General features: G+C 38.6%; 1 protein-coding gene, 1 long non-coding RNA gene and 2 pseudogenes across 27 annotated transcripts; 2 read left to right on the top strand and 2 right to left on the bottom strand.

Annotated features, from left to right (window-relative positions):
* Nucleotides 1–43,992: 43,992 nt before the first annotated feature.
* LOC117979607 (uncharacterized) lies at nt 43,993–48,439 on the bottom strand. Its single transcript, XR_004670477.3, has 3 exons — nt 46,720–48,439; nt 45,618–45,700; nt 43,993–44,378 (listed from the first exon to the last, which is right to left on the bottom strand). It is a non-coding gene; the product is annotated as an uncharacterized LOC117979607 (long non-coding RNA).
* Nucleotides 48,440–68,415: 19,976 nt separating this feature from the next.
* Nucleotides 68,416–70,454, bottom strand: LOC100976523 (eukaryotic translation initiation factor 3 subunit K-like; annotated as a pseudogene).
* Nucleotides 70,455–130,843: 60,389 nt separating this feature from the next.
* THRB (thyroid hormone receptor beta) lies at nt 130,844–507,998 on the top strand. Of its 26 annotated transcripts, none has more exons than XM_063602733.1 (12): nt 131,436–131,574; nt 289,527–289,598; nt 308,075–308,207; nt 329,190–329,335; nt 397,434–397,497; nt 435,874–436,134; nt 473,712–473,812; nt 479,384–479,531; nt 482,505–482,710; nt 492,756–492,902; nt 498,462–498,720; nt 503,097–507,998. In XM_063602733.1, the coding sequence occupies exons 5-12, from the start codon at nt 397,476–397,478 to the stop codon at nt 503,336–503,338; spliced, it is 1,386 nt and encodes a 461-aa protein (XP_063458803.1). In that variant the 5' UTR covers nt 131,436–131,574; nt 289,527–289,598; nt 308,075–308,207; nt 329,190–329,335; nt 397,434–397,475; the 3' UTR covers nt 503,339–507,998. The 26 variants fall into 26 exon arrangements, with proteins under 26 accessions (XP_063458805.1, XP_054965541.1, XP_034811868.1 ...); XM_063602732.1 differs by lacking the exon at nt 131,436–131,574 and adding an exon at nt 131,611–131,912; XM_063602731.1 differs by lacking the exon at nt 131,436–131,574 and adding an exon at nt 131,611–132,020.
* Nucleotides 507,999–528,649: 20,651 nt separating this feature from the next.
* LOC117979606 (nucleophosmin-like) lies at nt 528,650–530,724 on the top strand (annotated as a pseudogene).
* The last annotated feature ends 45,992 nt before the right edge of the window (nt 530,725–576,716 follow it).

Genomic DNA, 576,716 nt, shown 5'->3' with positions numbered 1-576,716 from the left:
TTGTTGCCCAGGCTGGAGTGCAATGGCGCCATCTCAGCTCACAGCAACCTCCACCTCCCACGTTCAAGTGATTCTCCTGTCTGAGCCCCCGAGTAGCTGAGATTACAGGCATTCACCACCAAGCCTGGCTAATTTTGTATTTTAATAGAGACAGGGTTTCTCCAAGTTGGTCAAGCTGGTCTTGAACTCCTGACCTCAGGTGATCTGCCTGCCTCGGTCTCCTGAAGTGCTGGGATTACAGTCATGAGCCACTGCGCCCGGACTAAAGCCATCAGGTCTCATGAGACTTATTCACTATCATGAGAACAGCAAGGGAAAGGCTTGCCCCCATGGTAATTGAATAATTACTTCCCACTGTGTCCCCACCACAGCACATGGGAATTAAAAATGAGATTTGGGTGGATACACAGCCAAAGGATATGATTCTACCCCTAGCCCCTCCCAAATCTCATGTCCTCACATTTCAAAACTAATCATGCCTTCCCAACAGTCCCCTAAAGTCTTAACTCATTTTGGCATTAACTCAAAAGCCCACAAAACATTTTTTCTTCCTAGACCTCCACCTCTGACATGCCCTGGAGACATTTTTCCCATTGACTTGGGGATTAACATTTGGCTCCTCATTTCTTATGCAAATTTCTGCAGCAGGCTTGAATTTCTCCTCAGAAAATGGGATTTTCTTTTTTATCATTGTCAGCCTACAAATTTTCCAAACTTTTATACTCTGCTTCCCTTATAAAACCAAATGCCTTTGTTTCCATGCTGTTGATAAAGACATACCCAAGACTGGGGCAATTTACAAAAGAAAGAGGTTTATTGGACTTAGTTCCTCTGGTGAGGCCTCACAATCATGGCAGAAGGTGAAAGGCATGTCTGACACGGCAGCAGATGAGATAAGAGAGCTTGTGCAGGGAAACTCTCCATTTTAAAAACATCAGATCTCATGACCCTCATTCAGTATCACAAGAACAGCAGAGGAAAGACCTGCCCCCGTGGTAATTGAATAATTACCTCCCACTGGGTCCTTCCTACAACACATGGGAATTCAAGATGAAGTTTGTGTGGGGACACAGCCAAACCATATCACCTTGTTGTCTCAGTACTCCCTTTTGGCAATTCTGTGTATTCTAAAAGGTAATTTTTAATGGATTAAGTGGATGTTTAAGGCAAAAAAGCTTTTATGAGAACATTTTTAAAGTCACCTTACACATTTAATGTACACTGACTACTTTAAGCCAATCAACATTCATTTACAGGAGATAACATTTACAAAGTCATTTTCACCAGAGTTCTGCCTAAGTACTTTGCAAGGGAATTTATCTATCAGCCTTAATCCTAATGGTAGACACATGGTAGATTTGTTGAAACAAGTCCTGAAATTAGTGGACTTGTTCTCTGATTATGGGTAAGATGATTGACATGAAGAATTAATGACAGCTCTCCATTGGTAAACCTACTATGTGCCAGAGATTGCACCAGATGCTGGGAATACAGTGGCATCCAAAGCGCACTCCCTCTAGCAAGATGCAGTCTTCATGATCACCAAATAGCTATTTCTAAGTAGATTTTTAAAAATAGACCATTGGAATAGATTTTGCTGTGTTTACAATCAGTGCTAATTGATGTAGCCAAATCAGATTTAACACTTGATTTTGGTGATGATTTCATCACAGGATACAAAACTTAGCTACCACTATGGACAAAATGACCATTAAAGATACGGATTTAAGAGATTTGTAAATGAATAAAATATCAAAGGGTAGGGCTTTTGGATATTTGTGTACTTAGAAGCCTCTACCTTAGAAGCTTTGTGTCCAGGATGGTGATTTATACCACATACGTAATGCCCTTGTGCACAGGGGGTGAATTTGGGAATGTGATTAATTTTTATGTTGCCTTCAAAATATAAATTCTCAGAAATAGTGTTTGATAATTGCATTAAATGAAGATCCTGGGGTTGAAAACCACATGGAAGATAAGAATGATTAGTGAATTGTAATCATTTACATTTAAAGAATTCTGAATTAGTTAATGTATTATCTGCCCTGTGTCTAACTGCTACCAAGATTCTTATTTAAAAAGTATCCTGTTTTCCTAAAAAATAGTCTTCATCTCATTTACTTGAAACAAATGAGTTTTTGTTTTAATTTAAAAATGTGTTTCTCTTGTTTCCGGATATGACAGAGTAGGTAGAATCAGACCAACCCTCCCGCTGAGAACATCTGTAAAAACTTGTGTAAAATTCAAAAAAACAAAGAACAAACAATGAAGCTATTTGAAGGCACTGGAGGCAAGGCAAGTCAGCCACAGGGTTTTTAAAAACATAAGATTTACAACCTGATGTTTACAAAAGATATATTTAAAATAAAACAAATAAAAATAAAAAATAAAAGGATAAAAACAGTTTTAAAAATTAACCAAGGGAAGGCTAAAATAGAAATCCTAATATATGGCAAATTTTAATTCAAGGTAAAAGATAGTATAAAGCATTAAAAAAAATAATGCACTGGTAAAAGACCTAATAGAACAAGAATTTTAGGCACCCAAAATGCATCCTCTCCTAACAACACAACTTCAGAACATTTACAGAATTTTAGTCAGAAATATGTTTATCAATAATTATAGTTGAGGATTTTTACATACCCTGTCTAAGAAACTTGGAGATCAAACAGATGAAAATCTGCAGATGTTTGGAAATAAATTGAGCAATTTAATTAATAAATTTAAGGTACTAGATACATATGAAATCCTGAAACCAAGAAAGAGAAAACACATTCTCTTTGAGCACATTTGGGATATACACAAAAATTGACTGTACATTAGGCCACAAGAATAACTTCAATAAATTCCATAGATTCTCTGTAATATTGACTACATTATCTTATTATACTGCAATAAAATTAGAAATTATAATAAAAAACCAGATTTTAAAAATTCCTTTTTGTGTAGAAACTAAATAATGTATTGCCAAAATGCTCTTGGACTAAAAAAGGAATAATGAAATGCTTTAAACTAAATGGCAATAAAACATTCTATATCCAAATTTATTTGACACAGCTAAAACAACACACGGAGATTTATAGCTTTAGTACATTGACCAGGAAACAAGAGAGGTTAAAAAACCACACACTAAAAATTCAACTTAGGAAGTTAGAAAAATAGCATCAAAGAAAACCCAAAAAAAATGACAAAAAAAAACAAAGACAGAAAACAATGGAATAGGAATTACAGTGCTTAGTAAAACTGGTAAACATATCACCTTGGAAAAATCTTTCTACACTGTATATAACCAAATACAAATTATAAATAAAAATAAGAGACCAGTCCTGATAGGATAAAAATTACAAAGTATCCAGAAATAACAAAGAATACACAAAAACCCTAAGGGGGAATATTTAAAAACTGATAAAAAACATAGAAAATGATATAAATAAATGGGAATATATTCCATGTTATTCAACTGAGTGAGTTCATAATACAATGATGTCAATTGTATTGACATCATTCATATCAAAAATGATATGAATTCAATACACTCCAAATAAAATTTTTAAAATTTTTTTAGGAATTCAATAAATTAAATTGTAAGTGAAAAAATAAAGGTGACAAATAGCTAAGTTAACTTAAAAAGAGAAAGCTTGTCCTACCAGATATTAAACATAAAAAGCCAAAATTACAAAAACAGTATTCTATAGTCATGAGTCACTTAAGGATGGGGACGCTTTCTGAGAAATTTGTCATTGTGTTAACATCATAAAGCATACTTTCACAAACCTAGATGGTATAACCCACTGCACACTTACAGGCTGTATGGTATAGCCTACTGCTCCTAGGCTAGAAACATATACAGTATGTTACTGTACTGAATATTATAATACAAGCAATTGTAACACAATGCTAAATATTTGTGTATCTAAACATGTATAAACATAGAAAAGTTACAGTAAAAATACAGCACTGTAATCTTTAGAAACCACAGTTGTATGTGTGGGTTGCTGTTGACCAAAATGTCATGATGTGGTGCGTGACTATATTGATTCAAGAACAGAGAAATTGAGCTTTAGAAAAAATGGAATGTTCAGGGGGGAAAAAAAACTTATGTGTATAAGAAAACATTATTATTAAGATGAAATCACAAACCAATGTGAAAAGAACCCATTATCAGTGCAGAGAAAACTGGCTCATCTATGAGGAAAAGTAAAACTGAATAGCTGGCTAACATCTTATCAAGATAGACTCAGGATGGATTAAAAACCTAAGTGTGAAAGTTAAAACTAAAAAGGTAAGAGAAGATAATGCGGGGGAATATTCTTGTGTCTGAAGTGTGATTAAGGGAAAGAACTTCATAATTAAAACCCTAGAAAATATGAATTATGTCAGCAAAAAGGAGGAATTGATTATATAAAAGTGCTGTTCAATTAAGTACATTAGGAACAAAGAAAACAGCCAGCTGACAGACTAAAAGAAAAAAAATCCAGGGGTCAGTATCTAGAAAGTACAAATAATTCCTGTAAATTAACAAGAAAAAGACAGGGACCCTTCCAGCTACAAAATGAGTAACAGAACATTTATAATCAAGGAAACCTAAAAAGATGATTATCTCACTGTTGTTTCTGGTGGTAAGAAGTTGAAGGCAATCATCAAGGAATGGATACAAAAATGGGGTAAATGTATCGCCTGGAATTTTAAAATTCCAAAATCTTTTAGAAATTCTAGAGGCAGCCATTGGCAGAGAAGGCCAGGGGATGTGGAAAGGAGTAAATTACAGCTTTCTTTCAAAATTCTAAGAGTGGTTATTGTGAAGAGAAGAAATACATGATGTACTATGGTATGTTCCATTTAGATCACATTTAATAAATATATAATAATATTTGAGAAATTTTTGTGGATCATCTCCAATGTGCCCAGTACTTGTGATAGAAATATCTGTTGACTATCAGATTGTTGTTTGTGAAAGTTTTACGATTATAAGAAAAAAAGGATTCATAGAATTATTTGCTATTAAAGTGATTGTTTTACCTTACAAAGCTGAAAATATATTTTTTAACTTACCATTTTACTATTTCCCTTCAAAGATCTTTTTCTTTAAGGTTAACACACTGATTTCTCATAAATGTAGTGGTATTTGTGCACAACTTTCGTATAGTAAATCAAAGCTTTATAAGAATTTTGAGTTATTTCTTAAGCTGAATGGTTTTTTAATATTCATAATAATATTAATTTTAACATTAATATTTAAAATATATATAAATATATGCATGTAAGTATATACTATACGCAGAATATATTACATTTTTAAGATAAATGTTTAACATATAAAACATTTAATAACATAATTGTGAAACTTATCTATCAAAACATTCAGTCAATGCAGAAATACTCCCTGACTGCCAGCCTTATTTAAAGCGGTGTATTAAAATTTTACAATATTTATTTGTTGTAAAAGTTACATATTGCTTGTAGGAAACGGGAGGTTTTGAAAATATATATGAACAGTTCCTTATCTCCTTAGCATATAAAACTATTTAATCATATATAGGCATATATGGTATACACACACATATATATATATACATGTATATATATATAGTGTAGTATGATTTGTGATTTAATTTCAAATGAAGACAAGATTTTATCTAGTTATAACTACACGTTTAAATATTCAAAAAGCACTGATTCATTTATTCATTCAGCAAATATTATTTTATTCAACATCTACTACATATCTGACTGCTATTGAAAAGCCTGAAACATAAATTATTTTACTCAAAAGGAAAAAATTTATTAATATTTTAACTGTTTAATATCAAGCCAGACTTCATGAACCTCAACCAAAGTATCTTTAATCTATCTCAAAAAAGAGGAAAGGATTTCCAATTTTGTACTCTAAATGTAAGATTTATATACAAAATATCTCTTCCTGGATATCTTTTCAAGAACGCAAGTGCATTATTTATTCCTTTGACTTCTTTGCAAGGGTGCTACCTTTGACTTTTCAAGCTGTGTACTGCACAGGTGCCACCTCTAACAGAGTGCCATTTATATCATTAAAATTTTTCTTATTTTGAAAAGTTTTGGTTGTAATCAATCAATTTTGTATCATAATTTTTAAAGCTGACTGACAGATGGGAGTAAGCTCTTTTCTTCTAGCCAAATAAGTATATAATGTGAGTTTTCTGGCTGATGGAAATAAAGTGCTTTACTCTAACATGGTTGAAATGTATTGCTCATGAAAACTTAAAAGTAGAAACAATTTTAACAATTAAAACAGCTTGTTGATCTAACAACTCCTCAAGTAACCTGTGCCACTAAAACGTAGCTGCTGTACAATGTTGCTCTCAGTATGTTGGCTAAGTTTGATATTTGGGATTGCTACTTATGTATTCTAAACTCTACAACTACTTTAATTATGTCTTTAAATATTGTGTAATAACCGAATTCATTTACCTTTAAAGATATATAAATACATATTATATAAACATAATCATACTAATATTTTAGTCATTGTGTTTTAAACGGAAATTTCATTAGTATAAAAAATAATCACTGTTAAAATTGAGCAAGCTAAATGTTACAAATTCAAGACAAAATATTTTTTCTGTTGCAAAATTGAAAATTTTGTATAGAAAGTCAGGATCAAAAAACAGAAAATGACAAGGTATTAAGGTGAAAATTAAAAATAGTCTTTATATTATTAAATTTGAGGGAAAATAGCTAGAATGTAAGAAAAGGATTTTAGAACTAATAACTTCTGTTACAAAATTTCTAATAATTTCTGCTTTCAGAGCTAGTAACTCACAGTTACATTATTAATGGAGCAAAGTATGAACTTATTTTCTAACATCATCTCAATCATAATATACTAATTTTAAAGAAAACTGGATGAGGAAAAAAAAGTCTCCATTAAAATCAATGTTTTTTCTGGTGACAGAGCTACATGGCAGAGTAATCCAAATATTAAACAACAGCTGGTCTCATTGAATGTTATCCACTCCAAGCATGAAACTTTAATTTTCCAAAAGATGAAATAAGTAATAAGGTTTTGAAATATTAAACACAAATTCTTCCAAACGGTAAAAATAAATCTACTTCTAGGAATTCCATATGGTGAACTTTGAGGGAATTTCTTTTTAAAAGTTATCTATTTTTCCCTTTGTTGCCTATGCTTTTGTGTCATATTTAAGAAATCATTGCCAAATTTAATAGCATGAAGCTTTTCCTCTAAGTTTTTTTCTAAGATTGTAATAGTTTTAGCTCTTATATTTAGGTCTTTGATCCTTTTTGAATTAATTTTTTATATTGTGAAAGTTAAGATTCCCACTTCATTCTTTTGCATGAAGGTATTTAGTTTTCTCAGCACCATTCGTTGGAAAGACTGTTCTTTCCTGCATTGAATGGTCTTGGCACACTTGTCAAAAATCATTTGACCATATATGTGGGGTTTTATTTCTGGGCTTTTTACTCTATTGCATTGGTCTATGTTGTTCTTTATACCAGTACTATATGTTTTTATGAGACATCCAAATTTGTTCTTTTTCAAGATTGTTATGGCTATCTAGCATCTCTAGAAATGCCATATAAATTTTAAGATGAATTGCCTGTTTTTTCACACTCAATTTCTAGTAAAGGATCATCTGTAATATTACAGAAGCATGACAATGTTAATTTTCTTCAGTTAGCAGAAACTGTAAAAACTTCTGATTATTTTAAGTCAGAATATCAATTCAGAATACCAACAATGAAACCAAAATATTACAGTAATTGAGAATGTAAAATATATAACGAAATACATACAATTATAGCAGTGACTGAAATATTTTAGAATAAGGTTAAGGAATTATAAATATTTCTAAATCATTCTCAACTTATGACATAAACAGTGTAAACCAGATAGCAATTATTAATAGATTTATGGTTTCTCTAAAATATAAATATTTCTTTTTGAGAACATTTTGGAGAATTTTTTTCATTGACATGACTACACAGACACACAGACACACACACAGAAATGAAGATAATTTCCAAAGCAAAATCTAGACCAAAAAAAATGTGTGGGTCCAGGGATACAACAAAACCACAAATGTATATGGAAAACATAACAGCTTATAATAAAAATGCTTTTAAAAAAAACCTATAGATAACTCTTTATTTTTTTCTGCACATTTATTAAACCTAATAAATGAAAAATAAAGCAAAAACTTTGACACCACTCAATTTTTTATAGCTTCCAACAACTATGCAAAGATCTTTGGGCTTCAATGAATTATTGGAGTATATTAAATAAAATATTGATTTGAAACACGTTTATCAAGTATACATTTGCAACTGTTATCAAATACACAGTGGGAAAGTGGAGGTCATGCTATCCTATCATTAAAACTTCAGTTAGAGGCAGTGAGCCATGCTCTTTTACAAATTATCTATATTATTTTTAAAGTATAGACTGTGTAATACAAGGTCTAGGAGGTAATATGATTCATTTAGAACAATTCATTACAAATAATGTATTTTCTAAAGGATATATCATATATAATTATATTATATATAATTATTTTCTAAAGGACTGTATTTAGAAACTGTAATCCTTTAGAAAATAATTGTTTTAAAATGCATTTGCTTCTGACTAACTTGGCATAATGACAAAATATTATAAGCAAAATGATGCAAGAATAAAAATTCAGTGTACCTATCATCTTGAATACATCAAAGAGTTAAGAAATTATTCCAAGAAAAATAAAGCTATCTTTATAAAAATATACATGTATATATTATTGATCATGTGGTGGGTTCTAAGATGTACTGCCAAGATTCCCCTTTTGCTGGGAGGACAGACAGATAACCATTCTCAGCTGTCAGTCCCTTTCCTGAATTGCCTTTGTGAAAGAGACCCACCTTGTCCAAGGACATAACTCCTTCCTAGGGCAGCCAGCAACCTAACTTCTAATCAGCATGGGGGTATAATGGACAGTTTCCCTTACCCCATCTCTGAACGACTACAAAGAGCCATCCCAGCTCCAGGTCCAGCTTTGTCCTTGTTGAGACTATATTACAGCCCAGCTTTCCCTCTACCCGATCCTGATTCCTTCCCTTTCCTCACTTCCCTTTTCCTCCCAAAGGTGTCGATCTCAAGAGAGAGTTCACCAATACATTTCTTGCATGCTAATATGTATCTCAATTTTACTTCCTAGGGAATCCTACAGCATTCACTAAGCAAATAGTCACCCCCGACATTGACCACAATGTCTCCAATATAGAAAATACTAGTGAATAAAGGTGAAAGGAAACTGATTTCTCCTATAAATCTGATTATCAACCTATATATGACACAACAATATCATCTTAAAGAAAAGTTTAAGATACTGAAAGAATGACATGTTCTTTTTCGTGCTCCAGATCCGTGTCAATCTTTGTTCTGACACAAGCAAGATAAAGGTCACAGAAGTTGAAATACATTATTTGTAATGAATTGTTCTAAATGAATCACACTACCTCCTAGACCTTTTAGTCATTTAGTCATCACATACTTAATCAGCCCTTTATTAGGTATTCATTGCTGCATAATAAATAACCCCAAAATGTAGCAGTATAAAACAACAAACATCTATTATCACACAGTTCTGAGGATCAGGAGGCAAGAGCATCTTAGCTAGGTGAAATGCCCCTCCCCAGAGGTTGCAGAAAAACTGTTGACTTGTGTTGGTCTGCAGTCATCTCAAAGTTCAACTTGGGCTGGAGAGTCCACCTCTCAGCTCACTCACACAGTTGTAGACAGGGCTTAGTTCCTTTCTGCTGTTGACCAAAGGCTTCAGTTCCTTTCCTCATGAGCCTCTTTACAGTGTTTCTCACCACATGGCAGCTAGCTTCCCCAAGAAGAGAGAGCACACCCAAGATGGAAATTGCAGTACTCTATTGTCTAATCTCAGAAGTAATGTACCTCCACAGCATTCCACTGGTTACAAAACAGATCAATTCTGCTACATGTAGGAGGGGACTAACTAGAATGTGGACACCAGAGGTGGAAATAAGTGGGGTCATCTTGGAGGCTGGCTACCACAAGCACCTTCTATTGGCTAAGCAATGCACTAGTGACTAGGGGGAAAACAGACATGATCCTTTCATGAATCTTCTATTCTAATAGCAAAACTGACATTAAACAATTATGTCTCTATTGCTACAAAACTTGTCATGATGCTATAGGCAGGTATAATAGGGAAATCACTGAAGGCTTCTCTGAGGAGGTGTCATGTCAACTAAGCCCTATGGGATGAATAGGAGTGATTGGGTGAAGAAGCTTGAAAGGCAATTTGTGAGATTTTGTTTTGAGGGAAGATGGTGTTGAAATAAGTCTCAAACTTGACAGAATATTGAAGAAAAGCTTGTATGCTCTGCTTTAGAAAAATACAGGATTAGAAATAAACTTTTCCATTAAGAATGGAAGTCAGTTTCTGAAAAGCAAATAACTTGGTAGCTCAATTTGGAAGACTGAGAGTTTAAGTATCAAAGCAGCCAAATGTCTGATATTACTAAATTTCTTAAGCTCCTGACACCCAAGGACAAGGCAAAAATTTTCCTAGTGCCAATAAACCTGTTAATTTAGATTCTTGTTACACACATTAAGGCCCTTAATGTAATAGATGTTTAAAATGCTTGTGAAACATCATTTAGTTAATTACTTGAGTCATAAAACAACAGCTATTGTGAAAATTAATGATGGGTTAACAACGATAACTGTTGTTGTAAATGATTAACAAGTAAGCTTACTAAGCTTTTCCTAAACGTGTATTATACTCAAAGGCAATAAAAATACAATTTGGAAATGTGTCATTAAAAGAGCTATCCTATAGTTCTATTTCTACTGTAGTAGAAATGTTTTAATAAGGTAATTTCTAAAACTCCTTTTCCATAAAACTAAGACTTGTAGATGCTGGGGAAAAAAGATGTGGAAAAAGCTCTTCTCTAATTTATTGTAGCAATTTACAAATCTTAGCAATTTTATATTAAATACACTGTTTGTTAAAATAGATGCCTGCCTGAGCTCTCAACACAGTCTGCCTAGGACTTTTCCAGTTTTAGCACTTACAGCTCCATATCCTGGGGAGCCCCTGTCTCATTTCATCACTTATTTGTTTTCAGCTTTTGATAAAATATGAGTTATCTCTCTTTTTCAGGTTAAAGTTCCATTTGAAGCTGTAGCCAATCATGTTCTCACCTGGTAGGAATAAGACTTTTCCAATAACTTACTAAACCTGCAGAAACAACTACAGTCTACTCTCCATTGCTGTGAAATTTAGCCTAAGCTTAAGCTGAGATTTTTCTCATAGCCTAAATACGGTAAACTAGAACTTGAAAGGGTTCTCTTGGGGATGGACAGTATTGGGAAGGCATGAATAGTTATGTATGCACGGTGGTTACCCTTCAAGAGCCATGACAGCCCCAGGGATCTCCTGCACCAGATAATTCAGCCCTAACTATTTTCTGACCTATGTGTCTTCACCAGTGATTTAAATTCCAGGGAGAGGAAATCTGATCAGCATATTTGAAACATGTGATCACCCCTGCAGTGATAGGGGTGGAGGACTGTGGAAGGAATCACATGGTATGTTTTGGGGTTCGAGGGAGATGTAAAACTGCTTGAACCAGAGGCTGATATCAAAATCACATGGGGTGGGGTAAAGTTTTTTCAAGCTTCACATACCATGCCTATTTTCCATCCTTAGATTCCCACTGTAACGAAATGTGAAAGAAGAGGAAGTATGCCTTATAGGGAAAACTTTCCAGGTCAATCCTGGGTCCCTGACCTTAGTTGTGAACCACCGTCTTAGAGTGAGAAAAACCCTCCTCTTTATTTCCTTTCTGGACTTGCTTGTTAATTTTTGTAGGAAAAGCAAAAGAGGAAAGACTTATTTGTACATTTCAAAAAAAATACATAGACCATTCTCTACAAAATGCAGATGTTGAGAAAAAGAAAAGACAATATGCAGAGAGGTTTTGAGGGGAGAAGACAAAAATTGAAGATGATCACAATGAATGGCATCAGTTTCACATCACATAAGAAATGATTCTTCAGTTGAGATGGAGATGTGATGAGGTGACTGGAGAACATTTGTGAGACATACTTTTGGGTTTTCCACTGGGAGTAGTCATTAAACCATTGTCTAAGAATTACAAAGAATTAAGCAACTGAAGTTAGAAGTATGCATTTTAATAGGCTTAATTATCTGCAGAGACCTAGTGGTTAGTTGAAATTTGGATTTACATTTGAAGTAATTTACTTTGTTTCTGATTACAAAATTAGTATGTGTAAACTGTAAGAAATTTATAAAATACAAATAAGAACAAGAAAAACAAAAAGTCTAATGCTAAGAAACAATTGTCATTACCCTTTTGTCATATATCCTTTCAGGATTTGTATGCATATGTGCAAATATTATTAAGATTTTAAATACATGTTTTTCTTTCAATATAACAATTACATGTCTATTGTCAAAGTATTAGGAAAGACAAAACACATAGAATAAAATGGCACTCATAAACACTTTAATGTATTTCTGTATATGAATATTTATTTTCTCTAATAAAAATAGGATCTTGGTGCACATTCTGTTTTTTCACTTAAAGATACCATCCCACTTAACAAGATATCATCTAGTCCCTGTTCCAGTGGTTCTCATCCAGAGGTCATCTTCCTTCAGGAAACATTTGATAATATTTGAAGACATTTTTGGCTTACACAACTAGGGGCAAATGTACTACTGGCATCTAGTAGGTAGAAGATGGGGATGCTGCTAAACATTCCACAATGCACAGGAAAGTCTCCAACAACACAAAATAAGTATCCATTCAAAAGTCAATAGTGTCAAGGCTGACAAATCCTCTTGTGTTCCATAAAGTTTCCCTATCTTTGCAGGTATAAAAACAGGTAGAAATCCTTCCAGGATCCCTAAAATCCCAACTTATCCCACAAATACTGCCAAGAATGTCACCTTCTCCCAATCTAAGAACCAGAATTTGCAGGGATACTGATGGTCAAAAGCAGCAAAGACCCCAAAATATCATATCACATGCTGACTTAGCTGATTAGTGCCTGGATTCATGGAAGGACCAAAAGGTCTGTGACTTCTGAGATGTCCTCAAATGTAAATTTTGCATAGAAAAACACAGCTGATGCTAAAGCCTCTCTTTCATTGTTTCCTTCATGATTCGGCTTAGGATCTCACCCATTCTTTACTATTTGTACCACCGTGCATTCCATCAATTTTGGAGCCCAGATCAGGTTCAAAGACCAACCTCCTTGAATGCCCAGGGCATGCTAATAAGGCTTGAGGTCCTAGAACACCTGGCCTGGTCCCTGTGCTGTCCTAATAGAAATAATTTTCTTTCAAATGTGTGCCAACCGTATTCTGCTTCTAAGACCCAAACTTTGCAAAGAACTACAAGTTTACTTTTCATTGCATCTTATGGATACTAGTTAGAGGTAAATTGACCTAGCTCTTTTTTTTTTTTTAATGCAAGACTGTTTACTCATTTGAAACTATTTATTTCTGGCTGACCGTAAGTTTGAGTTTTCATTTCATTCTACTCCTCATCAATTTTAAAGGCAGAATAGAATTCTATTATATGAGTAAACTATCAACGATCTCTCATTAAGTTGGTGCAGAAGTAGTTGCGATATATTCTATTTTTCACTATTATAAACAACATTTTGACAGGCATCCTTGTCCTTATATTTTTTTAATCATGTTTGATTGTTTCCTTAAGCTACATTTCTGAAGTGGAATTACTGATTCAAGTGACATGACTACTTTGAAGTACAGTTATAACATTTGAACCCACTAAACTTGTGTGAAAGTTTCTGCTTCCCCACATTCTCTCCTACTCTGAGTTTTGTCAGCTTTTAAAATCTTTCTAAATATATAAAGTGAAAAAAATATTTTATTTCTAGAGTGGACTATGCATAATTTCAATGTTTATTACCATTGTACTTTTTTGTGAAGTTATTTTTTCTGATTTGGTGTTTCTTTTTTTTAATTTAAAAAGCTTCTTTGTCTTTTCTAGGCTTATGTATTACACATGTTTTACCTAGGTTATTTTTAAACTTTATTTTATATTATGCTTTTTTACATAGAGGTTAAGGTTTTTTTGTAGCCAGATCCACCAATTTCGTACAGTTCCTAGCTTTAGTGATTAGACTGTTCTTACATCCCACCACCCCCTTTCTCCCTTTGTTATTTGGAGAGGGGTGGTGTCCAGGATGGGGAGATACGAGGACTGAAGTATAGCTTTAAGTTATTATTTTGATTTGCCCGGGTTTGGTTTAGAATAATTTATGTTTTGCCTCATTGATTTTAAATGGGCCTTCGACAATATGTCTAACACTGTGCCAGCTAACATGTTATTATATAGTAGGCAAGTCTTTCTTCATGACTGTTTTTTTTCAATATTTTATACATTTTGTTTTTCTCAAGTATATTTTGTATTTTTAAAAAAATCCTCATTGGTTTCTCTTGAAAATAAGGTCAAATTTGAGTGGATTTAGTAGAAACTGACACCTTTACCGTACTGTGTTATCTTAATAAAAATAAGGTACACTTCTAATGAAATATTATAGATGGTTATTAAGTTATTATAACTAAATATCTATTGTTTAAGCAGAAAAAGTAAACTGTGGTAGCAAAACACCCTCACCCATGTTAGATGTGCCTTCACCCTCCCCAGTCCTCACTCTTCTCTCCTCATACTCCAGCATCTCCAAGGACGCTCCAAGACAAAGAACTAGTGCACATTCATTTGCTGCAAGTTTTGCTCTCTGAGCAACCTGGGCTAAGACAATAAAAACCCAACAGGGAAATGGATAAAAGACTTTAAAAGGTACTTCAGAGAAACCTCAAATTACTAAGAAACCAATTAGCTACCAATAACTTAATAAATAAAAATATATACTAAGCCTCACTAATATATATTATCAGGAAAATGCAACTAAAAACCGCCCTTAGATACTGTTATAAAGCTACAAGATGACAAACATCAACAAGTGTGGGGGAGAAGGTGGGAATTCTCTCTGCCAAAACTGTAAATTGATACAACCATTTGAAAAATAGTATAGTATTACTCAGAAACATTTAAAATGTCCCTATCCTATAATCCTACAACCCCACTGTGAGGTTTATATGTACAAAAATACATGTATGTGTACCATAGGAGATGCACTCAAAATGTTCACGGCAACATTATTTGCAAACTTTAAGTATTAGAAACCATCCATACGTTCATCAACAGTAGAACAGATAAGTAAATAACAGGGTATTCACACAACAAAATACCTCACAACAGTGAAAATGAATGAAGGGCAACCACATGCAATAATATGAACAAATTTCACTATCATAGTGTTTTGCAAAAGAAAAAACACAAAGGGATACATATAGTATATTTATGTAAAGTTTAAAAGCAGAAAAAACTGAACAATATTTTTAGGGATGCATATGTAGATGATAAACTATAAAGGAAAGCAAAAGAATAGTTATCACAAAAGTTAGGAAAATGGTTACTTCTAAAAGGGGAGGAAGGGGAAACACCACCAGGGTCAGACATGCGGCTTGTAGATGGTAATATTCTTTGGTCTCATTACAGCAATGGTAATATGTGTGTTCGCTTCATTATAATCCTTTAAAAGTCATATACATTTTGTATTCTTTTCTGTATGTGTGTTACATTTCACAATTTTTACTGAGAAAATAAAAGTATCCAGCTTACCACAGTCTTCCCCAAGCATCTCATCAGATGCTGGGCATCTGTTCCATCCTCCTCCTTCTTCTCACACACAGAGATAGGCCTTTCAATCTTATATAGAAGAAGCAACCACATCAAACATAATTAATGCATAATTATTTGAGTAGTGCCTGCATGATTTAAAGAAAGATAATGAGAAACAGCTCAAATGTCTAAAATAATATCTCCTTGGCTCATCCATTCTCCAGATTTGGGGCACACGAGATATTTTGAGTATATTGCTCCATCTCAGAGAGAAGGTTTTGAGGGCTCTTGACCCATGTCAGTCACCTTATTGCAGGTTCCTTCAAAGGCCTGAGCAGGATCTCTGGGAGTTCAAAGATCTCCCTACCCTAGAAGAAATGTTGGCATCTTAGACCTCTTTTGTCTGGTTAAAAGTATCCATGGCTTCATCCAGACAGGATAAATCAAAGTATTTTTTCATGTCCAATATGCATGAATGAAAGCCATGTGTTATGTTAGTTGGGATTCTTAATTGTAAGCAACAGAAGTTGCCTCTGGTTTGTAAAGCAGAAAAGAAGTTTACGAAAATAATATTGTCCATTTCACAGAATCATTCGGAGAATGGAAATCCACATCCAAGCTCAGCTTCCAGGAACAATGTCCAAAACTCCACAGCAGAACTGACCTGGTGAGGAGAGAAAGACCACTGCTCTTGCCATCCATCAGTGTCACTCCTGGGACAAAGCTCAGGCTCACACCTGTGGCCACCCTAGAAGCTGGAGGCCTCTGCACGCCACCCTCCCATGGAGTCTATATGGCACTTCCTTCTCAAGTTGCTCACTCCCAAATTGAGGTGTCATAGTGAATGTGTCTGACTGGAGGAACTCAGGATGCTGCGGTTACAACTACAAGGGAAACTGAGAATGAAGTTTCAGGGTTCTACCAATACACTGGGCAGCTAGAAATCAACAATATCTACTTCAGGTGGTTCATCTGTTCTCTTTTGCATATAAAACTTTCTGTGTGGTATAAATTATGGAATAACAAAAATCCAGTTACTGCCAATTTCTAACTACATGATTGATGATATTTTTAACTCTCCAAAAACAGCATGAAATCTCACCATCTGTTTTGCTCTTTTGTCCCTTGTGGGCAATAAATTTCACAAAGTCCCCATGATTCAGAGGAGACAGAGGTGGAGCCTTTTTCTGGATCTGCACGCATATTTTATATCCATTTTCCATATCTTTTGGAAGGGATTTGGGAACCAGAAATGTCTGATTCAACAATTTGGGGGAAGCAGCTGGCATACAAGAGCCTTGAGGAGGTGAAAATCCACCTTTACAGGTGACTCTAAAACCCTGAAGTCTCTAGGTGAGGATGGGTCGAGAATGGTCACAGGCTGGACTGGATGCCAAACTGTGATGGCTAGCGGCCATGCAGCTCCCTCACAAGCTGTTGTGTTTTGAAGCTATCTTGAAAGAATTTCTGGCACGCTGGAGAGAGATTTAAGAGTGTGAAAGGCAGACTCCTTGTTTTCTATTCTGCTTGGTAATTTAATACATTTGCTTTCTACACTGAGACCTTCCATCTCAAAGGGTGGCATCTCTGCACACTTAAAATTGATGTTTACATAGGAATTCAAGGTACCTGGTGAGACTGAGAGGAAAAGTGGCAAGGGGAAGAGAAAAAAAGCTGCTGGGATTCTTTTTCCTTGCTTAAAATAATTTAAAGCAATTTTTTGATCTTATTATCTTTGTTATTGTTGCTATTACTATTTTTCCTTAGAGAACAGCTCAGAAGTTGTCATCAATCCAAGTTTTTAAAATGGTTTTCAAAATAGGGCTTCAGATATGTGGGGAAAATTTGCCTTTTTTTCTGTTTTAATTTTCAAAGCACTAAAGGCAAAAGCATTGAGTTTCTGATCTCCTTACATTCTGTGGTATCCCATTTATGGGGATGGTTGGATCAGGGCTTACATAGATAGTTGTGGGATGGATGAGGCCTCAGACTCCAGGCATGGCACCTGGGACTAATGAGATTAGAGAAAAACTGGATTCAATCAGGGAGAAAGGCTAATGGGGTTGGCATTTTGAGAGAATATATGGTGCCCTGCTGCTCATTTTCCTAAGAGAATCTTTCTGTCTTCTCTTTTCAGAATATTGGGATAAGATTTCAGTGTTTATTGAAGTCACAGGGAAGTAGATCACCGTGTTTAAGACATTGGTGCCCCCTCCTTATGTTTGTTTAATATATGTGGAATCCTTTAGGCTTCAGATAGAAAAGAAAAAATGTGTCTGCCGAGGAGTTCATCTGCAAAACAGGAGTTGGGAGCAGGTCAGCAGCTTCTGCTCTGGAAACTTTTAAGAGAAGGCAGCTGTCAAATGAACCAATAAAATGATGAGTGGGACATAAAGAGATTCCAAAAATATATTCTATAATATATGGGAAGGCAATATATGATTAAGTCACCATCCCAATTCACTGAGAAAGGATGGATGTTATAGTTAACTCAGTTGCGTCAATGGCTTATCCATCTGGAAAAAATAAAAGTAGATCCCTTTCTAACACCTTATATAAACAGAAATGGGTGGATTAAAAGAAGCTAATATTTCTAGCATAAAAGTATAAGAAGAAAGTATAGGTGACTAAACACATAATTTAAGGGTAGGTGAGAAGTGTCTCTTCAGGTAACACAAAAAACCCAGACAGCACAGTAGAAAAAAGTTAACTAATGTACATCAGAATGAAAACCTATATAGCAAAGATGCCATAAACAAACTAAAAGCAAATGTTAGACTGGAAGAAATTATTTGCCACCTTGTGGTCAATATCCATGATATATTAAAAGCTGCAACAGATTGATGATTAACATTCAAAAGTGAGCAAAAGATGAGCAATACAAATAGTGACTGAACATATGAAAATATGCTCAATCTCACTCTTGTTTGGGAAATTAAAACAACAGCAAGAGGCAACTTTTTTGTAAAGAAAAAAGAGCAAATTATAGGTTTTTAAACTACATTTATAGTATAATCTTGTTTTCTTAAGAAAGAAAAAGAGAAAAAAGAGGAAGAGAGAGAAAGGCCCTAGCTATGCATATGTATGTTTTGGAGGAGACATCCCAAAATGTTAAATTAATTACCTCAAGGTCAGGGGGAGAAACGGAGATGAAAGAGCAGAACTTTAATTTTCTCTTCATTTATCTTTATAGTGTTTTACTTGTTTTAAAGAGGATATATTACTTCTATGATTTTTTTAAAAATCCAACAATAAAGCACTGTTTTAAAATTAAATGGGTGATTGATTATTGTGATGAATTAGGACAGATAAAGAGTCAAAGTTGATCCCCAGATTCTGGTTTGGCTTATTGGCTGAGACAAAGACATTTCCATTGCAATAAACAACTGTTCTTACATATAAATTCTTGTTCATTTATACAGAGGGTAAATATCAGTCCACAAACTAAGGTTCAAGAAATATTACTTCTTTCTTTCATCAGAATAATTTTGACCATGAATTCATCCATCACATGAGGCTGTTGGGACATTTTGTCTCCGTCGTGATTGGGCCCTGCCCCCATCCAAGGTCCCACCATGCCCTGAAAAATGACAAAGCTGCCACAACCATCAAGAAGCACGGGAGAGGAGGCCCGGACTTAGAGACAGCAGATGTGAGTGGCAGCAGTCTTACACCTTCCAAATGGTCTTGGGCATGTTGCTGCTACTCTTTGAGCCTCAGTTCCCTCATCTATGAAATAGGATTGATATTATTTGTTCTGCATGCCTCAGAGAGGTGTCATGGGATCGTAGCCCTTTAACATTAACCCGAATCCCTTCATGATACTGTCGAAGTGATTTTCCCTGAAGCTTATGGTGATCTTGCGCTTGGTTGAATGACTGCCAACTGAACTGTGTGAAGAAAGGCAGGTCTTTGAGAAGATAATGTGTTTACAATGAAGAGATGTTGGAGAAGCAGGCAGAGATGTTTGAGAGGGAAGATAATGGTGATCTGAAATTTAGATCTCAGAAAACCAAGTCATCAGAAGCCTCGACTGATCTAAGACCTCTTAACATCTTGCTCAGTGCTTCCTCCAACAGAACTGTTGCATGGAATGGTAGTTTGTTCTTTATAAAATAATTATAAATGAAATAATCTTGATTGCTGTTTTTCGCTTGTCACATAGAAATTCTTGTCGAATGACTAAAGACTTCATTTAAAATTTACTAGATAGCCCTTTAGAGAGATGTTTATCATCTAGATCCTTCTCCCAAAACTCTAAGAAAACAAGGAAATGATTTATGAAATGTTCAATGAATATCTGTAATATCTATGCTTGTGTTTACAGCCACAATTCAGTGCCATTTCTCTGAGTAGGAGCACCTTGCACTTGAACAATATTTGAGCAGTGCCTCCTTTACTCTGTAGAGGCTATGTCATGGAAGGGTTAGATGTTGTTTAGGAAATATGAGCCCTAGTTTTATCTTAAGTTGGTCATCCATTAAACTGTGGACATTGGACCAGTGGCTCTCCCCAGGCCTTTATTTTCCCCTCACGGTAAATAAGGCAATTCTACAATCTGGGATTTAGATGATAATTTTCTGCTTTAACATGATAATAGAAGGGGCCAGCTAGTGGATTTTGCTTTTAAATTGATTGTCTAGAGTTTGTTTCACTTTGTGTTTCTGGGGCAGCTTTTAATCTCTACATGCCATGATTCAACTTCAAAAATGACTGAAATGTTTCGTATGCGTTAGAGAATTCTTGCTTTGAATTTGAAATGAAACCAATTATACTAATAATTGACATTTACTGTTATTTTATTAGCTATAACTAATAATGAGACTAAGACAGGTTCTGTGCTATGTAGAACTGCTCATTGACGTGCTGTAACTTCACTACAAATTCACTCACCCAATATGACCCACCAGTAGAGGAATCAGCAAACTATGCCCCCGTGGGCCCAATCCAACATGCTGCTTGTTTTTGGAAATAAAGTTGTATTGGAACACAGCCACATGCATTTCTTCATGTGCTGCCTATAGCTGCTTTCATGCTACAACAGAACACTTGAGTAATTGCAACAGAGACGGTATAGCCCACAAAGCCTAAAATATTTACTATCTGGACCTTTACCAAAATAAAATTTGCCAACCCTTGCACTAGTATATCTCTCCCCTTAATTGGAAGGCTTTGATCTATTGGAGAAGGTCTGTACTCCCTGAAATGACATTTGGGCCTCCCTTTCTTTCTTTCTTTCCTTCTTTCTTTCTTTCTTTCTCTTCCTTCCTTCCTTTTTTTTTTTTTTTTTTTTTTTTTTTTTGATGGAGTTTCACTCTTACTGCCCAGGCTGCAGTGCAGTGGTGTGATCTCAGCTCACTGCAACCTCCGCCTCCCGGGTTCAAGTGATTCTTCTTCCTCAGCCTCCCAAGTAGCTGAGATTACAGGTGTCCACCACCACACCTGGCTAATTTTTTGTATTTTTAGTAGAGATGAGGTTTCATCATGTTGGCCAGGCTGGCCTTGAACTCCTGACCTCAGATGATCCACCCGCCTCAGCCTCCCAAAGTGCTGGGATTACAGGTGTGAGCCACTGGGCCCAGCCTAGGGCCTCACTTTCTTAGCCAAGTCACTTTCCATTTTCTTCTTCCCTGAAGCCTCTACTTCAATCAAGCTACGCTAGTCCCTTTTCTACTTCCTTCAGATGAAATATGCTCCTACCCATTTGACATACAGCTCACACCGTGGCCCTAATTCGTATACAGTAGTTTTCTTTATCCTTGCCTCTCAAAGTGTGGTCCATGAATCCCCAACATCATCACCTAGGAGCTTGGTAGAATTACAGACTCTCAGGCCCCAACCCAGACCAAATGAATCAGAATCTGAATTTTAACAGATCCTCAGGTAATTTGAAGCACTTCTCTAGAGCAGTTCTGTTCAATAGAACTTCCTGTGATAATGAAAATGTTCTTTACTTAACAAGCTCCACTATGTTAGCCATTAACCATGCATGACTACTGAGCATTTGAAATGAAGCTAGTGAAACTGAGGAACTGAATTATTTTTTAATTGAATTTTAAGTTTAAATAGCCACATTTGGCTGGTGGCTACCATATTAAATAGTGCAGTTCCAGACTGTGCCCTCAGAAAAGGATCTCAGGTAGGACACTTAGAGCTCACTCTCATAAGCCACCAAAGTCACCTGGAGCATTCCAGTATCAGCCTGAGTCCTAAAGAGGGTCTGCCTTATGGAACACCCAGCAAGGTCTATGGGAACTGTGTGCTATGTCTCGAGTGCCAAATGTATCCCCAAGAGGTATTGCAGGGACATTGGCTATAAGTAGAAACTCAAGGCCAAATCCTCCCAAAGCACCCATTGGTCCCAGGTAGTAGTTGAAACACAAAGAGGATCAGATCTAAGGATCATTCCAGCAGGGTGGTGGGAAGAGGCAATAGCTCTATCAAGCTGGTACATCCCATTGAGGGAGCCAGTCCACAAGGCAGTCTTGCAGACTCAGGCCTGACTGTTCCCTTACTGTAACTACATAGGCTTACGGACAAGGAGGTCCCGAGCACAAAGACCTTTAGAGGCCATCTTGTGTAATTTTTAAAAATAAATGATTAATGTTACTGAGGTCCTCAGAGAGTGAGGAATTTGTAGAAGGATATACAGGGAGTCAGTGACAAAGTGAGCTGTAAGCCTAGTTAATCGTTTCATAATTTCATGGATGCAGCACTTCCATCTCAAGACAGGGGAGGCAAAGACCCTTCTGTGTAGTCTGGCTTAGAGTCTATATCCTCACTGAGACTGGGACCCCCAAACCCAGTGCTCAGTGCCCCACACCCTATGTTTATGGTCTGGGAGCTGCTACTAAGGAAAGCTGAGGAATGCCCTGAGGGGCCTGACTGTTACCTCCTTCATCTCAGACTCAGTTTCCTAGAAGAGCTCTGCCTGTCATAAGCCCGGTATATTAGTTTCCTAGGGCTGCCATGAGTAATTGCCACAAACTTGTTGGCTTAAAATAATAGAAATGTATTTTCTCACAGTGCTGGAGGACAGAAGTCTAAAATCCAAGTGTCAGTAGGGCCACACTCCCTCCAGAGTTTCCAGGGATGAATCCTCCCTTGCTCCTTTCAGATTCTGGGGTCTCCTGGTGTTTCTTGGCTTGTGGCAGCATAACTCCAATATCTGTTTCCATCTTCATGTGGTCTTCTTGCCTGTGTCTTTTTGTGTCTTCTCCTTTCCTATCTCTTAGGGCCCATCCTAATCCAGAATGATCTTATCTTGAGATCCTTATTTTATTTACATTTGCAAATACCTTATTTCCACATAAGATCCTTTCACCTGATACTGGGGTTCAGGACTTGAGCATGTCTTTTTGGGGCCGCTATTCAGCCCACTATACCCAGTGCCTGGGATCCTTTCCAGAAAGCCTCAGTGCCTTCTCTTCTGTGAGTATTAGCCTCTTTCTCTCCTGGTATTGTCCTGCCTGTTCCCCAAACTCATTGCAGGGATGCTATCTACAAAGCCTCTCTCTAGGGCAGGGAAGGGGGAACTGGCTGAAACAAACCCTTTGAATGATGACACATCACAGTAGCTGTGTATCCTGCAGGCATGGAAATCTCTGGGGTGCTGCCTCTTTTCTCCTGGCCCTGCCTCCCAGACTTATTCTTTCTTCCATGGCACAATGGCATGGTGAAATGACCCTTGCTTCCATTGCCCCACCAGCTTGGTCCCAGTCCTCAAGACCTCATTGAGCATACCCCTACACCCACCAGGAGAACACCTAAAGAATGCCTCATATTCACAAATATATTTGATGCCCCTCCCCAAGTGTCCTCCACCCACATTCTCTCCATTGAAATAGAATTCTTAGCCCCCTGGAGAAGGGGTAGGTCCCAGAGCCAGGTATGTTAAGTGTGACTGAGCTAGACTTAGACACATGATCTGGGGAAATATCCATGGTCTAGGTTAAGCCAATCAGACTCCTTTCAAGAGGATATTCACTAAGAAGCCTAGAGACTGGGCAGATAGAGTGGGCATGGGCACTGCAAGCTGGCTGTAAGTGCTTGTATGCTCTGAATTAGGGGCCACATTGGGTTGACAGACATGTTAGGCTGCATGCAAGCAAAGCAAGTCTGATTGTCATGGGGCAAATGTGCAGAGGACTGTAGAGATGAGACACCATTTGGCCTGAGAGCACCAGAGCAGGAGAGAGAGAAGGGAGAGATGCCTACTAACATCCCCATGTCCTCAAGGCCTGACTATACTTCTGTACTTTATTTCTGAATGTGCCCATTATTTTTCCATGAATCCCCTTTAACTCAAACAAGCCTGAGTGAGTTTCCACTCTTTGCAACCGATAAACAACCCAAACCACTTCTGGTTTACAATCAGTTACCCTGTGAAGGCAAACCCAATGAAAAAAGTATCTTACAAGAAACAGGCATTCAATACTTTGTTGTTGATAGAATGAACAAACCAAAAACAATACAACCCCAGAGAGCAAACTGATCCGGGGCCAAGATTCTTTTCTGTTGTAATTTAACAAGTTGCCGTCATGATTTATAAATTGATTGCTCATAAGTTTTGTCAGTACAAATTTTTCCTCCCCCTCAAGAACCTGATCATTTGTGGATGAGTTAATAAAGTCGTGTTTCTGAATCTGAAACTTGAGATGACAGCCACAACAATCACAAGGACTTGAGTAAAGTCTTGGCGGCCCTAAGCATTCTTACTACATCTGCTGCTGGCAGCTCTGCCGAAGAGAGCAAATGAAAATGGAGAGGAGGGGGAGGCAGTTGTACTTGATTTTAGATAAAACTGACCTACCTAAAGGTCAGATTTAGATTTTTACATTTGGTTAATTACTGGTGTTTTGAGGGTACAATAGGGATAAGATGCCCATGATAATATTTTGCCTATTCAACAATATTCTTCTCTTATGTCCCCATACATAAATGAGGAGCAGAGATTCAAAGGCAATACCCAACAATGATAGTAACAAAATATACACATAACAGTTCATATTGGCCATTTTTTATGAAAGAGATTACGTGTCAGAGAAATATGATGTAAAAATCTTGCTTTCTATAACATTAAAATATATGTGGAAAAAACTCTCTGAAATGTTATCTTTTTGTGCCTCATTTTTAAAGTTTGGCCAGCAGAATCGGGAGGGATGTGATACTTCATTGCCAGCTTTTTCCAATGTAACATCATGTAATGAGGTAAGATTCATTAAGCTCTCTGTTGCGGCAAACCCGTAAAACTTCAGTGAATATGCTACAACACTTTTGCTCAAAAGCTTAAATACATTTTCTATTTTTAGCCTAAATAATTGAATTTTCTTTTTCCTTTCTCTCTCAATAGCACAGCTTTCCATGGAAATTGCCTGGTCTCACCAGAAGTTTTAAGAAATATGAACTGATGGGGAAAATCACAGATTTAAAAATCTAAAGACATTAGTTCAAATCTTAGCTTTAAGCTGAGTGTCAGTTTCTTGATAAGCAAAATTCTAATGGTATAGCCTACTTATTAATGTTATCAAGAGGACTGAATAAAAGAGCATTTATCTGTAGTTCTCAATCTTGAGCTCTCATTATAATCATCTGGCAACTGTTTAAAAAATGGGAATGTCTAGGCCTTCTTCTAGCCCAGTTGACCCAGACTCTGTGAGAGTGGAGACTTGGCATATATATATATATGGAGAGAGAGAGAGAGAGAGAGAGTCTTGTTCTGTCCCCCAGGCTGGAGTGCAGTGGCGCGATCCCAGCTCACTTCAACCTCCACCTCCCAGGTTCAAGTGATTCTCCTGTCTCAGCCTCCTGAGTAGCTTGGACTACAAGTGCCCACCACCATGCCCGGCTCATTTTTGTATTTTTAGTAGAGACGGGGTTTCACCATGTTGGCCAGGCTGGTCTCGAACTCCTGACCTGAAGTGATCTGACCACCTTGGCTTCCTAAAGTGCTGGGATTATAGGCATAAGCCACTGCCCCAGCTGGCATCAATATATTTTTTAAAACACTTCAAGTTTTAGAACTTTTAACCACCCGGCCCAGGACAAGAGCAATTGCCTAGATTTAAAACCTACTGTTAACCTGAGATTTTTAGGAGGAAAGCAATAAAGCAATGTGTGTGTAGGTGTGAGTGTGTGTGTGTATTAAGTGTTATCTCTTTAGCTAATCTATAATATGCTAGGGCCTAGTCACAAATGAAGCTGTGAGTAGCTAATCTCATCTATGTGTTCCACTCCCAGGATTGTATCAAGAAGTAATTTCAATTGATACTGAATAGAATTAATGATGTAATTTTCAGTTGTTCCCATTTAATTTCCCTAAAATTACATCAGGACTGGGACATTGTGACCTAGTCCTCATCGAAAAACAATAGATAGAATTAAGCCTCTATGAATACTTCCCTCCCATTGAGATCATGGGGCATATTCCTTTTCTAAATGTAGGACCTTCTTAACACACCATGATGATCAATTTAAAGTCGCAAACATCTTGAGTATGGTAAATTTCTAATTTTGTAGACTATGCTGAAAATAGTTGGAACCTCTATGTTAGACATCAAATAAAAGTGTGATGCTGTTGTCCCTTTTCCCACAAAGTCTTTGGCATTTTATGAACCAGCAGATAAACTCATCATAGACTTGAGATGGGTATCTATCGGTATCTATGGGCTTTTAGTGTAGTAACTCGCAGCAAGAGCTTCAGCCTGAGTTTATGGTTTCTCTGAACCTTGGGAACCTCCACTTCTGCAAGTGGCCCCTAGTAAATAAATTACAAAAAGGGAAACTGAACTATGAGTTTTGATGAAGATTCTCTTCTTTTAATTACAGGAAAAAATTAAAATGGAATCAGTCTGCTAGACATCTCTACTCATCTCCAGTTACTTACTGACCATGCATTTAGAAGATGACGCTTTTGGGGCTTTTGTTTGTATTTTCTCGCTCTCATTTTTATCAAGCCAATAAAGCATAGGCTTAAAGCTCACCCATGTCCTGCACACCAGATGTGGTTCACAAAATGCTATTTTTTGGAATCTTGAACAATTTAAAATGAAATGCAAAAGCAAAAGTAAAGTTATTGCTGGCAGTGTACGTCTCCTAACAGTTCATCAGTGTAAATACTTATAGAACCATTTAATTCAAATAAAGAAACACTCAGGGTCATAAATCAATTTATTCTCACTACTCAAGGGAGATAAAAATGCCAGAGTTTGAATTCCCTAAAACAAATAGTTTTATAATTTCAGTTGCTAGGTTAAGACTGTTTTTATATAGTCTTTCATTATCACAAAGCACTTTGCAAATTACTTTACAGCTTTTCTATTGAATGGATTTGATTAAAAACTCACTGTAATGACAAACACCCCGTATTATTCTCACATTTATTTACTGAAGGTGTTACCAGCAAATTACCTAATCGAAACCCTTTTTTCTCTTTTAGCATTGCCCACGCCTTGACCTTTGTCCCAGTGTTTGTAAAAAAATTCCATTCTCATGAGTAGTATATTAATTGTGAAAGAAAGAAAGGAAGGAAGGAAGGGCAAAAGAAAGGAAGAAAGAAAAAAAGCTGAATTTTCTTGCTTTCGGCCTAAACTTATTGACACATCTGTAATATTGTCTATTCAATGGATTTCTTTTCTGAAAACATCTTTCTCTCTTACATCTTTATCTATGTAACTTCTTCCTTTTTAGCCCCTTAGTACTACCTTCATCTTACATCCTTGGCTTTGGTTCCTGTTTTCCTAATTTTATTCAACATCTCCCATTTCTAAGTCCTTTTAGTTCCTTTATTTAACGATCAATAAGTGACATTATTAATGGATAGTCAAACATAAAGGAAGTTGAGTTGACAATGGCCTATCAGTCTTAGTGATATGTTCCTGAGTACATGTGGCCAAATTCTTGATATTAAAATATTTAATCCCACAAGAGCTTGCAGACATTTCTAAGACATAGGCCAACATTTATCTTATAAAATTACAGGGTGAAAAGCTCAATATTTTGAACATAGCAAAATGTGCCTCTACATGTCAGGCACCATGCCAAGGGTGTGGGGAGACAATAGTGTATAAGAAAAATTCAGACGCTAACAATTCATGAAGCTAACAACTAAGTGTAAGAGATGGGCTTTAATATATAATAACAAATTATTATTTAATTTACAGTTATTGGGAATGCTATGAAAGAGACAGGGTGATGTAAAAGTGTATGATTGTCGGGCATGGCCTACTCTGGGAATCAAGGAAAGTTGCTCTAATAAAACTGACATTCAGGCTAAGTCCTCAAGAATCAATACCTGTTGGCTAGGTAAAGAGAGGGAAGAGAAGTGTTCCCACTAAGACAATAGCATGCCCCAAGGTCCTGAAGCTGGATGGAGCTTAGTAAATAAGACAGACCATAAGAAAGTCAGTGTGGCTCAAATAAAAAAATCAAGGTAAAGAAAGCTCAAGATGAGAACTGAAGAGATAGGCAGTGGTCAAATCTGGTGGGCTCTAAGTGGGCAGCCAGTGAAGGATTTCAGTCAGGGAAATTACATGATAATATTTGCATTTTAAGAGCATGCTAGTTGCACTGGGGTGAATGGATTGGAAGAGGTGGGGACGGGACTAAAAGGAAGGAGACCAATTAGGATGTTGTTGGTTCAGGAGGGAGACGATGATGAATTGGACTAGGGTAGCAGCTGTGGAAACAGATAGAAGTAGAAGGATTTGGGATATATTTAGAAAATAGAATCACTAGAAGCAAATGTTTGATTCTACTGATTTTACTTCCTAAATATATCCCAAATCTATATTATATATAAACTCTAAATCTTTCCATTCATCTGTGTGCATATATGTGTTAGATCACGGAGTCAAGCAAGTAATTATTTCACTTTGCTCCAAGCTATGGCCACCAGCTCCAATATCAGCTCAGGACTTCCATCTTTGGAAGTCTGTTAGTCACTAGAGGACTGATGGATAGATCTAGACACTGGAGGACAATGGCACCCAAAGCCATCATTAACAGTGGAAAAAAATAACTTGCAACATGTATTCTATTGACCATGCTGTTATTACATTTGCATAGATGGGACAACCAATATACATGAATACAAATAAATATTCTTATCTAACATGGTTGAAAGTAAAGTACTCTATTTTATCAAATATGGGTTACCAGCTTTCCAAGCATGAGTAAATGACAAATTTTAGAACATAAGTGTTCCTTGGACTCAGGAGAACACAGCACTACCTAATACCACCTATTTCATAGAGCCATTTTGTTACTTAAACAATATGTTACATTAGAAACTATATTAAAGTTTCTGCCACATAGTGGATATAAAAGAAATGATAGCTAAGACTTTTATCCTGAGAATCATCATTGTGAATATTACTTATTGTGTTACAATTTTTCAAGCTGGCTGACAGTTTCAGTTGACTATGCTGAATAACCCAGCCTTTTCTACACGTGTTTTTAACCCTGACTGTGGTATTTGGAGATGACTAACTTTGGAAAATTAAAAACGTGGCTATTCAAAGCTATGTGTGTGGTACATTATCATGAGTTCTGGTACATGCCTCACACCTTCCTGAAGAATCCTCAAAATTCTGATTTCCATCTTTGCATTTTCAGGCAATGTCAAAGGTTACTAGACATTATCAATTTATGAAGGTCTGTATAATGCTAAAAAAAGTTTCCAACAGGAATTATGCTACTGAATATGTTGTCTTAAAAGATATAACAGGTCTGAACAAAGATTTTTCAGAACTGATTATTATATCTACTGCAAAGATATTCATATATCACAAGGTTGCTTGTAGAGTCAGGATGACAGCTGATGAGCATTTCAACCAAAAGATTAATAGAATACTAGAATAAACTGGTTATCTCATGTATTTTGTTTATGGAAATTAAAACAATAATCAAAACTTATAATGGGTATTTATATTTTGAAGTTTGTTTGATGTTTGATGTCAGCTTCAAGTAGAAAAGTACATTTTCAAAATAGAAAAATGCAAAAAGATTTATGGATATTCTTTAAAACAAGCCTTCATTGTATCATTTCTTCATGGATTACTGTAAAACTGCCATTACCACATATTTTATTATATACAAATATATAATAGACTAACATATGCTATAATAGAATCCAATTTTTTTAAGGGAGGAAAAAAGTAAACCTAAAGTGATTTTAACTAGAATACATAATTTTTTCATAAAATCATTGGCTAGGTGAGGATTACTCAATACAATTCTAAACTCGTTTTAAATATACACTATTTCCCTGAAGCAATAAACCCTCCTTGTCATGTTTTGCAAACACTCCTCTATCGTGACTCACTCAATCCCTGGCTGCTCAAGCCTGTTTTCTCCCCACTGATCCAGAGCTCAATTCTAATTGCTCCTGGGAATCCAAACCCCATGTCCCATTCTCCTATGATTCTGGTTTAGTTTTATAGTGAGTGGCAATGAGTTATCAATCAGGTAAATGTGTTCCTTATGATGTGTCAGGCAACTAATATGTGACCCCCTCTTAGGTGGCATAATGCATTCCTCGCCTTTGGGAGAACCCTAATAAATGAAGTGGATGGAAACTTCAGACAATATGATAGGCCAGTGGTAGAAATACTTTTAGTTCACCTAAGTAGCTATAGAGTTCCAGAGAATATGTTGCCTTCTCTTCAAATCTGGATGAACCTTCACCACCTTCAGGCCTGAACTTCAGGCCCCACAAGCTCAACTTGAATATATCCTCTCTTATTGAGACTTCATATATTATCGTTATGAAGATAATCCCCAAATCTCTCTCTCTTTAAGTTTAACCTCCAGTATATACCAGTCTCCAGTTTGCTTACTACCTACTGAATATTTCCATACAGGGTCCTGCTGGCATGTCAAATTCGACATATCTAAAACGGAACTCCTCTCTCTGTATTCAATCTCTTTATCTTAATTTCTTTGTTTTCTATTAATGGTATCTCATTTTTTCAGGTAGTTTAGGCTTAAGAGTCTATACTTACTGACTCCTCCCTTTTTTCCTTTTTCTCTTCCTTACACACTCAACTTCTAGGAGCCCTAATAGAAGTCAAACAGATAAAAGACAGCAACATACCTCCCTGTGAACTCTGGGCTGCTCAGTCTCTATGTGGAGTATAGAGATTCTATGTGGAGTATGTCTGATTCTAGCTACCCTCATTTCATACAGTATATTGACAAATAGGTTTCTAGAAAATAGTGGATATTCAAAATTTGTATTAAGCAGAAACAGGATGGTTGTTATAGAATAGAGCAAACATATATTATACTTTGTGAGATACTAAAGTTAGCTGTGAGAGCAATCACCAAGAAACAAATTTTCAAATGAAATATTGAGAACCAGTTACAGGATACATGACCCTTCATCTAGATTAGGAATTTAAAAGAGCTAGCTTTTGTATAAGGAAAGAAAAATTGTGAAGCAACATCTTCAGAGACAGTTGTACATTCCATTTCAATCCCCTCATTCCCAAGCCCAAGCCCAGTGTGTGTTCTTCAGTGTGGTGGGAGAGATGGATGTGCATCTTCTGCACCTGAAGGACAGAGGGACTGGGGCCTGATTCATCTCTTGGAAAGTTACAGAGCTCTATGGCTGCTCAGGAAAAATGGCTGTCTAGGAAGCAGCAGCACTCATGTCAAAATGGAGATCAAAATTAGTGAAACCCAAGGACCAGAGGTGTTATCTGTGGAAACTGAATCTGAGGTTATATTGAAAAGTATTCTGACCAAGGGGGTGGCCTGCCAGAGTGAGGGTCCCCAGCAGTAAGGGGCAATGATGTATAACACTGTGGGCTGGAGTTGAAAGACAACTCACTGAAGGAGCAGCCTTTTCTGTATTAAAAGAATTATAGTGAGTGAACCCAAAAGGAACTCTCTAAATCCTTGTTACTCAAAGCATGGACCATAGGCTAGCACCATTTGCAGCAGCTGAGAGCTTATTCTAAATGCAGAATCTCAGACATCATCCCATATGTACTGATTCAGAATCTTCATTGTGATAAGATTTCCACATGATTAATGTGCACACTAAACTTTAAGACTTAGGAACTGGTTTGGGGTGGTATTAGTCAAGCAAGAACTTTCCTGTTCCCCCTTAACTTTTCTCTCTCCCCTGCTGAGATCTCTGTGTTTGCAAGCAGCAGTTATAGAGTTGGAAGATAAGCAAGGGAGAGCATGGAGAAGGCCGCCACGCTCTCATCCTCAAAGGCTGGAGGCAGGAGTGTGGAGAACAGGAAGATGACTTACTTCCAGTGAAAATGAAAAATCAATTAATATGTTTGATTGGGACACTTTAAATAACTGTATTATTTTGGTATTTACAATTTGAAGTGACTGTAGAATATCTTTTTCCCTGAGTTTGAGCAGAAATGGCTTGGGCATGGCACTGCAGGGGGCTGAAGGCCTCTGAGCAGACTTGAAAGGAAGTGGGAGCCAAAAGAGGAGATGCTCTTTGAAGACTATCTGTGATCCTGGAGTTTCTGATTACCATTCCACACTGGTAACTCTTGTCTCCTCATATTTGGATGATTATTATATAGAAAAGCACCAAACACTGGCCAATTGGCAGACATTACTAAACATTTCTAAGAGATTTGGGTTGGCAGACTATAAAAATCTTCTGTGATTCAGGAAGGGGAACATTACACACCGGGGCCTGTCATGGAGTGGGGAGAGGTGTGGGGGAGGGGGGAGGGATAGCATTAGGAGATATACCTAATGTAAATGACAAGTTAATGGGTGCAGCACACCAACATGGCGCTTGTATACATATGTAACAAACCTGCACGTTGTGCACATGAACCCTAGAACTTACAGTATAATAAAAAATAAAAATAAAAAAATCTTCTGTGATTGCTAATGACTTCTAATCACAAAAGAGATGTACATTGGCATATAGAGCGATGCATTCCTTACTCCACTAAGACCTAAGTAGAGACAAAAAAATAAATACCCCTCTGGCCCAGGATGTCATATTGAGACTTTCTCCTTCAGGTGAGAGATATGGTTTATACTGACTCTAAAGGTCTATTATCTTTGCTATAATCAAAGTGCCCTCAAGGACTATTCGAGATGATGGATTTGTCTTTCTCTATATTAGTGACCAAAACTATTACCAAGACTTCCTGACTTTTTATATATATGGCTCTTTACATTTTTATGTTTCTTCCCTTGATGTCATCTTATCAGCTATTAGATCTCACTTGCTTCCTACTCAGTCTGAATTTGCTGTTTCTAATCATCTGTGGGTTGCAGAAACATATGGCCAAGCTTGGGAGAACTGTGTACAAACAAAGTAAACAAGCTCTGAAGGTGATGTCCCTTCTTATAAATAGAGAATTTGGACTTTGTTCCATCTACTTGGCTGCTTAGGGGTCTTCTCCACTTACAATCTAGTTCTTGGGAATGTATCAAATGGGCAAGGTTGGTAGCCAAAGAAGTCCTTGTTATTGTCACAGCAAACCATAGCGAAGTGGTAGTTTAAGATGGTGTAAGCATCCTTGCCGGGCAGATAGTTTAACATACGAAACACACATCTCAGGGTACAAATTCAGATTCTATTACTAGTAGCTGGTAATCCAAAAGTGAGACTCTTAACCTCCAAAGCCTTACTGTTTTCATTTGTAAATGAGGTAATAATACATTTTGCAGGGTTCTAGAAACTAAATGAGCCAGTGGTTGTGGTGCACCTGGCTTGTGTATAACCCGGTCATTTTTTTGTTCCCTTTCCCCACCCAATCTTACCTTCTCTTCAACTCTTGGAACTGCAATGTATAAGGAATATAAATACACTGAAATACTTGAAGGAGGATATAAAATCATGTCACATGAGCAGCAATTCAAAGACGTGGACACATTTGCTCTGAATAAACAAAGACTCAGCAAATAACGATTGTCCTCAAAGGTTTGAAGGAGTGGCTGATGGCAGAAGGGTCAACTTGGATCAACATCTGATCACAAAAGGAATTCCTCCTCTTTATTTTTGGATTCTATTCTGAGCTGTCCATCCTCCTGCCATGACTTCATGCCAGATAGTCATTATCTGTCACCTGGGCCCCTGCAGCCACCTACATACTCAGCTTCCTGACTCTAATCCAGTCCATTTTCTACACGACATCCAAAATGACCTTTCAAAACACAACTCTGGCCATACTCTTCTGTTTAGGATTCTCCAGGCCCCCTTTGACAAAAGCCACACTCGCACAATTGGCCATTTGTGTCTATTATTCAGGCTTATTTCCCACCACTTCCGTGGGTCCACTCCTACCCGCTGCTCCCCTCACCTACATATACCTCTTGTTCAGCAAAATCAAACCATGAGAATTTCCTCAGAGATGCTTATCTGCCTCACTGTCTTTAGGCCTGTCTGCTGGGAACATCCTCCAACTTGCCCATGGGGTGAAATGCTTAAAACTGAGTCATCTTCTCTGGGAACCTTCCTATTCTGTCCTCTGCCCCACCTTCCACCCACAGGATTATTCACTCCCTCTGTCCTACTTCTGTATCTCTACTGTGAAGTGTATTATATTTACGTATTTACCTATGAGTCTCTCCTTCTTGACTGTGAGCTTCCTCACCACACACATTCTAACCATGTCTCCAGTACAGTGCCAGGAGTTCACCATGTAAAAGCCATAGCACTTAACAACCTGCAGCCCTAGCTGAGCTGCCAGGAGGATGCTCAGTGGCAGAGTAAACCATCCAGGTTCCTCTACCTTGAAGATTCACTATCTTCAGGTTATTATGGTATATTTTTAAGATACCTTAATTTATACTGAGTTCCTTTAATTTGGAAATGCCATTATAAAGAGGAAGTATTAGGCTGACTAGAGCTTCTCAAATTTAATGTCAAGAGTCACCTAGAAAGTCTTGTTAAAATGTAGCTTCTGATTCAGCAGATCTGGGTTGGGGCTTGAGATTCTGCATTTCTAACAAGCTCCCAGATGCTGCTGGTCCATAGACCGTATGTTGAGTGGCAATGGTTTATAGATTATCAAATTCAGCTGAAGTTTGGGTGTTAGGTTTACAATGACATTGAAGCAGAAAATCTAAAAGTCAACATTTAAAAAACTTAAGCCAAAACAAAACTAACAAACCAGTTCAATTATACCAGTGATGGAGAAATGAAAACTACTTTTTAAAAATGAGATTTTAACATAACATTTCAGAAATCCATCTACTGAATAAAGCATAAAACTTAAGACATGTATATAATTTGTAAACTTTTTTTAAAGTACTTTAATTAATTAGAATAATTATTTTCAAAGAGTTGGCTGACTATATGAAGAGGTCGCAGCTCAAAGAGATTAAATGCAGAAAAAAGTTAGTTACTAAATTATAATTTTTAACTGTTAAAGCTTTCTAGTTGACTGGAAAATAAGTTAAGCTAATTACTTGTTTTTAAAAAGAAACAGAACTGCTTCTCCTCCAGAGGTTTCTATGGTTTCATTTAATACGTTTGCTATTAATAAATAAATTAAAATAGGTTTTTGAAACACAATGGACACTAATTATGAGGAGAGAAACAAAGATTCAAATATATAGAAACTGAAATATTGCTTTGTGTTCCTTGGGTCAATGACTCATAAACAGAAAATCTGTGCAGAATATTATTCATTCATGTTGCTGGTATTGAAATGATAAAGAAGCATTTCCAGATCTTGTGACTTAGAAAATTATTGGTGAGATATAAACAGTTAGAGAGCTATATGATAGGGAATGTGTAACTTATCAGGCTAGAAAAACAGTAGAGCTTATAAAGCCATTCAGAGGGCAAGAGTCCACAATCCTTTAGTCAGTCACATTTCTATTTAAAATGGGTATAGGGACACGTTGCAATATCCAAAGACCAATACAAACATTTCATGGGCAAATGTCACATGCTGCCATCTCTCATCAGTAGCAAATGTGACATCCTTTATCAAAGATGTGTATTTTGCACATTGCTCTGCAAACTGAGAGTCTTAAGAAGATATTACTATTGTTCTGTTCTTACATAGATGAAGTGATCCCACACTCATTCTCTGCTCAGAAAGAATGTATTTGTTTACTCAACAGAGTCATGTATGTTTTCTCACAATGGTTTACTGACATCCATAAACATATTCACTATGGGATTCTAAAGTAAAACCCCCCTCCTCCTGAAGCTGAGCTATACTCTATATGCCTATAATGAATCCTGTCTCAACAATGCCAAGTGTGATTCTGATCCAAGCTTCTGTCATCTTCTTTGGAAATCCTTCCAAACCCAGGGCCAGGAAACAATGATTATTTCTAAAAAGACTGAATTTACTTAATAACATCTTGACAGATGAAAAAAAGAGAGAGAATTTACATAGACGACATGAGATTTGAACTAAAGATATCAACAAAAACACATGATCACTGATTTTAGAAAAAAATAAAAAATAAAAACAAGAACATTTTTCTCCCAATAAGAATGCAAATTAATCTCTTTGGGTTTTTTTTTTTTTCCTATCATCTCAGTTAGGAAACCAGAACTTCTTTGCTCAAAGATTAGCCCCCAGAGGAAAAGTTCATCAAAATAATGAAAACATGAGCCCTGCTCCTTCCCCCTAAAGTGTTATGCTCACATATTGCCATATTTTTCCCATTAGAAAGTGTGGGTGCCTTTCACTCTTTGTAAGCAATTTTTTTCTTTGTTTTCTTTTTTCCACTTTCTAGCAGAAGAGATTGGCATGAATCTTTGTCACTCCTAGGAATAAGCATCGGTGTAAAAGTTTATTAGCTTAAGTCACTACAGCCAGCTAATGAGGTAAATGCCATGAATTCAGTCCTGGGAGAGAGAAGGAAAACTTTGTTCCAAGCTTTATATAGTCTAAACTTTCTTGTCATATTTGCACACTCAAATCTGTGGTTTTCAAATGTATCTGTACGTAAGGATCACTTTGCCTTTCCTTTAAAGCTGCATCAAGTCAATTGTGAGTGACCTGTTGAATCTGCCTCTTTAATCACTGCCCCATGTCATGCTGATTCAGGTGGCCTGGAGCCTTAATTCAGGAAACTCTTTAAACTAACTGGTCTGTCCAAAAGTCTGTGAGTTGGGGAATCAAATGACAGAAAGAGAATAAATGCAAGTCGGAGAAAAGCTATGGCCCACTGAACAAAGAGGTTAAAGAATGATCATCACGGAATAAAAATAACTTATAGGGCAAATCATGGGGAAAAATATCTCTTACTAATTTAGATCACAAAGTACGTACCTGCTCAGGAATGTATAATAAACTCTTCTTACCCAGTTCTTTGCCTTAAAGACTTTCCTAATAAGAGAATGCAGAGAGAGCTGTCAGTTTTGTTCAGAATTGCTGCAGTTGGTTTAAACTTTACACATCAACAGTTCCAGGAACTGTTGGACTAGAGATAGAAATAGAAAGCAATAACAGAAGTAATATATCATAAGAGCTAAAGCAATGGGACTTTCAAACTATTAAAACAATTTATTATCTTGGAGTAGGGAAAGAGAGGGTGGTGGGCATAGAATCAGAGGCTTGCTCTGCTTGCTTTTATCTTAGCTGCAACAATCATAGGAAATGTCTGGATTTCCGGATGTTCCTCAGAAACTCCAGTTTTAATGAATTGGGAAGAGTTGCATGCAGGAAGTTGATATGTACCTATCTTTTCCATCTGTTATTTTATCCATGAAGCTTCATTTTTTAGAACAAGAATTAGCAGTGGCTACCATTGCCATGAGTGGCAGCTTACAGGTAGGAGTGTAAGAGTTGGGTTAGAGGGGAGGGAGGGACTACAGGTGAAAATGGGGGTACAGGAGGGTCTGTAATGGGTACAAGCCAGAAGAGAGAAGAAGACAGTTGAGCACTTCATTTCTGTCTTAGGCCAAAGTTCTTCTGAGACTTGTTGCTCCATAGGTGACTTGGGGTAAGAGTTCAGGGAGAAAGATGATAAAGTGGGTGAAATTGGGCCTTTGATTAATGTCTTGGCATGGGTTTCCCCAAAACATATCCTGAGACAAGGATGTGGTACAAGAGGCTATTCAGCAGGTAACACCAGCAGGTGGAGAACTTAGGACCGTTGCCTTTGGGGAACTCTGATTAACTGTAGAACACACTTCAGTATTGTCCCAACTAAGGTGGGAGGCAGCTGGGTTATTCTCCACCAAGAGCATTATTATCTGGGTTATTCTCCACCTTCCTCAGTCCTGGTTAAGGTTGGCTTTCAGATGTTACCTCCTAGGCATTTCTGCTCTGCCCCATGCATGGACTAGGTGAATCCCAGGAGCCAGAGAAAACCCTTGGGGGAAAAGTCACAAGAGCTCACCAGTTGGGGTACACAGAAATGGGGAGCTGAGGGGATATGAGGGGGGCACCAACAGTACTGCTACCAGGGAAGACATAGGATGAACTGTGAGTCAAAGGCTAGAGTAACCAGACAGGGTAGCTTAGTTTCATGAGAAAAATCAAATAATTTCTTTAGTTAAAAATAAATGCTCAACTTCATTTTGTTCCTACTTCAGAAATATATCTTCCATGGGCAATCTGCCTCCATGAAAAAAACCCTGTAGCAAGCTATATAACTTAAATGCAATATAGCATCACTTCACGTCATATCATATAATTCATTAACAGCTTTCATAGTAGGAAATGGGAACAATGTTATTCTGTTTTCTGCCCAATACGCTACCACCATCATTTTCAAAATTATGTTGGTGATAGTAATAATCTTATTATTCAATAAAAAGTTTTAAAATATAGCTAAGGATGTCCTCTGGGTAGTTTCCTGGTGGAGAGATATTGATTCCTCCCATAAGGATTGCCTAGTTACCATTTTTGTATTTTATTTCTTCCATAATTAGCTTTGTAATTGCAGTCCTGGGAAATAAAAACTTCAGCTTTTTCTTTCCTTCATTTCTCCCTTTCTTTCTTTTCTTCATTTCTGCCTTTCTGTCTTCCTTCTTTCTTCCTTCCATTTTCCTTCCTCCCTTTCCTTCTTTCCTTTTCTCACTTTGCTTGTTTATATTTGCTTTACAAGTTTTTTACAATTTGCTTTTAAGTTAAAGGAGTCAGGGAGTGGGAAATCACTCTTGGGTTTCTTGGGGTTTCTGGTTTCAATAGGGGTTTGGAATGAGAATTATTCCAGGCTCCTAGCCCTTCCCATGGCTCCTTGCTGACTGTACCTGAGCTGCCAGACTGCTGTGGTATTCCACGTTTGCAGCAGATGCATGTGCACCATGAGAAGAGAAAGGTTAGCTATTCTGCCCTTCTCTCTTGGTGACTGTCCAGAATTTTGTATAGACTCTAGAAGGGCTATTCCCTTGCTGCTGCTACCCTAATCCTGTGTTACCACACTACCTGCCAAGGCAGCTTTGGGGCTGAGACGGATAGAATGGGAGATAAGTCGAAGGAGACTGCTCAAATGACGCTAAGCCACACTTGAGAGTACCCCAGAGGGTGCACTGGAGGGAAGAAATCAGATATCAGATCCCCCCAGGTGGAAATTTCCCAATGCACTCCACTTACCACTAACTGCTTGGTTCAAATGAAAATTCCCAGAGACCCACAGGAGCTTGGAAGAAGGCTGTATCAGTTGGAAGGTTGGGTTTTAGAGAAACGGTTTACCATATCACTAAAATCAAATCTTGGTAATCCTCATAACTCCCTGCAAATCCAGAAGGTTTACAAGCTCCTATGATATGATTACTCCAAGTTCCCACTGGCACCCAGATATAAAGCAGCTTCAATTAACCACAATGGGTAGAGATTTAGTCATTCTGCTTCATTTAATTTTTCTGGTTACAAAACCATTTTGTTTCAAGTCTTATTTAAATTTTCTTAAATCTTCTTACCTCACTAAAAAGTCTAAAGAGCAGACACATTTTATTCATTATTTGAGCCATTTTCGCATTTAAAATTGATCATTCCAAACATATTATTTTTCACTGTGTACTATTTTTGTTGCAATTAGAGAAGGCAGAATATTAGATTCTCAATAGACACTAAGGTCAGCTTGTTTTCTAATGTTTCTGTTCTTTCTTTAAAACTCCAGGGATAATTAGAGGCTGTGGTTAGTATGGTCATGATGAGTTGAGGTTTAGCAGTGGTAAGTTTACCCTATGTTTATTTGCCCTTGCTTATAAATTTCTTTAGATGTGATTTTGAGAGTTTTTCAGTTTTGACTTGGTTCACCAGTGCAGTTATATTGCAAAGCAACATAGGGAAGGCACTCACTTGAATTCAATACAGCAAATGTCTCCTGAATGTCTGCGTGCCAGGCACCTGACTTCAATTGTTTTTCTGTTTGCCCACATTACAGTGTTTAATCTCTTAGGAATCACTCAACCCATGTGTTTGGCGGGACCATCATTGTGATGTTCATGACTTGTCACTTTCTGTCTCTTTCATTTGCAGTTCTCATGAAAATCTCCTCAAGTCCACATATCACCCACACTTTCAGTTCTTTGCTAGTGGGATTATTATTTCCTTCTTTCAAATATCGCAGCATTTTGGATGCTCAGGGATAATGGTGAGCCCCAGAAGAACCTATACACTGGACACAGCCAAGCCTGGTGACACATGCTTCAAAGCAAGGGGATGTTTTGATCCCTTTTATAGCTTCTGCTGGTGCAAAAATTGGGGGCTGTACTGCGTGATATTGAATCACACTTTCTAAGTTTTTTCAAGAAACTGAGGAAAAGGCTTCTTTTTTCCCCATTTTTAAAAATACCAATGTTAAACCTGTGAGCAAGTATAACATCTGGACAAAGCTTACCTAGGAAATTCACAGAGCATGACAGGTTTCCTTACTTTGCTGCACTATGATATAATTAATTTGAGAAGTGACATTTGGAGCATCTTAGAAGTCCGCTTTAGGAACAGTGATCATAATATAGTAATTCCATCTCTGTTCTAGGGAAAAGAAGAATAACCACATGGGCCATGTTGTAAAGCGTCTTTGCCCAAAAAGGGCTTTTTCAAGAATTTTCACAATGGTAAATTAGTCATTTGCAACTTGAAACACATTTCCCTCTAGAAGTTATGCATAAATAGCAGTGTTTTCAGGTAGGAATTTCTTGCCAGAATTTCATGGGAAATGATTTTCCAAATCCTAGATTCCAAGAAAAATTGAAAAATCAGGAAAATAGGGAAAAGAATTATAATTCTCCTGCAAGAATTAAACCTTACCAATCAACCTAGACACCTCATTGGTTCTAAGAAATGCATAAATATCAAATCAGAAGCAAGAGAAGTAAAAACTGACACAAAAGATTGAAGGTAAAAGTCAAGGTTTTCAGGCACCATAACAGGTTTACATAGGAGAGAAACAGCCAGTCTAATCAGTCACTCTCGCTTGCAGCTGCCGTGTCGTGTGTATTCATAGCCTATACGTATGGTATCCTTCACACAAATCCTGTGAGAGGCATTCCATTGATCAAGTTTGAGAAACAAAATATATCCTTAAGTGGGGAATTTAGACATGTAGTTTAGTATTGTGTTGTTAACTTGCTAGAAGATGTAAATGTAACATTATTTGAATACTACCAAACAATGTTCACTACCATTTTCCAGTATTTAAATATTCACTGTAGGCTACAGTTCTTAGTAAATATTTTTCTAAACTTAATATTTTTTATTTATTAATCAAATATTTCTAGGTAGCCACAATCATGCATTTTAAGAATATGAAGACTGTTGGACATATTTTAAGAATAACATAATTTTGGAAATTCCCAAGAATTCCAATTTCTTTTTCTGAATTCCAAATATTAAAATGTGTCAGAACTTGGAAATACTAGCAATTTTCTTTCCAGGCATAGCAAACAGACATTTATAGTATTGCCTGCCCAACACTCCTCCCTTCTCCTGGACCCATGTCCTTCTCCCCTCCCCACCACACAGCCATAGTAAAAGCTGTCATGCTCTTTCCCCTGGCCACACATGATTGGTCCAAAGATGATCACTAATGAGTTCTCTGAATTTTTTCAGATTGGAACTAGGAAAAATAGTCTACTTCCACCTAAACACAGAAGCTACGAAATGTAAACAGTATGGAGAGACATAGATGAGCAGCATGGAGAGACATAGATGAGGAGCATAGAGAGAAAGAGAGGAGGATGTTCAAGTACCAAGTTCCCATTGTCTATGAATCCACCTGCCCCTCTGTCTTTCCCATGGGTTGGTTGTTCAACTTTGCCCTCAACAACTATCATGGCTTCCTCCTCTTTGCTTAAGTACTTCAGGCTGGGTTCTGATTTTTACAATTAAATGAGGAATTGATTAATACATGGTGTTAATTTATTTAATAATAATGTAGTTAAAATATTTGACCTCTGATCATAAAAAATTATAACTAACAATAACAACTGTAATAATAAAAAGAAAGATGACTTTTAAATGGCAATGCTACTGCAGCCGTGATGCAGCAAGTAATCATCAGATATCAATATCTTGGGGTGAGTTAAATTATCAGAACTCCAGGCTAATAGGGCAAGCTACAGGTTCCCAAAGCACCCTACCTTTCTTTTCTTTTTTAACACATTCGTCTGTTTCCCTGTTTAAGTGGTTTGTCTCACTCACAGCCTTTAAGCTGTGTTAAGTGTAGGAGTCATGACTACCTTCTTCATCGCTATATCCTCAGTACCTAGCACAGAGTCAGACACATAGCAGTTGCTCTACAAAGATTTCTAGAATGAGAACTAAGAAACACATAAAAGTAGTGGCACTCTGGGTATGTGGATGAGGAAAGACTGAGAGCTGGACATTGGACTTGACCCTGGTACCTTGACTGGTAAGAGGAAGGAAGGTTTATGCATTGAACAAAACTAAGGAAAATTCCAGACAACAGGACAATATTGGCGGCCTGACATTAAAGGGCCATGGTCATGAAAGGAGAGAGGAGAGATACCATCAATCACAGAACTGTCTGGAATAGCCCCAAAAGGATCCAGGCCATCACGCAGCTTCAACAAGATCCACCAGTGTCAGCCTCGGGGATCTGGAGTAGTTCTTCCCCAATCCCCAACTCCAACCCACCATATGCTGAATTGGACCGGCAATAAATGGAATTATGAAGGCTCAGCAAAAAATTCACCTTGGATTTATTTGAAAGCAGAAGCCACAAGAGGGCAGAATGAATGCTGAGGTTGGGGCTTGTTGCCTGTCCTGTCTCAGCTGCCTTCAGTGATGGGGTTGTGAGGGTAGACAAAAAGTTATTGGAATTTTAAATTGGGGGGTTTTAGCTCAAGTGAACTTTTTTTCAAATGCTAAAAATGAAGGACTATCTCAGACTGGAGAGTTTACAGAGTAGATAAATACTTTAGGCTGATTGAAGATGAAGGAAAATGGGTTTTAAGGCTGAGAACTAGAGAAAGGCCAGGTCTTTAGAGTTTAGTGAATGCAATTCCAAGGAGTTTGTAACTTTATCCCCTAGACCGCTACTACTCAAAGTGTGGTCCGTGGGCAAGCAGCATTGTCATCACTTGTTCAAAATACAGAATCTGGAGCCCAGACCTATTGAGTCAGAATCTGCACTTTAACAAAATGCCCAGATTGTTTGAGCTCACATTAAACTTGGAGAGGCATGAGTCTAGACAATGGGGAGTCATTAGAATTTCATGTGGGAAGTGTCATGATAAATTTATGTTTTAGAAAGGGGATTGTAGAAGACTGAGTAGGGGACTGGCATTGAGCCACAGACCAGTTAGAAGGATATGACAGCTGTTTAGGCATGAAACATTACAGACTCAAACATCAAAATGAGAATTTTTTTAAAAAAAGCAGAAGCAGCATATACAATTAAGATATATTTGAAAGATAGAATCAGTAGGACTTGATGGTATATTAATTAGATATCAGGTTTAAAGAGGAGAGAGGGGAGAAGTACAGTAGGTGTATAGATTGTTTGCCAGATAGGCCAATGTGGCAAATAATGATACAACTCTTTTTAAGATCAAGAATACAGAAAGAAAAACAAGCATAGAAATAAAGAACTATGATTTTAGCTTTTGACATATTGACATCTTAGGTATGCCTAGAAAGCAGGTGGAAACACTGGTGGGAAAGCCTCACAGCATGACTGTGAAAATTAAATAAGGCACTGTAGCAAAAACACGTGGCAAATCATCAAACACTACAAATACATTAAATAGCATTTTAAACAACTTAGAGGTTTTTGGCCAGGAGTGACGGCTCACGCCTGTAATTTCACCACATTGGGAGGCTGAGGCAGGTGGATCATTTGAGGCGAGGAGTTTAAAACCAGCCTTGGCAACACAAGACTCTGTCTCTATAAAAAATACAAAAAGTAACTGGGTGTGGTGGCACACACCAGCAGTGCTACTCGGGAGACTGAGGTGGGAGGAGCGATTGAGCCTGGGAGGTTGAGGTTGCAAGTGAGCTGTGATCACGCTGCTGCACTCCAGCCTTGGTGACACAGGGAGACTCTTCTTAAAAATAAAACTAAGATAAAATAAAAACAACTTATAGGCTTCTTTGCAGTATGTTTTCTTTTATATTATCATTTTGGTTAGGTAAGGAAGGATTAAGAGGCATCATTATTATCCTTGTAAACCCTAATTTGGAGTTCTAATAGCAGACATGAAGGTGAATATCCAGCAACAAGGACAGCAAGGAAGAAACCTAAAAGAAGAGGAATAATTTGCAAACAGTTTAGTGATGATTGAAAAAAGTAATATATACACAACCAGAAGTCACCAACAGTACGTAGTATAAACCCACATTATTAAATATGGTAGCACCTAGCCACACATGCCTACTGAGCACTTGAAATGTCACAAGCCAAACTGAGATGTGATGTAAGTGAAAAATACACACAGGAGTCCAAACACTTAGAAAAAAAAAAGTGAAGTATTTCATTAATTTTTATATTGATTACATGATTAAATGATGGTATTTTGAGTATATTGAGTTAACTCAGATATATTATTAACGTGGATTTCATCTGTTGATTTTCATGTATATGGCTCATCTCTGTGCCTCATATGACATTTCTATATGACAGTGCTGGAATAGAGCATGACTACAAAATTGGCTGTTATTGAGTCTCCAGGATTCTTGCATCTCACTTTGGACACGTCTTCCCTTACATCATGTGCACTGACTCTCCAAAGGTTTCCCATTCCATGCTAACTCCTTTCTTTGCCCATTACTTCCCACCAGAAAGTAAAGTATAACTAATGGAAGGAGATGGTCTATGACTTGCCACATTCTCTTGGACAGATCTTCTGCTCTCTTCTAACAGCCTGTCTCTCAAATTTATCCACCACAATAAGTGATCTTTGAAATTGGGTTGGAAGGAAATCTCAAGATAATCTAATCCCATATCCTCCTTTTATGGATGAAAAAGCTGAAGGTCCAGAAATGCCAGGAAGTACACCTAAATGATATACTTCTGCTTGTACTTTCCCAACACTTTCTCCCCAGATAGACCTGGCTGTCCTGAAGCTGAGTTTTACCTTCATAGATGAATGTTTGTGGAAATATGTGAGAGGAGATATAATGCTGATTTGAACACTGCTTGGGAGATGATGGGAGGAGAGTTGAGAGGATGCGTTTATGAATCCCCCATTTCATAAAATGAGTAGGAAGGCAAGTCATCTGGAGAGAGTCAGAGTGTGAGAGAAATTTAGAAAATTAGAAATTTAGAAAAAATCTGAGAAAAATGGACAGGGAGTCAACAAGAGATGAATACAAGGTTTGCCAAGCAGCAGGGAAGGCTTTGTCTCTGTGCATCACAGTATGTAGGTATTCAAATAGAATATGTTATAAAAAGAAACATGTAGGAACCACTCTGTCCTATCTCCCTCCTTTAGAAATAGTTGAATACTTAGGATACACATAATGGCTAGTAGCACTTACTTTAGTCATAGACTAGGAAGATATTTGACACTTCTGTGACACACCAGTTGTTTGACATCACCATCAGGCCATATTTCCTCTGGCTGGGAGAGATTTTCAAAATATAGAGTATATGAGTTTCCTAGTACTGCTGTAACAAAATACCACCAACTAGATGGCTTAAAACCATAGAGGTGTATTGTTTTCACAATTCTGGAGGCTAGAATTCTGAAATCAAGGTGTTGGCGGGGCTATGTTCTCCCTGAAACGTGTAGAGGAGAATGCTTCCTTGCCTCTTGCTATCCTCCGGTGGTTTACTGGCAACCCTTGGCATTCCTTAGCTTGCAGCTACAAAACTTCAATTTCTGCCTCCATGATCACTTGATGTCCCCCTTTCTGTGTCTGCATCTCTGTGTTCTAATCTCCTCTTCTTGTGAGGACAGCAGTCATACTGGATTAAGGGCCCACCGTCCTGCAGTAGGACCTCACCTAATTCATTACAACGTCAGCAACCCTATTTCCAAATAAAGTCACATTCTGCGGTACAAGGGATCAGGACTTGAACACATCTCTTTGGGAGCCACAATTCAACCATAGCATAGAATATTCCTTCTCTATAGATGCATTACATTTGAATAAGACGTTTACCTAAGACTTTGGGTAAAAGTCCTAGATGAGATGGCATAGGTCCATTTCTCTCTGCTCCTCTCTGCCCAGTAAAATTATGAACCCTTGGAATAGCACAAGAGACAACCAAAGAAAAACTGCAAAAAGCATGAAGAAGAAGGTAAACTCGTTCGAGATCTAGAATTGGAGGAAAAACACAGCAGCAGGGTGTCTTACATTCCCCACCAAACAGAAAAAGGTGGCTCAGACCCAGCATTTTCTGACTCTAAACAAGCAACAGAAGGCAGTCTAGGTAAGGTCATTCCTCCTATGGCTCGAACAGACCCTCTGACAACACCAGGTAAGCCTCTAGTCCCATTGTAAGAGCAGTTTGGTTGGGAGCCCCACTAACAATAAACTGGCCGGAGAAGTGTTCCCCTTTTCCGCTGTGCTTAGACTCCCCTCCCCCACCAAAAGATACTGAGGGGCCCAGCAGCATCAGCAAGAGGCATCTTACCACAACAAACCTGGCCGAAGCTTCATTGCCTCCACAGGCCTGAGACTTCCCTCCACCAGCCAGAAAAACAGGAGTGCCCATTAGGGGAGATCCTGCCACAACAAGCTCCTGGCCTGAGAAATGCTTTCTGTCTCCCACAGGCAGGCATGATCCTATCACGATGAGAGCGGGGAAACCTCTTTGTCCTCATGAGCCGGAGACTCCCTTCCCCCACCAAGAGACATCTGTGCCCCAGTGTGGAGAAACCTCTCCCACCCCTCAGGCAGCACCAGTAGGGATTAATAGAAGTCCCAGTGGCACCAGATAAACCCAAGCAGACCAAAATAACACCACAAAGACTTTAAAAATTAAACTGTCATTGGAACCACAGCCCACGATAGTATGCCAGGATCTGCAGGATAAAACTAAACAGAGTGACTTGCATGTTAAACTAAAAGATTTAAATAGGACCTAGAATCTCTTCACAAAATACACAAAATGTCCAGGATACAATAAAAATTACCTGTCATACCAAGAACCAAAAAAATTACAATTTGAATGAGAAAAGACTATTGACCGATGCTAATCCTGAGATAAATTGGATGTTGGAATTATCTGAGAAGGATTTTAAACCAGCTGTCATAAAATGTTTTTACAATCAAGTACAAATTTACTTAAAATGAATGGAAAGAAAAGAAAACCCTAGGAAAGAAAGAGCAGTTATTAAAAAGTATCAAGTGGAAATTATAGAACTAAAACAACAATAACAGAAATCAAGAAATCGCTTGATGGACTTAATAGAGTGGGACATGACAGAAAGTAGAATCAGCAAATTTGAAGACAGAAAAATAGAATGTATATTATCTGACAATAGAGAAAAAATAGAGAAAAAAAATGAACAGAACCTCAGGAATCTATGGGGCAGTAAGAAAAAATCCAACATTTAGATCATCAGAGTTATACAAGGAGGAGAAAGAGAGTAAGACAAAAAGAAATATTCAAAGAAATAACAGCTTAAATTTTTCCAAATTTGGCAAAACACATAAACCTACAGGTCCTAGAAGCTGAGTCAATCCCAGACAGGACAAACTCAAAGAAATCCATGCCCAGACATATCATAATTAAACCTCTGAAAATTAAAATGAGACAATGGAAAAAAAAATCTTAAAAGTTATTGTTGCTGACGGATCTTATCCTTAAAGACTGAATAAGGGAAGTGCTTCAAGGAGAAATAAAATGGTAAAATAAAGAAACGTGGAGTCTCAGGAAGGAAAGAAAAAACATAAAGAAGAGAAATATAGGTACATAAAATAGACTATCATTTTTCTCACGATTTTTATGAATTACATTTGATTATTCAAAGAAATCTATATACCATCTCATATTCAATACAATATTTAGAAGTGAGGAAGGTAAAGGAAGCTAAAAAGAAGTTAGGTTTTCATATTCCACTAAGGTGGTAAAATGTTGAAACCAATAGACTGTGATAAGTCACATGTAATAGTTAGTGTAATACTCAGGCAACCACTCTGAAAACTATACAAAGAGATACACTCAAAAACAGTGTAAACAAACCAAAATGGACCTCTAGAAGTATTCAAGTTAAACCACAGGAAGTCAAGAGAAAAGAACATGGGAATGGGAACCAAAGAAAACCAAAAAAGTAAATAAATACTATGGCAGATTTAATCAGTAACAAATTAATAATTACCTGAAAAGTAAAGAATTTAAATACACCAATTACAAGGACCCGAATACACATTTCTTCAAAAAAGAAATGCAAATGACCATCACATATATGAAAAAATGCCCAACACTATTAATCATTAGGAAAATGCTAATTAAAACCAAAATGAGATATCACCTCACATTTGTCAAAATGGCTACTATCAAAAAGGCAAAAGATGACAAGTACTGGAGAGAATGTGGAGAAAAGGGAACACGTGCGTGCTGTTAAAGGGAATGTAAATTAACACAGCCATTATGAAAAACAATGTGGAGGTTGCTAAAAGAACTAAAATAAAATTACCACATAATCCAGCAATTCCACTTCTGGATATTTACCCCCAAATCTTGAAATCAGTATATCAAAGAGGTATCTGCACTCCCATGTTCATTGCAGCATTCTTCACAATAGCCAAGTTATTGAATCAACCTAAGTGTCCTTCAGCATATGAATGGGTAAAGAAAATGTGGTGTATACACACAATGGAATACTAGTCAGCCTTTAAAAAGAAAGAAATGTCATCTGAAACAACATGGATGGAGGCCGGGCACGGTGGATCACACCTATAATCCCAACACTTTGGGGGGCCAAGGTGGGTGGATCACCTGAGGTCAGGAGTTCGAGACCAGCCTGGCTAACATGGCAAAACCCTGTCTCTACTAAAAATACAAAAATTAGACAGGAATGGTGGTACACACCTGTAGTCCCAGCTACTAGGGAGGCTGAGGCACGAGAATTGCTTGAACCCAGGAGGTGGAAGTTGCAGTGCGCCAAGATCGTGCCATTGCACTCCTGCCTGGGCAGCAGAGTGAGACTCCATCTTAAAAAAAAAAAAAAAAAGAAAAAGAAAAAGAAAAAAAAAAGAAACAATATGGATGGAATAGGAGAACATTATGCTAAGCAAATAAGCCATACACAGAAACACAAATGATGCATGTTCTCACTCATATGTAAAATTTAAAACAATTGAACTCAAAGAAGCAGAGAGTAGAATGGTGCCTATCAGAGGCTGGGGATTTTGGGTCATGGGGAAATGATGGTCAAAGTGTAAAAGACCCAAATTAGACAGGAAAAATACTTTTTTTTTTTACTTTGAGATACATTGCATGGTGTGGTGAATATAGTAAATAATGTACATTTCAAAAATCACTAACAGTAAATTTCAAATGTTCTCACCACAAAAATTGGGAAATATGTGAGGTGATGAATATGTTAATTAGCTTGATTTAATTATTCTACATTACATTCACAATATTCACTTTTTCCCCTTTATTTAAAAAGTTATACAAATTAGGCCCCGCATGGTCGCTTATGCCTGTAATCTCAGCACTTTGGGAGGCCGAGGCGGGCGGATCACGAGGTCAGGAAATTGAGACCAACCTGGCTAACACGGTGAAACCCAGTCTCTATTAAAAATACAAAAAATTAGCCGGGCGTTGTGGCAGGTGCCTATTGTCCCAGCTACTGGGAGGCTGAGGCAGGAGAATGATATGAACCCGGGAGGCAGAGCTTGCAGTGAGCCGAGATCGCGCCACTGTACTCCAGCCTGGGCCACAGAGCGAGACTCTGTCAAAAAAAAAAAAAAAGTTATACAAATTATATTTTGTTATTTAACATTTACTACCTATATGGCCCATAAAAAATTTTTTATAATTAAGCTTTTAAATAACCCCTGAAGAAAATAACAATTACATTATAAGCTAAAAATTTGTATTTGATAAATAAGTGACAGCAATGTTAAAAAGAGAGAGAGAGAAATTGAGAGAGAGATTTAATAAGGGTTTCACATATATCTAGGAGCATCTCTAATCTTGTTTTAGAGAATTTAGGTCAAAATCCTTACCTAGACTCCACATAGAGCAAGAGCTGCAGAACACATGGATTAACACCCATTGCAGTCTGCGTAATGCCACCTGGACGGCTTTCCATGTCTTAGTCAATAAGTGATCCCAATCTCCTTTTTCTTTTCCTGGCATAATTCATGGTTGAGCACCATTTTCATGTCGAATTTAAATTAATGGGATACTAGTGATAGTTTTGCTTATGAATATTGGTACTTAATCTGTTCTAGATGGCAAATAGTTTAATCTGTAATATCACCTTATGGATTTTGTCTCTTTAAATTATATTAGCCTATTTAAATTAGCATATTAACCTAAAGGTGTAACTAAAAATATTCTAAGAATATAAACAAAATAGATTCTGAGAAAAATGTATGCTCATTATTAATGAGAGTTAGCTTTCTTAAAATATCAGTTATATTTATACGCAAAATGAATGATATAGGACGAACCAGGAAATATTGACTTACTAGAAGGGCAGCACTCTACGCACAGTGAGTCGGTGATTCCCAAACCTACTGATGCCCTGTACTTCCCTACAGATTCTGATAAGCCCAGAGGCTGAGCCCTAAAACGGCTCTGGAGCCACTGAATAAGAATGTCTGAAAGAAAGATGAAGAATTTGCACTTTTAATTTTTTTCCTTCAGTTAGTTCTGATGTGCATAGTCTACACAAAATTCTGGGAATCAATATGTTAAGTCAGAGTCAGAAAACTCTTTTTCTGAAAAGGTCTGGATCGTTTATTTGTTTACCCTTTGTGGTCCATATGATCTCTCTTTCAACTATTCAACTCTGCTTTTTTTTTTTTTTTTTTTTTTTTTTTTTTTTTTTTTTTTTTTTTGAGGCAGAGTCTCACTCTGTCGCCCAGGCTGGAGTGCAGTGGCGCGATCTCGGCTCACTGCAAGCTCCGCCTCCCGGGATCACGCCATTCTCCTGCCTCAGCCTCCCGAGTAGCTGGGACTACAGGCGCCCGCCACCACGCCCTGCTAATTTTTTGTATTTTTAGTAGAGACGGGGTTTCACTGTGGTGTCAATCTCCTGACCTCGTGATCTGCCCGTCTTGGCCTCCCAAAGTGCTGGAATTACAAGCATGAGCCACCGCGCCTGGCCTCAACTCTACTTTAGAATGAAAGCAGCCATAGACAATATGTAAATAAACAGTTGTGGCTGTGTTGCAATAAAACGACTTACAGACACTGAATTTGAATTTCATGTAACTTTCACATGTCATTAAATATTTCTTTATTTGGCTGGGCTCAGTGGCTCACACCTGTAATCCCAGCACTTTTGGAGGCCGAGGTGGGCGGATCACTTGAGGTCAGGAATCCAAGACCAGTCTGGCTACCATGGTAAAACCCCGTCTCTATTGAAAATACAAAAATTAGCGGGCCGTGGTGGCACATGCCTGTAATCCCAGCTACTTGGAAGGCTGAGGCAGGAGAACCGCTTGAACCTGGGAGGTGGAGGTTTCGGTGTGAGTCGAGATGGCACCACTGCACTCCAGCCTGGGCAATAGAGCTAGACTCCATTAAAAAAAAAAAAAAAGAAGAGAAAAAAATATTTCTTTATTTGACTTTTTTCAACCATTCAGAAATATAATACTGTACTTGGCTCTCTGGCTGAACACATGGGCAGCAAGAGAAATTAATATCACAGCCTTAATTTGGTAAGCCCTTTATTAAATCATTAATCTTACTACTATTTCCATCGTGGTTAATGATTATACAATTGACCCTGAACAACTTGAGAGTTTAGGAGCGATGACCCTCCATGCAGTTGAACATCTGTGTTTAACTTTTGACTTCCCAAAAACGTATCTGCTAATAGCATACTATTGACCAGAAGCCTTAGTGGCAACAAAAACAGCCAATTAACGCGCATTTTGCATGTTATATGTATTATACACTGTATTCTTACAATAAAGTAAGCTAGGAAAAAAATTGTTAAGAAAATCATAAGGAAGAGAAAATATATTTTTCATTAAGTGGAAGTGAATCATCATTAAGGTCGTCATTGTTGAGTAGGCTGAGGACGAGGAGGAGGAGGAAAGTAGGATTGGTCTTCCTGTCCCGGGGGAAGCAGAGGTGGAAGAAAAGCTTAGTAAAAATGGATCACGCAGTTCAAACTCATGTTATTCAAAAGCCAACTGCAATTTATTTTATATTGTTTTAAATCTACTGGAAGGGCTCAGCATCAATTATTATATTTTTTCTTTTTGGAACTAATATTGTTTTAATAGCTCAAAATCCTATGTAACTTGAAAGTGAAAGGTGGAAAAATGAAATTAATCTGTCTACATAAGCATCATGGCATATCAAGTCATTATCTAAATTTATGGATAACAAATAAATGGTGTTTTGTGCCTAAATTGATCAATTTGGGCATCATCAGTAATAATTTTTTAATTCTGTCCAGTTCTACATTATATGTGTATAGTTGTAATTACTACATGATGTATGATGGTTCATTTAATGTAACTTTAAATGATGTTGGTTTAATTTGAGTAGCTTTTTAATTAAAGTAAACCAACATTTGCTGCTTCATTGCCTAACAGAATAAATTAGGAGTGAGAGTAATGCATGAATATAAAAATTGTATAATCTAAAGTTGATGACTCAGGGTCCTTCTTCCATGTATTTTTTCTCCCAGTGAAGTAGAAAGGAGGCTTTTAATTGTTCTGTAGAACCACAGATTAGGATTTCTGCTGCCTCTCTCATTATGCTACTACAGTTTAAAATAAATTAGAAAGTATTCAACCTTGAAAGAAGGCGCCAAGTCCCCAGGTGCTATCTAGTGTACACAGCTGAACAGTCTAGATAAATAAAAAATACATATAGGTAGGGGACTTATGACCAGTGAGGAGTTATCTGTTTTTTTATTATTATACTTTAAGTTCTAGGGTACATGTGCACAATGTGCAGGTTTGCTACATATGTATACATGTGACGTGTTGGTTTGCTGCACCCATTAACTCTTCATTTACATTAGGTATTTCTCCTTATGCTATCCCTCCACCATCCCCCCACCCCACTATAGGCCCCAATGTGTGATGTTCCCCACCCTGTGTCCATGTGTTCTCATTGTTCAGTTCCCACCTATGAGTGAGAACATGCGATGTTTGGTTTTCTGTCCTTAGAATAGAATGTCCTGCAATAGAATGATGGTTTCCAGTTTCATCCATGTCACTACAAAGGACATGATGATCCTTTTTTATGGCTACATAGTATTCCTTTTGTATGGCTGCATAGTATTCCATGGTGTATATGTGCCGCATTTTCTTAATCCAGTCAATCACTGATGGACATTTGGGTTGGTTCCAAGTCTTTGCTATTGTGAATAGTGCCGCAATAAACATACGTGTGCATGTGTCTTTATAGAAGCATGATTTATAATCATTTGGGTATATACCCACTAATGGGATGGCTGGGTCAAATGGCATTTCTAATTGTAGATCCTTGAGGAATCGCCACACTGTCTTCCACAATGGTTGAACTAGTTTACACTCCTACCAACAGTGTAAAAGTGTTCCTATTTCTACACATCCTCTCCAGCACCTGTTGTTTCCTGACTTTTTAATGATCACCATTCTAACTGGTGTGAGATGGTATCTCATTGTGGTTCCAATTTGCATTTCTTTGATGACCAGTGATGACGAGCATTTTTTCATGTGTCTGTTGGCTGCATAAATGTCTTCTTTTGAGAAGTGTCTGTTAATATCCCTTGCCCCCTTTTTGATGGGGTTGTTTGATTTTTGATTGTAAATTTGTTTAAGTTCTTTGTAGATTCTGGATATTAGCCCTTTGTCAGATGGGTGGATTGCAAAGATTTTCTCCCATTCTGTAGGTTGCCTGTTCACTCTGATGGTAGTTTCTTATGATATACAGAAGCTGTTTATTTAATTAGATCCCATTTGTCTATTTTGGCTTTTTTTGCCATTGCTTTTGGTGTTTTAGACATGAAGTCCTTGTCCATGCCTATGTCCTGAATGGTATTGCCTAGGTTTTCTTCTAGGGTTTTTATGGTTTTAGGTCTAACATTTACGTCTTTAATCCATCTTGAATTAATTTTTGTATAAGGTCTAAGGAAGGGATCCAGTTTCAGCTTTCTACATATGGCTAGCCAGTTTTCCCAGCACCATTTATTAAATAGGGAATCCTTTCCCCATTGCTTGTTTTTGTCAGGTTTGTCAAAGATCAAATGGTTGTGGATGTGTGGTGTTATTTCTGAGGCCTCTGTTCTGTTCCATTGGTCTATATCTCTATTTTGGTACCAGTACCATGCTGTTTTGGTTACTGTAGCCTTGTAGTATAGTTTGAAGTCAGGTAGTGTGATGCCTCCAACTTTGTTCTTTTTGCTTAGGATTGTCTTGCTTAGGATTGTCTTTTTGCTTAGGATTGTCTTCTTTTTTGGTTCCATATGAACTTTAAAGTAATTTTTTCCAGTTCTGTGAAGAAAGTCATTGGTAGCTTGATGGGGATCGCATTGAATCTATAAATTACCTTGGGCAGTATGGCCATTTTCATGATATTGATTCTTCCCATCCATGAACATGGAATGTTCTTCCACTTGTTTGTGTCTTCTTTTATTTTGTTGAGCAGTGGTTTGGAGTGCTCCTTGAAGAGGTCCTTTACATCCCTGGTAAGTTGGATTCCTAGGTATTTTTTTCTCTTTGCAGCATTTTTGAATGGGAGTTCACTCATGATTTGGCTCTCTGTTTGTCTGTTATTGGTGTATAAGAATGCTTGTAATTTTTATACATTGATTTTGTATCCTGAGACTTTGCTGAAGTTGCTTATCAGTTTAAGGAGATTTTGGACTGAGACAACAGGGTTTTCTAAATATACAATCATGTCATCTGCAAACAGGGAGAATTTGACTTCCTCTTTTCCTAATTGAATACCCTTTATTTCTTTCTCTCGCCTGATTGCCCTGGCCAGAACTTCCAACACTATGTTGAATAGGAGTGGTGAGAGAGGGCATCCCTGCCTTGTGCCTGTTTTCAAAGGGAATGCTTGCAGTTTTTGCCCATTCAGTATGATACTGGCTGTGGGTTTGTCATAAATAGCTCTTATCATTTCGAGATACATTCCATCAGTACCTAGTTTACTGAGAGTTTTTAGCATGATGGGCTGTTGAATTTTGTCGAAAGCCTTTTCTGCAGCTATTGAGATAATCATGTGGTTTTCGTCTTTGGTTCTGTTTATCTGATGGATTACATTTATTGATTTGTGTATGTTGAACCAGCCTTGCACCCCAGGGATGAAGCCGACTTGATCTTGGTGGATAGGCTTTTTGATGTGCTGCTGGATTCGGTTTACCAGTATTTTATTGAGGATTTTCACATTGATGTTCATCAGGGATATTGGTTCAAAATTCTCTTTTTTTGTTGTGTCCCTGCCAGGCTTTGGTATCAGGATGATGCTGGCCTCATAATATGAGTTAGGGAGGATTCCCTCTTTTTGTATTGATTGGAATAGTTTCAGAAGGAATGGTACCAGCTCCTCTTATACCTCTGGTAGAATTCGGCTATGAATCCATCTGGTCCTGGACTTTTTTTGGTTGGTAGGCTATTAATTATTGCCTCAATTTCAGAGCCCGTTATTGGTCTATTCAGCAATTCAACTTCTTCCTGGTTTAGTCTTGGGAGGGTGTATGTGTCCAGGAATTTATCCATTTCTTCTAGATTTTCTAGTTTATTTGTGTAGAGGTGTTTATAGTATTCTCTGATAGTAGTTTGTATTTCTGTGGGATCAGTGGTGATATCCCTTTATCATTTTTTATCGCATCTATTTGATTCTTCTCTCTTTTCTTCTTTAGTAGTCTTGCTAGTGGTCTGTTAATTTTGGTGATCTTTTCAAAAAACCAGCTCCTGGATTCACTGATTTTTTGAAGGGTTTTTTTGTGTCTCTATCTCCTTCAGTTCTCTGATCTTAGTTATTCCTTGCCTTCTGCTAGCTTTTGAATGTGTTTGCTCTTGCTTCTCTAGTTCTTTTAATTGTGATGTTAGGGTGTCGATTTTAGATCTTTCCTGCTTTCTCTTGTGGGCATTTAGTGCTATAAATTTCCCTCTACACACTGCTTTAAATGTGTCCCAGAGATTCTGGTACATTGTGTCTTTGTTCTCATTGGTTTCAAAGAACATCTTTATTTCTGCCTTCATATCGTTATTTACCCAGTAGTCATTCAGGAGCAGGTTGTTCAGTTTCTATGTAGTTGTGTGGTTTCTTAATCCTGAGTTCTTATTTGGTTGCACTGTGTGAGTGAGTTTCTTAATCCTGAGTTCTAGTTGGATTGCACTGTGGTTTGAGAGACAGTTTGTTGTGATTTCTGTTCTTTTACATTTGCTGAGGAGTGCTTTACTTCCAACTATGTGGTCAGTTTTGGAATAAGTGTGATGTGGTGCTGAGAAGAATGTATATTCTGTTGATTTGGGGTGGACAGTTCTGTAGAAGTCTATTAGTTCGGCTTGGTGCAGAGCTGAGTTGAAGTCCTGGATATCCTTGTTAACCTTCTGTCTCATTGATCTGTCGAATATTGACAGTGGGGTGTTAAAATCTCCCATTACTATAATGCAGGTGTCTAAGTCTCCTTTTCAGGTCTCTCAGGACTTGCTTTATGAATCTAGGTGCTCCTGTATTAGGTGCATATATATTTAGGACAGTTAGCTCTTCTTGTTGAATTGATCCCTTTACCATTATGTAATGGCCTTCTTTGCCTCTTTTGATCTTTGTTGGTTTAAAGTCTGTTTTATCAGAGACTAGGATTGCAACCCCTGATTTTTTTTGGTTTCCATTTGCTTGGTAGATCTTCCTCCATCCCTTTATTTTGAGCCTATGTGTGTCTCTGCACGTGAGATGGGTCTCTTGAATATAGCACACTGATGGGTCTTGACTCTATCGAATTTGCCAGTCTGTGTCTTTTATTTGGGGCATTTAGCCCGTTTACATGTAAGGTTAATAGTGTTATGTGTGAATTTGATCCTGTCATTATGATGTTAGCTGGTTATTTTGCCTGTTAGTTGATGCAGTTTCTTCCTAGCATCAATGGTCTTTACAATTTGGCATGTTTTTGCAGTGGCTGGTACCGGTTGTTCCTTTCCATCTTTAGTGCTTCTTTCAGGAGCTCTCGTAAGGCAGGCCTGGTGGTGACAAAATCTCTCAGCATTTGCTTGTCTGTAAAGGATTTTATTTCTCCTTCACTTATGAAGCTTAGTTTGGCTGGATATGAAATTCTGGGTTGAAAATTCTCTTCTTTAAAAATGTTGAATATTGGCCCCCCTCTCTTCTGGCTTGTAGGGTTTTTGCTGAGATATCTGCTGTTAGTCTGGTGGGTTTCCCTTTGTGGGTAACCTGACCTTTCTCTCTGGCTGCCCTTAGCATTTTTTCCTTCATTTCCACCTTGGTGAATCTGACAATTATGTGTCTTAGGGTTGCTTTTCTCAAGGAGTATCTTTGTGGTGTTCTCTGTATTTCCTGAATTTCAATGTTGGCCTGCCTTGCTAGGTTGGGGAGGTTCTCCTGGATAATATCCTGAAGAGTGTTTTCCAGCTTGGTTCCATTCTCCCCATCACTTTCAGGTACACCAATCAAATGTAGATTTGGTCTTTTCACATAGTCCCATATTTCTTGGAGGCTTTGTTCATTTCTTTTTACTCTTTTTTCTCTAAACTTCTCTTCTTGCTTCATTTCATTAATTTGATCTTCAATCATTGATACCCTTTCTTCCACTTAATCAAATCGGCTACTGAAGCTTGTGCATGCATCACGTAGTTCTCGTGCCATGATTTTCAGCTCCATCAGGTCATTTAAGGCCTTCTCTACACTTTTTATTCTCGTTAGCCATTCGTCTAATCTTTTTTCAAGGTTTTTAGCTTCTTTGCGATGGGTTTCAACATCCTCCTTTAGCTTGGAGAACTTTGTTATTACCGACTTTCTGAAGCCTACTTCTGTCAACTCGTCAAAGTCATTCTCCTTCCTGCTTTGTTGCGTTGCTGGTGAGGAGCTGCGATCCTTTGGAGGAGAAGGGGCCCTCTGGTTTTTAGAATTTTCAGCTATTCTACTCTGGTTTCTCCCCATCTTTGTGGTTTTATCTACCTTTGGTCTTTAATGATGGTGACCTACAGATGGGGTTTTGGTGTGGATGTCCTTTTTATTGATGTTGATGCTATTCTTTTCTGTTTGTTAGTTTTCCTCTAACATTCAGGTCCCTCAGCTGCAGGTCTGTTGGAGTTCACTGGAGGTCCACTCCAGACCCTGTTTGTCTGGGTTTCATCAGTGGAGGCTGCAGAACAGCAAATATTGCAGAACAGCAAATATTGCTGCTTGATCCTTCTTCTGCAAGCTTTGTCTCAGAGGGACACCTGGCTATATGAGGTGTCAGTCAGCCCCTACTGGCAGTTGTCTCCAAATTAGGCTACACAGGGGTCAGGGACCCACTTGAGGAGGCAATCTGTCCGTTCTCAGAGCTCAAACACCGTGCTGGGAGAACCACTGCTCTCTTCAGAGCTGTCAGACAGGGACGTTTAAGTCTGCAGAAGTTTCTGCTCCTTTTGTTCAGCTATGCCTTGCCCACAGAGATGGAGTCTACAGAGGCAGGCAGGCCTTGTTGAGCTGTGGTGGGCTCCCCGCAGTTCGAGGTTCCCAGCGGCTTTGTTTACCTACTCAATCCTCAGCAATGGTGGACGCCCCTTCCCCAGCCAAGTTTGCTGCCTTGCAGTTCAATCTCGGACTAGCAGTGAGCAAAGCTCTGTAGGTGTGGGGCACACTGAGCTAGGTGCAGGATATAATCTCCTGTTGTGGCATTTGCTAAGGCCATTGGAAAAGCACAGTGTTTAGGTTGCAGTGTCCTGATTTTCCCGGTACAGTCTGTCACGCCTTCCCTTGGCTAGGAAAGGGAAATCCCCCGACCCCTTGGGCTTCCCGGTTGAGGCGATGCCCCGCCCTGCTTCAGTTCACCCTCCGTGGGCTGCACCCACTGTCTGACCATTCCCAATGAGATGAACCAGGTACCTCAGTTGGAAATGCAGAAATCACCCGATTTCTGCGTCGATCACCAAGTTATCTGTTTTTTTAACAGAATTTACATTATTGGATCTAAAAACTCATTCAGCAAGCACCTACTGAAAGCCTACTGTGATTTACACTAGGCTATAATACTGAATAACATACTCAGGCCTGCCCTCATAGAGCCTCCGTTCTAGTGGAAAGAGCCAGATAAGAAACAAGCACACAATTAAATATATAGTCTGTCTTATGGTGCAAATATTAGTAAGACAACAGGAAGAAGGAAATATGGTATGGGGATGGCTACTATTTTATATAGGGTAATCAAGAAATAGACTTTGGGGAGGTGACATTTGAGCATAAAGAATTAAATGAAGTGAGAGAGCAAGCCATGTAGCCATCAGGGGAAGATATTTCCCAAGTAGAGAGAACAGCAATTGCAAAGGCCTGATAATGGGACCATGGTTAGAATTTTCTAGGAATAGCAAGAAGGCCAATGAAGATGGAGAAGAGTAAGCTAGTTGGTATTCCATAAGGGCAGGTATTTTTTTCTGCTTTGTTTACTGCTGTACCCTCAGCCAGTGTCCAATATATAGTAAACACTAAACAAATATTTGCTGAATAAATGAATGCATGAGGACAGGGAGAAAGAAGAGGATGTAGGGCCTCATAAGTCACTGTAAGAACTTTGGATTTCACTGAGTAAAAAGAGTAGCCCAGGATTGCTGGGACATGTGGTAGTTCTGTTTTTAATGTCTTTAGAAACCTCCAGACTGTTTCCCTTAATGGCCATACCAATCTACATTCCCACCAATAGTGTACTAGAGTTCCTTTTTCTCCATACTCTTTAGAAACCTCCAGACTGTTTCCCTTCATGGCCGTACCAATCTACATTCCCACCAATAGTGTACTAGAGTTCCTTTTTCTCCATACTCTTGCCAACATTTATTATCTTTTGACTTTTTGATAGTAGCTATCCTAACAGGTGTGAGGTGATACCTCATAGTAGTTTTGATTTGCATTTCCCAGATGATTAATGATATTGAGCAATATCACATATTTCATATACCCATTGTCCTTTTTTATGTCTTCCTTGGAGAAATGTTTATTCAGGTATTTTGTCCTTTTTTAAATTGGGTTATTTTTCCTCTATTGAATTGTATGAGTTCTTTATACATTTTGGATGTTAACCCCTAAACAAGTATATGGTTTGCAAATAATTTTTTCCTAATCCATAGGCTGTTGTTTTATTTTGTTGTTTCCTTTGTTGTGCTTTTAGTTTTATGCAATCCCATTTATTTGTTTTTGCCTTTGTGACCTGAGCTTTTGGTGTGATAGTAAAAAAAAAAAAAAAATCATTGCCAAAGCCAATGTTCAAGAGTTTTCCCCCTTGTTTTATAGTTTCTGGTTTTATATTTAGGTATTTTATGCATTTTATATGAAGTTTGGGTATGATTTAAGGATCCATTTTCATTATTTTGCATGTTGAAATACAGTTTTTCCAGCACCATTTATTGAAGAGACTATTCTTTCCTCATTGTGTCCTCTTGGTACCCTTTTCAAAAATTAGTGGACTGTATATGTTTGGATTTATTTCTGGGCTCTCTACTCTGTTCTACTGGTCTATGTGTCTGTTTTTATGCCAGTACCATGCTGTTTTGACTACTATAGCTTTGTAATATAATTTTAAATCAGAACATGTGATGCCTTCAATTTTTTTTTTTTTCTCAGAATTGTTTTGGCTATTCGGGGTCTTTCATGGGTCCATAAAATTTTAGGATTGTTTATTTTTATTTCTGTGAAGAATGCCATTAGGATTTTGAGATGGATTGCATTGAGTCTGTATATTGCTTTGGGTAATGTGAACATTTAAAAAATATTAATTCTTCCAATCCATGAACTTAGGGATATGTTTTCATTTGTGTTTTTTTTCCTAATTTCTTTCATCAATGTTTTATAGTTTTCAGTGTATACATGGTCCCCAACTTATAATGGTCTGACTTACAATTTTTCAACTTTACAGTGGTGCAAAACCATCAAAATTTCAACATAGTGTATAGCATTCAATGAGTTACATGAACTATTCAACACTTTATTATAAAATAAATTTTGTTTTAAATGATTTTGCCTAACTGTAAGCTAATGTAAGTGTTCTGAGTACATTTATGGTAGTCTATACTAAGTAATTATGTTCATTAGGTTAGGTTTATTAAATGCTTTACATTTTCAAATTTTGATGGGCTTATTGGAAGGTAATTTTATCATAAGGAGCATCTATATAGATTTTTCATTTCTTTGCTTAAATTTATTCCGAGGCATTTTTGGATGCTATTGTAAGTGGGATTTTCTTGGTTTATTTTTCACTTAGGTCATTATTTGTGAACGAGAATGCTACAGAAAGAAATTTAAAATAGAAATACCATACGACTCAGCAATCTCTCTTCTGAGATTATATCCAAAGGAAATGAAATCACCACTTGATAAAGATACCTGCACTCCCAAGTTCATTACAGCATTATTCACAAAAGCTAAAATATGAGAACAACCTAAGTATCTATAGATAGACATATGGATAAATAAACTGTAGTACCTATATCAGTGGAATATTAATCAGCCCTAAAAAGAACAAGATCTTGTCATTGCCACAACCTGAATGAACCTAGAGGACATTATGCTAAGTGAAATAACCCAGACACAGAAACAAAAATATTGCACGAATAACTCACCTATATGTAGAGTCTTTTTAAAAAATCAAATATACAGAGATCGAGAACAATGGTTACCAGGCATGTGGGGAGGGCAGGAAATGAGGAGATGTAGGTCAGAGAATACAAAGTGGCAAATATGTATGATTAAGAGGTCAGATCTAATATACAACATGAGAATTATAGGTAATAAAATTGTACTGTATGTGAGATTCATGCTAAATGAGTAGATTTTACCTGCTCTTGCCACAAAAACAAACAGAAGGGTAACTATGTGAGATGATGATTATGTTAATTTGCTTCACCATAGTAACCTTTCTGCCATGTATATGCATCCCATAACATCATGTTATATGCCTTATTTATACACAATAAAAATTATTTTTAAAAAACACAACCATTAAAGGGATCTGAGCAGAGAAGTACCATGATTTGTCTTAGATTTTAATGGATCACTATATTTACAATAGATTAGACTTTAGGGAGAAAGGACTGAAGTAGAGAGAATAGGAAGAAGGTTGTTTCAACAATAAACTGCATCAAACAGTGAAATCAACAGGTCCTGCACAATAATTATGTAAGATCTGAATTACAGTGACTTACAAAGCTGAAGGGATGGTATATATTAAGCATGGGTCAGACTAAGCTATATAGTAATAAAATGAGACAAGCTAAATATTCCAATTAGATCTTCACGGTGGTTGGGGTGCAGTTGATAACCTGATGCTCAGTTTTGCAAATTTAGAGGGTCTTTTGTCAATTCACACATGACAGGCTCTTGAAATAAACTCAAGTCAACCAAAGTCCCACAAGAAACACTATAGACATATCTCACAGAACAACTAGTACAGGTCATTGGCATGGACAGAGACTGATTAAGGACTGAGCTAACCAGGCAGTTTCCAAGGTGCCAATTTATAAGGGTTATGAAAATGTCACTGGAATTATATCAAATTGAAATAATTGTTTTTAACTAGACTCCTCCCAGAGAGACTAGTCCCTGAAGATAGCTCTCCAGTGAACAATGCCGGCAGCTGAAGAAAAATGTTCACAGTATTCATACTCACATGTATTCGTCTGCTCTCTCCTTGACTCTGGGCTGTACATGTGACTCATTTCTTACCAACAGAATGAGGTGGAGGTAGCCCTGCATGGCTTCAGAGGTTAGGTCAGAAGGAGCCTTATAGCTTCCACTTTTTTTCTAAGAACATTCACTCTGAGAAAGCCATCGGCTATGTAAAAAGCCTACTACACTGCTGTAGAAACCATGTGGAGGGGCTCTGAAGCTGTATGGAGAAAGAGAAGGCCCGGACGAGCCTGGCCTTGCAGTCATTCTGTAAGGCAGCAGGCATATCCTGAATGCCCTAGACCAGATGAGTTACCAGCTGAATACCTCTGAGTGGCTAGTCAAAAATCATCCTGCCAAATTCTGCCTAAATTCTGGACAACAAAATCATAAAAAAAATAAAATGATTTTTACGTTAAGCCACTAACTTTTGAGGCAGTTCATTATGCAACAATAGCTATTATAAAAAGAACAATAGTGTATGTGTTTTGTAGGAATAATTTAATAAACCACTTAGAGATAAGACTCCTATACGGCCCAATCATAGGCATAATCACTGAGCATCATTAAGCCAACTTCTAATGAACAAGGCTAGGTGCAGTTATATAACGGTAGAGGATGCATGTTTGGAACCAGACTTTTTAATTTCTTAGGGCAGTGGAGGAGAGGAAGCATTACCACCAGTGACCTACCTCAGTCTTTCTCCCATAGCACAGGGTGTGAGTCTAACCTAGGATGCTGGCCACTGCTTCTCTTTTCCAGGAGACTCATTCAGAAAAAAAAGAAATCGTATGTCAGTATGTTGTTCTATGAATACTGTATTAATATATAGGGAACAGATATCTTTGTTGGAATTGTGTTTGAAGTAGAAACTAGATGTTTGAGGTGGACACTAGATTTGGGGTTTTTTAACTTTTTTTTTTTTTGAGATAAAGAATCTCAATCTGTCACCCAGGTTGGTGTGCAGTGGTGTGATCATAGATCACTGCAGCCTAAAACTCCTGGCCTCAAGCCATCCTCCTGCCTCAGTCTTAGCCTCAAGAATCACTGAGACTACAGGTATGAGCCCCAGTGGACACTAGATGTTTAAAATTCCTGGAAAGACACAATCCCAACTTCATGTTATAATAACCTATACTGTATGGGCCTAATTGTCTTAGGATGGAAAAATATTTTTCCACAGCTATTGATTGCCATATTTCTAAAAGCTATATGTACATCCATTCTCAATATAGGACAAATAACACATTGCAATTTGGTCATCATTATCTAAGACTCCAAGTGCAGGCATTATTTTATGATTTTCTAAGTCTCCTCCAAGACCATCCCCAACAAAATAAGTCAGGTTTAGCTTTTTTCACTTATGGGATTCAGTGTACACTTATGGGATTCAGTGTATAACTAGCTTATTAGTATGTAGTATGATTTGATTAGAAAATATATATATTCTAGAAGACATACAATCAGAAGAAAACTTCATTTGGTCTTTGGTGTAATTCCTAAGGACAATAACACTTAACAATATCCAACTTTAAAGGAATATTCATTTATGGTAAATACTATGCTAGATAAGTCAATAAATTTCACACGAAACCCATAAGGTAGATATTATAATTTACATTTTATATCTAATCATATTAGAAAGCTAAGGCTTAGAAAACTTAAATATTCACTCATGGTTAAGTAACAGTACCCATCTCCTAAGTCTATGTTCTTATTGGTGATTATAACAAGGCAAGACCTGGCTGTAAGAATTTATAAAGATAATCATTGGCCGCTAAGAAGGTAACTTTTTTGGTTTAAAACTCTGTCTCAGTCACTTGAACCCGGGAGGCGGAGGTTGAAGTGAGCCAAGATCACGCCACTGCACTCCAGCCTGGCGACAGCGAGACTCCATCTCAAAACAAAACAAAACAAAACAAAACCCTGTCTCAAACTTCAGAATATAAGAGGTAGAACATATTTGTGTTGTTTATTATCAACACTGGAAAACTATGAAAATATTAATTTGTATTAGATTACCACATACTTTATTATACAAAATTACAAAGAATTGCTATAGATCAAAAACACAAAATAGTTTATCCCCAGGAAAGCATTTCACTGAACTTTTATACTCTTGGGATAAATATGAGAAAAAGGAACAGTAAAATCTTGAAAAGCATTAGAACCCATTTCAACATCACGTGTGATTCTGGCATGCTTCTCCATTTATTTCTCCTTTAGGGTTTTCACAGTATTGATGACATGCCCATGAAAAAGGGAAAAATAGTCATGATTGAAAATATGGATCTGATTTAAATGCTCATGAAAATTCCAATTTCAACACTCAATATTTGGTGGATTTGTGTGTGTGTGGCCAAAAGACATAAATTTCTTTAATGTGAAAACTGGTAAAGTTAGGTTTTTTCATTTAAAAGCATGTTGAGTTAGCCTCTTCGCTTTCCAACTCAAATATCTTTGAAGTTCCAGAGATCTTATAACAATGCTGAAAATTAATACAACTTATCTAAGGCCAGCATTAGGAATATATTTCTAACTATAAGGCTCATGGAACTAGTTGAAGAAAAACCATATGGCCCAATGATGCTTTGTCCTTAAATAAGACAGAATCCCTTATTTAAAAGAATGGAAAAAATAGAGTAGGAGACTTCATCCTTTTTCCATTTCCCCTCACAGATCTGGGGTAATAACCAAAATGAGTGACATTCTCCTGCACAATTCTGCTTTTCTGGGATTGCAAAGGGATGCCTAGCATCTTTACAATCGTGTTGAAACTCTATCTGCCAGAACATAGTAGGATGTGGAGTAGGGAGGTGTTCAGAAGGGAAGAAAGTTGTGCTAGCCTGAAAGTGGTACCCTTTGCCTCTAGTCCCCAGAAACAGCCATAAGAGTAAGAGCTTGGCTGCTCATTATGGAGGTGGGGGAGGGTACCTTTTGTCATGTGTCTATCACTTTAGCCCTACAGAGAATCAGGCATGGGTGGCAAGAAAATCCTTGAATCATGCTCACAGATTGTATTTTCTTCTAGAGTCATTTCTTATTTTCAGAAAAAAAAGAAACTCACAATGAGAGGATTCTTTCCTAAAATTTGAATAAGATATAAGTTAGTCTATTAAAAATGCAGCTCTCTTTTCAAAACTTTTCTGTCCAGCTAGGAAAGTTTGTCAGCACCATTTTTGGCACTTGCATTTCTTTAAGCAGCATTGAAAGGGTGAAGAGCTGTGAAAGCAACCAAAAAAATAAAATGTAAAAAGTCCTTTGTAGAACATATTGCACCAACTGCTTCCAATCACTGGTTTCCAATTACTGTCAAACAAGAATTCTGTTGGATTTCTTTAGCTATTTTCCTCTTTATCTTGATTTTGAATTTTTAAAAATGAATAATTTAGAGAGAACTGAAATTGTCCTCTATAAATTTTATCATTCCTTCTTTGAATAGTTATGGTAAATGACTTGAAGGCATTCATAATACATGTTCTCACTTTCTGAACAAATTCCTTGAAAACAGTACAAAGAGTTATATGCCAACTTTCTAGAAGATGAGATTGTGAATTAAATCATTTCTATATGTGGGAAAATTATACAAATCTACCAATACTAATGGCATGTGTCACTTTTAGAATTAAGGTTTGACTGCTATCTTGATGTAAGTCCAAGCTCATAACCTCTACTGTCAAGAGTCTTCCACCAACTTAGTCGGGCCCCTCATCCACAAAGTTTTCCCTACCTATATCATTGGCAAATAAATAAGATGCTGTTACATTGACTGCCTGTTTTTTAAAAATGGAATGCAACAGAGTTAGATTGTTTACATTCAGGTTACTTTTCATAAAAGTTTCACTGTGTCTTTTTGGTAAGAGTCCATGCCACTTGGGTTATGAAATGGACAGAAAAGGTCTGAGTCTCTAGTAAGTCTCCTTATTTCCTTAAGGGAATACTCTCAAGGGCCTTTTTTAGTGAAAACAAGTAAGTTGATGATTAATTTTTATAAGCACTAATGCATCAAACCTCAGAGCCCCTCTTTTCATCACAAGTTTCATTTTCACTGCAGAGTTTGATTTGTATAAGAATAGTTTCTAGAGAGAGCTGAAATCAAAAAATAAAATAAAATCTATGAAAGAAAAATCCAACCTTGCAAGCTACTCTTTATCATTAGGACAAAGGCTTCTGTCTGGGATTTTGCTCTTTGATGCTTCATCATCTTTCCTCTAAGGAGGGAAATAAGAATTCATTCCTGAGTGCACAGTATTCTGAGCAACTCCTCCCACTGACTATGTGAGTAACAGGGGAGAGAAAGAATTTAGGGTTATTTCCCATGTTACTAAAAATTTGAGTTTTTTAAATGTATTCAATTATCCTATTAAACACTGAAAACTGGGAAGGAAATGTTTAGAGCAAGGTGTCTTCGTGAAGAGTGCAGCATTTGTTGACATTTTCAAGAAGCACAATGCCCTCAGTGTGAGGAACCATGCCCACAACACAGCCTTTCAAATGTAGCCCTATCTGTACAAGCAGCCTGACTATTTTTTAATCAATTTTATTATTCCTGAAAAACACTCATGTATTTTAGAAAATTATTTTCCACAATTGGATTTTAAATGTGTCTTCAAGAATACTGGTTTCAAGAAGCCACTGTTGAGGATTTCTCAGCACAAAAAATCAGCAAGAATAATTTTTTATCCACCTTAACAAATGTTTAAATAAGTATATAGGCTGGGTGCAGTGGCTCATGTCTGCAATCCCAGCACTTCAGGAGGCTGAGAGGGGTGGATTGCCTGAGGTCAGGAGTTCTAAACCAGCCTGGCCCACATGACAAAAACCTGTCTCTACTAAAAATACAATTAAATAAATAAATAAATAAATAAGCTGGGCAAGCCCAGCTACTCAGGAGGCTGAGGCAGGAGAATCACTTGTACATGGGAGGCAGAGGTTGCAGTGAGCCAAGATCATGCCAATACACTCCAACCTGGGCAACAGGGCAAGACTATCTCAAAATAATAAAAATAAATAAATAAATAAGTATTTAAGTTTAATATCATAGGCTCCTGTTGCTAAGAATTCAGTCACAAGTTAGAATGTGTTCCCATCTGTTTTCTTCACTCCCTAGGTCATTTTGAGGCGCCCAGGAGAAAAAGTTGAGTCTGTTAAGGACCTTAATGATTTCTGGTGGGTAGCAATTTTTAACATTATCATGTGTTTTTCAGTGATAGGAGTGTATAGCAAGGAAATTAAGCCTGAAATAGTGACTTCCACTCTAGAAGTTTGCTAGTGTAAAAGTGGGAGATAAATGAAGAACTCAAAGAAGTAAACATAGTCATAAAAACATATTATTTAAATTTGTTGGAGAAGCAAAATTTGGGCTTGATTCAGGTTTAGAGCAGGGTTCTTCTACCATGGAACTACTGACATTTGAGCTGGATAATTCTTCGTTAGGAGGATCTTCCCCATGCAGATGTCGAACAGCATCCCTGGTCCCCAACTAACAGAGGACAGTAGCACCTCCCCATACCAGCTGTGACAACCAAAAGTATCTGTAGACATTGCCAAATATTGTCTAAGAGGTAAAGTCACCTCCAATTGAGAACTACTGGCTTACAGAAAGAAATATTTCCTTAAAGAAATAAGTGAGTTCAAGAAATTGACCTTGGAAAAAAGGTCAATGATGGGGCAGGATTGCAAAAAAGCAGATGGGATCAAAGGCACCTATGTGGGAACTTACTTTGGAGGGGAAAAAGGGGCAATTATAGAAGGGAAAGAATGGAAGCAGAGGTGAAGAGATTTTGAAAAGACAAGAGGCAGGTTGACAAATTGCCTTATTTTAGAAAAGTACAGAGGGGACCCAAGTGGAAATTAGGAGTTGAAATTGGAAAATGTCAATAGCCCATGCTATAAGAGGGAAGTGAACAAAGTGTCAAATGAATCGTGGCTTTATGAGAACACTGAGGCTCTATGTACAGAAGAATTCAATCAGAAAGTTCATATGGCTTCCTTCTGGAATACTCAGCCAATCAAAATTACTATGTGACTTCCTCCAGGAGAATTCAGTCTCCAGAAGTGACAGCTGAAGGAACAGATTTTGGTGTTCACCAAAAGTTGGGAATCAGCAAAGCCCACAAGCTAGAAAGTCAAAGGAGAAATTATTTCTGTGATGCTATCAAGAACATTAATTATAATGATTTACAAAAAAAGTAGCAAGGCTCTGGTAGATGCTAGAGGATTTGGGAATAAGAGAGGGAAGGGATTTTTGGTTTGTTTGTTTTCCTAGGTCAACAAATCTTTATTAAAACCTGCAGTTACTAGGAGGAGGCCATGATGCTGGATGCACTTTCTTTTGGTTTTTTTTTTTTTTTTTTTTTTTTTTGAGAAGGAGTCTCACTCTGTCACCAGGCTGGAGTGCACTGGCCCGATCTCGGCTCACTGCAACCTCCGCCTTCTGGGTTCAAGTGATTCTCCTGCCTCAGCCTCCCGAGTAGCTGGAATTACAGGCAAGTGCCAGCACGCCCAGCTAACTTTTGTATTTTTCAGTGGATACAGGGTTTCACCAAGTTGGCCAGGATGGTCTCAATCTTTTGACTTTGTGATCCACCCGCCTCAGCCTCCCAAAGTGCTGGGATTACAGGTGTGAGCCACCGCACCCAGCCAGGATGCACTTTCAAAGTCGATCTTCTCCACAATGTTCTTGGGCTTCATGCTTTCTTCTTGGCTACAGATGAAGATCTGCCCTGACTCATCGGTGCTTCAGCCATATTTTCTCATCCATATCTTCAGCTGGCTGGCTGTCAAATCCCCGAGCATCTCAGCCAGCAGCCAGCAGTAAATATGCCGGCTGAGTGATATCCATGACATGGGAGACAAATTTTCTAACAGCCTTCAAAGCCAGTTATACCTTCCAAAAGGGTCATGTTTTCATCCAGGGCTTGCCAGAAGGCCTGGAAGTGTCAAGTCTCCAGCAGATCTCCCAGGTACAAAATCTGTTGGATCAGCTGCTTTTCTTGATGCACTTGGATGACCATGTGCTTGCACAGGGTGAAGCTGGTGTGGCATGGGTTGGTAAAGGCCTTCAGTGGGATCTGGGTGGTGACCGTGGTCTGAAAGAAGGCTGGGTTGAACTAGTACAGCTTCAGGACAGTCAAGCTGGCTTCTAGATCACAGGCATTCTCCTTGGCCTGTATCTCCACATAGCTCCCCAGGGAGGCCAGTTTCTCAGAATTATACCTGTGGATATTGTTGAGCAACTTGCCCACATTCACTCTCAACTACTAAAACATCGCTATGACTATGGTCACCTTCCACAACCAGTGCTGGAACAGGGAAGTTTTTTAATGAGAGAGAACAGGTTTTGTAAGAGTGACAATGGAGAGATGAATGGAAGTAGTGGCTCAAGAGCAGAGTTTCAAACCCAGACGTCTTCATTTACCAGGTGCAATAAAGAGCCTAGAAAGGTTGTTGGAAAGTAAGGAAGGTGACAGAATTATAGATTTAACATATTGAAAAGGTAATAAACATGTATACTAAAATACCCAAAGAAAATGTTAAGAAAAGATGTATAGAAAAATACAAATGATGTTAATAAAAATAAGGCCCTTAAACTAAAAAAAAACTTTTAAACTTTTACAGTGTTAACTATGTTGACTTTTAAAAGAAAGAACTTTATAATCCATCATCTGTATCCAAAAATACTAAATCAAAATGTTCTATAAAGTGCCCACAAAATAAACTACTCAAACTTTAAATATGCTTAACAATTTTTCTTCAAATTTGGCTTCCTTTTCATTTCTCATTAGGAGCCGAAATCCTGCCAATGTTGAAATGTATAGTTTTACCTATTTTTAGTTAAATTAAAGTTTAAATACATTTTCATGATTTTTTTCTTTATGTTCCCATGTAAAAAGATCTTGGGCAACCTATTCAAGGTTCTCCTAAACAGGTTAGAATTTTCTTCAAACAAGAAAAAGTTAACCTCACTGCCATTCTTTGGTTAATGGAAGAATTAATTTTTTACATATTTCTGATTCCTTTTATCATCAAGATGGTACAGTGTGGGGAAAATAGCATTTAAATTACTTCTATAAACTCATTTCTTTACATTTAAGTTAAATTACTTTGTCTTTTAACTACTTCTCATGCAGCATTTTAAGGCAAATTCAGGTAAGACATAGCTACATAGGAGAGGAAAGGGCAGACCTCTAAAACTAGGCAGGTGGGAAAGAGCTGGTATGTTACTTCTGTTTTAACCATGTCTATAAATGACCACTAAATCAGGATTTCTCACCCTGATAAATAATTTCCAATTTTTACTTTCTATAGTTTATGCTACAAAAACAAAATCTATTGAATATGCTTTTTTAAGCTACACATTCTCCTCTCCTTATTCTGATTCTTTGTTTTACCTTTCTATCAATGTCACACCTTAAGACTCACCATGTTAATGTTAATCAAGTCTTTTGGAGTATTTTCCATTTTCTCAATTTTTATAAATACCCATCAGTCACTAATGAGTTAGAAGTCATAGTGAATTAATTCAAACTATTGATATAGCCAAAGTATAGAAACAAAAGCAAATCATCTAAACTGACTTACAGCATTTACTAAAGCTAAACAAATGCTTATAATGCAGAAATTTCACTTAAAGGTATATATTCATGATAAATGAGTATCTATGTCCACAAAAATCCATGTTCAAAACTGTTCATATCAGCATTATTCAGCATGTCTAAAAACTGGGAAGAATCTAAATGTTCCTTAATAGGAAAAAAGATAATGGAATATTGTGCTGAAATAAAAAGAACTAATTATAAACAAATTTAATAATGTGACTGAATACAAGGTAAATGCTTTTAAAAATCAATAGTACTTTCAAATAATAGCAATGAACAATCCAAAAATGAAATTAAGAAAACAATCCCATTTGAAATAACAGCACAAGGAGTAAAAATACCAAGGTATAAATTTAACAAAAGAAATGCAAGGTATATATAGTGAAAACTATTAAACATTATTAAAGGAAATGAAATACAACCCAAATAAGTGGAAAGACAGCCCATATTCACAGATCAGAAGACTTAACATTGTTAAGAAGTAAATACTCCCAAAATTGATCTGCACATTCAATGCAAACCCTGTTAAAGTTCTAGCTGCCCATTTTTGAAAACATTGACAGTTTGATGTTATCATTCATATGGAAGTAAGGGACCCAGAATAGCTAAAACTATCTCAAAAAAGAACAAAGTTGAAGAACGTGCATTTCCTGATTTCAAAACCTACTACAAAGCTATAGTAATCAAGACAATGTTGTACTGGCATAAAAAAAAAGATATAAAAATCAATGGAGTAGAATTGAGAAGTCAGAGATAAACCTTCATAATTTATGGTCAATTGATTTTCAATAAGGGTGCCATGATAATTCAATGGGAAAAAATTATCTTTCCAGTAATTGTTGTCTGTAAATTTTGTTATCTACATGCAAAAGAAGATTTGGACCTCTACTTCATGCCTTACACCAAAGCTAACTCAAAACAGATCATATACATAAATGTAATACCTAAAACTATAAGACTCCTAGAAGAAAATATCAGAGTAAATCTTTGTGATCTTGGTAAAGATTTAAATGAACATTTCTTCAAAGAAGCTATACAAATTGGCAATAATAAACACATGGAAGAATGCTCAACATCATTAGTCATTAGGGAACTATAAATCAAAATCCAATGAGCTATCACTTCATACCCACTAGCATGGCTATAGCCAAATAAGATGGACAATAGCTAGTATTGGTGAGGATTCGGAGACGTTGAAGCCCTCATAAATTGCTACTGTGAATGTACAATGGTGAAATCACTGTAGAAAACAGTTTGGCAGTTACTAAAAATGTTAAACATAGATAATGACCCATCAGTTGCACTTCTAGGTATACAGCCTACAAAATTAGAATATATTTCCACACAAAAGTTTCTGCAAGAATGTGCATAGCAACATAATTTATAATAGCCAAAAGGGAGAAATGACTCAAATGTCCATCAACTGATGACTGCATAAATAAAACATGATATATTCATAAAATGGAATATTATTCAGCAATAAAAAAGAATGAAATACTGATGCATGCTACAAAAAGGATAAACCTTCAAAGCATTATGCTAAGTGAAAGAAGCCAGTCACAAAGGACCACATATTATGATTCAATTTATGTGAAATATCCAGAACAGGCAAGTCCATATAGATACAGAAAGTAGGTTAGTGGTTACCTGGAGCTAGGGCATATTTGAAGGTCAGGGGGCATATAGGCAGGAATGGGGAGCCACTGCTAATTTGATAATTTGAGATTTATTTGGGGGTTTAAAAACTTTAAAAATTATATTTTGGTGATAAATTGCACAACTGAATATACTAGAAATTGCTGAACTGTGTACTTTATATGTGTGAATTTTATGGTATCTGAAATAGGTGTTAATAAAGCTGCTTTAAAAAAAAAAGAACCAGCTACTGAAACATACAGCATCATGATGATATGATAGCTGCCTTAAAGTTGTATCAGAAGAAAATGCATATGAAAGTATTTGATAAGTTGCAAATATTAGTATATTTATTATAACTACATGGAGAATGCAAAATTCACATATTTTTCAAGTGACTATATTTGGGATTTTCTATTTTTTTTTTTTTTTAAGATAGGGTCTCACTCTGCCATCCAGGCTGGAGTGCAGTGGTGCATTCATGGTTCACAGCAGCCTTCAATCCTCTCACCTCAGCCTGGCAAGTAGCTAGGACCACAGGCATGTGCCACCATGCCTGGCTAAATTTTTTAATTTTTATTTTGTAGAGATGAAGACTCCCTATTTTGCCCAGGCTGGTCTTGAACTCCTGGGCTCAAGCAATCTGCCTACCTCAGCCTCCCAAAGTGCTGGGATTACAAGCGTGAGCCACTGTGCCTGGCTTCAAATTTTTCTAATTTAGATATCTGGCATAATAACTCTTACAAAATTATGCTTTGTGCTAATGTAGTTGGACTACAGGAAGGATGTGGAAGAAATAGTCAAGTGGAACTGGTGGTTGTGTTTTTTGTAACAATATTTTTTGCTACATTTCCCAACAAAGATCTCCTTATGAAGATCCACAGGAGAACTTTCTGTATTTTTATATCACTAAATCTCTGGCGATCTTTTTAATGCATGGAAACTGATTATGTTTTCATTTTTAAGATGCCTGTGAAAAACACAGAAAAATGTGTCATCTTGGCAAGGAATAGGGCTTCAGGACATGCATGTTGTACACTGTGGTCACTCAGCTTTATTCTATTTTCCTACTCATATTCTCACTCTGAATCAGTTCTCAGACTGACTTTGACTTGTTTTGACACATTATAGATCTTGAAAATCTGTTTTAAATCATCTTTAGAAAGAGATGCTATAATGAACAAACAACAGCAACAACAAAGCAACATAGTTAAATCATTATCCAATTTGCCACTCCTATCTACTACGGAAGTCAAGAACAAGAACACAGACAGCAATAACATAATAAGAAATACCCATATGTATAAACAGAGGGACCCTGTTCCATGGGAATCACTGAATGTGCTTTTGTGGTGCCCTTTATGCTCACTTTAATACCAGAAGTCCACTGACTAGAATAGAATCCTCAGAGGGACAGGGATTTGGTTCTATTTTGTTTACTTCTCCAATTCCAGCAGCAGGAACAGTGCCTACCTCAAGGTAAGTACTTAATTAAGATTTGTTGAAATAATTAGCACTGCATGTAAAATGTAGCTTTTACTTCCTCGGGGCCATGGCTACAATTATACCAAGATTCTTTCAAACTACCATGAAAATGTAAGGTATACATGAGTGGTATATAACAGGCAGAATTAAGTGAAAAGTACCTCACTGATATTGACCAAACCAGTTAATATTTTGGCTTTCTTACTGGAGTTGTTTTAAATAGAGGTAACAAAATTGTCTAGTCCAAAATGGAATTTTTCCATCTAAAACACTATTACTCTCAATTCTACAAATAAGATGCTTAATTATTTTTCCTTATGTAAGTGTAATGCATTACTATAAGAAAACATGTAACTTAATTTTTTATAAAATGTCATTCCTTTAAATCAGCCAGTGATCTTGATATTTCAATTTCTCATGAAATACCCATTTGGTATTTCATGAAAAAGATGGAAAGGAAGCTTTTTAAAAAGACATACAAGGATGGGAACACAGAGGAAGAGAGAATAGCAATAAACATACTGTAAGCTAGAAAGTGGGCAGATGAGCAAATACCAATTCAGCAAGCCTAAATCCTGAGTCAGCAACAGCAAACACTGAAAACCAAACGTGTTGCATGCCACAGAACTCTCAAAGGACTCAGAGATGAGCAGCAACAGGCGCTTTTGGAAGAGGGTGAAGGAATAGGGACTTAAAATAAAAATGATTGGGTAAAAGCACTGTAAGAAGCAGTTACTTTCTCAAAACCTCTTTACTATCCCATGCTGCTGAGTAAAAGCTCTTCCTTCACCCTAGCAAAAGACTGTAAGTTTATTTTCTGGAGAGGGCAAATGGAAGCACTTTGTACAGGGAATTACAGGCATAGTTGAGAATATAATTTTTGAACCAAAAATGGGCATGAACTGAACATATGCTTACTGGATGCTGAAATTCCCCATCTTCAGGACACTGGGCAGCCAGACCTTTACCCTGCAGGGAGACAAGTGGAAAACGCTTCTCAGAGGAATCTAACGAGCCCATGAGTAAATATATAAAATACTAACATTGGTTTGTCCCAACACACAACCTAGCTGACTATCCTAAACTGAAACTAAATGTCAACTGGCCCCACTCTCATACCAAGAGTTTATGGTTAGCTTTTAGTGTATAAGCAAGCAATTGATTTTTGTATATTTACTTTATAGTCTGTGACCTTCCTAAGTTAGCTCAACAATTGTGAATAGTGTTATTTGTAGATTTGTTAGAATACTATACATAATCAATCATGTCATCTGTGACTAGATGTTAGAATACTCTACATAATCAATCATGTCATCTGCGACTAGACTTTATTTTCTTTCTTGCCTAATTGCAAAGGCTAGGTTCTTCAAAACTACATTAAACATAAGTAGTGAGAGTCTGCATCCTTGTTTTGTTCCTGACCTTAGAGAATAAGTACTCTATCTTTCAACATTAAATATGATGTTAGCTATGCATTTTTCATATATGGACTTTTCCAGATTAAGGAAATTCCTTTTGTTTCTAATTTGATGAAATGTTTTATCATAAATGGATATTGAATTTTTTCAAACTCTTTTTACGTCTATTGAAATGATAATTGTTTCTCCTTTGTTAATATGGTGAATTAGTTGATTGATTCTTGAATGTTAAATCAGCTTTGCATTCCTAGAACTTATTTGCTAACATTTAATTAAGAATCTTTGGGTCTATGTTCATGAGCATTGATGTGTATGCATGTATATATACATTTATATCTTTTTTTAAGTGTATATTTTTAATGCTTCTGTCTGGCCTTGGTATCAGGGTGTTATTGATTTCATGAAACGAGTTGAATAGGGCTGTCATCCTCCACTTTCTGAAAGATTTTGTGTAAAATTGGTATTATTTCTTTTTTAAATGCTAAATAGATTTCACCAATTAAGCCACGTGGGCCTGTTTCCCAATTAGCTTTTTGGTCTTCCACTCTTAAATACAGACATATAGACATCCAAGGATTGACCCAATCTGAACATTAGAATCAACTGGTAAGCCATGAAGAAATATGTCCCAATAGCAGAGGTCTGGGTTTGCTTGCCTGTTGTGGCCTACACATCAGTATTTTTTTAAAGCTCCCTAGGTGATTCTGATCATGCCTAGTGTTAAAAACCTTCCCTATAACATGGAAGCTAGAGACAAAAACAATCAGAAAAGAGTAAACTAAAAAAAAAACAGAGACTGTGCAAGGAAATGACAACTCTAAAGAAGTTATTGCTGATATCATCAGAGACATGAGAGAAGATAGTGACACCATGAAAAAAAGAACAAGATGCCATAGCAAAGACCATCCAGAGACATCAAGAACTGCATGTATTGCTTTCAAAGATGTGATACCATGTAGAGCTTAGGTTTTAGACTCAGATGTTAAGCAGAATTGATTTCAAGTACTGGATCTCCACATTTTACTGACTTTGGGACCTTGAGCTAGTTACTTAAGTTCTTTGAGACTCTGTTTCCCTAGCTACAAAACAGCAATAGTGATAGTATCCACCTCTTGGGGTTGCTGTGAGTAATAAAAGGAATAATACTTATAAAGTAGTTGGGAGAGTGGTGGCACAATGAATTAATAATATGTAGTAGTCACTCTAGTTTAAACTTCTGTTGATTGTTACTTGTTATTTTGAGTCAAGCAGGACCAATGCCTTTGGCAGCATTAAATTAAATAAGCAATCTAACTAGTGAATTACCATCCAAATTTAAAAAGCAAACAATACATTAGTCCATGGAGAGAGTAGAATGAGGGGAAAGTGTGTAAAATAAAGTTATTTTGATGAAGTGATTATTCATTTCTAAAACGTGCCCTCATTTACCAAAATTAGCTTCGAAGCTACTTGCTCATATTTCCTTGGTATTTGGCACAAGCTCAAATGTGCCACAGAACCCTGGACACTCAACAGCATCTGTGCAGCAAATCATAGAACAGACTAAAAGAGTGGCTCTATGAGATCACTCATTAAATATTTTCTTAAGCTTTAATCTAGTTTCATTTTCAGTATTCTCTAATTCAGTGACATTTATACTTTAGAATAAAATAAATAACAATTAAATGTACAATTCTCTACTTCTGCTGAAGATATTGTTCAGTCTTCTCAAAGCTAGAAGGAAGATGAAAAGAATGCCTGAAAGACACATTGTTTGGTCCACACCCTTAACAGATGTTAATTGGCATTTTCATTATCATGATCATTATGTTTCAGGTTAGGACTAGCTAATGATGAACTTGAAATTTCCCACATACAATGTGAGAATGTTAGTTAGCCTGGGATACTTCTATATTCCCTAACCTCAAAACATCCACTTAGAATAGCTAATTGAGATTTGACATTTATTTATTTTCATATATGTATCTATATATATATATATCTATTTTTGTTGATTATCTATAGTGTTCATTAGTACTAAAGAATGCAGTTTGTGGACAGATCATTTGGTCTATCCACATTCATTACCTACAATGTTTTGCTTTATAGGCCAGCCAAAAATACGAAAATAACTATTGTTCAAGAATTATTTAGAGTAAGAAAACAGGAAGATTCTTAAGTTTGACTTAAATGACAAAATGCCCTTCCCTGGGTATTTTTATCTCTTTGATTATTGGAGATGAGAATAACATCCTCTGAGTTAGGACCAAGTCCCATCAGTAACATGATCTCACTTAAAATCTTCTTTGTCAAAAGAACATATATTGCCTTTTGTCACTCCTGGAGGCTGTTAGACAAGGTGAACATCAAAAAAGCTCCATAACCCTCAGAAAGAGCCTAAAAATTATGTTTCTTACTTTCAATAAGCTTCATTTGGAATTTTCGGACAAAAAATTAATAGCACTGAGATGTGTTCCAGAATCATCTTTTCTGGAAATTGGCAATAAAATAAAACATCATAATTCCTCAGTCTGCAAAATACTCACAGGAAATGGCCCTTTTCATGCCCTGTGAGCCTGGAAGAATATGTAAAACCTAGAACTTGTCTGTTCCAAATAGTCTCTACTGACAATCAATTAAAACCACCCCTCATAAAAAGATATAAAGTTTCAGTTAGTGTCATTTGCAGAAGGTAGCACCACTTAAGCAATAATATCTTTAAAATGGGAAAAAGTAATCAGTGAGGTTACACACCAGGCATCTGGGCAACTGCAGGCAATCTTCTTTATCTTTGTATTCTTGGGAGCATCTAGCCTAGTTAGAAAAAGAAGAAAATGACACCAGAAAAATAACAATCATTTTAACATTAGGTAAAGGGACTGAAACTATTTCTTTTTAGGGCTATTCAAATGAAAAATACATTCTCACACCAAGAACCTTAGTTTCAAGATTCCATTTCTACCTAGATGTCTCTTGAATGATGCTTAGATTCCTCTTTGGATACAGGGGGATTGTTAACCTTTAGATGAAATAATCCTATTAATGCGCCTCGTCAGATCTCTGTGGGCCAAACAGTTTCAGCCAGGGCTTCCAGAATATACATAGGCCCACCAAGAATTGTCCAGAGTCTAAATCACCCAAAGAACTAGTATCCTATTGAGACTTTCATCCTGGAAAAGTTCAGAGGCCACTCTTTTTACTATATATTGGAAAATTAGGCTGAATGTGTACAAAAGTATATGAATATTTTTGTCTCTTCTGCTCCTATAGTGCTTTATTTATTTTTTCTGTACTTTCATTTTCTAAGACAATCTCTGAAAGAGATTTTACTGAGATTAATCCATAAGATGGCGGAACTGATGATCACAAAACACTGCCATATAGATTCCCTCCCAAGTAGAGAAAGAAGACCAAATTTACAATTAGAACAGTACCCTTTGCCTTGATTGCTTCTCTCACTGATGGCATTTTTCCTGAAAAACTGTTAAGTAGCCGACCTGACTGTTCACAATGTGGCTCCCGAATGTCCATCTTCTTCCAGTTGCCAGGAAGAAAAATCTTAGAAAATTCAGAAAGCATTTGTTGCTTTAAATACTGGTGGTTTTGTGAAGTAGATGTAATAATTATGTAAACTCATTCTTAATAAGTGGTTCGCTTAGATAATTATTTCCTGTTTTGCTCTACAAATAAATGGCAACTGAATTTCATGTGGGTATGATCAATAATGCAGCTTCCTTATTAAGTTAAATTGCATTCTAATTCCTCCACATTTGCCATTCATTGATACCACTGTGACTCACCAAAATGACAAATCGATTTCCAAAAATGTCCTTGTAGACAGAGGAGCAAATATTTATTTTTAGAGAAGCCAGAAGGGCCACACTCTTGCAAAAAGAGGTCAGCTGGCCTGAAAAAGAGCCAACTTCAGTTGTATAATGAAAACTGACCCAGGCTCTGAAATCTCACTTGGAGGTTCCAACAAGATTTCATCACTACTCGGACTATGGTATTTGTATGGGATGGTCTAGTTTAATAAGCTGTTTCACCAGCTTCTTAACTTTCACTGCAAGTATTTCTCCAGAAGCCAAGCCCTCCAATCTCACTCCTTTTGTGGGTTTGAAGTATTAATTATTGTTTAGATTCTACAAAAACAAGTAGAATGAGCTGTAAGCTTCTATGTCTGTTGGTTCCTAAATTGCTTGGCCATAATTCTATTTTGTTATTGTTGTTTACTTCATTGTTGTTAACTCTACAGGAAGTTCAACATTTTAGGGAGTTGAAATAACCTATAGATCTTCCAGAAGCCCTAATTCTTTAAAGGGCTAGTTGTCTCATCTTATAAAATATGCTACTAGTTCAGGTTTAAAATCAATAACAAAAGAGAAAAATGTATTAAGTCACATGCATGAACAAAATGTGGTTCAAATAATAATTTAAGTCAGTTTTAGAAAGTGACTTTTATGTCAAATTATTTTTGCCACTAATTTTTCTAAAGTTTTTATATCAAATATGTATTATTTTTATTTAAAAAATAGTAACAAGAAATATTTATCATATTTTACCAAGTGGAAAAGCCAAGGTCTTACTCTAAACTTCCATTGTTATAAATATATGGTTCTTATAGGATTGTAATCATTGTGCACATGCCAGGTGATTGCTATTTATTACTTAACAAAGAGTTTTCCATGTGTCTCTATAGTACACATATTTGTCAGATTTATAGGCCATAAAATATTTTATTGATAGAACACAATTAACTACTCACTTGCCAACATTTAGACATTTGTCCGGACTTTTAAAATATAAACATTATGATTAGGCACTGTATTAGCTTCCTAAGGTGCCATAAAGAAGTATCACAAACTAGGATGGCTTAAAATAACATAACTATATTCTCTCTCAGTTCTTGGAGAAGTCTAAAATCAAGGTGTCGGCAGGGCCATGCTCCCTCTGAATCCTATGAGGGAGAATCCTCCTTTGCCTCTTCCGGCGTCTGTAGCCTCACACATTCCTTGGTTTTTGACAGTATCACCCCAGTCTTCATCTCATATGGCCATCATCTCCCATGTCTCTTTGCTTTTTATAAGAACACCAATCATGATGTGTTAAAGTCCCACCTGACTCTAGTATGACTCCAACTTAACTAATTACATATGTAACAACCCAATTTCCAGATAAGTTCGCATTCTGAGGTTTCAGAAAGCACAAGAAATTTAGGGGGAAACTACCTAAACTTGTGCATATACCCTGAACCATCGTTTATAGATATGCTAACATTCTCAGTTTTCATGGGATAAGAAAATAAAATGCTCCACATTTTCAAAATGCATATTTCCAAAAATAAATATGTATTTTATTTGTCTTAGCTCTCCAATCTGTAATTTCTGTAAGAAAATGAATTCTGTTGTTCATATGGTTTTTAAAATCCCAATTCTCCCACAGACATAAAATGCAGCTACTATCCCCTTTATATTTAAAAGAATAAAAATATTTTATAGCAATCATAAATTTAGTTTCATGTCCTCTAATCAATGTTCCTTCTTCCCAGAGACAACAAATTTCCCCACAGATTCCTATCTATGACAGGAGTTTGTGATGGAATAAATAGCTTTCTATTCCTCAAAGTCTGCAAAGGGGATTCAACATCCCCAAAATAAGGGGAGCCTACATACAGGAAAAAGTACAATTTGTATCTCATCCTTCACCATCATCAACATTTAACAAATAGTTATTGAGATTCAGAAACCCCAATGTACTCTTGACAGGCAGTGGAATATTCTAAATGTAAAAATAAGTCATATATCTCTTCAATGTAGAAAGAGTCTGAGAAGCCACGGTGTCAAAGAGCATCAGCTTTGCAAATTTCATATGAAAGAGAGGGGTCTTACACATACGTTTCCTTCAATCCTCTTTCTAAAAAAACAGTAGACGCTGAATACCATCACCCCTTCTACTTGATTCATCTTCCATCAACACTTCACAATATGTTTTCAAGGGTCCTAAAACAACACAGGACACTGTGAAGGGTAAGGAAGAGTGTGTGAGAGGAAAGGAAGAGTGTGTGAAAGTTGTCTGAATCAAAACGGAGTCACAAATGTTAAGAAAACTCTGATAAATAGAGCCAGTGAAGCCACAGAGAGAAGGTCCTCATGCTTGTATGCCTGATAACAAAAACTATCATAAAGACTGCAAAGACTACAATCTTGCACAAAGGCCATTGCAACCTAACACAAAAAAGACTTCTACAAGAACATCTGTCCAGTAACTGCCTGTCCAACCTCAGACTGGCATCACCCTTGATATTGATCTTTGTAGCCAAGGCTAATTATTATTTTTAAAAATATGTAATCCTCCTCATTTTTTTCCTTTAGAAACCTTTGTCTTTTTTTTAACTTCCAAGAATATGCACATAGTTTACTATACCCTGCATATTCCCACTGCAATGTTGTATTCCGAAATAAATATCTTTTCTTATAGAGAGCCTCTCTCTGTTATTTAGGTTGACAAGAGACACCATATTTATTCTGAAGATTGAGATCATTAGTAAAATTATTACAATTCGTTTTTGTGGCAAACTTTCTGGAATCTTAAAAGGTAAGTGCTCAGAGAGGACAATATAATGCATGGATTGATTTGACAGGAAGTAATCATGGAGGCATCGCTATTAATAGTCAGGCATCGTGAAATGATTGTTGGAGAGGCACACTTACTATCTTCAAAGGTCTTTAGAAAAAGATAAGTGCTTTTATGTAAGATGGTAGAGCTTATAAACTTTACATATTCTATACACTTACCAATCAATAACAGAAATTATTTCCAAATCTAAAGCTGAATATCACTTTCTAGTCATGTAACAACATTTTAGAGCTAGAACAGTGGGTCTCAACTTTGGTTACAGGTTTAAAAAATCCTGAATCTCAGGCCATCCTCTAGATGAACTAAATAATAATCTCTAGGGGTAGAGCCCAAACATCAGGACTTTTTAAAACTTTCCAATTGATTTCAATATGTAGTCAAGCTTAAAAAACCACTGAATTTCGTGATACTTTCCAGGTCAATAAAGGCATGAAATTTGGAGACCCACATACTGAGTTCACCTCTGTTCTCCAACTTGCTACCTATGCGATATCAAGCAAGTCCCTTAATGTCTCTGAACCTTGTCTATAAAAAAAAGTGAAAACTCTTTATTATTCGTTCTCTTACTCTCTAGTCCACAAACTACATTTTATAGATAATCTACAATATAGAAAGTTTAAGTGGCTCTTTGATAAAAAAGAGGTTGACACTATTCATTAAACATTACTCAACCTCAAATCTAATTTTCATCTCTAACAAGTACATCTAACATATCTGTGAGTTGGAAAGAAATGTGGAAGTATATATTCAGAAATGTTAACACTGGTTATCACTGGTATAGGAATAATGGATCATTTTCTTACCCTTTCTCCCTCTCTCCCTCCCTTCCTACTTTCTTTACTTCCCTCTGAAAGAAGGGATACAATCTAAGGATCAGGCTGCCCTGATTGCTCTAATTTCAAGCTGATGTATGAATGTCAGCCAGAAGTAAACAAGAAAACCAGTTTTGTCACCCCCTAAAACCCCTCCATAAATCATTAGCTTGTCAGTAATCTGCCTCCACAGGTAAGACAATGTGGCCGTATTAGCAGAGAGACAAGTCTGCTCCATCTTCAGGTTCATGAACTCGCTCTACACCTTTTACATAGCTCAACTTCTTTCCCTCTGTCCTCTACTTCTCTGTGTGGCTTGAACACCTCCAGGGTTCTCCTTCAGACCATCCTCCAAGATGGAGTTGACAAGACCACATGAGGCTTCTTTCTCCTACTCACTTAATTTGCATGTGGTTATTTCATTGTCGTATCATGATCACAGTTCCCTTGCCCTTCTCGCTGCTTGTGCTGAGGCAGCCAAGATTGACACAAGTCCAAGTCAGTCAGTCTTAGGTCCTCTGCTCTTTGTTTGCCTCATAGTAGCTTTGCAGTTTCCTCTTTTTATCTTAATTCTATTCCTTCACAAAGTCTTGGTTTTCTAATTTATCAACAATCAATATGCATTACTTGTGTAATTTGTTTAAGTGCTTTAAAATTTCATATCTAGAAGGTGACAGGATGCTTCTGTGACATTATTCACTTAGTTTACAAATATTTATTGCATACCCTCTATGGGCTGTGCAATATATGGACACCAAAAACCATAGTCCCAGACCTAATGGGTAAAACAAATGTTCAATAAACAAACACATAAATGAACATACAACTACTTATTATGGTAAGTAGTTGAGAGAGAATAGTGAGGTTGGGGCAAAACTTATCATGAGCAATAGAAAAGACTTCTTAGGAAGATAAAAATACTGGAATTCAGCCCTTGTATATGAATATGAGCCTTAGCAAGGAAATGTTTTAGTCAGGAGAATGAAATGATGTAATTTGTACTTTCAAAACATCACTTTAGTTTTTACGTGGATTATGTTTTACTAACTGTTCAAACTGCTCAGTGTTTCAGTAATATGAAATGGACAGATATTTAAAAATCAAATTATTTTATTCAACAATATCTTGCTATTCCGTTAAACCAGAGGTCAGCAAATTGTGGTTGGGTTTGAACTGCCTGAATCCACTTACATGCAGATTTTTTTTCAACCACACAAAGATCAAAAATACAGTATTCGGATCTGAAACCCATATATATGGAGGGCTGACTTTTTGTATCCACAGGTTCTGCAAGGCTGATTGTGGAACTTGAGTATGCTCAGATTTTGGTATAGATAGGGGTCCTAGAACCAATCCCCTGAGAATACTGAGGGACAAATATATAAACAGCAGACCAAACCTGGCCCACTGCCTGTTCTTTATGAATAAAACTTTACTGGAAAACAGCCATGTTTATGTATTGTAATGTCTACAGCTACTGTCATTCTGCAAGGGCAGGACTGAGTAGTTGTTACAGAAATCATACGACCCACAAAGCCAAAAATATTTACTATCTGGATCTTTACAGAAAGCATTTGCAAAAGCTTTTCCAGAGGCCCCAACACCAGATTACTGCTTACATTTTGATTACGAGCTCCGGTCATGTGGCCAGCCCCAGATGCAAAGGTGGCTGGAAAAGTAAGTGCCAGACTTCTAGCCCTTATAGAAGAGGCTCATAAAGGGCTATTGAGTATTCTATTGAACGGTATCTCTCACAGGTATGAAAAATGGTGACTCTGTTCAAACCTTAACCTCTCTGACCCCCAATTTCTCTCCTGTAGAAAAGAAGGATAATGATATTTGCTTCTTATTGTTGCAAAGAGGATTAAATGTAATGAGGATATTAAATATGTTAATTACATTAACATCAAATTCCTGGCACTTAGTATGTTCAGTAACTGCATCTCTTCCTCTGAATGCCTTACAGTTCATCACTGTGCCTCTCTGCAACTTTAACTTGTCCTTGCTCATAGTAGGCACTCGTTCAGAAATGCGGAATAAAAGAACAAATGTTCCCCTTCTTCTACAGGACCAGGCCTCGGTTGTTGATGCACACTAACAGGTTTGATTGTTTAATTCTGCTTGGCTGATAAGTACAGAAGTATCTTCAAAAACAAAACTTTTGAAAGAAAATTTTGAACTTAGCCCTCCTGGAGAAGAGTGAGTTAAGAGAAATTCCAGTCTTCTTTTCATTGGTGGTAAAAACAATGGCTGAGTAGGACGAAAAGCCAGGGGACTTATATCAGATACAGACCACTCTCAGATAGACAGGGACCACCCATATACGTTGCATCACCTACTCCCTTCCCAAATAAGCAGGCCATGCTTCCAAGACTTGGGTGGCCCCATTACCTGGGAGTCAGGGCAATGCCTCCATATATAGCCATGTGTTATATACAAGATGCCCGTTGAACACCAGCAATCCAGAAACAAGTGTACCCTTCTGACCAAAAAAAAAAAAAAAAAAAAAAAAAAAAAGCCACAGATCCCAATACTCTGAAGAAAAGGAAGGAAGAGGGAGGGCTCAGTGATATAAGAGCTCCTGGAATCTATCTCTCAGGCCTCTTTATTACTTTTGCCACTCAAAGCATGTTTCCGACAGTAAAGTGTGACACCAGAACACATCGGTTTACAAAACTGTCTTTGTAGTAAAAATATTAGTTGAGATCTGTACATTCTTGAGCTTTCGTTGAGAAGCCTGGCTTTTCTCAAAATTTTGACAAATTGCTTATTATCAATGTTTGTACCTCAAATGAAGCTTATCTATATTCTATTAATCAAATGTCTTAAAAAATATCTAAATCTTTTTAGATATTTTTAGATATTTAGACAAGGTCTTCATTTAGGTCTTAGTGATGAAAAAGTATATGGTTTTAAAATATAAAAAACTCTCACAGGGAAGCATATAAGCCTAAAACTGAGTTTACTATTCATGTTTGCAAAGGGAAGATGAGTATGAGATTGCTAAACATCATTATTGAAAGTACTTAATATTTTGATACACATATAATTTTTTCAATGTTTTCCAGTGAATGTGATTCCATTATTTTGAAATAAAAGAATGTCACAAGTATCCTATATGCTTCATGTCCCCGGTTTCCTAGAAATAAGATAGTAGTACAAGCATAATGTGTTCACAATAATTATACAGGGCTATAGAATAACTTTATCTTTTTGGAAAAATAGCATCTGAAACTTACAAGTTTTACCTACAAGGTCACCTACAAAACATAAGTAGTATCCTTCAGAAAATATTTGTTGGTGTTTGTGAAGTTCTGAAAATACTGTAGGGCAGGATTGGCCTTTTCCCAATTGTCAAATCAAACCAAGGACTTCCCAGGCCCTAAGCAAGGTCAGTGACCAAGGCAGCACTTCCCCGAGTGACATTCATGACAACTTCCAAAGGCAGGGCACTTTCAGCATGAGAGGCCAAGATAAAGCCTACCACTTTACAAGAAACTGGCTAGTGAACCTTGGCACAGTTGCTGGAGAACTTGGCTCTCCAAGAACAAAACAGCTGTGCCTCTTTTTGTTTTCCCTTCTCAATAAGGAGAGTAAAATCTCAACTTCAGGTTATGCGGATAATGTTCCATTTATTTTGGAAGAGTTAATATAACTTTTCCATTGTACTGCTTAGAAGATAGAGGGAAACAGAAATAAAGGGCGCACCAGTAAATAGACTGCTTATAATCAGAATTCTACAAAGCCCAGAAATAACTGTTTCCCTGATATTTTGGACCAGTATGGGGACCTTTTTAGATCTTGAAGAAAAAAAAAATGTGTTCCTGAGTTATTCTTGTCATCTTACTGATTCAGCTGGATCCAGTGTAAAAATGAAATAAATTACTTTCTAATTGGCATTTAGGGTCGCCAAAAAAATCCACAGCAACAGAAAGCCAGTCTACTTTAGCCAAGAACGTAGGGTCTTCCCCTTGCTCTACAATTTTCCCCCTTTATAAAAATCCCTCCCTCCACCTAATGCTGCTTAAGTTACACTTACATCTCTTTTTCCCTTCACTTATTTTGTAAACCTCTCCCCCTCTCCCACCAACTCACTTACTGACTCATGGTTTGGTTCCACACTGTTCTCTTAATACTACTCTCTCAAAAGATGCCAATGATCTGGTAACCCTCGAAGATCTCCATGCAGCATTTCACCCTAAGGACCATCTCCTCTTTCTGGAAGTCCTCTTCTTTCCTGGCTCAAGTCAGTGTCGTCTCACTTTTCTCCCAGCATCTCTGATCATTTCCCCTTGGTGTTGGGACTTGGGCTCCTAGTCACATCTTTCTTATGTTTATTTACTCACACATACCACATGTAACTATTGAGTGGGATGTATGTGCTTGGCTCTGACCTTGGGTTCTAACTTCAGCTCCACTTTCTCTCTTATCTCTACAAGCTCTCCTTGTGTTATTTCATCCAGCCTCAAGGCTTTATTTACCAACCCTGCTCACTCTCTCCTTTTTTGGCCATTCCCTTAATATATATTTTTACCTTTTTTTTTCCTGGTCTTTTATAATATTTCCCTAAATCATCTTCCTGCTGCCAGTTTTACTATTAATAACTACTATTCATCCTATAAAAACTATCCCCCACCTCCCTCATTCTCTTTCTTTCCTTGCTTTGTGTCTCTCATATTTACTACAAAATGTTTGTTTCAAAAATTGCCCAAATTTAGAAAACTAGGGAGAAGAGAAAAATCGCAGGTAAGCTCATATGCAAAGTCAGCCATTTTACCTTTAGTGGGCTTTCTGCCAGAATTTTTTCAGGTATAGGTTTTTTAAGAAGTGAGCTTTTTTAGCCTTCAAAGATCAGATAAGTCCAGTCTGTTTAAACTGTTCCAGAACATAAAAGAAACCTTTCAATTACCTTTTTTGAAGCTAGCAAAATATTGATAAGAAACCTGACATAGATATCTCACCAAAAAGAAACATTAGGTCAATGTCCCTTGCAGAAATTATGCAAAAATACTAAATACAGTATGAACAAATATAATAAAAATAAAATAAAAGTGGGAAAAAAGGGCAAGAATGATTCAATATTAAGAATTTTATTTGTTTAAAATAGCACATTAAGCCAGGCACAGTTGTTCATGCCTATAATTCCAGCTACCCAGGAAGCTGAGGTAGAACGATCACTTGAGGCTAGTTTATGGCTGCAGTGAGCTATGATCACAACAGTGCACTATAGCCTGGGCAAGAGAGTATGATCCGGTCTCTAAATAAATAAATAAATAAATAAATAAATAAATAAAATAGCATATTAATAAGACAACAAATTCCAATGAGTGCTTTAAGTGATGTCAAATAAGATGTTTAATAAAATTGAACTCTAAGCAAAATAGAAGTGGATGATACTTTTTTGACACACTAATAGTCATCTCAGCATCATCATGTTTGATACAGAAAAATGAGGACACTTTCCTTTGATGTCAGGAACAAGAAAAGAAATTCCAGTTTCCTATTGCTCACAAAGTACTAAACAATGCATTTAGACAAAGTATAACTTGTAGTCATTTGCAGAGGATACACCAGTATGCATAAAAAATTAAGGATCATCAACAGAAGAAAGAAACCTAGAAACAATGAGATTTTTTTCAGTCATTTGGCATAATTTTCACAAACAATACTGAACTGTGCTTTCCTTTGGAGGGCCTGTCTATGGAATAGTGTTTGCTGGCCTTGCAAATGGAATTTGGATATTGTTTCTTCTTCTTTTTCTAAAAAAACCATTCAGTCTATTTGGACTGAAATTATCTGATCTTTAAAGGTTGAGAAATTTGCACATTAAAAAACCAACAACAACCTTGAGCTGAAAAGATCCTGGCAGGAACCCATTAGTTACAAAATAATTATACAAAAATCAACAGCTTTTTTTTAATACAAATGATAACCTGGTAGACAATATAATGATTTAAAGGTACTATCTGTAATAGCAAAAATCTGTGAATACATTTCAAAAGTTCTATGTGTAGTACATAGAGCTTTAAGCTTCTTATGAGGGCAATAAAAATGATGAATAACAGAAGATATATCTTGACATTGGACAGAAAATGCCAAAAAGGCAATCTCAAAAACTGAATCTCTAAATTTAATGAAAACCCAATCAAAACACTGAAAAGTTTGCAAATGAGAGGAGAAACCTGAAAGAAGCTGGATAATTCTGAAATTCCTTTGGAAAAAATGAATATGTGAAAAATAGCTAAGAGAAACTTGAAAAAAGAGAAGTAAAGAGAAAAGACAAGCACTATCAGCATTTTAAAAAGTTTAAAGTCACAATACCTAAAATAGTATTATACTGGTAGGAGAGTGAACAGACATAATAATGGAACTGAATCCAGAAACAGATCCAAATACGTGAAGGGACTTAGCCTATAATAAAGATGGCATTTTTAGCCAATGGAGCAAAGGTGGATTATGTAATAAAAGGTATTTTAAAATAGACTAGTAGCTGGAAAATTTAGCAGGATTACTACTAAGTTTCTTTTAACAAAATTAATTCCAGACCAATAGAAGATGCAAATTTGTTAAGATGAAACTTCAAAATAACTAGAAGAAAACAAGTGAAAACTCAGAAATCAAACAAGCAAAGTTTGAACTATTTGATAAAATAATAAAACTTTATCATTTTTACAGGCAAAAATATAGTAAACAAAGTCAAATAACAATGAAAATGTAAAAGTGTGTTTGTGTGTATAAATATAATACATTTGCCAAATTACTAATTTTAAATGTACATTTTGACAAACTGCCAATTTAATAGAAAAAAGTGGAATCATCCTTTTAATTTTTAGTTCTGCAATTATGAATGAAGTTAAGTTTTTTTCCATGTGTTTTTGGCCATCTATATTTTTGGCCTATTTTTATAATCTGCCCATTTTTATATTGTATATTTTTATTTCTGTGCAGAAGCTCTTTGAATCTTAATTACATGAACCATCGGTCTGCTATATGTGTTGCACCTATTTTTCCAATTTGTTGCTTGTCTTTCCGTACCAGTTCATAACGTAACAGAAATTTAAATTTTATGTAGTTATATCTCTTTCTTTATGGATTCAAAATTTCATACCTTGCAAGAAGGCATTTTCCCTGTCCAAGTTAATAATACAAGAATAATATTACAACAACACGTAATACATGCTCAATATACTTCTCTCCAAAAAGAGCCAAATATTCTTACACAAATTATTGAATAATCTGTCCTCTCCTCACTTATTTGAGGCAAATTTTTTATATATTAGATTGATACATATTCTTTGATCTGTATAGAACTTGTTATACTGCTGCCTGAAATTACCTGCTTTCATGCTAGTATCATAAACTTTATAAATTCTTGTTTTCTTTTCTTTTTTTGAGATGGAGTCTTGCTCTGTCACCCAGGCTGGAGTGCAGTGATGTGATCTCTGCTTACTGCAACCTCTGCCTCCCAGGTTCATGCAATTCTCCTGCCTCAGCCTTCTGAGTAGCTGGGACTATAGGCATTTGCCACCATGCCTGGCTAATTTGTATCTTTTAGCAGAGACAGGGTTTTGCTATTTTGGCCAGGCTGGTCTCGAACTCCTGACCTCAAGTGATCTGCCCGCCTCAGCCTCCCAAAGTGCTGGGATTACAGGCATGAGCCACCATGCCCAGCCATAACTTCTTGTTTTCTATACTATCCAGGAGTGAAAGTGCCATACTCATTCTTCTCTTTCAAAATATTGTTTATTTTCTTACAGACTTTTTTTTTTTTTGAGACGGAGTCTCGCTTTGTCACCCAGGCTGTAGCGCAGTGGCGCGATCTCGGCTCACTGCAAGCTCCGCCTCCCGATTCACGCCCATTCTCCTGCCTCAGCCTCTCCGAGTAGCTGGGACTACAGGCGCCCGCCACCACGCCCGGCTAATTTTTTGTATTTTTAGTAGAGTCGGGGTTTCACCATGGTCTCGATCTCCTGACCTCGTGATCCGCCCGCCTCGGCCTCCCAAAGTGCTGGGATTACAAGCATGAGCCACCGCGCCCGGCCCAGACTTTTTTTAAAAAAACAAAAATGTTCGAATCAATTTGACAAGATTTTCCCAAATTCCACTGGAGTTCCCATTAGAATCTCATTGAATTTAAGATATTAGCTTGGAACAGACATTGTTCCAATATGGCTTTCCTATCTAGAAGTATGGTTTGCTCGTACATTTATTCAATTTTTTTTACATCTCTCTATAATGTTTTATATATTTTTTCAAAAAATCTCTTGTACCTTTCTAGTTAAACTTGTTCTTAGATATTTGATACTTTCGTGGGCAATGTGAATGGAATAATTTTCACTTCACTTTCTAAGTATTTGATACAGATGCAGAAGGAAGCCATTGATTTTGGATATTTAGTTTATGCCTGTTTAGTGAACTGTTTACTTGTTCTAATAAAGTATCCTACCACCATCTTGTACTTAAGTGTGTTACACAATTAACACTTCTCGTTGAAATATTTGTAACATCTCTGTCTTCCACAATGTCTAATTTGTCCTTATATTTGTAAAACACAGCAATGCTAAATAAACATTTATTAAATTAATGAGTGATAATTCCTGAATCTACATTCCAATCCTGTCCATGAACTACAGGTTGAATTTCCGACTGCTTGATGGGCATTTTCACATTGGTTTTCCTCTGGCATCTCAAATTCAACAATTCTCACTAGAACTTTCAAGACGATCTTTTCTTCTCTTTTTCCTTCCTATCTTATATCCAGCTATCAAGTCCTAAAAATTCTACTTCTGCAATGTTTCATCTGTCAGAGCTATCCTTTCAAAGAGCAAGTTCTCCTCCCATTCAAAAAGACTCCGTAGTCAGTTCCCTACTGCCTTGACGATAAAATCTAAACTTAGCATAGTATTTGAGACTCTCCCCAGCCTGTGTTCTACCTACCTTTCCAGTTCAATCCATCTTAGCTCCAATTGCTTGTAAGTAGAGACGGAGGTACTTGTGATTTACTGGGGGAGTAGGTGCTCTCAGGAGAAGGCAATCCAGGAAAGTAGAATAAGGCAAGAAAATGAACTAAGCAAGGATGCAGTCTTGGCTGAAGTCCAGCTTCAGCCTAATTCCACAGAGGGCACCGGAGCATGAATTGCAACGCAGAGTTAATTCCATCTTGAGGCAAAGGGAGCTGCTCATTTATAACACCACAACAGTGTGTCACGGACCACGGGCTAAGGATGGGGGGAAGTTAAGCTTTCTGTTGAGATGGCTCTCATTTCAGCTGAGGGCAGCGCTCTGGGAAAAAAAAGATACAGCTGTGATCTTATTAGCAGCCAACAGTCATTGCAGCTGGGGGAGAGGCGCATGACCTACTAAAGTGGATTTGACCAGGGCAGCAATATTTCCTACCATCTCCAAATATATCTCACCTTGTTGCCCCCAACTCCAGTCATTCAATTTATTAGTCTGTTTCACACTGCTGTAAAGAACCTCCTGAGACTATGTAATTTATAAACAAAAGAGGTTTAGTTGACTCACAGTTTCGCATGGCTGGGGAGGCCTCGGGAAACTTACAATTGTGGTGGAAGGTGAAGGAGAAGCAAGCACCTTCTTCACAAGGTGGCAGGAGAGAGGGAAAGGGGAAGTGCCACTTTTAAACCATCAGATCTCCAGAAAATTCACTATCACGAGAACACCAAGGGGAAAACCGCCCCCATGATCCAATCACCTCCCACCAGGTCCCTCCCTTGATACGTGGGGATTACAATTTGAAACGGGATTTGGGTGGGGACACAGAGAAAAACCATATGATTCAAGAATACATGATATTTTCCAGATATGCTCAGTCCATCCATTATTTCATGCCTTTCCTGGAATAACCTTTCTACTCTGTCCAACTATCCAATAACCACTCAACTTTTCATACAGTCCAAACCTTTGTCTTCTGTGAAAGTTCTCTCTCTCCTCAAGTCAGAATTTGTTAACCCTGGGTTTCCCATGGGAGCTTGTATGTTTGTACCTCTCTTGTAGCATTTATTTTTGTGTGCTTTCTCATGTAGTTAAATGTTCACATGTTTTTTTCTCCTGGCTCAAGGTGGAACCCATTCATTTTATTCTGCCATTTGTAACAAATAATTAGAAGCATCTGCTTCCCCAAGTTTATAAATGACTTTGGTGTGAAAACAGTCTTAGTCATCTTTTTTTTTTTCTCATTCCCTTAGTACCTAGCACGAAAGCCAATAAATGTTTGTTGAATTGAGTTGAAAAAAAATACAAAAAAAAAGAAAAAGAAAAAACATTTTTTTCTATCTGGCCCATCTGGCATGGAAATAAAAAGACTGATATCTCGTTTGCTGACTTCCTTTTTATTCTCTTCCTTTTCTCTCTTTTGTGATTCTACCAAACCTTCAGTATAATTTTATTCACTGTTTCTAGTTTTGTATATACTCATAAATATCATAATTCAATTGACTACTCTCTATTATAATTCAATCTTTTACATCTTTTAATAGTGATAATTGAGAAATCAAAGTTTTGTGTTCTGTTTTTATTTTCATGATCAATTTCCTTTTTATGTTGAGATCACTTTATCTTTCAGAAAATATGTAGTCCACAAGTTTGTTTGAAAAACAATATCTTTTTTTTTTCTTTGAGACAAGATCTTGCTCCACCCAGGCCAGGGTGCACTGGCACAAGCTTGGCTCACTGTAGCCTGGACCCCCTGGGCTCAAGTGATCCTCCCACACCAGCCTCCCGAGCAGCTGGGACTACTGGCATGTGCCACCATGCCCAGCTAATTTTTGTATTTTTTTGTACAGACAGGGTTTTGCCATGTTGCCCAGGCTGATCTCCAATGCCTGGGCTCAACTGATCCTTCCACCTCAGCCTCCCAAAGTGCTGGGATTACAGGCATGAGCCACCGTGCCTGACGGAAAAACAGTATCTTTTCAAGGCCTTATATTAGGCAGTGGACATTGGCTTTTCATATGGATACAAAACTTGAACCCTCAATTTAAAAAGTAGAATCATTTCTAAAATAAACAACTGATGCCATTATGTTCAATATACTCATTCTATAGACAGAGATGTGGAAACGTAGAGATTATGATCAAGTTTCACGCTTGCATAAAACCCTTTAATGGTTTTCCATGACCCATGACAAATACAAACCTGGCAATAGGGCTTGCAAGGCCCTTAATGACTTGGCCTCTGCTTTACAGCACAATTGCTTCATACATAGGCAACTACTTATATTTGACAATCTCACCATGTGCTCTTAATGCTTCTCATTGGATCTTTAAAAATATTGTTTCCAGGGGCCAGGCATGGTGGCTCAAGCCTACTTAAAAAAACAAAACAAACAAACAAAAAAAAGCTGGGTGTGGTGGCGTGTGCCTGTAGCCCTAGATACTCCGGGAAGCTGAGGTGGGAGGATCATTGCAGCTCAGAAAGTCAAGCCTGCAGTGAGCAGAGATCATACTACTGCACTGTAGCCTGGGCAACTGGAGTGAGAACTTGTCTCAAAAAAATTTTTTAAAAAGTTGTTTGCAGTATCTTAGAAAACATGCCAACACTCTCACAGCCCATTCCATTGCCCAATTAACTCCTAATCCTTCACGTCTTAGACTAGATATGACTTTCTCAGATCAATCTTCCCAGATACCCCTAGATCATTTAGGTGTCCCTTCTTCTTTCATTGATGTGCCTATAGTACCCTCTCCTTATACTTATGCTGAATTATAATACCTGTTTTCTGATATGGAATTTAAACTTGTACCTCCCTCACTCAGCATTACCCAACCTCCTAACTGTATTCTATTGTTTTCTCAGAGCATTTATCACTTTCTAATACACTATAGAATTTACCCAGTGTTCATTCCTGGCTGTGATATCTGGTATCAAATTAACACTGGTATCAAATTACCATTACTGGTATCAAATTAATGCTACTCACATATATACCTACAAAACTGAAAAAAATATATGAAACAAATATTTTCAGATATTGGACAATAGGTAACAGAGTTATGGTCACTGAAAGAAGGGAAATTTCTAGATAAGCCCCACAGTAGTCCGGGCTTTCTGTCTGGAGGTGCTTTCTAAACCACAGGTGGGTAGACCCCAAGCAGAACATGGTGGTCTTGCGGAACCGAGGAAAGAGAGATTAGACTTCATGGGTGCTGAAGTGACTGACAGAGTACCAGAGCAGAAAATGCTGCAAAAGAAGAAACTCCCCAAAAGTTCCCAGGGATTCCCATTAGTCATTAGCTGAATACTAAGGCATGCATGTGAGGACAATACTCCACAAAGTCTGGAAGAAAACAAGTGCCAGAGAACGATGAGCTGAAGAGAGATTCTAGAGAGGCTCAAGGCCAGGAGTCACTGGGGTTCTGACAAACCAGTGCCTTGTGGGAAAATAGCAAGCCGACTATTATACAGGCAGATAGGGTTTCAGAAGGAGGGGACAGAACAAAATTTTTCTGAAGAAATAGTGGCTGGAATTTTTCCAATTTTGAGGGAAAAAACACTACCAACCAAAAAGCTCAATTAACTATAAGCAGCATTTTTAAAATAAGAAAAAAAAAAGATGACATATAGATACTTCATAATCTAATTCTAAAACCATGGCAAAGAGAAAAATTTTAAAGAAGCCGGAAAAAAATAGACACATTACATATTAATACATACAGGGCCGCAGCGGTGAGAATTACCACTGACTTTTCACCTGAAACAGTGCAAGTCAGAAGGCAATGCTATGATATCTATAATGTGCCGAAAGGAAAAAGCTGTCACCCGGGAATTATATATTTAGTAAAAATATCCTTTAAAAATGAAGGCAAACTAAAAATATTTCAAGATGAGCAGATGCCTAGAGAATTTACCACCACCATCAGATTTTTCTCTACAAGAAATGTTAAAAGAGTATCTTCAGGCTTTAAGAAAATGATATGGGTGGAAACTTAAATCTACATAAGGGAATGAAGAGCATTGGAAATGGGAAATGTGTGAATAAGTGTAAAAGCAGGGTGAGGAGGGGTCCCTACAAGGGGAGGGCCTATCATATGAAATCAGAGCCTAAGACGAGTGAGGAAGACATTCACTCAAGAAAAGAGAGAAATGACTGATTCTAGGACTGGGCCAGAGAAAATAATAGACAAACCTAGAACTTTTGTTGTACCAGAGAACAAGGAAGTACCCAAAGAAAGATGAGGACATGTGAAAAAACTCAGAAGCCAGCTGGAAGGCCAGCAGAATAAATTCAAGCAACAAAATGAAGAATAGTGTCATTGATGATAACCTATTGGCTAAAACTGGAAACCATGAGTCCATATTGATATAAATAAATGAATAAATTCAAGGTTAATGAAGAACTGAATATTTGCTAACTTCCAAAGCATATCCCTGTGAAACACTTATTAATTGTAAAGGACAAAAAAGTAACTTTACAGTTGAGAAGGCTGACAGACACCACCTTAATCAAGTGGCCAATGTGAACATCATCAGTAATAGGTCAAATTGAAATTGTGTGCCACCTGATGTCTACAACAAGAAGGACACAACATCACCTCTGGGATATTCTTGCCAAAGATGTGTAATCTTAACCATATGAGTTCAGAAAACAAGTTAGGAAAAAATTGAACAATTCTATGAAATTACTACTTCTAATCTTCAAAAGCATCAAGGTTGTGGAAATCAAGTAAAGACTGAAGAACTGAAAGGGATACTAAGATGGGCCCTTTTCTTTATATAAAGGAGATTATTGAGACAACTGACAAAATTTGACTGAGGTTTGAAGACTGGGTAGCAGTAATAAATCAATGTTAATTTCCCGATTTCAATGGTGGTATTGTGAGTATGTAGGGGAGTGTCCTGGTTTATAAGACATGTGCACCAGAAAACACAATGGGACTAAACACTCCAATCAAAAGGCAGAGATCGTCAGACCAGGCAAAAAAGCAAGATCCAGCTACATCCTATTTACCAGAAGCACACTTTAAATACATGTAACTATATTTATATATCTATATTTATGTAAAAATTATAAATATATATTTGAAGAATTCTTCAAATACCGTGTTCATTGTTCGTCTTCTCCTAGCAGAATGTAACTCCTAAAAAGACGAGAATGTTTTAATGTTTTTCTATCTTTCTGAAGCTCCTCAGAACCTAGAACAGAGATTGGCACATAGTAAATGCTTGTGTGTGTGTGTGTGTGTGTGTGTGTGTGTGTAGAGAGAGAGAGAGACAGACAGACAGGCAGAGACAAAGAGAGAGAGGGAGACAGATTAACTCTTCCTCTTAAACAGTAAGCTCGTGAAGGATGTCTTTCCTGCACCGTTGTTTCTCAGTGGCTTGGCAAATAGAAGACCCTCAATAAATGTTGGGGGATGGATAAAAGCATTAAGTTACTTGGCTTGCCATTATAAATGAGGCTAAATTCACGTGAAATTTCTTGCTGTTATTTTAAAAGAAATTAAAACAAAAAACTAAATCAAACTTAAGCCATAATTTATTAAAAAATTGTTTAGCTGCTTAACCATTTTAACATACATCTACTAAGTCATCTATTATCTGCTCCCTCCTCTATTTTAAAAAACTATAAATGGAAACATTTTACCAGGGTTTTTATTTCCACTGGAGTAGATATCCCAGGTATTGATTACCAGATGATCACGATAATGGCCATGAAACTTCATTACCACTAAAAACGCTGGGCCTAGCAAAATCTCGCTTACAGGGGTTTTCGGTTTCTTATAAGATATACTGATATCATGAATTAAAATATCTTCTTAAGTATACCCTGCCCTGATTTCATTCTTGCCCATATTTCCATGCATGAAAAAAAGAATTCACTTTCCTATTGTAAGCCATACAGATTAAATCTATTTCACTTTTTTCATAGAAATTGAGTTATTTTTATAAACTAAAATGGGAAGAAATCTGTATTAAAAAAAAAGTTTGACTAGCTCTTTTGTGACTACAAGACTAATATTTGGTTCAAAAATACCCAATCTATGCTCATAATTATCATCCTTTCTTTCTTAAAACATTAACATTACATTGTAGAGATGAACTTTTTTTAACTTTTTAAATTAGCTTATTACACACATATGGAAAAATATACAAATCTTAAGTTTACAGCTCAGTGAATTATCACAAATGAACACACCAGTATAACCAGGACCTAGGTTAAGAAATCGAACGTTATCATCACCCTAAAAGCCCACTTCTTTACTTCCCCCAACCACTCTGCCTGTCTTCCTCCCTAGAGATATTCCTTCTCCTGCCTGACCTCTAACATGCTAGATAAATAAATTTTTGCCTGCCTTTTAATTGTATGTCATATACAGTGTGTACATGTTTTGTATCCTGCTGCTTTCACTGAACGTTATGTTTTTATAGAGATTAACTTTTCATCTTAAATTTAAATCATTATTGGATTTTGTGTGATAAAATATAATCAAACATTACCCTTGAATTCATTCTCCTTATAAACAATGTAAATTCTAGCAAAATATAATTTTACCAAATGTTATAAAGTCACTAAAATAGCTAGATGTTGAGAGCAACAGTTGCTAAACCAGATTTTTATTGAACGTAATAAAAGCATTCAAACTAGTACTCAGCTAAGTGATCTGCAATACATTGCGAGAATTTATTTCCCTTTGAAAACCATTCTATCCAAAAATTACTGTAGAGACAGCAAATGATATTTCTTTTCAAGGCTCTGTATATTTCATTGCTCTTTGGTGTTAGATTTGAATTGGGTTATTTGTAGAGAGAACTATGCATCTGTGTAACACTCAAGTAACATATACACTCTATTGGTTCTTCCCTGTGATTAGGCTGTCACTGATACTATAGAGTTTTACAGATTACAGGTTTTGCCTAAAGCTACAGTCAGCTCTCTTACCCAGTAATTGGATAGACAGATTTGGCTCAGCTCAGCAAGTCTGTACTTCTGTATGCAAAAGAGCCCTGAATTGAAATACAGCAGCCTTGCCAGGTCAGGATAAACAGAACTCCGAGAGGAAGTTTAGAAAATTGCCTTCAAAGAACACTTTTCATCCTATTTCTACGCCTTTGTTAACTGACTTTCATAGCTTATGGATATACATATACATATATATATGTATATGTATAATTAAGCATTAAAAATGATCATCCAAATTTTGACTTTGTTTAAAAGAATTTCTAAATTTTAAAATGTTGGCTTAATTAAAAGTGAATGTTTTCTGACTTTCCGTGTTCAGGTACATACAAACCTTGAAGCTTTTCAGACTCTAATTTTTGTTTGTTTATTTTCAGGACATAACATTGCTATAAAAATAAACAAATTACATGAGCACCATGAGCTGCTATTTAATTTCAAAAACTCCAAAATCCAAAGTTAGTTTGCTTATAACATACTCTCTCTATAATAAAACTTAAATCTGGAGCATTTTAAGTAATAAATTTATGTATAGTGTGGGTGAGCTTATGACACCACAAAACCTTTACTTTTTCACTTCATAAATTTGCTGCTGTATTGGCCCACATATAAGACTCTTTTAGGCCACCTTAATTTTCAAAGGAGAGGAAAATTGCAAGTTGCGAAAATAAACTCTGTCACATAAAACTTTCCATTTCTAGCCCCCAGAGCAATTGAAGGAGTGAAAATGTGCCCTGATACCCCTTCCTTCCTTTTGCTTTAGGTGGTTCCAGCTAGAGTTACTGATACTGAAATTTAAATACAATTGCTACCTTAGCATGCCAGCCAGTCTGTTAGAAGTTGCGTTCTGTTACTCTGCTGGCCCCAAAAAGGGTCTAGTGTCTCTCACAGTCAAGCATTGTTAAATACAGAAAGCTTTTGAAAATGGAGATTTTTAAAACAGATTTAAGGTGATTTAATCACCTCCCTCCTCCAATTCTTTCAGCCTCTCTCCTCTCAGCATCTCCAAAGGGAGGTTTGGCAAAGGAGGAAGAAATAACAGTTCTTTGGTTCTTTGCAAAAGAGGGAAAGATACTTGTGAGGTATTGTCTCTGCTTCCCTGTCCAGGCCAATTCTCTAGCTTAGAAAAGAATTCTGACCCCTCAGACAAAGAGCATTTTAAGTATGAGTTCTGACTCTCCATTTGCTGTTCGGCTTTGGGCAAGTTTTTTTTAACCTTGCCAAACTTCTGTTTTACCATCTGTAAAATGGGAGTGATATTTCTTACTTTATAGGGTTGCTGTGAGGATTAAGTGGGGAAAAAATGTATGTGAAGCCTTTAGCACATAATAAGGACTAATAAATATTTGCTATTGTGACTACAGCATTTGGGACAACAAGATGATGTGGCTCAGGCTGCTGGCTGTGCACTGAGGCTCCGTTCCCTTCTCTTCCTTGTCATACAGTTAGGTTGTATACCCCAGGCTTTCTCACGGGGAGGTAGGGCCACAAGGCTGAGTTCTAGCCAAGAGAAGGTGAACAAAAATTATGTGTGCCACTTTTAGCTCAAAGCTTTCAAGCAGATGCTTCCTTGACCCTACTTTCCCTCTTCTACCTAGATGCAAAAGATTACGTCAAAGGGATAGTGGAGCCACAGATAAGAAAAGCCAGGGTCCTAGAGTAACAACATGAAGGAGAATAGCCACCACTACACCCCAACCAAGAAAAACTATCATTGACTATTCTTTGTGCCATTATTTATCTTGGGGTCTATTTGTTACACAGCTACCTTGCCTAATTGAAACAGCTGGTAAGGAGACAGAATTCACATTTAAAATACTGTTGGTCTGGTAGGGCAGCAGCTCTCACTGTAAAACAAATGAGAAATGTTCAATTGCTTGAAAGTCTAGCTTAGCCTTGCTCTTTCACATCTCCATTTAGTTTCTGTCTTGAGCTGAATTTTCCTTTACCAATACTGTTCACTCTGCACAGCTCCCACATATATGTGTAACCCTTCTGTCTCCTGGACCTAACTTTTGTTAACACAGCCAAAAGAGGGTGTGATTTGGGATCGGGGGGCGGGGAGGGTAGGAGTGCTTTATTTAAATCCCAAAGGAAAATGAAAGCAAAATAGGAGTATAGATTTCTAATTTTAAGAACCCTAATAAAAGTACTTATGCATTTTACTGAGCATGAAAGCCCTGTAAACACAGAATTTGGATTCTTTCCTGTTTGGTTCCTGGTTGTGAGTGGCAGGTGCCATCGTGTTTCATTCTGCCTGAGAGCAGTCTACCTAAATATATAGCTCTGCTCAAAGAGAAGTACTTGTAGGGAATATACTTCAATACACTTCACAGTTCAATCCTCCCGCTCCTCACTGGTCTGGGCACCCAGGACTTATCTCTACTTTGGAGGGTAAACCTAGTTTAGAGTTCATGTGTGAATCATTGGTGATTAAATGCCTTGAGTCCCAATAAAGGATGTGGCCCTTCCCAGCTTCGATAATAAGCTTTACCCACTTTCTGAGGTGTTCTATGACTCAGACCACATTCCTAAGTCAGAGATTGTTAACACTACAAATGTACAGTATCAGTAAGGTTATGTCCCATGAGTAAATACATCTAGCTAAGGGCATTGCTAAAAATAGCCCCATAATATAGGTGAGGAACAACTAATCAAGCTTTACCTAAAACATGTAGGAATCCACAAAGGGGCCCACTCTTCTTTTCCAGCTCCTTTATCCAAATTTCAGGTGTTGTTGGCTATTAAACAAAAACTGTCAATGGGGAATTGTTCAGTTTGACTACTGGTTAATTCATAACCTAGAGTATCAACAATTTAGCAACCACAGATTTTAAGTGAAGTGAAGGAACCCAAAGTGCATAGTATTTCTGCACAGTGTTATCAATGGCAATGCTAAACCGGGGTTGCTTTATCAGTATAAAACACTTTGGAACAAAAACAACAGCAAAATCTGAGTTTCATTACCCAAGGTAAATCATCCCTTACTCTTTAGTCTTTTAGAAGATAGTTAAGACTTCCCAAATGTATATATGGTAGATTCAAACCACTCCTAAGCACATGCATATCTGTGCCAATGATTTCAAGGTAGGAGAGGGGGCTCAGTAAGCTACGAACAGAAAGCACAGATTTGAAGGCAGTTTTTGATACATTAAGTTACTGCCCAAGACCAATCTGAAAGCAGACTTAGGCTTTAGCACATTCCTAGCAATGACAAACTAAGATTACAACTTTGCTAAAAAGGGTCGTTTTTAAATGTTCTATTAACATACAGAAATGAAAACCCTGAAATTTCATAACCAACAATATGTAGGAAGCCATTATCTGAAGTGTAAGCAACTGCATAGTGCTATTTTAATTATGCATTGCAGGGAAACTGTGATTGTGTCTTCGCCAGTATTTTATTAGAATGTCAATTCAATTGAATTACATCCCATGGGAAAGATTAGCATGGATTTTAGTATGGATGTGTGAAAGTGTTGCTGTGCCCAGGCCAACTTTTAAAAGTTGTGTGCTAATGAGAGTGAAAATGGAAAGAGAAGTGTGAGTTTCTCTGGTCCAAGAAATCCTGCAGCCATTCTTTCCTCCATTCCACTGTAATCCTCACTACATTTGCAAATGGTACAAACCGAACACAAAGCCTGCCAGACATCAACACTGCACTTTGAGCATTATGAGAGGATCAAAGGGATTTAGGATGAGGAAATGTATGTTCAGACATCTATTCCTCAGCTTAAAACAGGCAGGGAATTAAATATTGAACCATAGAGCGAATGGAAATTTATTTGAATCAAATTTTTAAATCTCACCCCACCCTCCCCACACACACACAAAGGAACTTCAGGATCTGCGGTCACCTATGATAACATCCACATTTTACTAAAGAAACAGAGTCAGGAAAATAGGGTCACTTGACTAGCAAATTAGTGGCAGAGCAAATTTGCTAAGGTCAGTTCACTACCCTTCTTTTTATATTGCTATTACTATAGTTTCTGGACAGTGCTTCAACACTTCCCATTTTGTCTTTTATTGACTTTTTTAAAAAAACTTATAATTAAGGGGAAATTCTGAGTATATGATACACGTGTTTCTTTGACCAAGTAAAAATAGGACCAAGTAAAGGAAATGGGTAAAAATCGAAGAGATGCAGTATTGGCGAAATCTTTATTTTCCCCCCAGGGCAAGCAATGTTTATGGATTGCTAGTCTTGGAACATGACTGCGAGCTGCTGCTTCTGTGGCCCTCCACTTTCTGCAGTTTCCTTCCTTTTTAGTCCCTGGTGTTTCCAGAAGTTATCACCACCTGCCCAGATGAAAATTAAAATCACTTCAGGACACTCAAAATAGCATGTCTTCCTCTGTGAAATGATCGAGAAATTCAATGGCCATTTGGTGATGCCTTCACAATTAAATCTCACAGCAGAACCCACTATCCTTTTGGACAATCTGACCTTTGTACTATCCTCTCACTCAGACCCCAGGAAAGGGGAGGATTTACCAGCCCTGTGGGTGGGGGTGGAACCTGGGATGTGCTGCTGTTACGGACCCTGGGCTCAGCAACCTACCCTCCACTTCCCTTCCCCCCACGCCTCCGCCCAACACACACGCACACACAGTCCAGCCTCCCACCGGACACCTAACCTCAGTCCCCCCTGCAGCGCCAGGAGGAATAAGTCAGGAGGTAAGAGCCCGCCCACCGTGGAGCCTGTAAGGCTCTGGTCGCCCCCTCCAGCGCTGGGCAGTGCAAAGGTCTGGTGACTGCGTAAATGGTGGGTGCAAGGCGGGGGTCTTGGGGACAGGAGCCGCTAGCCAGCCGGGCCGGGCACGCCACTGGTGAGGTTAGGCCTATTGAAAATATCAAATCGCCTGCGCCAGGATAGACGCCACACATGCATTCAATGTCAAGGGCATTGGAGCAAAACTTGGAGACGCAGGACTCGGAGTGTCTCTTCCCTCAGTGCCGGGTCTGAGCTCGCGGGGGAATCTCCTACTCTCTTCCCGACCAGGCGCCGGCCTCGTGGGGCCCCCACTCTGTCGACCTCGGTCTCACCCGCTCCTCGCCCGCCCGCTCAAGGTCCCCCGGGCCCGCCGCCTGCGGCCCGCCCTTCCTCCGCCGCCGGGTCACTCCGGGACAGGCGCCCTCCCCCCGCTCTCCCCGCGGCGGGAGCCCGAGGCTCCAGCGGCTGCGGCGGCGGAGCCCCGTGCCAGTGCCGGGCTTTGAACTGCCGCGCGACACTGGGACCCATCCCCAACCCCCAACCCTCGCGTCCCGGCTCCGGGCTCCCGGCGACCGGCGGCCGCGACCACGGTGGACCCGGGGCTCGGTGAAGCCCCTGGCCGTGCCCCGGGTGGCCGAGTAAAGGGCGCCACGGTGAGGAGACGGACGGCCGGCGCCCACGGCTTGGAGGGGCTGCCTTAGGCTGCAGGACTGAGACTCGAGCTGCTCGCTCGGGCTTTACACCTTCGGTGTTTCTTGCTCTGAAGCTCCCTGAGCCCGGCCCTGGCTCTGCGAGCCGGCTGAGAGCGCTGGGCGGCCCCTTCCGGGTCTCGGGACTCGAGTCCCCTCCGCTGCGCGTTAGGCAGCCCGGTGAGCGCTCGCTGGCCTGGCAGTGCGTCGGAAGAACAGGGAGGGTGGGGCCGCGCACATCTCTGCGGGAGTGAGCTCCTAACTCTGGAGCTCCAAGCTCCCAGCAAGTCTTATTTAATGGAAATGTTACTGAGACCGGCTACACTGTCCTGGGGAAAACCCCATGCAATTGTTGTAATGTATATTTCATTGCAGTATCAAAGGTGCCTGGTGCACAGCTAGATGCTTGTTCACGAACTTCACACACCTGTTTAACTAGCAGTCACACCAAGCAACAGAACATGACCTGCACTCTCAATGCCCCCTCAGCTCTTTCCACCAATCGGGGCAATCCCTACCCTGCCTTCCAACACCAGGACTAGTTTTGCCTGTTTTTGTACTTTATGTAAATAGAATCATAGAGAATGTGCTCTTTTGTGTCTGGTTTGTTTTCACTCAATAGCATGTTAGTGAGATTCATCCATGCTTTTGCCTATGGTTGAAGATGGTTGTTTCTCATTGCTGTACACAGTATTTCTTTGTATGAATATACTACAATTAGTTTATTCATTCTATTTTAATGAAGATATAGGTAGCTTCCAGTTTTGTGGTTGTTACAAAAAATGCTACTGTGAACATTCTGGTACATGCCTTTTGGTGGACATTTTTGCATTTCTGTGGATAAATGACTAGGAATGGAATTGCTGAATCTTAAGAAGGCATTTGCTCAGCTTTGGTAGACATGGCCAACAGGTTTCCAAACGACTGCACCTGCTTACCACTTATCAACAATGTATTCGAATCCAGTGACTCCAAGACCAAGTATTGATTGAGGACCTACTGTGTAGCTGGGAAAGAGCAGGGAGCAGGACACACTGAGCCCCTACCCTCAGGAGTTCCAACAGGAGACAGACTATACACACCTCAGCAAACACCCAGACAAACTACTGCCTAGTGGAGGTAAATGCTGGGAAAATAGTAGAATTGGGCCATGAGATGGAGAAGGGCACTTAAAATGGGCTGGTTGGAGAAGGCTTCTGTGAAGAGACAACTGAGTCTAGACCTCAAAGACAAGAAGGAACTCTGGATAAAGACAGGGCATAGGCAGGAAGTCACCCCAATCTCTCCTGCCTTTTTTTGCCTCCGGGTTTATCAGACTCCTCAGACTTGGGCAAAACCAAGTTGCAGTTTCCAAGGTCTTCAAGTTCACTGTGCTGCTGCTACTTGGGAGGGGGTAGGGGGAGGAAAATCCCAGGAAGCCTCTGGCCAGAGCACCCACCTCTCCCAGCCTCTGAACTCCCAGACACTTCTTTCCCAATATCTCCACCTTCTGTTGTATGGTTAGTGCCCGTTATGCTTTATGCCCGCACTCCACATTTTGCCAAGTACTTTACCACTTGAACCAATATTTCTCACTTCTAGTTGTTGGTGAGGTAGCCTGGTGTTAGATACACGGTGAGTCCCTACAAAGGAAACAGACAACATGAAAACATTAACATGCCCAAGGCCAAAAGGCGAGTCAGCAAAAGATCAAAGGAGGCTCTGGACAGTCCATACCACCCTCTAGGCACTGTGCTGAGGACTTTTATACAGTGTCCCTTTCATTGCCACAGCAAACCCGCAAAGTGGGCATCATTATCTCCATTTAACACCTAAGGAAACTAAGACAAGGGAGATTACCCAACAAACCTGAAGTCACATAGTTAACAGTCGGGGAAGTCCAGACGCAAACCCAGAATTGTCTAACTTTGAAACCCGGTCTCAGGTCAGGTTTCCTAGAAGCAGAACCTGTGACCAAGATTCATGCTGAGGCGATTTTCGTCAGGAGTGCTTTTAGGAGAAGAGTGGGGGGAGCAGAACTGGGCAGGCGAGAAGGTGAGCAAGACTGTCATCCCTACTGGAGACTGGCTTTAGTCTGTCCCACTAGGAACATGAACTACATCACAGAGTTAGTTTCACTTTGAAGCAAAGGGGAAGGCTTTTGTAGCTATTGTCATGCAGCCCTGGCAGTTCTCCAGAGAAGGGAACATCTTCGAGTCCTTAGCAACCAACACAACACAGAAGGCGAGGGAAGTACCAGATCAGTGAAGGGGCTCCAGCGGGAACCAACAGCACCCGCTGTGCCCAGTCTCAGCTTGTCTTTGCCCCAGGTTCCCTTGGGATACCCAGGATGCCCAGATCACTCCCTGCTCCAATCACTGCAGTCTTCCCACCTATCTGGGTTCATGAACTTCTCCTACACCAGGGGTTCTGTAGGAAGGGCTTGTTAAAACTCAGATTGCTGGGCCCCACCCCCAGAATTTACAATTTAATAGGGCTGAGTGGGATCTGATGATTTTCATTTCCAACAACCAGGTGATACCTTGCTGCTTGTCTGGGGTGCACTCTTTGAGATCCACTGTTCTGCAGCATCATTTTAGGGCATTACACCTCTGACATCTAAGCCAGACTAATCTGTCAATGATCCCTTATTTTAACTAGGTTATCTGGACAATATGCTTCCCCAAATAGTTACTCTTCTGGTGGTAATATGAGACTCGGTGGCAGATAACTTGGATACGAAAGTCTTCGTGGCACCCTCTTGGTGATGCCAATGATTCAATCCAACCAAAAAGAAAACTGGGAACTCTAAGCCTTAAAGGAAAGGCTTGAGGCAAAATACTGAATTAGCCGAAATTTCACCATCACGTCCTGAGACTCTTATTCTACCTTATGTGTCTCCTTTTTCTAGATTCCACTCATGGGCCCAGAACATTTTATGCTGAAACTGTCTCATACCTGTTCACAAGTGATTTGAGCCCATCTCCTCCAAATGGACATTAAAATCAGCCAAGGTGCAAATATTTACAGCATGAGAATCAGCAAATTCTAAAAAACAGGAATCTTTATTTCCAGAGAGCTAGTTACTAAACTTTTACCACGTACCACTGCATCACCAGACCCTTAAAAGCTGTTTGAAAAAAGATTAACAAACTCACACCAATGTATAGTTGACAATAAAATTTAATACTTCTGTGTGCCAAACACATACCTATTATGTGCCAGCACTATGCTGAGTGCTTTCTCATGTTTTTCTTTTATTCTCACAATAACCTACTGAGGTGTTTTTATCCTAAGAAGAGAAAAATGAGACTCTCAGAAGTTACCTGACTTTCCCAAGTTCACACAACCAGTTATTGAGGCTACACCAGCTTTCCAAGCCACATTGACTAATGCCAAAAATCTAGGTTCTTTCTACTGCTGCATTCGTACTTACTTGTAGTTTGAGAGACTAAGGAGACTAAGTCTTAAACCAAAGAAATGATTTTTTTTAATGCAGCAGTTCACAAATGCTTTGGTCTCAAGACCCTTTCATACTCTCAAAAAGTATTGAAGACCCCAAAGAGCTTTGATTCTGAGGATTATAAATAGGATATATAAATAGCATCAATAAATAGGATATTATAAATAGCAGCAATAGTATTAGAATGGAAAATGAGTAATGTTTAAAATATTTTTACTAATCATTTAAAAGTAGCAATGATAAATCCTTATGTGTTAATGTAAAGAACATGTTTTTTAAAAAACAACTATATTTTCCAAAAGAAGAAACTATTTAGTGAACAAAAGGCATTATTTTACATTTTTGCAAAACGTTTAAATGTCATTTCTTGCTAATAGAACATCACAGACTGGGTAACTTTAAAAGAAAATAAATTTATTTCGCTCATAGTTCTAGAGGCTGGGAAGTCCAGGATCAAGGGGCTGTATCTGTAGGGCCTTCTTGCTACATCATAACATGACCGAAGGACAAGGAAGCACGTGAGGCAGAGAGAAAAATGGAAACCAAACTTCATCCTTTTACCAGGAGCCCACTCCTGAGATAAATATCCAACTCCTGCAATAAGGGTATTAATCTACTACTTAAAGGCCCCATGTCCCAATTAATTTATCCAATTAAATTTCAACATGATTTTTGGAGTGAGCATTCAAACCATAGCGTTTAGTTTAATAGTACAGCTGGAGTCCCGTAACTGCTTCTGCATTCAATCTGCTGCAGTATGTTGTTTGAGTTGAAGTATGTGAAGAAAATATGACCATATCCAGCTTGGAAAGGCAGGATCTCGTGGACCCCCAAAAATGGTCTTGAGGACCACCAGGGGTCTTGTAATCACTTTGATGACTGCTGATCTAATTATTAGATGTCAGGCTCAGGACAGTGATGGGAAGACACTAGGCTTCAAACTTTAGTCCATCCAATCTTAGGAGTTAAGATTATTTAGAATTTGACTAAGCTAATGAGCTAAATGGCTATTTTATCTCTCTCTCTCCTCCCTTTCTCTCTTTCCTCCTCTCTTTCTGTCTTTTAAATCCCAGTCACTGCCCACCGATTTTCCAAATCCCAACAATGGCATTTGCAATACCATTTATTCATTCAGCAAATGTTTATTAAGCATCTAATATGTACCAGACACCATACTAGACACTAAGGATATAAAAGTATGTAAAACATCCACAATGACTGCCTCTTTGGGGCTTACAGTTTACTGGGAGAGACAGGCTACGACACATACAGAAATGTGCGGTGCTATAAGAAGATAATGAGAGATCTTCTGCAGGAGGGAGTCTTTCCTGAGGAAGTGCCAAGGGGAGGCCTGAGGATTCCTAGAAGTGAATTCAGAAGAGGTGGGAAGGAAATGGGGAGCTCATATGGTTAAGACTCAAAATGATGTGAAATAAGACCCATAGCTTATGTCAAGGATTTGGCTCCTAAAAAAAACAAAAATCAAGTTTTTAATGGAAAAGGATGTGATGTGATGAGACCATTTAGAAGGCTTTTGAGTAGCCTAGGCCACACAAGGTCTAGAGAAGCTTCAGCTCACATGGGTGGAGGGAGATTAAGACAAGTGCACAGATTTGAGAGATGTCAGAAGGTAAAACCGATAGACATCAATGCTGAGTTGGATATGGGGAAGGAGAAGGTATCAGGGATACCTCCCAGATTGCTTCAAACATCTATTGAACACCCACTATGTGTCAGTCACTGCACAAGGATCTGCTGTCACAGCCAAATAGGAAATGGAATTAGGTTTGACTAGAAGTAATAGAAAAATAAAAACTATTCATTTCTTAAATGAAATAGGCCTTTCTTTTTTTTTATCTTCTCTCATTTAAAAGTCTATAAGCCCAAGTTCCAGGATCCTCCTTCATGAAATTTAGGATCCTCTGACTTTGTTGCTCCCCAAGGCTGGACCTCCATTCCCAAGGCCCCCCAAGATGGTTTCTCCAGGTCTGGCCATTGTACAGACGTTCAGCCATCAGGAAGAGGAGGGTGAAAAATAAAGGACAAAGCATAAAGGAACTTCCCAGATGCAACCACACAACACTTCTTTATATGTCCATTGCTCAGAATTTATCCGGTAGCCCCAAAGATGCTGAAGGGATGCTAGGGAGCACAGACTTCATTCTGGGGAGCCATATGTCCAGCTAGAAATTTTACTGCCAAGGAAGAAGAGGAAAAATATAATGAGGGACAATATAGTTTTCACAAACACAGAATTAGACACAGGTGCTCCACTTTCGAGGACTTACAGCAGTCTGAGGTCAATGGTTTCCATCTTGTGTATCTCAGTTTTCTTCAACTGTCAAACAAGAGTTCCTACTAGGTAACTTCTGTAATTTCTTCCCACTCTAGAGTACTGTGAATCTCAACACATCCATGAGGGATTGTATAACTGTTCATTTTTCAAAAGTGCTGATTGTATTTGATTTGTTATAAATGAATACATTTTGCTGAAGACCAATTTTCCTGCAACGATTCTTTTTGCTAAAGTTGGCTTAACTGGAATCAGTAGAAAGTGATGCTTTTGCTGACTCTTTGTGCATCTGATGCCTTTGTTTTGTGAAAAATCAAATATTAATATAATGGAAAAACGTAAACTTTTTATAGTTATTTGAATTAACCGTGTGGTCTGAACAATGTTAGAAAGAAGTATCACTTCTTTTCAGAAAACATAAAAAACAAACACTTCTTCAACAAAAAACAAATAATCCTCAATTACAACATGTTTAATGGTAAACAAAAAAATAAGGAATTATTTAACTTATTATTCCCTTCTCTCTAAATCTATCTGATTTGAAACGGTTGGAGTAAAGGACAGATCACCTGTTTTGGTTTCATTTGTCTGTTTGTTGTGATACTGTTTATTGTCAGTGTTGTTTCAGTTAACTCCAGATTTAGATTGAATTTCCCCAAGGTGCTGGAGAAAGAAGATAACCCATAACAGTATTGGTTACCCACAGGAAAAGAACTTGGATTTATAATTTGCTAGGATTAGACCACAAAGTAGATAATTTATAATTCAGTTTGTCCAATCCTGACTTTTGTCACTAGACTCTTCTTAAATCTAGCTAGGCTTACACACACAAAATGGCCACATAACATTGACTCTGATTCCAATTTTTTATTGAATTAATTTAATTAGTATTAAGGCATGGTGATAGTTCTCATTTCATTTTGTATGCAAAACTTTCCTGATTTGATTTGATGCAGTTGAATACTTTAAGGGACTATAGTCATAGGATTCTGCTTTCCATAAATGAGTAATTAATTTTGTTCAAAATATCTTAAATATTACTAAGCATATTAAAAGAAGGCATTGAATATATAAACTTTATGAAAGCACTGCTTAAATCATGAAACATATTTCTTGTTAAATTAATTTAAATAACAAATTTAGTAAACAAGTTTGTTTAGAGGTATTTTCTCCTCCAATATAGTGACTCAAAAACTAGCAAGAAAATACATTTTAAAATTACCTTTCCTTACTGTTTTCAAGCTAAAATTCATGCACAAAGGTTTTAGTGTGTATATATGTGTCTGTATATGTAAATAAACATCTATTTTCCTGTGTGAAGTTATTGCCCTGCAAGAAAACATGATTTATATCAATTTGGATGACTTGAAATATCTTTTATGAGATAATTAAAATATAAACTGTTCCTAAACTGTTAACCTTCTGGTAGCTTCATAAATGTAGCAGCTGATGACATACCATAAAGTACAATTTGTCAACTTTTAAGATATGAGCTAAGCTTGCTTGTTCAGATTTGGGCATAGATAAGAAACTTGACTCAGTCTAGTTTTATAGTTGCCCAGAGATTTAAATAAGAAGAGATGATTGTCTATCACAGCTCATAATAATGCACTTAAATTTAGAGCTCCAAATACCCCCGCTCCCCAGTCGGCATGCTTCTCGAGGCCTTCGGACTGAAAAACTGCAGCTGTGTTTATGTGGTAATTTAGAATCCCTATTACATATGCAAGCAACTGGGTTCCATGGCTCAATCACAATTCATTCATTTTGCTTTTTTTGTACCAAAGAAATAAAATCAGAGAACTCTATAGCATTATGGCCAGCCCCGAAAAATCACAAAAATCAGGAGTTTGAAAATGATAGCCCCACAAAACCCACAAATCGTTTCCATTTGCCATTAAAGTTCACAACAGAAATTCCAGATATATGTAGTTAAGGTGTGTTATTCAGTTCAGCAAACATTTAGTAAGAAAGAAAACATGTAGCCATAGTAGAATAAATTAAAACATGAATAAGGAAAGGCCTTTACTTTGAGGATATTGAAGCCTAAAAGAAGATATTTAGAATCAAGCACCACGTGTCTGTTTGTGAGCATGAGAGAGAGAGAGAGAGAGTGTGTGTGTGTGTGTGTGTGTGTGTGTGTGTGTGTGCATGCTTTATGGAGAACACCAATAAATGAACTGAGTTTGTTTCCAGATATGAATAAAATTCTTGAATACTTTTCTTTGGGAATGTTACAAATCTGTGCAGTCATATTATTTATGATTCACATAGCAAAGATTTTTAAAGTGTTTGTTTATTGTCTAGATCCACAGTGACCCTAGCAAAAGTATCTGTAGTTCATCTTGTTAACATATACTAGCCAGGGTCTGAAAAGTTATGTAGAAATTGGCTTTTGTGCAAATGGAAGACTATTTTCATGATGCTTAATAGCTAACTCAAATTCGAATTTTAAAGTCATATTCTAATTCAGGTTTTTTTTATAGATCTGGGCTTTTCTGATATTGTTTTTACTTATTGAATGTGTGTGTCTATAGTGTGAGGGGGAAGTACCAGCATCTTATAAGGAAAATCATTTTACTCTAGAACATTCAACACTTTTCAAAGGTGCTGTAGAGAAGCGGAACTTTTATAATCATTTTGGAACATAACATAGACTCCTTCTAATTTACTCGTGGGTTGCATTTCAGATGTTAAGTTGATTGGTATGCAAAAGTTGCTACTGGAAATAACCTCTTATGTGTTAAGTTTTCAAGAAAGCACACAAAAGCAATTCATTAATCTAAGATATGGCTCTGTCATAACTGTTCCTAACTACGTTTTTTTCCCTCTAACTTTTGAGCACTCCTGAAGTGGGGAATCAACAGCCCTCTTGTCTTTTCAACTCAGTAGGCAAGGACTTTACAACATCAAAGTCACAATGATTGCTAAACCAGGGCTCCTGAGGTGATGGGAAAGGGGCTGGGAAGGACAGCTGAAGGGTAGGACAACTGAGCTATACGGGATGAGATGATGGGATGGAAGGCAAGGGGCCTTTTGCTTTCTTTTCTAAGCAGTTATGGAAAAGAACTGCTATTACTGAGATTGATAAACGGAAAATAAACATCAAGCAGTATGACTTCATCTTTTTTTGTTTTTTTTTTTAGACAGGGTGTCACTCTGTCGCCCAGGCTGGAGTGCAGTGACATGATCTGGGCTCACTGCAACCTCCGTCTCCTGGGTTCAAGTGATTCTCCCCCCTCAGCCTCCCGAGTAGCTGGGACTACAGGCATGCACCACTCACCTAATTTTTGTACTTTCTGGTAGAGATGGGGTTTCACCATGTTGGCCAGGCTGGTCTCAAACTCCTGACCTCAGGTGATCTGCCTACCTCAGCCTCCCAAAGTACTGGGATTACAGGCATGAGCCACTGCGCCTGGCCTGGCTACATCTTATAAACTTTTTGCTCTCGAAACAATTAGATAGACATATGATTGATTGATTCATTGATTGAGATGCATGATAGGAGCTTTGAAAGTGATGAGAAAAGTTAAAGATACACATGGAGGCCAGTAGATACAGGCCGATTTCAAAGTCAAATTACATGGGTTCTAAACCCTGATTCACCACTTGGAAGTTGCACGACTTACAGCAAGTATTTAAATCTGTCTGGGCCTTGGTTTCCCTATCAGAAAAAAAAAAGAGATAATAATAGAACTGTACTGAATTCATAAGATGTGGTAACAGAGTAAATGAGATAATCCATATAAAGTAATGAGCACAATGTCCAGAACATAGGAAGTGCTCAATAACAGCCAACAGCAGTAGCAGTAACATTATTTTTATGGAACACAGTTGAAAGCTGCAGGGATATAGAAAAAAAATCATATTCAGTGGGAGGGTAACTAGATTTGTGACCTTGAATGGGTCATTCAATTTCCTGGGATCTCATCTTCCTCAGGATATGTCTAGATAAGCCAGTGCTTCTCAAATGTCAATATGTGTGCGACCACCTGAGGATCTTGTTAAAATGAAGATTCTGATTCAGCAGGTCTGGGGTGGGACCTGAGATTCTGCACTGCTAACATGTTCCAGAATGAGGTTGGTACTTATGGTCTGGGTACTGCACATTGAGTAGTAAAGATCCAGATGGTATCCAGTGAGTGTCTCTTTCAGCTTCAATCCAGTTTATAATTAAGACACTGGCCCATTTTTGTATATAAAGAAAGAATGAAAAATTCAGGTTCACTTTTGAGAAAAATTAATCTCATATTAACATGGGAATTTTGTCTCTAGAGCCCCAAGAGATTGGAAGAGAAGGTCAGGACTCATCTGAAGTGTCAGATAATTGGCTGCTGAGAAGGTAGACAATGGGGGATGATTCCTGATGAGGTCCTCAGGACAGAGGCATTTTAAGTTGGGAAAGTTTTTTGTTTTTTCTTGATTCTAGAAGGCAGCATGGCATCATAGTGAAGAATGAGGGTGTGCGTGCGTGTGTGAGGGGTGGAGGGGCGTGTGTATGTAATCAACTATACCTGGACGGTTATCTCAACTCTGCAACGTAATGGCTGACCTTGGGCAAATTTCTTAATTTTTGTCAATTTCATTATCTCATCTATAAAATGGGAATAGCAGTACTTTGTTGGATTCTACTGACAAGTGATACAGGGCCTAAAGTACTTAGCCCAAGGCTTACATGCACAGGTAAGTGGCCAGATAATGTTGTCTATTAAAATTATCATCATCGTCATCACCATTAGCATTACATTAGGAATGCTCGAAGGCTAACCATTATAATCTTAATTCTATTTTAGCTTTGACAACAGTGGTTCTCAAACTCCAGTGTGCCCCAGAATCAACTGGATGGTTTATTAACACCGATTGCTGGGCCTCATCCTCAGAGATACTGATTCTGTAAGTAGACCTTCGGTGGGGTCTAAGAGTCTGCATTTTTAACAGGCTCTCAGGTGATACGATGCTGCTGGTCTGGGGACCACATTTTGAGAACCAACAATCTACAGAATTACTTCCTATAACTGGCATGATTATTAAGTGATGATGAATCCTTGGTAAGTAAATTTTCCACACAAATGAAGGTTGCCTCAGATGCGACAGTTTCATTTTAATTCCTTTTTGATGAAAACTTTTCTAAAATGTATCATTTTTATTCTTATATATGCGAACAAGGGGCTCTTAAATACCACTTAGCTTTTCTTTTGACTGAAGTTATCAAATAATTCCTCTTGGTTTCAGAAGGGATAAATAAGCATGGCCTTTTGGCTTATGAACTTATTAACCTGAGCAGTATTTCCGGACTGTGTTCCTGAAGGGACAGTCATAGATCCCGAGAAGAGATAGTAGTGAAACTTACAAGTCAGCACGAGTTCCCTGAGAATAAGTAGGTAAAGCTAACTTTATTTCTTTTATTGTTATGACTACTAGATTGGTAAATTGGAGAAATGATATAGGCATAGATATTGGACTAGCCAGGCTTACCAGGCAATACCAAAATGTGTTGAGTTGATTAATGGATGGGTGCCATCCTGGGTAGATATTGCTTGTAGAGTGCCAGAGAGTTCTGTCTTTGGCTTTGTTTAATTCTTTCTCAGTTATTTGAATAAGCCAGAACATAACCCATCCCCATTCCTCAGGGGTATGAAAACATAGACAAGACCACTTGACAGACAGTAAAGAAAGCGTGTGAAGGACAGCCAGAGGAGACTTTGAGGGCCCAAACAATCCAGAACTCTGATTCTCTGATAGTTATGATCACTTGATTACCTGTTATGATACTGTAGTGTAATAGCCAAAATAGGTATGTGACTGCCTTAGAGTTTCTGGTCTTTGCTGCCAGGATGACAGCAAATTAACCTTAATTTCAAGAACACATCTCTTGCTGCTCCATCAAATTTTATCCTTTCTCGTATGTCTTCTTTCAACCTGCTCTTAGATTGCTCTTTCAGCTCTACAAGGGTCTGTGAAACCAGATAACTAGACTTGACAAGAAATATAAATGCAACAAGAGTAAGCAGACCAATGGAGAACATAAGGGACCGCTTGTTTGGAGTTTGGCTCTAGAGTCTCAGAGAGTGTTTTCTCTTACATTTATGTTCCAAAGGAATGAAACGATTCAATCTTTGGCCTCCTGAGCTTTCATATGTTGGTATAAGAGACTCAACTATCTACTCAATTATCATTCACATTTCAGAGAAAATTGTATTTATTTTATTGAATGGTGACTTACCAAAAGGTTGCTACAAATTAATAGAAGATGAAATACATAATGCTGTATATTCTGCTCGAATATATTCATTGTTCAATTAAATAGGGTTGCAAGCACAATGTTAAGACAACTGCCTTGTATTCATGTATATACACATACCCTATAAGCCCTGCTTTCTCATTTGCTATTGCCGAGGTGATAGCTGTTAATGACAGATGGGAACATGTTTTAAATAGAAAGGAATTTGGAGGAAACTAAAATAAATCTCACTTTACTTCATTATTCCACATCTTCTTTCCCTGAGTGGCAACATATTAATGAGGACCCTCTTAACAATACATGAGTTTTATTTGATAGGCTGTCTGATTTGCGCTTATTTCCCATAGGCAATGGGTGTGTGTAGTTAAGTCTAGGTTAGGGTCAGACAGGTTTTTCATTTATCTTTTCTAATGACCTGTAAATGTTCCACTGACTTGGGCTTTTATTTCGGAAGTAAACATTTTGCTAACTAGTCATGGGTCATGTAGGCACATTAACAACTCCCTGCTAATTTATCATCATTGCGTAGCTAACCTCCAGTAGGTAAACTAGGTCCTTTTTGCTCTCATGATTTTATGATGTTGGCAGTGGTAGTAAGTATGCATTACTTTGTCTCATCCCCAACCTGAGAAAATGAACTTTTTTACAGTCCTTTCAATCTGATCACACTATTTTAAGTGCTGATGTATTCTGAAAAGATGAATTGTTTTATGTTGCAATGTTTCCACTGAGTAATAGAGTATCATGTGGGTGAAGGAGGAAGAAGTATAGAGTTACAAATTTAAATACACTGGCTCTCTATTCAGAGACTTCCATATAAGGGAGCAAGGTGATACTATAAAATATTCAGATGTATTCTAGGGGTCCTGTGTGTTTCCTAGATTATCAGTTTCCTTTGCTACATTTCTGGGGACTAACTGCCAACATAAGAATTGTAGATGATTCATAATTAGTAAATGTGCTTTTTTTTTCTTTGCAGCAATATTTGTAAAAATAACATTATTTTTGGTACATTTATTTCTGTCTATTGGGCAATTTGTGAGAAATATATTACTTGAAATGTCATGCTTCAGAATTTTTTTCTTTTCATCTATTTTGAGGAAAACATTAAGGTTCTGATTTGAATTGTTTTAGGATAGAAATGTATTAAGTAACATATGTTATTAATAAGCTCCATGTTTTTCTCTATTCTCTATAAGGTGCTAAAACATGCCAGACAGCAGATTCTTAATCTAGAAAATTATTTAAGGAGCAGCAACAAAATTCAAATTTTCTGACAGCGGAAGGTAGAACAGAAAGTTCTCAACTGGGGATGATTCTGGCCCCTGGGGACATTTGTGGAGACATTTTTGGTTGCCTCAACCTGAGGGGGTCAGGGGAAGTGTGTTCTACTGGTATCTAGTGGGTCGAGACCAGGGGTGCTGCTCAACTTCCTGCAGTGCAAAACACAGCGCTCACAATAAGGAATTACCCAGCCCAGAATGTCAATAGTGCTAAGACTGAGAAACCTGGGCCTACAACTGTTTTCAATACAAATACAAATGAAAATGAGGGAGGCAGTCTGAACTTTACACACTGGATGAAGATCCTTTTCAAAGGTGGAAATAAAGCAACCCTAAAGGAGGAACTCAACCTAGGGTACAAGAAGAGAGGAAACGTTTTGTTCCTTTGTGTTCCGCATGTCATTAGGAAGTACACGTGCGTGGACTATTACATTACAGTGAATCATGACCATGCGTTCATTCTAAACATTGTTGTATTTGTTATTCCTAACTTTAATAAACTGTAAAATCTGAATGTGGCATCACCAAACACCATGAAATGTGTTCTCCCCTTTTCCAATAGTGCACCAACTAATGGTTAAATGTGATCTTTAACTTGACAGAGTCTATGCAATCCTTCCACATTTTATTTGGCTTAGAGATCACAGCCTCTAGAACAGAATGATAATTTAAAGCAGATGTTCTTCTAAACTATGTTTCACTCAAATCCAGCAATATGATAAAGGGAAAAAATGGGGAAACATTGATGGGGCTTCAGGATAAAGGGTTTTATATTTTTCACAATGATTTGAATGTTAGTTCTCTTCTTTTTCAGGCCACATTCTGGTGTATTCTCTCATCATTTAATTACATGTTACCTGTTGCTTTAGTCTACCCTTTCTGATTTACTCCCAGTTTCTATTTCATTTATATAAGTGTGTGTATGTGTGTGTGTTTGTGTGTGTATTTATATATGTGTGTATGTATAATGTATATGTATACATGTGTGTATATATACACATTATATATAATGTATATGTATACATGTGTGTATATATACACATTATATATAATGTATATGTATACATGTGTGTATATATACACATTATATATAATGTATATGTATACATGTGTGTATATATACACATTATATATAATGTATATGTATACATGTGTGTATATATACACATTATATATAATGTATATGTATACGTGTGTATATATACACATTATATATAATGTATATGTATACATGTGTGTATATATACACATTATATATAATGTATATGTATACATGTGTGTATATATACACATTATATATAATGTATATGTATACATGTGTATATATACACATTATATATAATGTATATGTATACATGTGTGTATATATGCACATTATATATAATGTATATGTATACATGTGTGTATATATGCACATTATATATAATGTATATGTATACATGTGTGTATATATGCACATTATATATAATGTATATGTATACATGTGTGTATATATGCACATTATATATAATGTATATATATAATCATATATTAATCAATATATATCACATATATGGACAATATATAAATGATATATTGTTAATATATATACCAAATATATAATAATATATTCTATTCATACCTTGACTCCTAACTGAAATGTTACTTTCTCAGAGAGGCCTTCCATGACTATTTCATGTAAATTAAATACCTTCATACATTACCTTATCTATCACATTCTTTTTTCCTCCATTTATATATATATATATTATATATGTACATATGTATCTTTATATGTCTCTTGATACACTTTTTTTTTTAGACAGAGTCTCACTCTGTCGCCCAGGCTGTCTTGATATACGTTTAGTTGTATTTCTATCTCATTTGACTCAAAGGCCCACAAAGGAAGAGATAATTTTGCTTTCTTTACCATGACATTTTCAGACCCTGGCATCTGACACTTTGCCCTCAATAAACGTTGTGTGGGTGAGATAAAAGCTACCCGCTCAAGGTGTATTGACTGTCAACTGTACTGAGATTATCAAAACATGTGTCCTTCCCTTTTCTGTGATAAGGTGACTACACCCTGCACAATTGTTCTATGCACATATACACTGTATAATTTGGCCGCAGTCTATTTTTCCCTATGTTTGTGACATCAAATGAAGGTAAGCCCCAATCTGTCAGTATGTGACATCATTTTTCCAAGACCACTTCACAACTCCACATACACAGAGGCCTTTGCTCTTAGCTTTTTGTACCAATCTCTGAAGCACTATGGCTAATCTTGAGACAGAAAAATTCCTGGTATAGTGATGAATCCCTTAAGCTGAGCAAAGAACCAGCGACAGTTGAGAACCCCTTTGAAGATGTTACTCAATTCCAAGAGAGGAATAAAAGGGGCCTATGGTTGCTCTCATTTAAACTTCTCAAGCCAGATGTTTGGCTTCTGCCTCTAAACATATCCTAGCAACATGATGTTGCAGATCTTTCCCTGAAGAGATGGAGCCTATCTTTCCTTCTCTTGAAGCTGGACATTCTACATGTGGCTTGCTTCAGCCAATAGAACTTTAGTAAATGTGACATAAGCAGAGACTTGAATAGTACATTTTCTTTAGAGCTCACTCTCTTGCTGATATTTGGGCCCTGAGGCCACTGTGTGAAGAATCCCTGACTACTCTGCTGGAAGATAAAAGACAATGAGGAAAAAAGCTGATCTATTCCAGCTGAGGGCCCCCAAGGCTGACCGGTCTGCCAACCACCAGACATGTAAGTGAGATGACCATAGATTTTCCAATCTCAAATTAATGAACTGTCTAGCTAACTTACAGATTCATGAAAAACAAGTGATTTCCATTTTAAGCTACTAATTTTTGGAGTGGTTTTGTTATGCAGCAAAAGCTAACTGGTACCAGTCACAGAGAGCATATTACTGCCTGTTTTCTCAAGGAGGCAAGTCAAATGTCTATAAATTGTGTGAGTTCAGCAGTGTCTGTGGAACTCACTAGTTTCCTAAGGATGTTCAAGGTATAAAAAGGGACTTTCTGATCCAAAGCTTGGGAATCACTGCATTCTAAAGCATTTTCAACTTAGAGATTTGCAAAACAAATTAGCAAATTAAAGATAATAAGAATCCACAAAGTAAATAAACACACACACACACACATACACACAACACTACTGAAAATATGTTAAAGCCCCATCTTTCCCAAACTACCAACTCAAGGTGTATTGACTGTCAACTGTACTGAGATTATCAAAGCATGTGTCCTTCCCTTTTCTGTGATAAGATGACTACACCCTGCACAATTGTTCTATGCACATATACACTGTATAATTTGGCTGCAGTCTATTTTTCCCTATGTTTGTGACATCAAATGAAGGTAAGCCCCAACTTGTCAGTATGTGACATCATTTTTCCATGATGTCATGACCTCTTGGCATTATGCTCTTAACATTATAGTCATTGCTGAAACCCTACTCTGAATGTAATGGTAAATGGTCTGTACAAGAACTTTGAGATTTGGGTCCTGGCCCTAAGTGTAGCATTTGCAAACTGCAGGACCTTTAACAAATCTAACTTGGTAAAATTTGATAAAATGAAAAATAGAATTTCTGCCCTGAAAGCCTTCTAGGTCATCTGTTCCTGTCACCTAGATAGAAATTTAGATGCTGCATCGATACTCATGTTCTGCATTATATTTTGTTTCTGATGGGCTGTATCAGTGCTGCAGTGGCAAATCATTAATTCAGCTCAAAATCCTTTTTGAGGGCCACCATTATGCCAGGTACTATTTTGAAGAGTGTTAGGGATACCTTAATGAACAAGTCTTTATCCTCTAATATAGTCTTTAATATAGCGACTCTACATACCCTCTCATAATTAAGCTCCAATACAGAGCTTGTATTCCAGCAGTGGAGCTGGACAATAAATCTGAGAAGAAACAAATAGCTAATATAATGTCAGCTGGTAATAAGGACTGTGTAGTAAAACAGAGTAAAGGGCTAAAGTAGTGGTTCTTAAACTTCAGCTTGCATCAGAATCACATGGAAGATTTGTTAAAATCCAGATTTCTAGGCCCCATCCCCCAAGGTTTCTGATTCAGTGTTCTTAAGTAGGGAATTAGAATTTTCATTTCAAACAAATTCCCAGGTGATGCTGATACTGCCAGAGGGAGGACCATGTTTGGATAACCAGTGGGCTAAAGAATGATAAGAGGTTGTTCTGTTGGATAAAATGGTAAGGTAAGGCCTCTCTGATCATCAGAGACCTCACTGAAGTGAGGGAGAAGCCATGTGAGAATCTGGGAAGACAGCTACAGTAGAGAGCACAGTGTGTGCAAAGGTCCTGAGGCAGAATTGAACTTGTGCTGGAGGAATAGCAAGGACTGGTTTTCTTAATACCCATTGCTATGTTAGCGAGCCATAGTCCTTGTCACCCATTACAGCATGAATTATGAGTGACTATCTTTCATAAGTTATGGCTTATAGCACCTACTAGGGTCCAGGGTCCAGCTTTCAGCTGAATTATTTTCCTGACTCACATTTAGAAACAGTTTTTTTTTTTCTTTTTTCTTAAAAGAGAACTTTGAGAATTAAGGAGTTTGGGTTAAGTTAGTGGCCAAAAGTCATAAGAGGAAACTGCTCATCTGTCACATTTCACTTGTTGAGGTCTACTGGTTTCGATTCTGACACCAGAACTGGTGTAACTTAAATTCACAGTCTTGCTTCTGGTTTGTAGCAGGATCTGTGATTTTTCAGGTTAAGACACATTATTTCAATGTCGCTCCTTTTGTATTTGTGGGTTTTCCCAGATAAAAATGGATTATGTTTTTTAGAATGTCTACATTTGGGAGATGTTTTTCACATTCTTTACCTCATTAGATCTTCATAATTTAATTTCCTCATGCAGGAAAGACAGAAACTATCTACCCATACTACAGATGAGAAAACAGACTCAGAGAAATGAACACTCAGCAAACATTTCTTTTTGTTTCTCTTCACGTGGTCTTTCTTTGGATAGGCAACCTGATTTTCCAAGCTCTTGCAAGTACGTAGTAAATCATGGAGCAGGGGATTGGAGACAAGCTCATAATCTTCCCATCACTGCCTCTTTTGAGGAAATTTGGTCTCAGGTCTCTGCCTGTCTCTTAGGTGCACTTTATTTTTGCCATCAATCATAAAACTGCATGGCTTTACTCAGAAAGAAGTAAAGGAAAAGGAGCTTTGTGAGAAGAAAAGGAAAACTAATTTTTACTGATCACCCAAGATCCAGGCAATTTGCTGAACATTTTAAAACTATGATTTTAGTTAATCTCCTTAGCAAGGGGGAATCTCTTCATTTTATAGGTTAAAAAAAAACAAACTGGGGCACAAGGAAGTTAGCTAATGGATCTTACGGCAATAATGTGACTGACTCAACATCAATTCTCACTGCCTGTGTTTCCTCTAACCTCAGCAGCCACAGAGCCTTTTTTCAGATACCACATCGAGGCCTAGAGGAAGAATCCAGGAGGAGGCATACAAATGCTATGAGTGAGACACTTCCTGGCAGGGACATGTTCATGTCAATCAATCCAACAGTGTGAATCAATATCATTTTTTTATGGTCATAGATAAAGGGGTTAAAGAAAAGTAAGCTAGAGAAAATGTCCATCATCACCTTCAGAAATCTCGAATGTCTTCATATGAAAGATCATACTTTATTATGTATGATATTTCAAATTTCATGAATGGGTATAAGAATGAGTAGGAATCATTGAAAGAAATACCGGCAAAGAACATTTTATGACCTGAATTTACAGATCCTCTGGCCATTAATTAAAGCAAAAGTGATGGTAAACCTTTTGCTTTAAATTAAATTAATTTTGATTTAAATTAATTAAAGCAAAAGTGATGGTAAATTCAAGCTGTGGTTTATCCAAACTAATGAATAAAATCATCCTGTCATTTGACTTACCTGCCTAATAAAAAACGCATTAAAATCATCAGAAAAACAAAGAAGCTGCTTTTCTGCCTTCCCAAAAGAAGCTGCCTTTAGGAATGGAACTTAAATCCATACATTCCCAAGTTTCTTCATTTAGCTAATAATGAACACAAAAATATTGTTAAGAAGGAATAGGGAGCACTCCAGAAAATAAAGATCTTTATCTGATCACTGAATGGGGGTAGAATTGTACTGACTTTTAGAATGTAAGAGCTGAGACAGATTTTAGGCATTACTTGGTCCTTGCATTTATGCATGTGTACAGGAGAACCAGGGAAGAAATGACAAAGGCAAGGGCACACAATTATGAGCATGGCTCAAATCAGATTGGCTCCAAATCCAACATTTGGAAATCTCTAGATGACTCTAGAATAGTTTCTCCTGTATTGGAAAAAAAAATACTCCTGGCATTCTCGAAGCTGGATGTTAGAGAAGGGCATTCAAACTTAAGAGATTAGTAGCAGTTAGGAAATGCTACAGGGAAAATATTCACTAACAGTTCTCTCTAAGAACTGAGTCATTTCCTCCAAAAACACACTGTTAAGGGCTTGAACTCATAGACGGGCAAAAGAGTCTGTCTCCAGAGACATTATTTCTGCAAGTCTGAATTCAGCCATGTGTTTGGGTTTGTGCTCAATCCTTGCCAAAGATAGGAGTGCTCCTTCTCTTTCAAAGAATTTGCATCCTGTTCAATAAGTAAGCACCACAACGTGAAAGATTTTTATTTTCTCACCCACTCTTCTCTCTCGACAGCCTAGAATTGTCTGCCCAGGTAGTAGGCAGTTGTATTGTTACAAATATTTGTAAATATTTATTGAATAATTGATTTAGGAAAAAAGTATCTTTCAAGATAAAAATTTTGCCTTTGCCATTTTTGTGTTTTCAAATACCATAAATTATATTTTTCCAAAATAATAATGATGGATCACATTAATGAGCCAGCTACTGTGTGCCAGGCACCGTGTGTAGCATTATCCATCTATTACCACAGATTCCTCATACCGTCCCTATCAGGTAGGTACAATGGTTTTCTTCATTTCTACAGTTGTGGAAACTGAGGCTTAGAGAAGCTAAGTAACATGCTCAAATCACATGATTAGAAAGGACACAAACCTGGAACTCAAATTATTTTTATTCATTATCTGGCATGAACTACATTGCAGGGTTTTGTTCTAAATCTGCATAATGAAAACTCAATCCTTTCTTGTACTAGCTGTAGATTTGTTTGCCTCAAATGTATCATTTATAGAAGTTCAAAATATGTTCTACAGTTGTGTTTGTAGGAGTTATGACTAGCATTTTACGCAATACTTTGTAAACAGGATAAGGCAAGTTTATTTGTGAAAGAGAGCTATAATATATGAAAATAGGAGGTGTCACTAAGACCCATCTTGCCCTCAAATTGAGAATTTCATTTAAAATAACTGACAAAGGCAAGCAAATCTGAAGTTATGACTGTCACTTCACATATGACTCATTCAGGGATTTTAAGGATCTGAAAATAGCCCATAATCATAGCATTTTATTATATGTGTTGTTATATCTAGATATATTAAAGTTTATTCCATGAAAATGAGTAAGATTTACCTCATTCCCTTCCTTTAAAAAAGGATATTTTCCCCAAATTTTTAACAATTACATTTCCATTTTTGATGCATATAAGCATAACTCAAAAAGGAAGGACACTTAATTGGCATGTTTTGGGAAGATGTGTCTTGAACCACTAGATTTCTTTTGTGATTGACAAAGAATTTAACAATATACTGTACTTCTGTGCACTCACAGTGAACATAGGTTATTACAGTCCAATTAGCAATTACTCAGCATGTCTTAAACCTATCTTTCAAACAGCTGAAAAGTAAGATTTAATCTGGAAATGTTTTGGTATTCTTACCTTCCTTTCAGCCATTCACCTTTTTCTTGATATACTTTAATTTATCAGCATCTTCATTTTTACATGGGCTTTAATATGTAGCTTAGTTCATAAAAATGATTTGCAGCTGCAAGCAGAGCTTGTAATTGCTACATAAGGCAACGGTAGTTTTGAATATTGATCATTTTGAGGATTTTCTATTTGTGATACTGAAGAATATTTACTCACTCAAGTTAGACTCCATATAACTTTGACTATTTTATTTGTGAAAACTGTAAGAATGAACAGAAGTCAGCAAGTGGTAACTGACCATTTTCTAGTTGTTCGTAATTGTGCTAGTACCTCACAGAGCTTTAATAGAATAACTCAGATAAATATATGACCATCAATTTCACTCCTATGCATATGCCCAGGAGATATGAGTGCATGTACCACAAAAATAAGTGTTCAAGAATGTTCATAGCTGCTTCATTTGTCATAGTCCCAAATTGGAAACAACCCAAATGTCCATCAATTGGAGAATGAATAAACAAATTGTGGCATATTCATATAACGTAATGTCAAACAGAAATTTTAAGAGAACAGCGTTCTAATCCACACAATAATGTGGATTCACCTCAAAAACATTGAGTGAAAGAAACCAGACACAAGAGAAAACACACTGTATGATTCCATTTACATGAAGTATTTTCTATGTTGTTCTGGGAGGTGATTATACAGGGGTATGAACATGTAAAAATTCATTGAACTGAACATTTAGGTTTTATCTATTTTACTGTACTAAATTACACATCAACTTAAAAAATTATCACTCTGAACATTTATAGCCCAACATTTTGCTTTGAGCCTATATTCATATTAATGCACTTAGGTCTATTTTATTCTTTTACCTGTATTTATTTAAGGAAAAGATTATTTATGCTGTGATAGAGTTTGGCCTGGCTGACAGGTGTGTTAAGGGAGCACCAATTACTGCAACAAATTAACACTTGCCTTTCAGTGACTTAACACAAAAGAAGTTGATTATTTTCTCGGTAATAGTTCAACATGAGTGCTCTAGTTCTCCTCCACATGGTGATAAAAGACTCTTCCAGATTGTGGCTTACTAGTTCCCGCCCAGGGCCTCAGAATCTTCTACCTGTAGTTGGAAAACAAGGTAAGAGAATGTGATTAGGGAGTTTTCTAGCCAATGACATAACATGTTTTCTTTAGGGCGCTTCTGATCGTCCCAGTGCACAGTAGTTCCTTAAATGAAGGGCTAGAGAGATGTCTCATGACTGCCAGAACATGCTCACCTTTTCCAGCCTCATGTGCCTATCCAATAACTCCTTGTGTTGCATGCAGGTAGCATGATGAGCTGGTTAAGAGTATACCCTCTGTCACCCAGTACCCAGGCCTGAGCTTGAGCAGATTATTTGATCTTCCTAATTTTTAACATCTGGAAAATGAAGTACATAATAATACTGTTTCACAGGGTCCTCTGGCAAACTTTAAAAGATGTATGAAATATTTAGGACAGTACCTAAAACATAATACATGTCTAATACATGTTAGCTATGTTATGTACTCCTTGCTATAACCAGCCATGCCAGCATGTCTACTGCATCTCCAACATGCCCTATGCTTCTACCACAATAAAGGATCAAGTTTTATCCCCATGGCCAGCTTCATGGGCATGTGATCTGGACAGCTGCATACCACCCATGCTGGGAAGGGCTTGGTGCTTGGGGCCTGGCACTTCATTTAATGCTCTGTTGTCACCATAATGAAATTCCTAATAATTTTATCTTTGAACTTTTGTTTTGTAAGTGAAGGCTGATGGGACAATGGAGCATGTGCATGAACAGAGGAAATACAGATAACATGCATAGCTGCTGCCATTCTTTACTTGTTCCACTCACACATAGCATTCTTGTTGCCCCATAAGCACAGAATCCCTGTGGGCACACAATGTGTGGGAGTTCTGCAAAACTCAAATTGAGTATGAGGTAAGCATGTCACATCAATGACTAAGTGAGGACACTGACAACCCCAAAATGGGGTTTGCCACGCTTTCCATTCCAACCAAAGCCCGATTTGAATGCAAAAAGAAGGTAACAACCAAGGAAACTTTCTCTGTCTTTTCTTATGTTAATACTTCTCTGTAACCACTTAGTTTGAAAATGATGACATAGAAGGAAAGAGAAAGATAAGGCAACCTATAGTTCCTTTTCCTTTCTGGTCTCCTTTATTCAAAAGTAAGCCAAAGGCAGAGTGTTGGTAAAAACGGGCATATATCAAGATATGAAATTAAAAAGTTAGTTTTGTGCTGTGAATTAGAGTGTACTTGAATTAGATAATTTTGACCCTGTCATCTTCCCCAAGAAGCTGTCTTTCCTGAAGGGTTGGAGTTCTTATCCAGCTGCTATGGACCAGAATCACTGGAGCCCTCATAGAAAAAATAAGTTCCAAGAACTAACAACGAACAGACAGAATCAGAATCACCAGGGCTAGGTCAGGTGGCTGCACAGCCAGCTTGAGAAGTAGCTGAATAAGCAAAACAATACCAGGGGTTCCAGTCCCAATACTCCCTGGCAAAATGTGGTCCATCTTTGATGGATTGGTTCAAGTGCCACCACTTTCCATGAAATCTTCCCTGATTTTTCCCTCCCCTCACGCCCACGTCTCTAACTCCCTGACCCCAAATCCTTCACCATATATTAATTATCTTTGACATCTAGGACATTCTAACTTGAACTTTGCTTCTCTGAAAAGACTCTGGTAACACTGAGGGCATAGCAGGGCAGGGACTAGGTTTAGGCAAGTGAGGCACTCATCCCTGGTGTGAAATTTAAGGGGATGCCAAAAAAGAAAAAAAAAAAAGCCTCAGTAAATCAGGAGAAATATTTTAATGCACTATTTTAAAAATCAAAATTAATGCAACAATTATTCATGATGAACAATACATCAAAATTTTAAATAAAGGCAGGCTCAGACCCTGCACTTGTATCACTGGCCTCACTCACTTCTGCCCAATCCGAGGCCTATGAGGTTCTGTTTCATTCATTTTCTTACCCCAGTAGTTGTTAAATAAATAAATATATGAATGAATTGCTTTCTTGAACTGAGTCATCAGCTTAAAGGTATAGATCCTGGTAATGAGGATGTCTATGGTGAAATATGGGAATGGGTCCTGGAAACAGCCTTGGTGTGCCCTCTTAAGTCAGCTGGAACACATGACCACATAATCTAAAGTTTGAATAAATGTTCTTCCTTCAATCAAGTCATCATGACATTCTCCTCCATTGTCCTACCTTGTGTAAAACCAGAAAAATAAATGACATGATCTCTTGGTAACCCTTCTTTACCATCATCATGCAGCCTGTAGGACAGCCCTCAGAGGTCCTGTTCAAAATGGAACCCTAGTAGTTCACGTTATCATTAACATTGCAGTAAAACTGCCCTCCCCCATTGTTATAGAACATTGTTACTACCACAGTCTCATGAATTGTTTGAATAATGCCACGCCCTTTATTTATTTCATGCTTTAATTGGCTCATTTCTGAATTTTCTGGGCAAAATGAGATCAGAAAGACAAAGCCCTTGAACAAAGAGAAGCAACAGTTTTTGTTACATTTCGTTTTGTCCGCTGTATGTCTCCTTCTTAAATAATTTAGCTCCAAGTTATACTCAGGAAGAGAAAAAAATTAAAAGTTCCAGTAGGCCGAGAAGCCTATGATCCACCGTGTTGAAGGAAGATTTGCTTCACCTCACCACCCCCCAACCCCCTCCCCCCCCCCCCCCCCCCGCGGTAATACTAAGTTGTTCACACGCTGTGAAGAAGACCCGAAGACTAGGTTGTCAACTGTTGGGGCCTACCTGCGCCAGACTTCTTCCTCAGTGGCCAGCTTTCTCACCCCCAGTTAGCCACCAGGGGGCCGCCTGCTTGGAACAAGTGGTGTAGACGCCACAGCTTTTCTCCAAACCAACCAAAACATTCCGGGGCAGCTTTGGAGCAAAGCCCAGGAACTTCCCTGCAAAGGAGAACAGCTCTCCAACTACAGAAGCCTGCAAGTCCTGTGGTGCAGACTTATTAAGAGTAGAGAAGAAAGCACGGATTTCTCACCGAGGACCAAAGGGAAATGGGGTCTCTGGGGCCTGCAACTTTCTTAAAAGTGCATCAGTGAAACCCTGCTTATCCAGCGGGGTGGTTGTAAATGCTGTCAGCAGGGGCGGGGGGTCTCTCACCCCTTTCCCTGGGACGCTCAGAAGAAGCGAGAATAAAACATACATGTCACTGGCTGGAAATATAGAGAACCTTCCAATAAATAACCTATACATTGTCAGGCAGCTGAGGATCCATATCGTCATACCTCTATTATATTGCGTGTTACACGAATAGATGTGAATATTAAATTATGATGTCGGAATTATTTTAATACTGTCTATAAGAAATTAATTGTACTCTGTTGTCAAAGTAGTTTTGTTGCAACTATAGTTCCTTATTGACTACCTTTTAGCTGAGTGAGGACTCGGTATTTCCCAAGTATCCTTCTAGCTCAGAAAGCAAGTCTCTTCTTGGTCTCCAGGACTTAAGGTCGGGGGCATTTGAGAGACCTATATTTGCCCGGGAAAGATCTCTTGAAGAGTATACATTATTTTTGTCTTCCTGGTTTTATCTATACATTTCCAGGGCAAAGACAAATTAATAGGGCGGCCGTTCTGGGACCTGAGGAGTGTCTCAGCCCTGTACGCGCCTCCCACGATATGCATAATGGCGGTGGGGGCGGGGGTGTCCTCCTTAAGGGCAACCCAGGCACGTCCCAAACTTCCATTCTTGGGGTGGCCGTGGTGTTTAAGAGAGCTGCCAGATGGTCGGACCAGCGGAGGCCCCAAGAAGAGCCAGAGCGCCCTGTATTCCCGACACGCGCCACAAGTGGTTTAGGAGCGGAGGGAGGAGCGCGGCGGCACGGGTCGGGCCGGTCGGGCCGGGCAAAGAAGGCCGAGACGTGCTCCTGGAAGACTCGCCCTCCGGTCCCGGTGTCACTCGTTCCCCATTCTTTCCTCTTCTCCAACTACAGTAATGACGCCCAAACCCGCACCTATGCGCGCAGGCAATCGGGTGGGTGGACGCGCGGCCACCAAACCCACACCACCGTCACCAACCCTGGGAGGGCACGGCCGGGATTAGGAGGAGGGGCAGCGCCCACACCTGGGGAGGCAGGTGCGGAGGCGGCCGGCCCGGGGACCTCGAGTGCGTAGGACTCGGTGTCGGGGTCGGGGTCGGCAAGCCGGGCGCTGTGAGCGCGTCGGAGCGCTGGCCCGGAGCCTGGCAGGGGGCGTCAGTACCGGCTGGGCAGCCCGGGGCGGTGGCGGTGGCGGCGGCGGCGGCGGCGGCGGGGTGTGCGGCCAGGAGGCCATTTCCTCGCTGCGCCCCTGGCGGAGCCGGGTTTGCCTGCTCTTGGCCGCCGCCGCCACCGCCGCGCAAGTCGGACAGCCGTGAGGGCTGGAGGGGAAACCAGGTCACCGATTCGCAGACGCGGCGCGGAGCAGGCGCCCCGGGCCCGGAGTAAGACAGCGCCCGGGAAGCGGGCCGGGGCGGGCCGGGCACGCGGGGGACCCGGAGAGGCGGGGACTCTGGTGCCCCAGCCACAGTAGCTTCCTACGCCTATAAAAGTGGAGAGACCGGGGAGGTGCGGCGCGGCCCTGGCTGCGGCCGCCTCTCTTCGCCCAAGGAGTTGACATTTTGCAGGACTCGCGCGACGCCCAGTCGCCGGCGCTCCCCGGGACCCCGCCGCCGGGAGGAGGGGGCGGAGGAGGGTGGAGACTGCGGGGCTTGGCCAAGGAAGGCGCACATCCTCGGGCGGGCGGCCGTGACGCGGCGGGGATTAACTTTGCATGAATAATGTGAGTGCGCTTGGAAAAGAGACCTCCTGCTCCGCGGGCTCGGGGCAAGAGCCCGCAGGCTACCTTCCCCGGGCAGGGGCGCTCAACCCAACCGGCTCCAGGGCACTGGTAATTTGGCTAGAGGACCGCGCGGAGGCAGCGGGGTGAGAGGAGGAGGGGGCGACAGTTCCAACTGTCCACAGGGTGGGCGGGATGGTGACGGAGCGTCGCAAGAACCCGGAGGGGTGCGGGCGGCTAAGCCGGGCGCGCGCGGGCGGGCAGGCGGGTGAGCGTGGGTGGTGGGGGTGTCATCAGCCTGATTACCTGCCTCCGCGGGGCTTCTGCGCCCCGGATCTGGGAGGAGGTGCCCTCTCGTGTTCGGGCACCGCGCGGCGGCAGGCTGGGAGCTACGGAGTGGACAGTGGTGGAACAGGGTGGCCGGGCTCTGTTCCAATCGCAGCGACTCTGTTCCTCAAACCCCAAGCCCAGCTGTTGACATGTTCCTTGTGAAATGGAGTTTGGCATCCTCAGCGCCGAACCCAGTGGAAGTTTCCATGATGAGGAAGTTGTGTGACATGGGGGTTCGGAAAAGGTTGGCAGGCCAGGGGGGAGGGTTAAAGGGACTGTGGGTCTCCCATCCCCCCTTTTTCGCCTGCCCTGGAACTCCCGGGCTTGGAAAGGAGAATTATCCTGAATGTTGGCGTGCGCCGTGGCCGGTGCCTGGCGACTGGGCTTCTCTCCGCCTCCTGGGGGCTTGGCGGGGATTTCGCTAGCCTCCTGGGTCGCGCTCCTTCGCTTTGCTTCTCTTGGCGCAGCATCTTCCTCTGGGTCGCCTCGAGTTGGTTGTGATACCAGTTGTGCCAGCTGTGTGACCTCCACCCCCTCGGAGAAGGACTCATTTGGGGGAATTTTCATTCTTAGTGGATTTTGCCCTTCTTAGCGGCAGTTGTCACTTTGGGGGAGGATTTCCCAATGACCATTGTGGGATTATTATTAGTGCTAATTCTTAAGCCTTCTTATTTATTTTAAGGAGGGGGAGGGAGAAAATGAGATGAATTTTTTTTAAATGTACAAGTTTCCCCAAATGGAAAATTTTAAAAGAAGGATCTAGAAACATAACAATTCATAAAGTGAGTCAAAGAAAGGAAAGAGTTTGCATGAACAGCCAAGTTCAGATTCTCCATTCTCCTTTCTCCACATAAATTTAGAATTTTTGAAGATTCAAACACTGTGTAATCAGTAAATATATTTGAAATACCTTCTTCCTCAGCACATGATTGGTCTTGGGTACTAGTGAAATTCAGTTTTAAAGACCTGTGTGGAAGTTCAAGAAATTAAGCATTCCTTGCACAGTGTATTAATATCAAGCACAGCAGTTTATATAATGATAAACGTATTAGGTAATGTAGACCTGTTGGGCAATCTTCACATTATCTGGCTTTAGTTTAGTATGCTTATTTAAATTGTAAGGATGTATAGCATGCAGTGCACTGCAAAGAAATAAAAATTGCATTTTAACGTCTTCATGATTCATTCTGAATATTCAGTGACTGACCTGCTCCCCCATTCACTTCTGCTTAATTCTTTCTAATTCCGAAATCAGTCAGAGGCTAGGAAACAATGAAAAACGTGTTTCAGTGCAAAGTATTTTAAGCAGTTGATGTTTTTAGGATGTTTTCATGCCAGGTGGCTAAGTGTTTTAATTGAGTCAAACAGAAATTCAGTACCAAGTGATTTGTTTGGAGTGTTTTATACAAAGACATTGGTGAACGATCATTTGTAATTTGAGCATGTTAAAGAAATACTAACAGAATCTATTTTTACCTGATCTCAGAGGTTTATTATATATTGGAAGTGAGACCATCTGCTAGTAAATATAGTTTGGCTTTATTTTATAGCCAGTGAAAATAAATAATACTGAGTATAGCTACAGAACTGGTTTTTTAAAGTGAAATAATTCCTGTTGGCATTACAATGCAAAGGTATACTTTTATTGACATTGGAATATTGTTACATAAAGCAACTGACATTATGTAGAGGAATGAATATTCCATGTCTCTCCTTTCAGTTTCTTTGTAGTAAATTCTGCCATAATTAGAGATGAATTAAGACAACTTCTTTTTAATCCATTATCTTTGGGAAAGGTGATTTCTTAAAATCGCCTTAAAAGCAGAGAAAGCTGTGGATTCCTTTCCTCTCCTGGGGTTTTTGCAGTTGTTTAAAGCATGAGTTGTGTGGAGCCACAAATGGTATTGCATGTTTCTTTTTTTAGTAAGCCCATCTTTTTGATGGAAATCAGAGTAAAGGTGATGGGTTTCTTCGCCCTGGTCTTCTCATTCTAGTGTAAGATTATGTGTCACCTTCTTAGAAAGCCCTTCTCTGACCACTTGAGCAAAGGCGGTCCCTCATTCCTTTTCAGACCCATCACACTGGTTTTTCTGTTTGTTTGTTTGTTTTGTTCTTCTTTTTCTTTCCTTTATTGTATTTGCAATCTGAATTGTTCATTTCAATTGATGCTTGTTGATCACCTGTATCCTTGCCTAGAATATCGAATCCATGAGCACAGGACTCTTGACTGCCTCACTCACTCTTATTTTCCAGCATCTAGAACAATACTTGGCACACAGTAGGTGCTGGATAACTCTTTGGTGAATAAATTAATGATTGTGTCCAAATATTATGTTCTCAAAAATACCTGACTACACATCCTAAGTGGGTGCCAGTTGGGCATGCCAAGATCTATTCTGTGTGTGCGTGTGTATGTGTGTGTTGCACACATTCCATGCTTATATGGTTCACTCTATTTTTTTTTCTCTCTCTCTCTTTCTTTTCGAAATAAAAGCTGGCCTTCCATTCTGTGTAGTGACAATGCAAAGAGTTATTTCTGCGAGTTCCTCCTAAGGGCATTTGCCTTGAATACATGGAAATCCTCAGCAGCAGAATTTTTCTGACATGTTACCTTGATCCCTGGAAGACATTGACCTTCAACTCCCTGAATTTCAGCAGAATCTTTATGAGTTCCAGAAGCATTGCCAGTGCTAAGAGTGAAATTCCAGGGACTAGACTTCACTGGGTGATGGCAGTGTCTTCTCACTCAGCAGGTCCTGGCAGTGCCTCTGGCAATGGCAGCCCTAAGTAGACCAACCAGTGCATGGTGGTACAATTTGGGCTGCAAAAGTGGTGGTTGGTGAGGGGGCAAAATGTAGTGGTCAGGATCCAACACAAGATGGAAATAAATAGGTCTTGGTGATAGCTTTGAAAATAACCTGATAGTTATCATATGTTATTAGTTAAGTCAGCCAGCCTCTTTTTGCCCTCTTTTGCCGCTTCATAAAAGTATTCTGAACCAAATGATGGTGGGAAATATTGCATTATTTGAGTTTTCAAGTGACCAGAGCATAATATCAAAGGAGTCATCTTCAAATTAGTCATTCATGGAAACTCTTGCCAATTGAGAGCAAAAGGAAATTATAATTGAAGATTATGGTGATTTGTTTTTGTATCTAGAGTATTGACTTTCATAAGTGTGCTGAGTAAATGCATAGTAAAAATTTCACAAAATCAGACTGTTAAAAATGGGAGGGGAAGAAAGATCAAAATCTTGTAGAGGAGGGAAGATAATTAAACTACAATCCTAAGTGCTTACTGCTTTAGAGTATTTAATTTGGCTCTGAGCTTCTTAGTAGTAGCCAAGTTAACAGAAAAAAAGGGGGTCTGGAGGTGGCATGCATTAAACTTGTAAGGATGACACATGTAGAGTGCCTGCCATGGTGCTTGCCAACTAGTATATACTCGTGTGAAATATCAAATTATATCATGGATAATACTTGAACTTCAATTCTACATAAAGTGAAGTCAGGTTCTTTATATGATCTTGTCTTGTTACCAACTCTGGAATGGAAAAAAAATGCAGAAGACATAATAATGAAAAGTAACCCAGTATGTTTATTGTTGGGGGCCTGAGCTACTATGGCCTATCAGTGGAGATTCTGGTGATGAATCCCAATGCAGAAATAAAGCTCAGGAAACCTAGAGGAATGAGTGGTTACCACACTCTGTAAGCTAATTTTCCCAAATATCTAGTGTGTCAGCCAACTTTTGATTAGAGCAATTTGAGAGGACAGGACAACGAGGTACTTGAAAATGACCCTATGGCCATAAACACCCCTGAACATGTGGCCCCTGATGCTTTGGGCTTTAGTCTGTATAGCTCTTATCACCCTGCAGGGCAGTTTGTTTCCATTTCTGTTCCCACCTCTAAGTTGTGATGAGGCACAATGTGTGGGTTTATTCATCTTTGACTCCCCATAGCCTAGCAAAGAGCTTGGTACGTGGGCACAGGTGAAACACTGTTGGAAGAATGAATGGAAGGGTAGAAAGGGCAGTGCTCCTCTTTCCCTTCTGGGTTGGTATTAAGTGTCGTATTTGGACTTGGATTTGTCCAGAGTGAACGTTTGCTGCCTGCATTGCATCATATGTCCAGATCACAGCTGTCTGTTTTGCTTGAAGGGCTTGTTCTAGTGTCAAAGCTCGTTGAGCAATGGATGGCAAGTTAACTCCTTGCTTTATTTAAAGTCATTCTGATTCTTTTATTTGATTCCTCATTCAGTCTACAAATATTTATGTGTCTACTATGTACCTGGCCCTGCTAGCCATTTTTCAGTTTAGCATGCAGCCCAGTGACCTGTGAGACAACATATTAATACGAAAGGATTCTGAAATTGTCTCCATTGTGATGAGATGGATATACCTGTTGGAGTCTCTCATATGGCCCCTAAAAATAGTTATTTTATATCTGAGGAGGTGATTGTTTGTGATTTCTATAGCCCATGTATATTAATGTAAATTCCAGTGAGATTCACTCAAGAATCTCTTGTATCCAAGTAGTAGGGGAGTTGAATATATTTAGACCGGTGAGATTCTGATTTAAAATGTTCACTCTCCAATTTAAGTTCCCAAACTTGTTAGTCAATGTTAGCATTTAAACAAGTCGGGGGGAGTATCCAAATCACTGAGTCACAAGTAATATATTTCCATATCTTCCTCTCAGGAACCTGGCCAACTGACAGCTAGAATAGTGATCTATGCTCAATGCTAATGTTGTTTGGTCCCTACTGTCCTAATTTCAAAGGACTTTGAAGTCTTTATATACTGTCAGCTCTTCTTGTGCAGTGCTATTTTTATTGAGTTGAGAAACTGAGTTCTGCTGTGAACTTCAGGATCTTTTCCAAATAGCAAATCAGGGAAGTCTGGAATTAGGACCTAGGAACCTTGACTGTCCTGAGAACCATATTGTAGCCTTTCCATCATGACAGTCAGTCCTAACAATCTGATATACTCCCTGGAAAGTGTTTCTGATAGATGTAGATGTGCTTGATAATAGGGCTCATCTCCCTTGCTCAGACACATTAAATTTGAACAGAAGGCAGATCTACCTGTAGCAACCCAGAATACCTGCATTTGAGGTTTTTGCAAGAAGATAATCTGTGATAATCTTGTACTGTCTGCTGGTCAGTGCTTACCAGAAATTAAATTATATTGGTATAGTGGTTTAAATCTTTTTTTTTTCTTATTTTTTTTTTGCGACAGAGTCTTGCTCTGTTGCCAGGCTGGAGTACGGTGGTGCAACCTCGGCTCACTGCAACCTCCACCTCCTAGGTTCAAGGGATTCTTGTGCCTTAGCCGGAATTACAGGCACATGCCACCACACCCAGCTAATTTTTGTAATTTTAGTAGGGACAGGGTTTCACCATGTTGGCCAGGATGGTCTCGATCTCCTGACCTCGTGATCTGCCCACCTCAGCCTCCCAAAGTCCTGGGATTACAGGCATGAGCCACCACTGAAATCATTCAATTGATTTTATTGATTGACCAACATCCATCGATATGTTTAAAATTATTCTAAGAAGCAATATTTTTTATTTAAAAAATCTTTTATGGCAAAATAATTTAAAGGAACTTAACAAAAACCCTCTGTGATATCATCTTACCACTTTATGTGCTAAAAGCAAACAGTTATTTGCTGTTTGTCAGACAGTGCCTTCTGTCTATTAAAGCTATTTTTCCAGTTACTACTCATTCATTTAAGGCAGTGAAGGATCTTGAAGTATTTTTTTTAGCAGTTAAGATATATTGAATTGTATTGAATAGCTTATTTTATTCTAGTTATTTGAAAATTACTGAACAATGGACAATGTGCAAATCATTGACATCTGTCTCAGATCTGCTGAGACAATCGTGATTTAGAGATTAAAAAAAAAAAAAAGAAGGCAAATTCATGGTCCAACTCATCACAATGAAGAAACTTGTGGCTTACATATCTCAACTTACGTTTGTCTTGCTGATCTGCATGTTTTATCCAATTTTTATTTTTCCTAATCCTATTTTAACAAATACTATCTATAGTTTATTTCTTATCATATGCACACATGCACAAACACCTCAATACATACATGTCTCTGTGTTCTAAGAGTGGACTGCAGACGAGGCATACACAATTAGGAAAGGACTGGTCTGGACTGAGTTGCTCATTCAACTTCCTACTTCCCAAAGAGGGTCTTCAGGGAGTCATGGCTTCTCTTCTGTGATCAAGAATTTAGGCATTTATAAGAAAGTCATGAGTGACAAGTTTATTAAAACAAAAGTGTGGACAAAGGAATGTAGACTGAAAGCAGGCATATCTTCTTTATTAGGGAATATACTTACTTGACTCCTCTGGAGGCTCAGGAATGTTTGTGATGAGGAATGTTGACAAGATAGTCATGGTGTTAGTAGCATAATATATGATCCTGACATTCAGGAACCTGTTGAGTATTGTAACTCTTGTGACATGTTGTTCCTTGGTTCTCAAGATGGTTCAGATGTACTTCTTCCCTTTGCCATTTGTTTCTCTTGGGATTCTGTTTTTTCTGATTTCATCAATGTCTACACAAAGCAGGTGCTCAGAAAATAATGATTGATGATAGCAATCATAATGTTTCTTGGGCTTGGTCATCTTTTTGCACATTTCTGTCTTACAGTCATAAATGTCTTAACAACTGGCATGTCCATACGTGCAGAATCTGTCTCTGTGACAAGTGTGTGTCATGTTCTCACATACAGTGGAAAAGGCACTGCTTGTCTCTGGCTTCTGCTGTGATTCCCATGCTCAGCTTTTAAATCACAGTGAGAAATGCTACAGTCACCCTGATGTCCCAAGCCACAAACCCTGTCATTGTTTTCAGTCCCTTCTACTTGCTCCTGAATATGTTGACAGATCCTCATCTTATATTATTACTTTTTACTTCTTTTACTGCTGTGTTTGTTTATTTTACTCTAGGCTCAATTATGTTTGGGAAATCTTGAGTTTAAAAACTTGTAAAAGTTTCCAGAGCCTATTTTTATACTAGCATGCATTATAAATGTCCAAGAAAAGGGAGAGCAGGTAGCAAAATTCATTTGATCACCATTTTATTTGTGTGTGTGTGTGTGTGTGTGTGTGTGCTTGCGTGTCTAAAACCTTAAGTGGCAAAAGTTCAGCACAATAGGTTGTGAGGAACAGTTCACTATATCACACTTTTTAAAAATCAGGCTCATATGTTTTAACCTTTTAATACAGTTCATAAAAAGTGATAAATGAGCAGTATCTAGCACCACAACAGAACCTTTTTGCTTTTTCACACACACACACAAACCCCTAGCAACTTGTATACAACACTGGCTAATGCTGCCTGTTGTTGAAGTGTTTTGCAAGAATGCAAAACTCCTGCTAAATTTCTGTCCCTTTGAAAACATTATAATCATAATCTTTCCTTGACTTTCTTTCTGCTGTTTAGGTGTATTAATTTATATAAGCTGGAGAATGGTTTATTTCTGCTGTATTTCTGTTTACTTTTAAAATTTTACCTAGGCTTCACTGTAATTTCTGCTATACTTCTAACATCTGGAGATCTAGAATAAAGTACCTACATCTGAATTGTAGCTGCAACAGGGAATAGAATAAGATTGTTTAGTCTTGTGTTATTTTTCTTTTAAAAAAAAAGGAACCAAGGGAACCTTACACAGAAAATATTTTTTGAAACAAGTTAAGTTATGACCTATGTAGATGATAAACCTATACATTTGTCCTGTAATGTAGCAGTTATAAGGGATTTGAAAAGCATCTCATCTCCTTGAGGACTTGTGAGAAAAAAATCCTAGGCATCTGGCTTATTAATCTATCTCCCACTCTATGGGTTCATAAACATAAGGTATTGCTAAAGTGAAGCCATGCACTAGAATGTGGTGCACATGCATTCATGTATCATTGATTAAGAATATGTGTTTCAATTTATTTTTATTGAAGTTGCCACAAAAATCAAGCCTTATAATAAGTAATGTTTTTCTTCTGGAGTCTGTCCGTTGGTCACAAATGCATGGGACATCTGCCAAGTGCCAGACACGATGGTAAGTGCCAAGACACCATGGTAGAGCATTTAAAAATTCTTGTCGTATGGATGAGATGCTCGGAATCTTCTGGGGCAATCTACAGGAGGTGATTTAGTGTAGAGTAGTGTTTCTCAGCGGAGGTGCTATTTGCGTTTTGAGCCTGGTAATTCCTCTGCGCTATGGCATTTGGGGCCAGATAATCCTTTGCTGTGGAGGGCTGTCGTATATATTACAGGATGTTTAGCAGCATTGCTGGCTTCTACCCACTAGATGCCAATAGCTCCCCCAACCCTCCAGTTGCGACCATCAAAAATGTCTCCAGATATTGTCAGATGTCTACTGGGAGGCAAAACTGCTCCTATTGAGAACAGCTGGTGTAGAGGTTTGGAACTGGGGCCGTGGAGTGGGAAATGTGTGGATTTGTATGCTGATTTCACCTGGCTTCATTGCATGTGTTCAGTTTCCTCATCTATAATATGTGGAGATTAAATGAAATAATATAGTGCTTGAGTCACAGTCAAGTATTTCTAAGTATTAGCTATTTATAGTAGTGGTAGCATTAATACTTTAGCAGACAATTAAAATATTTGTAAGTCCAATGACATAGTTAAGTACAATGTACATTGTGGGAACCCATAGGGGTGGGAGGGTTCTAGGCAGAAATAAATATGATATGCATATGAAGTGAAAGTAAAAGTATGAAGCATTTGGCAAATTGTAAGGAGCCCAGCCTGACTCATGTGCAAAGGACTGTAAATGAGGCCATTGGAGCAGGCAGGAGCCAGATGGCGAGGACCTTCCTGGGCACAATAAGGAAGATTGACTTTGTCTTGATAGCTTGAAGAGACTTAAGAATGTTCAGCAAATCAGATTTTTATTTTAAAAGAGTTCTTTGGGATAGGTCTTGAGTGAGAGACTGGAGGTGATGAGCCCAGTTAGAGACTCTTAGAATAGTCCACTGAGAGATGATGCCTGCTGGAGCTGAGGCAGTTATATATTGCTGTGATGTCTTTGGGAACAGATTTCACTTTCTCCGAGATGTGGCAAAATTTTTCTAATTTAATTCCAATAATGAATATTTTTAGCAAGCTGGTTCTACATTTGGGGGAATTTCAAGTTTAATTTGAAAGCAGATTACATGATAGATTCTCTTTAAAATGTTTTCAAGTGAAGCTTAATTTAAAGACCATCTCACAGCCTATTCATAGTTGAATATTACTTCAAGGGTTTCTCTGCCATTGTATGTACATGCCTATAGCTCCTCTGTCTGACAGGAACGTGTTTCTATATGATTACATTGAAATAGCATTGACATTGTTGTGTTGAGTTTCATTATTTAGTGTGAAGCATTTCAGTATTTAATGTTAAGTGATTTTCTAACTGATGGGGATTTTATTTCTTTAATGATCCAGATTAGAAATGGATGAAGACAATGAATGAATGAATGAATGCAGGAATGGGTAGCATTATGGAAATATCACCTAATTAAGAATAAAAATATTTCGGACAAGTCTCTTGGCTGATCTGAGCTTTAATTTTTAGTCATAAAATGATACTTGTAGGTATATTAGATAATCCCAAAGTTATCTTTAGCCCAGGGGTTGGCAAACATTATCTGTAACAGGCTATATCATAAATATTTTAAGCTTTTCAGGACACACAGTCTCTGTTGAAACTCTCAAGTCTGCCATTGTAGTACAAAAACAGACATACACAATATGTGAACAAATGGTGTGGCTGTGTGCCAATAAAATTTTATTTACAAAACAGGCGATGAGCTATAGTTTATTAACCCCTGGTAGCCCAACACTGTCTAACAGAAATAGAACGTGAGCCATATATGTAGTTCAAATTCTTCTAGTAGCCACATTATAGACAAGTGAAAAGCAACCAGTAAGGTTAAGTTCAATACTATATTTTATTTTACTTAATATATTTAGAATATTATTAACATGTAATCAATATAAAAATATTAAGAATATATTTTACTTTCTAAAGAGCTTTTGATATCTGGTGTGTATTTTACACTTGCAGCACATCTTAATAGCCACTTATGGCTAGTAGCTACTGTAATTTGATGACAGGACTCTAGAGTTAAAACTCTGGGATTCTATCAAATTCCATGATGATCAAATTCCATCAAATTAATAATATATTAATGATATAATTAATGATATAATTAATTATATCATTAATTCAAGTGATTGAGATATTTTCTTTTTCTTGCCAGATATATTGGTTAGTAAAACACCATCTGCACTCAAAAATAAAATAAAAAATGCACAGTAGCTCAAACAAATGGAAGCTTATTTTTCACTCATGTGAGTTGAAAATTGCTGTTCCTGATTGATTGATGGCTCTGTTCCACAGTGATTCAGGGGTTCCTCTGGTCTTGGGCTCCTCCATCTTCAGGACATGGCTCTGAGGTCATGGGCTCATTGCATCAGACCGCTGAAAGGGGAACCAGAAAGTGAAGAGTACGCTGGCTTCTTAACCACCTTGGCTTGGAAGAAACACATAATCACTTTGCTCACATTCCCTTGGTGAGAACAAATCACATGTCCCCTACCTAAATGAAGCGGGATGGGATGGGAAATATAGTTCCTACTGGGAAGCTGCTTTTCAGCAGTGTGTCTATACTGTGGAAAGGGGAGCAAGAATTTGGTGAGCAGTGAGTTGTCTTTGCTACACTATGCTACTATTTTTTAATTCAGTGAGGTAACTAAGTTCTACTTTTTGTGCCATACCACCCTCCTATCTGGCCTAATTCTGTTTCCTTACTTCCTTCTCACCCTTATGGGGTCATCTTTAACCTTGCTAGACCTGGTTTTACCTTTTTGTCTTTGACCATCATTTTTATTTCCTTGATAAATCTGTGTAGTTCATAGTATGCAAAGAGTGTTGGGAACTTGCTGATGAATCCTCATATCATTATCAGCACATTATTAACATGCTTTTGTTTTTTTTTTAAAGAGAACTAAAATTTAAAATAGAGATGTCAGAAAGCAAAGGCTAGACCTGATTCTTGGTATGTTGACAGAGGTACTGAAGCCATTTTTCGTGGAATAATTTTATAATAGTTTTAGATTATTTAAATAAATGACTTTACATAATATCTTGACTTAAAAATACCAATTTTCCTAATATTTAACCTAGTAATTACTCTATAATTTCTTGCTATAATGGGACACACACTTTTCTAATCCAAAAGAATATTTGCTTGTTTTCTTCCCAAATTATAAGTGTGTTTTATTAAATACTCAGCCAGGTCTATAGAAATGAAAGAAATATAAGGGACATGAATAATAAAAGTGAGGTAAGTAAAAAGAACAAAGAAAATCTTTTCTTCTAACTATGCATATTTTACCTTTTTGAAAACATTATTATTTTATTATTAAATATTTTAAGAAGTAAGACACAAAGGACAGACACATGCATTTTAGATTATTAAGAAATAAGACTAACCAATGATAAGAAGTATCATGCAGAGAACATATAAAAGAAAAATAAACAGTATGTGTCTTTCTATTTGACTGGATAAGGCTGTCTTCTACTTCACAAGCCTATTTCTGAGTTTAAATATTTTTTATAAGGGAAACTTGCAATATTAAGAAGTTAATTCTGATAATGTCGCTCAGGTACAGAATCTAGCCAACTACTGACATCCCATAATAGGTGAGAAATAATGCTGTCAATCCCCAGTGTATTTGTGGTCTGTGATTAAGGTCTCTGGGACTCAGCATATCGCACAGCAGTGGGCTCCAATTATGTCCTATTTTAATGCCCTGTCACGGAGCAGGGAAGAGAAACCCCCTTCTCTTATTGGTTGAGTGTATTGTGAGAGGGTGGAAGCTGGGGGTCCTGCGTCCTGGATTGGTTGGGAGCTAGGACATTGGAGAGAGAGAGAGAGGGAGACAGAAAGAAAGAAAGAATGAATGAATGAATGAATGAATCAGGAGGTGGTGTTGAAGGCAAGGGTAGGTATCTATGCTTGCATTGAAAGGCAGACTGAGTTGGATGCCTGGCTTTGCCACCTTCCAGCTATGGTCTCTGGCAAGTTTAATCTCTTTGAACTTCAATCACTCTATCTGTGCAAGGGAAAGAATGTTGTTATTTACTTCACAGCACTGTGGAAGAAATTACATGAGATAATGGCTATAAACTGCTTAGCCAGGACATAGTACCTGGTGAGTGCTCAATACATGGAAAACAATTTTATTACTATTTCATTATTATGGAAGTAGTAAAATTAATTTTGTTGAGTAAACTTGTACCTGGGAGGTATGGAGCATGATTGTCCAAAAGGCAGGAAATCAAAGAGAGAGACCCAGAAGTCAGACTCCAAATTTACTCGATCATTTTGCATAAGTTATTCTTTAGTTAGTTTTAAATTGTTACTATCTGTTTATTGATAACAATCTCTGTTTTATAGATGACCTAGTATTTTTCAGCCTCAAAGATGTGTGTTCTGTGGTCAGTTGTCCAAGTTAATGATCCCTCAGGGTTTGCAAAAGGTAATAATAATAGGCACTCACTTACCTGCTCAGGATTCCAGCCTGCTCAGGATTCCCTTGTTCTGGATTTTTTTTTTTTTTACGGTCCATATTCAAACTTTTGTCCCTTAGAGTCCAATGCATATTTTCCCCCACTTATGTTTCAGTCTGACTTCCCAATATCCTTTATTCAAGGAACTCCTGAAATCCTGCCCTGATTAATTAGAATTGAGATTAAAATCCTCTCTGGTTCTGCCCCACTGAAACATGCCACTCCAATGACACTTTCCCTCACCCCTTTGTCCACAGGTAGTATTACATGTTTAGTCACTTGCTATATATCTATATTTCTTCACTATTCAGTGTCCACACCCCTTATTCGTCAATGAGATATTTCTTTGCTAGATTTTAAGTTCTAAGAGGGCAAGGACTGTGTGTTAAACAAGTTCAGTGCAGGTTAGAAGGCAAGCCCAGCAGGTACATGCTGAGTAATACTTTCCTGATGTTTTGACCAACCACATGCAAGCTCTTTTCATATAATTAGGATGAATCTAATTTTAAAATGAGCAACCGCGTGTCCTCAGATGAACCAGAATATACACTTACAAGGCCCTGCTGTCCTGCATTATAAATAAGGGAATAGGTTGTCCTGCAGAAAAGCTCTGCTGTTTTATTTTTTCGTAAAAAAAAAAAAAAAACAAACAAACAGAAAGAAACGCATCCACACATATAAGAACTGAGATAGACGATCTTCTCAATTCCTCAACTAAGTTGGGAAGAATCATGGCCCCAAAGTGGATGTTCTCTGCAAAGATGAAACCTAGCAAAAATCCACAATCTGATGATTTGTAAGGAAACTTGCTTAAGAATGGCTTACGGCAAAAAGACCCAGAGCTTGGCAGCCTGATTCTTCAACTTGTATGGCAGCAATAACTTCTTTAGGTGACAGGTTCAAATTTCTGCAGGGATGATATTGTGAGACTGTTCAGAAAGTGTCAAGCTCCATCGCTTTTTAAATTTTCTTTTCACTGATAGGAGGAACTCCTTGGACACAGAGCTCCTGTGGCAGCTTTCACAATGCCTGGCTTTCTTTGGCCTTTTATTTCTTAAGATTTTTAGCATCTCAGAATTCCATTACATGGAGGATGAGTGATTGGACATTGCCCTGAAGGGATTTTATTATACAATTCATTTCTCTTCATTGTCTGGCAGTGTTTTGAAATAACTGTTTCATTTTGGCTCTTTTGTGGTTTTAAATCCCCACCAGCAATTCATTCAAGTTTCATTTGAACCATGGCAGTTGTCAGTCTTCCTCTTTGCCTCTTAGAATTATAGTTAAGAGTCCCTTCTTGGAGCCAAGCGTTGTTACTCATTAGAGTTCTTGTACAAGTTTGATTTTAGGGACGTTGGCCCTAATAAGGAGTATGTTTGTGCTCCAGAGTCATTTGATCCCTGCCATCCTTGAGCAAAATATGTGGTTTTGCTTCTGTCAATGGGAGAGAATGAAATGTTCCTGAAGTTGTATTTCTAATGGTCTGAAGGAAGTGGGTCCTCTGAGGATTCTGTGCCTGGGACTTTGGGGATGGAAAAATTGGCCAATCTCTAGTAATCCTGAGGCCCCTCCTAAGGGAAGGGATACTGTGGACCCAGAGAGCTCTTACATCAGAGGAACCTGAGGATCATGTGCTTTCCAGTGCAATATTCTTTCAAAAGACTGGCCATCAGTTTGGGCTCCCCAGAAGCAAACTCTGAGATGAAAATTCAAGTGCAAGTGATTTTTAGGGGGGAGGTAAAGAAAGTACCAGTAGGAAACTGGGGAAGAGCCAGGAAGGGACAGCAGCCAGTAAAGTGGGCATTATCAAATCAGTTAAGCATTGTGGGCACCTGGAGCTTCGTCACACTGGGGGACTCTTATACAGCATGGAATGCTTGTCTTGTGGTTGACCCATCCTAGAGGCAAGGGAGTAGGTATTTATTCACCAAAATCTGTCAGGCATTTGTTGGGGACTGCCTCCAGAGGCAAATGATTCCCTGTCATTTCAGGACTATCACTTGGGCAGCCCAGAGTAATCCTCCAGGCAAAGGAATGCAGGTGTTGGCAGTCAGAAGACAAGGTGGTGGGCGCTGAAGTGGTGCCATGGGAGTATAGTCAAGGCACCAGCAGCATCTACCAGCAGGGCAGCCTGTCACCCCCACTTCCACCTGAGGATTGTTGGCCTCATTTGGACTTTTGCATGGTTCTCATGAGGGGCAAACTGCGTTTAGCTGGAACACTAAGCTGACCACACCAGCATTTGATTTGGGATCTACTAAAGAGGGATCCCTTGAAACAGGAGTCACAGCCAGATCTCCCACTGCCTTCCTCAGCCCCATCATCTTCCTCCCATACTGTCTTCATTCTCTAAGACCTTACTTTCCACCTGAGACAGCCTACTGGTCATGGTGAGTGCATGCTCTCTCTCCTAATAGCTTCTGTCTTGTCTCTACCATGCCCCCGTGTTCCCCTGGAGCAAGGTTTCTCAGCCTCAGACTTGTTGACATTTTAGAGCACACAATTTGTTGGGGTGGGAGGGGCTGCCCTGTCCAATATAGGATATTTTAGGAATTTTTGTTTGTTTATTTGTTTGTCTGTTTTTGAGACGGAGTCTCGCTCTGTCCCCCAGACTGGAGTGCAGTGGCGCGATCTCAGCTCACTGCAAGCCCTGCCTCCCAGGTTCACGCCATTCTCCTGCCTCAGCCTCCCGAGTAGCTGGGACTACAGGCGCCCACTACCACACCAGGCAATTTTTTTTTTGTATTTTTAATAGAGACGGGGTTTCACCGTGTTAGCCAGGATGGTCTCGATCTCCTGACCTCATGATCCTCCCACCTTGGCCTCCCCAAGTGCTGGGATTACAGGTGTTAGCCCCCACGCCTGGCCGCATTATAGGATATTTAGCAGCATCTCTGGCTTCTAGTTACTGGATCTCATTAGCACTGCTCCCACCATCCCCTGCCACAGTTATGACAATCAAAAATTTCTCTAGACATTGCCTAGTATCCTCTTGGGGGCAAAATCATCCCTGTTGGAAACCACTGTTTAGACTTTAGTTCTCTCTTAATCTCTCCCCACCCCCTAAGCTTTTCATCAGTTATAGCTGCTCTTTCATCATGATGATCTTCGCCCTCATGGGGTAGGGGGAGATATTTCCAAATCCGGAAAATTGGAACATTTTCTCCGGTTGATTCTGACACACCTCCTGCTCCGTGGGCCAATATTCTACTCCACCCAGAAATTACGAATCATTGTCCTACACTTGTACTCTGTCTCTCACTGCCTCTTCCTATCCTTCTCCCCTCTTTTCCTCTATCTCTTTTTTCTTTTCCTTCCTTTTTTCCCCATCTGCATTGTAAACAACTGTAATTTGGAGAATTCCACTTTTCACTTCTGCCTCCTTTTTAAAGGTTTCTGCTCAGTACAATAAAGTGAATATGTTATGGCAAATTAGCTAATAAAGTATATAGTAAGATGTAACATGTTATTTTTAAAATTATGTTCATCCATTCTATCTTTTGTTATCAAATATTTATTCAGCACCAAATATGTGCCAGATGCATGCTTGGGTACAGTAGTGAACAACATATTCCCTGCCCCTCCAGATACATACAAAAAATGATGACATAAAAGATAGCTTCCTCAAAACTAAAAATATTTTTATTTTATCAATATATGCATACTCCAAAATCTGGAGACTGAAAGTACAAAAACCCAGTATTGTACCAGAAACAATTACAATGACTGGCTCAACATTTCCTAGTTTGGTAATTCTAACTATATCGTTTAGAATTATGAAATGATGCTTTGAATGATAGGATTTACTTCTTCACATTAAGACATTTTTAGGAACATAGACCATTTTGACAAGTGAATTTCACAGTTTAAGTTCCTTAAATAAAATGTTAATACATATTCCACACTCTTTGTTTGGATCCTCTTTTGCTGGTTTTCTGTAACCAGTTTCTGCTTTGCCTGATCTAGTAGCTGTCCACATATTCAGGTAATCTATTCCTAAGTAGCTTTCAAGCAATCAGAAACAGGATTGCATTGCTTGTACTTTTTTGGGCGGGTGTAGGTTATGGAGAAAGGAAATTGGATAAAGATCACAGAGAAGAAGATTATGATGGTGCCGGTGTCACTGAGAGATCTACTGACCCGATGTTGCCTTCTTTTGCTGCCTTGTGTGTGCTGTACGTATCCTGCGTTAGGACCCTTGCTTTGGCAGCGTTATCTACAAAGTAGTGGAATATCCCATGCAGTTATTTCTGTATTTCTGTTAGGTCTGTTCCTCTCAATCTCCTCAGACTGACTTCCATATCCTCATTTCTCAAGAGTGTGGTGCCCCCAGACCAGCAGTATACACATCACCAAGAGCTGATTAGAAATACAGAATCTAGAGCTCCAGCCCAGACCTGCTGAACCCGGGATCTGCATTTAAACAAGGTCCCCGGGGGATTCATTTGCATTGGAGTTTGGATTCACTCTGGAGTTTGAGAAGCACTTTTGTTCTCTTCCTACTTTTCTACTTCAAATGAAGTTTAAAAAGTGCAGAAAACAAACTATAAAAGGATTAATGTAGTAACCCTGTTGTGTATTGACTAACCTATTATATTTAGTTTATTGTTTTACAGACTTACCTGCCAACACATTAGTGGGCCTTGAATTAACATAATAAGTCACGATCAACAAAAGTTTTAAGTAAACAGACTAAAATAGAAAAGTATTAGAGTATATCAAATGTATTTGAAACATTTGTTTCATCCAAAAAATGTGAAACCACACACACACACACACACACACACACACACACCCCTTTATATGTATGTCCTGGATCATGATTGCAAAATGGAATTCTGACTGGGGTTACAGTAAAAAAATAAAATAAAAAATAAAAAATCTTGAAAACCACTACGATAAATACCCAATGTCTCTTTATATATATTGGCCAATGTTCAAATGCAAGCATTTGATGATGTTTGTCCACATGATTGAGATAATGAGATCATTTTCTTCAGTTGAGATTCCTGAATGACATGTCCAAATAGCAAATAGGAACGTTAAAATTGTCTCAAATGCAAGGCAATAACAATAAGAATTTTAATTTTTTTCTTAATTTTAGAAAACAATACTCTATCAGATAATTTCTCAAAATCCCAAAAACCATACCTTTAATGAAACACTCATCTTAAATCAAGAGAAAAACAACAAATGTAGGCTGCCCAAAGGACATTCATTAACTTGAAGGGAATAATAACTTTGAATCCAAAAGAAATTCGCCACGTTATGGGAGACACAGGATGTTTCCAAATTGGTAGTGCGGTTCCGTAAATGATACAAACTTGCAACTAATTTTTTGGAATTTTAATCATTTACATTTCTTCAACACTCATTTAGCTTTGCAGATTTAAAAAGTAAATTTTTCATTTTAATTTTTTTGTTTCAGTTCCTCTGATTGAAGATGGCAACCATTGAAACAATACCTTAAAAATTTAAAAGATTATACAAAATTAACAAACCTAAATGAGTACCTAAATTTAGATAGTAAAACTTTTGTGTTAATTTGTACATTTGTAGCAGTAATCCCTCTGAAGCTATGAACACCCTGTAGAGGGAAAGAAAACCAAGTTGCTCTTCAGGTGTGATCTGGGTGAAGCCAAGCCTCAGAGAACCCTTGGAGAGTCAGATTTCACCACTGTGGGAAAAAACCAGTCCATGGGGTGAAACCAAGGTGGTTTGTGCAGCAGGGTGCTAATGCCAGGCTGAGACACAATTCCAGGGAAGTACTTTCGATCTTGCAGGCAGAATCTGTGCCAGACAATGAGTTGTCTCTGAAAGTGCCTTTTCCCCCCCGAAGAGCAGCAGCTGGGTGGACCTAGCAGCTTCTTCTGAGCTTCCCAACTGTGCCCTCAGGCCCTTTCCTGATCTTCAGGGCCTCAGATTTTCCTGAAATGATTGTTTACTTGAGAGATTCCTTAGAAAGACCTGAGTGAGCTATTTAAAGCAGTATTATATTAAACATGATTTTACATATGCTTTTAAGGAACTGTAAACATGTTTTCTTTATTAGCTTTTGCAATCAGGATGTCTGTTATATAGAATCTTTACTTTATTAGACATTTTTAAACAGTTGATGGTGTTCATATTCTTTAAGGATGATGTTTTGGGGGAAATTTTAAAATAATTTACTTGATAGTGAAGATGAGATACCTGGTGTTCTCGCCTAGGCATAAGTGTTACAGTGTGTGGTTTTGCTCGTTTTTAAAAAACTGTCATGTTTAATTGTTCCAGAACTAGTCACTAGTAGTGTCATCTTCTTGCTAGTGCATGGCCTTTCAGATTTTATATCTATCTATATCTATCTATCTATCTATATATATGTTGACATATGTGATTTTCAAGTTACACACATATATACACACATACACAAATTATACAAATATACAGAAAAACAATTCTAACATTGTATATATATTAAGTATGTGTGATTTGAAAATTAGTGTAAGAAAGTATATTGAAGATATTGCAAATGGTAGCACTTGTAACAACTTCTTACATTTATTCATTTCTAAATAAGTAAATTATAGTTCTTCAATATTGTGTTTGATCATTGCAATTTTCATAAATTATTTTTATTCTACAAAATAAAATATTAACTTAAATAATATCAAATTATAGCTATTCGTATTTGTTGTAATATATTTTTAGCAATTTTTTGCTCACTTGAAAAAAATCCTTACTTCATATTTCAGACTCTCACTTTTTGTTGCATGATGGTTACAGTTGTAGAAAGTAGCCCTGTTGCCTTCAAGACTAATTAGAACATGACGAATTTTGAGGCCCAAGCCAAATAGAACATTTTGTTTTTAGAACATGAGGTATAGAATGCCACGTATTAGTGTGGTAGTTTTCCTTTGTGATTTATCATACACGTAATGTTCTTTCAATTAAAAAGTGCAGTTCATCATATTAAGTCATTATCCTACCTACAGCATATTGGACAAATTTCATATACTTTTCAATTAGTAAGAAAAGCAAGTATTGCAGCAGTCACCTATCTGATATAGGTCCTTACAGTTGAATCAGCTCTGCCCATCTGTAAATTATGTTTGAGGCTTGAACTTTTCCCTGTACTTCCAGTTCCATTATTACCTACGTATAGCACATATGGTCTGCAGCAGTCTTCTGAGCCATTGAAAAATTGAGGATTTGTTTTTAAATGAACTATCAAAGAATCCTTCCTGGAAGGATTGTGTATTTTAATTGCTGTAGCTGTATTTTGTTTGATTTTGTTTTCCTTACATAGGAAACCTGAACCAGAACAGTAGCCATTGATTCTACAAATTCTGGTAGACTATCACAAAGCCTAGGATGGCAAATAGTTTTATGCCAACTCCAGTAGATTTTGGTGACTGTTAGGGCTGATGTGTTTGGAAGTATTACAAGGCCAGATCTCTGAGGTTAGCAGTAAAAAATACTGTGATTGATTAGTAATGTATGCTATGGAGGAAGTATAAGAGTATGATGGGCCAAATGCCATGCATTTTCTTACCCTGTGCCCATACCAAAGGAAGACTAAATTTTGAGGATAGTATCCTATTGAATTGCCTTTGGCTTTATGCTTCATGCTTTTGAAGGAGTACTGTACTTGCTCTGAAGATATGTTAATGTTATTTTTAACAGTTAACCAGGAAAATTGTTTGTAAATAAAAGAGACTACAAAAGAGTGTTTGTTTCTTGATTGGCAGGTTTAGTGTAATACCACATAAAACAAAGCATACAACGAACTTTTTTTAAATTATACTTTAAGTTCTGAGATACATGTGCAGAACATGCAGGTTTGTTACATAGGTATACACGTGGCATGGTGGTTTGCTGCACCCATCAATCCGTCATCTACATTAGGTATTTCTCCTAATGCTATCCCTCCCCTAGCCCTTCATCCCCCAACACCCAACAGGCCGCAGTGTATGATGTTCCCCGCCCTGTGTCCATGTGTTCTCTTTGTTCCCACTTATGAGTTCCCACTCCAACTTATGAGTGAGAACATGTGGTGTTTGGTTTTCCGTTCCTGTGATAGTTTGCTGAGAATGATGGTTTCCAGCTTCATCTATGTCCCTGCAAAGGACATGAACTCATCCTTTTTTATGGCTCCATAGTATATGTGGTGTATATGTGCCACATTTTCTTTATCCAATCTATCATTAACGGGCATTTGGGTTGGTTCCAAGTCTTTGCTATTGCGAATAGTGCTGCAATAAACATATGTGTGCATGTGTCTTTACAGTAGAATGATTTATAATCCAGTAGAATGATTTATAATCCTTTGGGTATATACCCAGTAATGGGATTGCTGGGTCAAATGGTATTTCTGGTTCTAGATCCTTGAGGAACCACCACACTGTCTTCCACAATGGTTGAACTAATTTACACTCCCACCAACAGTGTAAAAGCGTTCCTATTTCTCCACATCCTCTACAGCATCTGTTGTTTCTTGACTTTTTAATGATCACCATTCTAACTGGTGTGAGATGGTATCTCATTTATGTGGCCAACAAACACATGAAAAAAAGCTCATCATCACTGGTCATTAGAGAAATACAGTGAACTTTTTAATTGTCTCTTTTGGTTTTCTGAGTCCTGAGACTATGAATAAATGCATCACTAATCGTATTTTAAAAATTGATATGCCAAAATGGTTGAAACTTTTAGAAGAACATGCTAGGTTCTCAGAATAAAATTATAAACAATATTTTCTATTACATGTTAAAATGCTAAAGTTTCTATTACATGTTTATTTGTGAAATTTATCATTTGCCTTATTGTCTACTCTGTTTCTTAATTACAATACTCATCCTCTCAGAAAGCTTTGGCCCGTCCATTTACATGAAGAACGGGAAGGAAGTAGATTGTATATAAGAGCATAGGGCAGATGGTGAGTCACAGATAAGCTCATCTTGAGTCTCCTAAGATAGGAAGATAAAAGAATGTATAAATTTGTAAATATTAAGAATTTATAAAAATTTATAATTTATAAATAAAAGGGCACAAGGGTGCAAATTTGCTGCTTGAAGGTCTCCCGAGCCTGTGTTTCTTATTTCACCAAGAAGAATTGAATCTTCTGTCAGTCAATTTGATTGGACTCCCTTGAAACCTGTCTGTGAGAGAAGGTCTGAATAGTGTTCCCTTCCATTATTACTCAACTGTCTGCCAAACCTGGAAGCTCACAATTACTTACCTTACAGTAAGTGACTATCAGGTCCTCAGGAATTAGGGATGTGAAGAAAGAAATCTTTTATACAGTTGCTGTTGGCATTCTTTCCACACAGAGATGAATCACCTTCTTTAACAAGTCCAGGACTTGACTTTTCCAAGATTGGCAGAGAGAGTAGGAGGAGATAATTGGCTTTGTGTAAAAGCCCCTTGCACAGTTGACATTCCTTTTTAGGGGTCAGTAGTCTCCAGGACAAAAGGAATTGTGGCCAGATGAGTCTTCACGCCTTAGGGGATTCTTGCAGAAGTTACTGAGGGCTAGATTCCTATAGATGTTTCAAGATGTTGCCATTCAGGTAGCTGGGATATGTGTTGTTTTGTCCATCAGTAATTGAGTTTAGTACTCTCTGGAATGAAGAGTAGATTAAGAGGATCTCAAAGATCCTCAACATTTTTATTTGTCCTGGCATGTATAGACACAGTAGTATTGATATAACATAGCAGGCAAAGTATGAACCTTGGTGGACAGACTGGACTATAAATATGGGTGTCCCTACTAGCTAGGTGATAAGATCTGACAAAAAATTGCTTAATTTTTCTGAGATTCAATTTCTAATTCTGTAAAAATGTTTTTAAGGAAAATTTCCTACTCTGTAGGACTATGAAGACTAAAAATACCTGAAAGAGAAAAGAAACTCTTCCTAGCAGAGGCGTGCCTTTGGTCTGAAGGTTTTGAGGGTCTGCCTGGCTTCCAAGCCATATTCTTCTGGTTGTGGGGACAGGAAAGAGTAGGCAAAGGGAGGAACAAAGGGAAGCCTCAGAAGAATATCCATAGATTCCCTACTCATAAGGATTGTTTCTGGCTTTTATTTTTAGAACAAAGTAAGTCTTCCGTGGTGTAATCTTGGATAAAATGGAGATATGCAGGCTGATAGTATTTAGGAAATTTCACAAGTTGAACAACCATATGCATGAGATGTTTTTGTGGATTAACAGCAGACTAGAGGGGTTGATCTGCCAAAGCCCTCTGGCTCTCTGCCTCAGTCCTCTCTGTGGATGTTGTGAGGGACACCATGAAGATATGGATGACATGCTTACCAAATGTTCAGGGGCCACAAAGCTGGGAAGGAGAGCCAAAATGCTCCACTACAGAGTGTGGATTTAGAGAGATCTTGAGGGACTGGAATGGTGGGTCCAAATCAAGAAGGCCTGAAAAAGGATTTAAAACCACAACATTGCATTAGATATATGTTGGAGGCCCAAATTCTAAAAGACTATCAATTATTAATTTAGTATGCACTGATAGGCATGTAGATGCCTTAACCCCATTGCAGATTTAAGCTCCATTAAAATAATGGTTCTCAAACTTGAGCGGCGTTATAATCACCTGGAGAGCTTGTTAACATACAGATTGCTGCATCACATCCCCAGAGTTTCTGATTCAGTCAGTCTAGGGTGGAACTGGAGAATTTACATGTCACACAATTTCCCAGACGATGCTGATGCTCCTGGAAACTTCTGCTTTCTACAAACCACTGCATTAGAAGAACAATTCTACTCAAATCTGGGAGGTAATATTTTTATTGTAATCTGCTGAAGTATTGTAGCAATTTTGGGTCCCACTCTTTCAGTCAGAACAAAATCCAGAAGGATGTAGAAAATTCAGGCAACCAGTTAATATTAAGGACCACTGAGGAAAGAGGAATATATGGAGAAGAGAAAAACTTCAGAGATGTGTGGCAGCCTTCAAACACTTGATAGATTGACATGTTGAAGTGTCTTAGTTAAAAGTCTTGGCCGGGTGTGATGGCTCATGCCTGTAATCCCAGCACTTTGGGAGGCCAAGGCAGGCTGATCACTTGAGGTCAGGAGTTCGAGACCAGCCTGGCCAACATGGTGAGACCCCATCTCTACTAAAAATACAAAAATTAGCCGGGCGTGGTGGCAAGTGCCTGTAATCCCAGCTACTGGGGAGGCTGAGGCAGGAGAATTGCTTGAACCTGAGAGGCAGGGGTTGCAGTGAGCCGAGATCGCACCATTGCACTCCAGCCTGGGAGAAGAAGTGACACTCTGTCTCAAAAAAAAAAAAAAAAAGTCTCTACATTGGAGCCAGATAAACCTGGCTTTGATTCACAGTTCTGCCATCCCTTTATATGTCCAACAAACATTTCTATGGGGCTTATTAAGTACCAGGCACCGTTCCAAGTACTTTACGTATGTTAACCTATTTAATCCTCGTAACAGCCTTAGAAAGTAGATTTAGAGAGGTTGAGCAACTTTCCTAAGGTCACATAGCTAGTACATGGTGGAATTGGGATTTGAATCCAGGCAGTCACGTGGAGTGTAAGTTCTTAAATACTCCATCATACTACCTGTCCACTATTGGCTCCTCTCCAGTTGTTGACTGTGAGTCCTTAATAACATCCTTAATGTTTCTGTGACTCAGTCCCTTCATCTTCAAAATAGTGACAATTTGTTTCTCATAAATTGTTCAGAATAGTCAAAGAGAGAGTATTCGTAATGTGCCTATCTAGCGTCTGGTGTTTAGAGTTCTGTGATATTCAAGCAAAGCTAGGAGCAGTGGGTAAAGTTAAAGTTAGTGTGAGTCACATGACTCAAGGGTAACAAAACCTATCAGTGATGGGATCCAGCAAGGTGCCAGGGCTTCAGCTTTGGGAGTATTTCTTGGATTCTAAATGACCCTCTAGAAGAACAGTCATGGATAGCACCTAGAGGAGGAAGCTGGACTAACTAACCTTCTGACTTTAAAATTCTACGCTATGGAAGACATTGACTTCATTCATTTGAAGTGTCAGTCTTCATCAGATTGTTCCATTGTTTCCCTTTGCTCACTTGAAACTTTATGCAGATTCTAAAAGATTATGCCTGTCACGGTTAAAGCAGGTATAAAAATAAGTTACCCAAACGGTTTTCCATTCTTTACTCATACCTCACTCTTTACCCACGTGCTCATAGTTTGTTGCTCTTCAACACTTTTCTCTAAATAAGTTAATAAAATGTATTCTTATATACAGTAGCTATTTCTTGCCTGGTTTTCTTACACCTCATTGTAGTGTAGCTTGATTTTTGCATGTATCTAACACCATTGTGTTTTAAAGCAGTAATAATCATTTTCATAGATATTTCATTATACTCTTCAGAAGTAGGTTGAATGCTTCCCCTGATTTACATATTTCAAGTAATGAGAACATCTGAGACATAGGAAGACATCTGAGGGGAAAAGCTTGTCTAGGGTTCCCTGGTTTGTTGGGGAGTTGCACAGTCAGGGATAGGGCTAATGGTGATGCTAAAGGCATCAGTGGAGTTTACTGAGGTGTTTTCCCAGCTCCTGGGTGGCTCCTGTGCATATGAGCAACTCCCTTAATGGGGCTGCCTTAGGAATTAATTAATAACTCATGAACCTATGGAGCTCATTATATGCTAGAAATTGTGCTATGAGCCCAGAAATCCAAGACGGATCCAGCTGGTTCTGGAGTGAAATAGATGTTTTCATAGGCAATTAAAGAGGCAGGGAATACCTGCTATGATGGAGGGAACCCCTGTTTTCTATGACACATCTAAATTGGGGTGTCTACTGAGGAGATCAGGGAAAACATTCCAGCGGAGGTGATGCTTAATTTGTTTTGAAGAATTAGTAGTAGTCAGCTTGGCAAAGCCATGGGGATGTGTCTGTGTGTTTGTGCGTGTGTCACTGGAGTTTGGACCTCAGATATATAGGCATACCTCATTTTATTGAACCCTGCTTTACCCTGATTTAATAAATTAAGATCTATGTGCCTCATAGATATTAATTTATTTTTTTACAAACTGAAAGTTTGTGGCAACTATGTGACTGAAAGTTTGTGGCAACTATGCGTCAAGCAGATTTATTGGCGCCATTTTTCTAATAGCATATGCTCACTTATCTGTGTCGTATTTTGGTAACTCTCACAACATTTAAAATGTTTAAATTCTTATTGTATCTGTTATGGTGATCCATGATCAGTGATCTTTGATGTTACTGTTGTCATTGTTTTGGGGCAGTACAAACGACACCCATACAAGATGGCCAACCTAATCAATAAATGTGTGTGTCTAACTGCTGCACTGACTCACTGATCCTCCATCTGTCTCCCTCTTCTCAAACCTCCTTACTCCCTGAGAAACAGCAATGTAGAAATTAGGCCAGTTAGTAACCCTACAATAGCCTCTAAGTGTTCAAGTGAAAAGAAGAGTTACCCGTTTTTTAAACTTTAAATCAAAAGCTGGAAATGATTACACTTAGTGAGGAAGGCATGTCAAAAGCTGAAATAGGTCAAAAGCTAGGCCTCCTGTGCCAAACAGCCAAATTGTACATGCAAAGGAAAAGTTCTTGAAGAAAATTAAAACTGGTACTCTAATGAACACATGAATGATAAGAAAGTGAAACAGCCTCATTTCTAATGCGGAAAAAGTTTTAATGTTCTGGGTAGAAGATCAAACCAGCCGCAACATTCCCTTAAGCCAAAGCCTAATCTACAGCAAAGCCCTAACTTTCTTAATTCCATGAAGGCTGAGAGAGGTAAGAAAGCTGCAGAAGAAAAATGTGAAGTTTGCAGAGGTTGGTTCCTGAGGTTTTAGGAAAGATGCTGTCTCCATAACATAAAAGTACAAGATGAAGCACCAGTGCCTATGTGGAAACTGCAGCAAATTATCCAGAAGATGTAGCTAAGATAATTGATGAAAATAGCTACACCAAACAACAGATTCGCAATGTAGAAAAAACAGCCTTCTGTTGGAAGAAGAGGCCAATCTAGGACTTTCATAGCTAGAGAGGAGAAGTGAATGCCTGGTTTCAAATCTTCAAAGGACAGACTGGCCCTTTTGTTAGAGGTTAATGCAGCAGATGACTATGTTGAAGTCAATGCTCATTTGCCATTATGAATACCTGAGGGCCCTTAAGAACTATGCTAAATCTACTCTGCCTAGGCTATATGAATGGAGCAACAAAGCCTGGATGACAGCCTAGTTTGCTGAATATTTTAAGCTCACTGTTGAGACCTACTACTCAGAAAAAACACATTCCTTTCAAAATATTACTCCTCACTGACAATGCATCTAGTCACCTAAGAGCTGTGATGAAGATTCACAAAGAGATTAATTTTGTTTCATGTCTGCTAACACAACATTCATTCTGAAGCCTATGGATCAAAGAGTAATTTTGACTCTTTTTGTCTTATTATCTAAGAAATACATTTCTTAAGGCTATAGCTGCATAGATAGAGATTCCTCTGATTGATCTGTGTAAAGTAAATTGAAAACATTCTGGAAATGGTTTACCATTCTACATGCCAATAAGGATATTCGTGATTCCTGGGAGGAGGTCAAAATATCAACATTAACAGGAGTCTGGAAGAAGTTGATTCTGACCCTCACACATGACTTTGAGAACTTTAGAGGAAGAAGTAACTGCAGATGCTATGGAAGTAGCAAAAGAACCGGAATTAGAAGTGGAGCCTGAATATGTGACTGAATTGCTGCAATCTCATAATAAAACTTCTATGGTTAAGGAGTTGCTTCTTATGGATGAGCAAAGAAAGAGGTGTCACTTGAAATGTAATCTACTTCTGGTGAAGATGCTGTGAATATTGTTGAAGTGACAACAAAGGATTTAGAATATTCCATAAACTTAGTTGATAAAGCAGTGGCAAGGTTTTAGAGAATTAACTCCAATTCTGAAAGGAGTTCCACTGTGGGCAAAATTCTATCAAACAGCATCATACACTACAGAGAAACATTTCATGAAAGAAAGAGTTAATTGATGCAGCAAACTTCATTATTGTCTCATTTTAAGAAATTGCCAGAGCAACCCCAACCTTCAGCAACCATCACCCTGATCAGTTAGCAGCCAGCAACATCAAGACAAGACGCTTCACCTGCAAAAAGATTATGACTCACTAAAGGCTCAGATAATCATTAGCATTTTTTCACAATAAAATATTTTACATTAAGGTATATACATTATTTTTAGACATAATTCTATTGCACACTTAATAGACTACACTATAGTATAAACACAAGTTTTATATGCCCTGGGAAGCAAAATTCATGTGACTCACTTTATTGCAATATCCACTACTGCAGTGGTCTAAATTCATACCTGCAGTATCTCCAAAGTGTGCCTGTAGTCGAGATTGGAGGGTACTCTAAACAAGAATTAGGTAAATGTGTGCATACTGAACACAGAGCCATCAGAACTCTTCCCCACTGGGTTTCTGGAACCCTACCATCCAAGCCTTCACTCTCCAGGCGGTAGTTTGAAAATAAGTCTTCTAAGGGAAATTTGAGTAGCCCAAGTGATAGAAACTAAGGATGATGAGTTGAGGGTACCCTCAATTCTGCCCAACCATATCAATCTACAAGTAAAAGATTAAATTGAGAAAAATCTCCCAGAAAGAATGAAAAAAATGGAGATGGTAAATAAGAGGAAAAAAAACAATAAAACCCAAGATAATCAAGTGACTAGTTTTGGCAGCAGTACATCTTAATAAGAGAAATATCAGGAAGGGAGAACAGCAAAAAAAATAGAAAGAAGGAAGTCATTTACAAACTAATTCAGAAGGCTGCACATGTATGTTGGGCACAGAGGAAAACCAGCTGATTGCTTATTCTCCATAGTGGGGAGTAAATAGATAATGCCTAAAACTGAAATATCACATAATACAGTCATGCTATTATGGACATGGAGGTAAAGACTCCCTTCTCATAAATAAAGAGCTTAGAGTGATTGTCTCTAGGAAGGAAGAAATGGAAGGGGGAGATGGGAGAGTAGTTCTTCATAACAAATTTATAAAATTATTTGACATTTTAAGTCACGTGAAAGTACAAATTTAATAAAAATAAGGACCAAAGCCAATTTTTAAAGTCTGTTTAAAGAGAAGACTAGATATAAATGTGGGAAAATAATCTCTTGAACTTGAAGATAGTGCTGATGAAATCACCTAGCATACAGCCAGGACTTAGAGGTTCAGATTAAAGGAAAATTCTAGGCCGGGTGCGCTGACTCACGTATGTAATCCCAGCACTTTGGGAGGCCAAGGTGTGCAGATCACTTGAGGTCAGGGGTTCAAGACAAGCCTGGCCAACATGGTGAAACCCCATCTCTACTAAACACACAAAAATTAAGCCGGTCATGGTGGTGCATGCCTGTAATTCCAGATACTTGGGAGACTGAGGAGGGAGAATCACTTGAACCCAGGAGTTGGAGGTTGCAGTGAGCCGAGATAATGCCACTGCACTCTAATCTAGGCAACAGAGCGAGACTCAGTCTCAAAAAATAATTCTAAACCCCAGGCAGATTCCCACTTCACCTCATCCTGATGAGAATAAAACCAATCAAATGTAATGGGGTTGGAGTAGAGATAACGTTACTTGCAAATAAATCAATTAAATAGCCAGCTAACTTTTCATTAGCAACAATAGACGCTAGATACCAGCAGAATGTGTTTTTCAGAATCCTGAGCAAAATCATCGACCCAAAATCCCATACTAGCTAAAATATAATTCAAAACTAAGGATGAATTAAAAATTGATTTAGATAAAGAAGACTGAGCTAACTAACCACTCACAGACCCTTGCTGAAATAACTACTACAGAATATATTTGAATGAGAAGAGAATTGAACCAAGAAAGAAGGTGTAGGTTGCAGGAAAAAAAAAATAGTGAGTGAAGAATTTTGTAAACATAATGGGAAATCTAAATAAGTAGTGTTTGTAAAATAACAACAGTGACATTAATAGTAACTATTTTTTGTGGGTATTTGTTAAAAAAAATACAGAACTTAACTACTATAACAGCATGGAGCAAGAGGGAACTGTAAGTAATAACTTCCACAGTCTCTATTATTTTAGAGAATGATAAAAAAAAAAGATTTTCTTTAGATTTTGGTTGGTTTACAAATTTAGAAATAATCTCTACAGAAATAAAATGTTTGACTCCAAACCTGTAGAGGAGAATAAATTCAATAATCAATTCAATAGAGATCAGGAAAGAAACAAATACAAAAAAGTGTGATCAACAGAAAACAATAACAACAAATAAGACAACTGAAATGAGTCCAAATATATATTTAATCACATTAAAAGTAAATGAACTAAATTCTTCAGCTTAAAAAGAAAGACCTCCAGATTGCATAAAACCCGTAATCCAGGTATATGCTGTCTACAAGCATCAGACCTAAAAATAGTAACTCAAAAAGTTTGAAAGTAATTAGATGGAAATAGCTACATTGGATAAATACTAATTAAAATAGAGCTAAAATGGCAATATTCATATTAGACAAAATAAAATATTAAGTCAAGATCTTAGAAAGACTGTCGTCACCATTGATTATTTGGGCTAAAGTTTAATGACATAGATTTATTTTTATCTGTGCATTTGTGTTGTAATGTGCCATATTAACCAAACTAATGCAACCATTTCTTAAGAGTGTTCTTACTGCATTTTCAAAGTGTCAATAACTCTTACAAAGGGGATAGCATTTAACAGATTACTGCATCAGTGTCATCAGTGGTGGCACTGTGATATAAATTAATAGTTCTGCACTCATGGGTGTTCATTAATACTTACAGAATAGTTGGCAATGCTTGCTGACAGACTGCTCTCAAGTCTGCCTTTCTAATTTCTGGGAAATAGTTTGTCTACCATGAGACTCTAAGTCCAAATCAAGTATACTTTTGAAGCAATTTCTAATCACAGTGAAAATTCCCCAAGCAGCATATTTTATTTTAAACTTGCTTCATGTAGCAGCAACATAATTACCTGTGCCTTTGAAAAATATAGTATCGGGGAGTCTTTGAAAGATTATTATCAAATGTAGGCTGGACGGGGTGGCTCACGCCTGTAATCCCAGCACTTTGTGGAGGCTGAGGTGAGCCCAAGAGTTCAAGAGCTGCCTGGGCAACACAGGAAGACCTTGTCTCTACAAAATAATAGTAATAATAACAATAAAAAAAATTAGCCACACATGTGCCTGTAGTCCCAGCTACTTGGCAGGCTGAGGTGGAAGGATGGCTTGAGCCTAGGAGGTCGAGGCTGTAGTGAGCTATGATCACACCGCTGCATTCCTGCCTGGGCTACAGGATGAGACTCTGTCTCAAAATAAAAAGATTGTTATCAAATTTAGAAATGAGATGGTGTGAAGAGAAAAGCCGTTCCCCGTTCCTTTCAACACTTTTTCTAGTAACAAAGTTACATAGAAATCTTAATCCCTTAACACTCCGTTAAGGTTTCAGATATTTCTTCCTTCTCCCTTAACTAGCACTGGCTAGAGGAAACAATACTGTCTTACTAATCAGGGCAAATCAAGCTCTTTGTCAATAGCAGAGCCCAAATAGATACTGTCGAATGAGTTTCCCCTCTGTCCAGGAGGGAAGCCAAGTTGTGTGACCCTATAGCAGTGACAGGAGGGGGGTTACAGGGAGTGGGTGGAAAATTGTTCTTGCTCATGCATAGAAGCAGATCAGCCTTTGGGTACTAGTTCCTCTCAGCTGGGTGCCTTGCCCAGATGAGGGTGAGCTTGGTAGCCTGAGAAACTGGGTATTTTTCCCAGGCTTCTGGGTGACTGCTGCCATCTTTCAATGCCATTTGAAAAGCACCTCGAGGAAACTCCTCAGTGGCATCTGAAGAGCCCACTGGCTCCAAGGGGAAGAATCTGGGCAGGAACAAAGGAAGAATTTTCTCCCCTCTGTATGTTGCAAGGACAATGCAAAGTAGGGTTTTATGCATTCATTTTATACACAGAGCCAAATGGTAGCAGTTTAAAACATGTTTTGTTCTGTTTTGATTTGGAGCTCCAAGTAAATTGATTTCTTTACTATGTATTACCACAGAACAAATTTAATCACGTAGATAATTTCCTAATATGTAATAGTTTAGAACAGGGCTATGACCTCGGCAATACATTACTCCTGAAATGCCGTGAGTAATAGAACCAACTTAATTTGAAGGACTACTTGTCTGAATTTTCTTAAAAACTCATCTTCTTCTCATAGCAAGAGACATGCAATTCTAGAACGTAAGACTGGAGAGATACGTAGAGATCATTTAGTCAAACCTTCTTAATTCTAAGGAATAATATCTGGCCCAAAAGAAAGGAGGTAACTTGTCTAAGGCTATCCCTTAAAGGTGCCTGTGTCTTGGGCTCAAGCCCAGGTCCTTGCCATCTGGGACCCTTTTTGGGATAACATGCTGCTGAAAATTTTTTTTTTTAATCATTGTGTTCTAATGCTTTTTATTATTATTCTGATGACAAAAGTAATGAATGCTCATTTTAGAAACTCACCTATTGTCTTGTAACCCACCGTTGAAATGTTGGTGTATTTCCTTCTAGGCAGTTTTCTGTGCTCATCATTATACAAAAACAGGATAAGGCTTTATATAATTTTGTGGACATCCTTTTTCACTAAATGTATCATGAACATTATTCCATGTCATTGAATATTATTCTTTAAAATTATTTTTAATAGTTGCATGGCACTCTGTGCTAAAGATGTGCCGTAATACCTAATAAGTCTCATTGATGACCATTTGGGAAGACACCAGATTTTTAACACTAAGATGTTGTCTTGAACATAGCTGACAATAAATTTATGCTTATTTTTGCATGCTGTATGACATGCCCCCTTAGTATAGACATCATAGTCATTTTATAATTTAGGAAATTCTTAGAAGACCAGAGAATATTTAAAACCCTAAATTATTTCATTTCACTAGATTAGTTGGCTTATAGTTAATGCAAATAAAATCAGATCACTTTTAAAGAACAAATCTGTTAAGCTTTGACTTGGTCAACGATGGATTAATCATTAAGTTAATTAGCCACATCTCTATTTTATTAGCCAGCTGCAAGAAGAGTTAGAATAATCTGCCTTAACTTGGCGGATAAGTCCTCTGCCTTCACAATGTTTTTTATAATGCTAATAAAACAAGTAATACTAACAGTACTAAGAGTAGCAGCTACTGTTTATTGAGAGTATACAGTATACCAGCTATGTACCAACATCTTGATAAACATTACGCTTAATTCTCACAACATCCCACTGAAGTAGGTGCTACTTTTATCTCCACTTTATAAAGGGAAGAAACCTACCTCAGAGAAGTTAAGTAACTTGCTTGCGGTGGCACAGTGAGTAAATGGCAAACTACAGACTTGACCCCAGGCCTGCCTCACTTCAAAACCCAAGACTGTAGCCAACCTCTCCAAAGTGATGCTGATGAATTCTTTTTTCTTAATGACTCATATTCCATTATTAGCAGTGGTTCTTGACCTTTTAGGGATTGCAGAACCATTTAAGAGTCTGTACTGTTGCCTAGAAAATGGTGTGCATAAAAACATGTATACAGTTTTGAATTAAATTTTAGAGATACATAGCCTCTAGCCTGCAAACCCCTACAATTGACCAGTGAGGCTCTTATACTTTTGGGGGGCTTTACAACTTTCCAGGCTTTTGGAATCTTCTGCTAAAATGCAAATCTTCTGCTAAAATACAAATAACCCTGTAAGAGTCAGATGAAGTTACATAACCCTATGAGAGAACACATGAAGTGCTTATCAACTAAAATTGTGACGTTTTGTCTGGAGCAGAATCTTAGTAAATAGAAACTAAGATTCCTGGAAGCACTTGTTACAAATTTTACCTTTTCCCCATCTTTTCTATGACCAGGCAGTTCTGGATGAATCCTCTAAAAGTTTTAGTACCTGACACTCAGTCATAACTACAGCATAACTCTGGAGCTACAATCTCACAGACAAATAATTCTCAAGATAGCCAATCATTACTTAGTGAATTATAAAGTTAAGCTTTATGTTCTCTTCCCTTTAATTACAGTAGATTAAAGGAATGAAAGAAAATTGTTTAAATATTAGTCTGTACAAACATGTTAAGGAAATACAAAGAAATCTGGTTCAAAAATAATAATCATGAATATTACAAACCCAACACAGTGGTTTGAATGTATCCTGTCACTTTTCCCATTGCTGATAAAGATAATTGAGGGTAAACTTTTTCAGTGCAATTTGTCTGATCATCTCTGAACTCTGTGATGTTCCTGATGATGTTTGCTTTATAATTTAAAGCCATAGATTCATTTTCCCAGTATGGTATGAAACAAGAAAAAAAATAATAACCTTCTTGTATTTTTAGAAAGATACATCTCGGATAGATAAGCCTGTCACTTTAACCTTTCCATTTTGGTGTTTAAAGACAGAGTTCACCAGATAGTACATTCTCAAAAGCCATTTAGAAAATGTGCTAAATAAAATGTCCTTAATGAGCATAGAGTAATAATCTTTTAGAGGAAGTGGAAGCAAAGAAAAGAGGACAGCAGGTAAAACATTAGGCACTGCCTAACCCATATGGTTTCAAGTGATTTCTTAGAATTGAATGGCTAAAATTTAACTGCTCTGTTTACCAAAATGTCTTGTGAATATATTAATAAGAGCGTGATATTATGCCCCCAAAATACAAACAAATACATTTTCAAATAAAAATATTTATAAGTACCTATATAAAAACTAAACCTTTGTAGATTCTGGATATTAGAACTTAAAGAAATTTACAATAAAAAAACCATCAAAAAGTAGGCAAAGGATCTGAACAGACACTTCTCAAAAGAAGACATTTATGCAGCCAACAAACATGAAAAAGAGCTCATCATCACTGGTCATCCGAGAAATGCAAATCAAAACCACAATGAGATACCATCTCACGCCAGCTAGAATGACGATCATTAAAAAGTCAGGAAACAACAGATGCTAGAGAGGATGTGGAGAAAGAGGAACGCTTTTACACTGTTGGTGGGGGTGTAAATTAGTTCAACCATTGTGGAAGACGGTGTGGTGATTCCTCAGGGATCTAGAACTAGAAATACCATTTGGCCCAGCCATCCCATTACTAGGTATATACCCAAAGGATTATAAATCATTCTACTGTAAAGACACATGCACAGGTATGTTCATTGCAGCACTACTCGCAATAGCAAAGACTTGGAACCAACCCAAATGTCCATCAATGATAGAGTGGATAAAGAAAATGTGGCACATATACACCATGGAATACTATGCAGTCATAAAAAGGATGAGTTCATGTCCTTTGCAGGGACATGGATGAAGCTGGAAACCATCATTCTCAGCAAGCTGTCACAAACTATCGTAGAAACAGACAACCAAACACCACATGTTCTCACTTATAAATGGGAGTTGAACAAGAACACATGGACACAGGGAAGGGAACTCACACACCTGGGCCTGTTGGGGGGTGGGAGCCTAAGGAAGGGATAGCATTAGGAGAAATACCTAATGTAGGTGACAGGTTGATGGGTGCAGCAAACGACCATGGCACGTGCATACCTATGTAACAAAACTGCACGTTCTGCACATGTACCGCAGAACTTAAAGTATAATAAATAAATATATAAATATTTATAAATAAATAATTAATAAATACATAAATATCAGAAAATAAAAGGAAAAAACTGAACCTTGAATTTTTTTCTTTTAGAATATTTATAATATTTAACGTATTTGAAGGTGAAGGCCATCCTACATGGACATCTGAAGCTTTAGCTAAGTATTATCTTTTCTGTAATGTGACTATTGGTTTGCAGTTCGGTTCTTCTTTTCGAATAGTATGAGATTAATTTTCTCAGTACTTAAATCACTCCTCAGTTAAGTTGGATGTTCATGGAGGAACATTCTTTCCTTCAGGTTGCTGATACATTTGCTGCACTGTAGGGGAGGGAGTGGGTATCTGAGTTAGTCAGTTTTACCATTTATAAAATGTTTGGTGGAGGAAATTGAAACTAATCGCTAAATTGTTAGTAACCAGTGCATTAACTAGGACCCTACTGAGTGGACTGAAAGAATCGAAAATGTTTAACTGGTTGAGAGGCAATGATGTTGCAAATGGGGTATTCTTCAAAGCTCCTTCTTTTTTTGAATCTTCAAAGGCAATTATTCTCAATGTAAACTACAGACCAAATTGCAGTCTTCTGTAAGCATTTCAGAGATTACCTCAAATATTTTTTGATTAAAAAACTCTTCTGTGGTCTTTTGTGCTTCAGAACTACCCAGTACAACAGGGTCTTCAGCCTGCTCAGGATCTCTAAAGAGAGCTAGCACACAGTCAGCCAACTTTGGCTGCTTCAACTCCTAGGAACAAGAAATGATGCTGAGATAATTTGTCTGGCAGGTATTATCAGCCCACAATGACTGCTGTCATTTAGCCTCAAAATGTTTATTTTTCCTTTTACAATGCTGTATTTCTTTAGAACCTTCCTATTCCGAGTGTGGACCCTAGGCCAGCCCCATAGACTTCCCCTGGGGACTTGTCAGAAATGCATAATTTTAGGCCCCACCCCAGACCTGTTGGACCAGAATCTTCATTTAACAAGATGCCCAGGTGATTCATTCATGTTTGAGAAGCTCTGCTTTAAATCACTAAAGCAGTTACTGAGTAATTGCTACCATCATGACTCTGAAGAGCTCCTATAGCCTTCAAATGCGCCTAACTCTACTCTAAAGGCAAATGTCCTCACTGGGAAATCTGATCTGCTGTTTCAGAGAAGTGCAGGGCTACACAGTGTCTTATACTCCTATCTATTGATGTTTCTTGGTTTTCCCTGGTAATCTGCTACTTAAATGGATTATTTGATGACATATTGATATTAAAACAGCCCTATTTTTAGAAAAAATAAAAGTAGGAAAGATGAAAGCACTCTGAGAAAACACTTGCACAGATACCAAAGATAAAATATTTTCAGCAATGTTCTTTAAACCTGTGGTTCCTGTTCGCATGTCACTAGTTTGTTGCCTTTTAAGACAATGTCAGAAAAATCCAGATTTTTGGTCAGCTGATGAAAATAGTTTAAAAAGTGGGTATGTGTGCTGTATTTTCTTGTTTAGGAAGACATTAGATTCTGAGGTCAGAGTCAGACTAGAAGACATGTATTTTCTCATTCATCTTTTATGCATCTATACCTGCTAATCAAATGCCAAGTGTTCATTTTAATGGCCAGAATGTTAGGAAGGATGGCCTAGATCAGAAGGGTCTCATTGACAAAATGCCTTTAGGGATCAAGAGGATAAAAGAATTTAGCCAGCCTGGCCAGGAAAAGGTGAAGGGTGAGTACAGCTTGCCTAAACAGGACAGCTACCCCTCAGTATTGTCCTGTGGTAATACAGGCTTAGTTAGGGTGACTATATCATCTTGTTTTAAGAAGAAGAAATAGAAATCTTCATTTTTGTGTGAAATCTTAAGGTTTTTAACTGTTGGCAATTAAATCAAGTTTCTGTGAATTAATAATTTCTTCCTTCCTCTCTTTTTTCTTCCTTTCTAAATATTGTGTAGTCCAATAAAGCTTAACTAGTAACACAGTTAGGAGAGGTTTGCCAATTGATGACACCAAAAAGCCCCAAACCTTACAATTTACACTAGTTTTATTCTCTTTTCCCCTAAACTTTTTCTAGAATGAAAAAATCAGAAATTAGATAGAATCACAGTTCACCACCTTTGCCTCTTTACTCTCTACCTAAGTTAGATGCTAACTAATGGTACAATGAAACTCTGAAAGAGAATTACTAGTAAGTTTATCTTATATAATAAGACAGTGTATAAGATATTGTATACTATCTTATATTATCAGATAAGCATAAGATAATACTTATCATTCAGTAAGCAGTTTGTTTACTATCTTATACAACATAATACTTATCTTTATATTTTAATTTAATATTTTTAAACTAATATTTTAAATTTTAATTTAATGTTTTTAATTAATATTTTTAATATTTAATACAAGATAATACTTATCTTGTATAAGATAGTATACAAACTGGTTACTGAATGATAGGAAGATGGTTAAACATATTTATTACTATCATTCACTATCATGTAGAAAACTCTATTTCATAGTCCCATATAGGAGAGAGGGACCTGGTTGCCTTTTCAAGAATTTCTATCAGGTGACAACCAAAACAGATTGAATGAATGCATTTTTATAAGCTTCATAAACATTTTTAACTTTTTTTTTTTTTTTTTTTTTCAGACAGGGTCTCACACTGTCATCCAGACTGGATTACAGTGTTGCTCTCATGGCTCACTGCAGCCTTCACCTCCTGGGGTCAAGCAATCCTCCTGCCTCAGCCTCCCTAGTAGCTGGGATTACACGTGTGTGACAGAACACCCAGTTAATTTTTTAAAAAATGTTTTTCTTAGAGATTAGGCCTCACTATGTTGCCCAGGCTGGTCTCAAACTCTTGACCTCAAGCAATACTCCTGCCTTGGCCTCCCAAAGTGCTGGGATAATAGGCATGAGCCATCATGCCTGGCCGAACTTATTTTTAAATTCTTTGGGAATCTAAAAGGACTATGTGCTTTCTTTTTTGTTGGATTATGTGAGAAGATAATAGTTTGCAGAGAAATTCAGTGAAGCAGCTGATAAAATGCTTTAAAAATATATTTCAGAGAATTGAGCAATAATAGTGATGTCAAAATCGTAGCCCCACCTTCTCCAGCCCACCTAAACCAACACTGAGCATGGACACATTCATTTCTTGTCATCGGCCAGACGAAATGGAGTAGCAAAAATCCATCCTATATGTCATTGAGTCTTATAATACAGTTCTCTTTTCTCTGCCTATTAATAAAAGACCCCACTGAATGAAGCCAGAATTCTTTTAGGCAATTTAAACTTTCTGAAATAGAGGAAAGTTGGAAAGGGGAGGTAGTCAAGGAATATAGAAGTAAAAAATATTTTTGAGGTCAAATGCTTATCTGAACAGATTGTCTAGTTTGATTATTTTTAAAAGTATTATGTTAATACCAGTGTTTTAATTTGAATCAAAAGTAATGATTTAACCAAAGTTGTGCTTCCATTATTAACTCAGAAACACTAAGAAACGAAATCACTTTTTCACTTCTTATTTCCCACTGATGCTGACAAAAGAAAACCTGAGATAATCAAAGACCCACAACTAAGTAAGACCTCTCAGGATCTCAAAGCCAAGTGTTTTACAGAGAAGAGAAGATAGATAAGGCATATTATCTAGGAGTGGAAAAGAATTCTATGCTGAAAATGTTGAAGAGAGAATTCAAAATCAAATTCAACATTCCACCTAGGAGGCTTCCATCTCTGCTTAGGAGCTGAGTAATGGAGGTGACTGGTGTAAGTGTTCAGTACCTATGAAGACCTAACTCTTGAGGGAGAGACTCCAATGTAAACTTCCTACTCAATACTGCCTTAAAAAAAAAAAAAAAAAAGTAAGTCCTTATTCCCAAAGTGACTAATACAAACCAAGCACTCGGTCAAGGGCTACTGAGGGAATGACTGCAATAAAAAGCAATCTCTGTGTAGACTTCATCCTTGTCAATTGTTAGCGACTTTGGTCAAGAAGATATTTTGGAAAATGCCATTCACTACTCTACATTTTCTATGGTGCTGTTGAAAAATAAAAAATAAAGCTTTGATCTGGAAAGCTCTGATTCTCATTCTCATTATCTTTGTGATCGTGGAAAGGATGTTTATTCTTTCTGAGTATGTTTTCCTTCCTCTAAAATCAGAGACTACCTTATCTCTTATATCTTGTCCCATGCTAAAATTCTATACATCTTATTCTAAGATTTCAACAATATCTCTAGAAAAAGACAAAAAAGACTAGGAATTATGAGAAGAGAGAGAGATTATAAATTCTATATGAGGAAGTTTCATCTAAAACTTATCTTCTCCTATCAAAAGCAAGTTGTAGATACTCTTAGTTAAGCCACACCTGACTTGTAAATGCCAAACAGGTCCATTTTAAAGTGTAGTAAAAACTACATTCCATTCTATTTTTAAACAGCTTTATTGAGAATCCACATGCTATGCAATTTACCCACTTAAAGTGCACACAATTGAGTGATTTTTAGTATATTCTCAGTTTGCAACTATCACCACTATTAATTTTAGATCATTTTTATCACTCCCCTCAAAAACCTCACTCTCATTAACACTTGCTCCTCATTCCCTTCTCCAGCTCTGGGCAACAACTAATCTACTTTCTGTCTGTATGAATTATGAATTTTCCTATTCTGGACATCTCATGTATATGGAATAATACAATATGTTTGACTTTTTGTGACTGATTTCTTTCACTAAGCATAATGTTTTCAAAGGTTATCCATGTCATACCATGTATCAATAAAATTCATTTCTTTATATTGCTTAATAATATTCCAGATCCTTTGCCTGTTTTTAAATTATCTTGCCTTTTTACTATTGAGTTTTTTGTATATTCAAGACACAAGTTTCTTATCAGAGATATGATTTGCAAAATTTTTATTTCGTTTTATATTTCCTCCTGGAATGCATTTTTTTATTGCCATGAAAGTAGAGAGCGAGTGCTAAGATAAAATAATACAGAGGTTATTTTAGTTTGGGGAAAGGAGTCAAGAAAGTACCCTGAGACACATTGAGGATTTGATGAAGCTGTCTTGAGGGCAAGGAGAGCACTGCAGGCAGAGGGAACAGCATGTGCAAAGGCCATGAGACAGGAATGAATTTGCTGAGTTTAAAGATGAGCAGGAAGGCCAGTGGAATAGAAAGATGGTAAGGTAGAGAAGGGTAGGAGACAAAGTCTGGGAAGAGGGAAGGGGCCGGTTTACATATACACCTTAGAGACCACATTAAGGAGTTTGAATTTCATTCAGAAAGTAGTTGAGTGGTTTTGTGGATTTTAGCAGCGGAAATGGCGTGATCCAATATAAACTTTAAGATGATCCTGCTAGCTGTTTCATGAAGATTAATGTGTGAAAATGAGGTAGAAACAGAACCAAGACGACCACTCGGGAGACCTTTGCTGTTGCTAGAGTGAGCAATGACTAAAATCAGTGAGCTTGAACTAAAATGAGACAGTGGAAAACGAGTAAGGTGAATGGATTGGGGATTATCTTGGAGATAGAGTGTCATGGTTAAAAGTGTGTGTTCTGAAGCCAGAATGACTGGGTTAGAGTACTAATTTCCTCTCTTACTAGCTGTATGACCTTGGGCAAATTAATTTTCCTATGCCACCATTAAATGAAAATAATCATAGGCGCCATGATGTGAAGTTGTAATGAAAATCAAATGAGTTAATAATGCTGTATATGCATCACAAGAGTACCTGGCACATAGTGAATGCTTTAATAACTGTTGCTGCTATTAATTGTTTTGACTACTGAAATAGACAAGAGTTGGTGATGGTTTGGATGGAGAAGAGGAGGGAAGTTTCAAAGACGACTGACAGGTATCCGGCTTGTGTACAAGACACTTGGTGGTGCCAGTGCCTGAGATGGAGGAAATTGGGGAGAATCAGGGTTTGAGAGGAAGGTCAAGAATCTTATTTTGGAGTTGTTTGTTTGGATGGATGTGAGATATCTGAGTGGAGATGTCGGGCTTAAAGTAGCATCCTGGGCCAGAGATAGAGCTGGTATTCAAATTCGAACTGAAATATACTGGAGAAATTTGCAAAACGGCACTTAAAAATAATTTAACCTTGTCCTGGACCAGCCAATAGGATGCGAGAACAATTTAACAAGCCCAATTTTCTTGGGAGAGGTTGCAGATATAGCAAAAAGAGTGTGGACATTGTCATCAAGCAGACCATCTTTTGAACTCTACCCCTCCATTTACTATTTGAGTGATCATAAATAGTTACAGGTGGGTTAGCGAGGAGGGGTCATGGACAGCCCCCAGGTTTCTGCTTGAGCACCAGGTGGTTTATAGCGCCAGTTCCTGGGATGGAGGAAAGTGGAAGGAAGCATGTTTCTCGGAGCCTCATCTTTCTCAGCAGAAGATTAGTAGGCCTTCCTCATAGGTGAGGACCAAAGGAATGTACATCTGGCACATACTACATGCTCAGTAATGATTTTCTTGGATGACTTGGACACTTCTCCCCTTCTCAACCCTGCTGTAAGCATCTCCACCAGCCTGCTTAAATCTACCCCCATTTTTATGTGAAAATGTTGGATGGGAACCGTGAGGTGACAGACCAGGGCTAGGACTAGGGTGAGGGAAGTGAGGCACGCACCTTGGGCACCAAACGGAAGGGGGTGCCAAAAATCCAGGCAATCACAACAAATATTATTTTAATGCACTACTTTTAAAAATCAAAAGTAATGCACAAATACTCATGATAAAATAAATATTAATGTTTAAATAAAGACAGAATCAGTATTAACTGATTTCTCCTTTCACCTCAAGATCTGTCATTTGGTGCAGTACTGGGAAAAGGTGAAAGCTTACTCCCCAGCCCCCAAGACTCTTTCTCATTTCTCCCATAGTTGTTAGCTAAGGGCTAGTCCTCAGCCTCGGGCAATCTAGTCATCTCTAAATGCTAAAGACTTCAGAATGTATTCTAACACCTGTGATACTGGGCATACTTGAGGTTGGGGCTTAGGCCCCTACCAGCCCAGCCTCCAGTGCTTTTTTATCTGTTGCAACATAGAAGTTGAAGCAAGGTTCCCTAGTTCACCCCACGTCAGTAAACCAGGCCCTTTGACCCCTGAAAATGTTGAGCAAACACAAAGTAAAATAACCCAATGCTCTATTAAAGGCTGAGGTTTAAAGGTCAGCTTTGTGCTTATTGGCTGCAAGTCTGATTCACTCCCTAAATGACTATCAGGGAGATTTGTGCTTGCAACATGGACTGAGGAGATGAGCCTTTCCATTCAGAGTGGGGAGCTATTTGCTTTATGAGGAGCTGTCCTCACCAAAAGGAAAGCAGCAGGTCAGGAGCAGATGAAAGAGAATAGAGGTCCCTGAACCAGAAATGCTTCCTTCTGATTTTGACTCTGACTTTTGAAAGCTGAAGGTACATGTAGGCCGGGCGTGGTGGCTCACGCCTGTAATCCCAGCACTTTGGGAGGCTGAGGCGGGTGGATCACGAGGTCAGGAATGTAAGACCAGCTTGGCTAACATAGTGAAACCCCATCTCTACTAAAAATACAAAAAAAATTAGCTAGGCATGGTGGCAGGCACCTGTAGTCCCAGCTACTCAGGAGGCTGAGGCAGGAGAATCGCTTGAATCTGGGAGGCAGAGGTTGCAGTGAGCTGAGATCGCGCCACTGCACTCCAGCCTGGGTGACACAGCGAGACTCTGTCTCAAAAAAAAAAAAAAAAAAGTACATGTAGTGGCTTGTAGCTTTCAGCTGTTTCCCAGGAAAATCAGAAAATCTTCAACTGAAATATTTGGTAATTTAGACGTCGTTAGTAAGTGGATAATAAATAATTAAGGATAGACTTGTCATAGCTCATATGTATCACAAGGAAATATTTATGGAGTTTTGAGCGTGTGGGTCACTTTTCCTATAACAAAACCTGGGTGTGGGAAACCAAATTTTTAAAAGTTATATTATTTACGTATTTTTATTTCAATTTGAAGAAAAATTTGTCTAATTTTTAGAATGTTTTCCTGCAAATATAGCAGACTTCATAATGCACATTTATGAAGGATTCTGAAACAATAACAAGGAAAGAGAAAGAGCTGCATGGATTAATCCTGAGCTGCTGCAGCACACTGACTGCATGTCAGTGGCACTTTAAGATTGCAACATTTTGTTTGGTGACCTTCACACCAGTTGACTGTATGCACCTTAATCTCTCTCTCAAAAAAAAGCTGAGCCTACTATAGATTGGCATCTTTTTCTTTTTAACCCCAGTTTTTCATTTACCTACACTGGTTTACCTACACCTGGTTTAATTTGTACAGAAGAATGAAGTTCTTTATTACAAAGCTCAGAAACTCGTCTTTGAGTTTTTAGGAACAGTAAGTACAAGGGTTGTCATGAATTGAGACTGAAAGACCTCATAGATAAATTGGGTAGTACATTTTTTAAATAAAGAATAAATAACACTTCAGAAAAATGTAGAATACGTTCATAAATGCACAAATGGAGATAAAATGTCACTTTTTAAATGAGGTTTCTTTCAGACTTTGACACTCGTAAGTAAATGTTCAGAGGAAATAAATGTCAGGGCATATCAGCCTTTGTGAGGGTTGCCAATGTGTAAATGTGGGGTGTGCTGTAAATCGTGCTGTCCGTTTACCTGCCTCTCTGCAGGAATTGCTTTTTGAGTATTTAGTCCTTATTTCCCAAGAATAAATACAAAGACTTTTCAGACTATGAATACATATCACGTGGTCTCTAAGGTACAGTTGTACATTATACCCATGGAAGTTTTCTTTCTTAAATAATTAAACGAGATTTTCAATTGTATAAAATAAGAATCTTAAATATTAAGTTATGATGCTTTCTTTAAGAGTGTCTAGTTTCCTTCCTTCTCTCTCCCTTCTTCCCTCTGTTTCCTTCCCGGCTAACTCCCCTCCTTTCTTCCTTCTGCCCTTCCTCCTTCTTCCCTCCTTTCCTTCCTTCCTCATTAATTCTTAAAATGCTCATTTGAATGCTTAGATGTTAGACTGTCTCATTTCTGCCTCTATGATTATTACTTATAAATCAAAGCAGTAAGTCCCACTAAAAACGTAAGAGCCAAGTTAGTATCTTCTTTTTTAGCGTCCTATTATTCATTCAAACTTAATCTTCTTTTTTTCCCATTATTACAAGTTATTACTAAAACTAGCACAGAAAAGCTTTTCACTATATCGCCTCCTTTGAGTTAAGATAGTCTCACATATGTAGTATTTAGGGAAAAGATAAGGCTAATATTCTTTGGACCGGCTTCCCTATTTTGAAAAAATCTTCCCTCACATCCCTAAACCATAGGCAAATAGTCACAGAATTTGTAGACAAGCATTATGCAGAAAACCATTAACATGACTTTCAGTTTTCAAGAGAGAAAGTCAAAAATTCCACAGAAAATTAGAGCCGTCGGACTAAATGTTGGTCTATTAATAAGCAGGAAGAACAATTTAGCTGTCTTCCCTGCTGAGTTAATATATAGTACTGCTGTCTTTCCTGCAGCGTATTCTCCAGCTGGGTTACTCGGTTCTGGGAATTTCCTCTCAAAATGCCCATTTCTGTCGACCAGCCATCAGACCTGCCTGAGGATAGTTAATATGACAGTGGTGTGACATATTGAATTTTAATATGAAAGTGACCTTCCCTGCTGTCAGAAATGGGTCATATATATGTGAAATCCATGAAAATAGATGAGAACAGATTTAAAATAAGGAACACTCCTTATATTGGTATACAGGGTTCACCATGCTTGTACTGAAATATGGCTGTAAGTAGCTTGCCTTCAAGAATTTTTAATAATCATTTCTGAAGAACTGATTTTCCCTTTCATACTTTGTCTTTCATGGGCCAACTTTAAATCACCCTCTAACTAGCCACATGGCTGCCCATCACTCCCTCTGTCAAATTCAGAATTCTGCCTCTGCCTTCAAACTCAAGCCATTCCTGCTTTGACTTCCTTCTGTCTTACATCTGTCCTTGACCTTATTTTGGCTGTTTTGTTTGCCATTCTCTAAAATCGCATCTTCCTGGCCTGCTTTTGCATGGGCTTCTCTTGTCATTTATTTTTAACTAGTGGCATAGAGTCCTTCCCTGTCATCCGCTGGCTTGTGTTCTTCCTCTCCAAAGCCAGTGGCAGGGGTTTTCTTTCTCAGAAAAGGCATTTCTGTGTTTAAATATTAGTTTTCATACCCAGAACTTGCTGACTCTTGAACATTTCATATACGTTTAGCCAAACAACCTGAATCTGTTATAAATGTGCAAAGACCAAGTTTTATATTTTTATATGTTTTGTAATAACCTCATGACAGGTACTTAATGGGTTGTGTTTATGTTCAGAGAATGAACTTTTAGGTTGTCAAGATGGGAGGTATACAAGTCTTTTTAATAAAGACCCCTAGCTAAAGGCTGCTTCTCTAGCCGATGGAACAAACCAGGACAAGGCCTGCTTATCTGTGTATTGTAGCTTTCCTAATTGATAGCAAGTGCCTCTGAAAAAATGTTTATATAGTTACCTAAAGTAAGCATTAATTACCAACATTGTACATTTCATTCCGGTTAACCTCTTTTGGTATCATTACTTATCTCAGAGTCGAGCAGTAATCATTTTTACAATGGAGACTTTTAAAAGATTTTTTAAAAATAGCATTTTGATCCCTGAATTGCGTTTCTATGTGATTATGCTGATTTTTTCATATATGCGAGTCTTTTTTAAAGTTAAGTTATACTTACATCCTTAATGATAAATCGCCAGTGAAAACCAAGAGAACTCAAGAGAGTCTGACCATTTCTGTACTTGGAACGTGTCAGGGGTCAGTGCTCTGCAAATGGGACATGTGGAAAGAAGGATTCATAATTCGGTGGTCACCCAACTGTATCATAAGAGTTTGAACTATAAAGAAATAAGTAGTTGCTTCTTGCTGACCAACAAGATTGCTACAGGTTTCAAAGAAAGAAAGAATTTGTCATCAAGGGCAGGAAGGTACTTCATAAATAATTACCAAATGAAGTGGTTGTGATGACTAGCGCTCTCTTTCCTTGAAACCTGTAGCAATCTTGGTGGTCAACAAGAGGCAACTACTTTTCTCTTTATAGTTCAAACTCCTCCGATACCATTTGGGTGATCACTAAATTATGAAACCTTCATTCCCCATCTCCTCCCATTTGCAGAGCACTGACCCCTGACACATTTTATGGACCAAAATGGTCAGGCTTTCTCGAGTTTTCTTGGCTTTCGTTGGTGATTTATTATCTAATGTCTACTCACCCCTTCCCCTCCAGGACTCAGATCATAGAGTTTTGCTATATAGTACTTTAAATTTCCATTAAGCTTGAAATCATTCATTTCAAAGAAGAGGGTCATGGTGCCCCTGATTATATACAGGATAAATAGAAATAAAGATATCCCTGTGTCATCATGCAAATGAACAGCTGGCAATTGAACTTATTAATATATTAACAGGACACGATGAAACAAAGGTATTCCCTCTGAGATCAAACCCTCCCATTACTGCAAAGAAGGGTGTAGCATGAGAAAGTTCTCTCCTAGGTTCACTGCAGGTTCACTTAGACCTGTTTGACTTGTTGAGATTATTTTAAGCTCAGGAGTTAATTTTTTTAAATGGCTAAGCCTAGTTCATCATTACATAGTACAAAATATTCAATCATACTTAAGGGTTGTTGGGGTTTTCTCATGGTAATGCATTATAATTGATAACATTCATTAATTGCTTCGAATTTCTTCCTAATTAAATTTTAAAAATAAATGCATAACTGCTCTTTGAAATTTGATTGATTTGGCTTAAAAACTAATTGGAAAGGGGAATCTGTGCCTCCTAACTTTATAATTAAAATATATGTTGCTAAAGAGTTTTCATCTACTTCTATTTTTTAATACCTTTATTTCTTATAAAAATGGAGGCTATATTTGCATAACTGTGTCCCCTGTAATGATGGGAGACTGGGAAGTTGCAAAAAATACTTTACAAGGACAACAACTATCTTGACTCTTCTGCCTATTTCCTTGTAAAGATCTCTGTGATTATTTGGGCCCACCCAAATATTGCAGGATGAGCTCCCTGTCTCAAGATCCTTACCTCAATCACATGTGTAAGTATTGCTATAGGAAGTAACTTATTCACAAGTTTCAGGATAAAGCTATGGACATCTCTGAGGACCATGATTCAGCCGCCCACTCTCACATTATATTTCCCAGAACCATAGAGAGCACCCCACAAAGATTTGCTGAATATTGTTGAGTGATCAAATGATATGGTTTCAATAAAGCTCCATGAATTATACTTGTGAAGGAGAAATAGACTTCTGATGTCACCGTCACAGTAGGCATTGCAGGAATTTTCAAAAGTATATTTCTTTCTTTCTTTTTTTTTTTTTTGAGAAAGATCTTTCCAATGTAGATAGTGTATGGAATGATAATTTAGCAGCAGCAGAATGCACTTTTGCAGAAACACACAAACACACATAACTCCTTTGACAATAACCCAGCATACTGACCTCTCTCCAAACCTGCTTTCTTTTTTGTTGTGGCCAGACTTTGAGTGGAAGGAAAGGAGACTGGCAGAGGTGAGCAGGAAGAGGCCAGAGCTGAAGGAGGAGAGAAGAAATTAGCCAGATTTGATAGAGAGATGGCTTCTGGGACAATTCTTTTCAGAGGCCAAGGTGGCTGATGAGCCACTTGCTCCACTCATTTCCCTGTGAGCTCATGCAGTAAAATTAGAGGAACATAAAAGGCGAAGCCTTCCTTACATCCTTAGAAGGTCATGACCAGTGTGTCCAGCTTCTGATTTCTCATGACAATATTGTTTTTATTCTTTAATAAATTTTATTCTGATATTCAGTGTATAAAATAAAAATTGCCTACCTTACTATTCAGAGATAGCTGCTGTAACATTTTGGCATATTTTCTTCCAGTTTTTTTTCTCTGCATATATGGTTACATCACAGAATCACAATTATGGTCTAGACAAAGTTTTATATCTTACTTATGTTCACTTGACTAGGAAAATTTTCTCATGACATTAAATATTTTTCAAAACATGATTATTCAATGATTGTATAATATTGCACTTTTGGATGTACCTCTATGGTTGAATGTTTATGCTTCTGCCTAGAATGAATGATATGGCCTTGAATAGTTTTGCATTACATCTTTTTTCACCATCTTAATTGTTTCTATTGGACATTTCCTAGGAGAGGCAATCAAAGGGCATGGACGTTTTTATGATTCTTCATAGATGTGGCCGAAGATATTAATTTACACACCTACTATCAGTGTCGTGACTATTTCTCCTCACATTCAACAGCATTAAGCATTAGTTTTTTTAAAAAAAAATTTAAAAATTTTGAATGCTTATTGGATAATTATAAGGATTTTTGGTAACTTGTTGATCTGTGTTCTTTGCCCATTTATCCATTGAGATGTTAATATTTTGCTTATGAACTACCTTTGCATGTTATGTCTCTGGAAATTATTTTTCCAGTTTGGTGTTTGCCTTTTGAGTATTCTGCTCTCTGATATATAAATGTGTTTCACCTTTGCTACTCCAGTCAAATCTACTATTACTCTCTGACACATTTCACTACCTTTATGTTTAGAAATTATTTGCTAGGCTCAATAGCTGATAAATAACCACCTGTATTTTACGTAATCCTTTATTATTTTATTTTAAAATTTAACATAACATTTATCTGTCTTTATTTTAACATATAGTATGAGATAGCAACATACATTTTAAATTATTCAAATAGTTAATTCAATGCCATTTATTAAATGAGTGCTCTTTTCTTCACTGACTTTTTGATTAAATCTATCTTTTAATTGGTATATACATTTCTGTATCTGGGCTCTCTATTTCTATAACCATCTATTAATTATTGTAGCAGAACCATATTATAGTTTATATATCCCATTATAATTTGTATTATAGCCTGTTTCTGACATGGTGGCCCCTAACTCTTTCATTTTTCTGTATTTTAAATTTATTTTAGCAGTTATTGTCTCAGCATTCTTTAAGGTGAGTATTGGAATTAATTTTCAAATTTAAAAAATCTTGGACCGGGCACGGTGCCTCATGCCTGTAATCCCAGCACTTTGGGACGCTGAGGAAGGTGGATCACTTGAGGTCAGGAGTTCAAGCCAGCCTGACCAACATGGTGAAACCCCATCTCCACTAAAAATACAAAATTAGCCAGGCATGGTGGCACACGCCTGTATCCAGCTACTTGAGAGGCTCGAACCCGGAAGGCAGGAGGTTGCAGTGAGCCGAGATCATGCCATTGCACTCCAGCCTGGGCAACAAGAGCGAAACTCCATCTCAAAAAACAAAACAAAACAAAACAAAACTTGTTGTACTTTGTATAGAATTATGTGCAAATTATGAATTATTTTGGAAAAGTTTGCATCTTGACAATTTTCAATAATTTCAAAATATCTCTTTTTCAAGTCTTATGTGATGTGACAAAAAAATCATTTATTTGTAGAGGTCCTGCATTCTTTTTAAGGTTATTCCTAGGTATTAGATACTTTTTATTTAATTATTTTTGAGATTATTTAAAATACTGTTTTCTAATTGGTGGTTACTGTTATATGAAAGCTATTGCTTTTAATATTTTGTCTTTTGATTCTGTTTGTTAATGATAATTATTTTTCACTTAGTTCTCCTGAGTTTTATTTATAAACAATTATATTATAATCAAAAAATGATTCTATCATCTTTCCAAATAATGTATCTCTTCTTTGTTGATTATGTCCTGTAACATTAGCCAGAATTTCCACAGCAAAGTTCAAAATACTCACTGGCATTCTACTCTTATCTTGTTTCTGATTTTAACAGCTATTTATTTGATGATAGATTTTTTTCTAACCATGTTAAAGAAATTTTTTTGCATTCCTAATATGCTGAGAATTTTTAAAATTAAAAAAATGGGTTTTGGAATACTATAAAATGCCTTTTGGATGATTTTGGTAAATTATCATCCATGAGGAGAATATAACATGGAAGCCAGAGTATGGGATTTATGGCCAGACAGAGCTGGAGTCAAATTATACCTCCTCCTCTTAGAATTGTGTAACATTAAGCAATTTATTTATTCCCTTCCAATTTCAGTCTCTTACTCTGTAATATGAAGATAATCATGTAAATATCTTGTGAGGATATTATGAGTATCCAGTAAGAATTATTTATAATGTGTTTAACACCAGACTTGATATGGAGTATCAGTTTCTTTTGAATTATTGCGTAAGTTTTGCCTTTGATCTATTAAAATGGTGCACTATAATTACAGATTTCCTAATATTTAATCATCTTTTTATTCTTGGACTAAAGCCTACTTGGCCCTGATGAAATGTTTTCTTAACTTACTGCTGTATTCCATATTTGTTTGAGATTATTGTATCAATTTTCATAATGATTTGGTCTTTAGTTGAATTTTTATGCTATCTTATTAGTTTTGATATCAAAATTATGTAAACTTTATGTAATGATTAGAAAGATTTTATCATTTTCTGTGTTCTGCACCTATGGAAATTATATTTTCATGGGCAATTTTTTTTTTCTCTGAAATTCTCTGTATCAGGATTATTTTTTGAACCAGATAATACTTTTGTAACTTTTAAAGATTTTTGCTGTTGTTGTTTCTATTTGTTGTTGTCAGATTGTTTTCTCTAATCAATTCATCTATTCAGTGTTTCTACTTCTATTTGTGGCAATTTTGGTAATTCATATTATACCTAAAAATTGTCCTTCTGTCAGTATCGTTTGTTTGTTTGAGATGGAATCTCACTCAGTTGCCAGGCTGGAGTGCTGGTGTGATCTCGGCTCATTGCAATCTCTGCCTCCCAGGTTCAAGCAATTCTCCTGCCTCAGCCTCCCAAATAGCTGGGGTTACAGGCACATGACACCACACCCAGCTAATTTTTGTATTTTTAGTACAGACGGAGTTTCACCATTGTTGGCCAGGATGGTCTCGGTCTCCTGACCTAGTGATCCGCCCACCTCGGCCTCCCAGAATGCTGGGATTATAGACGTGAGCCACCGTGCCCAGCACCTTCTTCTGTGACATAATCTTGTAGTTATTATTTCTTAGTTTTCTGTTTTTGTTTTTGTTTTTATTTTTTTTTGAGACGGAGTTTCACTCTTGTTGCCCAGGCTGGAGTACAATGGCACGATCTCGGCTCACCGCAACCTCTGCCTCCCAGGTTCAAGCAATTCTCCTGCCTCAGCCTCCCGAGTAGCTGGGATTACAGGCATGCGCCACTACGCCTGGCTACTTTTGTATTTTTTAGTAGAGAAGGGTTTTTCCATGTTGGTCAGGCTGGTCTCGAGCTCCCGACCTCAGGTGATCTGCCCGCCTTGGCCTCCCAAAGTGCTGGGATTACAGGCGCGAGCCACTGCACCTGGCTAGACCTTAGTTTTAAAATATTTTTGACTCTGCCACCTCAAAAGTAGTAATTGTTAATCAGCAATCACGTATTGAGTGCCTCAAGGGTCACCCTTACAAGAGTAGTAAGTGCCTATTTTTTTCCAAGACTGCGAACTGTTGCAGAATATTCTACCTGGATTCATATCCCAGCTCCACCACTAACAACCTGTGTAAACTCCAACAAGTTACTTGAATTTTCTGTGCCGTGGTTTCCTCATCTGATTGTGAGGATATGAAGCTCTGAGATCAGTGCCTTGCCTGGCATATAATAAGTAGCTTACAGATAGTATTATTATTATATTTAAAAATAAACACTGTGGTTGCTCTTGAGGATACAAGGTATAGACACAGTTGTGAATGGAAAACTCAAAGACAAATTGAACACTGAAGTACTTTTTACTTGTAATGTTTGGAGGGCTTTCCAGCCTTTAGAAGCACAGGAGTCCCTGAAAAAAGGATACTACAGGTATTTAAAGAAAAAAAAATTTAGCCCACAAAGTTACAGTTAATCTGTTCAAAATCCTCATTGGTGAAAAAGTGGCAGTTCTCACATGCTTATCCTACCTGTCTGGATCTTTACATATCTGCAGATATCTGTATTCCAAAGTCAGAGATAAAGATTTTTTTCTTGAGGGAGCCAGCAACTTACAGGGAAGGGGCTCAAGTCTTTTAAAAATGTTTTTGGATGGGGAGACTAGAGTGAGATAGGGTTTTCTGTTTTGGAAGGAGTCTCTAATGATGCAAAAATATTTTTGTTTCATCTGTCATTGGTATGTGAAGGGCACACTTAATCACAAGGGCAACAGGGCAAGGTGTAGTCTTGCTTTCTCACAGTGGTCATGTAGGCAAGCGGGATGGGTAAACTATAAACAGAATCAACTGTATATATGGATTATGCTATGTTTTACATTTATTGCCTCGGTTCATTCAATAATACTCTCTTCAAGTGCCATGCTTCCTAGAATACTTTCTTAACCACTATTACTTATAACATTTTCTTGTACCTCCCCAAAGGGAGAAGCATCTGTTAATGTGCCTCCATTGCTTTCAGAATAATATTCAAACTACATAGCAGGGCACCAAAGGCCTCTCCAGGTCCCTTCTCTACCACAGTTCCTCACTGTGCCTCAGCCACGTTAAGTCATTGTGACAGGTGGAATTCTGGGATGGCTCCAAAGATTCCTACCCAATCGTGTACACACTGTCTCTAATCTCCTCTCTTTGCTTGGCCTGGACCTGTGAATATGATAATCACGCCCTTGACTGCTTTACTTAGTATAGGACTCCATTTTAGCAGAGTGAAGAGTGTTTCCCCTACTGGCCTTGAGGAGCAAATTGCCATACAGTGGAAAAAGCCACATGGCATAGAATGGTAGGTGGCCTTTAGGAACTGAGAACAGCCCTCAGCTTGCAGCCAGCCAGCAAAAGTAGGGATCTCTTTCCTGCAATTGCAAAGAACTGAACTCCACCAACAACCAGTGAGATTAGGAGACCCCAAGCCATAGCTGAGTTTGCAACTTCAGCTAACACCTTGATTTCAGCCTGGTGAGATCCTGAACAAAGGGCTGAACTAACTTGAGCCTGGACTCCTGACTCATGGAAACTGTGAAATAACTTTTGGTCTTTTAAGCTGTTAATTTGGTAGGAACTTGTCATGCAGCAATAGATAACTAATTTAGTCATTTAGTCTCTCGTATTCTCTTATCTCAGATCACCTGTTTCCCTCAGTACAATTTGTATTCCATGTGTCCCTATCCAGAGCTCAGTCATCATCCCTTTCACCCCCTCAGACTTGTCAACTTATTCTACATGGGAAAAAAATCATCTTTTTATTCTGAAATTATATTCTATATACCTAGAATATACCTAGAATGACCTCTGAGTCATTCTGGCCTTTGTCTCCTTGGATTATTTTTATTTGTAAAACTGCTCCTGGCTTTATATTCTGTTTTTATATTCTAATAAATGCATGTGACTACAAATATTTTATAATTTATTTTGTATTCTTCACAACTCAGTATATCAAAATACATATCTGAAGAAATGTATTGATCATAACATTGAGGCTGCGTCTTGAAAAAGGCATGAATCAAACTGTGTGCATGCTAGAATGGCTCCTGTGTGGGGCTGGTCTCTAATGGTGGGCTATGAGGATCCACTCTTAGCCCCATCAAGGTACTGTTTTCTATCAATGATTTTGATGAGGGTATAGATAGTATATGTGTCAACATTATGATTGACATGAAACCTGGAAGCATGGCACATACTTTGAGTAACAGAATTACTACCTGGAGAGACCATTTCAAGTTGGAATGATGGAACAAGGTTAAGTTTTAATTGAACAAGTATGAAAGCCTATACTTAAGTTTAAAAAAATCAATCTAGAAACTAAAGTTGGGGTGAGACAGACAGCACATGCAAATATATATAGATTTGTTATTTACGACTTAGTTTAAATCAGTGGCATAATGGATCATATAGTAGAGTTTATTTAAATCATGAAGTTAATTTTAGACTGCATTAATTGAACTGCTGTGTCCCAAACAAAAAGGATAATCCTCCTTTGATCTATGTGGGTCACATGACTCCTGGGTAGTTCTGGGCACCTCCTTAAATGGGGTCATGGACAAACTGGAATTTCTTCATTGGGTAGGGACCAGATGGGCAAACAGATTTGCAATCATGTCCTACATGGTGGAACAATCTGAACTGTGGCTCTTTCACCTGTAGAAGAGAAGGTATTTAATATCTAAAAATTAGACCTATTTTTCATCACTTTGGTGAATGGAAATGATAAGGAAATAGAGTTTTACTTTATTAAAGTTACCAACATGTAGTTAATAGCAAAATAGAGTGGGTTGCCTTTGGGAGTTATTGACCCCATTCTCCTTGAGATGTACAAATAGAAATTTGGATGGAGGAAAACAGAATTGTGAAGTCTTTTGCATGTGTTGTCACAAGGAGGTAGTGATTGATTGAAAGGCATCAACAAATATAGAGACTCTAAAGTTTCATTAAGTGTAAAGAATATAGAAACATATGGATATGGTTTTGTAAAGTAGGGGATAATACAACAGATCCCAGACAGAGGATCCCATGCCATAGTTCTCGTGAGAGGGCGTCCGGCTCTGAATTAGACCACCTACCTGGAGTTCAGCTCCTGTAGGTGTGAGAAGAAGCCTATAGTAGATGCTGTTAGTGCCCCACCCAGGCCCCCTTAACAGGGCTAGTCCCCTTGCCCTCCAGCTGCTGCAGTTGTTGGCTGTCATATCCTCCTATCTGCACCACCCTCTGGAGGACTGCCCTTGACAATGACATCTACCTCATCCAGACAATGACATCTACCTCATCTACCTCATGCCTGGGAGGTTACAGCCTCCATGCCACAGGACAGCCCTTGACCAGTTACCACCTGATGCTGAGGTACAACAGCTCAGGCCCCTTGCCTCTGTGCAGAATGACCTCTGAGTGATTTACACCCCAGAGCTCCCTGTGGAATCAGACTAGACTTCTAAAACCACATCTTTGTCTTTTCCCCTGCCCTCCCTTGCTTCCCTTACTCCCTCATGTGTTTCCATTAAGAGCCTGATTTGCCTAGGAATTGTTCTCTCAGGCTTTGCTTGTGGGGATCCTTACCTAAGACACTGCCTTTTCCTTGTTTAGGGGGACTTCTGATCTCTGTCCTTCTACCGCTGTACTTCTGTCCTTCTACCTGACAGGGGCTTCTACCTTCTCATCTACTCTCTTACCGAGGGCCAGTAACTGGATAAGAGGGTAGAGGGCCAAGATACCACTCCTTTATAACTAAGTAAAGAAGTAATTTTGCCAGGAGCATCCCCCAGCAGGCTTCAGTTTTCTGTTCTGTCTGAGGATGTCTCCAGCAACACTGGAACAGATGCCCCCTGAGGGCCCTCCCCACTCCAAAATCAATGATCCCGTGGATCTCATAATGCCACTTTATTCTTTAAAGAAAGAATGCATGTGCACACACACTTGCACACACACACACACACACACACCTTTTTGTTCTCTCTGACAATGGCATTACTACATGACTCTTATGGAGATAAAAAGATAGGCGTCATCTCATATCTAGCAACAGTGTTCTAGGGGCTTTTCAGGTTAGAAAAACATGAAGATCAGTTGGTGTCCATCTCTTTTTCTCTTTTTAACTGCTCTATGTTTCTGCTTCTTTGTTCTTCTCTCTAGATGTCTTTCTTGTAATGGGCACCTGGCTGACCCATATAAGGTGGCATGTGGGAAGGCAGGAGGAAAAGCTTGGTGTGGAGGATGACGGCCTGGTTTGGGAGCCTAGATCAATGTGCTTCATTCTGGACTCTGGAATGAAGCCGGGTAGCCATGTAACCTTCCATTCATTTCACCTTTCTTAATCTCAATTGTATGTATAAAGTGAAATAATAATAAAATAAAAAAAAATATGCCTGCCTCACCTAACTGTCAGTCTCATGAAGACCAAATGAGATAGTGCATCTGAAGGCATATTAGGAAAGTATAAAGCCCTTGAAAAACATGAGAGATTACTCAGCTAAGATATTAAGATGCCGTCCTGCTTGTGAAGAGCTTGCAAAATAGTAGGAGAGCTGAGACATAAACACAAATAAAAATTATTTAAGGCGGGGGATGATCTGTGTCATCAGAGAGGTATAGAGTTGTATAGGAGTTCAGAGAAGGGAAAACCCATTTCCTGCTGGGTAAATTTAGTTTTTGAGCCCAAAAGTGTGTTCTTTTTCTTCCCTGTATTTCCTTTCTGGCTTGTCATACATAGACAGGAGGATCCTTGAATAAATCCAGAAAAGTAACAAAGATCTGTTACCCACCTTTTTTCCAGCAAACTTTTTTGTTAATATATAATAGTTGTGCATATTTTTGTACATGTGGTCTTTTGATACATGTGTACAGTGTGTAATGATTAAATCAGGGTGATTAGTATATCCATTGCTACAGACATTTTTTCTTTGGGTTGGAAACATTCCAGTTCTCTTCTAGCTATTTTGAAATGTACAGTCAATTGTTAACTATAGTCTCCTTACTGTACTTTTGAGTGCTAGACTTCATTCCTTCCATCTAACTGTATTTTTGTACCCATTAACCAACTTCTCTTCATCTTCCCCCTACCCTTCTCAGCCTCTGGGAACCACCAATCTGCTGTCTTCCTCCATGAGATACACTTTTGTAACTCCCACATATGAGTGAGAACATGTGATATTTGTCTTTCTATGGGTGGGTTATTTCACTTAATGCAATGACCTCCAATTCTGTTCCATATTGCTGCAAATGACAGGATTTCATGTTTTTAGCTGAATAATATTTCATTATATATATATACACATTTCATTATATATATACATTTCATTATATATATAATATAATAATATTTCATTATATGTATGTGTGTATATATATACACACACATTTTTAAGATATATATATGATATATACACACATCTTTATGATAATGGAGAAAAGTGCCAGGTCCATACACATTTGATTGATACAGGGACTGGATGATCTCTTTTGCATCAACCCTCTGCAATGAGACTTAAGGGTTTCCATTTCCTAAAGTGGATTTTACTACATTGGCCAGACCTGAGAACTGGGATGTTTCTATCTGCACCTAATTTTAGCATTGATTAGCTGATTCTTTGATCATCATGTGAAGACATTCACATTATTATATATCACACAGAAGAAGAGAATCTTTCCTGGTAAATGAGAAGTGCTCAGAGCATTTCGAAGAATCTTGGCCCAGGTGGTTAGATGTACGTGATCTTCCAGGCCACTCCACCGGGGAATAATGTGTGCTCTACGCATAGAAATGCATTCCTCAGAATCTATGTTCAAGGGCAGTGCAAGAATGTGAAATGTAGAATGTGTTCTGGTAACTTGAATTATTTTCGACGGTCAGGCTCAGAGGAAAGCTAAAAAGCACTCATTGCTCTTGTTAAACTTCCCATTTACTCAAGCAGATACACTTTTTCAAACTTGAGAAAGAGAAGTGTGTGTGCATTTGTGTGTGTGTGTGCATACTATCTATATATTTTAAGAAACCTGAACTTTGAGTTCTGACTCCGTCTTTCATGATCAAGTCGTGCATCGAGGCGTGTCTTGTTTACTGCTGTGCGTTTGTAAACTGGGTCATCCTTTTCTGAGACTATGAGAAATGTGGAGTGGTGTGTGTAGTTCTTATGTTCCCTCACAGTGCTGGGCTTTCCTCTCTGTAACTCAGTCTCTTGCCAGTATTCCTTCTTCTGTTATTTTTTTTTTCTTTTCCTTAGAAAGGCAGTATCTCTTTGGATCTCCCTTAGGTATTCCCTACCATGAGAAAAGCACAGCTTCCTGCACTTGCCCCCAGATATATACTATACATTGTTATACCAGTGTTATTTCTTTCCTCTCTTTTTCCTTAAACAGAAATTTTATTGTTTTCTGACTCACCCTGAGGTCTCAGTACGTAAGTGTCATTTTTAATTCTCTCCCAATTCCCACTTTCTCCCACGACTGCTCTGAAGGGCACATTTAATGATTATTGTGTGTATAAGCATTTATGTACTTTTTTGCTTTCTCTAGTCACTTAAGCGGCAATTAATTTCTACTTCAGTGAAAGAGAATGAATTATACTGAGGCCTAATCGTCTATTCTTTCTAAACAGTTTGGAAGGGCCGCGGAGGGGGAGGCCAACGTTGCATCTGCATGTGTGCATATTGCTGCGTGCTTTGGTTTCATTCCTGGGCCCACATTACTCATTGTTTCCTATCTTGCCTTTTCAATACTTTGGGGACTGATTTGGTTTTAAGTTGTTGAGTGGGGGTGGCTAGAGCCAGGCTCTGCCTTCTGGCATTGTGGGAATATGGGAAAGCTTCCATTCCCTTTGGTTTCATGTAGCAAATATACCCATACTTTGTACAAGGCACGTGTCAAATGTCGTGAGAGGTATCTCATCAAGTTAGGGAGAGGGGAAGTGTTCACCTCCACATGGGGATGCTCAGGGCCCTGGGGGTTTGGATGTGGCTCTGTGGTGCCCATTTCTGTCCTTTACCTACCAGACCATATTGCCACATTTGGCACAGCAGCTGATCTGCACCTCCATGTCCATCTTTCTGCATCTGGTTTCTCTGACATCATCCTTTTTAATCTCCTGTGTCCCTCTGCCTACGCATTTCCTGTCTGCTTCCTTGCCTTACTTTGCCCAAGTGGTTCTTTTCTCTAGGGTTCTGATTTTCTCTTTGCCTTCTATCTACCCGCTCAGTTTAGTGTCTGTGGTCCCAACCTTTGTTCTGTCTTCCTCCATCCTTGTTTTTCATGGCATGGCCAGTGATGCTGCCATACACCTAGTCAGTCAAGCTGGAAGCCTCCAGGTCCTTATAGACCTTGTCTCTCCAACATCCACTTGGTTTTCAATGAAGGCAGCTCCAGTTCAACACCTCCCTCTTTTCACTCTGACAGCCCCTCTCCCAGACCTCAATTATTGCCACATACTGGATACCTCTACCAGATTTTACCTATTTTCTTAAAAAATCCAATCTGAACATGCCCCATTCCTCATGACAGTTGTCTCTTTAATTGCTGAATGCTACACAGTAAAATTCCGATGACCAGTATGGCAAGCACAGACTGATAGCAGCTGACCTTAGCATCATCTTCAATTAGTGTCTATTTCCTCCCCATGACATGCCAAACACAGTAACTTCTTCTTTTAGAGGAAGCCTCTCTGCATTTGCACTCATCATTCTTTTTCCCCAAAATGTCCTTCTTGTTTTCTCCAGCTAGTAAAGATCTCCTCTTCTTTCAAGACCCTCTTGTGAAGGAAGTTTTGAGGGTTGCTTCATATTGAAGTAGCACTTTCTCTGTATGTCAACTGAGTGCTGTCTGAGTCTCTATCACAACATCCAACCCTATGCTGAGTTCAAATCAGTAGGAATGTTTGCATTTAAAGAATAATTTATGGATGGCAAAGCCTTTTCACAGTCATTCTCTCCAAGGTGAGTTGGAGAAAGTGGAGATATGAAAGAGAGCTTGTGCTCAACATTACTTTGGTGTCTGTTCTATTCTGGCCATGTTTGATTCCTATGTACTGTTATCTACACCTTTAGCAACAAGGAAAGTGTGTCAAACGTTCTGCCACTTAGGAGGATAAGAGCCTTGGCAGAACACTTAGTGAGGATGGCCAGTCAACCCTGTTCTTGAAAGCAACTGCCTTGAATTAAAAACAGAAGGCTCCAAGGCAAATCTATATGGACCCTTAAAGCGAGGATTTTTTGCCAAGAACATCATTTGTAAAACACCGAATATATTTTTTAAACATAAATTTAAGCTGAGAACTGCTAGTCCTCTCTTCATCTTCCTTTTTTTAAAGCACGGAATTAGGACTGCCTGGTTAATCAGTGCCCAAAGTAAAGATAACCTAGGAGCAGTTGGCACTAGAGAATTCAGACACTAGCTACAAGATAAACCATCAGAGAGGAACAAGAGGGTGGACTTAGAAAGCATTTATTGGACTACCTAAGTAAGCACATAATCTTTGCATTTTAGAGCTGGAACAATCAAGCCTCTAATTATAGCTGAGGGATAGAGGCCTAGAGAAGTCGAGCAGCTGTCAGGACCCTCAGCGTTATGGCTGTGAATTCCTTACTCCCATCCAGGGTCTTTTCCCCATGTCATTAATGTACATGGAGTATCAAAACGCCTTATGAGGGAAATAACTGAGGGCAGTCACTGAATTGCGAGGCTGAATCTTCACTTTGAGAAAATAAGGTCGATGATAATAGTAATAGAAGCCAAGAACTTTTTACTGGTTTATTTCATTTGATCCCCACAAAACCCCTATGAGATGGTGAATTCATTTCCTGTTGCTGCTGTAACAAATTACCACTAGCTTAGTTGCTTAAAACAACACAAATGTATTATTTTACAGTTCTGGAGGTCAGACGTCAGAAATGAGTTTCACAGAGCTGAAGTCAAAGGGTCTGCAGAACTAATTCCTCATGGAGGCTCTGAGAGAAGGATCCATTTCCTTGCCTTTTTCAGCTTCTAGTGGCCACACGTCTCCTTGATTTTTTGGCTTCTCCCTCCATTTTAGAAAGTGCGTCACTCTAATCTATGCTTCCATCATCACATAATCTCCTTTGCCTCTGACCCCTCCTGCATCCTTTTTATAAGGAATTTTATGACCATACTGGGCCACCAGATAATCCAGCATAATCTCCTCATCAGAAAATCCTTAACTACATTTGCAAAGTCCCTTTGCAAGATAACATATTCACAGGTTCCAGGGATTAGGACTTGAACAGATTTGGGAGGTCATTATTTAACCCACTACAGATAGGTATTGTTATTATTCCCATTTTACAGCTGAAGAAACTGTGGCTTTGAGAGATTAAGTAAATTCCACAGAGTTAGGTAGTTATTGAGAAGCAGAGTCATCCATTCTTTATCTCTGGAACTGAGTTAGTAGAAATAAAAAATAAATGATATAACTGAATTCAAGATAAACATTATATCATTAGATATTTTTAGACCAAAAATATACTAAGCCTGTGGTCTGAATTATAAAATATAATCCATTATAGGAAAAATGGAAATTCTAAACATTCTTAAAGGGTAACATTCTCTCATAGCTCTAGGAAATTGTTGGACTGTAATAGGCCACCATCCAGAATCAGTCATCCAACTAGCTGTTGTGAGCTGATATTTTAATTTTCAAACCTTAAATCAGCCTCAGTACATTTCTATCCATTGGCAGTGGGGAGCCACTCTATATGCAGTATAAAGCTAAAATTTTAAAAAAATTTCACAGCATTTCTTTTTAATTTCTGAAGTTAGCTATCACAGTTCTCCTAATCTCTTCTCTCAGTTGAATATCTCAAATTCAAGTTCACTTAGCCATTCGTGTGAAATGGATTTTCAACACCCCAGTGTCTACATTAACTTTCCCGGGAAGCTCTTTATTTTTTCAAATACTTCTCATAAAATATAGTTCCAAGAATTGAACATGCTATTGCAGATATAGCTTTAGTGTTGAATATGGTGAGAGGTTCCCCTCTCTTAACTAGAAGGTGTATGTACCTCTGTAACCTTGCCCTACTGACATAGAATTAATGGAAAATTAGACAGACTAGCCCATTTCCAGAAAGAATCCAATTTTAAGCTGTATGTTGACTCATAACCCATTTGAAATACAGAGAAAGAAGCAAAATATTTCTTTACACCTTAGGTTGCCTGCCAGTGCCTACATAGCTTTGGTGGGGTTAAGGAGGCCTGCCTTCCTTGGTCTCTCTCTTTTTCTTTTCTTTCCTTAACTTGTTTTATGTATGAATAAATGTACATCTTATAACGTATATGTAGGCTATGAAGCTTGGTAATGGAATAAATCCCCCATGAAGCCAACACTCATTTTAGGAAGTAGAATATTACCAATAATGTTGATATTAAATATGTAGTATTCCTCCCTGATCCTATCTCCTGTCTCCCTATTATCAATTTTCTGTTTATGATTTGGATGAGTTTTAGCTGTACTACATATGTGCGTATATCTTCCTAAACAATATATTCTAAAATTTGGCTTGTCCGTGGATTTTATAAAAATGGTAGCATGTCATATATATGTTCCTACAACTTGCTTTTCTCATTCATATTTGTGTTTCTAAGATGTATTCATCCAGAATATAAAGCTAGAATTTTTCCATTTTCCAATGCTGTATAATACTCTGCTAGGCAAATATATCACTTTGTTCTGTGTAGTCTGTGTAGACTTTTGGGTTATTTCCTCTTTGCAGAGTTTACTGCCAGTGATTTGCTATTACAAATAAAGCTACTGTGAATTTTCTTCCATGTGTCTTTGGTTCATGTTGAGTAAGTTTTTCTAGCAGTAGAATTGCTGGATCAGAGGGTAAATATATTCTTTATTAGGTAACTCAAACGTATTTTTCAAAATGGTTGAACTGGTCAACACTCCCTCCAAGAAGTGGTGCATTAGGCTTCTTTTTGCTCCACATCCTTGCTAACATTTGTTAATGTCAGGCTTTTAAATTTTGTCCATCTAAAATGTACCTTATTGTGATCTGAAAAAGCATGTTTTGATTTCTAATGAGGTTCGACATCTTTTCCTATCTGTCTTTACCATTGATGCTTCCTTTTTTTGGTTAAATACTGTTCATGTCTTCACCCACTTCTCTTTTGATTCATAGTAATTATAAATGTGTGTGTGTGTGTGTGTGTGTGTGTGTGTGGAGAGAGAGAGAGAGAGACTGATCCTTTGTCATTTTTAGGTGTTGCAAAGTTCTCCCAATTTTTGACTTACTATTTCACTTTATGAAATTTTTTTAAATGAACATATGTTATTTTCATTGGCAGTCTTATAAACTTTATTTGACAGCCAGTGGTTAGATCTCACCCACACTGACTGTAGAATTTTAAGGTGATGACAGGTACGCAGGTAACCAGTGCATGAGTTTGTTTGGTGAATCTTCATTCTGACTGCATTTTCTGGACAACTGCACATGGTTACAGTATGGAACATTCTTTATTCCTTTGGCTCAGACAGTTTTGTTGAGCCTGGAATCAATGCACACATCTGGAGTACTTTCTCCTTTATGGCAAATTTCTTTGAGTGCTCAAGGGGCACACTTCTTAAAGCCCACTCCCTGGATGCCCTTGTAAATGTTGATGATGTATTCTTGGGTCACCACCTTGTTAAAGGCAAAATAGCTCTTCTTCTCACCATTATTGTTTGTGGGAGTCATTCTTCTAGGACTTAATTTTAATGTAGTCAAATTTGTCAATTTCTTCTTTTATGGTTAGTAATTTTTCAACTTTTCTTAAGAAATTCTCTTCTTTCTAGTCTATATTTTCTTTCTTTCTTTTAGGACTTAAATGTCTTTTTTAAAGATTTCACTGAAGTAAATATATACACATATAACTCACTATCTTTAGCATTTTAGGTATAGAGTTCAGTGGTAATAAATTTATATTCTTTAAAAATGTTGTCTTTATGTTTAAGCATATATTTCATCTGGAATGGATTCTTGTGTTATATGGCATGAGGTAGGGATCTGATTCCATTTTTCTCATATGAAAAACAATTGTGCTAGCATAACTTATTGAGCAGTCTATGAGTTCCCCTTTGATCTTCAATGCAAAGCCTCTCATAAATGAAGCTTTCACATATGAAGCTGCTTTTGGTCTATGTCATGGAACACTTTGTCTATTTCTATTTCCATACCTCATGCTTGATTTACTTTCTCTCTTTTGTTTTCTATTCTTTAGACTTCCTCTAAGGATCCTGGATATTTCATTTCATACTTTGCTTATGTCCCAGGTCAGCCAGTTCCTGAGGATCATCCTGATAAACTCCACAATGGGTCACTAACAGGGCCACTTCTTGCTCATGGTAATTTCTCCTTATAGCACTTGCTAGTACGTGATATAGTCCTCATCATCACCAGGATGACAATAAATAATGGGAGTGAAGAGGACAAACATGTTCTGTTACTCTTTCTCTAAGATCCTACTGACAATTTTTTTTTCAACTTTGCCACCATACCACCCTGTCAACTTAAATTTTTTATTTTAAACTGCTGTCATCTTGTCTCCCCAAACCCTGCATCCTGTAATTTCTAACTAAGTTTTGGATATTCAGTGCAGTACTTTATAGTTTCTTCTGTAAATTTCATCTGAGTCCGGGCACAGTGGCTCATGCCTGTAATCCCAGCACAGCACTTTGGAAGGCCGAGGCAGGAGGATCACTTTGAGGCCAGGAGTTTAAGATCAGCCTGGGCAACATAGTAAGGCCCTGTCTCTACAAAAATAATTACACAAATAAATTCCATCTGATTTGTTTTTGCCCATTTGTTCAGATTCATTTTGAAACATGATTATGTCAACTATCTACAACCATTCAATTGTGATGATAATTCTCTCGTCTTCACCCAAATCAATAAATTTTTTGACAGGACAGAGCTCAATGGGAGATTTCTACATACCATTTCCTCAAGTGACATTGATTAATTAATTAACTATTGTCCAATTCATTCATTCATTCTTTGTCATTCATGCCATATTCTACAGTCTTACCCTGAGGATATCTTGTAAGACTTTGTCAAATACCTTGCTGAAATAGGGATATGATGCAACCTTGCATATATGCATATAACTTACATATATGTTATATTACATATATATATCAAGGTGAATATATTTAATATATTGATATATATGTATATGTAATATAACATATAGTATATATGTCAAATACCACATATCATATATCACATATTTATGTCTCCTCCCCAACTCTGTGCTACCTCTTCTTGAATACCTCATAATTTTCTTTTAATAGTACTCATAAACCATGTATTTAAATGTAACTTATAGAATTAGGGGTTTTATGGCTATTTTATGGGATATTGTTTTCCAAACCTACATTTCTCCCCTCACTGCCCCAGCTCCTTCTTTTGATAATCAAGAAAAAATTTAATTTTCTCATATATCAAAAAAATTATTTATTGCTTGTTTGTTTTTTCCCATTATTTCTGAAGATCCAATGCATCTGAGCCTAGAGACTTAAACATATATATGTGCTTACTTTTTTTTTTTTTGGCTTACCTTCAATCTTCTTATTTTTTCAGTTTCCTACTAAAATGAACCATTTAAGGTATCTTTTTTGCAGTTTGGAGAGTATTCTTCCTCATGAAAATTACAAAAGAAACAAGGAGAGACATTGTTTCTCTTCCTCTTTGTCTAATGCTAACATTGCACCATCTGGCTCAAGCTGTGGGTCTAGCCTTTCCTGTTCTTCTTGCCTCGAACATAACCAAAAACGCATTTTGATAAGCTCAGCATTTTCTCTGCAGCTTTAGCTCATCTTTTGCTCCAGCTTTATTGATGTTATTCTGATATCTGATCATGATGCTGACAAACAAATTGGGCTAGGAAGAGTTTTAAAAACTTGCCACCACCTGGTGAAACTGAACCTTAAACAAACAGCAACACTGCTGGTAACACTGGCAAGTTCCACTGAGCGCTTATTCCCAAAAGGCAAATGGGGCTAAGAGACAGGCTTGATCACTTGCAATGGAAATACATATGAGCTCTGTGCACAATGTTGCTATCATACAGCAAAGAACATTCTTTAGCCAATCTCTGTAGGATGGCTCTGAAATAGCATCTGTGCCTGAGAATAGCAACACTGTCCAATGTGTCAATGTTCAGTGCTTAGCTTAATGCCAGGCACATAGTAGGTACTCAATAATATTTTGTTTATTGACAGCAGGAGGACAATGCATGTTGTAGGAGAGGAAAAAGATTAATTCCTTCCAGTCACATGAAGACTGAAGCTTAGTATATGGATTTAATTTTTCATATTATCTTTGGACTGATTTGATATATTTTACTTTAAAAGACTTACCACTTTGATCCACAGGGAACCATTAGTGGTGAAAACATGGAATATGCTTCTTGGAAAATGCATTGCTTCAACAGATTAAAGACACATAAGCTGGAGCAAGTATGCAAACCTTCCTAGTTTGAACTAAAAAGAAAAGAAACAAAGGAAGGAATTAATGGAAATTTTCAAATCTAAGTCTCTTCTGATATTTCAAGGAAAACCTCAGGAAGTGAATCAAGAAAGAATAAGACTAACCAAATCTTCTTGGTTAAAGATACTGTGATACTATGATTCAAGTTCAAACATCCAAGAAAGGAATCTACTATTTTCTTTTTAACATTAGTTATTAAAACTGTCTTAATACTCTCTATTAGCTTACAGGAAAGTTAAAATATGAGTCAATATATGATGTAGTACAGGGTTTTACAGAAATAAAGTTATTTAACAACTATCTCAATATTGTGTGTAATAATCTCTAAATTTGCTCAAGTAGTTTTGTAAATAGTCATGGCATAAATGATAGGTTAATTTATCAATTTTCTGCTTATTTGTATGGATTCTATATCTCACTATTCATATGTGCTAAGCATCCATTCAAATTAAGACCCTTTTTTGGTTATAAAAAGCACACAATCATATGAGCTACGTTAACTGGTTACTAGCTGGAAGGGAGAGGTTTACCTCAGTCACAGATCCAACTTCAGTGCAGGGTTTGCTATTTTTAATCACAGAACTTAGAAGCTTAATTCAGTTAGAAAGAGAGGAAGTTGTCAAGGGAGGGTTGCTAAAAGTTCATGCTAAATTTGCTTAGAACCAGATTGTGTTCATTAATATTTATACATCTATGGTTGGGAAGGGGTGATTGTGCTTCTTTAAAAACACTGGGTATTCATTTTCCATGTATGGCACAGCCTTCTGATTAGGGAAGGTGGGTTTTCATTGTACAATCAATGGAGATACAGATGGAAACCATCTGGCGCCTCATCCCCTTTTTGTCAAAAACCTTGTCTTGTCTCTCACATGTCAATGATGAATGGAAGGATTTCAAACTCTAGCTGAACAATGCAGTTTGAATCCCTCAGCTAGCCAAGGGGTTTTTGGCAAGCATCGATGAGCTTAATATTTTAAAGAAACCAGCAATCATTTTAATTCATTAGTTGAAGCCTGTTGTTCTAGACAGTGTTTTTGATTTGTATTTTGGGCACTGGCTTTGTTTTTGATTCACAAGCGTATTCCATATGGGTATATTTTCTTTTATACAGTGTAAATCATGGGGATAAAAGTGGGAGTTTCATCTGATAAAATGACCAAAATGCTGAGAGATTCTTTTAATTATCTTTTGCATTAATTATGATTCATATTAAGTGTTAAGACCAAAAATTTTCTTGTGAGCTAGTACAGAGCATGAATCAGAGAACACAGAATTTAGTTAACCCAGCTATAGACAATTAATCTAAAAATCAATTCAGTGTTCTGCTTTGTGAGAGGAAACGACATAAACCTGTCTTAGAGCATCTTGGGTACACTATTTTTATGGCTTGTCTGCTGAAGGTGGGTTTCTAGGATGGAAGCAAAAAAATCGATTCACATGGCTAGCTTTGCAGTCATTATTCAGCTAACAAAAGCCAGATTGGTTTTCCTGCCCTTCACATTTAATAAAATGAGGTGAATCACCAAAAAAGCAAGTTGATGCTGGAGCCTTATTCAGAAACTCATTTCCAGAGTACGTCCTGGGTTTGGTAGAGATTCAACCCAATTTTATATAACTACCAATATTGTGGTGGCCCCTATAGCAGTTATAGTCCCTACCAGTGACATTTGTGAGGGACTGTGGTTAAGAAAGGACATAACATAAAGTTATTTTATTTAATTATAATGATTATTGTGCTTATTACCTGCCAGCTACTGTTCTAAATGCCAGATAGATTATCGATAGGTAGCTATATGGATGATAGGTGAACAGGTATCATGGATAGATAGACACATAGATAGATAGGTAGGTAAATAGGTTTTACTTATTTAATCCTTACAACCACCCTAATAGGTAAGTTATATTATTTTCATCATTATACAGGTAAAGAAAGTAAGGACCAGAGGGATTAAGAACTTTGCCAAGACAATAGCTATTAAATGGTAGAGTGGGAATTCAAATCCAGAAAGGCTCTGAAATCTGTGTGCTTAACTCTTACACTTATCGTTTCTCATAGTCATCATATGAGGTAGAGGTTATTTTTGTTATTTCTGTTTGAAAGATGAGGAAACCAAAGCACTGAGCAGTTAAATTACTTGCCCCAGTCTAGGTTGTCCAACTGGTAGCCTGTAGAGCCAGGACTTGGGCTTTCTGTGTCTCATTCTCTTTGCACAATGGAAAATTTAGAATAATCCCCCATAGGCACCACAAGATCTCTAATAATCAGAGAAGGACTAAATTTTGTTCAGCATAGCTCAGGCCTAGGAAAGGAAAATGGATACTGATTGTTGCCAGATTTGCAATAGTGTAATCCAACCAAATTATTTATAGTTCTTATTAATAATAAATTGAAATTAACTCATTCTGATATTACTCAATTGAGTATTTATGATATTTTTCTTACCTCCAATTGTTGGTAAAAGTAATCCTTAATATATAAGGAGCATTTACAATTCAATAGGAAAAAAAGGTGAGTACTCACATTTTTTTTAAAATGGACAAATAATGAGAATAAAAAAATACAAATAGGCATTAAACAAAAACACAATGGCAAAAAGATTTAACTTCATTAAAGAAAAACACTATGAAGTCATCCTTGTATTAAATTGACAAAGATTAAACAAACTAGTAATATATAACAAGAACTGTGGTACAAAAGAATTGGCATTCTCATCCCTTGCTAAGGGTGCAGTTTTTTTTAAGGAGAATTTGTCAACGTGCATCACTAGCCACTGTATGCTTTGATCCAGCAATACCACATCTTGAAAACTGATCCCAAGAATGGCATCATGGATATAAACAATTTTTTAATAATTAATAGGAACATTATTTATAAAATCAAAAATTATAATCAACTGATAAAGGATGGATTAAATAAATTATAGCATATTTATATAATGGAATATAAGTCTACACCAAAAATATGATATGTTGATATGTACAAATGTTGTATTAAATAGTAGCATGTAAAAGATGCAGTGTGTGAAATAGCAGATTAAGAAGTTTATTTAACAGTATGCAAAATTTGATCTTTTCTTGTAAAAACCAAATTTATATCAAATGTTAATAACATTGCAAAGTAGGAGTTTTTTATTCTTTCTGCTTTTCTAATTATAACACAATAAAAGTGAATGAAAGAATCAGAAATAAAACAATGCATTTACTTTTTTGAAGTTTTGCTGCTAGACTTTTACAATTTTTTAAAAAACAGGATACCTTGACAAGGAGAGAGAGAAGAATTCTAGGCTGTGAAAATTTATGTAGATATTGAGGAACAGTGGAGGTACATGGAGTCAGCCCTTGTAATTCTTATCATGTAGCACAGTACTTCTCAAACTGTAGCCTGTGGCAGGATCACCTGGAGGCTGGGCCCCACCCCCTACCCTAGACTTTCTGATTCAGTAGGTCTGGGTGGAACCAAAGAATTTTCATTTCCAGTAAGTTCTCCAGATATTGCCAATGCTGCTTACTAAGGAACCCCACTTTGAGAACCACTGCCATAGAAACTTACCATGGCTTTGCCATTTGCCTTGGTTATAAAACTATTGATGCTTGGAATTCAATCCTAGGGATTATTTCAAAGCCCACACTCTTTCAACAATGTTTTCAGTCTTAGCTAGGTATTAGAATCCTATGGAGTATTTTTTTAAAATCCTGTTGCCTGATGTCCGCCCCAGAACAATTAACAGAAACCTCTGGAAGGTGGGCGGAGGGTGGGTAGATGGGTGGGAATGAAAGGATTCCAAACACTTCTAGCAGCCAATCATGGTTGAAAACTTTTGTCCACCAAAACCCTTTCAAGCTACTATTCTAATATTTATTTCAGAAATTAAAAAGCTGTACTAATTTCAGAAATTAAAAAACTGAAGTCCTCTTCTTAAGTTAACTGAACTATAAATGCTTTGATGATTCTCAGTAACCAAGCAGATAGTTTAGTAAAATGATTCTCCATTGACATGCTTAATATGTCCCTGGAAAGCACGTTTATAAAAATTTCTCTATTTAAATATCTTGTCTTCTGCTGGGTTGGAACAGAGAATTTTCCTCTGAGAACCTTTTGTGGTGAAATAAGTAAAGGTTTTCAGTAGATCATATATACCTTGGTATTCATTTTTTCTTTTAGAAAGAAACCAAATTCAATAAATAGATGGCCATAAAAAGTACTGATTAACATAATTACCCATAATCATGTTACACCAGATATAGTACACAGACAATTGTATAGTACTATTACTGTCCTTGGAATTGCTCAGGACTAACCTGATATTCATGTCTGCTTCACATACAAGGCATTAGTCTGACACATAAATGAACAGTGGCGCTCAACATCACATGTATGTCAAGAATGAGTGTTGAAGGGCATTGAATAAGTTGCCAACTTCTGAACAAGTTGTGTTTCAAATTTGCATTGTAGATTAATTCTTGGGAATGCAGAGTTTACTTGTCTATGGAAATAATAGTTGTGCTTTCCACTTTAAAAAAAAAAAAAAAATCTCAGTGCTGGGAGACTGGGAGCCAGGAGAAACTGACAGCAGAGTAGGGTTTTCTCACCAATTCTCCCTTTCTTTACCTCAGAAGTGTTCTCTCATCCTTCCCCATCTACTTCAGTTATCTATTGTTATATAACAAACCATCCCAAAACTTAGTGGCTTCAGATAATGATGATTTATTACTTCTTACAATTCTATGGGTCAGGACTTCAGGTAGGATTGGCCAGGCAGGTTTTGCTTCATTGGTCATTGATTGGGGGTCACCGACTCAGGCTTATTCTGCTGGTGGCTGGGCTGTGATAGAAGCCCCAAGAAGGACTTACTTAGTTATATGGTGAGCTGGTGCTTCTCACGTGGCCCACTGCATAGCTAGTTTTGGCTTTCTCACAGCTTGGTGGTTTTAGGTCAGTCAGCCCTTTACACAGAAGCTGGCTTCAAAAAGGAAACTTCCAGTCCTCTCTCAAGCCTGGGGATAAGAAGTCCCAAGATCCAGAACATCACTTCCTCCACATTCTGTTGGTCAAAGTTACATGGCTACCCTAGATTTAAAAGGGAGGAGAAATAGACCCCTCTTTTCAAGAGGGGGTGGCATGTGCATATAGGGAAGGAAAAAAGTGATGGTGGCCATCTTTGGAGATTATTTTCTATGTCACCCCTTCATTGTTGGATTCTGGAGGAGGTTGATGTAAGGCCTGAACTTTCCAGAGTAGAACCACCAATATGGTCATGTCCCCACAAGTAAGTTCAGCAGAGGCCAGGGAGGCGAAGAATCTTCAGCAGCAGCTGAAAGAATGGTGAAGGCACATTCACCACGCACATCTGTCTTTTAGCTCCCATTTTGCCAGAAATGGAAATCTAAGCTTTCATCTGAGGAGGAAATTGAGGAGAGTGGCTGTATCGGGATTAGATTTAGCTGGGAATATCAGAAATCCAAAATAAAGGGAAGTAAAAGGGAGTTTATTTTCCTCATGTAAAGTTCAGAGGCAGGCAGTGCAGGGCTGACATGGCTTTTTCCAGTCACCTCCACCTCCAAAACAGGGTTGGAAAATGACAACTCTCCCATAATTATTGCACCAATGAAATACATGTCCCAAGTCCAGATGACCACAATTCCTTCTTAGTGGGTCTTTTACTCTGGGAAATTATCCATCCAGGATACTAAGTTTCTCAAATGACCACTTTTAATGGAAACTGTGATAACATAGCACAGGCTTTGTGAACAATTAGATAGAATCTCAAACTTTAACATTTTTCCCAAGCTCCTCAAGCCTATTTAAATGTAAAATGAGTTATTTACTACTTTGTACAATTTCCCTTTGTTTTTGAAAACTACATGAAATTATTTGTATAGTCATTGTTGGTTGAAGTAGTAAAGCAATTATGCACAGGAATAGATGAGGCAGACACATAAATGCTACTTTAACCACATTCTTGTTGATGGGGAAAAAGGAACACTAGACTAGGAATCAGATTAGCATGCGCCTTGGAGCAAATCACTAAATGTCTTGGAAACTTCATCTCTTCACCTGTGAAATAGAGATGATAACGTAATCTGCAGACAGGGTGCTTTAGAAGAAGGGATCATTAAATGAGATGATGATGCAAATATATTAGGAAACAAATTGCCACTACAAGCTACAGATATTTTACTTCCATTAATTTCATTAATAGCATCATCATCATTTTATGTTGTAATAAAGGCAATTCACTATGCTTAGTTCTGAAGTGTCCATGCATTAAAATAATCAATGATGGAGATTCTGTCCATTTTGCATGCTTTTCTCTCTGGGCATGGGTGCCTTGGCAGGGTCCTGGGTGGCACGTCCTGTGGAAACTGTCATACATACAACCTATTGGATTAGTAAAGCCTGAAGACTTGGGAGATGTATAAGGGAAAGAAAGACACTATAATGACAGCCAACACATAAGTCCTCAGTGCTAGGGCCCTGGGTTAGTACTTTTTCCTGTTTTAATCTCTTTTCACCTACACCAGAGCCCTATGAAGAAAGTGTTATTATTAGACTCCTACAAGCCTTAAAGAGGTTTTTTTTTTTTTAATGTAACTTTTATTTTAGGTTCAGGGGTACATGTGCAGGTTTATTACATAGGTAAACTTCTGCCACAGGGGTTTGTTGTAAAGATTATTTCATCACCCAGGTAGTAAGCCTAGTACCCATTAGTTATTTTTCCTGATCCTCTCCCTCCTCCCACCCTACACCCTCCAATAGGCCCACTGTCTATTGTTCCCCTCTATGTGTCCACATGCTCTCATCATTTAGCTCCCACTTATAAGTCAGACATCAAGTATTTGATTTTCCATTCCTGCCTTAGTTTGCTAAGGATAATAGCCTCCAGCTCCATCCATGTTCCTGCAAAAGATATGACCTCATTTTTTTTATGGCTGCATGGTATTCCATGGTGTATATGTACCACATTTTCTTTTTCCAGTCTATGATTGATGGGCATTTAGGTTGATTTCATGTCTTTGCTATTGTGAATAGTGCTGCAATGAACATACATGTGTATGTGTCTTTATGATAGAATGATTTATATTGCTTCTGATATATACCTAGTGATAGAATTGCTGAGTTGAGTGGTATTTCTGTTTTTAGGTCTTTGGGAAATCACCACAATTTCTTCCACAATGGTTGTAGTAATTTACATTCCCACCGACAGTGCATGTGTTCCTTTTACTCTGCAACCTTGCCAGCATCTGTAATTTTTTGACTTTTTAATAATAGCCATTCTGACAGGTGTGAGATGGTGTCTCATTGTGGTTTTGATTTGAATTTCTCTAATGATCAGTGATGTTGAGCTTTTTGTCATATGCTTGTTGGCCATATGTATGTCTCCTTTTGAAAAGTGTCTGTTCATGTCCTTTGCTCACTTTTTAAAGAGGTTTCTGAGGTGTGGAAGTTTCATAGAAAGTAGAACAGCTGAGGTTGAATCTAATACACTTCTCACCCTGTGCTGGTACTTCAAGTGCTCACCATGAACTTCAGCACTGACTAAACAAAGCCACAGAGAAGATTAGAGAGCATTCATTCCAGAGATAATCCCACCGCCAGCGCTGGACTACGTGGACATGTGTCCTGGGTAGTTCTTCAAAAGGGCCCCATGCTGAGTTGACTGCTCTGCTGGTTCCATCTTGAAGTCCTTAATTGCTTCTGAGCAAATGGCCCCATATTTTTGTTTTTCACTGGACCTCACAAATATTGCTGGTCCTGGGAGACACTGAGGTAACATGTGTAAGAGAAAAAGAAAGAAGGAGCTAACATTTGCTAAGCACTATGACATGCCAGGCATAAATTTATGTCATTTTTATACCCATTAACTAATTTCACTTCTAGGAAAACTCTGCAAGATAAATAAGTTCATCGCTTTATAGATAAACAGGTTCTCAGAGAGGCCAAGTAACTTGCATCGGTTACACAGCTGGGAAGAGGTGGAGCCTCGATTCAGGGCCTTCAGTGCTCTTATTCTTTCAACCCCTCCAGACTGTGCCATGGTTGAGATAATAAATACCTACTCTTCCTGGGGGTATTATAATGAGGCAATTTTCTACCTCTGCAGAAATACATTAAATATTATTAAAGGCATATAGTTTACAATAATGTAGAGTTGCTGTCTGCAAAACTTACTTCTGGTTGAGACAGACCTAATGAAAGATTCTCAAAGATAGAAGATGTGATATATAAATATGACCAAGTTATTTCAGAATTACTGGACAAAGGACTATGCAATGTTATTTTTATAAGCTAATTGCAGATTGCATCAAGGTTCTTAAATCTCTGCAGAGCAATGAACTAGGAGTCCAGAGAACTGAATTCTATTTTTAACTTTAGATAACCTTGGCTAAGTCATTTGGCTTCTCTGAGTCTCAAATAGGAATCAAAAAGGGAAGATCCAAAGCCATAGTAAAAAGGTTTTTATCATAAATGAACCCTAAATAGAATTTTTTAATGCCCAGGGCAGGAAGCCTAGATTGGCTTTCCATCTGGAGAGAGGTCCTTAAGTAAGAGGAAGGATAGGAATGAGAATAGAGGAGGGATCTTTCATCTCAATACCCTGAAAGTTCTTTGCTTGGCCAATTTTCTCACCTGTCCATGGGCCTTTAGCTGTCTGCCTCCAGTAGCTAGGGTCGCTGACCTGGGATAGCATTGAGCCTGCCACCAAGCTGCAGAGATAGTACAGGGTACTCAGTGAGAAGGGAGGAAGGGAGAAAGCTCTAAATTTTGCCAATATTCCCAATATTTCTCAATTTCTTTTGCTTTCTTTTTATCTCGATGCCCTATGGGCAAAGACCCAGTGGCCATGTCCTAGCTATTGCTCTAAGATTGATTAGGAGTGGTTTCACAGTCATGGGTCTGTGCTTAGCTGACAAGAATGCCCATGATTTATAAGTGACGTCTGTCATGGGCACTGCAGGTATGGGGGGTGATAGATGTGCCTCATATCTCGTCTATTAGATATTCACCATTCCTAGATTAAGGTAGTCTTTCCAGAAATATTTGTTGGATGACTGAACAGCCATTACTGTAAGTGTTAAATTTGTTGTACCTATGAGGAAAAAAATGTAGTCCCAAAAGTTAGCTAAGAAGTTTCCAGCTAATTGAGGGCATTGCCCTATGTACATGAAAAACATTTATATTTCTGTTGATTTCTTAGCATGTGGATCACAGAATATTTGTATTAGAATTGCATAATAAGCTCTGTTAAACTACAGATTCCTGGGCCTCACCCTACTTATTTACAACATCTTTGGAGGGTAAGGCCTAGGAATCTGCATTTTCACAAATGTCCTTAGTGATTGGGGATGAAGGTGTGCATGTGAAGTGGGAGAACCATTGCTTTATAAGACTGGGTAAGAAAAATTATATTTTTTGAATCGGCAATATTTTCATTTACCATATCATAATCTAAACTAGGAATGAGCACCAGTTTTCAAATGGTGTTGGAATTCAGTAGGGGTTTGTAAAATACAAATAGTTTGATTAAATAAATTCTTCAGTGTTAAGTGGGGGTGGGGGTCTACATAAACAAAACTTGGGACCTAGATAAACAAAGCTTAAGGACAAAAAAAAAGTCTTTTAAAAGTCTTATGGTCATAGCTTATTCAACCAAGTAACACTAGGCAAGGTTACAGAAATACAGGGTTTTTTTTTTTTTAATCCGTATACCCTTGACATGTGAATGTGCACATGAATGTGCAAACCATGAAAGGGGAACAGGGTTGCAGACTGCTATAACAAGAGCTGAAAGGTTGAAAGGTAGAATCGACTTTAAGCAAGGGTCATCTTCTGGGAGATAATTAAACAACACTAAGCTGATATGGGAGGAGGAGGGAAGGAAAAAAGATTATGAGAAGTATTTAGAAGGCCTTAGAAGAGGTACTCCAACTCAAACAAATAGTCACATGAGAGAAGGACAGTATTGTTGAAAGCACATAGGCTTTTGACCTGGCAACCTGGGTTTGAATGTGACTCTGCCACTTGGCTAGTCCTCTGACTGATTACAGGTAATGACTGAATTACTTAATTCCTCTAGATCCCCGTTTCCTCATTTGTGAATCTGGATAAGGATAGAACTTACTCAACCAGTGGCACAAGTGGTGATGAGAATTAAGAAGGAAAACAAATATAAAGTGCTGGCATGCGACAAGCTCTCAATTAATGACATTTGTGGGAGAGAAGTCAAAGCTAGAATGACTTTCTCTTTTGAAGTATAGCTAATCAATATAGTTATTCCAATGTGGAATCATTTTCTTACGAGAGCGTGTGCGAAGTTCACCAAGGCTCAGTTGCTTATACCTGAGGAATGCCTTATTAACCCTAGACTTACTAATACACTAACAGTATATCAGTGATGATGAGATATCATTAGAGAAGGCACATTCCAAAGTCATCATACATCAATCGTCCTAAAAGGTCCTTGATAAAGAAATAACTAAATCCCTAGTGACATATCTTGCAAACACAGTAGTTGGAAACTGTTTCATAAGTTTCTTATCTTCAATGATATTTTAAAATTAAGAAGTCAAAGACTTAAGTACTGTTTGTGGGAGTTCTGGAATTAGAAGCCCAGACAGGAACAGTGTATTGTGGCACTGACAGCCTGGCCTTTCTTATTTATTTTACATTATTAGCGTGTTCTCTCAAGCCTACTTGCATAAATACACAATTATATGTATTTAATGAATTCACTCTTAAACAGCTGTAGAAAATGTGCTTTATTAATAGGGGGGCATCCAGTCAGATAAAGCAGTCATAACGTGTTGCGCATGTGTGTGTGTGTGTGTGTGTGTGTTGGTTTAAAATTTCATGAGTCAATGGAGGATAAATATGCATAAATGAAAATATATTCAAAAGCTGCCTTTTGAGCCTCTAAAAGCTACTTTTCTTTCTGACACAAAAGAAATATCTGCTTTCTTATATAAAGAGAATTATTGGACAGATTGAGTCCATGTTCACAAACATTAACGTCTAAAGCAAAGCAGATAGAAATAAACTCTATCTAGTCTATTGAGTCTCAAAATTCAGCCCATTATCCAACCGGGGAGCTTTTCAGAATGCAGATTCCTGGGCTCACCTTAGGAGATTGATTCTGTGAGTCTGGAGCAGAGCCTAGAAATCTGCATTTTTAACAGCCCAAAGTGACTCTGATCCAAGTGCTCTAAGTATCAGAATTTCAGAAACTGCATTTTATCCCTTCTAGCCTGAAAGGTTCATTCAGGGATAGAACGAGGTTAATAGGTTGCTCGATTAATACAGAATTGGAGCAGAGGAATAGACTGTTCTGAAGGGAGAATCCTATATGAAACCAAAAGCAGCACCTATTAAACAACTGGATTAGTCTTTTATAAATAGAGCGCTTTATACATTGGACAGACTCCAAGGAAAGCAAACAGATTCTTGCCCTTGTTCCTCCTTTCTAATCCCTTTTACTGTTCATTAGTACTTCATCCTACAAGTACAGTTCCTGAAAAGCAGCTCCCAGTGAAGTTTAGGAGTCACTTGGAGCCCTTGAAGATATCTTCATCCCATCAGCGAGCCATTTACACATATTGCCCTGGAGAACGCTTCTACTGGCTACTGTATTCTATTCTGTGTGCCTTCCTGATAGCGGATACTGGCTACTCTGGATTCAAGTATCTCTTCTTCTAAACTTGTATCCCTGTGTCTTTTGTTGTATCTACTCCTTGCAGGTCCTTGACTCCATATGAAAGCACTTAGGGGAAAAAAATTAAAAGTATGTTTAATAAGGCAGTATTATTAACATACTTTTTATTTGCCTCAAGGTCATTGACGTGAAATTTCACAATTGCACTCTTGAATATACAACATAATTATATTATGTAACAACTCTTCTGAAATAGTTTGGATTTCAAATTTCCATTCCACGAGCACCATGAATACATATTCATACTTGTTGGATCATGAGTCTAGATTAGCGGTTCAGAAACTAAAGTCATTAAGCATTAACTGGGTCTGTCATACAAAATCCAATAGAGTTCACTTATTAAGTATCAACTGAGTCTGTCTGGATCTGTATCAACTCAGTAAGTTCACTTACTAAGTTAGGATACTAGCCATTCAGTATTTCCATAGCAAAAAGGCACAAGATACTTGAATAATGTTTGAACTGTATAATTCTACTACCATTGTTCCAGACTGCTGGAATCCCTTAATTTGAAATACATAATTATTTTTATGGTTCTGTGAGAATGGCAGTCCTTTAATACCTTATAGTTTGGATTTCTTGAAATATTTTTTTTCTCAACTACATGTGCCGTTGAATTCATTAAAAATTGTTCAGTAACAGTCCTTAACAAAAGTAGCTTCTGTGGTGTTGAGAACCACGCCTTTGCCTTTGAAATAAAAACAAGTATTTATCCCAAACTAGGCAGAAACAGTTAACTTGATTAGAGAGCACTAAATTTATTGTAGAGTCAATCCTGCAAAATCAAAAGGGGATAGATTCCTTATGGACTCTTGCCTGATAAGATTTTTACCCTGTTTGCAAGCTAACAAATTAGCTTATCTCATTTCATAAATGATGGCAGAAAGAATGATATTCTTGGATCAGATATGAAGGAGAGTTTGTTAGTCACAGCAATAGCAGTAGCTGGAGTATCAGCATTTTCCTATGCCTGTTCCCTGAGTCCCAATTCCCACAAGGTAATGCACAGAGATCCAGGGAACACCTGTACATGCAGCAAGTTGCATTACTGGAAGGGACCCTGAGCTTACCAAACCTGAATCTTTTATAATGGGATGTTTAAGTATGCCTTGCCTTTGATGCAGCAAGAGACTGTCTCTGTCCTTCAAGTTTCTTCAGTATACATTTTTGGAAAGCTACTCTGCAACAAAGGCAGTCAGAACCTCTATTCACAAGATGTGCAGAAACTTGAAAGACCGGTGGAAACTTGCCCACCAAAAATGCCGTGGAAAATACTGTGTTTTGAACACATTAACTTGAGCCTTTTAGAGATGAGTTTCAGCTAATGCCGTTTCATTTTAGACATTTTATTTATTAGAAAATAAACAGATTTTCTAGGAAATCACTTTTTCTACCAGAATGGGTACCATTTATTAAGGTTACTAATAATACAGTATTCATGAAAATATTTGTTTTTCTTTATTTTCCTCCTAATATAATGCATCTCTCTCCAGAATACAGCTGAAGAGATGTTTTATATTTTACCCCTTTAAGTGATCATTTAGTATAGGAATTACGTGGCTGTTGCAGATTTAGGTATTCTAAAAGACAAAATTCAAAACTGAATTCTCTGGGAACATTGAAGCATATCCTGAAGCGGCAATATTTTTGTTTGTATATTTTTTAAAATATCTTGTAATTTGGCTGTGTCCGGATGGCTAAGGAAAATATTTTACTTAACTTTCTTTTTGGCCTGAATTATCACACAAGTGTTTAAGCATATTTTCCCTTGATTGTATTGTAGAGCTTTTAACACATAGATATGTTCTGTTTATTTAACATGCCTGGAAGGACTCAGGAAGGAGAACCAATAAATATGTTCTTACCATTAACTTTGGGCTTCTGCCGAATTGACTTTGTCAAGTAAATTTGACATGCTTAACACTGGGAGTGATTATTTACCATCTTCTGAATTAAGATAAAGAATTCACAGTCAGATTTTTGTTCTTGCAAACAGACTTTTCTCTTTAAAAAGATGTGTTTTCATGGCTGCATATTATGTTTCAGTTATGCAATGTCTTTCCTGAATTCCCTCTTTGCACCAGTGCCATTGCTATTAGGGTGAAGTTGATGGAATGCACTGTTTCCATTTGCTTATACAAGTGAATTTCTACTCTCTATATATCTATTTGAAACATAACTGAAAATGCAAATATACTATGGAGGTCCAATTTTTAAAATATGGAGTCAGGCGCAATTAACAGTAACAAACTCGTGTGATCTTTATCTTTCCTGTTTTGTAGAATTAATAGGTAATTGGTTTTCTGTCCTTGCCATAGTTTGCTCAGAATGATGGTTTCCAGCTTCATCCATCCTTCATACAAAGGATATGAACGCATCCTTTTTTATGGCTGCATACTATTCCATGGTGTATGTTCTCACTCATAGGTGGGAATTGAACAACGAGAACACTTGGACACAGGGTGGGGAACATCACACACTGGGGCCTGTCGTGGGGTCAGAGATGGGGGAGGGATAGCATTAGGAGATATACCTAATGTAAATAATGAGTTAATGGGTGCAGCACACCAACATGGCACATGTATACATATGTAACAAACCTGCACGTTGTGTACACGTACCCTAGAACTTAAAGTATCATAAAAAAAATCAGAGATGAAAAAGAAAAAAAAAGTTAATAGGTCAGTGTTTTTAATTTCAATTGTGACTATTAAGACTGTTATTGACTGGCATTTGGATTTCTTTATTTTTCTAAATATATGTGGCAAATGCTGCGGCCAATACTTAAATATAAACATATTCTCCCTTTTTTTAATCCCCAAAGAATTTACCATATAGAATTCTTTGAAGAGGATTAGAATGTGGACATATTTTGGGGGAGACCACCCTTCAGCCCACTACACCTATCCTGAGCAACTTTTTAACCTCATATTGTAACACAAGAATGTTTTCATTTTATTAAAATTCTTTGTAAATATCTTTTCAAATGGTCCTTAACATTTGCTGGATGCATCACAATGATCACTTCAACTATTGTTGAACATAAGAAATTGACTATTTAAAATAATATTGCAGTAAACATTTTTGTGTATAAAGCTGTTCTTCCATATTTTGAGATTGTTTCCTCCTTAATTTTCAGAAGTGAGTTCAGTGGGCCAGAGGGTTGTACCAACTTACAATCCACCTATAATGTAAGAAAGCCTCTTTAACTGCTCCTTTTTATTTAAAGTTTTTTTTGGCAAATTGATAAGTGGAAAATGGTATATTATTTAAATTTGTATTTCTTAGAGCATTAATACAATTAGATTTTTTTCTCATATATTTTAAGTGGAATATTATTCATTTTTAAAATTTTCTGTGTCCTCTGACCAATTATCTATTGGCTAATGCTTTTTAAAAATATCTTAATAATCTTGTATGAACTTTAAATTGTAAAAATAGTGACTTTTAAAGTTGTGCTGTAAATGTTTTTCTGAGTTGGTGGTTTGCTCTTGAATTTGATAATTTGTGATAATTTGATAATTTGGAGTTTGGACAAATGTAAATATCCCTTTTCATTTATGTTGGGATGCTTTACTGAGGTTTTCCTTTGTATTTCTCCCACTTGACACAGTAGGAGAATATGAGAAAATCTTCCTATACTTGGAGAGCCAGTGCATTTAATTTTCTCCTAGCTTTGTTTGGTAACTCTTTAATCCATCTGTACTTTTATTTTGATACATGAAGAGAAGTGAGATAACTTTTTCCAAACTTTTCCCAAGCTCCTAAACAGTTATCTCAAAATCATTATTATTGAGTAATCCATCTCTTTACTGTTGATTTGTGATGACTTCTTTATAATTTTTTAAAGCTTCTCATATAAACTGGGGTTTATTTGGAAGACATGTATTTTATCACATCTATCTATTTTTGGCCAATATGAGAGACTAAAATTATTGAAATTTTAAGCTATGTTTTAATATATAAACAAATCAGGTCATGAAGTTTTCATTTGTCTCTAAATCAGATAAGACTTTTGTTTAAATAAAATGCTGTCATCCATGTTATAAAAGCAAATTAGCTAGCATATGGATTATCTTGCCAATAATTAATATCAGTCTTTATTGCTATAAATTAGCACTAATATTTTTTAATAACTCATAATGGAGTACTCTATACATGTCATGTTTATATCTTTCCCTCTCCTGCACCTATCCTAGCTCCAAATTCATTGCTAAATAATATACTGTATTTAGAAACATCCTGAAAACTTGATTTGACACAAACTCTTTCAGGGTGCTGATTTCTTTCTCCCTCAGCCACAGTAATGACCCGATGCTACTCAGCTGATCAGATCCCTGCATTCTGATTTGGTTATTTAGATCAGGGTTTCTCAACCTTGGCACTGTTGATATATGGGGTTAAATAATTCTCTGTTGTATCCTACACATTGTAGGATGCTTAGTAACATCCCCCACTAGTTTCCAGTAGCACCATCCTCTTTCTCCATCCCCATCCCCACCCCTAGTGTGACAACCAAAAAATGTTCCTAGGTATTGCCAAATGTCTCTTGTGGGACAAAACTGTCCCCACTGAGAGTTATTGATTCAGATAAAAGTAGTCAGGCAGCATGTAGTGTAATAAATTTAACTTTTATTCATTTATTATTATTATTTATAATATTAGTAATACAATCAGGGTAGATCTCGAGCCTTCCAATTAATTGCACAATGGTCCACTATCATTGGGCTCACAAGAATTAACCCCAGGGCATTCTGCTTTGCCATGTGATTTAAATATGACCATAGTAAGAACAGTGACATTATGATTGCTCAAAGTAAAACATCTCAGAGATCTCTTTTGGCTCACCTGTCCCTACTTAACCTATGTTGATGGTAAATTTGAAAAGTTGTCGATTTGATAACCATATTGGTACATGCAAATGAATTATGCCCTGAATTTTAATCTAATATTTTTTGATATTGAGAAAATGGCCCAAATTTTAAGACCATCATGCTATGAATCATCTTGCCTTTGACTTTAGCATATAACCATGGCTGTCTGAGCCAGTTAGCTCAGAGGGGTTTTACAAGATGATAATGAGGCCAATGTTGCAGTTTCAATTAGCTTCACAGAAGAAAAACCCAGCTTCACAGCAGCAGACTGAACTGCTAACCCCAGCCACCACACTCAGCCAATGGTCAAAAGAAAGATGAGAACAGAGAATGCTGCCGACTCAGCACTCCCAGGACCATTTAGCCTGGACAAGTAAAGGTCATATCTCTTTGATGATGATGAACCATCCGCATTATATTCCTACACCAATTCACTGCAGAAACACAAAATGGAGAGTACTCTCTAAATCAGAGCTCCCTTTATAGCCAACATAGATCATTGAGGCAAAGACTTTTTTGTTATAAATTTTGTTGTGAATTAACAAATAGGATAGCTGCAGTTTTAGAAGGTATTTAAATAACTTTTACTTTGTTTTTGAATTTGCAGTATTAACCATGCATTTGAAGTAAGTACATTTTGTCCACTCATGAAATTATTTCCTAATAGTTCACTTAAAGGAATGGGTCAAATGAGCATAAATTTGCCTGCCATCATGTAAATATAATGGCTCATCAGGTAATTTTCTTCATTGAAATGGGAAGACTTGTGTAAGTGTTGAAATGGAGATTGAATTTTACTTGCATTTAAAATTTGTTTTTTATTGTCAAAGGGGTATTTACAGGGATCCCTGGGACAAATTTTCCTAATATTAATGTATGTGTTATACAAAATGTAGCCACCTTGGAAATACGGCTCTCTGCGTCTATTTTTTATTCCAAAGATTGTACTCAATTCTGCTTTTGGAATATTTGCATTGTTGCTGCTGACCTACTGCATGGAATTCAATGGAGACCCATGAAACTAGGCCAATTTGGTTTATAGTCTCAATTTCAGAATGAAGACACATTTGCTTCTTTCTATTTACCTCTGGCCTTTGAATTTTGATCATACTCATCCAATCCCAAGCCACATTTTCCCAGTAGGGAGCTTCTGGAGGTTAATATTATTTTTCTAATGATTTTCCTTTCTCACTGCTTTCTAAATTTTTCTTCTGGCTTATCAAGAAAGGCATAGGAATTTTACCAGCAGTGTTGGTAGTATATTCTGGTAATGAATAGATATTCAGTTTCAGGCTCTTCTATTCAAAATGTATTCATCAAAATGCAATCAATTTTAGTAGCCTATGGAGAAAATAGCTTTTAGAAATTGGCATTTACCTCACCTCATCAAAGGTCTGCTTAACACATTGAAATAATCTGAATGAATAGCAATAGGTAAACCAGACAGATTGAGCCTTGAATGCAAGAATGTCTACAGATATTTCCATGGACTGTTTCTTACCCAGTGAATTCAGGAACATATGGAATCCTGGCTTTCAGGGGTTTTTTTTACATTATTTTCTACAGTTGTAGCTGCATGGGTACCACATTTTCCCAACTACTTGTTTGTTAGCATTGTGTTCAGAATCTCTTGTTTCAAAATGCATGATGTTCTCCTCTTTTTAAAAATCCTAATATTTTTCAAGTGTTTCTGTGTGTCAGGCACTGTGCTAAGCACTTTCATGGATTAGTTCATTTAATTCATTTAATTTTACAGTGGCCATATGGCATACACTAGCTACTGTAATTCTCCTTGTACAGCTAAGGAAACTGAGGGGTAGAAGTTAGTCAGAGGCCCAGGATAATACAGCTGTTACTAACACATGACAGAGCCAGAATGTGACTTAGTTCTCTATGAATCCAGAGCCCATATTCTTAACTGCTATGCTATATTGCCTCCCAGAAGTCATTATCACAAAGGGTTTGCATTATTTTTATTTCCAATAATAACATAATTTTATTTGTTCATCATACTTGATTTAAAACAAATAAAAATGATACCCAAATATCTTTCATATCAACCAAACCAAGACTCCTATAGAGTGGAGCCTGTCTGTGCAAATTTAACTTACAGTGGGGCCTTTATCTTTAGTTTTCATGCGTTTAAATCTGTAGTCAGGGATTGGTTCATGTTTTGAGTCATCGTATTTCACTCCCTATGACATTTCGGGTACCTAAAACATGTTCACTGATGTTTTGAAGAATGGAATTTCCACCACTTCCTTTAGAAGACTATAAATAAAAAATGATAGAAAGTGTCAAACTGTAATTACATTGAGGGTTTTAGTAACCTCATAAACCATAAGAATGAAATACCAAAAAAATTTTTTTCAACTGCCACCATCAAAATCTCATTTGCTGATTCCATTTTTGCAGCATTGATGGAAATAATCCAGTTAGGCTGACATTTTTATAGAGTATAGTTTAATGTTCAAATAAGCCCTGTGTTATTTCACCATTTTTATTTTTTTATGGAAAGGTTTTTTTTTTCTTCTGTAATGATTTGAACTGTGTTATAAAGTAAATGAAAATGTGTCTTGTTGGTTGGATTGTGACTCCAGCAGACACATTTTAGTTGATGTAAAGGTCTTTGCCATAATCACAGTTGATGTTTACAAATACACACCTCCTTTAATTTTTAATGCTGATTGTATTTCTTAATGTATCTAATCACAGAAAATCTGTCAAAAAGGAAAGCTTTGGTCTCAAACATATGCTTGGGTTTCTGTTAGCAGGAAACAAATGTCCAAATATGATTGCATACCAGCTCACACACATGCTCATGCACGTGCTCACACTTGCACCCAAGTATGGATCCAAGTGTGAACCTGGTGACATAGTGGCACTTAGAGCCAAATACTAAACATATGTCGAAATTTGGTGTGATCACAACAGCAGAATGGTACAATATTGTTTCATTCATTCTGATGCAGGAAGAGAAGCCAAATGACAGCAAATCGTAAAACAAATGTTACTCCCTTCTCAGAGTGTTATGTCTGAATAATTGAGTGAAAAATAAGAGCAATTTGTTTCAGTCTGACTTTCTTGTCATTGGTAAATTGATGGATATATTTCTATTCACTTCTAAGAGAAAATGAGCTGACAAACCTTTAATGGTTGAGACATGTGAGATAAAACTGCTGATATTTATGGTTTCTGCCCTATAGATCAAAATATGTCTATCATTCATCAAAAAATAGTGTTAGCAAATTCAGTTGTTCAATCTGACAGAATGTTTATTGTATTCATTTTCTCCTTTTAATATTTATTTCTAGCTGTACTTTTTAAAAGATGGCGTACTTTTTAATCATATGAAAAGGCATAACTTTAAAGATGGACGTCACTCATACGAATAACTTGTTTATGAGTCAAATATTTTCGATATATTTCATCATGAATTCCCTCATGAGTGCTCAAGATAGAGCAGTTGATCATCACTAGCAAATTTCACCAAAGATGACAATTACAATTCTTTCTGTATCCTTTGGTACCTTGGCTAATAGACAAGAGTAAAGAGAAAAGTAAATGGTGGCCAAATGATAACTCCTCTAAGAAATCCTCCTATACCATGCTAGGAAGTTACAACGAGACAAAATGGCACATCAGTTCATAGAATGAAAATGCCTTTGGGATTATCCAGCGCAACAGTTCTCAGTGACCCAGTAAGAGGGTCTAGATTCACATGAATAGGTTGCCATGAGCAGCAAGGTCTCTTGTATGCAATTTGTTTCTAATGTTCAAAGTACTGAAATCAGCTAATTATTTCATTCTTTTACAAATTAAAATGGATTTGAAATTATCCTTTTAAAAATGTCACAGTAACTCAGTAGAATTTCAAATCATAAAGAAGTACAGTGTCAGCTGGTAGGTCTGGTATTATATACACATCCCCTGGAAATATGTTTGGGAATGAATCGCGCATGAAAATATATGGGTGATATTTCTTACCGAAAAAAAAAATGTTTGCGGTCTGTGGATCTAGGCACCTCCCACAACCTTTCCCAGGATCAGCAGCGATTGCGGAATTCATAAACAGAAAGTTGACATGTACGTGGAATCAGCAAAGGGTCGTATTCCTGAGGGACATTTCTCCAGGGCATGGCGGGGCCTGGAGAAATGCCTATGCCATCGCTAGAGGACACATTTTTCATAACTGGATGCTTCTAGCTCTTGAGCTCTGTGTTTTCTTCTTGTGGACAGTGCCCAATACCCACTGCCAAAGTTTGTTTTCTCAGTTCAGTTTATCTAAAGTGGCCATGCCCCAGAAGTTGACCTTTTCTTTCTTTGGATGTGCTAATATCATGGATTAAGCTCCATAATTGGTCTTAGTCCAGTGGCTATTCCCATAGACCTAGAAGTGTTAACTTAATTAGCTCAATTGCAGGAGAACCTTATTCTTTTACATATTCACCTGTTATGTAGATGGTTGGATGGCACTTCACTGTTGCCCCACTTACCAAGAAATTAAAATCTAAATCTGATTCCAATTGTTTTGTTGCTGTTTTCAACTGCATGATTGTGATGTCTCTCTCTATTATTTAGTGGAGTACATTTATACCAAATCTCATTTTTAATCTTATTTTATGTATCTCACTTTGTTATTTATAATTTGCCTAAGTATATCATCTTAACAGCTCTAAACTATTCTAGGGATAGAAAAACATGTGACTATCTCAATTTCTTCTTTTTTTTAAGAGTACAAGCAAACCTAACAAAGATGATACCAAACCCTTATAAATCAAACTCACAAGTTAAAAAAATTCCAAGTAAAATTCTGGCAAATTTAGTCTTGCAGACATTATAAACAATAACAAACCATGACCACAAGAGCGGATTCTTAAAAATGCAAGAAATTTTTACTACTAGAGAAATCTGCTGTTACAACAGATGCTATCAATAGGTTAAGTGAGAAAATTTCTATCGTTTTTATCGGTGACCAAAGTACTTGATTTAATATACACTGCTGATAAAAACTCTTAATGTAACAAACATAGAAGGTTAATTAGTTTAAAAAGATTCTTTTTTAAAAGATTAAGTATCCACTTAATTATAAAATTCTCTATTTCAAAATGAGAAATAAGAAGGAATATAAATTAATGATAATTTTTCTCAAAAGTCTAGCAAATATAATGACAAGGAAAAAAGGTCATGTGATTAGGGAAGTGAAACAAATCTCCATTTGTCTGTACTGAAAATTTAAAAGAATCAACTGAAAAAAGCTATTAAAACTGTCAAGCATTTAATATAGTATCTACTTAAAAATCAAAGTGTACTTGTTAGTCATAATCAATTAGAAAATAAACAAAAAACACATATCACATTAGCAACTCTAAAATAGAAAATAACTAGGACTAAATATAAAAAGAAATTTATAAGACCACTTTAAAATATATATAAAATAATTTGGAAGATGACATTTAATAAGAAAATATTCTATACTAATTGACAGAAAGAATCAATATTTTAGAAACATAAATCTCCCCAAAGTAATCCAACAATTTAATGCAACTGAAATAAAAATTGCTGGGTGATTCGTTCAGTAATGTAACAAAATACTTTAAAAATTCATGTGGAAGAAAAAAAAGCAAAATAGTCAATGAATTATTAAAGTAATCAATGTTCCAAAAAGGTTAAGAATAATTATATCAAAAGAAAAGACTTGATCAAGTTGCTACATAATATATAAAGCTGTATACAATGAAAAAAACTGTAAACAAAATTAAATGGCTACAAATGCAATGGGAAAACATCTACAAGACATAATTTTTAAATATATAAAGTAGTATTACAAATATGTAGTAAAGAGACTGGATTCCTATGAATCCAATAGACCAAAGGCCCACAAACTTTTTCTGTAAAGGGCAAATAGTTAATACTTTTGATTTTGCAGGTGCCACAGTCTATTTTGCTACTACTAAACTCTGTCCTTGTAATTCAAAAGCGGCCATAGACAGTGTGTAAACAAACAGTCATGACTGTGTTACAGTAAAACTTTATTTGTGAAAATAGGAAGTGGTCCAAATTTGGCCCACAGAATATAGCGTGCCAACGCCTGCAATAGACCTGTGACATGTTCGCTGCCTATATTCCAGATACACTTAAAAGCAAGCATGCTCAACATGAGGCTTGTTGAGAAACAGGATGCTCAACAAATATATGCTGAATGAACAAGTGAATAAATAAAAGAAAACAACCCACAAAAACAGAAACTAAAGTCACCAGTAAACATATAAAATTGTTCAAACTCACACAGTGAAAGAGGCAAATTAAAATCATGATATAACATTTGGTTACTCTCGGATTCACAAGGTCTGCTTGGTTTTTCTTTAATGATCATTCTTAGGTTTGGTAAGGTTATAGACTAATGCATAGCCTCATATGCTGCTGGTAGGCTTTTTTACTCTTTTATTTTAGTTATATACATAAATAAGAAATTAATTAATTAGAAAATAATATAAGGAGATCTGTCTAGCCCTGGATTGGCAGTCCTCAAATTATTTGATCTTATTCTTAAAAATTGTTGAGAACTCCAAAGAAATTGTGTTTATTAATGTTTCTAATGTTTCTTTACCACATTAGAAATTACAAGAGAAACAGTTAAAATATTTGTTAATTCATTTAAAGTAGTAATAATAAATTCTTTATATGTTGCCATAAATAACATTTTTCATGACAATAGTTAAATTTTTGCAAAGGAAAAATAACAAAAACAAAAAATGATTGAGAAGAGCAGCATTGTTTACAATTTTGCATGTCTGGCCTAATAGAAGTCAACTGAATTCTCATATCTCTTCTCATTTTGCTTTCATTCTATTGTGGTATGCTTTTTTGTTGAAGTATGTGAAGAAAATTAATCTGCAAACAGTTATGGCATTGTAAAAAGGAAGAGTATTTTATTAGCCTTTTATGATAAGTGTGAAAATTCTGCTTTGATACTACACCAAAACTCAACAAGTTGTAGATTCTTCAAGGACAGTTGCAATATGGAGTTTGAAACCCTATCACTGAACTTTTTGTACTCTGTTACATTAAAATCCATTTGTTTATCTTGCACTTTCAATGGATCTTTTACTCATGCCTGATTTTGTAATACCATGCACTGATTTAAAAATATTGGTTCCCTGAGCTATGCAGATCTTCCAGATGTAGACACATTTCATTATATAGTACAATATTCAGGATTCTATTTATTACATCTCCACAGATCTGAGTAAAGTCTTTAACTATGGGAATCTATCAAGCCCACGATGGTATATATGAATTTTCCAAAATTCTAATTTTCATTTGAAAGCTTGAATTTTATCATTGGCGACAAATACTTTCAGTTGTTTTTGTTGAAGTGACAGACTCTTTATTCACTTTTGAGAAAAAGTGAAACACCCAAGTCTGAAAATCAAAGTTTGTTTCTCAGTGACTCTTTCAAGAAAAACTAAATTATGTTATATGAAGAAAGCCAGTAGTTCAGCTTACAGTTAATCAATCACACAAGTGCTTTTCCTCAAGACAACCCTCAAACTTCTATCTGCAACAGCAGTGCCATATATATACTTGCCCTTTCGTCACTTGGAAAATTTTTAAATAGTGCTTAATGGTTGAGATTTAATTAAAATAATTTTTACTGTTTAATCAAGGACATTTTTAAGTGAAACTGGCTTATTTTGTTTTTCTGCAATTGTGTGGTGCGAGACATATGACTACGTGTTCAGGTGCTGCCACTACCTTGATTCGTGCCACAGATTTACTCCTTACTGCTTTTACCAACAGTGCAAATGTCAACACAGTGAAAAAGTAATGCCTTCGTAGTATTATGAAAATAATTTTGGCCTCACAGACATCCTACAGGAGGCTTGGAGTCCCCAGAATTTCTCGGACACATTGAGAACTGTGTCCTAGATTTGAGAAATGTTAACATTTTATCTTATTTGCTCCAAAATTGTTTGTTAATAAAATTAATATTATGGATCCAGCTAAAACTCCTACATCTCTTCCCTAGTCTCCTTTTGCAGAGATTAACAGTTATGTTGAAGTAAGAGTATTCTTTCTGTACATGATTTTGTACTTCCCCTATGTATGTAAAGATCCACAACAGTATATTTTTATTCTGTTTTGAAAAAATTTTACATAAATGATTCCATTCTGTATGTATGCTTTTACCAAGATTTTTTCACTCAATGTTATGACATTCTGTTTTTCAGAGATCTATGTTGTTATGTATAGATCTAGCTCATATATTTTTCTTGCTGTGTGACAAATGTATGAATTTATTGCTGTGTGACAAATATATGAATTCCTGGATTAATGGATATTTAGATTGTTTCCAAATTTTTACTATTTTAAATATTTCTTTAAATAAGGTCACTCTAGGTGATCAATTGTTCTATCTATATTGTCAAGTTGTCTCCAACATGGCTTTATCAATTTACAGCATGGTGTGGTTCTAACCTGGTACTGTCTTTCTGGAGATAATTTGGCAGTGTGTATCAAATACTTCATAAAAAGGCGGAGTTGACATTTCTGGGTCAAAAATTATAAGAGTTGACCATAATGGTCATTTGGCCATCATTATTTATAAAACTGAGAACCTGGATAACAGCTTCTAGATGTTTAATGATAGGTAATTAGTTAAATAAATGGTAGTATCTTTTAGTTGATGATAATGTAGTCATTGTATATCCTAATTGTGTTTAATTGATACATTTTATATTTTATCAAAATGAGTGATAGGAAATTTTAATTTTCTTCTTTGTGTTTTTTATTTTCTACTTTTGTTATTGAGGAAATATGTTGTTACCAAAAAAAAAAAAAAAAAAGGAAGAAAGAAGGGTTGGTGAATATTTTGAAATCTCATCCCAAATTAAGTGTCAAATCAGACCAAAAAAGTAGAACAGCAGTTCTCAAATTTGACAGTGCACAGATGCATTAGAGAGCTTGTGGCAACCCCTCAAGGTGTTGATTTGGTCAGATTGGGGATCAATGACACCCTGAAATGCATAAACCTCACATATTAAGAAATACTAATTTAGAAACTAATTTGATCTGATATGCCTACATTGATGAACCATAAGGAGTCTTGTAGTTTTCAATATTCTGCAGGCAAAAGAATCAAACAGTGGCTGGGGAAAAGTTCTACTGGTGCCTCCCCTTGTGTCGGCCAAAGCTGAGGGCAGGAGCCTCTGTAACATCCTGATGGTGGGGTTGGGGGCAGAGCTCTGTTTTCTAAAAACCTGTCCCAGACTTTACTTTCTTCTCCTTGGCTTAATCTGCCTCAGACTTTGCTTTCTTTTCCTTGGCTTTGGCAGCCTGCCCTGTAGCAGACAAGGTAAAGCCTGCAGGTGGTAGCTCAGGTGTTCATCCTCAGTTCTCTCCCAGCCCTCTTTCTTCTCTAACACCTGGGCCACTTCCTCTATTGAGCAGAGCTTCTCAAATTTGTGCATCAGAATCTTTGGGTGAGCTTTTTTAAACACATATTTATCCCCCTACCCTAGAGCCTCTTATTCTGTAGGTCTGACAAGGAGCCAGAAATCTGCATCTAAAATAAACTCCCAAGTGTTAGGGAAACTGCTGGTCCAGGGACCACACTGAAGTAGAGCAAATCAGACTCACTGTGGAGAGCCAGCCTGGGGACACAAGGGGGTTGAGTCATAAAATGTTATTCACTGGAATTTAGAAATGCAGTAAGAACACTAAACTTAAAACTATATCCTCATTAGGAGGCTAGGCAGAGTTATTGTTAGACGTGGAAGCAGTAGCAGTAACAGCATTGCTAGTAGTAGTGGTAATCCTTAGAAAGCAATAATAATAAAAGACCTAGTGATAATAGTAAAATTAATAACGAAATAAAATAAATAACTAGGGATTATTTTTCCTCCCATATTTTGACAAAGCTCTTGAACATGAGATAATCTTTTGAATGCAAAAAAGTCTCTTTAAATGGATATGTTACATTTTCAGTGAAAGCAAGGTCTTTAAAAACATGCCAGACCTTATGATCCAGAAAAAGCTGTTTCTTTTCCTCCTGCAGGGTATTATTTATCTTTGGCTAATAGCTTTAGCCCAGCCATTTTTATAGCCTCACATGTTATCAAAAGTGTTTTTATTGCTTAATCTAACTACTCCCTTTCTCAACCTAGCGCATTAATCGTGCCTTTAGAGGCCAGGTGTAAACTGAAGTCTATATAAAAGGGATGGACTTTTTTTTTAAAAGCTCGTTTGTGTTTTCCTCTTTGTGTTAAATTATGAATGTGATAATTGGTGGTTAATGAGATGTAAGTACTGTAGTCTCAGACACTTTGGGTTATTCATGTCTCTGCACCATTTTCATCTGGCCCTCATTTTCCAAACACCAGACCTGTAATTATGCCAAAAATCTATCCAAGCCAGATAATATTTTGTTTTTTCTTATTACTACTTACAGAGCATGAAGTTGTGGAAAGTGTTGGACTTGCAAAGCTAATTTTAGTCCCCCAGTGAAAGTTCTGAGGGGCAACTCAATAAGGTAAAATTAAAGGTATATGAATCACAGATTTCAGAGTTTACAGAGACATTTAGAAAGCATCTGATCTAGCCATTTAGCTTTAGTATCAACCCCATTTTGCTGGTGAATTAGCCATGGCTTACAACAATGAAATATATATAGACCTACAATTCAACCTGGAGATCTGTCTGGCCCTACAGCTAGTAGCACTGTGCCTCGTTTGAAGGAGTTGGACGCCTGTCTTTTGCCTTCCTGCAAGGTGTTTTTTTCATTGCATCATGCTATTGCCAGTCTACCTTGAACTCTTTTTGAGTGTTTTTCATAAGCTTTTGCTGTTTCATTTATGTTTAATTTATGTGGTATCTTTCAATGACTGTGTCCTTGCAACAGATATTTTGATGTACTAAATTTGTACACATACCTGAGTTGGGAAAGGAGGTGCATTTTGTTTTGCATAAAAAAAATCTAGGTCTCATGTTTACATTTAAAATATCAGGCTTTGTTTCCACTAAAGTGGTAATCTTTCTAAAAATGTCCCTCACATTGAAGGACATCCAAAAGGCAGTAACTCATTAGAACCTTGGGTTCAGATTACAAATGTGTTTGGCTAGCTCAGTATTGAAGTTCAAATTATCTTGGAATTATTTTAAATATTTTTACAGGAACACTGATTAGTTTACTAACGTGTTGCCTATCCACTAATAACCACCTTGGCCTATGATCATTAACCCCTAGGGCTCAAGCAAACTCTCAGCAAAGAGAATTTGCTTCAGTGTTTGAAGCCGTCATTTGGTGTCTTCACCCCAGGACTTGGAAGTGTTGACTCAGAAAAGGAATTTGGAAACAGTTTTTATAACTGCATTTTATTCTTTGAGCAGAAGAGTTGAGAGAAAAAAGTTCTGGTGAGGTAATGTCCTCCCCTACCTTCTTCCCCTCCTTTTTTGGTAGTTGATATTTTCTGATTATTTACATTCAACTGGAGACCAAGAATGTGGTATAAGGAAAAGAATGTCAGTGTAGAGTCAGCACACCTGGGATATGGTTCTGGCTCTGTATTCAATGCGTGACCTTAGACAAGTCATTTAATTTCTCTGGGTGTTTGTTTCTATAAATGAGAAAGTGACATAGGTCATTCTTAAGCTGCTTTTCAGCCAGAAGAGTCTGTAAATATGTAAATTTTTCCAAGAGAAGCTAAACTAGCTAGAAGATCGTATGAGGGTTACACAGACCCGTGCCTTCCTTATTTGTTACCTTTTGACAGGGCCAGCTTCAAGGGCTGCAACCTGCACAGTCACACAGGGCCTCAAGCTCAGAGGGGCTCTGTACTTGGTTTAATGCTGTGCTGTCACCATCTTACAATTCTCATTATTCCTAAACAGGGCCCTGAATTTTCATTTTGCTCTGGGCCAGATAAATCATATAGCTAGTGCTGCCTTTTGGTAATACATTTTTTCCCAGTTCATCTGCTGGCTGAAAAGAAAAAAGGAATTATAACCTCAAATTGGTCACTTTTGTCACCATTATGTCCTTCAGGTAGACTGAGGGAGGCATAATTTTGACACAATTATATATGTGGACTTTTGGGGTCATTTTCTTTTTTTAAAAAAATTATACTTTATGTTCTAGAGTACATGTGCACAATGTGCAGGTTTGTTACATATGTATACATGTGCCATGTTGGTGTGCTGCACCCAGTAACTCATCATTTAACATTAGGTATATCTCCTAATGCTATCCCTCCCCACTCCCCCCACCCCACAACAGGCCCCGGTGTGTGATGTTCCCCTTCCTGTGTCCAAGTGTTCTCATTGTTCAATTCCCACCTATGAGTGAGAACATACGGTGTTTGGTTTTTTGTCCTTGCGATAGTTTGCTGAGAATGATGGTATACAGCTTCATCCATCTCCCTACAAAGGACATGAACTCATCATTTTTTATGGCTGCATAGTATTCCATGGTGTATATGTGCCACATTTTCTTAATCCAGTCTATCATTGTTGGACATTTGGGTTGGTTCCAAGTCTTTGCTATTGTGAATAGTGCCGCAATAAACATACGTGTACATGTGTCTTTATAGCAGCATGATTTATAATCCTTTGGGTATATACCCAGTAATGGGATTGCTGGGTCAAATGGTATTTCTAGTTCTAGATCCCTGAGGAATCACCACACTGACTTCCACAATGGTTGAACTAGTTTACAGTCCCACCAACAGTGTAAAAGTGTTCCTTTTTCTCCACATCCTCTCCAGCACCTGTTGTTTCCTGACTTTTTAATGATTGCCATTCTAACTGGTGTGAGATGGTATCTCATTGTGGTTTTGATTTGTATTTCTCTGATGGCCAGTGATGATGAGCATTTTTTCATGTGTCTGTTGGCTGCATAAGTGTCTTCTTTTGAGAAGTGTCTGTTCATATCCTTCGCCCACTTGTTGATGGGGTTGTTTTTTTCTTGTAAATTTGTTTGAGTTCTTTGTAGATTCTGGATATTAGCCCTTTGTCAGATGAGTAGATTGCAAAAGTTTTCTCCCATTCTGTAGGTTGCCTGTTCACTCTGATGGTAGTTTCTTTTGCTGTGCAGGAGTTCTTTAGTTTAATTAGATCTTTTGGGGTCATTTTCAATGACCTAGGTTTCTGATTGCCCACATTTTTCCTCTTCTATGCTTCTTTGCCCCATCTCAATCCATTTTTTTAAAAATGAGAGTTAATTACTGGTATTTACCGAGTATTTTCGGTCTGTCCATTCAACATCATTCTGTCCATTGATACATAAGCGGTTATATTATAAGATAGAAGATACTTTTGGCTTTGAATTATTGTTTTGTTGTATATTTTTACTTTCTTGCAGAGGCTACAATTACAATAGCTTGACAACTAGAGAGAATTCTTCGGTCTGACGCCACCAGTAGAGGGATTTCTCTCTATGTGTTATGTGGGCTGTTTCCCTCAGCAGCTGGTTTGTTCTGACCAGATGAGCTCCACTTCCCTCTTTGAGAAGGCCGAGGTGGGTGGATCACAAGGTCAGGAGTTTGAGACCAGCCTGACCAACATAGTGAAACCCCGTCTCTACTAAAAATACAAAAAAATTAGCCAGGTGTGGTGGCAGGTGCCTGTAATCTCAACTACTTGGGAGGCTGAGGCAGGAGAATCGCTTGAACCCGGGAGGCAGAGGTTGCAGTGAGCCGACATAGCACCACTGCACTCCAGCCTGGGTGACAGTGTGACACTCTATCTCAGAAAAGAAAAAAAAAAAAGACTTGCTAAAGGTGCTAAGATGTGCATTCATGCAGGGGCCAGCTTGATTGTCTATGTTAATGCTGATAAAAATTACTCTGTGACTGCAAGGAACATATGGCTTCTTGGCTTACACAATATTGTGTGCTAAAGGATGAAAGAGCAAAAGACGGAAAAAACGTTTTTTAGGTATCTGCTGATGGATGATGGAGTTTTATGTTATGAGTCTGGTTTCAGAAACTTGGAGCAAATCTCTAAGCAACTATATGGCCAAGTTACATATCACATCAATGGCAATAATTTGTTTTGGTGGGCCCTTCTGGGGTGTCTATTTCAAACTAATCTTCAAAATTTTTCCCTTGCAAACCCAGTGTTTGTAATCTTCCAAGATGCTCTTTTTGCCCTCAGTTCATAATGTTTTATTCCACTTGTTTAAAAATTCATCAGAGCTGACTTTTAATTATATTAACAACATCTAAATGTTTTAAAATATTTTGTCTTTTTATTTCACTAAACTGAATTTAAATGATAATATCTATGCTGAGTTCTAATTGTTTCCCTGGGTCCTGACTTTTAGACTGGGGAGCATACTGTTTTCATTTCTTAAGTCACATAAACTGGTATTTGAATTTCCAATTGTGCTTAAGAATAGCAAAAAAAGAACTGGTAAATTTTTTAAAAGAATGCAGTTGGTCATTCAACATTTTTATATCTGGTATTGATAGCCAGCAAAGCACTAGACACAGCTTCCACTTTCGTTGTATCCAATGCATTGCATTTTCCCAGCATTAAATTTATAGTTGTGAAACTTTGGGATTTTAAACGAAAAGAACCAAAGTGAAACTCCTCAAGTAATTAGATAAATGCTTTGGTTCTGTGCATTTTGTTTCAAAACACCTTTTTGAACACTGCTTTACAAAGATTCCAAAGAAAGAGCCATGGAAGCCTAAACACACAGGTTACTTGTGAAAACAGAGGAAATCGGAGGCCCTAGTTTAGAGCGCTCACCAAGTGGTGCATAGTTTCTTTCCAGGAAAGGAGGTGCAGTGTCTTCTCACAAGTGTTGGTCTCTACTATAGAGTGGCCCTGCTGGTGACAATTAGCATCACAGTGAAAACTGGCAAGAGTTGGAGGCAACACCTCACTTCAAAGATGTCATCTATTGAAACACTAGGCAGAAACACCCACAGAGTGAAGTGAATACTGTGGCATTTTACCCCTTGAAAGGAAACTCAGTGTTTTCACCGTTGACCAAACGTTGAAATCACCTGCACAAAGAAAAAATATATGGGTTCTACCCACAGAAATTCTGATATAATTGGTCTAGGGTATGGCCCAGGCATTGGGATTTGAGAAGTGCCCCAGATGATTTTAAGGGGCAACTGTAGCTGAGAACTAAGGTCTATAGTGAAGTATGTGTGTGTGTGTGTATATATAGAAAAAATATATATATGGCTATATATATATATATATATATATGCCTTGTGGAGATACAATTCACATACCATACTATTCACTCATTAAAAGTGTACATTCAATGGTTTTTAGTGTATTCACAGAATTGTGTCACCATCACCACAATCAATTTTACATTTTCATCACCTCAAAAAGAAATCCACTAGCAGTCAGTCCCCATTTCTCCCACTCTACCCCTAGGCAACTACTTATCTACTTTCTGTCTGTATACAGTTGCCCATTCTGGATATTCCATATAAACGGAACCATATAATTCTACATTTTGTTTACCCATTCACCAGTTGGTGGATATTTGAGTTGCTCTACTTTTTGGCTATTATGAATAATACTGCTATAAACATTCATGTACAAGTTTTTTTGTGGGCATATGTTTTCATTTATCTTGGATATATATCTAGGAGTATAATTGCTGGATCATATGGTAGCTTTATGTTTAACTATTGGAGAAACTGCCAGACTGTTTTCCAAAGTGGTTGCGCCATTTGCATTCCCTTCACCAGCATATAAGGGTTCCAATTTCTCTACATCCTTGCCAACACTTGTTTTTATCTCGTTTTGATGATAGCCATTCTAGTGGGTGTGAAATGGTATATTGCTGTAGTTTTGATTTGCGTGTACTGCATGGCTAATGATGTTGAACGTCTTTTTATGTGCTTTTTGCCCATTTGTTTATCATCTTTGGAGAAATGTCTAATTTAGATCCTTTGCCTATTTTCCAATTGGATTATTCGTTTTATCATTACTGAGTTATAATAGTCCTTTACATATTTTAGATACAGATTTCTTGTAAGATATATCATTTTCAAATATATTCTTCTCTTCTGTGGGTTGTCTTTTCACTTTCTTGAAGGCCTCCACTGAAGCACAAAAGTTTTAATTTTGAAGAACTCAAATTTTATATTTTCTTTGTTGCTTGTGCTTCTGGTGTCATATCTAAAAAAAGCTTTGCATAACCCAAGGTCATGAAATTTTTCTCCTGTATTTTCTTCTAGGAGTTTTATAGTTTTAGCCCTTACATTTAGGTTTATAATCCATTTTGAGTTAATTTTTCCATATGACATGAGGAAGGGTTCCAGCTTCATTCTTCTGCATGTGGATATTCTAGAGTGAGTTTTTAAAATAGCCTCCTCACCAATGTGACAAACTTCATGGGGCATGGCACATGAGGCATCTATGCCAATAATAAATTTCCAGAGAGTTCCAGGTTCCTTCTGCTCTCTGCCAGAGTGTCTATACACTGGTATAAAGTCTAAACACACACTTGGAGCTACCAACAAACACATTTACATAGTCTCTGTTTAGTAAGCTGAGGTTTCTCTGCTTGCAGGGGACACTTACGAATTAAGTGAAGGGTGATATCAAGCATTAAAGGTTTTCAAAGGAATTGTTCTTCCTTTATTGCACGAATCCACACAAATACATTTAAACTACAGTGTGTGACCTGTGAGTCAGGAAGTGCCTTGCTGAATGCTGTGGTGCTATTTGATGATGTTTCATTGCTTTCTGCTCCTGCCTGTTTGAGTGAGGAAAGACCCTTCCTGAAATTTTTGAGTCAGAAGTTACTTCTGGGAAGGTTATGACATTTTCTTCTCTGAAACTGCTTAAAAGCAGACAAAGCATCCCTCCAAAAAGTCCAAAGTAGAGATGTATGATCCATACCCAATGTTCTGTGCTGCTGTAGGGAGGTGGCAGGTAGGATTAGAAACAGTTCCCCAGGAAGTAGGGAAACAGTCATCAGCCAGGCCACCAGATGGAGAGCCCAAGTCAAGGAATAAGTGAAGTTCTTTCCTCTCTTTAGCTCTAAAAGTACTGGCTGTCACTCAGGTAGATTTGTCTTTCACAAATGGCCTCTGTACTTCTCTAATGTCCTTCTGCACTCCTGGCTTAAGAGGGGCATATTAATATATACTCTGAGAGACTACGTTGAAACTTCTCTCACATCCCGTAAAGGCTCTGGGCAAATACTCTTTTACCTCAAGAAACAAGCAAGGAAAATAGGCACAGAATTTTATAGATCTGAGTTCAAATCCTGGCCCCACCACACAACCTCGATTATTTTCAGTGAATTATTTAACTTCTTTGAGCCTTATCTTCCCTTTCTATGATATAGAAATAAAAAATATCTATTGAAGTTCATTGTGGGATTAACTGAGAAAAACAAATGTAAAATTCCTGGACCAAGTTGGGAGCTCAATATATTTTATTCCTCCCTCCCTTTCAATACCAAAGATATGGTGGACCCCCAGTTTCAAACCTCATTTTTTCAGTCTTGAATTCAAAGATTTTAAAAGGCCATTAGCAAAAATGGACATTGGATTTACCACTGGACACATCAGATCCATCTCCTACATTATTCTGTTCCTTAAGTGGTTATAAAGTCTTCATTCTTTGGCAGAGGATAGGACCTCACCTTTTGGGGTCTTCCTGCCACCTTAAGTAAAACATTGCTACTGTCCATGACTTTGCTGATACGTCAGCATTTCAGTGAAGTACCCAGCTGTTTAAAACAGCAGGTATTTATTTTCTTTACTGTGAATATGCAAGGATGAAATGTAGCTGCCTGTTTTTGGAAACGCTTTCTTGGTCTATGTCATTTGGTTAGGTTAAGCAATGGAACGTATTGTGACCTTGGTCTGTGCACTGACCTCTCCCAGGTGCCCCTAGAACTTGTTTATGCAGATATTTATGGGCCAAGAAGCTGAACCTAAGCCCAAACTCCCCTCAGATACTTTTCTGTGAAAGGTTAATTGTTCAGCAGGAGTACTTATGTGACTGGAAAAAGGCTTTGAGCAAGACAAGTGTGTAAAACTCTGTTCAGCAGAAGTTACTGTAAGGAGTGACGGGATCTGGCATGGTTCTTTGAGTGATAGTGGGTATTCAGTCATCTTAAGGACTTCCATTGCCATGATATAAAAATAACTGATCTTCTCTTTCATGGGCCTCCCTGAAATGTTCTGCAGATTATGATGTAAAATAACAAGCAAGGCAGGGAAGGACTTCCTTCCAAGGACAATGTGTAGATTCAATTAGTGACATCTGTGTTATTTGTATTTGTATGGAACTAAGTCCAGTTGTTTTCCACAAAAAAAAAAAAACTCAGAAGTCTGCTTGATGATGTGTCAAAAATTGGGAACACCACATTTGAAAACTACAAACAAGTAAGCATGAAAAAGGGAAATTAATTCAATAGCATTTATTTTTATTAGGTCACATTATTACATATGTCCTTTTAAAAAACTTTCTGGGTATAAATAGAGATAATAAAAAGTAGAATAAAGTACTTATTCCCCATATCAAAAGAGGAGAATAGAGGTACATATAAATTCCAAGCAGTATATGTTCTAAATCTATGAAAATCCTTTCAGGAATTTGGCCTGGTATATATAAATCTCAACATATAAGTACAAATGTTACTCATATAACTATAACTATGTAAAGACTAAAATACTTGATTTTGAAATGCAGTCAGTTATAGCCTAAGACATTTAAATACACTCCCCGTTTCTGCTGAGGTCAACACATCCCCTTGAGAAGTGTAGGACTTGGCTTTATAATGGGAGAAAAGAATCCATGAAGAGTAATTTGAGGATGACTTACAGTTGAATATAACTTTAAATTTTTTAGGTGAAGTCCATAGTTTTACTTAAGTTGGTTAAGGGGTGCAAAAATACAGTTATATAGAAGGAATAAGTTCTAGTGTTTGATAGAATAGCAGGGAAATTATAGTTAACAATAGCTTATTGTATATTTTTAAATAGGTAGAAGAGTTGTAATGTACCCATCACAAAGAAAATATAAACCTTTAAGGTGATGGATATCTCAGTTACCCCAACTTGATTATTACACATTGTCTACAGGTATCAAAATATCACATATACCCCAAAAATATGTATCAACATCAATAGAAAAATATAGAATTCTCGATAAAACCTAGAATTTTCATCTGGGAAAAAAATAGCCAAACCCTCAGTAAATTAAACCATAATAAAATGTTAAATATTTTCCCCAGACTTGGAAGTAATATAATGGTGGTTTCCAGTTTAAACAAAACCTTATGTGTAGCTGTAAGATTCAATAAAAAGATGCACATAAAAGTGCTTTGGAAATGGCAAAATTCTCAGCGGGGTCGCCACCATGAGGGCAGTAGAGCACAGAAGAAAGGAGCGTTGCTTTGGAGCCAGATTGTGAGCATGCCAATTTCAGCATGGCTGCCCTGTGCGAATTATGTAGCCTCTCTGTGTGCCAGGATCCACATCTCTAAGATGTGGACCATAATAATTCCCATTACCGCTACGAAGAGTAAGTCAGTTAGTACATGTAGAATTCTGAGGACAGTTTCTGGCACATGGAAAGTGCTCAAGCAATAATGGTGATGATGATGACAATGATGGTGCAGTTGTATTTGGGGGAAAAGGAGAGGACAGAGGAAGTATTCGATTTTGAAAATGGAGGACGGACCAGCTGACCCAATAAGCTTAAAGAGGAGTAAACAGAATAATAGAAATTAATTAGGCTTGGAATTTAAATGGAAATGAATGCCCTGTTCATACATATATTCTAAACTGAGATAAGTGTCTTTCTTGGTACTGGCAGAAATATTATTAGCAACATTTACCATTGTTTAAAAATAAAATATTTTGAACAATCATTACACATATACTATGGAGCCCTGAAGATTCTAGTTTAAAAACTAAGTTTAACTAGGAATAACTGTCTCCAGATTTAATAGCAAGTATCATAAAGATTATGAGATGATGATGTAGGAGAGTAAACGTTTTCATTGCCACAAATGTGGGATGACAGCATGATTCAAGACTGGTAGATAAAACAAGCTGACTCTAAGGAGAAAGAGACATCTCTCCACAAGACCTTTTCTGAAGCTGAATTATAATTATTCTTTTATGCTTTTGACCATATTTTACCACCCGTGTTCTAAAACAGTGGCTAAATATTCCATACTGAGAAACCAGAACCACCTGGGTCTTACCTTCTTGTGGCCATGATGCACATCCCTGAGCAGCCATATTGCTCTCCAAAGAAGTTTCCCAAGACCAACCTGCTTCCCCTGCTCACCTGTCCCAAGGGCACCACTGCTCCTTCTGCCAGACTGCACAGTGCACCTGCACTCTGCCTGTGATGCAGGCTGGGAGAAATGGACCCTGAAAAGATTCAGCTTTGCTTTTTCACCAGCTGAGGGAAATTGTCTGCAGGGCTGCCTTAGATCTGCCAAAATCATCCCAGCAATACCTGGCAAAAGCCCAAGATGTGAGTTATTCATACTAAAAATGGAGAATTGGGGCCAATATTCTAACTATGAGTTTTTAATTCCAAGAATTTAAAAATAATATTTTATATATATATATATATTTTTTTTTTCTTTACAAAGTAAAGATTGGGAAGCAGCTGGGCATCAGGCTGAGAGGCTGGCTAAAAAGAAAACAGCTGTGTTGGTCTTAAGTCTGAGCTGACTACAATAACTCTTGATTTCTTTGAACCTTGAACCTGAGGATTCAAGGCCATAAAGCAAAGCTACCAAGTGTTGACTTATCTGGTTCCTTGTGAGACATACAGAGTAGAGTTGGTTGTTAAGCCATCTTTAAATGGAAAGTGTTACAGAAATGCTTATAATAATAAAAGGCTAATTATAGCATTTTCCCAAGTTGTGGGATTACTATAATGGGAATGATGGCACATGCAAGACCTAACACATTTATCAAAGAGCTGGCGGGATGTCTACAAAAGTAAATATTATATATGCTGATATGTCATGTGCTGATCAACATAGTAAGCCTAGCTGGACAGCTGCTTTAGTTTAAGATAAGCAAAGCAAGCATAGGAGTGTTCGAAAACCACTTATGCTCCGGTGAATATACCTAAAGTGTGTTTCAGCTGGAGAGTGGGGATTGGGAGAGGGCTCATGCCTCTTTATATCTTCACAGTACCTTATAATTATAAAGTGCCTAGCATTCTGCCTAGCACCTAGTAGGTGATCAATGAATCATTGCCTTTTTCCCCCTTCCTCTGGCATGTTGTCATCAGTGGGAGATGGCTTATGGGTAGGGGTATGGGGAGCTTTGAGTACCAAGAGCACATGGTCTAAAGCAGTGGGTTTGCTATACAAATATAGCCTTGAGACATCTCTGGTTCCTCCTTCCTAGCAGATTGTCCCCTCTGTCACACCTACGAAGACATTTTTATACTGTCATTGGCCACCTTTTATTCAGTGAGTGCTCCACAAATACCTGTTGATTCAACTGCATCTCTTGTGGACATTTATGGCACTTCAAGACTGTGGTTGCTTTTAGTGACTGCCACTGAACAGATTCCTGCTTGTTGAGTATTGCTTATTGCTGAAGCTATTTTTATAAGCACTGCCAAAAGCCTTTAATCCTCTGTCAGTTGAGTGTATCTTTTGGGTTGTTTTTGTTGTTACAGCTAACCTTTTGGCAGAGAATGGGGCAGACAAAAAAAAAGGGGGGAATTGAGATAGGAAGCAGTTTGTAGAAAGATCCTTGGAAAAACCCTTTCCCCCAAATTACATTTTGCATTCCATTAGAGAGCAACAGATTAAAAACAAAGCACAAATCTCACTGAGAACCTGAAAGGCAAGTTTCAGCATGAGTGAATTTTTAACAGCCTTGAAGGAGGGGGTTAAAATGAAATTCTGACAACCTTAACTACATTTCTTTCTTAAAGCGTTGCTATAATAATAAAAGGTGAAATGTCAGCAGTCACATATTATTCTGTCTAACAATAGTTTATAATTTTTACTCTGTGGGAGCACTTGCCCTTTTATAGTCTCAACTCTTGCGTTTTGACTGACTGCCCAAGGACAGCAATTACTTAAGCCATTTACCTACACACCGGCAGCACAGCCAAGACCTGCTCTGCATTGCTAAGTTCTCCAGGGATTTGCTCTTGGGGACTTCAGTCAGTAAAGGAATTCTATGATATGAGCTACTTACTACCCCTGGGGTTTCAACCACTCCAAAAATCTGTATTCATCCCTACACCTTGAAAACACACTGCTGGCTATGCTTTCTGCGAAGGAGAGATCAGCTTCTTTCTGTGCGTCAGGAAAACATCTTCAAACATCCAAATAGTCACACAGTCTCCTTCAGAATATTGCAGAAGAATAGATACTACTCAGTTATCACAAAGTAGAGATGGGAGTTTTCTATTAAAATTTTATTCACTTAGCAAGCATGATTAGAACAGCTGCTATGTCCACCAACCTAGAGCATCTGCTAGGGTAGAGCTACCAAGATTACTACTACACAGAACCAGCCCACAGAGAGTACATTTTGTGGGAAAAGTCAGATGAGAGATGTAAATTATTGAGGGAAGCAGTAGGCTAATCAAGGAAGTAGCCTGCCTTGAGGTTAGGGATGGGAATCCTGGCATCAGTCATGACCCATCAGCTCAAATGCCCTCGGGGTTGGGCAGGTAAGGAAATAAATGAAGGGTGCCAGTAGGGACTGTCACACAGTGTAGCCAGTGAGAGCCATTGAGATGGAACACTATCCCTCAACTACAGGTGTTCAGTGCCATGAGCAAATACCAGCCCATTCTTGCCAGAACTTTGGCTTTTTGAAAATTATTTTTTAATGTTGGCAACTAGTTCACAGTGTTTTACCCCCATGAATTCCACACAAAACAGTTCTAGGGACCAAACTTTGGGTTATGATGTGTGCTGTCTTAAAATTCCATTCTATATGCTTTATCTCAGGCTGTTACAGGTTAGGCGCTCTAGAAAGCAGATTCTGAGACAGTGTAGTAAGCAGGAGGTTTACTCAGATAGCTGTCTGTGGTAGGAATGGGAAGGAAGCCGGTGTGGAGTGTGGATAGAGGGAGAAGTTGGACTGTGATGGAGTCTCAGTAAATGTCTCTGCTAACATTTAAAGAGCAGTGAAACTTGGTAGCCCTTCAGAGTTGTTCCAAGTTGGGTGACGGGGCTGGGCCTTTATACCTTGGCATGAACCAATCACTGGACGTGGGTTGCTTGGGAACGGGCATGACTTTGGGTAAGGAGGGTCTCTTCAGCCAAAGGAATATGCATCAGAGTCAGCCAACCTCTCAGTAGCTGGGAAATCAGTTGTATCTTACTGAAGGGGATCTGGGTGGTGCGTGACAATACCCATCATAGCTGTAGATAGGTTTTTCTGCATGGACTGTGTTGCCCCTGAACACAAGGATGAGGTTGCAATCAACATTGAACTGACCTGACAATCATGCCCTAGAGAAGAGAGATGATCTCACATTGTTTCTCCTGGTCCCATCCTGTCTCTGGGCCTGTCTCTTTCCCTACTTTTGCTGGCCTGTATGTCTCCCACAGAAGCTAGTGGAACAGGATTCCTAAACCCCCTGAGGAATTCCTAACCCCTTGACCCAACCTCAGAGCTATATTGGTGTGGCCTACAATCCATATTTGGAGCATTTCTAAGGATACAGTTTCAACCTAAGCAGACAGAGTTGTAATGGAATGTAATGATGCACTCATTTTTGCAACATGTGCTTTTTGATAGCCTACTGCATGCCAAGCACCGAGCTACTCACTTTGAACAAAAGAGGTTTCCTGCGTGCAAGAAGTTTGGTATTTAGTTGGTAATGCAGATGAATAAGCAGACAATTTCAGGGTGGTAGGTGTTCTCATAGGGGTGATCAGAAGTGTTGTTTTGGGAGGCTACTTTGATTAAAAATCTGTAGTTAGAAACAATTATAATACTCTTTGTGAACAACAGCTCACCAAAGTAATGCCAACTGGGCTGGAGAGGGTCAGGTTATAATGTGTTAAGGGAGTAGACTCTGAAAGGTTTAGTGAATATTGGTGTACATAAATGGGGAAGTGAGGACTTTAACCTACTGTCCAGGTTGCAGGCCTAAATGGTTGTAGATTTGGAAGACATGAATGAATGATGGCATAACTGAGGGGAAAAAAAAGCAAAGCACTGGGTAGACAACCATCACTGCTGATGATTAAGATGTGGTTTTGTGCCAACAACTGTTTATGGAATATATTCCTCCCTGTGAAGTAAGGCAGCCATAAATAACTATCATATGTGTCACAGTTTGACAATTATTATATGTAGAGCCATGGAGAGCATGCTGGAGAGAGGATAAGAGAAGAAAGGTATTAATTCCAATTGATGTGGCAGGAAAATCTTGAGGTGGATAATAATGACGATGACTTGAAGGTCCATAACAATAATAGCTAATATGAATGCCTAATAAGTACAAAGGACTGTGTTAAGTGCTTTCTGTGCTTTAACTCATTTAGTTCTCTCCACAACCCTGCAATATAGAGGCTGTTATCTTCCTCTTTGTATAGATATGAAGAAACTGAGGCTTTCTGTTCAGGTTTAAGCACCTTGCTTAAGATTTGATGACAAGAAAATGGTAGCCTTTGGATTTGAACCAGGTTGCCTGAAGCCAAATTCTGGTGTCTTATCACAAAATTATACTGTATCTCACTTGAAATCGATGTTGAAATATGCATGGGAGAGGAGAGCATTCAAACTGAAGGGAACTGTTTTTGCCAAGGTATGATGATGTTTTGGGTTTGAGGAAATATGGGAGATATGACTAAAACATAAGGTAGAGAGGTGAAAAGCATGGTGTGAAGGTTAACTTTGGAAAGTTAGACCGTAGTTTCCTTGCAGATGGCCTTAAATACCAAGCTAAGGGGTTGGGGTTTTTATTCCTTGTGAAATGGGGAGCCATAGAAGGTTGTAAGCAAACAAGTGGTAATATCTGTATTTTGAAACAGTAACTCTGGCTGTGAAGGGTAGACAGGTGAATAGAGGGACTAGAGGTGGTTAGGCAGAGAGGAGCAGGTCCCTAAATATTGGGGAGGCACTTTGCAAGCAGGGTAAGAACAGGGCAAGTAGAAAGAAATAGAAGACAATTTGATTGTTGCCTTGGCTCAGGTTTTTGTCTGTGATATTGAGAATGCAAGATGAAGGTAAAGATGTCGTGTAGAGAGAGCAGGAGCTCAGATTCAGACGGTGGAAATGGAGGCATGGGCCTCAGGAGGCTCTGTCTAGAAGAGACTCTGGAACCTCCTCCTTGGAAGTTTAGGTGGATGCTGGATTTGGCTGGATTCAAGTTGAGGTTATTGAAGAAACACTATGTAGGCTGACAAGTATGAAAGTACACATTTAAATAGAGGATAAAAGAAGTAATTTTTAAGAGAGTCATATTGTACATCCTGTCATTTCACATGAAGTAACCTGCCACTGTGGCTATGGTCTGTGAAATGAAGTATGTGAACTTTCAGTTTAGGGTAGGAGTTGATATTTAAGTTGGGCAAAATGTTCCAGGAAAAGGGCAGGATTCATGCGTGATGATTTATCTGGAAATTTTCTAGAAGCTCTATAGGCCAGTTCCATTTGGGAACACAGACCTGCCTTCCCATTGATGGTAATGAACTCAGGTAGTTCCAGTTGTCTCAGTCATTTGTTGGCTTCTGGGTTTATGCTTTTTTTTGTTAAGCCATCATCTGATATTATTTAGTTCTTAGTTGCTAGAGTGAGTGTACATTACTACCTGTACTCTAATGATAATGTAATTGTAGGATCCTTGTTTACAATATGTAGTCCAAACTCTCAAGGATTTAAAGGCAGATTATGCTGGATGGAATAGGAGGGAGCAATTCCCCAACGCTTAGAGAGTGTGACAACACATCCAGCTGCTCCTTGCTCCTTCAGCATGCACAAATGCCGTGTGTGTGTGTGTGTGTGTGTGTGTGTGTGTGTGTGTGAATTGCAGTGTAGTTGATTTTCTCTGGCAATGCTTTAATAATTTTGGTGCTCCTTTAAATATTAGTGGAGGTTGGAAAGAAATTTCTGTTATAAAAATTTTCAAAGTAGTTTATTCTCCCAAGTAGCAGGCTGATGGCCAGTTGTCTGTATTTGATCGTTAATAAAATTGAGCATTTCAAATGACATTCTCATTCTCCTGCTGCTATTAATGGGGCCCCATCTTTAGGACATCTGCAAAACATTATTTGTAATGGAATTCTTATTATATCATAAAATTTTATTAGACCTTAGAAATGACAATCAGATTGCATTGTTTTTCTTATTAAAAATACTTTCTTTGATGCAGAGTTCCCTAACCTTCTTTCTCAGAAAACCATTATACTTTTACTTAAATTTTGTTTTAATTGAAGTATTATATTCATGTAGTGCACAAGTCATCAATCTGTGGCTCAATGACTTTTCCCATGGGTGTGTACCTGTGGCGCCATAAGCCAGATAAAATTTAGAACATTTCCAAAACCCAGGAGGCTACCTCCTTTATGCCTCTTCACAGTCAATATCTCTTTCCAAAGGTAACCCCTATTCTGACATAGGTCAGGGGTGCATGGAGTTTAAGTACAATGTTTCCATATCAATAAATTCTGAAATGGATTTATTGGAGCGTGCTACAGTACTAAGAAGTAATCTTGACTTTTCCAGAGGTCCCTTGTATAAGAACTCTTCCTATTCAAGTGACTAATCCTTGGACTTTTGCAATTAGAAGTGGCACATTCTAATTAAACTAATGGTAAATTATACTAAGGGTGGAAATTATACTGAGGGTGAATGATTTTATGGATTTCTATCCTCTAAAGGTGGTCATAGATTTTCACACAATCAAATCCCTACTAAATTTTATCCTCCTTTCACCATTGCTCCACCCCCAAGTGTTCTGCTAGATGTTATCTGAATGAGATTTCTTTGCTGTGAATGATTTCTTATAACACTTCATGGCTCATCTTCGTCTCCAGAAGTTCTTAAAGTTGTAACAGTATCCTACACATAAGAATGCAGAATTTGATAAATGGTTAGGTAAGATCGTCTCCCTTATATAACAATTTAGAAAACCTGAAAACGATACCAAAAGGCCTAGTTTTCCTTTTAATGTACAGGGCTCCTTCTGCAGAGGTATTCTGTGGTTGTATTCTAAATCCAGACTTGCCCTGTTTAGAAACCAAAATTAGAAGTCTGAGGCCCATTTCTTCAACCAAATCTGATGAGTAAAAGGATATACAGTAGCCATGTATAAAGGTGGAAAGACCTGGTATGGCCCATATTGCTGCTGTGTTAATTCTCCAAACTAAAAAGGTAACCAAAAGTTACTAGCCGGTAAGTTAAGTAGAAATCGAGACCAAGAAAGATCCCTTAAGTTATTAATTTCAAGAATTCTTTCCTAATTGCTGAAAATTTACCATCTTGAATTGTTGGTAGGAGCTAGTAGTTCCATCAAGAAAAGGTGCTTTAAGGCAAATTAGGTTAGAGTTTCCTTTGTTCATTAATCAAAATCAAGAGAATCTGTTTCCTACACATTGTTCCTTTCTGTGAAAAGACTTTGACAACGTGACTGAATTTCCTAGGGGAATTTTCTAACACCTTTAATGAGAAAAAAGATGTCTTTGCATGAGTATACAAACACGCAGAAGAATGCTTATTAGAAGATCTATTTATACTTGAAATAGAACTGAATTGAATTGGCAGGAAAAGAGAATTGTGTTAGTATGCAGGTCCCTCAGAGACATGATTATAGTCCTAGTGACAGGATATGAAGATACTACTAATTACCTTTGTAGACTGAAGACATTTTTAAGATATACTTGATTTCGTGTCATCAACAAGAAAGTAGTAGTTTTGTTATATGAATTATTTTTTAATTATTCAGTGTACCTACTATTAATAAATGTGCAAATAAATACACATGTTTAAAATAAAGAGCAAGTCTCTGCCCACCCCCATTTCTTCCCTCAGCCCCAATCCCTAGATATTAATAATGGCTAATGTTTTCTTCCAGATATTTTTAATACAGCTAAAGAATGGATGGATATATGGATGGATGAATGGATGAGGGATGGACAAACAGGTAAATAGTTAGATAAATGGGGAAAGAGACATTGAAATGTTTGTTTGTTTGTTTGTTTGTCTTCTGAGCCGGGTACTTTGTTGAAGATTCAATGTTAAGCAAACACACATATTACCAACTTTCCTAGAGCTTATAGTCTGGCAAAAGGAAATAGATATTAATCGCAAACAAGTAAATGTATAATTATAAATTAAATACAACATAAAAGAGTACATGAGTTTCTGTGAGGAAGGGATGATTGTGCTGAAATCTGAAGGAAGAATGGAAGACTGAGTTAGACTAGAGGGGAATGTTCCAGATAGAGGCAAGAAAGTATGCAGAAGACCCTGTGCCAGCAGGACCATAGCTCATTCAAGGAACTGAGGGTGCCTGGAATGGTTAGAGTGTAGACTGGATAGAAGGGGAGAAGTGCTGTGCTGGAATTCAGGTGGGAGGCTGTTGCAGAAGTGAAAGGGGAAAAATGAAGGCAGTTTGGACTAGCGTGAAAGTAGCTTGGACTAGCATGTGGTTGGAGAAAAATGGGTGAATTTCAGTCTTTTGGAAAATGAAGCACACATTATTTAGTAATGATTGGAAAGAGATGATAAGGATATAGATGGCTTCTCTCTGTTTTTCTGTTTCTTAATCTATGTGGATTTTTTCTACACTTTTTCTGACCTTGCATTTTTCCTCTTAATAGTATATTTTGAAGATTCCCTCCCCGTTTCAATAATGCCTTTTTAATGAGCTCCTTGTGTTTCATGGTACAAATGTGCTATAATCCTTTTAACCAAATTTGAGATTGCTTGGTTTCCTATTCCATCGATAACTTTAACATAGTTGTTAATGTTTACCAGTCTTGTTCATAATCTTTATCCATTCGTTTAATGATATTTTTCCTTATTTGTAAAATATTTATTTATTAAGAATATTAATCCTTTGACTAGCAAAAGAAGAAAAAATATACAGTCACCTGCATAGATGCATTAGATACCAAAAAGGCATTTAACAAAATTTACCAACTTTATTTTATTTTTTTTCCTAATGACCCTTTGTATTTAGAATTTATCAGTTCTCCAGAAGTGGTGTTTTGGTCTTAATTTTGTATCTGAAGGTCCAAACTCACTCTTTTCTAGTCATTCTATTATCTGTTCATCTCATCTTTGGCTTTATTCTTTCATCACATTCATTCTTTGTAATGTCTTTTATGATTCAAAGTGGATATTTTTCTGTTTCTCCACTGTTTTTTTTTTCTAGAAGGTATTTTTTTATCAGTATTTGCTTGATACTTTTCTCCTTTCCTTGTATTCTTTCCTCTTTCCTATATGCTTTGAAAAATCTTTACATAGTTGCTATGTCATTTATTTTTTTCTTTCTCATATTTAATGTGGAAAGTGTTAGCTAGACCATCTATTTTTCTAAAGATTGTATCTGTAAATCATACTTGACTTTTATAGCTTCTTCCCCGAGACCTTTTGGTTTTCTCTGAGAACTGAACTTCGTGGGTTGGGTAGCACTAGGACTTTTCTTTTGCTTGAGAGTAGGGAAGAGGACTCAACTGAGATTATGGCTAGTTATAGTTGGTTAATTTGGGCTCTATTCTTTGTTCTGCAATTTTATTTAACATTTTATACCGGGATCTATGTTTTTTAAAGACAAGGTCATATTTCAGTCTTACCAGTGGAAACTCTTGGATTCAAATTATTCTATAAGTTGGAGAGAGTTTTGAAACATTTGCTTTTGATAAAGACAGTAAGTTCTATGTAACTTACTTCTCCTGGTATAGCTTCACCTTCCAAGGAGTTATTCTCACCTTAGGTGGGTCAATGTGGTGGTAGTGAGCCAGGACTTCTACTCCAAAAAGCTTATTCTCTAACTGCCTACTGACCCCTCAGAGTCCTGCCCTCTGGATTGCAGGGCATTTGGAAGATTGTCCCCAAATTTGTTCAACTCTCCTAGAAGTGCTTTTCTCTCCTGGAACTGCTTTGGAGCTAGAAGTTAGTGTTGGTCTTTGGGTCTTTGTATTGTCATATCTCCCATTCCTTGGCCACAATCTTTCAAATATGGTTTTACCAGAGTGTATCTCTTCCTTTGTTTGAATGTTGTTGGTATATTTTGTCTAATGTTTGACATTTTTATTCATTTTACTAAATTTAGAAATGGTAATTTTTTTTTTTTTTTTTTTGAGGCAGAGTCTCACTCTGTCACCAGGCTGGAATGCAGTGACGTGATCTCGGCCCACTGCAACCTCCGCCTCCCAAGTTCAAGCAATTCTCCTGCCTCAGCCTCCACAGTAGCTGGGACTACAGGTGCATACCACCACACCCAGCTAATTTTTGTATTTTTAGTAGAAACGGGGTTTCACCATGTTGTCCAGGATGGTCTCGATCTCTTGACCTCATGATCCACCTGCCTCGGCTTTCCAAAGTGTTGGGATTACAGGCGTGAGCCACCGTGCCCAGCCAGAAAAGGAAATTTTGACCGTGTGACCTTGGCAATATCTTTTAGCCTTTTGGATTCAGTCTTCTTATCTGTAAAACTGGAAGAAGTAATTGCTACCTTCTGTTTTTCAGGATCAAGTCAGATAATGTATTAGAAAGTGCTTTCTGTACTGTACAGTTCTTTCTAGGTATAAGTTGTTCTTACTCTTATTTGTCTAGATGAGATACACAGAGACAAAAGTAAAGAACAGAATGATATATTCTGAGCACTAAAATAGTAGAATATGTGTTCATAGGGCAGTATGCTTAAGCATTTAGGGCTGTTGTGAAAAGTGAATGGACTTGAAAGGGATAGAAATTCTCTGGTGGAGAGGAGGGGGAAGGGTACAATCAAAGAAGTAGTGGATGGAGTATACCTGGTATGTTTAAAGAACGCTGAGTATCACAATTAATTGAAATGGCGGGGTCATGGAAAAGTGTCACAGAAGAAAAACTGAGAGGGTTAAGGAGGCATCAAATTATAAAGGCCTGACTGAGAAATCTGGAAGTTATTCTGAATGCAGTATAAAGCCTGGATTTGATTTTAACAAAAACCTTAGCAGGAAGCTTACACTTTATGTTTAAGGATGTGGCAGTAGTATGCAGGAAAAATGAAAAGAGGGAGAAAGAGGATGATGGGGTTGCATAAGTAGGTAAACATACATCTAGTGTGCCAGGACAATCAAGTTTAAACCTGTTGTTCCAGAACAATTATTAATAGTGGCCTATTTCCTTCTTAATGCTGCTCATAGTAAAATGATGACAATATTTATAAGAACATCATAAGAACATTGACCAGGGCCAAGGCAATGGGCATATAAAGGAAGGAACCAATGCCAGAATACCAAAAAGGAAAAATGTGTAAAGTTACTACATGAGGACAGGAGGGAGGAATGAAGAAGGGAGAGTAAGAGGTAGGTCCAAATTTTTCTGCCAGATAGATTGCAATAGTGGTGGTAACAATGATTTTTGAAAGGGGATAAGGGGGGAACCTGGAAGTAACAGGGTTTAAAGAGAACAAGAATTAGTTTGCTGTGAACTGTTGAGTTGTAGTAGTGAGGATCTAAGTTGATTTGTCACTTGTAGAGTTGTAGATGAAGCTTAGGTGTCACGCATCACTTTTATAAAACATTCATTGACTATGCTCAGCTCTATGGGGCTGAGTAGGGATCTCAAATCTACTTGCCGAGTCACCTTTCTCAATTTTAGGGACTTGTTACAGAATCCTCATGCTGAATAGGGACTTCCCTTATAGTCCCTTCCACTCCTAAAAGGGGGAAAGTGGCTCAGACAACATGAATAATAAGCAAACACCCAAACACATTCTATTATAGCTCAAAAACTTCTCTACTTTGAGCAGACTTAGGAGTTTCTCTTGGCTTGAGACATGGGTCCTTTTCCATGTCAGACAATATTCGTCTCAAGATTTTGTACCCTTGACTCTCCCTTATGGGAGCTCAACAGCTAACAAATAGCAGTTGACCTTTCCTATCTCTCAGTCTGTGGCTTCCTGTGACCTAATTGGAAACCTTTGCTTGATATGTTGTGAGAAATATAAATTACAAATTACTATATATAGTTATAACATTTAGGGTACAGTTATACAAATTTGTGCTTATAGGAATGTAGAAATGAGCCCATAAATGCATCTATGAATATGTATATGTACATACAATTTATATATTTACATATATGCATCGAAGGCGGTTTAGTGCTTAAATGAACAGGCTTTGAAATTAGGCAGGGCTGTGCGACTCATCTAATAAAGTGGGAAAAATATGAATAACTTCCTCATTGAGTTGCTATAAGGGTTAAATGAGATGATGATTATAAAATGCTTTCAAATGGTGCTGGCATTTTTTTAAAAACTTGAAAAGTATATACCTAATTGTTAAGACAGTTATATTTGAGTTGCAGGATTTTGGAATATTTTGTTTTCTTTATGCTTATATATATTTCTAGATTTCTCCCTAATATTCTTTATCAAAAGATACATGAGAATAAAATTGATATAGTAAAATTTTTATTAATATAGTTTCCTAGAATAGTATTTATGAATAGAAAATAATTCATACATGTTTATTAATGAGCTTTTTTAGTTGGAAATTCTCAGTTCATATATTTCCTGTCTGTGGCATCTCTCATGTGTCTCCCTGAAGCCCTTTCTCAACTGCTCCCCTTCTAAAGAGGAAAGGCTCAATGGCCTATATACACCCAACCTTGAGCACCGTCATGGCAGGAAACAGATAACAGTGTTTTTATAGGTCACTAGGATTTATCTTTATTCATATTTCCATTTCTCACTTCTAAGAACTAGCCTTTCCATGATCACCGTGATCACAAGGCTAAGAGATAGGTAACATAGTCTCTTTGCAAATACAGTAGGAATTTCCCACTGAGCATGTTTTCATTAAGACAAATCAGTAAATACCATTAGATTTAAAGGATTAGATTTATTAGTGTTTCTGGTGATCCTAACAAGTGCAGAGATGATGAGCAAATATAATTTTACTACATTTATCCAAATACCTGCACAATCTTTTCTTATTTTTATTTGTAATATCAATCTTAAATAATCATGAGTAATTTTACACATTAGAAAGTGGGAACTGGAAAAGTGTGATTTTTTTCAAAACCTTTAAGAGACAGCTGGGCTGAGAGAAAACAATAATGCCCCTGCCTGATTCAGTTTCTGCCTCACTCACAGTGAATTTCTCAGGAGCCCAAATCACTGGATGATAGAATTGGTCTAATTCAACCTTGCAAACAAAAGGAGAAAAATTGGTCAAAGAATCAGCAAATTGGGACATTGAGAGGCTATATGAGCTTTTTCTTTAAGCTTTGCCACTGGATTCCTGTATCTCTCATTTTATACCTTTTCTTTGTTGGCTTGAATAAGTCACTTTTGTAAATTACCATTAAACCTGTTATCTAGCTGACTGTGGAAAGTCCCTTATTTCATAGACTCATGGAATTTTGCCGCTAGAAAGAGCCCTAGAAGGTCTCTCTTCTCAGTGTACAGGGAGGAGGAGGGAAGGTAAGAGATTGGCCCAAGATAACACAGCTTTTTAACAAGGAGCCAGGACTATCAATTTTCAGCTATCAAATGTTGACTCTCTCACTAGAAAGTTACATTCTGGGTCACAGTGTAGCATGTGTGCTAACTTAAGCATCTAAGACTCTATCAGAACTATTATTGTTAATAATCCAGAACTAAAACACTTCTGAATTTCACCATATCAGGTTTGCAAAATCCTTTTGACAGAGCTAAATCCAAGGGCACAAATGAAATCACCACAGCCACATCTCTATTTCCCCATCCCTAGAACAGACTCACTTCCTGTAGCACACATAATGCCATCAGCCCCCTCACCCTTACATCACTTAGCTTGAATGACAACATTTTTATAGACATATGCCAAAGAGGACAGTCACTGGCCCAACTTGGGTCATGTGCCCCTCCCTGTGTCCAAGAAATAGGACATCCTATTTCCTTTGGTCACTTGGCCACTAGTAAGAATGGGCCCTGGCTGAACCAAATGGAATGTGCTCCCTGGGGGACAGAAAGATTCTCTTGCTATGAATTTGTGTCCTTAAAATTAGGAGACAGGGAGGCCGAGGCAGGAGGATCACTTGAGCCCAGGAGATCAAAACCAGCCTGGGCAACAAAGTAAGACCCATCTCTACAAAAATTAAAATAAAAAATAAATTAGCAAAGTGTGGTGGTGTACACCTTTGGTCCCAGCTACCTGGGAGGCTGAGGGGAGAGGATTGCTTGAGTCTAGGAGGCCAAAGCTACAGTGAGCCGCCATCATGCCACTGCACTGTAGCCTAAGTGACAGAGTGAGACCCTGTCTCAAAAAGAAAAAAAAGTATGAGACAGATATTTTGGGCAGGCAGAAAGAGCAACTATTCACTTTAGATGTCAGCCAGATCACATATGTAGTAATTTTTTATTTTATGGTGGACACTGTAGTGTAACAATGTTAAAACTTTAGATGTCATTGTCTTCCTTTAAAGAGTAATGAGTTTTGTTGTGGCAGGCATTTAATTTTCTGGCAGATCAGCTGGAAATAGTGGAGGCCTGGTTTTAGATTCTCTTAGGGCAAATCTAGAGTGATCTTTATTTTAGGATTAGAGTAGTCTTTCTAAGGCATTGCCTTTTTTTGGAGTCTCAGCTGAATCTTGAGAGTGTTTAGCAACGTCTCTTTTCCTTGGCTGGTTGGAACTCCAACATCTGACATTTTGTAGCCCTCAAACACCCTTTTCTGCTCACAGAATAGCTGTTTGGGGTAGGTCTCACATATGATTTTCTTAATATTTGTCTAAAGGCTCAAGAAACCCCCATACATGTTTCTAGAGTTCTTTACTTGTGCAGCTTCCTCTCTAATACTTTGCTCCACAAATTCCTACCATATCTGCCACCCAAAAATCAGGTCTCAGTTTTCTTCACCCAGCTGCTCTCTGGGTTCCACTTCCCCAGGTTGCAATTTGAAAAGTGCCCCAAGGCAAAAAGCCAAGGTAAACATAAAGCTTATCTCCTGTGTCCTCCTCCTCTCAAGGATCACAGCCGTGGACTGTTGTCTAGTGCCTAAAATTGTGGCTTCAAATATTTGTGTCCATGTTTATAGTTGTTTACGTCCCTTTTTCCATTATAGACACACTTAAAACCTTTTTTTTTATATATACTGCAACTGAAGCACACATAAATTTGATCACTCGCCAAGCTTGGCTCTATCTACAAAGCTACTTCATATTTACAGAAAGTTTTCTCAAATACTGAGGACAAGTTTTGGCCTCTAGAGGAGTTATAGGAGCTGATAACTTAATCTGGGGGTAAATCCTTTGTGAGAAATGAATAATTCAATCCTTTCCTAATTTGTCTATATTTCTGTAAATTATCTCCTTATTTTCTTTTAAATTGGGATATGGTCATCTGTTGAAACAATTTTGTAGAAGTAGGAAAAGAAAAAGACTTGGGATCAGAAGATCTGGCTTCAAAAAAGAAAAGAAAAGAAAATCAAATTCCAGCAGACCTCAATGTCCCTGGGCTTGAGGTTGCCTGTCTGTAAAGTGAGGTAAAAATAGCAACTTTTCAGGGCTGTGATGATGTTGAGAATATCTTCCACTCTCGTTATTTTCTATCAGTAGTAGTCTGGGGGGTTGTCTAAGAAAATTTAGCTTTAAAGGACATTTTAGCATATTCCTTGAGTTAGTTTTTCTTTTATTCTGTATATCAATATAATTAGTAATATTTATTAATATTATATGTCTAAATATAATATATTAATATTATATGTCTAAATATAATATATTAATATTATATGTCTAAATATAATATATTAATATTATATGTCTAAATATAATATATTAATATTATATGTCTAAATATAATATATTAATATCATATGTCTAAATATAATATATTAATATCATATGTCTAAATATAATATATTAATATCATATGTCTAAATATAATATATTAATATCATATGTCTAAATATAATATATTAATATCATATGTCTAAATATAATATATTAATATCATATGTCTAAATATAATATATTAATATCATATGTCTAAATATAATATATTAATATCATATGTCTAAATATAATATATTAATATCATATGTCTAAATATAATATATTAATATCATATGTCTAACTATAATATATTAATATCATATGTCTAACTATAATATATTAATATCATATGTCTAACTATAATATATTAATATCATATGTCTAACTATAATATATTAATATCATATGTCTAAATATAATATATTAATATTATATGTCTAAATATAATATATTAATATTATATTTCTAAACATAATATTAATAAAATGTTTGAACATAAAGTGTTTTGTTACAACAAAGCAGCCAAATCCGAAATTGTAATTTAAAAGATAGTGTATGCTGCTTTAAAACATGGCTCTTAGCACTTGGCTTTCTGTATAGAAGTTTGCATTCCTTTTCTCTCCTCTTTTTTTAAATCGTCAGTCATAAAACCTGAGCTTTTATAAAAGGAAAGTAACATAGAATGAAAATGCCAAAGAATTAGTGTATTTGAGTTTTGTGTCTCTAGTGTTTAACAGTTTTATAATCCAGGTTTATAACTTGTTGAGAACAATAGACTATTTTAAGCACATTTGCTTTGCTAAAGATTAACTTTTTACATGCCTGGTAAGTATGGTGAAATTTAAGCTTTGAGAGTAGTAGAGAGGAATATTTTCCATCTCTGCCTGCATTTTTTAGTAAGGATTTTTTATTAAGGCGCTAACAGCTATTCTCAATGTGTTGCATTTATTAGCAACCAACATGATTCAAGCATTTTCTCTTAGTGCACATCATCTTAAAAGACAGTGAAATGGGGAGGCCTTGATAAGCCCAAAACTAAATTTTAGCCTCACTTTATATCTTCATCAAAATCTAGAAAAATGCAAAATATTTAATAATCCTTATCCTAATAGATATTAGTTTTCCAACCTTGATTCCACAAATGCTTTAATTCATAGTCATTTTATATGGTTTGAATATTTTAAAGATATTTAATTGCATTTTAAATAATAGTATCAGCCCTGAAGTCTATTTATGTTAACAAGAAGTTATGTAACATTTTAGTCGTCTTTAAAACATTATAAATACACGTACATAAGCAAACATATAGATAAATGTTTTATACATAAATACAAACATTTAAATACTTTAAACCATAACAGTAATAGACAATGTATATGTATTCTCTTCCTATGTATTTTTGCATTGTAGCTTCAGGATGAATATTTGTCTAAAAATATGTTCTTGAGTATAAGTCTGTCTTTATATGCTTATAATGTTGTCTCTGACAATATTTAGTACTTAATATTGGTTCTGAGTGGAGCCTACACTAATATAGTATAGTACAAACTAAATCTACACCACTTGGCTCAGTACATTCCCTGTACGTCTCTTTTCTACTGAAAATAATTGAATTATTTTGGCTACTTAAGACATTTTTCTTTGTTTTGATGAAAGAAAAATATCAGCTGAATTAAATTTAATGGAGTTTAATTCAGCAATGAACGATTCGTGAATCGGGCAGCCCCCAGAATCACACCAGATTCACAGAGACTCCAGCACAGCCATGTAGTGAAAGAAGATTTATAAACCAAATAAAAGGGAAATGATGTACAGAAATTGGAAGCGAGGTACAGAATGGCTGGATTGGTGATAGCTTAGCATTTGCCTTATTTGAACACAGTTTGAACACTCAGCAGTGTATGAATGGTTGCAGTATGGCCACTGGTATTGGCCAAGACTTAGCAATTGTTACAGGCTCATACTCCTAAGTTAGGTTTTCAATCTGACTATTAAGCTAGGTTACAGTTCATCCACAAGGACTCAAGTATAGAAGTACGGAATCCTTCTCAGGCCATATTTAGTTGGCTTTAACAGTTTTTTCAGCCTTTCATGTGGAATGCAGTATGAAGTGGCTGCATATTTGTAGGTCTGAAAACCTGGTGCTTATTGTTATTCCCAGCCGCTTTATCTATTTTCATAGAGGGCTCATCGAGGTCTGTGTGGCCTATGATAGTGTCATGCCAGCAAGTGTGGGAAGAGTAGTTACCTTTGTGAACTTGTTCAGGCAGCCAGAAGTCATGGCTGGCCTCCAAGATGTCAGCTGAGGACCTGGAGTGTCTGCATGTTTGGGAAGTCATATGATAGAAAAATCTACATGGCACTGAAATACCCACTGCCTTTCAGAAAGGATCAGACTGGGGTTAAAGGGCCTGTGTTGACTTCAGTTTGCATACACGTTCTTTATTTTCAGTGTGTTTGCACATACATTATCTCTCCAGATCGTGAGAAAAGAGCAGCCAGAGGCTCCTTCAGTTTATGAGAGCCAGTAACTCTCACCAAAGAGCTTTGTTTGAAAATTAACAATCTAGACTTTGGTCTTTGTTGGGGTTTTCTAACTTTTTTTTAAGTCGTAGAACCCTCTTTCCAAATGAAATCTTAATCTGACTCCCAGTATGTAAAACAGAGGAATACAAAGGGTTTTAATTCACATTTGCTGGGGGACTCCAGAGTCTTGCCCACTTAGGCTGATCTCTTTCTATGTTGCTAGGCCCCTCGGCCCCTTGAGGCTCCATGGAGCATAGTCTAAAAACCACGACAAAAACAGGCTTTGTGGAATGTCTGTTGGCCTACAACATTCTCTCTTTTGATATTCTATATTGCCTCTCATAGGTGTTCTGAACTCTGCCACATTTTTCAGAAGTCTTTGTTTTTTATGGTGATAGACTAAGCATCCTGGTGCAGTAGGGAAGCATTCCAGTCTTGACTCCAGCTTTATGTACTGTGTGACATTGAGCATGTCATTTAACTTCCTGAGACATTGGACTCTCCTGTCTGTAAAATGGGGATGGTTAGAGAATCATGGAAAAACCTGGAGACCTTTGGCTAGAAGATATTATGTGAATGGGATTGACTGAAATGAGCTGTTGATCACCGACTCATCCCTATGTAAAGGAACAGCCCTGGATTACTTCAGGGCCACCTTCTCTAGTACACTTGATTGTAACCAGAGTAGGATGATCAAAACTTGAGCATGTCAATGTATGCAGAAGAAATGTCTCTGACTGATTTTCTCATAAGGGAACTCCATATTGTGCATGCTTATACACGTAAGGCTTCCTCTCCAGGACATGGTGATAGATATGTGTTTAAATTAACATCATAAATACTTAATTTCATGGCATATAAAGAACACTGGGGTAGGGGTCGAAGGATCCCATGTTGTACTGGAGCTAGCTGTACTGGCTCAAGAGAGCCAGTTTTGTACATCTCATCCTAACTCTGCATGTGGTAACATCATGTTGGTAGCTTGAAATTAGCTGTGGTAGAATTACTATCACCTGAAAATCAGGAAATACTACAAACTGGGGTTTTGGGAGGGGGAGCACACCATTGTAGAATGATTTGAATTATAGACCCAGTACTCCTACTCCTAAATATTTTAAGCCTCAATGTTCTCATGTATTAAATATGGAAGACAATACCTGCTCCATCTGTCTCACAGATTTGTCATGGAAGTCCAAATATGTGTGAAGGTACCAAAGCAAAACAGATGCCACTGGAAGTGGTAGCATTATGATTTCCGGTGTTATTGGGGGCATAGAGAAAGAACAAGAGGAGCAAGCATGAACTGACCCTGTTTTCCCTCAAGAAACAGAATAAGTGCCACTCACGTCTTATAAACACAAAATTGTATATACTTTTGAAGAATCATAAATATCAAATGTAGGTTGAACTACCTTGAAACATATTTAGAACCATTCTTTAAAATGGAACTATAGACTAATATAAGAAAATGCCTTCAACGCCTCCAAGGGTTGGGACCACTGAATGTAGCAATACATTGAGCACCAGCTTCCAAAGTGTCCTGCTTCCAGCCCTGGAGATGCTTCTGCTGATATTCTATGACAACACACATGAGGAGCTGAAACTGCATTTCTCCTTAGTGAAGGGGCTAGAAGCTAGACAGTCTTTGACATTATGGCCAACACTCATCCACACTAGGATCTGGGTGGAATGGTAACCATGAGTAATTCTGACACTGCCAGCATTTCTACAGAGGCTTTTAGATGAAATCTAAAGGAAACTTCCCAAATAATATGGTTTACAGGTAAATGATTATTATTAATAAGATAATACATAAAATCTCCATCAAGTATACTTCAAGGAATGTGATATTCTTTACCTGAAGACATGGTAGGAATCATGTCTGAAACATAATGTTATGTTTAATAGTTGTATTTTCAATTATATCCTTTCTCTTTTATGTGGACCTATGCTCTGGATGATGTTACCTAGGTTCTAGAATTCTTGGGTAAAAATATCTTCATAAGTATTGCAAAGGACAAACCTATACCTTTTTGGGAGGAGTGCTTTAATCTTAAGCTAAGTTTGTCAGTTTGGATGTCTGCCTAATGTAGATAGGTGTTCTAACCACTCTATTGCTCAGAAATATACTATACAGGTTAAGAGAATGGATTTAGGAATCAGAACTGTCTTGGAGATCCAGCTCTGTTGCCTACTGGTTTTCTGACTTGGTGCAAGTTTCTTATTCTCCTCAAACCTCTGTTTCTTCATCCATAAAATGGGGTAAATAATAGTTTCCCTTTTCTACAGCTCTTCTGAAAATTACATGCAAACAGAGCTTAATTAATGTTAGGCTATTAACCTCTTTAAAGAATGAGTCAAAGGGTGATTTGGCCTAAATTCAAATGACGACTTCAGTTGGGATCTTAACCAGCAATGCCATTGTAGTGAAGCTGGAGCCAGAGTAGCCAAAGCTAAAATCAAACAGTCTCCTAGCTTGGGGAGCCCTTGTGCCCATCTGAATTTGTCAGAAGTAAAGCCAGCATTGATAAGTGAGTAGTGATATAGTGCCCGAAGTGTGGCATTGTGCCTGGTGTGATCCCCCAGCATTCCCTATCATTATCCATTTTGGTTTAGAAGACTGTCCCCAGACTAGTGAGGGTCACTACTAGAGAATGTTCTGAAATATTGGAGCATTGATCCTCCCAGGAAGTCACTCCATAGATGATTAGCTCCTTGGAGTGCTGTATTTGATACTGAGGAACATTCTCCTCTTGCTTCTTTGTGCACACTCATGTGCACACCTCATACACACTCATGTGCACACCTCACACACGTCCTGCCATGATCATCTTGACACAATACCACAGTAAAGCCAGTGACAGAGGGGCACAAAGGGGACCCCACGGTGCTGTGAAGTAAGGGAGTATGCCAGAAAGAAAAGCCATCCATGTATTTTTTTCAAAATAAAGATTTCAGGGCAGTGACATACCATGGGCAGGATGGTGAGAATGGTCTGTCCAAGGCACTGCAGACAATGAAGGGGACAAGTTATCTGAAAATAATTTTACAACAATGATAAAATGGACAAAAATGTCAGCTGACTTTTTATTATTATAATGCCCCATTCTAAGCAGTCTCAGTCGTAAAATATCCCCCTAAAAAAATGTGTTGTGTTGATTTAAGTTCTAAACAACTGCTGCAGTTACTGTTGAGTTTTAGTAACATATATTTCATCTCCAAACTAGCATCTTTTAATACTTATCTTTTAATAAACACAAATTTACATGAAAGTCAATTTGGAGGACTCCTAGTTATGTAGTCAGCCCTAAAACATGGGATTTGGCTCCACACATTAGTTTCCAGAGTTAGTTCCTAAAACTTTGGAATGATGTTCAGTACTTTTGGTACAGGTTGTGTCTTTAACCCTTGGGCTACTAGGTATTGGGCATTTAAATAGATTCAAAATAAATGATTATAGCCAATGATTGTGCAGTCAAAGAAATACATCTTCAGTTGTTTCAGTTTTGTCATACTGTGTGACAACCTAGAATATTCATTTGTGTTTTAAATTTGGAACAGTGAAACAGAGTGTGCACTGGTGGTGAAATGTTTTTGATTGTTGTTGGAAAAGTTTTGTTCAAGAGAGGAGAGGAGTGTTAAAAAATAGCCCAGCATAGGGGTAAAATACTGCTGCAGTGTGATATTTAGACCAATGGATAGACTTCTATCGTATGCCGTCTTACAATTGAAGTTGTTTATATTATTTTCTACTCATGTTTTCTTTCTATAATCATTCCCAAAATGTAGAATTCCTTGTTGTGAAGGCAATGTGTGCAGTAATACATGCTTTGCAGCCAATATAGACGTGAGTTCAAACCTCAGCTCTGCAACTCACAAGCTGAGGGCCTGGGATGTGTTGTTAAATCTTAATTTTCTGTTTTGCAAAACGAGAGTCAAACCTCCCAGCAGAGTTGTGATAATTGAATTCAACGTAGCATGAAAAGTGTGTGCCATATGTTTCATATAGTAGATATGATGTTAGTTTCCCCCTCTGTCTCCACCTTTTTACTTCTCTTTCCAGCATTGGCATTTATTTATGTCTTCCAATGCAAACAAATAAGATGTCTTTATAGAATTATGGTGAGTTCTCAGGAGGCTGAGGAGGGAGGATTGCTTGAGGCCAGGAGTTTGAGACCAGCCTGGGCAACATAGTGAGACCTCATCTCAAAAAAAATTAAATAATAAATAATTTTAAAAGAATTACAGTGAGTTGAAAGTAATTTCTACATATTTACAACTCGTCTGTGCAACAACTAATATATGATCACTGTTTATAACCTGATCTCTCCCCTCTGAACCTTTATAGACTCCACTTAAATGCAAGGGTTTAATGAGAAAATTTCTGAGCTATGGTCCTGGTCTACAATGCTGAGTAAATCTTGCCTAGATGGATGACATCATTATAACATATTCAAAGTGGGAAGAGGAAGTGCTTGGACATTGGAAGTTTTGGTGTACATAAATTTCCTATTCTTTCTGGCTATTGTCAGGGAAATAGAATCATCAAGGTAAGCATCAGCAGTGTGTTGATTCATGGCCTTCATTGGCTTCTGTGGTAAAGGACACACGTACTTAGAGGAAAGGAAATGCAACATAACTAGGCAAAACCAGACCATTTTATTCTGCGGTTATTTCAACTGATGCTAGTTGTCGCACCCAAAAGAGCATTTTCAACATTTCTTCAACCTTTCCATCTCCTCTTTCTATGAAGTTTTAGCTTCGTGTCTAGTCTTCTTTGCTTTGTATCTAACATTAATTTTCTAGTGCCTTATGTCTTATTAGTGGTACACTAATGTCTTATTAATGGTACATTGTATTAGACAGGATAAAGAAGAATCTTCTCCTCCTGTTCATTTGTGCACACTCTTGTGCACACTGTACACACGTCCTGCCATGGTCATCTTGTCACAATACCGCAGTAAAGACAGGGGGCACAAAGAGGACCCCAGGGTGCTGTGAAGTAATAGAGTATGCCAGACAGAAAAGTCATCCATGTATTTTTTTTCAAAATAAAGATGTCAGGGCAGTGGCATACCAAGGGCAGAATATAATTCTTTTAGTTACCTTACAGGAGTTGTATAAGGATTAAATTGGATAAGATAAGGGGAAAGAGTTTATAAATCATAAAATGATTACATATGTTAAGTAGCATTGTTATCTTGTATGTGGGATTAGTGAACTATGACCCATAGACCAACTCTGGCTCTCCACCTGTTTTTGTGCTAACCTGGGAGCTATTCTAGTCCCTTTAAGGATTTGGGCTTAAAGTAAATCTTGTGTTTATCTCTCCCTCCTTGTATTGAGCCCCAGGCTTAGGCTTCTCATCACAATGTTAGTTCAACATTTGGCCCCATGGCAATCACAGTTTACGCATTTCTCACCACTTACTCTTTGTGTTTTAGTTCAGTGTACCCTTTAGAGATGTCCTGCAAGCCCGGCAGTACTGTAAACATTTTTTGTTGTAATCTACTTGTATTGCTGTGAGAAGTGCCTTAGAGTATCCAGGCTAACTGAGAAAAAAGGAAATTTTCAAAGCATGTTACAACAGTGCATGTAGCAACAAAGCATGTTACAACAGTGCATGTAACATGCTTTGAAAATTTCCATTTTTGAAAACAGGAACTCAAGCAACTTTTCTACTATCAGTTCTAGATGGCATAGAAGGACTTGAACCTGGTCAAACTGAGCCCAGAACCCAAAGGCTAGCTTACTAGACTTCGCAGTAACCCAGTATATCAAGCCTGAATGTTGGTATGTATCCATTGAGGAAATAAGCCTAAGGAATTGTTATTTCATGTCCCTGCTAATCCCAATGTGGTTCATAAAGACCACAGGGTTTGCTACCCTGTCTGTAATTTCTAAACCAAAGAGCAATTAATCTTTGTTTGATACATAAAAGGGTTTTTACCATCCCTTACTCTAAATTGACTGAATGTTTAACCACCAGTCTGACTTTGAAGGCTTCCCCGATCTCTTGCCATGTACAAATGCTCAATCCCTCTTCAGTGTATTCATTGACCTCTGTCCCTACTTCTAATTGCTCTGAAACATCTCCATGTCCTGCTTCCAGCCTATGCTGAAAGTTCTTTGAAGGTAGTAACTCTGACCACTTGTATACCAGATCAGTCCCTGCCATCCAACTAGTGTTTAGCACACATTTGTTGAAGGAATTATGAATGTGTCATTAGTTTTTCAAATGTTGATTAGCATTATTTAAAAGTGAGAGGCTGTGGTACAGTCACAGAAAAAAAATTGATTTGAAATCAGAAAACCTGATGAACAGCAGTACAAATAACTTGACTTCTAGGAATGGTGCGGTGGCTCACACCTGTAATCTCAGCACTTTGGGAGGCCGAGGTGGGTGGGTGGATCAAAAGGTCAGGAGATCAAGACCATCCTAGCCAACATGGTGAGACTTCATCTCTACTAAAAATACAAAAATTAACCTGGTGTGGCGGCATGTGCCTGTAATCCCAGCTTCTCGGGAGGCTGAGGCAGGAGAATTGCTTGAACCCGGGAGGCTGAGGCTGCAGTGAGCCGAGATGGTGCCACTGTACTCCAGCCTGGTGACAGAGAGAGACTCCTTCTCAAAAAAAAAAAAAAAAAAAAAGTGAGAGGCTGTGCTATTGTCACAGAAAAAAATGGATTTGAAATCAGAAAACCTAATGAATAGCAGTTCAGATAACTTGACTTCCGGATCCTTAAAATGATCAGAGCACACGTGCTTCCAGGAAGTAGAGAGACTGATATGTTGATGGGCAAAGACATGAGTGAAGAGAGCAATTAGCAGCGGTTAGGCCTTGGTCCCTCACTCCCGCCATCGCTACCACCTGGTCATGACTGCCCCAAAGCATGGGGGTAACGATGAAGTAGAAGAGGACTTCTGGCTAGGATTCACCCCTTTCTAGTCTAAGATTGGCAATTCTCTCCATGTTCCCAGAAGGCAAGATGGCTACAATTAGGATAAGTAGAGAATGCTTGTTTATAGGAATAGTGTCAGCTCTGATTCAACGATGGTTGATAGCTATAAGTACCATAGACATATGTGTATACTCTACTGCCAAAAACTTGAACTGGGTAGGGTAGTATTGTCAGACATAATTTGCTTTTTAATTTGGAAAAGGTAATAATGCATTTCAATTTGCAAATAATATGTACCTAACCTAACTGGTTAATATTGGACATAGCCAAGTAAACAATTCTGACCTTCAAAATGCACAGGATTTTAGCCAATAAATTTAGTTGAAGTCAAAATACACCTGATTAGAATATCTTATTTCCTCCTCTTAAGTTTTCCAAATGTGACAGAAGTTACTTGAATTTTCTTTTACATTGCTTTGACAACAGATTGAGATTATTGGTGGGAGAAATATAAACTCTAAATGAATTAGTATTCCTCATGAGCTTCTAGAAGCCATTATAAAATAAGTAGTCAATAAGGAAGGAAATATAAGGCATAAGAATTATAAGGTATACTGTTTGATGAGACTTCCATAAAGTAACTGTACCATGCAGTTTTCAAACTTTTAAAGTTCAAACTCTTAAAAATAAATTTAAGGTTTCTAAGAAAATCAAATTAATTTTTTCCAGCTGATAAAGATTATCCACATGGCAATTGACTGCTGCTGTTTACAGTTATCATATTTCTTTGTGATTCCCAAAGTGACAATCCAGTTTACAATAATAAGCTGGTAATGGATTTGCTCTTTACAAAGTATCTTATCTATGGCCCAAGTTTCTAAAAATTGAACTGCCCGGGGACCTTATAAAGCAGCCATGTTACTAAAGTTGTTTAAGCAGTTCTAGTCTGTTGAAAAGCTTTAGTTTATTTGTTTTTATAAAGTCCAGTGACACGAAGTTGGCTGGAGATTCTGTGGCATGAATCATTTCCTCCCTGCAGTCTGTCAGCTTGCAAACATGGGCAGAGGGAGTGCCTGTTCTGCCCTCTGCCTGTTCCTGCACACTCCCAAGTTTTTGCAAGTTGGTGGGGGGTAAACTTGATGCAGTGACTCTTTGCTGGATTAGTGTACTCTTTCAAGTAACTGTTGGTGAATAAGGCAGGAAATTATGTTCCTGGATAAGAAATGACCAGGCTAATACATGTGGCAGGTAAATGATTTTTCTTATAAACACAGGGTTTAGAAATATGTTTTTGAATTAAGCAGTTTACCTGTAATATACAAGGTATACAAAATCCACTTCTGGCATATTCTGTATATATTTGGAAGTAACATATAAGTGCATAGGATTTTTGAAAATGGGCATTCTGATATGAAAAAGCTAGGTATTTACACATAGATATGTACATGTCTATGAGCTAAAATCTTATTGAAAATTATGTAATTTGATTTTTTGTATTTCTCTAAAGCAAAACTAAGTTTTCTAACATTTAAAATATCCTCATTAGGAGAAGTTTTCAAAACCTATTGTTCTCAGTTGTTTGTCCGATAAACGTTACCTGTAGAGGCTGCTTTCTTTTATTTGTTTTTTTTTATCCCTGTAATTTTTCACGAGTACCCCCAAGAGCCCTTTCCCTAGAGAACAGTGTAAATCACACCAAATTATTATGTCTTGTTTGTACATGGATGATGAAGCAGAAAGATTTTGGGCTTTGGAATTAGATTGAAGTTTGAATTCTGATTTTACTACCTACGTGACACAGAACAAGTTATTCAATCTTTTCAGATCTCAGTTTTCTCATCTGTAAAATGGGGATGACAACACCTACTTCATAGTTTTACTGTAAGAATTAGAATTCATTTGTGGAAAGTTATTTTTATATTATAGATCCTTACTATTAGCTATTATTACTAAAAATATAAAGTGCCTGACATATAGTAGACATTTAGAAAATGTGATTTTCTTCCATACTTCAACCACTGCATGACTTCACTCAGGTTGGCATAATCAAGTTATCATTCCATTAATATATCAAATGACTGAGGATACTGATAAGAACTCTTGATTATAACTGGTCTCTGTTTACATTTTGCTCATGCTCCTCTGATGCCATTTCCAAAGCTACCCCCTATCTCCTGGTTCATTTTTTACCACCATATGCTTTTCCATATTGGTTTGCCATGTAGCCTTAAATGAATAAACATTTATATTAAGAGTGGCAAGGCCTTTATAACTGAACCCAGTATGTACTTTGTTTCATTAAGACTTAGGTAGAATTCTAATGTTTGCAGTTCAAGACAGTCATTTTGGATATGTGGATTGAACCTTGTATTACTTCTCAGACTCCATCCATCCTTAGTAATAAAGTGCATAATTTGGGACTCATATAAGAAATGGAAAATAATCACAAACTGTTTAAGTGTTTTTATGTATATTAGAGAAAGAATACTGCCACATTTTTCTAATTTCTTTGTTCCAAGCATAGAATTTTAGATTTTGCCACGAGCTGAATACACAGACATGACTTTTTTTTGGAAATTATGAAGCGTATTACTTGAAATTAATGAGCTTAAAATGTCAAGTCACTAGTATATTTCTTGTCTTTAAATTGTATGAAGGACATAAGAAACTCTTGTCTGTCAAACTCATCACAGAGTTGCCAAAAGATGTTTCCTGCTTATATATCTTTTCTTCAGACAACCTTCAAAAAGTGTTTGAAAAATTTTTTTTGATCTAGAGAAAATATTTTAATCTTCTATTCCTTGAACTTCACGTTTTGGTTTAGCCAAACACCATATAAATGAATGTGTTGTGGACTAAGCACTTTGACCCACTGAAAGCTCCAGCTCCAGTGGATTGCTTAATATTTACCAAGTTCCCCTGAGGCTTTAGGCACAATTAGCTAGCTCAGGCACCCTGTGTTTGGCATGAGTTGAATTCTATCTGGTTTATTCTTGGATGAGAGAGTATTTGAAACATTAAAAACAGAGTTAATGAGCTTTCTGCAGAAGCCTTTAAGAGTCCTGGGGACATGTTTGCAGTGGTAATTTCCTACAGTGTCTTTGGACTCTTAAATTCCTGCGGTTGGCTCTCATTGGATGAAATGTCTTAGGCGATTTAAGATCTAAATTGGCCCTTGACTTATTTACCCCCAAGGAAATACAGTTTGCTAAGCCTTGATTTATTTCCCATGATCATAATACTTCAGAAGATCCATCTCCTCTACAAATGATCATCCAAAAAATGGTATCAACTGCTCTAAAAATTAAGAATTAACCTAACCACAGGAAATAAAAATAGTCAATTTTGGAGTTTTCCCTTCATTTTCCCATCAGCTCCCAGTAATTGTCCTAGTGCCAGCTGCACCCAATATAGGTCCACTTCTAGATTCCAGTTGTCACATGTATCATTTTCTAAGTAAGGCCCAAAGTGTTAAAATAACAAGGCAGGTCACAAATGTTATTATACATGTCTTGATGTCCTTGGCTTACATCCCTCTAACAATTTCTCATTTGTGATCTTGGGCAAATATAATGTCTCTAAACTTCATACCCAATATTTGTTAAAGCAGGATAATTATAGCACCTATCTCTTATGGTTGTTGTGAGGATTAAATTCATTAATTTATTCATTCTAAAAATGTTTATCAAGTGCCAGATAAGTGCCTGGCCTTGCCTTAGGCACTGGAGACACTATAATGAACAAAACAGAATAAAATCTCTGCCTTCATGAAGCTTACAGTCCAGTGGATGAGAGTCCATTTAAAAAATCAATAAGTACAGTGTTGGATATTAGAAGGTGATAAGTGCTATGGAGAGAAAAAAGAAGAAGGGGAATATAGGAATGGGGAAATGCAATTTTAAACAGCTTGGTATGAGAAACCCTCACTGAGAAGGTGACAGGAATGATGCTTGTGCATATCTAGGGGAAGAGCATCTCTTATGAAGGGGGCAGCTAGTGCAGAGGCTTCATGTTGGAGAAATAGAAGGTTCATTAGGCCAGATGGAATGGATTAAGAGAGGGGAAGAGGAGTAGGAGGTGGAGTCAGAGAGATAATGAGTAGGGAAGGGGGTGGATAGTTGGTAGACATACAGATTTGCAGACTGTGAAAGGGACTTCGCCTGTGGCACTCAGTAAAATGGGAGCCACTGAAGGGTTTTGAGGAGGTGAAAGCAAGATCTGACATCTCTTTTAAAAGAATCAGTATGGCTATTGTTTTGAGAATAAATGAGATATAATACGTAAGGTGTTTAGCACAGTGCTTGGCCCATTGTAAGCATTCGGTAATTGATAACTGCTATTATTATTGGTGGTAAAAGTAACATCATCAATATTACTAGTGGTATTTATTTTGATATTGATACTGACTCTCTTTTATTCTTGCTTTATGAAATGAAAGCAAGGATATGGGCAAGTAGTATTGGGTGTTGGGCCTGCTATCATCTGCCCATAAGTTAAATCGGTAGAAGGTGCTGATGCCAGCAAATTCAACATGTGGTATATTTCACTCAACACATCATTGGCTGCATGACGTAAGCCCCCAGTGCCTTTACCACCCAGCTTAACATCATTAGAGACCCTCACTGTTTATTAGCTCTGGCAAACAAATCCATACATAAGGAGCCACTAGTGGTGAAGAAACCAGATGGGAAAATTTCTTCTGGCCATATTTCTCTTTCATACCTTTATTTCTTGTTCTAGTTTTTCTTCTTGGGTCTCCTTTCTTTGGTTTTCCTTAATCACTGAGTGGTGCTCAGGCAGTGGGTAGAATTCATAACAATAGTACCCTGCTCTTATAGACTATCTTTCTTCCCAGAATTTCCAAATGCCTCCTGCCCCCTCTTTTTGGGACACATCCTCTTGTTCCGTTGGCATATTTAGGCATTGCATAGAACAAAATGAGGCACAGATTATTTATTCTCCAAGACTTCACAATCTCTATTTTGGGCTGTGTATTATGTATATCGACAGAAACAATATGGTGACTCTTTTTTAAGCTAGATGGTTATGCAATGATGATGGTGTGTTTTTCCAAAGCAGCAGTAGTGGTGGCATTTATAATAATTCAGACTTAGAGTTATGAATTTCCAAGTGCATAACCATAAATATATTGAGTATCCCATATCCCTTCACAAGTGTATGCTCATGCATGTGCAGGCACACATGACCAGCAGATGTGGTTTATTTTGTTCACACAGTTTTTTCAAAAACCTGAATTTGTTGTCAACAGTTAGTATAAAAATCTGGGTTTTAAGGATCTTCTTCAAAAATCGGGACACTTAGCATTCCTCTGCCCAAATTTCTCCATAGCAACCATCAGCTGGAGCTGTAGGAGCCAACCCAATGGTTTTCAACCTTGGCTGCATAATAGAATCACGTGAGGTGGTTTTTCAAAAATACTGATGTTCGAGCCCCACCACAGACCAATTAAGCACCATTTTCAACAACAGCAATAGCAGCAAATGTTTAGTGAGTGCATATTTTGTGCAAGAAACCGCCACTCTGTAAAGAGAGCTGATATATAAAATATATTCATGTTGGGGACATATGATGTGTATAAAAATGATAAACAACTATACCAGATATAGAATATGCTTAGTACCAAGTGAACTATATAAAACAATGGTTCTTAAATTTTGCTGCGTAATAGAACTACCTGGGGAGTTATGAAAACTTTTGATGCCCAGGTTGCACCCCAGATCAGTTAAATTGGAATTGGGAGGAAGAAAAGGTGCTCAGGCATTAGCATTTTTAAAAAGTTGTTCATGAACAATTATGTATCGGTAAAAAGCAGTTCTCCATGGGATTCCAGTGTGCAGGAATGTTTGAGAAGCAGGATAGAGAGCAGGGCTTCAAAAACTTTAATGTTAATAGGCATCACCTGGAGATCTTCTTAAAATGCAGCTTTTTACAGAAGGTCTGGGAATGAACCTGAGGTTCTGCATTTCTAACAAGCTCCTAGGTGATGCTGATGCTGCTGGTCTACTGAACACATCTGGACACAAGGGTGTAGTGAATAGACTTTGCTACATTTTCGCTCTGTGAACCTTAGTAGCTAATTTCAATGGGCAGCAGTGTTCTTGGCTTAAAAATCAGCATGACAATTCCCACCCTTGGAGTGCTGTTAGGGTTAAATGCAATAATAAACATGTGTAAAGCACCTGGCACAGCAGATAATCAATAAATGTTGCTACTATCACTGGAATTTAGAAAAGAAAGGCATAATCTAGGAAGGCATGAAGGGGATTACTGGAGCACATCTTTAGGGGTCTTTGAAATAAGGCCTTGGATTAGTAGAAAGAATGGCCAGCTCTGGTGTTCTTTGTAATGAGTGGTTGAGTTTCACAGTTAATCCTCAAAATATGTACTTTTAGTTTTAATTTGCTTTCTGCCTTTATGCAAAACTGCTGCCAAATAACAAGGTTTTTTAAATGGACAAATTTGAGTTCACTTTCTCTGCTCCTGCCACCCTCTGGCGGAGGCACCAGCAAGCTGTAAAGTGGCCAGAAGTGGGTAGCAGAAAGAATGGACAGATAAAGCCAAAGTCATGCTGAGGGCCATGGCTGTCCCCATGCACATGGGCAAAGAATACAACTCAACTGAAAATGTGTTTTTAAAAATAAAATACTTATAGTTTTGAATCATGGCAATGTTTCCAGTGACAGAAGTGAGGGAAGTAGAAAAAAGATTGTAGAAAAGTCTAGAGTTGTTAAACTAATGAGAAAATTGTCTAGTTTTCTACTATTAGAAGGAATGGTGGTTTTTAAACATGGTCACAAATTCTTTGGCATTCTCTCATCAAGAGATAAAGGTCTATATCCCCTCCCCTTGAATTTGGGCAGGCTTGTGACTTCACTGACTGAGAGAATACAGCAGAAGAGACACTAAGTGACTTCTGAGGCTAGACCATTAAAGGCCATGCAGCCTCCTCCCTGTTCACTGGAACACCTGCTTTTGGAGCCTCAGTCACCATCTAAAAATTCCAACTACCCTGAAGCTGCCATGCTGGAGAGGCCACATCTGGGAACTCTGGGAGATAATCCCAGCTCAGCTAAGCCTTCCTGTCATCCTTGCCAAGGTGTCATGCAAGTGGGTGAAGCCATCTTGTACTTCCATACCAGCCCAGCCACCAGCTGAACTTCACTGAGTATCCTTAATTAACACCATGTGAAGGCAGAAGAACCATCCAACGAAGCCCTGCTTGAATTCTGGACCCAGAAAATCATCAGACGTGATAAAAGTGGTTGCTGTTTTAAGCCACTAAATTTTGGGGTGGCATGGTGTTGCTTCACAGCAATAGATAACTGGAACAGAAGGTTTTGTTTTAGTTTTAGTATAAGAGTCACATTCATTCTTCCCATTGAGGAAAATTACATTTTATTTGTGTATATCAAGGAAGTCGTGAGAGCATAAAGAACATTCAGGACTCAAGAGAGCTAAGTTCTTTTATTGATGTCATTTATTCCTAAATTAATCTATATGATAATCTGACCTCAGTAAAATATTAAGGGAATGTTTTGACAGTGGATTGACTGGTTCAGTGGTTTCTGATGTTCTTATGGAAAAATAACCATGCGAGAATTGACAGGAAAACATCAGTGTAAAGGAGACAAAGAGGAGAGCCCAGTCTTACACAAATGTTAAAATACACTATAAATCAAGGGGTATTACAACAAATTCATACCAACACAGAAATAGGCAGACAAATGAACAAAATATAATAGGGACTGGAAAGTATAGTGTAAATATTTATGAGAATTTGGTATATGATAAAGATGACATTCAGAATAATGAGAAAAGGATGCATTATTCTTTAATTAATGTTGGGTCAATGGGCTATTTGGGAAAAATAACAAAGCTGAATACACAGCTACTACTTATGCCAAAATAAATTCCAAATGAATCAAAGACTTCAACATAAAAACAAACCATTAAAGTACCAGACAAGTTTTTAAAAATAACTCTGGAGCGCCTAAGGCCTTTCTAAGCAAGACACAAAACCCAAAAGCTACAAAATAAAGGACAGTTATGTTATGTTTGGCTATATAACATTTATTTATGGCAAAAATATAATGCCATCAACAAAGTAAGATAAATACACTGGAAAGTATATTGGTAACACAAATGACAAGGGCTCATTTAATTACTATATACAGCACTCATGAATTAGTAAGAAAAACAATATCTAATAGTAAAGTGTGCAAAGCATTTATTAATTTATTCATCAAATATTTATTAAACATCTACCAGGAACCAGTCACTGTTCTCTGGGCTAAGGATATAGTAGTGAATAAAACGAAGTTCCTAATTCCATGGAGCTTCCATTCTAGTCAACAGACATAAATGACAAAAAATAAACAATCAAGTACTATTTCAGGCAGTGATAAATCTGCAAGGGAAACTAATGCAAGGCAAGGAAGTAAAGAATGATAGGGGAGTGGTTGCTAAAGACAAAGTTTTCAGAAAAACAAAATGACAGAAGTGTATGAAAAGACGCACATTGTTAAAATACATACATTCCACCAGTACAGCGTAGTTTATAATCTCAAAGAACAGCGTACAACCTAAAAGTCTGTCACTAGGGGAATGCTTTAATAAATTATAAATGGAATAAGAACAACGGAATACTGTGTAACCCCCTCAGAAGTGGACAATAAATTTGAGTATATTGATATGAAAAGAGTTCAAATTAAGGGCCAAACAAAATGAGAAAGATAGATAACATTATAATATGAATACTCTTCTATGAAAAAAAGAATACATAGGTATATATGTATGTGTATGCCAGAAACATTTCTGGGAAGATAAATAAGGTTTTAATGAGGGTCACAAACTCTATGGAGACTCATTTTTCATGATATGCTCTTTTGAACTTTTTAAATTTTTTTAACCATATAATGTTTTATTTCTATTCAAATTGTAAGAGTTTTTTGTTGTTTTTTGTTTGTTTGTTTTTTGTTTCTTGTTTTTTTTTTTTTTTTTTTTTTTTTTTTTTTGGAGAGACAAGGATTCCAGTCCTGGCACAAGATTAAGACTGAGAAAGTCACTTTACTTTTCTGCTTGACTCCTTGCTTTTCCCAATTGTGAAAAGAGGAATTTGAATGAAATTATCTTTAGACATCCCTTGAAGCTCTGAGATTTTGAGCCTAAAATATTGGTGTTCATTTTGGGGGACAAAAAAAACCATAAAACCAACAAAACTGAGCCAAGGATACCACCTCATTTTATTTCAATCTTCAGGTCAGGTGCCTCACCATAAATAAGAGCCTTTACATTTTTAGTTAAATTATTGGCCATAGGTCACCGAGAATCATGGCTAGGTGCTGAAAATTTTTAAGTCTAAGTCTGTATATATTGCCAAAGAACAATTTATTCTAAGTCTTTACCTTCCTATAACCCATCTCCCCTGAAGAAAGTTCTCATGACTGGCAATCAGAGACCATCTTTGGTGTAAGGGAGTCTGACAGGAGGGTGGGAGAAGGAAAGCCTTGGTTCCTTTGTGTACGTTCCTTCTTTTCTGCATATTCAGGGGGCCTCTCTGATATGGCCAGGGAGGAATCCCAGTGTATAGAAAATGGTTTTCACCATCATGTCTGACTTGGCCCTACTAGTGACTTTTTTGGTACCAACAATTGAGGTGCTGCTGTAACAAATACCTGAAAGCATGGAAGTGGCTTTGGAACTGACTAAGGGGTAGAGACTGGAAGAGTTTTGAGGTGTATGCTAGAATTATAGACTTTAAGGGCAGTTCTAGTGGGGTCTTAGCAAAGCCAGGAATAGAATGGGATCATATTAGCAAAGACACTGCCAGTTGGAACTAAAGGAGACAGACAAAACAGGACAGAATGAAAGAAGCCTGTTGGATTTCTTAGACTTGACTGGCCTGGACCATAGAACTATTTGGCTGTGAGCATGTACTATTCTTAAGAAAAGGGGAGAAGAGCCTGCAAAGACAATTCAGAGATCATCAGGGCCACCATCTCAGTTTCAACAGGCCAGACAGCCTTCCACTAAAGTCTTGGGTCTAGGACTGTCCTGTGGAACCTTTGAGGCGGTTCAGGACCACCTGGAGTTTTGGGGGCTGGACCACTACCACACCAGTGGACCAGAAGGGCAGAGCATCAAACCAAAGAGGATTATTCTCAATCCTAAAGTCTGATTAAATTTGTCTTGCTAGATTTGGACTTGCTCAAGATCCTTCGCCCTCTCCTTTTTTCCTAGTTCTGTTTGGAATGGGAATGTCTATGCTGTGTCTTTCTCACCATTGAATTTTGGAAGCACATAATTTGTCTGGTTTCACAGGTTCACAGCTGGAGAAGAATTCTGCCTCAGGATGAATCATACCTCAAGTCTCACTCATATCTGATTTAGATGATATTTAGATGAGACTCTGGACTTTAGAGTTGATGCCAGAATGAGTTAAGACTTGGGGAACCATTGGAATAGAATGAATGTATTTTTCATATAGCTAATTTGTAGGAGTTTCCATGATAAGCCAGACTCTGATATACAAGTGCTGAGATTATAGAAACTCCTCCAGACCCACAGATGACCATGCCATGTGTTTTTACTAATATACGTATACCTTGTGTACACCCTTTCTGCCTTCAGGTGAATGCACTGAGCCTCACTGCCCATTTGGCGTGACCTCACTGGCATCTCTCTGGTATAGCCAGGAAGGAATTACAGTGTAGAAAAATTGTGGTTTTTTATACTACTAAGTCTCTGTCAGCCACCTTACTGTCTTTTATGCCCTCATTCCTAAGTGTTTCGTTGTGTATTTCCTAAGAACAAGCACAGCCTCTTACATAACTACAGCCTGGTTATCAAACCCAGGAAATTCAACATTGATACATACTATTATTGAATTGACATCCTCTGTTCAAATTTTGTCCATTGTCCAATCATGTCTTTGGTAACAATTCTTTTTCCCAATTAGGATCCATTCCAAGATATCATGCTGCATTTGGTTGTCATGTCTCATTAGGCTCCTTTATTATACAGAAACATTTCCTCAGCCTTTCTTTGTGTTTCCTGACCTTGGTATTTTTGGAGGATACAAGCCAATTATTTTGTAGAATGTCTCCAGTGTGTATTTCTAATATTTCCTCAATGATATGTTCAGGTGATGTGCCTTTGGAAGGAAACACCACATTAATGATCTCGTCCTTCTCAGTGCATCATATCAGGAAGCACATGATGCCACTTTACTCCATTATTGAGGATGTAAGTTTTAATCACTTGGTTAAGGTGCTGTCTGTCGGGTTTTCTCGTTGGAAAGTTACTATTTTCTTCTTTGTAATTAATATATGTTATGTGAAATTAAATACCTTGAGACCATACAAATGTCTTTTCCTCCTTAAATTTTCACCTCTAGTTTTAATATCCATTCTGCCTTGAGGAAGAGTTTTCCCTTCTCCTCTATTTATTTGTTTGTTTACTCATGTGTTTATTTATCTGTATCAATGTGGATTTATGGAGAAATCCACTTTTTTATCTTGAGCCTTCTGTGAGCTCCTCATTGGAGGATGGATGGAAAGGAAAGTCTTCACAGCCTTGGGGGATTCAAAATCTTGTTTCCAAACCAAGTTCTTTTAATTAACTTAGAAGTTTGCTCTTCTTCACTTTTACTCATGAGTTGACACAGTAATCCTTTATTTGAGAGTGGAAATCCAGACAGAGCTGAAACTCATCCCCTTCTACCCTTCCATTCGGATTTCCTTCTCCTTCCTCCAGTGTGTACTCTCAGTAGCCCAAGTGTCAGTTCCAAATTCAGTAGCCAATGTCTTAGCCTAAGATTGGCAGACATTCTAAGATGTTGAAAAAGTTTGCTTTCCCAATATAGACAAGAAAACCCAATGGTGAGATCCTAGTCACTCATTATGCTTTGTGTGTTCTTCCAAAGTAAACATATTTCTGTCCAATTTGTGATAGCATTTGAAGTTCCTTTAACTTTTTTTTAACTTTTATCTTAAGTTCAAGGGTACAAGTTCAGATTTGTTACATAGGTAAACTTGTGTGATGGGGGTTTGTTGTATAGATTATTTCATCACCCAGGTATTAAGCCTACTACTCATTAGTTATTTTTTCTGATCCTCTCCCTCCTCCTATCCTCCACCCAAAAGGCCCTAGTGTGTGTTGCTCCCCTTTATGTGTCCATGTATTTTCATCATTTAGCTCCTACTTATAAGTGAGAACACACAGTGTTTGGCTTTCTGTTCCTGTGTTAGTTTACTAAGGATAATGGCCTCACTGTTCACAATAGCAAAGACATGGAACCAACCTAAATGTCCATCAGTGATAGACTGGATAAAGAAAATGTGGCACATATACCCCATGGAATACTATGCAACCTTTAAAATTCTTAATAGAAGCATTTAATTGAAATCAGGGCTCAAGACTACCATATTGTAAATGATGTACTTAGTATCCTCCTAAGATTTTTTTAATTTTAGCAATGCTTAGCAAGAGATTGAGATGACTTGCCCTCATCTTAGTATTTAAAATTTGCTATGCATACGTGCTTTATTAAATATTGCATTATTTAGATTAAGAGATAAAAAACAAACCTATTTTTTAAAATTAAGGGGCTTATTAATACAAAGTTTTATAGGAGTTTTCCTTCCTTTGTTTGCTTTGTTTTGTTTTTATCATATGGAATCGCCTAATATATAAAGTCAGAGAAATAAATGATAAAGCAGATTAACCTGCCTTTTTCCTTCCTGCACCTGGCAATGCAACACTGAGCCTTTGGTGATATCCACACTGACCTGCACAGTTCAGGAAAGTGACAAAGTAACTAGAAACCACATGAAAAATGAAGACACTTTATTTGACTTGTATGCTGCTGTGCTTGCTAATTCACAGTGAATTGTCTATGGTCCTAGCTTGAATACACAGCCTCATTTCTTTGTGCGACCTTCATTTCCTTGTCAAATGTCTATAGAGATTTGTCTATTGCTCAGTTTTGCCTGTAGCCAGCTGGGTGACATGAGTTGCTGTAGAACTGTGAAACTCTACACCAAGCAATTCATGGCTGTGTGACATTTACACTGACTGTGTGTAGGCTAGGCTATCTAAACCTTTAGCGTTACTTATGGACTACAGTTTTAAACTATTCTACACATCCCACATGAAAAAAATATACAAGACAAAGAATGTTTCTGACAAGAGGTTTTTTTTTTTGTAAGTTGGTTTTTCTTCATGCAAATATACTTGGGGGGTAAGAATCCATGTTTCACTTTTACTTTGCATGTGATTCACTCTTGTGTTCAGTCTGCCTGCTCTCCTTGTTGAATTGCAATTTAACCCCTGAAGTTGTCATTAAAGAGAAAATCGACAAAATTTTATCCAGATATTTGTCAATCAATGAATGAAAAAACTAGAGTTTATAAAGAAATACAGTATTACATTTTTTAAAATAGCTTTATTTATCAAGCTATCAAAGCAATCTATACCTAAAGTGGGAATTTGAAAAACAAGGAAAAGAATAAAAAAGACATTGAATATTCATTCTTAATTTCACTAGCTAGTGTTTATAGCTCTTCTTAATATTTTGGAGTGTTTCTTCCAAGTCTTTTTCTATGGGTATGTAGTATATGTGTATGCTTAAAATATGGTTGAATTCATATTTTGTGTGTATAGTTTTTCATCCTGCTGTTTACATTTAATATTTTGTTGTGATGAATTCTTGCATTGTGCGTTTGTAGGTTTGAGTTTGAATGGCTGCGCAAAGACCTTTTAAAACCAACCACCCCGGTTTGAAATTTGCAGGCTGCTTCTGATTTCATACTGCTAAAACAAATGTTCCTGTAGACATCTGTGAAGGCAAATCGTAGACTGCATTTTTGGCTTCTGGTCCATTAAGCCCTGTTACATTCCTTGTCATTTTTGACCCTTTCTAGCTAAAGCAATGACCAGTCACGTTCACCTCTCTTCTCTGGCTCACAGCCCTATCCTCATAGGGACAGCATTACTGAACTGGACCATGGTGCTTGGCCTAAAACATGTTTTCGTTTCTTTGGTTGTTGAAGATAAGCCAGAATGGCAACTTGCCCAAAAGTGATCCAAGAACTTTTGTATGAAAGTTTTGTTTAATAGTACTAACAGGAATGTTTTTAAAATAAAAGTTTTATTAAGGTTAAATTTGTTCCTGTGTTAGAAAGATAAGGTTTATTCTCACATGCCTGAACTAGTTCCTTCCAACATGTTTGCTAGCTCTTCTGTTGACACAAAATGTCAATGGCCTGAGAAAGACTTTACACCCTCAAAAGAGAGATAAAGGAAACTCAAGACCATGAGCTTCTTTATCACAGTGATACACATAGATGCTCACACCATTCTTCATTGTCAGTTGCAGAACCCTTTGTTCCTCCTTCAAAAAGTGTCTTTGTGTTTCTCAGAATGAGCTGGCTCACTCTCTCCCATCTGTCGGAAATGCAAGAGAACTTCATGGAAAGCAAGAGTATATAGGGTTCCCTGTAAGGTTAGAGGTGAGCTCCAGGCACTTAGTCCCGGTCACCATCTGCTCTCATGTGTCTAGCACTACAGACATTGTTACAGAGGTGGGACAGGAAGTGTCTGTCCTACAGGTGTTAAGCTTCTCATTCCCAGCACCTTGGGTGCCTTGGGATGACCTTTTCTCTCCTGTCTCTGCTCTGACTGATTTACTGTGTGACTTTGAGAGGGTGTTTTAAGGACTTGTTCTGGAAAAGATTAAGACAATTTCTAAAGATACATACACTATAAGAAGTTGACCTAAATAAGAACAAAAGGTGAGAAGGCAAAGGAAAACAAGGCTAACAACAAATTGAAGTTTAGGCCAAATTAACAAAATGCATACCACTATTCATTCAATAACATTTTATTGAATGCCTAATATGTACCATTGTCTAGAAGACAATGTTTTTCAAACTTCGTTGCAACACATTAATGGCCTGGGAAACCATCTTAGTAATTGCCCATCATTTTGAAAGGATTAGGATGTGAAGGCAAGAACAGAATATCGGAGGGCATTGCACAAAGTAAGGGTATTATATCCTTTACGTAACTTTCAGATTTATGTGTGTGTTTGTGCATTAGGTCATGATATAAAATTTCTGTCTGTGGCCATGGCAAAGAAAGTTTTAAAACTACTGATCTAAGGGTATACACAAATTTAGGGCTGAGTTTTTTAGAAGCCAATGGGAAGAGAAAAAACTGATTCGTTGCATGATTTGGGGTGCTGATCTACAATTATACACAAGAAAAAAATTTCTGCTATTCTTCACCAAGAAAAAAAAATGAATAACATACTAAGCAGCGTATTTACAGAAAATCCTGAAAACTTAATGCTGTTTCTTTTAGCCTCCTCTTTTATACCATTTCATATAGATACTACATGCAGGGTGACAGCACCATGTTATAAGATGTCTGAAATTTACCCTGATGTAAGCTGTAGGTCCCGTCACTGTTCCCTGCCATATGTTTGTATTCTTATGAATGCTAAGTAGAAAAAAAAAGTATTGATATTTCTTAAAGAAATTACCTTAAATAAACCTTTTTATTAAAATGAAACATACACACAGAGATGTACACAAATCATTAGCATACAGCTTAACAAATTTTCACAAAACAAATCCACCTATATAATCACCATTTAGATCATGAAATGCAATACTGACAAGAAGCAAAAACTCTCTTCACACCGGCTTTCAGCCTGTCCCCAAAGGAGAGACTGAACTCCCTGGAGTTCTAAAACCAGAGGTGAATTTTGCTTTGTTTTGAACTGTATATAATGGCCTAATATAGAATATACTTTCTTGTGTCTGGCATATTTTGCTCAATATTATGTTTGGAAGACTCTATCATTTCTGACTTGAATTGCACTGTATTACAAGTTTTAATCTGTTCTACTATTGATGAACATTTTAATTGTTTTCGGCTTTTCATTATTATGCAAAGAGCAGTTATGGACATTTTTGTACAGGTCTTTTGGTGACCATGTGTACACATTTCTGTTAGGTTTGGGAGTGAAGTTGCTGGTTAATAATATATGTGTATTCAGCTTTAGGAGATATTATAGAACTGTCAAAATGATTATACTTCACCAACGGTGTATGAGAATTCCAGTTTCTTCACATCTTCTCCAATACTAGGTATTGGCAGTATTTTTAATTTTAGCCATTCTGATGGACGTGTATAGATATCTCATTGTGTTTTAAATTCACACTCTCCTGATAAATAATGAGGTTGAGCACTGTTTATATGTTGGTTTGCATTTGAGTATCTTCTTGTGTGAGAATATCCAAGTCTTTTGGCCATTTTATACTGGGTTATCTTTTTCTTAATGATTTATTGGAGTTCAATATATATCCTGAATATGATTCCTTTGTAAGTCATCTGTAATGAAATTATTGTTTCCCACTTTTCACTCTCATAATGGTGTCTTTTGGTGAACAGAAGTTCCTAATTTTAATATAATCTAATTTCTTACCTTTTCCTTTATTACCTCCTTTTAACATTTATTGTTTACTTATTTCTTTTTTCCTCTATTGTTAATGCTGTTTGTGTCCTGTTTAAGAAAACTTTGTTTACCCCCAAATCATGAATATGTTCCCATATGTTATCTTTCTGAGGATTTCGTGTTTCACCTTTTACATTTTTACCAGCAACCCACCTGGGATTGATTTTCCTGTATCATGTGAAGTGAGGTACAAAAATATTTTTTACAATATGGATATCCAGTTAACCTACCACCATTTATTCAGGACAATGCCCTTTCTCACTACAATGCAGTGTCACTTTTAATGATTAATGATGGTATATGTGTTTCTGTTTTTGTACTCTCTTTGGAGCTCTTGTGATCTATTTGTCTATCCTATGTCAATAGCATACTGTTTTAATTAATGTAGATTTATAATCCTGTAAATGGTAGTGTTAAGTCCTCTAATATTTTTCTCCTTCAATTTTGCCTTGATTATTCTTGGCTCATTGCTATTTCACATATATCTTAGAATTAGTTTACTAATTTCCACCAGAAAAAAAAACCCAAGACTTATGAGATTTTGATAGGGATTACTGTATATTGAATCTATGTACTAATTTAGGGAGAATTGACATTTTACAATATTGAGGCGCCCAATCTATGATCATGTATTGATCTCTTTTGCTTTTTCTCAGTAAAGTTTTGTAGTTTCCCATTTAGAAGTCTTGAATATCTTTTAAAAATGGATTTTAAAGTATTTGATATTTTTATGCCAATATAAATGGTATAATTTACCGAATTTTATTTTCTAAATGTTTGTTGTTGGTATATAGAATTCCAATTGACTTTTATATGTTGATCTTATATCCAGTGGTGTGGCTTTATTAACTTATTAGTTTTAATAATTTATCTGGAGGATATTTTGGTTTTCCTCATACACCATTATGATTTCAAAGAATAACCACAGTTTTATCTCTTCCTTTTTCAGTCTTTTTTTTTTCCTAATTGCAAAGCCTGCAATTTCTAGTATAATGTTTTATAGAGGTGGTTATAGAAATTATCCTTGAATTATTTTTTGTCTTAGGGGAAACTTTCAATATTCATCATTAGCATGTTTGTTATACGGTTTCATCAAATTGAGAGCATTTTCTTCCAATCCCAGTGTGTTGTAAATTGGAGAGTAAATCCCCCTTGTGAGGTCTTTAAGGATCACTTCAGTAAGGCCATGGAAATACTATGAGAGGCATATGCAATTAAATGATCTATTATGCTTGCAGGTCCTAGAAAGGAAAGCACAGCACATCGTGCAGAAGGCCGCATGGGAGAAGGGCCAGGTGAGCGGGCTCACTAAGTAACTGGGGAGCCAAGAGAGTGAGGACCTACAAACTGTGCCTCTTTAGTGGGTCAGGAAGGCATATACAAGGAAAAGGCATGAGGGGATTTCATTGGTGTGTTTGAATGTCACTAGGTGACATTCAGGGGAAGGAAAGAAGGGGGACTTGTGGCAGGGACCAGCCTTATTACACTAGTACAACCTGGTCACTGGGGCAGGGTGTGTTCACAATCTATTGTAGGGCTGTTGAGGCATTGCAGGGCTGTTCAGGCATTTTCAAAATTTGCCATACACCTAGTTTGCTGAGTGTTTTATCATGAATAGATCAATGCATCCATTTAAAGGACCAGATGCTTTTCATTTTTCTGTCAATAGAGTGCTTTACATTGATAGCTAATATTAAACCAACCTTATATTTTTAAAAGAAAACCCTCTTGCGTTAACGTGTTATCCTTTTAAAATTATCTCAGGATTCGGTCTGCTAACACTTTGTTTACTTTTTCTTCTAAATTCATAAAAAATACTAGTTGATAATTTTCTTTTCTTATAATACCCTTATACTGTTACGGGATCAAGACTATGCTGGCCTCATAAAATGAGTTTCATCAAATCAGTTGAGACATGATCCCACTTCTTCTATAACCTGAATGAACTATGTAAAATTGGTGTGGTTTTTCCTTTAAGTATTTAGTAGAACTCACTCTCCAGCAGTTTAGGCCTAGAGAATACTGTGTGAGTAGATTTGTATGTACAAATTCAATTTCTTTAATGAGCATAGTACCATTCACATTTTTATTATTTTTTCCTGTTTGAGTAAGGATTTTTTTAAGCAATGTGTCCATTTCATTGACATTTTCAAATATTGCCATGAAGTGTTCATGTATCCCCTTATCTTTTTATTGTCTGTAGGATTTATAGTGATTTTTTTTTATTCTTTAAAAAGAAATTTTTTTTAAATTTTAAAGAAAAATTTTTTTCTTTAAAAAGAAAAAGAAAAATTCTTTATTCTTTTTTTATTATTTATTATTTTTATGTAATTTTTCCTTTCTCTTCTTTTATCTTAATAAATCTGGCTATAGGTTTATGATTTTATTAGTATTTTCAAAGAACCAGTTTTTGACTTGATTGATTTTCTCTGTTACAGTAACTCTGTTCTCTGTATTACTAATTTCTGACCTTTGTTATTTTCTCCTTTCCACTTTTGTTGACCCTAATATGGTATTATTTTTAGGGCTTCTTGAAATGGATACTTAAATCATTGACTGTCTTATTAGATCCTTGGCTGTCATTTTTTCTGATACATGCATTTAAGTATAGAAATTTCCCTCCACTCACACCTTTAGCTGCATCTCACACACTTGAGATGGCATGTTTTCTTCTATTTCAGTTAATAATATTGTCTAATTTCCATTGTGCTTAATCTTTGACCCATGGGTTAATTAGAAGGGTATTGCTTAATTTCCAAATATTTGTGTAATTTTTAGTTATTTTATTATTGATTTCTGTTTAATTATGGTGTGGTCAGTAAACATCTTATGTTTGATTTTTGATCTTTGAAATTTATTCAGACTCATTTATTATCAACACATAAATTTTGGTAAATGTTCAATGTGTATTCTGTAATTGTTGGCTGTAATGTTATAAATCAATTAGGTCAAATGTGTTCATCACCTTATCCTTATCTACGTTCTTACTCATTTTTAACAGCCTGTTCTACCAGTTACTGAGAGAGGTGTATTAAACCCTCCCACATTAATTGTGGATTTTCTTATCTCTTTTTCTAGTTCTAGCAATGTTGGCTTTATATATTTTGAGGCTTAATAACTAGGTACATTCAGATTTAGCACTCATATCTTTCTATTGGATTCTTTTACTATTATGAAATGTCTTTTTTATCTCTAGTAATATCCCTTGTCATTAAGTTTACAGTATCTGATATTAACATAATTTACATGTAATTTTTTCAATCCTTTTTTTCTTTGAAATTGTGTGTCCTAATACCAAAAGTGTCTCAGTTAAGCAGCATTTAACTGGGATTTAAAAAATAATTTAGTATATGTATATTTTGTGAACTGTTTTTCTGCATTTTATGCAATTACTGATATATCTGGGTTATAATCCATCATATTACTCTTTGACATTTTATTTGCCCTAGTTATTTACTGTTCCTTTTCCTCTCCTTTGTTACCATATTTTAAATTAATGAAATATTTCACCTCTACTGGCTTGTTATTCATTTATTCTTTTACTCTTCTTTTAGTGGTTACCCTAGGAATTACAAAGTGAATCATTAATTTATTAGTGTATAATATAAATTGTGACTTTGACTACTTTCCAGAAAATGCAAGGGACTTAATTTTACTTACCACTCCTCCTTTTTGTATTATTGTCTCACATTTCAATTCTAGATATGTTTTAAATCCCACAAGATATAACAATTATTGTTTTAAATAGTTAATATTCATTTAGATTTACTGCGTATTTACCATTTCTGTTGTTCATCATTCCTTCCTGTGTTTCCAAGCTCCCATCTGGGATATTTCTCCTTCTACTGGAAGTATACTTCTTTAAATATTCTTTTAGTTTTGGTCTGCTTTATTAACTTTATTTAATTTTAATTAAATAAAGCAAACTTTATTAGCTTTATTAAAGTCTCATTGACATAAAATAAATTGTATTTAAAATATACAATTTGATAATTTATGACATATGTATACGCTGTTAAAGCATCCCCACAATCAATACAATCAACCAATCCAACACTCCTCAAAAGTGTCCCCGTTTGACACTTTAAATGTGGAGCATAACTCTAGGGGCACTTAGAACCATCCCTTCTTTTCCTGGGTTTTTGTATTGAGTTCAGCATAGAACTAGACCAATATCTGCCAATTCCCTGGGCCAGCATAATAATAAAAACAACACTTACAGCATGCTTTCTTGAGCCAGGCACTCTTCTAAGCACTTTATACATTTTTAATATTGAACTTACTAATTTAATCCTCATCACGTCTCTATAAATGAAGTATTGTTATTGTCCTATTACGGAACTTGAGGCACAGAGTAGTTTGCTGCACTATGCATGCCTAAAGTGTCTATTTGTTTTTATTATTATGTTGTTTCAGTTCTAATTGTGTCCACTCAATCAAAAGAACCATTATAAAGCTTGTTCTTGTATATAACCTTGACTGACAACCTCAATCCCCAGATTCTGCTATTGCTCCTTCATGGATAGTGGTTTCCCTGCCATGCTTTGTTTGGCGATCCTCTAGGAGTGATTCTCTGAAGTGGTGAATGCCATCCTTGTTTAAAGGGGTAGGAGGGACAATAATCTAATTCTACCTAAGAGAGAAGACAGTAAACTGATGCTGTGTTTCCATTGCTGTTGGAAAAAGAACAGTAAATGACAGCAAAATTGAATAGCTTGATACTTGCACTGTATAAATTACCCAGCGGAAGAGATGTGTTGAGAGGGAAAGTGAGGATTTGATCTCTGCCTTTCAGTTTTCAGTCATTGTCAACCACAAACTACAAAAATTGGCTCAGCAAACCTTGTCTTCATCCAGGATACTAGGGAGCAAGCCAAGAGATTTTTTTTCCCCTGCTAAGTTGCTCAGGATTGGTCTTTTGTGGATATGTTTACATTGGTGAATAAAGTCAGAGTACTTTAGTCATTTTGCTTCAGTAGTGTTTTTCATACTGTGGTTGGGCTATATTAGTGGGTAATGAAATCAATTTAGCAGATTATTACTAACTTTTTAAAAAATGAAATAGTACATAAAATAGAACAAAATAGGGTAGAGTTAAATGGAATAGAAGGTATCCAAGTGTATCACAGGAGTAAGAATATTATTTTGTGGAACTTTTGTTTCGGAGATATATATATATCCCTACATATTTGTGTATATGTGTGTTACAGGTTAAAACATTATTTTTTATTGTGGATCATGGTCAAATAATTACTGCTGGGAATTTAGTACATTAGAGGATTTTTTTTTACAATTTTGTGAGAATATTTTTCTATATAGATAGTTTTCCAAATGTTATTTGTTTCTGTTTGAACAGGTCATACGTCAGAATTTGATGTTCAGGGGAGCAGGAAAAGTCTTCATGCTGATGTAGAGAGTAGTAATTTTCTTGTTGATCAACTACAAGTAGAAAACAAATTTGGCTTATCTGAATCTGTCTTTATTGTGGTTCTATGTTGAAATTACATGTCTTTTCAAATGTCAGATAGAAAACATCCCAAGGAAATAAAATCACCATAGTGACATTCAAATGCCAACCCAAAAGTCACCATCCTTTAAAACACAGGTGGCTTTTGGCAATACTATACACCTACTTGCCAGTGATTGGAGTTCAGAATTTACCAAACAATATAGTTGCTCATAGTTGATTGTGATGACATGTGCTGTTTTTAAAACTTTACTATGATAATTGTATAATAGAGTAAGTTTTCATGTAAATACAGTTTTCCCTCCTAATTCAGCTTAGTTAAAATCTGTGTCAATTGCTTTGAATTAACATTAAATGGATTCATGAACTTGGGTAAGACCTAGTTAGTAATCCAACTGTATGTGATTAAATTTCCCACATGTGGGAAATAAATATATATATATATAAATAATATATAATATATAAATAAATAATATATAATATATAAATAAATATATATATATCAGTATGTAATACATTCTGCCAAATATACCCATTCACTGGTACTAGATCTTTACGAAACTAAAGAACAGTCAATACAATAAATATTAATAAAAATACTAGCTCTAGAAAATGCCTTACAGCAGAGATGGCATGTAAGTTTCTTCTTAAACTGGTTGGCAATACCTGTCTGGGTGCTATTTGAGAAGGATTTGGAGATTGTGGTTGGATTCAGTAGTAAAGAAAGATTGCAATTGATTAGTCATCTCTGTGGTGAACATGGGAGATGGGCAGTGATGATATATATGCTTTATGTTTATCTTAGAACTTTCTAGTTTAGTAAATTGTTATGGTATCTTGGAAACAGGAGTTGCTTTGTCTATTTTATAGAAGGAAGAAAAAGAATAACAGATGGATGTTGCCCATAGTTAAGCCTTTCAGTACTCTTGCGCTGGTTTCGTTTCTGTTCAGGTTCAGCTAGATTATTTGTTTAATCCATGCCTCATAAATGTTTCCATTTTCTCCTTTTTTATTCCCATTGCCACTGTTATGTTTTTGACCCTCATTAAAGAAATTATGATAGAAGCTTTCTAGATGACTTCCTTGCTTCTGGTGCTTAAACAGTTTTGATGGGGTCAGAGGTCATAGACTCCACTGAAATCCATGCAACAGCTATGCACCATCTCTCAGGAAATTGAATGCTCGAACAAACTTCTACAAATTACTTAAGGAGGGTTGCGAATTCCCTGAGGTCTACACTTAAATTAATAACCCCTAGTCTAGTTTGCCATTCTCTAATTGATCCTTCACATTTCTATCAGGCTAATATTCCTAATGCACAACAGGTATTATATTATCCTTTGCTCAGAGCCATTAAATTTCCCATTGCCTTTAGAACAAAAGTCCAATCTGCTTGGATTAGAACCAAGTCTTTCAAGCTGTAGCACTGTTTCTGCCTTTGCAGCCTCATCACCCATTCTCTACCTCTGTTTCCCTCTCCCAAACACACAACCTTCTAAGCCAAACCAGAATACTTGCTATTCCCTCGGTATTTCCTGCACTTCGCTCCTATAGTTGCTGCAGCCTGGGCATTCTTTCCCTCATTTCCACCTAGTTGGGCCCTTTCTAACCTTCAAGCCCTGTATCTTTTCTGATTCTGTTATTTTTAAGGATGTCACAAAAGCACTGAGCAACACCTTGTATGGTACCTTGTACAGCATGACTGTGTATTCACCTGCTTGCCCACAGATCCTCTCCATGCCCTGCCTCTGTATTACTGAGGGGCTGCCTCCTGAGGTATGTGCCTCCTCTGGGTTCAGCCATTGGAAGGCCTTGGAGGAAGATCGGAGGACTGAAGGAACGGAGAAGCCAGGGTATTTCTTCTCCACGCTCTCTGCCTCAGACAATATCTCTGACAACAGTTGTGTCTCCTCTGTGGCTTCAGTTCCTACTGGAGTGGCCAGTTAAAGCTTTCAGTTTCTGCTGAATGACCCCCACCCCAGGGCTCCAATATCAACACCTCCATTCTCATCTCGATAGCTTAGGGGTTTCCTGCTGGATGCCTCATTCTCCCCTGTTCGACTTCACATCTTTTCCTTCACTTACGTAATCAATCCCCTGCATTATTATCTTTCTGTTTAAATACTTAAACCAGTTTATGTTTTCCTGGATAACCCTGATTGATACAGCTGGTGTTTGATGGATATTTGCTGAATTTTTAAAACCATTTTCTATGTAGGCATCTCTCTCTTTTTTTTTTTTTGAGTGCAACAGGGATAAGCCCTCTATCAGTTATCTAGTGCATAATGACATTATTTGGAATTACCAGGGATAGTAACAAATTACCACAAAACATAGTTTGAAATGATTAGCATTCAGTAGCTCATGAGTATGAGAGTTGGCTGGGTGATTCTGCCAGTCTTGGGTGGGCTCACTCATGCATTTGTGGTCAGCTGTATGTCAGCTAGGTGACTCTGCTCATCTTCCCTGGGCTGTCTTATATGGATGGGACTTGGCTTGTCTAGGCTGACCTGGGATGGCCTTGGTGGAGACAACTGATGTGAGTCAACTCCGCTATGTGTTTCTCATCCATAACAAGCTGTCTAAGGCATATTCTCATGGCAATCACAGGAGAACAAGAGAAAATACTTAAATGTAGCAAGAACTTTTTCAGACTTCTATATGCAGCATATCTGATAACATTCCATTGACCAAAGCAAGTCACATGGCCAAAAACACAATCAAAAAGCACAGGAGAATAGACTTAACCTCTTCAGTGAGAGGAACTACAAAGTTACATGATAAAAGGGTAGATGCAGGGAGGGGTAAAGTGTTGTGCCTATTGTTAACAATACTGTATTTTGCACTTAAAAATTTGTTATAATCTGGGCATGGTGGCTCATGCCTATAATTCCAGCACTTTGAGAGGCTGAGGCAGGCAGATCGCTCGAGCTCAGGAGTTCGAGACCAGCCTGGGCAACATGCATGGCAAAAGCCCGTCTCTACAAAAATATAAAAATTAGCTGAGTGTGCTGGTACACGCCTGTCATCCCACCTACTCAGGATGCTGAGGCAGGAGAATCGCTTGAGCCAGGAAGTGGAAGTGTCAGTGAGCCAAGATTGTACCACTGCACTCCAGCCTGGGTGACAAAGTGAGACCCTGTCTCAAAAAAAAAAAAAAAAAAAAAAAAGGTAGATCTCATGTTAATTGTTTTACCACAGAAAGGAAAGGAAAGGAAATGAAAGGAAACGAAAGGAAAGGAAAGGAATAAGGAAGGGAGGGAGGGAAGGAGGGAAAAATTAGAAAAAAAAAATAGATATTGACAAAACTCCCAAAAGCAAAGCCAAAAGAAAAAGAATTTGTTTCTCTAGAAGATATAATGTGATGGCTTGTCAATAACAAAATGTCCACCAACGTAGCAGAAAACCATGGGCAAATCATTGAAAGGAAGGCAGGAAGGAAGGAAAAAAAGAAGGAAGGAAACAGAGGGAGGAAAATTCACACAATAAGAAATACAAATAATGTTTAAACATATCAGAAGATTTACAGCTTTACCTACCCAAGATATATGTGAATTCTAACTAGGATTCCATTTATCTGCTATCAAATAGATAAATATAATGTTTAATAACATATTAGCAAAGATATGGAGAAACAGGACTTTCAGACATAGACATAAATTGAAACAACCTCTATAGAATCTAATTTGGAAATACAATCACAATGTAAAATGTGCATTCCCATTGAATGGCCAATTCTACTGAGATTTGTTCTGTATTTTAACTTGTATGTGTGAGAACTGGCACTTACACAGTGTTGTGCTTTGTAGTCCTATTTGGATAGCAGAAGAAAAGACTTCACTGGCCTTCAATAAGTGTGATATTATGGGATACTATTTAACTGTCAAAATAAAACTTTACAAGAATGAATAAGCACTTTACAAAAAAAAAAAAAGCCACTAATACAATGCAATCAATCTAGCTCAGGCTTCATATGATTTAGTGAAAAACCAGAGATGAGAGACAGAGAGAGAGAAAAGAAGGTGGAAGAGGAGGAGGAAGAGGAGGAGGAGGAGCAGGAGGAGGAGGAAGAGACGGAGAAGGAGGAGAAGGAGAAGGAGGAGGAATTAATTTTGCTCTAATATTAACCCCTTTAAAATTGAATTCATTTAAATTTAACCCTTTAAATGCTTTGCAACAAAATATGCATAATGTATTTGCTAGTTTGTTTTGTGCAATTTCATTCATACAAAGTTACTGTCAAAATAATTGGCCAGTAAAGAGCCATTTATAAATAACATATTAGTAAACCAAGTTAAAGGGACTTTATTTATCCTTTAACCTTCAATTTGCATTAATTGGGAGCAGTCATGGGAAATAGTGCCAACCTCACCTCAGGTCAGATGGCTTAACAAAATGAACTGTTTCATGCCCAGAAATAAATATATTCCAAATATAAATATGAATCAGTTACAAAACAGATTCCTTTGAAACTACAAAATAACCACACTGTTAATATATTTGTGCTCCAATTAAAAATGTGCAAAGAACACACATTCTGAGCTAAAGCTGTCCCAGGGAGTGATTCTCATTTTTGCTTTGAATCTTGTGTAAACAAAACTAGGCAGTCTCCTTTGAGCCATGAAGAAATTCACAGCCCCTGTTTTCTAAAGAGAAGAACTGAAAATGGGTATGTTTAAGTTGGAAGGGTTTGAGGCTTGAACTTGTTGCTTTAAATTTCCTTCATCACTGGGAAATCACTTTCAATTTGTCTACTTGAAGAACTGTAATTTGGTTTGTTCTCAGTTGGAGGCACACCATGAAAAAGATGCCGCATGTTTGTATTATAGGAAAAGTTGGAAACCACCTCAGTGACAGTGTTTCATTTTCTTCTTTGCAGTTTTATCTTTAAAACCTAAATCTGTTCTCAATCATTTAGAACAAGGCCCATGACATCAGACTGCCTGGGTGCAATTCTTGGCTGGCCTCTTCTGCACTGTTTGACTTTGGGCAAAATGCTTAACTCTTCTCCTCTCCTTTCTTCATCTGGAAAACGGGGTCATTTATAATACTTACCTCATATGGTCATTGTGAGGATTACCTTATGTGAAATTAGACAAAATAATTAGAACAACCCAGTCCATAATGTGTGTTTAATAAATGCTGTGTATACAAACTTATTAATTATATGAGAATTTTTAGGTTTTTCACAGAGTCAAGTTCAGATATATTGCTCAAAGCCTAAATCAAAATTACACTCTCAAAAAAAAATATTGAGGTCCAATTTTTGCATCCAATATATATATATATATTATATATATATATATATATACACATATATATATATAGTTTTGTATTTATATATTAATGTCAGGGGTAATGGTGTATATGTATACATAATTGCCATAAAGTCATAACAACTGCTACAAACACAAGCCTTCCTGGCTTTGTTAATGTAGTCTTTGAGAATCCTTTTTGAATAAGCTTCTTAATTGCCTTGGTCTTCAGCCGCACATTATCAGAGTTTCTGACTGTCAGCCAAATGGTGAGGTGAAGTTAAAGGTTTTGGACTTGAAGGTTTATGAAATGGGCGGTGCAGAGAGATATTGAAGAAAATAAATAAATACAACTCCAAAGTCTACCTTAATGTTGTTTTAAAAGGAAAGAAAATTAGTAATAAGGAAGTCAATTTTAATAAATACATTTTTCCTTTTAACATACTGAGTGTCCACTGTATGGAGTCATAGGGTGGAAGAACCACTGCAGAAACAAGACAGGGCAGCTTCTTCAGAAGCCCAGAGTCAAGAGCAGAGAAAATTTGCTTATGCTCACATACATATGCACACCCACACATAACCAACAATCGCTTTAATGATATAACAAGGGCTTTTATGTAGCCATAAACGTTGGATATTGGGTGAAAAGCCAACAACTGAGTATGTATTTACTCAATGTGGCAGTTAAAGGGAATGAGCTGGTATAGATTAGCGTGGTTCAAGCCCACATCCATCATATTGAGTCAAAAGTGTAGAACAAAAGATACACAAACAGAGATTCATATCATATAGGTAAATTAGAAATACACAAACATTGTTCATTGCCTTGGATATGCATTTATGTATGTGAATGTTAAAAAGGAAAAATAGTGGTCTTGAAAGATACAAACCAACTCACATTCTGGGCTTGGTGTGGGGTTGTCAAGGAGATTATACCTATGCTCTAATTTTTCTAATTTAAAAAAAGGCATTCTTCATGTTATTTTAAAATATGCCCTTTTTTAAATTAAAAAAAAATTAGAGCATAGGTGACAAAATGTTTATATTTTGGGTAGTGGGAACCCAGATGTTTTCCCTGCTAACCTCTGTTTTTCTAAAATTTCTGTGTTATTTACAACAACAACAACAAAAATTGTAGGACTGCAGTTAGTTGAAAAGCGGCTTGTCACTTGCCATGCAGACAGCCACTTGGCGACATCCTCTGCGGCATGGCAGGTGTCGTGGTCTGTTTGGCTGCCTTTCTCATCTTGTTTGTACCTGGGAGAAGTGTTCACCATATGATTGCATTTAGCACAATCTAGACAGCTCCATGGCTTCACGCTCAGATGCATACCCTGATGAAGAACCCATCGCTTCCCCACAGGTTTCATATGGCAGTGCCCCACCCGACGGCTCAATTGCAGCTCTTATATGTTGAGACCTATTCCAGGAACCATCCACTGAGATAAAGCAGGATTCTCTTTAACACAAAGTGGCTAAACAGTTTGAGGTTCACATTTGCCTTTTATTCATCTTCCCAGACTGCCAATCCAAAGCTCTTGGGTCTTGTTCCTAAAACTCCACAGAAATGTACATCTCTGAGATTCACAAAAGTTGTCCCATGCCTGTCATGTGTTCTTACCGTCCTTGTGTTAGAGTCCCTTTCCCTGAAACCATCTCCCCTTTAGAATAAGATTTTATCTAAGTCTATTTGCATCTATTCAAAATCAGAGATAGCTCTGAAACCAGACCCTATTTAAACATAGAAATAAGAACAGTTGTAGATTAATCGAATGTTGGGAAACTTTAAAACAACAAATTATATTTATCTTCTGTGTTTCCTTTTTTCCAGATCTGCGATTTCCTTCTGGTTGGCTGTCCTGCGTGGGTGCCAAGTTCCACACATGATTTAATGAATAAGAAGGTCAGATGTCAGCTTGACTATTTGCAGACTTGTGATCTTTGCTATTAATTGTCCCTTTTTAGCATTATTGGAATTATCTCCTAATGTGTAGTGTTGCTGCTGTTGTTATTTAATGTAGTTTTGAACTCTATAGGTATTCCGAAAAAATATAAGCATTAAATGAACTAAAAACATAACAGAAAAGCAGTGATACTAATTCACTCGAGAAAAGAAGAGTAACAGGGCAGTGAGAGAAAAGAGCCCATTTTCACTTGTTATGCCAGAAAATTGTGCTCAGTGAAGATCCAACAATCCTTTCCCATGTGTCTTTTCCTTGAGTGCTAAAAAGGCAGGCGGATCATGAGGTCAGGAGATCGAGACCATCCTGGCTAACATGGTGAAACCCTGTCTCTACTAAAAAATACAAAAAATTAGCCGGGTGTGGTGGTGGGTGCCTGTAGTCCCAGCTACTCAGGAGGCTGAGGCAGGAGAATGGTGTGAACCCAGGAGGCGGAGCTTGCAGTGAGCGGAGATCACGCCACTGCACTCCAGCCTGGGCGACAGAGTGAGACTCCATCTCAAAAAAAAAAAAAAAAGGCATGAGAATTAGATAACCCATTGGTTCCAGCGAGTCAGATAGGGTACAAGCACCTGTGCAGTAAAGATCCACTTGACTAGCAAGTCTTCTGAATTTGCCTTTCAGTCCTGAGGTATGTGGTCATATCAAGCAACCATTCAGATCACTGGGTTATAATTTAGGATCCAGTTTGTTTACATTATTATAACAACACAGTTTCAGTTTATCTCTGCATATAAGGTTGTGTCAGAACTTTCCTTTCTGTGTTTATTATTTTTAGCAGTTTAAAAACTAACTATGGAAAAATGGCTTTTTGGTAATAAGGTGACATTCAGGCTTGGTCAGGATCTGGCAGAGTCTATAGAAATGCTCACTGGCTGCGGGAGCCAGGCCTTTTGAATGCTGTCTTTGTGCCTCCTCTTGCCCATGGCCTCTGGCCTATTGTCTAGGCGCCTGGGTTGGGGTGGTGCTATCTGATTGTAACCAGTGCTAGTATTACAGCACTCAGTGCCCAGGCCCTCCCTTGGGGCCCCCTGTCTGGCTGCCTCTGTCTCCCAGCCCTCCCTAGAGAGGACCAGCCATAGTTCTCATATCAAAAAACACTATTTGTAATTTATAGAATGTTCAAGAAAAAGAGATCACTAAGAATCTTCAAGACCTATGGTTCTCTAAGTGTTTTTCATCTTTACAAATAGCCCTCTCCTTTTCCCATTGGAAATCTTCCAGTGGCCCCCAATTTGTAAAGCATGGAAAAGGACAGCTGTTCTGTTTAAAGATGAGAAGGCTCCTGCAACCCCAGTCCCCAGCCTCTTCTTCATCCCACCTCAATCAAGGTGACCTCAGAGGTCTTCCATTCCCACCAGGAAACCGGGGGCACCTCCGAATACTTGCACACTCTTTTTACAAGGCATTCTCCTCAATTTACAGATAAGGAAACTAAGAAGAGATTTCTATAAATGCTGAAAACCTGAGGCATTAGACACAAAAGAATGAACGCTGTATTAATTCATTTTATGTAGTTCTAGAAAAGGAATAACTAATCTGTGGTGATAAGAATCAAAATAGTGATTACCTTGGGGAGAAGAGAGGATTGGCTGGCAAGGGGCATGAGGGAATTTTCTAGAGTGATGGAAATGTTTATAGAACCGTGGGCTACCTGGCATCTGTTAAAACTCACCTGTGCATTTTACTTTATATAAATTGTACTTCCATTAAAAATAAAAACAGAGGAAAATAAAGAAAACATAAATTCGGCATTTAGTGAATGAAAATACTGTAGCCAAATATTTGAGTTTGATCAATTTCCTTAAAGCTATGTGGGCTGTTTATTGGATCCAGTCTAAAGTCATTACGCAGAGTTTCTGAAGATTGAAAATCATGCTGTTCTAATATTTTTTGTTCAATAATCACCAAATCCAGAAAGAAAAAACTCTCAAGGAATTCCAAGCAATGAAACCTGTAACATGGCTAAGATGTGAGACCTGGGAGTTGTGGGAGTAGAGATTCAGAGGACAATACTTGATTCCGCTGACCACAGAGGCCAAGAATCATTGCCCTCCCAGTGTGTAGCTCCCAGGAGGTTTAGAGAGGCACCATATTCCAGATGGGGTCCTCTGAACTTTTGGGGCTCTGAGAAGCCCCTTAAAAGTCTGTGCTGGGAGGAGTGCTGGTGGGGAGAGACCATCTGGGTCACCACCCAACATGCAGCTGGACTTTTATCTGTTTAGGTATTGGGCTTCTCTATCCATTTCCATGTATATAAAGAATTCCATAAGTGAGAAACATGTGACAAACGTTACACATGTTGTATACCCATTCTGGTATATATTATTTCCTTAATAAGCCAGATGACATGGAATTCTACGCTTTTAACCATGCTGGACTTTGCCTCCTAAGATTGTACAGGAAGACATGGTCCAGGTCTGGCACATTCAGGATGGTTCTGCAGGGTCACACTGATCTGAACTCACGCTAAGAGTTATGGATAGTCTTAGCTTCAGACACTCCCCCAAAAGAAATGTCCCTCCTGAGCCCCTTTCCAGAATTTCGATGCAATCAGGAATACTGTGAAAGAGAGGAAAGATGAAAATAAGCTTGGGGCCCTCTGGAGGCGCTGAGCATGTAATTGGTTGTTGTTGGCTCTCCATCCAAGACCATATTGCTCATTGCCTAGGGAAATGAGATGCCATAGTGAGGCCCCATCCTGCAGGGATCCCAAAGATGCCTTTCTTTAATTTGGGATTGTATGTTGTTCAGTAATCTCTACTTCACTGATATAAACCTCATTTTTGTCATGCATTACTTTAACATGTGCTTTTAACAATATTCATCAAATTCAAATTCTTCATAATTTTTTTTAATCCTTTGCTCCTACTCATCTGACTGCTTTTTAAATGCCCTATAAAATGCAGACTTCTCATATATCTTAGCAGAGTGGAACTTCTGGTGACTGAGGTTGAAAGGCCTTCAGTGGTACCTGTCAAACAGGCTACTTGTGAATTCAGTCTTTTTGCTTTCAACGGGCATCAAGAACTATGAAATAATGGGCCCTGTACCTGTGTTATTGCAGTAGGGCATTTTGACCGTCTAAAAAGCACTTTCCTTGCCCTGAAATTCTTTGAAACAACTTCATTTAAATTTTGTTATTGTATATTTTAAAAGTCAGGTAGTAAAGTGGAAGGTAATTATTGCGGCAGAAATACAGCTAAGGACATAGGCCAGGACAGATGGGACCCAGGGGCCAATTCTGCGTTTTAGAGCCTGATGAGCGAAATGGGACTGGGATGAGCAAGGAAAAGGTTTTTGAAAAGGAAATGATGACGGCATTAGGAAACGGCAAGAAGAGTCATGTGGAGCTGGAGAAGGAAGGATTTAAAGATGCTCAAATGTTCCAGCCTTTGAGGCTGTATTATTTTTCTTCAGAAAGGACAAAATGTCTACTATTTGAGTGATTTCCCAACAAAGGACCAAAGCCTATTTCACTCACAACACAGATCCACATTAACACAAATTTAGTTCACTAATGAAGCTATGGTAAAACTGAATCATCCGTGAAAAAGAACACTTTAAATAACCAGGACATTTTTTTAACCCACACATACTGTGCTTTGCCTGCACATGCACACAAATTTCCTGATCAAACCAAATTTAATTTAGCAAGAGATTTTTCTCCAACCAGTTTAGTTTAATGTGCATGAGAGCAGAAATGAAATTACACAATGTAAGAGTTTGAGCAGAATTTACTTTTTTGCAATTCCATTTGAAAGGACCTATTTCAAGTCATTAAGAGTCAATTTAACCAAATGGAAAATAACAAGATATAAATCATATGTTTCTCCATTCCGGGGACTTTGGGCAACTGATCCTGCTAGAGCCAAAGTTCTTGAAATTTATTTCTTTCTTTTCTCTCTCTTGCTTTTTTTCTTCCTTGGTCAAGTGGCTAATGTAACATGTGTGTAGTCAGATTCCTGTTATTCATGAGAATGGGAGGGTAAAATGTCAATTGTTAAAGCCCAATTTATTGACATTTTTCCACTTTTTTTTAAACAGTATGCATTTTCATCCACCAAACTGCTTGTAAGAGCTGTTCAGAAGTTAGAAAATATATCCGGGTTTCAGGTTTTTTTGTTTCTTTGTTTGTTTGTTTGTTTTTGTTTTTGTTTTTGTTTTGAGATGGAATCTCGCTCTGTCACCCAGGCTGGAGTGCAGTGCCACGATCTCCGCTCACTGCAAACTCCGCCTCCCGGGTTCACGCCATTCTCCTGCCTCAGCCTCCTGAGTAACTGGGACTATAGGCACCCGCCACCACGCCTGGCTAATTTTTTGTATTTTTAGTAGAGATGGCTAATTTTTTGTATTTTTAGTAGAGATGGGGTTTCACCATGTTAGCCAGGATGGTCTCGATCTCCTGACCTCGTGATCCGCCCGCCTTGGCCTCCCAAAGTGCTGGGATTACAGGCGTGAGCCACTGCGCCCGGCCCGCGTTTGAGTTTTATCTCTTTTTCCTTTCCCCAAATGTTTTCCCTATTGGTGCTGTTGAGCTATTAACGATTTAAAAGCAGGTTGAAAGAAAAATAACAAACACCCCAATGTGTATATTATTTTTATTCTCTGTTTGTAGACAAAGAAACTTAGGGTAAAATGGTTAGGAGCAGTGCCTAAAGAATTCACTGTCACAGTGGCAGGGCTGGGCTTTAACTCAGATGGCTTTATCTGCAAGCCCCTGTTCTTTGGAAGAGAAGCAATAGATCAAAGTATACCAACGTAATACATTGGCCAAATTGGAGAAATAGCTAAATTTGTGAAGAGATCAAAGTATTATTTTGGGCCTGCCCATAGTGAAAACCATAAAAAACAGTGACTTAAACAGACAAAGGTTTATTTTTTTCTCCAAAGCAGGGGTCGTGGTTCTATGGTCAGCAGGGACTCAGATACCTTCTATGACTCTGCATTGCTATTCTTAGCATATGGCTTTATCCTCAAGATTTCCTCTTGGTTCAAGGTAACTGCTGGGGTGCTAGCCTTCATGTATAAATTCTAGACAACAGCAACAATGGGGGAGGGGTAGAAAAAGGCACCCATTACTAGCTGTGTTTTTCCTCTTTAGGGGGTCTTACCAGAATGCCCATCAAGCAACTTCTATCTACAATCTCATCTACCGACTCGTAGTTGCAAAGGAAGTGGGAAAATGTGGCTGGGTACCTTGCCACCCGGAATGAAAGTGGGATTTCTTTGTGAGGGAACATTGCGGAGACACCTAGCAGACTTGGTCACAATTAGGCAGCTACTGGAGGCCCTTCAAGTACGGAGAGGAATGGTCAAGGTGGGGCTTTCAAGGGACTGATCTTGTAGCCAAGTGTATGATGGATAAAAAGGGGAACGATGAAAGGGGGTTTTGAGTACTGTAGTTTGTGGTTATAAGCTCGGTATTAGTGACATGGTATCAGGGATAGGAGAAAATAGATGTATGTGATCAAATTTGTAGAGTAAATTGACCAAGGAGAATGTGTTTATTCATTAGCTGCCATCCAAAACTGTGAACTATGTTTAAACATACACACACACACACACACACCATACACGGAGGTGTGTGTATGTATATAAACACACTATATATGTGTATGTATATTCATACACACATGCATACATAAAACAAAAACAACAATGTAAAACTTCTAGGGCTCCATACCACCAAGAGCAATGATTTCAAACTTTGGTATCCCTAAGAATCACCTGGAAAAAGAGGCTAAATTACAGGCTTTGAAAGAGAATGTGAGAAAGAGAAATTGTAAAGATGACTAGGAAGTCATCATAAGAAGCCAGTTGTAAAGATGAGTAGGAAGTCATCATAAGAAGCCAAGCTGGAGAAAGTAGGAAAGTCAGGACGGGGAGGAAATAGTTGTTAAGTTTTGTTCTCCCTTTTTCCCTCTCTTATTCCCTCCTTCCCTGCTCTCTCCCCTTCTTTTTTTCTTTCTTTTTGTCTTTAATTTTTTAATTTTAGGAGGAGTAGACTTATGAGTTTGGTAATCATATTTTCATAAACGTATAGGCTCCCAAATAAGAAATAAATTAACACTCAAGTCATCATCACTCCCTTTTTTTAAGCCATAAGACAGCAGGTAATGCCATTTTTCAGAAGACAAAATCAAGACTCATCTATGGTGTTGATAGTTGGAGCCAGCTCTTTCGGAATTCCTTATATCCAAAAAAAGATCATAGCTCTTTTGGAACTCTTTATATCCATGGTGCACGATACACTGGCAGGTGCACACATCCCTTGTGTGTGTAATCTACACAAAAATGACAAAGTTTGTCAGTACAACTTTCTTGGTACTATGTGTTTGACACCCTTAGCTTCAAGGCAAAACCTACTTTTTATTTTAGCTTTTACAGTCAGCAACAGTTAAATAAGTATAACTTGGTTTTCTTATTTTAACCCCCTCGGATTGCATTTTGTAAAGCTCATGTGAGCTCTATTTTTTCCCACCAAATGCTGGAGAGGGGCAGGTTTGGTTGGCACTGGCTGCTGGCTACTCCAGGTGTCTTCCCATGCAGCTTGCTGGGGCAAGTGTTGTGATTTCTGTTCTGACATCCTGGACAAAGTCTCTCATTAATAAGTAGATGCCTACACACTTACGTAGTAAAAGTATAAAAGCATGCATGGGAAAAACACACACCAACTGTAAAACAGTGGTTAGCTTGGTGAGAGATGAGAGAGAGAGATGGGTTGGTAGTGTTTTGCTGTTTTATTTCTTTTAGGGTGATGGATCAAATACCCGCAGATCTGAATGGTGGGTACATGGGTGTCTGTAATATTGTTTTATATACCTTGAATGTCTGAACTGCCTTATAACTTAAACTTTTTTAAAAATTAAGTAAATGACCTTCTTACAGGCAAAGTGATTTGAACCCTTGAAATGAAATCTTTACTTTTAGTTTTGAGCAGTCTAAGACGGTGTTTCTCAAAGTAAAGCATGCATTAGAATCATCTAGATGGTTTGTTAAAACAGTGTCTTAGGTTCCATTGCCAGAGTCTCTGATTCAGTAGGTCTGGAGTGGGGCCTGAGAATCTGCATTTTAACAAGTTCCCCAGTGATGCATGTTGCTTATTCAGAGACTACACTTTGAGAATCACTGGTCTGAAGGAATTTTTCATCAAGACAACTAGAGTTTTGTTGATTGCTCACTTTTTCTTTCATTAAACAAATGTCTGTTATATAAATATGTCTATTCTAGCACTTGAACTGGGCCAATTATTGTGCATGGATGTATAAAGATGATCTGTCTGTGGTGGAAAGGATACATGACTGTTCAATACAGTTGTGCAGTTTGGTCACTGTGTAAATGGTGCCCACTGGAGTACTACAGCTTAGCCAGATGTGGCAGTCAAAAGAATTACCAAAGAAACAAAGCAATGTGTGCACAACAGTGTAATACATGTTAGATAAAAATATGCATGATGTTCTTTGAGAGATCAATAGAACAATGAAACCCAAAAATGAATTGGGGGCATGGAGTCAGGCAAGGCTTCCTGGAAGATAGGATACCTCAGCTGAGTCTACACAGGTGAAGAGAAGTTGTCTGGCCAACAGTAAATGTATAGGAGGACAGGCAGGGGAAGTAGAATATGCAAAGACATGAAATGTAATTTGTAAGAAGATGGTAATAGATGGAGTTTAAGAATTCAGGCTGGACCAGGTGCGGTGGCTTATGCCTGTAGTCTCAGAACTTTGGGAGGCCAAGGTGGGAGGATCTCTTGGGGCCAGGAGTTTGAGACCACCCTAGGCAACATAGCAAGACCCCATCTCTACAAAATCAAAAAATTAGAGGGGCATGGTGGTGCATGCCTGTAGTCCCAGCTACATGGGAGGCTGAGGTGGAAGGATACCTAGAGCCCAAGAGTTGGAGGCTGCAGTGAGCCACGATCATGGCACTGCACTCCAGCCTGGGTGACAGAGGGAGACCCTGTCTCAAAAAGAAAAAAAAAGAAGAAACATTCATGCTGGCAGGACAGGAAAGTTGACCATCAGGAGTCAGATCATGAAAGTCTAAGGTGTTTGGATATTAATCTGGTAGCAGTAGGGAACCATTTTAAAATTGTAAACAAAGTAATTGTTTGATCCAGTTTTATATTTTAGAAAGAGTCCTATAGGGCAAGGAAGACAGGTAGGTTGAAGGTAAGATTGGCCACAGTGGACCAGGCCAAGTAAGCAGCTATTCATTAGCCTAAGTATAAAATGGTGAGGGCTGCGCTAGGGCAGTTCCAGTGTGAATAGAGAAGATGGATGTATTCAAGAAACATTACAGTAGAATTGACAAAACATGGGGATTGATAGAATGTGGGAAGCAAGAGAGAAGCCATCAAGGATGAGTCCTGGGTTTGTGTCTTAAGCAGTGGGTCTAAGTAGGTGACATTCACTGAACTAGGGAAGACAAGGGGAAGAGATCTAAGGGCCGGAATAGGGACTGGAGAAGGTGAGTTTGGGTTTGGACATTTGGAGTTTGAGGTATTTATGGAACATTTATGTGGAGGCATCAAATGCTCATGGATATTTCCTGGGCTGCAGACTTCAGTTTGGATAATATCTAGATATTAATCACTTGTATTTATATATTATTATAAATATTGCTGCAGTAAATATACTTATATATACATTTTGTCTTAACTTCTGATTATTTCCGTGAGAAGTGTTTCTAAAATAAAGGCTATTGATAAATATAGGAAAATTATTTTACAAGACGTTGTGTCATTTTATGCTTCCATTAGCATTGTAGAAGAATGTCTGCCTCCCTATGGCCTCGCCAACATTATTTAATCTTAACAAACTAGAAACCCCAATAGTGAGGCTGCTTTAATGTGTACTTTACTGATTATTTGTAAGGTTGGACATTTTTCACTTTTTGTTGAACTTCATTAAAGGATTATTTGTTGATGTCATGCACCCATTTTCTATAGGGTATTGATTTTTTTAATGATTTTTAAGAACTCTTTTTTTCTTTATTAAGGATATTATCTCTTTGTCCATCTCATGCATTGCCAATGTGTTGTTCTACTTTCTCATTTACCTTTGTTCTAACAGTAGAATACTCTCAGATGTCCCACCAATATGCCTGTTGGGCTCACTCCCTCCCCTATTGCAAAGTCTTAATTTGAATTTTATCCTCTCATTGAGGTCCATTCTATTTGCTACTTCAAATCCCCAACAAGGACAGCTCTTGACAGTTCTGATCCCATAGCATCGTTCACCTTTTCACATAAAATATAGTTTATTTATTTTGTTGTTAGTTTCCATCCACTAAAATGTAAGCTCCTTGAGAATAAGGACACAGGAACCTTTGTCTGTTTTATTTACAGATATATCCCAAGTACCTAGAATTGTGCCTGGCACATAGTAGGTGCTTAGTATCTATTGGTTAAGTGAATATTAATTGCTTTTATATGGTCATTTATTGTCCTAGGGTTTCAACTTTTAATCCATATAAATGTATCCTTTCGGATCTGATTGGAATGTCTGGTTTATTCCATTGTCTACTGATGAATGATTTAAACACTTACCATTAGGATTTCCCAGTACTCTTACAGCAACTCTTTGATTGAATTAGAAACAAAATTCAAATTTCTTAATTCCTAAATACATCAATTAGAAGTGGGAGAATGAGGGTGGCGGGGTGGGGGAGGTCCCTGAGCATTTACTTGGATGAACAAAATAGTTCATCAAAAAATGTTCATCTCTCTCACAAAATCATCTAATTACCGATTTTATTCTAAACACAAGTTTTTGTAATTGTTCATTCCTATGTTATGTTGACTTATTTTATGAACACTCTCAATGGCAACCATATAAGAAGTCCACACTAAAGAATGGACAGCTTTGACAGGGAGCAGTGGCTCACGCCTGTAATCCCATCACTTTGGGAGGCTGAGGCGGGCGGATCATGAGGTCAGGAGTTTGAGACTAGCCTTGCCAATATGGTGAAACCCTGACTCTACTACAAATACAAAAATTAGCTGGGCATGGTGGCACGCACCTGTAGTCCCAGCTACACAGGAGGCTGAGGCAGAAGAATCACTTGAACCCAGGAGGTAGAGGTTGAAGTGGCCCAAGATTGCGCCACTGCACTCTAGCCTGGGTGACAGAGCAAGACTCCATCTCAAAAAAAAAAAAAAAAAGACAAGACTGGACAGCTTCTAGTGAAGAAACCATACCAAGGCCAAACAATTTCTGGTCTGGGAGTTTGCTTAATAACAGAGGGAACAACTATTTACTAGCTCCCTTTGGGAAAACATGTTGTCAAATAAATATTTACTAAGCTTTTCTCTATGCAAAACACCATGCTATGCCAGTGGGAGGTATAAAAAGTACAGCCAATTCCCTTAAGAAAGTTGTAACTGGCCAGGAACGGTGACTCATGCCTGTAATCCCAGCACTTTGGGAGGCCGAGGCAGGTGGATCACCTGAGGTCAGGAGTTCAAGACCAGCCTGGCCAACATGGTGAAACCCCATCTCTACTACAAATATGAAAATTAGCCAGGCATGGTGGTGGGCACCTGTAATCCCAGCTACTTGGGAGGCTGAGGCAAGAGAATTGCTTGAACCTGGGAGGCGGAGGTTGCAGTGAGCCGAGACTGTGCCATTGCACTTCAGCCTGGGCAACAGAATGGGACTTCATCTCAAAAAATAAAATAAAAAGAAAGTTGTAACTAACCGTGGTGGTGGAGGTGGGGAGAAATCAGGATACATATTCACAAAAAGGTGAACAATCATTCTAGTTATTTATTATTTATATTTTGGCAACTACAGATGAATGGGGCAGATATCACATATTCAAGATATTAAGAAGAGCAAAAGATGATGGTGGATTGCAGTGATCTATGAATCCTTGACTGAGGGCATTAGAATTTGTATCAAGCCTAGAAGAATAAGTGGAATTTGACTTTAATTAAAGAGGAGAAAGGGAGAGGGAGGGAAGGAGGGCTATCAGTCCTAAAACCTATTTTCAACACTTAGCAGGTTTTGTTCTCTTGTTGTTGTTTTCATTATTGAAGGCAATTTGGTATCATTTCTGGACTGTTGCTATATTATGATTTATTACATGTTGGAAAATTTTTTATTTCTACCTCAAACATTTGGCACACTAACATACCTTTGAAATTGAAGTTAATCAATGAAGAAAAACAGACAGGGATTGTTATATTTAGACTGATCATCAAAGACAACAGCAAGTGTTCTCCTTGCTTTTTTTAGACAGAGTCTCTCACTCTGTCGCCCAGGCTGGAGTGCAGTGGCATAATCTCAATTCACTGCAACCTCTGCCTCCTGGGTTCAAGTGATTCTCCTGCCTCAGTCTCCTGAGTAGCTGAGATTACAGGCAGGCACCACCACACCCAGCTAATTTTTGTATTTTTAATAGGGATGGGGTTTTGCCCTGTTGGCCAGGCTGATCTCGAACTCCTGACCTTAGGTGATCCATCCGCCTCAGCCTCCCAAAGTGCTGGGACTACAGGCATAAACCACTGCACCCGGCCTCTCCTTGCTCTTTTAAAACCATTTGCAATTAATTGAGAGTGAACCAATTACTTTCTTTCAGTGCTGTTTTTCTTCCTTTGAGAGGAAGCATTTAATATGACAGGCATCATGCCAGCCATTAGTTATCAGTGTTAACAGGGTCTGAGGCAGCAATGATGAACTACCTACCAATCTAGGGACCACCATGTAGTAATAAGCTTAACCTTTCTCCCCCAGCAAATCTTTCGTGAGAATGATTAATAAATAATAATTTCATCTGATAGACTAGGTGTTGGACTTCTTTCTCTTCTGCTGCTTCTTCTTATTGTCTGTAAAATTATAAAAGACAGACAGCCAAAAGCAAGAAGCAAGAATTTAATACACAGTCTGAAGAGATAGACCCTGACTACATAAGAGCCTGCTGAAATTATCGATTTTATTCATTTTATTTTGATGTTCCCATTTAATCCAAAATCCTATCATACATATTTTATAATTCTCATGTAATCTTAAATAGTATAATACATATTTTTCAGCAAGTAGATACAGCATTGAATCTGCTCATTGTAAGAGCATTTACCTACTTGATTTTTTGGCAATCAGGAATAAGAAACAAAGATTTGAGCATATCCCATTTAGCAACCAACAGATTACATGGACCTTTAGTGTTCTCATTTAAGCTTGGCCTTGGTTCATTTACATCTTGGATCTGTGGACTACAATTATAGCCATGTTACTAAATGATTTATGTTTTTATTTAATATGTTGTTAATGAAAAGTAACTGGTTTCTCCATTAAAATTCAAAGAGAGTAGAAGTTGAAGGTAAAAAGTTGATATGTATGCAGTTTTCTGTATGTATATTATATTTCACAATAAAAAAGAGGTTAGAGCAAACAAAGTAACTGGATGTAACAGGATGGGCAAATGACATCTAGTAACAACTAGCAACACAATTTCTCAAGGAAAGGAGCTGTTTATTTGGAAAAAATGCCTTGGTCAGTGTGCTTGGAAGTAAAAAGATAAATTTCCAAAGGATCTGGGTGACAGTGGAACTGTTCTGCTGTAGACAAGGGGAGGTTTTGGCCATTACTCTAAAGAAGAGAAGGAGAAAGATAGAATGAATGGATGGATGGAAATGAATGAATGAGCAAACTGGACAAAGCACCACAGAGAAGACAGGAGGCTATAAAGTTAACAAAGTGACTTCTTTCTATGACCTCTCAGGTCCTCAGTAAAGAAACTGAGATGTGCGATGTGTGATCCTAGTAGATCTGCTGTAGAAATGACCTACCTGTGACTCAGTTGAAACTGAGATGAAGCGTGGGGTGAGACTGAGGCAGGTCAAGTGCCCACAGGGGTGGTATCCAAGGTGGCTGGGGAGATTGTAGAAAACTTTCATATTGGGTGTTCAGACCAAGGTGGAAGCTGGAAGAGGAGGTCTTTTATTAACAGATGTAGCACATTATGGTGGTTTATAACAGTACTGCTTATGTTTTAATCCTTGACTACACATAATCATTTCAAACATTTGAAATTCAAAGAGAAACCTAACATTTCAAACATTTGAAAGAACTATTAGATAGTAAGTTTGGTCCACTGATTGCTTTATTTCAAGATACTGAAATGATTTGGGGATTGACTCCCATACTTAATTTCTAAATCCTCCTATTTAGATAAATTTCTACAACTGGTATTATGACTTCTGGAGTATTCTAGTGGAGGTCCTGGGGAGAATCTTCATCTGCTTATGCCAACTATTGGTGTTTCTGGTCTCACAGAATTATAGAACCATGAACATGGAAAGTTTCTTAGAGATGATCCTTTGCTGCTCAAAGCATGGTTTGTGGCTAGAAGCACTGGCCCCACCAGGGAGCTGGTTAGGAATGCAGAATCTCAGGACTCACTCCAGATCTAATGAATCAGAATCTGTACTTTAACAAGATCCCAGGTGATTTTTATGCACAGTAAAATTGGAGAAGGCTGAGTCGACAAGTCAACATGCAAGTGGAGCTCTTGCACTCCACATAGCTAGATGTATTGTATGATGGTTGTTCCTCCCTAAGAATGCTGTTTGAAAACAAACAGAACCATTAACAGTTCCTGTCTTGCTTGGCTTGGGGAGCAGTTGCCATTTTAAAGGGCAGAAATGCTGCTCCCAGAAAGTAAAGAGACAACAGGTTCCAAAAAAAAAAAAAAAAAAAACCGTGCTTAGGAATGGTGGTTGCCTGGGGCCTGACTTAGTTAGAACAAGTCATCTCATTGAAGAAAACATCATGGTAACATTATCTATGGGCCACTTAAAGCTCAACTGAATGACATCACTTTATGGAAACCCTAAACACCAATAGGCCTTCTGCTATAGATTTTTGAGGAACAGAATGGGAGTGAATGGGAAACAAGTGGGCATGAATGTAATGCTCATAAGAAAAATGTTCTTAAGGCCAAATTCACTCATGAGCTCTGTATCTGTACCGATCTGGGACTGATACATTTATTAGCACCCAAACCGTGTTTGTGTTACAAAAGGTGGCAGGATATTAGGTAGGAGAGATGGAGCTAATCTTTTCTGTGAAAGATTAGATGCAGGACCATGCAATAAAATGAACATGAGACTATTCTCACATATTGATCAGCCATAGAAAATACAAGCTTCTGTAACAAGAAATGACTTCCAGTAGAAGGATCTAGATGAACCATTGCCTTGATAATAACAATGGAAAAGAAAACAATTCGCAGTAATATTCCTTTGCACCTGAGCAACTATACATTGAAGGAATCAGCTTTCAGTTCAGAAAGGAAATGCTGAAGAGAGATCGTGATGCCCCAAGATGTGCAGACCCAGAGATGAAAGCTGCTGTCCAGGCAAAGAAAGGAGTTTCAGGAGTTCCTCTAAAAGACTTAGACATTTTAATTATCCTAGTGAGGGGCCATAAAACAGAGATGGGAGGTGGGCCTGGCCCAAAGCAAATACAATAAACTCTTTGTTATTTGGTGGATATAGATTATATTAACCAAAGAAAATGATACTTAAATCATTTACCTACTTTTCCCAGGAACTTTAAAACCATTACTGTTTTCTACCTTCATTTGAATCTATGGAAACTGTAGTTTTAATTTGGAAGAATAGAACAGTTTAAGCTTCTACTACTGGTTTATTTTCCTGGCTAAGTGATTAAGGGGACAAAGTGAAGTATATACCTGTATAATTGTTTCTCTCCAAATCAATATTTTGTAAAAATTCATTTTTTTCTCAAAATTTATCTTGTTTCTTACATTATAAATATGCCTTAAAATATATTCATAATTCTAATTTCTCCTGGACTTCAGAGATTATCTTATTTTTATTGGCCTTATACTATAACCCAGTACTGTCCACTAAATATATAAAGTAAGCCACAAATCCAACTCACATATGTGATTTTAAATTTCCTAGTAACCACATTTAAAAAAAAAGGTGAAATTTATTTTAATACTGCATTTTCTAACTCAATATATAAAATAGTATTCCAACAAGTAACCAGCAGAAAAATATTAATGAGATATTCTACATTCTCTTTTTCATGCTGTCTTCAAAATCTAGTGTGTATCTTACACTTATAGCACATCTCATTTGAACTAGGCAAGTATGAAGTGTCTAGTAGCTATGTGTGGCTAGTGACTAGTGGCTACAGTGTTGAACAGCACAGCATAGATTCTAGGACAATCATTCCTAACATTTTGGATTCACGGTTCTTTAGGGGAACCTTATGAAAACTGTGGACCTTCCTCCCAGAAAAAAAAAATTATATTAGCAAACAATCCCCCATAAATTTTCAAGGAATTTATGAAACCTTAGAAGCCCGTCTTTGACCCTCCTGAGGTAAAAATCATCCCAAACTGCCATAATTTCATCCCCAGTCTCACATTTTTTTATAGTTGACCTTTTGGATTTACTTAAATTATTTTAAAAGTAATCTATATTATTTCTAGAAATGAAAAATGTATCATTTATTAAAAGCAAAAGATAACTGTAAAAAAATTAGTACTATTCTTTCAAAAATTCATAAACCTACCCCCTAAACTTCTCTTTCATACCACTCTTCACGATACACTGCCTAGGGATCTGGAAACCAGATGAAGAGGCCCTGCTTTTGGGCCTCCTCTGAATGGATGCAGGAATGAAGTGGAGTCTGCAGGGATGTGCTATTGGGTCATTATAGTAACACAACTGGTTATGTTATTTAAGCCTTCACATTGAGATGGAGACTGGGGGTGTAAAACTGGGCAAAGTCATTCACTTTGATAAGGTTCATGGACTTTAGAATAAACAATTCTAAGGAAATACTTTTCTTCTGCTGATTTTTCTTCCCTGGCTCTGTTTGCCAGAAGATACACCTGAAACTCTGTCCTCTTGGGGGAAAGGGTTGGTAAGAGAAAGAGACCTGGGTAGTGGCTTAGATGAGCTCTGCTCCAGGCCTTAAAGAGATGGCTCTTTCTATCATCTTCTTTGCTAGCTTCCTCCTTTCACAGTCTAATTGGTGAGACCCAATGGACAGAGGAGAAAGGAAATAAGTGCCTGGCTGCTTGACCTTCCTGCCACATAGGCCTCAAGTCCAAGATTGCAAATGCAAATGCCAGCAAGGGTTGGGTGGGTAAGTTCAATGAGTCACTTCTTGAGGGACTGGAAATTTGGACCTTTGAGCAAAGTCCTCCCCCTTTTTTTGTCAAATGTTGACTAATTTGTTATTAATATTATATTTAACATTAGATATTTACACTTGATATTTAATACTAGAAACACCAACCAGAAGACTGACTGTAGATTCTAATTCAGGGTGGATTAGGCCATCAGGATGCCAATTAAATCTTCTGCCAAAACGTCAGTGCTGGTTCTCAACTCAGAAACATGTTCATACATTTTGTTGGTATCACAGTGATGGAAGGGCTGGGATGCTACTGGCCTTTAGGACATTCAGAACAAGGACAGTCCTGCACCCAAACATTTGTCCTGCCCTGAATGCCATAATGTCCTTGTTGAGAAACACTGAAAGAGTAAAAGAAATTCTGCAGGTCCTCACGTGATAATCCGGTTCAACTCTTATTAGGAGCCAGAACCCTGTTTGGTAAAGAGCAGACAATACATTTTTCTGGAGCATCTCTTTCCTTTCGATTGGACAGGCATAGCAGACACAGCAGGCTTCAAGTATTTGAGATTTCTGATCATCTTAGGGTAATCTCACATTTCTGCAAAGTTTTTCTTTATTTTCTCTCTTCTGGTTTTAGTATGCTTACACTCTTCGGAGGGTTTTAGCATTATTCTTTTATGAAGTGACTTTCAAAAAGTGGCATCCGAAGCAATGACTTGACTGAAAGTATATGACTGAGAAGGGCCTCTGTTGCTAGACTCCCATAATAGAGAGCGTAGCTGGGATGTCCACTCATCCCCAAAAGGGAGTCATGCTACAGGTGTGACCTCCAGAGCAGTGGATGTCTTTGCCCTCGGTTGTTTGAATACACTGAGTTTGCCATAATGCTGTGTTCCGCAACCATGCCAGTTCCACTGGAACATGTGTCAGCTTTTATTCAGTGCTGATCTTTTTCCCTGAACAAACAAGGGTGTATATGACCCATTCTCTGAATTTTATGTGAGTGATGGGGTGTTTTGTCCCTTCTACTCGTCTAGGGGATCTGTCCATTGAGTTTATGAAAACTTTTTAGTGTGCTATAACATGCACATGCTAAAGCATATAAGGCTCCATTTTTTTATGTAGTTGTATACCCATGTAACTACCACTTGGAAGAACATACAAAACATTTCCAGCAACCCTGAAGTTTGCCCATGCCCCTCTCTGTCACTGCCTGCCCCATACCAGGATTACCACTTTTCTGAATTTCATCACCATTGATAAATGTTTTTATCTGTTCTTGAACTTCTTTTACATATTAATAATACATATTCTTTTGTATTTGACATTTTTTGCTCAACATAACATTTGTAAGATTCATGCCTGTTGTTACATATGTCAGTATTTTATTCTTTTTTATTGCAGAGTAGTATTGAGTACATGGATATACCACAGTATGTTTATTCATTTTCTTGTGTAACAGAAAACTGAGTTGTTTCCAGTTTGGGACTGTCTTTTGGTGGACATATCCATTTCTCTTGGATATAAACCTAGGGGAAGATTTACTAGGCTATAGGGTAGATAGATGTTTAACTTTATTAAAAACTTTCAAACAGCTTTGCGAAGTGGTTATAGAAATTTACAGTGCCCCCAACAGTGTAAGAGAGTTCAGTTGCTCCATATCTTCTACAATACTTGATAATGTTAGTCTTTTTAAATTTTAGTCATTATAATGGGTATGTAATACTCTCTCATTGTGGCTTTAATATTCCTACTCCTTTGCATTTTCACCTAAAATGGGTGAGTCATAACGTTGAATGTCATGTAGAAGTTTTTAAATTCTTGGTTCAGGCTACTGCATATGCAATGTATTTTGAGGAATTCCTAACCCTTTTAAGGAATCCTAACTATTTCTCTTTCTAGAGAGAAGTGATGTGTAATTGTACAATCATCTCAGCTTAGTCAGATGTGAAAATTCCTCACCTACATCCCTAGTGTGGTATCCCCATGGCATGGCCTTGATAAACAATGCACAGGGGAGGACCCAACATTGCTACCATAGGCATTTGGCAATGAATTTGCCTGTCCATACACAGGGAATCCTGTCTGTTCAATAATATCCAATGAGCATTTATTGGGCACATACTTTGTTCCAGGCACTGTGCTGGGCATTGAGAAAGCAACAGGGAAATAGACACAGTCCCTCTCTTTTTTGAAAGACTCACTGCCTAGTGAGGGAGTGAGAAAGTGAACATACTAATTGTCATGCAGTGTGATAAATGCTTTGCAAAATGTGTATGTATTTTCAGGGGGCTTGGAGGCTCATAGCAAAGGTCCGTGAAGAGAGCAAGAAAAAGTCTTCCCAGGAAAAGTGGACACCTGAGTGTTACAACGAGAAGGGGGGCATCCCAGGCAAGGCAGCTACCCAGCACAGGTGTGAAGGTGAGCTTCTACGCAGGTTTCTCGAAGGTTGTTGGCACAGCTGGAGCATAAGGCACATGCAGGAGGCACTTGCAAAAGATATAGCCAGGATGTGTACAGGGCTGATCATGAAGGATGTACTTAAGTGAAATATATTTTGCAGAATTTCAACCCAGAGAATCTCCCTTTTGATTTACCTGCAAACAAAAAGAATCATACTTCCCTTTGACTGTCTCTGAACACTGAATTTTGGCTTCTACTCACTTTTTGAAGCCAAATTGCACGACATTAGGCCCCTTCCTTCCTTCCTTCCTTTCTTTTCATTCGTTCATTCTTTTTTGAGACAAGGTAGAGTACAGTGGTGCCATCATAGCTCACTGCAGCCCCGACTTCCTGAGGGTTGGGTGATCCTCCCGACTCAGTCTCCCAGGTAGCTGGGACTCCAGTCACACACCACCATACCTGGCTAATTTTTTGCATTTTTAGTAGAGATAAGGTTTTGCCATGTTTCCCAGGCTATTCTTGAACTCCTGGGCTTAAGCAATCTGCCCACCTTGGCCTCTCAAAATGCTGGGATTACAGGCATGAGCCACTGTACCTGGCTGAAGTTAGACTTCTTTCCATCTCTTTTTGTGAATATAGACATATTTTCTATTTAACAGTTTAGAACCAATGTGAATTTTCCCATATATGGTAGTCTAAGAATTGAATTGTAGTTTCTTAACTAGGTTTTTGTTTTGTTTTGTTGTGTTGTGTTGTGTTTTGTATGCCTTCCAGACCCAACACCCTAGCCAGTGCAATGGCTCTGAGTGTGGCATAAGCCCACTTTTAGTTTTCTTATGGGATTGAGTAATGTTCTTGGTGTTAGCATCTCTCTTTTTATTGGAGGAGTAAGGCAGACACTTACATTTCTAATAAAAGATCTGCTCGTTGAAATCAAGCGAGTCCTGATGGTGTTGGGAACCTTCTGCCGTGAGCACAACAGAGGCAGCCATGGGGTATCAGAATTACCTCCATTATATTTAACAAACACTCAGGTAGCATGCACCTCTTTCGATTTTCCATGCAGTATTCCAGCTATGTAGCAACTTGTTTACTTCTCACAAGCACCCTAGAGTTGGAAAGTTTCCACATATGGGGAAACTGAGGCATCAAGATATTAAATAACCTGCTCAAGTCACAGGTGGAATTTGAACCCACAAACTCATACTTACAGACCCCATACTATGCTGCTTCTTTTTACTTATAAAATATACAGGATAAACTCAAAGGAACAAAGTTCATTCAGCAAACCTTTGTTGAGCAACTGCCTGGTGGGTGAGTCAGTGACACCTTTGCCCCAGAAACTCTTAACCGATTTGGGGAGACAGATAGTAATAAATGTTTGTAATGCAATGTTAACCTGAGGAGGAAAGTCACTAACTTTGCCTGAGGAAGTTAGGGAAGGGCTTCTGCCTGAAATACGGGCTCAGCCTTTCACGAAAAGGAGTGAACAGACAGGGCAGTTCTGAGTTGTGATAAGGCATAGCTTGTTTGGGAGGTGTCAAGTGTTCTGGGGGGTGGAAGATGTTTTAAGGTGTGCTGTGGAGACTGAAGTTAGGAATAGGACTGGTGGAAGGTGGTACTTGGGGCTGGGTGCGGGGGTCTTGTATGTGAAGCTGAGAAGTAGGACTTTAGCTTGTACCTGGTGGGAAGTCACTGAGGATTGTTAAGTAGAGGAGAGAGTTGATAAACCACCCTCTGGAGAGATCTGGTTTGGATAACATGGCAATAATTCAAGAGAGGATGAAAATTTGCAGTGTAGATTGTGTAGACTCTAGGGGCATCAGGTGAGTTGACAATTAAATGTAGAGTCTGAACTGTAGCATGTGGTGGGGGAGGAGGAACAAGGGTGAGAGCAAGAGGGAGAGAAGGAAGAAAAAAGGGGGAGAGGGTGAGCACAATGTCTTCTGAAAGGAAAAAAGGAAGGAAGGAACCGAGGGAGAAGGGAAAAGAGAAAAAAGGAAGGAAAGGATGGAAAGAGGAGAGAAAAGAATATACCAGTATATTTAAAATATATATTATGATGAAATGTTACTGGCATGATAGTCCTATGATTCAGGCTTTTAGAAGTATGTGCTCAGCCAAATTTTGTTTTGGTGGTTGACCAGCAGTTATTTTCATGACTCTGTAGTAGCCCATTGAGATTACTTCTATCTAAAGACACTTTGTCAGGTTTATGTAAGACTTCATTTAGGGGGCATTGCCTTGGCATGCAGACAGCTTCCAGGCCTTACACACCAGCAGAAACATGTTCTCTAAAGAGTGCAATAAAGCATTTTAAATTCATAGCTGGGCACCTCAGGAGCAAACAAGAGCTGTCACATGGAGCACTTTCAAAATAATGCTTTTCTAACAAAAAAGAAAAAAAACAGAAACATACAGAGATATTTGAAATTCATCCTCACAATTGTCAAGCCTGAATCATAATGGCTTTGAACCCAAGGAAACTTTAAACATATGAGGATCATAAAACCTTACTTTAAGCCAAATTATCGCTGCTCTCTGTGCCAGTTATAAGCAGCATAATTAGTGGAGTGAACTACTTCTCCCTGCAATTATTATTATCAGGCTGGTGTAAGTATATTGGAGTTGAGAGGGGAGTAAAGTTCTAATCGTAACAGGGTATGTAGATGTGGATAAGGTAGCATGTCAGGTGTTAGCTGTCCAGGCAGCCTCCCAGTGCCATAGGAGTCTCATTTCACTAGGGGTTTAGGTTACCAGAAGGTTTGCTCATCTTCCTGCTGCAATACTGGCTCCTATAGAAGGCCGGGAGGCACAGTGCAGAATCCTAAGCCAGAGAGAGCAGCCTGGGGTAGTGAGCTGTTTGCCTGGGTGCGTTATGTGGCAAAATCCACACAGCCATGACGCCAGCCAAGCGTCAGTCACCACGGGCATCTAAGGTGCATTTCAAGAACATATAATTGGGATAGCTTAGCCACGTAAGTGCAGGACGTGGCTTTGGGTCCCAGGTGGTTTATTTGTTTAGAATGCCTTCATTCTATCTGACTTGGAAGTAGAGAATGAGAAGCTCATGCTGAGGATGTAGCGATGTTGGCAGGTCCTGAAAGCCCAGAGGACAGCAGGGTAAGTGTCAAACCACCCCCGTGATGCTCTGTGTGTGAACACTGAAGGAGATTGTGTTGCAATTAATGTGTGGGTCAAGACGTGTCCATCAGGGCATGGGCTTCCAATGGCCAACTTCTCTTAAAATTCTAATGTATTCTTCCTAAGGGTGGGATTACAGAAACGTACTTGTCCAGTAATTCTCATGTGTCCTGAATTGGAATTAAAAGACAAAGAAAATATAATTCCTAAATTTCAAGCTTTTCCGTCGGGGGCAGGGAGAGGAAGGAGGGTAATACATCGATATAGATTATAATCCTGTGTTTTTTAAACTTCAAAAATGTTAAGGAGAATTGTAAAAGGAAATTAAATTACCTTCCTATTCTGAAATAAGACCCTGCAGGAATATATGAATAAAAAATGTGTAATCCATTCCTAGTGCCATCCTTTGAGAGACATTTAGTTTCCTCGAGTACCATACTTGAGGGGACACCTGGAATATGTTCCAAAGAATGGCTCTGTAGAGGCTGAAGGTTTGGGGTGTTCCATGTTACAAAGAAAGGCTGAAAGAATTGGGAATGTGCGATCTGGAGAAGAAAAGACTGCAGGAGTGATTACAGCTATTTTTAAGCATGAGAAGGACTGAAGCACAGAGCAAGGAAGACACTTGTCCTGTATTTCCCTCAGGAAAAGAGTTTTATCCTTTGGGAAAGAGGGATAAAAGATCCCTTTGGCAGTTTGATGTTATTTTAAAAAAAGACCTCTCCTCAGAAAATACATTTATTATAAATGCAAAATTGCCACATAATAGCAGGGATCTCACAGGACCCTGTAAAATACATTTAAAGATCTCTTGTTTTAGATGGTAGGACCAACAGTGAATAAAAATTTCAGGATTTGGCTTGATTTAAGGAAGAATTTACAAATAGTTTGGTTATTGCTGCAATGGAACTAGGCTTTTCCTAAGGTGATTCCCTTCCTCATCCCTACAGTCTGAATGAATAATTGTGTAGAAAAAATACCTTGAGCTTTAGATTCACCAGGACCTGGATTTGGATGCAGACCTGCTTCTTCTAGCTGTGTGTCTTCAGACAAATCATTAAATCCTGCCAAATATCTGTGAAATGGAGATAAAAATCTATCATTAGGTGACTGGGCTAGTTAAATGACAGCAGGTGTATAAAACGCCTATCTCAGTACTACAGTAGATTATGAACAAAAATATACTTTTCTTAGTACTTCTCAAAGGTCATGAATCGAAAAGAAGAACAAGAAAAAGCCTAATTCCTTCCTCTGCATAAGTTCTTCATGATTATGTTCCCTTTTTACTGTTAAGAATATTATAGACAGCATTCTAGCTTTGTGTGGGAAGCTACAATAAATGTCTAATTCCAAATTTGCATCAGATTTATATTTCTGAAAAACTTTAAAAATGAACTGAAAGGTGATATTATGGTATCTTAAAGTTGTTTTTTTTTAAAAAAAGCTTTTGAACCAAACTGTGAATGAACAGTGTAGAAAAGGAAATGTACTTGAAATATTTCAAAGTGTTTTCAGTGAGGAGAAACTTATCCTCAATTTCTATTTAATACAAGAGGAAATGAGGTTGCATTTTAAGGTAATACTTAATAATGGGGAAGAAAAGTAACTATATATCAAGTGAAAAGGGATAATACTAAATAGCAATAGAGCATATAATAGACATTAAATGCCTTTCTTTAAGAAGTAGAGAGAAACATATTTTTCAATGGCTTTTGGTAATGGGCTTTTTAAAATGTTCAACTGAGATATGAACTGGAGGATGTGAACATTTAGTCCCGTGGGTGGCAGGATATTCTTAGCAGCTTCAAGGATGTTTGCTGCATGGGAATTGTCTTTAATTCCCCAAGCAGCAAATTTGATGGAGCACTACATCCAAGGCATTTCTGGATGTGAAAGGGGTCCCTCACCTTCAAGGAATGTGCGCCAGGTTGAGGAGTTCAGCACATACTCCTGAAAAGATGAGTGGTGCAGGCAATGATTTCCCGAGTGGTTGAGAGGAAAGAGAGAAGGTTGGAGATTGGACCTGATGACAGCTTTCATGGAGGAAGTGAGGACTGAGCTGAGCCTTGAAAATTGGGAGTTGCTGTCTTCCCATCTCAGTAAATGGCGGCACCATTCACCCAGGTATTTAATCCCAAAACCTAGAAATCATACTTGCTTCCTCTTTCCCTCACCCCCAAATCCAAACTCTCAGCAACTCCTACCTATTCTGCCTCCAAAATAGATCCTGAGTCTGCACACTCCCACCATCTCCATTTCTGTCCTGCTGGGTCAAGCCACCATCCTCCCTTTGAAATGTTTCAATGATCTATTAACTGGTCTTTCTCTTTGGTCTTTTGGATCATCCTCCAACCCATTTTCCACAAAGAAGCCAGAGTGATGAAGTCACCACTGTGATTTAAACTCTTTAAAGGTTTTCCATTAGGCTAAAAATAAAATATTCGCTCTTCCACATGGCCTACCAGGCCCTGTGTGATGTGGCCCAGACTCACAGATCTCACCCCCTCTTCTTCTCCCCCTCACTCACCATGGCTGAGCCACGCTGGCTTCCTATGATTCTTTGATCTAGGTAGACGTACAATAGAGAAAAAAAGAATGTGAAAATTATTGAAGGCTATAGAAGGAGATCAGTTCTCAAAATTAGCAGGAGAGCTCGGTTTTATGTAATGATTCTGCCACACAAATGTGGGCGTATACGTAGCAAGCATGGTTTGATTTCAAGGACCTCTGGGAAGGAACCTTTTGTATCTCAAAACTTAGCTCTTTCACCAGCTTCATTAAATTATTTTCCAGGACAATATACTTCATAAATTCCCACCTATGAGGAAGTACAGTTAGTATTTACTCTGTGCCAGGTACAGTGCTAGGTACAAGAGCTATGATGATGAAAAAAATAAAAAGAAAATAGACATGAGGACTTTACTTTCTTGCTGCTTTTCAGACTACTGGGGACCCAGACAATTACCACAGAAGATAATTACAATGAGGAGTTTTACAAGGTGCCGTGAGAACACCCCCCACATGGGTGGGGCACCTAACTCTGACTTGAGAGGTCAGGAAAACTTCCCAAAGGAAGGACATTTAACTGAGAATTGAAATAGTGGGAAGTAGGGCAGAAGACAAGGGCAAGCATTCAAGTTTTCTTGGCAGGGGAAACAGCACATGCAAAAAGACACTGTTAAGGAAAAACATGACACTTTCATGGAACCCAGAAAAGTTCAGGATGGTTGCAACACAATGGCAAGATGGAGGAAGTGGAGAGAAGAGGAGCAAGGTATGAGAAGTAATTGGTGGCCTGTGCGTACAAAGCCTTATAAGCCATTGCAAGGTCTTTGGACCTACTACTAGTAAATGAGAGGTTTTAAGCAGTGAGATTACATACGTGTTGTAGACAGCTCAGTCTGGATAGAGTATGAAGAGGGGCTAAAATTGGCAGGCCATTTGCAAGGCTGTTCTATAATCCAGGTGAGAAATAATGTTGGTATGAACCAACATTGAAAGAGCAAGGATGAAGAGTCCAGAAGAGAGATTTAAAAGGGGGAATTCACAACATTTGGAGATTAACTGGATGACATAGGGGTGGAAATGAAAAGAACAATAAGAATGATTCCTAAGTTTCTACCTCCCAGGGGACCATTTGCTAAGATATGGACTCAGGTGTAAAAAAGGGGCTTAGGGAAAGATAGGGAGATGTCACATCTGCTAGTGAAATGCCTTTCTTTTTTCTAATCTAAGATCAGGTTTTCTTTGTAGCATGGGCTCTGGAAATTCTGAAAATAGATGGTTGGAAGAGTCTATGAAAGATGGAGAGGAGAGACGAGAGGGCATCCTAGAGAACCATTGAAGCCCTCCTAATTTTGCTTAAGCCCTGGCCAAGATGTCAAGCAAGTTCTTCTTTCATTAATACACAGTATTTAAAAGAAATATTGCATCTTCCAGTTAACTGCAAAGCCTTTCCAACTCCATTTTTCTGTCCTGCTTGGGATTTACATTTTCCTCAGTCAGAATTCTATCTACTTTGGACAAAGTAATTGTGGCCCCTTGAGGAATGAAAGTGTTTCCTCATTCCAGCTGGCTTCCCATCCCTCTTCAGCCATACACAGATCCTCATTTACATTTTGGATGAGTAAGTGTCTAGGCTGTGTGGTGTTTTATAAGCTTAATGGACTTGTGAATGTGGGAGAGACAGACACAGAGAAAGATGACCATAGATATCTGCTTGAGACACCACCCAATTAATGTCTGTGACATCATCCCACTTTAGTTGAAGGCTTCTGAAATAAGTAGCTCTTGTTTTACCTATTACTTAAACTCTTGTTAAACAATGTCCTGCCATGAGAAAGAGAGTTCCTTTTCAGGCAGGATTTTTGAACAGCAGCACTATTGACATTTTGGACCAGATAATTATTTGTGGTGGGGAATGTCCTGTGCATTGTAGGGTATTTAACAGCATCTCTGGCCTCTACCCACTAGATGCCAATAGAGAAACCCCATACCCAGTGGTGACAATCACCATGTTTGCAGACATTGCCAAATGTCTACTGAGAGATGAAATTTCCCCTAGTTGAGAATTGTTGCTTTAGAGCAGTGATTCCCAAAATGTGGTGCTCAAATCAGGAGCATCAGCATCACCTAAAAACTTGTTAGAACTGCAAATTCTATGACCCCAACCCGGACCTACTGAGAAAGAAGCTCTAGGGATGGGGCCCAGCAATCTATGTTTAAGGAGCCCTCTAGATTATTCTGATGCACACTGAAGTTTGAGAATCACTGCAAATGAGTGGTCACTGAAGTTCTGGAAGAAGTAGTTGTTTATGTAAAGAAAGATTTTGAATTAAAGGAAAGTCTTCTCTCTTCTGTTTTCCTTTCCTTTTTAAGAAATGAAATCAAAGTACATCATTTTATTTTTAAAAAGCAAAGGTTATTGGTAAATCGTTTCCTATCATGGGAAATTCTTATAGATAGAAAACAATATATAAGTCACATGAAAAGTTCATTATTCTGAACATAATTCCTTTTTCCCAAGTTCACAAAGATTAAACAGTAAGTAGTAGCATGATTGAATATCACATTGACAAAGAGAGATTTTAAATAAGCACACAGAGAAACATTTCGCAAGTAGAATAGAATTGTGACATGGAGCTTCCAATGTGATATATGGCTCCCATTTAGGGTAGCAAGCCCACTTGCCTGCCCCAGCACTCAGTAGCTTTGGGGAAGCAAAGCCAGATGTCTGCGCAAAACAATCCTTTTCTCTATGTTCTTCCTTAACTTTCTTTTCCACTTGTTTGTTCACTTACCCCTTTCCTACCCAACACAGCACTGAATAGGGGAATGGACTTTTTAAATTTATTTAATCAGTGGTTTTATAATACATCCTACGTATTTTAAAAGTTTATGTCAAAGTTCTATTTTTCAAGTATATTTTCAAATTCTGTGCATTGCTGAACAATTTAGTAATGTCAGTGTCTTCCTTGAAATGCTTAATGGATCCCTGAACATTAAATTAGATTCCAAAAATACTTTTATCAAAAAAGGAAATGATGCTCCAACTTAAATAATTATTTTTAGTTAAAAGCATAACAAAATAAGGAAGATGAACTTAGTAAGACATTATTAATTATTCATTTTTATGTATTGATTTGTTCAAAAGATATTTACTGAATATCAACTGTGTACCAGAAATAAGACAAATACAGTAGAATTTTATTACCTCATGGAGCTTACATTTTTTCTGTAGGCTGAAGGGAAGGAGTGGGGAGAACAGACAGAAAACAACTCAATAGTTCAAATTTTGGATTGCACCCTGTTAGTGGGTTATGAGATCAAGTTAATGGGATACAAACAGCTTTTGTGATTGTTCCTTTAATTAGCAAACTCAAAGAGAGTAAAGAAACAAAACTTTATTCCGCTAACACTTCTTAAGCGTGTTGTTTTGTCAAACTATTGTTGCAGTTATGTGTGTGTGTGTGCATGAATCAATGTAAAACATTTCTGATTATCAACTTAAAAAGTTTGAAAAATATTGGAATTTTAAATCATAATACATATACAAAAAGGCCAAGGAGGTAAGGTAGAAAATAACAAAAATGTGAAGTACAAGGAGGTAGAACCCACTTTCGCTGTGTGGTCAGAGATGGCCTCTCTGATGAAGCATTATTCCAGCTAGACCTGGCCAAAAAACGGGAGCCAGAGGAAAGGGTAGGGAAGAGCTTTCCAGACAAAGGGAGCACCAAGGGCAAAGGTTCTGTTTGGGGCCTGAGTAGCATGGGTATGGCAGTTTAAATGGCAAAGAAAATAAACAGTTTATTTCTTTCCTTCCCAGGAAGAAAGATTCTAGAACTTTTGGTTGATAGAGCCACAAAAACAAAAGGGGAACATGCACCTATTCCATAAATGAAGAAGAGTTTCACTTCAAAGGCCTAGAAAATTTCCAATTCAAATAATTATAGAAAGAAAACATATTCAATTAAAATTGAGCAAATATTCATTGAGTTTATACCATGGGCAAAGTGTTAACTATGGTGTATTTGAAGAACACAAATTTGAAAATGTAAGTATAGAGTTCTAAGTACACATCTACACAAATGACCAAAGATTACAATCTACCTATTAATAAAACAATTTTCCATTCTCCCGTTTAACAAGGCGGTTTTTCACATGCCTCAAATTTACTTTTCTCTATTTGTTTTTATAACAAAGATTTCATTCATTGTAGAATGATTTCTGCCTATTTAGCTACCTACTCTACTTTATATTTCAAAAAAGAGGGATGTTCTGTATCCACCAGTGATTTTACATAGTAGGACCTCAAACAAGGCTTGGCAAAGACACTTAAAACCTTCGTAACACCCTAACCTTGTATTGTTAAGCCTCCCTAATTCTTTCATAGAATTCCAAATTTTAAAGCCTGCACTTTGGTAGTAGTTATGCCTATGTTTCTAACCATTATTGTTATTGATAATATCATTATTTTAATACACTCTATCTCCCTTAGTAAGTTCAACTGCCTAGAGCTTCTTTTGTTTTAATTTTTATTTTTTTCTTTTCCGCCAACTTTTATTTTAAGTTCCAGGGTACATGTACAGGATGTGCAGGTTTGTTACATAGGTAAACATGTGCCATGGTGGTTCTTATTTTATAGTCCTACCTAATATCCCTTCCCCAACCTTTCTGACAACTTACAGCCTGCCCTTCTTCAAAACTCAACCTCTCACTTTCTTTGCCGGATGGGCAAAATTCACAGAGGCTGCAGCGATGGCAACAAAAGCTATTTCAGTGGTTGCCCATATAGACTCATAGTCTTAACTTGACCACAGTGAACTACGGAAACAGGCCATTAGCTAATGGCCTGAAACTCCTGGAGGCAACCTTTTATACTTCAGCTCAAGGCAACTGGAACCTGGCAGAAATCTTTGAGTATGGACAGAGCAAAGTCACAGGGAAATTCTTGAAGGACCCTTTAAGCAAATGGTTTGGGACAGCAATTTGCAGTCATATCAATAGTATACTAACTATTCATATTCTTTCCAGCAGTAATTTTGGGATCTTCTGGAATACTTCTGAAAATATTTCCTAAAAAAAACCATCCAGAATTCAGAAATAAATTTTGGCACAGAAAGTTATTTGTGGCATTATTTGTATTTGGAAATCAGCCAAATATCTTTCAATAGGAGAATGTTAAATATTTAATGTTATATCTACATGGTGAAGTATATAAAGTCGTTGAAAGTGCTATTTATGAAGAGGTTATAGCATGGGAAAATGGTTCGGTTATGATGTTAGGTGGAAAAAAATAAGAAGGGAATTTATTTAGAATTTCAACTATATAAAAAACAGATGCATAAAAAACTAAAGGAAATAAGAATTGAGAGATCTGAATAGTTGCATTACTAGTGATTTTTTAATACTTTTCTGTAGTTTAAAATTTTTCTCCAATGAGCATGTGTTCCTTTTATGTTCTAAACAAATAAACTTTAGCTCAGACTTTACCATGTTATTTCTCTTCAGTAAATTTAAAAATAATTCATGGTTTCAGATAGTGTTCAGCATACACATGGCACTGTGTAGGATATCAAAATTTGCTTGCCAACATCAGTGAGTATATACTTGTTTAGTTTAATTAAAAATTATTGCCAAGTAAGAAAGTAACATTAATATTTTATTATAATTTATTATTATATTTATAAAAACAGCCAAGAACTCTCATATGATTCATTTTTTTATTTTGAGAAAAAAAGAATGATCTGTAATTGTGGTTTGCTTTTAAAATATGACTTTTTTTAGAACCAGATATGATAGACTAATTAATTGGCTCCTAATAAATAGTGTGCCTACCTAAGTGATTATTAAACTCTATCAGTTAATTGTAGGAAAGTAAAGAGACAACTGTTTACATCCAGATAGATTTTAGCTGTCTTGAGAAGTTTCATCAAACTCCAACCGTACATGGTTACAGGGTTGTGTATCACATTCTGCAAGGTACAGTAATGTGCCAATTCAAAGACTTTGAGCAATGGGCCGGAGGCAGAGGGTGTAAGCCTAACACTTTGTTTCTTGACCCAGTAGCCAAAGTATGCTATGCCTTAGAAAAAAAAAACCTGAGATCAGTCGTTCTGATCACCTTGCAAATTTTGTGATGCAGCCACCACCATTCCTAGAGTCGATTTTAGCCAGATACATGCAGGAAAATACAAAGAATATTTATGCTATTTTTCTTTGGGATAATTTTTCCCTTGTTCCCCAGCCCATTTATAATTCCTGCTTTCAGGGAATCTATATTTATGACAACCCAATCATCTTGGCCTGTGCACTGCATCTCACTGTGAGGAACCAGAGCCCTCTGTGGAAGGCAGCTTTATAGAGGAGACCACACTGTTGACAGATTCCTGCCTCCTCCCTGTGGGTGGTCTGAAGCAGGGAAATCTGAGCTTTCCAGCGCAGGCCTGGCATGTGCCAGGAAATTTAGATTCGGGGGAGCTGCTATCTATTACAGTTATGAACCTTCTGAAAACCAGAATTGCAGGTAACCAGTATTCCTTCTGCATGCCAAAGCAAACCCCGGGCCCTTAATCTTCAAATGACTGGACTATTAATATTAAAATTGTTTCTATTATATAGCCTGGGTAAAGATTTGTTAGTTTCTGAGGTAAAGCAACAACAACAACAACAAAAATTGCAGGACTTTTACTTTGAAACATGTCTAAATTAGCAAGAGGAGGAAGTATGTTTGTTATCTATTGGAAGAAACACTTTTAGAAGCCCATTGGGGGAGGAGATAGACTCAGATTTCTTGGGAGTCAGCCCAGTCTTGGAAAAAAAGTTCTAAGAAGTTTAGTAGGAGATGCCAAGGCACGATTAGAGGAAGGTAAACCTGATTTTGAATGCTGCATAGAACTAGGTATTCTTGGTAAAGTTCCTGAAATTTTCTGAACCTTTCTGTCCTCATCTAAAAAACTGAGCTAATAATAATACTTTTTGTGGTAGATACAGAGGGAAATGAGATAAGAATGGATGTGAAATGCCTGAAATTTGTGGTGTGAAGCTCACATACCTCTTTACCTCATTATTAAAATATATTAAAATGCTTCCAACCCATTATAACCAGTTTGCTTTTACAATGAAAATATAATTTTTCTCTTTTGGTAATTAGAATGCAGTATGCAAATGGCCATGTCTAAATTAGTTTTGCATCAATTACCACTTATGATTTCTACCACTATGTAAGCAGCTGCTAATATTAATACTGTAATTGTAATCCCCCTTGACCTTACCCTACACATGCAACTTCTATTGCTAGAGGAAGTCCCAACCCTAGGGTGTTGGTGCTACATCCACCACCCCTACCCAACCTGTAGCCTTTTGTATATAAAATGTAGGCCAGCTACCTCTACAGCAATGGTTTTCACACTTTAGCATGCACTTGAATCATCTTAGAGTCCTGGATGCCCAACCCCAAAGTTTCTGATTCAGTAGGTCTCGGGGGAGGACAGATAATCTGCCTTTCTAACAAGGTCCCATATGATGCTGATGCTGATGTTGCTGATCCAGGAAACACACTATGAGAACCACTGATCTATACAATTCATAAAATAAACTCAGGAGGTTTTCCTCTTTTTCAATGGGCTAGACTAGTTTAAATAGCATTGGAATTATCTGTTCTTTAAAAGTTAAATGGAACCCAGCTGTGAAATTATGTAATCCTGATACTTCTTCCCCCCATTTAAATGATAGACTTTTAATCACCATTTCTGTCTCTTCTTATTACATTTTAGTGCTTCCTCTTGGGTCAGTTAATTTCTGTTTTGCTAAGAAATCATCCATTTTTTCTAGGTTTCACATCTATTACAATGGGGCTAGTTCTAGTACTTTCTTAATAATCATTTTCATTTTTGTGTGCATGTTTTTCTCTATTTGCTCAATCCTAGTATTTCCCCCTCTTCTTCCTTTAATCATATTAATAAGATGGTTATATATTTTATAAAAGAACCAGCTTTTGAATGTATTTGTTCTTTCTACTATTTTTGTTTTCCACTATATTTCAGCATCTATCTTTATTAATTCCTTCTTCATACTTTATTTAGGTTTACATTTTTGTTCTTCATGAAACTTACTAAGGTTAGTACTATGTTAACGTCTTAGTTCTTCAGTAATGAAGCTATTATAGCTATAAGCCACACGTTTTTCCTCTGAGTATAGCTTTAGCTGTGTTTCATAACTTTGGATGGAACATATTCTCTTTTTTATTAATACTAGATAGCTTATGATTTTAATTTTGCTTTTCTCATGAATCTTACAGCTATTATAAAGGATGTTTCTTATTTTTCAAGTAGATAAGATTTACTAGCTATTGCTTTATTTAAAATCAATTTTATTTGCTTACGATCTAAGATTATATCCTATCAAAATATCTACTTTTAAAAAAAGGTGTTCATTTTAACCTTGTGATTTATATTTTATTAATATTCCACGGACAATCAGAAATCTATTTTATTAACTCATATGATGTGAGTTCTGTGTACAAATCTATTAGACTGAGTGTGTAGAATATGTTATTCAAATATTTATGTCCCTTCTTGTATTTGGGCTCCTTGATCACTTCCAAAAGTTTCAAAATCATTTCCCAAAGCTAATATAATCTTTATTCTAAAATCTGACCAAGAAAATACAGACTAAAAAAAATATGAGCTAATTTCACATATACACATAAGGGCAAACTTTGGAATAAAATATTACCAAGTACATTCCAAAGCCATCTCAAAAGAAAGAATACTCTATGATCAAGAAAAATTTATTCCTGGAATTAAACATCGGTAAAAATTAGGAAATCTATCGAAATATTCGTCCAATCAATAAATTAAAGGAGGAAAAGGATTATAAAAGTACATGTAGAAAATGCATCTGTAAAATTCAGCAGCCATTTTTAAAAAACTTAGTCAGTGTATCCTTCTGTTTCACTTAAACATGATAAAGACTATCCACCAAAAACTAACAAGTAACAGAATTCTAATGGCAAAACTCTCAGGCTCCTTGTAGTAAAATTAGACATAAGAGAATGTATCAATTATCTCTTGTCCCAGTAATGTTGCATAACTATCAAACTTCAGTGACAAATGATAATTAACATGTGTAGCTCACAGTGGGGATCAGGGGATCTCGGCTGGGCCTGCTTGCACGTCTGTGGTCAGCTATAGATCATCTCAGCAGCTCTGCGATGATAATCGGGCATGCTCACGTGTCTGGTGTCTGGGGCTGACTAGCTGTGGGCTGATTGAGGATGGCCTCTACTAGAACATTGGAAAAACTCCACAACATATTCTCTTCCTACAGCAGGCTAGCCCAGGTAGCGGCCGAGAAGCAAGAGCAAGTCTAGTGTGAGAAGCACTTTTCAGGCATCATGTTTGCTGACCACCCTTTGGCCCAAACACTCACCTCACTAAGCCTAGACTCAAAATATGAGGGCACTGCAAAGATTCACAGCAAAGATTCATGGCACAGGGCCTAGACACAGGGAGGAGTCTCTGTATTTGTTTTTTCTTTGAATTTGTTTTATCAAGTGAAAAACAAATAAGGATCTCTGCTTCCATCAACATTATTCATCTTTGTTTCAGGGGTCCCTGTGATTTTAGTTGGCCAAGATGTAACTGGCATAATGAATACAACCAAATGAGAAATATTACCTTTTTTGTTGATGATGTGATTGTATACCTGTAAGAGTGGAAGGACTCCAGTAAAAAACTGGAGTGCAACAATCAGTAAGAATATTTGACAAGGCTGTTGGACTAAAAAATACAAGTAGAAAAATCAGTAAGTCTTCTTTATAGCCATTCATTCAACAAATATTTATTAAACACTCACTGAATAATAAGCATTCATCTGGTCCCTAGAGATACAGTAGTGAACAAAAGAAAAAAATCATTTTCTGCATAGGGCTTATATATTAGTTGGGGGTAATGGAAAATAAATGAGTAGGTAAGCCAGATGGTGGCAAGTGCTATGGGGAAAAATACAAAGCCAGAGAAGAAGTATAGTAAATGCTTAGCCGATGGACTGGATGGCAGGCAGTGGTGTGTTGTTTTCTATGAGGTGATTAGGGAGGGCTTCACTTACAATAAGTTGGCATTTGAGCAGAAACTTGAGGTTTGTGACAAATTCTGCTGTGCAGACAACTGCGACAAGCACATTCCAGTTCAGGAAGAGTGAACAGCAAGTTCAAAGGCCTTGAGACATGGTTGTATGTGGTATACTTTGTTTACAAGAATTATCAATTACAAATGGAGATGGAATTTTCACCATAACAACATAAATTTTAAAAGACTTAATAAGATACAACAAGAAATGATTATTTAGAGGACATAAAACAAAATCTATAAAAACCCAGGGAAACTATTTAAAAAACAAAACAAGAAGAGAGGAGGCTAACTTGTCTTTTACCAGGTACTTGAACGTGTAGAAGTGACTATATCAAAACAACTGGATATTGGCAAAGGAGTAAACAAATTGATCAGTACAACAGAATGGAGGGTACATCTAGAACGGTTGTTGCCCTACTTGCTAATACATTCAAAAGTAAATGATAGGTGGATAATGGTACACATTAATTTAAATTAAGCAGCAAACATGTATTGATTTGCTATTGCTGCCATAACAAATTATCACCAACCTAGCGGCTTAGCCAACACCAAGTTATGGCCTTGCAGTCTGTAGGGAAAAAGTCTGATACAGGCTTCACAGGGCTTAGGTTTCAGCCTGGAGCCTCTGAGGGAGAATCAACTTTCTTGCCATTCTCAGAGGTCAGCCATACTCCTTGGCTTCCTTCCTCCATCTTCAAAGTCAACAATGTTGCATCTCTCCAACCCTTCTTCCATAGTGACATCTGCCGCTCAAGGATTCGGGTGACTAGATTGGGCCTACCTGGATAATCCAGAATAATATCCCCATCTCAAAATCTGTACCCTTAATCACATCTGCAAAGTCCCTTTTGCCATGTAAGATAGCATTTTCACAGGATCTGGCAATAAAGTCATGGACTTTTTGGGGAACCATCTTTGTGCCCACCACAAACATTTTAGAGAAGAAAATTTGGGAGAATAATTTTATACCCCAAGTGTCAGGGAAATGTTTATAATCAATACAGAGCTAATTAATAAGGGATAGATAAAAAGATAAGCATACTGTACCATGTAATTTTTTTAATTGCATGACCAAACATATCATAAACAAACTAAAAAATACAGGCTAGATAGGTGTCTTACAACATGTGGCAAAGTGTTAATGTCTGCTTTGCCACAGCATTCATAAGAATCAGTAGGGAAAATGGGGAAAAGATATGAGTAGTTAACTCACAGAAAAGCACATTCAAATGATCATTAAAACCACATGAAAATACGCTCAACCTCAGAAGTTTTCAGACAAACACAAAAGTTTATGGTAACAATGAGTATATTTAGTTTCCTAGGGCTGCAGTAACAAATTACATGAGCTTGGTGGCTTAAAACAACAGGAATATATGCTCACAGTTCTGGGGAGAAGAAGTTTGAAATCAAGGTGTTGAGAGGGCCACACTCCCTCTGAAGGCTCTAGGAGTGAATCCCTCCCTATCTCTTCCAGAGTCTGGTGGCTCCTGGTGTTCCTTGATTTATGAATGTGTAATTCCAGTCTCTGCCTCCATCTTTACATGGCCCTCACCGCTTCTCCCTGTGTCTCCCCTCTGTGTGTCTCTTATAAGGACACTTGTCATTCAATTTAGGGCCAGCCAGATAAGCCAGGATAATTTCATGTAGAGATCCTTAATTATATCTGCAAAGACTCCCTTTCCAAATTAGGTCATATTCATAGTTTTGGGGGATTACCACATGGACATATCTTTTGGGGGTCTACCATTCAGTCACTACAATGAAATACCCCTCCCATCAAATTAGTAAAATTTTAACTTTTTTCATTGACATATACAAGCTTGTAATATATTCCAAATACAAATCTACCAAATATATGTATTACAAATTTAAAAAATAATTAGCAAATATTTCAAAGGAGCGATAATATCCACCACTGCAGTTAGATGAAGAGATGGGGGGAGTCTAACACATTCCTGTGGTCTTTGAACTTTTGAAAAGCAATCTGGCAAACTCTATTAATAAAAAACACAGAGAGATATCATATATGACCCAGCTTTTGGAAGCTAGCCCATAAAAATAAAAGCATTGATATGCAAGATTCTGTGTACAGGAATTTTATTGCATCATTGTTGTAGGGAGGGAAAGAAGAATCTGGAAACCAAGCGAATGCCCAGAAATTGGGGAATAGTTGGGAAATAAATGTGGTGCACCTGTATCATGGATATTATATACTGTATACATAGAGATTCGAGAACTACATGGATGGATGAGTATTAGGTTTTATCATGGCCAGAGTGGTTGGTAGATCATGCAAGAATCCATGTTTGAGGGTTTAAGTGAAAAAAATTCCTTTCTTTTGAGTCGCAACACCTGGAATAGTGTATCAACTTTGTCCTTAATTCCTGGTGTAACTGAGCAAAGTCACGTGTAACCAGCCACCCTGGGTCTCTGGTTGCTCAGCCTCAGGTGAGGAGGTGGCACTGCCTGTGAGTATATGCTAAATTCCAGGAGTAGCAAAGTGTTCTGCCCTCCCTCAGGCATAGGGAAAATATTGTTTTGTGTTGACTGGACAGATCTAGAGATGTAATCGGTGGCTTTTGAAGAGTCATTGCTGAGTAAGTGAGAAAAATTTTATGCCATTTAGTCTAGGAATTGAGAGTCAGTGTTGGGATGTGCAACTCAAAGCTGTCCTGCTCCTCTTTCCTGTAATTCCCCTGGAGTATTTTCAGCAATAGGAACACACTGAAAAAGTACACTGCTTCCTCCTCCAGAGAAAACCACATGCATTTAAAGGTATAAACTCTGGTATGTTTGCTAAAAAAAAAAAAAAAAAAAGCATACTTCCCCAGAAACCTCAAGGCTTCCTGGAATTTCTGTTAAGAATTCAGATGTACTGATGATAAATTTCTAAATACCACAATTTCAGCCAATTCTGTTAACAAATAGGAAAAAAAAAAGAAAGTTTTTATGACCACAGAAACTGTTTTAAAAAATTGTGGGGGAAATGCAGTTACACTTGGTAATCTGTGAAAAACAGAGATCAGATAGAGTTCTTGATCTTTTCAAATTTTGTGCATATTGTATAGGATACAGCATCGGGTCTGTACCAACTACAGGACACTTACAAATAAGTTATTCACATTAAATTTCTTGAAAAGCATCCAAAGATCAAGTTACTCATTCTCCTTCCCCCAGGCAAGGCTGGAGAACTACACAGCCCAGGCTCTTTAAGGTCTTTCTTATTTTTAAAGAACTCTCAGTTATAATGCATGATTCTTAGTTTCCTCTACATTTTTATTTTATTCTACAGTGAACCTGAATTACTTTTCTTTTTTTTTTTTTTTTTTTTTTTTTTATGAGACTCGGTCACCCAGGCTGGAGTGCAGTGGCACTATCTCAGCTCACTGCAAGATCAGCCTCCCAGGTTCACACCATTCTCCTGCCTCAGCCTCCCGAGTAGCTGGGACTACAGGCGCCTGCCACCACGCCCAGCTAATTTTTTTGTATTTTTAGTAGAGATGGGGTTTCACTGTGTTAGCCAGGATGGTCTCGATCTCCTGACCTCGTGATCCGCCCGCCTCAGCCTCCCAAAGTGCTGGGATTACAGGCATGAGCCACCGCGCCTGGCCTGAATTACTTTTCTAAGCAGAAAAAAAATATTAACTTAAAAAACTTATCTATGTGATTTGAGAACTATAGTTCATAAAGTATTTTGGAATGAATTTTTAAAAAACAATCAAATGAGTCACAATCCATAATCATGTCTAGAGACCCTTTTTCATGCTGATTTCTTACAGGAGGCTAAAGCCTCAATTGGTTACAAAGGTGAGAGACGGTGTGCATGCAGCAATGGAGGGAAAGGCCTTCCATGTAAGAGGAACATGAGGCCAAATCTTGGCAGTTCACTTCCTCCCTAAGGCTCTATTTTTCCATCTGTTAAGTAGAGATGACGATAATTCTTATCTGTACAGAGTTGTTACAAGGCTTAGGGTAAAAAGTATTTGAAAATTGTACCCAGTAACTAACAATCTATGAAAATCAGAGACGGTATTTCTTCCTGGCCTCGTTTTCTTCTTCCTTGTTTAAAATAATCATAAACAAATGCAATACAAGATGTGTTAGGCCATTTGTCCTCAAAATACTATTGGTCTCTTAATTATATCTGAATAATTATTTGCATGAAATTAAGTCAACTTTACTGCAATTGTACCGAATTGGAACAAATAAAACTTCAGGTGGGAGAAATGTTAGAATCAGGTTTGTGGTTCCCGTGGGGCGTGGATAGTACCTAGAAGGGAAGGATTGTAGGGGACTGGTAAGCTTCAGGTTTTTGATCTGGGTGCCAGTGACACAATTTGTGATCCTTCATCAAGGCACTCACTTTCAATCTCTGCATGTGTCTATTTTTAAGTATGTGACACTTTAATAAAAAGTTGAAACCAAAATAAATAAATAAATATCCTCTATGTAGTCTTTAACGGACCTATTTTAATTTTCTCACATTTCATATGCACAACATTAAAGAAGAAATAGAAATTCAATGCTTTAGAACAAGGTTTTCAACTAAGGGCTGGAATCAAACTGACCTAAGAGTTTCTTAGAAAGTAACATGAAAATCTGCCCCCCAGAGATGGTGATTGAGTAGATCTGGGGTGGGGCCTAGAAATGTGTATTTTTTAAATTCAAAAGTTAGGAGCCACTGCTCTGAAGTCTAAAGCACGGGCCCTTACACATGCTACAAGTTGGAATCACCTGAGGCATTTAAAATGCATTATGGGCTGGGTCCAAACCCACAGCTTCTGATTTAATTGGTCTGGGATGTGTGACCCGAGCATCCAGGTTTTTTAAAGCTCCCAGGTGATTATAATGTGCAGCATCAAGTGTAGAACAGCTCTCTAAAACAGAGGGAAGGAGTTTGGAAGTCTGTTGTAGCTACTTAACAGCAGGCGAGAACAGTGAGGGAACCTCACATCATTTAACTGCCTCAAGACGAAGCCGCCAGCATCCCACCATTTCCCTGGCCTGTGGATGCCACGTAAGGCAAGTGCTTACTATATGTTTCTGTAATGAGTATGCATTTGTTTATAGGGCCTTCATAACTCGTCTGGGTCATCACCATCTTTTTAGCCTGTAAATTTCTAAATGGCAGGGGCAAGGGACAGGAGAACTGCTTTGTATAAGCAACTAAGTGCTACAGTGAAATAGATGATCACAATAATGCAGAAATTCCTTTCTGCAGCTCGCCAGAGAGGCAAACTCCAGCATTTTATATTTCATCTGCCCCCAGTGACTTCACTGTAGGAAGAGGAAATGCAGAAAAACAAACGTCTTGAAGACTGAACGCCTGTTATTCAAAGAGGTTAGCATTAGACTGTTGGAAGTAAGGTATGTATTCCAAGATTCAGTCTGTGTGGTGATAAGAAATGGTTGTTTTGACGGAAAAATTTATGCTTCCTATTACTCACTCATCACTTACACTTCTTATTAATTCATTGTCTCCTTTTTAACCCATGGATACTACCTGGCATTCAGTGCCTTCAAAAGATGTCTTCCCTCAGATATGCCTTGTGATTTCTCATACTATACGGGTAGAGTTAAATGGGGTTAGAAGTACTAGGGCCACTCATTGTTTATCAAGGAAGTGAAAGTTGCTCCTTGAAATCAACAAAGATTCAGAACCCAAAGTTTGAATCATTTTACCTATTTGAGAAATCACCTTGCTAAAGGGCTCTTCGGCAGGAAGTCACAAAATCAGTACTCAGTTCTTGCTGAGTTCCCTGAAACTCAAACCTAAAGTGTGTGGATAGCCCTATTTAACTGACATCCCTTAAGGAGCCATGCTCCTCTGCCAGGAACATCCTCCCCCTCCTTGGTGCTGGAGTTAACTCCTGATCACCCTCCACAGGATACCTCCTTTATGCTCTCCCGGCTCACCAGAAAGGAGGACAGGGCTTGCTCTGTTCTCTGTACTCTTACAGCACTTTTGTTCATGTACTGGTCGTAGGATGTGTCACAGTGTGTTATAAATATTTATCTTCTGGTCAGGCTCTTCTGTTAGACCTAGGCTTTTATTACTGGAGGGAAACTTACTCATATTCTCAGCCTCTGAACTCAGTCCTGTGCCTTGGCACATAGTAGGGGTCACACCACGTAATTGCAGTAGACGGTGTTTGCAAAAGAATTGCCCATCCTAACAATGTGGCCATATTTATTAGCAGGAGCTTTGGGAAGTAAAGCTTCTAACCGAAGCTGACATTATCCTAAAATAGGAAGCCACATCAACGCTGCCTTTTGACTCAATAAATGTCAGATCTTATTCCATCCAAATAACTCTTGACTCTCCAACTGAGCTCTAATGGAAGATCAAAGAGCCTCTAAGAGCTGGTCCTTTTCTCCATTTCAAGAAGTGGGTTAATGCTTATAGTTAATTCTAAGCTCTTGACTCTAGGCTGGAATGGCAATAAAGGCATATCTGACCTTTAATTCTAAGTAAAATAAAAAGACTGGAGAGTTGTTACAGAGGCAAATGTAGGAAAGAGAAAACTAAGTGGAAATTTGGGGTAGGAGGAGCAAATAATCTTTAGATCAGAAGGACCTAGATCACCTATCTGTGCTGTCCATTACTGCAGCCACTAGCCAAAGGTGGTTAAATGTAAATTAATAAAATTAAATAAAATTAAATGGTTGGTAGCCACACAGGGCTAATGGCTCCCATATTGGAAAGTGCAGATGTAGAGCATTGACATTATCACAGAAAGTTCTATTGGACAGGGCTTGATAAATTCCATCGCTTTATAGATAGGGAACCTGACAGCTGGAGAAGTTCAGTGACTGACCCAAGGATTCATAGTTGGCCTAGACCTGAGACCCAAGCCTCAGGAACCCCAAGCTGGCCTCATTAACACTCTGTGATACAGGGTTTTCCTAAGCCAAAGAAAATGAAGAGGGCTAACAAGTTTCAATTGAATTCAGAAGTGCAGAGTAGCCATTAAGTAGTGTTATACAGGCAAACTTACTGAAATAAAATTTGCAAGCAAAAAAATCCTGGCACAATAATTGTCTTAAGTGGAAAACTTAACTTCTGAACAAAAACTTGTCTTTGTACTTAAGTCAAAACACTAAGTTATGTCACAGTAAAAAGTACCATTCAATCACTCAATTTAATGTCAGGTGAAGCAGTTGCATACTAATCAATAACCTCAGATGCACACATTTGTGCCTATTTAAATGCCTGCCCTAGTAATCGTATACTGTATTATTGTGTAGTAAAATAGTCCCCAAAGAAAAATGTACCTTCTTGCATCTTCGAAGTATACATGCATGTGGTTAGGGCTATCACTTAGCATCTTTAGATATTAATTACTTGGCTTTTCCAAATGTTGTGAAATGTTTTTTCATATTTCTATCTTGAGCTAGTTTCGATAATACAATGCTGTGCCTATGTTTGACCTCCTATAAAGAATATCAGCCCCCGTTATATATTTAAATCTGGTTTCCAGGTGGTGAGTTTTCAGACCTAGGACAGCATTTAAAATATAATTGTGTGAGGAATTTGAGTTGGTATCATAGTTACAGGGACATTTTTGGACATAGTATTTCAGAAAGCTAACATGGATTTTATTGAATTCACAGGTGATTTCTTACATTTCAGTGAAGACATCTCTATCCTGTTTGTTTTAGCACCTTGGATGATTGTGCTGAGAGCCAGTGTATTATTAGAAAGCAGCACGCTGCTAGCATTAAGGGAAAGTTTCCTTGCTAGTCCCTAGAGTCAAACAAATAAGATTTGTGTCATTTGACTTGAAATACAGAATTCCAGACCCAAAATGACTTAATGGAGTTCCTTCACAAAGCAGGAACTCCAAGGTAGTTGGTTTAATTTAGTTAATAGGGTGGCATGACAGGTCATCAAGGTGCCCTCCATCTTGTTGCCCTACCATTGTCTCCGTGTTGCCTTTTGTTCCCAGGCTGTCCCCTCAGAGTCACCTCTCTAGGCAGCATATGTTCACACAGCCACATCCAAAGACCAAAAGAGAAGCAGTGTCTTGTCACATGTGTCTTCATTACAGGAAGGAAAATATCTCTTCCAGAAACCCTCCTCATACTACCTCTAGCAAACTGCCTCTTACATCTAATTGCCCAGAATTGGGTCATGGGCTCATACCTTAGCATTAAGGGAGGTTGGGTGAGTCAGTTACTCAATAATGTGTAACAAATCACTCTAAAACTTAGTGGCTTTAAACAACTATTTTTTACCTCTCATGATTCTTCAGTCTGGGCTGGGCTCAGCAATGTGGTATTTCTGCTTCACATGGCATCTGCTGGAGCTACAACATCCAGGATGTCCTGGGGGTTGGCCAGGCATCTAACTTTCTTCACGTGGTCTCTCCGTGTAGCTAGCTTGGGCTTCCTCACAGCATGGCTGCCTCAGGATGGTCTGACTGCTTACATGGTAGCTGGTTTCCAAAAGAGTATAAAAGTGGAAACTACAAAACCTCTTAAAACATAGTCTCAAGCCACACAGTGTCAGTTATGCACTCTGTTGATCAAAGCAAGCCGCAGGGTCAGCTCAATTCAGAAGGAGTCCACTTCTCTTGATGAAAGGAATGGCAAAGTCACATTGCCAGAGACATGCAGGGTGGCAGTGATTATTGCAGCCATTTGTGGAAACAATCTACCACACTGGAAATCCAAGTACCAGGCATTTTCAGACTCTGAAGGAAAAGAAGATGGATGGTAAGAAAGAGTCTGAATAGGGTGGGTAATTAACTGCGAGTCTAAACTAAACTTGATGCTGCAGCCGCCACAAGGGCATCTGCTTTGCTGCACTGATCACAACCTGGACACAGCCTATTTTAGTTAAGCCTCCCTACCCTAGATGGCCTTTGGGAATGTAATCAGGCCAGGCTCAGGAAATTATACCCTATACCCAAATTCCATTTGAATGAACTGAATTCATCTGGCCTCATTTTATTGAAAGTTTTAGTTGGTAAAAGAATAGATTACTGTACCTTTGTAACAGAATAAAAATGTTCATGGGACAGATAAACACTAAATTCAGCATTATGGCAAAATGATACAATTTGATTAATTGAGGTAGCATGTCCTTGGATTTTGCAATATTGTCTTCTTTTCTTTTTTGCATGTTTGACATAGTATATAATTTTAAATAAAATGACAGATTACCATAATGAGCTAGAGTTTTCTTAGTAAGAAGGGGAAAGGCATTTCTAGTTGATTTTCATTCCTTTCTCTATGATTTTCATTTCTTTCTCTTGCTAGGGGCACAGCCTAGGAAGGGAGAACTCTGCAGTATGATTGAATGATACTGGGATGGGTGACTCCACATTCTAGGGAAAACTCAATAGCTTAATGATCAACACGTCTCAACATTCTCAAATTCATTCAGGTATCAGAGCTTGTAGAAGTCGTGATACCCTTTCAGACCACCCCAAAATGATGATGGCCAGGAACTTCTAAAAGTAACATGCCTAATTTTGGGTAAAACCAGCTTATATTTTATACTTGATTCTGGGACAGACCAGTGAGTGGTAGCAGGTGCAAAAAATTATGAGCAACAAACAAACAAAAACTTTGCAGCTGAGAAATTCTATCAAATGCTATTTTTAGAAAATTGATAAAATTGACTAAATTTTAAATAAATTAAACTTTTTTAACTTTAGCCAAAGTTCTGTTTTTTTTTCATTGAAATGCCTCAGTGTAGTTTATGGGACCCCAATGTTTTGTATAGTCCAAGATTCCCTTGCCATAGATCAGTGAGAGGGCCCAGGAGCCGAGGGATCTGGTCCAAACATGCAGCTAAAATCCCTTGGTTATAGCATTCTATTATTGTTATTGATTTTCTTAACTCTAACATTTAATTATCCTGTTAGAACTGTAGTTGAAATGAGACCACTGACTTCTTTACTCGACAAGATTTATTGAGAGTCCACTATTTGCCAGGCACAGTGCTGAGAACCAAGGAGTCATTAATGAGGACAAGATGGTTCCTGACCCCCAGCAGGAAGCTTAACGTCGAGCCAGGGAGAAGGGCTTGAAACAAGGTGATGCACACAGTGGAGAGGACAGGAAGCTTAGAGGAGGGCACCAGCACAACACACTTTGGGGTCAGCACCTACATCTCAGTTCAGAGCCTCGCCACCATCTAAAAATATAAATATTAGAATTGGATGTGTCCCTGATGCTTCTGGGGACTGAAAGACTTAATTTTTACAGCTACTATGGCCCTGGAGCACTTAAAAAAGCATTTTAGTAAAAGCAATCCATGTTTATGGTAAAAGTAGTAATAACATTGAGCAGTTCAGAAGGATATAAAATGAAATGTAGAAGGCCCCCTCCCTATCTTCCAGCCCTATTCCCTGTAGGTGACCACTAGTTGCATTTTTTCATTTTCTTGTATACCTTACCAGAAATATTGCAGACATAGTACAAACATGTGCACACACATTGTATGTAACACAGATTAAATTTTTTCCTTAAATAATAAAATTTGGCACCTTTTCATACCTCTCTATATAACTTTCACTTTATGTTACTCTTTTTTCTCAACAGCCACATATTAGTCCATTGAATGATTAGATGTACCAAAATTTATTTACTGAGTCTTCTGTTAATGGACATTTAAGTTATTTCCAGAATGTTGCAATTTCATAAAACCTACAATGAACATATATATATACATATATATTTACATAAATGACTATGTCTGCAGGATAAATTCCAAGATGTAGAATCACAGTGTCAAAAGGCATGTACATTTGGAATTTTGTCAGATATTGCCAAAATGTTGGACTAATTTGCAGTCTTGTTGACAATGTGCAAAAGAGCCCCAGTTTTATTTTGCAAGAAATGTAGAGTCAGCCCTCCATATCCATGGATTCTGCATCCATGGATTCAACCAACTATGGATTGAAAATATTTGGAAAAAAAATGCATCCATACTAAACATGTATAAACCTTTTTTCTTATTGTTATTTGCTAAACAATACAGTATAACAACTCTTTACATAGCATTTACATTGCATTATGTATCATAAGTAATCTAGAGATTATTTAAAGCATATGGGAGAATGTCTGTAGGTTTTATGCAAATATTACACCCTTTTGTATAAGGGACTTGAGCATCTCTGGTGTCCAAGGGAGGTCCTAGAACCAATCCTCCACAGATGCCAAGGGACAATGGACAATAACTCATGTGCGCACAGAAACACTGATGAAGCTTTGAAAGCAAAGAGGAGTTTGCACTTTATATTTAAATATGTCTAGGCAGAGCCCTGTGTCATTTGCTAATAAAAGGAAGTGGCAGAACTCAATATTCAAAAGGCCTCCCATTTTCTGTGTCTTTCTTCTAAAGTCTTTAAACTGCTGCATCATAGGAATTTAGTTTACTAAATCCAAATTACAAATTTCAAGTACAACTTGGCTTCTAATCTCCTATTGTGAGAGGAAGGCTGTAACAGGAACCTATTTTGTGGATCTCTCTTTTGGGTAACGCTCTCAGGTGGTAAGGTGTGGAAAGGTACATTAAGGAAAATGGGAGGGCAGTTGGAGGGGATCAATTAGTGTTTTTTGCTTAATTAAGCACAGTCCTCTGTAGTCCCAAAGCCTGGGCTCTGTTGATCTGCCTGAACCATTCCTCTTTGGTACGGAAATTCATGAGAACAGGACATCTTACTTGAGTAACAGATGCCACCTCCCTACAGTCAAGTTAGTCAAGAAAATTCCAAGAATTATTTTAAGGTATTTTATTTCATGCCTGGCAGAGCATAGAAAAATATTAGCTTCTAGGGCTAGATGACTGCTTTGGGGTCTCCAAGAAAAAGGTTTCAAGGTTAGTCATTACTATGCAATTCTGCTGCTGTGACTGATTTTAATGCCATCCCAGGATCAACAATTGCTAGAAAAATCAGGCTTCTTGTCAGAAAAATACATTTCTTCCCCTAATATCTAATTAATTAAGTTATTTTAACCACTTGATTGTGCATCGTGTCTCTTGGAGGAGAAACTGAATTGAGTTGTCAGAAAATCAAAACTTTAATGACCAAAGTCCTTTGAATATAACTAGGGAGGAACTTTGATTCATAGTCATTTTGTTTCAAAATGCTGAGTATAGTTTTTGAAGTTTACAGTGAACATGCCCAGGATATGATGCTCACTGGAGAGAACATTTTGTTTATAAGATGTCTCCCGTGTTAATTCAGACATTTCAGATGGGCCCAAAGAGGGTCTCGGCCTGGTGCCTCTCAGTTGTTTGCAGAACATGGCAGGCAGACACTCCAAATGTATGGCCCAAGAGAGACACGGGCCTTGCATTTAATTAAAGTAACCCAGTAAACTTCCTGAAAGATTTATCCCCCCAACCCCACCCCTTCATATCTCAAAAGAAACGTAACTAAGCACCAAAGATTTTTCTTTCTGCTAGTGTTTTGAGGTTTTTCTTGGCTCATTTTTTGCAGCTCAGACACTATGGAAAACTTTATTGCCTTGCAGACATGTCTCTGGGTGGCTGAGGAAACAGGGAAAGCACAACCTAATTCATTTCTTTTCTATAGGAAATAATGCCCAGAAAAGTAAATGTTGTCTGCCACAGTTAAAAATCAGAAGAGAGGAGCTAGGCATTGACTTTAAAAGTAAGGAGGTTTTTAATGAAAGACACTGGAGGCCTTTGCTGGGGATGGGGGAATCTATAAGTAAAGGTGAAGAGATTTTAGGTTTGTCACCATGATAGGGAACATCCCAATACTCTGAGGTATAGATATAGATATAATGAATTTTTAGTCATGTCAGTAAGTAGGGAGATTGACTTCAGTCTCAAGGTATTTAAAAATATGTTGGAGAGATTTCATGAAAGAAAAAATGTGACAGCCTTTTCGATATTTTAGCCTAGGCTGCAATTAATATCCACTAACCAAGAAACAGACTCCTCAAAATAATTAGGTTTCCTTTGAGTAGCTGCTATAATAAAAAGCCAAGTGGTATTTTAATTTTCACATCATTTCTGAAAGGCAACTTGCATTTTAGTTCTTGGTCCCTCCCTCCTCAACTCCAAAAAAAGAAAAGACTGATAGAGGGATAGATAGGTAGATGGGTAAGTGGATGAGTAGACACTGATGCACTTGCTGTTTACCTGAAGAAAAAAAAATGGAATGCAATCTCTTTGAAGGGAAAACTATATAAAATTGCCATTTTTGTAGGTTAAAATGACTGAATATAGGCAATTTTTTTATGTTTTAACCTAAAAGAATATGCATCCAAGCACACTTGAACTTGTGTTTGTCTTTACTAAACATTTAGAAATTTGTGATACAGTTTATGAAACATCTTTCTCATAGTGAAGTTGTCTACCTAAAGATCTTGTTGGTGCTTTAAATCCTATGTGTTTCATTTCTTTAAAAATTCCTTAGTATTCATGCAGCTAATAGGCAGCAGTAATAAAGCCCTCGTCTGTCCACTTGCCAGCCTTCCCATTTGGCCAGCAAGCTCTGGCTTGAAACCCCACACTGGGCTCTTGTCCATTTTTCATGAGGCTCCTCATCCCCTCCCTCTCCTTAGCCAGCACTCTGGACAACAGTCAGAAATCAGAAGGGCTTTATTTCCTTAAGCAAGTCACTTCTTTCAGTGTTTCTGGCATTGCTTTGGTGCAGTGGCTTTCCAATTGATGACCACAGCCCACAGTAAGAAATACATTTTACATAACGACCAAGCATACAAATGGTGTGTGTTTGTAAATCAAACAAAAGTTTCACAAAACAATCCTAACTCTTAACAAACGCAGTGAACTGACGCTTTCCAGTCTACTTTATTTCATTTTTTAAAAGGCACTGCTTGCTACCCACTAAATTGATTTCACAACCCACTTATGTGTTGGGACCCATAGTTTGAAAAACACTGCTTTAGTGTACTTGATTCAACCTGGGAATTTTAAGTCTTGGCAGTCAATCACAGGCTTGCTTATATCGGCAGAAAAAGACAGGACTATTCATTGCTGGGAACACGGTAAAAACATCCTTTGGCAGCCTTCAGAAACTTTTTTTAATAGCAGTGGAAATAAATAGGTATTAAATCTATTAATGGAGGACAGCCTCAGCCAAAAAATAACAAGGGGTTAAAAAAAAAGAGCAGTCACATACTCACAGAAAGTAGACAGAATCCTGCAGAACCTAGTTCTAGAACTTTGTGTCCAAGCACAACTCTCAGCTGAGAACAACAGGTTAGCCTATTTTCTAGGTAGTATGGAATGTGTAAATAGTTCACATGTAGACGGTGGAAAACTCACAATGTTGGTTTAGAAAGCCTGGCTCTGCAGCTGCCAATCATACTTCATTTCTTGTTAAGGCCAGGAACTGAGACTTCTCTGGGCTTCCAGCCACTGGCTGTCTTCATCCACATCTTGGCCTTCACCCAGCCTTCCTTTTACTACCTTGGGTCACAATTTGTCCTGCTCCGGCCACTTGGTAGAAAACTTGCCTTCTATATTTGGGACAGAATAAAAGATGCTCTTGAAACCTAGAGGAAGTCACGTATCAGGTGCTACTGGTATCATGATGTGTTAATGTACCAAATCAGAATCCTATTCAGTGCAACTTTGGAACCACAGCTTTTGTGAAGCTATAATGTGGAGAAAATCCAAGACAAGTGCACAGTAAATTCTGTGCTTGGCAGTGTTCACTATTTATATGAGTAAATGTTGTTCCTTTCTCTTCTTGGCCTTTGGCTACTGGTGTTTCCTTTTAAAGTTCATGCCAAAGTAGGGTGGGAATTTATCATTTGACAATAGAAAGTGAACTGGATCTAATCAGTCCAGGAGCCTACATTTGAATTGTGTTCCTACAATGCAACATCAGGTTCTGCCTTCAAACTTTCCTGCTCCCCACATCATCCCAAAAACATTTTAAAGGCCATCAAAAGAATGCTGTCATAATAAAGATTCTCAAACATTCTCTAGAATTGCAGAAAGCTGGGACAACGCTCCTGTTGAAAGTTAGTTTTCTTCTCTCCCTTTCAAGTTGACCAGGAAGAGCTGGAAGAGCATTTTTCAGGATATCAGAATCCCAGAACAACTCTCATCTCACTTACAAACTAAAGGACAGTGGCCTCATACAAGTTATGCTTCACTAGAACTGATTTTCTTCTTCTCTAGGCTGGGAAAGCCACTCTTGGCCTACATTGCTCATAAAATGAATGAAAGTTTAAATAAAATAATGCACATAAAAATACTGTGACAAACATACAGTCCAACTGCAGGTTCTTTTTCTGTTTTTGATCAATAAAGACCTAAATTGAAGTCTTTTAAGTCCTTGTAGCCCTAGGAATCTGATTTTTAAGGTAAATGTGCAGGTCTCAGATCTGCTTAAAGGAGAGTGGGTAAAGCTGAAGGCGCTGGGTAGGGGATGAACAGAGTTATTCAGTGGCAAAGGAAAGAATATGAAAAGGAAATGTGTGTAAGATATCTATGTAGAACCCACTGCATTGGGTCTGCAAGTGGTGGTAGATATTCTGAAACTCTGCAAAAGCCTGGATTTCCACAAGCTTTGGGGCCTTCAAAAGGTTGCTTGAGTACCTATCTGTGAATGTTAAATTTTATTCCTTGGAATTTACCCAACTTCAACTTCTGTCTAACTTGATCTTCAACTTCTTACTTTACATGAGCACATCTAACTTAAAAGTGAGAAGGGTCATTTTAAGCCCCACTCTCGTGTTCCTCTTGGAACCCCATGCTGCCCAGGCTAACGGTGAGAAAATGTAGCACATGCCCTTCTCATTGCCACATGCTTGCTCCTCAGAGAAATAAAGGTAAAGAAAGGTATTTAAAAAATGGTGTTTTCATAGAAGGAGATGTTGCAATGAGAAAACTTTGACATAAAATTTCTATTTTATCTAGTCATACTATGGTTACTGGGCTTTGAAACTGAGTTTCAACATGAATAAACAAAGCTGCTAGTGAAATGCGTCGAGCTTGAATTGAGTGTCCTCAGCCTAAGAGTGGATCAACATTCTTCAGCTATATCTACAAGCCATCTAGCTGTTTGTCCAAATGCAGATTTTTGAGATGTTTGGAGAAGAACCTAACAGTTGAGGCTGAAATCTTAAACCATATGCATTAAGTCTCTTGTGTACAAAATTCTTCTCTTGCCTCTTAGCCAATGATGGTGACAGGGTTGAACGGTGAAGAAATGGAGCATGTCTGGGATTTCTTTCTTTCCTCCCAACTATGAATATCTTCTTGAACCAAGCTAAAAAGAGTACAAAAAATATAATGCTTTCCTTAGAAAGTTATTGTTTTATGAAAGCATGTTGGTATTGTTGAAGCTGTTTTGCCAATACAGGCTTCTAAATGGGAAGAGGTATGTCATAGTTCAGGCTGCTGTAACAAAATATCATAGATTAGGTTGCTTATACACCAAACATTTGTTTCTCACAGTTCTTGAGGCTTGGGTGTCAAGGTCAAGGTATCAGCAGATTCACTGTCTGATATGGGCCCACTTCCTGGTTTGCATATGGTTGTCTTCTCTTTATGCCTTCACGTGGTCTTTCCTTGCTGCATATGTATGAAGAGCAAAATCTCTCCATCTTCATCTTCACATAAGGGCACTAATCCCATCATGAAGGTCCCACCCTCAGACCTAATCTAACCCAACTACCGCCCAGAGGCCCTACCTCCAAATACCATCACATTGGGGGTTAGTGCTTCAACATGTGGATTTGGGCAGAGGAAGACACAAACATTTAGCCTATAACAAGGCATAACCCTCCAAGTGAACATTATAAAGCACTAAAAAGACTCTAACCTTAATAATCAATGTAATGCAAAATCACTTTTACTCTAGGTTAAGAATAGGTAATAATTTAGCAATTTTTTATATGATAGCAGAAGCACTGTTTTCTTGGGCATTTTAGTTAAATTTGAGACATAGGAAGTTACCAGGTAGTTAGGGTTAAATGGTCAGTCTTCCTGGGAGAAAATAAGATTAATATGGCATCAGAAATTGGTTCTATAGCTTTTTTTTTTAAATTATACTTTAAGTTTTAGGGTACATGTGCACAATGTGCAGGTTAGTTACATATGTATACATGTGCCATGCTGGTGCGCTGCACCCACTAACTCGTCCTCTAGCATTAGGTGTATCTCCCAATGCTATCCCTCCCCCCACCCCACAACAGTCCCCAGAGTGTGATGTTCCCCTTCCTGTGTCCATGTGTTCTCATAGTTCAATTCCCACCTATGAGTGAGAATATGCGGTGTTTGGTTTTTTGTTCTTGTGATAGTTTACTGAGAATGATGGTTTCCAATTTCATCCATGTCCCTACAAAGGACATGAACTCATCATTTTTTAAGGCTGCATAGTATTCCATGGTGTATATGTGCCACATTTTCTTAATCCAGTCTATCATTGTTGGACATTTGGCTTGGTTCCAAGTCGTTGCTATTGTGAATAATGCCGCAATAAACATACGTGTGCATGTGTCTTTATAGCAGCATGATTTATAGTCCTTTGGGTATATAGCCAGTAATGGGATGGCTGGGTCAAATGGTATGTCTAGTTCTAGATCCCTGAAGAATCGCCACACTGATTTCCACATGGTTGAACTAGTTTACAGTCCCACTAACAGTGTAAAAGTGTTCCTATTTGTCCACATCCTCTCCAGCACCTGTTGTTTCCTGACTTTTTAATGATTGCCATTCTAACTGGTGTGAGATGATATCTCATTGTGGTTTTGATTTGCATTTCTCTGATGGCCAGTGATGGTGAGCATTTTTTCATGTGTTTTTTGGCTGCATAAATGTCTTCTTTTGAGAAGTGTCTGTTCATGTCCTTCGCCCACTTTTTGATGGGGTTGTTTGTTTTTTTCTTGTAAATTTGTTTGAGTTCATTGTAGATTCTGGATATTAACCCTTTGTCAGATGAGTAGGTTGCGAAAATTTTCTCCCATTTTGTAGGTTGCCTGTTCATGCTGATGGTAGTTTCTTTTGCTGTGCAGAAGCTCTTTAGTTTAACCAGATCCGATTTGTCAATTTTGGCTTTTGTTGCCATTGCTTTTGGTGTTTTAGACATGAAGTCTTTCCCCATGCCTAAGTCCTGAATGGTAATGCCTAGGTTTTCTTCTAGGGTTTTTATGGTTTTAGGTCTAACATTTAAGTCTTTAATCCATCTTGAATTGATTTTTGTATAAGGTGTAAGGAAGGGATCCAGTTTCAGCTTTCTACATATGGCTAGCCAGTTTTCCCAGCACCATTTATTAAATAGGGAATCCTTTCCCCATTGCTTGTTTTTCTCAGGTTTGTCAAAGATCAGATAGTTGTAGATATGCAGCGTTATTTCTGAGGGCTCTGTTCTGTTCCGTTGATCTATATCTCTGTTTTGGTACCAGTACCATGCTGTTTTGCTTACTGTAGCCTTGTAGTATACTTTGAAGTCAGGTAGTGTGATGCCTCCAGCTTTGTTCTTTTGGCTCAGGATTGACTTGGCGATGCGGGCTCTTTTTTGGTTCCATATGAACTTTAAAGTAGTTTTTTCCAATTCTGTGAGGAAAGTCATTGGTAGCTTGATGGGGATGGCATTGAATCTGTAAATTACCTTGGGCAGTATGGCCATTTTCACGATATTGATTCTTCGTACCCATGAGCATGGAATGTTCTTCCATTTGTTTGTATCCTCTTTTATTTCCTTGAGCAGTGGTTTGTAGTTCTCCTTGAAGAGGTCCTTCACATCCCTTGTAAGTTGGATTCCTAGGTATTTTATTCTCTTTGTAGCAATTGTGAATGGGAGTTCACTCATGATTTGGCTCTCTGTCTGTTATTGGTGTATAAGAATGCTTGTGATTTTTGTACATTGATTTTGTATCCTGAGACTTTGCTGAAGTTGCTTATCAGCTTAAGGAGATTTTGGGCTGAGACAATGGGGTTTTCTAGATATACAATCACGTCGTCTGCAAACAGGGACAATTTGACTTCCTCTTTTCCTAATTGAATACCCTTTATTTCCTTCTCCTGCCTAATTGCCCTGGCCAGAACTTCCAACACTATGTTGAATAGGAGTGGTGAGAGAGGGCATCCCTGTCTTGTGCCAGTTTTCAAAGGGAATGCTTCCAGTTTTTGCCCATTCAGTATGATATTGGCTGTGGGTTTGTCATAAATAGCTCTTATTATTTTAAGATACGTCCCATCAGTACCTAATTTATTGAGAGTTTTTAGCCTGAAGGGCTGCTGAATTTTGTCAAAGGCCTTTTCTGCATCTATTGAGATAATCATGTGGTTTTTGTCTTTAGTTCTGTTTATATGCTGGATTACATTTATTGATTTGCATATATTGAACCAGCCTTGCATCCCAGGGATGAAGCCCACTTAATCATGGTGGATAAGCTTTTTGATGTGCTGCTGGATTTGGTTTGCCAGTATTTTATTGAGGATTTTTGCATCAATGTTCATCAAGGATATTGGTCTAAAATTCTCTTTTTTGGTTGCATCTCTGCCCGGCTTTGGTATCAGGATGATGCTGGCCTCATAAAATGAGTTAGGGAGGATTCCCTCTTTTTCTGTTGATTGGAATAGTTTCAGAAGGAATGGTACCAGTTCCTCCTTGTACCTCTAGTAGAATTCGGCTGTGAATCCATCTGGTCCTGGACTCTTTCGTTGGTAAGGTATTGATTATTGCCACAATTTCAGCTCCTGTTATTGGTCTATTCAGAGATTCAACTTCTTCCTGGTTTAGTCTTGGGAGGGTGTATGTGTCGAGGAATTTATCCATTTCTTCTAGATTTTCTAGTTTATTTGCATAGAGGTGTTTGTAGTATTCTCTGATGGTAGTTTGTATTTCTGTGGGATCGGTGGTGATATCCCCTTTATCATTTTTTATTGCGTCTATTTGATTGTTCTCTCTTTTTTTCTTTATTAGTCTTGCTAGTGGTCTATCAATTTTGTTGATCCTTTCAAAAAACCAGCTCCTGGATTCGTTAATTTTTTGAAGGGTTTTTGTGTCTCTATTTCCTTCAGTTCTGCTCTGATTTTAGTTATTTCTTGCCTTCTGCTAGCTTTTGAAAGTGTTTGCTCTTGCTTTTCTAGTTCTTTTCATTGTGATGTTAGGGTGTCAATTTTGGATCTTTCCTGCTTTCTCTTGTGGGCATTTAGTGCTATAAATTTCCCTCTACACACTGCTTTGAATGTGTCCCAGAGATTCTGGTATGTTGTGTCTTTGTTCTTAGTGGTTTCAAAGAACATCTTTATTTCTGCCTTCATTTAGTTATGTACCCAGTAGTCATTCAGGAGCAGGTTGTTCAGTTTCCATGTAGTTGAGCGGTTTTGAGTGAGATTCTTAATCTTGAGTTCTACTTTGATTGCGCTGTGGTCTGAGAGATAGTTTGTTATAATTTCTGTTCTTTTACATTTGCTGAGGAGAGCTTTACTTCCAAGTATGTGGTCAATTTTGGAATAGGTGTGGTGTGGTGCTGAAAAAAATGTATATTCTGTTGATTTGGGGTGGAGAGTTCTGTAGATGTCTATTAGGTCTGCTTGGTGCAGAGCTGAGTTCAATTCCTGGGTATCCTTGTTGACTTTCTGTCTCGTTGATCTGTCTAATGTTGACGGTGGGGTGTTAAAGTCTCCCATTATTAATGTGTGGGAGTCTAACTCTCTTTGTAGGTCACTCAGGACTTGCTTTATGAATCTGGGTGCTCCTGTATTGGCTGCATATATATTTAGGATAGTTAGCTCTTCTTGTTGAATTGATCCCTTTACCATTAAGTAATGGCCTTCTTTGTCTCTTTTGATCTTTGTTGGTTTAAAGTCTGTTTTATCAGAGACTAGGATTGCAACCCCTGCCTTTTTTTGTTTTCCATTTGCTTGGTAGATCTTCCTGCATCCTTTTATTTTGAGCCTATGTGCGTCTCTGCCCGTGAGATGGGTTTCCTGAATACAGCACACTGATGGGTCTTGACTCTTTATCCATTTCGCCAGTCTGTGTCTTTTAATTGGAGCATTTAGTCCATTTACATTTAAAGTTAATATTGTTATGTGTGAATTTGATCCTGTCATTATGATGTTAGCTGGTTATTTTGCTCGTTAGTTGATGCGGTTTCCTCCTAGTCTCGATGGTCTTTACATTTTGGCATGATTTTGCAGCGGCTGGTACCAGTTGTTCCTTTCCATGTTTAGCACTTCCTTCAGGAGCTCTTGTAGGGCAGGCCTGGTGGTGACCAAATCTCTCAGCATTTGCTTGTCTGTAAAGTATTTTATTTTTCCTTCACTTATGAAGCTTAGTTTGGCTGGATATAAAATTCTGGGTTGAAAATTCTTTCTTTAAGAATGTTGAATATTGGCCCCCACTCTCTTCTGGCCTGTAGAGTTTCTGCCGAGAGATCTGCTGTTAGTCTGATGGCCTTCCCTTTGAGGGTAACCCGACCTTTGTCTCTGGCTGCCCTTAACATTTTTTCCTTCATTTCAACTTTGGTGAATCTGACAATTATGTGTCTTGGTGTTGCTCTTCTCGAGGAGTATCTTTGTGGTATTCTCTGTGTTTCCTGAATCTGAACGTTGGCCTGCCTTGCTAGATTGGGGAAGTTCTCCTGGATGATATCCTGCAGAGTGTTTTCCAACTTGGTTCCATTCTCCCCGTCACTTTCAGGTGCACCAATCAGACGTAGATTTGGTCTTTTCACATAGTCCCATATTTCTTGGAGGCTTTGCTCATTTCTTTTTATTCTTTTTTCTCTAAACTTCCCTTCTCGCTTCATTTCATTCATTTCATCTTCCATTGCTGATACCCTTTCTTCCAGTTGATCGCATCGGCTCCTGAGGCTTCTGCGTTCTTCACGTAGTTCTCGGGCCTTGGTTTTCAGCTCCATCAGCTCCTTTAAGCACTTCTCTGTATTGGTTATTCTAGTTATACATTCTTCTAAATTTTTTTCAAAGTTTTCAACTTATTTGCCTTTGGTTTGAATGTCCTCCCGTAGCTCGGAGTAATTTGATCGTCTGAAGCCTTCTTCTCTCAGCTCGTCAAAGTCATTCTCCGTCCAGCTTTGTTCTGTTGCTGGTGAGGAACTGCATTCCTTTGGAGGAGGAGAGGTGCTCTGCTTTTTAGAGTTACCAGTTTTTCTGCTCTGTTTTTTCCCCATCTTTGTGGTTTTACCTACTTTTGGTCTTTGATGATGGTGATGTACAGATGGGTTTTTGGTGTGGATGTCCTTTCTGTTTGTTAGTTTTCCTTCTAACAGAGAGGACCCTCAGCTGCAGGTCTGTTGGAGTACCCGGCCGTGTGAGGTGTCAGTGTGCCCCTGCTGGGGGGTGCCTCCCAGTTAGGCTGCTCGGGGGTCAGGAGTCAGGGACCCATTTGAGGAAGCAGTCTGCCCATTCTCAGATCTCCAGCTGCGTGCTGGGAGAACCACTGCTCTCTTCAAAGCTCAGATGGAAATGCAGAAATCACCCATCTTCTGCGTCGCTCACACTGGGAGCTGTAGACCAGAGCTGTTCCTATTTGGCCATCTTGGCTCCTCCCCCGGTTCTATAGCTTATGAGGGAAAGATAATAAATAATTATCTTTGAGCTAAGGCAGACAAGTGTTTGTAACCATTTTTGTGTGCTGGACCCTATTAACTATCTGGTGAAGTCTATGGACCCTTTCACAGAATAATTCTTTTAAATGTGTAAGATAAAATACATAACAAAGGAAACTAATTCTACTGAAGCAGAGCTTTATCCCTAGACCTTTGGGGACCATGGTCCATGGATCACAGATTAAGAACTCCTCGTACTTGAAGCCTACCAGGAGATAAGTAAGGGAGAGTAATAAGGTTTAAAAAGGAATTTTTCAGTGTTATAATTACTGTCTTACAAGGCAATGTGAGGATGAAATACAGAGTTTTGAAGTGATCTAAAAGTAGAACAAGAACTCATTGCATTTGGCCGGGCACGGTGGCTCACGCCTGTAATCCCAGCACTTTGGGAGGCCGAGGCAGGTGGATCACGAGGTCAGGAGATAGAGACCATCCTGGCTAACACAGTGAAACCCCGTCTCTACTAAAAAAAAAAAAAATACAAAAAAATTAGCCAGGCGTGGTGGCGGGCGCCTGTAGTCCCACCTACTCAGGAGGCTGAGGCAGGAGAATGGCGTGAACCCGAGAGGTGGAGCTTGCAGTGAGCCGAGATTGCACCACTGCACCTCCAGCCTGGGCGACAGAACGAGACTCCGTCTCAAAAAAAAAGAAAAAAGAACTCATTGCAATGCTTGAGGAGAGAGTGCCCGAGAATGACTGCAAACACCATAGCTTCTTTCACTGATTCACTTCTCTCTCATGAACTTTCCAGGTGTTTTTCAATATTAGATGTTTTTATTTTTCTCTCAGGCAAGTGAACATGTTCAAGTTTTCTATTGTAAATAGTCCCAGTTCTCCATTTATGGAATCGAAGTACCAATCAAATTATGTTCTTTGAAAGTTGAAAATTAAAATGTAAGCCAGTCATAGAGGTTCATACCTGTAATTCCAGCACTTTGGGAGGCCAAAACAAGAGGATTACTTGAAGCCGGGAGTTCAAGACCAGCCTAGGCAATATAGTGAGGCCCCATCTCTATGAAACATTTAAAAACTAGCTGGACATGGTAGTATGCACCGGTAGTCCTAACTACTTGGGAGGCTGAGGGGGAAGGATCACTTGATCCCAGGAGTTCAAGGCTGCAGTGAGCTAACATAGCACCACTGCACTCCAGCCTGGACCCAGAGTGAGACCCTGTATCTAAAAATAAATAATAAATAAATAAATGTAATATAAATGTAAGGAATGAATGGTGCATATTCATCAGTGAGCAGTTCTGAGCAGCTGCCACGTTGGGTGCTGTGCTGGTTACTGGAATTATAGGCATTTTGAGACAAGGTTCTTGCCCACAAGAAGTTAAAAATCTGGAAACAGTTACAGAGAAGTAGAAAGATAATTTCAATACCATGTGATGAGTAATTTTTTTTATCTTGTTGTCTCAAATGTTGCAATTTAAATAGAGGGTTGTGATATGCCTTTCTTTTCTATAATCCTGGGTTCTTTGTAAGTGAAAAATCTGTCATCATTTTGTATAAATGATAATATTATGCTTTCTATTCAGAAGCAAAAATAGGTTTTTCCTGGAGATGCTGAGCAGAGCTCTAGAGGTCAAATATTCTATACCCCTGCTTTTGGGCCAGGCATTTGCAGACCACACAAATAGAATAAAATCTGCCTGATTTTTAATATGTTACATAACTTCTCAGCAAGTCTTACCAATTTTAACACTGTTCAAATTATTTCTCATTTCTTTTCCAGTTTCTTTATAGCATACTTTATGCCTGCTTCTGCCAGTCCTGAAAATGGAAACTAGCCAGACATCATTATGGCTTTTATATACTTCATATATTTTATCAAATAAATAATAATTAGTGAGAGAGTGAACAAATGTACTTGCAAGGCATTACAAATCTTTCTGTTGTGTAATCTGTAATTCAGTTCCCTTTAATTTTTCTGCATATCTTCTGTTCTCTAACATCATTATGGATTTCTTTAACCCACCTTAAATCCCAAGCCCTTCATCAGATTAGAAGAATAGAACTAGACTTCTGCCTATTTGGAGGAAAAACCCAGCATAATGAAACTGTGTCCATGCATGGGGCAAATATCATACCATAATTATTGGTAGGTGAATGCGTTATTAATGATGTCACCCCTTAATTGAGAACATCAATTATTTGATAAATGTCAAAGGGCTGATTTATTGTAACAAGCTTGAATCTTAGAGACTGCCAGTAATTCTTTATACCTCATACTTATATGTAACATTACTTTTGGCCAGGAAAGCTATTGAGGGAAGGCATCCAGAAGGCAGCAGCTGAAATTTGGGGTAACTGTATAACTAGCTTAATTCTACATATTTCTAGAACTCACTGAATAACCTTTGTTGGTAAATGACATAAATATAACTTTGGTAACTTTTCACCCAAAATCTTGTATAGATGAAAAAACTCACATAAATCATAGATTTTAGATTTGAGAGGGAATGTATAGTTATATAGACCAGTCATTCTCAAAATGGGATCCCAACCAGCAGCATCAGCATCACCGGGGAACTTGTTAGACATGCAAATTCTTGGGTTTGCTCCAGACTCACTGAATCAAAAATTCTGGGGATGGGACTCAGAAATGTGGGTTTCTACAAGCTCTCCAAGTGATTCTGATGTACACTATATTTTGAATATTACTGATTTAGATTGGCATTACTGACATTTTGAACCAGATGATTCTCTGCTGTGGGAGAGTGTCCTGTGTATTGTAGGATGTCTAGCAGCATCCCTAGCTTCTACCCACTGGATGCCCGTGGCACCCGCTCCTCAGTCATGACAATAAAAAATATCTCCAGACATTGCCAAATGAACCCTGGGGTGGGATGGAAGGTGCAAAATTGCTCCCTTCCCAAAATTGCAAAATTGAGAACCACTGTTCCAGACCAACTTCCAACCCTGACACAGGAATCTCTTCTATGGCAACGTTGACAGCTACGATTGTTACCAGTGTAAGATATTTTCTTTCCCTTCTGCCTTTGAAAGCCATGGAATTGAGAACTTATACCCCTCCTCCTAAATCATTACTGGAAACTTAAATATTTTAAGTAGTTTTTTATTTTGAAGTTTGCATATAACTTTTATAAATGGTATACATTTAGTCATATAAAAGACAAGAGTAAATATGTTTTATAAAATGTAGTTGATTACAAATCTTTCTTCAACACTTTGCTCCAACATCGTATCATTCAGGCTTCCCTGAGCACATACGACTTTCCCTCCCCTACCCACTCCCAGCAGACACTGGGTCCACCAGGTGTTTTCTGCACACTTACTCCACGTCTGTTATAGCATTGGTGTTGCCTCCTCCCTTCTACAGTCTTAAGTCATGTAATCGTATCCATCACTGCATCCTCAGGACCTAGTCCCCTGCCTTGCACATTGTGGTAATAATAATGGCTAACATGTCTGTACAGTCACTATGTCCTAGGCAGTGGGCTAAGAGTTTTCAAATTCATTTCCTCATACCTTCACCAATGAGGCAGGCTGTATCATTATTCCTTTTGCAGATAACAAAATGTAGATTTGTAAAATTAGGTACTCTGTTCAAGGTAAAAATGTTGAGAAATGATGCAACCTGGATTTGAACCCTGGAATTTTGATCCCTGAGCTCAGGCTGCTAATAATCACTGCACTATTGAAAAGTGCTTAATAAATGTTTGGTGAATGCATTCACGATTAATAAATGAATGACTGAATAATTGACTATTAAGAGCTAATGGTGAATGCTTTCAGATGAGTTACCTAAAAGTTCATACGTCAACCAATTGTACAATGTGAATACCAATTATTATACACTAACTGGCAATATTTTGGGGAAATGATTTAGCAACTGCTAAAAACAATACTACTTAGCATAGCCATACACAATAGATGTTTAAACTTGTCCTTGAGTGTCCAAGTATGATAATGGCTTAACTCAGAAGGCTGTCTACAAGAGCATGGAAAGGAGGTTATTAAAAAAAAAAAAAGTAGAAGACTGCAGGGAGATTTCCCACACTTCTTTCTTCTCTTGCAGTCCCTGGACATTTCAGTATCTGGGAAATGAGTAAAGCCTGTGGTGTGTGAAAATCCAGTAGTTATTCAGCCTCTGGAGTATATCAGAATTACCTGGAGGGGGCATATTTGAAATGTAGAGGGTTATGGGGAGGTGAAACTGAACTGTAGAATCAGAATCTCAAAGGGCATAGCCCAGTCTTTCATGTAGCGTTTTAAGGTCCTCAAGTGATTCAACTGTACACCAAGAACTGAGAGCCAATGCATTTCACTGTCTCCTGTCAGTCAGTTCATAAAGTCCAAAGAAGGGGACAGAAAAGAAGCCGGCAAAAACCAGAGTTGGATGGCTCTCAAAAACCCAAATAAAAATACACATTTTCATCTCGCTCATGTTGGAACCTAATAAGAAACAGAAATATGGCCCCCCAAAACAGTGACATGATGATGGTGGCAAAACATGGCTCTCCAAACCATTGCCTCAAATGTCAGCTTTTTCCCCCTGACCTCTTCCCCTTAGAAGAAAACTGTCAAAGTTTTCAAACAGCAGATACATTAGCCACAAAAGTGCCTAACTGTAGGCTGGCCCCTCAAAGCAGAGAATTTTTAAGAAAGTTCAGAGTGTCCTGAGAGAGTATTCGTTTCAACTTCATTTAATAGATGAAGAAGGTGGGACCCATTTGTGTGGCCAATTTTAATGTTGCATAAACTTAGAAGTGGTTATTAATGCTTTGGGAAAACGCACAGAGCATTTTTTAAAAACTTTTATTTAATTTTTAGTTTTTCAAGACTATAAATCTTTTTTGCACGAAGAAAATAAGACATTTTATTTATCCTTGTGTGAATTTAAAAATGACTGCTATATATTGTTTTCTATATTTTTTCCAAACAAATATTTATGTTTTTCTGAAAATCCAAGATGCAAAGTTCCTGTTTCAACAAGCTGCCGTGTAAATCGAGAACTAAGCTTACTTGCTTCTTTGCTCTTTCTCATTTTTCTCTTCAATCGATGAGTAGATGGATAGATAAGGAAAAATAGATGAATGCGCAAATTCTCATACATACACATAATTTAGAGTTCAGATATTGTACATTTTATAAGTACACAAAGCTCATAAAACACAACATAAAAAAACTGTCTCTCTCATAGAAAATAAATAGAAAGGCAAATAATATATGTGATGTGTAAGTGAAACCTTTGCTGGAAGTAAAATTTTCTATTAGGCTCAGTGTTTCTTAAAATTTAATTAACCAACAACCACCAATTGGGGAAGCAACAATGCCACATTGAGGTAGTGAACCAAATAAGATGAATCTTTCCTTCACTTTTTCTAGGCAGACACCTGTGAAATTGAGCTGCTTTGTATGTCATATATAAGGTATAATTGCTTTTGATTATGATAATTTAAAAAAAGAAATAGACAAGAAAGAGAGAAGGGAAAGAAGGAAAAGAAAATGGAAAGGAGTGAAAGTCACCAAAATTGTTCATTACAAAGGCTATAAAAAGTGTTTAGACACATACTCATTCCTGGCTTCTTGAGATAATTTTTTAATATTTGATCATACTATGCATGCATATAACCCACAAAGAAAGAGAACACAAATGAATCTATAGGATCTTCAAAATAGCACTATTTTGCTTCCCTAGGTAACCCTAATTGCTTATTTTTTGTTTGCTGTTCTGAACGTTCTATAATTTAAGTCCATATAAACAGTATTTCAGTATAGTATATACCATTATTAGGCCTGTGTAAGTGCCATCAGATGCTATTCATGGCAAGTGATACAGGCTTTCCATTTATGGTAGTGATATAATAGTTCAGTTTTTTAAGTGGATCATTGTAAAGAAGTATAATAAATAATAGGGCAGATGTCTAGAATATGAATGTCTAGGCAACAAGTTTGTTAGATCAGGTCAGTATCGCCTGAGTTTCACATTTCACAGGTGAGCATAATGTTAAGAAAAAAAATAGAGGATTGACAATCTTTCTATTTTGCTAAATAAAGCTATCTGAAAACAGAACAAACCAATATTTATGCTATCACAACATAAAGAAATAATATTTTCCTACCCCCAAAGCAAGAAAAATAAAGGATAGGCCTTTCTGAGAAAATATGGTTGGTAGATTCAAAAAGATACATACATACAGGCCCATAGTTCCTTATCCAAAATCCTTGCCAGAAATAATTCAGTTTTGTTTGCTTGGGTTTTTGAGGGGTGGGGGGGTTCGGGAAGATAGTATTGTGCTCTACCGCAATGGGTAGAACTCTACCCCAGTGACATCTGGGGGAACGCCCCATTGCAAACACATTAATATTTCTGCAGTGAAGCATACAAATATTTACACTAAGTTGGATCAATAAAGACTATGAAACACTCATATGAAATCAGGTCAGCTTCTGCCACCAACTAAGTTATGAAAAAACTTTCTGTCTTCAGAAGCTTTAGGATTTTGAGATTAAAGCTAAGGAATTATGTGCATATATATCATTGCCCTTTTTCTTCTCATTTTGTTGTGGAGCAGGGACCACTCTTTCTGACAGGCACAATTTATTCTAATTATTCAGTTATAACCATAACCCTGTGGTAGATGATAAGAGATATTAATTAATGTCATATTCCACTTTAATCTTATTGGAGAGATTTCCAAATGGGCGCCTGTTAGAATGTAAGCTCTATGAAGCAGGGAAATCTATATTGTCCACTGAATTACCCCAAGCACTTAAAGGTGTGCCAGAGTGCCTGACACATTGTAGCTACTCAGTATTTCTTAAATAAATGAAAGATTTGCAAGTTAACAGCCTCCTGCAAATACTAAAATTATTGTTGGCAGGTCCTGGATAGAAAGAGTGGAGTTGTGGTGTGTGGGGGGGTGTGTGTGTGTTTAATTCAGAGCAACCTGTTACATTCTTTCTATTAGAAAAAGCAGGTGTACATTTGAATGCTTCACACGGATTCTTCCATTGTAAACAGAATTTGGGTAAGGGAGCTCCAGGTGATGATGTCATATACTGAGGTATCTGAAACTCTGAGTCAAAACCAACAAGTACTTAGTATTGATATTTGTTTTTTTAAAAACTGAATATTTAATTTTCTTTGCTATTTTGGATCCAGAGGGTCTAAAAATAGGTGAAGGGTCAATGAACTTTAATAGGAGGAAAGACCATAGGAACAGTAAAATAATCCTGTGAATGAATATTTGAAATTTGAAAAGGAAATTGCTTAGTGCTAAGGATCTGAAATGATTTACATGGTCACAACAAAAGTGAGTACAGCTAGGTGAAATATGATGTCAAAAAAGAAACTAGTGTAATTGTGACCTAATCCTACCAGAAATGAATTAGTTTTGTCCTCTTGTCTTGTGACTTACATGCTATGGTTTTGAGAAAAGTGTGAGTCAATGAGCAAAAATTCCTTGCCAGGGAAAAGATGTACCCCCAAATAAGGGTAAGGTAGTATCAGTATCCTTTAAGTGAGGGGAACATGTGAGTGCATTACAAATTGTTGGCAATGTTTTTCAGAACTAAGACAAAATCCTGCAGGCACTTAACAAACATGGTATATAGGGAAATTTTATTTGGTTTTCTGGGGGGCTTTGAGAGGGTTTTTGGTTGGTTTTTTGTTTGTTTGTTTGTTTTTGTTTGTTGTTGTTGTTGTTGTTTTGAGAGAGAGTCTTACTCTGTCACCCAGACTAGAGTGCAGTGGTGCGATCACTACTCACTGTTGCCTCAACCTCCCGGGCTCTAGTGATACTCCCACCTCAGCCTTGAGAGCAGCTGAGACCACAGGTGCGGGCCACCACATCTGGCTAATTTTTAAAATTATTATTTGTAGAGAAGAGATCTCGCTGTGTTGCCCAGGCTGGTCTTGAACTCCCGGGCTCAAGCGATCCTCCTGCTGCAGCATCCCAAAGTGTTGGAATTATAGGCATGAGCCCTATGCCCAGACTATAGGAAAATTTTAAATTGTCCGCAATCCTATCCATCCAAAGATTATGGAGCTAAATTATTAATAAGTAGCCACTATCTTCTAAACATAATAACCCAAGACCATCATAATCATAATAGCTAATAATCAAATATTAACTTAGGACCTGTATCCTTTTCTCTACATCATTTACCATGTGATAAATATTTTCCCTTCTACCTTTACTATTGGGAAACAAAGTTCCCTAGAGCTTACATACCTGTACTCTGACTATTAAATTAATTATTAAATTAAATTAAATTTTCTCAAGGAAAAAAATACTATTGTAATAGTACATGTAGTATATACTGAGACATACAGTATATACTTGATTAAGAAATTAGGCTATGAGGAATAGCCAGGACAAGCTTTTAAGCTAAAATGTTATTACATTCTAATTCTGGTAAGAATAGGAGCTTCTTGGAATTCAAAGAGGGCCCAGGTGGGTGTATTTTCTTCTAATGAGAACCTCTAACAGGAAAAAAAATAATAATAGAAATACTCTGTTCATCCCTGATCAAGTTCAGCGTGCTTCATTTTAAAGGATATCAGAGAAGCCCTCTCTTTGCCCTGCAAAAGCCCTGTAGTAACCTCACACCACAGCATTGGTTCCCACAGCCATTTGCTTTACAAGTTTAGCCACACTCAGGAACGGACATTCTAGAAAGGTCCAAGTCTTATCTTCATTACTCTCTTTCCCCTGTTTTTTTGAGCTGCTGATCCTGAGAGATAGAACAGAGAAAAAAGAGCAAGTTCTGATTGCTTAGTATTTTCATAAGCCGCATGCATACAGTTTCAGGAATAAAATGCTCTGGTTTAAAAACAAATGGTTGTTTGATTTTGTAAGAATAAAAAAAGAAGGAATGACACTTTGGTTCCAGCACTAAATATCCTCTTGGTATATAGAACTTTTTTACTGCCTTTCTATCCTCAACGAAAATATCCAGTAAAAAATTTCGTCTGAGAAAATAGTGACAAGTTATCCTCACATGCCTAGGGAGGGCTATGGTTTGGATGTTATCTCTAAAGGAAAAATTTGTTAGACCAGAGCATCCAAGGGAGAAGGTATTTTGGAAAGGGGGGGAGCCTTTCACACCCTTGCATCATTGTAATGAACCTTGTCAGGGGTCACTAAATAGGTAGAATCCTAAACATTTCTGTGTGAGATTAGATGAAAACTCAATTCTTTTTAATTAACAAGAAATGTTACAGAAGGTAAGAGCTTCAGAAATAAACTAGTCAAGCCACTCCACTTTACAAAAAGATCCAAAGGGCAAAAGGATTTTCCCAAGAGCCCCTGGCTGATTGGGAACAGAAGTTAGGCTAGAATTCACTCTGCCCACTCCCAGGCCTGTAAATTTCCAGGACACTGTCTGATTTAAATCTCCATGACCTGATGAACTGACCCCCGTTAGCTGTCTTTTCAAGACCCTTGCAAGAATTGCATGGATGCCAACAATGCTTCTCTTAAGCTCCAGCTGGAAGGGCTGGGATGTATCTAATTTCTAGCCAGTCTGAGTAATGGCATTATAGATAGGTGCTCATAATGTTAGCACCTAAGCCTGCAGGCTCACTTGATTAAATGGCAACATGGATCTCTTTTCATTCTTGTTATTTTGATAATTAAATGGGATTTCCAGCTCATCTCTGACCTGACACATGTTTTTCATTTTTAAAGTGAGTCAGGGAGTGAGCAATTCATGGTAGTTTAGTAGTACAAACTATACCCATAGCTCATTAAAATGTGTTTAAAGATTAATAAAATTGCACCCTGTCCAGTAGTAAACCTGGTTAAGTGTCTAACACATCAGGCATGCCTTTAATGGCCTGTTTGCTTTTCAAAGATGTGAAGCAAGACCAATTATTAAAAAGAAAGATGCAATACTGCCTTAGAGTTGCAGTTTTTAAAATTTATTTTGCATAGAACCATCTTTTAGCTTTTATGTTTTCAAAATATAAAATTCTGATCAGTGTGACCACATTAAAAAAAGTTTATTTCCCAATCTGAGTAAACACTATTTGTAAAACCTTAAATAGCATAGTTTAATTTTTGATGCTCAAATACATTAGATGGTGCAAAAAAAAAGCTAAGAGTTTTGTGAGAAAACAATTCAGAAAAAGCCAAAGAAGGAAGGACCAAAATTATTTTTGCAGAAATTATAAAGGTACATGTCAAAATTTTAAAATTACACTTAATTTCTTACTGATAAAGTGGGCATCTCCTTGCTCAAAATACTTGTCAAGGTGAATAAAATAGTGATGGAACACAGAAGCTGATGCCATTACCCTTAATCAGAAATAACTTAAGGCTGGGTACTGTGGCTTATGCCTGTAATCCCAGCACTTTGGGAGGCTGAGGTGGGAGGATTGCTTGAGTCCAGGAGTTTGAGACCAACTGAGGCAACATGGTGAGATTCTGTCTCTACAAAAATAAAAAATAAAAAATAAAAATTATCCAGGTGTAGTGGCACACACCTGTAGTCCCAGCTACTTGGGAGGCTGAAGCAGGAGCATCACTTGAGCCCAGGAGGTTGAGGCCATAGTGAGATATGATGGGTGTCATTGCACTCCAGCCTGGACAACACAGCGAAGATAACTTAAATGTGTGCGTGTGTGTGTGTGTGCGTGTGTGAGCTATGATGAGCTATGATGGTGTCGCTGCACTCCAGCCTGGACAACAGAGCAAAGATAACGTGTGTGTGTGTGTGTGTGTGTGTGTGTGTGTGTGTGTGTGTGTGTGTGGTGTATCCATTTTAATAAGCCTATGGGAATGTCTGCCCTTATTTCCTGAGATAACATTAGTAAATCATTAAAACCTTAATCCTTCTCCCATTTGTATTATGTTTCTGTGACTTTAATCAAATTGACATTTCTTAGAAAGAAGGCAACATTTTATAATTGTGGGAAAATGACTGAAGCAATATGTTGGTCATGAAGCAATATGTTGATATTGCCATAATTCCATGTCCATCTGTGGGACTAGGTCACTGTGACAAACTATATAATACCCTGAGGACATGGGCCATGTTGCCTGGATGGCTAATGGTGCCTACCCAGAAGGGGAATTTACATTAATAATGCCAGTGCTAAAAGTATGTAAGAAATTTTCTATTTTCTTTTTATTTTTAAGATGTCACTTTTATAAAATATAATGTATATTGCTTAATTATTTATATAATAGAATGTAGCATTTCCTATTAAAATTTAAATATAACATAAAATGTAAGAAATAAAGCAGAAAATAACTCAAAGCTTTAACACCCAGAGATAACAGGCACAAACATTTGAAGAACATTCTTTCTAGATTATTTATCCATTCATATGTATAAAATAGGAGAAAACAAGGAGAAAGGAAGGATGGGTAAATAGAAATAGTTTTATAAATATAGGATCACATTATAAATGCCATTTTAAAATGTGTTTAATTTTATTTGAATTTGTCAGGAGAAAAACTAAAAGGAAATTGAAGAAATTGCTGAATTTCAGTTAAATGTTCTTCACCCAAGGGATGTTAAGTTTCAAAAGATCCCCATAAAATTAAAAGATTTTTCTAAATGAGGTCTTTTTTAATCTACTGTTTCAACTTGAAACAATATTAATTAACTACAGCAATTTTTTAAAGGATCTCATTTCTTCCCACCTCGCTGCACTATCTTCCAGCTTTTGTTATATTGCATTATTTTTATTTGTCAGGGTTTACAACATTTGCATTCTAATTTCACCAATTGTTTAGTCATATTCTATAGGTAAATAGGTGATGCTCACTACTGGATTTCACTCTCCAGTTTTTTTGTTTGTTTGGCTGTTTTTTCAAGAATCACTGAGGGGTGCCTTAATTTCCTAAGTTCCTCCATTTTTGAGAATGCATGTCTTTTATAATCTCGATGATGTTGGCTGTGTCCATTCACTTTATTTCAGAATTTTGTAGATATTTGTCTCATTGTCTTTGGGGTTGAACGTCATGAAAACATCATAGGCTGAACAGAAGTATTGCCTTTATAGAGAACTTTCTTTGTGTGCCTAATTGACTAAAGAATTATTTTCTTGACCCTGAAATTCATAATTTATCTAGGATAGGGCTAATGGTGTTGAAGAAATGTTACTCAATGATGTTTGTTAATTCATGATAAGGAAGACTTTCTTCAGGACCATTGGGATAGGTACCGGGACCACAGCATGGGGTGTTGCAGTCAGGGAGAGAGATTGGGCTCAACCCCAAATGCAGCGTGGGCAAGTGGGAATTTATAGTCAAGGGGCAGAGTGTGGTCAGTGGATGAAAACTAAGAGGCAACATCAAGTGTACAGGAGATTCTGGCTAAACCAACCTACCAGGATTCTTTTGAAGACAGGCTAGAGTGTTAGACATGACCTGAGGGTTGGTGGAGGATGATGAACCTGATCAAATATCAATGGTGATCAGATATTAAGGATAAGGGGTTTTGGTTAAACTGACTTAGCAGGGTTCTTTGCTAAAACTGGATTTTACAAGGAAGTGCATAGATGAGCCCAGGAGAGGCTTCAGGAGGCTGACTAAATTTTGGTCTAGCAGAGAATTTTTGTCAGTGGTCAGTCATTGTTTATCACTCTTTATCCTGGAACACTGTAGTTTTTTTGATCTGCAGATTCAAGTCTTTTTTTTTTTCAGGAAAAGTTTCTAACATTATACCTTTACATACATTTTCTATTATATTTCTCATCTCTAGAAACACTAATCCTTATGTTCTATTGTCTTGGTTCTCCACCTCTACCCACTTATGTAACTGCTACAAATTCTGTCATTTTCCTCTTCACTGACTATTTTATGAAATTTTCTTCTTGTCATTATGTTAGCTTTATATTCCTCACTGTTTCAATAGTTTTATTTCTGTAACTATGGCATTTTGGTTCTCAGTTTGTTTCTCTCGTTCTGTCCCCCCTTTTCATCCCTTTTCATCTTATTCTGTTCTTTTATAATCTTCTTTTAATCTTATTTTATTTAATTAAGTATTCGGGGAAACTTTGTTATTTTTCTTGGGTTATGTTTTCTTTATAGATGGAGCTATTCTATTTCTTCTCTCTTTTTCTCTCTCTCTCCTCCACCTCTCTCCTCCCTCTCTTCCTTCCTCATCCTGTCCTCCTTTTCTGTCTTCCTCTCTTTCCTCCATCCATAGGTTCATGTTATATCTTTTCATCTTACTTATGTTTAATATGGAAGGTCTGTCCAGATTTTTTCACTCTACTAGAGGATGGGTGAATTTTTATTGGCATTTTCTACATGTCATCTCAAAATCCTTCATCTTCCTCACTGAGTACATTTTGTGGACTGGGTATTAGCTTCCAACATCAGTGTGTTGCCTTTGCTGGGGACCTGGGCTTGGCTGGCTCCCTCTTTAAATCCCATTCGATGTGCTAAACCCGAGTCCCTTCCATCAGCTGCAGTGGACCCTGTGGCTGTGGGCTTCAGCTCTTTCACTAATTTGGGTCAGAGCCCTGCCTCTGCCAAGGTTTCATGACTGTACACAAGAGCTCCTGTTTTCTAAGGTGTTTTTCTTGACTTTTTCCAAGCCTGCCTCTTCACTACCCTCAGATCATTTCTTCCCAAGTCTAAAGTCATCATTAGAGATTCTTTGGATTCGGCCCACTCCCTTTCTTTCCTCAGTATTGTCTCAGAGGTGGAGGAGTTGGAGCCACACTGCCACCGCCCAGCTATTCCTACTCTTTAGCCAAAACATTTTAAGATGAGGATATGGCGTTACACTCCTTTCTTGGTTTTGTGGCTCCTGGCAACACTTTGTTTTGACTTGTTTTATTTTAATATATGTTTTTGTTCGTTCATTAAGTGTTAAAAGAGAGCAGAGACTCTATGATCTAACTTCACTCTACAAAATTATCTTTTCTCCCTGTCATCTCAAAAACCATATCAATTTCTATACAAAATACAGCACTAAACAGATTTTGAAAGTTTAGGGAAGATTAAAATTTCAATGCCAGATATTTAATTTCATTATTATGACTGTGAAATAGATGCATTCTTTGCAGAAATTTTAATACAAAAAAGTATTATAAAGAAAATACAGACATTCATTCTCATATTATTTTTGATATTCTTATACTAATTTGCTTATCTGTGCATAGTTCTTAAAAATTGGGTTCAAACTTCATATATCATTTTTATTTTGTTGCTTGTCTTTCCTCTAACAGTACCCTATGAGTATGTAACATAGCCTTACATATTCTTTGAAATGATATTTTAATAATTTTGAAGCAAATTAATATACTCAAATAATCTACGATTGGACATTTATGCTATTTATAATTTTTGTTAACATTAATGCTGGGATGAACATCCTTCTATATAAATCTTAGGATGTATTTCCTTTAAAATATGTTAGTAATACTTTTTAATGAAGACATTTCTAAGATAAGTATTCTTTGCCTTAGCAAAATAATTTAATGGACATTATTATAAACCTTGATTATTATACAGTACCATATAAGTAGATAAAGAGAAATCCTGCACCTGATTAGACTTAGAACATAAAATTTTGAATAAATTTAAATATATGTCCCTCACTAATTTTTCCTCATAATTTCAAGGTCTAAAATCATGTGATTTCTGATCAATTCTTTACTGAGAAGCACTGAGACATTTCCTAAATTATTTTCATTATTTCCAAAAAATACCACTTTTACTGTCTTGATCAGTGCCCTTTGGCTTTTTCTTCAGAGTTCAAAGTAGCATAGTGATTCAGTGAACAAACTCCAGGATCAGAAAGGCCTGGGAGCTGCTCATTACTTGCATGATCTAATGTTCCCTCCTCACCTCTTTCTTCACTTTCTTTCACTGTGTTTCACTGCCCTTCTTTCTGTCCCCCAAGTAGACCAAGACCATGTCCAATTTGGTCCCTCCTATTTTTTCCAGTGTAATACTCTTCCCCCCAGTCTACTGATGGCTAACCCTTTTTTATCCAAAGGTCAGTTCTCCACTCAGTTAATGTTCCCATTAACTTTCCCCTCGAGGCATTCTCTGTCTAATTACTCTGCTTTATTTTCTTCATAGTATGCCTTATCACTCAAAAGTATCTTAATAATGGCTCCCATTGATGGTATTATTAGCTTACCTCATCACCCACAATTCCCTTCCACCCACCTACGGTTCTGGTGCCCTCTGCTGTAAGGAGGACTGCCCTCTTGTGGACTTTTAGGATATTGCTACTAAAAGCACAAAGTCTAGTTTTATTTTTTTGCAACAAGATTGCTGTTTTAGGGGGTTCTCTAAGTGTCAAATATTTGAAACATTGATTTTCAGGTTTATTCTTTTTTTGATTAATTGAAGTTTTTAATCTACCTGGAACAAGAATAACTTAAAATGTGAAATGACCTTGGTAATAATGATAGTTCTGTTTAATGAATGTTTTCTCAGTATCAACCACTGTCCTAAGTGATTTTTCATATATTATCTCATTTAGCTTACGCATTGTCAGCTGGGAAAACAAGGAGATAATTTAAGACATATAAAGAAAGCTTTTCCAAGTGTCAGGGTAAAGCTGATTCCCTATGTCCAAACTTTGTCTGCAACTTTTCAGGAAAAACAAACAAACAAAAAATTTAAGAGGTACAATAAACACAGTTATTTTTTTAAGCACCAAGGGGGCCTGGGTTCTCTACTCAACTCTGACCCTAATTATTGTGTGTCATTTAGAAATTTGTCTTCTCAAGGCCCTAGTTTCTTCAAACGTAAAATGAAGCTTTGCAGAGAGCTCATGTTCAAAGGTCCTGAGGCACAAGAAACTCTGATATATTTGAGGAAAAGAAGGAGGTCTGTGAGACTAGAATGGAGTGAGTGAGGAAAAACAGCCAGAGATGCAATCAGGGGGAATGGGGAACTTGGTTTTTACCCTGAGTGTGATAGGAAAGCATTGCAGGGTTTGGTGCCCAGGGATTAAATGAACTGACATGTAATTTGGCCAATAGACGTTAATGTCAGTAAGATATAAATGTGTTCTGCCAATGCCAAGCAGGAGCAAAAACATCATTTTTTCATCTTTCCTCAGTTCAGTGCCTCCAAAACTCTAAGAACTGAGACATCACTTTGGATGATGACATAGGACTTTGTGTACTTATTACATGTAGTATCAACTGTCCATTAATACTTTTAAAACCCATGCTTTCCAACAAAGTTACTTCTTTAAAGCTTCCAGAGGTCATCTTTAATTTATGAATGAAAGATATGTTCTAAAAATAAGCTATGTACTAGTATAATTATCTATGTCTATATTTAAGTCAGCAAGTATCTAATCTATAAATGTTTATTGAGTGCCCACTCTGTCTAGGCCATGGTGCTGGTATGGAAGGAATGCCAGCAAAAAAAAAAAAAGGCCTGTAACCCCAATCCACATGAAGTTTACTATCTAGTGTGTCATTAAGTCATTTCCAGTATAATCTCCAAAAATAATTGAGGGTGAAAAGCCAAAATTTAAATACTAGGAAACTGGACATATAAGATATATTATGCATATTGGTGACATCATAATATAATTTTAAAAGCGTGGACTTTAGGATCTGACACATTCTGCTTCAACTTCTTGTTAACTATGTGATCTTGAGCAAGCCACTTTACCTCTCTGTGCAACTGTCTCCTCATTTGGTAAACAGAGATAATGCTCCCTAATTCACAGTGGTTTTGTAAGGATTAAATAAGATAATGTGTATAAAGAGTCTGGCATACACATTCGGTACATGGCAGCTGTTGGGTGAAAAAGAACAGGAAAGGAGAGAAAAGAAAATTGGAAGCAGTCCAGCAGGCAAGCTGGGATTGGAAGAATGCCAAAAGTAGCAAAATATTTTAATGTTGCACATAAATGACTGAAAGGCATAAAAAAGCTCAAGAATAATGTCCTCTTCTATTATGTTTAAAGCCAAAAATGGAATGGTTTACCCCTGTATGTCATACTAATATTTACTGTCTTTCAATGCTGGGCCCAGATACTCTAGAAGACATGTTCAGTTTTCGCCAGCCACCTAAACTGGGTGAAAGAATATTTGCAAAAATCAAATTCTACACATAAATGTATTAAGTATCTGCTGTGTGCCCAGCACCATTGTAGTTTCTAGAGATAGAGTAGTTAACAAAATAGAAAAATAAAATAAAAGAATCCCTTCCTCATGGTGTTTACCGTCTAGTAGGGGGTAGGGGGAAATAGGCAGTATATTAGAAGTATATTCAAAGGTGAAAAGCTCTCTGGAGAGAAAGTGGAAAAGTGATTAGGAAGAGAGGTGTAATTTAAATGGGTGATTAGGCAAAATCTTATTGAAAGGTAACATTTGGGCAAAGACTTAAAGAAGGTGTTGGTATAAGATCTCTGACAGTATCTGGGAGAGAAGCTTTGCAGAGAGCTCACATTCAAAGGTCCTGAGGTGAGAGCGACCCTTGATATGTTTGAGGAACAGAAGGAGTTCAGCAAGACTGGAATGGAGTGAGTGAGGAACAACAGCTGAAGACACAATCAGAGGGAATGGGGAACTTGGTTTTTACCCCGAGTGTGATAGGAAAACCATTGCAGGGTTTGGCACCCAGGGATCAAATGAACTGACATATAATTTGCCCAGTGGAGTCATGGGGCATAATTTATGTTTTAAAAAGACTACCTCTGGCTGCTATGTTGAGAATAAAATGTTGGGAGACAAAGATGAAAGCAGAAAGACCAGGTTATTATAAAAATCCAGGTGAGAGATGATAACAGTAATGATGGAGGTAGAAAGAATGTTTTGATTCTGAATTATTTAGAATCATTTATAGTGATTAAGGAAGACAGAGGATGGAACAAGTTTGTTTGTTTGACTTTTAAGGGAGGCCTGGGGAAGCTCTGTAATCTGGTTTGGACATATCAAGTTTATTAAAGTAGACAATTAGATATACAAGTCTAGAGTTCAAGGAGAGGTCTGGGGTCTATAGAGACACATATTTGGGAAATGTAACCTTATGAATAATATTTAAAGCCATGAGACAGAATGAGATCACCAAGGGAGTAAGTACAGATAGAGAATTGAAGAATAAAAGGTATCCAAGGCATAAGTCTTGTAGCTTCTAAAGGCTGGATGGAAAAGAACCAGAAAAGTCTGAAAAGGATTGTTCAGTGAGAAAAATCAGCAAAGTGTCTCATCCTGGAGGGTAAATGGAGGAAGATTTGAAGAGGTAGTGAGCAGCTAGCTGTATCAAGTGTTGCTGATAGGTCTAATAAAATAAATTCCAAGAATTGCATAGGATTTGGCAATATGTGAGCATCATGGGTTGGCTTAACTCGGACAGTTTTGAAGAGTGGGGAGAGAACTAAGTCTGATTGGAGAAACTTTCAGAGAAAAAGGCAGGGAAGAAATTGGAATCAGGGAGTAAGGACAACTCCTTTGCTCTAAAGGGGAGCAGGGAAATGGAGTGGAAGCTGAAGAGTATAGTGGGATCTAGAGAGGTTTTTTTTGTTTTTTTGTTTTTTTTTGAGACAGAATCGTGCTCTGTTGTCAGGCTGGAGTGCAGTGGCACGATCTCCGCTCACTACAACCTCCATCTTCCGGGTTCAAGTGATTCTCCTGCCTCAGCCTCTTGAGTAGCTGGGATTACAGGTGCGTGCCACCACGCCCAGCTAATTTTTGTATTTTTAGTAGACGGGGTTTCACCATGTTGGCCAGAATGGTCTCGATCTCTTGACCTCGTGATCTGCCCACCTCGGCCTCCCAAAGTACTGAGATTACAGGCGTGAGCCACTGCGCCTGGCCGAGAGATGTATTTTTGAAGATTCAGGAAATAACATGTTTGTTAGTTGACAGGATGGCCAAGTAAATAAGGGCCAAGTAATGAGGCAAGAGGTAAGGGAGAGAAGGGCCAAGTAATGAGGCAAGTAATGAAAGAATGGCCAAGTAATGAGGCAAGAGGTAAAGGAGAGAATTTCTGGAACATGTCTCTAAGTGGGAGGGCTTGGGGTCGCATGCACAAGAAGAGAGATTGAGCTTAGATAGGACCAGGTGTGGGCCCAGACCAGCAGCATCGGCATCACTTGGGAATTATTAGAAATGCTAATTTTCAGGCCCTTCCCAGGCCTACTGATTCAGAAACTCTGGGGTTGGGGCCAGCAACCTGTTTTAACAAACGGTCTGGGTGATTTTGATGTAAAGTCTGATCTGTGGTAATAGAATATGTAGGTATAGATCCTGGTCTGAGAGTAGATGTGGTCCTAAGAATTGTAGGGAATTATCTTCCAGTTGCTTCTGTGTTCTCAGTTAAATAGGAAGACAGGACATAGCTGAGAGTGAAGACTGGAGGGAAGTTGTTGGAGATCTGGGGAGACAGGAGAAGTTTGATACAGTTTTCTAGGAGAATGGAAGAGTCAGTGACCTGGGGAAGAACTGTGAGTGCCTGAGAGCATTTAGTGCCCACCTGAGTTCATGGCCATGTGTCTACCCAGAGCCCATCAGTATGATTGTGTCTTTTTCTCCAGTGATGAGCAGCTGGAATTGACATGATGATAAAGAGAAAGCCAGAGAAAGAATAAGTGAATAAAATGACTACTGTCTCATAAACGGGAGCTTTACAGGCAAACATTGCTTTCCAGCATAGAAATTGTACCGTTTCCTGAAGACCACCTTACCTTTTATTCTTGCAGTCCAAAATCCACCCTGCAACCCCAGCCTACTTGCCTCCTGGTGAGAGTCATGTCTACAGTCTTGGGGCTGCCACACAGCTCATGAGTCCAGAGTGCTGGATACAGCAAGGGCTGCCTGGCTAGTAAGACACAAACTGGTCAGCTAGAGATAAAGTGTGACTCACCGAGTGCCCAGAAAAAAACATTTCTTCATTTTCTCTCCTGACAACTGCATTTTCCTAAATTATTATATAGATAAGAGCTTGTCAGACACAAAAGACCACAGTATTATATAATTCCATTTACATGAAATAGGCAAATGTATAGAAACAGAAAGTAGATTAGTGGTTGCTTAGGGTTGAGGTGATAAGGGAGTGACAGCTGAAAGGTACGGGGTTTCTTTTTAAGATGATGAGATTGTTCTAAAATTGACCGTGGTGATGACCACACAACTCTGTGAATGTACCATGAACCATTAAACTGTATACTTTCTGTGGGTAAATTGTATGATATGGGAATCATATCTCAATAAAGCTGGTTTTTAAAACTTACATACACACACACACACACATTTAATCTATTTGTATAGATGAAAACAAGGACTTGTTAATGGAAATAAACCAAATCACTTAAATCTATAACTGAATTTCTTTGTACCTATCTTTAAACAAATAGAACTTCCTTTAAATGCTGAGGGCTTTCCAATATATTAAAAACAAACAAACTTCTAGTCTCTGATATGGGAAATAACTTTTAGGAGTTAAGCTTTTTTCCTTAAAAAAAAAAAAAAAAAAGTAAGCAGAGCTAATTCCCACTTTGTAGTGCTTTGTTGTGAAAAAACTTGGACCAAAGTGGCTGTTAATTCTACTTTTCAAAGCTGAATTCTTTCTGACCCTTCAAAACGTATGCTCCCAGGAGTCTTAAGGCGGTGTGTTCCTCTCTCGTCAAAGCAGCATACAGATACACTGTTAAGAACATGTTCATTTCTGCTTCTGTCAGCTTTGTATCTGAGCACTAATAGTGTCCATGGTGTCACTTTTGCATGAACGTTTTTGCTCTAAGCTTAGGGAAGTACACTCTTTTCCGTGCCGTAGTTGAAATGTGTAACTTGTCCCTGTTTAGAAAAATGCCGCCACCTACTTGCTTCATGTATCTGGTGATTTAAAGCAACTCCTGAATCATTCAACTTGGCCAGCTTGTCTTTGTGTAGGAACAATCCCAAGCCCATGTAGAGTCTTGCCTTGCAGCACCTGAAAATAAATTCTGTCGAGACTGATGCTCCATCCTCGAATTTTTGATAAATCTTTATGGAAGAGTTATTGGATGCTCATGGAGCAGGCGTGGGACTGCAGTGGGGGCACAAAGGAAGCATCAGGAGGCCAAGTTAGCTTCTCAGCTAGTGGCTCTGTGACCTTGGGCAAGCCATTTAATTTTCCATTTCCACATCTAAAAATAAGGACTGAATCAAGCGATCTCTGGAGTTCCTTCCAACTCTACACTCTAGAAAAGGCAGTGTACTTCTGAGAGGTTAAGAGCTGGGGCCTCCAGTCAGAGTGACCTGGTTTGAATTCTGGTTTTGCTACTTGCTGGTAACCTCGTTCTAGTTCTTTGGCCTCTGTATGTATCAATGACTTCCTGTTGAAAAAGGAAATAAAAATCATACCTGCTGCCCAGGTAGATCTGTAAGTTACTGATCACAGGACTCGTGCTAGAGTAAAAGCTGTTGGTATTCAAAGTAATGATGTGCCCGCACAGATCCACACTGAGCCTGCACTACAGCGTATGCATTAATGTATACATCTGTACTCAACACAAAAGCAGATGAGACGGCCCCACCTGCATGCTTTTAGTCTAGCTGGGGAACAAAGGTATCATAGGTGAGATGATGACCCGTATGGTACTAAGTACAGAGCAGCAGTCCTTCAGGGGAAGGTTCAATGCCACATGAGAACTGGAGTTGCAGGCAGCTTGGCGCAGGACCGGACTGTGGGTTGGGAGAAAACATAAGCTGAAGCTCCACTTGTTTGTTTGTTTCTTTCCTTCCTCCCCTCTGGCTCTCCTAAGTTTATTTTGGTTTTGAAATCAGGCCTGCCCAGGGGAGTGAATCAAGCAGCAGACCCTTCGGCCTTTTCCTGTCTCTGTGCCTCAGACGGACAGGGCCTCCCACCCTGTTGGTTCTTAGGCGTCGCTTGCATTGCTGGGTGCCCTTTTTAACTTTTCCATCTTCCCCCAAATGAGTCCGAGGCCCCAGCCTCTGTGCCTAATCCTGCCTCTTGGCATGCTTCCTTTCACCTTATTCTCCTCCCTCTCTTCTCTGTTCAAAGTTACTCATCTCCAGCCCTGCAGTGAATAAATTCATACAAAGAGAGTGTTTTGATTTATGTCACCAATTTGATCTCAAAAAACTACAGACCCTGATTCTCCATGCAGTCCATTTATTGTTCATGCACTCACTATTTTGGAAGTGTTGCTCCAAGTGTGAGGTGCCAAGCCACATAACTGAGCTTCTAATTGCAGAGTTCTCCAAGCTGAAGCTGAATGAATGGCTGTGGAATATTAGCCTCTGCTAGAATGCTCAAGGCCTCACAGTGACTGCAGGAGGCTGTCCCACTTGTGTCTAACAGTGTGCATTCACTTGTTTTGTTTGTGTGTTGAATGCATTATATAATTCACTGTGGAATAAACTGTGGAAAGTGCCCACTGCCTGTTTTTGTAAATAAAGTTTTATTGGGCTGTGCTTATTCACTTAACATTGTCTGTGGCTGCTTTCACACTGCATGGCATGGTTGAGTAATTGCAAAAAATACTATTTGGCCCAAAAATCCTAAAATATTTATTATCTAGCTCTGTTCAGATAAAATTTGCCAACACTTGACTTAGATGTGGACATCAGATATTATAGGTCTATAGAGAATAGCCATATACATTATCTAAATTTCTTTTTTTACTATGAAGCATGTATTTTCCTATAGATCTTAAAAAGATCTATTTCATATTCTATAACCTAAAATTAAGATATTTAGTTTCTTCTCAGAGTTTTGCTTTTGTTTTGTTTTGCTACTTGGATAATATCATAAACATCTGGACTTTTTGGTTCCCAGAGTAGAATTATTTAATGAAAAGGTATCAAAAAATACCTTTTGATATACCAAAAAATATATCAAAAAATTTATTTCATTTTAAAATAAAAACTAAAGGCATCAATAGAAAAACCTTAATAAGCTTAAAGGGCCTCTCCATGAATATTGAGGACATCGTGAATGTTTAGAGCTGGAACAAGACTTCAGGTATCATCTAAACTGATCTCACCATTTGGAAAATTGAAGAAACTGAGAACCAGAGAAGGATGTGCTTAAGGTCACAAGACAAGTTACAGCTATCACAACCGAGAACCCAGAACTCCTATCTTTCTGCAAAGGGCTTTTGCCAGTCCTGCAAAAACAAAAAAGGTCACAGAACAGAGCTAATTTGTGCTACTATGAATTCAGATGACCAACTTCAAATGGGCCATCAACATTTCCCTGAATCCTACTAAATATCTCTGTTCAACATACTCTTCCACTTTCTGTAATGCTGTTTCAGACTTCATCTTCCATAACCCTCTAACATCTCTTTGTCCTCCCTTGCTCTCATCAAATAACCTCACCTTCTCCTTCAGAGAAAATGAAACCTATCTCTCTGTAACTCTAATTGTCCTGACACCAGACACATGAGCCTACCTACCTCTGTGTCCATCCTCCCTTCCTCCCAAGTACAGTAGAGGTGTCCACCCGTCTTGTACATACTTGAGACACGTATCTCTCTCCTTCCAGATGGGACTCCCTCCCAGGATCTTTCAGTATGAGTTATCTTTTTCCCTCTCTCAAAAACAAATTACTGTCATTATTATTATTAATATATCTTCCTTCTAAACATGTCCACATCTTCCATTAAATTTTTTTAAAGCATATCACCATTTATTCCCTGCAACGAACTCACAATTATTTATTCTCCTCTTCCCAGCCAAACTTCTGAAAGTTTGGCTTCCCAGTCTTTGGCTGGGAAGAGGAGAATAAATGTGCACCATTTCTGTGTCCTTATCTCCCATTTACTCTTCAACTCCATCTGTCTGGCTTCAGGCCCTCTTCCACTAACCAGGTAATACTCATTAAGGCCTCTGATGACCCTCATATTGCTAAATCCAGTGACCATTTTCTAGACCTCATCTCCCTTGACCTCTCAGCAGTATTCAGTACCACTGATTACTCTGTCCTTCTTGTCTCTTCCCTTAGTTCCATGACACAAAACTCTCTGGGATTTCTTTGTACCTCACAGACTCTTGCCAGCTCACTTGATCCTCAGACTCTCTCACTGGCTCGCTGTTTCTTCCTGACTTTTCAACATTAGAGTTCTTTAAATAGTGGGTGCTCCTCTTCTTGCTCTAGCTGCAGTTCTAAAGCAATAGCATCCATGTTGACACCTTCAGTTACCATTTATCTATATGACAATGAAGGCTTCCCCTCACCCCTTCAACACAGTGGATACAGTGGTTTTTGAAATGTAAATCTAATCATTGCTACTTCCTTCACTTAAGACCCTTCAACCTTTTCTGACTTAGGATAAATATAAAATCTTGTCTATGGCCTAAAAGGCCCTGCCTGGCCAGTCTCCTGTCTGTCTCTCCAGACTCATCTCTCTCCAGCTCCCTGTCCTCACCCTTCTGCCTATACCAGCCATCTATCACCCTGTACATAAGTACGGGTCCCTCCCTTCTCCATGAAACCCACACATGGGATTGCCCTTCCCTCTCCTTCCACCTGGGCAACTCCTACTCATCCTTTGACTTCATTCTAGTTGGCACTTCTGGGAGTCTCATCCCACTCATCACTTTGTCTAGAAAGCCTTATCTAAGTGAGAGCCCACATTTTGGCCATAAAGGAAAATGACACATAGCTTTAATTTTACATTGGCTTGCATAATTAACTTCATTAATATATATTCTCTCCAAAAGACAGCAAGCTCCCTAAAGGCAGATATCATTATTGTATATGTGTTGTATTGTATATGTATATATTGTATTATATATGTGATATACATGTTATTTTTGTTTTACACTGCATGCCTAGCACTTACCACAGGGGTTAATCAGTAAAAGGCACTCAAAGAATATTTCACAAAAGGATGCATAGAGGGAGGGAAGAGTAGATACATGGATAGACAAACAGTTATGGCATATTTGATCTAAGATCTGTGCTTTAACAAAAATACTGGACCGATGGGATGAATGTTGTACAGACTTTCCAGTAACCAAGAGCAAAGGAGGCATAAGCATCAGACAACAATGGAATTGATAAAGCCTATATCTTGGTGGATGTCTCAGTGCCATTTTTCCATTCTGCCCAAGGACACTCTATTTCTATGGGAATACAATAAGTGCAGTATGTTTCCTAACTACCACAAATATTTCTGAAATGCAAACTAGTGGCTTCTGATTCATACATGTTATTAGAGAGGAAAACTGAAGCTGTCAGGGGCTCATAGAAAGCTTTGCATTCTTCTTCAATGTGATTCTACATGGCTAATGTCACTAACTGACCACAGAAACTAAGTCATTGGTCATAGGAAAATAAAAATGGTGTACGTGCTGGTTATGTTTGGCACAAGGCCTTTGTTTGGGTATATGCATTCCAAGGATCCCTAGAATGAACTGCCTTATAGCACTCAATCAGGTCCAAAGAACTGAGCCCTTTAGAAGCAAAAGAAGAAGAGGAAAAACCCTGATAGCAATCAACAGAATCCAAAGTATTGAGTGTTTTATTAAATGCCTGTAAGGCTGGGAGACTTGTGTTGACTCCTACACATTTAAGTGCAATCTTCTTCAATGATTACCTTGGAAGATGCATATTTATTTTAGTGACACTGTTCTTACTCTAAATATTTGCAGCCACTCTTTTGGGACTACCTTTAAGGCCAATAGTATATGTATTATTAAACACATCCTGAGCCTTTGGAAGGTAAATCTGGTTTTCTTTTCTTTTCTTTTTTTTTTTTAAGATGGAGTCTCCCTCTGTTGCCCAGACTGGAGTGCCACAATCTGGGTTCACTGCAAGCTTTGCCTCCCGGGTTCACACCATTCTCCTGCCTCAGCCTCCCGAGTAGCTGGGACTACAGACATCCGCCACCATGCCCAGCTAATTTTTTTTTTTTTTTTTTTAGTAGAGACAGGGTTTCACTGTGTTAGCCAGGATGGTCTCGATCTCCTGACCTCGTGATCCGCCTGTCTCGGCCTCCCAAAGTGCTGGGATTACAGGCGTGAGCCACCACGCCCGGCCGGTAAATCTGATTTTTAGAAAAACCCAAATGTTATGAATAATCAAATCTAGTGAATAGACTCAGGGTCCAAACAAGATTTCAGTTCAAAATGATAACAGCTTTCCTTGTGTGGTAAGAAAAAAAAAAAATGGTTCTGAGAGACAACTGGTTCTCTCTCGGTGAGGAGTTCCAGAAATGTTTGAAGACATGGAAAACATGCATAGCTTCATAAGATGACAGGGCTTACAAGTTCTGCTGTGTTTGTTTTCAAACCCAATCTCATTTCTTTAGAGATCTGAACTGATCATCTACCTGGCCAGCCTTGGCTAGCAAGATGTGTTTTATTTGGCCAACGTAGTGGTTTTCTTTAAAAATTGAGTCAGGATTGAAAAACCAGGAGATTTCCAGTACAAATCTGAATTTCTTATCTCCTTGGAAAATCTGAAGATCTGGCAAAACTCTTTCCACAGCCCTATGTGACAATTCCTTCCTGGAGCAGAGTATCTGCTGCCTCCTGTATGAAAGAGACAGTTAGGCCAGCAGCTCTCAACTGCTATCATTGTCTGTCCTGACCTCACTATTTAAATACTGTACTCCCAGTGCACTTTGCTGCTTCTTATTCCATGTGACATTTATTTGTTTAATTGCCTGTGTCATCTCCCTCTAGATCAAAAGCTCAGTGAGGGCAGAGATTTTTTTTCCTGTGTTTGTTCAATGCTGTATCTCCATTGTCTGGAGCATGGCTGGCACTTGATGCCTATCTGTTGAATGAATTAATGTCTAGCCCCTGTAAGCAGTAAAGTTTGCAACCTTTGCTCTAGAGTTGCACTTTGTAGAAAAGAAGACTAAATGGTTACCTTTCTATAGATATACAACAATCTATACCATATATACTTTTCATTTTCCTTTTTATATTATTTATTTTATGCCTCTATTATGTTATTGCATTTCATCTCCACAGCAATTTTGTAAAACGTACATTATCTCTGAGTGTTACCTCAAATTTTTCCACCTTTGTTTCTTTCCCCCACCTTTATTTGTATTCACTGTATTGTATTGTATTGTATTCATTTATTCTTTTTGAATAGATACCAAATTCTATACATGGTCCAGAATCTAAAATGTATGGAAAGGTCTGCAATAAACCTCATCCCTTAACCATCCAGGTCCCCTCCTCATAGGCAGTGTTGTTAGTTTCTTTGTGTCTATCCACAGATACTCTTTGGATACCCTTTTATATTCTTCTTTCTCTTTGTACATATGGATGTCACATACCGTGTACACTGCTATGCACTTTGCTTTTCTCACTTAACCATATTTCTTAAAGATTATTTCATATTATTCTATAAATGTTCTCTTATTCTTTTTTTACATTTATACAGCATTCCAGTTGGTGATTTATTCCCAGATGGTTTATTTAACTAGTTCCTGTTGATGGACATTTGCGTTTTACATATCTCCTTTTATAGGCATTCAAGATATGGTTGTTACAGGTGTTTAAGAAGTGAGATTGTGGGTGGTTTCTAGATTTGTGCCATAGTTAGAAAGTCTTCACCATTTTAAAGCTGTGGAAAGATTTTCTTGTGGTTTCTTCTAGGGCTTTTATTTGTTACATTTTAATTTTTTCATATACTTGGTATTTAACCAGGCATAAGGTATGAGTTATAGATTCAACTTTTATTTTTTTTCTAGATGTTTACTGTTTATCTCATCTTTAGGAGTTAAATAAGCCAGTTTTTATTATATTGTAAATTTCCATATATATTGAGGTCTGTTTCTGAACTTCTGTCCTGCTCCATTGATCTGCTAACTTTTCATGCACCAATACTGCACTGTTTTAATTACTAAGGCATTATACTATGCTTTCATATCTGATGGGCTTAATTCTCCCTGTTACTTTTTGTTCAAAGTGTTTCATATATTTAATATTCTTACAGGATAACATTCATATAGTCTTACTTCCCTGTGGGTTTTTAAGTCATCAAGAACAAGCAGTGACTATTATCACATACCATTTTAGCGTCTTTCAAGGAGATCAAATACTTTTTTATTCAGTGGACTTATTACTCTGATTAGCAGTTTCAGCATTCCTAATGTTGACTTATCCTTGCTTTCCTAGAAATATTCCATTTTTTCTGGTGTATTGTTCTTCTAATTTTTCCAAGAGTCATTTGCTGATATTTTATTTAAGATTTTTTGTCTCAATTAAAATAAGTCATCTGGGCAAATTTCTTTTTTATGCTGTCTTTTCCAAATTTTTGGTATCAGAATTATGCTGATTTACAAAAGTAATTGAGGAAGTTTATTTTTTCCCTGTGCTTTCAAACAGTTTAAATAATTTTTTTATCTATGAAATAATCACACACAAAACCATCTGGATTTGGCATTTTCAGGGAAGGGAGAGGAGGGGGGTTCCTTGACAGTGTTTAAGTTTTTCCCATGATTTTCAGTCTATGCAAATTTGTCTTTTCTCCTACTTTATGTTTTTTAAGAAAATCAAACAATTCATCAAGATTTTGAATGTATTTGCACAGTTACTGAAAGTCATCTCTTATAATTATTCTAATCCTCAGTATACATAACTAATTCCCTTTCTTTTTCCTAATTTTGTGAATTTGTTATTTCTCCCTTTTTTTCTCCACTAGGTTAACTGCTAGTTCATCTATTTGTTGTTTTGTTCTTGGTTTTTCCAAAGAATCAGCTTTGGGATATCTTTACACATGAGACCTGTTAAAATGTTTTCTAGTCCTATAAGCTTTCTGACTTTTATTAATTTCTCTTTCAGCTTTCTTTTATCTGTGGTTCTTTTTCTACAAATGCTTAACTCATTTATTTTTAAGTCATAAAAATGTATAAAACTATGACATTTAAGATATTTCCTTTAGTAAGTACAGCATTGAGGGTCTCACATAGGTTTTAACATTTGTTATTTAGATCATAGTTATTCTTTACATATCTAGCAATAAGGCTTCTATTTACTCTTTGACAAAGAGTTGTTTAGGAGATAATTTTCTTGGCTTCCAGGTAATTGCAGTTTTTCTTTTTTTATGTGTCTGATTTTCTTTCTTTTTTTTCTATTTAGTTTCTAAGTTAAGTATATTTTAGGGAGATTGTTTTGTCACATTTCTACCTATTTCTACTCTTGGAAAGTTTCTTTATTGCCTTTGGTCACATGCTATAATTATTCTATTTTTGCAGTATTCTGTTTTTCAGATATGGAATTTGGTATCTGATCCTAGATTAACATTAGTGATGTTATTCTGGTATTCTTTCTTATTTTATATCTACTTAATCTTTGAAGGAATGTAAGGTAGGTTAAACAACCACTATTGTGTTTCCATGTATTTTTCCTTGAATTTTCTACAGGGTTTGACTTCATCTATTTCTCTTTTTCTTTTTAAGAGACAGGATCTCACTCTGTTGCCCAGGCTGGAGTACAGTGGTGCAACCATAGCTCACTGCAGCCTCAAACGCCAAGGCTCAAGGGATCCTCTCACCTTAGTCTCTCCTGTAGCTGAGACTATAGGCGTACACCACTGTGCCCAGCTAATTTGATTTTAAAATTTTTGTAGAGATGAGGTCTCATTATATTGTCCAGGCTACTCTTGAACTCTTGGCCTCAAGCAATCCTCCTGCCTCAGCCTCCCAAAGTGCTGGGATTACAGGCATGAGTTACCATGCCTGGCACTTCATACATTTCAGTGCTGTGTTACTTGGAGCATAATGTATGGTTATATCTATTTTCTACCTGATAAATAATTTTAAGGCAGATGGAGACTGAAACATTGCACCAACAGGCAGTCAATACTACCTGCGAGCTATGAGAAGATCTCAAAGTTGGAGACTTCTCAAGGGGTACAGGGAATTGGTGACAGGTATACCTGAGAGTTAGGCAAGAACAAATGCATCTAATACTAAGATGTTTTATTAGTTAAGAAAAGTGACATGAGGATATATGTGCTTGATCTTTTAATTTCTTCTTTCTGGATTTTGTTTCTTATAACTATGAATTTTGTGTAAAAAGACCAACAGTCATGTCTTATTTCTGTGCCCAGCAACTAACACAGTGCTTTGCCCTCACCTTTGGTAGATACTCTGGTACTAGGTTGGTGCAAAAGTAACTGCAGTTTCTGCCATTAAAAGTAATGGTGAAGACTATATCACTCTAAGAGTTTAATTCTTCATGGTGCCATGTGGAAATACTAGCAAAAACAGCAATTACTTTTGCCCCGGCCTAATAGTTGTTGTGAATAAATGAATGAGTGAAGTAGCAAAATATGAAATATGTGTTGCAGACCAGGGTAATTAGCACTGACATTTGTCCCACCTCTCTGTCCAAACATGCCACTCCTTATAGAGCAGACTGTTGAGTTCTATATTCTTTCAAAATTTTTCGTAGACTCACTCCTGGAGCCAGCTCATAATGTATTAAGTATTCCTCCTGAATGTGTACAGATTTCTTGTTTACTTTATGAATCCAACTGAGAAGGTATAACAGATATACCAGAGATGGGAGTCTGTGGCCCTAGCCATTGATTGTTTAAGTTCTGGGTTAGAGGTAAGCAGCCCTTGCCAGAGTGATCCAGTCCCAAAGTAGAAGGAACAAGTTTTCTTGTGATGTGGCAAGGTTATATTGCTCTAAGAGTTTAATTCTTCATACTGCCATGTGAAAATACTAGAGAACAAGGGTTGGTTTAAAATAATTATCATCTTAAAGTATTAGAAGTATAAGGGGGAAAAGATCAGAAAGAATATGCCAAACTATCCACTGATAGTTTGTTAGTGGTTAACTCTATGGTGGGTTTTAATTGTTTCTCCTTTATACTTTCTGTTTTCAAACATTTCCAAGGTGATCAGGAATCATTTTTATGCAAAAAATAATAATAATTTTTAAAAGTTTGATCCTTTGAAGCCTTCTACTCTACTATCCTTTGGATTGGGCCTTATCATTTCTCACACATGCTGGCTCTTTGCTGGAAATAATAATTTCTCACACTTAGCAGAAACAGATTTGAATTAAGTCAACGGTGTTGTTTCTGCTACTGCACTTTTACAAGTGTAGCACTGACATGCAGCAGTCAGGATCCAGAGAGGAAACAAAATCACACTAGGTAATTCAAACAGAAGGATTTAGTTCAGGGAATTGGTTGTTATATCGGAATTGGAGCACTAAAGCACTAAAAGAGCAAAAAGGAACACTGAGGGAACCCAATTGCAAGAAGTAGCTGTCACCCTCAGAGTTGGGAAACAAAAAGAGGAGATGAAATTAGTAGGACCTAAGAACTCAAGGAAGTAGTCCTGTGGAGCTGGTGCTTGGACCACTAAGAAAGGAAGCCAACCAGCTGCTGCTAGAACCTCTGAGGGACGCAAAGGGACTGGTTTTGGAAATGTAGAAAGAGGCCCATACTCCAGACAGCAGTGACTACTGGAGGATGCTCCTGGGGCATGAAAAAGGAGGAAGGAAGTTCCTTCTCCTCACCTTCCAGTCTTCTTCCAGTGAATAGAAAGCCCTCTGGCAAGGGACTCTGGGAAATAGCCACATCCCAGCCCCAGCATCACAGAATAGAGCAAAGAAGGGTGGATCTGGAGCTGAGGGGCAACAGGTAACAAACTAGCACCCAGCTTTTGGGTCAAAAACTCAGTAGTTTTATAAATGGCAGCTAACCAGCTTTATTCATTGTACTATTCCAAACCTTTCCTTTAAACAACTACTGATGTCCTAAATTTCCAGATATCTCTTGGCTTTTCGAGAAAAGAGTATTTTCTTTATTAGAGGAGTATTCATTTGTAGTCCCTTTAGAAATGTCTCCAGCAGCATCAATATGGGGTTGAGCCTGATAGCTCAATGCGTGGGGTTAGGGTTCAAGGGCAGTTCATTTGTATATACTCCTACCCAATTCGTATACTGTTAGGGTCCATTCTTATGAATTTGACCTCAAAGTAATAGGAATAATATCCTAATCAAATGGAGCACTGATTATTAATAGAAGTTCTAATTTTCTGAGAAACCACGTAACCTTTACTGAACTCAGAAATGTCTCATATCCAAAAAGAAAGGTTTTCCTGCCACTTAAGTAATGTGTCTCACTGATACAGGGTTGGCCATATGAAAAATTCCAGACTCATCAAGAGTAAACTTTTCAAATAATTGGTTTCAGCCTAGCCAAATCCTGTGCTTTATATATTAAAAATTTGGTTGCTTGATATTCTGAGCTATAAACTTTATTTTTGAAGTATATATATCCCATAGATGTGATTTTTGCTCATAGAAAAATTGTAGAAAATTCTTAGGACCTTTCATTCAGAAAAGATTGAAGCTCTAATTCTTCACAAAGAAGCTTGGATTTGGGGTCAGGAGGCATATTTTTGGGTCCTGACTTCCCCATGTACCAGTATTTATCTTTAGACATTTAACATCTGAGCCTCAGCTTCCTCATCTGTAAAAGAGATGATAAAATGAGGTTGTAAGCATCACATGAAAAAATACAGTGTAAAAAGGCAATATAAATGCATGTAATCATTATTATTCTTGCAATATGCAGTCAAGTTTAGTGATTTAGAGCATAAAGGATTTGCTCCCTGTCTCTCCCACTTTAAAATTCTTGCAGTTTTGGGCAAGGGAGTCACATCTCTTAACTTTAGTTCCCCCAAGTGTAAAATGTGGATGGTACCACCTACGTCATAGGTTGAGAATACAAGTAATAAGAGTAATAAAGGAGGCAGCAGAATCCTTAGGAGGTTCCCTAGAACTTATCAGAACCCTTTAGAACATAGCAAGCACTCAACAAGTGTTAGCTGCTATTGCTATTATTGCCTTTATTGTTATCATCATTACTATTCTTACTTTTTAGGAAACCGTGCACACATGTGTAAGATGTATGGTGATTAAGATATTTATTCATCATAAAGAAGTGTTGTTATTTTCTTTTTTCTGTACTCAATTTCATTGAACACAACAAATAGAAACTCTTTACATTTGTTGTAGATTTCTACTCAAAGCCAAGAGCCACGTTTTGTCTAGTTGGCCTTTGCCATGGAGCTAAGAAGTGACTCCAGAAACACATTCAAGCATATCACATGGGATCCGCAATATTTCTTTGGCATTTTAGAAAGAGATTAATTCCTCTTTCTCTGGTAATCTTTGTTTTCAAATTACATGAATTTTTTTCTGAAAAGTGAAATAGTTCATGTTTGTTTATAGTAGGTAAAATCAACAATACAAATTGATGACCAAGATCCACTGTCTTTCCTTTTCATGTACAAAAATTAGTCATTAAGTGGGCCTTGTTTATGATAAACTTTTTCTTGACTCTAGAGATGGTACAACTGAGGCATTCCAAATTACACCTATAAAAACTATCATTTTGGGATCAAAACTATATTTTTTGAGGGAAAGTAAAGTTGTGAAAATATTCTTTTAAATATTCTCTCACTGGGAAAGCGTTAGTTGAAGTCCCAACAGAGACATCAAATGGTTCCTATTAATTGTTGCAGAATTGCTGAAAAGAGTCAGTTATGCAAATGCTGCTGCCCCCAAAGAACTGGGTTATCCCGTCATTAAATCTCTTCTACTCAGTATCATGCTAGAGAATAGAAATCCCACTCTTTCCTAATGTTACCAACTATTATATAAGAAATCATTTCACACTGAGAAATATCAATACCGTGCCCTTTTCAAAAACTGCAACCGTACAACCAGTGCATGAAGTAAATCAAGTTCTCAGTAGGCAGCAGTGGCACTTAGTGAGTGTTCCACTGCCTTCTTTCTTGAAACCCCCATGAAAGGAACACACTTCACATGCCAGCTCTTCTCTTGGTGTGTAACAAAATGACCAGGACCCTACGGAATTAGGTCTCTGGTACCCAATACTCAATTATCCAGAACCTAGGCTTAACTATGCATAACAATAACAACTCACATTTATTGAGCACTTACTATGTGCAAGGTACTATCCTAAGCCCTTTTCTCGCATGAACTCATTTAATTCCTACAACATCTCCGTAAGGGACATGCTATCTTCTTTGGGGACACATGTACAAATGATATTAAAACAAGCTGATGTAGCTATTCTGTCCAAGCATCCAGATTGCATGATCAGAATGATACCAACCCAATAAACTACACTTTACGTAACCCACATTATGAAAGACCCTCTGTTTGTTTTGTTTTGTGACAGAGTCTCGCTCTGTTGCCCAGGCTAGAGTGCAATGCCACTATCTCAGCTCACTGCAACCTCTGCCTCCCAGGTTCAAGTGATTCTCCTGCCTCAGCCTCCCAAGTAGCTGGGATTACAGGCACGTGCCACCACACCCGGCTAATTTTTGTATTTTTAGTAGAGATGGGGTTTCACCATATTGGCCAGGCTGGTCTCAAACTCCTGACCTCAAGTGATCTGCCCGCCTTGGTCTCCCAAAGTGCTGGGATTACAGGTGTGAGCCACTGCACCTGACCAGGCCCTCAGTTTATAGCTGGATCTTGACAGAGAAAATTGGCATGGTCCCTGTGCAGGGAGGCATGGTAATCTGTGGAGTGTCCATGTTTTGTAAAGTTGGGTTTTTTTGTTATTCTTTCCCTTTCACACACACTAATGGCCCTCTGCACTTCTGACAGAGTATAAATACAGCCTCCCCTAATTAGAATTGTTTGTGCACATCCCGTCTTCTCTACCAGTCAATATCTGTCAGAAGGAAAGGGGTGGGACTTAGTCATCTCTGCACCCATCATGGCACCCAGCTGAGTGATGTGCACCTTGCAGGTGGGATGCAGAATGGCTTAGCAGTTAAAAGCATTTGTTGTGGTTGGCAGTCTAACTCTTCCCCTTGCCAGCTGGGTCACAAAGGGCAAGTTTCTCAGTCCTCTGGCCCTCTGTTTCATCAATGAGCAGAAAACTTACCATTCATTCAAACATTCTAATTATTAATGGCATAGTGACTGTGTCCTCCTCGGGAGTTCTCCAGACACATAGCAGCAGTCCCCAAGAGTCTTCTCATATCATCACGTTGCTCACATCTTAGGGATTCCCAAAAGAGAAGGTTGAAGCCAGGACTCTGGATAGCCTCCTGACCTTTGTTCAAACAGACCCTTTGTGCACTGATGGGCATATGTCAAGATTTTGAGCAGAGAAACAGGCAGAAGAGCAGAAAGAAAGTTTCCCCCTTCACAGCTTAACAAGGTATGCTGTTAAGCTCCCAGAAGAGGGAGAATGGTCTTCATTGAGTTGTAACCATGCATCATTTTCATTGCAATGTGCTGTTATTGTTCCATATATGTTATTAGATTACCATAACATCAGTGAGTTCTCGGGAGGAAGATTCACATGGCTGCTAGCTAAGCAACATCTCAGTTCACTGCCACAGACACTTTGAGCTCTGTTTGTGTGGAGCAATTGCCCATCAGCAGATGGTACTGATGTCAACATGCCTGGAGTTTTCCTTGGCATTATAAGTTCAAAAGTGTCAAAGTTCAGTTTCATACAAAGTAGCTGCTTGTTTTCCAAAACTGACCTGGAGGCCTAGAAAAGACTGCAGAATTTTGATAGATGTGGAAGTTATTAAGGAAAGCCATTTAATCCAAATAAATTGCTCTTGAGGTAGGCCTTGATCAAGAAGTTTCAATTACATTTCTTTACCAATAAATAGATGTCTCTGGCAGCAAATGAGAGATAAGGAAGGTTCTCTCTCACTCCCAATTCAAAACTCAAGCCAGAGAAAATCCACATGCCTGACAAGAAATAATAATAGCCTATTTCTTTTTCAGCTCTGTCTTTAACACCCTGTATGATGCTTCAGTTAGGTGTGTATTTTTAACAGCTTTATTGAGATATAATTTATATAACAAAGTTTGCCCATTGAAAATATATAGTTCACTGGATTTTGGTGTATTTACAGCCATTTATATACTGCCGTCACCACAATCTCCTTTCAGGATACCTTCATCCACCCCAAAAGGATCCCTTGTATCCATGAGCAGTCACTCCCCATCCTTAAACCAATCCCTCAGCCCCACCACCCAGCCCTAGCTGACCACTCATCCACTTCCTGTCTCTATAGTGTGCATTTTTTTTAACCTAGACATTGCCTGGCAACTCCTCATAATTAGAATTTAATAAGTGTTTCCTCAAAATCTGTCATTTTTGAGAAAATTTATTTCCTTTTGTGTCACTGGGCCTCCCTTCCTCCATTCAGCACCTGTCCCTAGCACCCCCAACAAGGGTGTTCTCCATTTAACGAGTATTTACTAAGGGCCTGCTATGAACTACACACTGTGTTAGCACCCCAGTGAACAGAACGAAAAAGATCCCTGTCCCCATAGAGCTGACTTCCTAGCAGAGGGAGAAGAAACAGTCAACAACAGCAGCAGCAAAGCACAGAAGTAAAATGTACAGCATGTTAAAAGACACTAAGTACTATGGCAAAGAGAGACAGGAGAGGAAGATAAGGGGTATTGGGAAGCACCGTGCCCAGGGAAGGGGCAGGTGACAGCACTGGGATGTTCAAATAGGCATCCCGAGAACTTCAGGTGTTCAACCCTTAATGGAGGTGAGGGAGGGACCCAAGCAGGTGTTGGAGGCATGAGCATTTCAGGCAAGGAAAAATCCTGACACAAAAGGCCCTCTTGCAGGGGGCACATATGACATGTTCGAGGAAGAGGAAGGAGTTGGTGAAGCTGAAACTGGGAGAGGAGAGACAGAGAGGCAGATGGGGCAGATCCTTGTGGGAGCCACAGTGGGATTTTGAGCAGAGGGGTGACAGGAGCGGAATCGTATTCTAACTGTTGGAATGCCATTTTAAACAGAGATGAGAAGGGGCAAGGGCAGATGCAGGAGACCCCTGGATACTACTTCAGAGGCTACTTTAGGGCCTCTAAACCTAAGTGGCTCTCAATCTTGGCTGCGCATCAGAATCACCCACGCTGCTTTACAAACTGAGGCCTGAGCTACAGACACTAATTGGCCTGGAGTGCACCTGGGCACTGGGATTTTTTTTTTTTTTTTTTTTCAAAGGTGCGCAGGTGATTTTGATGTGAAAGCCAGGTTTACCATGAGAGCTTTCAGAGCACTAAGTAGTCCCCCTGATTTGACTTTGCAGCTAGGAAACAAAACCCCGCAGATGACCCCTCTTGCTCATTGGCAAAGCTGTGCTGAGAGGCAGCCAAAAATCTTGCTGCTGTAGCAGTGGCAGGACTGGTGCTGCAGACAGTGTGCAAACGGGGATGGGGCTGGCTGGAGCCCACCTGGATCATCAGACCTTGAGGTCAATCTCATTCTTTGGCTGGGTGCAAACACGAGCCTCTGAATGTGAGAGCGAGGCTTTCTCTCTGCACCTAAGAAAGGGCTTATTGTAATATATTAGGGCAGAAGAGAAGGATAAGACTAGAACCTCAAGGAGAAGGTATGTGATTCACTCAACAAACAGTGTTTAAGAATAATAGTGACAGTGTGCCAGGCATTGTGCAAGGAGCAGCTGAGAAAAAAATAAGGTTTAACTGTCCTTGCCCAAGCCAAATGGCTCAAAGTGAGCACCGTCTAATATTTCAAAATGTGTTATTTGTGGGAAGGCTTTAAATAAGCCAGAGGGGAGGGGGGATTCTTCAGTTGCATATCTGAGCTGCTGGCATTTCTAATTCAGAGGGATGAATAGAACATTATTGTGTTGCATCGGCACAAGTACAGCAGGGAAAAAAAAATGCTTGGAGCCGTGAGCCGAACATGAATCAGCAATCTGGTTCTATTGTTCGGAAAATAATCACCATGCTGGGAGTATGGAATTTAAGAATCATGCAGAAATGCCCTTCCCCCTCCCAGCAGGAAACAGACATTGGCTAAAACATGCCATCTTGTTTTTGGCTTCCTGAGCTGAAAAGAATGTAAAAAACTTGGAGAGGATTTAGGGAAAGCTGATTTGTAAATATGGAAAATACAACCCATAAGAAATGGGAGATAATTTAGACCCAGTGTTGGCAACCTCTCAGAGGTGGCACGCCAAGGGAGTGTTTATTCACTCTTGTGAGCAGGCAGTACAGCTGCCCTAGCTTCAAGAAATAACTCATGTTTTTTGAGTTCCTACTATGCACTGATCAGTGTGCTAACTTGTGGGGGGAGGAAGGACAGTGGTCCCTACCTTTTGAAGACCTAATTTGTGGCGATGGGCAGGGGAGTGCACCAATACTATAAAGCAGTAGTTCTCAAACTCAAGCGTGCATCAGAAACATAGGACCCGAACCCCACCTTCAGAGTTTATAACTCATTAGGTCTGGGATAGAGGCGGAGCATCTGCATTGCCATCTTGTTCCCAAGTGATCTGATTCTGCTGCCTGCATACTTTGAGAACCCCGCTCTAAGAAAATAAGTACAAGGGGCAGGCAAGGAGGGTTCAATATAGAAGTCCACTAGAAAGGTGCACTTGGTTTGTTGGTGCAATAGCAGGTACCCCTTTTTGGATCTGTTCTCTAGCACCTAGCTAATGAGTGTTAATTGGCAACGTGCTTTGGATAAATCACACTGGCCATGACTGCCACCATCCAAGGAAGGGTGACAAGAGGCACAAGAATAGATTTCTCTGTAGGCCTGAGGAAGTTGAGCAGGACATAATACAGTAAGACATACACATGTGGGCTCGCAGTGGCAGAGCAAATGGCTGTAGGGTTAAGAGGACAGTAGGGTGACCTGTCTCCACGCTCAAACTCAAGCACTTCTCCCATGAGCAGAAGGTCTCAATGGAATCACCTGAGTGGCTTTTCTAAGTACGCATTATTGGGCCCAGGCCTGGAGATGGTGAGCAAAGCTCCTCAGATGATTCTGCCGTGAAAACCCCTCCTTGAGAACTGAGAATGCTTTTTCTGCATCCTTTGTGGTTGTGCCCCATACTTACAAGTAAGCAGAGTGCAAAGCCAATCTTTTGGAAAATACAAAATCAAAGTGCCCAATGGGTACACTCCCCTTCCCATTGTGTCTCATTGCCATTTTGTTGCCACAGGAGTTGAGCGTCCCAAATTCAGGTGTGCCCATTTAAAATGCAAGTGGCCCTCAGTGGGCACAGTCCACCAACAGAACTGGATGTGTTGGCTAGAGTAAGCTGCCGTTCACTGGAAATATTCTAGAGAAGGCTGACCGTGTGCTGGTCAGGATAGAAAGGTGGGGATGCCTGCCATGTGTTGAGTGAGTATAGCCTACCAGGATGGCACCTTAGTTCCTCCAACATGTTCTTAAATGGATCAGGCTGGTGGTTCTCAACATGTGGGCCCTGGAAAGTATATCCAGATCACCTAGGAACTTGTTAGAAATGCAGACTCTCAGGCACCCCAAACTAACTGAATCAGAAACTCTGGGAATGGAACCCAGCAATTGGTTTTAACAAGCCCTTCACATGCTCACCAAAGTTTGAAAGACACTAGTTTAGCTTATGCTATAGGTAGCTCCTTGCTACCTGTAAGTCAGAAGCAGCACAGAATTGGAATGCAGGCAACCGGTCATTTATTCATCTACTGAGGTATTCGTACAACTCTTCCAACATGGTGAACATCTTGTGCTCATTTGTCTGATTTTCACCTAAGAATGCGAAGTGTTCAGTATCTAGCCAGCTTCTCAGCTATGGTTGGCATCCGTGTAATTTCCAGTGATAATCTGACTTACTGCATCCTCTTCTCAGATTATATAAGGGCTGTGTTCTTTTACTTTTTAAATTCTTCGTCACAGCCTCCCCATTTGACGCGGGCTCAGTAAACTACTGAATAATAACCAAGCCTGATTTATTCCCAGGACTGCCTTAAATCCTGCTAAGACTTCACTCTGTGTCTCTTTCTCATGTCCTCCACACCAAGTGGTAAGCCAGGCCGACTCACTTGGCTGTATGAAACTTTTTAATGGCACCTTTAGGTCAAATGTTGTGGCCATGGTCTCACAAAGAGTGAGGGGTGAAAGGAGATACTGCAAATCACACTTTTAGACTTTTCACTGATTTTCAAAGCTGTTACAGCCATGGTTCCCAAAATCTGTACCAGAGCACCTTGGGTACCACAGCAACCCCACAGAAATACAGTGGGATGTTTTTAATTTTTGAGGGGAACCCAGAAACAACTGTCAGACACCATGCAAATCCACCTATCAAGCTGTTTGGACCTCATAACTTCATAAACAGGGCATTTAAGTATTTCTTTTGACCTAGGGTCACCGTAAAAAATATTACTGAAACACTAAGAGTGACATACACTGAGAAAGTTGGGAATCTCTGTTACAGCATGACTGTCCCCAGGTATAGTTTAACTGTACACATTCTGGCAGGATCATGCATTCAAGCCATCACATTGCAGGAAATACACATTCTAAATTTAAATATTAGCAGGGGAGAAGCTGAAAGAAAATTAGAACTATATGCATCTTTGAGGGACTTCTTTCCTTTATAACCTTCCTACCCAGACCTACCCATCCTGGCTCCCTGAGACAACCCTTAACTAAGGCTCCTGTGATTTTTCAAAATAATAAATAATAATGATAGAGGCCAAGACAGGAGAATTGCTTGAGACCAGTAGTTCGAGACCAGCCTGGGCAACGTAGCAAGACTCCATCAAATAATAATAATGATGATGTAAATTCTCATTTAGTGTCCCAAATATGATGGATTAATTCTTGCAAATTGGAACTAATGATTGCTCTAATTGCTCTGGTGCATTCCTGAAAATCACCTTTGATACACACTGTTGAAAGACAAATTCAGGCTGTGTGTGCTATACCATGCACCTGATACCTCACGGAAAACCACTGGAATTTCTGATAAAGAGCCAACAGAACCTTTACCAAGCAGAATCAAACAAGAACCTAATGTGCGAGTGAATGCAGTGGCTCACGCCTGTAATCCCAGCACTTTCAGATGCCGAGGTGGGCAGATCACTTGAGGCCAAGAGTTCAAGACCAGACTGGCCAACATGGTGAAACCCTGGGTCTACTTAAAATACAAAACTTAGCCAGGCATGGTGGCTTGTGCCTGTAATTCCAACTACTCAGGAGGCAGAGATAGGAGAATTGCTTGAACCCAGGAGAAAAAGATTGCTGTGAGCTGAGATCATGCCACTTCACTCCAGCCTGGGTGACAGAGCGAGACTCTGTCTCAAAAAAAAAAAAGAACCTAATGCGTGAGAATGGAGACAAAGTTTCCGAAGTCAATTTCTGCAAGAGCTTTGCAATGTAGCCCCATGTCCCCTGCCCCCCATTTGACATTGAAGAAGTAGTAAACAGTTATATTTATTAGGATAATTTTATTTTCATCTTCAAGGGAATTTTAGGAGCACAGCAGTCTTCATAACACCCCATTTAGGAAGATTATTCTTTTTATCCCAGGGTTAAAAATCTGAAGGAGGTCACTGCAGATTCCAGAGGCGGCAGAGCACTGGCTCAGACTGAGAGACACTGTCTCCCTGGGACAAGATTGAATTTTCTTTTAAATTTCAGATGATATTATCAAGGGGTCAAGTACTAGAGTCTTTTCTTATGACGCCATCCAGGGTTGCAGGAGGGAGTGGATTGTTTGTTATTGTCTTACTCATTATCAAACTGTTTTTAAAAATCAATAATAAATCATTTGCTGCAGTCTTAATGTTTTATTTTCACATTCTTGTTGTTTTTCATGCATGTGTCTCAGTGAGTCACCTAACCACAATTATATATTCTGGCATCTGGTGGTTCTGCATGGTACCCTCATTCCTTAGGAATTAATTTCCCTGACATGATGAATGTGTTTCCAGTCCGTTCATCACACACACACACATACACCCCCCCCCCCCACACACACACCCCCCACACACACACACCCTCTTTAGCAGGGAGAAGTTACCCTACTCTCCACCAGGTGTCAGTAGAGTCAGTTTTAACAGCATGCTTTGGCCAAAGGGGCATCTGCTGAAGTTGTTTTTCCTGCTGTCAGACGTTTCCTCAAACTACCTCTGGGCTGTCCTCTTAAGAGACTATCTTCCATTTCTTAGGAGTGTTCGGAGATGATAGTCCACCTGTAGAGAAAGACAGCCATAAGGAAACCGCACTATAAACAGCAGGTGGCCAAGCTGGTCCTTTCAGGTTGGTCTCATAAAACTTTTACTGGCTGTTTTCTTCTTTACTTTTCTATCACTACCTTATTTGGCTTAAAAGTGCTCCATGTTTCACTCAATGTGACAATAAATTAGATGTGGTTGATGCTTTTAGATTTGCAGGGGGCTTTGTTTGTTTGTTTTAAGGCCCACTCCACCTCTGCCACTGCTGACCTAGTCCTCAACACAGGAATCGGATTTTACTCTGCTTGTAGCCCCAGAACCCAGCATTGAAGGGTGTAGAATACTACCGTGGATTAAGTGTGCACGTCCCACTTAACCCAATGTCACCTTTGAGAGCTACGGCCTTATTCCCATTTTAGGAATGGTTACTCCTGACTCAGTATCCCATATTTAAGTGGCAAGGCCAATGTTCTTTGTAACATGCCATGGTGACTTTGTCTGGGAGAGAGGTGGAAAAGGAGAGGGGAAGGGGAAGGGGAAGAGAGAGAAGAGGACAATGATTTGGCCTGGATATTGACTAACATAAAGAGTAGGGGGAACTCTAGAATGAGACTGTTGAACTGGAGTTGAGAGAGTGGGTGGAGTGGAAGTAAAAGTGAATTATTTTACTAAGAATAAAAAGAAATATCAGCAACAGCAAATTAAGCTCAGTTTCAACCACAGACCCTGGTTGAATTATTTCCCTTCCTGAAGGCAAAACACTTACAGAGACTGCCTGAAAATCTGAAATGAAAAGTATAGCTTTGCCATTCAACAGTCATTTGCTAAAGTCTGTTATGTGGGGCGTGAGTCTCCTGCCACACCCAGTGGAGAAATTCTGACTGCCTTCCCCTCCAAGAGGTGACCCACTCAGATTAATACCTGGGATACGGTACAGACAGAGCTTTCACTAGTTTTCCACATTTTTACTAACTCAGAGTTTTATGTTCCTCTTTAGGCTCATGCCCAGTCTAACTATGCTAGCTTTTCATATTTTTTCTCTTACTGATTTTTTGATACTACATTCCCAAATAGGGTTAGTTTTACTGAATACGAAAGGTGGATCACAGCGTGGTATGATTTGAAAACACCTTGCCTCTGTTCTCCTATTTGAGTTCTTAACTGATTCCTATCATGAGAAATTCAACCATTATTTATTCACTTCATTGGGTCCTAGATTTAATATTAAAATGCAAAGGGCTTGGGGAAGGATAACTGGGGCTGCACTCAGGATGCTATAGACTTGGGAACAAATTTATTTCTGTGTCCAAACTTTCTTACTCCCCATAGCAAGGTTAAATGAACATGCAAAGTAACCTTGAAAGGGAAAAATTTTTTTTCACAAAAATTCAGCCTTGCAAGAGGAGAATGGCAGGGCAGGTGAAGGAGAAGCAATTTCACCTCCTTTTAATCTTTGTAATGACAGCATCTGGGGAGGTGGGCTCTGTATTGTTCTTGAGTCTTTAAATGACCTCAGGTAAGCTTAAAGTTAGACCAGGCAAGAGTTTCAGTTCCCCCATGCCTTTGGGATGATTGAGGCTGGCCAGGAGTTGAGATCATCTATAATAATGATGATGCCTATAATAATAAAGAAGTCTCCCAATACCTTACATTTGTGTCCTCCTTTTAAATTTACAGGCATTTTCCAATTCCTTTGGTCCTCAGCGTAACCCTGAGAGGGCAGGAATTGTGATTTATCTTTACAAATGAGGCTTGAAGAGTTAAAGGAACTTGTCCATGATCCCCAAACTACTAAACTGAGACCCAAAGCCATCTGGAATGACGCCCAGTCCAGGAGCCTTTCCTCCATACCTGGGATTGGACTTGTTCTTTAAAATATTCCCCAAATGCCAGAGTCAAAGGTTTGATGTATAGCTCTCCCTCTCCTCCTATGAGGGGGAAGAGGAAAAGAAGGGGAAACTCCACTTTTACCCCCAAGAGATCCACAGCCTCACTGCCCTCCTAGCATGGGGTGCAGCCCACCTAGGGGGACAGCCATTTGCATTTATTCAGCTGTGCTTCCAGATGCCACAGACAGAGCTGTGGGAAGGCTCAAGTGGGGACAGGGTGGGGTGAGGGGTTCAGCCCCATCCCATGAACTCCAGTCATGCCCAGCACCCCACAATACCAAATAAACTTCATAAAAATAGTTGCTTGCTACCTAAACACAACTTCAAGACACATCCCCAAGCTATGTCCCCCTCTTACACGGCAACTTCCTAGGAAATCTAGCGTGTCCACTGATTCTGCATCTAGTCACGTTTGCTCAATGCCAGGCGAGAAGATGGATATGTCCTTCTCTGAAGGCCTTCCCAGTTTTAATGGTCTTGGGCTAGGGTATGTAATAACATGACACTCATGGGTCTGACCTTTTAAAATGAACCAAGAGAATTGCTAATGAAGGTTCCCCAATCCACAGCCCCCAACCCAGTCAGTCATGGCTTCCCTGGGCTGCCCATGAAGCACCTGCTGAAGTATTAATAGATGAGCCCTGTTAAATCTCATCATCTGATACATCAGGCTGCATGACACTCTGCTACCCTTCCTCCTGAGAGAGCCAAGGAGAAGAAAAACTAAGGAAGACAGTTTGAAAAGGCCACAAACCCCTCTCCTCCGAAAAGGTTGATGCTGAGCTGTGAGGGGAAGCATGTTTTGATTCAGTGCACAGGTTGGATAAACAATGACTCACCAGGTCTACGTGGAAAGATTTTTCATGGGGTAATTTTTACAGATGCCCCTTCCGTGCTGTAGTTTCGATACAGAGAAAGGAAACACAAGGGAACAAAGGTGTGTGGTCAGGGCAAGCGTGCTGGAGTTCTACAAGAAGGAGTTGAGGTGTTCTCTCTGGCACTGGTCTAGCCTTGTGACCTTGAATACTGAGACAGGCAAGTATTAGGTTGGTGCAAAAACAAAAGCAATTAGAAGTAATGGCAAAAAGTGCAATTGCTTTTGCATCAACCTAATAGCAATGATCCCACTCAAAGAGGTGCCACCAAAGGGTGAGCCTCCCAAGCAGGCCTCCTCCACACTGCAGCAGGACTGCCTTTCTCACACTGGATCACTGCTTAAAGACCTTCCGTGGCTCCCCATTTTTCACAGGATAAAGCCCAAGTTCCACAGCAACTCTTTCAAGACTCTTCACCATCTGGCCTGAAACTACATTTGCAGTGTCATTCATGGTCACTTCCTGCCCCGCTCCTGCAATCACATACCCTGGGCTTTTTTGGTACTTCTAAGCTATGCTTTTCATCCCTGGTGTGGAAAAAAATCCCAGCTCATTTTTCCAAAGCCAAACTCACATATCACCATTGGGTTCCCTCATACAGGTGTAATTAATTACAGTCTCTTCAGTGCCTTCAAACACATCTTTTATCCCTCTTGTTCAGCTCTTCTGCCCCTGAGTTACAGGTTGGTTCTTCACCTAAGCCTTGCAGGAGTGGGCTCCATGAGTAATTCATCTTGAATGATCTAAAGCCTGAGTTGGTGTCTGATGGGATTAATGGGGCAGCCCTAGACAGATCCTTGAGTTGATGGATTCCTCTTCAGCCTCCAGGCTTGTTTTTTAGAAACTCATCTTCCACCCACAAAGGAATTTACTGCTGGTAGGTTCTCTTCTCTTTGCTCCCAACCAAAAATAGCTCTTGTGTCTCCTTTTCATTCTATTCACTAGATCACATTTACATCAACTTATATCTCTTCCATTAGCTATCTGCATTTTAAGAATGATCAAAGTCCATAGCCAAAGCTTAATATGGCAGCTGTGAGTAGATTTTGCATGTGTAAAGTATCTGTGAACCCTCTGAAAGTATATACCAAATGGCTTACCCATTTTTCAAGGGGAGGGGCAAGTGATATTATTAAATGGAAATGTAATTTTTCATTACATTTCTTGAGGAGAGCACACTCCCTAATAGTTGAGATCACTCAGCTAAAGAATGAAGCTTTAAAGGAGAATTTGAAGGGAGTGAGGGACATGGAGCAGGATTTTAGCTTGTCCCTGAAGCCATTTCATACACACAGCGCCTGCTTTATTGCAGCTTAAAGACCCAGGTCTTCTCAAGAGAGGCTTAACATGCCCTGAGAGCAAAAAGCACTGCAAGGTAAGGAGACTGTGTTCTTCTGTGTGGCCATCCCAGCCTATGAGACATGCATCTTCTTAGACGTCAGGCAGGGCAGGGAAAGGCCCCTCAGCAGTCTCCAACAGCATCTCTCCACCCGTCCTCTGTCCACCGAACATGCCTGCACTCTCTTCCACGTGACAGATTTTCAGATATTTGAAGACCACTCTCTACCCCTCTTGTGACTCTTCCCTTTTCTAGGTTTCCTTCAATGTTTCCTTAAGATATGTTTTCCATCGTCCAGGATATTGTACATGAGACATCCTTCTTAAAATGTAGCAGCCCACATGTGGTCTGACCAATGTCCTACAGGCTCTTTCTCTTTCTTTCTTTCTTTCTTCCTTTTTCTTTCTTTCTCTTTCTTTCTTTTCCTTCCTTCCTTTCCTCCTTCTTTCTTTCTTTCTGCCTTTCTTTTTTTCTTTTATTTCTTTCTTTCCTTTTTTTTGAGACAGGGTCTCACTATGTTGCCCAGGCTGGTCTCAAACTCCTGGGCTCAAGCAGTCTTCCCACCTTGGCCTCCCAAGTAGCTAAGAGTATCAAGTGCATGCCACTGTGCCCAGCTACAGGCTATATTTCTGTCCAAGCAGCCCAAGATGCTGTTAGAGTAATTAGCAGCAGCCACAGTTCACAGTGTGGCATGGAACCCAAGGCCTTCCAAAGTTCCTGGACCTATTTACTAAGTGTTGATAATAATTCCATTTACTTTCCAGTTTCAGAGGATTCAATAATAACTTTACCATCATTTGGATTTTTTAAATACAAACACATTTTGTGTGTTTGAGAGGTGAATGCCTGCTTTTCTACTCTTCCAATGAGTGGAATGAGCTTTATTTAAGGGACACAGCACTGGGCTGAGAACGGGTAGAACTGGCAGAGGAAGGCTCCACCTGCATGATTCTCAGCACCACCCCTTGGCACATGGCATCTGTGACTTTTATTTTTAGCTGTTCCTTCCCAACCAGCTTATAAAATGGATTGTAAATTCCTTGAGGGCAGAGAGCCTCCAATCTTAACCTATCTGCATCCGCAGTGTTTATCCCAGTGTTAAATGCTCATATCACATTCTTCACAAGTCTTGTTTCTACCTCTTAAATGTCACTTAAACACCTAGCCCTCTCACCATCTCCACCACCTCCACTCAAGTTCCAGCACCTTTTTCTCTATTCTGGACCTGCCATGGCCTGACCAGTCTGCTCTCCACCCACGAGCTGCTGTAAAGCTTTAAAAACCCACATTGGGTCATATCACGCCCCTGCTTAAAACCTGCGTAATGTAAAGGCACCACCCAGTTTTTCTGTATGAGGCTCATTCCTTGCAGAGTAGTCCGTGGGCCTTAGGAGCACAAGGATGAGAACAAAGGGTTAAATCATAACCTGGGGAGAGGTCTATTTGAAAGAAGGGCCTAAAGGTCTGGGGTCACCTCCACTCAAAATCCTCCCCAAATAAGCCCAAGTAGAAATGACCTTTCCTTCTCTCATGGCCCCAGTCTACTCTGAAGAGACAGGTAAGGTGAAACCTGTATACATTTTTGCATTTATTTGGTGCAATTCTCTCCCTATGTTAGTTTAGAAGCTGCTTGTGGACAGGCCACAGTGTTGTCTTTAAACAAAACCTAGGGCATTGCCTAAACAGAGTAGCCTCAACCAAGGCCTCGCGATAACCAAACAATGACCCATGTCAAAGGGATATTCTCCACTTGGGTAGCAGTTGCCTAGAAGACTAAATGGAATGGCATTTCCCTTCCCCTAGTGCTGAACTGTTGAAGCAGTTAAAGGACCATCGACTTTGAAGGGCCGTGGTACACAGACCCTCACTGGATCTAACTGAAAACTCTTCCCTGACCAGAGAGAAACAGGGCATGTTTTAATGAATGACACACAGATGCTAGGTATCAATCCTTCATTAGCGTAGCCACCCCTTTCTAACCCAACAACTCCTTGATCCTTCCTCCTCACTGACCTACAAAGCCCTTCGCTGTGCTTGTTTCCTTCCTGGCAAATAAAGAAACTCAGCTTGCTTTACTTTTAAGTTCTTTTGGACTTTGTTTTCTCCTTTGATCCCATGATTTGCTGGTGAGCTCCAGGCCTCTGCCAAGGCTGTGGAAAGGACCATCTTGGGATTCCCCTCCTCAGTACAGAGCATTTTACCAACACCCACCATGTAGGATAGGAGACCAGGAAAGGAGGCCCCGGGACACCTGCCTTCTCTGGGGGATTGTTAGAAGCTTTACTGGAATTACATTGAAAACTCTAGAGCTCACTGAAGGAAAATTGTACTAAATACAACTAAATACTAAATAATACCAAAATACTACAGTAAAAGTAACACTAGTATACTATTAATAGTATTAGTAATACTATATCTGTTATATAGTAACAGTAACACTAAAATACTGAAGTACTAAATTGTACTATGGTTGAAGGAAAATAGTACTAAACAGAAAAATTAGTACCAAATTTTGTGGTGATAACACTATTTTTAAAGTCTTAATAAGAATTAAGATTTTTTCCATTCCTAGATACTTTCTGCCCCACACACAATAATTTCCTGTAGTTCATATGCCTATTCAATTGGAATTTTGAAAATGAAGATATTTTTAACTGATAATATCATAAGGACATAACTGGGATTTTATAGCTTCGCCTTCAAGACAATAAAAAGCATACAAAACTATGCTGACACATTTGTATTAATGTTGTATTTTAATATTATCAGTCAGGATTCTTTTGGTTGCAAGTGACAGAAACCTAAGTCAAACCAGCTTATTGTAAAAAGGGTAATATTTTACTGAGGGCATCCAAGGAAGGACTGAATAGCCAAATCCCTGGAGGAGCAGAAGAGGATACAGCTGGGCCTCAGAAAGAGCCGAGAGACACCACAGCTTTCTCCTTCCACTTCAGGCTGTCTGTGAATGTCAGATGGATCCTCTCTCTCACCTTCAAATGGACTTTTTCCAGGTGGCTGAGAGATATGGTCTCAGTGTTAGAGTTTTAACTTCTGATAAATTCTGTCCCTAGAGAGGAACTAGATAATATCTCTTTCTCTCTCCCTCACTCCCTCCCTTTCTTTCACCCTGAAAAATCATCTTACTAGTCCACCTCAAGTCTTAAGCCAGTTTTGCCAGAGGTGGGGCACAGTCCAAGCCAAGTTCCTCCACCTCTTTAGAATATTCAGGAGTGGTAGCATGTGAAAACATGGCAGCTTCCATGGGTTCAGAGGGGGTGGTTAATGGCAGCACAGTTTCTAAGAGGAGCAACAGAGTCAGGACCCGCAATACTGTAGGTACGACCTGTGCTCTCACCTACAGCAGCTCAGAACTTGGTGCCTCTCACTCAAAATGCTGCTGGACAGGTGAACAAAGATGGGACAAAGGGCTTGTGGTAGAGACCCTTGACGAGTTAATCAGAGGCAAGAATGCATTTTCCTAGCAGTGAATACTCATCCTCTCCATCAGGTGCCAATTTGGCAGCTTACACTATGCTATATCAACTTCATTCATCTTATTTTATTTAGTTGTTCAACATATATTGTTGAGTACCTGTTATGTATCTGACATTCCGCTCCGTGTAGAAGATATAAACATGAGAAAGGCAGTCTCTGCCATAAAGAGATTACAGTGTGGTGGGAAAGGCAGTCGTGTAAACATGTAATTTCCACAGAATGGGACAAGAAGTATGATCAAGGTTTGAAGTCATTGCTGCAGCATTAGATGTGGAGACAGAGCATGAATGGCTATGTATAAATCTGTGTTGTAAACATAATCCACACACTTCCTCTGCCTCGTTCTTCTTCTTCTCCAACCAGTTATTTAACAAGATTGTTCCTCCCTTTCATGGGCACAGTACGTTATAGATTACCCAGCACTTCCACTCACAGCATCTTCAAACCTCAGAAATACCAGCCTTGTGAAATAAATGGGACAAGTAGTAGTTTCCTCATCTTACACTGAAGAAATCGTGTTTCCAGTGCTTTGAAATTACTTCCTCTGATCCCACAGCTAGTAGTATATTACAACGTTGGACCTCAAGCCCATGCCTCAGGCTTCAGTGCTATTCCTAAGCCAAAATGCTACCACCATCTACCACTGGCCACAGAACACACTCCAGAAAAAGAAAGCTAATCCTAATCTGTCTCCAGCAATATGCTGAAGGACTGTGACCCAGGTTCATCACCCGCCAGTGTCCATCTGTGTCATCCTGTGTGCAGCCTTCCTTGGCATTCTTCCCTGGGTCAGTGCACCTCTGGCCACTGATGCATACCAGGCCTCCATCCCCAGCCTGAGGGCCAAGTCTGACGTTGCTCTTGGATCTCATTAAGGTAGTGGTGAGGTGGGGAGTTCAGCTCTGACTAGGACAAGTCATAAATGGGCAGATGAGAATATGGATTCAGTTCTCTAGGGCAGTGTGTCTATGACTTTAAGGTGCACATGAATCACCTGGGGGTCTTGTCCAAATGCAGATTCTGACTGAGGGGGTGCCCAAATTTTCTATTTCTCACAAGCTCTCAGGCAATGTCGAGACTGCTGGCCCACAGACCACACCTTGAGAAGCAAGATCTAGATTAGAGATGCTAATACATCTTAGCCACTCTCGGGATAAACAGCAAATCCGTGAGCTGGTAGCTTTCTTAAAAATCTGAGATGGAAAAATGTGACCTTGATAAAAAATTTATTTTTAAAACATGTTTATAGAAGGAACCCTGAGATGAAAATTAAGAGGTCTTACAAATTTACACATATCACATAGCCCACCTATGCTTCGGTGTCCCCAGTTCTGAGTTGAGAGTAACAAATATTGCTTCAAGGTAATTAATGCATATGATATTGTTTGGAACAAAACCATTATGGAAAATGCAAATTATAATCTATGATTTTTTTTGTATTTTTTCCTTGTAGGAGATGTCAGTGAAAAAAGGGATCCAGAATGATTACTAACCTATGACTCCCAACAGTATGACAGGTATCTTTTTTTTTTTACATTTTCTTTGTGTGCCTCCATTTTTGTTCCACCTAGAGTGAAATTATAGATTCTTAAAGATTAACTTGCGAGTTTTAGCAACCGTTATTTCCAAACCAATAAGTGTTATTAAATCCTGTGAATACCTCCCTAGAAATGTACTTCCATGTTCTTCTGATATAAGATGCATCCTCACCAGAAAGGTGATGGAGAGGAAATGACTATTCATTTTTAGCCATCCTTTAGCCATTGCACACTAAGTTTACTATTTTCTTTTCTTTTTTTTCCTTTTTTTTGAGACAGGGTCTTGCTCTGTCACCCAGGCTGGAGTGCAGTGGTGCACTCACAGTTTACTGCAGCCCCAACTTGCCAGGGCTCAAGTGATTCTCCCACATCAGCCTCCCAAAGTGCTTGGATTTACAGTAGGCCACTGTGCCCAGTGTATGTTTACTTCTTACAGTCATTCCAATTAATATAATAAATGGCTCTACATACTTTGTGACCGCAGGAAGTGTATATTTTCAGAAGTTGGCTGTTTATTCCATTCAGCAGTAAAGTCAGAATGGAATATGATTAGGTCATGTAAGGTATAAGTCAGTTATAAAACTCTTAGCAAGGGTCAAAGGAGAGACAGAATGGCCTTGGAGGAATACAAGGTTGCAATAGCACAAATTCTTTGTGCAATTTATAGAGCGATGGTTGTACACTCAGTGGTGCCAGGGAACAGGCCAATAACACCAGTGATGACAAAGGTTAGGTAAAAGGAAAAACAAGTAAACAAAGCTGGACAACTCTGGTTCTCTCTAAAAGGAAGCCATCTCCCACTCTAAGCAATCACTGACAAGAAGGAATGAAGCCCCATGTGTCCAGAGATCTCAAATTTGCAAGAGAAGTTGGAAATTCAGATTTTAAATGAAATATCCCAAATTTTAGATGTTAGCAAATAACTTATAAAAATTTTATAGACTTCTGGCTCAGTCGAAATATGTCTGCTAACTAGAATCAACCCATGAGCTGTCAGTTTATGACCTCAGCTATATACCTTCCAGCCTAGCAGCAAGCCCACCACTGTCCTTTTTGTTACCATGGCAACAGGGCAGGTCCTCATAGACCTCTGTGTGTCGAGGATGCAGCCTGACCTTTGATTATCTATTCATGTCACCTCCCCACCCTATGATGAACTAAACATGCAGGACAAATTGCTCCAAGAACTTATTCTCCAGTAGACCTGAGAAACAGAAGCAACTGGAAGTTGCCACTCAGCCTTCTAAAAGTTTTGAAGCCTCCCAATAACCATAAACTTTATCTCTCCCAGCATCTTTGCCCAGCCTCTCTACCCACCCGTACTGGAGCTCCTGATATAGCAAAAAGATGGGGTGCCTGGGCAAATCACAATGATTCACACCTGTAGGGGCTGAGGGCATCGGAATCACATATCTTCTTATTTCACACCAACAGGCACCAAAACACACCCACTCCCACATCTATTCCACTGCCAACTAGGTCAAATTCTCCGCCACTAAAATCGCACTCCTTCTACGTCATAAACCAACACATTCAACCTTAGCTACAGCCTCAATGTTTCTGTTGGGATGAATGGCAATCTCAGTCAGGAGGAGTGATGGCCTAAGTCTTTGCAGGCACATGCAGGTGTGAGCACACAGATACCAGACAGCAGGTAGCCACGCTGCAAAATGGAGGGACAGTATTCCTTTCTGATAAAGGACAGTGTGAGAGCAGGTGCTATAAGGATGGCTCTCTACTCCATGATAATTTGCCCACCTGAAAAAGTGTCCAAAGATCTGGACTCGAAGAACATACCCCAAGACATATGAAATGGCAAAACATGGTGTAAAAGTAGGTAATAAAATGGTCTTCGCTTGCTGTGGGGATTAGTTCTAGGTACAGCGCAGTTCATCTCGGGAGAGTGACCATTCATTCCAGCTCCTCTGGATCAGGGGCTGGCAATTTTTATTGTTGTTGTAAAGGGCCAGTGAATAAATATTTCTGGCTTTGCAGCCCATACAGTGTCTGTCATAATTACTCAATTCTGCCATTGTAGCATGAAAAGCCATAGACTATATGTAAATAAATAGACTTGGCTGTGGTTTACTACAAATTTATAAAACAGGCAGCAGGTCAGCTTTGGCCCATAGTTTGTGGACCCTTGTTCTAGAGCCCAGGGTGGTCCAGGCAGTTCTCTTCTAGCTACAAACCATCTCATTACTGAGCAGAGCCCCCAGGTCTGAGTCAGCTTGAGAGCTGAGCTAGGAATCTAGGCCCACTCCTAGACAGCTCTAGGGTAAGCCAGCTTTTCAGCCCATCTTGTGGAAGCTGGGATGCTTTCCTCGCAGACTGAGCCAGAACCCCAGCTGCCTCCTAGTGGAGGAGGGAGTTTTCACTTCCAGCATTTGCTTCATAGTGGAGAAACTAATTGTAGTTCTATTTTCAAAAGAAACCTACTCCAGACACATATATGTACAGTATACGTTAGTGGGCTCATATGAGAAAATCATTACTTTAGATGCCCTTGTTTGTGTATGAGATAAAACAATGTTCTTTTCCCTCCTTTGATTGCAGTGGGCTCAGGGGTACATGTTTTAAGAAACCCAAAGGAAGACCATAATGAAGTTATAAGCTGTCAGAACTAAGTGCTTGCTCTAGGAGCATACTTCAAAGGCCAAATATGCATATTTTTCCTTTGAAAAGCATAATAGATAATATTACTGCTATTCAACACAGGAAATCAATTAAACCCTTATGAAAAGAAAATCATTTTTTAAATGATCAGTAGTTAATATTGAATCTATTTTCCTCAAACAGAACAGGTCAGCATTTTCAGATAAACTAGGCATGTTTTTTGTAGGCTCTTTCAACCGCAATGCTTATTAAATTTATGTACTTTGCACTAACTCGAATGAATAATTGTTTATTTTTTGAGGTTACTTAATATAAGCTACAGTAGAGTCAGGTCTTGCCAAAATTTTCTCACTGCTTTACGCCACCTAATTTGAAATTAGGACTATATGAAATCATTCATTGAAAAATGCGATTCCTTCCAACCTCAGCAGAAACAAGAAAAAAAAATACAATTCTTAAAGAAGGAAGTAAAAAAGTACCTTAATACAATATTTTATCTGTCTGGAATTAAGCATCACTTCCTAGATAATCTGAGGGAAATTCTGCTGACATTGATGACAATATAATGAGCTCTATTTTTAATAAAACCATGATCCTCAGCATAGGGAAATTTGTTCTAAGATATGAGTAGCTAAAATGTTAAATACCAAAGTTAGAGGCTTTTGGCCTTGACTGAACAGGAAACCAAGAATTCAAACTGTGCTGGAAGAGGCAAAAACAAAGACCCATTATGTTTGCGCTGAACCTGGCTGTATATTAGGATATGGCATAAAGCTGGCAAAGTACTTGACATTTTCATTGAAACTGGGCCTCCAGTAATTTAAAGTCACTCTATTATGATGCCTTTAATGTGAATAATGTATTCCCCATTCAGTTATTAACTTGGACTTCTTTGTGACTTGCTTGTTTGTTTAACTTCCCTACTGTGGGAAGGTATTTTCTTTATCAAGGCATTATTCTTGAGTATCCCTCTGTAGCAGGGAAGGGATGCGTGCCAAGATAGATAGGAGCTTTCAGATGTTACCCCAAAATTTCCCACCATGTGATCTTTGTACTGTTTCCTGTGAGCTTGCTTTGGGAGGGGCTCATGTGTTAAGCAAAACTGAGAACAACCCAGGTTTTTAAAAATTTCCCTTATTACAACTGAGGTTGAGCATTTTTTACATGTTTATTCACCACTCGCATTTCTGCATCTGTAACTTGCTTGTTCATAGTTATTGTCCATTTGCCCACTGTAGTTTTTGTCTTTTTCTCATTAATTGTAGAACCTGTTTATGTGTTATGGATATATGAGCTCTATTTTGGATAAAACCATGATCAACAGCATAGGGCAATTTATGCTAAGATGTGAATATGCTAAATGTTAAATATCAAAGTTAGAGTCTTCTTTTGCTAAGTTAACTAAGCAAGTCACTTCATCTCCCTAGATCTTGAATTCCTTATCTAATAATGAGAAAGTGAAAGCAGTTCATCCCTAGTTCCCCTTCCACTTCTAAAATTTGAATATTTATAAATCACATGTTCGTAAAGTAAGGCATACATATATTGATGGTTGAGTATAAAGAAAAAGTGAACACTGAGGCAGTGCATTTTGTGTTTTGAGACTGTCCTACTGAACAAGCTTTTCAGAGTCAGACAAAACATTTAAGTTGGGAAAACTCGGCATTTTATTGTGAAGCCCATGCCATTTTTCAAAGGTGGACCTTCAGGTGTCCCTTAGGTTTTTCAACTGCTTCTTAATGGCCATTTCTTCCTTCAGAAATAGAGTCACAGTGGTGCATATGTCCTACAACCTACGTAGAATGGCTTTCCATGGTTTCAAAAGGTTACTGACGGCAAAATAATGACACCATTCAAAAATAACTAATGTTAACACTGTACATATTGTTAACATTTCCTGTTGTCAATAAACACGCTTCCTCAAAGGGATTTGTTCATGGCTACTTAGTAATTCATCATATGGTGATATAGTCCCTGATTATTAGGCTATTAACATAATATTGTTATAAATAATATATGATGAATACATATTTATTACATATTGACATGATGAATATATAATGAACTGCCTTGTACATAATTTTGCATCTTTCCGATAATTTCCTCTGGATAAACTCTACTATGTTAAAGGAAATGATGGGTCAAAGGGACTGAACAGCTTTAAAAACTTTTTCTGTTTTCACATTTTAGCCAGATTATTGGACCAATTGAGACATCCAACAGCAGTTCAGCCTCCATTTAAGTATATACCCTCCAAATGTAGAAATTTTTGGTATAGTTAGCCTATTTCTTTGTTTTTGAGGAGGTAATTTATTAGGCAAAATTGTATCAAGCCTTTCAAAACTTTATATTTTTCTTATTGATTATAAATTTGACTATATACCCCCCACACACACACATTCATTGGTGACTCAAACTTCACCTTTTATAACTTAACCTGTTTGTTTAACTTTTCTATTGTGGTATTTGTCTTTTTCTTAATGATTTAGATATTAGGGAATTAAGTCATTTTCTATCTTAAACAGTATATATATTTTTCTCAATTTAGTACATATCTCTTCTTTTTGTTTATGGCAATATTTAATCTTTCTTAATTTTTCTTCCTTTGAAATAATTTTATACTTACAGGAAAGTTGCAAAATTAATACAAAGAATTTCAAGCCATCCTTTACCCTAAGTCTTAAAATGTTAATTTTATCACATTTGCTTTAATCTTTCTCTCTCTTTCCATCTCTATCTAATTTTTATTTCAAACCATTTACAAATAAATTGTAAATATGGTTCCATAGTATTTTTGGTCATACAAAAGCTTTTAGTTTATATAGAATGAGTTCTATTGAGGTGTCATTTATGATTTATTTCTTTGTTGTCAAGCTTAGTAATATCTTCTGATGAGTACTGAGGGACAGACCTCAATGGGCTCTTTGGAATGTGTTAGCACTTTTATTTCAACATGTAGTTCTTTTTAATTAGATGCAGGAATGACTTGCTTAAGGTTGAAGATTTTTCTCTCTCATACTTACTTTTAACACTTGCATTCTTCCCTTTGTGCACCAAACACTCACACAAAGTGGTGAGCCTCTGAGGCAAGGGAGGGGCAAACCTGATTGGTGGAGGTCCTTCTGTCCCTTCTCCCAAACTCAGGACAGCCAATCCCCAGGCCTTAGGACTGATTACAGGTGTAGATGAAGTAATAACAGAAGCCAAAGGAGAGCAGCGATGCAGAATGCCAACACGACCCTCGGCTCCCCTTCCCACAGTGCCATAGAGCTGGGAGGCTTTAGATAGATGGACACGCTCCTGGAATAGCCATTCTGAAGGGAAATCTGGAGGTTTATTGCAATTTCTCCTGAATTCCTGTCTCCCCAGATGTGACCAAAAATAAAACATGGCCTTGGATTCCATACAGCCATCTATACACATTACGAATGCTGCCATGAATAGTTTGGCAGAAAGAAAAATAGCCCAAATAGCTAGCTCTACTGTTGGCTAAGCTTTGATTTTATTTCTTCAGTATTTAACCACACAATGTGATGGGGGCCTTTTTGCTCCTCCCTCTGCATGCTGTCACTTCTAAAAGAAATAAAAATCTCACTGCAAGTAGGCTAGAAAGGAAGCATCTGTCTTCCCCCAAATTCCTTGAGGGCAGAAGGGAGGCTATTACACACATCACACAGAAAGTCTTTAAATTCATGCTCAGACATCTCTCCCACAGATCCATGCCTCACAGGAACTGCTGAAACCTCACATCCTCTTCTCCCTCTCTCCCCAGAGGCTAAAACCCTGATGAGTCTGCTGTACACACTGCCTCCCCTCCCCGCTGCTGTCAGGAATCTGGACCCTTCGCTCCCCTCCCTCTTCTCCCCACTACTACCTCCACCTTCAAGACTGTGAGCCTCTTCTCTCCACTTCCTCGATATGTATTTCCTTTTAAAACCCCACTCAGCAAAATAAACAGATCTTCCTTGGGACCTCAGTTACCTTGGAAAGCAAAGGAAGGGAAAACCATAAATATTTGTCATCTTACTTTTTTTTTCCTGTCACACACAAATTGGTAGAAGAGGATGAAAATCACTCCATGGCTTCCACCTAGACTAGGGAAGAGAGGAGACCAGCACCTCAGTTCACGAGTTTCTCCAGTTTCTACCATAATAAGGGGCAAATCAAGAGACCACCAGGAAGAATTTCTGTGCAGCTAATACATCACCTTTTTCTTCAAAACAAGAGCAAGTGCTCCTTTTTTCCTCATGAAACAAAGAACGGTAACTCTTCATGTGGTATGACTGGGTAAAAGATGCCCTATAGGCTACCTGAAGAAGGACCGGTCCTCCTGTGCTCTGACTGTCTCTGTCCTCCTCTCATCCCTCCTCTTTAACTTCCTGAGCTTCTCTTGGAAGAGAAACTTACTACAGAAAAGTAGGGAGCTTTCTGAAAGAGACCAGATTAACAAAATCTCACCAAATCCAGACAGACTAGCGAAAACCTTCCCTCAAATCTCCCAGCAACTCTTAGACAATTACTTCTAGAACAACTTCAGTTTCCAAATTTGAGCAGCTAGGTAATCAGGAAGTTGAAATGTCAAAAGGACAAGACTTTATAGAGAGTAGAAGGTGGGAGCAGAAGAGTGAAAAAAAAATTCTTTCTCTGCAACCCCTGTATTCTTCCTAGAAGTCACCCTTTACAGAAGGCACCCTTCCTAGAAGGCACCCTTTACAAAGCTGGCTTCTTCTCATACCCCAACCACAATCATCATCACACCAACCTCCACTATGATCATTGCCCCCCACATCATCATCCCCATTATCCCTACCATCACCACTCTGCTAAACTCATCTCAGTCTCCTGCAAGCCCTGCTGTAACCAAGAGCTGTCCAGCACATCTCTACCTAACTTTTTTCCTAACAGTCACAAATAACAACTATAACTTAACAAGGTTCTGTTATGTGGGGATGTATCTTCCTCTCTAGTCTCCTAAATGCCACTGAAGTCCACAGCAGTTGCACATATATAGGTGCAAATCCCTTCAAAAGAAAACAATTTTCCAACCAGAATTTGGTTTCTAATGACTATATGGTGTTATTTTGTTTGCAATGAGCCAAGAGTTATTTTTATATGGCACCACCACCTGCCACCATTGCCATCTGAAAAGTCCCAGGCGCTTGTTTTATCCATCTTTGCTTTTCTTTCAAGTCTTGGCTATGATGACATTCTCGCTCTGGAATCTGGCTGTGTTGTAAAAAGGAAACTAGTGTGGAATGCCAGTTCCCCAAGCCTGCAGAGTGCAGATGCTTTCTTGTCTTGGTTCTGTAACTGAACTGAGTCATTTTCTCTAAGCCATGGTTCACACATTAGCAGGCTGAAGCCAATGTGGTGAAGTGCCTTGCCCAGGGCCACCACAGCAGACTGTTCAGTATTTGGACCATCAGTTCCCAAAGATTGGGAAACTGTGGGTTAAATGGCTTCAAATGGTGATTATGTTTCTTTCTTTTTTTTTGTTTAACCTTGACTGAAGTTCTTTGTCTTTTTCGTGCTGCATTTCCAAGGAAGATGTATTAAGTATTCTTTCTTCTCCTTTTTAGTAAGCTGAAACCAAATTAATAAAATCTCAGCAAATTTAGTCAGATTAGCAAAAACCTCCCTCAAAACTCCTAGAGATTTGGACAATTGCTTCTAGAACAACTTCAGTTTCCAAAATGACAGCCAGGTGACCAGAAATTTGATCCCTCTCTTTGAAAGAGGACCTAAGTTTGTCCTGCTCAAACTTGGCTGCATATTAGAATCCCTCTGGGAGCTTTCTTTTTGAGACAGGGTCTCACTCTGTGGCCCAGGCTGGAGTGCGGTGGAATGATCTCAGCTCACTGCAACCTCCACCTTCCAGGCTCGTGTGATTCCCCCATCTCAGCCTCCCGAGTAGCTGGGACTACAGGAACTCACCACCACACCTAGCTAATTTTTGTATTTTTTGTAGAGTTGGGGTCTTGCCATGTTGCCCAGGCTGGTCTCAAACTCCTGGGCTCAGCTGATCCATCCCCCTTAGGCTCCCAAAGTGCTGGGATTACAGGCATGAGCCACCACACCTGGCCACTCTAGGAGCTTTTTAAAGTTCTGATGTCCATGCCATCCTAGACCAGTTTAATAGCAATCTCCAGGTGGGGGCCCAAGACTCAGCATTCTTTTAAAACTGTCCAGGTAATTCTAAAGTACAACCCAGTGGGACACAGTGGTTCTCAACCCTGCTGCCTATTACACATCAGCTGGGGATCTGTTAAAAAATACCAGTGTCTGTGCCCCACCCCTAGAGATTCCAATTAATTGGTGTAAGGTGGAACCTCTGGTAGCTTTGTTTTTTTAACTCCTCAAGTGATTCTGCTATGCATCTGGTGTTAAGGAAAGAGCTGTTGTTCTCAAACTTGGTGGTGGGATCAGAATCACTGGGAAATTTAGCTTAAAAAGAAAAAAGTTCTAGCCAACCATCTTACCTAATGACAAGTGCCTTGGCTTTTATTGTGCCTAATTAGCTCTCCAAGTGATTCTGATGCACACAGAAGTTTGAGAATCACTGATGTAGAGGGTTTTGTTTTTTTCCACAGAAAATGTTAGTTTGGCCATCTGAGTACCTACAAAAAAATCTAAAATATTACCCTTTAATCTAGGCCTAACCTGACCTAGGGTGGGCAAATTGAAATGTAATTAGTGATGCTCTACTCCTGATGACTGTGTAGGTGTCTATTGTTACTTTTGCCCACAAATGACAAACTCATGGTTCCTGAAACCATGCATTTGACCAGTGAACATCAGCATCTTCACTTATCCAAGTGGCTCATCAGAACAGCAAACTCTCCAGCTCAAATGATCACAAAGTCCTTCAGGCCTGCACTCCAAGGCCAGCATTTTTCATTGAAGTAATGGAACAGTCATGAGGAAACTTGTTTCTCTGTCCCACAAATGATTTGATAGGCATCGAGCTTAAAATCCTATTTTTTTGTTTTTGTTTTTTGAGACAGGGTCTCACACTCTGTCACCCAGGCAGTGGTGTGATCACAGCTTACTGCCATGGAGACAGTGACCTCCTCCTCCCAAGGAGACCTCCCAGACTCAGTTAATCCTCCCACCTTAGCCTTGTGAGTAGCTGGAACCACTGGCACACACCACCACACTCAGCTAAATTTTTTTATTTTTATTATTATTTGCAGAGACAGGGTCTCACCATGTCGACCAGGCTGGTCTTAAACTCCTGGGCTCAAGCAGTCTGCCCACCTCGGCTTCTCAAAGTGCTGGAATTACAGGCATGAGCCACCACGCCCGAGCTTAGAATGCTATTCTATGCTGCTTTAATGTATTGTTTTTAGATGTGTGGTACTTTTGGTTATGGGAAGAGGTATTTATATACTTATTATTTTTAATTTTTTTAAATAAATGAAAGGACTTCCATTTTGGGGTCTGAAGAGAATATAGCACTCTGGTGAGCAGTCCTCATAGGGTTATTGTTCTCAGCCTGATCTACATGTTTAACTCACTTGGGGAAATCTTAAAAATCCCAATGCTGAAAATGCTGAACTTTTCTCAAAGGATTGTGGTGAGGATGTAAGATTTATATAAATCACTTAACATAGAGTCTGGAGCACTGGGGCACAACATACAACAGCCATTATGAGGGAGTACCTGGCACATAGTAGATACTCACTAACTTAATTTACTGTGGAGAAAACAGCCAACAGAATTATGATCCTACAATGGAAAAAAAAAAACAAATGTAAATGAGTGTTTGTACTTTTTTAAGAAGTTTGTTTTGCAGCTAACCTTAAATGTCTATAGCTTTGCTTAGCCCATTCCCATAATTCATGTCTTCTCACTAGTGTCACATTCAAATTTAGCACCCTAGCTAGAATTTTCTAAAAGAATTTTCCGTACAGCTAAGGACTTTTCTTTTTTTAAAAAAAAAAAAAGAGAGAGAGAGACAAAAAATTTATTTGTTATTCTTTATGGAAAGTTTTTTTTGTTTTTGTTTTTGTTTTGTTTTTTTTTTTTGAGACGGAGTCTTACTCTGTTGCCCAGGCTGGAGTGCAGTGGTGCAATCTCGGCTCACTGCAAGCTCCGCCTCCTGGGTTCAAGCCATTCTCCTGCCTCAACCTCCGGAGTAGCTGGGATTACAGGCGCCTGCCACCATGCCCAGCTAATTTTTTTGTATTTTTTAGTAGAGACGAGGTTTCACGGTATTAGCCAGGATGGTCTCGATCTCCTGACCTCGTGATCCGCCTGCCTCAGCCTCCCAAAGTGCTGGGACTACAGGCGTGAGCCACAGCACCCAGCCAGGAAAGATATTTTTAATGAAGCAGTAATCTAAACATAAGATTTGAAGCAAACAATTCAGGCAAAAGGAAGTAGATAGTTTTTCATACAATCTCTTCCTTTCTGCAATCCCTGATAAAATAAGCATCTTTAAACATTTGTTGCTATGATTATTATTGTTGCTTAATTTTTTAACAGGCTTCAGTTCCTAGGCCAGCCAAGGCAAGGGACCACACCACACAGTGTTTTCCTGAATGCCTAGCGTCCTGCAGGATGGAGGACTTAGCATGATACAATCACATCATGTAGGAAGTCATAGCAGAAAATGGGAGGGGAAACATACCTTCCCACTACTGCCAATAAAATGTGTTTAAAAGCACTGGCTTCCCTTAATTCAATTTCATTTTACTTGCTTGGTGTCAAATTGTGATTTTCAACATTTTTTTTTTGCCAAGATCCTCTTATTTTCTCCCAACACACACCTCCCTTGAACCCCGTGCTTTCAAACATTTTACCTGCCAAGCCGCTTTTATGAAGTAATAGCATTCATTGACTGGTTTTTAATCATCAAAGACATATTTAGTTACTAATCTGATGTTTTCAATGAGCAGGATGAAATTATCAATGTTCCCACGCTATACAGTTGTATAGAAAAATTTCTATATCTTTTTCAAAAATCTGAAGGCATTTTTCATGGAAGTGTCACAGACTGCCTCATATATTGTACAACTTCCCTTGGGCCTTTTCAAACTTTTTAAATGGCTCATAGTTTCCTCTGACACTGCTTTTATAGACCTCAGGTTAGAAACATTTGAATAAGAAAATTCTGAATATTCTTGTACCCCAATTTTCTCAACTCTAAGTAGGATTACATTCTTATATTAATTAAATATTATATTAATATCTTATAATTCTTATAATATTTATTATTTTAATATTATAAGAGTGTAATTCCTACTTAGGGTTGAGAAAACTGGGGTACAAGGACTATGGAACCATAAATGAAGCCATCAGAATACCAATTATTGCTGGCATTACCTTTCATCAAAAAAGTCTTTCAGTATTATTATAAAATCATTCTTCAAAGATGTCTATGTAAATGAATATAAAATAGCCCATCGAACTCAGTAATGCATAATGAAAATATTCATGAAAAGTTTAATCATTTAACACCATGCTCTAAATTAGATTAAGAAATTATTGGGATAAATCAGAACATTCGTAAATTCTTTAAGTTTCTCAACAGAAAATTCTAATAGAATTTAACATTTTTTGAGCATCTCAGATATTACATACTAAACATATAAACATGACTGAGCAATAGTTCTTGCCTTTGAGAAGCTCATAGTCAAGAGATCACAGTTTCTAAACACAGCAATTCATATATATTTTTTTTTTTTTGAGGCGGAGTCTCGCTCTGTCACCAAGGCTGGAGTACAGTGGCACAATCTCAGCTCACTGCAAGCTCCGCCTCCCAGGTTCACGCCATTCTCCTGCCTCAGCCTCCCCAGTAGCTGGGACTACAGGTGCCTGCCACCACGCCCAGCTAATTTTTTGTATTTTTTTGAGTAGAGACGGGGTTTCACCATGTTAGCCAGGATGGTCTCGATCTCCTGACCTCGTGATCTGCCTGCTTTGGCCTCCCAAAGTGCTGGGATTACTGGCCACTGCGCCCAGCCAGCAATTCATATTTTTAACATCTGACTCATGGAAGTTCAGCATTGGAAGGAATCTTAGAGACCATCTAGTTCAATGCCATGAAATTACAGGTGGAGAAACAAAGCCCATTAACTTGAAGTAATAAATGTGTGGCCCTGCAGCAGTGCATCACACAGACGATTCAGTTGTTTGCCTTCACACTTCTCACACCTTAAGCTTCCATTGACTCTGATTGGATTTTTAAAATATTGAATGATATAAAAGATAGCCAAGCTATTTGGAATTGTAAAGCGTCTATTAGCAAAATAATGCTCTCCACTGCAATAAATGAACCCCAAAATCTCAGTGACTTAGTACAACAGAATTTTATTTCTAACTCATGCTAAGTCTAGTACCACATGTTCTTGGTTGGCAGGTGACACTTGTCAAGGTCATTTATGGACCCAGGTTCTTTCCTTCTTACATCCCCATCTACCTCTAGGACTTCAGAATTTTCTCCACTAAACAGAGGCAAGAGAAAGACAATGAAACAAAACACGTAAGAGGTGTTTCACAGGCCAGCCCTGGAAATAGTGCCCAATGCTTTCATTCATTCTATTGGCTAGACCTCAGTCACATGGCCATGTCTCACTGCAACGTTGCTGGGAAATGCAGTCTAGCTCTGTGCCCAGGAAGTTAGGAGTATGCAGATTTTGATGATGAGTCTGTGTCATAAAGGGCTATACAAATGCCTAACAACATTATGGAGATCAGTTCAGGAAGGGTTTGATCTTTATAGTGAAGTCATCTTTTTGTTTAAAAAGTGTTTGTTTCAGTCCTCTGACCCTATTCCAGGTATTACCAACATCTCTAGACAGGGGTAGGATGGTCTGTTTTACCCACCTTTCCTGGTTGCTGTTGGAGTTGGCATGGAGTAATGGAAAGAAAACAGACCTTGGCGTCATGTGTCCTTGGGTTCAAATCCCCAGTTTTCCACTAAGTAACCTTGTGACTTGGAGCAAGTTGCTTAAGCCTCAATTTTCTCCTTGTAAAATGGGGGCAGATAGCATCCTAGAGTTGTGGTGTGAATTAATTAAATCATTTAGTAAACACTTACTGAGAGCCTACTATATGTCAAGTCCTATGGTACACTCTGGGGAAATAGCAGAGATTTTTTTTAAAGGCACAGAGCCTAGATTAATAAATGATATATATACAGTTATTGTCATGAGAAAGCACTCAGTAAATGTTAGTGCTCTTGCTTTTTTGCCCTCTATAGCTAAGCTGTGAAGATATGTTCATCCCTAGAAATTCTAGATAGAATAAACTAGTGAATGATGGATCTGTAAGATGGATAGGTCAAGTGGAAAACGTTTCAAATGTTTCCATTGTTCCTGTTGTTTGAAATTGATTTGATGGGGTGATAATATTTATGTCTATGAAGCATGTTTAATTTGCAAGGGCATAAAACATAATGATTTGAGCTGCAAACAAATACTTGTTCAGTCCCAACAAGAGTAAACAGAAACATCAAATTGGAGAGCCCTCTTCAAGACTGGTGGCCTTTCCATTGCTAAGCCTCCTTTACAAATGAGAGGAGGAGGGTCTTCAGAGATGGTGAGGACCATCTCTGGTTGCAGGCCAGGTTGCAGGCTTCCTGAGGACCAGAAGGGCAGTGAATTTGCAGCAGCCCCTCCTACTCGCTGACAGATCAGAAGGGGCAAGCAAGGTCCCCAAGAGAAGGAGGATAACACCATGTCGGCATCTCAGCCACTGATGCAGCCTTGGTCTTTGGGATTCAGAGACTGGTGAGGGTTTTTGCCTGAGGAAACCGTCACCTTCGGTGCTCTTTGACTCCTTCTTGTCTCTCAGCTTTTATTGTTTCCTATGATTTCCAAATAGAGCAGAGGACCTTTATATTTGTTTTGTTTGATAGCCTGCCTATTTTTTCCTCTCTTGCTTCATGCTTTCCAGGAAGCTGTTTTATTTCTCTTTACTTCTCTTTTATCTTTTCACCTTAAATGCAGAATAGTCTGGGGGAGAAAAGGGGCACATAATGAGGATACACAGTACATACCATCTTGACTCCAGCTAGCCCTGCACCAGCCATTTTATATGCCCTAAACCACAGCTGCATTGCTGACCCCTAATGCCACAGAAGAGCTAAAGGCACAGGCTTTGTCACATCCACCTCAAGTCCATTGTGGCTTTACCTCTTCAGCTGTGACCTTGGGCAAGTCGCTTTCCCTTTCTTAATACTCAGTTTCTTTACCTGTGAAACGGAGATGATCATTACTTATGTCAGTATTCATGTGAGGGTCAAAAGAAATAACAGAATGTGCATAGCATCATGTCTAGAAGGTAGGTAGTGAGCCTCTAATAATAAATGACAGGTGCCATCATCATGATCCCCCACAGTGACCATATCTGCAGGCCAAATGCACCAACCTTGCCAGAAAAGCTGTGATGGGAACAAATGCAGCTGTCTTGTTATCTTGCTTCAAACTTAGAGGACGCATTTCACATTCCCGATTAACCAAATGCCATCCAGTTTTCCTGAACAACCCATTCCACAGCTAAACACTAAAGAGTCACAGGTTTGGCTCAGAAATGAGTCTTCTAGTCGCACTTTCTAGGCCGGATCCTTGAGAATTACCCATTAATTTTTTAAATCCCTTTAGAATGTTTGTGCAGAAGACACCACTGAAAGTCTATGACTAAAGCTCCTGGATCCTTTGCTAGGGCCTCCCTCCACAATACATCTGATTATATTGTCGTCTCCTTTCCAGATAAGGATTTTTCTGAAGATCCTTCTATATGTGGTTCTTCTGTACCCTCTTCTCTTAGGAGAACTGGAAATATTGACCAGGGCTGGGATTAGCCTTCTCTCTGTTTCAGGCAGGGACAGTTCTATCCATGATAAGTTTCCTCTCCTTCCAAAGTACATAGTCCATGGTATGTTTAATTAATAGAGTCCTGGGTAAGATTCCAACTTTCCAAGATTAAGAATGTGCTTTGCTTCCTGACCCTGTCAAGCCCCAACCCTTCTCAAGAATTTTCCATGTGCCACAAATCAACTAAATAAAGGCTTTTGATCTCCACATGCACTGGCCAAGAGGACAAAACCTAAACTGGCTACAGTATGAGGCTCCTGGACCTGGGACAGCTTGGCCCAGTCCAGTGATAATTTCACCAAACACACCTCCTAATCAGTTTTCTCTGTTCGTCTCTTCTCTCTCTCAGAAACTCTTGCCATTTAAGGGTCTGGTCTACTTGGCACCCTTACAGTATTTTGCTACTGTTCTCCACTCCCATTGTTCATGTCATACCATATTGCCAGACTTGCTCACTCCGCTTAAAGAATGGCATTGTTTGCCACTCCCCAGGGGCACACTGGTTTAGAACGTCTGCCAGTTATCTTGGCAGAAGGAATCATCTGAATGTTTTGGCTCAATATTATTTAATCCTAAATAGTCAGCTGCTGCCTTAATCTTGAGGACAAATTAGATACAGAAGACAGAGGAATCCAGTAACTGAAATAAGGAGGTCGCTTCATCTAGATGAGGGCTATTTACCTTCACCCAGCTTTCTCCCAGGCTGTCTCAGCACTCCCTGTACTATCTGGAAAGCTGCTGATGGACGGTTGTGTTCTGTGTCAGCATAATAGCGGGGGATCAAGGCTTGGTTTTGCCTGTAACTCTCCAAGTGGCCTGGATCAAACCATATCACCTTCATGGATCTCAATTCTCTTTTCTTTTCTTTTTTTTTTTTTTTTTTTTTTTTTTTTTTTGAGACGGAGTCGTTCTTTGTCACCCAGGCTGGAGTGCAATGGTGCGATCTCAGCTCACTGCAACCTCCACCTCCCAAGTTCAAGTGATTTTCCTCAGCCTCCGGAGTAGCTGGGATTACAGGTGCCCGCCAACATGCCTGGCTAATTTTTGTTTCATTTTTTGTTTTGTTTTGTTGTTTTGAGACAGAGTCTAGCTCTGTCACCCAGGCTGGAGTGCAAGGGAGCGATCTCGGCTCCCTACAACCTCCACCTCCCAGGTTCAAGCGATTCTTCTGCCTCAGCCTCCCAAGTAGCTAGGATTGCAGGCACCTGCCACCAAGCCTAGCTAATTTTTTGTATTTTTAGTAGAGATGGGGTTTCATTATGTTGGCCAGGCTGGTCTCGAACTCCTGACTTCGTGATCCACCCACCTTGGCCTCCCAAAGTGCTGGGATTACAGGCATGAGCCACCACGCCTGGCCAATTTTTGTATTTTTAGTAGAGACAGGGTTTCACCATGTTGGCCAGGCTGGTCTCTAACTCCTGACCTCAGGTGATCCGCCTGCCTCAGCCTCCCAAAGTGCTGGGATTACAGGCGTGAACCACCGTGCCCAGCCTCAATTTCCTTTTCTATAAATAAAGTTGAACTGGTATGGTAATAAGGTCCTTTTTAGCCTGCAAATATTCTCTGAATTTTATTACTCAGAGCCCATTGAAGTAGGACCAATTGATCTGGTTAATTTGCCTCTGAAACTGGGCATGAAATATTGCTGCACATCATCTTAGCATACATGTCCCTAGTTAAGGGTCAGAAAAACAAAGAGTCTGAAGAACAAGATAAAGACTTCATGAAGTCACTCCAGTGTGGCTTAGCCAAGGTAGGATCACTTTGGTTTGGCACCATCATAAGCTGGCAAAAAGAATACAATCTTCAGTTTCTAAGCCTTCTCATTTTAGAAGACATCTCTGCAGTGCATCCCCACTGCTCATTATTTTTTCAAGCTGTGTCTGCTTCACTTGCTTAAGATAAAAGCCTACACAGTGTGCCATCCAAATATAGGTCCACGGCAGTCCAGAGAGAAGACAGCCTGAGGTTTACGGTGACAGGACATTTTGAATACCTAACAAATGGGCTGTATCATATCAAAGCCCACCAGTCAATATTAGCAATGAAGGGAAATGAAAGTAAGGTTTGTTGAGGGAACAGGAAGTTTCCTGTACTGTTTCTCCCCTTGCTGGAAAGCAATTGTGATCAATACCAGGTGCAAATCATTGCTTGTAAGAAAAAAGCATTCATGATTATATTTCACAAGCACCACATCACAGATATGTGTATTATGACTTTTAAAAGGGAATAGTGCTTTATAAATCCCACCATCTTTTCTTTTTTTTTGAGATGGAGTCTTGCTGTTGCCCAGGCTGGAGTGCAGTGGCGCGATCTTAGCTTACTGCACCCTCTGCCTCCCAGGTTCAAGCGATTCTCCTGCCTCAGCCTCCCAAGTAGCTAGGACTGCAGGCAACCTACCACCACATCTGGCTAATTTTTGTATTTTTAGTAGAGACAGGGTTTCACTATATTGGCCAGGCTGGTCTCGAACTCCTGACCTCAGGTATTCCACCCGCTTCGGCCTCCCAAAGTGCTAGCATTACAGGCATGAGCCACCGCACTTGGCCCCACCATCTTTTATATCTTCCAAAAACAAATGTCCACATTACTATGGAACCCTCCCAAAAACTCCATTGATTGAAGCTGACTTTCGACTCAATTAGTGACCATTTAAAATAGGTTTCTGCTAGCACTACACCTGTCAGTCATTCATACCTTACTTACTGTCAACCAGACATTCCCTCCTGGAATCAGTCATGCTGACTGGTAGAAAGGAGATAACAGGTGTAAATTAGGAACTCCAGTGCCAGGTAGCCCAGCATCAGAGGAAGAACGCTTTGAATCAGAAGCATTGGAAACTCACTAACCTCACAGTTTCTCAGTCTCAGTACTGTTGACATTTGGGGACAGATAATTCTTTGTTGTGGGGGCTGTCCTGTGCAGTCTAAGATGTTGAGCAACATCCCTGGCGTGTACCCACTAGATGCCAGTAACACACACACTCCAAGTTGTGACCACCAAAAAATGTCTCCAGATATTGCCAGCTATGCCCCACAGAAGCAAAAAAAAACAAACAAATAAACCAACCTGGGTGAGCTCCACCAGCCGGGGATCTCCCCAGCCAGGGATCCAATTATTTGGATCGAACAAATGATTTTCACATGAAGGGAACCTACAGGAATGGAATTTTTCTTCCAGAGCAGCTTCCTCACTTTGGCAGTTTCCTCCCACCCTCCCCATCTTTTCAACTTTCTAGGCAAATGTGTCCTGAGAATTGAGGCAGTTGTAGATAGGGCCTCCCAGGAAGCAAATTGCCAATTCTCCTTGGTGTAGTAAGCATGGACCATTTTGCAGCACCATCCCCTGAACTTGCCACATTGTCCTAAGTGAATATAACAATGAAAATATACAAGAGAAACATGCCACATTTAGGTTGGAGAGCATTTTGACATCACCGTTTTGTTAATTCTGTTCTCTCCGCAGAAGCTGTCATCTGTAGACACATACCAGAACAAACAGCATAATTGTTAACAGCACAATATTTTTTCTTATTTTGGTTACTATTTGGTCAGAAAATATCTCAGGCCAGACTTTCATTACTAGAAATGTTTGTATCTTAAGCTGTGATTTTTTTCCAAAAATTAAGTCTTTTTTTTAATATTTTAAGTTCTAGGGTACATGTGCACAATGTGCAGTTTGTTACTTATGTATACATGTGCCATCTTGGTGTGCTGCACCCATTAACACGTCATTTACATTAGGTATATCTCCTAATGCTATCCCTCCCCGCTCCGCCCACCCTATGACAGGCCCTGGTGTGTGATGTTCCTCTTCCTGTGTCCGAGTGTACTCATTGTTCAATTCCCACCTATGAGTGAGAACATGCGGTGTTTGGTTTTTTGTCTTTGTGATAGTTTGCTGAGAATATGGTTTCCAGCTTCATCCATGTCCCTACAAAGGACATGAACTTATCCTTTTTTATGGCTGCATAGTGTACCATGGTATATATGTGCCACATTTTATTAATCCAGTCTATCACTGATGGACATTTGGGTTGGTTCCAAGTCTTTGCTATTGTGAATAGTGCCACAATGAACATACGTGTGCATGTGTCTTTATAGCAGCATGATTTATAACCCTTTGGGTATATACCCAGTAATGGGATGGCTGGGTCAAATAGTTCTAGATCCTTGAGGAATCGTCACACTGTCTTCCACAATGGTTGAACTAGTTTACAGTCCCACCAACACTGTAAAAGTGTTCCTATTTCTCCACATCCTCTCTAGCATCTGTTGTTTCCTGACCTTTTAATGATCGCCATTCTAACTGGTGTGAGATGGCATCTCATTGTGGTTTTGATTTGCATTTCTCTGATGGCCAGCGATTATGAGCATTTTTTCATGTGCCTGTTGGCTGCATAAATGTCTTCTTTTGAGAAGTGTCTGTTCATATCCTTCACCCACTTTTTGATGGGGTTGTTTTTTTCTTTTAAGTTTGAGTTCTTTGTAGATTCTGGATATTAGCCCTTTGTCAGACGGGTAGATTGCAAAAATTTTCTCCCATTCCGTAGGTTGCCTGTTCACTCTGATGGTAGTTTCTTTGCTGTGCAGAAGCTCTTTAGTTTAATTAGATCCCATTTATCAATTTTGGCTTCTGTTGCTTTTGGTGTTTTAGACATGAAGTCCTTGCCCATGCCTATGTCCTGAATGGTATTGCCTAGGTTTTCTTCTAGGGTTTTTATGATTTTAGGTCTAACATTTACGTCTTTAATCCATCTTGAATTAATTTTTGTATAAGGTGTAAGGAAGGGATCCAGTTTCAGCTTTCTACATATGGCTACCCAGTTTTCCCAGCACCATTTATTAAATAGGGAATCCTTTCCCCATTGCTTGTTTTTGTCAGGTTTGTCAAAGATCAGATGGTTGTAGATGTGTGGTATTATTTCTGAGGGCTCTGTTCTGTTCCATTGGTCTATATCTCTGTTTTGGTACCAGTACCATGCTGTTTTGGTTACTGTAGCCTTGTAGTATAGTTTGAAGCCAGGTAGCGTGATGCCTCCAGCTCTGTTCTTTTAGCTTAGGATTGTCTTGGCAATGCGGGCTCTTTTTTCGTTCCATATGAACTTTAAAGTAGTTTTTTCCAATTCTGTGAAGAAAGTCATTGGTAGCTTGATGGGGATGGCATTGAATCTATAAATTACCTTGGGCAGTATGGCCATTTTCACGATATTGATTCTTCCCACCCGTGAGCATGGAATGTTCTTCCATTTGTTTGTGTCCTCTTTTTTTTTTTTGTTGAGCAATGGTTTGTAGTTCTCCCTGAAGACATCCTTCACATCCCTTGTAAGTTGGATTCCTAGGTATTTTATTCTCTTTGAAGCAATTGTGAATGAAGGTTCACTCATGATTTGGCTCTCTGTTTGTCTGTTATTGGTGTATAGGAATGCTTGTGATTTTTGCACATTGATTTTGTGTCCTGAGGCTTTGCTGAAGTTGCTTGTCAGCTTAAGGAGATTTTGGGCTGAGACCATGGGGTTTTCTAAATATACAATCATGTCATCTGCAAACAGGGACAATTTGACTTCCTCTTTTTCTAATTGAATACCCTTTATTTCTTTCTCCTGCTTGATTGCCCTGGCCAGAACTTCCAACACTATGTTGAATAGGAGTGGTGAGAGAGGACATCCCTGTCTTGTGCCAGTTTTCAAAGGGAATGCTTCCAGTTTTTGCCCATTCAGTATGATATTGGCTGTGGGTTTGTCATAGATAGCTCTTATTATTTTGAGATATGTCCCATCAGTACCTAATTTATTGAGAGTTTTTAGCATGAAGGGCTGTTGAATTTTGTCAAAGGCCTTTTCTGCATCTATTGAGATAATCATGTGGTTTTTGTCATTGGTTCTGTTTATATGCTGGATTATGTTTATTGATTAGCGTATGTTGAACCAGCGTTGCATCCCAGGGATGAAGCCCACTTGATCATGGTGGGTAAGCTTTTTGATGTGCTGCTGGATTCAGTATGCCAGTATTTTATTGAGGATTTTTGCATCGATGTTCATCAGGGATATTGGTCTAAAATTCTCTTTTTTTGCTGTGTCTCTGCCAGGCTTTGGTATCAGGATGATGCTGGCTTCATAAAATAAGTTAGGGAGGATTCCCTCTTTTTCTATTGATTGGAATAGTTTCAGAAGGAATGGTACCAGCTCTTCCTTGTACCTCTGGTAGAATTCGGCTGTGAATCTGTCTGGTCCTAGACTTTTTTTGGTTGGTAGGCTATTAATTATTGCCTCAATTTCAGAGCCTGTTATTGGTCTATTCAGGGATTCAACTTCCTGGTTTAGTCTTGGGAGGGTGTATGTGTCCAGGAATTTATCCATTTCTTCTAGATTTTCTGGTTTATTTGTGTAGAGGTTTTTATAGTATTCTCTGATGGTAGTTTGTATTTCTGTGGGATGGGTGGTGATATCCCCTTTATCATTTTTTACTGCATCTATTTGATTCTTCTCTCTTTTCTTATTAGTCTTGCTAGCAGTCTATCAATTTTGTTGATCTTTTCAAAAAACCAGCTCCTGGATTCATTGATTTTTTTGAAGGGTTTTTTCTATCTCTATCTTCTTCAGTTCTGCTCTGATCTTAGTTATTTCTTGCCTTCTGCTAGCTTTTCAATGTGTCTGCTCTTGCTTCTCTAGTTCTTTTAATTGTGATGTTAGGGTGTTGATTTTAGATCTTTCCTGCTTTCTCTTGTGGGCATTTAGTGCTATAAATTTCCCTCTACACACTGCTTTAAATGTGTCCCAGAGATTCTGGTATGTTGTGTCTTTGTTCTCATTGATTTCAAAGAACATCTTTATTTCTGCCTTCATTTTGTTATGTACCCAGTAGTCATTCAGGAGCAGGTTGTTCAATTTCCATGTAGTTGAGCGTTTTGAGTGAGTTTCTTAATCCTGAGTTCTAGTTTGATTGCACTGTGGTCTCAGAGACAGTTTGTTGTGATTTCTGTTCTTTTACATTTGCTGAGGAGTGCTTTACTTCCAACTATGTGGTCAATTTTAGAATAAGTGTGATGTGGTGCTGAGAAGAATGTATATTCTGTTGATTTGGGGTGGAGAGTTCTGTAGATGTCTATTAGGTCCGCTTGGTGCAGAGCTGAGTTCAATTCCTGGATACCCTTGTTAACTTTCTGTCTCGTTGATCTGTCTAATGTTGACAGTGGGGTGTTAAAGTCTCCCATTATTATTGTGTGGGAGTCTAAGTCTCTTTGTAGGTCACTCAGGACTTGCTTTGTGAATCTGGGTGCTCCTGTATTAGGTGCATATATATTTAGGATAGTTAGCTTTTCTGGTTGAATTGATCCCTTTACCATTATGTAATGGCCTTCTTTGTCTCTTTTGATCTTTGTTGGTTTAAAGTCTGTTTTATCGGAGACTAGGATTGCAACCTCTGCCTTTTTTTGTTTCCTATTTGCTTGGTAGATCTTCCTCCATCCCTTTACTTTGAGCCTATGTGTGTCTATGCACATGAGATGGGTCTCCTGAATACAGCACACTGATGGGTCTTGACTCTTTATCCAATTTGCCAGTCTGTGTCTTTTAATTGGAGCATTGAGCCCATTTACATTTAAGGTTAATATTGTTATGTGTGAATTTGATCCTGTCATTATGATGTTAGCTGGTTATTTTGCTTGTTAGTTGATGCAGTTTCTTCCTAGCATCGATGGTCTTTACAATTTGGCATGTTTTTGCAGTGGCTGCTACTGATTGTTCCTTTCCATGTCTAGTGCTTCCTTCAGGAGCTCTTGTAGGGCAGGCCTGGTGGTGACAAAATCTCTCAGCACTTGCTTCTCTGTAAAGGATTTTATTTCTCCTTCACTTATGAAGCTTAGTTTGGCTGGATATGAAATTCTGGGTTGAAAAGTCTTGTCTTTAAGAATGTTGAATGGCCCCCACTCTCTTCTGGCTTGTAGAGTTTCTGCTGAGAGATCCGCTATTAGTCTGATGGGCTTCCCTTTGTGGGTAACCTGACCTTTCTCTCTGGCTGCCCTTAACATTTTTTCCTTCATTTCAACTTTGGTGAATCTGACAATTACGTGTCTTGGAGTTGCTCTTCTCGAGGAGTATCTTTGTGGCATTGTCTGTCTTTCCTGAATCTGAATGTTGGCCTGCCTTGCTAGGTTGGGGAAGTTCTCCTGGATAATATCCTGCAGAGTGTTTTCCAACTTGGTTCCATTCTCTCCATCACTTTCAGGTACACCAATCAGATGTAGATTTGGTCTTTTCACATAGTCCCATATTTCCTGGAGGCTTTGTTCATTTCTTTTTACTCTTTTTTCTCTAAACTTCTCTTTTCGCTTCATGTCATTCATTTGATCTTCAATCACTGATACCCTTTCTTCCAGTTGATCGAATCGGCTACTGAAGCTTGTGAATTCGTCACGTAGTTCTTGTGCCATGGTTTTCAGCTCCATCGGGTCATTTAAGGACTTCTCTACACTGGTTATTGTAGTTAGCCATTCATCTAATCTTTTTTCAAGATTTTTAGCTTCTTTGCGATGGGTTCAAATTTCCTCCTTTAGCTCAGAGAAGTTTGATTGTCTGAAGCCTTCTTCTCTCAACTTGTCAGAGTCATTCTCTGACCAGCTTTGTTCCATTGCTGGTGAGGAGCTGTGTTCCTTTGGAGGGGAGAGGAGCTCTGATATTTAGAATTTTCAGCTTTTCTGCTCTGTTTTTTCCCCATCTTTGTGGTTTTATCTACCTTTGGTCTTTGATGATGGTGACGTACAGATGGGGTTTTGGTGTGGATGTCCTTTCTGTTTGTTAGTTTTCCTTCTAACAGACAGGACCCTCAGCTGCAGGTCTGTTGGAGTTTGCTAGAGGTCCACTCCAGACCCTGTTTGCCTGGGTATCACCAGTGAAGGCTGCAGAACAGCGAATATTGCTGAACAGCAAATGTTGCTGCCTGATCATTCCTCCGGAAGCTTTGTCTTAGAGGGGTGCCCAGCCGTGTGAGGTGTCAGTCTGCCCCTACTGGGGGGTGCCTCCCAGTAAGGCTACTCAGGGGTCAGGGACCCACTTGAGGAGGCAGTCTGTCTGTTTTCAGATATCAAACTCCATGCTTGGAGAACCACTACTCTCTTCAAAGCTGTCAGACAGGGACATTTAAGTCTGCAGAGTTTTCTGCTGCCTTTTGTTCAGCTATGCCCTGCCCCCAGAGGTAGAGTCTACAGAGGCAGGCAGGCCTCCTTGAGCTGTGGTGGGCTCCGCCCAGTTCGAGCTTCCCGGCTGCTTTGTTTACCTACTCAATCCTCAGCAATGGCGGGTGCCCCTCCCCCAGCCTTGCTGCCACCTTGCAGTTTGATCTCAGACTGCTGTGCTAGCAATGAGCAAGGCTCCGTGGGCGTGGGACCCTCCAAGCCATGCGTGGGATATAATCTCCTGGTGTGCCATTTGCTAAGACCATTGGAAAAGTGCAGTGTTAGGGTGGGAGTGATCCGATTTTCCAGGTGCTGTCTGTCACAGCTTCCCTTGGCTAAGAAAGGGAATTCCCTGACCCCCTGTGCTTCCTGGGTGAGGTGATGCCTCGCCCTGCTTCGGCTCACACTCAGTGGGCTGCACCCACTCTCCTGCACCCACTGTTCGAAAAGCCCCAGTGAGATGAACCTGGTACCTCAGTTGGAAATGCAGAAATCACCCGTCTTCTGCGTCGCTCATGCTGGGAGCTGTAGACTGGAGCTGTTCCTATTCAGCCATCTGAGAACTGCCCCAAAACTTATGTCTTTCAACTTCCCAAGCATCAGTGTTCAGATACTATTGCTCCATGGGTGAAATGAGACAACCCTATTTATTTAGACATAATGTCCTTTATATGCTTTTTTAAAATTTTGAGACAAGGTCCCACTGTCACCCAAGCTGGAGTGCAGTGACTCACTGCAACCTCCGCCTCCCAGGCTCAAGCAATCCTCCCACCTCAGCCTCCTAAGTGGCTGGGACCACAGGTGTGTGCCACCACACCCAGCTAATTTTTTGTATTTTTGGTAGAGATGGGGTTTTGCCATGTTGCCCAGGCTGGTCTTGGACTCCTGAGCTCAAGAGATCCACCCACTTCAGCCTCCCAAAGTGCTGGGATTCCAGGCATGAGCCACTGCGCCTGGCTGGGCTTCTAAAGAAAAATGCCCTTTCCTCCATTCATTTTCCAGGAGAGATTTTGCTTCTTGAAGTGGTTTTTGCTAAGGAAATAGATGAACCTCTCTCAAAGCAATAGTCCTGCCGAAATGGCCCATAGTAATTACAAGAGTTCCCATTTGCCATCAGGCCAGTCCACCCATCCTGAGGAGGATTCCAAGTGCAGCACTTCCCCTTAAATTACTTTTGTGACTGTGACAAATGCTTTATCTCTCTGGGCTGCAATTGCCTCACCTGTAGAAGATAGCAAAGGTGTTATGAAAGTAGCTACCTATTTACTATCTGTAACTTTAGGTAACATCTTTTGCTCTCTCAGCCAAGGTTTTCTCATCTGTAAAATGGGGCTAATCACAGCATCTCCTCCACAATGTTGTTGTAATGAGTAAATGAAACAGTAAATTAAATGGCACATAGTAGGCCCTCTATAGGCATTGATGCTCAATATCATAAACTCAAAATTATCCTTTTGTCAGTTCTAAATGATTTGGCAGCTTTTTAACCTTCTAGATGGCAGCTAAGAAACAAATTGATTCTTCATGACCTTGGTTGCTTTGTTTTTGCCATCTTTTTAAGTTTGGCCGTTTGGAGGCAGAGCCCATCATAAATACTAACCTTTTTAAAAATCATCATCAGCAACCAGTATGGGAAACAGAATTCTTCCTTGCACAGCTGTCTCTTGTTTGGTTAATTTACTAGATGAAAAAATGGAGTCTTAATTACAAAAACAGCTCTTAGTATTTGAGGTGTAGGGTTCAAATATCAGAATTTGAAACAGCATTGAGATTGAGCAATGAATTTTTGTTGTATACCAAAAACGTATGTTTTCAATTAAAAGATTATGGGATGAAGAATCACAAGACTCATCCCAGCTCTTCCTCCATCTCAGTCACTTTGAGCAAGAATGTGACCTCTCTGAGCCATATTTCAGCCCATGGAAACTAGTTTTTGTTTTTGTTTGCCTGAGATGATCATCTAAGCCATCCAGTGTTGACTTCCCATAGAGGGTGTCGCATGCTCAGCTAATCCTACTTGGGCCTGGATTCTGATTTTGTCATTTATCCACTGTGTGATCTTGGGCAAGTTGTTTAACCTCTCTGTGCTCCAGGTTCCTCATACAAAAAACGAGAATAACAGTCTGCTTCATAGAGTTATCATGAAAATTAAATGAAAACTGATCAAAATGAGTGCCTAACATATAGTAAGCATAAATAAAATGTTAGCTATTGCTTTTATTATTTTGTTGGCTGTCTTTAGAGGAGAAACTGACAAACAAAAAATGGAAGTATAATCTGAAATCTTGGTGTTTGGATTTTTCCATTTTAGGAACCAAATTTACCAAACTAACCACTTAGGAAATAAAGACATCAAATACACTGTCTTTTAATTTCTGCATGTATAATTTCCCTAACCTACAATTCATCAACTACTACTTTCCCCTCTGATTTCTGAATAGGAAAATCATGGCTCTTATCACTATGTGGTATATGTTAAATCCCACCAACATTTCACTTGGGTAACCACATGTTTAACAAATTCTGTCTACTTTATATGGAGACTGTGCCCCTAGAACAGAATGTCTCAAACATTAATGTGCATGTGAGTCACATGGGGATCTTGTTAAAATGCAGATTGTGATTCACCCGTTCTGGAGGCAGAAATCCCACATTTCTAACAAATTCCCAGGAGATGCTGATGCTGCAGGTCCTTAGACTGCACTTTGAGTAACAGGGCCGTAGATATTCACAAGCCATTTGAGCATGGAGGAGGCAGGGGGCACACCTGACCCAAGTAGAGATCAAGCAGTAGAGATCAAGCAGTCCTGCATGAACTCACTGCCAGACCCCCTCTCCAGCCCCAGCCTCACCAACTCTAATTTAAGAAATTGAAATGTTTAAGGGGAAAAATAACAGGAAGATATGGAAAAGACAGTTAAAACCCTACGTGCTTCTCTTCATTTTCTTAAACTTAAAAAAAAAATCATAGAATAGATTACACCAAGCAATTTGACCCATCTGCAGTTCTAAATTATCTTCCACAAGACAGGCAGGTAGAAGACAATTTAATTCTCCCCTCTCTACTGTTGGGACTGTATCAGTGAGGTATAGGTGCTAAAATAGACCCTCCTAGGGGAGCATTACATACCCTGCAGGTACTTAAGTCATACCACTAAGGCCCATTTCATAAAATATGTTTTTGGTGTATTTAAAAGTATTCTGTGGACCTGAAAATATCCCAAAAGCGCCTGCTCTCAAGGAGATCTCACCAGTGTAAAAACCTCACCTGCTATTATAACCAAGAACAAGATAGCTGTGCATGCTGTGGCAGTGCTTCTATTCCTGAACCAAAGAAAAAACCACACTTTTCCAGATTGAAATGTCTCTTCCCTAAACAACTATCTGCCATGATCTTGATCCTATTTATGTTTTTACACATAAAAATTGAAAATTAGTCTCACCTGGGTACCAAACAAAGTGGGAAATTGTAGTGAGATTCTATGAAAACCCAGAGGAGGACCTATATGTTACTCTGCTAACACTAGCATATATTTGTGTGGATTTTGTTAATCCCTGAGTGTAATCTGTTGAAAGAATATGGGTGTTTTGCTGCCAAGTACTGAGATTTTTACAGGGTGATGTATACCACTGATCTAATTACCCAAGTCATATTTTGTCTTTTATTTGAGAAATTATAAATCTTAAATTTTGATTTTTGTCCACAAATCATACCCTAGTCCTAGTTTCCAAAGTCAGAAAAGATTCACATGTATATTCTACCTTGAAAAGGGGTATTTCATGTTTGGGAGCATAAAATGGGGCGAGTCTCATAAAGATATCTTGGGTTTTTTTGAAAAATGTGGGTTCAGACTGGCATCAAGAATAAACATTATGCTCTGAACTTTTGCACAGGAGAAACCTAATCCTAGCAGTAAACATCTGTTCCCTTTTATGTGCATTTGTGGCTCGTTAATATGAATGTTTCTGCAACCACTGTAGCTTTTCTAATATCCTAAATGGAATCTCTGTGGCCTTTAGAGTAATTACCTCAAAGTTTGAGTCATCCAACCTAAGGACTCTCTGATTAAATCCGGTATGAATTATGGAAAATCTAATGACCATTCCTGGGGGAGGATTCCATTGTGTCCTCCGGAAAGTATTTTCCCAGTGCTCAGGGCCTCTGGTCAGTGTTCAGCAGTCAGCTTGTTCCTATGTGGTTAAATAATTGTAAGATGTTGCCTATGAACCTGGTCACCGCCATGTTTTCATGCAGCCAAATGACAGTTACACCATGGTCTTTGAACACACGTTGTTTTGTTTTGCTTTTTAGTTTTGTTTCAGGCTGCACTTCAGATTAATAAGCATCCTCTATAAATGTTATAAACACAAACTTTAAAATTGTTTTAATGGTTTTCATTTATCAAAAGATTATCAATCATTGTACTTTTTAGTTTCAGAGTAATTATTTCAGGTTTCTGCAGTCATGATGATTGTTTTTCATTAGGATAGTGATTGCCTAATGGAATATACAGGAAAACCAGAGAAGTGGGAGCAGCCAGATAAGGAAAAGATTTGTTTATCTCCTAACAGCTCCCAAATCTCACCCACTTAATGGACTGATAATCCCTGCCAATGAAATAGGAGAAGGACTCTGTGATAGCAAACTTAAATTCACTTGCACACGGGGACAGAAAAGCCCAGTCTCAACAAGAGAGAAAATTAATAGGCAGGTGCTCAGTAAAAGAAAGACAAAACCATTTAGCAATGAAAGGCAGCGTACTTGAACAAAGAGGCTAATTTTGCAAGACTTTGCCTAAAAGAAGATATGCTGAAGGCATAGTTTATGTAACCGGACAAAAGTTGAACATGGGCCTCAGCAGACCATATTGATAAAGTCTCAGGAGTGAAGCAGCAGAGTTCTTCTTGAGATGAGTGCACCCTGATTAGGGATATCAAAACACATTATCTGAGTTAGATAAAATAATGTATGAAAAGTACTTTCAGATGCTATCTGGCATGTAGTAGGTGTTCAGTTGGTAGTAATTTTAATTTATGGAGCCTAGTCTATGTAGCCTGACTTAAATAAATGCTCCATAAATCTGAGCTATCACTAACATTATGATTATGCCCTTCAGCTACCTTGTACACAATAATGAATATGGTTCCCTCCCTTTCTCATCCACTCTATCCTCAATTCCCTTAGGAGCCAGTGGCCAGGAAGACACACCCTCCCCAGCTATGACCCATGCCTCCATGAGTCTAACAATGACCAGAATATTTCACTCCATTTTGCAGACTTAAATTGTTGAGAATACCAAAGTAGGATCTGTTCACAATCTCAAGAGCTATCTAAGTCTTCATTTTGGGAACACTAACATACACCAACAAGAGCTCAGAAATGATCATGACTGCATGAGCTTAGAATAAATAAGAAATGTATTTTAAAGGAAAAAGAACTCACCACAGACTGGAATAGTAAGGGAAAGCTGTGTGGATAGGACTGAAACTGAGCTGGGAGAGTCCAGAATGTTCGTGTAAATTGAGAGAAAGAGGAAGCATGAGAATAGATCCTACAGGCTCCTTCCCACCAGTTAAGAATTGTGGATTTGGTCTCTGTAATTACTAGTAGTAAAAAAAAAGGGGGGGGGAGGCGGGGGGAGACACTTTGAACACTTACTGTATTTCTGCACAAGGCTAGACCTTGTCCATGTGTTGGTTCATGTATTCTTCACATCAACATTGTGAAGTACTTTCACACCAACACTGTGAGGTCCTATAACCTATAAAGCTTCCATAGCAATTCTTGAATGTAGTAATAGCAGATTTCCTTTAGAAACAGCCAACAATTTAACTTTTCACTATTTTGGAGATGTCTCTCCTCCCTTGTCCAAATATTCCAAATTTACAAGTCTCATGGCATCAGCTGGGGCAGAGTTCCTGCAGAGACCTACATAAATGGAAGCGAGCAGGCAATGCAGCTTCAGGATACTGTTAAAAGTTCCCAGGCCAAGCAAAGCCACCTGGGTAGATTCAAAGGCACTGGGAAACACAAGCCAGGAGCCTGCCCTCTGGTGACCAGCTCACCCCATCCCAGATGTTAGTGGACTAACCGATTAAGTCAGTGTTTCAGAGGTCTTAGAAAGATGGCCTTGAGATACCAGCTCCGGCATCCGATACAAATGCCAAAGTAAAAACACGGTTGGTTTACACAGCCTGAGGACAAGGAAGAATAAAGCCATCTAGCTGCCCTTTCTGTCTTCCCTGTTCACAGAGCTTGTCTAAGGCTATGCTACAGTATCTGTTGGTGGCTGAGCTGCCTTTTGTTGCAGAACTTTGATGCTAACCAGTTATGGCTGACTCTGCCTTGCATAAAGCACATTATTGCTCAGTAAATAGAAATTCCTAAATGAATAAAAACCTGTATGTGCTCTGTTCAGTTTCAGGGGTATTTTGATCTGTTCTTATTATGTTCAATTATTTCCAAATAATATTTATTGAGGTCCCGTCATGTTATAGCATTGTGCTTAGACCTGTGGAGATTAAGAGATGGATACAGTGATTAGAGTCCAATAAGAGGGAAAAGGGTGCATGTACCATTTACATGATACAAGGAGGACATGGTAAGTTCTTGCCTTATAGAAGAGACATAGACAAATATTATGGATAATTCAGGAGAGAGATTCAAAGAGGTAGAGCAATTTGCCCCAAACCACAGCTAATATATGGCAGAGTCAGAATTTGAACCTTGGCAAGCAGAGCGCATATTCTTACCCACTATCTTTTCCTGCCTCTGAAAAGCAAAATAGGTTTCATTTTCACCAGCACTTCTGGGAGAACAATCCTATTGGTAGTCCATATTGAACTGCTTGTAATGATGAGTCCTCCTAGCAGACCAGTGGCTTTTGGATAAGAAACTGGGCATGAATTATGTCCCTAGGAAATAGTTTTGTGTTTGCAAAGTTACTGGATTATGTGCCTAGGAAATAGTTTTCTCTTTGCAAAGTTATGAGAGGACAATAAATATTACTTCAGGTGTTGTGCTAGCCACTATGAGTGTTAAGAAAATTATATACATGTATGTAAATGGATATATCACAAGGTAGAAGGTAGCACGTGGAGGAGAGAGATACGTGGAAAGTGGGATGGAAGTTTGGAGGGTGGATGGATTGCTTCAAGAAAGCTTAAATGATGAACTAGACCTTGAAGGTTGAGTAAGGATCAAATGTGTGTCTTCATTGTTATGTTATTTGAGCTACCAAGCTAATCAAGCCAGATATAATGATGGTCAGGCAAACCTAACAGGAAATGCTCACTTCACCAAAATTCTTCTCCCATTTGCCTTGCACAGAATCTAGGAATCCAATTTTAGAGATACATTCCTTGGGCCATGGCCCAATGCTTTCCAGGCATCCTCTTTAAAACACAACTTCTGCTGTGAGGTGACTCATCCTAGGTTCTTAGCCATTAATATAGTGGTATGGAGTCATTTATGAAATTCTTTTTTTTGGGGTGGGGGGAATGCTCTTTAAAAATCATGTTTAGAGGAGAAGAGTTTGGAGAGTAAGGCAAGGGAAGAGAGGTCATGTGGATGCATAAGTGAAGAACTTACAATTAGTGCATGCTTACAATGTGCAGGACACTGTTCCAAGACCTTTTTATATATAAACCTATTTGGTCATCAAAACAATAGTATATTCCCATTTTACAGGAAACCCACATCTCTAAAGTTCCAGAAGCAACTTTTTTTATTTTTATTTTTATTTTTTTGGCCTCTCTAATGACCACCTCTCACGAGGCTACCAAGAAATATAAGGCATGAGCCATTCCTTCAAATGGCTTCTGGACTAGGTCAAAGTTTACAGTCCTTGGCAACCAGAAGCAACTTTAACTGAACTATAGAAGGTCAGGTCAGGTTTTAGAGTCAGAACACCTGGGTTTGAGTCCAGTTCCATCATGTACATCCACATCACTTTCTAAATTCAGTTTCCACACATGTAAAACAGGGATGATAATTCTATCCACATTCCCCACCCCCATACAAATTTTGCCAAGCACCTATTATTCATAAGGCTCTTTTGCAAGTGCTAGAGACATAGTAATGACCACAACAGTGCTCATCCCTATTTCTGTCATGCTTACATTTCCAGTGAGGACAGACAAAACAGTTCCCATTGGTGACAAGTATGATGAAGAACCTAAAGTAAGATGATAGAGAGAAAATGGTTGGAGAGCTGGTCAGGAAAGGCCTCCCTCAAACCTCAATGACAGGGAGCTGGTGATATAAGGATTTGGACAGGGGCACTGCAGACATAGGAAAGAGCTTCTGCAAGATGCTGCTGTGGGAATGGGCTTCCTATGTTAGAGGCAGCCCATGTGGCTGGAGGATAGAGAGAAGGGGGCAGAACCATGGGTGAGGAGCTCAGCCAGAGGGAGGCTCAGTGGGGCCTTGAGGCCACTGTAAGGCCTGAAGATTTTATTCTAATATTGGTGGGAAGTCATCAGATTATTTTAAGCACCAGAGAAATACACTGTTATTTATACTTTTAAATGCTCACTCTGGCTGCTCTGTGGAAAATAGATTATAAGTGGCTGAGAGCAAAAGCAAGGAGACTTGTTATGAATATAAATGAGTAACGGGAAAATTAAATGAGGTAGTAAGTACAATTTCTAAAGAACTTTCAAAGCACAAATAAAACAATAGCTATTAATAGGTCAATTACTACTCATCAAACTAAGGGCGATAAGGAGAACATATCGGTTAATAGCACAGAAGGCAAAGAGGAGCAGGTGAAGTGCTTCTCTTAATTTTAGGTTCCTTGTCAGTTAAGCAGTATATATTCCCTGGATGTTTGTGAAGATAAAGTGTCTAGCTCAGTTCCTGGCTCATAGTAAATGCTCAGCCAAACATTATTCTCCTGTCCTGCACGATTCTAAAAAAATCAGTTGAGGCGTACATAGTCTGAGAATTCAGCAAGGCTAAACCTTATGGGTTGAAGTAAAAAAATTAAAATGGAAATTTGAGGCTTCATACCTAATAGTCTGATGCTACACAATGATAATTCTACACACTCTCTGGGTTTACAAAGCACGTTTTATACACACACCCCTAACGCGGAATATGGTTTGCAGTCAGTCTCAGTACCTAATATTAATGGCCTTTTAATGCAAGCTAAACTCTTGCAATGAGTGCCATGAAATCCCAGCCTACGCAGCTTACCCCTTCTGACCACTTTGTCATAATCCTATTTCCTTTGCTTTAGCTCTTTTCTAAGGTATCAGCTCGCTCTTGTGTCCTGAAATACTTGAATATTTTAATCTAATTCTCCCTTTTTTGATGGACAGATTTATTTTCTATCATCTTTAATGAAATATCCAGAGATAGGATGTAAGTAGTTATGTTAATGCGATTTATGTTTGTTTCTCTTTTGCAAAAGAACACTTTGGATCAGTGTTGTGTCAATCAAAGCCATCAGAATGATGGTCATCGAATGCAAACCTAATCATTCAAGCCTAAACTCCCTTGAGACACACAAGCCAATGCAGTTCACATGTCCCTATCTAGTTATTATTTTATTTTGTTCTACTTATTTTTAATTCATCATAACTAATTAAATTGATTAATTGTGTTGATGTCTAGAATGTGAAGTACTGAAAGCCAGATGTTAGCTGGGATTCATTAAAGAGTAAACGGTTCATAATTTATATGAATAACAAGATATGATCGTTTCTAGAATGCTCGTTTTTTAAAAAAAATATTACTTCTACTACTGTGTGCGATGTGTCCCAGATAATGCTCAGAACAACAGGCTTTTATTTTTAATTTTTTATTTATTTCAATAGGTTTTTGGGGAACATGTGGTGTTTGGTTTCATGAATAAGTTCTTCAGTGGTGATTTCTGAGATTTTGGTGCACCCACCACCTGAGCAGTGGACACTGTACCCAATGTGTAGTCTTTTATCCCTCATCACCCTGACCCTTTCTGAAGTCCCCAAAGTCCAATGTATCATTCTTATGCCTTTGCATCCTCATAGCCTAGCTCCCACACATGAGTGAAAACGTATGATGTTTGGTTTTCCATTCCTGAGTTACTTCACTTAGAATAATAGTCTCCACTTGCATCCAGGTTGCTATGAATGTCATTATTTCATTGTTTTTTATGTCTGAGTAGTATTCCATGGTGTATACATATATATCACATTTTCTTTATCCATGAGTTGATTGATGGGCATTTGGGCTGGTTCCATATTTTTGCAATTGCAATTTGTGCTGTTATAAACATGTGTGTGCAAATGTCTTTTTCATATAATGACTTCTTTTCCTCTGGGTAGATACCTAGTAGTAGGATTGGTGGATCAAACGGTAGACCCACTTTTAGTTCTTTAAGGAATCTCCACACTGTTTTCCAAGTGACAACAGGCTTTTTGAGTAAATACTTATTTACATCCATACCTGCAATCTGAGTAAATACTTATTTACATCCATACCTGCAATCTACAAGATAATATCTAATTAACACCTGACTTTTAAGGCGTCACTCAGTAGACCTCAAAACAATGGATGACTTTTTGAATGATAATGAAAATTTACTCTGAGGTTGTGTAAAATATTGGAGTCTGAGGAAACTACACGCTTATTCAAAATCTGTCACTAATTTATTTTCTTACCTTAAATTTATCTTAACCCTGTGGATCTCAAACTCTGTTGGGTATCAGAATCACCTGGAGAACTTGATAGATCTATGCATGCCCACACCCTATCCAAACTTCAAAAAGTCTGGTCTTCAGTGTTGTTTAATAGTGCCTCAGGTGATACTGATACACATCAAACTTTGAGAATCACTGACTTAACCTTTTGGGATGTTAATCTCCCTAAAAAGAAATATCCCATTTGTGTGAGCTTTGAAGGAACAAAAGGATATGGGCATTAGACATAGGAAATTACTGAAGACCATTATTGCCAACCACAGGTATGTGGAGGTAACTTGCAGTTCTCACCAACAACAGTATATCCAGTAGGTAGAATTCAAGGACCCCAGTGTCATGGGAGTCTCATCCTTCCTTGGGAATGGCATAGGAATTGCATGTTGCCCCTCTGTTCTTGCGAGGATCGGAATCAAGAATCCTCCTTAAATAAATTCCTGTTGAGTTTTCTCATGACCCAACCGGGACTTCTCAGTCTCCAGGTTTCCCAGCAGTGCCCCAACCAATAAACCTGCCAGTTAAGCAACTGAATATCATTATTACGAATGTAATTACAGACAGTAATTATGAGCTTGTAATTGCCTCCCATGAATGAAGCCCTTTTCCCAACCATCTCAGCTGCTTTTCTTTGGAAAATGAAAGCAATCCTATCCCTTGCCTCACCCCAAGTGTAGCCTTCCTTGCTTAGAAAAAACCCTCTTCTTGCTGGCCCAAGGGACATGGTAAGCAAGCTTTAATAGGCTGCACTTTAAGGGGCAATGTCCTCTTGGAGTGGAGCCCCTGTCAGCATCTCTCAGCCAAGCATTGTTTCCCTAGGGAGTAATGACTACCCAGTTTGGCTGTTTTTCTTAATTTCTGTGGGGTCAAGGGAATTAATACCAAATTTTAGGAATTTCTGCAGAAAAATCACATCTTAAAGGCTTTTCAAAATAGTTTGAGAACTTTAACCTTACTTAAATTAAGCTTTGCAAGATGCAATTTGCTGAGGATTTAGAGTATCTGAAAATAAAGCAGACACCATAAAAACATGTGTGCTGAGAAGAATGTTCATGTCTGTAGAAATAAAATCAATCTCATTAGGCCCAGAATTAACCCCTGCCCCCAGTAACTTTATATTTAGCTCATGAAAAACCTCAAGCCCTTATGGATAATGGTACTTGAATGAGTTACACATGGATATGTTTAGCTCGAAATGCAATACAATCTTTCAAGATCTCAATCTGTTGTTGCCTTTTAATGGCTACTGAGAATAAGTGCCTGTAATTGCACCAGTAGCTAGCACAGTCGAAAGTGGTAGAAGTCCACACCTTTTTGATTTACCATGCAATGAATAATGCCATATAAACTCTGAAAAGGAAGAATCTATGTTTATATAATGTGCCTAATACAATGCTTAGCACAGCCCTTTGCATAGAGTGAATTTTCAGAGCTCTTCTCTGAATAAGATCAAATGTTACACCCAAAAGCTAGCACAGTGTACAATTTTTAAAAGGAGACTTATTGCTTACTGGCCAAAGTAAGCTATTTCAAGCCACAGCATTTCCATTTACTATGACAAAGGAATCATGTGTTGATTGTTACTTTGTTACTATTGTTCATGGTTTTCTCCTGGAGTAGAAATACAATGTGCATGGGCATTGGCATTTTCTCATAGTAATATGAAAACCCAGAAGGGTAAATGCAACTTTCAAAAGTGACTGAGTAATTTACACTTTTAGAGAAACCATCCTAACCAACATTAGCTGAAGACATCTGGTAGCTTTCGAGAGGGTGCTTATGAAAACCTAAAGCATTTTTAACCCTCATGTTAAATAATTTAAAATTCACTTTAAATGTTTGAAAGTCAGCTTAAAATTCAGTGTGCTGTGCACAGGTCAGGATAGACATGTCTCTCTAAGCCCCAGGGATATGGGTATCCATGGTCTTCTCGTAATTTCACTGTTAAAAAAAATTCACATATAAATTTGTGAATTATGATCACTTTAAAAAGACCATATAAACTCTGAAAAGGAGGATTCACATATTTATATTATATTTTTTCTAATTTTGACAAACAGTAGCTTAAGAATTTCTGAAAATATGGATGACCAGATGGATTATGTTTTTTAATGTGTACAACATGCATACAAATATGTATATATATATTAGCTTGCTCATTTTTGCTCTCTATATCCATGTACAGTAAAGATATTTAAGGAAGTAAAATTTGCCACCAGGGAAGGTTAGTGTCAGAAATTTTTCATCATATTATTACATTTTTTTCCCATTTTCTGTAGGCCAGACCCTCAAGTCCCTATAAATTGAATAGAAAAAATATATATAATATACATAAATAATTAACCAGCTGTACTCCAAAGAATTTAAGTTCATCATTCTATCATTAGGGCTCTTAATTTGTCCCACAGCTAAAGCACTATCTGCTTTCCTTCTTCGGTTCTTATTGCCAACTTGGGACTGTACTGAAGCCCTTTACAAAACTTCTATTTGTAAGATTCCCTTCTTTTTTTTTTTTTTCTTTTTGTAGGCCATCAGAAGTAGAAGGTGGTAAAAACAGAGTTGCCACTCTCGGTGTGGCCACGTGAGCACGTCCCACTTAAGTAACAGGGTGTCCCTCAGGTCAGCTTGTGATAAAACCCAAGTCAAACAAGGCTGAATCCTGGGTGTTTTATGTCCTAAGGATCTGAAAAGTGTTCACGGCCAGCCCTGACCCTCAAGACCTCAAATGGTCATCTAAGCAGTAACGTAAATTGGTGTGTAAACTTGCTCCTGGGCCATTGCTGTGGAAGTGGGACTGGCGAAAGTACAGCCTTGCCATGCAGGAACTAATGTCTTTCTAGGCATTTAAAATAAGGGGGAATGTGTTGATTACTCCGACAGGCAACCCAACTGCAGTGGCTAAATGCCCAAGGCTGACAAATTCTGCATCTTGTCACTCCCGTCAAGTGGCATGTGAATACTGTCAGCCCAAAAGAATTGAGAAACAACTTGCCTTCCAAAACTCTGCATCTCAGCAAAATCTTGACAATGCCAACAGCTCGTCATCTCATGTTTTTCAACCCTTTAGAAAATGGCCTTACAGCCTGGGACAAACCGAAGCACTGTCCAGACCGAGAACACGACTGGAAGCTAGTAGGAATGTCTGAAGCCTGCCTACATAGGAAGAGCCATTCAGAGAGGCGCAGCACGTTGAAAAATGAACAGTCGTCGCCACATCTCATCCAGACCACTTGGACTAGCTCAATATTCCATCTGGACCATGATGATGTGAACGACCAGAGTGTCTCAAGTGCCCAGACCTTCCAAACGGAGGAGAAGAAATGTAAAGGTAACCAGATTTTTATTAGCCCATTATCATGTGTTTCAACAAGAAAAAAAATATCCCTGTTGTAGCTGTGTACTTCATCTACATTTCTCTTCCAATGTATGGTGTCCCATGTTTTCTCCTACTGTTCTTTTACTAGGCGTCCTTTTCTTCAAATATTCTTTTAAACATAAATAAATAAGTGGAATCCAAAGAAAGGCAGCTTGTTTCGGTTTCACGTTGTGCTGGGACACTTGGGGTGAAGACATTTTTACTTCTCTAATTAGTAGAGGGGTTGTAAGTTTTGGCTTTAATTCCATTTTTGGGTCTGAGTAGAAACAGGCATCACTGTATTTTTATGACGTCTTGCTTTAAAGTGTGTCTGTGCATGTGTACATTTCTTTTCCCAAGTGTGCCAGTAGCTAATGGGATCTCAATGCCTACCTTTAACCTAGACAATTCATGTTCAAATGAGAGGTTTTAAGTTGTTGTCTTCTACTCATTAAATCCTTGTGTCATCATCCTGAAAGGAGAGATTATGGTGTTAGGAGGTTGTCACCTCATAAGGCAAAAAAAACATTAAACTGGCCTAAGTTCCTGATTGCATTAGATTTAACTGTTCTTTACCTCAGGTCGCCTCCACCCTGACAGATGTCTTTGTGCTGATCGCTTTATTGTCTTAGGGCTCCCCAAAATCTTTGCTTCTTAAATCAATTTGTGTCTTTCAATGTCCAAGAGATCAATTTGCATCTTTAAATGTCTAAGTTCATTTAATTTCCCATTCTTTTTCAGTTTAGTGGTTTTTCTTTTTTAAAAGAAAAGGGGGGGTCTATTTAGTTTTTCTTTGAGGATTGTGACTCATGGTAAAGTTTTAAATTGTGTTTTGAAAATCTCACAATCATATACCAATACATAATAAAGAAAGTTTGCAAAGACTCCCATTTACAAGGCATGAAGGACTTACACAGCTGCTCTACTTTGAACATATACACATGATTATATTTATCCTTCATATAAAAGAACTGGTATTTTAGGTTTTCTGAAAATGCTTTGAAAGCTCCTGGGAATTACCAGTTTACCTGGGAAATTGAGTGTTTCAGTTGGAAATAGAGTTATTCAAAAGTAATAGTGAAATAGTGTTCTGAGCTCTGATTTGAGTGCAGTCAAAACTATACATGTCCCTTTGGAAAGGTTTGTATTTGGACTCTCTTTCTCATATATATATATATATATATATATATATATATATATATATATTTTAGAGGAGATCTGAGAAATTGAAAGGGCTATATAGAAAAAAAAGCAAAATAAAGTTTTTCAAAGGAGTCAGGATGTAGGACGTATGTGTGTGTGTGTGCACGTGTGTGCGTGTGCAAAATACGTTTGTTTGCAATACAATTGAGATTTAGTCTTAGCGTATGTGGCCAGATTGTATCTCAACATTATATGGGCTGGCACTAAAACCATGTCAGTTTACGGTGAAACGCCAACAGAAAACTCTAGCATCCTTGTGATCTAACAATGTCATAAACCCAATTTGATTCACTCACAATTGATAACAATATTCATTCATTTATTCATTCATAGAGTCCATCTATGTCTCTATCAATCATTTAAAATAAACCTTGGCCTTTCATATCTAGAGTTTCCAACACCACACATTTCAGTTTGTTGGCCATCTTAAAAGCAAAAGGAAACAGTCTCTGTTTGGATACAAGATGCTTAGTAGAGTGGTTAAGACCACAAATATTTGAGACTGATCTATTTGAGCTCGAATCCTAGCCTTTCTACTTTCTGTCCTTGAGCAAACTTATAAGATTGTTAGTACAATTAAATAAGATGATGTATTTAAGCATTTAGCAAAGTACCTGACTTATAGTGCTCTCTGAATAGCAACTGTCATTATTATTGTGATCATTACTATTAGGTATGCATCATTAAGTCATATAAATACTTTGAACTATGCTGTGAGCCTGGTAAGAAATGAAGCAAGAGGAGAATTTCAGATAGATGTGGGGTAGGACATGAGGCTTCAGGGACGTTAGAGTTGATAATTTATTTTGCATTCATTCAACTCTTTTTCCCTGAAAGTCAGAGATGTAATGAGAAAATATAATTAAATTATTAAAGTCCTTCCTCAGGATTCTAATATTAACAGGAAAACAGCTAAAATAACTCTCCCATGTTTTCCAGAGTAACCACCAGGGTCCACCTTGACATAGGCATGGGGCAATGCCTTGGTTCAGCATAAAAATGCCACCAGGAAACCTATGTCATCTTGGTCCAAGAAACTTATAAACTAAATACCATTCATTCAAAATGGGCACATGTGTTGAGTGAGGCAGCAGTGAGTCCAGGACAGCAACAAGATTATACAGTCTTTCCTTATAGAGTTGGTTCTCCATCTGCTCTGCTTGTCAGCTCTATATAGTTACTAGGAAGAGAGTGATATTTTGATGTTCATCCATGTTGGGCATTTATTTCCTAGATGGCTGTCTATCCCACAAGAACGCTTGACATCTCAGTCTTGGGCTAGTAATCCATGCATTCACTCATCGGTGTTTATTGAGTGCCTACTGTATACAGGATATTGCCCTTGATGTCCAAGCATAAGAAAATGGCAGCAGGGCCAAAAGGACATCCAACTAGCCCTATTCCAAGGACCCCATGTAGAAATGATACGAACAAAATAGTCCTGAGGATACAAAAGTTAATTCTGCACAACAGGATCCAAAGAACAAATCGACTTCCTTGAAGCTGTGCAGTGAGCCCATCTGCCAGGTCAGTCATCTAGCCAGGCTAGACCAGTGCACTTCTAAGCGTGGTTTGGGGACTGGCACTCTTCTGCAAAGTGGTTATTACCATTTCTATTGATGCAAATACAGAAACTGAGAGTGAGCTTTAGGAACTTTTATAGCAGTTTGACATTGCCACTGGCATCCAAATGCATGATCAGTGAATTCATTTCACTGAACAGGATATAGACAGTTAGTTGAGTATTGTCAAACTTGCCTGGTCAGTCACATGTGGTTTGAACTATGTAAAAGTCCTGTGCAGTAGAACCATGTATTGCTCCATAATGGACCAGATTTTTAAAATAGTCTTTCACTTCAAATAGTTTATAGTACTCTAAATATTGTTTCTTTAGGGTTTTGGGTAGCTATCTAAGGTTTTGTTTTTCATTTTGTTCTGAATACTGTTTTTTGTTTTTTTTTTTTTGAAATGGAGTCTTGCTCTGTTGCCCAGGATGGAGTGCAGTGGCACAATCTCGGCTCACTGCAACCTCTACCTCCCAGGTTCAAGCAATTCTCCTGCCTCAGCCTCCTGAGTAGCTGGGATTACAAGCATGCACCACCATGCCCAGCTAATTTTTGTATTTTTAGTAGAGACAGGATTTCGCCATGTTGGCCAGGCAGGTCTCAAACTCCTGAGCTCAGGTGATCCACCCACCTCAGCCTCCCAAAGTGGTGAGATTACAGGCATGAGCCACTGCACCCGGCCTTACTGCTTTTATTTTAACCTGCATATACCTATGCTTCTGTCTTCTGTAAGCATCCTAAGTGAATTAATTGGTAACACATTTAATTAGAATGAGAGCTATGGAAGAGCCCTTACATTCTGTTGCAGATCTCACAACAGATCTCTGTTGAATCTGCTGGAGTATCAGAGGCTATTTTAACCAGGAGCAAGTGACCCATTCCCTTCTGCAACTCACCCCACCCACCCACACCCGCTCTTTCCATGCCACACTTCCTTGGCACTTTAATCACAATTTGAACCAATTGCTCAGCCGTAAGGACCACATCCTACTCCTTGTCCTCCTCCTCCCTTCCCAGTCTGAGACGATATATCCAGTGCTACTGAAAGTGTGGTAGTACCAACCAGTGGCACTAGGAGAACCTGGAGCTTCGTAGAAATAAGATTCTCAGGCCCCACCCAGACTACTGAATCTCTAGAGAGGGGCCCAGCCTTCTATGTTCTTGCCAGCCCAGTGCAGATTCTTAATACCTGGGTATCATGACGAGCTTGAAAATACTCTTCAACTCGTTGCACAGGAAAGGGTCTGCCACCTGGTGGGCACTTAGGAAATGTGCATTTCTCTTCCCTTCCCTGACTGCACGTGGGGAGCCACTTGAGTCCCTCCATTCTTGGTTGGGCCTTTCTTTGGGCCTAGCTTATCTCAATTGCCAGCTGGAAGGTCTGCTTAGTCACTGCCTAATAACAGATCACCCTGGGACTTGAGCCCTTCTGAGAACCCCACACTGTTTGACTGGGGCCCTGATCCTCCCCTGAATTCTTACAAGGCTTCACCCCTCTACCCTCTCATGCTCTACTGTACTTCTCTCTGGGAACCACAGGGTCTCCCCAGTCCCACAAGGATGGGCTCTAGACGGATGCATGGATCCCTGGAGCTGGACCTAACCAGCCCTGCTGAACCCAGGCAGTCAGGCCTTTACACTTTTATGTCAATCAGGGACCTTCCTGAAACAGTGAAACCCAAGGGGAGAAACAAGGCAGGGACTCACCCACCTCCCTGGTGGACTCAGAAAAAGGAGAGCAGCAATCAGTGATCTCACAGAAATGTCTCTGTGCTTAATATTTTTAAAACTGATTCTCAGATACCCAGGAAGGCAAGAGGGAATGAGTTAAAATAATTTTAAGAACAAGTTATTTCCTCTCATTATAAAAGCCTATATATGTTCATGGTAGAAAAAAAATTTCTACAAATTTTTAAAATTGCAAATAATGTTTTAAAATCAGTTGAAGTTCTATTCCCCAAGGGTAAGCACTGCACATTCTTATTACATTTCAGTCTTTTCTCTGTGCATGTGTATTTTTTATAAACCTGGGATCATACTAGGCATACCATTTTAACCAGCTTTTAATGCCTAGCAATATATCATGAACATTTTCCCATGTCATTAAATATTCTGAGTCCTGACTTTCATTGGCTATAGATTATTCTTGTTTATAGATGTATCATAATTTATTAAACCAGTCCTCAAGATTTAGACAAGTTAAAGTAATTTTTTAAACAATATCTTATGTCAGCAAAGGGGAAAACTATTAATTCATGCTCTTCATAAAGACAAAAAAATGAATCAAATCAGTGATGACAATTTCAAATGATGTGCCATTCTCATTTACCAAAATAACAAAGTGTCTTAAAAGTTGGAGACATAAATGCAAGTCATTGTGTGCATTATAATCCTTCACGTTAGACATTCACATTTTCAGCAGATGATTGCTATCTTTGTCCTTAAGTAAAATACAAGGGCATCTCCAGGTGAATGAGTATTTTAAAAGGTGGAGGATTAAAAAGCTTGTGCCCTTCCGCCAGTACTACCATCTGCTCCATCCATCTCTGCTCTCCACTCTGCCCCACTCATCATACATCAGGATCTGCAGTCCCAACTGAGAGTGCCAGTGATTCTTATACCTCAAGGGCACTCTGGGAACCTTAGCAATCAACATGAGAACGATGGCTCTCTCCCCACTGTGGGCATATGTCAGATAGCTGTGTGATTTGATACTTCAAAGGCAGGGACAAGTACCCCATACGTATACTGGGGCAGACAGAAATAGAAAGCCAAGGGGGAAAATAATAGCTACTCACGAGATTGGAGGGAAGAAAAAACAAAAAACTGGAAACAGCAATGTCAAAGGGAGGTAGATATCAGAAATTCAAGGCCCTGGTTCATCTAACTTCAGTTTTCATTGAGATGCACACAGAGCAGGGGATGGACCACCCCACGCTTTCCAAGGCCAACTGAACAGTGTCCGTCATGCCAAAGGATGCAGACGTACCCAACCATACCTCTCATCATACTCTGTCCCAGGGAAATACTTACACAGGGCACAAGTCTGTTCAAACATGTTCTTTGCATCTTTGTTTTTTGTTACTGATAAACTGGAAGCGATCTAAATGTCTGTCCACTGGGGAATGTTCCAATAAATTGTGGTATATCCAAAGCATTCACCAGAAAAATTAAAAACAGACTTTTTTAAAAGAAGTGATTTTAGGAATACTTAATGAAAGTAAGCATGCATTAAGAATAGTGTAATCCCATTTATAGCGTTAAAAGTCTATATAATTGTGTGTTTACAAATGTGCACAGAAAAAAGTTCCCAGATATACATCAAACTTGTTTCAGTAGATACCTTAGAAAAGGGTGGAATAAGAAGGATTAACTCCATATGCAACCACATTCAAAGATCTTTACAAGAATGTATTAATAAATATTAATGAATGTATTAATGAATAATGATGTGCATAAATTTGTTTAATGTTATTATCATATGCTTTACAGTTAGGCTTCAGTTTATTTCTTGCTCTTTAAATCATCAGCTCAGGGAAAATTTTTTAACCTCTGTAACCCTCAGTCCATTTAGTTTTAAACAGAGGAATAATATCTAGCTTTCAGATTTGTTGTAAAGATGAAAGATATTTCAATGAAGGATTTAATTTAAAAAAAAAAAAAAAAAAAAAAAAAAAGATGAAAGGCCAGGCGCAGTCGCTCACACCTGTAATCCCAACACTTTGGGAGGCCGAGGCAGGTGGATCACTTGAGGTCAGGAGTTTCAAGACCAGTCTGGCCAACATGATGAAACCCTGTCTCTACAAAAAATACAAAAAAAATTAGCTGGGGATTGTGGCATGTGCCTGTAATCCCAGCTACTCAGGAGGCTGAGGCAGGAGAAGCGCTTGGAACCCAGGAGGCAGAGGTTGCAGTGAGCCAAGATAGCGCCATTGCACTCCAGCCTGGGCGACAGAGTGAGACTCTGTCTCAAAAAAAAAAAAAGAAAAAAGAAAAGAAAAAAGATGAAAGATAATATGTATAAAGCCCCCAACATAGTGCCTGGCACTTAGGAGATACTAAACAATGATAACTGTTATTAGAATATAAACACACCTCTTAGCCTTGTGCCCACCTCCTCCAGTTTTTGCCACCCTTTCTGACCTTGAAATACATTGAACTATATAAAAATAAATGAAGGGACGCCAAACAAAACATCATGTGCACAGCTCTAGTAGAGGCATAAACAGTTGAAAAAAAAGTCCATAGCAACAACCAAAGTATTTTTTTTTCAGACTCTTTTAAAATTTAAAACTTTAAATAAGAAATCAAGGGGAAAATGAAGTAGCTGAACTGGAATTCTAACTCAGGCAATCTGGCCCCAGGGTCAGAGCTCTCTACAGTTATAATCCCCTATGACTCTAAAGGGTAAGAACATTGCAGACCCAAAGGAAAGAATTTGAAACTGCAGAGGAAATACTGCTCTATTGTCAGGTAAAGATGCAGGGTGGTCAGACCTGCTGTGATGGGAGCAGTAGAGGTCAGCACGTATCTACTTGTACAGTCCGAGGTCATATTCTGTTGCTGCCATCTACCAGCCATTGAAACTTGGGCAAGTCACTGAGTTTGTTTGAGCCTCAGTTTTCTCGTCTGTAAAATGTGGACCCTCTTTCACAGAATTGTGGAAAGAAACAAGCTCTTAAATGATCTCATGGGACACAGTGAGTGCTCAATAAATGGGAGTTATTTTTCTTACAATGAGCCAGAAAGACTATGAGAACCACATTGGACATTAGGAATGCAGAATGCCCATGTCAGAATAATCACTAAATTGTGGCTGACAGGATTGAAGTTTCTAAAGCCAGGAATATTACGGACGTAGGCAGAACAGATGTAATAGCCAAATCCCTTGACTCTTCCATCAGGTAGTTTTCAGACAAAATCAGATACAAGTGGATTGCTAATGTACCTAGCATTGAAGTAGGAAAGGTATTATTGGGAGGGTCAGCCTTACAAAGACATCGTAGGTGATAACTGGAATTCAGTCTTTCCCTTCCCCAGGACATCTCCTACAAGTTGCCCTGAATGCTTATAATTCTATCATTGCCCTTCCATTGTGGTCTTTCTTTTTTTTGTTTGTTTGTTTTTTTGTTTTGTTTTGTTTTTGAGACGGAGTCTCGCTCTGTTGCCCAGGCTGGAGTGCAGTGGCGCAATCTCAGCTCACTGCAAGCTCCATCTCCCGGGTTCACGCCATTCTCCTGCCTCAGCCTCTCAAGTATCTGGGACTACAGGCGCCCGCCACCATTCCTGGCTAACTTTTTGTATTTTTAGTAGAGATGGGGTTTCGCTGTGTTAGCCAGGATGGTCTCGATCTCCTGACCTCGTGATCCGCCCACCTTGGCCTCCCAAAGTGCTGGGATTACAGGCACGAGCCACCGCACCCGGCTCCACTGTGGTCTTTCAAAATGCAAACTTACTGGCTAAATATCTTATCAAGTCATTAGCTTCTCCAAATGGATGAATTGGATAAGATTCCTTTTACTCTTGACAGGGTCCAATAAAGACAATGGAAAGAATGGGACTAGAAGGAGGCCATGAACAGGGTAAGGATAGCAAGGGATAAGAGAGAAAGAAAAGAATAATAATAAGGAACAGGACTGCCAAGTAACAAGTAATACTGTGCAGCTTGTCAGGTTGTGAGCAGCACTCACTTCATTGTCAAGGCTCTAAAGACAAATGTCACCTATCTCATTGTTTGTCAAGGGCTGACCCTGAGCGTAGGTTTAAACTACAAAGAGTTTCCAGCCAAATCTAGACAAATGTGTGAATGACGTAATGATCATAGGCTATCAAGATATCCCCAAAGGCCTCACCTTACACAGCTGGCCTGCTGCATCGTATCTTAGGGATTTTGCCCAGCACTTAGTAAACACAAAGGAGAATGTTTAGAACAGATGACCATTGGTTCTTGGCTTTGACACTTACCAGCTATTTAACCTTGGCTAAATCAATAATTCTCTCCAACAAAGAATGTAGTCAGAGATTAACTGACCACAAAGAAATCAAATAGATGAATCTACACTCCATTTTTAAAGTGGCCCTCCAATACGATAATCATATTTTCCCTGTGGGGAAGACAAGGAAAAATACATTAAATCATTACCAGCCCCCTAAAACAAGCTATGATCATCATGAAAACATAATACCGGTTCCAGGATAAGTTGGGAAATCAGTTGCCTTAAACCATCTCTTTCAGTGTCCTTACTTCCCTTGAGGATATCTTTTTCCCAGGAACATAGGAGTCTTCAGGCTATCCAAACCCATTTCTGTCTCTACGAAGTCTAGGCTTCTTCCCTCTTCAGTTTCTGAAAACATTCTCATTTTCCATAAAAAAAACTTATTCCCCTGAAGGTGTTGGTGACCAGTACTGACTTACATCCTTACCTCTCCAGGGCAGGGAGGCTTTGAGTTTTGAGTACTCCTGGAGATGCAGCGACCTCATGCCAAAGGTAGCCTCTGATAGTGGCATTGCAGTCTAGGAAGCACATACATGGGGGAACCGTATCACCTGTGCTTACAACCTGCCCTGGCATAGGGCTGGTTTATCTCTCCAGTTATTCTATTCTGTGGCTAATTCTGTGAGCTGTATTTACAGATTGGTCTTTCAGGTCTTGGCCAGTTCAGCCTTCTTGATTGAACTGGAATAAATATGAGCCTCTATCCACACTGCCCGGGTCCCAGAAATTCAGAAACAGCTGAGCTTTTCAAGTAAGATTAGAGTCAGAAATTCTCCATGGTCCAGAGCTATTCTCCATGGCACTGACCTGACATAGGATTATTATATATTGTGAACCTCTGTCCCCATGACATTTGTCAGTATGGGCTTATATAAGGGACTTGGCTTTATTAAACTTTACTGCCTCTTAAAATACAGAGCTGTGCTGCATATGTGACTGTTTAACTCAATTGTCTATATGATAAAGACACTTGGCATTTGAGTAAGAATATCATGTGTGGGTTGATGGTTTATTAGTCTAGACTGCAATATTCTATGACTGGCAGATTGTACCCCAACCACCCATAGTTGCCTCAGACATCTAGTACAGCTATAAAGGCCATACTATTTTAGTTAAGCCTCAGGACTAATGAAAAGATATGTATTCAGCTCTTTGTTTGCCTAGTTCTGGAAATAACTTCTTATAATAAGACTAAGATATAAAACTAAAGGTCAAAACTGTGTAAGTAAAAGAAGCTACTGCCCTTTAAGGGAAAAATAATACATGTTAATTTTTGCAGCAATTTCAATTGAATGGGTTTCCAGGGAAACAGGTATCTGCAATGGGTTCATCCCACTTAATATTTAAGACAAAACATAGGGAATTTCTTTCGTGTTATCTTTTCCTTGTTATCTTAGACATGACATGCTCGTTCTTAAATTTCCTTTGAAGCGATCACTCTATGCTTGAGTCTTATTTGTTCTCCCAAAAACAGAAATGAATGCCCATTCTATGATTTTTCTAAGACTCTTTGATATCAGGAATATAAGCCTGGTCATCACTACTAAAAAATAAAATTATGCAAATCAATCTGACCCCCTTTTTTAATGAATCAAAAGCTATTTGTTATCACTTGTTTTATTGAAAATCTGCTTACTTGCTGAGTTGGATTCTGTTTCTAAGAGTTGAAGTGGAAAAATAAAATTGGTGGCAAAGGACCACTAAGTCTTCAAGGTTGCCTTGGAAGAGCTCCTAAGGCAGACCTATAAATTCCTTTTTATATTTTGTTCTAAATTAATCTCAGGTTTACCAAAAAGTTGTAATAGTGCAAATAATTCCCATACCCCTCACCTGGATTCACCAATTGTTAACATTTTACCATATTTCTTTTCTCATTCTCTGTGTTTGTTTGCATATATACATATTATGTCATTTGCAAACCATATGAGAGTAAGTTATAAACATCATGCCCTTTTAACTCTAAATACCTGCTAAAACTAAGGAAATTATCTTAGGACACCATAGCACAATTATCAGAATTGGGAAGTTTAACATTGATGCCTACTATTTTCTAATCTACAGACTTTATTTACATTTTACAAATTATCCTTCCTGCCACCCCCTTGGAGGGGGAGTTGAGGTGAGGACCAGGGCTGGAGAGAGGACTTGTCTCTAAGAGGTTTTCACAGGCTTCATTCCTCTAGATAGGGCTGGGAGAGGCCACCACCAATTGTCCTCTATACCAATCTTATTTTCCGGTCTGGGATCCAGGCCAGGATCATTCATTTTATTTATTTATTTTTTACCTCTTTAGTCTGCTTTTTCCTTCCACCACCTGTGCAGCTTTATTGGAGTATAATGGACAAATAAAAATTGTATGTATTTATCATGTACATGTTATGTTTTGACATATTATACATCATCTTTAAATGATTAAATCAAGCTAATTAACATATCTATCACCTATATCCTTATCATTTTTTGTGGTGAGAACATTTTAGCAATATCTAACTGAAATTATGTACCCTTTGACGAACATCTATCTGTCCTACCTACCCTCCCCGCTGCAGACCTTAGTTATCACCATTCTACTCTAGTCTGCTTCGATTTCAGCTTTTGCCATTCCACATATAGTGGAGATCATGGAGTGTTTTTCTTTCTGTGCCTGGCCTATTTCACTTAGCATAATGTCCTCCAGCTTCATGTTAGTCTGGAACCGTTTCACAGTTTTTCTTTGTCGTTCACACCACTGAAGAAATATTTCTTGACAAAATACAGGCTGATTATTATTTTGGAATGTCCCTTAATTTAAGTTAGATGGATGTTTCCTCATGATTTTTTTTAGACAAGGTCTCACTTTGTTGCCCAAGCTGGAGTGCAGTGGTGAGCTAATAGCTCACTGCAGCCCTGAACTCCTGGCCTAAAGTGATTTACCCACCTTGGCCTCCTTTGCTCTGGGTTACAGGCATGAGCCACCGCACCCAGCCTTTCCTCATGATTAGAATCAGATTATACCTTTTGGACAGAGATACTAAAAAATTGTATGATACGGTGTTTGTTCCTATAAAATTTTGAATTTAATTATATGATGCAGAAATAGTTTTCAATCTTCCAAACCACTTATATCTTAGTGTGAGCAGGCCTAGATCATTACTGGTGAGCTGGCTCATTATCTTACTGGGTTAGAAGAAAGTATATTTTCTAAAGTCCTCTAATAAGCAGCTATTCAATGCTCTAAAGGTGAATGTCAGAAGAAAAAGTTACTTGTTTCTCTGTCCCCTGTGACATTTTTAAGGTTGGAATCATAGGATGATACTTACCTAGGGAACACCTTTCTCCATAATAGGGGCAAAGAGCACATTGTCCACGGTCTGAAGACTTTTCTGAAGATAAAAAAAAAGACACAGCCACTTTATTCTCATCTCATATTTTAACTAAACATTCTTTTCTTTCCACAATCCAATCATATTACATTACAAAACAACTAAGATCAGAGTATGTCTTGATAACCTTGATATTTATTGTGTAACTTTCTAGAACATTTTGACATTTGAAATAAAATGAAGAATTTCAATTTGCCATTTCTGGATTTGGATCTCAAGGGCACCAACATGAAGTAGATCCTATTTTTGAAAACTTTTACAAATCCTTTTACTCTACTCATCCTTCAAGGCCCAATTCAGACATCGCTTCCTCTGTGCGCCCCCATGCCCCATCAGAATGAATTTGGATTTTTGTTTTTAATGCTGTGATGAAATTTTGTACAAGTATTCATTGTGTTCTGCCTTATTTAACTGTGGCTTCTGAACATGCCTGTTTGATTCACTGCAGATGGAGAATTCATCATAATTTATACTGACAATGTTTTAAATTGAGTGTGTTCTATGTGTCCAATACTGTACTATATGCTGATAATAAAAAGTTAAATGCACAACCCTTTTCTCATAGGATTTTCAAACAGAAAACTTTGGCAGAGCTTCGAGTCTAGGCTTGCAATGAGCAGTAACTCTGTTGACAACCAAGCGATGATGAAAATTCTATTGGCTGGCTAGCATTTGTCTTAGGAAAGAATAATGAAGAATGTAACCTACATTGTTTCAAAAATAATAATTCCATTTTACTCCATGTTCACTTAACACTTGAAGTATTCAGTGTGTGGGATACTGTTTTCTGCTTGCTGATATGTATTTTTAGTTTGATTGCAAATTTCAGAGTCAGGGCCAGGTCTTCCTTCTATAGTGTATCTCCATTAGATCTGGGAGAATAACATACATGGTATTGATACATAAATGATGTAAACTTTATTTTATTTTGAGAATCAGTCTTAATTAACTCAAGCTATTTGTAGCCCTGCATCTATTTTTGTAAAGCTTCACTGAGATATAATTTACATACCATCAAATTCCCCTGTTTTAAGTGTATAGTTTGATGATTGTTAGTATATTTACAGAGGCATGCAACCATCATCAGGATCTTATTTTAGAACATTTCCATCATCCCAAAAGAAACTTTGAGTCGTTTACAGTTACTCCCCATTCCTGTGCCCAGCCTCTGGCAAACACTTTTCTTTCAGTCCCTGTAGATTTGCCTTTTCTGAAGCTTAACAAAAGTGGAATGCTACAATACGTGGTCTTGTATGACTGGCATCTTTCTCTTAGTATACTGTTTTTGAGATTCACCCACAATGTAGCATGTATCAGTACTTTGAACTTTTTATTTACCTTTTATTATGTTTATAACATTTTCAAGTATAATGTAGGACTGGAGCCTTTACTGACAAAGAATAAATCTTTTGAAACTACATCAGTTGTGGCATAGTCTAAATTTTGCACTAGTTGTTCTTAAGGGTGAAAAAGCAAAGTAAATGCAGGTGATTCAATTGTTCATTCATTATTCCTATTATTAGGGAAATTTGTTTTAAAATTAATCTCTGACATGCTATTCTGGGATAAAGAAAGTATACTGTAGCTGTTAAATGTCAAAATTATTCCACTTAAACAACCACTCAACTTTTCACATCAAGTCGATCATTGTGAATTACAGTGAAATAATTATCTTAACACATTAAGGGGAAACATATCTACTTTATCTAATGATTAAATTAAAAAATACATTAAATGAGTTGCTATGTGAAATTCAAGCACAACATAAATGATATTTATAAAAACAAAATATTGAAGAGCATTTTTTTCTAGAGATATAAGGAAACATATTGACTATAATAAATATACAATGTGACATTAAATTAAGCACATCTTTGGAAAAACAGATAAATCATTGAAGTGATCTTAGAATTTGTGTTGAAACACATTATTAGTCACCCAGAAATTCAAAAACAATAAAATAATTTTCCACTTAGAAAAGCATAGTGTGGAAGTGGGAAAAGTGATTTCTAGAATAGTAACTTGAGGGCCTAAATTTCAATACTAACCTTTTCCCTTTGTAATTATGTACAGTAAGAAAAGCACCCCTCAGTTTTCCACTGTGCAAAATGAATGGAAATACCTTCCCAAGCAATCTTATTAAGACACCATGCAATAGACCTCATCATTATTATGTAGCCAATTGTCTAAAGGTACACCAAAACTGAAATATTTTTGCATTTTTTTATGCCATGATATTCAAGCCACATCAGACTATATTAGATTCATTAAGGTTGGTTTTGAATCAAATGTTCATTTATCAAAAAGAGCAGACATTCCACTGTTGGCTTAGCAAATAGAAGACTTCAATGATGATAACAGTGGTCTGAAGTATATTTCAAATTTTTCACTTTTCTTTCAATCTCCAGCCTTACGAATACTATTCTGTTCACTTTTGTATATGTGCATTTTTCTTTTGGTTTGGATCCTGAGCTCTTTTTGCATAGTATCTCATTCTCTCAAAGCACAAGAAGACTTTATGATTTGCCTTTGGTCTTCTTGGGAAATATCAGTCAGAATAAAACCCTTGATCGTTATCCCAGAGTTCTTATGTGAAAGACACTATGGTAGGACTCCAGTCTTTAATCAGCACTGTTCCATCCACTGGAAATACTATGCAAGAAAGGCCTTGGAATAGTACAAACGTGTCTGGGAATTTTGGACCCTACAACCCATTACTTGAAAACTTAAATGGAACAAATCTTGAATTGAGGCTGAAATCAGACTATATATTATTTCTCAATATGCAGAAGAGTATTTCATGGACTAAACATCCAGCAAAGATTGTTTAGTAATTTTCTGAGTGTATAAATTCCCTTGTCTGACATGATTAAGTTTCTGGACTCATCAAAGAGGACAGATGACAAACCACAAGAATCACTGCATGTCAGTCACTATAGCCCTACAGTTTCCCAGACTCCAGCGTAAGCTGCTAAATGGGATAAGGGCAGCAAAACAGAGACATACCATTTGGGACATAAATATGGTATTTACATGCATTGAGAATACCACTTATCAGTCTGATGACTGTGGGCAAGTTATGGAACCTCTCTGAGTCTCAGTTTCCTTATCTCTAAAACAGGAACAGTCATATCTACGAGCAGGATTGCTGTGAGGCTTAAATGATATAATCTACAGGAAAGTGGTTAGCACAGTGCATGGGCCATTGTACGTAGGAAACTGTGTGTGACCAAGCCAGAGAGATGCTGTTCAACAAAACTGCAAATGGCCAGCATTCAGGTCATATGAGAAAGTGGCAAGAGATAAGAGTAGAAAGTAGTCAGGAGCTACACTGCAAAAGACTTCTAAGTCTTTAAGCTTTGTCTTAAAAACTGAAGATTATTGCAAGCTAGGATTGAGGTTGTGGGAGGGGTAACAGGTGACATGCTTTAGATTCTCCTTTAAAATCAATTCCCCTAGCTGCAACGTGGTGGATGAATGGAAAGATCAGAGTAAGATGAGAGGTATAGAAACCTCTTGGGTTAGCCAAGTTTTCTCTTAAAAATGAAATGATTAGTTTAATTAAAATAGTAACAGCATAGAATAGTTGGCCCTTTGTGACTAGAGGCTGTGGCAAAGCTACAGAGAGATAAGCAAGCTGTAATGAAAAGTCCAAGTATGTAATTTCTACTTGAACAGATCTGGATTTGAATCCTCACTCTTCAAATTACCATTGTGCCACTTCAGACAAATAGATTTTTTTTCATCTATTAAAAAAATGTGGCTACATTAGGACAAATACCTAATGCATGCCCGGCTTAACACGTAGATGACAGGTTGATGGGTGCAGCAAACCACCATGGCACATGTATATCTATGTAACAAACCTGCACGTTCTGCACATGTATCCCAGAACTTGAAGTAAAATAAAATTTTTTTTTAAAATGTGGCCAGCCATAGCTGCTGTAGGCAGCTATGTTTAAATAAGATGATGCATATAAACACCCAACACAGAATCTGACACACTGAGTTTAGAATTGGTATGTGAGGTACCTTGGCATCCACGGAAAGGGGTTTGGTAGGTGGCTGGAATGCAGGTCTGGAAGGCACAAGAGAGATTAAGCACCATCTGCACACGGGCAATAGCTGAAGCTGTAGACACTGATGGCTTCACCTGGAAGAATATGTATGGTTAGAAGAGGGCTGAGAATAGAACCAAAGTTATGGCCAATTGTAAAAGACAGATGAGGAGATCATCCCTTGAAGATGACTGAAAAGAACTGTCCGGAGATAGAGGAGACATGTGGGAAAAGGCTATATGACATGGAGGTTTCTGGTATACCATCAATAGGTTTGGCTGTGGAGTTGGGTGGAAGCAGAGAGCTTGTGCTGTTGTGATAGTATTATGTCCAAAGACCCAAAAATGTCAGATATCACTGCTCCTGTTGACAGTCTGGAGTGACAGTGATAAAGTTTGTTGTGTATTATGGTACTGGTAGTGCATGGTCACCAAAACTCAAAGTAGAGACCAGGAAAATTGAGCTGCATTGGCCACATGGAGCATGCCATTCTTCCTAGCCTAATTAGGCCTAAAACATTTTAGATCAAGGACAAAGTCAATACACCTGCCAGGACCAGGAGAAAACCAACAGAAGAAGACAGAAGTTTTGAGAATCCAGGGCTCAAGGTAACAGCCAGTGATGCTGGAAAAGTTGACACAGACTAGCTAGAGCAACTTCAGCCTTTACTAAGACAGTGGTTCTCAAACTTCGGCTAGTATCAGAATCCCCTGGAGGGCTTGCTGTCCCCACCCCTCAGAGTTTAGGATCCAGTTGGTCTGGGGTGGGCTGCAGAATTTGCATTTCTAAGAAGTTCCAGGATATGCTAATGCTGCTGGTTCAGAAACCACCATTTGAGAATCACTGACCTAAGAATTTTGGACTCTTTTATAATCTTTGTGGAACCACAAAAGGCTGTTCTTTTTAACTTGCTCATCCTAGAAATTGACATATTTCATCTAGTAAAAGGCTGCTGTAGCTAAGTTTGTGGTATCTTTTGCATGAATATGCTGAGGCAATTATTCCACCTTTGTGAAATAAAACATGCAACTCCAAAATTTAGACCCACAAAGAGGGTGTCCAGGTTGAGGAAGCCACCAGGACTGCCTTGATGAGAGTCTCTTGCCCTTTGGAAATCTCTCAGTTCAATTATTGGACCTGCTTCCATCAGCTTGGTCCCTGAGACTGTCTTGTTCCTGCTTCAATGTTCTAATCAGAGCCAATTTTTTTCCACTGCACCAGATCAGAATCCATTCCCTTTTTACTAGTAAAACACTGTCACTTTTTCAAGCACATTTTTGTAAAAGCATATTCTGCTTGGTGATCGATTGTGAACAAAAGTCTCCCCTTAGTGCCCTTTTGTAGAGCTGTAATGGGCTAGAACTATCAAAAGCTTTTATGAAATGCCAAGGGAAAAAATTAGAAACAAATTCAGTTAACAATATGTTTTAAAAGAGAAGAGCTTTGAGTTTCTATTCCTACCAAAACAGACTTAATTCAAGAGCCCAAGAGGCCCTGGTCTTGTCCTGTGCCCACCTGGGGATTTGCATTTCCATGTGTCCAGCCTGCCTCTTCTGGCCGGCAGCTTTCCTCCTTGGTAAAGACCCTAAAAAGGACACTCCCCTTCAGCAGATTTCTTCTCTCTGTTCTTGGTGTGTAATCTGAGAAATGCACTGTTATGTATCCGTGCCTTAAGCTCCAGCATATATATCCAACAGAGCAGATGACTAGGTTTTTCAAAGTATGTTTCATGGAACACTTGTAACAAATGTTACAAGATACACACAGGGTTCTATGATCAGAAATGTTTAGGAAATGCTGTTATACAAAGTCATTCAAAGTTGTGTGTGTGTGAATCTCCAAGAGAGGAGCATTAATGTGTCATTTCCCAAACTCATTTGATTATAAAGTTTATTTTTATTGTTTTCTCTTTAGATCATCTCTTGGGACTGTATTATGGGACCACTTAGGGAACACCATCTGAATATTAACCCAGTAGCCATGGTGTTCATTTATTAAGAATTACACCGTTACAGTAGTGGTAGGGGAGGAGGAGCCATGCTAATTAACACTCCCAGGACTGAGGAAGTAAAAGTTTCTAAAATGGTTAGAGTTTTGCATGATCTAGTGACTCAAGGCTTTATATTATTTGGCAGAAATGCTGAGGAGGGACAGTCAATCCCCAGGCCTAAGACAAGTTCCTTTCCTCCCTTTCCTCCACAGCACCTTTTTAACCCTAGAACACTAGGCCCAGTTGGGAAAATAAAGGCCCCACCTACAATAGGAGAAATGATACAGTCAAAGTAGGAGTGGGTCACGGCCTCAATAGCTACCACCTACCATGTGACAAGTCACTTCATCCCCTTGGGATTCAGTTTTCTCATAATCAGATAAAATACATGTGGAATGCATAGCTCAGAAGTTCCTGCTGTAATATCCTAGGATCCTAAGAAAACCTAAAACAGGTCTCAGCCTCCATAAATGTTCCATATGTGTTAGCATCTGGAGGGAGGGCTGCTTTAAAGTTGGGTGGTCCGGAAGTTCCAGGAGCTTGCCCTGCTCACATCTCTGGAGTTGAACTGATTTGAAGTCCTTTTCAAAAGCAATGAGTCCGAAGATTCCAGACCTCAACAATCCAAGAAAGCATGGTCAAAAAGTTTTTGTGCACCTCTTTGGTTTCCGCCAAAATGTATTAGATGTGCTTTCAGCACTTCAGTGGTAAGATCGAGACTCATGCTTCTTTACATTTTTAAAGGAAACTTTCCTCAATTTGAGTAGTTACTTCAAAGGGCAGGAAATGTCTCAATCCTTTTTATCATCTTTTTTGGGGCAGAGATGATTGGCACTGATGATCGTTACTTGTAATTCCATAACCTCAACTGAGGTAAGTTTAATAAACAGCTCTATCTCTGTTCTCTTGTGACGAAGATATAAAAGAACAAACTGGATCGATTTTAGACAGACAGATATCTCCCAGAAACTTTCAAGCCTAAGATAATCCACTTATTGCAATATGTAACATTTTATCTTTTTTTTTTTTTTGAATGCACATGGATTTTGGTGCAGAGAGTCCTCCATCTTTTTTCTGAGAGAGCAAGTGTTGTTATGTATATGAAGAGTGTCAGGGCTTTCAGGCCTCTGATGGTATCAAGAGGTTCCTGACACACAAAATGTCATTTAGGCTCTATCCAAACAAATGAGAAGGGCTCTGTCCTGTGAAGAGCTAAAGGGAGGAATATATCAGACAGACAGAAGAACATGTGCAGCGTCCTTGAATTGAGGCAGGCAAAAACTTGGAGTGCTCAAGGAACAATAAGGATGCTATTTTGGTTTATGTCAAGGAAGCAGGAGGGTTGATAAGTAGTGGGGAAGGACCACCTTTTGGTAGAGGTTTAGATTTTGTTCTAAATACAGTACAAAGCCACTGAAGGTTTTAAACAAGGAAGAAACATTATCTGATTTGCAGCCTGTAAAACATCACTCTTTGGTGGCTGTGTCAAGAAAATATTAAAGTGGCCCAAAGCTAATGAGAAAGCCAGAAGGGAGTCCAGTTAGGAGATGATGATGGATTGGACTGCGAGATGGCAGCGGAGAGAAGGAAGTAGTTGGATTAAACATATATTTTGGAGGAAGAACCAATGAACTTGCTAATGGATTGGATTTAGGTAGTGAAGGGAAGAAAAGAGTTGTCTTGAAGGTTATTTGCTTAAGCTCCCAGGTGGATGGTGGTGCCAAGATGGGACTACTGTGAGAGGAACAGGTTTTAGAAAGAATTAAGTTGGAGATGCCCTGGTTGGGCAAATGGAGATGTCAAGTTGATGGTTGGATATAGGATCCTGGTTTCAGAGGTGACATCTGCGATGGAGATATCCACATGGATGTTGCATATAATTAGTATTTAAAGCTGTGAGACAGGATGAGATCAGCTAGAGCAGGGCTTGGCAAACTTTTTCTCCAAAATACCAGGTGGTAAATATTTTCAGCAGGCTATAAGGTCTCTCTTGCAACTACTCAACTCTGCCATGGTAGCACAAAGCAGCCACAGGCAATATGTAACAAATAAAAGCTATATTCCAGTAAACTTTATTTACGAAACAGGTGGTGGGTCATGTTTGGCCCACAGGCTGAAGATTGCTGACCTCTGACCTAGAGTGTAGACTGAGAAGTAGCCCGAGACAAGACCTAAGAGATATATAATATATATATAAAATATATATTATTATAATTATTATGTATATATAATTATGTCACTTACTAGGCCAGTCATCATTCTAAGTGCTTTACTTATATAAACTCACTTAATCTTCACAATAACCAATGAAGTGACTACTGTTATCTGTTTTACAAATAAGAAAACTGTGACCTAAATAAGTTTATTTCTGTCTCGAGAAAAAAAGAAGTCCAGAAGTTGGCAGTCCAGTGCTAGTATGGCAATTCTGTGTATTTCAGCAACCTAGAATTTTCCAGATCATTATTCCATAGTCCCTAGAGTATAGTCCTCACTCTCATGGACCAAAATGATGGCTGGGGCTCCAGTCATTGCAGGGAGCAGAAAGTCAAAACAAAGTAGAGGCAAATGGAATGCACCAGTTGTCTTTTAATGTGTCTTTTAAGTTTCCTAGAAATTGCCTTGCAACACTTCTTCTATTACATCTCATTGGCCAGAAGTTAGTCACACAGACACATATTGACAAATGGGAAACTGGGACGTATAGTTTTTTTCTCAGGGGCCATGAGCCCAACTAAAATTTAGCGGTTCAGTTACTAAAACAGAAAGTGAGAACAATCATTAGAGTGGAAGTTAAAAGGCTCTGACCAGTTGCTTTAAAGCTTATCAATTATCTTTCTTTATGTGTATTTTTGCAAGTACAGTTAGTTGATAGCACCCTTCCTAAGACATTTCTGCTCAGCCATTTCATATCTTAGGCCTCCACTGATGATGTCCTACATACTCTTCCAGCTCACTGGTCACCTCTTCTGTGAAGCCATCCCTGGCACTCTAGGCAGATTACTCCTGTGTCCCCATGCCAAGTTTATTACACTTCTCCTTGTATTTCGTTCTTTCCTAGCGTGCCTCCTTTTGTGCTGCCTCCTCTGCTTGACTGGTTAACTCAAAGGCAGGTGAAGCCTGGTTGAAGTGTGGAGGGTAAATTGCTAAGAACTAAGGGAAATATGTAGTGAAGCTGCAAATGAAGAAAAAGGAGTTAGTACACAGGATTTCCTGCTCCTTGGTGAAGGGACTGGGGTCAGACACCTAGTAGAACAAGTGGTTCTCAAATGTTGCTACTTATGTAAATAACCTCAGGAACTTCTTTTAAAAATCTTGATGCTAAAGTTTCACCCATAATTATTAAAGCGGACTTTCTATAAGTCACACCTAGGCGCATATATATATATATATATATAAATTATTGATTGAAACACTTCTAATCGGAATTATTAAAGTCCTCCTGAGTTTATTTAAGGCAGTTGGATGCACTATAAGTGAAATAACTCTTAAGCTGCTCTTTAAATAATTAGAGCAGGCAATCAAGAAAATAAGACAACAACGTCACTGAAGCTTACCCCATTTGTGACACATAATATGTTTAGATTGCTTTATTGACTTTACAAAGAAGCATGCAAGACTGAATCACAGGTGACAGATGTGATTGCTTCTATCAGGATGTGAGGGGCCATATTTCAAATTCAATGTGAGTGTTGAGCTCCATTTTCAACTAATAGTAATGAAAGTTTTGTGCATTCGTTACAAGTAAAGAGTATTCCCACTTGGTATGAGGAGTGTGTTTCAGAATGTTTTGTTCTGTTTTCTCCAAACAATAAACGTTAGTGAGGAAGTGAGCTCTCTTAAATATGTTTTGAAACTTTTTTTAATTTAAAGATTTCTGAGGGAATTCAGGATTTTTTAAATTCAATAAAAATACTGTTGACCTTTCTGATGTTTAGTAAAAAGACAGAGAAAGTTTTTCAGCAGCTATTCTTTCCTTTTTCACTGCAGTATTTATATCCAGTTCCAGGGGAGAATAACTCTCCAATTTTTCAAGCATATTTAGAGATTTCTGAAAATTATTTTTAAGTATTCCTTTGGAATAAAAGTTGAGTCTCTGATTTTCGTTGATATTGTTACTGATGAAAAGCAAGAAATTGCTTGGATTTCTGCCTTTAATGAGAAAGAGAGGGAGCCAGGAAATGCACTGGGCAAAACTGCAAAATCAAATGGATTCAACATGCAGCTCTTAACCAGAAAAAGAGACTTTGGAACATGGCATTTGCCAAAAAAGAAAACTGCTTTATTGAAAGGTTAATTTTCAGATTAGGCTTGGGAAATTTGAGATAAATAAATGACATCAGACAAAAAAACATAAGGCCTGGATCCTTTTTCCTGGGGTTTTCAGAAAATAGTTATTGCTTCCAATGAAATGTTTTGACATTTCCAGTAGGGAGAAAATGTTAATTGTAATATTGTGTATGTGTTCTTAATAACACTGAATAAATCTTTTATTTGTTTTAATGGTAATCAGAAAGTAAAAACATGATTAAAATGGTAGCTGTGTTCTTTATTCCTTATGGTAGCTTTTCATGCTTTCTAGGATATTGTGATTCATTTTCCAGGTTCAAATATATACCAACTGACGAACATGCTTTTGCTTGTTTTATATCAGTTGCAGTTTTTAAAGGAGTCTTATTACTATCCTCCACATAGGTCTGCCTGGGTCTCTTTTCTAATTTTGTCACATCTTTTGCTCATTCTACAATTCCCCACCTTTTCCCTTGAGTCTATGGCTCCTTTACTACATTTATAAAAAGTCAGCAATTAAAGACAGCACAATGGTGGTCCACTTGACTGTATATTTAATATACATGCTATTAAGCTACTTATTGACAGAGACGGTGATTTTTTTTCTGAACAGCCATCTCTGTAGCCACCAACTCCTTGGTTTGTACTTAACAGACACCCCATAATTTGTTGAATGACTGTAATACCCTCCTTACTTCTGCCATATGTCCCTGACCCAGAATTCCACGTTGCAATTGATGACTGGAGCTACATGTCCAAAGCAAAGGTCTCACTGTTGAAAATTACAGTATTACATTGTTGATGGTCCTTTAGAGAGAAATACCAACAAGGTCACATGCTCATGGACCAGCAGGAAGCCAAATGTAAACGTAACCACCTGAGGCCGAGCCCTGAAAACAAGCTGCCTAAGAAACGGAAGGAATCCCTAGTGTAGAAGAGCAGCATCCGCCCTTCCTGATGTCATGATCTACAACTATGCATATATGTGACATGCACACACTGGCCACCATCCACAGGGAGAAAATACCATTAGTAATCATCTTAGCAAGCATTCACAATCTAATTTGGTATTTGTTAACTCCTTAGTTAATAGATATGATGATTCTTACAGAAAATGCTGTTCCCTTTTGTTCCCTTTTTGATCACTATCTTTAAGTAAGTACATGAATACCACTTAAATCACATTAAATCTTGAAAATAATCTCAAAAGCAGATTTGAATGGGAATAAAGTGGTAAGTTACAGTTTTCCATGCACTACTGATCAGAGTACTGTTAAGCACCAACAGAAAAGGAAAGCTGCTATATAATAGGGGTATTCCTCATATAGGGGCATTGGCATACACTCTCTCATGCCTTTATAAGGAAAACATAAATTACAGAATTGAACAGTTAACGTAAGCTTTAGGTCTCATGTAGATTAGTGCTTATGAACTAGAAAATAATCATGCGCAAGGAACAGAATAAAACTCACTTGCAGACATCAGCAGCATTTTCAACCGTGTACTTCCTTGGCATGTTTTAAAAACCAGCGGGACCTATGTGTCATGGAAAGATGGTTGGATCCTAGTATGAAAAGCCAGTCGGTAACATTCAACAACAGATTCAACCACCAATATTTGCACAGCTAGATTAATGTTTTGGAGTCAGTCAGTCATCAGGCTCATTACTACTGGATTTTCTCTGGTTCATGCTAATAAACTAGATTATTGATTTTAGGATTTTCTTTGTATCCAAGGATATTCTCTAAGATGTCTTTATAATGTTTCATGCTTAAGCTGTCAACCAAAATGACATAACAATGAGTAATCGTTTTATAATCATGTTGAAAGGGGTTAAAAACAGCATATAAAATGCATCTTAGCAGCTTCAGAGTAACATTCTCGCTGTCACTTCCCTATCTGGGTGGAGGTCATTCCTACCTGCCTGCCATCTTCCCCAGGAATTAACTAGCTGCATGCACAGCTTAAGACCTTCGATAGTCATAAATCTGCTTTCCAATATGTTTGGATGGCAGAAGAGCTCAAAAGACACCTCGGTCTAAATAGGATTTTAGCACATCAGGTGCTATTACAAAGTAAAGCAGGCTGGGTTGCTGTGTTGGTGGTGGTGTTTATTCATCTTCCCTTCGCGTTTCATGTGTATGTATGTATGCTTCTCTGCGTATATGCCCAGCTCTCAGGGTGTATGGGGCTGGAGAATGCATGCGTAGAGTGTGTGTATATGTAAACTAGAAACTGAACCAGGGAAACAAAATGAACTACTGTATGCAAGAAATATATGAAGTGCACCCAGCTGCCGGCAGCAATTGCTACATGCAGTCCACTGATTATTACGCGTATTTTGAAGATAGTCCGGGTTACAGTGGTTGCGATGCTCAGGCTGTGCCCAGTAACAACATATATATGGAACAGGCCTGGGCAGTGAATCAGCCTTATACCTGTAGTTACCCTGGAAACATGTTTAAAAGCAAGGACTCTGACTTGGACATGGCCCTGAATCAATACAGCCAACCTGAATATTTCACTGAAGAAAAGCCTACTTTTTCTCAAGTGCAGTCGCCATCGTATTCTCAAAAAAAAGGTAGGGACCATTTTGCTTAAATTTGTTCAAAGTTTCACTGTTTGTTTTCGTTTCATTTTAAAGTTACAGTTTACATCAGCTTCGTCAAATCTTTGAATTTGAACGCTAAATATTTGAAATTAAAAACGGCAGTAAGAGGGGTTGCTAGGTGATTGAAGGACTCTGTGAACATCACGATTTCCAAGCACTTTTTTTCTTCATCTTTGAAAGCTGGAGTGAGTTGCCTTTCTGTATTTTGCATGTGTGTGTATATATTGCCCAAAGTGACTATTGTTGGCTTCTTTGCGAAAGAAAATATGTGAAAGGTTTCCTTTTGGCGGGTAGGTGTTGTGGTGTTTGAAGTGGGATAATTCTCTCTAGTTCAGGTTCAGATTAAAAACTCATTTGACTTTTTCTTGGCACTTCATTTTGAAAGTTTATTTTAGTTAACTAGTTAACTAGTAAAATATTTAGTGATTTAGTGATTTCTTTAACAGTACTATACTAATGTTGATTTGCTAGGATCTGTAAATGTTCATTTTAATGTATTTACTTATCCATGTAAACAGTAAAGAATCTATTTGTAACCATGTCAAACTGTAAGATGTAAAACTCAAAAACTGAGAAACTTTACCTTGCTATTTTGTCCCTAAAGTTGAACATGTCTGTAATCATATCAAGTGAATTCTCTTTATGAAAGCAAGTGAAACACCCTTCAAAATAGCCAATATTAAAACCAGTACGATATCCATTTATCTTAATGGACACTGTGGCTTTATAATGCTATTTAAATTTCTGTCAATAGAACATTTCTTGTATTACTGAAAAATAAGATACTGAAAAATAAAATAAGGGAGGCAAACAGGTAGAACATTTAGTAGCAACTGCCAGATAGGAATGCTTTTGAAAATAGTGTAAATGCTAGTGCAGATATGCCAGAATCTCATGCTTTTGTATATAATCTATAGGATATTGCATAGAGAACCAAATTTACGAGTTTCTATAATTTACAAAAACATGATGCCCTTTGATCCTCAAAGGTAAATTTCTCTGTTAAATTAATCTTAAAACATAATGTGGTTTATTTAGTTGTGGTTTCTACAAAATTTACCATTTGCTTTTCTTAATGTGACTTTATAATTGAAAGTAGTCTGTTATGAAAACAAATGAACAAAATTTTATAAAAACAAAAACTAGAATCTGTCATTTTTACTATATATAATGTTATTCTATAACTTCCAATCATGAAATATTAAGGGGATTACAGCATGAAATATATTTAGAGTTGCTCATCTTGATTTTTATTTATAAATATAGAGTTTTGCATCCTTTTGAAGGTCATCAGAATCTCATTTATTACAAGGGATACACAGGGTAAGTCCCCTAATGGAAACATTTGAGGTACATTGAACATGTGCTATTTCATTTAATAGTATAAGTAATTTAACTTTGAAAAGAAGAAATTAACATTGCCTCATTAAACATACTTGGATATGCCTTTTGTAGTGTTGTAAGAAAATATTGGTACCTGTCAATCTATGTGCTCATTCTGCTATTCCTAAAAATTCCTGCAGAACGTTTCAGGCTCTTTTCTCTTTTATCTTTTCACTGTATTTTCTTCAACCAACACTGGGGAATATTTGCTTATAAAATGTTAAACCAGGGATTCTTTATTAATTAATTTGATGCATGAACTAAAGGAAAAGACACATTGTATGCATATATTGATGTAATTTCAAAGCCATATGTCATTGAAAGGCCACCGCCACCTGCCAAACTCACTAAATCAAAACAGGCAAATATTCTTAAATGCACCATTATTTACTTTTACAAGTCTTCAAGTAAATCCCAGTAAAACTAAACCCAGCTGTTAACTGTCTCTTAGGACAAAAGGTTGTACCCAACATGTTTATCCATATTGATCCACTATTGATTTTTGTTGTGTTGAAGGACATCAGTAGTGTCTCATTAAGGCAAAATTAAGACTATAAACAGGTGTTCAGTGGGGTAGGCCTCATTTTCCAATTGGATTTTTATCTATTCACAATAGATAAAAGTTCATAATTGCTTCATCCGTGTTCATGGCTGTCATTACAGCTTTATAAACTCCAATACTGCAGCTGTGTTAACTTTTTCTTTATTTTTTTAAGGATGGCTTATTTCCTAGCCTTTATTTTCTAATATACAGAGAATCTTGTAAAAAAAAAATTACAATCTTATAAAAAAATTATAGGTACAAACTGGTGAAATAAAGGAAGGCTACACTACCCAATGTTAAGAATGGTTATCTTAATTGGTAGACTTTAGAATAACTTTTAGTTTCCCTTGGATTGTTTTTCTACAAAGGTTTTTTTTTGCATTCATAGCCGACAGAATAAGTTATCAAGTTCTGGAAGCATTAAGAACATGAACTAAGGAAGAGTCAGATGTCAGTTCATTGAATCACATTTAAAATAAAGCTTCAAGAATTGAGGAGGGGAAAACCGATGTAATTTTCACATTGAGGAGGCCTAAAATACAGAATGTAATGTCTGCTTATTTTTCATATGGATTATGAAAAAACAAATTTTTAATTTTCAAAAGTTAGGGACAAATGAAAAGAACCCTATCATTCACTCAGAAGATATGATATTTACTGTAATTCTAGTGACATAGCTGTGAAATGCTATGCTAAGTCCTCACGGGGCCAGTGCTGGCTGCACACTTCTGGCCCCTGCAAATTCAGGAGAAGGAGGCAATAAGTTTGGAATCAGATGGAGGAGAATTGGCAACCAGGTTATTTGTTGTGCTTTCTGCTCTGTGGCTGAGGTTTCAGCAAAGTAAAAAGTTGACTTTTTTTTCTCTTCTTTTCTTTCTTTAAAAAAAAAAAAAAATCCTTTTGTGGGTGGAAGTGCTAGCTGTTTCCATCACAAATACTAATCACATTCTGAAGTTCCCGAACAGCCTGCATCTGCATCTGGCTGCTCTGAAGGCAGCTTTGCAGGTCAACCTCTCGATTTAGTCTGGGCCAGCCGAGTCTGTTGAAACAGAATCCTTCCTAGGAGTCTGCCCTGGGCGACTCTCCTCCACAGGATTCTTTGCTTGACCTTCTACATGCCATCTTACTTGATAGGAATTGCATGTTCGAAAAGTTGTCAGAGTTGCTTATCATGTCCAAGAGAATAAAAATTTCCTGTTTTTAAGCCAGGATCGAGGAGATGGAGATGGGGGTGGGGGTGGGGGAGGGTTGTCCTATTCAGTTTTGGTTCTGATTGTATATGTTGTTGCTCTACAACCACATTTTTAGTTGTGCAGGAAAAAAATTAATAACTGAAGCAGAAACTCCACACAGGACTGTGCTTTCTGAATCTGCTTTCATTGTCCCTCTGACTTGGAGATAGAATTCTGTCTTTGTGTTTGTGTGTGTGTGTGTGTGTGTGTGTGTGTGTGTTCTGTAGCTCTGTTGACTCCAGGTGAACAATTACATAGGCCTTTGAAATGAAAATTAAGTGGCAAATTGGGGAATGTTTCTTTCTCAAGCTTTCCCTTCCTTTCCTTCTTCCTCTCCCTCTGTCTCTCTCTCTCCTACTTTCCCTCCATCTCTTTCTTCCTCTATCTTCTCTTTCTCTCCCTCTCTCTCCCATCCTTATTCTTCCCCTCTACTTGAATTTTTTAGTTTAAACACAGATGTGATCAGTCCACCCAGTGAACTGTTGAGTACTAAATAAATAATCTCTTTTAAATGTAATAGTTAAGTGGTTAATGCAATCATAGATTTTTCAACAATGCGTATGTAATTTAAGGATGCTGATGGAAAGTTAGGATTTTAAATTAGGTACTGCCACACACATGCTGTTCAGAGAAAACACCACTCCAGAAAACAATACCACAACTTTTTAAAATACAGAACATATTCACTGTACAAAAGGTTAAATGAAAGTGCCTCTTGGCACCCAGAAATGAAAGCAAAGTAAGGAGCAATAATCATTTCCAAAACAAGTCCAAGTGCAGACAAAAGCGTGAGCTGACTCTTTCCTTTTCTTTCCTGAGAATTAACTGTCTCGTCTAAGACATGTCCTTCAGAGATTTCACTGAATGCCCTAACCTCATCCAGAGCATGCATTGCCCTTACTCACAATGAAAGCTAACAGTAGGAGTCCAAAGCATTATGAGCAAATGGATTGAGACGCCTGGCAGGCTTACAGAGGAATGGTGAGACTGCTGACTTTCTGCATATGGAGTTCATATCCACCACCTCACATGCCTCCATGAATACTTTTTCATAGTCAAGCACAACACTTTTTTCTCAGCACTCAAGTGCATTCAGCCTGAAGTCAAGCTGCTTCCCGCCCTACCACCCACTCTGGTCCAGTTTTTATGATCCCATCATCTTATGGGTCCTTGGCTTCACCGGTGCCCACTTGGTTATCTGTATTCTTCCTGTTTCCAGAGCGTTGGGAATGCTGACCTTCCCATGCGCTGTCCTTGGTACTTCCCTCTCATCAGCTCCCTCAGTACCAGCTGTTGTAGAGAATTTCCTCAGCTCTCTTGGAGACTCCTAGAATGTGCTTTTGAGCAGTCACCCCACACACCTGCTTTCCTTATCTGCAGATACCTCCCGCCATGTTTTCCTGCCTTTCTTCCCTCCAGGTTCGCCCTCTCTTGCTTAAAGCCTTCTGCTTCCAGCCACTCAGGGGCAGTTCTTCCCCATACTCTGCACCACCACAGGGCTCCGTCTCAAGGTTTTGGGCCCTTTTCCATTACCACAAATTCCACCAACTCTTCCCTGCCCTCAAGAGTTCAATTTTGATTCTGGCTTTGTGCTTTTACCCACACCCTCTGTTCCAGAAACCTTGGCCAGTCTCCCCATGGGTTCCTCTCTCTGTCACCCTAGTCTCCATCCCTGAACCAGTATGCTTTCTTCCAGCTGTCACCCACTGCCAGCCACACCCTGGTGGGCCACCTTGCCACTGTCAGCCTGCATCACTTTATGTCACCAACTCAGCTCACAGCCCACCAGCCTCTTCTATTACCCAGCAACACATTCTCTCATCACCCCCGCTCCCAACCAGCCCTGCCTTCAAAGGCAGATATCCTTTGTTTTATACAATAGCTCTGAATCATTTGTGTAAACCACCTTTGAAAAGTAATATATTATATATAAAGTATATTAGACTAGGGTTTCTTAACCTTGGCACTATTGACCTTGGGGCCATATAATTCTTTCTGATGGTTGTCCTGTGCATTGTAGGATGTTTAGCGTCATTCCTGGTCCCTCTTCCCACTGGACACCAGTAGCAAACACACACACACACACATACACACACACACAGAGCAGTTGTGGCAACCAAAAATGTCTCCAGACTTTGCCAAATGTCCCCTGGGAGGCAAAATCATCCCCACTTGAGGACCACTGCATTAATGGTGAAGAACTTACTACTTGGAGAATATCTGAAGTAAAGGATCTTTCATAAAGGATTTTTTATAATGTTAAAATCCCTCCTCCATTTCCAAATATCATATTTAAGTGTTCATATATTGACGTCTGTCAAAATGGAGTACACCTGAACCTACATAACCATATATACATGCAACATAACACATACAAATGTGTCATAGCTCATTTCCATTGTTGGGATTTGGGTTCCCCTCATCATGTTTGCTTATTTATATCAAATCTATCTAGATCATAAGCACCACGAAAGCATCAATCTCTTTTATTTTGCACTCCCTAAAGCGCACATCCATGTGACTGCAGGATACACCTGCAGGGAGAGCAGTATAGCTCATAACGACAGTGACGGTGTTCTGATGACAAATGCAACAGCTCCTTCCCTTTTATGTATGTTTATGTAACATAAGGCTGAAGGGCTGCTAGCCCACATTTTTAGAGCTATAACCTTGAATCCCATTCTGAATGGATTTTCAGGTAAAGAAATGACATTTGTTTTTCTCAAGGATTCAGGATATGACATAACTGTGGGTGCTTCTGCATGAGCCCAAAGCTATAAATTGCTTCTCACAGCAAAATCAGAGGCAACTATCACCCTTCTCTAGTGACTGTTTTTGCTCCCTCCCCTAATCTTCTGATGACTTTGCCTTCCTGCTTTCTAATTCATGCCGTCTTTTAAAACAGGAAATGATCTCATCAATACCAGGGTTCTACAACTCCAATGCCTCCAAGTATGCGAGAGAGAGAGAGAGGAAGAGCTGTCTTACAATGGCTGCTTAATTTAAATTTTTCAACAAAGACACATAATGCTTACATAATATATGATACGAATATTTCTCACTTCCATGAAGAAATATGTTCTCAGGCCGGGAGCAGTGGCTCACGCCTATAATCCCAGCACCTTGGGAGGCCGAGGCAGGTAGACTACCTGAGGTCAGGATTTCGAGACCAGCCTGGCCAACATGGCAAAACCCCGTCTCTACTAAAAATAACAAATAATAGCTGGGCGTGGTGGCAGGCACCTGTAATCCCAGTGACTCAGGAGGCTGAGGCAGGAGAATCACTTGAACCCAGGAGGTGGAAGCTGCAGCGAGCCGAGATCGTGCCATTGCACTCCAGCCTGGTCAATAAGAGTGAAACTCGTCCCCCCCCCAAAAAAAAAAAAAGTTATCATTTTTCTCAAACTACTTTTGTTTTTCCACTCCTGATAATTATGTGAAATATTTCTTTATTTATGAAAAGGCATAATGCAAGAACAAAAATAAATAGCAACTGATGCACACAATCAGGAGAGGTTCTGACTGTGGAGCACTAAAAAAGGATGTCCGTTTCTTGGGAGGTAGGGCTACCTTTCTAGTTCAGTTGATCGTTACACTGTGAGAATTTGGGTTCAGTATTGCCAGTTCCTCCTGTTTTTCACATGAAGCAAGAATTCTGTATGTTTTATGAAATTTCCTAGTTTTAAAAATTTGCTAAGATTTTTAAAAACACTCTGCAAGCCAAATGTTGTAGACTGCCAGAATGTGTGCCCTTTTGATTAATATTCCAACTCAAATGCATTATATCAATGTATTCCCTTTCTTAGTGGTTTGCATCTTCAAGTGTTTTCCCTCTAATTGTAGATTGAAAGGTTATGTCAGCTATTAAGGATCTGAATGTACAGGGACGGCAAAAGGAACATTTCACTAGGTACTTCTTATACATTAAACTATACTATGCCCAAACCTGGCCCTAAAAGTTAAAAAATAGGCTGGGCACTGTGGCTCATGCCTGTAGTCCCAACACTCTGGGAGGCCAAGATGGGAGGCTGGTTTGAACCCAGGAGCTCAAGACCAGCCTGGGAAACATAGCAAGACCCCATCTCTACAAAACAACTTAAAAATTAGCCAGGTGTGGTGGCCATGCACCTGTAGTCCCAGCTACTCAGGAAGCTGAGCTGGGAGGACTGCTTGGGCCCAGGAGTTCAAGGCTCCAGTGAGCCATGGTCATGCCACTGCACTCCAGTCCGGGTGACAGAGTGAGTCCCTGTCTCAAAAAATAAAAGTTAAAAAAAATTGTAATTTAAAAATATATCTTAGTTTCAGGAATTCTTGAATCAGAAGAAATGATCCAAAACTCATGTTGTCCCTTTTTCCGCACTAAAGCCTCCAATGAGAATCCAGGGTCCTTTGGCATCATATCCTCATCCCCTTTTCTAGATTGACACCTCTACTTGGTCCTCCTGCTCGCCCCTCCTCCACCCACCAGTGCTTCAGTGTTCAAAGCCTGGCGAGCCATTGTCTGCTGTCCCCCAACACCAGGGCCCAGCCAGCCAGAGGGCAAAGTGTAAAGAAAGAGACTCCAAGACTCCAAGCAGGGGTAGGCAGGGCGGGAAAACAGTGGATGTTCTGAGGAAAGACTGTGAATTGTGTGAAGTGGGAGCCCCTGGGGCAGCTCTGCTAATAATTTGCAGAGGGCAATGGATGAAGGCCTCCAAAGTTAATGCTGTTTCAAGTTTGTACCAAGTGTCTTCCACACAGTACACCCATACATGCTGTTAAATAAACAAATGGATGAATGCATGGTTTAATTTAATATAGTGTCTATCACAGGGTTAAAGATTAACATGACATAAAGCTTGGTACCTAATGCCAAGAATTAAATATAAAAGGAATCAGGATTTGTATGTTGGGGAAAGGCTAAAGGATAAGCCTTTCAAGGTTTTTAAGTTTGTCAAGAAATGACATAGGGAAGGTGCTGGTGGGGAAAACAAGCTTAAATCATCAGGTCTGAGCTGCAGGATGAACTGAGGAGGTTCAGTATAAAATCAGAAGAGTGACTAAGCATGCTAGTGACTTAGCTTCCTGAAGGGTGACAAAATACAGTCTCATCCTCTATCCCGTCCCAAGATCAGATACCTACTGGCTCTGAGTTGATAGCTCTACAAGATGAATCAGCAACATGGAACTTCTTTACTTCTCTGAGCTACCCAAAGTACTTCCCACTACCACAAACCACAGCCCCTCCCTTAAGATGCCAGGACTGTTTCTGCTAGGCAAGTGGTCTTATACAGATGATAAGATTTGCCAGTTTGGAAAAGATCTCTGAACTCAGCTCTTCTCACTCGCTGCTACATCTGCTCTCCTAGGCAGCACCTTATATTTTAGATCTACTTTCAAGATTAATCTGCTTTATATTCTATTCCCTAAGGGCCATGTATCTGCCAAGGTGACAAGAGGAACCAGTGTTTCTCCTCCTAGGACCTGAGATGCTGTTATAATTCACTCAAAAGAATTAAACTAGCCAGCCTTCTGATCTTGCCCATAGGGAAGAAAGCATTGAATCTGTTTTCAACCAAGAAGGCAAGCTTACTACCTGTTGCATCCTTTGTAGTGCAAATGTACAAAACTTTCCCCTTCTACATGACAAGTCGCTCAGAGAATATTTTTTAAATAGCATTAACTGTAAGATATGCAAGGTAATACTTAGCAATTAACCAGACGTTGCCAAATGTCAACTGAAAAAATCTCAAGTCCTTTGTTGAACAAACAGATGGAGTTTGCTTTTATAAAAATATGCTTGATAAAGTGGCAGCATAATGTATTAATCTGAAAAATAATACATCTGAGCAGACAAGAGCTGAGAGAAATATATCATTTTTGAACTATCATATATTGTCATGGACCTTAATTTTTTCTGGAGGGTTACTGACCAGGCTTCTTTAGCAGTCACCTGGGACAACTAGCAGATGCAGTTCCTGACATGAACAGTCGTAGCTTCCAGGATTGTGTCTGTAGTAGTTGTTTCTAGGCAGAACCCAACACTGACATTATGACACTCATTAGTGTCCACTCTTGGCAACAAAACTAATGATACATGTGCATTTTCCTTAGTTTGGCATATTGACCACTGTGTAACTCATTTGGTGAGTATGACAAAGGAAAATGATGGAGACACTAAAATACAACAGGAAATACAACAGCAAGAAATGGTTAAGTTCTCTAGGAGAATTGGTTAGTATGTAATGTTGTCAATCATGTTCAGTAACCTTAAGAGAATCCTCACCTACCTAGTCACTAAGTGTGGGACATTATTCCCTGATGGAAGTTATTTAATGAAGAATAATGGACTTAGGCATAATGATTGATGTATCATTGCCTGTGGTGACTGTTTTGGATAAATAAGATGGTTCAGAGTTAATATGTTAAAGAAAAGAAAGCAAGGGGTGGGGTGCACTAGTATGATCATGTAAGTAGCTGCCACCAACTTAAGTAGATGTTTCTGTAGAAGGTTTGATGATTTAACTAAAGACATTTAATCACCTCCACCCATGAAGAAGATAGTCTAGGAGAAATAAGAGAGTAAAGCACACCACCTCTCAGCCTAGCAGTCAGTAAATGAAAGGAGTCCATTCCAGTCACTGATTGAATTATTGTTGGATTCCACAAGAACCTTAAACACCATCTACATAAATTGTTGAACTACAGGTAGGAATAAATCTTCAGTGTCCGGCTGCCAATGCCAAAAGATAAAGCCAGCAGGTCTCATGAGATAGGCTGGGGTAGTATGAGGTGAGAGGGAACTACCTGCATCTTCCCAACTCTGGTTAATGTTCTTGGACACCTTGTTTTGACCCCTCCCAAGTCATGTCCCACAAGTACAGCAGTGTTCAAGTGTATCACAATTGGTTCTCATACCTGAGATTAGACAGAAATGACTTGTACCTCTTTTTCCCTTATCTCTGCATTCCATACTTGATACTAAGAACTTGAAAGTCTTCATTCTGTTGGATTAATTGTATATAACCTCGAGGTATAAGAGGTTCAGATGTAGCTTTTTTGACGGTATGGGTCTGTATATTCCATCTGCCTTTACCAGGAAGGTGCCTGTTTTCCTAATTGAGTTACTTTGTGGTTTAAAAGTTACTTTGTGTTTTATAAGTAGGTCTTTATATGCACACAAAAGCACATGAGCACACCTCCTTACCAACACTTGTGACTGTCTGTCATTTTTGTTAAAACCATACTAGTGAGTGTAAAGTGGTATCTCATTGTGGTTTTGATTTGCATTTCCCTGCAATGATGTTGAGCATCTTTTCATGTTCTTCCCTTCATTTTCACCTCTCTTTTTCTCATTGAAGAATGACCAAGGCTACAGAAACAGAACTCAGCTTATGAGTTTACAAAGGAAGAAACCATGTCTTACTCATTTTTGTATTTTCAGCACCTAGAACAATGCTAAGCACATGTAGATGCTAAATAAATGTTTTCTGAGTTCATAGATAAATGACTGAATGAACGCACAAAGCATTCTAGTTCCCTTTTTTCTCTGCCCAGATCCTTCCCAGAATTCCCTTTTTAAAAATGACTGACAAGAGTTTTGAAACCCTTGCAGTGAACTCAACAGATGAATCATGGTTTGCATGATGCAAAAGTAAACTAAGAAAAGCTGTGATATTTAAAAATATAATCCTGTACATTACTAAACCTCACTTTCAAGTCAATTATCTGCCTCCCAAGAAGGAACATTTTTCTAAATTAAAGTTTGAGCAACATAATTTCTAAGAAATTATGAAAAGGATTTATTTCATTCTGTTTCCTTAATGGCTTTTTTTCTGAAAAGCAAGACTTCAGTGACCTAGTTTAATAAAAGGTCTATGAAATGTCATGGTAAAATACACAGTAAGGCATCAGTCATTTCAACCTAGCTAATCCTTTTTGGAACAAAGAAGACTTTACTGAACTGAGTCAAAAAACTTCATAAGGACCATGATAGGGAGAAAGGATTGTTTCTCAGCCTCTTCCTTCTTCACATCCCAACCAATCCTGCCTCATTTTGATTGTTTGGTCTTATGTGAAGCTGTGTGATTCTATATATCACAAATTTATCAATGGTAAACCATTGATACAGGGGAGAATGAACCTGCCCTCCTGAATCAGCGTCTTGTGTCTGGGCATCCTCTCCACAGGAAGCTGAAGGAGCAAAGACAGGAGGGAAACAGGAGGCTTCTGCTTTTGTACTTTTTAGCTTCCTGAGTCAAGGAATTTAAACTAATAAACTCATTGTCCACTAAAAAAGAGAGTTATCATAGTTGGATTTTCCTTTTTTCTTAATAAACAAAACCTCTGTCATTTCACACTATCCAGTGTTGTTGGATTGCATATCATAATATCACCAGTTTACCTAACTTTTTTAGGTGGCAAAATTGATTCTACTTAAAGTCAACTCTCCATTTTTAGAAAAAGACCAGCATATTACACTGGAGGGCTAGAAATTAAGAGACTGGGGTTTTAGTCCTGCCTGTAATTTCCAGTAAGACCCTGAGGAAGGCCAAACCTCTGCAGGCCTGTTTCTTCACCTTACAAGGGCTTCGTCATCTCCCGGGACCTTTCCAGCTATAAAGTTTTCTGAATTTATTGCATGGTACTGTGATTCCAAAGTGGATCAAATCTTTTGAAACCAGGTTTTGAAATAAGCCTTGTTAAATAGATTGTGTTATCTAGAACTCACAGTGCTCAAATACTGGCCTCTCTGCTTGAGTCACTGGCTCTACAGCCTTCCTGCCATTCCCACCTGCACAGCAAGTGATCACAGCTATTTCTTTCTTCCTTTCTTTCTTTCTTTTTTTTTTTTTTTTTTTTTTTTTTTTGGCAGAATTTCGCTCTTGTCGCCCAGGCTGGAGTGCAATGGCACAATCTCAGCTCACTGCAACCTCTGCCTCCTGGGTTCAAGTGATTATCTCGCCTCAGCCTCCTGAGTAGCTGGGATTACAGGTGCCTGTCACCATGCCCGGCTAATTATTTGTATTTTTAGTAGAGAGAGGGTTTTGCCATGTTGGCCAGGCTGGTCTTGAACTCCTGACCCCAGGTGATCCACCTGCCTGGGCCTCCCAAAGTGCTGGGATTATAGGTGTGAGCTATTTCTAAGGCATTCTGAAATCCTGGGCCTATGTTAACTCTATGAGTATAAAATTCTTACTGTTTGGTTTCACTAAGTCTTTACTGTTATCACCTCTTCCTGGCAAGCCAATTTTGTCTCTGGCCTAGCAACCTTAGCTATAGTGTCTCTTTGACGTTAACATATTATTTTTTAATATTCCTTCTTTTATTTCCTTCACAGGGTACATCCCCAGTTACTTAGACAAGGACGAGCTCTGTGTAGTGTGTGGTGACAAAGCCACCGGGTATCACTACCGCTGTATCACGTGTGAAGGCTGCAAGGTAATTGCCCTGGGTCCACAAGCACGGAGCTTAGCCCAGCTCCAGTCCCCTCCCAGTCCTCTTCCAGAATGCAACGTTAAGTTTAAATTCAAATTAAAACCAAATTCTAACATCCATGGTCTGTGATCATCCAGGTGTCTGGTTGTGCTCTTCATTTTTGACATGTTCAAGAACTGAATTTTTTCCCCAAATCGTAAATAACTAAATGAGTGTGATGTCTGGTTTCTTTACTTCTGCAAGTGTTTTTAAAACAGGAAGAGAATCAATAAAATAAAAAGAAATTAATAAAACTCTTACTTTGGGTTTAAAAAGCATAGGTCCTTTTTAACATGTCATCATCCCGAGAAATGACTGTTTCTCTTCTTGTTTTATCTACAGTGTTGGAGGAGACAGAGTTTACTCTACCACAGGCTGTTTTCTGCTGTTAGTCTGAGTGAATATGCTCATTTTCAAGGGTTCCAATAGGGAATATCTTTGAGGCTACTTAGATTCAGTTATGTTCTGAAATTATCCAAGTTGGCTTTTCGCACAGCCTGCAGTGACTAAGTAGATTCTGGTCATCCATCGGCTAATTTTGTGCTGTACAGTCCTATCTGCAGGAAATACTTGACAAGAATATACCAGTGATCAACAGTCCATTCACTTCCTGAAACTGAACCTAAATTGGCCTACTTACAAGACTTCATCAACAAAATTCAGATAAGGTTTCTGGAAAACATCTTTTGGTCCAACAATCTAGCCTTGAAAATGAAATCTACCATAAAGGAAAAAGCTTGACCCAGTGCTGTATTTCGTGTCTGTTCAGCTAATGTTTCATAAATAAAGAAGTATTTAAAGTCAGGGAAGGACTTTTAAAATTGTTTACTTGTTAAATACCTTGTCTTTTTTACCTCTTATATTTAAAACTAAATTATCAAGATGTAAACCCTAAAGCCAAAATTGTATTAAATGTATAAAACATTTCACCTTCCCTCCTCTCTCATCCACCTTACCTCTTTTTCTCTTCTTCCTCTTCTCCAACTGCCCCCCTTTGTTCATACCCTTGTTCATAAAGCCCCCAAATCAACATGTTAGCTCAGTTTCAAATTAAGGTGTTTTCCTTTTCCCTAATGGAAGATTTTCCATGCAAATTCCCTATGTTTTGTAGGTGAAATTAGGAAACATTTAGGAGAAGGCTGCTAAAAATGTTGAGATAATACATCCATTGGAAAGGGGTAATTTCTAAGGTTGCAAGACTTGTTTTTTGGAATGTGGTGTAACATGTTCTCATTTATCCAGACCCCTTTGATCTGGAATTCGTAGTCCTTTAACAAAGACTGGGCTAAAGGTTGCCATTACATCTATGAAAATAATGTCTTAGGGAATTTAATGAATCTAATTACAAGTAAGTTCTGGCTATTTATTAATTAGAGACTTGCAGACAGTCTCTTGAAAGTAGTTTTATTGGCTTGATTTGAAAGTAATAAAACTACATAACTTTAGGTACCTACTCTCATTCCAAAAGTTCGATAATTCAAACTAGACTTTTCTCTAAATTAGTCCCAATTCATAAGGCTTTCCCTACCTTAGTTGCAGCACTGAGGTTCTTCTAAATCAGCACATAATGGGAAATTTCGAATTCTGGGAGAGAGATCCTGATTCCATTTAATATGGAATTCAATTTAATACTTAATTCCCCAAAATGACTCTAAAGAGTGAATGTGCCTTACAGAGGACAATACATTATTAGTGATTGACTTAGACAAAGAGAGAATTGAGCCTATTAACCTATATCCCTGCCTCACATATGTCTTCAGGATGATCAAGAAATCAACTAGCCTGTTTTCCCTAGATCACAGGATATTTGGAGCCTGGATCAGCTGAGGTTTTCTTAAAAGAAGAAATCGTGTAGCAAAATATAGATTTTTTTTCAGACTCTGTGCCTTTGTCTCAGGTCAGAATCCTGTTTCTAGGGTTGCCTTCATCGTAAAATCAGAGAAGAGCCTTCCCAGGGTACTTGTGCGGATCACTTAATATAATGACAAAGCATCTTGGAAAAAGACAAACGAGTTTTTCAAGTGAAACACGGTTTTTAAGAGTGGTGAAAGATGAAAGGGTTAATTGTTTCCTATATCGTTTATTCAAACCTGTAATTTAAAAATATTTCTACCCCATACTTGCAATGTGTATGGAGAGAATGCTTTTTGCCAATTTTCACCCTGAGAAGAGTGAAATCTTTTGGAGATGTCATGTCTGTTGTGATATCCAAGTTTTTCCACATCTTTTGTAGAAAGGATGTTGATACTGTCCCACAGCAAACTATTTTTAGAGAAAGAATCAAAGCTTTTCAACAGCTGCCTGAATAGTGAACTAGAAGAGTGAGTTATCTCCTTTTCACATTGATCAGTGAATCATCTCAAAGTACTAAAAAATGGATACAGTTCTTCTCAGAATACAAAGAAACATGTCTGATATTGATTTATAAAAGCAAGACCTCTTCTTACCAACAAATCATCAATGAAATATATGTCCTTATTTATTGCCCAGGGCATCTCTTTTGTCAGCTCATCTCTAAAAGGATTTTTTTAAAATAAGTAGACTGTTTTAAATGTCTTCAAGTCCACTTCCAAGAGTTAATTTCTGTTACTTTTTAAAATGAAGTGGTTCCTTATCATACATCAAAATATGCTTTAATTATAGCTTAAGAAAGGCCAACATTTCAAGAAGAAAATCAAGAAAAAACAAAAAAAAAAGAAAGGCCAACATCTTTAAAAGGATTTGGTCCATGAAGTGCCCAAGAAAAGTCATCAGAGATAGGCCACAGAAAAGATGGCATAGTGTATAGTAGAGCTAGCTATCTCAACTCTTTTGTGGAAATAAGCAAAGTATAAATTATTTCATTCATCCCAATAAAAAGTGAACAGAGTGACTTTTTGGAGTGTCTGGTGTGTCACACCTCATTCTCTGCTTAGCGTGGTCTTACTGGTCAATGTACTCCTTGCCCTAACCCCACACGTGAACATGAGTCAGCATCAGAGTATGAGGGAGACAAGGGTCTCCCCAACTTCAGATAGACTAACAATCTTCCTATCCTAGTAAGCCATCAGCATTCTTACTGGATGTCTTGGACTTTGGTATTTCTACCTCTAGGAAATTATTGTTTCCTCCAGAAGGAGGCATGCTACCCTACCCCTCTCCTCCCTGTCTGTGACATACATCTTCTTGCCAGGAATCTCTGGGTTTCTTTAGTTCTCCTTTGCCCTCCTTGGTCAGAGGGTAGCAGAGAGAAAAGCTAGGTTTGCAGGGAAACTTGTTTTTCACTCTCATGGCATGCTCTGACATTCATGCTTTGGCAAGATTTGCCCACCCTGCACACCCAGGAAATCATTGCTAACATCTCCAACAACTGCCCTGTGTGTGAATGAGTGAATCTTGTAACAGTGTATCAACATCACTCAAATTAATGGACTCAAGTGCTTAGGAACATAGAACCCAAATATAATATTGACAGTTTTCTGTTAGAACTTGAACAATGGAAATGATAAGGGATTTGCATATACGCCCCAAAATCAAGTCTGTTAGTCTCAGTTATTCCTGATGTTTTTCTATTTTATTCTACTTTGCCCAATATAAAATCCTACCTCGGGCATTTTCATAATAAGAAAGAGCTTTTGTGTCTGAAGGAGGAATATGCAATAGGGTATACGTATATAATCAAAGCCAAAGAACATTAACCAGGATCATAAAAATTTGGGCTGAATCTAGATCAACTGATATTTCCCACCATTTATCTAGCAAAGTTAGAGGCTCCCTTTAGGCCTTAGCAGAAAACATCCATCAAAACTTGTTTTGCCACCAGGCACAGTGGCTCATGCCTGTAATCCCAGCACTTTGGGAGGCGGAGGCAGACGGATCACTTGAGGCCAGGTGTTGGAGACCAGCCTGGCCAATATGGCAAAAACGCATCTCTACTAAAAATACAAAAATTAGCCAGGCGTGGTGGCTCACGCCTATAATCCCAGCACTTTGGGAGGCCAAGGAGGACGGATCACTGAAGGCCAGGAGTTCGAGACCAGCCTGGCCAACATGGCAAAACCCCGTCTCTACTAAAAATACAAAAATTAGCCAGGTGTGGTGGCACACGCCTGTAATCCCAGCTACTCTGGATGCTAAGATATGAGACTCACTTGCACCCTGGAGGTGGAGGTTGTGGTGAGCCAAGATCGCACCACTGCACCCCAGCCTAGGTGACAGAGCGAGACTCTGTCTCAAAAAAAATTTTTTTTAATTTTTTACATTTTAAAACACTCATTTTGCCTTGTTATCCTACCAAGAGTTAAAATGAACTTTTTAAGTGGCTGAGGCAGCACTGTTTATAATCTGTTCATCTAAAACATTTAAGTAATACAGTAAAATGTATTTCATTATACATCATGTAAGCAGTTAAGCAAGTAAGATGCGGAGTGCCACTCCTGGGTTGCAAGGGAGGTGGGGGTCATTGCTGGGTGGTTTCCATCCTACCTTAAGTTCCCACATGTAGTTACCATGTGATTTGAGCAAGCCATTTAACCTGTCTGAGGTTTACTTTTTTAATCCCTACCATGGAAATATTTAGAGCACCTCCCTTACATGACTGTAGGGAAGATAGAAGGATATTGAATGTTTCTACAGCACTTAGCAATGTGCCCTCACAATAAGTGCTCACTGCTGTTATTAACTTCTACAATACAGATGACAGTTGCCTCAACTTGAGGATCATGTCCAGAAAAATTCTAGTATTGCACATTCTTGAGAATATTACCTAAGTCACCCAAACCTAGAACTAAACAGTGTCCCCAGATGCTACAGAGGTGCTCTCTCATGCCTTAAGAAAGGAAGAATCATTGAACCTGTAGGTGTATGTCTACAGATACCAAAGAAAGAGTGTTATAAAAGGAAAACCTCAATGCAATGAGCTATGGGGAAAAACTTGGTAGAAAACCTGGAGTGTTCTACTCCCTGAGTCCTATTGTTTGAAAGGCTAAGTGAGCTGATCATGGCTGTCTCAAGATTCAAAAACAAGTATTAAACTAAATCCGGGAAGCCAGCTAGTACATCTGTTTAATTACTAAATTATTAGATTTTTAATTAATAAAGTATTGCAAGTATCCATGTCTTTTCATTTTTTTCACTTTCTTCTTGGTCTTGGAGCTCTCTTATTACTCAGTATAAAGTAGCAATACTCCTCATAGCTTAATTTAGCAACACAATTATGTCAGTATATGAAATAGAACAATATAATTTACTTATATATTCAATATTTAGAAAAAATAAAAACAAGCACTAGATGTTCCTACTAGCCTCTTTTCCTTGAATAAATACCAAAAAAAAAGGTGTTGACTCTGTAGTCCTATGGCATCATCAGCTCAGATTTAGAACTCTCTAGATCCTTCTGGGCCAACTGTCTTATATTTGAATATGTGGAGCTAGAGGCCTAGAAACAGGTTAAGGTCCAAAACGATTCATCTCATAGTTATATGGACACAAAATTCCAGAATCACTGATTTCAAGAAAATATGAAACTGTTGTCTTGGGTCTTTGTTTTTCATATAGGGTTTCTTTAGAAGAACCATTCAGAAAAATCTCCATCCATCCTATTCCTGTAAATATGAAGGAAAATGTGTCATAGACAAAGTCACGCGAAATCAGTGCCAGGAATGTCGCTTTAAGAAATGCATCTATGTTGGCATGGCAACAGATTGTAAGTAGATCTTCACTTGCTTCATATTCAGGGAATGTTGATTAGGAAAGAGTTTGGTTCAAGGAGATCGACTGGGCAGAAAAGAAGGCAGGAACCCATGAAGACAGAGAAGGGAATACCTTACTTTCGCATATACCCTTCACTCCCCACATCCAGGCTTGCCATGAAAGGGAGGTGGGAGCCATTGCTGGGTGGGTTCCATCCCACCCTGTCATACCACCTCCTAAGTGTCAAAGTATGGATGATGGAGGAGGAAATGCAGTTAAATTATCCCTATCACATTTGCAGGCCTAGTTGTTAGCAACACTCTGTTTGAGACAGAGATTACAAATGAGAGGTCTGGTCCATTTACCTTGATAAGGTATCATTCTATACACAGTGTTCACATGGGGTAGAGCCTCAGGGACTAGTCCTAATATTTTTTCAAGAGCAAAGACAGGAATTTATTTTATGGAAATTTTTGGAGATGGGGCGCTGGCAGAAAACATCGTGTTCAGAAATTTCTGAAGAATGCAAAGTTGAGTGCTATTGCATGAGTCATCCTGCAGTTGGTTGTTTGTTATATTTTTAGCAATAAAGACATTCCGAGCTGAAGTCGTCCTACCCAGTTTTCAAAGTGCTACAGCATATGGTGGCGAGATTAGCCCTTGGGGTCTCTTCTCCCCACACTGTACGAGGGATTTACACCAGTCACTTTAATTAATCTAATCATAAAAATAAGAATCATGTCATTCAGAATGTGTGGCCTCCCTTTTGCCAGGCATCAGTATTAATGATTCTACTGGCATAAATTTTTTGCACATCAGTGAGAGATTCCAACTATTAGTTAAAAATTAAAAAGAAAAAGAAAGATAAAAAATTAAGAAAGAAAAAAGAAAATACAGTGAGGATTTTTCCTGATGAAAGAAATAATCATGGCTCACATTTTATGTGAGAAATAGAGTTCTTTCACTGAGAAAAAAAAAATCTGTGAAATGTTCTGGTTTGCCCATTAAAGAAGAAGGAATGGAGAATCTTTAAAAAGGAAGAGGGTTATGTTAGAGTGTTAGGCTGGAAATCCTGGGTTAATCCCCACCTCTGGCTGAGTATTTTCTTTATCTTTATCTCTTAAAGGCCTTTAGCCCTTGCCAACAATATGCCTGATAGGGTATGTGAATATGATTGACTTACAGCCAAATACTTAGATATGCCACTATGACAAACTTATTATTGAATATCTACTTCAGTGTTTTATTGAGAAGTTTAAGATACTAGTGTCTATGAGGTTTAAAAACTCAGTGTTAATCTAGACTGTATGGAAATAAATTTTGAGTGCCCTTTACTTGCTTGTGAGGGATTCTAAGAGCTCAGGCTTTCTAATCAGAAAAACTTCTGTTCGAGTCCCAGATCTGTCACTTACTAGCTGTGTGACCTTTGGAATTAAGCTGAGATTTTCCTTCTGTGAAATCATTGCCTACCTTGTAGAGTTGTTTTCAAGATTAAATTAGATAATGTTCATCAAATACAATAGTCCCTGGCACACCGGAAGCATTTGGGAAGGGGTTGACGGTATTATTACCATTCCTCCTTTCCCTTTAGTAACTGAACCAAAATGACTTAACAGGGCTCATTCATATTTTCCTCATTTGTAAGCGCTCCCATGACTTTGACAATCCAATCAAATCTAAATGGTCTGGAATTTAATATTCTCTTTAAATTAGAATATTTAAATGGTAGACTAGCTAGGCACCTTGGTTCTCCTTCTCTTGCTATGTCTGCTTTTTTTCTTTTCCTACCAGGTCACACCTTCATCAAGAAATGGCCCTAGGACAGTGATGTCGTAGAACTGGAGTCAGGAGTCCTGGGTCTTGCCTTCTTGGCTCTGCCATTAACTTGCTCTGTGACTTTAGGCAAGTCACGACCTCTCTGGATCAATTTCTTCTTCTTTCTGTGAAAAGAGAGAGTAGGACTAGATGACGTCTAAGTTCCCTTCCAGTTCTAAAATACTATGACTCTGCAATGTAAAACCTGAGCCTTTCCATTCCATTGATAGTTACCAAGTCTAGTGAAACGGTTTTGTTTTTGGAAATTGACCACAGAAATATAGGTTTCTTGTTACCTGCCCTTGTGATTTTCCTTTCACCCAAATGATAGAAGTCAGGACTGCATTTACTGAGCACTTATAATGCATTATCACATTGAATACTCTGTGAAGTGGGTATTATTGAGCCCATTTTGTATAGGAAGAAATGAAAGCTCAGAGAACCTAAGGAACTTGCCAGAGGTCACACAGCTAGAATGTAATAATATCAGAATTCAAACCCAAGTCTTTCTAGATTCCAAAGCCTGGACTCTTTAACCACCCTTGAGGGTGGACCAGGTAGAGAATAATGCACAGTGAGTACCTTGAGGCCCAGGTGAGGCCCAGCCACATTCCAATTAGCCCTTAAGGGAGCCATGAAGAGTTGGGGTCCTTTTTCCTCTTAAAAAAAGGGATCACGAGCCTCCCACTTACTGCTCCATAACGTTTCTTTTTTTAATTCCGTAACGTTTCTTTAACCTGAAGTTCTCTTTACTAAGAGCCGTTTTAGGGGAAGCGGGGAGGACAAAAACCCAGAGAGTGAATTCAGATGACTGGCTGGACAGATTTCTCTGTGATCTTGTGGGTAGTATGGATTTTACCTCTCTCTGCTTCACTCTGTTTTAGAACCACCTTCTGTGGAGTTGGAGTGCGCAGTGTCTAGGTTCTCTGGGGACTTTGTTTTGAAAAGCTGGCCGGTCATGGGGAGTTTGGCTCTAGAGACCATGTTGGACAAGACTAGTCAATGGCAGTTTGCTGGTGAGGAGAGAAAATGTCCCAGTGTGACCCACCCCGAAGGACCCAATAAGCCATCTGTGCATCAGTGGTCCCACCCCTGAGGCTCCAGGAAGTGCAGCTTGCTGTGTATCTTGGGAGCATCTGTGTGCCTTGTCTCATCTTTCTCCCCCTCCCAGTGGTGCTGGATGACAGCAAGAGGCTGGCCAAGAGGAAGCTGATAGAGGAGAACCGGGAGAAAAGACGGCGGGAGGAGCTGCAGAAGTCCATCGGGCACAAGCCAGAGCCCACAGACGAGGAATGGGAGCTCATCAAAACTGTCACCGAAGCCCATGTGGCAACCAACGCCCAAGGCAGCCACTGGAAGCAAAAACGGAAATTCCTGGTAAGGCTTCCTTGCACAGATCAGTTTCACTTATATGCCAGTGTTTTCTACCTCAATTTATTCGGTCCTCATCACCTTGGGATACTGGTGTTATTGCCTCATTTTACTGATAGGGAAACTGTAGCTCTGAGAGGCTGAGTAACTTGCAAAGCTAGGATTTGAGTCTAGGTCTGTGTGAGAATAAAGGCCACTCCTACCATCTACTTTGTGATTTGCTGAATTCTAAAACAGTTTCTTAGGCCACATTATATCAGTTTGCTTTTACTGTTAGAAAGACCACTCCCGGACCAACTAATTAGTAAAATGTTTTGTCTGCCATCTTTTAGTTTTTATACCCATTTCTTTCCTTAGATGCCCAGTATATACATATTTAGTCCCTAAACTCAATCCCAAATATTCCCTTTATAATAGCCTCTAGGCCTCAAGTATATTTTTATGTCAACAGAAGTCAAAATTTTTTAGCTTAAATTAAATGAGCTTGACTCAAGAAGGGCAATGGGAATGAGGGAGTAGAGATAGGGTTGGTGGGCACGAGTGTGTAGAGAAAAAAGACCTTCCAGACCCTTGCAATATTGATGTTTAATACTCTTATAAAAATTACCAGTTGTGAAAATTCTTCCCATTTTTTATTCAGACTTCATAGTGTTTTGAGGTAAGCTGGAATTACTATCCCCATTTTACAGACATGCAAACCAAGCCCAAGGCCTTAAGCCACTTGCCCAGGATCACACTGCTAAAAGCCAGGCACCAAAGCCAACTCGGTCTTCTGGTTCCAAGTCCAGGCTCTCCACCCACCTCATTAGAAACACTACCTGCCCTACTAGTGCTGGACCATCTCAGAGACTGACTCTGCTCTTAGTTTATGATATAAAACCCTTTTCAAGTACCTACCTGACAACAGATATTTTGTGGTTTCATTTGTATCCCTAGGACACATTAGAGTACTTCCCCATCTGAACAAGAAGATATAGTGGTATAATTATCCTTGTACCTCAACATTAACATTACAATGACATAGTGGATCTTTTTCTTAAAACAACATAACAACAACCTTAAAGGAAATTTTGGAAAGAAAAGGCTTATACATAATTCACCTGTACTGACACAATTACTTTCATTGTAATGAAACAATAGTGCCAGCACTTTGTTGATGGCTTTCACTAACAGCAATGTTAGCAAATACCTAGATGGCCTTTACCATATGCCAGGTACTATTCTAAGTGCTTTTCATTCATTAACTTCCTATACCAATCCTGTAGGTAGATGTGGTTAATATCTCCATTTTACAGAAGAGAGAAGTAAGACAGAGAAGTTGAGGAAACTTGCCTGAGCTCCCACAACTAGTGAACAGTGGTGATGGATGCAGCCAGCTCCGGGATTTATGTCTCTACCCACTACCCTATACAATCTTGACACCTGCACAAACCGAAAAAGCCTCTGAAAGATCCCAGCTCTTTGGAGGAGCAGCCTCTCAGTGCCTTGATCTTGCATCTTCATCCCACCCTGGTATATCTGCCAGAAAATTCAAAAGCACTAATTCTGGACTGATAGGCAAATTCTAACACAGTACACTAGGGGCATAGCAAGACAGAGTCCTACCTAATTGCAAACTTAAATCCATCCTTTCCCTAAATGTGTCACCCATAAATTGACATTGTAGAAACCACTTCCAGGCCTGGCACTGTCTCCTGATTTCAAGTCGTGACCAAGCTGAATTCCAAGTAAGGTAGAAGATTTGAAGTTCATCCTGGACTTCTCCCGGGAATTTTATACTTTTATTGTCTTTACTCCCCATAGAGAAGGGATACTAGTCCAACTAAACTTGTTTAAGTAGTCATAAGGTGCTTCTTTCCAGACTTTAAAGATTTGTTCTTTTATTTAAGAAACATTTATTGAGTGGATACTATGTGCCAGAAAGTAAATAAGTCAGGCACATTCCTCTAGTGGGAGGCAGACAATAAGAGATAAACAAACAAAATAAATGCAGGTAGTGGTAAGTGCAATGAAGGCAATAAACAGTGTGATGGGATGAAGAGTTTGTGAACTGGAAGTGGGGAGAGACTTCATTTCTGTGAACATGGTGGTCAGAAGAAGCATCTCTGAGGAGATGACGTTGTGCTATGTCTGGAAGCAGAGAAACCACCTCTATAAAGCAAAATATAATCAAATATCTTCATGCTGTGTGGTCACAATATCTAGTCATTAGAACCAGTCTTGAGGTCTGCACTGTTCACTTAAAGGCTCCTAACAGTTCACCAGCCTGACCATCTATGGAGAGAATCTATGGCACAGAATGATTTGCCATTAGGCTTCTGTTAGAACCATGAGATTACCCATGCACAAGAGAGTTTTATTCTCCTTGTAGGGCTGACATGAAATGTATCTTTTGTAGATCTTTAATCTACTCAAGAAATTGTCCATCTTGATTCAAATGTAAATAACTGCTTCTCCAAGCCATTTTTCCCTAGAGGGTTATTGGGAAGATCAGAACTCTTCCACTGTCCTGTCTGTCTCTACAATGAACTTCATTTCTGTCAGCCAATCCCCTTCTGTGCCTGGAATAACCCCTGCATCTCTTCACAGGAGAACAATGTTCCCTTCAGCCTCCATACTTGAGTATCTATGCTATGTGTGATGGAAACTTGTGGCGGCTTTTCTCCAAGATGGCTGCCATCAAATTATTTCTCGTCTCTGTATACACAGCCCGTTCTCTCTCCGGGAGAGGTAGAGTCTGTTCCCCTCTCCCCTTGAATCTAGGCTGGTATCTGATGCCTTTAAACAGTGCATTTTGGCAGAAGTGATACTTAAGTTACTTCTAAGGTTGGGTCATAAGAAGCCTTGCAGCTTCCACTTGGGTACCTTGGGGGAGGGAAGCCACCTGGTCTCTCATAGCAGTTGACTATATATTAAAAAATAAGAATAATAAAAAATAATAATAAAGATCCAACTACTCTGAGACCACCAGGCAGTGAGGAATCCCAAGCTAGCCATGTAAAAAGGCCACACAGAAGGAGAGATTCCCAAGCAGCCCAGGGACCAGAAATATGAGTAAAAAAGCCTTTACATGACACCAGCCTCTACTGCCATTTGATGGCAGCTGTATGAGGGCCCCCTAGCTGTGCCAATCAATCCCCAGAACTCAGAAAGAAAATTAAAAATTGTTGTTTTAAACCACAAAGTTTGGGGTTAGTTTGTCATACAGCAATAAATAACCAGAACAGAACTCAATAAATATTTGTTGAACTGAACATACAGTTCCACTCACCCATCCTTGGAGATAGTACAGTTAAGCCCTGTGTCTTAGCCAGTTTACATATTTACATATACTCCTTGCAGAAAAGTGACTCCAACTGAGTATTTATGCTCAGGATGAAAATTTCACTCTTTTGAGTAGTGAATTAGTCCTGCAAGGACATTAAGAATCTTTACTTAAAGACAGCTTTGCTAAGTGGTATTCATGTACTGAAAGGTATCGTGTACCAAACAGGCTTTTGCACATTAGAATTTGCCTCTCCTGTGTGCTAACACCCCTTTTCCTGTGCTTGCAACACTGCCACGTGTTATTTATTTTTTATGTGTTGATGTTCCATTTTGTTCCAAAAAAGAATTTGAGGAGGCCTATCGTGTTAACAATAGTATAAAAATATGTCATATGGGATTACATGTTGTCATCAAAGCTGAAAATATTCATTTATCTGGAATGGGTAAGTGCATTATTCCCTAAAAGGAGCTACTGACATAGTTTTCAGTCTAAGACCAGGACCCATTTTCAGTTTAAGACCAGCACTCAAGTCAGAAATAGAGACAGGGCTGGGCACAGTGGCTCATGCCTGCAGTTTCAGCACTTTGGGAGGCCAAGGTGGGTGGATTGCTTGAGCCCAGAAGTGTGAGACCAGCCTGGAAAACATAGCGAGACTCCATCTCCACAAAAAATAAACAAATTTAGCCAGGCTTGGTGATACTCACCTGTGGTTACCCACTACTCAGGAGGCTGAGGTAGATGGATCACTTAAGCCCAGGAGGTCAAGGCTACAGTGAGCTGTGATTATGCCACTCCACTCCAGACCGGACAACAGAGTAAAACCATGTCTCAAAAAAAAAAAAAGAAAAGAAAAGAAAAAGAAAGAAAGAAAGAAAAAGAAACAGAGACAGTGATTTGATCTGGATTTTAAATCTATATTTGGGTCTGAGAAAATTAGAGTCTTTGGCAAATGAGGAACTTTTGCAAAAGCCATTAAGATTTTCATAATAAATCTAAAGCCACTCTTTAAAGCTTCTCCCAAAAGCATTTAAATCATATAATTTTCTAGTTTTCTCCAATCTACTCAAATCTCTGAGGCTACAGAAATGCCTAATTTCACCACCAACAATTCATGTGTGATGACAGTAAGGATGAAAAGCAGAAGCAGGCTGAGAAGAGAACAAGCAGCATCTGATGCCAAACAAGGGAAAGCAGGTCACTCCACCAAGGGTAGCTCGCTTCTAGACCTCCAGTAGCAGCCCCTGACAGCAACAATCTTGTCTATTGACATCATTTATTATTGTCTGCTGACATTGTGTCATTATTCTGCTCCCTTAATTTTCATGCAAAGTTGTAGCTTTGGGTGAATGTCTACCCAAGTATAAAATGTGACCTTTAGGATCAGAGGAGACCTTTCCTACTTTTTCCCTGGCAGAGATACTGTCTGATTTCACACACTCAATTGGGGTAGCTTCAGACAAGGGGCATAAGCAGAAGGGTCAGATAGGGTGAGTGATGAGGCCATATTTGGTCTGTGTGCATAGCTCATAGGACAAGTGCAATCACATCAGGAAGGCATCTATCACCCCAAGTTATTAGAATAACATCAGAAGAAGGCAGGATAATCTAGTAGTTACATGAATGGAGATTGGAACCAGACAGCCCAGGTTCCATGCTTGCTTTTGTTGCTTTTTTAAGTGTGACTTTGGGCAAGTTATTTCAGGCTCAGTTGCCTTATGCCCTTGCTGAATGGCATAAAGCAATAGATACAAGTGGGTTAACACTGCCTGGCATATTGTTGGCAACCACGTAAGTGGTTACTACATGCACTATCCTTACCACCCCCACACCCCACACTGCCACCATCTTATTCCTGCTCATCCCAGGAAAAGGATGAGGCTGTAGTCATATCCCATGGCCCAAGGACCTTGAATTATTATCTGCCCAGGTCTTCCTGTCTAGCCTGGCAAAGGTACAAGAAGACATCCTATGAACAAGTGCAGAAGAGAGAGTCCCATCTGGCCCCACTCCATTCTGCATGTGTCAGAGAGTTACCTTTTCAAGCCAAGAAGTCCTTGGCTCTGAGCCAAGGACTCAGCAAAGAGGTCAGCTGGCAGCATTTCCTACTCACCTTGAACAATACTAATGAAATAGTCAAAGCAGAAAGCCAGTTGGCCACGATTTGCATAAGACCAACCTCACCCGTGCTGAGCAAGGGCTGAGGTCACCCCTGAACACACACCTAAATCTCTCCTTTTGCACCCTCCACCCCCACTACCCCAAGAAGTCATTCTGGATTCCTTACCCCACAGCCAGTCCATTTTTGGCCCTTGTTTTCAGCTGCCAATATACAACTGTAATTCTCTAGGCCTCTCCATCTCTACTGCCATCCCCATAGTGCACTTCGGCCTTCCCAAACCACAGCTGTTTCCTGCCTGTTTTTTCCTTTGACTCCCCACATATCTTCTCCATGCAGTAACCATCGTGTCATGTCTATGCCCTGTTTACAGCCCTTCAGTAGATGCCCCATTGCATTTAGAATAAGCCCATCTCCTTTCTATGGTCTACAATGCCTAGCATCACGGATCCCCCTGCCTACCTCTGCTTCCTCATTTCATGCCATCACTGGGCTCTAACCACACGGGCCTCCTTTCTGGCTTTGGGATTTGCACTGGCTTTCCTCTCTGCCTTGAGTGTTCTTCCTCTGGCCCTAAGGAAAGCTACTTCCTTGACATTCCTCAAGTCAAAGTCCACACATTGCTTCTCAAAGGGGCCTTGGCTGACCTTCCTTTCTCCTGCCTCCTCATGTATTATCATGTCACCTCCAGACTTATCACAAATTCTTCCACGAATACATGTTTCTTATTTATTGTCTATCTCCCCTCACTACAATGCAAGGTCCTTGAGGATACACTGTTCATTGCTGTAACCTCAGCATCTAAAACTAGGCCTGGCCCACAGTACCTGCTCAATAAATATTGGTATAAGTATACATTCATTCACTCACTCAACCAATAAGCATTCTGTCCTCCACAACTTGGCCCAACGCCTTGTACACAGTAGGCAAAGACAAGTAAGACTTATTGTCTACCCCCTTAAGTTCATATCTTTGGTGTGTACTTACATAACTATAATAAAAAGTGACAGTAATAAATGCCTAAATACCATATGACTCATAGCCATGGGCCACCATGTGTGTTCGAATGAGGTAAATGTCATTTCAAACTGAGGTCACCTGGGAAAACATCTAGGAGAAGATAGAACTTGAGTTGGGTCTTGAAGAGAAAATAGGATTTGGAAAAGACAGAGATGAGAGACAGAAATGGGGGCTTTGGAGAAAGCAAAAGTCTGGAGAGAAGGCAGCAGTGAAATGGGAAAATGTAAGGCAAGTTGTAGGGGAGACATAGAGCAGACAGCTGGGCTAGCTCAGGAGGTCCATTTAGGGCAAAGAGAGGATATCAGAATGAGAGTTGAAAATACCACCATGAGCTAGCTCAGGCAGTTGGATCCACAGAGGCAAAAAGCAGGCTTTCCCCACAGGTCTATAGTGGTGAATCTACAAGCAAGCTAGAGACTTATCATCAGTATTGGAGCTTGATCTTGGGCACATAAATACATATGTGTATATGAGCAAATGTATTTCATATAGTAGTTTACGAGGCTATTAGCTATAATAAGATATCTAATGGGTTCGACTAATGGGAAATATTTATACTCTATTTTTAACATCTTCCAAATATTTTAGAAAATTATGTATTTTTGTTATAGGTGAAAAATCTTCAGGGAAGTAACAAACAGGGTTTCACTCACTGCTCAACCTTGATTAACCTGATGACAACTTGGGTCAATTCATGGATATAGACAAACAGATAGATAGATTCTTTTTTGTTGTTCTGGTATCTAAGATCCATTATGGAAAAAAATCTTAATGATAAAATCAAAGGGTTTTACTTTGTTCATAGTTTTACTTCTAGCAATTTTATAGTCCATTAAACAGCCAGAGGCTTAAAAGTGAATTTTTTATTCTACCTTGATATATATTTCCATCAGAAAACTTGTGAGCTTGTTACATTTGGGGGTTTAGTTTTACTTAAAATTGCATATTTCCTTGCATACTTTCTCTCCTTTTTTCAAATCTTTACACATGTCACAAGTGGAATTCAAATAATCTACACACCCACAAATTGAATGAAAAAATTAACATCAGTATTAACCCACCAACATTTCAAAGGACACTCAGTGCCATTTAAATATATCCGATTAGCTCTATCAGTATTCATTGAGAGATGTTTAGATTCAGCCAGGCCAAAACAATGTTATTACACTTCTTAATTTTATTTTTATTTTAAAAAGTTCATCCTACATATATATAATTATATAGATATGTAATTAATATATATTTATGTATAATTTATATATATATATATATATATATATATATATATAACTCTCTGCCTTTTTGAATGTGTGCCCACATTCCTTTTATCAGTTGATCTTCATAAAAGACTTGTCAAGTAGACAAGGGCAGTGAGATGAGCCTCAGTTTCAGGAATGGGAAGAAATTATAAAGAAGAGCAGGGATATCTGAAGGCTGCAGGGAGCAGCATTACCCAAAGGAGGAACAGAGGTACCTTTTTCTTTAGCACAATCTAGGTGAGAAAGAGGGAAGTAGGAGGAGGCTGTACATGTGATTATTTCATCAATTCTGCCTGCTCCCAGAGAGCCAGCTGAACAGTGGCCTTCCTTGGGCTTGCTATGCCAACAGTTGCCCCAAAACACTGTCAATCATTGTGAAACACGACAGAAATCAGGTTTCATCCACTCACTGCCAGCAACACACACACAAAAATAAAATAAAGTAAAAAATAAACAGAAGACAATGCTGGATGGTCAAAAAAAGTTAAATGCTGCCAGCATTTGTTATGTATTAATAATATGTTTTTAAAACCTTCCCCTGAGGCTGTAAGCATGACTCCTGGGCTGCTCCTGTTGACCCTGGTGCTCTGGCACCAAGAAGAGTAAAAGAATCATCTTTTGCTTTTTCTTCTGCTAAAAATGTGATGTGAGCAGTAACAGGAGATATGCGGGAGGAGACAAGGGAACTGGATTACTCTAAGCTGGACTTGGTTACTGCTAACTCAGTGGTTCTCAAAGAGTGGGCCCAGAGCAGCTTCATCAGCACACCCTGGGAACTTGTTAGAAATGCAGATTCCCAGGCTCCATCCCTGACCTGCTGAATCAGATACACTGGGGATGGGGCCCAGAAATCAAGTGATACTGACGCACAGTGAAGTTTGGGGGCCACTATGTTAGGCTAGTCTCACCACTGGCAGTGTCCTTACTGCTCTGCAAGTGAGGAATTCTATTTTGCTCATCTCACTCACAGTGTCAGTTCCTCATTCCCATCCCCCTTTCCTACCCCCATCTCCAAGCCCCTGGGTGCGGAAAAGAGAACTGGTCTTGTTCTTGTCCATTCACTGTGGCTCTAGGCAGAGGTGGCCACCATTGGGTAGGGCTTGAGTCTGTGATCTCCTTGGTCACATTCACATCTTCCTGGGAGACAGCTGGAGAGGCTGGCTAGGAGGGTGTTCAGAGGAGTAGAGATTCTGTTCATTAGTGTCAAAAGGTCCACAGGGAGTAAAAGCCTTGAAGTAGGGGTGAGGAGGTGTGGAACTCCGGGGAGACTGCTGTGTGGAGTCAGGGCCACCCAGATCGCAGGCCTGGCCTCAGCAGCTTGCTCTTAACCTTTCTGATCCCTAGTTTGCTCACCTGCAAATCAGGATTTGAATGAGGACTACTTGAGACAGGGTAGTGTGCAAAGTAGCTGGCTCACTTGTAGGCCACAAATAAATGGTGGTTATGATCATCACGAAGACAAGGAGGAGAAGTGGAGCAGACTCTTCCTGAAGGAAGCACTGGGTGACAGCAGGAGACACATGGACACAGATCACATCAGGGAGGTCACTGAATGAGAAACTCAGGAGTCAGATGGCTACTGTGGACATTGGGAAGCACATAAGTCACCTGGAGGTCTTGCTAAAATGCTGATTCTGTACCACCTGGTCTGGAGAGGGGCCTGAGAAGAAGTCCCCTGGTGACACCCAGGCTGCTGCACTACGCTTTGAGCAGCAAGGCCATGGATTGTTCTTGAGCAAGTAAACAGCAGAGAACTGCCCTAGGGACATTAAATACTAGTAAATTCACCAATCTGCCCTAAAGTTTGCCAAGTTTCCTGTAGACAGCCTAGCAATCTTCCCCCTCAACCCTCAGCTGAGACCACCTCAAACTGGAGTCTGTAGGGCAGAGGGGAGCTTCAAGCCCCAGCTGGGTCAGAAGCAAGAATCCACAGGGTGCTGTTTGCTAGGGCCCACCCATCGCTCTGCTCTATCACTGCCCACAGTGTGCCCACCTCCCACACACAGACACACACCAGCATGTGCAGTGCTCTGAAAATGCCATCCCAGAGCCCCTGGAATTTATGTCACCTTACCTAAGTATACACCCTTTGTGCATTCAGAAGCAGGACCCAATTCCTGTCCTTTCTCTGATCTCTCTCTCTCCCTCTCTCTCTTTCTGCAGCAACAGTCCTGTAAACATTGTCACTGAGGGCCTATTAAAGCAATGGCCAAAACATATATCTTTACTCAAAGATGTGTAAACTGTACAGTTTGTTAATAAATGATGTGAAAACTGGAAACTGTACAGGATGTCAGTTCAGAAGAGATTTTCTGCCACATAAGAACTATGATAAATAAAGCTCCCTTCAACTTCTTCATTTAAATCTTTCTTTTTTCTCCTCCTTAGCCAGAAGACATTGGACAAGCACCAATAGTCAATGCCCCAGAAGGTGGAAAGGTTGACTTGGAAGCCTTCAGCCATTTTACAAAAATCATCACACCAGCAATTACCAGAGTGGTGGATTTTGCCAAAAAGTTGCCTATGTTTTGTGAGGTGAGGATGTTGTTTTTCCTTCTGCATTATTCTTAATTATAGTTTCATCAGTTTCCAGGAATACTGGGTATTATTTACAATTTAATGTTAATTAGTAGGGACTTAATCATATGAAAGCAACGTCAGTACAAAACGAAAATGCATTCTATTTCATTTGGATTTCCCACTTTATGTATTTAGTCATCATTCATTAGCTTGTCCGTGTAAGGCCCATCAAGATCCTATTCATCCCCCTGATTCCAGGCATTGAGAAATAATGATAGCAATAGATTCCATTTATTCTGCACCTATGCTGTCCTAGTTACCACACTCAGGTGCTCGGGTTTGCCCACATTCAATCTAATCCTTCTAACCGATTTGCAGGGTTGCTTGTATTAACCCCATTTTCAGACGGGGACAATCAAGATCAAAGAGATTAAGTTATCCAAATGTGACATCATGGTTGGAGCCTAGGTCTGTATTCTTCTCAGTGCATATCCCAGTGAGATGACTGTGTGGTCGTTTCTTAATCCTCAAGAATAAGTTAAATGCCCCTCATAGAACCAGGCTGTTAATATCCCCACAAATCTTTCGTCTTTTCTTATAAGCTCACTCTTGCTTCTCCCATCTTCAGGGCACCCTGTAGAGCTGTCCCACCAGAGTTCTTCGACTTTCCCTTTGGGACACTTGAACTTTATCAGGCCTGCCCTGTGGTGGCTGATGCCACAGTCTCTACAGTCAGCTACATGGGCAAGAATCCTAAACAAGTTACCCAATGTCTTCAAACTTCACTTATCTCATCTTTAAAATGGGGATTACAATAATGTCTACCTCTTAGAGCTGTTGAAAGGTTTTTTAAGTGGGATAATATATTTGTAAAGTGATTAGACAGTGCCTGGGTTATAATAAGTATTCCATAGTTTAACTGCTAATACTGCTTTTATTTTATCTGTTACATTTCCATCCTGCCTCTAACCTTCTTCTTTTTTAATCAAATGGGGTTATGTTTTCTGGAAAACTTTAAAAAAATTTCATAAGATGCTTGTCTCTTGCTCTGTATACCTTCAAGAGGACCCAGAAAGACACCAAATAGAGAGGGTCACGGACAGCTGTGAGCCTCTTAGGTAAGCAGGCTGAGTGATAAGTGATCCTGGTCTCACCTAAAAAGAAGCTAAGTTTCCTCACCTGGAATGACTCCTGCTGCCTTGGCTTCCAGCTCTCTTCTGTCTTTGAGTTTGCAATAATGGGAGCCTAGCTAGAATCAGAGGGACACAGAGACCTCAGACATTATGGGGACACTTCTCATTGCCAATTTCTGAGCCTCCACAGAAGCCATACCCAGAAGGACAGGAAAGTGGGCTTCGGGAAACAGATATCTTGCCCCTAGACCTACCTGAGAGAGCACGTTTGCCTCCCTCTTAGCCCCAGCTTCACTGTGGTGGGGGCCAGGTGTCTTAGTTCAGGCCACTACAACAGAATACCATAGACTGAGTGGCTTAAAAACAATAGAAATTTATGTCTTACAGTTCTGGAGGCTGGGATGTTCACGATCAAGTTACCAGCAGATTCACTGTCTGGTGAGGGCCTGCTTCCTGATTCATAGACAGCTGTCTTCTCATTGTGTCCCCTCATGATGGACAGGACAAGGGAGATCTTTGGGATCTCTTTTACAAGGGCACAAATCCCATTCATTAGGGCCCCACTCTCATGACCTCATCACCTCCCAAAGGCCCCGCCTTCAATACCATCACACTGGGGATTAGGTTGCAACATATGGATTTTGAAGGGATACAGACATTCAGTCTATAGCACCGGGGTACCTGATATGCTAGTACCCACAGCCTTGCAGTAGCAATGACTCATACCCCACCCCTAAAGAAGTCAGTAGGTACTGAGGAAGGGACTTTGACTTATATCTCTGTGTTGGCCATGGAGCTTCCCATGCCTTTGACGCCTTTTTTAAAAGTAGACATCTATTAACATTTTAGAGGATATTACAAAAATTATACGTATTCATTGAAGGTTTATTTATACAACATAATAAAGGTAATGATTTATGGTAACACTACCATAAGATTTTGGCACCTATTTTAGTCTTTTTTCAAATATTTGTGTGTGTGCACACACACATATACACATACATACATATATATGAAGTATAAAACATATTTAATATAATGCATACCACAATGTACTGTGTATGAAATTATTTTTAACTTTTTATTAAAGAATGTGTATATGTCATAAGAGTGCAGCTCAATAAATTTTTACAAACTGAACCCACCCACATGATCGGCACCAAAAGAAACAGATCGTTACCAGCACCTGTCACTGTACCAACTTTTTACCTTCAATGGGAGGACATAGTGTTTACATATTTTTTCACAAAATGATTTCCAGTGACCACATAGTATTCCAAAGAATACATCTACCATAAATTCTGTTATCTGTTTTTACTGGATCTATAGTTCATTTCCAATTTTTCACTAACAAAAATATGCTCCTGTGAATGTTCTGGCAACTATATCCTGCCCGCATCACTGACCATGTCTGAACGGTAAAGCCTGGACATGGAATTTAAGGACCGAGATATACAGGCTTTTGATATGTGTTGCCACATTGCCCTCGAGAAAGTATGTGCACTCTCACATCTGCACCGAAGGGCTCGTTTCCCCTCACTCTTGCCAGTTCTGGCTGTCATTGTTCTCTTTTGTCTGAGGGGATGGTTTTGTTTTCCTGGACCTCTCTTGGTCCTCTCTCTGGCTGTGTCCCTTTGCCCCCAGTTCTTGGGTCTGAGGAGGAACTCTACTGAGTCTATCACCCCTACAACTCTAGCCAGCCTGCCAGTCATATGGTACCCTTTGAATGCCACCCCGCACCCCCCCAGCCCCTGAGATGGTTTTTTTCCAATGTAAAACTCATGTAAACCACTGAAGAGATATTTCAGTTGAAGGAAGAAAACAGAAGCAGCAGCCATCTCCGCCACCAGGAGCAAACACACTGCACACTTTCATCCACAGCAAGGGCGAGGGGTCAACATGGAACTTTTCAAGCATGGGTTGTGGCAAGCTTATCTATCCAAGTTTCCCTAAAAGTCCAAGCTGTTTCATTTTTGATTCCATCTCTCCTTCTACCCTGATATCGTGTGGTCTGCCAATTACAAAAGACAATGGTGGCGGGATGGTGGGAGCACCTTTACAGCAAAGCACCTTTGCATGTACTTTCTGTCTTTGAGGCCCCCTGATGACCTTTAGCCTTTTATATTCTCTCTCAAACCCAAAAGAGGTGAATTAACTATATAGGTTCGTGAGCTACCCATGGAGTGGGCTGGAGATCTCAGGTGGTCTTGAGAGCCAGGGGTCTCTTGCCAGAGGCAGTTTATCACATCTGCTATTCAAACTGTGTTCGTGATAATTGTTCTAAGATCCATGCCAACCCACCAAACAAGACTGGCATGACACCAGGGGCTTCACAAGATCTAAAATCATCGCTGGCAGAGCTGCCAAAACAACATGCAAAACCACTCCTAGAGTGCAGGGCCCTGTCGTCTTTGCCAGTCAACCTGAGTGATGCTCTCCTAAGGAAGCAGGAAGAACCTGTGGGAGTATCCCTGCATCTCTGCCTGTCAGGCCCTTGTTGAGTGTTCTCACAATGAAAGCATTTTGGCAGGTGTCTAAGAGATTATTTGCCCACGTGTTGAAACAAATCTCACCAGGATCCTACAAATCCCTCTTAAAGGAAAAGGCATCTGGCCTAGTTTTTAAACCATTGGTGATCCTTTGCAAATACTTATTCAGCTTTTATTTAAATTTGAACTAATCTTCAACAGTTGGTATTTAAACTAGAAATTTGGAAAAGAAAATTTCTACTTCATCTATAATCAGAATTGGTTTCAGAAGTGGGGCCTGCCCCAGTTTGCATACTTTGTGACACATTTTAAAAATAAATGGTTTGATCTGATTAGTAACTTCTTGTTGCTGTTCTATGCTAGTAGTTCTCAAGAGTGGGATCTGTGAACCAGCAACATAAGCATTACCTGGGAACTTGGGGGAAATGCAGAAACTCAGGGGTTGGGGTCAGCAATTTGTGTTTAACAATCAGAACCTAGACAAAAGCAAATCACAGTGCTTTTTAAAAAACGAATGGAAGGAGAGAATTCATATGTATGGATTCCAGAATCAAATATGCAATGACTTTTATTCTGAAGAAAAAGCCAAGCAGTTTGAAATTAAATGGTAAAGTGACTAGGCTGAGCTAGTAAAAAACATAAAATGCCCAGTATTTTAGATGTAATTCAGTTGTATTACTTTTATATAATAACCTAAATTGGACTGGTTGAGTATTGCCAAGAGCGTTTCCCAAAAGGAATTTGTAACTGCTCTAATGAAGAGACAGATATTAGGTGTAACTCACATATTTGTTGTTTATGGAAACTTAGTCATATCCATGGTAGTAAAAAAAAAAAAAAAACAAAGAGTTATGTTTCCTTCTTCTCTTGGCATTGGATTCTGACAGATCCAGTTTCAAATCCTAGCCTCACCCATGAAACATTCATTTGACCACCCCTGCCCCCACCCAGCTTGTTACCCTCTCAGTGCCTGGATTTCCACATCTGTAAGTAATATGGAATTAGAATATTTACCTCATTGTACTGCTGTGAAGATTAAATGAGGTGATGCATGGAAATCTGGGCATGATGCCCAATTCATCAAACACACCCATTTACTAATAGCTTTCCAAACTCCTTTGATAATGGCATTTAATTAAATAGTCTCCCCTTCCAGAAAATAAAATTCTTATTTTGCCTATAAGCAAAGGTATTTTTTATTATTAACGTTGCCACATTCTCACAAATCTTAATTAACAGGGTAACCAAATGAGCTTAAAAGGAGATTGCAACACTGGCAGAAAGACCCAGTGTGTTGAGTAATCCTGTGTCTAAGGTGCTGAGAAGAACACAACCTTGGGAGTCAGAAGGTCTGAATTCTGCTCTCCCCTCTGCCTTCAAGTCCCTGGGTGACTTTAGATGAAGCTTATATCTCTGGGCCTCATGGGCAACATGTATCTCTGCCAACAACCCTCTAGCTTTGTGCCAAGAGGCTCCAAGAGCAAACGTGCTTCAAAAACCAAAAGGAAGCCCAGTTGCCAGCTAAACAGTAGGGTAAGCTGTTACCTATTCAAGCTACAAGACAAAAAACCAAACAAACAAAAATGGAGAGTTTAACATAAACCCTGCTCTCAAGCAGTTATCAGTTGAAGTTATAATACAAACCCCCAAACTGAGGGGTTATTAGCACAGTTTCACACACGACTGTAATAGCAGTTGGAGAACTGTATCTGTCATAAAAGCAATGCAAACTCCTGAGGTTAAAGTTGGTGAAGATTACAGCCAACTTTGAGTATGAAAAATGGTTGTCGAAAGTCTGCAGCCAAGTAGGGAAGGGAAAACCATGGGCTCAAAGAATGCAGGACAAATGTTAATCACAGAAGGTTATTCCTATTGCTTTTAAGATACTGTATGTTGTTCCTGACTGGCATTTTTCCATTTGTTCTTTGCTGACATGAGCTGGTTCTTTTCAGCTGCCATGTGAAGACCAGATCATCCTCCTCAAAGGCTGCTGCATGGAGATCATGTCCCTTCGCGCTGCTGTGCGCTATGACCCAGAAAGTGAGACTTTAACCTTGAATGGGGAAATGGCAGTGACACGGGGCCAGCTGAAAAATGGGGGTCTTGGGGTGGTGTCAGACGCCATCTTTGACCTGGGCATGTCTCTGTCTTCTTTCAACCTGGATGACACTGAAGTAGCCCTCCTTCAGGCCGTCCTGCTGATGTCTTCAGGTGAGTTCGCCTAGACTCGTTAGTGGGCATCCAAAGAGCTTTTGCTTGTCTAGCGCTAATTCCAATCACTTCAGTTTTCAGTCCCCCTTTAGCTTCAGAAACATAGCTCACTCTTCTTCAGTAAGAAATCGCAGGTTTGCCAGTGGACTGGGAACTTAAAGGGGGGGTGTCAGATGTCTGATGCTTTTTGCAGTGTCCCAGGATAGAAAGAAGCCAAAGGAGCCATCTTAAAGACTCTACGAAGTGATCTGCCTTTGGTGGATACTGTGCAGCCCTCTTCGTAGTCTTTGGCCAAACCTGCCTCCTTCTGGTTTGGGGTATGCCAGATATGGATGTGAGTGACCACACGATTGTGTGTTAAGTTCTGTGTGTGGAAACCGCGGATGCAGGCTAGAATTTGTTCATGGCTTAGCTACAACTGAAGTTTCAGTTATCTGTTGCTAAATAGCACACCGACCCAAAACTTAGTGGCTTAAACATCCAAGATGGCTGGAGTTCAGCTGGGACATCAAACACTGGTTCAGGCCTCCCTCTATGCGGCCTTTCCTCCGGCAGGGTAGACTTCTTACTTGGCTGTTGATTTCCAAGAGAAAGAGTCCCAAGCACACGAAAACAGAAGTTTCAGATCCCATGAGGCCCAGTCTCAAATCACACAGGATCATTTCATCCACATTGGATTGGCCCAAACAAGTCTGAGTGCCAGCCAGGACTCAACAGTCCCCCTGTAGATGGGAGGATAGCACAGAATGGGCAGCCGTCTGTAAGCCACTACACATCAAACCCTTTCAGGGAAGATAATTTTAAATAGAAGTGGTTTCAGAGTCCTCTGCATTTTCAGGGCACCCAAGTGTAGCTGTGCTTTGGCACTTGTCACTCTGCACTGTAACTACCTGCTTCACTTGTCCACGTAAGTCCCTGTGGACTTCTTTTTGAGGACATAGATGTGTCTAACTGTACATCCAGCACCTAGGCCAGTGTTCAATAGAATTCAAGAAATGCTTATTGGATAAATGGCTGAATATGTGGATAAAATATCAGTCACAAGTACATCGAGAATTCTTTGTAGAGTTGCTGCTTCCTGGTTAACTCAGTAGGATATTTTTTTTTTTTTAACCTAAGACACGGTCTTGCTCTGTTGCCCAGGCTGGAGTGCAGTGGTGTAAAGACAGCTCATCGCAGGCTTGACCTGCTGGGCTTAAGAGATTCTCCTGCCTCAGCCTCTCCAAGCACATGCCACCACCCCTGGCTAATTTTTTATTGTTTTGTAGAGAGAAACAGGTCTCGCTATGTTGCCCAGTCTGGTCTTGAACTCCTGGGCTCAAGTGATCTTCTCACCTCAGCCTCCTAAAGTGCTGGGATTATAGGCATGAGCCACCACGCCTGGCCTAGAATTCTTTTTTTAAAGCTAATCTAGAAATGTATTTACTATAGGAAATTTAGATATGGCAGACTTTTAAAAAAGAAATAATTCTTTTTATTATGGAAAATTTCAAGGGTAAGTAGATAGAATAGCATAATGAACTCCCGTGTACACTGTGGCACCCAGACTCCAGACCGGCCTCCTACACTCCCCACCTCCTAATGTTCACACCCTGGATAATCTCCTGTCCTTCAGTGTGTGCAGGACCCGTACCTTGCTTCTAACCAAGAGAATATGGCAAATTTGATGTCACCCCTTGTGATTACATTACATAATCTAAGATTCCCTCTTGCTGGCAGACTTGCTCTAGGGACTCTCCGTGCCAGCTTCATGAAGTAAACCGCCATGTGGGGAAAGTTCCCATGATAGGAGCTATAGATGACCTCTAGGGCTGAGGGTGGTCTCCAGTGACAGCCAGCAAGAAATGGGGCCTACAGTCGTTCAGGAGAATTAGTCTCAAAGAAATAAAGTTTATAGCTTATCCAAGGACTCCTTGTGTGACTTTGGGTGACCCCTAGCTTCTCTGGACTTCAGTGACCTTTAAAATGAAGAAATTAAGCTACATACACGGGAATTATATTTCTGGAGGGACTCATGGTAATGTTTTTAGCTGAGATTTTAGAGGTACAAAGACAGTTTTAAATAATGTTGAATCACACCATGAGAAAGCTATTTCTCTGACGGTTTTCTTCCTGGTTATATCTCCTTCCAAATAAGGCAAGGAGAGAGATTCGGTGTGGTGCTAGTCTGCCTTTAACACCTCTCTTGACACTTACCTTCCTTTTTAACAAAGAGAGAGTGGATCTCAGGAGCAATGTTCAGCCAGAACCTTCAGCTCCAAAGTAACAAAGGCTTTTGCCATGCATCTATTTTTGTGGTTATCTTCTGATTTATGTCAAATGGATTTTTATTACTGAATAATAAGATGTTTCCTCTGTAGTGGGTCAGTTTAACAGATTATTAAACAAATAATCTAAGTAAGGTAGATGAAAAGTAGGTGGAGATGACAAAAACTGTGAATGTGATGCCAAACACTATCAAACACCAAACTGAATGATTCTTCCCAGTTCTCTCATATTGTGAGGCTGACACTGCCTGACAGCTACAGGACAACTTAATAACTTTTCACAATCCACCCTCCCCAGTGATGTGGACCCTCTTCATTAATACTGCCAGGACCAGAAAAATATTACAAGACATTGTGCGTTTGGCAAATGATAGCTGCCTGTCAGGGCCCCAAGTCTCCAATTCTATCATGGGGCCTGATGTTCTAAGCCCCATGTTTTGTGTGCCATTTCGGTTACACAATATCTTAGACTTTTTCTTCAAAGACTTTTCCAAGAGCCAGTACTTCTAAGTTCCTTGGTCCCACAGTGCAAAGAGAAAAAATGAAAATGATCTGAAAGACATTTCTTTAAGAACTTTTGTCTAGAACTTTTGTCTTAAGGAGTTAAAATGGTCTTCAGTCTTTAAAATGTTTCTCTCTTCATAAACCTGTTCAGTGTGATTCAAGCATCATCAAAATGTCAATTCGTACTCGCTATGTCATTTATGTGGCCATCTCATCTTTATCTCTTTGATGCCACAAAACCCACATTATATTTTTCCCTTTGAAAGAATACATCCAAAGCAATAATATGTTGATCTTCTATTTGGGTCAAAAATTAAAGGATCCTGTGGAAAATTCTTGCACACTCAAAGAAAGAGAGAAGATAGGGGAAGGGGAGAGAGGGAGAACCAGCAAATCTGCAGAGCAGCTTCATCAAATATGAAGGAAAACACAAGATAAAAATGCACGAATTGCCATTTGTGCTAAATAGGGGATTCCAAAAGCCCATATGGTTTGTTAGTTTGTTTAGACTCAGAAGGGTGAATTGAGACATTAGCCCTGATCCTTCCTTTCCAATGAAGCAGAACCCTGTTTAGATTCCTACTGATACAGACACCTCAATAATTGGACCTTTGAAGTGTGAATTCATTTGATCAGAGCCACAAAGAACAAACTGAAGAGAACTTAGCAGGGGCATGTTGGGCCTCCTGGAGCTATTTGAGGAATTCATCCAGGTTTATAGATTATTTTTGTCACCCAAGTGTCTGCAGCCCAACTATTCCCCAGTTGTCCAGCCTCCTTGTGTCACCCCTTTGTTTACCACTTTTGGAAACTGACTTGAGCCTCTCCCACATACTATGGGAAGCCCAGTAGTCTGCACAGGACTTGGGAAGATTTGCTGGGTTTTCCAGGGTCCTGGTGTCTTCTCACTCCAGCTCCCACTGTAGCTGTTCTCTTCTCTGCATGGGGTGACTCTGGCACAGCTCCCTTCCCCTTTTCTTTTCATTTCAATTCCAAAATCATGACTAATACAAGGCTGCTACTGGTAGCAATTTTACTAAAGGCATAAGGGAAGGGAAAGGCCGGTTCATTGCAGCCTGGAAGACAACACAAAATTAAACATGGTGTTTCTTGGTCCTCAAGGAAATGTCTTACTATTCCGCGTTCCTCCTTTGGCCTCAGGCCTGCTGCAATGTCCCCAGTCCCTTCATATATCTCCCCATTCTATGCATGTCCACGCTCATCCTCTCCTCTCTGCCAGGCAGCCAGTGAAAATTCAAAATTGTTCCCCTCATCTTGCAGAATATTTCGGCTATGTCAGGCTTCTCCTTTTGTACCCTAGGAGGGAGGCATCACCTTTCACACTCAAGAAGGTAATTCACACTCAAGCTAAACTGTCTAAACAGAGATATTTATCTGAACAAAGTACTGCCTCTCTTCATATAAATGATGCCACTCCCCTGGTACCTGGTCCCTGGAGCACCAGAGTTCACGCTGCATCCATGCTCATGGCTAAGAGGGAAGACCCTAGATCTGCCCGCCCCCCACTAAAGGCCTGGAATTGGACAAAGCAAGCCTTCCCCCTTCCATCTCTGAATCAATGTCCATCTTCTCTCTTCCCCGCAGATCGCCCGGGGCTCGCCTGTGTTGAGAGAATAGAAAAGTACCAAGATAGTTTCCTGCTGGCCTTTGAACACTATATCAATTACCGAAAACACCACGTGACACACTTTTGGCCAAAACTCCTGATGAAGGTGACAGATCTGCGGATGATAGGAGCCTGCCATGCCAGCCGCTTCCTGCACATGAAGGTGGAATGCCCCACAGAACTCTTCCCCCCTTTGTTCTTGGAAGTGTTCGAGGATTAGACTGACTGGATTCATTCTCATAATTCCTACAGCACTACTGGGTGTCATTTCATTCCATTGCCTAGCTCTTTTTTGTTTGTTTCTTTGTGTTGGGAGGGATTATTTGGGAGGGAAAAGGGAAGTAGTCCTTGGCATAGACATGGATGAAATTGCCCCTTGAATGCGGGTACTTGAAACAATTGCATATCGTTCTCCGGTCCTGTGATGTGAATGCTCTGAAGGTTTTATGGTTGTGGAGGTGGGGTGGGGGACAATCATTAACTCACCAGCACCAAGCATCACCAGCTCCCACCCGTCCCTGGTCCAAGACTTGAGTCAGCAAAATGGCACCACAGGACACTAAAGAAGCCTTAAAACCAAGATAGTACGACCACCTCCACCCAATCCTGATGTTCGCAGGGCTGAAGTTAGCAGAGCACAGACCACCTTTAGTTAGATGTGGCTTTCAGCCTTTTAGGGAAAGACTCGAACAAATTTTCATCTATTCAAGAGCATGCTGTTTCCAGCACTCTTTATGGTCTCCTAGGAGCATAACTTGGAATATACAGGAATATTTGTGTCCTAAAAAAATCAGCTGCCCTTCCAATATCATTTTTATAACCTTATGGTTTAATTCAAGTTATACAAGGGTGTGACTCAAGCATGTGCAGGTATTGACTGATTGAGGCCAACAAGGAAAATAATTTTTTTCAGTGAGCCCAGAGAAATTAGAAATCTTCACCAATGTCAGTGACTGCATGGTTTCCAAAAATTCACATAGTATTACCTCACAGTAGGAAGGCTTCTTTCCCATTTAGGCTCAGAGAACACTTTTTTACAGAAATCAAACCTATTTACAGGGTGGCACCCCTTTTCTGTGGCATCTGATCTGTCATCTCCCAAGCTCTGAAGTTCTTTATCCAGGTTGTATCTTTGCTGAGCTGACAACAGATTTCTCTATGGATCAAATATTCTAATCAAGGAAAGATACGGTGAAATTTCAGTCTTCTTCTGGAGAAATGCTGAGGCGAGATTAGTGCAGCTACATTCTGAGTTGAAGGAAATGCAGTGTCCTGAGGGCCCCTTTGTGTCCTGATGGCTGGAGGACGCTTCCCCCTGGTTAGATCCTCAAGCTCCTTGCCTCATTGACAAATGTCTCCTAGTCCCCTTTTTCCCTCTGACTCTGAGGAACTAAATAGCTTGACTATCTCTAAACAGAGACTGGCCCTGCCACTGACCCTCCTGTCCCTCTCATAGCATACCCTGACAGATACTCAATAGAAAACACCTGCAGACCATGTGCACACTTAACTTTCCTGCCCAACCTGCCTCCCCAATGGCCCATGCTAGAATAGCTTGTGCCCAGAAAACAAACGGTGACACTTCATCTCTTCAGCGTCAGAAAATGGGCATAGAATGTACCCATGCAATTGAATGTATCTCATTCTCCACTGGCATAGTAGATATAAACTATTCCTTTGCCTACCTTTTACTGCCTTATCCTGGAAATATTGGGGAAAATAAGCCATATCAGTGAGATTTACCTAAAAACAAAGGAAGGAAAGTCACTATGGAAACCAAGTAGATGCTTTTTGTAAGTTTGGTGGAGCATAACTGGCCCAGAAGTCTGGGTGCCTGAGTTCTAGTTCGTGCTCTGTCAACTGGTAGATTTGTAATTCTAGGTCTTGGTTTTCTTACCTGGTGAATAAGTCATGATCTCTAAAACCCTTCCTGCCCTTAATATTGTCTGAATTTCAAGGGGAAAAAAAAATCTGGTTCCTTTAATTATTTTTTTTAACACTTAAATTCCTAACTTTATTAGACAAGAATTATGGCCCACTTAACAGTTAAGGAACGTAAATTTGGTATTGGCTCGAAATAATAATTTGACACAATACTAGTCAACCATCTAGAGGCCTTGGAAAAAGAAGAGGAACAGCACTGAAAATTCCAAGTATGATTGGAAATTATCTGGGAGCGGGGAATTAAATATTCAATGCATGAAAGCAATTGTACTGGCTTCTGGGAAAAAGGAAACAAGAACATTGCTATGGAACTTGTTACCCAGAGAAAGGAAGTGAAAAGATTTACAATTATAAGCACGAAATTCATTGGCAGATTACCTGCTTTATCTACAGACAGATTGTTTTGGGGTTTGGTTTTGTCTAGGCAGCCTCCGGCCAGGCTCCTTAATTGCTTGCTCTGCTAATATTTCAGCTTCCTCTCTTGACTCCTTGAGGAACCAACCGCTCTTTGGAAGACAAACACTTAGCCACCTCTGTGCTCCAGGGTAACCCTGAGAAGCTCTGCTGTCTGGGGCAAGCTTTCTTACCAAAGGGAATGAGAGGAAGGCAAGCAGGCAGGGTCCTGCAGCATCAGGCCTTCTGGGGAAAGTTTCCTCATTTTGTTTGACAGGGTCCTCAGTACATCAGACACCCAGATTTGAATATAAGTTCAGAGCCTGATCTCAAGCTAAATCAGAATGCTTTGGGGACTAACCATGATCGAGAATTGGCCAAATAGTATGGCATATAAACAGCCATCCAGCCAGCCGCAAGTAAAGGAACGTTTGATCCTTGGCACCTTAAATGATTGCCTTCAATAGGCAAACTGCTGGTCTGGAAATCTCGTTGAAGGCTGAATACTTCATGCGGAGTAGGACAAGCCTTAGCCCACTTCAGGTTGAAAGGAAAGGCCATAGGACTCAAAAGATAATGACTCTGAAACTAAACTCCTTCCTTCTGAAGCTGACAGAGGTACTTAGTGCATCTCAAGACTCCATCTCATAAAACTCATTTGTGAGGGATTTGCTCTAGATTTTTCTAAACATTTTTTCATCTGTTGTCCAGACTTGCAAATCCAGTGTGGACCTGATGGAGACACCCTTCACACCTGCGCTCCCACCCCCTCGGCAGGGAGACGTCTCAGTAGAGGAGAACACACCCATTATGCCGGGATTTGTATTTATAAATCACTTCCCTTTTAGGGATGAGCGGTGTGGGGCGTGTGTGCGTGTGAGTGTATGCGCGTGCGTGTGTGACCCTCAAGTGTACTTTGCTCAATTTAGACGTGCAGTATTTCCAGAAACAATGAAAAAAGTAAGATGTTTTCTTCTTTATGATTCTGCTCAAAACACCACGTGCCGCCTCAGAGCTTTTTCTAGAGCCTCGGTCCTCAATGATGCGCTTGACCTGTTGATGCCTCAGCCCAGCGAAGCCCCTCACCTGTGCCCCGGGCGACAGCTCTTCAGTGTGCAGTGCAGGCCTGGGGTGGACTGCCAGGCCTTCGCTCTGTGCCAGCAACGCCGTTCTTGTTGCTCCTCCATGAACAGGGGTACAAGCCCTGGCCCCTCCTCGACACTAAGCCCCCCACAGACTCAGCCTCCAAGGAACCGCTGAGCACCCTTGAAGCATGTCATTGTCAGTGATACCTTTTTATTCTATGGAACTCTAACCTATTCGTGTCATATTGACCTTTTGCTGCATGAGTCATAAATTATGAAATCAGTCTTACAGTTTTTGAAATGTAGCCAGCATTTGTAAGGCTAAACCTTTTTCATGAACTGAATTTAAGTGAATAACCAAGCCACAGTTCCTCTTCAAATGGAGAGTGATGATCGACATTTCAATCTCTTTGCCCTTTCCAACGGCTATGGCATCAGGTTCTAAAATAAGCTCGTAATTTTTCCTGTTATTTTAATAATATGGAAATATTAGCATAGTGTTTCTTTTGATAGTGATAGACTATAATCCATATTTAAATTTTATAGAGAAGAAATTTTATTGTACTGTGATGTAGATATTTATTATCCAGGTAAGGATTTGCCCGGTGTGTATTTTTTACAATTGAGACATTTTACTTTAATCTTTAAAAAAAATGCATTAAAAACACACTCAAAAAAAAAAAAAAAAAAAAAAAAACCAGACTGGGGGAAAAAAGGTTTGGCCTTATCACAGAATTTTTACTGTGCTGTATAAATGTTTGCAAATGCGAAAAGTGTGCATTTATAGTGTGTTTCCACATTAATTAATGCCGCCTTCAAGAGCAATATTGTGCAGGTAAAACGCTGTTTGTGGCTTTCTGTTGCACAGTTAAAGCTGACCCACCCTATGCACAAGACAATCAAATATAAATCTGTCCTCCTCAGGATGCAGATAATACTCATGTAAATTATGGAGCACAATGTAAGACAAAAGGAGACACTTTACATATGTATTGTTGATACAGAAATTATCAGGGCATGAATGAGCTGATGTGACATTATGCCACTTCTTTCTTTTGGTTCTCCCTTATTAACTTGGCATTTTTAATTTGACCATAGAGCCAAATTAGTTCTCCATGCTTTCTTCATAGAAAATCCTTTTTTTCCCCATAATGTTTTCATGCCCTGAGAATCAGAAAAATACTACAGAATAGAAAAAGATTTACAGTCATTGGAAGATTTGTGTTTTGCAAACAGTGTTAAGTGATATTGCTAGATGGTGATATTTTTTTCAGCCTAAAACTCTGTTGAAATCTGTGATCAAAATGTTTTAAACTATCCAAAAAAAAATTTGTATATTTGGGAAAAATGGATTTTTACATAGCTTTTGTATGCAGATATAAAACTGTAATTATGAATATAGTGGGCGTAGATAAACTCATAAGCTTAAATTCTAAAAAAGAAAAAGCTTATAACAGATATATTTTCCTGTCTCTTTCTTTAAATATTATTATTTTCTACATAGGCAAAGAGTTGCCTGCTCTTCTCACTTCAGCTGCTGCCAAAAGACGGAACCACGGATGTAAGGACATTTATTTCATAAATAAACATCTACTAGAATAAGCAAATTTACTTGAGAAGAAAGTATGGAGGGAGAGAAGAAACTAAGTAAAATGCTGATGGGGGGTTACCTCTTTGGAAGGGGCCACAAAGATGAAGGGAGGAGAGAGGTGAAGTTTTGCAGCTCAAGGACAACATTCATCTTCTCATCTCAAATTATTCAGGAATATTACTAATGGAATTATGTTAACATCAGCTGCCAACATATATCTCAATCTCAGTTGCCCTGAACACATGTTAATTGAGATTCCTTCTATGACAGGTAACAAAAAGCTAACTCAAACTGGCTTAAGCATAAAGCTAATTATTGACTTTAATATCTGGGATCTAGGGTATTGCATACAAAAGCTTCAGACATGGCTGGATCTGGGTGCACTTATTCAGTATTCTCAGGAAGCTCCTTTTTTTGTCATTCATGTAGACTTAACATTCACATGGGCTTTCACCTTACGGTGGCCTCCAGTAGTTCCAGGATGAGCTTTACAGCTCCAAATATAGTGAAAGGAGAATTTCTTTTCTCCAACAATTCTAATGAAAATTCTGGCCTATTTCTCATTGGCCCAGGTTGAGTCATGTGCCCATTCCTGAGCCAATCACTGTGGTGAGGAAGACAGATGCATAAGCAACCTTATCCTCAGGAATCCTGGAACTGGGTGAGGGGAAAGAGGGACAGTCAGCCTCATCTAAACTATGGACTGAGAGTTGAGGCAAGATGATTCCTGAAAGAAAATTCTAAGTCTTGCCGCTGTAAGTGGAAGAGAATGGTGGGCAAGCAAAAGCAACCAGTGCCCACAGCAAAGGTAAATCTAAAACCACATCCCATTTCAGTACAGCAAGTGGTTCTCCTTCACACAGAGGAAGCTCAGCTCAAAGTTTTTATTTGGCCAGGACATGAATCAAATAAACACCTTCCAAAAAAGTGTTTGATCGCATTCTTCCTGGTTCGTGAAAACACCAGTTCAGGTAAGATGGGGCAAGCATCATTATTTCCCTAGGCTAGATCAGTTCAGAGTACTATTTTCTGAGTTTTTCCACTCTATATTCAAATGACTAAGATTAACCTTCATATATTTATCTCTTGTCTACATTATGTACCTCCCAACTTCCTCCTAATGAACATATTTCCCTCCTCCAAGAAATTACTGGATTCATTTATTGTGGAGAGCTGGAACATATATATTCCAGCTAGGTACAATTCTTAACCCCTTTACACAGGCAAAGCCAGAAGCTGTTGTCATGTCACAAACCTGGAAAAGTCTAATAATCTATGAAGAGAAGCCAGAGGACAAAGTTGGTTTGCTTCTCCACCCTCAAGATGACAGCTCACTCTGGTTTTTATGTTTAGACACTCAGGGCACCATAGCTTTGTAAATAAGTGGAATTGTCATTAGGTTTATGTACACAAATTCTGACACATTAAATGTTGTCTAAACCAAAGCAAAACTTAGTTGAACTACTGAAATGCAGAATGTTACAGATACCATTTGAGCATGTATCTCAAGAGAATTCACTGACTACTTGATGAAAAGTGTCATGTTATACTCTTTAAAGACAATCTACCTACACCATACACTGATGAAATCATAAATGAAGTCTGTATCTATACAGTGATATTGCCTGGAGGCTATATTAAAATGAGAAGAGAAGAATTGCCTTAGCCTAGGTTCCCCAGAAAGCAAAGTTCATGCTGCAATTTTATTAGGCATTATAGCACCCAAGGAAGAAGGAGTGGAGGCAAAAGTGAATGAGGCATAGAAGAAAAGAGAATAAATATAAAGTGCTTTGCTAAGTTGGCCACACTTAGTACCAAACACAACTGAGTACTCAATTGTGTAAGACCATCTTCTAAGGGGCCATATGAACTAAACTGATCTGGTGCAGTGGCTCACGCCTGTAACCCCAGCACTTTGGGAGGCCAAGGCGGGTGGATCACAAGGTCAAGAGTTCGAGACCAGCCTGACCAATATGGTGAAACCCTGTCTCTACTAATAATACAAGAAAAAATTAGCCAGGCATGGTGGTGCACACCTGTAATCCCAGCTACACGGGAGGCTGAGGCAGGAGAATAGCTTGAACCCGGGAGGTGGAGGTTGCAGTGAGCCGAGATCATGCCACTGCACTCCAGCCTGGGCGACAGAGCAAGACTCCATCTCAAAAAAAAAAAAAAAAAAAGAATTTATCTACTGGCTCTCCCATTATCAAAAATAGGGCTAACTTCCCTCCATGTCTAGGTTATATGTACCTGGCCACAGAGCAGGTCCTGTGGTGCTTCACGCTTCAGGAGCTAAAGCAATCCCGCACGTGGGGAAACTTGGTCTCTACTTCCACAGATGGGCATACCCCACCTTTACTGGTTGGCAGATCAGGTGGCAAGTGGGGTGAAACAAGTGGCCCTGGGCCCTGAGGAGATAAGTGGAACTTAGAGGCTCTGCAATTTTCTGATACAAGGGCTCCTTCAGCCAACAAGTTCTTCCAATTTTCTGTACATGGGCCATCAGGTTCCAAAGAGAATCATGAAGCTCAATAGACAATCAAACTTAAATTTCACTGTACCATGGACCTGCCTGTATAGGGGCTTTTAATGTAATATAAACTGGTCATGTAAATTAATTGTCCTCTTAGTTGCATTTTCTTGCAGTAAAAAATTAAATACATGTAAACTAATCTTTTAATTACACTACCTTAGTTTTTCTTGTAGCTGTTTCATTACAAGGGCAATTTTTTCCATATGAATATCTATCTGAAAGTTTTATAGAAGCCAATAAAATTTTTTTATTTTTCCATATAAAACTTCACTTGGTATAGACATTTTTGGAAACAATGCCTATAAAGAATAAAGTCAGAAGAAGTTGAAATAAACACTCCGTTTCTTTCAGGACAGACTGATAATGTCCTGTATATTTTGTTTTAACTTTCTTGTACATAACACCAATAGCAATGAGGAAGATGCATATAGAGTATAACATCTTCAAGTTACAAATCAGAAAATTCTTATGCCCACAAATCCCAATGGATACAGAGATATGAAAAACACTCCTCAGTTTTACCCTAAGTCCTAGAAAGAGGCTGTAGTCTTATCTGTTGCAGATATTCAGGTGGGTTTGCATTCCAAGGATTTTATGATTTCTCCAATGGGAGTTTTTAGCTCTAAAGAGATCTTTTAGGATATCTTTCCACTACATAAAGTCAAGGCCAAGTAGATTCTGTGTAATAAGTTACATCAAAAGATGAATAACCTGCCAGGTGCAATGGCTCATGTAACCCCAACACTTTGGGAAGCTGAGATGGGAACGTCGCTTGAGACCAGGGATTTGAGACCAGCCTGGACAACATACCAAGACCCCTGTCTCTACAAAAAATTCTGAGAAAAAAATTAACCGGGCATGGTAGCATGCATCTGTAGTTAGCTACTTAGAAGGTTGAGTCAAGAGAATCCTTTGTGCCCAGTTCGGGGCTTTAGGGAGCTGTGATCATACCACTGCACTCCAGCCTGTGTGACAGAATGAGACTCTGTCTCTTAATAAATAAAAAATAAATAATAAAATAAGATGAAGAATTTGAGATCACCAAAGATTTTTCATTGGTAAGTGAACTACTTTGTGAGAATCCAGTTGAACATTTCAGAAAATTCACCTCCGTTTCCCCCAGCACTTTGACAAAAGTTCCATTCATTGTTACTTTCCACTCAAGAGTCCCAGCAACCACCCCAAAGGATGTGCTAGGCGTTTGTGCTGCCTCCCAGAGTTCTTCACTGTCTTGTTGGAGTATGTAACAATTGCCCAGCATGTAATGAACACCTACTCTATGCCAGAAATCATACTAGACCCTTTATATTACCTCTAATCCTCCAAACAAATATGGAAGTAGGTGTTAGTATTCTCATTTGGCAACAGGGACATGGGACTCAGTGTGAATAGGCAACTTATCTAAGATGACACTTTTGCCAATTGTCAGAGATCCTGGGGTTCTAAGACCCATGTTCTTTTTACAACCTGCACTGAGACCAGGGTAAAGCCTTAGCCCCTTACAAAAACAAAAAAGCAAGTCTGCTCTGGAAATATTTGTCATTTCCCTTCCTAAAAGGTTCACCTACTCTAATGCAAAAAAAAAAAAAAAAAAAAAAAAGTACATTATAAAGGAAGGTTACCTGACCTCTCATTAGATTGTGTCCATTGCAAAACCACTCATTGGTGTTGCAACATAAAATGTAATTTCTCTTTGTAGGACCTATGTATAACCCAGCTGGCTACTAGATATGTCAGTCTGACAAGAGGACATTTAGTTTGCTAAGCATTTGAGGGTCTGATCAAGTTTTGGGAGAGCCAAATTGCTCTGCATAACTGAAAAAGAATTTACAGTAATGGAGGCTGGAAGTGGGGAGGGAAAGCAAACAAGATGACAGGAACACTTATGTTTCAAGATGTGACACCATACTGTAGCTCTCTCAACTTTAGATAATCAACTTATTAGTAAATGCATGATGCAGATGAATTTCTTATGGAAACAAACGAAAAGAGACATTCAGGTATCATGTTTATATAGAACTGGTGAGCGCCAAAACAAAGGGGATCTTAATAATGTAATTATCCCAGAATGCATAGGATTCTGGGGGTTACTTTGTCTATTTTAAAGAATTGAGAGAAGAGTTTTTCAAAGCAGTTTCATGTAGCTCTAGCTACATGAAGAGAGGGCTCTAGCTGACATCTGGTAGATACGTTTACTTAAGACTCTACTTAGACGTGGGAATAAATTAGTAAATTGAAGGTTCTTGTGGAATTTTCCACAGGAAAGCAATAATAAAAGCCCAACTTTTGCTCACACCTGCAATTAAAGGAAAACAACAAGTCTTAAACAAAACATAGCAAAACAAATTCAGATCCATTAAAAAGAGAATTTTTTATGATAAGATATTTGCAATATCTGAAATGTCACAGAATTAACGTCAGGAATATGCAGGTAGATTTTGCAAATCAACAAGAAAAATACATAAAATGCCATAGTAAAATAGAATATTCACAGAAGGAGAGGCCCAAATGGCTAACAAGTATATCAAGAAATCCCCCACCTCACGAGGAATCAGAAATATGAAAACTGACATCGCTCTATACCCGCAGATTAGGTAGACAGAAAATACCAAGCATTAACAGGAATGTAAAAAGATAAGGACCCCATCTCCCGCTAGTGAGAGAGGGTTCAGCCCATTTTTCCTAGAGCCAGGATTCCCATTCTGGGAAAATACCTCAAGCTCTTACAGAGACCTATAGGCGTAGGAATCCTAGCATCACATACTTTGCAATATTAGGGAGCTGAGTTCAGAGAAGGCAAGAGGAGATAAATACTGGGTGGAGGGATACCTACCATGGAAATCACTGCAGCATAGAAAGCATTGAAATAGACCTGCATATTGAAACTTGTAAAAACAACAACAACAAAACAAAAAGATCTATAACACAATACTATTTATGTAAACTGCAAACACAAAGGAATACCATACATTTTGCATGGAATCATATATATCCAAGGACATACATCAAGCACTTTACACTGGGTGCCTGTATAGAAGAGATGAAGGGAAAAAAATGAAATAAATTGTAGCCATCATAAAATACAGAGTATGATTATCTCAAGTCCCTGCACCTAAGGCCATTCCCCCACAAAACTGCTGGGTTTTAACCATCTCTTTACTATGTCTTCCCTGAGTCACCCATGTTGTAGCAGTTACTGCAAGAAAATGGACATTAAATGATTGGATAACAGAATCCTGGGTGAGAAGCACAATCTATGGCCTTGGAGCCAGGAAGATGACATTAAAAATGGCCTGAAGATGACATGGGAAGAAAAGAGAGAAAAAAAAAGAGAAAACAGTAGACAGTCCTGGTTAATAGATGGTCTTCCAGCCGCAGAATCCATTTTTCTAATCGACAATATTGAATGTGAAACTCCAAAACGTAAGAGAGAAAAGGCCATTCAGCCACCCCAAAGTCCGCAAAGTAAATCTGTCTTTAGGGATCCCTAAATCTCCAGTAGAGTTCTGGAAACCTCTGATCTAGAAATTCTTATATGTTTAAGCCAAGTCTAGGTGCTGAGTGTGTGAGTCAACTTTATTTAAAGGGCCAGAGTAGAGCCACTAAGTCTCCTTTGCATCATCACCAGTCTACAGAGACACTAGACCTAAGGCTACGCTGCCTGGGACAAGGATGAGGAAACCTGAGAGACAGTCTTTGCTGCCACTACTCCTACTTTATCCTCTAAAATCCAATTGACAAATGTCTTTCATTTTTATGGGCCTGGTATTGAATGTTCAATTTGTTTGTGTCATGAATGTGGGTTAAGCAAGTTTAAACTATCTGTCTCTTCCTAGTTTCCCCCAGTCCAGAGGCTTATGAACCAGTACCCAACCCATTTCATATGGGGAATGACCCAAGGAATTGGGAACAGTTAGCCTGCAGAAGACTTGAGATGGCATTCTAGTTCACACCCAAGCTAGCTGCCAGGTGGAACAGAAAATCAATTTGTTCTGTGCTGCTTCCAAAGAGTATAGCCAGGATTAATGAATGGATAAATGGATACTACTCAGAAGTCAATATCAGCTCAAAAGAAGGAAGAATTATATCACAATTAACTGCCTAAAAATGGAAATAATGAGTTCCCCCATCACCCAAGGTGTTCAAGCAAAGACTGAAATATCATGACAACGAGGTTGTAAGAAGGCTGGAACCTCAAATAAATGACCTCTCAGATCTGCTTCAGCCCCAGCTTGTATCACGACCATGACCACGTCCTCAGGGATCAGCTTTTAGGCTGTCTCTGCTGCTGTATTTTATGTTCTCTACAAGGAAACACGTGAGATCAACCTCAGTTAGATTTGACTTCTGGTGCCACTTACTTTGAATGTATAATCATTCCCTGCAAAAGCAGATGAGCCAGTAAAATAGTCTACCATCTGCCTCTCCATGTTTTTTTTTAATAACCATTCCACTAGCTCCTGAGAAAACCTTCTCTGTGCAGCCATGAATCAGACAAGCTGATTTGAAACCATTATCAGAGAGAATGATGTGCCAGAATCAAAGAGCAACTCTAAAGTGAGAAGAAATATAGAAAATAAATTCTAGGATAGTCTGATACACTGGGGACGTTTCTTTGCCATTGGTTCATTAGAATGATGTCAAAAACCACAGTAGTTATTGAGTCTCCATCATAAAAGGAATCTCGATTTAATTGCCTTTGGTTGAGATTCTGCACATGGGTTGTTTGCTCAGGCACGAATTTATTTTGACCAAAATTAGTCTTAATCAGCTTGGCTGACTAATGATATAGCCCAAAATCACAGCCAGTGGGCAGTTTGAGAGGCTTCTCTGACAATTCATGTATCAGAGACAAATAGAACTTTTAAAACATGTTCCTCAAGGAGTTAATTCTTCTTCCACGTTTCAGAACACTTTCATTCAATGCCATAGTCATTCACCATGCAAAGGTATCTGGGAAATGAGAAGTGCACTTTGACAGAGGGCTGCCTTAAAATAGATAGGGTAAGGGGGTTGTATTTTGCTGTTCTTCTTATAAGATCTCAGCTACTCCTGCATGGGCGCCTCATGAAGCTTTAGAGCTAAGAAACTGGCTTATTTTGAATGTCTATCAGAAATGGGCATAATTAGATTCTGACCACTTTAAATTACTGTGGATTATAAGCAAAACTAAAAATGTGCTGGTGCAACTTCTTCCTCCAAAATAGTGATTACGAGTCACATATTTACAAGGATTGATGACATCCAGCTTGTCATAAAAACATTGCAAATGCAATCAGTTTCATCATCTCCAGGAATCCTTTCATTCCACATCCAAGTGCAGCTTCTTTCTCTCCAAAAATAAGACCATATTACTCCCTGAAAAAACAAAATGCACAAATACATCTGATACAGACAGGGATATTGGGGCAAGAGTGGCAAGGAGAAGGAAGTGCCATAATTCCAAAAGGCATGGTGTCCATGGCATACAGAAATAAAACCACTGACTCCAGAGATTCAAAACCAGTATATCCTTAACTTAAACCAAGTATCCCTGGGTTTCTGAGAACTTATTCTCAGATGTTAACAAAATGTTTATTAAAAATTTTTTTAATCTCCACTTTCATTCCAAAGTAATTTTTAAAACTTACATATATTTTTGCTATTGTGAACAGTGCTGCAATAAACATACATGTGCATCTGTCTTTATAGTAGAATGATTTATAATCCTTTGGATCTATACCCAGTAATGGGATTGCTGGGTCAAATGGTATTTCTGGTTCTAGATCCTTGAGGAATAGCCACACTGTCTTCTACAAGGATTGAACTGATTTACACTCCCACCAATAGGGTAAAAGCGTTGCTATTTCACATCATCTCCAGCATCTGTTGTTTTCTGACTTTTTAATGATCACCATTCTAACTGGCGTGAAATGGTATCTCATTGTGGTTTTGATTTGCATTTCTCTAATGACCAGTGATGATGAGACATGGGTGAAGCTGGAAACCATCATTCTCAGCAAACTAAGACAGAAACAGAAAACCAAACACTGCAAGTTCTCACTCATAAGTTGGAGCTGAACAGTGAGAACACATGGACACAGGGAGGGTAACATCACACACCGGGGCCTGTCAGGGGATGGGAAGCTAGGGGAGGGATAGCATTAGGCGGGTTGATGAGTGCAGCAAACCACCATGGCATGTGTATACCTATGTAACAAACCTGCACGTTCTGTACATGTATCCCGGAACTTAAAGTATAATTTTAAAAAACTTACGTATATTTTTTATCATCTAGATCAACTCAAAACCAAATAAAATTTCAATCATTCATTTGTATTCATGTTGACAGTGCCTAAAATGATAATTACCTGCCTTTAATTTTTGCAAGCTAGTGAAGACAAAAGAAAAGCAGACAATATATAAATGATACAGTTCACACCCAAACCCACAGAATCTGACTCACTGGGTCCATGAAAGGTTAGTAATCAATAAGAGAAAAGATGTGGGCAGCTTCAGTCCTGAGGATATTGTTCAGGACTTCCCAAATTTGAGGCATCTAAGAACCACCTGAGAGGCATTTGGCACATATACAGGCACATTTTTAAAACGAGATGTATTACGCTTACAATAATGTTTTTCAATTAATAAATTAAAACAGCACAATTGTTTCATCAATGAGAGAAGCTATTGTTTGAGATCTTTCCCCGGGTGTCTTTATCTACCTTGATGATGGATAGCTTGTGCTGTAGGTGAGATTCTTCTAGAACAAGGCAAATTTTCTTGCCTGAGACTAGAAAACATTCTCTTGACTATTGAGGGGAGAAGGAAAGTGAAAGAAACTTCAGTTAAATATGGGGCAATTTGAGAGTGAAGAAGACTTGGACTCCCATTCTTGGGCTGAGGCTATGAAGACAGCAAGACCCCATAAAAGAAATGGACATGTGATGTATGAGTTCTCCAAGCCTCCGAGTAACAAGGAAATGGCAGGATAATTTCATGATGTTGAGAGAGGCCCAGAGTAGCCTGAGTTTAGATAACAACCACAAAATTTCCCAAAGCTCAATTTGATAGAGAAATAATAGAATCATCATATGCACAGGGCCATAAGAATGGCCCAAAAATTAGCTGAGAGAAAGAGAAAACTTGACATGAAAGAGCTTGCAGTCAGGCATGAGGAGCAAAGCTGGACCCTGCGTGGATCAACAGGGGAAGACAACGTCTCAGCTGATGCCATTGTGGACTGTGGACTGACGACATTACAGACTAGCTGTCCTCACCCACGACTTGACACCATAAGAAAATTTTCCCAGATTTTAATGTGCATCAAAATTATCTAGAAAGCTTGTTATCACAGATTCCTGAGCCCAGCCACACAGTTCCTGATTCAGCAGGCCTGGGGTGGAGAGTGAGAATCTGCATTTCTAACAAGTTCTCAGGTGATGCTGATGTTGCAGCTCTGGGAACCACACTTGGAGAATCGCTGTTCTGTTGCATCCTAACCCCCTGACTTACATGAAGCTCAGATAGAAGAAGGAACTCCCAGAATAATGGAGCTCATGCTGGGAGTATATTGATGGGAAGATAAAGATTTACATTTCTCATACACCTGTGCATAGAGACTAAGGTTTGTGTCCGTCATGGAGATATGAGCAAATGGCTTTGTAAATCTCTATTTGATTATTTTCTCTTCTGGAAAGCATCACGTCCCTATTTCACTACAATATTGAATGTAATTATTAAATATACCCAGTAACATAGTGATGTACTTCTTCAACACTTAATGAAAAAAAGGTCATTAAGTGTTAAAACCCACTGTCCAGTATAAAATATTTTAAATAAATTAAAGACAAGATAACAATGTTTCTTCTAAAATACATTCTAGCAAGTCACTTCTCAGCTCAATATTCCCCTGTTGCTTCCTGCTTACCCAACTAAGATCTTCAGGCCCTCACACTGTGGCCTGCAAGGCTGTACAGGGCCGGGGGCACAGCTAACCCCCTGTCCTCTTTCCCTATACTCCCAGCTCTCTCACTCTGCCCTGGCTACACTGAACTATCTTCTGTTCCTTGAAAAGCCCAAGGACATTCACACTTCAGAACTCTGTGTACTGTTCCCTCTGCCTGAAATAGCAGCCCCTGAGCCCCTTCCATCCTTTCCATCAGGCCTCCACTCAAATAGCACCTTATCAGGAAGGATTTTCCTCTTCACCGGCAAAAAATCGCTCCCTTTACCTTCATCTTCCTTCACTCTCCATCTGCTCTACCCTGGTCTGCTATTCTTCCCATCCCTTGTCATGGCCTGATATACTTCATATTTTAGATGTTTTTATCTTTTAATTGTCTACTAGAATGTAAACTCCATGAAAGAGGGAATTTGCTTTGTTTACTGCTATATCCCCTGGAAGTATCTGGCACATACCCTCACTCAGTAAGTAATTGTGAAATGAACAAAGAGAAAGAAAGGTCCAGCTGGCCCAAGGTACCAACAACCCTATGCCTACCAACAACCCAAAGAGGCCTGGGGGAAAACAGCCTGACCAGCAAGGCAGCCCCAATTGTTTCTGCATGCCCACCTTCCCCTTTCTCTTTCACCACCAAACACCCACCCACTTGCACTAAGGAAGAACTACACATGTGCTATTTGCAAGAAAGAAAGGAGGCAACAACCCAGGGTGAAGTGAACTGCACATTGGAAAGCCAGGGACAAGGAGAGAATTCTTGCTCCACCTGAAGTAACCCACCTTCAGGTGAGAATGCAAAAGAACCTCCTGTGAGTCCATGGCCCCAGGATAGCCACGGTGACATGTGAGTGGAGAGACATCCTTCCAGACATTTTTATATGACTAATACACAGGCATATTAATCACTGTTTCAACCTTCAAAGTAGACCTGGTTCCAGACAAAGATCTCTAGGAGTTCATCCATAAGGAATATAAAATCTCAAAATTAGATCAATAGAAGAGACAGGAATGGGGCGAGTGAAAGGGGTTACACTTCAATGATATTTTCCATAGGCTTTCTGGAAGCTGAGAATTTCCCTGCTCCAAAGCCCACAACCATAATTGTTTTTGATAAGTAATGTGTTTAAATAAGTAATGTCAAAGGGGTCACATTTTTTTTTCATTCTCAGCTTTTATCAGAAACACGGAAGTGCCACAATTTAGCTCTCCATTATCACCATCTTCCTTGGAGATGCTGGAGAACTCAATGAGTTTATCCTTTTGTATGAGCAGAGAGTTCAAATTGAAAGAATTTTTCCAATGAATCACATTAAAATTTATTCCAAATGTCTTTTTACATGTGGACCTTTAAAAAAGAGATTGAGTTTTCCAGAATCAAAATGTATCTTCTTCCTTAATACAGTGATAAATTCCCACTGAAGCTGCCTAGATTATACTTCAATGAAACCAAAGGTCCAGAGAAGCTGCAGAAAAGAGATTGAAGTGACTTTCAATTTAAAGTAATTAGGAGTTCAGAAAAGGCAACCTTTCTGAATGTCAAAGTTCTACAGACTCTTAAGTTTTGAATTTGGAAATTTAAAACACTGTTGTGTTAAGTGGCACCGAGACATTTCACAAATGAACAAATTCTTAATTTTTCTACTCCTTTCTCTCCATCCATTCCTACCACAGGGGCAGATACATGGATGGTTTTTAGAAATATATGTAAATGAGTGGATGAATACATACATATCTTTGCATACCCATCAGAAATCTCAGCACCTTCTGGGCATTTTTTAATATTAAGTTTGCATTTGTTATCTTGTGAATCATAATAAAAGACCAATGTGGTATAATTATTTTTCCAAGAGCCCTCCCAGTAGACAGCAACATATGGTAAAAAGATCATGGGCTTCAGAATATAGATACAGATTTGAATCCTGGTCTCACTACCCCTTGCTTCCTTACATTAGATGTTTAACTTTCTTTTACCTCAACTTTCCTGTTTGTGAAATAGGAGTAATAGTACCTGTTTTGTGTTGGGAGAGACAGTTCTCTCCATGGATCTCTCAAACCCATATGCAGTGCATAGGGTATGCCAAGAATCCAAGGCCCTGTGTACTCTTTACCCAGGCTATTTGTCAGGGTTGTGCTTGCAGTGAGCAACTTAAGGGACAAAGTAATGTCCCCCACCCTGGAACAAAGAACACAACTACTTACTACTTGCTATAAAAGTAGTAGATTCTCCAAGCTCAATGTTCCTTGGCTATGACACAAGCCCACTGTGCGTATAGCATACCTCTGGATCTGTGTCAGCTTGCCCTTTGAATCTTAGTAGCAAAGGGAGCTGATGCTGATGCTCTTTGCTGTGATGGTGAGTAATAAAGTTCTTTGTCTCTGACCCAGGAGTCTCAGGTCTTTGGCTAGCATCAGAAATAAGAGACTAATACTCACTGGAAAATACATTTTAAACATTAATAGGTTAATTTATTAGCTTGTAAGTAGGGTAAAAGAAAACCCCTCACCTGACATTTTACAGAACTGTTGAAAGGCTAGATGCAGTAGCCTAAATAAAACACCTGGCACTGAATAGGCACTAAATAAACACACACACACAATTTTCCTTCAGCATCTCATTTAACTTTCCTTGACTATCTTAGATAAATAGTTCTTGACAAAATCATGATGGTGGCCAGGCATGGTGGTTCACGCCTGTAATCCCAGTACTTTGGGAGTCCGAGGTGGGTGGATCACCTGAGGTCAGGAGTTTGAGACCAGCCTGACCAATATGGTGAAACCCCGTCTCTACTAAAAATACGAAAGTTAGCCTGGCATGGCAGTGTGCACCTGTAGTCCCGGCTACTCGGCAGGCTGAAGCAGGAGAATCGATTGAACCCGGAAGGAGGAGGTTGCAGTGAGCCAAGATTGCGCCACTGCACTCCAGCCTGGGTGACAGAGCAAGACTCTGTCTCAAAAAAAAAAAATTCATGATGGCAGGAAGGTTTCTCCTTCCTTTGCCTTTCCCATATAATGTCTCATATCCATCCCACAGGGAGTGGTAAAGTAACCAAATTCTCCTACAAGGGCTTATAGCAGTTACCTCTCTGGAGGTATAAGTGCCTGTAATAGAGGAAAGCTGAAGAAGATGCAAGCCATGGGTCTCTAATAATGAAATTTCAAACATTGGGTGAGAGTAGATATTTGGGGGCAGGAGACCACATCTATACTCTTCAAACTCCAACACAACTTGCCATATTCATTACCCTTCCATCCTGACACTGGAACATCAAGGGAGGGGAAGGATGGAAATTTTAGAAACAGAGTTTATGCCAAAATACAGAATCATTTTCTGATAACTGAGAAGATCTATGTGATGCAAAAGAATGTAACAAAACAGACTCGTCACTGGATGCTTGTAGCCTGGTCTTTACCTCCAAACATACCTAGAAACAAAAAGGTGCCTTGCTCTCTGCATTAGTTTTCTATTTCTGCTATAACAAATCACCACAAACTTGGTGGCTCAAAGAACACAAATTTGTTGTCTGACAGTTCTGTAGATCAAAAGTCCAACACAGGTGTCATTAGGCTAAAATCAATGTGTCAGCAGGGCTGGTGCCTCTGTGGAAGCCCTAGGACAGAATCTGTCTCCTTGCCTTTTCTAGCTTCTAGAGACTATGCTCATTTCTTAGCTCCTGGTCCCTTTTCCCCATTCCTGGCAGGTCAGGCTCTTCTGACACTGCCATCTCTCTGGTTTGCCATAGCCAGAAAAGATTCTCAGCTTTTAAGAACTCCTTTGATGACATTGGGCCCACTGGGATAATCTAGGATAAGCTCCCAATCTCAAGGTCCTTAACCTTAATCACATCTGCAAAGACCCTTTTGCCAGATAAGGTAACATTCACATGTTGGGAAGAGGGGGATGATTAAGATGTAGAATAATTAGGACTAATTGGGACTTGGAGGGGCATTCTTCTGCTGACCACACTTGGCTTCTAGAAGCCTCCTGAGATTGACTCATTCCCAAAGATGTTCAACTTGACCATTTCTCAAGAGCATTAAAATGGCTCTAAAGGTAAAACATTTCTACCGTGGTGAGGCAAATGAACAGTGCCCAGTGATAGGGCATCTTTAATTTTTGTTTTAATTTCTATATATTACCAGAAAAAAATAATTACAGGAATGTTTTTGAGATTCTGAGGGAAGCCACTCAGTGCCAGTAACCATGGCGATGGAAATTCTGAGAAGAATGTTAACTTCCATTATGTGAGAGCAGATGAAACCAAAGCCTTGGCCCACACAGCAAACCTTTGGGTAGCAACGAGTTCTAGAAAAATGGAGCCTAAGGAGTCCAGATTGTTTTTCCTTGAAATACCAAGCAAGTCTAAAATGATTACTACCCATGAGATATATTTTTAATGATGTTAGGTTTGGGGGTGTGTTAGATTGTTTTGCATTGCTATAAACGAATACCTGAGGCTGAGTAATTTGTAAAGAAAAGAGGTTTATTTGGCTCACATTTCTGCCTGGCAGTGGCTATAATTGGCTTCTAGTGAGGCTTCAGGAAGCTTTTACTCATGGTAGAAGGCAAGGGGGGAGCAGGCATGTCACATAGCAAGAGGGGGAGCAAGAGAGAGAGAAGGAGGTGCCAGGCTCCTTTAAATTGTAAACTAACAGCAAGAACTCACTCATTCCCATGAGGAAGGGACCAGGCCATTCATGAGGGATCCTCCCTCATGACCCAAACACCCCCGACTAGGCCCTACCTCCAATTCTGAGGATCACATTCCAACATAAGATTCAGAGAGTGAAAACATTCAAAGTCTACCAGGAAGTGATTAAAGTGATATGACAATGTGAGGTATATGTTACCTGGAAGGTAGCAGGAGCAGATGGTGAGAAGAAGAAAAGTGTGTAAGTACCTTGGAGATAACACTCACAGGAAAATCTATTCATTCAAAAATATTTATTGAGCACCTCTGTATGAAAAAAGGCACTGTGTTAGGTGCTGTGGGCTTGAGGATAAATTAATCAAGAAGCCTATCCTGAGGGAATTTGCACTGTAATATTGGAGATAAGAAACAAATCATTCTTTCAGCATAGGAGATGAAGAGAGCTCTCTAGAGCAGTGCTTCTCAAACTTTGTTGCCCACGTGTCTTGTTAAAATGCAGATTCAGTAGGTCCAGGGTAAGGCCTGAGATTCTACGTTTTTAACAAGCTCCCAAACAATGATAGTGCCAGTGCTGCCAGTCGCAGGACCATGCTTTCAGTAGCAAAAATCTAAAGCAGCCTTTCTTATACCTCACTGTGCTTGGGAATCACCTGGGGAAACTTCACAAACAAAAGATGCCCAAGGCTCCTCCCACATATTTCAGTTATAATTAGCTACAGTGAGACTCTGGCAACAGTATGTTGTGAAAGCTCCCATTATGAATTTAATATGCAGCTAAAGACTGAGTACTGTTAACACAAAGCATTACAGCTGTTGAAAAATCTTGGGTGTTTGTTCTTAAAATGTGGGCCCCAGACCCACAACATGAGTAATTGCAGGGAAACTGGTCAGAAATGTAAATTCCTGGGCCCTGCCCCAGCCCTACTGAATCAGAAACTGGGGTGGGGCAAAAAAAAAAAAAGTGTTTGAACACTTTCCAGATGATTCCAATGTGCAATCAAGTCTGAGACCCACCAATCTAGGGCAGCTGTTCCACGCAGAGATGCACATTTGAATCAGCTGGAGTGTTTCAAACACACAGCTGTCCTCGCCTCACTCTAGTTCCTGAATCAATTGGTCTGCAGTGGAGTCCTGACTTGGATATTATTGAAAACATCCACAGGTAGCTCAGATGTGGCCCCAGAGCAAGAACCACTGATGGAGGGTGTTGCCCAGAAAAATTCTCCCCTTCTCTTCTCATTCATTTGTTCATTTGTTCCACACATTTCACAGAGCAACTACCCAGTCCTCTGCATGAAAGAGCCCTCCCTCAAGAGCTTGGAAGCAACACAAAATGGGGAGTAGACCAGGTCTACTATCAGCACAGAGATAATAGACTCTGAACAGAGAAGACGGATCCAAGGGGGACAGCCTGGAGGCGGGGGACCCAGCTGGAGGCCAGCACAGTTGCCTGGGTGAGAGGTGAGCCCTCCCTCCTGGAGAGGTGAGCCCTTCAGAGGAAGAGATGAGAAAAGGAAACCCCTGACTCATTACCCCATAGGCCTTGGCTTGCTGTTCCATTGGCAGCCCTTTCTACCTGTGATCAATATGTGCCTATCTAGCAGCATACTCACTCTATCTCTCATTCTAGAGCACGCGTCCGCCCAGAGTTAATAAGTTTTAGAATGTCGGCGTCCTGTCATTGCATCATCCAAAGATTCAGTGACCAGAGAGGAAGAAACATAGGGAAGCTTTATATTAATAAAGGTCTTGTGTTGAATATTCCTAAGGAACTGTCAAAAGTAAGCAGTTCGTATGCTTCTTTTCTGGTGACAATAATAGACTGGGCCCCATCCCTTCCCAGAGCTCCCGATAAGCAACTGGATCCAGTCTCCACTCCAGAACCTGAATGGACTTTTTGCTCAATACAGCTACTGCTGGCCAGTCAGCTTCATGGGACATGTGCCAAGAGGTCTTCCATTCCATCTTGAGTAAACAAATTAGAGTCCCAGCAAAAACTCTTCCCATGAGCCCTTTAACTGACCTAAATTCAACATATGTCATAACCTAGGAGGAAGCACCAAAATGGAAAACTACTTTAATTCACAGAAGCTAAAGGAGCAACTGTAATGTAAGTGGTTTCTACAAAGTATATATGCAGGATCAGCAAGCATGGGAAATGCACACCAGCCCCTGCAGGGATTCTGGGCTACGAGTGCATGAAGGCAGAGTCGAGACTGTGGATTCTGGAAGAAAAATCCCCTTGAGAGAGCATCTGATTCAAAATTCATCCATATATGACTTAAAAGCCACCTAGGTTGTCATATCATCTGTAATGATTATTCACTAGAGCCAACAGTGTTTATATTTTGAAGATCAGAACAAGATTCCCAACAAAACAGTAAGGGAGCATTTCAGGGAGCAGTGGGAATATGTGTGGGATGAAGCCAAATTATAAAGTCATTATTAGGGTGGGTATGGTGGCTCACACCTGTAATCCCAACACTTTGGAAGGCCAAGGCAGGAAGAGCGCATGAGCCCAGGAGTTCAAGTTCAGCCAGAGCAACCCTCAGGCTGAGGCAGGAGGGTCACTTGACCCAGGGAGGTCGATGCTGCAGTGAGCTTCGGTAGCACCACTGCACTTCAGCCTGGACAACAGAGTGAGACCCTGTCTCAAAAAAAAAAAAAAAAAGTCATTACTTTAAAGGGCTTCCAAAGTCTATATAGAATGAACTGCCAGCAGCCCAAGGAATTATAAATGGAGCTCCACGTATTTATGCAAATGTTGAGGGCATATATTCATTTCAAAGAGTGTTTGTTTCCTGCTGTATTATCAATGCCTGTCAGTAAAACATAATGTTTAACACTATCTGGGTTTGAGTCCTGATTGCTACTAATTGACATGAGACCGTATGCAAGGTCCTCACTTTTCTCATCTATAAAATGGGAATAATAATAACAGTAACATCTACATCCTAAAGATTTTTGAGGCCGGGCATGGTGGCTCACTCCTGTAATCCCAGCACTTTGGGAGGCTGAGGCAGGTGCATCACCTGAGGTCAGGAGTTCAAGATCAGCCTGGCCAACATGGCAAAACCCCATCTCTACTAAAAATACAAAAGTCAGCTGGGCGTGGCGGTGGCACCTGTAGTCCCAGCTACAGGCTGAGGCAGGAGAATCGCTTGAACCTAGGAGGCGTAGGTTGCAGTGAGCCAAGACTGCACCACTGCACTCCAGCCTGGGTGACAGAGCGAGACTCGGTATCAAAAAAAAAAAGATTATTGAGACAATGTATTAATATATAAGGTTATTAATACTGTATTGGGCATATTATAAGTACTCAATAAACTATGTCTAATATTATGATCCTTTCCAGGAAACTAAGGTTCTCAGCATGTCCATGGAGGCGGATTACATGGATCAGGGTAATAATATAATACCAGCTACTTGGGAGGCTGAGGCAGGAGGTTTGCTTGAGCCCAGGAGCTGGAGGCTGCAGTGAGCTATGATTGTGCCACTGCACTCCAGCCTGGGCAACAGGAAGAGACACTGTCTGGAAAAAAAAAAAAGAAAAGAAAAGGAAGGAAGGAAGGAGAAGGGAAGGGAAGGAAGGGAGAAAGGAGCATTGAGAGATGAAATCATCATTAAATAAGCATAGTAAACAGTAAATTAAAGAACAAAAATTCAACAATTCTGAATTATATGCCCCAAACAACAGATGAACATAACACATGCAATTAAATGAATATCTGAAATTCAAGAAAAACAGGAAGAAATAGATTGAAATTACAGACCTAACTATTCCAATATAAAAATAGCCAAATGTATCAGTTTTTGAGATTTTTCCATCTGCCTGGTACCGCTCTGAGCACTTTACATACATCGTCTCATTTAATCCTCAAAACTCCATGTGGTAGGTATTGTTATTATCATTCTCCCCATTTCACAGATAGGAAAGTAAGACCTTAAAAAGTTAAGTGACTTTGCCGAGGAAACTCAGCTAGTAATAGGTGAAGCTATGACTGAGACTCAAGTCTGTCTAACTCCACAGCCCATTCTCATAACCACAGTAGTGTGTTGCCTCTCAGTATGAAATAATCAGAAAGTTAATAACCAATAAATAATAAAATAATAGAAGACATTGCAGAGTTGATCAAGAGAATCAATCAGTTAGATAATGGAGAGAGGCAAAAGGTAGAATAGAATATACTTTTTTTAAGAATATAAGGATGTATACAAATTTATCACATTATGGATGAAGGCAGACAAAAAGAAGTCAGAAAGTCTAATATTTCACAATATTAAAACAATAAAATTAAAAATTAAAGTTCAATCAGATTTATGTCAGCTTTATTTATAATATCCAAAAACTGAAAACAACCCAAATGTTCACTAACTGAATGGATAGGCAAACTGTGGTGTGTCCACACGATGGCATACTATGCAACAATTTAAAAAAAAAAAGAGCGTTGTGTTGATACATGCGACACACTGACGGATCTAAAAAATCTGATTTTGAGCAAAAGAAGCCAGACACAAATGACTACATGCTGTACGACTGCACTTATACGACATTCCATAAATGGTAAAAACTATAGGGACAGAAATCAGACCAGTGATGCCAGGAACCAGGAATAGGAGAGGAAGTTGACTGCCAAGGGACGTGGGGAACTTCATGGAGAGACGTAAGCGTTCTATATCTTGATGGTGGTGGTTGCCACACAATTGTTTTTTTTTCTTTGAGACGGAGTCTCACTCTGTCGCCCAGGCTACAGTGCAGTGGCATGTCTTGGCTCACTGCAGCCTCCACTTCCTGGGTTCAAGCAATTCTCCTGCCTCAGCCTCCCGAGTAGCTGGGACTACAGGTAAAGCACTGCCACACCCGGCTAATTTTTGTCTTTTTTTTTTCTTTGAGATGGAGTCTCGCTCTGTCGCCCAGGCTGGAGTACAGTGGCATGATCTCAGCTCACTATAACCTCTGCCTTCCGGATTCAAGCGATTCTCCTGCCTCAGCCTCCTGAGTACCTGGGATTACAGGGGCGCACCACCACGCCTGGCTAATTTTTGTATTTTCAGTAGAGACGGGGTTTCACCATGTTGGCCAGGATGGTCTTGATCTCCCAACCTCGTGATCCACCCGCCTCGGCCTCCCAAAGTGCTGGGATTACAGACGTGAGCCACCACGCCCAGCCGGTTGCCACACAATTTTACACACTTGTAAAACCTCATTAAACTCTTTGGTTAGAAAAGGTAAATTTTATTGTATATAAATCATATCTCGGTGAACTAGAGTTTTTCAATGCATGCAGAATATAAAATCTCTACATCACATAAAAAAATTTTAAGTGCCTAAATACTTCCTACATCAAGAAAATAATTCTGTGCCTGGTGTGATTCTGTCCCGCACAGCTGTTCTCTGGAGCGGTAGCTGTTTATCTCCGTCTGCCTTCTCTCTCACCGAAGTGTATGTCACCACCCCATGGAAGATTCAATGGACATGGACACAAGCCCCCTGTGGCTCCAGAACTATCTTTTGGTTGTGAACTAAAGGCCGATGAAGATGATCGGTTTAGGGTGGATAACGATGAAAATGAGCACCAGTTATCTTTAAGCACGGTCAGGTTAGGGGCTGTGTAAAAGATGAATTGCACATTGTTGAAGCAGAAGCAATGAATTATGAAGGCAGTCCTATTGAAGTAACACTGGCAACTTTGAAAATGTCAGTACAGTCAACGGTTTCCCTTGGGGGCTTTGAAATAACATCAGCCGTGGGATTACAGTTGAAGTGTAATCCAGTAATCAAGGCCAGTGCATATTAGTGGGCAGCACTTAGCAGCTGTGGAGGGAGAGGCAGAGTCAGAAGATGAAGAGCAGGTGGATGTGAAGCTCTTAGGTATTTAATATATCTGGAAGGCAATCTTCCCCTGGAGGTAGCAGCAAGTTTCCACAGAAAAAAAAGTAAAACTTGCTGCTGATGAAGATGATGATGATGATGATAATTTTGATGATGAAGAAATTCAAGAAAAAGCTCCAGTGAAGAAATCTATATAAGATACTCCAGCCAAAAATGCACCAAAATCAAACCAAAATGGAAAAATTCAAAACTATCAAGACCAAGACCAAAAGGTCATGAATACTTCAAAAAAAACAGGAAAAAACTCCTAAAAATCCAAAAAGGACCTAGTTCTATAGAAGACATTAAAGCTAAAATGCAAGCAAGTACAGAAAAAGCACATTGAACAGTCCTGGGCAATACTGCAAAATTAAGTCCAAAGATGGGGACAGAGGAAAGAGAAATATAGTCCATGCTGAGTATCATCAGCCATCCAGACTGAAGTCTTCTGTTTTAATCTGAATCCCCTTTTCTGATTTGCCAGCAATGCTCCTTCCAGGCTGGAAATGAACTCACTCTTCATGTCCTAAAGCACTTTCTTTTGACGGCTGTGATTCTGTGAACCTAGCCCCTTGCTTTCTGTTACTTGCACATTTGCCTCACCTCTCTGACCATGTTTTAATCACCTTTGGGTCCCCTTGGCTGCTCAATAAATATTTGAATGAATCAAAAAAGAAAAGAAAAAAGAAAAAAAAGTCCCTATACTACAGAATATTTTGAAATGATATTTCTGTATTAAAATTGATGGAGTATTACCACAGCAGTGCTTAGAAAAACACTCATTTTTCTAAATTAGGGAAGAAAGAAAAAAACACCATAAAAGCAAAGCCTTTATCTGCTAAGAGGCTAAAGTGAAAAGCCAAAAGAAAATAGTAAAATGAAAATAATAAAACTAACAACATAAATGAACAAAATGCTTATAAAGTTGAGTTGAGGCTGGGCACAATGACTCATGCCTATAATCCCAGCACTTTGGGAGGCCGAGGTGGGCAGATCACTTGAGGCCAGGAGCTCAAGAGCAGCCTGCCCAACATGGTGAAACCCTGTCTCTACCAAAAATACAAAAATTAGCCAGGCGTGGTGGTGTGTGTCTGTAGTCCCAGCTACTCAGGAGGCTGAGGCAGGAGAATTGCTCGAACCTGGGAGCTGGAGGTTGCAGTGAGCAGAGATCACTTCACTGCACTCCAGCCTGGGCAACACAGCAAGAGACTCTGTCTCCAAAAAAGAAAAAAAAAAAAGTTGAGTTGGTAAATCAAATTAATAGTTGGCTTTTTAAAAATTAATAAAGTTGAGGACATGTTCCAATTAACAAAAAAAGGAGAATTGGCAAATTTATCAAAAATAGTAAAATGCAGGGAGATAAATTAACAGAAAAGGGAGAATTGGCAAATTTATCAAAAATAATAAAATGCAGGGAGAGAAATAAGATATCAGCAATGGATAGAAACAACCATTTTAAATTAGGGATGATAATATTCTAAACTATGTATGAATAATTATCATCAATACTCTATGGATAGCTGCTAAAATATTAAATACTAAAATGGGTCACAGCAAAACAGAGAACACAAATGCACAAATAAACTAATCACAAAAGTAGAAACAGTTATAAGAAGTTTATGCCCCCCTTCAAAATGGTACTAATGAAGTCGCTGAAGTATTTTCTTAAATTTTCTAAAAACAATTTACTCCTTTTGTTATTACCAAAACTATTCCAAAATAGAACAGCATGTAATTCAATTGATTTTTATGAGGTAAATGTGGTTTTGATGACAAAACCTAAAGACACCAACAAAGAAATTAAATGATAGCTCAATTCACTTGTGAACTTAAATACAAAAATTGAAAATAAAATCTAGGATACAAAGTATAAGTTTACAGAACAAATTCTGCAGCAGGGACTGGCTCCAAGAGAGAACAAGGAGCACCCTGGAGGACACAGCAAGACATTGCAACAAAAACATCACAGACCTTACCCCAGACCCAGAAGGCTTGGTTTACCGAGCTCCAAGCTTATTCAACCTGCAGCCCAGGACGGCTCTGAATGTGGCCCAACACAAATTCATAAACTTTCTTAAAACATTATGAGATTTTTCTGCGATTTTTTTTTTAGCTCATCAGCTATCATTAGTGTTCGTGTATTTTGTGTGTGGCCCAAGATAATTCTCCTTCTACCAATGTGGCACAGGGAAGCCAGAAGATTGGACACCCCTGGTTTAGACAATCATGCCAGGCACTGTGCAGGGCTTGGGACTACAAGACCACATAGACCCCAACATTGCGGAGCTTACATTCTACCGGAGGAGATAGACATTTATTAAGAAAAATTATTCAAGTCTTGGAAATAAGGCCAAAAGAGGACTGCATGTCTTTTCAAAGTCATACCAAAACTTCACTTAAGAGTCCCTGCCCCTACTCCAGTGCTTATTTCATTATCTAGCAGAATGTACCTGTATTTGATTCACTATTTACCACTGATTAAAGTGGAGCCTCTGTGGAGTTATACGTTACTTTGTAGACTTTTGTCTAGTGAAATACAACAGACAACCCCAAAGGTTATCATTTTTTTGCCTATAGAACATTTCAGGAAACAGGAGTAGGATTTTTGTCTATAATATAGCAAACTTGCGTCAACATACCTTCCACAACTTACAAATGCTCTTTGAACCAGCCTAATTATGCTTCTAGTTTCCTGGGTTAGATCAATCTTTGGCATGCGGTCACTACACATTAGGATGAAAATCATTTTTAACTTTTTGAAAATTAAGCAGTTGATAAAATAGACAAATAATTACATAAATAACCACCTAATTACAATTGTGGTAAGCAATTGGGGATGCAAAAGCTTAACCTTGGAAGCTTAACCAAGGGCCTGAAGGATGGCTGCACTTAAATGGGGCGAATGGGCAGGAAAGAGCCTTCCATGAGCTTGTCCTTCCCTGGGTGACTCTGTAGCTATATGCAGAGATGCCCTGAATCACAGAGTAAAGGAATCAAAAATTACTCTCTATAATAGCTAAAGAAAAGTTATATTTTTGCACCAAAGCAGATTTTAAAATAAAACTAATAATGATGACAATAATATCTACTGTTTACTGAGTGTTTATTTACGATGTCTCGGGTCTTGTACTAAACACTTGAAGTCAATTATCCTATTTAATTGTTATGACAACCCCATAAGGTAGGTACCATTATTATCTCCATTTTACAGATGAGAAAACTGAGGCTTAGAGAGGTTAAGTTACGTGCTCAAGGCAACACATCAGGCTTGCCTGATTTTAAATTTTATCTCCTTTGCTATCCTGTCTGTCTTCCAAAGATAGCTCTTCTTGTTTGTGCTACTTTATAATGGGGAAGGAGTACATTATTTTGGTGTTTTAACACATTTCTTGCAGACTGAAAGAAGGGAATGGGAAGGTGATGTGTGTGGAGGGTATTCAACGTTAACATTTGCTAGTCTTGTTCGTTTCCTGGAGCTTTCTGCTGCAGTAATTTGGAAGTAAAAAGCAGGATTTTGTTCAGAGTGGCTTTTCAACAATAAAGACTGTCTTGTTGAAACCTGTTTACTCTATGCCTTTGCTTTTAATTCTCTCCAACACAGCTCCCTCTGTTGCCTTTGTCTCATCTGTAAGCCCTGAAGCACTTCTCCAAAGGCTTTAAGCCCAGTTGAGTGGGCAAAAATCCTTTTCCACCTTTTACCTTGCAACTGGTTTTGAGTTTCTCTTGAGTGTTTGTTTGACTGTTTAGCCAAGGATTGAGAGTCCCATTGTGAGGAGAGAAACCATTTGCCTTGGTTGTGTGCAAGCTTTCCAGAGTTCACCGATTAGCTTCCTGTTCCTTTTGTTTCTCCACTGGTACTTGCAGCTCTTAGGCAGAGGATTATACAGCAATGTAATTATCCAGCCACCTTCCTTAGTCTTATATTTAACGAGAAATATATGTGTCTTCTATATTTACAGAAATATTTTCCAAGTGACCCAAAGTGATGTTGAATTCTATCCTGGCTGACTTCTAACATCTCTTTTTCCCTGTGGTTTGGAGTCTAATGCTAGCCATGTTTCCTCATACCTCTAAAAAAAAATCTTGAACAGCCTACAACATAATCACACAATTCCAAAATACCCAAACTAAGGCCCCTTAGAGACCATCTAGTCCACATTTTACACAGTGCAAAACGAAGGCTGGTAAAGTTCCAGTACTAAGAACTCCACAGAATTTATTAATATTTAACTTATATATTTGCTTTCCAATTATATACTCTTTGAGAACAGAAACCTTTACTTAGACTTTTTTGGTACGTCATTTGTCACATATATTTATGCATGTAGTAGATACTTAGAAGGGATGTATCCATGGATGTTTTATAAGAACTTTGCTCAAAACTGAATGGGGTCAGACCCAACCCATAAGGGATGCACAAGGTTTTAAATGACACAGTCAGAGACCTAGAGAAATTTCATCCCAGCCCAATGGGTTCCCTGGGGGATGCTTTGGATTTTTTCTGTTTGCTTTTTATTATGTAAGTAGTATGTGGATACATCCTTTTAAAAATTCAGGCACTACACAACTACACAGAGTAAAATACAAAGGACCTCCAAGTTTCCATCTGTTTTTTACTTCCCTCCCCAACATTGGCCGCTACTTATAAAGTCTATTTTTCCAGTCCTTTTCAATATATTTCTTCACATACGTAGGGTTTGTTTTTTCTTTTACATAAATGAGATTAAGTTTTATTCATTGTTTTGCAACTTTCTTTTTCATTTAAAAATATATTGGCGGTCTTTCCATATTAGTACATATGCATAGTGTTTCATCAAATGGATGTACTATAAATTATGTAGCCACTTTTCTATTGATGAACCCTGAAGGTGACTAATTTTTTGCTACAATGAACAATGCTGCACATATGTGAATATTAACTCAGAACAGATTCCTAGAATGGCATTGGTGGATTGATGCTTATTTTCTCTGAGTGAATAGATCAAAGGTAGCAAGAATGATCCAAACTAAGTATTTCAACAGATGGTCTTGGACAAATCACTACACCTCCCCTGAGCCCAAATAGCTGGATGCCTGACCTAATTCACAGAGTGATACAGGTTTAAATGAGATAAAGTTAAGAAAAGTCTCTGGAAGTCATGAACTGCTTTATAAATGCAAGGAACTGATAACCCAAAGATAGTAATATGTTATTGCATCAACTAACCATACACATGGCTACACTATATGATCTGTAAAGGACACAGTACAGATGTCCAAATATCCTTTTCTTGTTTGAGTATGACTCTCCCTTTCTGTTAGGAAGTTGCTCCTCTCCCAACTTCAACAATGTGGTACTAGTAATAGTTATCAATTATAGCACACAATGATTGGTCCAAGGGTGGATATATTACTTCCACAAGGCCTATAAGGACTTTCCCCTTGGATTTTTCAAACTAGGCCATGGGAGAGAAATGCATCCCTCATTGGTCCTGAAGTTGTGAGATGTGGTGTGGCATAACACTGCCAGTGGCCACACCTCCAGCTATGTGGAGGAAGTCAATCTGAGAGATGCAGAAATGCATGTCCTGATGGCATTGAAGGTCCTAGTTCTGGTTTCTGAGCCATGGCTTCAGTCCTACTCCCCTTCTGCACATATGTTCCTTCTAATGTATTCCTCCTTTTGCCAAAGTAATTTGAATTGGGTAAAGGTAACCTGTAATCCCATTTCTGCGGACTCCTGCCCATTCCATCCATGGTGCTTCTCTTGACACTGTCATTCCCTCCTTTCCCACCCACCTGACAGGAAGCATAATGATTGCTCTTGGCAGAAGGTTGATTTTGATTTGATTTCTTTATTTGAGCAAGATAACCACATGTATACTCCAATAGAGAGTATTTTGACAAGGAAAACACGAGACCTCCCTGGGTATGGCAGTCTGTTTCAAATTTCTGATCATCTGCAATAGCTTTAGCCACACGATAGGCAAAGGTAAAGCTGGGGTGGGAACCAGGTTTCTATAAACAACAGTGTTCAGCTATGGTAAGATCTAAGATATTTATATTTCCCAAACTTCACAATCTACCTGCACCCTTAAAACTGAACTCTGGTTCTTGCAAACTGAGGACCATCACGGCATTTCCTAGAAGATAATATTTCTTTTTAAAGCAGCAGTTCTGGCCCTGAATTTTCTTCTATCCTTGCCATTATGGCATATTCAAATATAGTCTAAAAAGAACTATCCAAAAGAAGATTTATCTCTATTTCATCTTTGAGCCCCTTCTTTTCTTCAAATGTTCATACTCAAGAGCTAGTTCTGTGGCACTAAGAAAAAGGCATTGTCGGAGGAGCCAAGATGGCCGAATAGGAACAGCTCTGGTCTACAGCTCCCAGCGTGAGCGACACAGAAGATGGGTGATTTCTGCATTTCCAACAGAGCTTTGAAGAGAGTAGTGGTTCTCCCAGCACTCAGCTTGAGACCTGAGAATGGGCAGACTGCCTCATCAAGTGGGTCCCTGACCCCCGAGTAGCCTAACTGGGAGGTACCCCCCCCCGTAGGGGCAGACTGACACCTCACATGGCCGGGTACTCCTCTGAGACAAAAATTCCAGAGGAACGATCAGGCAGCAGCATCTGCGGTTCACCAATATCTGCTGTTCTGTAGCCACTGCTGCTGATACCCAGGCAAACAGGGTCTGGAGTGGACCTGTAGCAAACTCCAACAGACCTGCAGCTGAGGGTCCTGTCTGTTAGAAGGAAAACTAACAAACAGAAAGGACATCCACACCAAAAACCCATCTGTACGCAACCATCATCAAAGACCAAAGGTAGATAAAACCACAAAGATGGGAAAAAAACAGAGCAGAAAAACTGGAAACCCTAAAAATCAGAGGGCCTCTCCTCCTCCAAAGGAACGCAGCTCCTCACCAGCAACGGAACAAACCTGGACGAAGAATGACTTTGATGAGCTGAGAGAAGAAGGCTTCAGACAATCAAACTACTCTGAGCTACAGGAGGAAATTCGAACCAATGGCAAAGAAGTTAAAAGCTTTGAAAAAAAATTAGACAATTGGATAACTAGAATAACCAATGCAGAGAAGTCCTTAAAGGACCTGATGGAGCTGAAAACCAAGGCACAAGAGCTACGTGATGAATGCAGAAGCCTCAGTAGCCAGTGCGATCAACTGAAAGAAAGGGTATCAGTGATGGAAGACGAAATGAATGAAATGAAGCAAGAAGAGAAGTTTAGAGAAAAAAGAATAAAAAGATATGAACAAAGCCTCCAGGAAATATGGGACTATGTGAAAAGACCAAATCTACATCTGATTGGTGTACCTGAAAGTGACGGGGAGAGTGGAACCAAGTTGGAAAACACCCTGCAGGATATTATCCAGGAGAACTTCCCCAACCTAGCAAGGCAGGCCAACATTCAGATTCAGGAAATACAGAGAATGCCACAAAGATACTCCTCAAGAAGAGCAACTCCAAGACACATAATTGTCAGATTCACCAAAGTTGAAATGAAGGAAAAAATGTTAAGGGCAGCCACAGACAAAGGTCGGGTTACCCACAAAAGGAAGCCCATCAGACTAACAGCTGATCTCTCTGCAGAAACTCAACAAGCCAGAAGAGAGTGGGGACCAATATTCAACATTCTTAAAGAAAAGAATTTTCAACCCAGAATCTCATATCCAGCCAAACTAAGCTTCATAAGTGAAGGAGAAATAAAATCCTTTACAGACAAGCAAATGCTGAGAGATTGTGTCACCACCAGGCCTGCCCTAAAAGAGCTCCTGAAGGAAGCACTAAACATGGAAAGGAACAACCAGTACCAGCCACTGCAAAAACATGCCAAATTGTAAAGACCGTCAAGGCTAGGAAGAAACTGCATCAACTATCGAGCAAAATAACCAGTTAACATCATAATGACAGCATCAAATTCACACATAACAATATTAACTTTCAATGTAAATGGGCTAAATGCTCCAATTAAAATACACAGACTGGCAAATTGGATAAAGAGTCAAGACCCATCAGTGTGCTGTATTCAGGAAATGCATCTCACATGCAGAGACACACATAGGCTCAAAATAAAGGGATGGAGGAAGATCTACCAAGCAAATGGAGGATAAAAAAAAGCAGGGGTTGCAATCCTAGTCTCAGATAAAACACACTTTAAACCAACAAAGATCAAAAGAGACAAAGAAGGCCATTACATAATGGTAAAGGGATCAATTCAACAAGAAGAGCTAACTATCCTAAATATATATGCACCCAACACAGGAGCACCCAGATTCATAAACCAAGTCCTGGGTGACCTACAAAGAGACTTAGACCCCCACACAATAATAATGGGAGACTTTAACACCCCACTGTCAACATTAGACAGATCAATGAGACAGAAAGTTAACAAGGATATCCAGGAATTGAACTCAGCTCTGCACCAAGTGGATCTAATAGACATCTACAGAACTCTCCACCCCAAATCAACAAAATATGCATTCTTTTCAGCACCACACCAACTGCAAAATTGACCACACAGTTGGAAGTAAAGCTCTCGTCAGCAAATGTAAAAGAACAGAAATTATAACAAACTGTCTCTCAGACCACAGTGCAATCAAACTAGAACTCAGGATTATGAAACTCACTCAAAACCACTCAGCTACATGGAAACTGAACAACCTGCTCCCGAATGAATACTGGGTAAATAATGAAATGAAGGCAGAAATAAAGATGTTCTTTGAAACCAACGAGAACAAAGACACAACATACCAGAATCTCTGGGACACATTCAAAGCAGTGTGTAGAGGGAAATTTATAGCACTAAATGCCCACAAGAGAAAGCAGGAAAGATCTAAAATTGACATCCTAACATCGCAATTAAAAGAACTAGAAAAGCAAGAGCAAATACATTCAAAAGCTAGCAGAAGGCAAGAAATAACTAAGATCAGAGCAGAACTGAACGAAATAGAGACATAAAAAACCCTTCAAAAAATTAATGAATCCAGGAGCTGGTTTTTTGAAAGGATCAACAAAATTGATAGACTGCTAGCAAGACCAACAAAGAAGAAAAGAGAGAAGAATCAAATAGATGCAATAAAAAATGATAAAGGGGATATCACCACCAATCCCACAGAAATACAAACTATCATCAGAGAATACTACAAACATCTCTACGCAAATAAATTAGAAAATCTAGAAGAAATGGATAAATTCCTGGACACATACATCCTCCCAAGACTAAACCAAGAAGAAGTTGAATCTCTGAATAGACCAATAACAGGCTCTGAAATTGAGGCAATAATTAATAGCCTACCAACCGAAAAAAGTCCAGGACCAGAAGGATTCACAGCCGAATTCTACCAGAGGTACAAAGAGGAGGTGGTACCATTCCTTCTGAAACTATTCCAATCAATAGAAAAAGAGGGAATCCTCCCTAATTCATTTTATAAAGCCAGCATCATCCTGATACCAAAGCCTGGCAGAGACACAACAAAAAAAGAGAATTTTAGACCAATATCTTTGACGAACATTGATGCAAAAATCCTAAATAAAATACTGGCAAACCAAATCCAGCAGCACATCAAAAAGCTTACCCACCATGATCGAGTGGGCTTCATCCCTGGGATGCAAGTCTGGTTCAACATGCGCAAATCAATAAATGTAATCCATCATATGAACAGAACCAAATACAAAAACCACATGATTATCTCAACAGATGCAGAAAAGTCTTTTGACAAAATTCAACAACTCTTCATGCTAAAAACTCTCAATAAATTAGGTATTGATGGGACGTATCTCAAAATAACAAGAGCTATTTATGACAAACCCACAGCCAATATCATACTGAATGGGCAAAAACTGGAAGCATTCCCTTTGAAAACTGGCACAAGACAGGGATGCCCTCCCTCACCACTCCTATTCAACATAGTGTTGGAAGTTCTGGCCAGGGCAATCAGGCAGGAGAAGGAAATAAAGGGTATTCAATTAGGAAAAGAGGAAGTCAAATTGTCCCTGTTGCAGATGACATGATTGTATATCTAGAAAACCCCATCGTCTCAGCCCAAAATCTCCTCAAGCTGATAAGCAACTTCAGCAAAGTCTCAGGATGCAAAATCAATGTACAAAAATCACAATCGTTCTTATACACCAATAACAGACAAACAGAGAGCCAAATCATGAGTGAATTCCCATTCACAATTGCTTCAAAGAGAATAACATACCTAGGAATCCAACTTACAAGGGATGTGAAGGATCTCTTCAAGGAGAACTACAAACCACTGCTCAATGAAATAAAAGAGGACACAAACAAACGGAAGAACATTCCATGCTCATGGGTAAGAAAAATCAATATCGTGAAAATGGCCATACTGCCAAAGGTAATTTATAGATTCAATGCCATCCCCATCAAGCTACCAATGACTTTCTTCAGAGAATTGGAAAAAACTACCTTAAAGTTCATATGGAACCAAAAAAGAGCCTGCATCGCCAAGTCAATCCTAAGCCAAAAGAACAAAGCTGGAGGCATCATGCTACCTGACTTCAAACTATACTACAAGACTACAGTAACCAAAACAGCATGGTACTGGTACCAAAACAGAGATGGAACAGAATGAACAGAACAGAGCCCTCAGAAATAATGCCGATTATCTACAACTATCTGATCTTTGACAAACCTGACAAAAACAAGCAATGGGGAAAGGATTCCCTATTTAATAAATGGTGCTGGGAAAACTGGCTAGCCACACGTAGAAAGCTGAAACTGGATCCCTTCCTTACACCTTATACAAAAATTAATTCAAGATGGATTAAAGACTTAAATGTTAGATCTAAAACCAGAAAAACCTTAGAAAAAAACCTAGGCAATACCATTCAGGACATAGGCATGGGCAAGGACTTCATGTCTAAAACACCAAAAGCAATGGCAACAAAAGACAAAATTGACAAATGGGATCTAATTAAACTAAAGAGCTTCTGCACAGCAAAAGAAACTACCATCAGAGTGAACAGGAAACCTACAGAATGGGAGAAAATTTTTGCAACCTACTCATCTGACAAAGGGCTAATATCCAGAATCTACAATGAACTCAAACAAATTTACAAGAAAAAAAAAACAACACCATCAAAAAGTGGGCGAAGGATATGAACAGACACTTCTCAAAAGAAGACATTTATGCAGCCAACAGACACGTGAAAAAATGCTCATCATCACTGGCCGTCAGAGAAATGCAAATCAAAACCACAATGAGATACCATCTCACACCAGTTAGAATGGCAATCATTAAAAAGTCAGGAAACAACAGGTGCTAGAGAGGATGTGGAGAAATAGGAACACTTTTACACTGTTGGTGGGACTGTAAACTAGTTCAACCATTGTGGAAGTCAGTGTGGCGATTCCTCAGGGATCTAGAACTAGAAATACCATTTGACCCAGCCATCCTGTTACTGGGTATATACCCAAAGGATTATAAATCATGCTACTATAAAGACACTTGCACACGTATGTTTACTGGGGCACTATTCACAATAGTAAAGATTTGGAACCAAGCCAAATGTCCAACAATGATAGACTGGATTAAGAAAATGTGGCACATATACACCATGGAATACTATGCAGCCATAAAAGATGATGAGTTCATGTCCTTTGTAGGGACACGGATGAAGCTGGAAACCATCATTCTCAGCAAACTATCGCAAGGATAAAAAACCAAACACTGCATGTTCTCACTCATAGGTGGGAATTGAACAATGAGAACATGTGGACACAGGAAGAGGAACATCACACACCCGGGACTGTTGTGGGGTGGGGGGAGGGGGGAGGGGGGAGGGATAGCATTAGGGGATATACCTAATGCTAAATGACGAGTTAATGGGTGCAGCACACCAACACAGCACATGTATACATATGTAACACACCTGCACATTGTGCACATGTACCCTACAACTTTAAGTATAATAATAATAAAATTAACAAAAAGAAAAGAAAATACCAAAAAAATAAAATGAAAAGAAAAAGGCATTGTCATTTTAATGCTAAGACTCTTAAATTGTTTTTAGTAAAATTAGAGTTAAAACAGCAGCAGCATACCAGCTAAAGAAGAAATGTATGACTTTCAAAGCCATAAAAACCTAGCTCCACAACACAGAAGATTTAGAGAGGCCTCAAGTAAAATATCTGACCTGATGCTTACTGTGTTAGTGACTTTGGACAAGCCATTTTAACACCCTTGAGCCTCAGTATCTTCATCTGTAAAATTAAATTTTAAGTGGGCTCGTATGGCTATTGTGATGATTAAATGAAATTTTATACATGTACTTTATATATTAAACTATCAACACAGTGCCTGGAGCATATTGTGTTCAGTAAATGGTAAGTATTACCATTACCTATTAGTAATAATTCTTCATATTTGTATAGTAATTTTCATCTTGATCCTAAAAGCAATCACGTACAGCACAAGGGATAAGTGTTCTCTCCACTTCAGACATGAACAAACTGAGGTTGAGAGAGCATAAATGGCTCACCCAATGCCTCATTGCTAGCTAGCAAATGGCAGATCTGAAATTCAAACCACACCTCTGTGAATCAAGACCCTTTTTCTTGTCTTCTGCAATACTATCTTTCATTAATGATGAGAAATAAATGAGATTCAATCAACAAGATTTTTCAAATTACTGAATATCTCATAGGTGCCAGGTTCTATTCTAGGTACTAAGTCTAAAGCAAAGAACAAAACAGACAAAAATCTCTCTTCTATTCTTGAGGGTGAAGGCAGTCAATGGAAGAATAAATACGTAAAATATATAGTATGTGCTGCAGGATCATCATGGTAGATGGGAGGCAGGACTAGATTGCAGCTCTGACTTGAACAGACAGAGTAGCATGCAGAGGCTCACACTGTGGATTTTAGCTCCAGATTGACTACAAGAACAAAACAGCAATCCTGAGAGGGCCCGCAGACCCTCTGAAGGAAGCATACTGCTCCCGCAGGACCCAGGAGACACCCAAACACTGTGAGTGCCCCAACTGCAAAAGTGGTAAAGGGATATCCTCCTCTCCCGAACACACACCCCTCCTGGAGAAACTGACGGTCTGTTTGCGGGAGAAGTTTCCCGCAGATTTCTCAGCAGAAAACCTACAAGCTAGAAGGTATTGGGACCCTATCTTCTTCAACCTCCTCAAACAAAACAATTACTGGCCAAGAATTGTGTATCCAGTGAAGCTAAGCATCACATGGAAGGAAACATACAGTCTTTTTCAGACAAACAAATGCTGAGAGAATTCACCACTACCAAGCCACCACTACAAGAACTGCTAAAAGGAGCTCTAAATCTGGAAACAAGTCCTGGAAACACATCAAAACAGAACCTCTTTAAAGCATAAATCACACAGGACCTATGAAACAAAAATACAAGTTAAAAAGCAGAAACAAAAAACAAAAGAACCAAAGTATACAGACAACAAATAGCATGATGAATGCAATGGTACCTCACATCTCAATACTAACATTGAATGTAGATGGCCTAAATGCTCCACTTAAAAGACACAGAACTGCAGTATGGATAAGAACTCACCAACCAACTATCTGCTGCCTTCAGGAAACTCATCTAACACAAAAGGACTCACATAAACTTAAAAGGGGTGGAAAAAGGCATTTCATGCAAATGGACACCAAAAGTGAGCAGGGGTAGCTATTCTTATATCAGAAAAAAAAAAACGAATTTTAAAGCAACAGCAGTTAAAAGAGACAAAGAGGGACATTATATAATGGTAAAAGGCTTTGTCCAACAGCAAAATATCACAGTCCTAAACATATATGCACCTAACACTGGAGGTCCCAAATTTATAAAACAATTACTAATTGACCAAAGAAATGAGATAGACAGCAACACAATAATAGTGGGGAACTTCAGTACTCCACTGACAGCACTAGACAGGTCATCAAGACAGAAAGTCAACAAAAAACAATGGATTTAAACTACACCATGGAACAAATGGACCTACCAGATATATACAGAATATTGTATCCAACAACCGCAGAATACGCATTCTATTCAACAGTGTATGGAACTTTCTCCAAGACAGACCATATGATAGGCCATAAAATGAGCCTCAGTAGATTTAAGAACATTGAAATTATATCAAGCAGTCTCTCAGACCACAGTGGAAATCAACTCCAAAAGGAACCTTCAAAACTATGCAACTACATGGAAATTAAATAACCTGCTCCTGAATGCGCATTGAGTCAAAAACAAAATGAAGATGGAAATTAAAAAATTATTCAAACTGGGCTGGGCGCGGTGGCTCAGGCCTGTAATCCCAGCATTTTGGCAGGCCGAGGTGCATGGATCACAAGGTCAGGAGACTGAGACCATCCTGGCTAACACGGTGAAACCCCGTCTCTACTAAAAATACAAAAACTTAGCCAGGCATGGTGGTGGGCGCCTTTAGTCCCAGCTACTTGGGAGGCTGAGGCTGGAGAATGGCATGAACCCGGGAGGTGGAACTTGCAGTGAGCCAAGATCGTGCCACTGCACTCCTGCCTGGGTAATAGAGCAAGATTCTGTCTCAAAAAAAAAAAAAATTCTTCAAACTGAATGACAATAATGACACAATCTATCAAAACCTCTGGGATACAGCACAGGCAGTGCTAACAGGAAAGTCCATAGCCTTAACGCCTCCATCAAAAAGACTGAAAGAGCACAAACTGACATTCTAAGGTCACACTTCAAGGAGCTAGAGAAACAAGAACAAACCAAACCCAAAACCAGCAGAAGAAAGGAAATAACCAAGATCAGAACAGAACTAAATGAAATTGAAACCAAAAAAATACAAAAGATAAATGAAATATAAAGCTGGTTACTTGAAAAGATAAATACAATTGATAGACCTTTAGCAAGATTAAACAAGAAAAGAAGAGAGAAAATCTAAATAATCTCATTAAGAAATGAAACGGGAGATATTACAACTGACACTACTGAAATACAAAAGATCATTCAAGGCTACTATGAACACCTTTATGCATATAAACTAGAAAATCTAGAAGAGATGGATAAATTCCTGGAAAAATACAACCCTCTGAGCTCAAATCAGGAAGAAATAGCTACCCCGAACAGACCAATAACAAGCAGCAAGATTAAAATGGTAATTTAAAAACTACCAACAAAAAAAAGTCCAGGACCAGATGCATTCACAGCAGAGTTCTACCGGACATTCAAAGAAAAATTGGTACCAATCCTTGTGACACTATTCCACAAGATAGAGAAAGGAGGAACCCTCCCTAACTCATTCTATGGAGCCAGCATCACACTAATACCAAAGCCAGGAAAGGACATAACCAAAAGAGAAAACTACCGACCAATATCTGTGATGAACATAGATGCTAAAATCCTTAACAAAATACTAGCTAACCAAATCCAATACATATCAAAAAATAATTCACCATGATCAAGTGGGTTTTATACCAGGAATGCAGGGAACATATGCAAGTCAATAAATGTGATACACCACATAAACAGAATTAAAAACAAAAATCACTTGATCATCCCAATAGATGCAGAAAAGGCATTCAACAAAATCCAGCATCCTTTATGATTAAAACTCTCAGCAAAATAGGCATACAAGGGACATATCTCAATGTAATAAAAGCCATCGATGACAAACCCACAGCCACTGTAATACTGAATGGGGAAAAGTTGAAAGCTTTCCCTCTGAGAACTGAAACAAGACAAGAATGCCCACTCTCACTACTCCTCTTCAACATAGTACTGGAAGTCCTAGCCAGAGCAATCAGACAAGAGAAAGAAATAAAGAGCATCCAAATCGGTAAAGAGGAAGTCAAACTGTCACTGTTTGCTGACAATATGATTGTTTACCTTGAAAACCCTAAAGACTCCTCCAGAAAGCTCCCAGAACTGATAAAAGAATTCAGCAAAGTTTCTGGATACATGGATTAACATACACAAATCAGTAGCTCTTCTGTACACCAACAGCGAACAAGCAGAGAATCAAATTGAAAACTCAACCCCTTTTACAATAGCTGCAAAAAAAAAAAAAAACTTAGGAATATACCTAAGAACAAAACTTAAGAATATACCTACCTTCCTTGTAGAGAAAGACCTCTACAAGGAAAACTACAAAACACCACTGAAAGAAATCATAGACAATGCAAACAAATGAAAACACATTCCATGCTCATGGATGGGTAGAATCAATATTGTGAAAATGACCGTACTGCCAAAAGCAATCTACAGATTCAATGCAATCCCCATCAAAATACCACCATCATTCTTCACAGAATTAGAAAAAAAAATTCTAAAATTCATATGGAACCAAAAAGGAGTCCACCTAGCCAAAGCAAGACTAAGCAAAAAGAACAAATCTGGAGGCATCACACTACCTGATTTCAAACTATACTATAATGCCACAGTCAAAAAAACAGCATGGTACTGGTATAAAAATAGGCACATAGACCAGTGGAACAGAATAGAGAACCCAGAAATAAAACCAAGTACTTATAGGCAACTGATCTTCCATAAAGCAAACAAAAACATAAAGTGGAGGAAAGGACACCCTTTTCAACAAATGGTGCTGGGATAATTGGCTAGCCACATGTAGGAGAATGAAACCAGATCTTCATCTCTCACCTTACACAAAAATCAACTCAAGATGGATTAAGAACTTAAATCTAAGACCTGAAACTATAAAAATTCTGGAAGATAACATTGGAAAAACCCTTGCAGACATTGGCTTAGGCAATGATTTCATGACCAATAACCCAAAAGCAAATGCAATAAAAACAAAGATAAATAGTTAGGACTTAATTAAACTAAAGAGCTTTTGCAAGACTAAAGGAATAGTCAGCAGAGTAAACAGACAACCTACAGAGTACGAGAAACTTTTCACAATCTATACATCTGACAAAGGACTAATATCCAGAATTACAATGAACTCAAACAAATCGTAAGAAAAAAACAAACAATCCCCATCAAAAAGTGGGCTAAGGACATGAATAGACAATTCTCAAAAGCATGATACACAAATAGCCAACAAACATATGAAAAAATGCTCAACATCACTAATGATCAGGGGAATGCAAATCAAAACCACAATGCGATACCACCTTACTCCTGCAAGAATGGCCATAATAAAAAAATTTAAAAAAAAAAACAGTAAACGTTAGCATGGGTGCAGTGAACAGGGAACACTTCTACACTGCTGCTGGGAATGTAAACTAGTACAATCACTATGAAAAACAGTGTAGAGATTCCTTAAATAACTCAAAGTATAACTACCATTTGATCCAGCAATCTTGCTACTAGGTGTCTACCCAGAGAAAAAGAAGTCATTATACAAAAAAGATACTTGCACACACATGTTTATAGCAGCACAATTCACCAACTGCAAAATTGTGGAACCAACCCAAATGCCCATCAGTCAATGAGTGAATAAAGAACCTGTGGTATATGTATATGAGGAAATACTATTCAGCCATAAAAAGGAATGAATTAACAGCATTTGCAGTGACCTGAATGAGATTGGAGATTATTCTAAGTGAAGTAACTCAGGAATGGAAAACCAAACATCGTATGTTCTCACTGATATGTGGGAGCCAAGCTATGAGGATGCAAAGGCATAAGAATGATACAATGGACTTTAGGGACTTGGGAGAAAGAGTGGGAGGGGGACGAGGGATAAAAGACTATGGTGCAGTGTATACTGCTCAGGTGATGGATGCACCAAAATCTCACAAATCACCACTAAAGAACTTAGGTAACTGAATACCACTTGTACCCCCAATAACTTATGGAAAAAAATTAAAAATATAAATAAATAAATACATTGGCATATTCATTGAAATAAATAAATAAAATATATAGTATGTCAAATGAAGGGAAATGCTACAAGGAGATTAAAGCAGGGAAAGGGGAAGGGGTGTACCAAGGAGTAGAAAGCAGAATGCAATTTTAAATAGGATGATATGGGTTGGCCTCATTGAGAAAGTAACATTTGAGGGTGGGCGCAGTGGCTCAGGCGTGTAATCCCAGCACTTTGGGAGGCCAAGGCAGGTGGATCACTTGAGGCCAGGAGTTTCAGACCAGCCTGGCCAAAATGGCGAAACCCCGTCTCTACTAAAAAAATATAAAACATAGCTGGGCATAGTGGTGCGTGCCTGTAGTCTCAGCTACTAGGGAGGCTGAGGCAGGAGAATCACTTGAACCCAGGAGGCGGAGGCTGCAGTGAGCTGAGATCGTGCCACTGCACTCCAGCCTGGGCAACAGAGCAAGAATCTGTCTCAAAAAATAAAAAAGGTGACGTTTGAGTAAAGATCTGGTGCCAGGCACTGTGGCTGGCACCTGTAATCCCAGCAAATTGGGAGGCTGAGGTGGGAAGATTGCTTGAGCCCATGAGTTCAAAGATCTGGGTAGGTGAGTGAGAAAGGAAGTCAGAAGTCACACAGACAGCCTGCAAGAAAGCAATCCAGTAAAAGGAAACAGGAAGTGCAAAGGCCCTGAGGTGAGAGCATGCTGGATGTGTCCAAAGAATAAATAACAAGGAAACCAATGACATGAAGGACAGCAAGGCAGGAAAAGAGGACGGTGAGATGAGGGCAGAGAAGTATGCTGAAGAGCTCTGGGGACCAGAGGGTGAAGAGCAGTAGGGCTCTGTAAGGACTTCAGCTGCTACTCCGCGATGAGAGCCACTGGAGGGTTTTGCACAGAGGAGTGCCACGGTCTGACTTACATTTTAAAAGAATCACTCTGGTTGCTATGTTGGGATTAGCCTATATGAAGGTAAAGGTAGAAGTAGGGAAACATGTTAGAAGATGATTGCAATAGGATAAAGGCAATGGCTTGATTCTGAGCAAACTATCGCAAGGACAGAAAACCAAACACCGCGTGTTCTCACTCATAAGTGGGAATTGAACAATGAGAACGCTTGGACACAGGATGGGGAACATCACACACCGGGGCCTGTTGTGGGGTGGGGGGAGTGGGGAAGGATAGCATTAGGAGATATACCTAATGTAAATGACAAGTTAATGGGTGCAGCACAGCAACATGCACATGTATACATATGTAACAAACCTGCACGTTGTGCACATGTACCCTAAAACTTAAAGTGTAATAAAAAAAGAATCTTAGATACATATTAATAAGTGAAGAAAGCCAATCTGAAAAGACTACATACTATGTGATTCCAACTTTGCGATATCCTGGAAAAGGCAAAACTATGGAGCCAGTAAGAAGACCAGTGGTTGCCAGAGATTGGTTAAGCACAAAGGATTTTTTGGGCAGTGAAAATACTCTTTATGATATTATAATGGTGGATACATGTCATTATACATTTGTCAAAACCCGTAAAATGTGCAACATCAAGAGTGAATCCTAATATAAACTATGGACTTTTGGTGATACTGATGTATTAATACATGTTTATCAATTGTAACAAATATACCCACTCTAGTGGGGGATGTTGATAGTTGGGGAGACTGTGCAGTGGTGGGGGAAGGAGATATATGGAAAACCTTGGTACTTTATTCTCAATTATGCTGTGAACTTAAAAATATTCTTAAAAACTTAAGTCTTGAAAATGGTTACTTTGAAGTTACATAAAAATTTGTGAAAATATATGCAAATACAAATAATAAGAAAAGAAAAAATAGTATCAGACATTTTCAAGTAAATAACTCAAACAACACTAAAATATAATATAAAGTGAAACCTGAATAAAACTTAAATACTCAAAAAAAAAAGAAGGTGATGGCTTGAACCAGGATAGTAACAGTGTAAGGAGTGAGAAAATGGTCAAATTCTGAAAAGAGCGTTTTTTATTATGAAAATCATCAAATATTAAAAAAGTAGAGAGAGTAACACAGCAAACTTCTGTAAATTCATCACCCAAATTCAATAATTATCAAAACTTTGCTACATTTGCTTAATCAGCTCTTGTTTTTTCATAGTTTTTTTTTTGTTTTTTTTTTTTGCTGAAGTATTTTAAAATAAATTACATACATTTGACCCAGCAATCCCATTATTGGGTATATACCCAAAGGAATATAAATCATTCTACCATAAAGATACATGCAGTTGTCTGTTTATCACAGCACTTTTCACAATAGCAAAGACATAGGATCAACCTACATGCCCGTCAACGGTGGACTGGATAAAGAAAATGTGGTACATATACACCATGGAATACTACACAGCAATAAAAGAGAATGAAATCATGTCCCTTGCAGCAAAACAGATGCAGCTGGAGGCGATTGTCCTAAGAAAATTGACGCAGGAATGAAAAACCAAATACTGCATGTTCTCACTTAGAAGTTGGAGCTAAACACTGAGTACACATGGACACAAAAAAGGGAAGAATAGATACCAGGGCTTACTTAAGGGTAGAGGGTAGGAGGAGGGGGAGGATAGAAAACTATCTATTGGGTACTATGCTCACTACCTGGGTAATAAAATCATTTTATTACCCAAACCCCAGTGACATGCAATTTATCCTTGTCAAACCTGCACATATATCCCCTGGATCTAAAATAAAAGTTGGAAGAAAAATAATAAATAAATAAAATCGCTTCTTCAAAAAAATTACGTTGTCTAATTTCACTGCTACATATTGTATGCAGTATGCATTTCACTGAAAATCTGAACATAAATACAATCACATTATCACACCTAAGAAAATCATCAATAACTCTTTGATATCAACCCATACTATAACCCAATTTCCCTAATTGTCTTAAAAATTTCTTTCACAGTTGATTTGTTTGAATCAAGGTATAAACAATGTAATACACTACATTTGTTTATGTTTGAGTTTCTTTTAACCTAAAGGAGCACACATGCACACACACACACACGCACACACACTTTTTTCCCTTTAGCATTTCCCTGTGATTTGCAAAATCCACATAATATTCCTGCATAATGCCCCACATCCCAAATGTGTCCCTTTGCTACTCTGTAGTGTAATTAACTCTAGAAGCTTGGTTAGATTCAGTTTCATTTTTTTGGTCAAAAACATTTCATAGACAAAGTGTATTTTATAAATGCATTACATCAGGAGTTACCCAATATGTTGTTGTTCCATTTATAGTGACATTCATGATAGTGATCATTCCCCACCTACATATAACTAATGATTCCAATCCACTGACAATCACTGTGTAAAACAATTATTTCATGGGACCAAGGAGGAGAAGAACAAGGTAGTTATAATAGTGGGTATTACTTTGAAACTTGCTTTTTTCCACTTACCAGTATGTTGAAATTTATCCATATTGATATCTGTACTAGTTATTTCATACATGTCTAGTTATTTTAATTACTATATAGTATTCTACTATAGAAAAAATTGAAAAAAAGAAAAAAGAACACATTTTATTTATCCCTTCTACTGGTGAAAAAAGGATATATCCTATTTTTTTAATCAAAAACAGTAGCAAAGAATATCCTTGGGCATTTTTCAGTGTGTATGCATATGAGAGTTTCTCTAAAATCAAGGGCAGGAATCAGAAACCTTTTTCTTTAAAGAGACAGGTAGCAAATAGTTCAGGCTTTGTGGGCCATATGGTCTCTGTTGCCATTACTCTGTCAGGTAGCATGAAAACAGTCATCAACATTGTATAAATGAATAAGCATGCACACAGCTGGGTTTTTATAAGAGTTGATTTACCAAAACAGGTGGCGGGCCAGATTTGGCCTGAAGGCCATAGTTTGCTGACCCCTGGTGTAGAGTATGAAAATAGAGTATGTTCATCTTCAGCTTTGTTATATATTTCTATTTTCTTTCTCCAAACGAGTTATACTTGTTTATACTTCCATCAGCAAAGTATAAAAGTGACTTTCTCCACATCCTTGAAAACATTTGGTGTTATCTAATTTCTTAATCTTGGGGCAGTCTGATGGTTGTGAAATAGTTTCTAATGAATGTTTCAACTTTCATAAGCCCAATTACAAATGTGTTTCAATATTTTTCATATGTGCTTTGACTATTCAGGTTTCTCCTCCCTACATTGCCAGTTTATAACATTTACCTACTTTCTATTGAGTTGTTTGCCTTTTTCTTACAATTTGTGACTTTTATATATAGACTGCATTTTTCTGTTGATTATATGCATTATAAATATCTTAGTCTGAGTTTGTCTTTGCTCACAGTATCATTTGTTGAACAGAAGTTTTGTTTGGTTTTTGCTTTATTTTTAATGTCCATGGATACATTAATCCTCCCTTTTTCTATGTTTGTATGTGTGTGTCCATTTTTTGCTTTGTATAAGAAATCTCACCCTACCCAATTATCATTATATTTTTCTATATTTTCCTTTCCACATTCAGGTTTTAGTACATCTGAATGTACCTTTACATATGGTAGTTATCTAATTTTATCTTATCCAATATGAACCATCAATTATCTGAGCCCCCTTTATTGATTAATCCATCTATGTGTTCTCCACTGATTTTAATGCTACCTTTGACTTAATGCACATTCCCACATGTTGTAGGTCTGTTTCTAGGCTCTGTGTTCTGCTTTCTTAGTCTGCTTTTACTGGTCTATCTCTAGGCTGATACTATTTCATTTTAATTCGATAATTTCATAAGTAGTCTTAATATCAGGCAGAATTAATCCCTCCTTATCGCTGACATCTTTGAAATAGTCTTGCCTCATCTTTACTCTTTATCTTCCATACGAATTTTACATAAATCCCAATGTAAAGATTTGGAAACAGATGTTTAAAAAAATCTAAGTAACTCTCCCAAGTCCCCACGATTAATAAGTAGATGAGGTGACATTCAAACCCACGCAGAATAATTTCGAAGCCCAGTTTCTAAGCCACTATATCCACAATACCACCTCTACATTTATAATACAAAGTGGTAGAAAAAGCTGAACTTAATGTCAGTAATCATTAGGCTCTGGACTTGGCTCATTCGTGGACAAGTTGCTTGGGTATCTCTCTGGACCTAATTTCCTCACCTACAAAATTGTTACAAAAATAATTTGTCTCAGAGCTATGAATAAACAGTCAATATAAACTGTAAAGCATTGATTATGTAAAAGCCTACCCACACTGGTTAATTTTATATGTCAACTAGACTGGGCCACAGGGTGCCCAAGCATATAGTCAAGCACTATTCCGTATTTATCTGTGAGAGTGTTTCTCAATGAGAATAACATCTGAATCAGTAGATTGAGTAAAGGGCACTGCCCTGCCTAATGTGGATAGGCCTCATGCAGTCAATTGCAGGCCTGAGTAGAAGAAAAACACTAGGTAAGAGGGAACTCTTGCTGCCTGACTGCTGTAAGATGAGACATCAGACTTTTCCTGTCTTTAGACTTGAACTGAAACATTGGCCTTTCTTAGGTCTCAAGCCTGCTAGCTTTTAGACTGAAACTTACATTATCAGCTCTCCTGGTTCTCAGGAACTAGAACCACACCATAGATTCTGCTGAGTTTCAAGCTGTCCAACTGCACTGTACCTCCATAATCATGAGACAATTCCTCATAATAAATCAACAAACACACACACACACATATATCCTATTGGTTCTGTTTCTCTGGAGAACCCTGACTGATACAGAGTTTGGTACCAAGAGTGGTCCTAGAGGAACATAATTCTAAGAATGAGTTTTCTGAATTGGTTTTGAGGCGTTTGGAATAGACTCTCTAATCTAATTAAAGACACTAATGAGTCTATTTCCAGTAGTAAAGAGAGCATTGAAAGTCCATGGTGTGATCTGGCAATAAAAATACATAAAACATCACCATTGAATATTCCTAGTCAACTACTTTTAAGAATCAAGGAGCTTGGTAACTGTGTATGTACTTTCAAACGTTTTTGGCAAGCTAACAAATGTAATGAGATTGGTTGGTTGTTCTATTGCTGGACAAAGTGGAGAAAGAAGAGGATGAGCTCAGGGGTTTGAGTTGCCAGCCCAAGTGTTGCATAAATGACTGGAAAGCTTCTATGTTTGCCCTAAAGGATATTCTTATCTCCAATAGCTGCAGAGCTGAGATTGCTGAAAATTAAAGGCAGAACCTCACGCTATGACTGGCTGAATTACAACACAAGTTGAACTCCCAGCCTCGCAGGGTGTCTACTGTTAAGGTGAAGGCATTGGTTGGGAAGAAATGGGCTTCTGAAAAATTGTAATGGGGACATGCAGGAAGACCTTGATGAATCTGGGGTCATTGAGCTCCTAAATTCTGATGAGTCTTCTTTGCCAGTGGAAGATTTCTCCCTACTCCAGAAGGGAGTCATCTCCCCATCCCTTGTGGTATAAGCCTCTGTACCCTTATCTGAGGAGATTAACCCTGCATTGCCTAAAAAACTCCAGTGGCCTCCCGTGAGGCAGTTGCCATCGAAGACAATGCTGAGTCTTCTCAGAACCTACCATCACCAACTCTCTTTGCTTCTAAACCTATAATTAGACTCAAGTCCCAGTAGGTCCCTAAAGGTGAAGTACAGAAGGTGACCCATGAGGAAGTGTGCTATGCTCCAAAAGAGTAACTGGAGTTTTCTAATGTATACAGAAATCTAAGGAATATGTGTGGAAACAGATATTAAGAGTGTGAAATGATGACAGAAGGAACATAAAGTTGAATCAAGCTAAATTTATTGATATGGTCTCACTATGCAGAGACTCTGCATTTAATGTTGTGGCTCAGAGATTAAGGGGTCTAATACTTTGGTTCATTGGCTAAAACATGGACCAAAGACCACAGTGCCTGAGTTGGAAATGCTAGACCTGCCTTGGTTTAATATAGAGGAAGTGATTCAAAGGCTTAGGGAGACTGAAATATTAGAGTGGATTTGTCATTTAAGAACTACTCATCCACCAAGACTATGAAAAATAAATGTGTAAGAGGAGCTCCAGCATCCTTGAAGAGCCCTGTGATTCCTCTTCCCTGTAGGCTAGACCCCAGTGCAAGAACTACAGTCACTGAATTGGAAAACCTAAATGCAATGGGAGTAGTTGGATCCTAGGGTGGCAGGGGCCAGATGGCAAGACTCAACTGCCAAAGGCAAGATGGGTATGGATACTATAATGAACATCAGAGTCAGAGCAGCAATCAGAATAGTCTAACTCACACAGACCTATAGCATTGTCCAGTTGATTGCAGTGTCCCTAGAAATAAAATAGGAAGCCTATTAAATGCTTATTTGATCTTTATAAGCAGAAAAGTTCCAGCTCAAGTGAACAAAAATCTAATCTGAATCATAATCATAGAGAGTCACAGTTACTCAATTTACAGTTACAAACTTAAGCTAGTTTACAAACCCAGAGGACCTTGAATGATGAGTAGGCCAGGTCTCCTTGAGAAAGGATCCCAGTATTCAGCCAAAAATTTAAACTGTTGGTCTTCTGTCAGCCTTCCTCCAAAGGAACATACAGCCTTCTGCCAGGACAACTGGGTGCTGGAGGAAAGGAAATAATCAGGCCTTTTAGGGACTACTGGACAGTGGCTCTGAACTGACTCTAGTTCTAAGGAATCCAAAACATCACTGTGGTCAACCTGTCAGAGTAGGAGTTTATGGAGGTCAGATGATAAACCAAGTTTTGGCTCAAGTCTGTCTCACAGTGGGTCCAGTGTATCCCTGAACCCATCTTGTTATTTCCCCAGTTCTGGAATGCATAATTGGAACAGACTTACTCAACAGCTAGTAGCATCACCTCATTGGTTCCCTCGCCTGTGGAGTGAGGGCTATTATGGTGGGAAATGACAAAGGGAAGCCACTAGAACTCCCTGTACCTAGGAAACTAGTCAATCAGAAGCAATACAGATTAGTATTGCAGTAATTAGTGCCATCATCAAGGACTTGAAAGATGAGGTCGTGGTGATTCCCATTACATCCCCATTCAACTCTCCTATGTGACCTGTGCATAAAACACACGGATCTTGGAGAATGACGGTGGATTATCATACGTTTAACCAGGTAGCGACTTTAATTACAGCTGCCGTACCAGATGTGCTGTACCAGTTTGCTTCAGCTGGCAAGGCTGGCAATACACTTTCACTGTCCTGCCTCAGAGGTATGTCAGCTCTCCAGCCCTATGTCAAAATTTGATTTGCAGAGATTTTGATCACCTTTCCCTTTGATCACCTTCACCAAGATATTATACTGGCCCATTACATTGAGGACATTATGCTAATTTGACCTAGTGAGCAAGAAGTAGCAACTATTCTAGACCCATTGGTAAGACATTTGCATGTAAGAGAATGAGAAATAAACCTGACAAAAACTCAGGGGCCTTCTACCTCTGTGAAATTTTTGTGGGTCCAGTGTTCTGGGGCATGTTGATAAATTCCTCCTAAGGTGAATGACAAATTGCTGCATCTGACTCCACCTACAACCAAAAAGCAAAATAAAATGCCTAGTAGGTCTCTTTTGATTTTGGAGGCAAGGTATTCCACAGTGGGTATGTTACTCTAATCCATTTACCAAGTGGCCCCAAAAGCTACTTATTTTGAGTGGAGCTCAGAACAAGAGAAGGCTCTGCAACAGATCCAGTCTACTGTGCAAACTGCTCTACCACTTGGGCCATATGACCCAGTATAATGATACTTGAACCGTCAGTGGAGATGTGGGTGCTATTTGGAGCCTTTGGCAGGCACCTGTAGGTGAATTTCAGCGCCGGTCCTTTGGATTTTGAAACAAAGCCCTGCCACACTCTGCAGTTAACTACCCTCCTTTTGAGAAATGGCTCTTGGCCTGCTACTAGGCGCTAGTAGAGACTGAACATTTATCCATGGCCTGCCAAATTACCATGCAAATTGAGCTGCCCATCAGAAAACGGGTGTTATCTGACTCACCACACCATAAAGTTGGGTGTGCACAGCAGCACTCCATCATCAAATGGAAGTAATGTATGTGTGATCAAGCTCAAGCAGACCCTGAAGGTATGAGAACGTTACATGAAGAAGTGGGCCAAGGCTGAGCGTGGTGGCTCACAACTGTAATCCCAGCATTTTGGGAGGCCAAGGCAGGCAGATCACTTGAGGTCAGGAGTTTGAGACCAGCCTGGCCAACGTGGTGAAACTCCATCTCTATTAAAAATTCAAAAATTAGCTGGGTATGGTGGTGGACACCTGTAATCCTAGCTAGTCAGGAGGCTGAGGCAGGAGAATCACTTGAACCTGGGAAGTGGAGGTTGCAGTGAGCCGAGATCACATCACTGCACTCAAGCCTGGGTGACAGAGACTCCATCTCAAAAAAAAAAAAAAAAAAAAAAAGAGTGAGACAAATGCACAGTCTCCACTCCTGTTTCTCTATGTTCTCTCTCCATCATGTGAGGAAACACAGAAAGAAGACAACTATCTGCGAGCCAGGAAAAGAGCCCTCATTAGAACACAACCATGTTGGCACCCAGATCTTGGACTTCCAGCCTCCATAAATGTGAGAAAATAATTTCTGTCGTTTAAGCCACCCAGCTATGGCACTTTGTCAAGGCAGCCTGAGAAGACTAATACACCATCTAAATTTAAGATTTGGTACAATAAACCAGTTTACGTTTTTCTTTAAAAAATCTATTTTAAATCTCTATATTCTGGGCAAATTCTCTTTTACTGAATGTAGATTTGAGGATCTTCAGGAAAACTATTCTGCTTTTCCTGAGATCAAAATGGAAGTCAAGAGAAAACTGTCACTAATTTTGTCTCTAAAGATAACAGAGAAAATATTCCAGAACTTACAGGATCCCCAGTATTGCTTCAAAGTCATGCTCAGCCAGTCCCACACCCTGCAGGAAGCCCACTAGAAGATGAGCGTGGGCCCAAATGAGGAAGAAAAAAAATCACTCTGATGTAAAAGCAAATTCCAGATGCGCACAGCAGGTTGAGAAATTGTGAGTAAGAAGTTCAAACGTTTTGGAGTCAATCTCTTTAGAAAAACACCTAGATGGCAGGCCCTAGCTGTGGCATTTTCATACCAGAGTTAGGCTGAGCCAAAAAGAAACCAAAGTATCTGACAGTATATCTAAGTCTGCATTTCTTCCTCTATTCCTTTCAACTTCTGCTTAGGCAGAAATAAATGGGCAACTATAAAATAAATCACAAAAATAAAATAAAACAAGGTTAGTTTTTTTACAGTCCTCAAGATGGAACACAGAAATTTGTAGGCTGTTTTGGCCTGAGTATAATTGATAGATGGATTTATTTATCCCTAAGTTTTACTTTTGTCTGCTCATCTAATTTTGCTTTATTGATAGATGTTGTCCTAGGTCAGGTTCTCCCAGAAACAGAATCTAAGCCAAGAATTCAGGTGCAAGTTATTTATTAAGGAAATTCTCCCAGGAGAAACCTGTAAGGAAGTGGAAAACAAGCTATCAGCTGTCTCGCAAACTGAGGGAATATAAATCAGAGTTCACAACCATTAAGGTCAAGGGGCTCTGACCCCCAGATTTAATTAGGACCGCTGAAGGATTACATCCTAAGAGTAAGGTCGAATCTAAAAAGACCAGGCCTTCCAAAAACTAAAATCCAATTTCAAATCAGCTCAGTGACTGAATTAAAGCAATGTGCTCCTACTTTAACTGCCTGACAGAAACTAAAGAAACCTTCTTTTGGCTAAGATAATATCGCCCAAGCAGCTATCATTTTTCAACACAACATCTTGCATTTAATAAAAAATTTCCTTGTATGCCAAGAGACAGGTCCAAGAGAAAAAAGCAGACAATAGAAACAGAACAACAGATGACCCAGATATTACAGTTATTAGGTATGGGCCTTAAAATAATAAAAATAGGCCAGGCGTGGTGGCTTACGCCTGTAATCCTAGCACTTTGGGAGGCTGAGGTGGGTAGATCACCTGAAGTCAGGAGTTTGAGACCAGCCTGGCCAACATGGTGAAAACCCCAGCTCTACTAAAAATACAAAACAAATTTAGTGTCACGTGCCTGTAATCCAGCTACTCGGGTGGCTGAGGCACGAGAATTGCTTGAACCTGTGAGGTGGAGGTTACAATGAACTGAGATTGTGCCACTGCACTCCAGCCTGGGTGACAGAGCGAGACTCTGTCTCAAAGTAAAATAAAATAAAATAAAATAGCCGGGGACATCTGTCCCACTCTAACCATCCTTTAATCCTGCATCTCCAAGAAATACAATAAACACTTCCAGCTCTTTCTTCTGGTGTTTACCTCCAGTACATTTTAGCATATCTCAAATATCATATCTCGTATATCATTTGAGCATATTTCAAATGATATGCTTAAGCTGATATCCCTGGATTCATCCATTTAGACATTATCTATTAACTTCCTATTATGGTTAATAATATCTTGGTTCTCTCACAACTTTCCTGCCTTGCAAATCTCTTCTATACATCCTCACTCCTTTCCTTCCCCCCATACAGTATAGTTACAGCCAATATATGGTTAATTCAAACTCTCCAATGAATTTATAAAGCTGCTATCAATACTATTTTCCACATGGTCAGAAACATATATGGTTAACTATAAGTTCCATTTTATTTTCTCTAGAAACATCCCTCCTAAAGTCTTCCATATCCTCCTGCTTCAAAGTGGACTGATTGCTCTCTAACACTACTGCACAGCTATCATCTTGGGACCTCATTATTTGTAAAACTAGGAATTCCTTTATTAATATGCTGTGTTGAACCCCACATTTCCTGGCTCCCATGTCTTAATTTGCTCCTTTGTTTCGATGTGCCTTCTTAAGAAAGTATACATTTGAAATTTGAAATAAAATGCTTGGGATGCTGCATGTCTGAAGGTGACATTATTCTCTTCTCACACTTGATTGAGTGGTTCTTCTGTGCATTGAGTGGTTCTTCTGTGCATAGAATTCTCATTAGAAAATTGCTTCCCTCAGAATTTAGAGGGAAAATTCCCTCCTCATTGTCTTCTAATTTCCCATGTGTTGTTTGAAATATCTGAAATCTTATTCCAAACTCTTTATGTGTGACCTATTTTTTAATATCTGAAAGCTTCTAGAATCTTCTCTCTATAACTAAGATTTTATAATGATGCGCCTCAGGAAAGAATATTTTTAAATTTATATGGAGACATAAGTCCTTCAGTTCTGAGAAATTGTCTTGAATTATTTCTTTGTTAAGTTTCTTCCCGTTGAAACTCTTAGCAAATTTTTATTATCAATTTCTGGATCTCCTGTAATGAACTTTAACTTGTTTACCTGTAGAACAAATCAACTTGCTTCTCCTAGTTTTTAACAAAATTGAGTTTTTATGTCCATTTCTTATTCTCTCTATGTCTTTGATGTGATTTGAGAGAGAAGATGGAGCTGGGACATTTTACTCTGCTCTCTTTAAACTGGGCAGCACTATATCGCTTTTTATTGTTTATAGAGCCACAAAAGCAAAAAAAAGTTTCATTTAAACTTCCAGTGTGTGGTTCAACGATAGACATTACAAGGGAAAACTACCACCATACATCAACAGCTGAGGAAATTCTGTCACAAACACAGTTGAATATTGTCCAATTCTTCAAAAATCTTCCATTTCTCTTTAATTGAGAGAAAATCTAAGAGAATGTTTTAAGGGAAATATTAATTTTTCTACTGAATTGGAATATCAGACACTATTTTTAAGCTACTGCAGCACTGAGATTAGAGCCATTTATCAAAAGTTACGGCCCACACTCAAGACAGCCTGGAGGGGGAGAGCTGTTGGAAATCCTTTCAACTCAGTCTGACTGACCAAGGCGAATGTGGTTGGGGCACATTTTTCATGCAGGGACTCAGCAGTGTTACTAAACACAGCCACTTCACGCTGGGACACAGTACTTTACAGAGCTACGTAGAAGCCAAAAGCACTTCTACTTTGAAAATGTTTCAAAAGCACTAAAGGAAATTTTCTTAACCACTAAATAGAAGTGTTAGAACCTTTTATTCCTTTCACCTCATTTTCTAAGTTCTAATTTACTTGGAGGGTATTGGAGAAAGAACTCTTCAAATTCTTTCAATGTGTTTAAATGGCTTTAAAGTAATTAGCTTTTAAGACTTTCTACTCTGAAGCAACAGAATATGTTATTATGCTTCATTTATCCAGAATCCTTGAAGAACGAAGGATCCCACATAAGTTAAAAACTACATGGGACGCTGCTTTAGGTCTCACCGTCCCCCCCCAACTCCGCCCCCCACCCCAACACACACACACTCAAGTTTTAATCCATTTGGATGAATGTCTTTGGAGCAGAGGGTCCTGATAAACACCAGGGTATTACTAGGTGCAGGCTGAAACTCACAGGCAACAGGCAAGAAATGCACACATTTACTGTTCACTCAACAGCACATGGTGAGGCCCCAGTGGGCCAAGCACAGCTGGACACAACTTGCATCTGTGCTACAGGAGGTAGCTTCAGATCTCTACTATTTTCCCTTTTTTAGAGGAAGAATAGAACTGTCTCATAATCAGGACACACTGTCTGAGTTTGGGTGCCACCTTTGCAAAGGAGTGCCAGGATCACCAGATGCCCAGCTCTGGAGGCCTTGTGGGAAGCTGTGCTCACATCCAGCACCTTCTACTACGAGGAGAGGAAGCCCCAGATCCAGAGAGCATAATGCCAGAAAACCTGCGGGGACATGTGGGCTTATTCAGGAAGAAATCTTGGTTCTCCACAGTCTTTCTAAAATGACATAATTTTTTTGTTGCCTTCTTATTTAGAGTATGTTATGCCTTTGGGATTTGTACCTGTTTCTGTACTATTTGTATCTTCTCCCTTGTTGTCACTGACCATTTCTCAACTTGGGATGTCAGACTTCAAATCCTCTGGCTTCTAATCTACTAGGGACTCAGAAAACAAAATAACCAGGAATGCTGAGGTTGCATATAAAATATGTATACATGGCTTCTTGTGAGGACATGTAAGGCAGCCCTGTAACAAAGGACATGCTCCATTGGATCTGGTACTATCCCTCCAGACAAGTGGTTCTTAAAGTATAGCCCAGAGGCCCCTGAGGGTCCCTGAAACTCTTTTACGGGGTTCATAAAGGCACAACTATTTTCATAATAATATTAAAACATGACTTACCTTTTTTACCTTCATTCTCTCAAGAATGTAAGTGGATACAGCCGGGTGCCCCTCTTAGGTGAAGCTTCCAGAGGAAGGATCAGGCAGCAACATTTGCCGTTCTGCAATATTTGCTGTTCTGCAGCCTCCACTGGTGATACCCAGACAAACAGGGTCTGGAGAGGACCTCCAGCAAACTCCAACAGACCTGCAGCTGAGGGTCCTGACTATTAGAGGGAAAACGAACAAACAGAAAGGACATCCACACCAAAACCCCATCTGTATGTCACCATCATCAAAGACCAAAGGTAGATAAAACCACAAAGATGGGGAGAAACCAGAGCAGAAAAGCTGAAAATTCTAAAAATCAGAGTGCCTCTTCTCCTCCAAAGGAACGCAGCTCTTCACCAGCAATGGAACAAAGCTGGACAGAGAATGACTTTGACGAGTTGAGAGAAGAAGGCTTCAGACGATCAGTAATAACAAACTTCTCTGAGATAAAGGGGGATGTTCGAAACCATCACAAAGAAGCTAAAAACCTTGAAAAAAGATTAGACGAATAGCTAACTACAATCAACAGCATAGAGAAGATCTTAAATGACCTGATGGAGCTGAAAACCATGGCATGAGAACTACGTGATGCGTGCACAAGCTTCAGTAGCCGATTTGATCAAGTGGAAGAAAGGGTATCAGTGATTGAAGATCAAATGAATGAAATGAAACGAGAAGAGAAGTTTAGAGAAAAAAGAGTAAAAAGAAACAAACAAAGCCTCCAAGAAATATGAGACTATGTGAAAAGATCAAATCTACGTCTGATTGGTGTACCTGAAAGTGATGGGGAGAATGGAACCAAGTTGGAAAACACTCTGCAGGATATTATCCAGGAGAACTTCCCCAACCTAGCAAGCAGGCCAACATTGAAATTCAGGAAACACAGAGTACACCACAAAGACACTCCTCGAGAAGAGCAACTCCAAGACACATAATTGTCAGATTCACCAAAGTTGAAATGAAGGAAAAAGTGTTAAGGGCAGCCAGAGAGAAAAGTCGGGTTACCCACAAAGAGAAGCCCATCAGACTAACAGCTGATCCCTCGGCAGAAACTCTACAAGCCAGAAGAGAATGGGGGCCAATATTCAACATTCTTAAAGAAAGAATTTTCAACCCAGAATTTCATATCCAGCCAAACTAAGCTTCATAAGTGAAGGAGAAATAAAATCCTTTACAGACAAGCAAATGCTGAGAGATTTTGTCACCACCAGGCCTGCCCTAAAAGAGCTCCTGAAGGAAGCACTAAACATGGAAAGGAACAACCAGTACCAACCACTGCAAAAACATGCCAAATTGTAAAGATCATCAATGCTAGGAAGAAACTGCATCAACTAACAAGCAAATTAACCAGCTAACATCATAATGACAGGATCAGATTCATACATAACAATATTAACCTTAAATGTAAATGGGCTAAATGCTCCAATTAAAAGACACAGACTGGCAAATTGGATAAAGAGTCAAGACCCATCAGTGCTCTGCATTCAAGAGACCCATCTCACGTGCAGAGACACACATAGGCTCAAAATAAAGGGATGGAGGAAGATTTACCAAGAAAATGGAAAACAAAAAAAAGCAGGGGTTGCAATACTAGTCTCTGATGAAACACACTTTAAGCCAACAAAGATCAAAAGAGACAAAGAAGGCCATAACATAATGGTAAAGGGATCAATTCAACATGAAGAGTTAACTATCCTAAATATATATGCACCCAATACAGGAGCAACCAGATTTATAAAGCAAGTCCTTAGAGACCTACAAAGAGACTTAGACCCCCACACAATAATAGTGGGAGACTTTAACACCCCACTGTCAACATGAGACAGATCAATGAGACAGAAAGTTAACAAGGATATCCAGGAATTGAACTCACCTCTGCACCAAGCGGACCTAATAGACATCTACAGAACTCTCCACCCCAAATCAACAGAATATACGTTCATCTCAGCACCACATCGCACTTATTCCAAAATTGACCACATAGTTGGAAGTAAAGCACTCCTTAGCAAATGTAAAAGAACAGAAATGAAAACAAACTGTCTCTGAGACCACAGTGCAATCAAACTAGAACTCAGGATTAAGAACCTCATTCAAAACCGCTCAACTACATGGAAACTGAACAACCTGCTCCTGAATGACTACTGGGTACATAACAAAATGAAGGCAGAAATAAAGATGTTCTTTGAAACCAATGAGAACAAAGACACAACATACCAGAATCTCTGGGACACATTTAAAGCAGTGTGTAGAGGGAAATTTATAGCACTAAATGCCCACAAGAGAAAGCAGGAGAGATCTAAAATTGACACCCTAACATCACAATTAAAAGAACTAGAGAAGCAAGAGCAGACACATTGAAAAGCTAGCAGAAGGCAAGAAATAACTAAGATCAGAGCAGAACTGAAGGAGATAGAGACACAAAAAACCCTTCAAAAAAATCAATGAATCCAGGAGCTGGTTTTTTGAAAAGATCAACAAAACTGATTGACCGCTAGCAAGACTAATAAAGAAGAAAAGAGAGAAGAATCAAATAGACGCAATAAAAAATGATAAAGGGGATATCACCACCAATCTCACAGAAATACAAACTACCATCAGAGAATACTATAAACACCTCTACGCAAATAAACTAGAAAATCTAGAAGAAATGGATAAATTCCTGGACACATACACCCTCCCAAGACTAAACCAGGAAGAAGTTGAATCCCTGAATAGACCAATGACAGGCTCTGAAATTGAGGCAGTAATTAATAGCCTACCAACCAAAAAAAGTCTAGGACCAGACAGATTCACAGCTGAATTCTACCAGAGGTATAAAGAGGAGCTGGTACCATTCCTTCTGAAACTATTCCAATCAATAGAAAAAGAGGGAATCCTCCCTAACTCATTTTATGAGGCTAGCATCATCTTGATACCAAAGCCTGGCAGAGACACAACAAAAAAATAGAAAATTTTAGACCAATATCCCTGATGAACGTTGATGCAAAAATCCTCAATAAAAACTGGCAAACCGAATCCAGCAGCACATCAAAAAGCTTATCCACCACGATCAAGTTGGTTTCATCCCTGGGATGCAAGGCTGATTCAACATATGCGAATCAATAAATGTAATCCATCATACGAACAGAACCAAATACAAAAACCACATGATTATCTCAATAGATGCAGAAAAGGCCTTTGACAAAATTCAGCAGCGCTTCATGCTAAAGACTCTCAATAAACTAGTTATTGGTGGGACGTATCTCAAAATAATAAGAGCTATTTATGACAAACCCACAGCCAATATCATACTGAATGGGCAAAAACTGGAAGCATTCCCTTTGAAAACGGGCACAAGACAGGGATGTCCTCTAATACCACTCCTATTCAACATAGTGTTGGAAGTTCTGGCCACGGCAATCAGGCAGGAGAAAGAAATAAAGGGTATTCAATTAGGAAAAGAGGAAGTCAAACTGTCCCTGTTTGCAGATGACATGATTGTATATTTAGAAAACCCCAGCATCTCAGCCCAAATCTCCTTAAGCTGATAAGCAACTTCAGCAAAGTCTCAGGATACAAAATCAATGTGCAAAAATCACAAGCATTCCTATACACCAATAACAGACGAACAGAGAGCCAAATGATGAGTGCACTCCCATTCACAATTGCTTCAAAGAGAATAAAATACCTAGGAATCCAACTTACAAGGGATGTGAAGGATCTCTTCAAGGAGAACTACAAACCACTGCTCAATGAAATAAAAGAGGACACAAACAAACGGAAGAACATTCCATGCTCATGAATAGGAAGATTCAATATCGTGAAAATGGCCACACTGCCCAAGGTAATTTATAGATTCAATGCCATCCCCATCAAGCTACCAATGACTTTCTTCAGAGAATTGGAAAAAACTACTTTAAAGTTCATATGGAAACAAAAAAGAGTCCACATTGCCAAGACAATCCTAAGCCAAAAGAACAAAGCTGGAGGCATCACACTACCTGACTTCAAACTATACTACAAGGCTACAGTAAGCAAAACAGCATGGTACTGGTACCAAAACAGAGATATAGACCAATGGAACAGAACAGAGCCCTCAGAAATAACACCACACATCTACAACCGTCTGATCTTTGACAAACCTGAAAAAAACAAGCAATGGGGAAAGGATTCCCTATTTAATAAATGGTGCTGAGAAAACTGGCTAGCCATATGTAGAAAGCTGAAACTGGATCCCTTCCTTACACCTTATACAAAAATTAATTCAAGATGGATTAAAGACTTAAATGTTAGACCTAAAACCATAAAAACCCTAGAAGAAAACCTAGGCAATACCATTCAGGACATAGGCATGGGCAAGGACTTCATGTCTAAAACACCAAAAGCAATGGCAACAAAAGACAAAATTGACAAATGGGATCTAATTAAACTAAAGAGCTTCTGCACAGCAAAAGAAACTACCATCAGAGTGAACAGGAAACCTACAGAACGGGAGAAAATTTTTGCAATCTACCCATCTGACAAAGGGCTAATATCCAGAATCTACAAAGAACTCAAACAAACTTACTAGAAAAAAACAAACAACCCCATCAAAAAGTGGGCAAAGGATATGAACAGACTCTTCTCAAAAGAAGACATTTATGCAGCCAACAGACACATGGAAAAATGCTCATCATCACTGGCCATCAGAGAAATGCAAATCAAAACCACAATGAGATACCATTTCACACCAGTTAGAATGGCGATCATTAAAAAGTCAGGAAAACTGGCCATCAGAGAAATGCAAATCAAAACCACAATGAGATATCATCTCACACCAGTTAGAATGGCAATCATTAAAAAGTCAGGAAACAACAGGTGCTGGAGAGGATGTGGAGAAATAGGAACATTTTTACACTGTTGGTGGGACTGTAAACTAGTTCAACCATTATGGAAGTCAGTGTGGCGATTCCTCAGGGATCTTGAAATAGAAATACCATTTGACCCAGCCATCCCATTACTGGGCATATACCCAAAGGACTATAAATCATGCTGCTATAAAGACACATGCACACGTATGTTTATTGGGGCACTATTCACAATAGCAAAGACTTGGAACCAACCCAAATGTCTAACAATGATAGACTGGATTAAGAAAATGTGGCACATATACACATGGAATACTATGCAGCCATAAAAAATGATGAGCTCATGTCCTTTGTAGGGACATGGATGAAATTGGAAATCATCATTCTCAGTAAACTATCGCAAGGACAAAAAACCAAACACTGCATGTTCTCACTCATAGGTGAGAATTGAACAATGAGAACACATGGACACAGGAAGGGGAACATCACACTCTGGGGACTGTTGTGGGGTGGGGGGAGAGGGGAGGGATAGCATTAGGAGATATACCTAATGCTAAATGATGAGTTAATGGGTGCAGCACACCAGCATGGCACATGTATACATATGTAAGTAACCTGCACATTGTGCACATGTACCCTAAAACTTAAAGTATAATAATAAAAACAATAATAATAATAATTAATAAATAAATAAAAAGTCAGGAAACAACAGGTGCTGGAGAGGATGTGGAGAAATGGGAACATTTTTACACTGTTGATGGGACTGTAAACTAGTTCAACCATTGTGGAAGACAGTGTGGTGATTCCTCAAGGATCTAGAACTGGAAATACCATTTGACCCAGCCATCCCATTACTGGGTATATACCCAAAGGATTATAAATCATGCTACTATAAAGACACATGCACACGTATGTTTATTGTGGCACTATTCACAATAGCAAAGACTTGGAACCAACCCAAATGTCCATCATGATAGACTGGATTAAGAAAATGTGGCACATATACACCATGGAATACTATGCAGACATGAAAAGGATGAGTTCATGTCCTTTGGAGGGACATGGATGAAGCTGGAAACCATCATTCTCAGCAAACTATTGCAAGGACAGAAAACCAAACACTGCATGTTCTCACTCATAGGTGGGAATTGAACAATGAGAACACTTAGACACAGGGTGGGGAACATCATACACCAGGGCCTGTCGTGGGGTAGGGGGAGGGGAGAGGGATAGCATTAGGAGATATACCTAATGTAAATAACGAGTTAATGGGTGCAGCACACCAATGTATGTGCCAATATATGGCACATGTATACATATGTAACAAACATGCATGTTGTGCACATGTACCCTAGAACTTAAAGTATTATAAAAAAAAGAAGAGAGTGAGAAAACAGTACAAGTAAAAAATAAATAAATAAATAAAAGAATGTAAGTGGAGTTTTCCAGAATATATGACATGCAATATCACAACAAACTGAATGCAAGAAGCAGCTATGAGAAACCAGCTGTGTCCTATTAAGACAATGAACAGATTTGCAAGAATGTAAAACAATGCCATCCTCCTCACTACATTCTTTTTGTTTTGAAAAAGATGCAGAAAAGGGCTTGGACAAAATTCAATAGCCCTTCATGCTATAATTATTTTTCAGAAAAAATTATGCTAATATATAATGGGTGTATTAATGTTATTTTTTCATTAATTAATTGCAGAAATATTTTCTATTTTTCTCAATGTTGATTTCAAGTATGGCATATATTAATAGCTACAACTCACATAAACAAAAATTATTTGGAATTCTCAACAATTTTTAAGATTAAAAAGAGTTTTTGAGACCCAAAAGCTTCAGAATCGCTGCTCTAGGTAACCTCTTTTGAGAAACACAAAAGGATTACTTCCTGTAGCATACCAAGAGGTAAACCACAAAATCTTGGTCCTTATACCTAATGTTAAATGAAGAGTTAATGGGTGCAGCACACCAACATGGCACATATATACATATGTAAAAAACCTGCACGTTGTGCACATGTACCCTAAAACTTAAAGTATAATAAAAAAAATAATAAATTAAAAAAAATATTGGTCCAGTGACACACCAGAGTCTTCTTAACAAATGTTTTAACTCATTTTAAATTTCACAACATAATAGAAGAAGGGAGATGGTTGGGGATAGTACAATCACTTGATAAGATGCACAACTCAAAAAAGACCTGGAAATTATTTTTCCAAGCTGTGCAGAAGTGAAGTCTTAGAATGTTTCAAACCTGTGAAATGCAAAGTCACCTTGGAAAGTAATGCCAAGGATATCAAAATTCTGCTTATGTGGCCTTTCAGGGTGGCCACATACATAGTATAAGCTATTGTTTTTTTTAACTAGTATTATTTTTCACATAATGGAAAGAATCATGAATGTACTTTTCTATGAGGATTCTGTTTACCTAGTCAACCATGATCATTTGCTTGCTTACACTCCACACTCTTCCTTCCAACACATCACTGAAGCCCACTGGGAAATGACCATTTTTTCCCATTATAGCAGGTACAACTTTCATTTCAGTAACCCGATTTAAGACATGGAATTGTTTAATCAATTGATTTTCTTTCCCTAACAATTATTCCAACTATGAAGCTTATTTTTACAAATAAAGAAATTGGAGTTGTCATAAAAGGATAAAAAATAGAAAAGTTGAGAGCCAACCTTGAATACAAATTATTACAATCATTTTTTCTCATATTCAGGTTGCAAATATACTCTAACGTTACCCTGTGGATAATTTTAAATAACTGTTGTTGGGGGAAAAAACTTTTTTATGAAACATTCTTATCAAAGAAAGCAGAAACACAAAATAGCAAACATAATTAGAGAATTATGTTTCTTCCTTAGAGGTAAGTGACTTAATCAGGAATCTTAACTATTCAAAACAAAGACAGAAGCACAGAAGGTAGACCCTCAACCCCTCTGCAAAATCAAAAGTTTAATCCCAAACTCCATGTTTTAACCCACAGCCCTTTATGAGAAAATTCTTTAAATTTCTACTTTGAATGAATTTAGTCTTAATTTAGACCAGGGATCAGCAAACAAGGGCCTGTAGACAAACCCAGCCTGCAACCTGCTTTTGTAAATAAGGTTTTATTGAAACACAGTTGCTCATTTGTTTCCATATTGTCTGTGATTGCTGTTCCACTACAACAGCAAAGTTGGGTAGTCAAGAGAGAAACTGTACGGCCTGCAGAGCCTTAAAGATTTACTATTTGGCCTTTACATAAAAAGTTTAAATTAAAAATTTAGACTAAATTTTAAGAAAATAAGAAATCATATTTTTCACACAGTAGATTGGAAGCAACGAAAGGTGGTAGGGGAAAGAGATCCTTAAACTGGGCATGCTGACCTTAATAGGCAGTGGCCACTGTTGGTCTGATATTGAGGAAGAAGACTTAAAAGCTTGAAAAGGAGTCCCTATGATTGAACTGTCAAATAAGTGGGCTTTGGAAACCCCCTTGCCTCAATGGCAAACAACTCTGAAGGGCCAACCCTGCTCCAGAGCTCCCAAAGGACTGACTGAAGCCCTGGTTACAACCATGTTCGTATCAGCTTCTCCCTCTGCTCAATCCTGTCATCCTCACTTCCTTTCAGGTGTATCTCCCAAAAGCAATCATTCTGCAAGCAACTACCCACTTCAGTGTCTGTTTCCAAGGAACCCAGTCAAAGACAGTGTATAAAGAACATGGCAATTGGCATTTGCCTCAGTCTTTAAGCCTTCAAACAACTCGATAAACACTTGTGGATCACCTCCTAGACTCACGGCACTACACCAGGCACTATAGGAAATTACAAAATGGGCAAGATGCAATCCCTGTCCTCAAGAATCTGGCAAATTACATATTGTCTATGGCTGCTGTTGTTCTACTTAAGGTGATTAAAACTACCTAAGGATAGGATATACTGCTTAAGGTATTATAAGATGAGGTTCATTGTCACCGCCACTGTAGATGGCTTGGGAGAGGGAACTAGGGATGAGATTCCATCAGCTGCCCAACATCCAGTTGAGGGAAATGGACAGATATAATGGAAACAGTGTTTGGCCAGGAGCTTCGAAGATGGCGTAGGAGTTTAAGATGGATGAAAACAACAACGAACATAGGAAGAAACATAAGGAAGAGACTAGATGCAGGAGCGGAAAGTGAAAGTTATATTTTGGAGATTCAGCCACAGCCCAGTTTGTCTGAAGCTTGGAATGGGGCAGGGGAAGACTCTTTTTGAAAGATATGTTTAAACCAGCTCATGGAAGTTCTTGAACACTAAGCCAAAGAGTTTATTTAAAACAACAGGAAATAATAATGATTTTGAGCAGAAGCAGGGTGACCATTGATTTTGCCCTCCAAACTAGCAATGTTGAGAGTCAAAGATGGCATTATCAATTGCCATCTAGGACAGCAGATGTAAACCAAGACTATTCCATGCAAATAAGGATGGTCACCTGAGCAGGAGGACAATGTGATTAGAGCTGCTCTTTAATATAACTAATGCAGTAGTGTATCAGTTAGCCATTGCTATATAACAAACTGCTCCAAAAGACACTGACTTAAAACAAGAATAATTTATTAACTCTAAATTCAGTGAGTTGGCAATTTGGACAACACTCAGTTGGGCAATTCTTCTACTGCCCTTGCCTAGGCTTATACAGCTGCATTTGATTGCAGATGCTGACTGGTCTAGATAGGCTTAGCTGGCATGTACAGCAGTTGGTGCTGGCAGTCAGATGGTGGTGAATGTCCAATGAACTATGTGCCTCCAATAGATCAGCCAGGTTTTTCCCATGGTACCAGAAGGAGTCCCAGCAGTGAAAGAAGGCAAGCTCCTATGTGGAAATCCATCTCAAGCCTCTGCCTGTGGCACATTTGCTATTGTCTCATTGGCCATAGCAAATTAAATAGCCAAGAACAGAATCAGTGTGGGAGAGAACTACAAAGCCTTAGGGACAGGGAGTGGAATTTCACTGGCGATTTTGCAAACATTCCACCACAGATAGTAGTGTCTGCATTGGATTGAAGGAATAAGACTAAACATGGAGAAAACAATTCAAAAATAATTATGATAGGGATCATATTTCCAACATTATTTTGTGATGTTCAAGGGATTCTACTTTTATTACTACATGCAACTCTTACACATTCCTATGAAAAAATTATTATTCTCATTTTGCAGACAAAACTGAAGCTTAGAGAAATTCGATAACTTTAGCCAAGATTGCAAAGCTAATAAGTGGTTTAGGCCAGGTGTAGTGGCTCACACCTGTAATCCCAACAGTTTGGGAGGCTGAGGTGGGTGGATCACCTGAGGTCAGGAGTTTGAGACCAGCCTGACCACCATGGAGAAACCCCATCTCTACTAAAAATACAAAATTAGCCAAGTATGGTGGCACATGCCTGTAATCTCAGCTACTTGGGAGGCTGAGGCAGGAGAATCACTTGAACCTGGGAGGCAGAGGTTGCAGTTAGCTGAGATTGCGCCGTTGCACTCCAGCCTGGGCAACAAGAGCAAAACTCCGTCTCTCTCTCTCTATCTCCCTCACACACACACACACACACACACACACACACACGTGGTGTAGCTGGATTCAAACCCAGCCAAACTGGATCCAGAGCACAAACACTTACTCACCTAGTCATACAATCACCTTGCCACTAAGCCAATGTACAAGGGATAATGAAAGTCTGAAGTAGAATGCTGGCAGTGAGAGAGAAAAGGAGGGTGTGAAACATAAAAATCAGTAGAATTTATTAACTAACTGGATGTGGGAGTTAAGAAAGAAGGATGACTCAAAGATGAGTCAGAGTTCAAACCAGCATGGCAGAGGAAGGCATGTTAAACCAGATGTTAAATTAGAAGTTTTGATTGAGGCCCCAAGATATGAGAGATACTAGATACCAACAGAGATGTGTGAGACAGACCAGCTAAATACAAACACAAATTAATTTAGCTAATATGAAATGCAAATTTTCAAGTGAAATGCTGGAGAATCAGTTATACACCTCTTGGGGATCCTCATTCAGTTCAAGGACATAAAAGACTCAAGAGAGTTGAAATCTGAGAAAAATTTGTGAGAATGTATTTGGAAGAAGCCTTGCTGTGAGTAGTAGCCAGCCATCTAAGGGAAGGTATAAGAGAAACTTTCCCTTCACCCTAACCCAGTAACAGGGCCTTTGTAGGCACTGCTCAGACACTTTGACATGGTTCAGAGTCTGCCTGAGAAAACTAGAGCATTCTTTGGCTACAGACTAAAGAGCCATAGCTGGGTAGTAATTAAACTTTCCTCATATCAAAGACATGGGATCCTGGGGATCAGATGTGGAACCTGCAGCAGGAACATGAGCCTGGGGCTATTATAAAAGGGATTTTGCCCTAGAGAATGGCCTTCCAGGCCAGGGGAGCCCAGCAATAATAGCCTGGAGAATGTATTAATACCTTGGTGTCAGAATATCCTTGGGTATCAGCAGCTGCCATTGATGGAGAGGCATCATTCACCTCCTAGGGGTCATAGAGGTGCCAGAATGGGATTTGCAAAGAGCCCACAGCAGTGCCCACAAAAAAAAGAGCCAAATGTAAACATCCGCCCAGCCCAGAAAGCATGAAGCCATCTATGGTAATGTCTATTAAGTGAAAATGTACCTTTCCTTACGTATTTCTAGTCTCTTCAGTGTTGGTGGATTCAGGAGCAGCAGCTGGGGAGTCTAGGAGGCGGTGAGAGAAAAGTAGAAGCTGATCATACCCTTACCCCCAAAGGAATGCTCCCCTGGCCCCCACAGCTAGCCCTCGTCGGAAAAAGAAGTGCTTAATGAAAACTGATATGTTAAGGTCTTAGACTGGACATTCTAATTTCTGTATCAAGACTGTGTCTTGTGACAAGCTTTCTATTATCTGAGAATGAGTAGAGGAGTTATCAGCCTCCTCTACTCCCTGGCAGAAGATGGACCACTTACTTGTTCAGAAGTTAAAAGAAACAATAAGTTATAAAAATAACTCTTGATTTACACCCTGAAAGTGATGTCCATTAAACAACTCCATTAACAGAAATTGGGAAGTAAAGAGAAGTAGCTGATTTGAGGAATAAAAATAGAAAGATGGCAGAAATGAATTTGCATCTTGGCAGAGAGGTTGAAACCAGAGAGAGAAATTTAAGGGTCATCTGCTTAGAAGTGGTAGCTGATGCCGGGGAGTAGTAGGTATTGGAGGGAGAAGGTAGAGAAAGGAGGGTCAGGACAAAGTTTTGATTGATGGTTACAGAAATTAGAAAAGGTATGGAAAATTCACTGAGAATAAATCAATATGGCATCAAGTGCTTATGAAAGACCACTAGACACCAGTAAATTCTCCCTAAGCATCAAAAGCAAGCCTGTGTGGTGTAACCACTCTCTAGTCTCATGCCTTTCTCCAGCAAAGTCACAAGTGAGATAGCCAGGCCTGGGCACTGTGTCATCAATGAATGGCTAACTTGGCACAGTGGCAGGAAAGGTAATGAGCTAGTACACAGGAAAGGGCCAAAAGTCAAGAAGTTACAAAGTGAATGCAAAGAATAGCCAGCAGAAGTGAGGACATGACAGAAGGGGAAAATAGGCCATGGTTAAGAGGACAATTCCAAGTTTTAGATCCTGGGAGTGGTTCCATTTCAAGTGATGATGAGATTGACGCCATGGAGGGCATAGGGACAGGGGACATAGAGCTGGGGCTTCAGGTGTTAAGAAGAGCCACCAGGAGGAACATCAAAATCACCAAAGATTATGGCAGGAGATTAGGCAAGGAGAAAGATCATAAATTTTGATCTAAAGTCAGCCAACTTGGCTGGGCTCACACACCTGTAATTTCAACAGTTAGGGAGGCTGAGGCAAAAGGGCAGAAGAGTTCAAGGCTGTAGTGAGCTATGATTGCACCACTGCACTCCAGATGGGTGACAGAGTGGGACCCTGTCTCTAAAAATAAATAATAAAAAATAAAGTCTACCAATTTGTCTGATGCTGCTTAAGAAGCAGAAAATTAAGGGTCATATTTTTTAAAGATTTCCATTTTTAAAAAAATGTATACAACTTTTAAATTGGAAGCATTAAAAGGATTAAGCTTCTCCAGTGGTAGAGTGTTCATGGCAAAAAATACAAATTTAAAGGATAAAATAAAACAATTAAGTGTCCATTATCTGTAGAATAAATGTAGAATCCTTTAGTCCCCAGATGATATTGGAAGATATGAGCATTATTGGAATTTTTTAAGATTATCTGAATCGACAGATAATCTGAGATGATCTGTAGAGAAACCGAAACTCAAAGTATCTTTAATCACGGCAAATTAAAACCATTGAAAGAATGCACAACCCTCAGCCTTTATTGGCTTTACATTTCAGATGATCTTTCAGTGATTTACCATTGTTATCTCAGAGGCTTAATTTTTATGGAGTTCCTACTATATGCCAGGCATTGCCAATATAAAGATAAATAAATCTTAAGAACAAAGAGTTTAGCTGGCTGCAGTTGCCAGACTTAGCAAATAAAAATACAGGATACCTTGCTAAATCTGAACTCAGATAAACAATGAAAACATTTTAATTTAACTATGTCCCCAGTATTACATGGAACATTTATTCTAAAAAAAAAAAACGATTTGTTATTTGTCTGAAATTCAAATTTAACTGGGCATCCTATATTTTATCTGGAAATTCTAATTTAGTTCTTTTTTGTCTGCAATAAAAGGGCTTTAGCCAGAAGACATTTTGAAAGCAAGCAGTAAAAGAAACAATTATAATCTATGTTTTGCCAACTCTTTGTATTGCTCTCAGTTACACAGGACAGAATCTAGTCACTCTAAACAGCCCTTGATCAGGTAACCTCCCTAGTCATATGTCCTGATGGCACACTGTAGTTTTTCACAGGGATACTGTCGTATTCGTCTAGGGTAAAAGCTAATCTGTTATAATAACAACAGTGGGGTGGGGCCAAGGTTGGCAAGGCCACACCCAACATAGCCTTGTCACATCTCTATGTCAGTTGTCTGCTTAAATTGTTACCATTTACCTGCCAGTGAGAAAGGAGAAGAAAAAACGTAGAGGGGAGCCAGTTTTCATTGTAAGGCTGGGACCTGGATGTGGTGCCCATCACTTCTACGAGCCTGGGCTGATTGGCGTGGCCACTCCTAGCTGTAAGGGAGGCTAGGAACTACACTGCCCTCTCCAACTGCCTGCCCTGCTCGTGCTCCAGGATGCCCCGTGTTACTGAAAAGAAGAGGGTAAACGGGGATGGGGGCAATTAGAAGTCTCTGCCACTGCTTATCATAATGGTAATTAGATCCTTAGTGTGTAATTATTAATGACTCCCCTCCCCATCTAGACTGTAAGCTCCCAGAGGGCAGGGGTATCCAGCTAGTCCACCACTCTATCTCCAGGACCTACGACCCTTTCTAGAAACATTTCATAAATGTCTGTGGAGAGAACAGAGGAAGGGGTAAAGCAAGAAAAAGGGAATGTCTTCCCCCTCTTTGCCCTCAACTCTTTGTGCTTAAACTAGAGCTCTATGAGGCCCTCCCCTGGCTTCTGCCCACTGCTCTCATCTGAGGATTCAGCTCTGCTGTGCTCTCCTCCCTCCCTGTCTCTGGGTCCTGGAGGACAGCTTCTGCTCTCAGCTACATAGGCCCAAAAACACTCTGTGTGTCTCCATCTGTCCACATGGGCACTTGGCTCACACTCGCCTGGCCAACGAACAGTATATACCTTTGCTATAGGACTCTCCTCCAACCATCTGTTTCTCATTTGTTCAGCCTCAGCATTGTGACCCCCTCAGTAACACACAAGATTCTAATTCTAATTTTGCCACAACCTCCAATGAACGAATGTTCCTCATTTTGAAGGGACTGACAGGAGGCTCCAATTGGCATTTCATGTGCCTACATCCTATATGGGGTGGAATTTTCCAATTGCCTAGAACAGCTGCAATGACTAAGATTTGAGACAAAGTTTGACTCTTTAAAACATCATACAGCTTAACAGAGAGAGTAGACATTTGGAGACAGCTGTATGTTCACCTACCATCTCAACCACTTTTTAGCTGTGTGGACTTAGGAAAAATTACTTAACCTCCGTGAATCTAGATTTCCTCATCTGGAAAACTTGAATAAAATAATACCTACTTATAGGGTTTTTGTGAAGATTAAGTAACATATATATTTTATTTAATGTTTGGTATTATGTGAGTGTGATGGTTGTTTTTTTTAATGGCCATAAATCCCTCACACTACTCCCATTAGAAGTGAAATATATCCCTTCTCCTATTGACTTTGGGTGGGCTTATGACTGCTTTAACCAGTAGAGTATGATAGGAGTGATCTCCAAGGCTGGGGCAAAAAAAAGCCTTTCAGAGCTGCCTGGTCTCTTGGAACCCCTGCTCTGGGAGGAGTCAACTCCCACACCAGCAGCCTGACTAACCTAACATAACCGTGATGGAGCGACTGCCTGCAGGTGCTCCAGGCAACAACCCCCATGGAGCTCCCAGTGGACAGGCAACGTAAATTGCCAGCTGGCCACATGAGTAAGCCAGCTTTACATCCAGCCCAAGAAAGCCTTCAGATACTTAACATCAGACTGCAACCCCAACAAGAACCACTCAGCAAAGCCCCTTCTAGAGGACTGGCCCACAAAATCATGAGCAAAATAAAATGGTTTATACCATGACATGTTGGGTAGTTTGTTACACAGCCG

The sequence above is a fragment of the Pan paniscus genome, chromosome 2, assembly GCF_029289425.2.
Source record: "Pan paniscus chromosome 2, NHGRI_mPanPan1-v2.0_pri, whole genome shotgun sequence".
NCBI lineage: Eukaryota > Metazoa > Chordata > Mammalia > Primates > Hominidae > Pan > Pan paniscus.
The sequence above is the reverse complement of the archived record's forward strand: the minus strand, read 5'-3'. Positions and strand labels throughout refer to the sequence as shown.

Bases quoted from the DNA above. Each gene is read 5' to 3' on its own strand.
- THRB (XM_034955977.4), top strand. From the start codon at position 397,476: ATGACTCCCAACAGTATGACAG. The intron at 482,711-492,755 runs GTAAGGCTTCCT...TCTCCTCCTTAG, and splicing joins AGCAAAAACGGAAATTCCTG to CCAGAAGACATTGGACAAGC. The intron at 498,721-503,096 runs GTGAGTTCGCCT...TCTTCCCCGCAG, and splicing joins CGTCCTGCTGATGTCTTCAG to ATCGCCCGGGGCTCGCCTGT.